Source organism: Labeo rohita, chromosome 6 (assembly GCF_022985175.1).
Source record: "Labeo rohita strain BAU-BD-2019 chromosome 6, IGBB_LRoh.1.0, whole genome shotgun sequence".
NCBI classification, from domain to species: Eukaryota; Metazoa; Chordata; class Actinopteri; order Cypriniformes; family Cyprinidae; genus Labeo; species Labeo rohita.
This window is the reverse complement of record NC_066874.1, coordinates 23,845,711-24,397,766: the sequence shown is the minus strand read 5'-3', so window position 1 is coordinate 24,397,766 and position 552,056 is coordinate 23,845,711. Positions and strand designations below refer to the sequence as shown.

General features: G+C 35.9%; 12 protein-coding genes, 1 long non-coding RNA gene and 1 other non-coding gene across 27 annotated transcripts in view; 5 read left to right on the top strand and 9 right to left on the bottom strand.

The window, feature by feature from the left end:
- Window positions 1–1,936: 1,936 nt before the first annotated feature.
- On the bottom strand, window positions 1,937–2,008 carry trnaq-uug (transfer RNA glutamine (anticodon UUG)). The gene has a single exon. It is a non-coding gene; the product is annotated as a tRNA-Gln (tRNA).
- Window positions 2,009–5,907: 3,899 nt separating this feature from the next.
- Window positions 5,908–31,334, top strand: vdrb (vitamin D receptor b). The gene is made up of 9 exons (XM_051111960.1): window positions 5,908–6,622; window positions 17,731–17,875; window positions 18,024–18,154; window positions 19,046–19,230; window positions 21,006–21,105; window positions 22,583–22,769; window positions 25,130–25,281; window positions 26,450–26,566; window positions 26,674–31,334. The coding sequence occupies exons 2-9, from the start codon at window positions 17,733–17,735 to the stop codon at window positions 26,925–26,927; spliced, it is 1,269 nt and encodes a 422-aa protein (XP_050967917.1). The 5' UTR covers window positions 5,908–6,622; window positions 17,731–17,732; the 3' UTR covers window positions 26,928–31,334.
- A 1,966-nt stretch (window positions 31,335–33,300) lies between these two features.
- hdac7b (histone deacetylase 7b) lies at window positions 33,301–56,186 on the top strand. 5 transcript variants are annotated; one of them, XM_051112490.1, is made up of 20 exons: window positions 33,301–33,406; window positions 41,187–41,244; window positions 43,398–43,482; window positions 43,705–43,765; window positions 43,845–43,936; window positions 44,092–44,202; window positions 44,299–44,402; window positions 46,089–46,179; window positions 46,263–46,751; window positions 47,807–47,922; window positions 48,011–48,235; window positions 48,330–48,385; window positions 49,771–49,858; window positions 50,215–50,334; window positions 50,460–50,557; window positions 52,366–52,484; window positions 53,448–53,581; window positions 53,659–53,743; window positions 53,836–53,974; window positions 54,075–56,186. In XM_051112490.1, exons 3-20 carry the CDS (start codon window positions 43,398–43,400, stop codon window positions 54,118–54,120), a joined length of 2,259 nt encoding a protein of 752 aa, XP_050968447.1. In that variant the 5' UTR covers window positions 33,301–33,406; window positions 41,187–41,244; the 3' UTR covers window positions 54,121–56,186. The 5 variants fall into 5 exon arrangements, with proteins under 5 accessions (XP_050968447.1, XP_050968448.1, XP_050968446.1 ...); XM_051112491.1 differs by lacking the exon at window positions 33,301–33,406 and adding an exon at window positions 34,091–34,114; XM_051112489.1 differs by lacking the exon at window positions 33,301–33,406 and adding an exon at window positions 40,896–41,108.
- Window positions 56,187–56,199: 13 nt separating this feature from the next.
- slc48a1b (solute carrier family 48 member 1b) lies at window positions 56,200–60,715 on the bottom strand. Its single transcript, XM_051112494.1, has 4 exons — window positions 60,508–60,715; window positions 60,261–60,410; window positions 57,466–57,633; window positions 56,200–57,294 (listed from the first exon to the last, which is right to left on the bottom strand). The coding sequence occupies exons 2-4, from the start codon at window positions 60,388–60,390 to the stop codon at window positions 57,158–57,160; spliced, it is 435 nt and encodes a 144-aa protein (XP_050968451.1). The 5' UTR covers window positions 60,391–60,410; window positions 60,508–60,715; the 3' UTR covers window positions 56,200–57,157.
- A 1,451-nt stretch (window positions 60,716–62,166) lies between these two features.
- Window positions 62,167–71,299, bottom strand: bin2b (bridging integrator 2b). The gene is made up of 12 exons (XM_051112622.1): window positions 71,002–71,299; window positions 70,391–70,471; window positions 69,576–69,630; window positions 68,552–68,646; window positions 68,370–68,465; window positions 65,717–65,824; window positions 65,544–65,629; window positions 65,326–65,401; window positions 65,001–65,083; window positions 63,474–64,068; window positions 63,295–63,393; window positions 62,167–62,756 (listed from the first exon to the last, which is right to left on the bottom strand). Exons 1-12 carry the CDS (start codon window positions 71,104–71,106, stop codon window positions 62,643–62,645), a joined length of 1,593 nt encoding a protein of 530 aa, XP_050968579.1. The 5' UTR covers window positions 71,107–71,299; the 3' UTR covers window positions 62,167–62,642.
- An 8,930-nt stretch (window positions 71,300–80,229) lies between these two features.
- stk35l (serine/threonine kinase 35, like) lies at window positions 80,230–92,209 on the bottom strand. Its single transcript, XM_051112919.1, has 3 exons — window positions 91,538–92,209; window positions 87,803–88,551; window positions 80,230–82,403 (listed from the first exon to the last, which is right to left on the bottom strand). The coding sequence occupies exons 1-2, from the start codon at window positions 91,998–92,000 to the stop codon at window positions 87,827–87,829; spliced, it is 1,188 nt and encodes a 395-aa protein (XP_050968876.1). The 5' UTR covers window positions 92,001–92,209; the 3' UTR covers window positions 80,230–82,403; window positions 87,803–87,826.
- A 12,818-nt stretch (window positions 92,210–105,027) lies between these two features.
- Window positions 105,028–114,511, top strand: cnga3a (cyclic nucleotide gated channel subunit alpha 3a). 2 transcript variants are annotated; one of them, XM_051111624.1, is made up of 9 exons: window positions 105,028–105,276; window positions 107,312–107,449; window positions 108,743–108,859; window positions 109,112–109,288; window positions 110,005–110,064; window positions 110,391–110,600; window positions 110,747–110,848; window positions 110,934–111,040; window positions 112,223–114,511. In XM_051111624.1, exons 2-9 carry the CDS (start codon window positions 107,349–107,351, stop codon window positions 113,620–113,622), a joined length of 2,274 nt encoding a protein of 757 aa, XP_050967581.1. In that variant the 5' UTR covers window positions 105,028–105,276; window positions 107,312–107,348; the 3' UTR covers window positions 113,623–114,511. The 2 variants fall into 2 exon arrangements, with proteins under 2 accessions (XP_050967581.1, XP_050967580.1); XM_051111623.1 differs by lacking the exon at window positions 109,112–109,288.
- A 2,370-nt stretch (window positions 114,512–116,881) lies between these two features.
- Window positions 116,882–130,543, bottom strand: ube3a (ubiquitin protein ligase E3A). Of its 2 annotated transcripts, none has more exons than XM_051112431.1 (11): window positions 130,378–130,543; window positions 129,352–129,434; window positions 126,233–126,546; window positions 123,571–124,817; window positions 123,332–123,476; window positions 122,444–122,649; window positions 121,130–121,294; window positions 120,876–121,031; window positions 120,705–120,778; window positions 120,141–120,284; window positions 116,882–118,288 (listed from the first exon to the last, which is right to left on the bottom strand). In XM_051112431.1, coding segments are annotated over exons 2-11 (2,574 nt in total). In that variant the 5' UTR covers window positions 129,354–129,434; window positions 130,378–130,543; the 3' UTR covers window positions 116,882–118,167. The 2 variants fall into 2 exon arrangements, with proteins under 2 accessions (XP_050968388.1, XP_050968389.1); XM_051112432.1 differs by having other exon boundaries at window positions 126,233–126,350.
- Window positions 130,544–144,958: 14,415 nt separating this feature from the next.
- Window positions 144,959–149,911, bottom strand: LOC127166477 (uncharacterized). Its single transcript, XR_007827913.1, has 3 exons — window positions 149,790–149,911; window positions 145,129–145,199; window positions 144,959–145,059 (listed from the first exon to the last, which is right to left on the bottom strand). It is a non-coding gene; the product is annotated as an uncharacterized LOC127166477 (long non-coding RNA).
- A 484-nt stretch (window positions 149,912–150,395) lies between these two features.
- On the bottom strand, window positions 150,396–216,300 carry atp10a (ATPase phospholipid transporting 10A). The gene is made up of 21 exons (XM_051113566.1): window positions 215,628–216,300; window positions 203,364–203,568; window positions 201,803–201,888; window positions 196,805–196,911; window positions 195,445–195,576; window positions 194,870–195,000; window positions 194,390–194,642; window positions 193,346–193,563; window positions 193,056–193,250; window positions 189,186–189,747; window positions 183,606–183,709; window positions 182,182–182,308; window positions 181,594–181,778; window positions 178,340–178,679; window positions 171,106–171,182; window positions 165,824–165,949; window positions 163,869–164,069; window positions 163,206–163,286; window positions 162,706–162,810; window positions 157,194–157,381; window positions 150,396–155,691 (listed from the first exon to the last, which is right to left on the bottom strand). Exons 1-21 carry the CDS (start codon window positions 216,053–216,055, stop codon window positions 154,956–154,958), a joined length of 4,587 nt encoding a protein of 1,528 aa, XP_050969523.1. The 5' UTR covers window positions 216,056–216,300; the 3' UTR covers window positions 150,396–154,955.
- Window positions 207,382–365,211, top strand: gabra5 (gamma-aminobutyric acid type A receptor subunit alpha5). Of its 2 annotated transcripts, XM_051113570.1 has the most exons (11): window positions 330,181–330,736; window positions 330,944–331,186; window positions 331,693–331,777; window positions 331,976–332,100; window positions 333,065–333,132; window positions 333,547–333,767; window positions 340,974–341,056; window positions 348,710–348,853; window positions 353,144–353,296; window positions 359,625–359,836; window positions 363,269–365,211. In XM_051113570.1, the coding sequence occupies exons 3-11, from the start codon at window positions 331,695–331,697 to the stop codon at window positions 363,560–363,562; spliced, it is 1,383 nt and encodes a 460-aa protein (XP_050969527.1). In that variant the 5' UTR covers window positions 330,181–330,736; window positions 330,944–331,186; window positions 331,693–331,694; the 3' UTR covers window positions 363,563–365,211. The 2 variants fall into 2 exon arrangements, with proteins under 2 accessions (XP_050969528.1, XP_050969527.1); XM_051113571.1 differs by lacking the exons at window positions 330,181–330,736; window positions 330,944–331,186 and adding an exon at window positions 207,382–207,385 and having other exon boundaries at window positions 331,742–331,777.
- Window positions 265,015–352,336, bottom strand: gabrb3 (gamma-aminobutyric acid type A receptor subunit beta3). Of its 3 annotated transcripts, none has more exons than XM_051113568.1 (11): window positions 351,853–352,336; window positions 329,081–329,128; window positions 318,708–318,799; window positions 318,509–318,576; window positions 296,230–296,450; window positions 292,860–292,942; window positions 289,808–289,945; window positions 284,686–284,838; window positions 272,661–272,905; window positions 271,185–271,238; window positions 265,015–267,051 (listed from the first exon to the last, which is right to left on the bottom strand). In XM_051113568.1, the coding sequence occupies exons 1-11, from the start codon at window positions 351,945–351,947 to the stop codon at window positions 266,704–266,706; spliced, it is 1,545 nt and encodes a 514-aa protein (XP_050969525.1). In that variant the 5' UTR covers window positions 351,948–352,336; the 3' UTR covers window positions 265,015–266,703. The 3 variants fall into 3 exon arrangements, with proteins under 3 accessions (XP_050969525.1, XP_050969524.1, XP_050969526.1); XM_051113567.1 differs by having other exon boundaries at window positions 271,158–271,238; window positions 351,853–352,334; XM_051113569.1 differs by lacking the exons at window positions 329,081–329,128; window positions 351,853–352,336 and adding an exon at window positions 318,892–319,505 and having other exon boundaries at window positions 271,158–271,238.
- Window positions 365,212–368,333: 3,122 nt separating the features above from the next.
- Window positions 368,334–496,873, top strand: LOC127167251 (gamma-aminobutyric acid receptor subunit gamma-3). 2 transcript variants are annotated; one of them, XM_051113175.1, is made up of 11 exons: window positions 368,334–369,292; window positions 370,902–371,050; window positions 402,993–403,060; window positions 450,647–450,867; window positions 461,515–461,597; window positions 480,848–480,985; window positions 483,549–483,710; window positions 484,392–484,396; window positions 484,566–484,602; window positions 488,354–488,553; window positions 491,300–496,873. In XM_051113175.1, exons 1-11 carry the CDS (start codon window positions 369,240–369,242, stop codon window positions 491,576–491,578), a joined length of 1,395 nt encoding a protein of 464 aa, XP_050969132.1. In that variant the 5' UTR covers window positions 368,334–369,239; the 3' UTR covers window positions 491,579–496,873. The 2 variants fall into 2 exon arrangements, with proteins under 2 accessions (XP_050969132.1, XP_050969131.1); XM_051113174.1 differs by lacking the exons at window positions 484,392–484,396; window positions 484,566–484,602 and having other exon boundaries at window positions 483,549–483,701.
- A 32,426-nt stretch (window positions 496,874–529,299) lies between these two features.
- The window catches only part of oca2 (oculocutaneous albinism II), a 105,327-nt gene continuing 82,570 nt past the window's right edge, over window positions 529,300–552,056 (bottom strand). For 3 of the 4 annotated variants that reach the window (XM_051111682.1, XM_051111685.1, XM_051111684.1), the window contains exon 25: window positions 529,300–531,560. In XM_051111682.1, the coding sequence (XP_050967639.1) occupies window positions 531,473–531,560 (88 nt within the window). In that variant the 3' untranslated portion in view covers window positions 529,300–531,472. The remainder of the gene's footprint in view (window positions 531,561–552,056) is intronic. The other variant, XM_051111683.1, reaches the window with a different exon arrangement.

Below are 552,056 nucleotides of genomic sequence, written 5' to 3'. Positions count from 1 at the left end.
GCTCAAGTGACTTATGTCGTTGGAATCTTAGCCTAGCGAAATAATTTTGTATTTTTGAAAAACCTACTTTTGCGAACTAGTCCTAGGTTTTGGCCCGATCGGAACCAAACCAGTGCAGAAAGATTCTCTGGGGAGTGAATATTAGTAATTATCAGAAAAAGTTGAACTTTCGACTCATTGTTGCAAAGTGGCGCAAAAACGTTCCAAAGGGGCCACTTTTAGTAAAATGCCTATATTAATGGTGCCTTCACGCCATGTCGTAATTAGTGTAAATTCGAGATGACAACACATGACATTTTACTCATAGCTTTCCATGTTGTCGGACTCAGAGGTAGCGCCTAAATTGCGCCAAAATGAACCTGGTGGCGGTCACGTGGTACATCTGTTACTGGACCAAGTCCTACCTCTCAGAACTTTCCGAGTTCACAAGTTACAACTAGATCAGGAGCACGTGAAGGCTTTGGCATTGATAGTGTTGCCATAGAAACACATAATTCCGATAGAGTAGAATGTCACGTGTTCGTTTTGGCGCGACTTAGGCGCTACCTCCGAGTCTGACAAGGAAAGCTTCCCATTTTTTTCAATAAAAAAAAGTTGAAATTTACCTTTTGGGTAACAGGGTCGTTTGGAAAAGGGGCCTGTACGAATTTACCCAAAATCCTATAAAGCCTAAAGGAAAACTCAAAACTTCATAAAACCCGCTGAGCACATGGGACAGGTGATTCTAAACAAGCATGAAAAGTTTTATGGGGATCAGACCAATAGCAGTCATAACTGTTAAAAACAAAATAAAACCATAAAATTTCTATGGTAAATTACCTGGATTTGCCAAAAATGCTTTTTTAAGTGGTTACACTTATACTATTATATTATACTATTTTGCTAAACAATGTCTTTTTTCATTATGTGCTTAAATGCCTTAAAGCGCTTGAACCCCGGTAATAGCTGCTTGCAGCTATATATGTAACCCTGGACCACAAAACCAGTCTTAAGTCGCTGGGGTATATTTGTAGCAATAGCCAAAAATACATTGTATGGGTCAAAATGATTGATTTTTGTTTTATGCCAAAAATCATTAGGATATTAAGTAAAGATCATGTTCCATAAAGATATTTTGTAAATTTCCTAAATACATCAAAACTTATTTTTTAATTAGTAATATGCAATGTTATGTACTTTATTTGGACAACTTTAAAGGTGATTTTCTCAATATTTAAATTTTTTTGTACCCTCAGATTCCAGATTTTCAAATAGTTGTATCATAGCCAAATATCGTTCATATCATACATCAATGGAAAGCTTATTCATTCAGCTTTCAGATGATGTATAAATCTCAATTTGGAAAAATTGACCTTTATGACTGGTTTTGTGGTCCAGGGTCACATATATATATTTATATTTTATAGTGCAATTACTGTGATATATGCGTTCAAGATATTAGCAGATGAAGATGAGTCACAGCAGTTGGGCAATTTGCTTACATCTACAGTCTACTATTAGAGTTTTAAAAAAAAACATTTTTTTTACAATCACTGCAAAAGAAATGAACTAAAACAAATGACTTCTTATTTATACATATTGTGATTTTCATGTTTACAAACAAAAAATGGCTATTACATCAAGACATCAACTATTGTGGATGGGCTATTTTTATTTTGCTGACATGAGTTTGTTTTACTCGCACAAATTTTGATGACTTTACCATAACCAGCTATCAAATATCAAAATCAATTCACTCTTTCTCATCAATACATGAAATTTGAGCACACTCACTTCTTGAAGACACTCATTGTTTGTTTTGTAAACAGACTACACAGGCTGAATTAACAGCATTTCATGTAGGTACATCGTTGATGCTCTCTCCTAATTCAACATGACATCGCATTTGTTTTTAATCTTCGACTAGGGTGGCTTTTTCTGCGTCTTCAAAAGGACGAGGTCCCACCGAGATTTGAACTCGGATCGCTGGATTCAAAGTCCAGAGTGCTAACCATTACACCATGGGACCGCGCTGCCGGGAGGAGCGACATAACCATAATTATTCACTGAACATGTGGGTTGTTGTTTAATGTTGTGTGCGTCTTTGCATCGTGTGTATTATTTTTAAACTAAAATGCGCGTATATGTGCGTTTAGTGTGAATGTGCGATGCTTCCTTTCGAGTATCTATAATGCTAAGCTAGCTTAGTTAGCTATTAGTTATCTTATAGTAAAGGACAGGTTCTAGCAAACCAACAGTGTTTTTTAGGAACTTTTGTATAAATTATAACCTGCTTATTAAATGTTTGTCGAATTGTAAAGGCATTTTCATTTATTTAATTTATTTACACCATCGCTAATGTGTCTTTTCCTATCATGTTTTGTTATGTTAAAACCGTTTATTACACACAGTCATGACCGGGACCTGTTTAAGTAAAGCCCATCTCGTGCTGTCAGAGCCTCGGACTGAAAGCAAAGGGTTTTAATCGTATTATTTACTTATTTATACCTTTAAAACGGTATGCTCCTTTTATTAGCCTCAAATCCTTACAAAAGATGACTCGTGCACGAACAATCAAGGGTGTTTACTGATTAAATGTATTCATTTAATAGTGACAAAAACATCTGCAACAAATATAGCAGATTTTTTAAGCATTTACAAGAGTAAAAGAATTGTCGGTGTGTAAAACGTATTTATTTTGGTCATTTTTTTTTCCAGGTAATCCTATTTTTTTTCCTCAAGGAAATTAAATGCTTTTTCGTTCCGAGTACGAATGTGGCACGAAACATGAGTGTTTTCTCCAATTTCCTTTTTTGCTAATCTTAAAAAAAAAAAAATAAAAAAAAAAAAATAGATATTTCCATTACTAAATAAAGGTTAGACCAAAAATCTAGCCAATTTAATCTAATTTTACACAACTCATGCTAATGAATCCCACAAACAACCTTATACTGCACAATAGCAAAGCATACTGTATTAATACTGTAGCAATACTATTTCTGTTTGCCAGTGTGTGTATTGCTGATAATGTTTTACTGTATACAGCTTTAAAAAAATGATTTTAAGTTATGTTTTTATCTGATTTCCATACAGAATCCTGATTGGCTGGCTGCCCTTGACCTTTGACCTACAATGAAGTAACATTCTCTTCGCGCACATTCCACAGTGATCTTTGTAGTCTCTGAGAGGTTATGACCTGTTATATCACTCTAACCGTCAGAACATTGTGTACATAGGAAATGGAAAGAGGAGAACAAAGATATGATCTTAGTTAAATGCAGACGAGTATCGTGAGTGGGATTTTTTATAGGTGAACACCACGACAGAATTCTCTGAAGGTCACAAGACCAGATTAAACATCGAGTATTATTGTATTAACAGTGCAATGACACTGCACCGATTCTATGATCCTCTGTATCTTTTATTTCTCTTCGCGGTGCTGTTTTAAATGGATGTACAAAGCATGCTTAGTACCCTAAACGTGCCCCTCTGTATTTCCAGACAATAGCCCATATGTTCCCGTGAGAGGACGACGGAAACAGCCAATGTATAACCGTAAGAGGCCCCTCTCTCTGCATCTTTTTCTTCCGCTTATGCCTCTACGATCTTCCTCTCACTACGTCACTCCATCGCATTTCTCTTCCTTTATCTCAACATTCACCATCAATCATTACAGCTCAGATCCTATACACACACACAACCACGACACAGAACCGTTCTTCTCCCACTCTGTGCCACAGGGCTGAATTCTGCCATGTGATCGTACTAACACAATCAAACTTGTATGTTATTTTTCTCTTACGCATACTCAGACACACACACATGCACACACAAAGTCGTGCTTTGCTTTCAAGGTCTGAAACAGTAGCCTCTGCTATACTACTCAGGCAGACACACCCAAGTAAAACATGAACTCATCTCCTTACAAACCCAAATATTATATTTTTAAAAAAGTCTGGCCGTCACAGACGGCTGAACATTTCCATGACTTACTGCGGTAACTGAAATCGCCTACTGCTATTAGGTTAAGTAGGTTATTGGCTGGGCCATAAATTGTTTTGTGTTGTATTTATGCTTTTCTTAAAGGGGTCATGACATGAGAAATCAAATTTGCCTTGATCTTTTGGCATATAAGAGATTTTTGTAGCATTTAAAAATCCTGCAAATTTCATAGCTTAAAATGTCCTCCTCATTATAAAGGATTTAATCAAGCTTCAAAAACGGCTTGATTGGATCTGAGGTGCAGGATGACATCACAGCAGCACAAAGGCATCGACGAATACTCATCTTCTCACCATAGAGGCCCCGCCCACTGGCCCTTTAACACTGTTAACAACTCGGTTGTTTGTCATGTCTGCGGGTTAAAGCGACCCAAATAACATGATATTTAGCCCCTGGAATGTAAATTTTACTGGGGAGCCCCCCTCAAAACGCGATTGGGCTTGTTTTGTGTAGAAATTGGGTGGGTTTTGTTGTGAAAACCTGGCAACCCTGGTGTGGTAAATGACAACAATGCAGGAAACATGGAGGTGGTATGGCAAATGTAAACACATAAATCGGATATGGGTCACAATTGACCCTTCGCAAAAATCCACCCTCCTTAGTTACTGTTTCTATGTCCGACAAACAATAACGTTTTCACACTACACATCTCGTTTTCACACAGTGAAAAATACATCGCGGAGCAAAGAGAAAACTGACAACAAGCCGGCAGACAAGGCAGAGCAGGTTACTTCTGGTATGAAACAAGGTCTCAGCTTTAAAATGTAATTTTTTAGGAAATTTTAACAAATATCATTTTGTGTTTTTTAATGTGTTGTGATATATCACCTTAGATCAGTCGACATGTAAACCAATTGCCTTTTTTTCTTTAATTAAAGCACAAAAAAGCATGAATGAACATCAGAACATATTTTATTTCAACCACGGAAAGACTTCATTACACACAATTTTTCAAGGTTAAGTCCACCGAAGTTAATCTACTCTCCTGTCTGATTTGTTTGTCGGACAGAATGGTGGATTCGGCGTTACGATTGGTCAGATCGCCTGTCAATCAAGCTGTTTGCGAAGGGTCAATTGAAAGAACATGTAAATGGTCAAAAAATCAGATGTAGACAAGAAATCAGAATTGGGCTTCAGGGACTGCAGTGTAAACGAGGTCAAAGATACATTTTTTGAAAGATGAAGCGGTACTAAATCTGACTGCAGCTGCATCACAAACGGTAAGTAAATGCTTTCATTATGCTTTGTCTGAAAATGACCTTTTTTTAAAATCATGTTTTCAAAACACTTTTTCCTATGCAATGACATCAGCCAATCATAACAGTGGCCGATTACTGAGAAGCCTTAAAGGACCCGCCCCTTAAAACAGGTCGTTTTAGACAAAGGGTCAGAACGAAGGTTAAAAATAATCATTTTTCCACATATCTGTTTTTTTGTGCAAAAATACTTCCATTATAAGTAAATGTCACTGAACATATTAAAATAATTTTAAAAAATCCATGACCCGTTTAAGTAGGTCGGTTTAGGTTGGTTGGGCCATAAGTTGTTGTGGGTGGTATTTGTTTTCTTAAAAGAACAGCAAAATGCAAAACTAAAACTGGTTCATATTCTCAAAAACATGTTAGAGAATAACAGCCTTGGCATTTTCTGTTTCACATGCAATGAAAAATTAATGGTGCATGAGGCTGTCATTCCAAAGAAACAAATAAAGCCATTCAAGTTTGCAACAAAAGGATGAGTAGATGAAGTATTCCTTCAATGCGGAACGAAGTGCCTGCCACTCATTTCTCCTCATTTAAACACGTATGTGATGCTCGACCTCATGCGGACAAACTGTTTACCTCGTTGAAGCCTCTGACGTCACGACACACCCCTCGCGCGCGTGAGTGTGTGTGAATGTGTGTGCGCGCGCGCAGCGAGCTCGCCTGTGAATGCAGTGGGGTTCGTGCGTGCGTGTGAGTGAGTGTGTTTTGCTTGTGGAATGTGGGAGTTGTCCCCACGCGCTTTACGAACAACCGACCTGTCCAAACAGTGCACGCGTGGCAGAGGATGTCACACCAACCAAAACAGCGGAGGCACGCTCACAGCACAGTCTTTGATCCGTTATTGGAGGAAAATCCGCCGTACAGGGTAGAGTCGGGGCGGGGCGTAATTACACGGAGTCCCATCTATTTAGGGTCAAGTACAACATTTTTACAGTCCTAACCAGCGTGGGTTCAAAGTTTGTTTTGTGCCCGGAAACTGCGAATCACCCACGGGGCGCGGAGGAAGTGCTTTCAGAATCGAGCGATATTTTTGGCCGTGTTATTTTGCCTTTAGTTAATCCACGGACTCGCGATAAAATCTGCACGGGATGGATTGCAAAGCTGCTACAGCCAGCGTAATTCGTTAGCATCTCGTCGACTAGCTCCTCCAGAGGCTCGACCGCCGCGAGTACGGGGCTGCGGCGCGGCTGGACGGACGCGGAGCGAGGCGACCCCTCTGCGGGCTGAGCTGCCGAGGCGGTGGGCGTGTTTTCTCGGCGTGCTAGCATGTGAGCTGGCGCCAAGTTCTCGGCGTGAAAAAAACAAGATTTACAAGTTACGGGCTGGAGTGAAGCAGCAAAAGTCACATCTCGCTTGATCGGAAAAGTTGCACGCAGGTACGAAGCAAGCAGTTTACTCTAACACACACGATTACCAAAGTGAACCTTGCGCGAACACTAATGCAATTCAAAACAAAAGCTGCTAGTCTGCTAATGTTAGGTAACCTACTCAAGTGACTGTTTTTTTTTAAACCTTGCACATGAGATCCAGAGAGGGAGAGAGAGTTGCTGTGTTAACGTTAGTTGCTTAGCTAAACACGTTTGTCACTTTAATACCCGTTTATTTATTCGTTGCGTGTCTTTGATGCATCTGTCTCGTTGCACTGATTGAATTCAATTTAAACACCGACCTTGGCAAGTTACCCAACGTGGAAAACTTTGCATGCCTCCGAGTACAGCTAGTTCTGAAGGATGACTTAAAAGTAGTTAATTCGTGCTAAAAAGGCATTAATTACACCCAAAGCAATGTAAAAGCATGTAACAGGAATGAGTTTGATAGTATAGCTGCGTATCGGCTCATCTGTTGCAGTAATTTCTAACTGCGACATCATCCAGCCACAGCGACAACATCGCTTCTATAGTTTTAAAGTTACTGGTTTAGGTATTGAGCTGACTAACTGTAATGTCTGAGATGTACTAAACTAATTCATAACGAAACGTGCGTAGCGATTCATGTTTTTTTTATGTATGTGTGTGTGTTTGCGGTATCACTTTATAATAGGTTTATTTGGTAATATTACCAAACACTGCTATATTCTATAATGTTTAATAGATGATTAGTTAATATACACTACAATAGTTTCAAAATAATTAAACTTTCATTCATATGTTTTAACACATGTGCATGTTTAAATATACGTAAAGACACTATCTATTATGCATTTGCTTATTTCTCTGTAATGTTTAATTGTAATTTAAAGTTGTGGTTTAATTTAAACAATTTTAAAATGTGTTTTCTTGTGCTTGTTAATCTTCTGCAGTCATGTAATAAATATTATCGTCCTTTTTACACTATGCTCGGAACAAAATGTCCAAATGAACTATTTTACCCTGATGGAATCCTGTATGTTTTATAAAACCTGATGATGAAAGTAAAACATTATAAATGGTTTATTAAAAACCTAATACACTGAAACCTTATCAGTATTGTTGAACATAATGCCCTTGTGGGTCATATAGGAGAAAGAGCGTGTGACTCTGACATGAAAGCACATTGTGCTGTTGGTATGTTGAGAATCTGTTGTAGTTTGCATAGTTTGTTTAACATGTCCGCTGAACTGGGCCAGGACTTTTTCCACCGTTCCTAATGGACAACTAGTTCGGGCATGTCAGACAAGCATGGTCAAAAGTGAACGGCTGGTCATATTAATTCTCATACTTTCTAGTTGTTTAGGTTGATGTCAGGAGGTAGACCTTTAAAATCAATGTAATGGTTACCCTTGTCCCATGTTGGATTGGCTAATAGGTTTGCAGTGTGTGTCAGGTAATGTGTTTGTGTAGCTGTAATGCAACTGGTAGAAGTGGTTGTTTTGGAAACGATGCTCTGTTGTGCAAATTCAGGGTTGTGGTTTTCTAATTTGAGTGGAAATAGTATAAGATAGCCAACCATGTAACAAGATTAGACGTGATACCCTGGAAAGATTTCAAAACCCCTCTTTCCCTTTTGTGTCTTTCCTATGTACACTACTGTTTGAAAGTTTGGGATCAGTCCCTTATTTAAAAAACAAAACAAAAGAACAAATACTTTTAACAAGCGAGAATGCATTAAATTAATCAAAAGAGACGGTAAAGATGTATGTTCTTTTGAACTCTTTCTTTCTATTCGTCAAATAATCCTGAAAAAGGTTGTTGTTTCCACAAAAAGATTAAGCTGCTTGACTGTTTTAAACATTGATAATATGGTTCTCCAATCATGTGACACTGAAGATTGAAGTTAAAATGTTGCTAAAAATGTCAGCTTTGCCACCACATGAATAAATTATATTTTAAAATACATGAAAATAGAAAACGGTTCTTTTAAATAGTTTTATTATTTCACATTATTACAGTTTTTCTCTGTGTTCTGATCAAATAAACGCAGCCTTGGTAAGCTTGGTGAGAGACTTCTTTCAAAAACATTGATAAATCTTACAAACCCTAAACTTTTGAACCATATTGTGTACACACACAAACTATATGTGCACACATTTCCATTTTCCCCCTCTTTCTAAAACGTCTTTGCTTTCAGTGCAGGATAAGTGACTGAAAATACGTGGATTTGTTTTCTGCTGAGCTCCAGAATGGACCAGAATAGCAGAATCTATATCGTCCTATACTGGATGTTTACATGTGCAGTATAGTCCAGAATACCCATGCACCTGTATAAAACGTTCATAATCATGATTGATTCTGAGTCTGTGTCGTGCAGGACATCCTTTGTACAAGTCTGTCTGTATGTAGGTTGTACTGATGATATGTTCCTTTTGTTTAAAGGAGCTGGATTGTGATGTTTAGGTTGTTATTGTGGTGGTGCTCATTTCAGAGGCTGGAATGTGTGTGCCTGTGTGTAGTTTCTGTAACTCTAGGCAGAAGCTGTGAGGCCTTGACTGTAGCCCTGTAGAGAGGCCCATTGAAGGGGAAGTTGGCTCTGTATGTGTGTGTATGCGTGTGTGTGCATGCAGACCACTGGGATTGGACACAGGGTAGAAAGACCCCCTGTACGGAAGGAGGGAAAAGGGAGGAAAGAGGAAGGAGGAGTCAATTACACTTTTCTGGTCATGTGTGTGTTCTTGCCCCGTGTTTTGCACGGACAGAGTGAGTGGTCGCGTTACGGCAAGGGTAACCAAAGACGAATACGTAAAAAGGCTATTCAGAGCTGAGAAAGATTTTTCATTAGTAAACAGCCTAAATTTGACTTCAGGCCATTTTTGAAATGTAACTCATGCAGTGTTGGCCTGATGTTTGTTTATTTACTGTGGCTAATATTTTACAGTGCTATCTTTGTCTTTGCATCTCTTTTAAATAATATTTGTTTGCTTATGATGAATTTAACAGTTAAGAAATAATTGATGTTCAGTGTGGGGAGGTTTTTCAGCATGATGGAATGATAAATGATTAATGTATGTCTTTGCGCAGCGTATCTTCAGCTACTGTGGATTGGTACTATTTGCTCAGTGCTTGACATTGCTATATATGGCTTCGCTAAACCTACATAGACTGAGAGTCAAATAGACTGAAATAACACAGAAAATGTATGTTAGCTTTTGTATTTCTTTTCATTGCATTGATTTTCTGTAAGATCCTATAGCTACTTTGAATAGTCCTGCAGTATGTAAGGGATAATATACAGTCAGACACGGTGATCAGGAAGTGGAGGGATCTTGTGTCACCCTAATTACATACTTACTAAGTGTACATAAATTATACTTATAAAGTTTAGTGGTCATTACACAAAAATAACTGACACATTTAAGGCCCGGAAATGTAGTAAGGACAACGTTAAAATATTTAATGTGACATCAGTAATTTTATGAAGCTATGAAAATGTGCATGAAGAAAACAAAAACAGCAACTTTATTCAACAATCTCTTCTCTTCCGCGTCAGTCTCCGCCGCATGTTCACGAGACCTCCACAATGCATACATGTGTTGCAGCTGATGCTGGAGTCGGCGTTCTGACATTTTTTTGGTGAACTAACACTTTAAAGGTGCATGTTAGTACCTAAAGTGTACATATGCCTTTTAGCTTTTGTATCTTAGGGTACCAGTTCAGTGGCAGCTTTTTACCTATGTCCTGAAACTGTAATAATAATAATTATGTAATGCTAAATAAATACATAAATAAATTAATTCTGAGGTAAAAGTAAAATTAAAAAGAAAAGATGTTGCTGCAGTCTTCACTGTAAAAGTAAAATTATGTCATCATTTACTCAGCCTGGTGTTGTTCCAATCTGTATGAATTTCTTTTCTTCAGTGCAACATAAAAGAAGATATTGTGAAAGGGAATCCTGGGTATGAAGACTTGTATGGCTTAATATAACATAAATGATGTCTCTTACTGAAATATCTAGTAGAAAACACATGAAAGATTTACGTTTAAAAAAATCCACATTGTTATATACACATTTTGGACTATGGAGGGCACCATTATTTTGATTACATAGAACGGTTGTACTCAGTGAGCTACTGGCACTGATCTGGATCAACTTGGAAAATAAAATACTGATACAATGACCACAGCTACTGAAAGAGCTTACAAGTGTGATGGATATAAGCATAAGCTTAAACCAAATGCTGTACCATCGATTTTCCCTACAAAGTAGTGATATCTTATTGTTTGCGATATACCGGTAAAAATTTTCCCTGTGATAAGAATTAGTCTTCCCGCTATAATAACGATAAAGTCTACAGTAGCACGTGTGCGATGCAGTTTTGCTTCATATCACAGAATGAGGCAGAAATCATACTATTTTATAGTATTATAGAAGCTATGTTGATTAGCATTGCATTATAAATATACTTTATCTTTAAAAAAATATGTCACCCAAGATTGCTTGAAAAAGGCAGACAAAACATATATTGTAGCAGTTGTATGTTTATTGTCAAATTTCCTCAGTTAAAATTTCTCTATCTGCGTTTTATTCAGATACAGCAATAACTGGATTAGAGATTTCCTGGAGCATCCTCAGTACTATTATTTCTGCTAAAAGCATATGTGGAGTTTCTGCGCAAGGGCGCCCTCCAGCTTCCAATGAATAAAACAGTCATTACATTGTACGTGTGTACTTAGTTATGCTCTATTTTGGGTCAAAATAGGAAAGATAATACTTTTCTCTAGAGAAACAGGATTCCCTGAGTTATTGTCATTGATATCGTTATTGCAATAAATACCAGAAATTATTGTGATACATTTTTAAGCCCATATCGCCCATCCTTACTACGCAGAGTCTAAACGCACTGCTTAAAAAAAACGGCTTAGGCTGGTTTTAGCTGTTTTTTGTTTTTTTTTTCAGCAGGGCGCACCCGGATCTCGAGTGAAATCCGGGTTGAGAAACTCCTTCAGTGGCTGCAGCGTCATGACAAGAGTCGGCATGTTTACATAGTTTGTAAGCTCTTTCAGTAGCTGTGGTCTACTAACAGTGAAGTGCTTTCACACCTAGCACTTTGTTTCGGAACCTGGCGCGTTTCCCCTCTTAGCTCGGTTCGCTTGGGCATATGCGAACATGGCAATCGCGCTCGGACCCGCGCCAAAACAATCGGTTTGAGATTGCCTGAACGAGGTGGTCTCGGCTCGATTGAAAACAAACTCTGGAGCAGTTCAGTTGTAGTGAGAAAACAATCCGATCCAACGGACCAACGAACCAGGCTATCCATCTTATTTTTCCAATAAGAGCGGGTGCAGCCATTTGTACATATTTTTTTTTTTTGTGTCTGGCTTCTGGTCTCATCCACTTCCACCTATTTTTAGCTGCACAAAAAGCTCATTTTGCTGCTTGATATTGCAAACTGGTGTGTCTTACCATATTATTTTAATGTATTATTTTAATTATGAACACACTGGTTTGTAGTGCAAACTGTTTTACTGTTTACTGCACTTCGATATTCTTCTCATTATTTCCCTATGGCGGATTTTGAACCGGACGTTTAACACATTACCAGAAAACAGCTTTTGGAACTTTGGACCAATGAGTGGACAGTTTACTTGCGCGTGACTTGTATTAACACATTTTGGTCCGTTTAGAAACTTTGCTGTGTGAAAGCGAACCGCACCTAGAATAAAAAGCAACATTGTAATAATTTTAATCCCTGTTTCGGAAGAAAGCAATCGATCTACAGGTGGGAGAGCACCCTACACGTAGCATCGTATCAGTATTTTATTTTCCGAGCTGTGTTGCGGTAATAATAACATAACTCAGTGCCAATAGCTCACTGAGTACAACCGTTCTACATAATCAAAATAATGGCGCTCCCCATAGTCCAAAATATGTAATGATGTGGATATTCTTTTAAATAACACAAATCTTTCATGGGTTTTCTACTACATATTTCAGTAAGAGACATAATTTACGTTATATTAAGCCATAGTTGTCTTAATACCCAAGAATGTTGGTAACCAAACGGTTTTGGTTACCACTGATTTCCATTGTTTGGACAAAAATATACATGCATTTCTCAAAATATTATCTTGTGTATTCCACAGAAGTAAATCATACAGGTTTGAAATGACATGAGGGTGAGTAAATGACTGAATTTTCATTTTTGTGTGAACTGTTTTTTTAAGTTGTGTTTATGCTGAAGCGATTTTAGTCCTTTGAGGATATGATGTTGGCCTACATGGGTTGAATTTGTGAGTTTACCACATTTTTTGGGGTTAAATCTAAACCAGCTTGATTTCAACTCTGTTCCGGCTCCCGAGCGGTATGTTAATGCAGATGCTGCCTGTGGTTAGACATCTAGCATAAACAATTACTTAAACATTTACGTAACGTTTCTATGTTTCTACCCTATGCAATGGAAATCTCTGAAAGAATCCGACAGAAAAATGACTTTACCATGTCTTCATAGAGTGTTGCTTGGCATGAGGCTTAGTTTGTATTTGTGTGGTGTACTTGTGGAATTTTGTGTGTTGTGTGTGTGTGTGAGTGTGTGGCAGTGTTATAATCTGGCAGTGTGTTTCCAGTAGGGTTCGTGTGAGGACAACAGCAGTTTCTGTGTGTTCTGGACCCGAACTGACCCAACTGGCTCTGCGCGTTACACATACACACGTATTTCCTTGCCGTGTGTGTGTGTGGAGGAAATGTGTAGGACAGTTTGTCTCAAAGTCTCTGTCTGTTTTTATGGCTTTTATGGGTCTGCTGATCGTTCTGCCATCATAGCCGTCGAAGCCAGTTTGCCAGGTTGCTCCAAGTGTGAGAACATTTCTACAGGGCTTTAGCATGTGATGTTGCATGTGTTCCTGTGTTTTCCACATGGTCTCCATGCCAGGCCTGGCATTCCTGCCGTGTGAGTCTGTCTCTGTCTGTTGTCATAGCTAATGAAGGTTTATGAAACCCTGACAGCATCTCTGTCCTGTCCTGCACACAGGCGCCCCTCAGCCTCTGCTGCAAGGGCTGGGGCGCTTTCCTGTGTTTACTTAAATTTATGACCTAACTATGCCTAAATGTCACACTAGTTACAAAGTCGACCCCGCATAATGCAGTCACTAGAAGTATTTATTGCGAAGGAGCCATAGTTACGCGTGTCGATTGAACCATCACCATAGCTACATGTTATAGAGTTACTATAGCATGAACAGTGCATGTTACACAATAACCACTGGCGATATGTTATGGAATATACTAATCTCTGGTTATCAGCAATGACTTTGCTCTCTCCATTTGTTTTTGGAAAGGAGGTCAAAGTCAATTCTTACCGTATTTCGATTAAAAGATAACCGCCATGCATGTTACTTCGGAGGCGATCTCCGTTTCAGTCATGCGGTACCTCATGTTCTCTTGTATGATAAACAGGCCATTGCACTCATAACCAGGTCATTCTGCTGAAGAGGGACAGTCTTTCTCGTACACCTTGGCCTACATACTTGTTAGTGCTATGTGATGCTTCAGTCAGTTCAATCATTAACTCTGAACTACCTTAAAGGGTATCAACGATCATACATGTAGCGAGGCCGCAGTCAAAGTGTCGGTCATGCAGTCTTCACATGTCCAGACCTAAAATATCCCAGGTGTTCTCAGCTTTCCTAGATGCTGTGTGGCATCAGGTGAAACATTAACCTGACCGACCAATTAAGACACATTTAGCATTTTCGGAAAGTCTCTTATCTCCTTCGTGCTATGTGTGCGTTGATAACAAGAGCCATATACTGAAGCAAGTACGAATAGCAGAGATGTGATGTGCACAGTCCAAAATCTGTTAATGATTTTAGAGACTTGTGAAAGCAAGGGCTAAATTTGTTTTATTTATTTTAGAATGACTGCTTTTAGTGTCCTAAAGAGATTTCAGAGAGCCCTTTCGACATTATTCTCATGTTATGATTATCAGGAAAACAGTATTAGTAAATGGATTTGTGCTCCTAACCTTTAAATCTTTATTTTGCACTTGAAATCGTTAGGTTCGTTTTAGATTATTGAGTGTAATGCAGAGCATTGCTCGTAATATTAGTTGATGAGGACTATATTGTATAGTGAGGCTAATCACTCATACAGTTCACTTCACTAAGTCTACTTTATTATTTAAAAGATTTTTCTTTCCACAGGCTGTTGAGAAATTAGGTACAATCCAGAATAATGAAACTCAATGACTTTTTTCCTGCACTTGAGTGCACCGAGATGTGCTTATGTAAGCATGTATGAAGTAAAAAGACCTAAAAAGTACATGAATTGCATTACTTTTTTTTTGTTGTTGTTTTTTAAATAAATGCCAGTCTGTTTTCTTATTTAATGACAGACCCACTGTAAGCCTGTAATGCTTCATAGTTCACAATCATTTTATTAGAACACTCTTTATTTATTTTTGGTAGATTTATTATTGTAATATAATTTACTTCTGTCTCTCTTTTTGAATCTGTCTGAATATTGACAAGCAAAAACAATCATTGTCATTACTGGAAAAGCCAAGAAAAATAACAACGTCCATCTGCAGGATACCTTCAAAAATATGCACATAAGTAGTGCCATGTTTGTGGCCGACTGCCAACTAAATCTTCACAAACGGGGATTGCAAATGTTTCGCACATTTTGAATAGATGAATAAATGAACAGCCCAATTTAGATAAATGCATCATTATGTGCTGAAGTGTTTTGAAATGGTTTTATTAGTGTGAGTTTTCTGTGTGCATTAGAGTAATTTGAGAACTTTCTCTTGAAGAGGTCACGTCGTGTGTGTGCGTACTAAAGCTCAACTAGTATTTAAGTATGTAAACTTGCCATATATGAAGCTTTTAACATATTTTCCAGGCCAAAGATTCTGTGTTTATACCAAAAGGAGCTCACAAAAGGTGTTTTTTTACCTCAAAGTAGGAATTTCCTCATAACTTACTGAGTGAAAACAGGAAAACGGTGACATCACCCTCTATGCGAGGTATGTTTATTTGGTTTGCGCTGTTCCTGTTTGTATACACTGAGTCGTGATGGCCCTGCGAACTTTCACATAGATCTCCACTTTTTGTGCTGATCCCATGCGTTACGACAGTGATAAGTTTGAAGAGTTAATCGCGTGCTGTTATCATATACACATTTATTGTGACAATATTCTTATCACCTGATGCTTTTTAGCTGTTTGAATTGGTGTGTCACTTTGACCTCTGACTCATTTCAGCATGGATGCTGTTCCTCATGGGTTGTTCAGTGGGTCTGTAATGATCTTGTGTTTATGTGTTTGCTGACCTTGTTCTTTTTTTTTTATTTTTTCAAAAAAGCTTCTGATGGAGATATTAAAGCTGACATCTGTTTGTTTTCATTTGCACTGTCTCCTACAACCACTAAAATCCTCCTGCCCTTCCTCAATGGTGTAGCACTGATAGCTAATTAATATTCCCCTCTATCTTGTACGCTTTTTATCAATGCGCATACATTAGTGATGCTTACATAAAGAACTCTGTTTTTTTCCCCCCATTCAGTTTGTGATACTGGCCTCATGGCTTTAATCAGAATGATTTATTGTTGTATTAAAGGACTGTTAATTATTCAACACTTGCTAAAGAATGTCAGTTATGATTTGTGGCTTTGTTATGCTGTCAGTCTGTGGTGAAGAAAGAGGACATTTCCTTTTGTTTCGTTTTTTTTTTTCTGCTTTATATACACTACTGATCAAAACTTTTGACTAATCCAAATCTGTTAATGTTCATGAAAGAAGTCTCTTATGCTCACCAAGGCTGCATTTATTTGATCAAAAGTCATTGTTTTCTATTTTGTGTTTTAAAATGTAATTAATTCTTTTGATAAATTTAAAAATGTCAGCAACAGTTACCTCACTCAGTCACATGATCCTTCAGAAATCATTCTAATATTCTGATGTGGTGCTCAGTTTTTATTGGTTATTATTGATGTTCAATTATTTTAATAATAATAACTTGTTTTTGCTGGATAAAATGTATGTGGTAAATGTGATACTTGATACTTTTCAGTAGGACTAGGTAAAAAAAAAAAAAAAAAAAAACGTAAATAAAATAACGTTTTCATTTTTTCAAAACAATCGATTCTTAGTCTAGTCTGATGTCATTTAATGAATGCAACGTTGTAGCGCGTCTCTGAATAAATTGTGATAAGCTTTGTGCTGTTACTTTTGATATGAAAGAAAGTCTCCGATTTCAAATTCTGTCCATTTAATTACAATTTTCAAACAATAGATATTGTTTTGGTGTTGTTTAATGTGAGTGACAGATTGCTGTAGCGCCTCAGTTCAAGAGAAGTGGCAGCGCAAAGCGCACATGAACTAATCGTCTCCTCCACTTCAACCAGTTAATGTTACAGCACAAAATAAACATGAATGAACGTCCGAAGGTATGTTAGAAAGAGTACAACTTCCCGAAATCTGTATGCTGTCTCATGTAATCGCTCAGTGTTTCAACCACAGAAAGACGTTAATATAACAGCATGTAAACAATGTCACATTTACCTCAAAAAAAAAAAGTAGTGACCAAAAAGTAGTCAAATAAGACGTTGTGTTATATTTTAAACACTATATTAAGTGTTTTTGCTCAATTTTGCAGAGAACATATTACGTTTGAAGCCATAGCAGAACCGTTGCGTGTTTCGAACAAATCTTATGAACCAATGATTCAAAAGCCTATTCATAAAGAAAGCCATTTACTTCATTCCTAAATGAATCAGCCTTTTGAACGAATTAAATGAATGAATGACTCATAAAGACACTTACCGCCACCTGCTGGCAGAATTATTTTCTTATTTTGAGTATCATTCAAACATTAATAATAAGAAAAAAGTTTCTTGAGCAACAAATCAGCATTTAATCAGCGATTTGTGAAGGATCATGTGACAAGAAGACTGGAGTAATGGTTGCTGAAAATTTAGCTTTGTCATCGCAGGAATAATTTACATGTTAAAATATATTGTTTGAAGCCAGTTCTTTGAAATTGTAATATTGCAATCTGTGTTTTTCTTCCCATCCTCCTCGTAAATGCGCAACTCTGTATGTTTGACTATGTTTCTCCTCCCTCGTCTCCTGCAGTGATGGAGTCAGCCGTTAGTACATCCACTCAAGTGCCAGATGAGTTTGACCGCAATGTTCCACGGATCTGTGGTGTGTGTGGAGACAAAGCCACTGGCTTTCACTTTAATGCGATGACCTGCGAGGGCTGCAAAGGCTTCTTCAGGTACACACACTCACACACTTTACCTCATCCAATTTGGCATTCGCACATTTACACCAGTGTTCATTAAGAAACACATTAACACATATTATCTGTAACCAATGTGCCACTGCCAGACTATTTTTATCATTTTTGCGTGTGTGTTCATTAGGCGCAGTATGAAGCGGAAGGCCAGCTTTACCTGTCCTTTTAATGGAAGCTGCACCATCACTAAAGATAACCGTCGTCACTGCCAGGCCTGCAGACTCAAGCGTTGCCTGGATATTGGCATGATGAAAGAGTGTGAGTTACTAGCCAACATGACACATCTTGGAACACTGTTTCCTAAGAGCCAAGATATACTTTGTTACATCACGTTTTAATTATAGTTTAGATTTGATTTAACCTGGAGTCTCAGAAGCTTCCAAATGTAATTTTTACAGTCTTGAGGGGAATGGTATGCTGTGTGTAAGGTTATTCCAAACAAAAGCAAGTAAGATGATCCATTCACAGAAGGTACCGAAAGGCTCTTGTGAATACTTAGTATAAGGAAGTAGATTCGCCATTCGTGAGCGCATGATTTGTGAGTGTCAGCTCTTTGCAAATCATTTTGAAAGTGAAAGGTACTTCAGATTATGGATTTCACAATGTTTGGTTGCTGTTGTGTTTTGAAGAATCATCAACGGAAAGAACAGCTTGTACGTTCTCACATTGCTGTTTTTTTTAAACAAGCGTCACGTGCAAAGAGGAAATATTTGATGTAAATGTTTAACTGAGCCCAGCAATCATAATAACTATAAACCTGAATATTGCTTTTAGCCTAAAAACAAATAGTTTAATTTTTATTTAGAGAGACTGAAGATTAATAATAATGCTTAGATTAGTAGGGGAAAAGGATGAGAAGTATCCAGTAGTTTTAGCTGTTTTAGAAAGAAAGAAAAATAGATTTCTACAAGTAAAAATGGTGTGAGGAATTGTTCTCCACCTCATCAGTGTCTATGAGACTGAATTAAATGAAAGCTATTGATTAAACTGAGCTCTATCAAACCATACTAAAATAAGTTATAATGAATTATAGTCGTAATATAACACAGGAGAACGACATAGGATTGTAGTTTCTCATCTGTATTTTACCTGTTTTAAAATTATATTGCATGAGCATAGTAATGATACTCATCTTTCTTTTGCTTTCAGTTATACTGACAGATGAGGAAGTTCAGAGGAAAAAGGAGCTGATCCAGAGGAGAAAGGATGAGGAGGCGCAGAGGGAGGCGCAGAAGCCCCGGCTTTCAGAGGAGCAGCGCAGCATCATTGATACGCTGGTGGATGCACATCACAAAACCTATGACGATTCCTATTCCGACTTCTCACGCTTCAGAGTAAACCAATCATCTGATTTTCTCCATTCTCTTTCTGTATACCACTTTCTTAGTTTCAGACAGTTTTAAGATATTCTTGTACAGTGGGCCCAATGAGGTTTTGGACATTTTAGTGACACTTAAAGGAGAAGTCCACTTCTAAAATAAAGATTTACAGATAATGTACTCACCCCCTTGTCATCCAAGATGTTCATGTGTGTCTTTCTTTCTTCTTTCTTCAGTCGTAAAGATATTATGTTTTTTGAGGAAAATATTTCAGCATTTTTCTCCATATAATGGACTGCTATGGTGCCCCGATTTTGAACTTCCAAAATGCAGTTTAAATGCAGCTTCAAACGATCCCAAATACAGTTGTAAACGATCACAGCTGAGAAAGAACGGTGTCTCTATCTAGCGTAACAGTCGGTTATTTTCATAAAAACAATAATACAATTTATATACTTTTTAATGTCAAACGCTCATCTTGTCTTACTCTGCCTGGACTGTTTTTTTTTTCCGGTTCATGACAGTTAGGTTATGTCAAAAAACTCCCATCTCATGTTCTCCCTCAACTTCAGAGTCGTCCTATATTGCTGTTTTATCTTTTTTGTTAAAGGTGTTTGATCTTCTTTGCATGTTCACTTTGCAAAGACTGGGTCGGTACTTCTGCAGAGATGTAGGATGATTTTGAAATGAGGGAGTTGAGGGAGAAAATACGATCAAGTTTTTCAACATACTCTAACTGTCTTGAGCCAGAATACACAGAGTTCATGGAGAGAAAGGCAAAACGAGCATAAAAGAATAAATGAATAAATGTAATCACCCCCTTGTTTCTTTCCTCAGTCATAAAGAAATTGTTTCTTGAGTAAAACATTTCAGGATTTTTTTTACATATAGTGGACTTCTATCTAGTTTGAAGCTAGATAAGATCTTTATTCCTTGTCTGGGATCATTTGGAGCCCTTTGAAGCTGCATTTAAACCGAATTTTGGAAGTTCAGACTTGCGGGCACCATAGAAGTCCACTAGAGAAAAATCCTGAAATCTTTTTGTCATAAAACATAATTTCTTTACGACTGAAGAAAGAAAGACATGAACATTTTAGATGACAAGGAGGTGAGTAAATTATCTGTAAATTTTTGTTCTGGAAGTGAACTAATCTTTTAATGTTGCCTGCATTATCAAACCAAGTGGCATCTGCAGCTTTTCTCATAACTAACTCATAACTGTCTCTCAACCAACTGGTGTAAAAATGATTTGTATTTATGTGATCATAAATACAGAAAAAACAGTATTATTGTGAATATAGTATTACTATTTAAAATGGCTGTTTTCTATTTTAATATATTTAATATATAAAATGAAATGTTATATATCAGCAGCCATTACTCCAGTCTTCAGTGTCACATGATCCTTCAGATATGCTGATTTCTTATTATCTTGTATATGTTGAAAACCATGATACAATTTAAGAATTCTTTGATGTATAGAAAGTTAAAAAAAAAAAAAAAAAACAGCATCTTCTACTTTTGATCTATTTAATATGTCCTTGATGAATATCAGTATTGATTTCTTTCAAAAAAAAAAAAAAAAAAAAATCATGTCACTAATCACAATCTTTTGAACGGCGCTGTGCGTATATGATATCCCGAATGTTTTGATATTTTGTTATACAATGCAGGGACGTTCCTACATTTTTAATTATTTAAATACTTTTTGGGTCCACTTTTGCTGTCTTAGGCATCCTTTGCTAATTTTTTCAGTGTGTTCATATGTTTATGTGTGTTTTGTTTTGCAGCCTCCAGTTAGAGAGGGTCCAGTTACACGTAGTGCCAGCCGAGCCGCGTCTCTTCATTCACTATCAGATGCCTCCTCAGACTCCTTCAACCATTCTCCAGGTGACACACACACACACACACACACACACACACACACACACATGTCTGGTTTATTATCTTTGTGGGGACTCTCCATAGGCGCAATGGTTTGTATACTGTCCACACTGTATTTTCTATGCCCTTACCCTAACCCTTACAGAAAACTTTCTGCATTTTTACTTTCTCAAAAAATCTCATTCTGTATGATTTATAAGCTTTTGTACCCATGGGGACCTCAATTTAGGTCCCCATCGTGACACGAGTCCCCATTAGTATGTGTGTATTCAGGTTTAAGTCCCCACCAGGATATATAAACCAAAAGCACACACACACACACGTATACAAATGCACACAAACACTCATTTGTGTGTAAATCACCTGTAAAGTTTCTTCTGAGAAATGTTTTTCAGCCCAGTGTGAGGCGCGTGTTTTTGTGTGTTAGGGGGTTGTGTGTCTTATATGCACAGCAGGCTCCATCCATCTCACCATGCCTGACGTCACAGGAGAGCCTCTCTAATGACAAACAGACTATTCACATACACACACACACACACACATATATGGCTCATCATTGAAGCAGCAAGTTGTTTTGGTAACGTATATAAATATAACATTTGTTATAATCCTACAGCGCACACTATGAGTACTTTTTATGTGTATTTTTTCTGGATTATTAAAATAAATTACCAGTTAAAAGCTCTGTTTTTAATACTAAACCATTCGGATTCATTTTGTGACTGCTGCTGATTTAATTAATCTTGAAAAGTGTTGATTAAAGCATTACAGTTATGTCTACTTGCATTGTGTGGAAAAGTGTTTTGCAGTTGTTCTAATATCTTGGCATTGTTTGCTCTTTAGGCAAAGTGTAAATAAGAGATTTATTCTGCTATGTTGACAGCTTTGTTTATTGTTACGAAGGCGTTTGCAAGAGTGCAGAACACAGTACGCTGACAGTCAGTGAGGTTGTGCTGAGCTGCGGGCTCAGCCAGTCACGTGTACCTGTATAAACATACACGAAAGATGTCTTCAGTGGTTTGTAGTGCAAGTGTTTATTAAAATTTTCATTTTAAAAAATTCAAATTAATAAGTGCAGTTACAGTATCAAGACAAATAATCAACAAGTTTGATTTTCCCCATAATTGTGCAGTCATAATACATGACAGGAAGTTTAATGTACACAGATTTGCTGAAATGAACTTTTTTTCTTCTAAAATATTCAAAATAGAAGTTTTTGTTGTCTGGCTGTATTATATAAGGCAGATTTTGGAACAGACACAAGGGGGAGATAAAGCTTCTGCTAATCAGATAAGTTGACAATTATCAGCCAATGTCTCAAAATAGTTGGAGTGTAAATCCCTTAGTCGGTGTTCAGAAAATGCTGGAAGACTTCCAGTCTATCTGTTACATAGATTGTTGAGTTTAATAGGTTGCTCAGATGAAGCAAACATTAATCTTTTTTGTGTTCTTTCTTTCTCTCTCTCTCTCTTCAAATCTATAGAGTCGGGAGATCGTAAGATGAATCTGAGCAGTCTGTTGATGATGTATCAGGAGCAGGGTTTGAGCTCCAGTCCAGACTCAAAGGAGGATGAAGGCACTAGTCTTTCCATGCTTCCTCACCTGGCTGACCTGGTTTCCTACAGCATCCAGAAGGTCATCGGCTTTGCCAAGATGATTCCTGGATTCAGGTAAAATTTTGTGTTTGTGTCTATCAGGCAAAATTCAGAATTTAAAGAAATTCTGCAGTTGCACAAAAGAATTCAGCACAAAAACAGCAGCAGAAATGTTAATAAATTTTTTTTTGATTTGAGTTCAGTAGTGTTTTGAATTTTGCAGATTTAAACTTTACTCTGTACCAGAGATGGAAAGTAACGAAGTACAAATACTTCGTTACTGTACTTAAGTAGATTTTTCAGGTATCAGTACTTTACTTCACTGTATTTTTCTGACTACTTTTTACTTTTACTCCTTACATTTTTACACAAATATCTGTACTTTCTACTACTTACATTTTCAAACCAGTCTCGTTACTTTAGTTTGAATCAACATTTGTTGGATCACCATTCGATAACAAATCTCTAATAAATCATGGATCGGTTAGTCTTAACTGGCAGCGCGATTCAGCTCGCGCACGGTCCACGTCTCCACCTAACGATTTCTATCAGAGTAAGACAAGTTTACTTTAGACAACTAAAACATCTGTTTCTCACTTTAGTTTTGGATGCTTTAATAATATAATTACTTATATATTATTTAATTTACCTGATTATGTAAACAAATCTGTTCATTAAAACAAACTGTCCAAAAAGAATCAGATTTCCTGTTTGCCTGTTGATTACAGGTAGTAATTTGGTAAATAATGTGCAGTTTCTGCACAGACTGATCAATTCACTTCATAATAGGGGTGTAACGGTCCGTAGATGTCACTGTTCGGTATGTACCTAGGTTTGAAGGTCACGGTTCAATACGATTTCGGTACAACAGAAAAAAAATCAAAACTACTATGCTAGGTTTCTTTTCATTTATTTTAAACAGATAGTAGTACACATTACTATTTTTTTTTTTTTAACACCTACATGTGAAAATACTAAATATTATATCAAATTAATGTCATATATAGGCTATAAAATCTGCAGTACATATACAACGAATAAATACTTGAAATAGATTTAATTTAGTTAACTGAGAGGTAAAGGGAAAACTGTGCGACACGTAACGTAGCCTATATTTGCCGAGTTTCAGTTCAGTTTTGTGACAGAAAGGAAACTCAAATGGCAGAAAGCGACATTCTATTTGTTTTTTGTTTAGGTTGATTTTGCTAGTATGATGAAAGTTGAAGTAATCGCGCCGGTGCACACAAACACACGACATATCAGTTCCAGGCTTCTAGCATTGCTAACTTGACAGCGCAGTTGGTACTTTATCAAAATAAAACACTGTGAACCAAACATCAGCGCGCCCGCCTCACTGTGTCACCGTTAGAACGCGTCTGAAGTACAAAGTCTATAATTTACATAATAATTAATAGTTTAGCATTTGGATGCATTGCAAATATGGAAATATTATGGACTATTTGGATTTGTGCCAAATGAGAGAGGTAGGACACAAGAGCACAAAGCTCTATTTCGCAGACAGTTGAGTGTGCAAGCCTTTAAAGTTACGTTATACTCCTTTGTCAGTGAGAGACACGTTCAGAATCAGCACATGATCACTGTCTAGTGGGCTTTGTTTTCAAGTGCGCAACTCCTGGCATTCGCTGTTCTTCTGCCGGCGGTTATCAAACAGAGTTGCATTACTGCTGGCGCCTCCTTTAGGACTAAGAGTGAATTGCCTGTATTCGTTGATGCCCGTACCACGACGGTTCGGTACGAATACATGTATCGTTTTTTTTATTATTCTTAAAGTAATAGTAGCATTGACTTGCATTTTATTATTTTCTCTTGTGGACTTTATGTAAACGTCTTTTATGTGCAATATCTTATTCAGGTCAGTACTAAATAAAAAAAAAAAATAACATGCATTTAGTATCTTCCCTCTTATTTTGGTAAAATAATTAACATTTTGCAGATTCTGCAAGGTGTATGTAAACTTTTGACCTCAACTGTACATCTTAAATGACCTGACGTTGAGTTAACAGCAAATGTTAACAAATCAAATCCTGAGCAAGGATGTTCTCTACGTTCTTTTCATCCATTTTAGTGGTGGTTGCTTGTGGAAAGTTCCACCTTTTTCCCAACAGGCTAATGTTGACATGACTATCGTCTATTCAATTTCCTCAGGAACATAAAAATAGGTTTGACCTTATAGACTGTCACTCTCCGTACATGTTTTTTTGCCTGCCTCTGTGCACTTCCGTGTATTTCCCAGCTTCCTCAGAATGTGCGTACATGCATATGCATTATGGACCGCATGTTGCTGTGGTAACCATAGGAGTGTCATGTTTTCAGCACCCACTCCCTCTACATCTGCCATTCACAGAATCCAGCATGAGCCAACATTTGACGTGTGTGTGTGTGTGTGTGTGTTTGCGTCTGTTTGTGTGTCTCAGAGAGCTGACAGCTGAAGATCAGATTGCTTTGCTCAAGTCCAGTGCTATAGAAGTGATCATGCTCAGGTCCAACCAGTCTTTCAATCTGGAGGACATGAGCTGGAGCTGTGGAGGACCCGAGTTTAAATACTGCGTCAATGATGTGACGAAAGGTACATGAAAATAGACATTGTTTCATGCGTTGACATGCAGTGTTTGCAGTTTTGTTGTTGTTCACTAAAACTAATTTAAAATCATTTTCATTAATTGAAATAAAGCTGAAATAGAAATTACAAAAATTAAAAATCTGTCGTTAATTAGTCACCCTCATGTCGTTCCAAACCCATAAGACCATCGTTCATCTTCAGAACACAAATTAGTATATTTTTGATGAAATCTGAGAGCTTTCTGACAGCAATGCAGCTACCAGGTAGTAAGGACATTGTTAAAATGTTAAAAAGAATACAGTACTAACATTTTCAGTAACACGTCACAAAGTTCAAACTTCACATGCATTAGGTATAATTTAGTTGCAACAAACAATAATTTTTTTACAGTATTTATCTAGGTTAATGTTGTACATTAATTCATTCTAGTTCATGTAATTCATTTTAAATGTTTAAACTGTAACCCCTGGTTTCACAGACAAGGCTTAAGCCTTAAGCCTTAGTCCCAGACTAAAATGTAATCTGAGCTGTTTCAACTGAAAGAATCTTGCACTGACTGATCTTAAAAAATATCAGTGCCTTTGTTTTGTCTCAAGATGAACAGACAGGGTTTAATCTAAGCCAGGATTAGACAAAACCCTGTCTGTGAAACCAGGCCTGAATGTACAAATTAACATTAGAAGTTAGCGTAAATATAGATCATTACAGGAATGTATTGTTTGTTGTTTCATGAAGTTGAAGTTAATTATATATTAAGTACAATGAATTATAATTACTATATAATAACCAATATTAATTGATAATTAACTATAAAAAGGTAACACTTTACAATATGATTTAGTTAACATTACTTAACTACGTTAGTTAACAAACTAAGAATGAACAATACTTCTACAGCGTTTATTAATCATCATGTTACTTTCAGCATTTACTAATGCAGAATTCAAAATCAAAAGTTGTGTTTGTTAACATTAGTTAATGCACTGTGAACTAACATGAACAAACAATGAACAACTGTATTTTTAATAGTGTAATATATTGTTCATTGTTCGTTCATGTTAGTTAATACATTAATGTTAACAAATGGCACCTTATTGTAAAGTGTTACCTGAAAAAGATCCATACACTTGTACAATAATAATCATCCTAATGTTGTGTATGTTTGGGGGCACAGCTGGACACACTCTGGAGCTGTTGGAGCCTCTGGTGAAGTTTCAGGTGGGCTTGAAAAAACTCAACCTACATGAAGAAGAACATGTGCTGCTGATGGCCATTTGCCTGCTGTCTCCAGGTCAGTGTGTATCCCACATGCACCAAGCATTAGACCGACTGAGACACATGTAACAAGCCCGTGCTTTCAAACAGGAATGTCATTTATCTATGTTTGTGTGCTCGCAGACCGACCCGGTGTGCAAGACCACGAGCGAGTGGAAGCGTTGCAGGACAATATATCTGAGGTTCTGCAGGCGTACATCCGTGCGCATCACCCGGGGGGGCGTCTGCTCTACGCAAAGATGATCCAAAAGCTGGCGGACCTCCGCAGCCTGAATGAAGAGCACTCCAAGCAGTACCGCTCACTTTCTTTCCAGCCCGAACACAGCATGCAGCTGACCCCTCTGGTGCTGGAGGTGTTCGGCGGACAGGTCACTTAGCAACTCAAATCGGAACAAAACGTGCGGGTCAAATGGCGTGACCCGGAGGGTTGTGGAGTGAATGTATGGACAATCACCTTAAACGCATACAGAGTTTCCAGGACGAAGTTTGTGAGTGGTGTGTGTGTGTGTAAGTGTATTCCCTCATCATTTACAAATCGGCTAGGTAGTGCCATAGATGTTTCCGTTTATTTGTTTTATGTAAGGAAGACATTCTCATGAGAATGTAATATGGTCATGGTGTTTTTCACTGTGGCAACAAAATACAGTATATCTTACTGTATTGTCAATAGCCAACAGTATTACACTGCATGTGTAGGATGAGTGTGTGAGTGTGCGGTCCTGTTCTAAACCTCTGCATGGTCCCCAAAGCGCTGTCCACTACTGCTGATGTCCTGTCTCTTCACCTCCTGCCTTTAAATGCACAGGGTTAAAAGTACTAATGCAAGCACACAGCTCTAACTCACCCCTCGCCTAGCCACTTAACCAATCAAACGGCAGCTCCGCCCCCCTTTCCTCTGCCTCCAGATCTCTGATAGGTCGCTGAACAATGGCTGTCTTCTCTACTGTTATTTGCCTGTGCTGTGATTGGCCAATAACCTGACGCTTCTGCAAAGTGGTCAGTGCGGCATTAGCGCTCGCCACGCAGCTAATCTGTAAATAAGACTCAGTATCTATATTCGTACCTTTTCGAATCAGTGTAAATGGAGTTTGATATAATCGCTTCTTGTGGCTAATGGAAGAATCTAGCAGAGGGAGACCCTGCAGCCCTGGCTGGTTATGATGAATATGTAAACAAAGACTGCGATCTAACTGTGCGTTTATGCAGGAATCATGGATTGTGTTTTAAAAAGCTGAGAGCTTTACCTCCCTTCTTTGCAATGTTGTGATGTCCTATAGGTTACATATTTCTCAACTCTCGCATTCCATCATGCATTGTTTTTCTTGGAAACACTTTTTTTTTTTTTTTTTTTTTTTTAGTTCAGATTAGTTCAGCTAATTACATTTTTCTCTAACAAAGTTTTACCCTTCGTTAGATATCATACTTTTTTTCCTCATGACACCGTTGAATCCTGAATGCTTTTTATCATGAATTCATGAAAAACTATAGTACATTTCACACAAGCAAGAGTTACACAGCTAAAACAAAAATATCTGGGTCATATTTCAACCCGAAATAAAAAAAAATCTCCCTGGATGTAATTTTGATTACTCTAATATGTGACTCTGGACCACAAAACCAGTCTTGAATAGCACAGGTATATTTTTAGCAATATACAAAAATACACTGTATGGGTCAAAATTATCAATTTTTCTTTTATGCCAAAAATCATTAGGATATTAAGTAAAGATTATGTCCCATGAAGGTAATTTGTAAATTTCCTACTGTAAATGTATCTCCACTTGATTTTTGATTAGTTATATGCATTGATAAGAACTTTATTTGAACAATTTTAAAGGCGAAGGTTTTGATTTTTTTTTTTTTTTTTTTTTTTTTTTTTTTTTTTTCCGGATTTTCAATTTGTTGTATCAATTTGTTATTTATTCAGTTTCAAAAAATTGACCCTTGAGTAGTTTGTGGTCCAGGGTCACATATGATACTGCATATCTTCCATATACAATTATGTATTCTTTACATTTTAAATAATACATCTTCTTCCCTTAATATTACATTAAGTATTTTTTTTACATTATGGGATTCAAAAATTGTGGGAAATATAAGTAAATGGAATACTTGAAAATAGTGTCACTTTTCAACTTTGAACTATGACCTGGGAACGATGTTATCTTCCTCTCAGGTTTTGGGAGATTAATCGAATAACTGTTTTGCTTTGGGAAATATGACTTGGCTTATTTGCCAATTTAAATTTTTGTCATCAGTAACTGCAGTAACTGTTACATGCTGTCTGGATATATTTGATATTTTGTTGGCACAGGGAGGTTTTTCAAAGCATATTCTAATTACAGCATTCAACTCAGCACATTCTCATCTTATGCTGGTTGTTATCATCTAAACGGTAATTACAGTCACATAATACCATGTCGCCCATGGTATAGACTTTTTTTGCATGTCTTTGGACACCATGTTAATATCACACAAGCCACTGCCTGCATTGTGTCCTCAAAACCAAACACAACTGCCTTAGCTTGGCCTCAGCTGTTCACACTTAATCATCTTTATTGATCTTTTAATGCTTTTTAAGTCCGTAAGAATGCTTTTCTCCACTGTGTATAATATCTGTAAGTGATATTTGCGAGGCTGTCGTCAAGGGCTCCTTGAGTCGCATTAGAGGGCTGATGCTTACAGAGTTGCTTTATATATCTCGTTCTCTTCACAAAGTCTTTTTTTTTTTTTTTTTTTTTTTTTTTTTTCTAATCACGTCTGATTCGTATGAATCTTTTTCTCAGTCAGGGTTCAGGGTCATTAGGAAAAACTTTTCTGTGGTATGAGAGTTAATCATAGTTAATGAAGATTGTCTGTAGGTGTGAGTTTGGTGTCGGAACTGGGTCGACGATTTAATGATCACGTAAGCTGAATTTAACTACCTGGAAACTGCGGTCGCTCGGAAAGGCGAGCGCAGTGCGAGTGTGTGTCTGTGGAAGCGTGCGTCTATGAAGTGAGGGCGATTAATCTATACACCAAGTATATTCATATAGGATTGGGTGTCGCATATTCGGCCCAGCGTTGATGGGGAATGTGTGTTTTTGTGTGAGAAGGAGAAAGAGTGAGAAGGTTATTGTTTCCTCAGTATATTACTCTTAAATAACTTAGTCATGGCACTTAAGATTTAATGATATGGAAGGTTTGCTATATATATCTATGAGTATTACTTTGCAAATGTAAAAGATTAAAATATTTTCTTGTAGACTAGTTTTGATATTCTGGTATCAGTGTACAAGTGGCGGCACAGGCAGAGGGTTATGTGCGTATATGTGGGTAGGTATGCAAATATAGGAAAGTACGATTGAATGCTAACCTCTAGCCCAGTGCGGGCATATTTCATATATATATATATATATATATATATATATATATATGAAATGATTTTCTTTCATGATCTTATTGCTCTCCTTCAACTGTCTATTTTATCGTCTTCATGCCTTCTCTCTATACTAAGCTGCTCAGTATTTTGTGGGATGAGGGTGTACACTCAATTCTAAACTGGAAAACGATGTAATCTTCCAGTCTTGAGCGTTTTTGTAATCATTCACTTACTTGTTTCGTTCGTGATGAACGAGTGAGAATATCCCTGCAGCACTTAATCTAGATCAGACAAACCAGGACAACATGTCACGTTTAAACAATTGCAAAATATACAGTATGCATGGTGACGGTGGTGATGATGATGATGGTGAGACGAAGATGAAATTGATGTTGGTCTCTTTTCCGAGTCCAAAATGTAACCATAACAAACTACCTCTCTGGGGAACAGACACATTTGATTTGTATTTTTTTTATGATTCATGTTTGTATTTATTGCTGTGCAGTGGCTCACATGGACAACCCAGTACCTCATGTATGAATATCACTTAACAACAAAGACGCCTTAACAGCTGTTTTATCAGATTTTTTTAAACTATTATTATCTGTGTGTACAGTATTTGTATCTTTAGCTTTCTTCAACACGTTGAAGCCTCCACATACACGGACAGACAAGACAAGACAGACAGACACCTTCACAAGAAAGCTGAGAGCTGTTAAGGCGTGGTCACTTCCATGATTGACAGTGTTCAGTTGCTGCTGGGATTGGTTGGCCATCCTCAGGCCCCGCCCCTTCTTTATTCTGACTGCTCAGTTGGATTTTGCTGCTCCGCAAAAATAATTACACAAAACCTGTCAGAGCACGGCCTTCTCTCGTTGTCTCTTTTTGAACGGCGACGTGTCAAGCGGACGTCATCTACTCTGCAAATCACACTTGCTCCAACTTTACCTCGTTCAAAAACGCATTTACACTCTACAGTCAATACCTCATGCCTGGTCAATCCTAAAATGGAGTAGATGATGGATTCCGGTTGATGACAGAGTCGTCCGTGACAAAGGGAAAATGAAGAGAGACGTGCTCTTTACCTCTCCTCTTCTGTCTGGGCACCATTGGACAGGAGATCAATAGAAAGTTTGTGGCACTAAATGGCTCATAAGTGCGGAAGCACTTCTGTCTCTGAGTGAATGGGTACCATAAGGAAAACTGTAATACAAATGCTAGCTGTTTACAGGCTAACAGTAGTACGCCTGCTCACCAGGACAAAACCAGTTGAATATGACCATTCATGAAACGGTTAAAATTGCCTGTTTTGTTTTCTTTTTTTTCTTTTACATCATAAAGTATTGTAAATTCATGTTCCTGATTTCATGTAATATTGGTCAAATGTTTTACAAATCAATAAAAGAATATAATAATAAACACCGATTACTTTGATTTTCTGTCATATAGAGGAGAGTGGGGTAGGCTGTGTCAGCCTATTAATCTAAAAAAAAGAAATATTTTTGTCAATATGTTATTAAAGGGGACATCAAACATCTTTTATGCTCAAGACATATTTTATTGTTATTAAAATGCATTTCTACATGGCAGATATGATAAACTTTGTCTAGATATTATATAATATATGTATATATTTCTATGATATGCCTTTCTGTTAAAATGTATATTATCCACCTTACTTTTCCCGTAAAAAGCAAAGTATTAAAGCTATTTTTAGTTGTACAAAAGAGCTTATTTTGCTGCTTGGCATTGCAAACTGATGTGTCTTTCCATGTTATTTTCATACATTATCTTAATTATGAACACAGTAGTTTGTTGAGCAAACAGTTTTACTGTTTACTGCACTTCTTCTCGCTGTTTCCCCACAGCGTCTAACCGGAAGTCTTGCACATTCACAGAAAACGGCTTACTTCTGCATTGAAAAATAAGGTGGATAAATGTCTCCACGTGTATAATATATGTCTATCTGTATAACTGTAAAACGATAATTGTATTAATAATTACAGGACACTTTAGGAAAAAAACTGTAGTCGCTACTCTCTGTATTGAGTGTTAGAAAGGTACATTATACCCAACCGTGCATTAATGTATCTTGAATATGAATAATTATATTGTATGCTTTCTCATAAAATATGTGACCCTGGACCACAAAACCAGTCTTAAGTCGCTGGGGTATATTTGTAGCAATAGCCAAAAATACATTGTATGGGTCAAATTTATTGAGTTTTCTTTTATGCCAAAAATCATTAGGAAATTAAGATCATGTTCCATGAAGATATTTAGTAAAATTCCTACTGTAAATATATCAAAACTTAATTTTTGATTAGTAATATGCATTAGTAAGAGCTTCATTTGGACAACTTTAAAGGCGATTTTCTCAATATTTAGATTTTTTTGCACACTCAGATTCCAGATTTTCAAATAGTCGTATCCCAACAAACCATACATCAATGGAAAGGTTATTTATTCAGTTTTCAGATTATGTATAAAGCTCAATTTCGAAAAATTGACCCTTATGACTGGTTTTGTGGTCCAGGGTCACATATGGATGCTTGAGATTCACAATAGGTTATGAGAGGTTAATTTTAGTTGTAAAACGTGTATATATATAGTACACAAGGCTGTATACACCATATTCTATAAGTATTTTTGTGTGCATTGATTTGCATAGATATGAGGCTAAGAACGTTCATACAAAAAAAGTTAAGCTTACTTGCATTCATTTTCATGGTCACTAGATGGAGACGTTCTACACACACTGAGGCGATCGGCCTGTGGGACAGACCATGCTGGTACTGTCTTTGAAGAGCGTCAGCTGTGTGCTAAGCTATGTTAAACTGGATCTCGACGTGAACAGCGCTGCCATCTTGAAACGGTCAGGAGATCTTTTTAAATGGCAATCAACAGAGATGATGCTTCAGTGTAACATATTAATAATTAAAACCCAAATAATAGATTAGTCAGTGTGATAATCCTCTATTTTTGCCATGTTTAAAACTTGCTACAGAATTTTTATTTATAACCGAAGTCATGGGAGTTTTGCGACATGTAAAACTCATTTACGGCGCGAAACAGCGTTTTCGCGCCTTTTTCATATAGGACATCATAGAGTTGGTAGAGTAACGTTAATTCAAAAGTGAAAGGCTTTAACGCTTTTTCAGTTTGTACGAACTTACATTATGGATTCTGATATATTGAAAAATATTAGAATGCAAAACGGCTGCTATGTATTCTGATTTAGTAGCAAATGTTTGATTTAAATAATTGTTTTGTATGTTTTGACCTTTTAATTTGTTTATGTTATGAACAGTATTAGTTAGTCATTAGTGTAAGCTTTAATTTGGAGCTGTATGTTACCTGGAATATGCAGAATTTATGACAAACTAAATCTTGTGAAACTCCCTTGGAAGACATTGTTACAGACTGTAAATACATTTTTGAGTTTATAGGTGGCTCGTGACCTTTCCAGTATGGCAAACACGCAGATGTAAAAAGGTAATCAGCAACATTTGACATGTACATTCATATCGTTGGCTGCATCCAAATATGCATACTTTAAGTTCGAAATCGAATGCTGTGTAGTACTACATTTGGTTTGGAAAGTATGTTCTGTGTACTATGAATATGAGTAATATGCCGTTAACAACTCAATTAATAGGATAGTAGGTACGGAAGTAGTAGGCCACCTGAATACTTTTTACATACTGTTTTTTGAATACTATGAATTCTGACAAACTACTCATTTCGTGTGCTGTTTTTCACATACTAAATAGTTTTCGAGTATACTTATTAAAATGCAGCGATCGTCTTCAAGTTGCTGTCATATTGAGGAAAAGAGCTGTTATGAGAGCAGCTGCTGAACCAATATTGGCTGAATGGAAGTGAAATTGCTTCGATTGAAATTTGAGTGTTTTTTTTTTTTTTTTAAACAATGATAGATCTCATCCTTTGAGCACCTCTCAGATATCCAATACAGAGCAGACATTTTTTGCCAGCTGCATGAGTACCTTCAACTCACTGTGGTGAGTGCGTGTGTGTGAGAGAATGGAGTTTATCAGGGCGCACATTCACAGGACGATCGTTAGCAGAGCGTAGCTTGATTTTCGTTGCCATGCGGGGAACAGGAGATAAGAGGTGCCATGTGCCACAGAGTCGGTTGTTACCCCGAACCCAAAAAGAGCAAGGAGGAGAGACTGAGCCAAGGTCAGTGAAGCTGTGTGACAAGTGGTAGATTTCACATCAGGAAACTGTCTTCAAACGGTCTCCAAAATCAGAGACAGGCCTTTTTTATTTCTCTTCGGGCCTTGCTTGAGTTTTCACACCAGAGGCCCTGTATCATCCAAGGCATTGCAGAGTCTTTAAAATAGTCCTCCCAACATCTAAGGCTTGCATGAATGACCTTTGCATAAAATGCGTAAAATCTGAGTAACAAAATAACACAGTAGGCATTCTTATGTTTAACTGTATAAGTAATAAATTGATTCTTGGTATTGGTTATTATAGTAAGTTTCTTTATAGACTATTATATTGACGTTTGTTGACAAAAAAGCTATTTAAACTATTTTTACTGCCTAGAAAAAAAAATTAATTTACTGACTTTTAGTAACAACATACAGTGATTTGAGAAGAATACTCAAGAATATTGTTTTGAAATATGAAATATCAAGTAACGTTTAAAAAAGACTTTCCGAAAACAGCACTTATTTAAAATCTACCACTGCATAGCTGAAACTAACATTTTAGATTAGGTAACACTATTCACTATCAAATATATGCATATAACTATATACTTATAAAGCACATATTAATCCTACCTAATCCATACCTAAACTTAACTACCTTAGTAACTATTAATAAGCAGCAAATTGACCTTAATGTACTACAGTGTCCTTTTGAGGAATGTTACTTGCAGCTTGCATTTTGGGCAAGCTGACCTAAAAGGCTAACTTTGTGTGTGTGTGTGTGTGTGTGTGTGTGTTTAAACATGGATCTAAATCAGGGTGGGGTGCTACACGTCTTTTAGATAAAGTTGTGCAAAAGCTAAAAAATTAATGGTTGTCTTATCAGCTCCTGTCCCCTCTCTATTTCTGTCTGGGTATTAATACTGTGGGTGTTGCCTTGGAAGCGTGCCCTAGCTGATATGAGTTTCCTGGTGAACATCAACGTACTGTCTACTGAGAATTTTGTTAGCTTTACTGTATGCATTCCAAAGCAGGTGTTTGCCTACATTTTATTATTTTGTAATGAGTACAGTTTGGAACATACAGTTTTATGCGAAAGTTTGGGAACCCCTTGCAGAATCTGTAAAAATGGGAATAATTTTAACAAAATAAGAGAGATCATACAAAATGCATGCTATTTTTTATTTAGTATTGCCCTGAGTAAGATATTTTACATAAAAGGAGTTTACATATAGTCAACAAGATCAAAAAATCTATAATCTATGACTGTTTTTTTGTTTTGTGATGGTTGTTCATGAGTCCCTTGTTTGTTCTGAACAGTTAAACTGAGCACTGTTCTTCAGAAAAGTCCTCCAGGTCCTGCAGATGCTTCTGTTTTTCAGCATCTTTTGCATATTTGAACCCTTTCCAGCAGTGACTGTATGGTTTTGAGATCCATCTTTTCACACTGAGGCCAATGAGGGACTCAGACACAATTATTAAAAAGGTTAAAATATTCACTGATGCTCTAGAAGGAAATGCAATGCATTAAGAGCTGGTGGGTGAAAACTTTTTAAATTTGAAGATGAAGGTAAATTGTACTTAATTTGTCTTCCGGGAAACTTGCAAGTATCTTCTTTTGCTTTCGGAATGCAGTACTAAATGGAAAAATAAAATATTTCAACAAAATAAGAAAAATTTGGACATCTTCATCCTGTTCAAAAGTTTTCACCCCCTTAATGCATCATGTTTACTTCTGGAGCATCAGTGAATGTTTGAACCTTTTTTTAATAGTTGGGTTTGAGTCCCTCAGTTGTCCTCGGTGTGAAAAGATGGATCTCAATGAACAACCATCATCACCACACACAGTATTAAGAACCAAGGGTTCCCAAACTTTTGAAGGGAGTCATTTTAATAATTTCAGCTATTTTTTCATTGTGGACTGTAAACATATTTTATGTAAAATATCTTACTCAGGAGAGTACTGAATAAAAAATAACATGCATTTTGTATGATCTCTCTTATTTTGTTAAAATTATTCACATTTTTACAGATTCTGCAAGGAGTTCCCAAACTTTTGCATAAAACTGTACATTGACAGTGTTACTTGAAACAACTGAAAAGGTGCTGTAGGCCTCAGCTATTTAAAGGAATAGTTCATCCAAAACTAAGAATTTGCTGAAAATTTCCTCACTCCTCAGGCCATCCAAGATGAGTTTGTTTCTTCATCATAACAGTTTTGGAAAAAATGGGTTGCTCACCAATGGCAGTGAATGTGTGCTTTTAATTTGAAAGGCTATTGTTCTCTTAAGTCTATTTTTATTACTACAAAAAAAAATCATTGTAGTTATCCAATTAGTCGATTAATCGACAGAATAAACTACTGATTACTTGATTACCAAAATAATCGTTAATGATAGCTCTAATCTATACTGTCCCCAGTCAAAATAAATAAATAAATAAACAAAATACATCTATAAAATAACCCTCCTAAAAATGTTCCTATGCACATTTTATTATAATGTAATATTATTTTAAAAAAGAATGAATTGTTAATATATAGATTTATGTAGTTATTTATTTTGAGTTTTTGCAACTTCAGCATGGCATTTAAACCACCGTGGGGGCCATTACCAACCACTTCACACCTACTTCACAAAGCACTTCAGATCAACATAGTTCCCCCTTTTTTATGCAGAACATGCAACCAGGGTAACCAAGTTCCAACGAAGTTCAAACATTAGTAAGCACTTAAAGCATAGGCTAAACATTTATTATTTAGACTATGAAAAATAATGATTTTACATGCTGTCTTTGAACAGCCTTTTTAATGTTATGTAGCCATGACAAGGCAAATTTAAAGATGCGTATTAATAAAAATATTTAAAAAAAAACAGGCTAGTATGTAAAAATACAAGTAAATATAGGTTGTTAGAAGTCAAGTATTAAACTCAACCTTCCCACACATGTGAAAAACCCCCCGCTGCATCATGTCTCCTGTTTGGCTTGTGCTCAGAATGTCAATGTGTCAGTGAAATGTCATTTGCACACAAATACAGACACAGAGACACAGATTTGGGCAATTGGAGAGGAATGCGGCAAGGTCAGCACAGGTATTTACTGGAACGGCGTGCAGAATAGTATTCTCATATTCAGAACATCAAGGACACCAGTGAGCTCTGCTCATTTTGTAAGCGAGTTTGGGGATGCATTTGCAGGTGGTTGTGCAACTGGCCTGGGGTGGCTCTTATATGGGGCGGCCCGCTCGTGTGTGTTTCTGAGTAAAACCACATTGTCCTCGCTGCTGTCTCAGCAGAGGGCCAAGGTATCTGCAGAGACAAACCTGGATAGAGAGCACAGAGAATAAGAAAGTCTCAGTGAAGGGAGGCGGGGGGGGTTTGGTCAAAGCTTCCTGTAAAGCGGTAAAGCAGGTGCAAAACCAAACACAGACACATAGTACATTCACACAGGAACACTATATGCATGCTGAGCTCAGGTCTACAAATAAGAGCCACTAAATATCATCGTGCAGAGTTAATAACAAGTAGTTTGTTTATATAAAAATCAATTTCATAATTTATTTAATGCCTGTGCAAATGCAGCGGTGACAAATGATCATGGAGAGATTAAAAATCTCAGAACTTCCGACTTCTACTAGTTGCTTGGGAATTGCTACATATATCAACCTGTTAACCAGCTTAGAGATAAAGAGAGAGGGAGTGAAAGAAAACAGAAAATAAGTCAGTGATTTATAAATGTTGCAGTAAAGGATTTATAAAGGTTGCAATTAAACTTTAGTGCACGGGTCGGCAACCTATGGCACACGTGCCAACATTGGCACGCAGAGGGATAATCAATGGCACGCGACCAGTAGGGAAAACTGCATACCGACGTACAATGTCAAAATAACTGAGATGGCCAAGGTGTCAGTTTAACATTAAAAGAGAGCAAAGTTAAGAAGGAAATTTGCAAAATTCAAATCATCTAATAATAATCAACTGTTTTATCATAGAAATATTAAATGACCGACAGTGATCCAGTGATGCAAAAGTTTTTTTCAAAATGTGGCTATATTTAGAGAAAGATTAAGTTGTGTGAGTGAATTATCTGCATCTGTGTCTCTCTCTACAAACAATGCTTACAAAAGCTTACTTCAAAAACAGCGATTTTACCACCTTATTGCTAAGAAACTTATTTTTAACCCCTATTCTGACCCTCTGTCTAAAACGACCTGCTTTAAGGGGCAGGGACTTTAAGGCTTTTCAGTAATTGGCCACTGTTATGATTGCCGCCATTGCATAGGAAACAGTATCAACGCCCCCTCGCTATTGCATGTGAGTGTTTTGACAACATGAAAAAAAAAAGGGTAATTTTCGGACAGATCATTATGAAATCACTTACTTACAGTTTGTGATGCAGCTGCAGTCAGATCTTCTTTGTGAACTCTCCATGACACTGTGCCTCGTTTAAAAAACAAAATGCTCCGGTCAATCCTCAGACAGGATCCAGGATGCCATTAAAAATTAACTATCCACTTGTTCCTTTTGCTGGTTTCCTTCTGATATCTGTACAAAGACGCAAATGAGCTGTTTAAAGGAGTCATCGGATGCCCATTTTCCACAAGTTGATATGATTCTTTAGGGTCTTATTGAAAAGTCTATAATATACTTTGGTTAAAAATTCTCAATGGCAGTGTAAAACAACCTTTTTACCTTGCAAAATGAGCTCTGCAAAAATCATCCTGTTCTGGTCGAGGTTGCTTTAAATGTTAATGAGCTGTGCTTGACCCGCCCCTCTCTTCTCTCTGTGGAGCCTGTTTACTTCAGCCGCGTTTAGCCGCTATACTTGCTAATATTCTTGTCTAAATTACATCCCTGCTCCAGCATCGAAACAATGGAGGTCGGACTGTTCCTGCTGATTTAAGGCGAGTCTGAGGTAAGACGCTCATGTCAATCAACTATTGTGGGAGCGGCCTCTGTCGGTGTGACGCCACACCGACAGGCATCTGAGAAAGGCTCGATTTGAAAAAGGGGATATTATTTTTATAGATTAATTAAAAACCACTGCATGGATTTTTATCATTATAGTGTAGATTTGTACATACACTGCCAACACACATTAATGTTCAAACAACATGTAAAAGTGAACTTTGCATCCGATGACCCCTTTAAGCCAAATGCCTCGAAACGAATGCTCTTTCACTCCATTTGTCCTATTGATAACAGACTCGAGTGTGTGTCAGAAAGCAAACGTGCATCTGTATCCAGTGTAGACAAGATAGCAGCGGTGATTGTAATTTCTATTTGCTTTTGACGCAACGCGACACTCGCATTCAGCGTATTTAAGTGACCAGCCGTTAAGCGACTGAACATCAGTGGGTGGGGCCTATGGTGAGAAGATGACTATTCGTCAATGCCTTGATCCAGAGTCAGTGTTTATGCAAATGTTTGTGCTGCTGTGACGTCATCTTGCACCTCAGATCCAATCGAGCCATTTTTGGAGCTTAATTAAATAAATGCTTTGTTTATCCCAATATATCAAGGCAAACTTGATTTCTCATGTCATGACCCCTTTAAACCAGTGCATTAATATAGAACGGTGATTACCCTGAATGGTTTTAACACAATTGGCCCTGTCATACACACATACAGTGGTGTTTAGTGGTCACACTGTAAATCTGTTTTTCAAAGTCTAAGTTAAACATTAAAATAAAGAATATGTTAGGATTTAGAAATGTTTAAAAATCAACTTCAGAAATATTTAAGATTTTGCACTGTTTCTATGATAGTCAAATACAGGTTTTTAATCTTAAAATTTACAATTGATTATGTACTGTATAAATACAGCAAGATTAACCAGAAAAATGTAAAATGGCCCAAATGGTTGGTGACACCTGCATTATCGCTTTAAAACCAGGGAGAGAAACGACAAGCAGATATTTAAACAGTAGAATTACCTAATTTATAGTTCCTCACTATTTGTTTGCAAGGTCCCTTCTCTTTTAGTAGCGTATAGCCTACTTTGATCAGCGTCTCTATTAAACGCAATAATAAGCCTCACATTTTTTGCAGTGTTTTTTTGTAGGGGTGACCAGGATGGTTGTAACACTTTTTCGTATAACTGTGAATAACCTTTTTTAAGGTTTTGACCCAAAATCTCTCAATTTCAACACAAGTTAGCTACACTTGTCTGCTGCCATCCGTTGTTATGAGCTATAGCAGATTTTAAAAATCGAAATTGAATGCAAGGACGTCCATAGGGTGCATTTGCAAGTTCCTGAATACTCAAAATGTGTTCATAAATAAAATGTGTCAAAAACTGACTTTTGAGGACATTTTAAGTGCTCCTCACTATTTGAGAAGTTAATGAATCAGTCAAATGTATTTAGCATTAAATCTTCTGATATCATCTGGCTTGTGTGGGTTAGAGGTGAGATTGAGGTTTGTGCTTAGCAAATGTCATCACTTCTATATATAAAACATTGTGTATATGAGATGCCCTTATTAATATACCGAAACTAACATGTTTGCATTGATGCTTGATTATGCAGACCATCCACCGGAAATCTACAGCTAATCCATGTTACAGTTATATACATTTATTGAAAATGAGGGCTTTCTCACTTATTTTGCCTCACTTGTATGTCTTTTGACTTTCCTCTCCATCCCAGAATAACCTTTTACTGTACATTAAATGGTAAGGGTGTAACCAGATAATAATAATGTGCCCTGCCTTTCTTATCTTTTAAATACACTTCTTCTTTTACGTGACTCTGGTAGCAAACCATTTTACAAGCCAATTATTGCAAACATTAAGATATCAACATTTGTATGTACAACTTAGGGATTCCATATGAAATCAGTGATAAATTTATTAGCGGAGAGAAGCAAACAACTGTTGATGTAATGAGAAGAGAGGAAGCTCAGCAGGAGGGGCTTCAGGGAGGACAGCGCAAACCTAAATGTAGCTTGCTGTCACTCAGCAAAATCACACCTTTGGAGTTCGCTGTAGTGCAGCAGGGCCGGTGTTATCTCCAGGTTCTTCAGATTAGTTTCTTTTCATTTTGTGACGTGGACAGCAAGAGAGTGCAAATGCATGTTATTTGTCTTTTTTAGATGAGCGTTTGATGCCTGAAAACATATTAGAGGTGGAAAAGCTATGCAGACGTGACAGGTAAGAGATCCTCGTGTGTTTAAACTTTATTTGCTTTGTTTAGTCACCATGCAGAGTTTTGAAATTTTGCGTGAGCTGCCACATCACGTTCACTTGTATTTTAGTAGTGCGAGAGATCAAATACAGTGACATATATTCATAAAACTAAAGATAGAGGTGCAATGCAGCAATCCTTGTTGGATTTAACTATTGGTTTAACTATTGGTTAACATTGGTGTACATTTTTTTGGTTTTATTTCTTTCAACATGACAAACCAAAAAAAACATATAAGCATGCTAATCACTTAGCCTTGTATAGCTTGACTTCACAAATGCTTGAAAGACTAAAAGTGTGAATTTGGCACTTTGTAGTCTTTCAACTGGTTTTATATTTATCGGATCTTAAAGGATGGATAAATAAAAGCTTTTCAGCTCCAGACCTTTTGCAAGTTAGACCTTTCTATTGTCTGATGCTTTGGGAAAATGAGTTTGTTGTGCTTTGGGATGGTTTTGACTTAAATGTTTCCCAAAAGCCATTTAACCCAAATATAGGTCAGGCAAATTGTAGGATCAGAATAGCATACCATACTTACATAAAACACCCCTAAATCAGACAAACAAATTCTAATTTTAGCTTCAGGAAGTGGATGGGTTTCACTCTATTCGTTTTAATCGAGCACTTCCTCGTCAGCTGGAGGGTTACCATAGTGATCCAGCCCAGATTGAGTGCAGCATGGTTTCTGTGGTAGCGTACAACGAAACGGTGATGATGTTTCGGTATATGTTGAGTTCATAAAAAAAAAAAATTACAGAGGATGCCACTACAGAAACTGAAAAAGCAATTTAACGTCTCCTCACTTGAGGGGAAGTTTTGTGAACTATTTTTAACTATATTGTTTTTCTTGGAATGTAAACTAAGCCTTGGATTGCTAAAATCACTGAAGAGAGAAATCCCATATGACAAAAAAAATATATTGTAAACAGTCCTTTATAAAAATATATTCACTTTCAACCTTCATATGCCAAAATATATTGAGAAATGTAATTCGGGGCAAGAAAATACATTTGCAGTCTTACAGGAGCCTGTGTTTAGGCTTTATTCTTTACATATTTTTATTCAAATGTGTAAAGTGTTCACATGTTATTGACAACAAAAAGGTACTTTTTTTTTTTTGTATTATATTTTATATGATATATTTCAAATCAATTTGAAGGTTTTTTAGTAAATATTTTTGACAATTTTTATTATATTTGTATTTATTTATTTTATTTTATTTTATTATTTATTTTATTTTACTTTTTGGTGCACTGTTGTCTGCTTGAAATTAAAGTTGGAACGGCATCTTCAACTTCAAGAAGTACACTTTTTTCTCTTTTTTTGTAAAATGTTCACGTTATTGACAACAAAAAGTTGTTCTTTTTTTTTTTCAAATGTCACATGCGAATGTATTATATGTTATATGGGGGAACATATAATAAATGTTTTTAAAATGTATATGTATATATTTAAAATAAATCTGAAGGTAATTTTAGTAAATATATTTTTGACAATTTATATAAATATTGAAATATATTTCAAATTTGTGTTATTTTGTTTTTTATTTGATTTTATTTGATTTTATTTGATTTTATTTGATTTTTTGGTACACTGTTGTCTGCTTGAAATTAAAGTTGGATCAAAATAACTCCTAATTCAAAAAGATAAAAATAAATAAATAAATAATTAGGAAGCATTTTATTTTAAAACAGCAAACAAGTTGTAAAAAAAATATTATATACATACAAGGTAAGATAATCATTAAGCAAACAGACTGTGTGCATGTGTGTTACTTTTAAGAAGTACACTTTTTTCCTATTTTTTTCTTGTCATTCACTTGAAAGTAAATGTTGAGTAAATATTGTACTGGATCTGCTGACACCAGTTCTGTCATTTAACATGATTTCAAGTTTTAAAGGTAACACCAAACAATAACTATAATATTACTCGTCTTATTATAATTAGTGTCATTTCGTGAGAAATATCTTTGTTCATTTCTGATTTGAGTCAAATTCTTGACATCCAGACAGTGGCATTGAAACATCTGATAATAATACACTTTTCCACTGTTCTGGAACCACTGATATACAATATTCCAGTTTCTGAACTGACATGTTGTTTCATCCTCATTATGCAGATGTCTGCACATCAGCACAGGAAGCTGGAGAGAGGGAGGGAGAGCGCAGAACAGCCATCTAATCAGCTTTTAAACAACAAGAAGAGTAAATGCAGTACTCTCATGTTTTTTTAAACAAATATTTTTTTATTCTTTACCAGTGTCAAAAATTAACTTTTTTTCAATTAGGGTGATTGCATATTGCCCCTAACATCTGTGCATTTTTTCACCCAGCCTTGGTTAATTTCTGACCCTGTTGTATTCTGTATTCTGTCATATAATAACTCCATCTGGACTGGTCTGATTTGATGATTGTTGTGATTGGCAGGTGCCGGTGCCAGTGACTGGGTGAAACGAAAGCTAAATCAGCATATTCGCAATAAACACAGGTTAGAAAGAACACAAACCTGGATCTCAGGTTGCATTTTAGTTGTGGAACTGGAGTCATTTATATTTTCTGTTATTCAGGAAACCTGAAAGTCAGGATCCAGCCCAGCTCAGTGCATCCAACATACCTGAATCTCATTATTTTGAGGAGGACAGTCCATTAAGAAGAACAGGTTACACACATGTACACATTCACACAAACATGTGAGCTTGTACACATACACTTGAAATGAGTAGAAATCTGAGAACTTTTAAATAACTTCATGAATGCTGGTCTTCACCTGTTTATATTTTAAGCACATTTGTGTTTGTGCATGTTCGTGAAAAGCCTCTGAGCCAATTCTGAAGCTGCGACCAAAGAGAAGTGCTTCGGGAAGACAAAACCCACTGCAGCGTAAAACCAGTGCGCCCCCTACTGTCAGAGAACCTGACTCTATGGGTGTGTAATAACACTGTTCTAAAAGTGGATAAAGCAAAGATATCATAAAAATTGTAAATTCAGGTGTAACCTTAACCTGGTATGTGTACATTTTAGGGGGAACTTCCAGTTCTACAACAGTATTCAAAGGAAGATCATTATCAGATAAAAAAATGAGCTGTCAAGAGCCACAGACCTTTAGCACATCATCACCACACGAGGTCTGTTACTGGTCTTTCTGTTTGAAAATCTGTAATTTTTTCTCATATATTTTCAAGATATTTTCCAGGCAGCATCTTTTCTGTAGTTTATTTTCTTTATTTTACAAAGCTGAATTTGCATTAAGGTTATTTTTGTACTTTTTTGGTAAATTTTTATTTAAATTGATACTTTGTTTAATTATTGTTTTGTTGATGAATGCCCCTCATTGTCCAACACGATATTTGTGTACTGGCATTTCTGCTGTAATTATGACAATATGCTTGTTTTAATTTATTTATTTATTTATTTATTTTTAATCAAACTTGCAATTATAAGATAAAAAAATCTATTTAAATTAAAAAAGTAAATGCAGGAAAAAAAAATTAGTAAGATTTCAGTTTACATTTCAGTTAGAGTTGCTAATACAGCTGCTGAGGGCATTACATTTTCTCTTTTGACTGATGTAATCCATCTCTTTTTTTTTTGCAAGTCATGGAAATGCAGTTTTCTCACAAAACAGTGGATTGATATATATATATATATATATATATATATATATATTGGAATGCAAAAATAATATTTGTCTACTATTATAAAGTCTGTATTGTGAGATATAAACTCGCAATTATGAGAAATAAAGTCAGAATTGTGTAATATAAACTTGCAAGAAAAAATTCTGAATTGCCAGATATAAACTCACGATTGCGAGTTATAAAGTCAGAATTGTGAGAAATAAAGTCAGAAAAAAGCCCAAATTGCAAGACGTAAATTCTGAGAACATATCAGTCTTTTTTCCCCTCAGAAGGGGACTTTATAACTTTATAGTTTATATCTTTATATCTTTATATCTTTAAAGTTTATATCTGACAATTCTGAGAAAAAAGTCATAATTGTGGGATAAATTTCATTTTATTTCAGTTCTGCCTTTTTTTCTCAGAATTGTGAAATATAAACTCACAATTGCGAGTTATAAAGTCAGAATTGTGAGAAATTAAGTCAGAAAAAAAGTTTAAATTGCCTGCCATAAATTCTGAGAACATATCAGTCTTTTTTCCCCTCAAAAGGGGACTTTATAACTTTATAACTCACAATTGCAAGTTTTTATCACACAATTCTGAGAAAAAAGTCTGAGATAAAAGTATTTTATCTTACAGTTTTGACTTTTTTCTCGCCAATACTGACTTTTTTCTCAGAATTGTGATATAAACTCACAATTGTGAGTTATAAAGTCAGAATTGTGAGATGTAAACTCACAATTTTGAGAAATAAAGTCAGAATTGCATGATACAAACTCACAATTGCAAGTTATAAAGTCAGAATTGCAAGAATAAATTATGAGAACATATCAGTCTTTTTATCCCTTCAAAATTGGACTTTATAACTCACAGTTGCAAGTTTATATCTCGCAATTCTGACTTTTTTTCACAGAATTGTGAGATATAAACTTGCATTTGCAAGAAAAAAAGTATTTTGAGTTTGTATCACGCAATTCTGAAAAAAAAGAAAAGTCAGAATTGTGATATTAAAAAGTCAATTTTTTTTATTCAGTGGCGGAAACAAGCTTCCGTAACCTTCTATAGTTTACTTCCGTGTTCCAAACCTATTAGTGTGAAAATTGTCCACTGCAATTTTTTAATTTTAATGCTATGTTCAGCCTGAACCTCCCTCATTCCTGACTGCAGCTGCATTATTCTGCTTTTCTTCAGGATGAATCTCCTGTACACAGCGTTCAGAACCCCATGATCTGGACTAGATATTCACAGCCGGTCTTTGCCGTGCATCCACCTGTTCTTGCAGGTAACACACATTCAGTAGTCTTGAGACCAAACTATCAGTGTAAATGAAAAAAGTTAGGGTAATTTGCTTTTTCTCTCTCACAGTTCCTGGGCAGTGGGCGGTGATGCCTCATAGGCCTTTGAGCAAATCCCAGTCAGCACCTTCGTTTGTCCAGCACTTCCACACTCAGACTGTCATGATTGCACACCCCATGTACCAGCAGCAATGGCCACAGGAGACATTCCAGCACCACACCGAGACAAACGAGCATTTGCACGCAAGCACACAGATCTCTGTTTCACACGCTCTGTCTCATCGTAAGGTACCTTTTCGCACTTCTGGATCGCTGAGAAGAGACAGAGAGAGAGCAAGAGAGGACTTGCGCGTACCATCAAGGTCACCGCATGATAACTGTTGCAGTAATAAAATGGGAGTACAGCACCACAGTGAATGCTGTAATGCACAAAACAGAATATTTCACCGGAACCTTGGGCGTGTGCATTCCTCCCCAGACGCCTTCAATGGAAGTCTGCCTTCACATTTATTCTCATCTCTAGCCCGGGGTGTCAGAAGCAAATCGAACTACACCACAGGTAGGGGGAATGAGGGTGTCGCAACAAAATATAACCATAATGCTCCTAAGGAAAAAAAACTAAGAATTAACTAAATGTTTCTGCACAGTTTTTAAGCCACTAATCAAATAAGTCGATTTGTGTCACTGAGCTTGTGAATTTGGGTCAGATGTTCTAGCTTCCATTGATTTAACAGTAAGATTTGTTGTTTTTTTAAAGTCTCTTCTGAGCCTGCATTTATTTGGTCTGAGGTACAGCAAAAACAGTAACATTTTGAAATATTTTTTACTATTTAAAATAACTGTTTTCTATTTAAATATATTTTAAAATCTAATTTATTCCTGCGATTTCAAAGCTGAATTTTTAGCATCATTGCTCCAGTCACATTTTGATCAATTTAAAGTGTCCTTGCTTAATAAAAGTATTAATTTCTATAATTTATTTCCTAAAATATACTACAAGCTTTTGAATGGTATAGTGTATAATATTACAAAAGCTTTTTATTTCAGATAAATGCTGATCTTTGGATCTTTCTGTTCATCAAAGAATTCTGAAAAAATGTACTAAACTGTTTTAAATAATAACAATAATACTGTTTCTTGAATCAGGAATAAATAGTAAAAATATTTCACAATATTACTGTTTTTGCTGTACTTTGGATCAAATAAATGCAGACTTAGTGTGCAGAAGAGAATTCTTTAAAAAACATTAGAAATTTTACTGTTCAAAAACTTTTGACTGGTAGTGTATATATACACACATAATTACAGTGTGGCAATTAATTAATTGAATGAATCGCAAAGCAATCGCAAATCATATTTGACAAATTACCCCCTAATAATAAAGTCATGATTGTGTTCAGTAAGAAAAGCTATCAAATAGCATCAAAAAGTAGCTTTAGAAAAAATATGCTGTTCTGGTATGCCTTTATATGTAATATTTTTGTTTGCAAAATTGAGCAATAAACATAATATTGTGTCTAAAGTATGACACAATGTTAGCTTTTATATTACCATGTTAACTTGGCAGCCCTAAAATATATTTATTTTTATTTTAAAGTATATTTGTGTGTGTAGGTTTGGTGTTTGACTATCAGATGCTGAAACATGTGTGTGACTGTGGAGGGTATGGTGACAGAATCGTGAGTATCTGGACAAGATTGCTGGAGTGTGGCCTCAGGAATCAGTGTAAGGTAAATAATGCTGAACAGCTCATAAAGTTCTAACTATTATTGCAGTGGTGAGAATTTACATACAGGTGTGTGTGTGCTTGTGTCTTAGGCTGTTAAAGGCAGGCTGGCCACGTTTGAGGAACTACTGTCAGTCCATTCAGAAGAGCTTGTTTGTTTGTACACTGGGTTGTCGGAAAGAACATCTTCCATAGCATATCGAAGTCAAACAGACCTTGATACGGCATCGAATACTTCCTGCAGTGCAGAAATACTGAAGATGGCAGTCGGCAGTGTGATTGAGCTGGCTCTGCGTGTGGCTGGAGGAGAGCTAAGGGTGAGATTCCCAAAGTCCACTATTATTTCTCCTATAAACACAGAGCTTCGACCTGTTCAGGTTCTTACACATTCTTTTTCTGGCTCGTCCTCAGAATGGGTTTGCTGTGGTCACGCATCCAGGACATCATGCATCACATTCTCAAACATGGTAAGTTACACTTACAACTGCAGACATGTTTTTCAACATGAAATGGAACTTAAAACAGGATGTTCAGCAAGAAAGCATATAGAATCACTCTTTCATGGTCGTTCCTTTTCTTGTGATGTCACATTAATATTGAGAAACTAAAAAACAAACACTACTGTTCAAAAGTTTGGGGTCAGTATGATTTTTTTTTAAAGACATTAATACATTTATTTCACAAAGATGCATTCATTTGGTCAAAAAGTACAGTAAAAACTTTTAAATTGTACAAAAAAATATATTTTATTCTATTTTATTTTATATTAAACAGAACAACTGTCTTCAAATTGATAAAAAAGGACATTTTTTTAAGCTTCAAATCAGCATAACGTAGATCTGAAGGATCATGTGACATTACAGATTGGAGTAATGGCTGCTAAAAATTTAGCTTTGAAATCAAAGGAATAAATTGCATTTTAAAAATATGTATTAAAAGAGAACAGTTATTGAAAATTGCAATAATATTTTACAATCAAAAAAAAAAAAAAAAGAACTTACAAACCCTGAACTTTTCATTGGTAGTGTGCAGTGTTGGGGAAAGTTACATTTAAAAGTAATGCGTTATGCGTTTAAAATTTTGCGTTACTCCCTGAAAAAGTGACTAATTACGTTACTTTTTATGGAAAGTAATGTGTTACGTTACTTTTGCGTTACTTTTTAAATCTTGGCAGGGCTTGCTTCTTTGGTTTTAATATAAAACAATTCTAATGTAAAAGCCCTTTTACACCAAAAGTGAAATGAATTCACCTCAGGCTGAAAGAAAAGTACATTTATGCAGGAGATCACTCTTCAACTATAAAAATGAAGCACAAATGTTAGTTTATCTGAAGTATTTTTGCATATTAATAAGGCTGAATTGCATTATCGAAGGTCAGCAGCAAAGACACTGGTTACTAAAATGGGATTAAATACATAAAGGATATTTGTTTTATTTAACGTATTTAATTATTGCAGGTTTGCGTCATATTCTGAGTTTGCATTTCACTGTTTTTATTCATTTTGAGGAATACTGAATCTGTTTTTGTGAGTGAGATGAATTAATGCATGTTCACATTTAGTCTAAAATACAGTAACATCATGTTTACTCCCAATTTCCCGACAGGAGACTTGTCAATCAATAAATGGGAAAAAAGTAACTGACGTTACTAATTTGAAAAAGTAACTCAGACATTTTCTTAGAAATTCAAAAGTAATGAGTTACTTTACTAGTTACTTGAAAAAAGTAATCTGATTACGTAACTCGCAATACTTGTAATGCGTTACCCCCAACATTGGTAGTGTATGCAGGTAAATAATGCTGTGTATTAAAAAGTTTCATATTGTTTTTTCTTTCATTCTCTGTCTTACAGTGGTTCCAGTATCTTTAACTCTGTGGCCATTGCTGCTAAACAGCTTCAGGAGCGACTGAAGGTTAAGAAGATCCTTATAGTAGACTGGGTAAGACGCACACACACAGTATTTGCCTTACATATATTTCCACACTTACACACATTTGCAATGACTGGGTATTTGACCATAATATGCCCAAGAACTGTTTTCTAAGTTATAATTTATATAATTTTACAATATAAAGAGTATGTAATTTGCCTGGTGAGGATTTCTCTTAAGCTGTACTCTTTCTTCCAATCTCCTCGCCTTCAAAATTCATAATTTTTGCAATTTCATTTGACAAGAGGCACAAAATGAAACACTTTACCTTCAACCTTTGATTTTTTTTTGTGCGTGAAATCAGTAAACCTTTCCAAAACGTTTGTTTTTTCATCACTAATCATTGCACTCTGCATATTTGTCAGGATGTTCATCATGGTTATGGAACTGAGGAGATATTCTACACGGATCCTAGTGTCCTCTATATATCCCTGCATCGCTATGACAATGGTTCTTTCTTCTGTGGAAATGGACAGCCCACCAGGGTTAGTTTTGTGTACATCCCTTTATGAAACTAGTGAGTGTGTTTGAGATTTGAGCATGACTGTGCATTCTTTAAGTGTCAGATTACTATATCTATGTAAACTGAAGCTATATGTATGTTTTACAGGTAGGATCTGATAGAGGAGAAGGCTATAATGTAAACGTGGCTTGGTCAGGAGGCCTGAGTCCTCCAATGGGAGATGCAGAATACCTAGCTGCGTTCAGGTACTGTTTTGATGTCATTTTAGTGTGTCTAGTGTCATTTTAGACTCACGTTAAAGGATTAGTTCATTCCAGAAATAAAATTAATAATAATTTACTCACCCCCATGTCATCCAAGATGTTCATGTTCAAGTTTTTTGAGGAAAACATTCCAGGATTTTTCTCCATATAGTGGACTTCAATGGTGGCCAACAGGTTGAAGGTCCAAAATGCAGTTTCAGTACATCTTCAAAGAGCTCTGCACGATCTCAAACGAGTAATAATGCTCTTGTCTAGCAAAACGATTAGTCATTTAAAAAAAAAAACAGTAGGTACTTTTTAACCACAAATGTTTATCATTCACTAGCTCTGCATCCACAACGCCCTTTACAAAAACAACGATGTTGGACGATTTTGAAGTTGAGAAGAGAAATTAAGATTTTTGTTTTTTGCCCTCTCCTACCTTTTTGAACTGGAGAACACAGACGAAGAACTAATCATGTGTGATCTTTCCAATGTGATTAAGCAATGCGTGAAGTTGTAGAAGTGAATCACAGAGCTAGTGCAAGATGAGCATTTGTGGTTAAAAAGTATAAACATTTTATTTTTCTTAGAAAATCGTTTTAGTAAATAAGACCCTTATTCATCATCTGGGATTGTGTAGAGCCCTTTGAAGCTGCACTGAAACTCCAGTTTGGACCTTCAACCCAATGATCCCCACTGTAGTCCACTATATGGAGAAAAATCCTGGAATGACTTTCTTAAAGGGGTCATCGAATGCCCATTTTCCACAAGTTGATATGATTCTTTAGGGTCTTAATGAAAAGTCTATAATATACTTTGGTCAAAAATTCTCAATGTTTGTGTAAAACAACACCCTTTTTACCTTGCCACAATCAGCTCTGCAAAAATCATTCCATTCTGCTCGAGGCTGCTTTAAATGTTAATGAGCTCTGCTCACCCCGCCTCTCTCTTCTCTCTGTGGAGTGACGAGCCTGTTTACTTTTACGTTTAGCCGCTAAACATGCTAACTAGCACATTATTAGGAAAGGCGATCGCACAGTTTCATAAAAAACTTTTATACATACTTCTGCTGTAAGTGAGGCTGGATCACGAATGATTTGCGCGAACATAGACGCATTTATGTAGATCAGGAGGCGCATTCCATTTACAAACAAATGTAATCCACTGCATCTTCAGCAGCTCAGATGTCGGGAGTACATGACGACCACTACGTTCATTATTACATCCAGCAACACGGAGATATTCTTGTCTAATTTACATCTCTGCTCCGGCATCAAAACTTGGAGGTTGGACTGTTACAACTGATCTGAGGTAAAACGCTCACGTGAATCAACTATCGTGGGAGCGGCCTCTTTGGGTGTGACGGCACACCGACAGGCGTCTGAGAACGGCTTGATTTGAAAAAGGGGATATTATTTTTAGAGATTAATTAAACACCACTGCATGGATTTTTATCATCATAGGGTAGATTTGTACATACACTGCCAACACACATTAATGTTCAAACAACATGTAAAAGTGAACTTTGCATCCGATGACCCCTTTAAAAACCTTAACCTTAACTTCTTTTTGACTAAAGAAAGAAAGACATGAACATCTTGTATGACATGGGGGTGAGTAAATTATCTGGAAATTTTTATTCTGGAGGTGAACTAATCCTTTAAAAATCATTCATTTTTCATTTGTACATCTTCATACTATTCCAAACCTGTGACTTTTTTTTCCTTCAGGGAAACTTGCAGTTCTGTCTGGTGCCACTGTTAAGTCTACATTAACTAAAAAGCTAAATATTCTGTCTCTCTTTATAGAACGGTGGTTATGCCAATTGCTCATGAGTTTTCACCAGATGTGGTCCTGGTTTCAGCTGGTTTTGATGCTGCAGAGGGTCACCCAGAGTCTCTGGGTGGATACAGAGTTTCAGCAAAGTGTAGGTATCAGAAATACAAACTGTTGCCATAGAGTTTATGTCTACAATTTCCAAATTGCCTACATACTATAAAATACTATTAATATTAAATAAGCATGAAGATAGATAACACATACAAATAAATATTGGGTAAAAATGCACTTTAAATTAGTTAAAAAAAAATCACAATTGAATAAAATATTCTTTTGTTCATAATCAATATTTCTTTTGGCTTCTTAACTCACTAGGCTTTGCAAAAGCATTTAATTACATGATCTGAGCCTGAGAGTGTTTCTGTTGTTTCTGCATTTGTCTTGCTCTGTAGGGTTTCCCCTTAGAAAAAAAAAAGCTTCTTTAGATGGAAAGCAGAAGTGCTTATAATGACTTGGCATTTTTGACTCAAATGTTCTGGCCATATTAAAGCCATGACTTAGTGTCAGCTATCATGAACTGCTAAAGGGTTAGTTCACCCAAAAATGAACCCGATAATTTTGTTATTAATTCCTCACCCTCATGTTGTTCCAAATCTGTATGACTTTCGTTCATCTTCAAAACACAAATTAAGATATTTTGATGGAAACCGAGAGCTTTCTGACCCTGCATAGAGAGCAACGCAACTGACACGTTCAAGGCCCAGAAAGGTAGTAAAGACATTGTTAAAACAGTCCATGTGAGATCTGTGGTTGAACCGTAATGTTATGAAGCTTCCACTGACATGGAAGAGAAGAAATTGCAGGATTGGAAAGCTCTTGGATTTCATCAAAAATACCTTCATTTGTGTTCCAAAGATGAACAAAGGTCTTATAGGTTTGGAACGACATAAGGGTGAGTAATTAATAAATAAATTTAATTTTTTTTGGGTAAACTATCCCTTTAAATCAAGAGTAACTATAATACCTCCAGGATGTTTCTGTATGACATGTACAACTGACCAAATATGCAAATTCTCATTTGAAAGTTTTGATTTTACGTGATATGTCTCAGGTTTCGGATTCTTGACCCGGAAGTTAATGGAGTTGGCTGAAGGTCGAGTGGTGTTAGTGTTAGAGGGAGGTTACGTTCTCACATCCCTCTGTGATGCGTTGCAAGCCTGTGTCAGCGCTCTTGTGGGAAATGAGGTGTGTGTGTTTACAGATGCCCACGTGTACAATTCACCACCTTGAGTGTTGTGTAAATGCATGTGTGTTTTTTACAGCCTGAGCCTTTAGCTGAGATGGAATTAGTGAGGAAACCCTGCTTCAACGCAGTTGAGTCTCTGAAGACAGTACTACATGTTCAGAGTGAGAATCTTTCAGTTAGCATTGCTCATGTCTATTTTCTGTGGTCTTTTTGATCTTTTCTTCTCATACTACTCTCTGTCTCTCTCTCTTAGGCAGGTACTGGCGTTCAGTGAGGTCTATGGTGGACACTGTGTCTCTGTCCTATGTGAATGCAGAGAGGAGATACTCGGCAGGCACTGAAGCTGCTTTAGTCTTGGATGGCCTCCATATGAGCATTCCAATCATAAGCCGGTAATACAGCAGTATAGAGTGAAACATTTTTAAAAACATGGCTAGATATGGACTAAAACTGACACGACTATTGAATCTATTGATGTTCTCTGCTCTATAGTTTCCCAAATGAGCCAATGGAGCATGATGAAGCTGAATCAATGTAGAAGTCTGTCTTATTTTCTGGAAGAATTCATTCCTCTCCAAGCAGAATAGAAGTTGGACATCCTGTGCTGAGGCTGCTGTGATATTACTGTGGTGATTGCAGTGTTGTGTGAGACAGGAGACAATCCTCAGGAACTAGACTATACAAAAGAATTTCATCTCGTGAGTGATTTATTGAAATGCTGAGTCATTTGTTTGATGACATTTTCCAGTTATAGCTTGCTCATGATACCTCTGGACAATGTCAAATAAGGATATCATACAGACAGGAAGTGAAAATTTATGAGAAACATAGTTAACCAGGTTTTATTGTTCATGAGTTTGATCAAGGGACAAAACTTTTGTTTATACACTACCTTTCAAATATTTGGGGTCAGTAATTTTTTCAAACGTTCAGCAAGGATGCATAGCCGATCTTTTGAACTATTTTCAACATTGACAGTAACAAGTGATTTTTGAACACCAAATCAGCATATATGTGACCCTGAGCCACAAAATCAGTCATAAGTAGCATGGGTATATTTGTAGCAATAGCCAACAATACATTGTACGGGTCAAAACTATACATTTTTCTTTTATGCCAAAAATCATTAGGATATTAAATAAAGATCATGTTCCATAAAGATATTTTGTAAATTTCCTACCATAAATATATCTAAAGGTAATTTTTGATGAGTAATATTTAACAGCTTTAAAGGTGATTTTCTTACATTTTCAGTTTATTTATTTATTCATTCATTTTTAACTCTCAGATTCCAGATTTTTAAATAGTTGTATCTCGGCCAAATATTGCCCTAACAAACCGTACATCATTGGAAAGCTTATTTATTCAGCTTTCAAGTGATGTATAAATCTCAATTTCAAAAAATTACCGTAATGACTGTTTTTTTTGGTCCAGGGCCACATATTAGAATGGCTACTGAAAATTCCGTGAGCCATCACAAGTTTTCGTTTTAAAACGCTCTCCGTCCACACTAGCGTTTTCAAGCGTTTTCCAAAAGTTTGTTATCCGTACTGACACGTTGAAACATTAAATTCGCCTTACTGCGCATGTGTAAACCTTATATAAGCGCACTGAGATATCAAAATATCTTATTAACTGACGTCCATGTTGAGTCTACTCATATTTGAGCTAAAACGCAACTGTCCTCATGTTTTGCCGCAGGACAGCAATTTTGAGTAAATTTTCTGTCATCTTTTTAGGACTGTAATATGAAGTGTACAAACTAAATATATCTTTAGCAACAGTGTGAAAGCGAATAGCACATAACAGACATAACAGTCCACAACAACGCGAAAATGGCGTTTTCAAATTTATCCACTTCGGAGAGCGTTTTCAAAAAAACGCCACCTCAGAGTGGACGGAAGTCCAAAACGGAGAGAAAAGGATGTTTTCAAACGAAAACGTACTAGTGTGGACAAGGCCTGAATAGTAATAACATTTCACAATATTACTGTTTTACTGTATTTTTGATTATATAAATGCAGCCATGATGTACATGGGGGTTCTTTCAAAAACATGAAAATCTTACCAACCCCAAACTTTTGAACAGTAGACTGGAATGAAAAATGACTAGTTTTAGGCATCTGTTAGTCCTTGATACCTTTAAAATAGTCTTGAAAATTTAGTTATAAAAGCTTTAATGATTGCACTTTATGTTCATCAATCATTACAAATTTAAAAAGAAAAAACCCTGAGACATTTTGCATTGGGCTCAGCTGTCATTATTAATATCGATAGATTTCACTCTGTGAATATGTACGGCAGCTATCTTTGTATGTCAAGTATTTATATAGCAAGCATAACGAAAAAGGGTACAAAATACTGTGCTTTGCTACATCACTTCGGCTGAAATTAACTTCTGAGAAAATTTTTTTTTTTTTTTTTACTAAGTTGGTCTATAATTACATTTAAAGATATTCTGAGAAATACAAAGACATCCGCACTTGCATATTTTCCAGTTGTCTGAATTTTTACATTGTTTTTATAATCGTTTCATTTATTTGTGTTCAAAATGTTTTGTTCTCAAAATTAAATAAACCTGTATTTGTACTTTTTTAGAAATAATTTTGAAATGAAGAAACGTGTCAGGTAATTTTATTAATGGATCACTGACAAATACATTAATTACTGATTTCATAACAATACAATATAATGGATATGTTCAGAAGAGTGCCTGAAATGGCAGGCAAAAGCTAAAATCACATTCTAACAGTATAACAATGTTTTTGTGTAAATATAAAAAAGCTCAACTTAATATAACAAGACAAATGCATGCAGTACTAACCGACACTCAGCCATATAACAGGTGACAGACAAGTGATGGCAAATCTTAAAAACCACTAACCCTGTTTGTCTTGTGAAAAAAAAACAAAATGCTACAAAATCATTCATTTCATTCAAATGTGTGCTGGATGTTGTTCTCTAATGCACTGGGGTCATAAAAGTACAAAGAAGATGTGAATTTGGCCTTTCCACATAATGTATCCGTTGCCCGTAAAGCCTCAAGATTCCCACAGGAACAAGGTTTGTGATTGGTTTTACCACATTTTATAGACAATAAAGTGCTTATTTAAAAACCAATAGATAGTTGGCAAAACGCTATGCAATTGCAAGAGAAAATGCACCAGCTAAACAAACACCTGTCACATATCCGTATCCCATAGTGAGACTGCAGAAAAACATTCAAGAGAACAGCAGCAAAGAAAAAGACAAAAGACTCGTCTTAATACCTCATTCAGAAATGCAAAGTATAAACCATACATACTGTAAAGTGAATAGGCTCAGAAATGTTGATCGTAGATATTAAAAAGTCCAAAATTTAAAATCACTGATGACATCCTTCTCCCTGGACAGACAATAGCAGAAAGAGAGAGAGGTTGTACACTAATGTCTTCTACTGATAGACTAAAAAGACCAAAGCTTTCTGACTCTCCTCACTGAGTGTTCCTGGTCCAGTTTAAATGGTAATAGCCAAGCATGTTGTACACTTGTATACATGTTTGTCTGTGGGCACGAGTGTGTTATTTTGTGTATATTTAAAAGTCACTGAGGATGGAGATGTCGGCAAATTCTTTGCGATATCGATGAGAATAGAGCGCCAGCAGAAACGCCCACTTTAAACTCATGAAGCTCCACACACATGACAGGAACAGACTCTTGGGATCTGTGACAGCTGTAGACACACACACGAGGAGAGAGCAAACCGTTTTGGTTAATGAGCAAGTTAATGTCCTGACATACTTTTCATATGACACTAATACGGATAAACACTTTACTTAACATCTAAATGCTGTAAATACAATTTAAAGTCACGCATTCAGAAGCTTCAAAAGGTTCCACTCACATTCTTTGCGGGAGATGGCGACACAGAGGAAGGAGATGAGCGCCACGATGGACAACACGGAGAAAATGATGCCCATGACCAGGAAGAACTTCAGTCCCTTCAACCATGTTCTCCAGTAGTCCTGAACGTACATTATGTGTGTGACCAGAGCCCATAGTGCCAAAACACCTGGGGAAATATAAAGTTTAAAACAGTAACTAACCATTTTAAAATCAGCAACTGATGCTTTGCAAAGACCCGTCCTCCTTTGTTACTGTAGCTATGTCTGAAAAGCCATAGCGCTCTCACACCATACATCATGACAGACAAGACAGAGCAGGGTACTTAAGGTATGAAACAAAGTCTCAGCTTTCAAATTTTGTCTTTTTTAAAAAAACTCAAAAACCATTTTGTGGCTCTCTAATGTTGTGACGGTTTGCTGTAGCGCCTCAGTTCAAGTGGCATGTGAAGTGATCATCTCTTCCTCTTTACTAGATATAGCACAAAATAAACATGAATGAACATCAGAAGGTTTCTTGTTTCAATAGCATAAAGACGTCAATAAACAATTTTTCAAGTTCAAATCAACCGTTGTTATTCTACTCTCCAGTCTGGTTTGTTAGTCAGACAAAAATGGCAGATCCAGCGTTATAATTGGTCAGATCGCCTGTCAATCAAACTCCCTGCAAAGGGACAATTGCTAGTACATTTTAAACAACTACAAAGAAATTAATTAGAAACGCTGAAATAGTATTTAATAATCTGTTCTACTTACAACTTTGGAAATAGCATTTTTGCACAGTGGACTGGTTTTGCATGTGTGACTGAATCCATGACTCTGCATTCATTAGTGCTTTGTCATTCTCACATGCATGTAAACTCCTGTTTTCCTGTTTGATTCTATTGACAGTGCTATTTTTCAGTTCTGCATGTGCTGTTAAATTTGCAGAACAACAAAGCAGAATCTCCTTCGCCATCATATTTCCATTTTAAACACAGCGGTGTATGTGGGTAGGGTGTTTACTATACTATAAATAATAGGTTAGTTGATGAAAGTATGAAAGTATGAAATAGTATGAAATTTCAAGCAGTGTCTTTCCATGTAACATGCTATAGAATTCTTGTATAATTATTATCTATGCAGTTTTTGTGCCCTCACACACAGAGGAATATTTGGAACATTTAAGTGAACTGCATCTGAATGGTGATTTAAAGCAGTGAGCAGTTATAGCTTTCGAAATATACTCTGTGTTACAATTTTTAACCTAAAATGTGTTGAAAAGTTAATGTACATGTGATTAGCCAACCGACTAATAACTAAACAGACCCAAAATGTGCAAAATCATGCCATTCATTTGCAGCAGAAACTGACCAAAGTGTACTACTCAAAGTACAGAACAAGTGAACAGACTATATGAAACTATATGGCTCTCTTACACAACACAAACTCAAAGGCTGTTTCAAGAGCACAGTGACAGATCAAAGTGCACTGGGGAATGGATGTTTAACAAGGCCAAAATCTCAAAGCTTTTGTGTCTGTTTTTAAGGTAAAGGTGTCATACCAGTCTCACGTCAAACACCAATATAATGGACAATGATATGATTTAGATATGTAAAACAATTAAGTTGTGAGGCCAGATTCTGTGTTTTTCAGCAACGCACTGAACATGCTGAATGGGCATCTGTGGAAAGATTTGTGTGAAATAACTTTCAAAAGTTTGGGGTCAGGAAGTTTTATATTTTTTACATTTTAAATTTGCTCATCAAGACTGCATTTATGTTATCAAAAGAACTGTGAAATATTATTACACTTTTTATTAACTATTTTCTATTTATTTATTGCTATGATGGCAAAGCTGAATTTTTGGCAGCCATTATTTCAGATGAACCTTCAGAAATCATTGTAATATGCTAATTTGGTGCTTTAGGAATATTTTACAATTATTGTCACAGTTAAACAGTGCTTTTTTATTTTCTAAAAAAAAAAAAGGTATTTTATGTCACTTTTGATCAATTTAATACATCCATTCTGAGTAAAAGTAAAAATCTTACAGGCTCCAAACTTTTTTAATAATAGTGTATGTAATGTATTTTCTCCATTTAAAATTGTGGGCACATTTTTCATTATAAAATGTTTTTGTGTCATTCAAAAAGGAAAAAAGTTTGGTGAGTAGCATTTTATACTACACTGTCTATATTGCACACGTTTGAGAACTATTTCAGGACTAACATTAACAATGTGTAAGCTTCCAAATCACATATTAAACAACTGGTTTAATACTCACTAAAATGCATAAGGTGAAATATTTGGTGCATTAATCCTGCTTTAATTAATACGTATCCAGCGAACGTTCATAATTTACACAGTGGACACAGCTTTTAACACTTGAACTAAAACTGATAAAAACAGCACAAGACTTTTATAGATTAAAGTATAACATTTCTTGTACAGCACACTTGAAAAATAAAAGAAATTAAGAAATAGTTTCCATATTTATATTTATTAATCTATGCAGTAACCATTTTAACTGGGTTGTTATCTCAGAACTAGAAATAATACAGAAATTTTATTTTATTTTAAGAGCCCTAACTTATTGCTGATAAAAGACACACAAAAAAGAAAATTAGCAGCAATATTTACTTTTTTTTAATTTCAGAACATCACAAAATGTTTGTTCTCGGTGTCCTAAAACTATATTTGCCACCGTAGACAACATTTGGGCATCATATGCGCGTTCCAAGTCAGCCTATGATGCCCAAAAATGCTGTCTAGGTAGGCAGCTCACCTGCATTTGAAACACAGCCAAAAAATGTACCTGATAATCCACCCATCGCGGCGGTCCAGGGCTGTTTGTAAGCGATGTTCCACACTAGAAACGCCGAAAATCCCACCAAGATCCCAACACACGAGTAGCCCACGCTTATATAGATCTTTCTGATCGCCATTCTTGCCGTCAAATCCACACCTGAATGAATAAAGAAAATATTTTTTAGAAATCTCTAAACAACAAAGAACTATGCAGTTTCTAAAAATAGTTGTTATGGAGTATCCGCTCTTTTGACCTGGAGACAGCGCCGATCCAGCTGCAGAAACAGTTGCTAGTGATGAAATGTCATTCGCCGGGGTTTTATGAAGGACAGTAAGACCGCCTCAAACAATCAACACATATTTACTATCATTTACTGCTCCATAACGCGCCGTGTGTTATTGTTGCTCTTCGCCGAGGTACAGCGCAAGAGCAAAAGTGAAATTATGCGTCCGTTTAAACAGAGAACAGCGACCTCTATGGGTATGGATGAAAATGACACGAATTTTTAAAGAGACTTGAGGCTTCAATGCGCAAAACAAACATGAAACATTATATATATATATTTTTTTAATTATATGTAGCATCAAGCGAGTCTTAAGATTAGAATGATGCTAAATTAATATTAAGTTTACGTCTATATTATCTATATTTTCTGTATTAGTCGTCTGTATTATGACAGTAAATGCGATGGTGTTAAAAGTATTAGTGGTATTAAAATAATTTATTAAAATAGACTTAGAAATAGAGCTAGTGGTGGTAAAATCAGTATTTTTAATATAAGCTTCAGGTTTATGTCAGGTCATGTTTAATCTGTGAATTTTGAGAAAACTATATGCAAATTACACGAGTGTCCACTAGATGTCACCAAAACTTTAAAAATAATAGTTTTAGTTTCTACTAAACGCTTTTCATCTAAAAATGATATAATTTTTGGCTTAAGAATGGAACATGTACAAACTCAATTTTTACTGAATAATATTTTTATTTTGGGCAAATTTTATATTCATAAATGTAAGTGCCTTAAAACAAAGCCATTGTTTTCTGTCTTTCAAAAGGAATTTTGGTTGTTCAGTAAATCTGTCAGACTCTTAAAATGTAAAGTGGAAGAAGTTTTAGTTTTTTCTGTTTAGTTTATGTACTTGAAGAAATGTAAACTATTAGAAGACCCAACTGTCTTAATTTTTATTTTATTTATTATTATTATTATTTTATTTTCTCTCATATTTTCTTTTGATCTGTACTCTGTTCTTTAGGACATTCTTATTATCTTGTATTGCCTTATTTTCTCTTGTATCTGTTTTCTTGCAATAAAAAAGAAAAAAAAATTGTAAATTTTATGGGTATTTTTACAGCTCGATTTGCTGTTTGATATTGCTAACTGGTGTGTCTTACCATGTTATTTTAATGTATTATCTTAATTATGAACACACTGGTTTGTAGTTCAAACGGTTTTACCATTTACTGCTGGTTGTTATTCTTCTCTTTATAATTTCCCTATTATGAACCGGAAATCTCACCCATAGGCTTACTTCCGCATTGAAGAAAAAGGTGGATAGACTTATCCCAGTCCCAGACTTAACAAACATTTGGCAACCATAAATTCAGCGAAAAAACACCATAGTTTCTTAAGCTATTGCTACTTTGATGCAACCACCTATTGTAATTTATTTTTCATTTTAAAAAAAAAAATCCAAAAGTAATGCTGAGTGATTAGGCAAAAAAACAAATAAAAAAACCCCCATACAATAACAAAGCAATATAAAACATGTCAGGGTTTTTTTTTTCCTTCAGCTGTCAACTTTATTGTAGAAAAACAATAATAGATTTTTTTCTGTACATTTAAGAATATTGTTTCACAGTAATACTTATACATTTTGGGTCCTGTAAACATTGCGAAAAGCTTGGTAGTCCATTTTTAACACTGAGATATGTGGGAAACAACAGACATCAACATATGGTTAACACAACACAGAGAAGACACCACTGAAACAGCCACACAAAGTGTTTTAATACTCATTGCTTAAATGTTTTTGAGATATTTTCGCATAATAAACACTATATGTGGGTACATTCATGTGAAATCAAACAGTGAAGATACATCTGCAAAACTATAAATGATAGAAATGAAGTGATCAACATTAAGATCTATACAAGACGTGAAGAAAATCTGAAAACAGAACCAAGACTGTGCCACTGTCTGCAGTCTTAAAGCTGCATCGGGAAGTTGTAAAGACACCACATACTAAAAAAGTCAGAGGGCATTTCATGTCTAGAGGAAAGTGCAGACAGAGTTCATATTACAACATCCAGTCACAAGGGCATTTAGACAGGCACTTAAGGGGCCTCTGGTTCATATGCCATCCTACGTTCCCAACTTTACAACATGTCTTAATCAGAGGTGATGCGCTGGATCATAGCCTCCTCGACAATACCAGAGAGAAGTGTTAGATCTTTGTACTGGATCCAGTCCTGCTCTCTCACAGCCCATACATTGCCCTCCGGCTGCAATAAAATAGGTCCACAACATTAAAAGGATGTCAAAGAGTCCTAGATACCAGACTGATTTACTAGAATGAGCAATGAATGATTCATAAAAGCTAATAATAATAAATGAAGAAATAGTAAGAATAAATTTACAAAAAAGGACTATGAGAGTACTAATGTACGAGCTGGACCAGCTGGAATGCCAATCTCTCATGAACACACGTACGACAGTTAACAAAAACTAGAGATTTGGTTTTATGAATTTTTAAATATGGCAATTTTTCTTAGACAAAAGTACCGAATGGCTTTAGGAGGCCAGCAGAGCACTTTTTATAATAGATGGATACACTTTATTGGACTTCAAAATCTCAACACCCATTCACTGCCATTGGAAGATCCAGGACATGTTTTTTTATATGTTTTTTTATATAACTCCAATTGTATTCGTCTGAAAGACGAAAGTCATATATACCTAGGATGGCTTGACAGTGAGTAAATCATGGGGTAGTTTTCATTTTTGAATGAACTATTTAAGTTAACTCAATATGTAACTCACCGTTTCTTCTTCTTCATCAATGTATGCAAGGATCACATCTCCCTTTTCAAACTGCAGAAGCATACCTTCATCTGAGTCCTGACTCTGCAGAGCAACAGCCTGAAAAAAAATAGAAAATACAAATGATTGTCTACACAAATACAAATCAAACTGTCTCAATAATTCCAAAGACTCTGTACCTTATAGAGGAAGCCAGGAGGATTTTCATACTCTGTATTTTGGACTTTCACATCTTTGCTACATCCTGATGTGTTTTGATTAGCCTCTTCTTCATTTTTCTTGGAGACGCTGGATCTTCGAGGAACTGGGACAGGTGTAGTTTTGTCTTGGGCGTCTGATGTAGGCTTAGCCTCATTGTCTCCATCTGGAGATGCATTGTGGGTTTCTTCTGACGATGCTGCTGATTTAGTTTCCTCCTCTTCGCCGTGCTCAGCAGATGCTGAATCTTGATGTTCCTGGCCGTTCGCTTGCATAGGCTCATCACTGGTAGTTTCTGATGTGTTTTCAGTGGCTTCCTCAGACCGAACCCCTTCACCCTCCGAACACAAAGACTGCCTCTTGGGTGTGTTGGGTTCACTGTCAAAAGAGTTCGATTCTGAGTCTGATATTTCAGATGCTGTGCTTCCCATGCTCTTTGAGGGAGTGTCTGAGCGTGCGTCCGCGAGAGTGCTGGGCATGCTGAGCTTGCTCATGGCCGGATGATCAGGAGGAAAGGCGGTGTTACAGGGGATGGGCGCAGAGATTGTAACAGACTTTCTCTTCTTCGATTTTGAGCTAGTCAAAAGAGGAAGAAAAACAAGCCACCATGAAAGTTAAGACCATGAAAATTCTTAGATCTGCCTTTAATTGGTACACTTGGGGCCACCGCAGGTCTTCATAGACTTTAAAGGGATAGTTCACCCCAAAAGAAAATTACACCATGATTTACTCACCCTCAAGCCATCCTGGGTGAACATGACTTTCTTCTTTCAGACGAATACAGTCGGAGTTATATAAAAACGTCCTGGCTCTTCCAAGCTTTATAATGGCAGCAAATGGCTGTTGAGATTTTGAAGTCCAATAAAGTGCATCCATCCATCATAAAAAGTACTCCACACGGCTTTGGGAGGTTAACAGAGGCTTCCTGAAGCAAACTGATGTGTTTGAGTAAGAAAAACATAAATATTTAAAACTTATAAACCGTAATCTCTATCCTTTTCACGAGAGAGTGCCGTTCCAGCGGATGACGTAGGATGTACGCAAAGTGTAAGCTCCAGTGAGAATATGCTAGCCTCGTGAAAACCAACTTTTGTTTACAGGAGCAAAGGAAGCAAAGTTTATATTGTTTGCTCTTGGCTTATATTGAAATTCCAACATTTTTCTTTACAAATCCTCATTTTGAATTTCTACTTCGTGACTGGTGTTTTGTTTTGCTCTCTCCACTGTGCTTTTGCGTTCATCACTTCTCACCGATTTTCTTCAGGAGGAGCCGTATGGAGCACTTTTTATGATGGATGCACTTTATTGGACTATTGAATCTTAACAGCCATTTAGTACCATTATAAAGCTTGGAAGAGCCAGGACATTTTTTAATATAACTCTGATTGTATTCATCTGAAAGAAGAAAGTCATATACACCTAGGATGGTTTGAGTGTGAGTAAATCACGGGGTAATTTTCATTTGTGGGTGAACTATCGCTTTAAGAATTTGCAAATACAGACATTACCTGTTAAGGCCTTTGACGATGAAGGGTTTGGTGGAGTGCTGATCCTCAAGCTTCTTCATCATATTATAAATGTTATGATTTAGCTGAAACATGAAATTAAATTGTCAATCAGCAACCATGAACCTCACACTGAGGTATTGTTTTTAACTTTAATAATGTAATTGCCAAAACACTGCTAGTTCAGTAGCAGAAAGAAGAAGAGCACACTATGCATGTGAATGTCCATCCCAGAAATACTCTAGACATACAGCTTACTGTCAATACAAATGTAAAAGGAAGAACATCATGGTAAAATAATTCACAAACACAAATGGTACATTCTTACCATACTCATTTCCTTGTAGAAGACATCCCGCAGGTTTGAGATGTTCTGGAACATGGTGACATAGCAACTTATACGGCTGAAAGCAGGAAGAGAGTGTAACCAAATTAAGGTAAATTATTATTAGTGCCACCACAGTACATTCTGTTAGAGACCTCAGTGATAGGAAGGCACTGTTTATCTCTTCATAGTTTCATTTTTGTTAATAAAGCTGTACTAACCTTTGATAGAGAACAGGCAGCTCTTCTCTCAACTCCTTGTTAATGTCTTCAAACACCTCCTGTGCTTTATTGAACTCCTCGTCGGCCTGAAAAGAACCATAACCAGCGATCATACATTTTAGCCAACAAACGTTTCTAAAATTAGATATTCAAATGATCAAAAGTGAGCTGACCTTTGATATTTTAGCCTCATCTCTCTTCTTGGAGTTTTGTAGCGCCTCTAGATGATGTCGAGCTGAATCGTAGTCAACCAGCTTCCTTCCTCGTTTAGCCACTCTTTCCTGCAAGATCACAAAATTAAAGCTACAGTAACTTTTTAACAATTGCTTGTCAAGTATTCATGTAAACACCATGTGAATTTGCTATTAATTCAACACCATGAAAAAGACAAAGTACCAGCGTGCCATCAATGTAAAATAAAGGAGTATCTACTGAATATATGACTATTATTAAGTATTTTAGTATTACTTTTTAAACAATGTCAAAAGGCATGAGAAAACGTCAGCAAACACCTACAGGGGTTGGACAATGAAACTGAAACACTGGCCAATATAGTGTTGGAGGTTTCATGGCTATATTTATGCAGCCTGGTGGCCAGTCCTTACTGATCGCACATTCCACCAATAAGAGCAGAGTGTGAAGGTTGACTATGTGCACCCAATAGCTCAAACATTGTACCCTGAAGGTGGTGCCGTGTATTAGGATGATAATGCACCAATACACACAGCAAGACTGGTGACAAGAGTGATTTGATGAACATGAAAGTAAAGTTAAACATCTCCCATGGCCTGCACAGTCACCAGATCTGAATATTATTGAGCCACTTTGGGGTGTTTTGGAGGAGCGAGTCAGGAAATGTTTTCATACACCAACATCACATAGTGACCTGGCCACTGTTCTGCGAAAGGAATAGCTCAAAATCCTTCTGGCTACTGTGCAGGACTTGTATTTGTCATTCCCAAGATGAAATAATGCTGTATTGGCTGCAAAAGGAGGCCAAACGGCATACTAATTGTGGTCTAAACCCAGGTGTTTCAGTTTCACTGTCCAACCCCTCTAACTTGTCAATGTAAAAAAACAGTCCTTAAAGGATTAGTTCACTGCCAGAATAAAAATTTCCTGATAATTTACTCATCCCCATGTCATCCAAGATGTTCATGTCTTTTTCTTTAACTGAAAATAAAAAAATTCTAAGACTTTTCTCCATATAGTGGACTTCAATGGGAGCCAACGTGTTGAAGGTCCAAACTGCAGTTTCAATGCAGCTTCTACACGACCCCAGCCGAGGAATAAGGATCTTATCTAGCAAAATGATTGGGCATTTTGTAAAAGGTAAATAAATATATATTTAACCACAAATGCTCGTCTTGCACTAGCTCGACTTCACACAATACTTAGTAATATTGGAAAGGTCACATGTAACGCAAGCGGAGGTACCAACCCAGTGTTTACAAAGCGAATGTGCAAATGAAGTCATACGCCCTTTAAAAAAAAGGGTAAAACAACAATGTCTAAAAAATTTGGAAGTTAGAGGAGAAAATGAGAGGAGAAAGGCCTACCCTACTTTTTTGAACTGGAGTACTAGGGGTGTAACAGTAAACAAATATGACGGTTCGGTACGTACCTTGGTTTTAACATCACGGTTCGGTATGATTTCGATTCAGCTGTTTATTTTTTAAATAAAAAGTGGTTCACTGTTTGTTGCTCTTTGTTTAAATACATTCAGTTATAATTAACATTTTCTTAGTGATAAAAATCTATTTCAGCTTAAACTATAGGGAGCCCTGTTACATTTTAAGGTTATAATTAACAACTTAACCCAAACTTAAATTCAATTACTATTTATTTTTAAACACTTAACTTTAAAAAAGAATGTATGCAAACATGTAAATTGCACATAATGCAGTTTTTAAATTACCTTATAAATTATAAAAATTCTATGTTAAAATATATTCAGTTACACAGTGGCTGTCATCACGTTTCATAACAGATTAATTTAAACATACATTAAATAATTAACAGGTAAAGTTGTACAATATAGTATAATGAGTATTTGGTGTAATATTTCGCAAAATGCTCTTCTCTAGAGTTTATTTCTCTAGTAAACTAACAAGCTGTGGACACTGATGACTTGCCTGAGGTAAATGAAATGCTACATGACGTTTTATTTTCATGTGGTTTTGTTGACGTCTTTCTGCAGTTGAAACACTGATTGAGGCATGAGATGTTGGTTAATTTTTATTCACATTAATAGTAGTAGTATAGAGGAAGGAATGTTCACGTTCACTCGGACCCCATCAGTATACACTGCACAAGTCTGCGGCGCGTTAACGGCTCTGACGCAGCCACCGGAGCTGATCGCATCCACTCTAGTCAATGCTTGTGTTTAAACCAGCACGATTCTGAACCATCCCAGAAGCAGCTCTCCGAGGTGTTTATACAGCGATCTGTTATACAGAGACTGTCAAAACGGCATTTATTGTTTGAATTTTTCTGGGGAAAAAACTGCTATACTTGTTCGGTACACATGGGTACCGAACCGAAAGAACCGTACCGAAAATTTTTGTGTATTGTTACACCCCTATGGAGTACACAGATGAAGAACTAACCTTGCATGACCTGATTACATGATTATGTAACATGTGAAGTCGCAGACGCGCATCGCAGAGCTGCAATGAAACTGTAATTTGGACCTTCAACCTGCAGATCCTCATTGCAGTCTACGATATGGAGAAAAATCCTGGAATGTTTTCCTCAAAAGCCTTAATTTCTTTTCAGCTGAAGAAAGACAATCATTATAGCCTATTCAGGTCCGGAATTACGAACTTTGACATCATGGAACTGTCCGGTATAATTCTCCATTGTTCGAACAACTTGATCGTTCAGCTTCTCCTCGTAGTCATTCCACAGGAGATCCTCACTCTGTAATATAAAGCCAGAGAGCTGATGAAGACAAGGACGGTAGACCAATTTTTACTATTAAGTGTCACAAAGAAGGCCTGGTTTACCTCCATTATGACAGTCAGATCTTCTACACCATGCCAGTCTGGTTCATAGATATCTTTAAGAGTCTGGGACAGGCGTTTGGATGACTCATGCAACACTGAGAAACAAGGAGTGTACAAAACATCATGTGACGCCTTTTTTTTAAACTGTTACACAATTTGGCAGTAGTCCTGAAACTGTGTATCTATCCCTGACAAGTCATCACAAGTTACAGAGATAAGACTGTATTAGCAAGAACTTATGAAATCAACACGAGTATGTCACGTTTTTTTTTTAAAGTAGATACAGAGCAAAAAACATTTATTAGGTTAATAATTATATTCAATGTATAGTCCAAATAAACAAATTTGATCTCATACACATTCTCTGAGAATCAAACCTATGACTTAAGCATTACTAATGCCATGTTCTACCAGTTTAGATGGTTTAGTATAAGGAAGAGTAATGAATGAACATCTTGTAGTTACGTTTAAACATTTTACACAGCAAAATTCAGAGATGTAGCAATGTTTTTAGATACTGACAACCAATTCATACATTTAGAACACCTGGGGGCTAAAAACGCAAGCGGCAACTTTGGTTTCCATCGAAACTATGCGTACGGTTTGAGACCACAAGCATCTTCAGTCTTCCTCAATCTCAGTCTCTCCTTCGTATTTTCATAAGCCTCTGCAAACATCTGGGCAGTACACCCAAAATTCAATTGGGAACATCAACTATTTTTGTAGACATTTACACAATAAGCATTTTCAGTTCCATTAATAAGAGACATTCACTTCCCCAAATGCTGAATGAGAGAAACTCAACCTCAACTCGTCTTTTTCTGCTCAAAACAACACACCACCTCACTTTTACTCTCACCCAAAGGCCTACAAGCAAACCACAATGATATCTCAGCACAAGTAACAAGACTATGCGACACCCTTTTTTAAAACAAGTATTAAGATTCAGTAAATGTCATTTTTTAAAAATGCATTTCAACACTAAAATAAATGACTATACTTGATCAATTAAGATTGAAAGTACCTTTAACAGCATTGTAGTAAGATTTCACATCCTTATAGAGTCGGACACCATCTGTCTGGAAAGAGAAAAGAAACAATTATAGTTACTGTCAGGTGCATTTTTGAATATGCAATACATCTAATATCTTTTGGGAAATGGAATTTTTTAGAATCAAAACAGAAAATGTGTAGGTGGTAAGGAAATTACGTACTTCACATTTTTATGTACTTTCAAGCACCATGGATGTTACTATCGGTCATTAAAGCTACTGTAGGTTGTAAATCTAAAAAATATTCTATTTCAAAAAGTTTTTATTTTTAAATTTATGGTTAAAGGAAGAAAGCTCTTCCATGAGCCCAAATCATTAGGTTTATTCGGTTCCTGTAGAGTGTAAAACTATCTACCATCAATAAACGCATACAGTATATTCTCAGTCATGCGATGCATCCAGGACATACAATAGGATGTTAAGTTGTTAAGTGAGAAACTAGGTCAATGCTAGTCTACTATAGTTTGGTAGTGTTAAAATTTAACTGTGGTACCAATCAAAAATAGCCTTTGGAAGGGCTTCCTGGGGTGGTTGACAATATAAACAGTATCAGAAAAAGCAGAAAAGGTCAGCCTCTGCTACTGTACTGCAAAGAGCAGCAAGTCACATATGAACATTTTCTAAAGGTGGGGTTTCCTGTGATACTTTCTATGATGGTTCTGTCGGTGTTCATATAGCACAATTCACCCAACGCACCTCATTACAGTCTGAGGTAACTAAATCTATTGTAACCTACAGGCCATGTGTGGATGCGAGCTTGTCTTTCTCTCAGACACTGTTGAAGTACCTGCTGTTTGTTCAAGTTGGCAGCACACTCCTCAAACTGCTCATCTTTCGTCTCCATGGTTTTCCCCAACTTTTGCATTACCTACAACCAACACAAACACACTGAGAAGACCACTACTGGTCAATCGTTTCAGACATGAACAATCAGGCATAGGAACAAGAGTTGTCACTGTATAGCCGCTGAAACATGACTCGCCAAGCGGTTCCACATTTATTCTTGAAATATCAGTTGCAGCAAGTGTTCCTTGTAATGAGGAAAGATCAGAAATGCCCAAAGGGAAGTATTTAGCAAAAACTTCCAAAATTAAAATAATTGTGTTTTCCAGTTAGTAAACTCTACTAAAGTGTTTAGTCTACTAAAGAGTAAAATCTAGAAAAGGAGGTGAGTTTAGGGAGGAAGTGATTGAGGGCAGGAAGTGGTAGTTTTTTAGTTCACACAAGTGCATTTCAAACAGCTCTACAATTTAAAGTATTTACACATCTTTTGAACACATACACCCTTTTTTATTTTCTTTAGGACTGTAAAAATGTTGCAGTAAATATGTTGGATACTCTCAAACAGAGCAGCGTGACATGAGAGCCGAGGTCTTGAACTCAAAAAACCCCACCTACCTTTTCTTGCGCTCGGTTCATTGACTTTTGAAAGCGTTTGGCCAGGATGCCAGCTCCCGCGCCAATGTTGCCTCCAATGTTGGCACCTAGTTTTCCCTCTGCCATCTTCACTTGTGATCAGCTGGCACACAAACGATCCTTCTCTCTGATGTCTCAGCGCTTCCTTCTATAAACTGACGGTTCCTGGGCGGAGTGAGCTGAGCGAGTGGGTGTGAAAGCAAAGCGTGATACAGTTAGTTTTCCCTCGAATAAAGTGATTCTGGTTTACTTGACGCTGTGTACTTGCTTTAAGGACTGACACTTACGGGACCTCACGTCACTGCGGTACACTAACCGATTGTGCAACATTCCATCGCCTTGCCCAAACGTGTTTGATGTATTTGTCATCGACGTGCGACGGCATCATCAAGAAGTCAACTAGAGATCAGTGTTTCCTAATAACAGTGACGGCTACATTTAAATAAATTAGGTCAAACTAAAAACCACTGCACTGAGGGTGTATCTATGTTGGCTGGGTAATCTGAAACTTTAAATGGTATCACAACCGCTCGAAAATTGTATACAACAATATGAAACTAACAGTTAGGCATTAATTGATTACTGACTATACTGGTATAGTATTAATGGTGACTCATACAAAGTAAACAAATAAAAAGAACCGTGGCTCGCCCCTTTTCTTAAAGGAGAAGTTCACTTTTAGAACTAAAAATTCCCGATACTTTACTTACCCCATATCATCCAAGATTTTCATGTTTTTCTTTCTTCAGTCGCAAAGAAATTAAGTTTTTTGAGGAAAACATTCCAAAACATTTTTTTTTTTTTTTTTTTTTTTTTTTTGATATAGTGGACTTAAATGGTTGAAGGTCCAAACTGCAGTTTCAGTGCAGATTCAAAGAGCTCTCAGGCTCTTATCTAGAGAAATGATCAGTCATTTTCTTTAAAAAATAAAAACGTTTTAACCGCAAATGGTATTGCACTAGCTCTGCGATGTGCATGCATGTCTTTATGCATTGCATAATCAATCACATTAGAAAAGTCATGCATGGTTAGTTCTTCGTCTGTGTACTTTGGTTAAAAAAGGTAGGGTAGGCTGAAAATCCAACTAATTTTTTTCCTCCAAATTCAAAATCGTCTGACATCATTGTTTTATCTTTTTTTTTTTGTAAAGGGCATTTGACTTTCTTTGCACGTTCACTTTGTAAACACTGAGTGGGTAGTTCCGCCTACGTCACGTGTGCATGATTATGTAATAGGTGAGGTCCAACTACACTGTAAAAAATAAAAAACACAATTTGTTGAGTCAGCTTAAAATAATTTGTTACCCTGCTGCCTTAAAATTTTAAATTCAGTCAACTAAAATAAGTTCAGTCAACTTGAAATGTTAAGTTGTACTAAGTAACAACTTAGATATTTGTGTTTGCTAAACTTAACAGATGGGTAAGTAACCCAGCTGCCTTAAAATTTTAAGTTGATTCAACTCAAATATCCAAGTCGTCACTTAGTATAATTTAACATTTCAAGTTGAATAAACTTTTTTTTGAGTTGACTGAACTTAAAATTTTAAGGCAGCCAGGTTACAAATTATTTTAAGTTGACTCAACAAATTGTTTTTTCAGTGTAGTGCAATATGAGCATTTGTGGTTGAAAAGCATATAATTTTGTATTTTTTCTTAGAAAATGACTGATTGTTTTGCTAGATATAAGCCCTATTCGTCTTTGCATTGAAACTGCAATTTGGACCTTCAACCTGTTGGCCACCATTGACGTTCATTATATGGAGAAAAATTCTGGAATGTTTTCCTCAAAAACCTTAACTTCTTTTCAGCTGAAGAAAGAAAAACATGAACATCTTTGATGCCATGGGGGTAAGTAAATTATTAGGAAATTTATATTCTCAAAGTGAACTAATCCTTTAAACACCAACCCTGACAACCTTGCAAAAACACACAGAACGTGCAATCACTATAGCCTATTCAGGTCTGGAATTATGCAGAAAGAAAGACATGAACATCTTTGATGTCATGGGAGTGAGTAAATTATCAGGAAATTTATATTCTCAAAGTGAACTAATCCTTTAAACACCAACCCTGACAACCTTGCAAAAACACACAGAACGTGCAATCATTATAGCCTATTCAGGTCTGGAATTACGAATAAGGAAAAACATGAACATCTTGGATGACATGGGGGTGAGTAAATAGTAAATTATCAGGAAACTTTCATTCTGGAAGTGAACTTCTCCTTTAAGAGTTTTTGAGGCGATGAGTAAATAAGTGTAAAGCAGAATTCAGAATAGCATACTAGAACCTAGAATACTACTATTAGGCCACTACTTCCATATAAAATATGTAGTATCTGATTTAATATTCTTTCTAACAAGTTCTCTTGTTTTTGTTGTACGATTATATTGTATATGAACACTAACCTTTCTTGTGCTCTGTTGTATTTTAAATCATTACAAATCCTATGCCAAATCCCATCATTTCCACTCTCTATGCATATAACAAGTGAAAGCTGAGATGAGATCCACATTAAACTATTTGTTGTAATCTACAATAAGCAGACAGATTTTCATCTGTCATTTGCAGGCCAAGGCAAAGAACTGTCTTGTTCTCCATTTCACTCAGCTGAAACATGATACTGTTTACACTAGGTATATCCCCACACAACAATGAATTGTTATGCCAAAAGTGTCTGAACAAACAATGTATTTGTGTTGTAAATCATTTGCTGTCACATTGAATTACATTCCCCTTCACTGCATTACAATGCTTTGAATTAAATAATTAATTTATTACACCAATCTTTGTGTTAAAATATAATAGCCAGATAAAAACAACTCCATCAACTCAATATTAAACATAGACTCCAATTGTACCATATCAGTACAAATAAATATGTATTTGTTTGAGAGTGGCTATTAATAGAGACTGGGCTTTCTGGGTCTCTCAATTACATAAGCAGCATTATATAAGCCTTAAGTAGTCAATAGTCAGCTCCCACCTGTTTTTTAAACAACTCAGGGTTTATATTTTAAATTTAGTATGACACAGCATAGCAGCTCTGTAAATTTACCCTACATTTACTGTTAATGGGGCTCTTAAAAATATTTTGACCCAGTCTGAACAAATACAGCATTAAGGATTGCTCTAAAGCCACCACAAGGTGGCAGTGATGGTTATCTTTAATTTAATTACAGTAACAGCAATGTGTGTGTGTGTGTGTGTGTGTGTGTTTAAATGTATTTACATAATCTATAAATCATTTAATTGACTAACCACACACTTTTACTCTCTTGCCCATTACATCAACTGTTTCTAAGTTTCCATTAGCTAAGAAGATGATCTGTTCCCTTTACATAGATGCATTGAAGATGTGAGACAGAGAGGATGATGAGTCAGAGCGGTGTATCAGATATTTCATTTGGCACAGCTGGTTTCACCACTCCTTTATGTTTCCTTGAGCCCAAGCTCTCATAAATAGCAGACATAAATCATTCTCTGCCTTAAGCCTAAATCAGAGGGTTTGTTTACACTCGTATCCAAGAAAATATTTGATGTTATTTGGACATCTTAAGTTAGTAAGTAGGCCTGCCATGAGTCATTTTTTTTATTGAAATGTGTTGCATAACTCTTTTAATGAATTAGCTCTTGTCTTCTGTCAACAAGTTTTTCAAAAATTAAAACGTTTCGATCACATCATCTTTTAGGTGGAGTTGCATGCATGCTACTGTGCAGCATTACATCATTCTAAACTAGAATCTTGTTCTGTGATTCGATGTGGAGTCAACTCACAAGCACATAATAATAAAGATGATTGTTGTGAAAAATGCCCATGTCTGAAACACTATCCATCCAATTGTTAGTGACCTAGCCTGTTAGACTGACTCTGACGCACTTATGCTCCATTTAGAGTGACCTAAATCCAGTGACGCATCACTCATGATGCTGCATTCTACTGCAAGCCTTCAGACAAGCTCTAAAACTATCAAAGAAATTACTATTCCATCATCACTTAAAAAATGAATGAATGATGCCTAAAAACCTGGAGAAGTAGAACCCTTACCTACACAGTTTAAGGTTAGTAGAGGTTAATGTATAGACAGTTTCAACGACAACAACATAATAAACGTGCACTACATACCAGTGTGCTCATAATTAAATAATACGTAAAAATAATATGGTAAGACACCAAGTTGCAATATCAAGCAGCAAAACAATCTGTTTTGTACAGCTAAAAATAGCTGGACATGGATGAGACCTACAGTGTTGTCAAGTCCGCGGTTTTCCCGCGGAATTGGGCTACTTTAACACAGTTGCCGCGGGTTGTTTTTTCATTTCCGCGGGTTTAAGTGACACCAATAATGTAATATTTAGCTCCCGGAATGCTAATTTGCCAAGGGCAAACCCAACAAAAAAACTAAAACATGTATTTTTCCACTGGGAACGAGTGTGTTGTTGTGGAAATCTGGCAAGCCTGCAGACCTATAAAATGTACAAATGGCCGTGCCCACTCTTACAGGAAGAAAAAGGTGGATACCTTACCTTATATACATTGGAGATCAAAATTAGGGAACAATCTATAAATACTTGATTTTTGTCTGAAATGTTGTTCATCTTTATCACTCAAAATTTGAAGGGATATTAGTTGTAGGTGTGCCACTGTTCCATGTTTGACAAAATATCCAAGGCATTTCAACAAAAACCTTTATTTTGTGGAAAACGCAGTAATCAAAATTAAAGAACAGTAACCACTGTAGCACAAGGGAAGATTACAATTAAAATGTTGGGTGTTGCAGCTGTCAGAAATTAGTAGGAAGTGTAGAGGCCATTGCTTTGAAAGACTTCAGTACATCTGCGGCCATAAGACATTACTAGTTTCTTACACTGCGCTGGTGTGATCTTTGTCCACTCCCTTTCCTAGCAGTGGGTTTCTTAGCCATAACTTTGTCACCAAAGTTTTCAGTCGAGTTCAGATCAGGATTTTGGCCTGGCCATTTCTTTATTTTAATGTTGTTAGCGTCAAGGAACTCCTTTACCTGTTTGCAGTGTGACAGTCTTGCATGAAAATTGCAGGCTGATTGGGAGATGCTTGCACGGAAGGAACTGCATGTTGATAACCATCTGCATTCACCCTGCCATGTACCTGTATAAGAGGCCCAAGTCCTGCTGCAGAAAACATCCTTCAAACCATGTTCACTTCCTCCTCCACCTGACTTTTTTACGCACTTGAGCTTCAGTCATTTTTCAGTTTGATGGCGAACAAATGTTTCCCATCGGACCTAAATTAATTAAACATGATCTCATTACTAAGGGTGAACTTTGGACCAGTTCTCCTCTCTCCACACAACATGCTCCCTAGCAAAAGTGAGCTTGGCCTTTTAATTCTTTCCGTTGATGAAAGGCTTGGTCACTGCAGAGTGCGCTTTCAGTCCGACTTCTCTTAAACATGCTGAGACATGTTCAGCTCTGAACTGGCAAGCATTTCCAGATGCAATGTTAAACCGATTCCACACTGAGTGTCTCTGCATGATCCTGTCTTCTTGTGCATTTGTCTTACATGGACAACCAACCTCTTTGGGGGACTTGAATGAATTAGTGTCATTGTAAACCTGCAATATACATTTGGAATGACCAACTTCTCTTGCAATGGCTGAAAGGGACTTCCCTTTGGACTTCATCTGGACAACCTCCTGTCACAGGGTTTCAGTCACCTTATAGCGGCCCGTCATGTGGCAATCTTAGTGAAAATTGGAGGAATGCTGCCAGTTAAATAGGGTTTGTCATGTAATTAAAGAAATTAGCAGCAAGTGCCTGATTAACACAAACAACTTGGAGGAATCTGTCATTTTTGGAGGTTCTTTTTCAAATATCTAATTTAAGTCTTTTATACTGTGCTTCAGAATACAATTAGTTTTATGAAATATGCTTAAAAAACTGCTTTTCTACTCCTGTTAGGAGAACTTCACATGGGACTAAGCAGTGACTTTGAAATGTAGGAAATTAGATGCTGATACTTACTAATGTTTAAAATTACTCAACATATGGTCAAAAATATAGACCATATTAGTATGTTTGATGGTTTGATATGACAAACAAACAGGCATCAGCATATTACGTGAGACCAAAGTAAGCTAAAAGTCTGTCTTTAATTTACCACACCTCTATTTAGTCACTTAACTGTCATTTGCAGATGGACATGAGCCATTCAGATAGAGCACATGACCCATAAGCCAAACAAGTTATGAGTGATTAATGCGTTAGTTATGGACACTGATGATGTGATTTGCCACACCTTACAATAGTAAAACCACCAAAACTATTAAAGGAAAAGTCCACTTCCGAAACAAAGATTCACATATAATGTACTCACCCCCTTGTCATCCAAGATGTTCATGTCTTTCTTTCTTCAGTCGTAAAGAAATTGTTTTTTGAGGAAAACATTTCAGCATTTTTCTCCATATAATGGATTTCTATGGTGCCCCGTGTTTGAACTTCCAAAATGCAGTTTAAATGCAGCTTCAAACGATCCCAGATGCGGTTGTAAATGATCCCAGCCAAGAAAGAAGGGTCTTATCTAGCGTAACGATTGGTTATTTTCATAAAAATAATACAATTGATATACTTTTTAATGTCAAACGCTCCTCTTGTCCTACTCTGCCTGGACTGTTTTTTTCCGGTTCATGACAGTTAGGGTTTGTCGAAAAACTCCCATCTCATGTTCTCCCTCAACTTCAAAATCATCTTATATCGCTGTTTTACCTTTTTTGTTAAGGGTGTTTGATCTTCTTTGCGTGTTCATTTTGCAAAGACTGGGTCTGTACTTCTGCAGCGATGTAGGATGATTTTGAAATTATTTTTGAAGTTGAGGGAGAAAACACGATTGGAGTTTTTCGACATACCCTAACTGTCTTGAGCCAGAACACACAGAGTTCAAGGAGAGCAAGACAAGACGAGCGTTTGAGATTAAAAAGTATTTAAACAGTATTTTTTTCAATAAAAATAACCAATCGTTTCGCTAGATAAGACCTTTCTTCCTCATCGGGGATCGTTTACAACCGCATTTGGGACGCTTAAAGCTGCATTTAAACTGCATTTTGGAAGTTAAAAATCGGGGCACCATATCAGTCCATTATATGGAGAAAAAATGCTGAAATGTTTCCTTCAAAAAACATAATTTTTTACAACTGAAAAAAGAAAGACAAACATCTTGGATGACAAGGGGGTGAGTACATTATATGTGAATCTTTGGTTTTGGAAGTGGACTTCTTTAAAATCAATTCAGCATATTAAAGATGGTAAAAGAACACCATCCATGTGGACTGCAACACTTCTATATAGTTTGACATTTACGTCATTCAATAGAATAAGAGAAGAGGCATATTTATACAAAGTGACATTTACATATGTATTATTTAAACATTTATTATGGTGTTTAGATGAGGAGCAACTAACAAATCGTCATTCTAGACACACATATTAGGTTATGTAATGACCTGATTACAAAGCTTTTTTCCCTCCATCCTCGGGGTCAGTGAGTACAGACTCCCCGTCATACAACTCTATCCTACAAACACACAAAACACAAGACCCTCCCCCAGTACACACCATGACCATAGACTGCACCGTCCCATCCCCCATGTCTCCTCCTCACTCTCTTCAAGACTCTTTCTGTCTGTCACCTTATTCCAAGCTTAAATATGTAGTAATTAAGACTTTGTTTCCTCCTCTGGTGCAGCTGATATACTCACGTTATTCATGACCATGGCAATGGCTGCAATTGTGAGATCCGACACAAGGTTAGGCCCAAAATGGCCAGAACTGATATTGTCAGGCTATAAACCCAGGCAGGTGTTTGGGTGCTGGTGTACGAGAACAAAATGTCCTCTCATGCATGACTGCCTAATACAATGGATAACAGCAGTCTATGGAGGGTGATCTCTTTGTTTTATGAGGGGATTTATCTTGTCTGAACTGATTAGTGTAGCGTGGCTGTTTGCGGTATCAGACACCAAAAATCAAACAAGTATTTAGTAGCCAGACTGTGGTAATCAAATTAAAGTCTGGTCACAGCGCCATGACTTTGGAGTAAAGAATTACACTAGGGTTTATGTTCTGTCTGTCAAGGCTTAAACAAAGCACATATGTGACCCTGAACCACAAAACTAGTCATAAGTAGCACGAGTATATTTTTTTTTTATGCCAAAAATCATTAGGGTGTTAAGTAAAGATCATGTTCCATTAATGTATTTAGTAAATTTCGTACCATAAATATATTTTGATTAGTAATATGCATTGCTAAGAACTTAATTTTGACAACTTTAAAGGTGATTTTCTCAATATTTAGATTTTTTTGCACCCTCAGATTCCAGATTTTCAAATAGTTGTATATCGGCCAAATACCTATCCCAACAAATCATACATCAATAGAAAGCTTATTCATCCAGCTTTTAAATTATGTATAAATCTCAATCTTTGGTCAAAATTGACCCTTATGTCTGGTTTTGTGGTCACATATATTGTACAAAATCTTGTATTACTGAAATGTTTAAAAAAATAATATATAAATAATGATGCTTTTCAATAAGGTGTCATTTTTTAACATTAGTTAATGTATTAACTAACATGAACAATACCACTTTTGCACCAGTTATTAATCTTTATGTTAGTTATTAAAAATTTTAATAAAAGTAGTCATTCATTGTTCATGTTAGTTCACGTTAACTAATGTAGTTAACTAATGTTACCTAACAAACCTTATTGTAAAGTGTTACCAAAAATAATATATCTACTTTATACCCGTATTTTATAATTTATGCACCTTTAAAACAACTACAATTTCCTGAAAACTTAGTAGCCCAAAATTATCATCTTATTTTTTAATGCAAAAAATATATATTTTTTGAATTTGTAAAAAAACTAAGATTGTGTTACAAGAAAATACTGTTTCAGCCTTTTTACTTCAAAATTTCATGTTACTTGTCATTTCTTTGTAATTATTTGTGATATTTACTAGCAATTTCTGAGTGAAAACTGAAAAAAAAAAAAAATCTCAGTGTAGCAAACATTAAAAACACACAGGTTATGGTTTTACATTGTTTATTGAACAAAAACAAAATGATAAGGGGTGACACCCAAACGAGCGACGCGTCCAACAGCTCTAGTGTGCTTTACACAAAGAAAAGTCCATTCAAAAAAACGTTCAACATTTCCACACGAAAAGCACAAAGTGCTCCACAAAGTCATAAAATGAGCACAAAAAAGCAACAAAATGTCAAGGTCTGAAGAGGCTAGTTTAGCAAAGCAGCATCATACAGTGTCAGAAAATGAGAGGTTGCATAGAGTGCACTGTACAGTCAAAGTTGGACCACAAGGAATACAAAAAAAAAAAACAGAATTCGAGTAAAAGAGATGCTAAAACAGGAAGTGAGCTTCTATTAAACTCGGTTCACTTTTCTCAGTGCAAGTGCAGCCTAATACTGTGGTTTGTATGACTGCTATGACAAAATTCTTTGTGTTTATGCTCTCCGAACATTCAAACTGAAAAGAGTTGTAATTAAGAGGACAAAAAAAGCAAATGTAAAAACATTTACCAACTTTCTCCAGGATTAACTGACCCTCGTAAAAGATACAATCATTTAAATTGCCATTCGGAAAAATGAAAGTAAACTTAAAAATGTTCCCGTTAAAAACTGACAAATAAATGTAATTAAACATAAAAAGCAACAGAACACTTTTTGTTCCCACGTGAAGTCAAAATACCTTAAACCTGAGGGTGATTTAGTCTCAGAAAAGATCTTGATCTCACAAGCCTCAAGTTTCTTCTACAGCAGACAGCAATGAGCAGTCACAGAGAAAAGGGAATTTAAAAAGTTAAAAGTCCTAAAAAATGCTTGACGCTACAGATTTATTATTCAAAAACAACAACAACAAAAATCATAAATAAATAAATCCATCTGAAAAACATCACTAGCCTCTCCAAAAAAACAGAAGCACTGCTAGTTAATTTAGTGAATTAGTTACTAAAACACAAGAGTGCTGAGGTAGAACTATAGCACAAACTGTCAGGCAAAAATCACACCTGGAAGTCAAACACACACCAATTTCTTCTCTATGAAGCATTCAATATACAGATGAAAAAGAGCAATGGTGACACTATTAAGCTTCCATCCTGTTTTTGAAAACATCAAGTATTCGTTTAACAAAAAGGAAAAGATTTTAAACAAAAATCAATCCAAAAAATAAAAAACCCACTGCTCTATACTGGAAATGCATTAGTAGAATTTATTACATAAACACTCACACAATCTTTAACTGCTCCCTTTAATCAAATCCATATCTCATTCTACCAGATTTGAAAACTAAAGTGTAAAACCGTATAAGTGTGCATGTCTGTGTTCACACTGTTTTTTTTTTTCATAAGTGACAGCAGCACTGTAAATGGGGCATCAGATTTTTGGCCAAAAATAATCTCACACAATGTAAAAACTAGCACCTAAATGGTTAAACCGCACATGCCTAATATGTAAAGTGTTTAAATATTAAAAGCTGTAAATGTACTACATGTTTAAAAAAAGCTGTGAAAAAAATAAAATAAAACCTACAAGAAATCTCACTTATATCACTAGACTTCAAGGCACCAGGATAAATCTGCATTCAAGGAGAAAAAATATCTCAATATTGGGTTTAGGCTTAAGATCATCAGCATTTTAATGGCAAACGAAAAGTCTAAAAGTTGGTCTTTAATTCTTGTAATTTCAGCTATTTTGATTTCAGAGGAAAGATAATCAAGTTCACTGGTGTTTTTAATGTTTAACTCAAGTAAGACCCAAGTGTAAAACTATGGTAATGACATGTGATGAACATATATGTAAATGCTAGTGCTCAAAATGTAGTCAAGTATCTTATGTTTTCCTTTTTAAAAAAAATAAACAAACAAACTGAAACCTAAAATCTGTGAACTGCTTGCTTACTAAAACTGAAGGCGTTAATGTTCATAGAAACTTGGTATAATAACTGAAATATTTTTCACCATCTGTTCATGGCAAACGATTATTTTCAGAAGATGAGCAAGAAGGGTAAAGACTAATAAAGAGCTTTCTTGTTTTAGCTTGATTGTACTAACTGCATCATAACATTGTTTTTAGCTTTACTTCACTGTTAGTGATGTAACCGATGATTGAGTTAGGCGGAAAACACTTCTGGGCTTAATGAAAGATCATGGGCTTAAATTACTACTGTAAACAAAAAAGTGAAAGGTCAGCTGAAAATCTATTTGTGGCAACTTTGTATTGGTGTTCAAGTTGAGTACTTTGTACTCTTCACATTAAATCAGCAATGGAAGATTCACAGTTTTCCAAGCAACGTGACGGTCCCTTCTGGTCTGTTATGGAAAGGGAAAACCTAAAACAGAAAAAAAAATAATAATAAAGTCATTAGAATTAGTACTTGAAATAGTCACATTTGACTACACAGACATTTACTGAGAAAATTAAAAAACCTAAAAATGCAATTCCTAGAAAAAAAAAAGCCTTTTCCTGATATTTCCAGGTTTTCCATTGACCATGGTGACCCAGAAAAAAGAAAACACTGGACATACAAAATGAAGAGAAAAGTGGGACCATGTACAGTACCAGTCAAATGTTTTTGAACGGAGTCAAAAAAAATTTCGTATGCGTTTTTTTTTCTTTTTTCCTGTATTCGTCATCCTTTTCTAATCAAAATGCTTGCTACGGATGCGAAAATGCAGAAAATCTAACCTAATCCGAATTTTTTTTATGATGGACGAAAGTTTCGGTGGCAGTGTGTAAACATGATTGACACGTGAGATCATATTTATTTTTTAACGTAATAATATTTATCAATATTTTAAAAAGCCGAGTACATGTTTTCAGGATTCTTTGATGAATAGAAAGATCAGAATGTATCTGAAATAAAAAGCTTTTGTAACATTATACACAATACCATTCAAAAGCTTGGAGTCAGTTTTTTTCATACTTTTATTTAGCAAGGATGCTTTAAATTGGTCAAAAGTGATGATAAAGAGATTTAGGATGTTACAAAATCTTTCTATTTAAGATAAATGCTGTTCTTCTGAACTTTCTATTAATCAAAAAAAAACCCTGAAAAAAATTCTACTCAGCTGTTTTCAACATAATAATAATAATAATAATAAATAATAATAATAAATGTTTTTGAGCAGATTTCTGAAGGACTATGTGACTGGAGTAATGTTGCTAAAAATTCAGCTGTGAAATCACAGGAATAAATCACATTTTAAATATATTAAAAAAGAAAACAGTTATTTTAAATAGTAAAAATATTTCAAAAATTTACTGTTTTTGCTGTACTATATATATATATATATATATATATATATATATATATATATATATATATATATATATATATATATATGCATTTGAGTGACAGGCTGAACTGATGTCATGATGGCTGGCGTGTTGCATAACGCTTGACTTAAACAGGTCCAAATCTCAGATTGCTTGATAAGTAATCAGATTTACAAGCGTTCACAACCCAAAAAAAATCTTTACAGGCTATCTGTCACTTGTCAACATGTCTGCCGCTTGATCAGAGCTGCATACAGTATGAAGAGCTCACCCCTCCTCCTCATATCCTGCGGCTCAAAGTATGTGCTGAGTCAGGAAGAGCTACTAAACGCCCCGCTGCAGTCACTCAAACTACACAACGCTCGCTGTTTCGGGTGCAAACCCACCCTCTCTCACGTCCCACACATACATACACCAGAGAGAGCAAATTAACCAAGAGGCTCCATGCAGTTTTCTTTTCCTGTCTGAACATAGTAACGGAAGGAGAAGGAGAGGGGGATGGTGAACAAAAGACGACTAGAGTGGCAGACAGCTGTAATGTCCTCATAATGAGCCCTCTGCCTTTCATATGCATTCATACAGTCTTCCAGCACACAAATAATATTTTAGTAATCGACATTCAACCCTAAAACACATTTTAAATGCTCTGCCAAAATAATCCAAATGCAGTATTCAAAAATACAATATTCAAGACAATAAGGAATGCACAATATTAAAAAATGCACTAATTTGTCTAAATGCCTAAATTTAGTGATCTTTAAAATGCTGGAGTTAGTTGGTCATTAATTTTACTGGTAGAAAAATATTCATTTTGAGATTTGCTAAAGATCATGTTTATTAAATTGTTAGTGTTTTAAACACTAAAATGAACATTAAAGGTGACATATCTTGAAAATCTCTGTGTTTAAGTGCTATAATCAGGTCCCTGGTGCATCTGCCAACCCAGAAACCGTGAAAAAAAGAACACAGAAAATTTGTTTTGGTAAGCCTTTCTCTGCAAGCATGTGAAAAACGAGACGTTCAGATTTTGCTCTCCCTGTGACATAAAAAGGGTATCTTATAATAATATTTCCGCCCCTTAATCTGCACGTTTCCACATGCGCCGCTGTCATTTTGTTTTCGCAAGCGACAATGGTGTACCAGTTCTAACGCCATGGCAAAAGTTCAAGAAAATCATGCTAACTGTTCTGTCTTTGGCTGCACAGACGAGCACAGAAAACTATTTATAGTCCCAGCCTCAGAGAAAAGAGAGCAGTGGATTTATTGACTTATTTACTGTATATTACGCTGCTGCCACACAGATCCAAAATAAACATGCGATTTCTTTCCCAGCTGTTTACCTTGAAAGACATAACCGACTGTTTCTGTAACTCATGCGCGTTTAAACAAACTTGAACATGAACTAAAAGTTCAGGACTCACATGCCATGTCGCTTTTTGTGCACTCAGAAAACCCTATATCAGAAGTTTAAACTGATATGGCATTAAAAGGCATGATTTCAACATGATATAAATGATAATCAAAACCAAACAGATGTTTTTTGGCAGAATATCTGAGTTACGAGCTATGATGCCACAGTTCTATTCTGGGAAAGGGGGCGTTAACAGCAGCTCATTTGCATTTAAAGAGGCATGCACGAAAACAGCGTGTTTCTGCTTCCACTCAAAATAGGCATTTTCAAAATGATATAACAAATTATCTGTGGGGTATTTTGAGCTGAAACTTCACAAACAGCTTCTGAGGACAACTGAGACTTAGACTACATTTACAGTAGTGCCTTCTTGTTTTAAAACGCATAACTTTTGTTACGGTTTACACTACTCTGGCGTTTTCTACCCTCAAAAACTTCTGAAAACGCTGTAGACCCGTATCAATTTGAAAACTTCAGGGTTACGTTTCAGTGCAAACGGACCAAAACTCAGAGTTTTGAAAACGATGGCGTGGCTGCCCACATTCGCTCTGCGTATCCTTGATGACCGTGTAAACAACAACATCATGCTCATTGTTGTACCCATAGATATGTATAGGTAGACTCCCCATTCGACCACTCCAAGCACATAGCCATCTAAATAATAGGAAATCTACCTATACATATCTATGGTTGTACCTGCATGAATGGTCATGTGACATGCGTTTTCAGTTGTGTAGTGTAGACTGAGATCGTTTCTGAAACGCAGTGAAAACGCTAGTTTAGATGAGTATTGTTTATAATTTAAAACGAAAACACACTAGTGTAAACAGGGCCTTATATTACATATTGTAAGAACAAGCATAATAGGTCTCCTTTAAGTAAGCATTACATGACCACCAAGGTCATTTGCTTAAAATCAAAATTCTGTCATCATTTAGTCACCCACAAGTTGTTTTAAACCCATAGGACCTTGTTTATCTTCAAATTTTAAAGAAACCTGAAAAGTTTCTGTACCTTCATTGAAAATCCAAGTAACCAAAAAGGTCATAAAAGCCTCGTTATGGAAGTTCATACTTGCATCATGGGATATAATGAACCTCATTGGTTTTAATGCAGCACGTACACACAAGAATGAGGTTTGGGAGTTTCCATGTTTGATTTGCTCTATGTTTATATGTGAAAAAACAAAATGTGTGATCATATAAAGCAAGTGTATCTCTTCACAAGACTTGGATTAAACTGATCAATTCATATGGATTTGTTTTGCAATGCCTTTATAACCTTCTTTTATGTTTTGGTCACCTGGACTTTCAATGGAGGGACAGAAACCTCTTAGGTTTCATTAAAATTATTCTAATTTGTGATTTAAAGTGGATTTGGAACAACATGAGGGTGAGTAATTAATGACAATTTTCATTTATGGGCAAACATTCCATATCAATAATACATATCAATATTTAAAAAAGGACCTAATTTTGGTTGATAAAGTGTGACAAAATATTAAGCGCACCTAATGCAGTAATGCTTTTAGACAAAACTGGTCTTTGCAAGGAACTGTCAGTTATGTGTGGCATGTCAAAACAAAAAATCTTTCCATTTCAGGACTAGGAAGAACTCCCAGTCACCTGGTCTGCTTGATGAACGTTGTCCCCTGGGGCAAAGGGTACGGAAAAGAGAGAGAGAAGAAGAGGTGGGGAGTGTTTGGGGCGGGGGGGGGGGTTAAATGGGTGCGGTTGTATAACAGCTATCCCAGCATGCACATTTAAAAACAAAAGAGGCTGTTATAGCATGCAAACAGAAGCTGTCTGAAAGTCATGCCATTAAACAAATCACTTCATGATAGAGTCCTAGCAGAGCCGTCATAACCACCGTGGTCAAATAAGACATGATAAATGACAATTTGCCCTTCACTGCTGCGGGAAAGATAATGAAGCTTATCAATGAACGTACACTACTTATGTAAAAGTGTCCATGATTTCAAATCTCATGTCATATTGTTTTCCACTCGCAACCCATTGGCTTCAAAGTAATCAACACCCCTGGGATGGCTGTGTGGATGACTATTTTAGGAATGCATCAATATTAGAGTTCTGGCTGACATATAGATTGTAATAATTATCTTCTGATGTTGCTCTGTTAGTGCGGTTCATTTGAGTAAGTGTAAACACTGCCATCCGAACCCTGCTGCGCACTAAACAAGCGGATTGAGACAGCTAAAAAGATGGGTCTCGGTCCACTTCCAAATGAATTCTGGCGCAGTTCGAATGAAATGTGAATGCATAACGGACTGAATACTTCAAAACGAAACAAAAACAGGAAGTAATGACAAGATGCGATGCTATGCGACATGATTTCATGAAGGGAACAAATAGAGCTGCATGATTCTGGATAAATTGAGAATCACAGTTTTTTTTTTTTGTCTCAAATAGAGATCACGATTCTGAACTAAACAAAATAATGTGATAAAATATTAATTGCTGCAGTCTATTTAAAAGTGTTTAATTTGAATTAATTATTCAACATTTTAATGTTATATATATATAACATACTTAAAATATAATATATTTAATACACCAATTATTAACAATTAATCATGCAGCTCTAGGAACAAGCAGTGTATCCAAAACAAAATAGTCCAGAAGACGACATTATGTTCAGTCAACTTAAAGTGGCGCTGAGCAGACCAATCAGTAAATTGGTACTTTAATGTCATACACCTACAGTTGTTTGGAGTGTTCGGTGAGTTCCGTCATGAAATATACATCATTCAAACCGACCAATCAGGTTGTGAACATATCACTATGCCTTTAGGTTTGGTATCTTTAAGTTCACTGTCAAAAATGCGAGTGTGAACACTAAGCAGACCAGGACCAAATGTCAAACTACAAGTGTGAACACACCTTTAGAGATATCATAAGAATACAGCGCATTTCTGACATCCTGCCATTATCTGGTACCACCAATGCCTTTGGAGACATGAGCCTTCATACAAAAACAAGTCAAAAACAACATTTATTGAAACTTATATGGCAAAGGCTTACCTGTGTGTGCATTCAGGTCAGAGATTACGCTGCGCAAGTGACCTGTCCCATCCTGCTGTGCAGTTCTAGTGCGTCTGGTCGGTCCTGAGGATTGACGGCCAGCATGTCCTGCAAAAGTTTCCGGAGTGCTTCGGGCATGTGCGAGCGCCTGCGCTGGGGAATACTCAACACCATCTTTGGGTTCTCCAGAAGCGCCTCTCCAACCGGGACGATGTCAGAACCCTGCCGCACATACGTCCCGAGAAGCTCCCGTTTTGACTCTGCATCAATGAATGTGATTCTCTCTATCATGGCCCAGATGATAATGCCTAGAGCGAAAATGTCTGCTTTGGCTGTGTAATGTCCTTCCCAGACCTCCGGTGCCATGTAAAAGTCTGAGCCGCATGCCGACGAAAGCCAGAACTTATTGATATTAACACTGTTCTTGTTTTTGTCCCGCCCTTCCTCTGAGTCCCGTACTCCAGCACCAAAACCAGCACACACTTTGCTGAGTCCAAAATCTGCCACTTTCAACACAGGTGCGCCAGACCGCTCTGAGATGAGGATGTTATCTGGTTTAAGGTCTCTGTGAACAATGTTGTTTTCATGCAGGAACGCCACAGCGCTGCTCAGTTGCATCATGAAGCTGGCATTGGTGCGCGGATCGGGTCGTCGTGACAGGACGAACTGATTCAGATCCCCTCCCTCGCAAAACTCCATAACAAACCACAGGTAGCAGGGCTCATCAGGACACGACAATACACGCTCCCCTAAAAGGACGCACAAAAAAAGATGCAGAGATGAATTTAATTGGAATGTTTCTGAAGTGTCCCAAGCATAAAACAACAACTAATCAACACAATATTCCAGTTTCTATGCAGATTCAAAGGGCTCTACACAATCCCAGATGATGAATAAAGGCCTTTTTAAAAAAAATATGTACTTTTTAACCACAAATGTTCATCCTGCACTAGCTCTGCAACGCACGTCTACAACTTCACGCATTACGTAATCATGTTAGAAAGGTCATGCATGGGTAGTTCTTCATCTGTGTACGGTGTACTCAAAAAGGCAGTCTCAATCTGTCTTCCAACTTCAAAATGGTCTGACATCATTGTTTTACCTTTTTTTAAAGGCTGTTTGACTTTCTTTGCACATTCACTTTGTAAACATTGGGTCGGTACTTCCGCCTACATCACACTTTTCCAATGTGACTTTGTAATGTGTGAAGTCAAGCTAGTGCAAGTCGAGCACTTGAGGTTGCAAAGTATATACATTTTGATTTTTTTAGAAAATGACCAATTGTTTTGCTAGATAAGACCCTTATTCCTCGTCTGGGATCATAAAGTGGCCTTTGAAGCTGTATTTAAACTGCAATTTAGACCTTCAGCCCATTGAAGTCCACTGTATGAAGAAAAATCCTGTAATGTTTTTCTCAAAAACCTTCAAAGACATGAACATCTTGGATGACACTGGGGTAAGTAAATTATCAAGAAAATTTAATTCTGGAGTGAACTACTCCTTCAAATGACTTCACCTTCAACAGATATACTATTGACTTTAACTGTCCCTTGTTAGTTTATATATGGTGTTTAAAGTAGGCATGAAATCAAAATTGGAGATCTGTGGCTTTTAGCGCATGGTTTTGGGGGTTGAGGTCATTACAAAGCTAGTGCATGTGCTATAAACTGCATTTTTAAATTTACGGTCTATCTGGAAAAAAAGACCAAAAATACTGATGAAATAAAATTCTCAATAAAATGAGAATGTCCTTTGTCCTAATAATGACTTGCCTCTGACTAGCAAGTATTACATCATAATTATAATGAGACTGTATAAGACAGAGAAGGCCCACTTGCAGATAATTTGCACCATTCAATATGGCAGGAATGGAAATCCTGATTTGCAAATTTACTTATTTACCTTAGAATGTGCATGCACATCAGCACAGTTTATGAAACCACCGTTAAACAATTTCATTGCGAATTTGAAATATGCCACTGCTACATAGGTTTTGGTCTCCCCCATTCAAGCAGGCATGAGCTGTACATGCATTCCTGGAAATAGCTGCCCAGGGCATTACAAATGTGGCAGTCAATTGTACCAACTTGCTTTACAGGGACTTTGAGGTGAACGAAAAGCTTTTTAAAAAAGGGTTTGGCCCTTCAATGTCACACCCCAACCTTCTGTTTTGCAAAACAGAAAAACACATCAACATTCAGTAGAAAGAAAAAATGCAGGAAAACCTTCAATTTAACATATTTTAAAAAGTTAGAGAATGAAAGCACCAGACAAAAACAGGAGTTAATGCAATGGAAAGAGTTAAAAGAAGATTTGCTTTGTCAGCAGTTTCAGAGGCTGGATTGTTGTGGAACCAGTTTGAAGCCTGTTGAGGTTTCTTCTCACAGGACTGGACTAGCTTCCATAAGAGCAACAAACACCCTTGATACTAGCCTTAGTCTAATTAATAATCATGATCCTGTGCTTCGATGGGCTTTATTTTTATCTTTTCCTAGTTTTGTTGAGCAAGCACTTTGTGAATCTGCACATCTGCTGTAAATACACTATGAATATCATATCTTATCATCACAAAACAGTGTAAAGGCTTTATCAAGTATCAAATGTTTTTATTCTCATCATGAAAAACAGTTTAACTTAAGATAACATCAAGGATATTGCTTGTAAACCATTTAAATCTGTGATAAAGCAGTTTCCTTTTTAACTAGAAGTGCATTTTTGCTAAGGTTTAGCTGGCTCTAATTCCAGTGGTTTTAAACTTTATGCTACTGGCCTGCATGTATGATGTTTAGTGTTTATGCTATATAAGCATATGTTTATTTTGCCATTACTGTTTTTAGTACGATCGAAGAGACCTTTTCCAGTTATTTCCACATAACCAGATGCATTTTCAGACAGAAAAAGTTCACTATAATCGCTTCATCTAAACTGAATTCATGCCTATGGTCTTGTGGTCCCACCAGATGAGGCGTTTGAAGCATTTCAAATCATTAATCTATTTATAATACATTACCCGTATTAAAGCTAAACATCTCTTCCTACTTTCACTTCCATTAGAACCAAAAATATACCAGACCAACAGCTTTCAAGCAAATGCCTCTAGCAATACTTTGCATATTATACAGTACAAAAACCTTACATGATGATTCAGAAGATCTACATGTGAAAGCAGTCACACAAAGAAGACAACCTAACACATTAAATTTAATGAGATCAAATTGGCCTCGATTATCTCCGCTGTCTCTTTTGCATCTGTAGGATAATTTACACAGTTGCCTTGTAAGGAATCACACTTCCTTCATTGTTATAACTTGGTATGGTGGGTGTGGAGAAGGTTTGACCCCAACACCAGCACCTCCCCCACCTCCAACCTCAGAGTTTCATAACCGGGAGGAGGATGAGGGTGGGGGAGGGCAAATCTGACCGACATTTACCACATTCTTACATGCAGTGTAAACAATCTTAATGTGGAACACAGACATGCGCATTATCAACGTCCGGTGTCATCGGTGAAGCCACATGATTCGGTGCCAAACAATGGATTCGCGCAGTTTTGTTTCAGATTATAATGAAAAACAAATAAAATTGGACACTACTTAGATTTTGAGTGGCTATTGTGTCATTGCTACCAAATGAGTGAACTGTCACAAACAAAAAAAAAAACATGTTTTCGTGACAAAGCATGCCTCCACCGCTGACCTTCTAGAAAACGCCAGTGCTTGAATAAAAACATCTCACCTTTCAACGAGGTCTCGACCAACCTCAAATACTGCTTTGAACGCTTATTGCCATGGCTCATTTTCTGGGCCATCCCGTTTCTTTGGAGCACACACTCCTCCAGCTGTACCACATTCTCATGGCGTTTCTCCAGACTGGTCAGAGCCCAAAACTCAGCCAGCGCCAACTCCACATTCTCAGGCGCGTCACAGCGCAGCTTCTTCACCGCCACTCTCGCACCTGATTTACGGGCAACGGCTTCGTACACAACGCCATAGCTGCCCCTGCCAACTTCACGGAGCAAGCTGTACCTCGGCGCAATGAGTCGCTGCTCAAGACTGCCATGTTTAACCAGGTCCGACTCGTCTGCCATTGTCTCATTATCGTCTATGTTGTCGACGCTGAGCGAGCGCAGGACACTGGCGCTTTCAGTTCTTTTGCAAGCGTTCCGTGTCCGTTGCCGCTCTCTGTCCTTTGCATTCATCGCGCCTCCTCACGTTTTGTGCGTGCGTTTGGAAACACCTTCCGCGTTCATATTTCTAGAGGAAGTTCAACGGCGACTAAATATTCGTTGACATCTGCATTTGTTTTCATTCAGTGGGGTATCGTGATTCAATCAACGTCGAGCTATCTAGGCTGAACTGAATGAACCTTGAATGAAGCGAGAACTTGACTGGATCGTCCCACTTTCATGTACAGGGGGGATTCTTGACCTATGAGGACACACGTACACATACACGCCTCTTGGGGCTTTAAGTTACGTTAAACCAGCCTTAACATGGTGAGATAAACCAAATAGGACATATGAAACCTCGTGTGTAATCATGCTTTTAAATAAAAATAACTTTGTATTCTTTCTTTTGTGTTTGTGTGACTGCATTTGAAAACGTTTATATCATCATTTACACGTGTGAATACGGACCTCATAAAGTTTTAAAGCATTTTTTAACGGTAAATGTATTTATTTATTACAAATATCATTATTGTTGAATGTTAAGAAGTTGACCTGAACATCAACACACGTTTTTGACGATAAATATAATATTAATTAATGTTAATTTAGAAATTAAAAATATATTAATCGTAAAACAATCATCATAACTTGTTAATATAAGTCAACACGGATCAGCTATGTCACTGTGGAAACTTACATGTAAGTATAGTGTTGTGACCCGTGTTGTGGACTGGAATGGTTTAGTCCCTGCAGCGTGAGCATGCATGTGCTCTCAGCGCGCACACGTGGTCTGACACGATGGAGAGCATCTGGGGTTTCTAAGGTTACCCATCAGTAGAGAGAAATATTGACTATTGACTGAAATATTGAGTATTTTTTAATATTATTATTTATTTTGTATACGTCTGATTCATATACAAATTAAAAGTAATTAAAATTTTTATTTTCATAATCATACATTTTAAAAAACTGTTTATATAAAATATGTGAACAGTGAGGGAGAATCATTCCCTATATCATCTTTTCAAAGTTTATACATTTCTATGCTTTTTTTCTTATTTGCTGGTCGTTACAGTAGGGTAAGCCATCAAGAGAAGACATCAACGTTCAGAAATTAATGGACAGGATTTACATGGATTACGTAAAATGAGCAGCTGTTGCTGCTCACTATCTCCATTTAGAAGACACAGACAACACTGTCTGTCTTTTTCAGTAATATATTCTGCAGGTATTCGTATAGTTAGCTATTTATATGGATCTGCACATAACAGTGATTTGATTAAACATCCTGAAACACACCTCAAAAATGACCTCAAGTGTCATCATTCATCCACATTCACATACAGAGATGAGGGCATGTCTGAAAATGCTGCCAACATCAATGGCTCACTGCTTACATGGGTCAATAGTTTGTTTGTCTCCATACAGTGAGAAACATCTGAAACTGCTCTTTTATATGGGCTAAAGCTAGCTAAATCAAGCTGTTTCTTTCTATTGAGAGTTTTGCTTGAACTTGAAACAGGAGAATGCCTGTTTTTCATTAAATGTTTTTATTAAAATGTTGAAAGTGTTGTTCACATGCACACACACACACTGGTATCATTATGGGGACATTCCATAGGCGTAATGCTTTTCTACTGTGCAAACTGTATTTTCTATCCCCTAACCCCACCCCTCATAGATGTTTTAGATTTTTGCATTTTTAAATTTTTAAAACACTTAATTTTGTATGATTTAAAAGCTTGTTTCATCATGGGTACTAAAATGTCCCCACAAGGTCAAAGTTTACTGGTATTACTATTTTTGTGGGGCCATTTGGTCCCTATACCAGTACACACACACACGCACACACACAAAGAAATTCTATGCTTTTATTTGCAACAGTTATACAGACATAATACAGCTGGGTTCCTGGACAGCTGGCAGTCCTTACTGTTGACCCCTGATGGAGGTCTGACCACACCAAACCCTTTCTGAAGAAGAGGCAAAGAGAAATGTAGTGAGAATCTGAACTGATCTAAAGTCATCATGGCATTTACACTACCAGTCAAACGTTTTTGAACAGTAAGAATTTTAATTAAAATTTTTTTTTAAAGAAGACTCTTCTGCTCACCAAGCCTGCATTTATTTGATCTGAAGTACAGCAAAAACTGTACAATTGTTTAAATATTTTTACTATTTAAAATAACTGTTTTCTATTTGAATATATTTTAAAATGTGTGTCAAAGCTGAATTTTTAGCATCATTACTTCAGTCACATGATCTTTTCAGAAATCATTCTAATTTTCTGATTTGCTGCTCAAAAAACATTTATTATTATTATTATGTTGAAAACAGCTGAGTAGATTTTTTTTCAGGTTCCTTTGACAAATACAACGTTTATTAGAACAGCATTTATCTGAAATAGAAATCTAAGTAGAAATCTTTTGTAACATTATAAATGTCTTATCATCACTTTTGATAAATTTAAAGCATCCTTGCTAAATAAAAGTTTTATTTTTTATTTAAAAAAGTATGCAGCTCCAAGCTTTTGAATGGTATATGTTACAAAAGCTTTTTATTTCAGATAAATGCTGACCTTTGATCTGTCTATTTATTAAAGAATGCTGAAAAAAATGTATTCAACTGTTTTAAATATTGATAATAATAATAATAATAATAATAATAAAATATTGTTTCTTCAACAGCAAATCAGCATATTAGAATAATTTCTGAAGGATCGTGTGACTGGAGTAATGATGCTAAAAATGTAGCTCTGATCACAGGAATAAATTTCATTTTAAAATATATTTAAATAGAAAGCAGTTATTTTAAAGAGCAAATGTTTTTCACAATATTACCGCTTTTGCTGTATTTCGAATCAATTAAATGCAGACTTGGGGAGCAGAAGAGACTTCTTTAAAAAACATTCAAAATCTTACTGTTCAAAAACTTTTGACTGGTAGCGTACAACTCATTTTAACTCTGCAATGGTACACTTATCTACTGGCAATTGAAATGACTATAAAAGTTCTTATAACTATATATATATATATATATATATATATATATATATATATATATATATATATATATATATATATATATATAATATACAAAAGGCTTGTAATGGTGTGAAAGAATGCATTGTAAGTCAGTGGGAACGTGTGAAAGAGTGAACTAAGTTATACTTTAGTCTCTTGCACCACCTACTGTTGTAGTTTTAAATTACATCGTTAAAACTTTGGTTACATATTTTCATAACGCTTCAATGTATGTCTAAATGTATATGCCGTATACAGATTTAGTCTGAATAAAATATAATTACATTTTAAATTTAAACTAAAATAAATAAAACAAACATACATTATCCGCTTTCAGAAATAATACTGTTACTAGTGAGGTACCCTTTCAAAAGGTACTAACATGTACTTTTAAAGCGTTACTATGCACATTTCAGCTACTAATATATACAACTTAGGGATAAACAAGGTATAAAATAAAGCACCTTTTTTTTAGCTTTTATATCTTAGGATACCATCCCAGTGAGAACTTTGAACTTTTTTTCGTAGAGTGTAGCTAGTTTGTGACCAAGTTTTGTAAAACTAAAATTAAAATAAATATCTCACTATTAATAAAAACAAGATGTACGTCAAAAATGACGTTGTATGACTTAACTGTTGGATACATTCGAGATATTTTTTATTAAATCAACTTTATAGTCAGGTTTAAATTAAATATCCAAATGAAAATGTTATAAAGAGTGGAAATGTGCAATGGCTTCAGTAATAATAAAAAATCTCTATGTATGGCGTCATTATAAGTTTTAGATTTCTGCCCTGACCTTTTATTATTTTGCAGAGCATCCTGTAGGGGGCAGAGATGTAATGTTTGTACAACTGGTTCTTCTGAAAAAGTGCTGCGGTAATTAAATGAATAAACATCGAATAAACCTTGAATCTTTTACATAAGTATTTGTAAGATTACACCAAACATGTTTAAATGACTCAAGGCCAGAGAAGACTTAAATGATAGTTAAACGTATAAAACGGGACTTCCCTGTTTAGTGAACCTTAGCGTGTTCGAGGATCTTATCCTTCACCAGTAACAAAGGATCCAAGGTTGTATCTTCCTTTTTTATTCATTTATTTATTTTTAAAACACAGATACAGCTATCTACTATACTAATGTGCAATTATGCAAAGCATCCATAAAAAACAGCTCTATAAATTGGTGCAACCTCACTGCTTTGCATCTCTGTAAGAAAGAACATATTGCATCACATTATGTGTGACTCATTAAAATGCAGAGACATTGGAAACATTTGGCTGTTGTGTGTGTAGTGTAGCCTTGAAGACAGAGACCACCCAGAACAAGTGGCGTAGAAAATAAGCGTGTGGTACAATAGGATGGTGTGTGCTGCTCTGAAGTGGGCAATAGGGTGCAGCGCTTCATGCTTTTGTGTGGCTGCCATGGCAACTTAACAATAAAGGCCGGATACAATTCTACATGTTTTTGTGAATACTAACCTCTAAGCAAAATATAATAAAAAATAAATAAATAGTACAATGCATTCTAAAGACGTAATAATGCCAAGTCCTGTTTTTATTTGAATACATTTGAATTATTTTTAAGCCAATATGGATTGGTGCTCTCCACCTTAATTCTTCAACGCAGAAGTCCATGGGCGAGACTTCCGGTTCATTAGCCGCGAAATGATGAGAATATCAACGTGTAGTAAATGGTAAAACTGTTCGCACTGCAAACCAATATGTTCAAAATTAAGACAATACATTAAAATAATATGGTAAGAGGTACCAATTTGCAATATTAAGCAGCAAAACAAGCTGTTTTGAACAGCTAAAACAGCTGGATGAGAATAAGACCGGAAGCCAGACCCATAATGGCCGCGCCCGTTCGTGGATAGGCAAGTTTTTTGAAGATCAACGAAGTTTGTGCTGTCGATCTACTCACTTGATATATCAAGCTGGCTTTTCACTTCACAAGATGGTCAAGCATCATATGGATACTTTGTGCATTAATGTGATTTTTTTAAATCAGCTGTTTGAACTCTTATTCTGACAGCACCCGTTCAGTTAAAGACACAATATGTAAGTTTTCGCCGATAGAGGTCGCATTTTCAAAACAATAACAGAGGCGAAGCTGGATGACGCAATGACGGAGCATGGAATGTTGGGAGATGTTGTTTTCACAAATCATGCTCATGGATGAGGTAATGTATTACTTTTTTATTAACTTACCTGTACATTTAATAACAGTATTTTATGACATCGTAATGAATTACCCGCAGAGAACATGAAATTTGATTCAATATTAGCTTTTTACTAATATGTGACTATTTGTCATGATTTGGCGGGTTAATGATGCGCAATTTTACGTGTAAAACAGTCGTTCTAAAAGTAAATTTGAAGGAACCTACTGTATTTGCAAGTATGGCTAAATGTTTTTGTGCAGCACATACTGTATTTAATTACATTACCATAGGTTTGCTCACCAGACCTAAAAAAAATAAAACTAGAGATGCACCGAATTTTCAGCCGCTGAAAATTATCGGTCGAAAATGGCATTTTTGAGATAACGTAAGTACACAGCTGCATGAAATATATAACACTGTGCAAGTGGTATGTGGACATTTTAGTAGAAAAATATTACATATTGTGCCTTTAAGATCATTCATTGGTGAGCAAGTGATGTAATGCTAAATTTCTCCAAATCTGTCCGGTGAAGAAACAAACTCATCTACATGGCCTGAGGGTGAGTACATTTTCATTTTTGGGTCAACTGTTTCTTTAACATACTGAACTGTGAAGTCAAAAGAGTCACCTTTATCTCTGAAGTGCCTAATTTCCCCATTTTGTGTTGTAAATAAGGGTTATTATTTTTAAGATTGCTGCGATAATGGAAAGACATGGTGCCCTGCAGATGTTAAGGGATCTGACTTTGCTCTTGCCTCTGTCCACCACTTCAGCGCTTCTCTGAGAGATTGTTCAGAACACAATCACCGCAGGAGTAATCAGGACACAAGAAGAAGAGAGAGGCTTGATGCTGATGGCTAGGATTAGGGTTACACCCACACCCACCTCCACACACACAACACTTCACTGCAATTACTGTCCACTTGAAATTGAAATGCAGAGTGATTGGAATGATTACATTAATTCCTTCATCATTTCACCTATATCATTACTAGAGGGGGTCGGGATTCTTGCTGGCCTCAAAAAGAGTCAAAACCTCTGATTTAAACAGACATCTTTATATGGGTCATTTTTGAATGACGCAACTCCGTTGGCATCTGAAGATACAATTAGATTGTGTTTAGGTTTGATAGCTGAGTGTGAATACAAAAGTACAGAAAGTCTGAAACATGATGTCAGTATAATGCGATTCAGTACTATATTTCTTAGACAAGCACACACACAACATTTCATTTTAAAAGTTACAATCCTAAGGTCTCCTAAATCTTCTAATTCTAATTTAGATATTCATTCTCTGTGTTGTGAAATCCAATATATGTTCAAAGCCTTAACTGCAGCCTTCTAATCAGCCTAGCTGAAATGAGTTCCTGATGGGGTCCTTTTGGCTGCTGTGGGAAGGTTGAGGCAGGTGAGCGTACAAGCCTTATGGTTGCCATGGTAGCCTCTCATCACCCAAAGAATGCTGTTGTCGTAATCAGCAAGTCTGTCAAATGAGTGAAAGATGTCACATTGAGGTTTGCATTGAAACATCAAAACACACGGGTGTCCCACTGCAACAAAATCAGGTTAGATCTCCTATTTCAATAAAAGATTTAAAGTTTTAAAGGAATAGTTTACTCAAAAATGGAAATTGTTTGTTTGCTTCATCAGAACAGATTTGGAGAAATTTAGCATTACATCACTTGCTCACCAATAGATCCAGTGGATGGATGCCGTCAGAATGAGAGTCCAAACAGCTGATAAAAATGTTGCAATAATCGGATCAATTAATGTCTTGTGAAGTGAAAAGCCATGTGTTTGTAATAAACAAACCCATCATTAAGACATTTTTAACCTACAATCATTGCTTCTGGCAAAAATATTGCTTTCTTCAGTGAAAAAGTTGTCTTGTCAGATAAATATACATAGGTAAAGTACTGCTTATAAGCAAAAACAGTTCTAAACAAATGTGTTGGTGGATTATGAGGTAAAAGGACAACAGGAGATGGAGTTTATTATGAATTATGGACTCGTATTTTGTCCGATTTGTTTCTTACAAACCTGTAGCTTTTCACTTCACAAAATGTTAATTGAAAGACTTGAAACGTGGATTACTGATAATTATTATTTTTAATATACTGGATGTACTTCAGGTCTTGTATGGCTATGGATAATAATAACTAGCTGCTTAACATATTGTGCACATGCAACTGATATCAAAAATTGTTAATATTCCAGTTATGTATGAATAATGTAAACAAAATTTAGCCAATATTCTTGTGACCCAGGACCACAAAAACCAGTCATAAGGGCCAATTTTTTTTTTGAATTGAGATGTATACAAAACTGAATAGCTTTCCATTGATGTATGGTTTGTTAGGATAGGACAATATTTGGCTGAGATACAACAGTTTGAATATCAGGAGACTGGGTGCAAAAAAAAAAAAATCAAAATATTGTTAAAGTATTTGGACAATTTTTTGGACAATTTTTATTTGAACAATTAAAGTTGTCCAAATAAAGTTCTTAGCAATGCATATTACTAATCAAAAATTAAGCTTTGATATATTTATAATAGGAAATTTACAAAATATTTTAATGGAATATGATCTTTACTTAACATTCTAATGATTTTTGGCATTTTTTATCATTTTGACCCATACAGTGTATTTTTAACTATTGCTACAAATATACCCATGCTACTTATGACTGTTTTTGTGGCCTATGGTCACATTTTTGATAAATCTGCATGAATCAATTATTTAAAAAAAAATACAGCAAAACAATAAGCAGCTCCAGCATTTCCACATGGGGACAACAGGAAAACACAAATTTGCTGCTCAACATGTATATAGGAATATTCTAATCATCTTGTTCAGTGTTTATTCAGTACAAAGATTTGAGCTGTTAAATGATGTGCATGCAAAAGTTGTGAGCTGTGTGTTGACAGAATCACTTGAAAAGAACAGGCTGATGGATGATCTGATTCTGTATGTAGAGCAGAACAGGATCACAGCATTTAATGCTCCGGGTCAAAGCTGTTCTCTTCAAAGGACTAGCACAGCTGAGTCATTAACAGAGACAATCAGAGCAGGTGAGAACTGCAATGATAATTTGTTGCATCGCGATTCATAGACCGATTCTAAGATTTTCTGAACGAATCGCGATTCTCTCTGCAATTGATACCCGGGTCAGAATGGTTTTACGACGTGAGATTAATGTAAACGCAGCCCACTGTGAACACCAGTGTAATTTGCTTTAAACTTTTTTTATCTTAATGAATGACTGTTGCATGTACAGGCATCTGAGTATTAAGACTTATATGGCTCAATATAACGTAAATGATGTCTCTTACTAAAATATGTAGTAGAAAACCTGTGAAAGATGTATGTTATTTTAAAAATCCACATTGTTTTATACATATTTTTGGACAAAATAATGGGGGCGCCATTATTTTGATTATGTAGAACGGTTGCACTCGGTGAGCTACTGGCACTATACTGATACAATGCCACATTCACCGGCTTTTGGTTAAAATTTTCAGTCAAAGGGCAAGAAGAAAAGCGCTGTAAGTCTTCACTACTTTCCTAGTGATAAGAAGATGAGAAAAGAATAGGAAGATGCCTGAATGAATAAAACATTCTAAAGACCTGCGTCTTTGTTCTCTCCACTTCAGCCCTGATGCCTTTGAGGCTTTTAGTAGACCACAGCTACTGAAAGAGCTTACAAACAATGTAAACATGCCAACGCTTATTACGGCATTTGGTTTTAACCTACGCTTATATCTTTTGTCACCTGTAAGCTCTTTCAGTAGCTGTGGTCTATCAGTATTTTATTTTCCAAGTTGTGTTGCTGTAAAAATAGTGCAACCGTTCCAGTGTTGCCAACCTCTTTCAATGTAGAAGTCGGTAAATCGAACTTGAAAAGTCGCTAAATGTTGATAGATGACGTCATATGCTAATTAGCTTATGTATTACGTTGTTACGTTTTGTATTGCCTTTTACATTTGTGCGCACCAGGAAAGCAAGACCTCGCAAAGTTGCTAAGTTGGCAACACTGAATCGTTCTACGTAATCAAAATAATGGCGCCCCCCCACAGTCCAAAATATGTACAAAATTATGAGGTTTTTAAATAACGTAAATCTTTCGTCGTTTTTCTACTACATATTTCAGTAAGAGACATAATTTACGTTATATTGAACTTTTAAAGGGTTCCCTTTAAAAACTAAGCTCAGAATCAATTTGAGATCTCCGAATCTTTCTTGAAAATCGCAAAATCGATGCAGAATCATTTCTCCATTCACGTTGCATCAATTTATTGTTGCAACCCTATAGGGTATAGAAAAGACGTGCATTTGAAAGTTAAATATCGGTTGTATTAAATTATGTACAATTTATGTAATTTGAAGTTTATATAGTAGGCCTATCTGTGACAATACCTGTCTGTTTCTTCATTGTTGCTTTGTTCCCCTGCTGCTGTTCTCGTTTGTTGCAGTGGACACTCATTGGACCACACCCATCTTCTTGTTAGTTTCCTTGGATACTCATTAGTTCATTGGTTCAGATTTGTATATATAGCCCTAGTGTTTCTCTTGTTGTTTGATGTTATGGTTCATGCCATGCTCCTGTCTCGTGCCCCCTGTGTTTGTTTTATTCATTAAATTTCCTGCATTAAGATCCACATCTTTGTTTGTCTTTCTTCTCTGCAAGCCATATTACAGTATCTGATTACTAGTGACTCTAATTAACAGTGTTTACAGCACACTCTTTCTAATTAATGCTCTGTGTTGTGCCACACTGCGTTGCTCATTAATGCAGTGTTTTGCAGTATACCGAAATATACAATGGAATTGTAAACAGCTCCACAGTGCAGCTGTTTAATTGTTCTGTTTTTATCAGTTATTCTTCCTGAGAGAAAACAGGAAACAAAAGAGTGCAAATCAAATGAATATATTGGGTCAGTGACCTCCCGCTGACCTGACTGAGTGACAGACGCAGTGATTAAGGAAGCGCTTTTCTCTTCATGTGAAGTGTAGGGTTTCTAAAAACCTTCTGTAATCAGAACACGTTCCAATCATAGCTTTTCCCCCCCAGAATATTCAACTGAAAAGAATCTGCATAATTACAGTTTCCAAAAATGCCTTCTCAAACTTTTTACACAGGTTCACACAGGGTTTTAAATCTGTTGATTGTGGCAGGTATGTGGGTGTATTGCTGTCATTTGTAATGGTTTTGAGTGAAGCTGGTTAAACTACACTGTCTGATTCTGTTTTTCTGGTTGCATGTATGCATAAAGTACACTGGCAAAAAAAGTACAAGTAGCGCATTGGGTGAAATCCACCTTATAACTATGGTGAGTGAGCAGGCGAGCAAGAGAGAGAGACACAGATAGATAGAGCAAGGAGGAAGCTGTGTTTAGAGATAGCGATTAGCTTTACCTTCTGGTTGTGTGTGCTAAGAGGCTTTTAATTGAGCCAAACGTTTCTGTATGTGACTCCAAACAAACACTGTGAGACTGTGATAGTTTCATTGTCATCATTAAATGAATTCACAGTTATTACTTTAGGGATAGTCCATGAAAAATTAATATTTTGTCATTTACTTTTCCTCATGTTGTTTCAAACCTGCATGCATTTCTTTCTTCTGCTAAACACAAAAGAAGATATTTTGAAGAATGTTCAGTTTTAGTTTCCCGTTGATTTCCATTGTACACTGTAAAAAAAGTTCTTTCAACTTAAAAAAGTAAGTGTTTGTGCTGCCTTAAAATTTTAAGTTTAGTCAACATGAAATGTTAAGTTGTACTACATGAAAATGTGGATATTTGAGTTGAGTAAACTTAAAATTTTAAGGCAGCACGAACACTTACTTTTTTTAAGTTGAAACAACTTTTTTTTTTTACAGTTTCCCCACACAATATAAGTCAATGGGAACCAAAACTGTCTGTCAAAAGTGATAATGACGGCAGACAGTGACGAAGCTGAGCAGAACTGTTGAAGCTGTTATTTATTATTGTTTTCTTTGCACAAAAAGTATTCTTGTAGCTTTATAAAATGACTGTTAAACCACTGATGTCACATTGACTATTTTAATGATGTTCGGGTCTTGGAACATTTTAGTTACATTGCTGTCTATGCTGGGTCTGAAAACTCTCAGATTTCATCAAAAATATCTTAATTTGTGTACCAAAGATGAACGAAGGTCTTACAGGTTTGGAGCAACATGAGGTTGAGTAATTAATGACACAATTTTCATTTTTGGGTGAACTATCCCTTTAATGACTATTGTGTATCAGTTTATTCAGTTCACATTTCAACAGTTGTCTGGAATACAGTAGACAAATGTGCATTTTAGCTCAGTTACACACTAATAGTTATTTAATTAGTCCCAAAACTGATTGGAATAGGTGTTGTCTTAATCTGAGTGTAAACAGAGGCTGCAGTAGCATAACACTTGTGTCTAACCAATACTCTAGTGAGATGAGGCTGCATTAGGCAGCACCAGAAATGACTCCAGTAGGGTCTATTTAGAGGTATTATGCAAAGCCAGATAATTAGCCAGCTAATTATGGAACCTGTGTGAAAAGCAAATCAGAATTAGCCTATGCTATCATCAGTCACAGATGTATGACTATAGAGAGATTATATTAATATCATTGATTTTTGTAGGTTTGTATTACAGAGTGTTACATCATGGTGTTTCCCCAAAGGCTGCAGCAGCGACGTTTTGCCTCTGCCACTCAATGTCCTGATCACATGAAAAGCTTTGCAGCAGCTGAGCCCGAGACACTTAGCTTCCCCTGAGATGAAAAGAAAAGGACTGTATATAATCAGTCTAGTACAAATGGGGCAAAAGCAAACTTGTATAATAATTGGATAATAATGTGAGACAATTAGAGTTAATTAGCTATTGAAATACAACAGGTTATTTTTAATAAAAAGCTAGAAGTCAGATTTTGTATTCACTGAAGCACAGATCTTATGGAGGTCTGTGACAGATGGCAGATGTTAAAGAGCGGCTTAGTCCATATTAGGAGAATTTAGTAATATGCTTTTGGCACATGACATGGGATTGAAAGTTATGGATTTGCAAATGCTTCTATAAATTATATTATTCACTTATATTTTTCATATATTGCTTCCTCTCTTTCTCTCATCTCACACTGACTCAAGAGCACAGAGCTGCCCCGAGTTTTCATTTTGTTTTTAGCTACTGTTCTCTTTGGTACAAGTCAAGTCAAAAAATGCAAAACCATGTACAAAACATATGCTACATGAGGTCAGCCCAGTTTAACCGGTGCACACATAGTATCTCAAGGGCTGAGGCCAAGAAAGAGTATTAGGTGGCTCAGATAGGTGCTCAGGCCTAATCTGGGATTAAAGATGCAGCTCCGCAGATTGCCTTAAGGATTTCTCAGGTCTCATTAGCATGGCCGGGACGACCATGTTGATGCCAGAGCTGGTGATATCAGTATGGTGCCACCAATGCTTGCCACTTTTTTTTCAGTGGATCACTAATCTCTCAAAGTGCTGGTTCATTAAGACAAAAATACTGCCTGGCAGCATAGAAAAGGTGTCCTAACAATGCAGTTATACAAACACATTTTAAAATTATTTTCAGAAAATGACAAATAAATGAAATAGTATATGAATGTAAATGTGTCAATTACAATAAATCATTATAAAAAGAAATACATTTGTAATATAAATAGATTCATGAATAACTAAATAACTGATTAATTACCGTAACGTTTTAGTCCGTTGTAAAAATGGCAGAACCATTAGCCATTTAAAGTAGCTAATTAATATTAATGAGAACACGAGCACTACGCTCCGCCCACGTCCACATCGAAAGCTCTGAGCTGTCAGTCATCTGAGGAGCTGAAGACTTCTGAACGCATCCTTTAGGAGTCTTATCAAAAAAATCTGGACACCTAAGAATCACACATGATCTCAGTCTAAAGGAGACTGGTGATGGGTGAAAACTGATGGCCAAAAAATGCAAACTCGAATTAATTAAAGATGGGATTTTATATAACACTGAGCAGGATCACCAACTGCTTCAACCAAAGAGCAACCTGAACAGGAATCTGCTGCTCTAAATCTGCTGGATTACTAAATATTGTTGCTTCGCAGGTAAGTTTAATAAATTACATGTTTACTAGTTTAGATAGTGTAAATTATATAAATATGCTATGAAAGTGTTGTTAATTTCTCGTAAGTATACTTACTGTTGTCCGTTGGTGTTTGCGAAAGAATTTGTCGAGGCTACGATAAATATGTCGTCAAGTCACTGAAATATTGCATAATGTATTAATAATAACTAAGGCTCGTGACAAATGTAAATGAGTTAACAGGATTCCCTCTAGTCAGAGCGTTTCTGGCACACGTGCAGCAGTGCTCAGCTTTCCAACTAAACCGTTTAGTGAAAATAAACCAGTCCAGATTTTCACTTGTCGATGCAATAGCGACACTTTACATTACAGTGCCAAACGTACATATACTGTAAAAAAACAGCCACTTTACTTTAAGGTAAAAAACATCTTGGTAACACTTTATTTCAAGGACTAATTACTACTATTAACTAGTTGCTTATTAGCATGCATATTACTAGCATGTTGGCGGTTTATTAGTAGTTATAAAGCACATATTAATGCCTTATTCTGCATGACCATATGCTAGATTTCTTAATCCTACCTCATACCTAAACAATTACCTTACTACTTATTAACAACAAATTATGTTCACTGAGGAAAACTTTTAGTTAATAGTATATGTGTTCCCTAAACTTTTAAATTAATATAAATCTTGAAAGAAAAACTAACTCTTAATTTATATGTGACCCTGGATCACAAAACCAGTCATAAGGGTCATTTTCATTCAAAATTATATGAAAGCTGGACAAATAAGCTTTTCACTGATGTATAGTTTGTTAGGATGAGACAATATTTGGCTGAGATACAACTATTTAAAAATCAGGAATCTGAGGGTGCAAAAAAATCAAAATATTGAGAAGATTGCCTTTAAAGTACTTCAAATAATGTTCTTAACAATGTATATGACTAATCAAAAATGAAGTTTTCATACATTTACAGTCGGAATTTTACAAAGTATCTTCATGGAACATGATCTTTAATTAATTTCCTTATGATTTTTGCCATAAAAGAAAAATCAATAATTTTGACCCATACAATATATTTTTGGCTATATCTACAAATAAACCCCAGCGACTTAAGACTGGTTTTGTGGTCCAGGGTCACATATGATTTAGCATAAACACTTAGCATTTAAAACAAAATGATGAGAAGAACTTGTTTGTCTCTGTTAAATGTATGATGACAGTACAAATTATTGAATTAAAATCCACATTGGACACGTCAGAGTTGATTTTTATTTACGGTGGGGAGTGGGAACTTCAGATCCTCAGATCCTCAGATGACAAAACACTGGTGGGTGGAAATCAGGACCGCAGACAGAAGTTGCTGCGTGTCCTCAGCATTAGCATCGTTCTGTATTTGGAATAGATTACACAAATAGCGTTGGTGGTGTTAGTCTAATTACACTAATCTCCCCTCAGCAATACGATAAAACTAAACATCATTAGATAGAGAAAGCGCAGCATCACCCTTTTGATCAAAGACCCTGAAACCACAAAGCTGTAGTGTGGTTTATAACCAGGTTAGGAACTTTGTTGTATTTTTTGTTACGTTTCTTGTCATATAAACTAATAAACACTCGGTTTAACCACAAATCACGTTACAACCAATTCTTGCTATATGTAGTCACACTTTCTAAGAGTTCTGTATACATGGTGGCTTTAAAGTACATCTGGGTCGTGATCTACCAGAGAGATGGGCCGCTGATCTTGTTTAGTGTTTAAGCAGCAAGTATTTTTAGGCGATGTGTTCAGATGGCAATGCTGTCGGTGTGAAAACGGGTTTGCAGAGATCAAGTCAATAACGGGTTCTTGTAATCTCTTCAGATTTTAATTCCACTGAACCTTGGGTTCAGCTGATACAACGTTATTATCTGCAATAATGGCAGGCCATTAAAAGCCTCACTGTATTATGCTTTTGAGCATAATTTCTAGGATCAAATACATGCTTTAAATGTTTTATAATTAATGGTCATTTGTTACGGTGTTGTCCTTTATTTGACATGTCTTATCAAGCGCTGGATGCCTAGAATAGGCAAAGAGAAGAAAGAGAATGGCGAAGATTTGCACAGAACGATCCTACCCATCCAGACAAAAGCTATCGGTCCGAGCCTCTGAAGATGAACTGGACCAGACTGAAAATGGTGCAAGCAGGTTAGAATAACAAGCGGAACTTAAAGGAGTCATATCGTACTTTTTTTGAGCATCACTAACAATGTTCATGATTTTGCACCAAAAAGTTGATGAAATGGTAAATAGATTTTCGGACTTCAGTCTTGTTTCTCTGTACACTACCAATCAAAAGTTTTTGAACAGTAAGATTTTTAATGTTTATTAAAGAAGTCTCTTCTGCTCACTAAGCCTGCATTTATTTGATCCAAAGTACAGCAAAAACAGTACAATTGTGAAATATTTTTACTATTTAAAATAACTGCTTTATATTTGAATATATTTTAAAATGTAATTTATTTCTGTGATTTCAAAGCTTTATTTTAGCACAATTACTCCGGTCACATGATCCTTCAGAAATCATTCTAATATTCTAATTTGCTGCTCAAAAACATTGAAAACAGCTGCGAATAAAGTTTTGAAATCTTTTGTAACATTATACATCTTTATCATCACTTTTGATCAATTTAAAGCATCCTTGCTAAAAAAAGTATTAATTTCTATAATTAAAAAATAAATAAATAAACAAAATTATACTGACTCCAAACATTTGAATTGTAGAGTATATAATGTTACAAAAGCTTTTTATTTCATATAAATACTGATCTTTGGATCTTTCTATTCATCAAAGAATCCTGAAAAAATGTACTCTACTGTTTCAAATATTGATAATAATACCAATAAAAAATGTTTCTTGAACAGCAAATCAGCATATTAGAATGATTTCTGAAGGATCATGTGACTGGAGTAATGATGCTGAAAATTCAGGTTTGATCACAGGAATAAATTATATTTTAAAACATATTCAAATAGAAAACAGTTATTTTAAATAGTAAAAATATTTTAAAAATTTACTGTTTTGTTGTACTTTGGATCAAATAAATGCAGGCTTGGTGAGCAGAAGAGACAAAAAACATTAAAAATCTTAGCAGTGACTAGCAGTCTAATTTGAAACAGGAAGCTGTCAGGGCACAGGATTCGGGTTTGTTGTCAGGTCAAGTATATTTTTGACTCCATTCTGTAATAACTTCTTTAATAACTGCTAAAACAGTTAAGATTAGATTGAAATGTTCTGGTATCTTAAGAATAAACTTCAACAAAAAAATCTGAATGTTTGGATTCTTCAGGAAGATATGTGGAGCTGCAAGTACTACACTTGTTAATTTGTTTGGAGAATGTTCTTGCATTTTATTTTAAGTTCTGGTGTTTTGCAACTTCTGCAGCTTCGTTTCAAAAGATGGTATTTGTGAAAGACGATTAACGCCCAATTTTTCTCAGGGCACATTCTCTATGTGAGGACACCTCCTCTGACATGCAGGGGATCATTTCTTCTGCAACCAGCCAGTTTCAGGAATCTAGGAGAAGCTCTTTCACAGGTGCTGGGGCTATGGCAAGGTAACATCAAACCCATCCAAACCTAAGCTTGAATGTAGTTTACCATGTAAACCATGATTACCACTAAGCTAAATCAAATGCACACTCAGCATAATTCATTAACACATGTAATATTACCATACAAGCTTTATAAAGTGAAGTGATCAACACTCATCAGCAAAACTGTTAAGTGTGCATTTGATATGAACAGAAAGCTACATACTGTATAAAGAGTTTGGAAGTGTTGCTGTTTGACGTCTTTCGGTCTCCCAGGCTCACCCAGTTTCTGTTAATGCTGAGGAATTGGGCATCACACAGACTTCACAGAGAGGTTGAGCGTCCCGACTCCTTCTTGGAGCGATTCCGTGGACCTGAGCTCAAAGACTTATCTAGCCGAGGAAGTAATGCCCGATCCTCTATGGGCCTTCCTGACAGGCCTCATAAGAGGAAGTAAGTCAAGAAAAGGATTTTCTGTACAGTTTCACTGTACAGACAGGGATGCCTTTGGGGTAATTTAAAGTCCTTGAAAATGAAAGGATCATGAAGAAAATCATACTGCATCTGTGCAAAAGTATAGCGTATCCGTATTGTGTGCAGATGATTCATAAAACAGTTCACAGAGCTGAGGATTCATTTAGTTAGAAAAAAAAGATTGGGTTGGGCCAGAGGTTAAAATCCGAAAACAGTATGTAGATTTTCATGTAGAAACCTCCTTTAAGTATCATAATAACCTGTAGAATAGAAACAAATGTACAGATTTTCACTATCTATCCACCTTTTTCTTCAATGCGGAAGTAAGCTTATGGGTGAGACTTCCAGTGCATTATCTGCTATAAACAAATAACGACAAGAATAACAACTTGCTGTACCAGTGTGCCTATAATTAAGATAATACATTAAAATAATATGGTAAGACACCAATTTGCAATATCAAGCAGCAAAACCAGCCGTTTTGTACAGTTAAAAATAGCTGGACACGAATGAGACCGGAAGCCAGACCCATAAAATTTACAAATGGTCACGCCCATTTTTTGGCGAAGAAAAGGGTGGATAGATATTGATAACAAGTCACCAGTAGTGATGATCTATAGTTGTTGTCTCAGAATCGGATCCCTCAAAATATACTCCACAAAAATAACAAAAATGAATGCCTTTTGCTCCCTAAGAAAAGCCAATCAATGGCCTCTGGCAGCTTACAATATGAACAATTGCAACAACACAGATGAGTAAGTACCATGTAGAAACAGCTCCTTCAGATAGAAACCCCTATATAGTGCGGTATAAATGACAGAAAAATAATTAACACATGTATATGATAAATACTAGATTGTAGAATCCTAAATAATAAATAAATACTAATAGTAATTAATCTCAAAAATGAAATTTATAACAACAGATGATAGTCTGACATGTTTAGTATATTGCCGTAATAGTGTTCAGTGAATATTAGCAGTGTTAATGCTGCCCTCTAGTGGTAGTTTACACTAGTGACCCTTAGATATCAGTCTAGTTTACTAATTCAAATATAAACAACCCGAAATGTTACCTTCAGCAAAAAGGAAGACAAAAAGGAAGAAATAAAAAAAGATGAAGAAAAAAAGGAAGAGAAAAAAGATGAGAAGGAGGAGAAAAAAGATGAGAAAAAAGATGAAAAAAAGGATGAGAAAAAAGATGAAAAAAAGGATGAGAAAAAAGATGAGAAAAAGGACGAAAAGAAGGATGATAAGAAAGATGATAAAAAGAAAGATGCTCCTCCTCCGCCGTGAGTATGCCACAAATGAAATTTCAATGATAGTATCGTTTTAATACTACTAATCAGATGATGATATTTCTCACAAATGAATGCTGTGGTTTGGTATGTGTTCATTTTTGAAAGTGGCTAGATGATAATCTAATCTGTGTTTTTAGGAAAGAAGTGTGGATCATGGATCCAGCCTCAGACAAGTATTACAGATGGCTTTCAGTCATAGCAGTCCCGGTGTTTTATAACCTGATGATGCTGGTGACAAGGTCTGTTCATGCAGAATCTCTCATAAAATCAATAACTTTAGATGGTAGAGATGTGCAGTGTGCTTCATTGTTCATATTTCTTCAGGGCCTGTTTCAATGAGCTGCAGAACTCTTACACAATGCTTTGGATCATCATGGACTATACCGCAGACTTAATCTATTATGCAGACACATTTGTCAGATCAAGAACAGGTATGGTGATTTTTCAGAAAGAATTCACATATTTTATGAATAATATTGTTTACATACACCTTGCAGAATCTGCAAAATGTTCATTATTTTACCAAAATAAGAGAGATCATACAAAATGCATGTTATTTTTTATTTGGTAATGGCCTGAATAAGATATTTTACATAAAAGATGTTTTATAATGTTAAATAATAGTTAGTCATTTATAAAACTGACCCGTTCAAAAGTTTACATACACTTGATTCTTAATACTGTGTTGTTACCTGAATGATGCAGCTGTTTTTTTTAAATTGAGTGATAGTTGTTCATGAGTCCCTTGTTTGTACTGAACAGTTAAAGTGCCTGCTGTTTTTCAGAAAATTCTTTCAGGTCCCACAAATTCTTTGGTTTCTCAGCATTTTTGTGTATTTGAACGCTTTTCGGCAATGACTGTATATGGCATCTTTTCACACTGAGAACAAATGAGGGACTCATGCAACTATTACAGAAGGTTCAAATGCTCGCTGAGGCTTCAGAAGTAAACACAATGTATTAAGAGCCGGGGGGGGGGACTTTTTGAACTGATCAGGGTAAATTTAACTTATTTTGTCTTCTGGGATATACGAAAATCCTGTTCAAAAGTTTTTACCCCTGCCTCTTAATGCATCATTTTTCCTTCTGGTTTCTCACACAAAAATGGTGAAAAACCAAAGAATTTGTGAGACCTGAAGGATTTTTCTGAAGTTAAATTGTTCAGGACAAACAAGGGACTCATGAACATCTAAACATCTTTTATGTGAAATTCAGGTCAGTACTAAATTAAAAAATAAGATGCATTTTGTATAATCCTTATTTTGGTAAAATAATGAACATTTTGCATATTCTGCAAGGTGTATGTAAACTTTTGACCTCAACTGTATATCCATCATACATTTTAATATTAAATATTAATACACTACCATTTGATTATTATTATTTTTTTTAAATAAATGCTTTTTGAAATTATAAATTAAATTATAAATTATATATATATATATATTATTATAGAAAACATTTATTTTTAACAGTAATTACTGTTCTGCTGTATTTATATTTAAATAAATGTAGCCTTGGAGGGCTTAAGAGACTTCTGTCGAAAACATTATAAAATATTAACAAGCTTGTTGAATTTTTATTCTTTTTCATTTTTATTTGGTCTTTTTCAGGCTTCTTAGAGCAGGGTCTCCTTGTCAAAGACTCTAAGAAGTTGATGGATCATTACAAGAAAATCCCCCAGTTTAAATACGACTTGATTTCAATGATCCCGACGGATGTAATAATGCTGAAAGTGGGATTCAACAATCCTGAACTTCGCTTCAACCGCCTTTTCAAAATGGCACGTCTCTTCGAGTTCTTCGACCGAACGGAAACCCGAACAAACTATCCGAACATTTTCCGTATCAGCAACCTCGTACTTTACATCCTGATTATCATTCACTGGAACGCTTGTATTTTCTTTGCCATTTCCAAAACGATTGGCTTTGGGACTGACACGTGGGTATATCCAAACATCAGCCACCCTGAATACGGCCGCTTGGCCAGAAAATACATCTACTGCCTGTACTGGTCCACTCTTACTCTCACCACAATTGGAGAAACGCCACCTCCTGTTAAAGACGTCGAATACTTGTTCGTCGTTATGGATTTCCTCATCGGAGTGTTGATTTTCGCTACCATCGTCGGTAACGTCGGTGCCATGATCTCTAACATGAACGCTTCCCGTGCTGAATTTCAGGCCAAGATCGATTCCATCAAGCAGTACATGCAGTTCCGTAAGGTCAGCAAAGATCTGGAAGCCAGGGTCATCAAATGGTTTGACTATCTTTGGACGGAGAAGAAAACTTGTGATGAGAAGGAAGTCTTGAAAAATCTCCCAGACAAGCTCAAAGCTGAGATAGCCATCAACGTCCATTTAGATACACTGAAGAAGGTGCGAATCTTCCAGGATTGTGAAGCTGGACTTCTTATTGAGTTGGTGTTGAAGCTTCAACCTCAGGTGTTCAGTCCTGGAGATTACATATGTAAAAAGGGTGACATCGGCCGAGAAATGTACATCATCAAAGAAGGAAAGCTCGCCGTGGTGGCCGATGATGGCGTCACGCAGTTTGTGGTGCTCAGTGATGGCGCTTACTTCGGAGAAATCAGTATTCTTGGAATCAAAGGCAGTAAAGCTGGAAACAGAAGAACGGCGAACATTCGTAGCGTAGGCTATTCTGACCTCTTCGCGCTCTCTAAAGATGACCTCGTGGAAGCGCTTACTGAATACCCAGAAGCCAAAAAAGCCTTGGAAGAGAAAGGAAAGGCCATTTTAAGGAAGGACAACCTTCTTGATGAGGCAGTTGCAGCCGCTGGTGCTGATCCCAAAGATCTGGACGAGAAGATTCAACGCCTGGAGAGCAACCTTGAACTCATGACTGGCAAATTTGCCAAGCTTATGGCTGAATACACATCCTACCAGAGCAAGATGAAACAGAGGATCTCCAACATGGAGAATAAAGTGAAAACACTACGGGCGGAAGATCTCTCAGAGGTTGTTGAGGACAAAGAAGAAGAGAAGAAAAAATAGTCAACAGCATAGACTTTGGGGTTAATGGGGTTTCCTATCCATGTACATATTTCTTTACATAGTACATTACTTTTAAACTGTTTATACTTATCTATTTATAAGTTACATATGACAACATTGTACTAATTGCCATATATACGCGTTAAATTGTAATGCTGATGTTGTATTTATTCAATATGTGCAGTAAAAACAGCTATGATGACAGAATGCACAACAGATACACTACTGTTCAAAAGTTTGGAGGTGTAAAATGTTTCTTAAAAGACGTTTCTTATGCTAACCCAGGCTGATTTTTAAAAAAAATAGAAAATACAATAAAAACAGTAATATCCTAAAATATGATTACAATTTAAAATAACGACTTTCTATTTTAATTTACTTCTTAAAATGTAATTTATTTCTGTGATGGGAAATCTGAATTTTCAGCATCATTACTCCAGTCCTCAGTGTCACATGATCCTTCATAATATGTTGATTTGGTGCACAAAAAACATTTCTTATTTTGATTAACTAATATAAATGTCTTCACATTTATTGAACAATTTAATGTTTTATTGCTGAATAAAAGTACTCATTTTTGAACAGTAGTGTAACTTCGTGGTGTATGTCAAAAACGTGGTCAAAAAAGGCATTTCATACTGTATGAGGTCTATTTGTACTTCAGAAGAGGAGGAATAATACTCTTAATTGTTCATTTGGCATAAGTATGATAACATATTCTAAATTATTTAGTTCCTTTTGATGATGTTCTGATTCTGCTCGTTAAACAATTGCATTATTTCAATAATAAGGCTAATAGCGCTGCTCGAAAAACAACTTGACAACTTATGGACAATATTAAAATCATCCCAAGCCAAAACATTTTAGTATACTAACCAAAAGTTCCCAAATGCGTTCTTTAATAAACATTCTAACAAATGTTTGTGAAGTGTTTCATTTAAAACTAATATTTAGACTGTAAACCAGATCAACCAGGTGACTAGGTGTGTATGTCATGTTAGGGACCAAAAACTGTACTCAGAGAGATGATCTGATATAGGTGAAACAGTGTATGCCAAATTTTTATATAAAAATTAATCTAATCAAGTTAGTGTTTTAAGCATTTTACATTTATTTCAAAATAATAACTCAAAGCAGTAACAATGTATTTTCCTTTTGACAAGTTAACTTTTAACCAATTTTAAATTGTTCGGATCATCAGTCATCAAAGCTCGGTAAATATTCGTCACAGACACAGAGATATACTTTAAATTTCACCAAGCTAAAAATTTCACTCACTATAAACTCTCACAGATCATGTTTTCATGCCATTTTAAGTCTTATTTTGACGTAACAAAAGGGTTTTATGTAGGTGTATGAGTTGTTTACTTACTTTTTTAAATTCGTCTTCCCAGTAATGCCATTTTACGGTTCATTCATACTGATTCGGGAACGCTGAATGCTCACGAACAGAAGAGGCGGGATTTATCGCATGAACCAATCACACCCGAACATAACCAGTCATATCCAATCATATCGTGACTTTCACCCATTCATTATTTTTCAAAAGACCGTGATGACGCGTTTCAACGGTCATCATAATCATAAATCCTTTAAAGTTTTTCATGTTTGTATTTTTAAAAAAATACATGCACATTTATAATACTATACTTTGTATTATCTCACCTTTTCATCAAGTTACAAAAAAACTAGTTAACGCTAATGCAAGGGTGTTTCTAATGAGTCTATGAGAGGAACATAAATTTGACATTGTTCTCTTTTCTGACTGCGGTTATCAGTCTCTTTTATTTTTTCCCTTTTATCCACCTTATTTTTCAATGCAGAAGTAAGCTGTTTTCTGGTCATGTGTTAGACTTCTTGTTCATAATCTGCCACAGAGAAGAATATTGAAGTGCCGTAAACGGTAAAACTACTGTGTTCATAATTAAGATAATACATTAAAATAAGATGGTAAGACAAACACATTTGCAATATCAAGCAGCAAAACGGGTTGTTTTGTACAGATAAACATAGCTGGATCCAGATGAGACCAGAAGCCAGACACATTAAATTTACAAACGGCCGCTCCCACTCTTACGGCAAAAATAAGGTGGATTGAAAGTCTTAAAAACAATATCGTGGAGTTTTACTTTTACTGCAGTTCGAATTTTACCCAACTATGATGACTTCCGCTACGAAAAACTCGGAAATGTGAGGAAGTCCATTACCCCCAACTAGGGCTGGGAGTCGATTCCAAAAAGAATCGATTCTTCGATTCCGAGGCGTTGGGATTCGAGAGTCGATTCCAATGGATGGAATCGACTCCTGATTCAGAGCCGTTTTCAGTTCAACAAAGCTTATCTATGGGTGCCTCTTAAACGAACGGCTGCATCATACAAAGACGAAAAGGTTCTTTCGGATATATCGTTTTAATGAACCAGTTTAAAACGATTCAGAAGTTATTTTACGGTGGAACGGCCTTATATTGCTTATTCTGGTTATTTTGTTTCAGTGTACAGTTTGTTAATTTTGCGCAAAGCATACCGTTGAAGTACATATCATTCAGCTGAACTGCGCTGTGGGCTATGACTAATTTCATGTGCAATGCAAACAAAATAACAATTTAAATACAGAAATGTATCATAGTTTTAAAAAATAAAGCTTCATATTAAAAAAACAAGAATCGAAAACAACAGTGAGGAATCGATTCTTGGAATCGAATCTCATCGATTCCAGAACCATGAATCGGAATCGGACTCGATTCCAAAATTTTCGGAATCGAACAGCCCTACCCCCAACTGCACGCTTTTTTAGGGAGTGTGTTCAAAGTTCAAGGTACCTCTGTAACTCGCTGTGTTGGGACAGTTTTAATGTAGAAAAACGAGTGATTTATAAACTTTTTAATGTCATATTTTATAATATTTATTGTTGTACTACCATATCTTTTTCTCATCCAGTATTTTGAGGAGACACTGCCTCCCTTGCCTCCTCAGAGGAAATGGAGAAAAACATTTAAAAAACTACCAGTGCCAGTTTGACCCCAAACATCAGGTGACTGAATCCTAAGGTGACTAAAATCTCCACTAATAATAGCTCAAATAAGTTTAGGAAAGAGCTATATATTAAAAAACATATACATTTTGCCTTGGATGTTGTGTTAAAAGAGACATATTTGTTAATTTTGTGTGCAATTCACATTCTAAGAGGTTTTGTGTAAAATGAACTGTGACACCACAAAAGACAAGAAATCACAATCTATTCATCACATTTCCACACTTGGTTTGTTTTTCAGTTTTGAGTTTATTTAAGAATAACTTGAAACAATCAAATGTTGTCATTCTCAATATCAAGTTCTGTTTCCCCCTTTTATGTTAGCGCCATCAGCAGTGGAACAAACCACAGTCACATTTAATATGCAAGAGGGATAAAGGAAAAACAAAAGTGTAGAGGGCATTGCTAAAGTGGGTTTCCAGCTATGCCTGGACAAACCGGAGCGGCGATTCTCAGCATAAATGTTTGGCACGACAAGATAGTGGTACAATTTGTGCCAATTTCCCCTCATTTTCATCCAACAGTATAGGGCCAGACACTGTGCAGAGCAAAAAAAAGCAACTAAAACAGAAACAGTTTCTTTATGGGGCACTGTCAATTAGCATTTACCGACTAAAAGTCTGCCATCCTGAATTAAAACAAGACAGATAACAAAACAAAACACTTGTGGGAAGCCTTTGAGAGAGGTTTATGGGAAGGGTTAGATCTCTCTTTTGTAACACTACTCGTTTTTGTCAGGAGTGCACCATGAGTGTGGATTGATTTTAGCAAACGGATCAATTGTGTGCGAGAGGAAAAGAGCCGGCTCTGAAGCGTAATGTAGAACACTGGCCATAAAAGAGCAGCACAACTCGCCAAGCGGCATCACAAACAATTCCTCAATAAATACAGATTCCTGGACACGAAATCGAGACTGGAGCTGCTCTGTACCTTTGAAAGCACTGCTGCAAATGCGAATGGACTAGGGAAGACCTATGAAACACAAGCCAAAAAATGTCAAAGGGCAGACCCAAAAGGAAAACAAAAAAGCCTAAGAGACATTCTGAATATTGAGTTAAGTGCACTTTCACAGTTCAACCATAATACATCAATAAAGTTCCACTTCCTCCCTTTGATCTTGTTAAGTTCAGATGGTGATCAGTCCTGCAGGTGTTGAAAACGTCTAACCGTCTCTCCTTTTTTATGACTACAAAAGCAAACGTGAGTGGATTTCCTGGCAGACACGACAAGAGATTTCATCCCTTAAAATAAATAACGCTATTATCTCAGTGCATACAAAAAGGGAACCTTAACACTTACATAAGAGGGAGAGAGAGAGCCAAGAGTCCAGTGTGGTTTTTTCTACTATTTAGGCACAGGCACACGGTCACCAGAACTTTCCCATTTTACCCCATTTCACGTTGCCTTACATTTAAACTTGATATTTACTTTTAGTTGTCGATGTAGCTGAATTCTCCTTTGACGCACAAATGAGACCTCTGAGGGCGAGTGAGTTCTTTTGCGGATCCTGGTGCCTCAGAGCATGCCGAAGCCTTTGGCGTAAGTGATGGCTTTAAGGAGTCTCTCTTTAAGTTTCTCCTTGGTGGAGTATTCAGGGAGGAGCAGCACGTTGAAGCAAGTATGAGAGGTGGGTAACCTGACCATAGGAAGAAGAAAAGCGCATTACTTTGAGAAGACATCTGTAGAGATGTACAGTTCAGGTCAAAAGTTTACATACACCTTGCAGAATCTGTAAAATGTTAATTTGACCAAAATAAGAGGGATCATACGAAATGCATGTTGTTTTTTTATTTATTACTGACCTGAAAAAGCTATTTCACATAAAAGATGTTTACATATAGTCTACAAGAGAAAATAATAGTTGAATTTATAAAAATGACCTCGTTCAAAAGTTTACATATGCTCGTTTCCTAATACTGTCTGGTTACCTGAATGATCCACAGCTGTTTTTTTTGTTTGTTTGTATGATTTTGAGAGCCATCTTTTGATACTGAGGACAACTGAGAGACTCAATTGCAACTATTACAGAAGGTTCAAATGCTCACTGATGCATTAACTTTTGAACAGAACGATGTGTACATTTTTCTTATTTTGCCTAAAGTCAGAAATGTGAGATATACACATGCAACTCTGAAAAAAAAGTTTCTCTCTCAGAATTCTAACTTTATAACACGCCACTGCAAGTTACTAAGTGAAAGATAAACTCGCAATCCTGAGAACATATCAGTCTTTTTCGACCCTCAGAATTGGACTTTAAAACTCACAACTGTGAGTCTCAAAATTGAGAATAAAATAAAAGATAACTTGCAATTCTGACTTCATTTCTCACAATTGTGAGTTTACATCCTAATATTTTAACTTTATGACTCGCAATTGTGAGTTTATATCATGCAATTCTGACTATATTACTCTCAATTGTGAGTTTACATCTTACAATTCTGAGACAAAAAGGCAGAATTGCGAGTCTGTTTTACGGAATTCTAAAAAAAAAAACTGAATTGTGAGATAAAAATTTGCAATTTTTTTATCTTTTATTCAGTGGCAGGAACTGGCCTCCATAGGTTTTACATGATTTGATATTTTCTCAAAACTAAACTGTTGCAACTAAAAAGCATTGGGAAACCACTGAACCATTAAAGGTGCCATAAGCAATTTTTGAAAAACGCTTTTGACCACAGTGTCGGACTGTGTCCTAATACACACTTATAGCCAAATCAGCAGTAAGGGGCATGTCTTGTAATGATAGAGAGAAGAGAGTGCTCAATTTGAGTGAGGACAGGACAGATATTAGAGGAGAGGAGTGGACAGATATTAGCAAATTGACTAAAGATAAAGAGAAATTAAAGATAAAAAAAAAAGGGGAAAATATTGGAGGAACAAAACATTAAAAATCAAGTAAGAGGTAAAACCCGCCTAAATATCAGAGCAGCTTTCTAGCAATGCAGAGATCTAAAGGAGTGGAAAAGGCTTGAATTGGTCGTCAGGGTTGCGTTGTTTCTTTTTGCTAGGCGAGTAACGTTGGTTTTGCATCATTTCACACAACTTATCTGTGTTGGCTTTTGTTTGAATATGCACCTTTGCCTGTTTCCGCGATCAGCGTTATGCCAGGGTTGTGTATATACGTGTGGGGCAGAGATATCAAAATAGGGGCGACGTACTGTTGGGTTATGGGTGTGTTCGTTTTGGTGCTTTCAAATATCAACATTGTTTGGCAAAAACCGCTTACTGCACCTTTAAGATTATTGCATGACAACATTATTTTCATGTGTCAAGTAAATAGGACAAAAAAATCAAGACCTTGCTCAAGATCTCAAGATATCTTAAGACCTTGCTTCCATTTCCCATTTCTCCCATTTTTCAAACATGTTCTGTGTTCAAGATTTAATCGATCTGATACATGATCATACAACTATTTGAACAAGATGTCAAAAAATTGACAAAGATCTTGTTACTAAGTGACAGTGTAGAAAAGCAGTGTTTGAATGTACCTGTCTGAGTCAGGGCCATTTTTGGCAATAATCATCTTGAGTTTGCCTAAACCTCCAACTGGAGCTCTATCTGTGCCAGTGGTGAACTGAAGAAACAGCCTCTTCTGCTCCTGCTCAAATGAGTGCACAGTCTCCCAGAAATCCCTGATGAGTGTCAAAAATATCAGGTTTTTTTATACACTCTTAATTTCACACAGAAAGTAGTATTTACAACTAGTGGTTGACTGATATCATGCTTGTAAATGCTGATGTGAATATCTGGAAGGCAAGATGGCTGATGCATATAACATAATTAAATGACAACAAGACAAAATACAAATTGCTCACATAAAAATGAATCATTAACTTAATGCTCATCTTGCACAACATTTAGTCCTGAAATACCTGAAATACAATTACTACCCAAAAACGGAATATTCATTATTCATTTATGTGGTTGTCAGAAGGTTTTGTAACTGGAGAAACAAACCGCTAACTGCTGTTTCAGTATAGAGAAAATTACTCACACAACATAAAAAAATTCTAATATACATAATATAATCATTTGAATAAGAATGCACATACTTAATAATGCGAGAGTCTTTGTTGTATCCACCGTCATATTCTGTACTCTCTTCAAGTGCTAGAAAGTCAAGATTCTGCATGAGAAAAACAAAAAAAAATAATAAAGTTTATATGTATGGTTGTGCCTCATGTGTAAGCCTGGAAGCAGTTAACAATCTGTAGCCAACTCACCCTGCTGCCACATATAAGCAGCTCAATTTCCTCTGGTCGAAACAGATACTTCAGCGGAGATTCATTAGTGACCATGTGGAATCCTCTTCTGAAGGCCTTGAATTGTTTCTCCACACTTTTGTTCAGCATGTACTCTGCATAGAGTGCCACAAAATCCTGCAGAGACCCACTTCGTGTTATTTGTATACTGGCAGATATGAACACGCTTGTGTTTTTAAACATTGAATGCCGGACATTTCTGAAAATGGACTAACCTTTCTGTTTTCATTGGTAACTGGGATTTTATCTCCTCCTTCCTTTAAATCATACATTAGTGGGTTTCCAAACAGGTCTGTTTGTGAGATCTGGAAGGTAATCATCATGTCTTCTTCCACATTACCTTCATACTCCAGTAGGTCCTTCAGACTCTGATATAGAACCTGAAGATCACAGAGAATACATATAATCGTTTTCTGTAGAGATGCACTGACACTACGAGGTCTTCTGCTAATCCTACCCATCGAACAATTACCATGCGACAGAGCAAGAATCAACTCGCTCCAAATATTTTGATCAGCAGTCATAATAGTGTGCTAAACTCATAATGACAGGGTCTGCCACTGAAGTGCTGATGTACCTGCTTAAATCTCCTCCCAGACAATCAATGCCCTAAATCCTCCTGTATCCTGTACAAGTGCAAATAGACGCTGCTTCACAGCATGCCTCCAATATGAGAACAGTTCATGCACTCCCACTTGCAATAAAGCTGAAATGTTGCTTTTTGTAAATACATAATCTCATGTACAATGTACGACATTAAGTTAACATGCTGTGGCAAAGGCATTAGATACAGTTTTGTTGGATTTCACTTCAAGCACAAAAATTGACAGATAATTTACTCAACCCCTTGTCATCCAAGATGTTCATGTCTTTCTCTCTTCAGTCTAAAAGAACTTGTGTTTTTTTGAGGAAAACATTTCATGTTTTCTCTTTATGTAGTGGACTTCTATGGTGCCTCAGAGTTTGAACGTAGGAGGATTCTGAAGTTGGCAGAGAAAACGAGATGGGAGTTTTTTGACATACCCTAACCTTACTGAACCAGAATACACAGTTCACGCACAGATAGACAAGACGAGCATTTGAGGTTAAAAAGTTTCTTTGGAAAATAACCAATCGTTTTGCTAGATAAGACCCTTCTTCCTCGCTGGGATCATTTAGAGCCCTTTGAAGCTGCATTTAAACTGCATTTTGGAAGTTCAAACTCGGGGCACCATAGAAATCCACTATATAGAGAGAAATCCTGAAATCCAAAACAATTTCTTTACAACTGAAGAAAGAAAGACATGAACATCTTGGATGACAAGGGGTGAGTAAATTATCTGTAAATTTTTGTTCTGGAAATGAACTTCTCTTTTAAATTTTAATTTCACTTTTATTTTTGATCAAATAAAGACGTGGTGAGCCCTACTGACCCCAAACGTTTGAATCATAATGATAATGTAATCTTGGTGTTATATTTGTATTTTACCTCTCAAAAAATGTTAGACTACAAATGTTGAAAAACATAAAAGTAACCAAGCAAGTATTACCGGATGAGAGTCTGTGAGGTCTCTAAACGTTCCTTTCTTTCCCATTAGTTTTCTGTAAATCACCATAGGGAAGTGCACATCGAGAATGCAGTTATTGTAGATAGCTAAGCCCAGGACGATGCCTATCAAGGTGAACTGGCCTTCATTTTCAAATGATGAGGGGTTGAACCAGAAAAGTTTTGTGCTTTCATCATAGGTAAACATGCCTGTGGGTGAAACAGAAAGAGGAAGTGTAAGACAAGGGTGCACAAAAGATCATCTCACACTCAGTGAATCAATAAGGTCATCAATATCAAGTTCTGAGAGGAACATTAAGTTGACCAGCGCATACAAATAGCGCATTATCCATTCCAGCATCAATGAATATAAATTAAACTGATTAAGTGTAACATTAGGACAAGTACATGAAAGCCAAAAGGCATATTAAAGAGATAGTTCACACAAAAATGTAAATTCTGTCATTACTTAATCACCCTCATGTTGTTCCAAACCCGCAAGCCCTTCGTTTAACATTGATGAAATCGGAGAGCTTTCTGACCCCGTTCAAGGCCAAATAAGATAACAAGAACATTGTTAAAATAGTCCATGTTACATCAGTGGTTCAACTACTACTAGAATGCTTACTGAAAACAAAAATAATGACTATATTCAGCTATTTTAATGACATGACTTCCTTTCTAGGCCTTGAACTTGGTAGCGGTGTTGCTGTCTATGCAGGGTCAGAAGCTCTCAGATTTCATCAAAAATATCTTAATTTGCGTTCTGAAGATGAACGAAGGTCTTTCAGGTTTGGAACAACATGAGGGTGAGTAATCAATGACAGGATTTTCATTTTTGAGTGAACCATCCCTTTAAATATGTCAAGTATGAAAAACGAATGATAATTACCTATATCTGGGTTAAAGATCTCCTCTACCACCAGTTGAAAGAACTCTTTGGATACTCCTCCTTCATCCACTCCTTGCTCACCCTCAAATTCCACATACAGCTGTTTCTTCAGGTCTGCCGGGTTTTCCATAGCAATCATCTCCAACTAAAACAAATCACGTATTCATTTTATATCTACATATCATCTAGATACATTTCTATGAAACAACATTTGGCTTCGCTGGCTTTTCAGAACCTACCCTGACAAGAGCATCATCTATGATGTGGTCTCTGCGCACTTTGAGTCGCAGGTAAGGGTTCAGCTGCTGTCCCTGCACCAAACTGTAGAGGGCAGTAATCCTGCGCTCGCTGTACATCCGAATCCGGTTGTCATAGTACAGGCCTAGATTCTTAGTCACAGCGTTAAGAATGAACGGGCAGGTCATAAAGGAGAACTTGCTTTCTGTTTCCACCTTGAAGAAGGTGTAGTCTTTGTCCATTTCCAGCACCTCATTGAGCGGTTCGTTGATGAACTCCTCGAAGGGGATGAGGGGTTTCCGACAGTCCGAGGCACGAATGCCTAGTTCCGTCTCTAGCGGATCCACCCGAGGGCCTTTCTTATTGCGTCGTTCCTCGCCGAGAAGCTCCTGCAGCGTCAGTTCACTGGATTCCGGGATCGGTTCGTCGTCATCCTCCTCGTTGTGATCCATGTCTAGGTCGCCGCCCAGCACATTTGCATAGTAGACGATTTTCAAGCACTTGGTGGCTGCCACCACACCATCGTCCTCATTAACCAGGTTTTCGCTGCTGAACTCATTGCTGATGACCGTGTAGGTAATAAGCTGCTGGAAAGTCTCGACCAGACGTCGGATCTGGTCGGCGCCGTACTGCGACCACAACCGCGCAAGCTTGGCCAGAGCCGGAAGAGGTAGCTTGCTCATTGCCTTGCAGAATTGCGGCAGGGCGATTTCTAAGTATTCTGGACTGTGGAGATTACTGTTCTCCATGACGATGATGAAGACGTTCAGGTAATTAGAGTCAGCGGCATACACGTTGTGATAGGTGAGGTCACACTCTACGTTGGGTGACAGGTAGACTAACGCGTTGAGGAATGCTGCTTCGATCTTCTCGTTCGATAATAGTCGGTCGTACACTCTTCTTACCGCCTCAATGTCTACTGAAACTTCTACAGGACCTAACTTTTGGACGTTGTTTTCTCCGTGAGATGACCCATCTCCACTTGACGCCGAGGCTTCGGGTTCCACCTCCATGGCTGTGGACGAACCAGAGGCCGTTTCTTTCTCATCTTCATCTTTGTCCTCATCCTTGGCCTGAAGGGACTTGAGCTCTTCCTTGGTGTGTTGTTTCGCTTTGCGGAAACTCTGAACCAGACTCTCCGCGCTTGAGAAAACCCTACCGATGACACGGATTAGAGGAGAATAGTCCTCGGTCTCACTGCAGAGGCTCAGGATTTCATACACCTTCTCCTCTGTCAAGTAATTCAGATCTGCCGAAGAACACGGTGAAGAATATTTAAACATTTGTGTGGTAAGTCAAAAGTATGATTCAGAAAGTAGTTCGAAATTGGATTCAGGAAGGTGATGAAGTTGTGACAGAAACATTAGCTGTTCTTCAGTAAAGCTGTTTTTTTTTTTTAATGTCGAACTTGCAACTTTCAGAAAGGTATGGAAGCCCATTTCCACCACTGAATAAGAAAAAAAACAAACCAAAAAAAAAAATGCAACTTTATCTCACAATTCTGACTTTTTTTCCCCCTCACACTCGTGAGTTTATTTATTTTTTCTCAGAGTTGCACATTTGTATCACGCAACTCTGCGGAAAAAAAAAAAAAAAATCAGAATTGCAAGATGTAAACTTGCAAGTGAAAGTCAGAATTGTGAGACTTTTTTTTTTTACGTCAGAATTGAAATTTAAACTCACTATTCTGATTTTTTTCACAGAACTGCGTGATATAAATTTGCAGTTGCAAGTTATAAAGATCAGAAATGCGAGATTAAAAACTCACAATTCTAACTTTTTTTCTCAGTTTATATCTCGTAATTCTGACTTTATAACATGCAATTGCAAGTCAAATCAGAATTGTGAGATATAAACACGCAATTCTGAAAACATATAACTGTTTCTTTCCCTCAGAACTGGCAATTGCAAGTTTATATCTCAATTCTGAAAAAAAAAAAAATTGTAATTCAGAATTGTCAGGAAAAAAAGTCAGAATTGCGACTTTATATCTTACAATTCTGACTTATAGCTCACAATTCTGAGAAAAAAAAGTCAGAATTACGCAAGCTTAAATTTTTGCAATTCCTACTTCATTTCCCAGAATTGTGAGTTTGTATCTCGCAATTCTGACTTTATAACTCACAATTTTGGTTTATATCTTACAATTCAGAGAAAAAAGTCAGAACTGTGAGACGTCAACTTGCAATTATGAGGAAAAAGCCAGAACTGTGAGACAAAAAATTAGCTTTTTTAAAAAATTTTATTCAGTGGTGAAAACAGGCTTCCATAGAAAGGAGTTCAAAACCAGAACTGGGGGAAAATTCAATTTCTTTGTTATTCAATACTGAATATTTACTGAAAATCTGATGCTTTAGTTACCTAACTGAGAAAGGTGATGATGATAGGTAATTCAATTTGTGAATATACTAAATAATACATATTTGTATTTTAGTTATAAAGGTGTATGCAATAGCACATTCATGTCATCAAAGTGTCAAGAATTTGTTTTTTTTTTTAGTTTATTGACTCCTTTTATTAAATTGTTTTCTCTATTTTATTCTCATAACAAAGCATTTAGAAATTACACTGTGCATATAGGAATTGTTGTTTCTTAAAAAAAAACTTTACAAACAAATCATGTAATATCAATACAAATTTTGCAATCGTGACAATGCCATTCACCTCTAAAGTCCTCCCTTGAGGGTTGCAGATCCTTGTGGTTCATCTTCCCGTTGCTGCAAGCAGAGAAGTTGTGAGCTCCTTTGGCACTGTTCTCCGGGAAGGCTGAACTGGCTCCTTTCTTAGAGGGATGAGGATCACACAGTTTGGCGTTATTCTTATATAACTCCAGGGCCTTGATGGCCGCTGCATTGTTATCCATGCGCTGGAAACCCGGAGAAGAGCCACAAGCCTCATTCGTGCAGGCCTCATTTCCACAGCCCTCTGTTAACTGGTGGTAGTAGCGCTCAATTAAATGCTTTGCAGCCGCTCGCTTCCTGCATCAAACATTCAAACAGGACAGCAGGGGGATTAGTACGGTTCAATCCCAAAATAAGTTCACAACAGTGAAAATATTTCTCTACTAATCAAACCATCCACTTGATTTTCTCAACAGCCATCAAAACATGTTGACTTTCGCATGTGCACATGAAAATACTTTCAAAATGATGGAAAAAGCAAGCACTATAATTGACATTTTTTAAGAGAACTATTAATCTGAAACAGAATGTTTGGAATATCTATGATGCGGCTACTCATTGTTAGACCATGCCTGCAAAATTCCTTTTGCATGAAAAACAAAATACCATGCACTGATCTGTCACAACAGAAAACATTCAATGCACATTTGATTTCATAATATTGAACAAAACAGAAAATAAGTGACTCATGTCTCAGTTTATAAAAAAAATAATCATAAATAAATACAAATCAGTAACACAGAACATTCAACAGGAGTCAGCTTTTCTTGGGGATTTAAAATCATATTTGAAGCTGATATTTTTTAACGGCTTTGATTATGCATCAAAAACTACTTATTATTTGATCTATACATACAGTTGAGGTCAAAAGTTTACATAGACCTTGCAGAATCTGCAAAATGTTGATTATTTTACCAAAATAAGAGGGATCATACAAAATGCATGTTATTTTTTATTTACTACTGACCTGAATAAGATATTTCGCATTACATATGATCCACAAGAGAAATAGTAGTTACATACGCTTGATTGTTCTTTGAGTCCCTCGTTTGTCCTGAACAGATAAACTGCCCGCTGCTCTCCAGAAAAATCCTTCAGGTGCCATTTTTGTTTATTTGAACCCTTTCCAATGACTGTATGATTTTGAGATCCATCTTTTTACACTGAGGACAACTGAGGGACTCATATGCAGCTATTACAGAAGGTTCAAACGCTCACTGATGCTTCAGAAAGAAAATGATGCATTAAGAGCTGGGGGGTGAAAACTTTTTGAATTTGAACGTCAGGGTAAATTTAACTTATTTTGTCTTCAGGGAAACATGCAAGTATCTTCTGTTGCTTCAGAAGGGCAGTACTAAACGAAAAACAGAAAAAATGTACACATCTTCATTCTGTTCATAAGTTTACACCCTCCAGCTCTTAATGCATTATGTTTCCTTCTGGAGCATCAGTGAGCGTTTGAACCTTCTGTAATAGTTGCATATGAGTCCTTCAGTTGTCCTCAGTGTGAAAAGATGGATCTCAAAGGTAACCAGACAGTATTAAGAACCAAGTGTACGTAAACTTTTGAATAGGATAATTTTTATAAATTCAACTATTATTTTCTCTTGTGGGCTATATGTAAATATCTATTAAATGAAGTATCTTATTCAGGTCAGTACTAAAAAAAACATGCATTTTGTATGATCCCTTTTATTTCGCTAAAAGTAACATTTTGCAGATTCTGTAAACTTTTGATCTCAACTGTAAATTATGCTTTTTGAAATGAGATGAACTCCTTGTTCTGTGTCACCAATGTTAATTCATGTCAACACATTAAAAACACTGAGGTCTTTTAAAACAGTGCATATTTTGTTCATTGTTTGGCCTTGTGTACTTCCAAGTGTCTTACTGTAAACGTGACTTGAAAAAGCTCCTTTTTTAACTGAGCGACGAGATACCAGTGTGAACAACGTTGGTATCGCATCATTCAGCAAAAAAGGAGCTTTTTCAACCATTAATTATTCCTTTTTAAAGAACTTTTCCAACCAGTATTTATTACTGGTCGAATTACTTTTTCAACAAGTAATTATTTCTTTCTGAAGAACCCTTAGGGTGCGGTCACATTTGAAAAATAACTCCAAAAACATTCAGGGGAAAAAATTTTAATAGTGTGGAAACGGATAAATCACCATTCACACAGAAGTCACTTTTTTAAACCAAGCAGCTTCCTTTGGTCAACGTGGTGAATTCACGTGACCAAAAGTCAAAACTGGGGAACTTTTTCACCCTCACGTGACACACCCGATTGTGCCGATTCCTGTTGAAATGAATGGATTTCGACTGCAAAATTCCACCCAACAATGGTAAATGTGACCACACCTTCAGGATAATTAAGAATTTGTTTTTTCCAAAGGAACACTGCAACCAAAAATAAATTCTGTCATCATTTGCTCACCCTCAAGTTGTTTTAAACCTGTATGAATTTCTTTCTTCTGTTGAACACAAAAGAAGGTATTTTGAAGTACGCCGATAACCAAACAGTTGACGTATATGGAAAAGTACTATGAAAGTCAATGGCTGTGTCAAAATATCAGAAGAAGAAAGAAACTCACACAGGAACGACTGAAGGATGAGTGCATGATGACAGAATCAGTAAAAGTCAGTAAAATCTTACCAAGTCAGTAAAATCTTACTAATCACATGCCAAGTTTAAAGTTAAGAATACACCTGGATTTCTGGGCGTTGAGTTAATCCTAAATGCCCTTTTTGACAACTCGAACAATTAGTCATCTGCCATGACTTTGCTTGTTTTTGCTCTTTTGATTAGTTTAGTTTGTACGCTGTTAGTTTAGGTTTGTGTGTGTCACGCCACTGTTGTACTTCTGCTTTTTAGCTTAATTGAGTTTAGTTAGGGCGTCGTACACGCTGAAGATTTCGGTTTTCTTTTCTTGTTCTTTTTTTTCCTAATTAGTTTAGAGGTTAGACGTAAGGCTGTTTTGTGTTGTTTATTTTCCTTGATTTGGGTGACACTCACATCTTTTTCTTTTGCATTTAAGTTTTCTAAGTTAGTCAGGATACCAAGATAAGTCATTTAACATGGGTATAAACAAAGTCACTTACATTAGACTTGCTTAAAGTTTCCAATATCACACTCTTCTGCGGCTTTAAGCTCAAAGAGACCAAAAGGTGGTCAGGTAGCAATCCTGCAGATGAACAGAGAACGGTCACTCACACACATCAATAATTTAACAGCTGTACAGGTAATATCCACAGATGATTGGGAACAGTTCACTTAATAACGACTGATAAAAGAGATAGCTTTTTCAAAAATAAAACGGCTCAGGATGATTGAGAAACAGTGTACTGTGGGTAAACACGAACCTAACGTGCATCACGGGGCAGAATTTCACCACAGACAGTGTCTTCAAACCGAGCGGAATGCCTACCTAGACAGTATTCTGGAACCTTACGATGTTCAAAAATGCTGTCTAGGTAATCAGCGCACTAGTTTTTGACACACAACCCATGTGACCGCAAGAAGAGCAGCAACATAAACCTAAACAGAGACCCGAACTAAAAACACACTGTGTGCTTTCGCAATGAAAACATCCTGTGTACCGGTAAACAAACGTTTACCCTGAGCAGAAGGAGGTGAGGCCGCAGAGGGGCAGGCAGGGGGTATGACAGTGCACAAACAACTTCAGCCTTGCACACACACATAGTCAATCTCCTACGGTTCATTTTTAAACGAACGAACACCGAACTAATTGTCTTTAATGTGGTGTGCAGATGATCGGTGCGCTTAAGGCAGAGTGAGTGCAGCAAATCCTGTAACCTTGCAGTAGCTGTCATGGGGAGTAATAGCAAGAAAGAGCTGAGTAACTAGTTAGCCTAGCTGCAGCTAACCACAGTCTGACATTTCACAGACACGGGCGGATTTTACTCAACGTTTGTTGTTGCACAATCAAAAGCGAGGGAGTATTTAGGATGTCGGGGCTGCATAGATTTCGCTTGTTTACCAGAAACCCTCTCCGTCCCTCCCCGGAGCTGTTAGCAGCGCGGCTAACTGGCCTAACAGCGCTTATTACGGCTTCGATCATGCGCGATCGGGGTGGGAGAAGCGTGAATAATGTTTTGACAGCTTACTTCTGAAGATGTTCTGATGCGGACGAATAAATCTGGTCTCTCAACATCACAATCGCTCCGAGTGCGGCGTATATTCAACTCCAACCCCTCCACAAAATATTCGCGGCCATCTTGATCAACTGAGGCAAACACGGAGAGCGATCCCACAATGCACTGTGGCGAGAGGACGACCATCAGTATAAAAACCACGGCACAGCGTTCTGGCAGTCAGTCAAGATCTGGGTGAGGTGTACGGAGCAGCGAAGAAACCGTGAAAACTGTATTCATGAGCTCAGATCAACATAGCAGACACGCACGACATTTTTTTTTATTTTTTATACGTACATATTAAAAACGAAAACATTGTGATATTAATGTTCATCAGCAGATGGCAGAATCCGAAAGGAAAACTTAAAGAAACTAGATCTGCTGAATACAAGTGCTAGCAGTGGGATTTAGATTCATCACAGTGATTACATTTTTTTTTTCACCAAAAATATTAAATTATTGATTATGTGGGACCTGCAGGTTACATTGTTACGCCAGTAGGGGGTCACTCTCACACCAGTATTGATAGGTTTAATTATAACTACAAAGTTTTGTCAATCGTTGTAATTCTAGGAGAGTAGGAATGTCCACACTACATCTGCAATAATGTTGAAATCACAATTTTTTTTCCAGCTGATGAATGATAAAACCACTGACAGCCAATTAGAATCCACTCAACCCCCAAGAAGCATTTAAAGTTCTTTGATCAGATTTAGATTTTTTGCTGGTGTTGACGCTGTTATCATTATAGTAATGTTCATTATAGTGTAGTAATGTTTCCATAATGTTCACTAACGTTATTTGAAAGTTATGTAAATGTTCGGAGACAATGTTAGGACAAAAATGTTCTCAGAAATGCATTCTCTGAATATCCTTATGACGTTATGTTTATTGTTCTTGGTGACAGCTCTTCAGAGCTGGGTAGGAACTGATTACATGTAATCTGGATTACGGACTTGTACTCAGTACTTTTAAGTACTTGTAATCAGATTAAATTACATTTTAAAATACTCATAATCAGACTACAGTTACTTTTTATGGATTACATGATTACATATTATTTACACAATAGACCATGGTAAAATTGTATCCTTTTTTTTTTATTTATAATTTATTGATTCTCCCTAATTCTTCTTTTTTTTTCATTTTCATTTTAAATTCATTCTACTGCTTATATACATTCAGAAAGTCTTCCAGTTTTGTGGACATTCACATAAAGATCAGTCATTATTCAAGGTGACGACAGCATTTGACCACTGATTTACAAAATTTATTTCAGGTTTAAGAAGTGTTTCAACATGGCATTAACTACTGATGAACACATTGATTTTTATTTGACTTTTCATTCAGTAGGTTAACCATGTATTTCTATGTCTTTGGAAGGTCTTTCAAACACATTAAAATGCACAAATTCACAAACATTTTTTTGCCATCTGATGCTCTTTCACCTAATACATTTACTTGAAGATTTTAAAATTAATATTTTAATAATTTTCACATTTGCATGTTCATTGGTTCTCTGAATTTGGTTAATGGTCATGTGACATGAAGGTAAACAAATAAAATATTTTTAATATATTTTTATTTTTAATTTTAATTTTAATTGAGATTTTAAAAAGATTTATTTTAATTAAAAAAAAAAAAAAGATTTAATTAATTATTAGTTTTTCATTAAACTCATAACCCTCCTGCAGTTCCTTCACAAACACCAGTTTGGGAAACCGTGACGTAATATAATATATAATGCACTTAATGTTGTTAACAACAAATGGAATATATTTTCTTTCTCTGTGTATTTTTATGTCAATATGGTACAAGAGGGTCAAGTTAGGTCAAAAGTAATCCAAAAGTAGTCTGATTATATTAACTAAGATGTATAATGTAATGGAATCAGTAAAATATTACAATTTCTAAGTAATCTACCCATCTTTGTGGCTCTTAGTGAGTTATTGAATCATTTATTCAACCATTTCACAAGAGAAAGAAGTCTTTGTGTATCTGCACATTTACTGAGAGACTTCAATAACAGGCCAGTCGCAGTTTAGTATCATATCATTCCTGTTATTTAAATTTTGTTAGTATAAAGGCACGTTCAAACCAAGAGCGATAACTATAATGATAAATATAATAGTTCTGTTTATTATACATGTGTGCTGCAGTTATGTTGTCTGCTGCTTTAAATGCTCAGATGGATTCTGATTGGCTGCCATTGCTTTTATTGTTCATCTTAAAAAAAAAAGGTCCTGAAAGTGATTTCAACAACATCGATCCGTGTGTTGTTTTTATTATAGTTAATGTATGTGCTTCCTCATAAACATAGAATGATTATCAAAACTTTATAGCTATTGTTATTGTAAATTTAAGTCAATGTAATTAAAAAATATATATATTTTGTGAATAAAAATGAAAAAACTGGAGAATGCCACATGTAAGCCTCAAATAATTAAAAAAACAAATGGGTTTAAAAAAAAAAACCCTAACCAGAATCTTTGAAGAATATCAATACCAATTCCAATCAGTAATGGAATAGCTGTGAATAACCCAACTTGAATAATGGAAGTACAAACTGAATAGCTACCTATTTACTAGTTTCCGAGACACTGAAGTCTGTTCCTTTATTGACAGCCTATCACGTCACCAGACCCTATTCACATCTCACTAGTCTTTTACAGCTGCAAGAAGCAGCAGAAGCAGCTTGATTACCATTTATTGATCTGAGCTTTTGTTCTTTATCTAACAGTGTAACACTGATCAGTTTGCTCGGATGTGCAAGAAAATCTCCATTTCTTAACATATGACACAAGCCACCACTGAGAACACTGTGTACATCTGTGTATCGCAACAACATGATGGTACAACTGCAGTGACTGGGAAAATTTTAGAGTCAGCATTACTACAATGCAACATAGGAAAAATGTTACATCTTTGAACATCTGACTCTTATCCCAAGCTATTCATCACCGTAAAATGCATGAACATCACCCGTTAGATTACACATGCATCCCGCTGTGTGTTTTGCTTATCTCACAGACCTGCAAGAAAAGCACAATTTTCTTCTGAAAGAGACAAGAGACATCCTGTAAATTCAGAGGAAGCTCTTGTGGGCTTGAATAATGGAAAAGGTGACTGTTTATGATGATGCAGCTGTGGAGAATGAGGATCTCATGAATATAGACAGCTGTTTAGCCCGGAGTCAACACAGTTTGAGATCCCACCCCACTCATACAAATCTGCCGCAGCATTATGAGATGGAAAGACTGAACTAATCTAAAGAACGCAGCTGTCGTGCAGCATTTCTATTGAAAACAAGAGGAGAAAACTATTGATATTTTTTAATATACAAACTCTGGATCTGTTCAGAAAATATTCATGAAACTAGCGTGTCCATGAGATGTCTACACTAAAGATTTAAGAAATAGTGGTAACACTTTAAATAGGGAACACATATCCACTGTTAACTAAGATTTTTTCCTGAATAGACTAATTTGCTGCTTATTAATAGTTAGCAAGGTAATTGTTATGTTAGTTAATATGTGCTTTATAACTACTAATAAATCACCAATATGCCTGAAATATGCATGCTGATAAGCAATAGTTGAGAATTGGTGCTTAAAATAAAGTGTTAACAAAATATTTTGTCCTCAAATCAAAAAAGTCAACTTTGATTTTTAAAGAGGTCATCGGAAGCAAAATTCACTTTTACATGTTGTTTGAACATAAATGTGAATTGGCAGTGTGTGTACACATCCACCCTTTAATGATAATAATCCACCCAGTGCTTTTTTAAATCCCCAATAATAATAATAATCACTTTCTCAGATCAGGCTCTTACTAAATTCCTGGCATAATGACGTAGCTCAACGATTGTTGATTGATGATCCGATGATCCGATGATCTCTTTAAAGGAGAAGTCCACTTCCAGGACAAACACTGACAGATTGGATCTTTTTTCAGCCGTAAAAAGAATGTTTTTTGAGGAAAATACTTCCAAAATGCAGTTTAAATGCAGCTTCAAACGATCCCTAATGTGGTTGTAAACGGTCCCAGCCAAGGAAGAAGGGTCTTATTTAGCGAAACGATTGGTTATTTTCATAAAAATAATACAGTTTATATACTTTTTAATCTTAAACGCTCGTCTTTTCTCACTCTGCCTAAACTGTTTTTTTCCGGTTCATGACAGTTTGGGTATGTCGAAAAACTCCCATCTCATGTTCTCCCTCAACTTCAAAATCATCTTATATCGCTGTTTTACCTTTTTTGTTAAGGGTGTTTGATCTTCTTTGCAAGTTCACTTTGCAAAGACTGGGTCGGTACTTTTGCAGTGATGTAGGATGATTTTGAAATGATTTTTGAAGTTGAGGGAGAAAATATGATTGGAGTTTTTCGACATACCCTAACCGTCTTGAGCCAGAATACAGAGTTCAGGGAGAGCAAGACAAGACGAGCAATTGAGATTAAAACGTTTTCAAATTCTATTTTTTTTAATGAAAATAAACAATTGTTAGATAAGACTCTTCTTCCTCGGCTGGGATTGTTTACAACCGCATTTGGGATCGTCTGAAGCCGCATATAAACTGCATTTTGGAAGTTCAAAATCAGTGCACCATACCAGTCCATTATATGGAGAAAAATCCTGAAATGTCAAAACTCAAAAAACATAATTTCTTTATGGCTGAAGAGAAAAAAGACATGAATATTTTGGAGTACATTATCTGTAAATTTTTGTTCTGGAAGTGGACTTATCCTTTAAAATGTAATTTTCTTTGTTTTCGGCTTAAAAAAGAAATTGGTAAAGTATTTTGTTGGGATGGATATTTTGGTAACACTTTAGTATAGGGACCAATTCACACTGTTAACTAGCTGCTTATTAGCATGCGTATCATTAGCATATTAGCTGTTTAACAGCTAATAACTACCTTACTAACTACTAACAAGCAGCAAATTAGGAGTTTATTGAGGCAAAAGTCGTAATTAATGGTTTATTAATAGCGAGAATTGAACCTTAAAATAAAGTGTGACTGATATATATTTTTTAAATGGTTATTTTATTCCATCGCTATGAGAATGTTTTTTCATTTTCATTTGTTTTAATCAAATAAATGCAGCCTTGGTCAGCATTAGAGACTTCTTTTAAAAGCATTAAAATATCTTCCAAACTTTTGTTGATTAGTGTACATATATTTCTGGAGTTTTAACTTTGATGGCTTTGAGAGAACTTGGCTAGGTTGAACTCGGGAGGCTGTTTTTTGTACCACAAGCCCACGGCCACGTTGGCCACATCAGGTGAAAGCCCATGGGAGAAAGATGGAGGCCCAGAACACTTCAGGCCCTTTGTGAAACTAAAAAATGCCAAGGCCTTGGGACACTCACTGCAGAACATAAACAAGCCAGTGAAAGAGACAAGTCATTATCTGACACACAATTCTATTTCACATGCTTTCTATGGGTCCGGTTCAGCTGAGACTAAGCATACAGAACTCCAGAGGGACTGCTGCACACATACACTCACACAGCACATGCAGTCAAGGTCTGTGGTGAGGCTATGTACCCTTTCTAGACTGCTGGTAGGATTTAGGGCATAAGATGATGGAGATGTTAAATGCACTGATTTGTGGGTTTGGAAATGCATGATTAAAATCGCTCGACTCATGAGTTCCTAATTATACATACTGTAACATTTGAGACTTTTCACCATTTATTCTCAACAGAATGTTTATTTTTTTACACTGAAGAAAAAAAAGTATCTCTGTCCTTTATCCATTCATTTGATTTTCATTCCTGCAGCCTTTTCAAATACCAGAGGTCTAAAAAATTCCTGACTCTGCTATGCGTTGTTGAATTAGATTTTTGAAGTAATTTATAACAAAATGGAATGCTGGGGAAAAATGTTGTTGCTGTGGAGAAAAAAATCATATAATCTTAAAGGACATCATGGAATGCATGGCTGCATACCGTGAATGATTTCATTTCAAGGGGAAAGAGACATTATAGCTCCCACAAACCAATAAACAAACAGTAAGTGAATTCTCAATGTCTGAGGGGTTCTTTCCTTTACCTCGCTATGTGTGCAAATAGCATTAATCTTCCAAGCTGTACCCTTGAGCCACACACATAAAAAGACTAAGAACAAACTGGATTTGCAGCAAGTGTGATGGCCAAACAAATGAAAAAAAAAACAAAAAACAAAAAAAACACTGTGGTGATATTATATTATATTATATTATATATCAATCACACTTTATTTTAAGGTTCAATTCTCGCTATTAATAAATCATTAATTATGACTTTTGCCTCAATAAACTCCTAATTTGCTGCTTGTTAGTAGTTAGTAAGGCAGTTATTAGCTTTTAAACAGCTAATATGCTAGTAATACGCATGCTAATAAGCAGCTAGTTAACAGTGTGAATTGGTCCCTATACTAAAGTGTTACCAAAATATCCATCCCAACAAAATACTTTACTAATTTTTTTATTACTAATAGAATATTTATATTAATATTTATTAAATTTAACCTCAACAACAACAACAATAATAAATAATAAATCCCCACAAAATAAATATTAAAAAATATTATATTATATTATATTGTATTATATTATATTATTGCATATTTTATATTAATATATATTTATATATAAATTGTTTTATATGAATATTAATATTATATTATAAGGAGTAAGTGGAATAATTAGGAATATGTGAACAATTTACATAAAAATAATAATATTCAGAACATGCAAACATACACAAATAGATACCTCCATCCCAAAACCTATTTGACTAATTTCTTTTTTTATTACTAATATATTTTATTTATTTTTAAATTCTAGATACCTCCATCCCCATTTTTTAAAATTAATTTATTTTTATTACTAATATATATATATATATATTTATTATATAATAACAGCAACAACAAAACATTATTATTAACAAAATATATTATACTATATTATATTATATTATTATATTTATTATATTATTACATTAAGTAGCAAGCTGAATCATTGGGGAGTATGTGAACAATGTTTATTTAAATAATAATAATCATAATACCAATAGTTTGTAATATAATATAATATACAAGTGTATAATATATTTTATATTAATATATAAATTGTTTTATCAATATTATAAAGGGGTAATATACTTATTATATTATATTATATTATATTATATTATATTATATTATATTATATTATATTATATTATATTATATTATATCACTGCGGAAATTTTTAATTTCAAATAATATAATATAATATAATACAAGAGTATATTTTATATATTTTTATACATTTTATATTAATATATAATTTGTTTTATATGAATATCAATAGCTGTATAAAAATATTATTGCGTTACTGTAAAGGAAAAAATATGCATAGACTAAAATAGACAATATCCGTTAACAGGAATATAAATTCAAACCGATCATATATTGCCTGAGCTTCTAGAATTTGGTCAGCTGTGTAGAAGTTGGCATGTGACAAGATGGAAAAACAACGTCTTTTAAAAAAGAATGCATTCGAAAATTTAAAAAAATCCCACTCCCACTGACCGCTCTAGAAAGTACCCTTGGGACTCAATCTTCCTCTCCCGCCACGTTTAAAATGCATAAGGAATATGTTTCCGTTGACCTTTGGAAGAGCAAGAAGGTCCAGTTATATTTGTCATATAGCTGTCCCCTCAGCGCCTCGCTCCCCGTGACCTTTTCAGCAGGCCTGTTTAACAGGGTGATAAACTGCAGCATTAGGAGTAATGCTAGCTGCTATGGCTAGACCCGGAAATCATTCTGAAATGATAAACAGTGGATAGAAAGGGTGCTGGAGAATATTTCTGTATTTTCTTTAAAGAGTGACAAACGAAATTTGAATTTACTGCCTCGCTTCTACTTAAAAAAGATTCCACAATGGTAAGAAAAAGAGAGATAAACTGATTACTTGTTTCTACACTGTGAAAAGTGATTTTTTCAAAGTTGTAAATTAAAGATTATTGGAATATGTTTTATATGGAAATACTATTTCAGTCTTTCTATTTCCAAATTTCACATTCAATTCAATGCATTGCTGTTTCATTTGAGTTATTTTGACTAGCAATTTTTTGAGTGATTTTTTTTTTTCTAAACCAAATTTTTTCAGTTTAGCTGTTTTAAATCACCCAGTGCTTTTGCTGTAATTTAAACAGATTTTGTCTTCCTGACTACAACCATGAGGAAGTATTCCTGCTTTGGTTGTAACTGCTTATAATAAAATGACCAGCAGAAAGCATTTGCTTGAGTGATTGCAGTGAAACATCATCATATTTCATTTGGTGAGATACTAAAAGGTGCTTTATAGAGTTCTCAGCATGGTTTAATTGACATTTGATACCTGAACATGACAAATTATGCATGAACACTTTAAGCAACATCTGTCCTCTCTTCCTCTGCTGAAACCTCAAAACAGAAGCATTTAATTCAAGTCTCCTTCCTTCTCTTTGTCAATAAATGCACTACGAAGGTCAGGAGAGACTGAAGACTTCTAATCACCAGAGTCGTAAGTTAATTCATAGCTATTTTTGACGTTGTTCAAGCAGAAGCAGCGAGAAGCTCTTTAACATGGCAGTGGCGGCAGTCTTCACTATGCACATGATAGCTCATCGCTCAGTGTTTTATTTCTCATCAGCTTTAGAATCTGGTTAAATGGCACTGACAAAGACGCGCTCATCAATCAGCCAGCCCCTAGCCTCTCTGTCTTAACAATTCATTTTAATCTTGGACGGAAGCCATCAAAGTCACTCTCTCAAAGGCCTAATGGGCAAACAACTTTGCTAAGATCAGCACAAGACCTTTTTCAAAGGCAGAATGATACTGTTGTTGTAATCAACTGAGCGAGAAGAAAAAGAACCACATGAAGTGTTGATTCTTTATGTGTCTCTTGACTGTGTTCATATGAGGGAGAGTAGGGAAAGTAGTTATACTTTTTTCTTAAAGGGATAGTTCACCCAAAAATGAAAATTACCCCATGATTTACTTACCCTTAAGCCATCCTAGATGTATATGACTTTTTTCTTCCAAACGAATACAATTGGAGTTACATTCGAAAATGTTCCGGCTCTTCAAAGCTTTATAATGGCAGTGAATGGGTGTTGAGATTTGAAGCCCAAAAAAGTGCATCCATCCATCATAAAAAGTGCTTCACACGGCTTTAGGGGTTAATAAAGGGCCTTCTGAAGAGAAGCGATGCATTTGTGTAAGAACAATATTTGTATTTAAAACGTTATAAACCATAATATCCAGTTTCCACTAACTGTCATATGTGCGTTCATGAGAGAGTGGTGTTCTAGTGGATGACGTAGAACTTAAAGGGTTAGTTCACCCAAAAATGAAAATCAGCCCATTGTTTACTCACCCTCCAGGCATCCTAGTTGTATATGACTTCTATCTTTCAGACCAATCCATTCAGAGTTATATAATTTTTTTTTTTTTTTAAATTTTTTAAATTTTTTTTTTTTTAAATAAAATAACCAACTGTTTTGCTAGAGAAGACCCTTATTCCTCGGCTGAGACCGTGTAGAGCCCTTTGAAGCTGCACTGAAACTACATTTTTAACCTTCAGTCCATTGAGCACCACTGAATCCTGAAATGTTTACTTTAAAAAAACTTACATTTCTTTGTGACTATACAAAGAAAGACATGAATATCTTGAATGACATGGGGGTGAGTAAATTATCAGGGAGTCATTTTAATACATTTTCATAATATATTTTCAGAAATTTTCATACATTTAAATTTAGTAAATTAACTAAACTTTTTTTTTGTAATAGACTTGGGTGGCAAAAATAGTTTATTTTATGTTATTTATTTATTTTTTGCATTTGGATTTGGTGGCAATGCTCACTGTCACTATTAGTTGGGCACTGGCACCAAACAAATATGGTATTGAAGGCTATAATTCAAGGCTAATCTTTAGCAAATTATTTACGTGATTTTATACCATTTTACCAACATCTATGATATATATTTTTAGAGCTAGATAAATGACCTATGTATCAACACAAAAACTCACTTTCAAAAACAAACCTACTATTGAGCTACATACTTGTGCAAAAATAAATCTGTGATAAATAATTCATATTCATCCAATGTATTACAGTCTAAATTTTGTTTATCATCTTATGTAAGCACACTGAGGAAAACATACCTGCTTCAATCTGGCTCTGAAATAGATTTTTCTTTTTTAAATAATGTATGGTTTCATCGAGCTGATGTACGCAGTTTCCACGTGGCCTTGAGAGTGTCATTATTTCTGTAATTGTATTGAATCGGAAATGGACTCGTACTTTCACTCCGCCATTTGGTTTAGGCAGCCATCATTTGTATTTGTGGCTGAAAGGCTGTAGACTCTAAATCAAAGACAGAAATCATAAGATTTGAGTTATATATTACAGAAGTGGGGACTGCTAAACTCCAATGTGAGCTGCAGCTCATACACATGCTCAAAGACAGATATCTTCATCAAAAAAGAAGCAGACTAACAGCATGGTATATTAAATCACATACAGATGAATTATTGCTGGCCGCTGCTGTGATCTACAACCACAGCTGAATTTATAGTGAACAAAATGAATAGATATACGAAGCACAGTTGAATGCAGTGTGCTGGAAGAGTGAAGAGACTCCTTTGCATATTTCATCAAACTGCAGAACGCTGCTGTTTCTGCTATTACTCAGATGAACACTGGGAGTCTCTGTAATCTCACTGATGCATTATAATGCCTACATTCCTTTACTAAGTGTCTGCTTTCAAGTTATTGTGCTCCTTTAAAACCGACTTGGTAGTATGTGCTTTTAACAAAGAGGTAATTACATTTAGCATTTGTTTTGCTATTGCTTATATATTTTTACACATAAAATACCTATATTGCGTAGCCTTGAAACATGACTTCTGGCACTTGTGTAGCTTTTGTAATAAAATAAAAAAAGAAAGTACAAATTAAAATATATAACATTAAATTCAATTCAGGAACAATCATGACAAAAATGGACAAATAATTTAGAACCAAATCTCCCATATTTGTAAAATCAGGCTTTAACAGATTGTGTTAGAACTTGTTTGGTTATTTTGATGAGTTATCTGATGTAAAGTATGTAAACAAGTGTAGGCTTTAGTAAAACAACTCATGGGACTCACAAGTGAGGGGAAAAAAAGCAGATGCTAACCTCGAGTTAAACTGCCAGTAAAATATGATGGTCCATTGTATATGCTGTTAGTACATGGTCTGTCCTTGAAAACACTGATTCAAACAGCATGAGGAATGCGGTTTGCGATGAATGTGAAATGTGTGTTAAGCACAGTTGTACAAAATAATAAATATTTGATAACGCATACGAGCAGCAGGGTTCAAGTAGAAAAGTGCAGAAAATTCAGTTTTGCTACTTGTGGCAAAACAAAAGCTGTAGATACAATGACAGTCCGATGTGGACATTTAGCTTTATTATGCAATTGTAAGATTTAGAAAAGCCTATACACAAACTATAGATTCACTTATTATAGCTCCCCCATATAGCCAGTTCTGACTAAATTTGGCATATAACTTGAGGAGGACAGTCTGAGCACAAACCTTCACGATGATCCATTATTTAATTTACTGACTTTGAAATTTGATTAAGAGTTGGCAGCCATTTTTGTTGATTTATTGGATAAGAAAACATATGCCAAATTTTAATATCCTTGAGTTTAAAACGTAATTTTCCCATCATATTTTAAAAAATGGCAGGCTTATTGCTTAAGAAATTTCTTTCGCATTATAATCGGTATTGTTCCTGAGTAACGCAGAAATGTAAATTAGTTTCCCAACCAGAACACCAAGATCCCAAATCAGATCAGACTCTGTTAAAGTATATTCTGTATGATTTCAGGGGGATATCTGAAATTGTCCTTTAAATAAAAGGGATAGTTCACCCCAGAATGAAAATTACCCCATGATTTACTCACCCTCAAGCCATCCTAAGTGTATATGATTTTCTTCTTTCAGATGAATACAGTCAGGGTTATATAAAAAAAAAATGTCCTGGCTCTTCCAAGCTTAGTAATGGCAGTGAATGGGTGTTAAGATTTTGAAGCAAAATAAAGTGTGTCCATCCATCATAACAGTATTCCACACGGCTCCAAGGGGTTAATAAAGGCCTTGTAAAGCAAAGCAATGCGTTTGTGTAAGAAAATATATAAAATATTTAATATATATTAAAAATATAAAAAAAATTTGAAACAAAGATACAAATCAAATACTATTGTAATGGAGTGTTTATTAGCTTCATGTTCTGTTTGTAGAGACACAAACACATCAGTTCACTTCAGAAAGACTTTATTAACTTCCCCGGAGCTGTGTGGAGTACTTTTTATGATGGATTTATGCGCTTCATTTTGCTTCAAAATCTCAACGACTACATGCCATTATAAAGCTATAAAGCATTATAAAGTTTTAATTATGAATCATTTTTTTACAAAAATGCATTGAATCACTTCAGACGACCTTTATTAAAGGAGTAGTTCACTTCCAGAACAAAAATTTACAGTTAATTCGCACCCCCTTGTCATCCAAGATGTACATGTCTTTCTTTCTTCAGTTATAAAGAAATTATGTATTTTTAGAAAAACATTTCAGGATTTCTCTCCATATAATGGACTTCTATGGTGCCCCCAAATTTGAAATTCCAAAATGCAGTTTAAATGCAGCTTCAAAGGTCTCTAAATGACCCCAGCCAAGGAAGAAGTGTCTTATCTAGCCAAACAATCTGTTATTTTCCAAAAAAAAATACAATTTATACACTTTTTAACCTCAAACGCTCGTCTTGTGTAGCTCTGCGTGAACTGTGCATTCCGGTTTATGACAGTTAGGGTATGTCGAAAAATTGTACTTGTAAATCTTGAATGTTTTGGCTGGGATTGTTTAGAGCCCTTTGAAGCTGCATTTAAACTGCATTTTGGAAGTTCAAACTCGGGGGCACCATAGAACTCCATTATATGGAGAGAAATCCTAAAATGTTTTCCTCAAAAAAAAAACATAATTTCTTTAGGACTGAAGAAAGAAAGACACAAACATCTTGGATGACAAGAGGGTGAGTACATTATCAGTGCATTTTTGTTTTAGAAGTGAACATTATAAAGCTTGGAAGAGCCAGGACATTTTTAAATATGACTCAGATTGTATTTGTCTGAAAGAAGAAAGTCATATACACCTAGGATGGCCTGAGGGTGAGTAAATCATAGGGTAATTTTCATTTTTGGATGAACTATCCCTTTAAGGCTTATTTGAATAAGCCTTAAACTGTAATTGGTTGCCCTACTTGTCCATCCGACAAGCTCTCCCTGTCTGAATGGGCAGTTCTTGATATGAATAATCTGCACTGTGGACTAATCCTTGCTGTTTAATCAAAGACCTGCCTACATGAGTCTAAAAGGGCCCTGATTTTTCAGATACGCATAGATAATGTTGTACACTTTGGTCTGTTACTCAGTCATACAATAAGCTCATTTCACAGGCTTTGATGGATGACTGTGCTGGAAAAACGCTGACATACCCTGGCTGATTTACGGAGGTCTTTAGCTAGCCTGCTTGAGAAGTAGTGTGCAAGGACACACAGTATGAGGAAAGGCTAGAACAATCCTTTCAAATACATTCATGTATTATTACTGAGAATGTCCAATGCCCATCACACAACCTGATACATTGACCTCCCAGATGTAGAATGCACATTAAACACTAAAAAGCCAAATGTCCCTGCACGAATCTAATGAATATTCATGTGCTGTCCATCATGCTCCACCCCCAGGGGCGGGGTACGGCAGGGGAGTGTTAATGAAGGTTGCTGAACGGGCTTAGAAAATATTAACGGCTCTTCTGATCATTAAGTGAATTTTGGAAATGTGCCACAGTTGCAGTGAGAGAGTGTGGTGAGGGACAAAGAGGCAATTAGGAGAGTGTCAGCGTGTGTCATGATCTTAATAAGACCTTCTCTTCCACATACCTGAGGCAAGCTGTCACTCAGCGGGTGTCCTGTCTTATTTGTCTAATTGAGATCTCATTTTAAACTTAAAAACATGCTTACTGCTATGTTTCAAGGCAATTCTTTGGGGACTTTCTCACCCTTGAGTTACAACACAGTGTAGTTTAGTAACTAGTCTGGAGTAGCTGATCATTAAATAAAAGCAGTAAGGTCTGTTATTATAGTTAAAAGGATAGTTCAACCAAAAATGAAAATTCTGTCATTAATTACTCACCCTCATGTCGTTCCAAACTCGTAAGACCTTCGTTCATCTTCAGAACACAAATTAAGATATTTTGGATGAAATCCGAGAGCTTTCTGAACCTGCACAGACAGCAACGCAACTACCACGTTCAAGACCTAGAAAGGTGGTAAGGACATCGATAAAATAGTCCATGTGACATCAGTGGTTCAACCGTAATGTTTCATGAAATGATATTTGTAACTTTTCTAAAGATGTTGTATGAGGTTATTAAAGTGAAACTCTGACCGTGAACTTAGGATGAGCCCTACATGAGCTCCCAAGTGAACTATTCCTTCAGGCAGCCTGAAGGGAAACTGTGAAGAAGACACATTGCCGCAGTAGCTTGTTTTACAAGGCTGCATAAGGAATTGAAGATTCACACCTGTAAAAGAGATGAATAATGAATCGCATTGCATTTAAACCTCACATTTCACACCAAACCCTCAGTTACCTCTAGAACAGAAGAACCGCAACATCAATCTTCTTTTCGTTGCCTTTTCACTGTGTTTGTGAAGATGGAAGCTTTTGGAGGCAAGAAACAAACATTTTAAAGAAGGGAAGACAGATGAAATATTGATATGTCACAAATAAACGTGCACTTATAAACAAAATAACAACATTAACAATCCAAATTAGATACATGGCTCTTTAGGATACTTAATTCAGATTAGACAATCACAACATTCCGTATATACAGTGGCATGTGAAAGTTTGGAAACTCCTTGCAGAATCTGCGAAAATGTAAATAAATTGAACAAAATAAGAGAGATCATACAAAATGCGTGTTATTTTTTATTTAGTATTATCCTGCGTAAGATATTTTACATAGAAGATGTTTACACATAGTCCACAAGACCAAAAATGGCTGAAATTATTCAAATAACCCCCTTGAAAAGTTTGGAAACACTTGGTTTTTAATACTGTGTGTGGTTACCTGGATAATCTACAATTGTTTTTTTGTTTTGTGATGGTTGTTCATGAGTCCCTTGTTTGTTCTAAATAGTTAAACTGAGCACTGTTCTTCAGAAAAATCCTCCAGGTCCTGCAGATTCTTCAGTTTTCCAGCATCTTTTGCATATTTGAACCCCTTCCAGCAGTGACTGTATGATTTTGAGATCCATCTTTTCACACTGAGGACAACTGAGGGACTCAAACACAACTATTAAAAAAGGTTTAAATATTCAATGATGCTCCAGAAGGAAACACGATGCATTAAGAGCCAAGGGGGTGAAAACTTTTTGAATTTGAAGATCAAGGTAAATTGCACTTAATTTGTCTTCCAGGAAATAGCGCAGTACTAAATGGAAAACAATTATATTTCAGCAAAATAAGAAGAATTTGGACATCTTCATCCTGTTTAAAAGTTTTCACCCCCCGGCTCTTAATGCATTGAGTTTCCTTCTGGAGCATCAGTGAATGTTTGAACCTTTTTTTAATAGTTGTGCTTGAGTCCCTCAGCGTAAAATGATCAATTTCAAAATCATACAGTCACTGAAAGGGTTCAAATATGCAAAAGATGCTGGAAAACTGAAGAATCTGCAGGACCTGGAAGATTTTTCTGAAGAACAGTGATCAGTTTAACTGTTTAGAACAAACAAGGGACTCATAAAAAACCATCACAAAACAAAACAACAACAACAACAACAAAAAAAAACATCATAGATCATCCAGGTAACCACACACAGTATTAAGAACCAAGGGTTCCCAAACTTTTAAAGGGCGTTATTTTAATAATTTCAGCTATTTTCATCTTGTGGGCTATATATAAACATCTTTTATGTAAAATATGTTACTCAGGACAGTACTAAATAAAAAATAACATGCATTTTGTATGATCTCTCTTATCTTGTTAAAATTATTCATATTTATTAATCATTATCTACTGATTAACAGATCATTATGTCATGTAAATGAAAATGCTTACAAATATCACTAAACTTTCAATTCATATGATCATAGACTTCTTTGAAACTGTCCAAATGATTCAGATGTTATATAATGATTAAAAGCTTTTGTTGATGTACAGCACTTTGCTGCTATTGAGGTGTGATATGGGTAGGGTTAAGGGTTGGTTAAGGGGTCAGAAGTGTACACGCGTCAATTTGATTAGGGAACACTGTTTTGAAAAACAGATTTTTTTTTATCAGTTGATTCAAGAAAAATCCTGTTTAATGATATACAGCAGTATACTAATATAAGTGTGAGGCAAATTACAATGTGTGTTATGTCTTTAGCAAGCATTTAGCTAAACTTAACTAACCGCCCTTTACAAAAACATTGTTACAGCAACTGAAAGTCCAATGCCCATTAAGGTACTAATGCTTAGTAAATGTTTATAAACATTTACAAATGATGAATAGTCTAAACTATAGATTGGGTACTGCAAACCATGAATACACAATTAATAAATTATTTGTAAAGATGTATAAACAGGGTCATTTCAGGTCATTTGGGACATTTCTTGCCATTGAGATGACTGCTCATAAAGGTACTAATGATTAGTAAATGTTTACAAACATTTACAAATGATGAGTAGTTTACACTTTGACTACTTCAAAAACATAAATAAATGATTAATAAATGATTAATTAAGATGCAGAAACAGTAGAAGTTTATGCAACAGAGAGCAAATATATGACCTTATGAGACTAATGAATAATATGTTAAAATGAATAATGAGTGAAGTGCTTAAAATGACTAATAAAGCTCATTTTTTCATTTGTAAGTATAGAAAAGATCATTAGGTAATCTATGAACTGAAGTTGAATGACATTTGTTAACATTTAAACATACATAACAAATAAGCTTTTAATCATTAATCATAATTTCTGTTAAAATTTTTGAAAGTGCACGATCATATTGAAAGTTTCATAACATTAAGCGTTGACTTATGCTCTATTAAGCATTATATAATGTTTGTTGATTTATTATTGAAGCTTTTAATCATTGTAAACAATCTGTCAAAATCATTCAAAGATTTTCAAGAAGTGCATGATCATATGAATCAAAAAATTTAATGACATAAGTACATTAGTAAACATTAACAAGCACATTATCTCTTATTTCTAGATGTGAATATTATATTATTGTTATATATTATAATTATTATATATTATATTAACTTTGTTATATATTTGTTAATGACTTATTAATTAAAGTTATTATAAAGTGTTACCTTGTTGGGTAAGTAATAAAAAGTGTTTAATATACAGTAAGCCAGTTATTATTGCAAAATAAAGCCCTTCAGGACAATAAAAGACACCTGCGCTTCACATCAGGGTCCTGATCTGTCTTTTGGGGTTTATTTTGCAATAACGGTCACCCGACTGAACTTAAAAGTTTAGTGGCTGTTTATGACAAACTACGTGACCCTCTCCAATCCACATATCACGACTGGTCTCTGAGGGAAAATTAATAGTGGTGCAAAGTCAAAACAAACTTCATCACCACAAACAGAGAATGGAGGAAAAAGACAGAGGTAAGATCTCTAGTGTGCTGTGCTAACCCCTGAAAAGAGACCACGTTAGCAAGTAAAGGAAGCTCATTATCTCCTTGTCTGGATGACGGAAGTTGATTTTGAAAAGTGCAAAGAAGGCGGCCTGTAATTTGCCAGTGGCAGGGGCCGGAGGGAAGCTCCGTACGGCAGGATCAGCACAACCTCCCTGCTTCGTGCCTTAAAGGAAATTCATTAATAACCTCTTTCCTGCCTCCTGAAGAGGGACCACAGATGCTAAACGCACCACCCAACGACCAGAAAGAGCAACTCAGGGCCAGATATCATCCATCTTCCATCTTCGGTTCTAAAGGCCTTGCCAACTCCTGCTTAGAATAAAACTTATAGAGTTTTCTCCTGAGTAAATACATAACTTGAGTCATGAGAGAAGTCATGAGTCAGCAAAAATCAGACAATAAAAATTGGGTTGTTTTGAATAGCTGCACTCTAAAAAATGCTGGGTTGTTTCAACCTACACTTAAAATACATATGGACAAAATATGGATGAAAATATCATTTTTAAAATTTAACCCAGCGGCTGGGTTTGTCAATATTTTACCCAAGGTAACCACAAAATAAAAACAAAATGCCAAACCAATTCTGCCTGGATGTAGGTATGGCTAATTCTACAAATATCATTGTGAAACCACCAAAGAATGAAATATGTTGGGTGTTGTCTATCAATCCTTGATAAGCCTGGTAAACATCAAGTGTCATAACTCAGCCATTGTGTAACACCAGTTAAAAGGCATTGAAAATTACAAAACGCCATCAGGCCTTTGGGTGACCAAGCACTTCTTGAGCTGACAGATGCTTCCAACCACCTCTAGTTGTGTATATCATTCCCACGGGAAATGTCTCCAGCTGTTCCCTGAGGTGACTGTATCCACTCAGCTGTCATGTGCAATAGCCATCCTGCAGATCCTATTGTGAGGGAGCAATTACAAAGCCATTCTGGAGGCTTGGGTAAAAAGAGAGAAAAAAAAAAAAGCCTCTGAGGTGTATTAGGGCAAGTCAGGGTTGAGAGAAATAGCTCATCCAAAAACAACAAATCATCATTTACTCACTCTTGTTCCAAACCCATATGACTTATTTTGCAGCTACACATCAGAAAACAATGGGAACTGTCGAGTATCAAAAAATATTAATATGATCAGATTATATTAAACACGGTGCATCAAAATGCAATTGATATCAATCCATAAAAACGGAATTTACTGTATCCACCTTGTTTTTTGCCGTAAGAGTGTCAATGTTTAATGTCCATTTGTACATTTTATAGGTCTGGCTTCCGGTCTCATCCGCGCTAACTATTTTTATCTGTAGAAAACAGCTAGTTTTACTGCTTGATATTGCAAATTGGTGTGTCTTACCATGTTACTTTATTGTATTGTCTTAATTATGAACACGTTGGTTTGTAGTGCAAATAGTTTTACCGTTTACTACACGTTTTTATTTTTATTTCCATAAGCTTACTTCCACGTTTAAGAATAAAGTGGATAACATGGAATGTAACAGAATTTGACAAATTTTGGACGGATACATCAAAAGTATGTCAGTACACTTAAATTAAAACGCGATATGGACTAGTGTCTGTGAATATTAAGCAGCAAAAATACCTTGTAAATATGAATCCTGCAGGTTCTGCTTGTATCTATGTGAATAAAAGAGGCAGACTCGTGGTTTTGTTTACTACACGCATACGATTGCATGTTTTCAGCCTCTGCAGTATCAACTTGTGAGTACATAAACATAAACAAACTCTAGAACTGTTCTGAGAGTCATTCATGAGCATTTTATCGTTTCTTCTGAGTAAAATTACCATCATAGCATATACTAACAGAAACCTAAAGGTCTTCACAGCAACCCGTCAAAATAAAAGTTCGCTTTAACTTGAAGAAACAGTGACAGAAATAATATTTAATGCAATTATACTACTACTAATTGATAAATACAGTAATAATAATAATTAAACATTGTTTTTAAAGGGATACTTACTAGAATTTATTTTAACCACAGATGTCACATTAACTATTTTTTGATTAATGACAGAATTAATGACAGAATTTTTCATTTTTGGGTGAACTACCCCTTTAAACACTATAATAGTATCTGAATAATACTAAATAACACTGTTTTCCTCACACATAGGCTTCAGACACTTGGAATATTTGAATTGTACTTTGAGCGTTCAGTTAGAAAATCAAACGAGAAAGAACACAAGAAACATTTTCTTATTATTTATTTCCGTTTTATGACACAAAGAGTTGTTCTTTGTCAAGAAACCAATACAAACAAGTGAACAATTTAACAAACTCCTCCAAAATGTCAGCGAACCACTTGAAACAGGTGTTTTTTCTTGAAGGGCTGGCAATGTAGTGAGTCTACAGTGAGAACAAACTGAACCTTTGCGTGACTATAACAAACACCAATTACAGTACAATGAGCCAGAAACAGTCATGGCAGTGACAGTGATAAAAGTCATGCTGAGTATCAAAAAAGTCCACCCAATGCTTATATGTGTGCTATGACAAACTCTGAAGGACGGCATTCCTGCTGGTGATCTGCCCTGAAGTTAAGGAAAGGCTCTGGAATGCAGCTGTGAATGGATTCTATTACAGCATGTGGTGCTCGGCCAAGAACTTGACAGACCTGAAACCTGGGATCCAAGTACTGGCACATTCCAATCTAAAAACAAACAAATATAGTACAGAACAAAAGTACAGCATAATCTCTTCAATTTGTTAAAAACCAAAAAGAATTTTGTTTATTAAACCTCATTTATTTATATAACTCTAAATAACTTTACATATACCGCACGTGTATAAAATTCACTGTATGTATTGCCGTCTACATATGTGTTCTCCAGTGTTAAGGCACGTAACATATATTCCATATCGTATAAAACTGTCTTGTGTATACTAAAGCACTTCAGCACATACAAATGTTGCCACTATGAAAATAAAATTATTTCGGATGCTATAAACATTACAATACGAGACGAAAATACTGCTCAAATGCTGAACCTGAGCTGTGCAGAAGAAAAACTGAAGGGACAAAGTACATGTGTGCTTCATAATAGCTTCTTCAGGGTTTTACTCTAGTATCCAGTCAGTCATTTTTTTCCCCGCTCACACCCAGCTTAACACCGCATCGCCCTCTATACACACCCAAACGTTTTCTCAAAAAACATGAGTTTTTGTGTTTATGAATGACAAGTACAATCAAGATGATTTCTAATGTAACACCCCTGTTTTTTTTTTTTGTCTGAGCACATTCTGTTCACACCATTCGTTGTGTAATGAGCACAATAGATCTCATAATCCTCCTGGTAGGCTGTTCATAAATCAGCGGTTTTGATAGCGACTGCCCAAATGAGCTACCGAACGAACAGATTGGTGAGGCCTTGAGGTTATGCGAGCACAGCATGACAAATCATCTCATAAAAACTATTTTAGCATCTCTCTAGGGGACTCTATAATACGCCACACCCCTGACATTTGCCGATTCATGAAATATTTGCTTGCGGAACAAACGGATAACCACCCATGTGCTTGTCTGAACCGTTCATTACACATATTACCGCTTCAAAACAACGAGAAGTCACAAAGCCACAGACTAGTGTGTTAATTCCCTTATTGAATGATTAAAATGGAATGTTTACGTGAAAGTACACAGGCGTTCCTGAGGGCGAGCGAGATGCAAATCCATACAAAAGATTCCGGTCATGAAAAAATAGGACCAGTTTGGGAATAGCTTGAGCGGTGAGGGCAAAAAGACACTTAAAGAGATAGTTCAGCCAAAATATCAAACCCTCACGTTGTTTTAAACCAGTATGATATTTTTGTCCATGCAATGAAAGTCAATAAGGTTATATTGGACCTCACTGACTTTCACTGCATTGTGTAAAGTCAAACATTTTTAGGTCTTAATTTGGCTGAAATATCCCTTTAATAAAGAACAGCAGCCCTGAGCCAATTAAATTGCTAATTGATAAAGCAATCAGCCCGAGCAAGAGGTTACAGTACAAACGTCCAGCCATCATGTGCTTCTTGCATCTTTGGTCAAGGATTGTGTATAAAGTGAACAGCAGAAAAATACAATCAGCAAATAACAAAAGATGCATATATATATCAACAGATCAGGCCGTAAAAATACAGAGTAAAGTGGCACATCAGCACAACTTTCTGAGTTGATCCTTAAGGCCACCTCCCAGGATCCTCTCTGTCCATTAACACTAAGTAGCTTGATGCATCGCCTTCTATTTCCTAAAGCACTCTTGCACCGTATGAGTATAACTATATATAAAAAAAAGGCAAAAGTGAAATCCTATCCTGCAGGAATGTGTGTAGAAACAAAAGCAGCAGCAAAAAAGGAAGAAAACGAGAAAAACAAATACTTAAGCTGGAACCTGCCACAAGAACCATCTGTATATGCATGAAAAGCGAGAAAGCTCCACTGTGATAATATTTAACTCTAGTAAATCAGTAATGACATTTGTGTGAGATGGTAGATGTCCAAGAGCTTCAAGAATGGAGTAAAAGTCATGCATAGTCCTCTGAACAGCAACAACTTTAAATCAACAAGTGAGCATTTCTTGATCAGCACTAATTAAAGTCGTCAGGGGATCTAGCAACAAACACAACACTTAGAGGAATATTTAAGGAATTGCAAACACTTTACAAACAGGGTACATAAATCATGCACTAACGGTGAATGAACTCATGGACTAATCAAGAACTAATTAAGCGCTAACACGAGATATGACTGGAATCAGAGGGAGTCATGTGAATAATGGCCACTTTAACTACAGCTGAGGTCAAAAGTTTGCACCCCCTTTATTATTTTACAAAAAAAGCATATTTTTGTTTATTTAGTAGTGACCTGAATAAGATATTTTACATAAAAGATAGTTCATATGAGAAAATAATAGTTGAATTTATAAAAATGACCCTGTTCAAAAGTTTACATACAGTTGATTATTAACACTGCGTTGTTACCTGAATAATCCACAGCTGTATTTTTTTGTTTAGTGATAATTGTTTATGAGTCCCTTGTTTGTCCTGAACATTTAAACTGTATTTGAACCCTTTCCAACAATGACTGTATGCTTCTGAGATCTTTTCACACTAATGGACTCATATTCAACTATTACAGAAGGATCAAATGTTCACTGATGCTTCATAAGGAAAAACAAAGCATTAAGAGGGGTGAAAACTTTTGGAATTTGAAGATCAGGGTAAAATTTAACTTGATTTAACTACTTCTGTAGCCTCTGAAGGGCAGTACTAAATGTCTAAATATTATATTTTTTTTCAAAAAAAAAAAAAAAAAATGCACACATCTCAATTTGGTTCAAAAGTTTTCACCCCCGCTCTTAATACTTTTTTTTTCTCTTCCGGAGCATCAATGAGCATTTGAATCCGGCTGTAATAATTGCATACGAGTCTCTCAGTTGTCCTCAGTGTGAAAAGATGGATCTCAAAATCATACAGTCATTGTTGGAAAGGGTTCAGTTACACAAAAATGCTGGAAAACCCAAGAATTTGTGGGACCTGAAGTGCAGTGGGCAGTTTAACTGTTCAAGACAAACAAGGGACTCATGAGCAACTATCACTAAACAAAAAAAAAAAAACACAGCTGTGGATCATTCTGATAACAACACAGTATTAAAAATCAAGAATTGTACACTTTTGATTTTTATAAATTCAACTATTATTTTCTCTTGTTGACTAAACATCTTTTATGTGAAATATCTTACTCAGGTCAGTACTAAATAAACAATAACATGCATTTTGTATAATCCCTCTTATTTTGGTAAAATATTTAACATTACATGATTCTAAAAGGGGGATGCAAACTTTTGACCTCAACTGTACACGTCTGAACAAGTTTACTGCATTAAATTGGCTGTATGACAAAGAATTTAAAGCAAGCCAAAAAGCCAAATTAGATTTTAAATGGGATTATTCATTTAAAATGACAAACTGTGATTATCTAATAAATGTTCTTAACGAAATAGCAGATGTGACTGTGAAAAGTTATTCAGGCATTAAAATGAATTAAAATTGTGCTCTGGTATTTAAAGTCAGAGTAGGTTTTGCCACTTCACATTCCTTGTAATAGGAATCACTTGAGTGTTAAGTGTTAAAACATTAATTAACATACTACAACAAATACGTAAAAACGTGATGTTACTAATGACTCCTGTCGCACATTATTAGTTCTTGATTAGTTGTGCCTTGATTCTAAACTATTAATCAGTGTAGTTCAGGATTTCTCATGTACACTTTTTGTAAGTGTTACTGAAATTTCTGTAGCTACTGACATTGACAGGTACCATGATTTTTACCACTGGGATGGGGAAATATGAGTGTAGTTCTATCAGCAGTGTCTAATGGTAGGAGAAGGCGGCTCTTTAAAGTGCGCCAGAACATCCAGGTTCAAATAAACAGATAACGGAATGTCTCTGGACTGCCTCTACCTCAAGAAACAAACCTCCTCCACTTTTGAGATGGTTTTTAAAAAAAAAAAAAAAAAAAAAAAAAAAAACTAAAAAGTCAGTCATAGTAAGACCATCCAGTTTGCATATGCTGGCCACTCTCTCTCTCAAAAAAAAAAAAACAAAAAAAAAAAAACAACAAAAATTTATTCTAAACTTTATACATCTAAAATATATATATATATATGTAGTACCAACCTATATCTTTATAAAATAAACATGAATATATAATATTTCTTAAAGCTAACGTGCAAATTTGAATCAGCGTAACAGGTAGAAAGCATCATAGAAATGTTGTTTTGTGTGAATGTTCTTGTAGGCAGCTAGTTGACTGGGTGTGACCCACATCCTCGGCCTGTTTCAGTAGGGACTTTTGGTTTGAATGGTCCTGGTCATCCAGATTTTGTCGCAAACAACAACTTCTGGGTGGCGACGTGAGCTGCATAGTCTCGTTTTGAGGAAGCAGCGGAGTGGAGGTGAGCAACCCGACCTGAGAGAGGTCTGTTGGGCTCAGTGGGGCCTCCAAGCCCGTGCTCTCCAAAATAGTCCTGGAGAGAGGAGTGTCTTTGGTGTACGGCAGAGTGCCTGTGATGGGACTCGAAGGTTCCTTCACAAAGTATAAGTTTTCAGACAGGGTGCTGTCTGCACCCTGTGTGCAGGATTGAACTTTTTCCTGCATTCTGAAGTTGAGTGTGATATGGTTGTCAGAGTTTTTTGAGCTTAAAGGTGTGTCCCGCATCTCCATGCTTTTTGACGGGATGGGGCTGGATATAGTTTTCTCCTTCTGTTTGGTGCTACTCATGTGGGTTTGTTTTACCCTGGGCCTGTAGTCTTTCTGGAAAGGCCTGCAGAGAGGGAAAAACGGGGCGCGGGGGGGAAACAGTGAGCCGAGGGAGCCCAGCTTCATCTGGCTCTGACTCAGGAAGATCCTGCGCATGTCCATTGGCAGTGTGTCCAGTTGTCTTCCCACGTGGACAGGGTTTGGGAATAGAGTTCCCTGACAAGCTCTATAAAAGTATCTGAGACATGAAAACAACAAAGAGTCAGCAAAAAATAAAACTCCCATGAGCACTGCAGTTACATGGCCGCTGGCATCAGACTCCAGCCTGAACAATTTAACATAACACAACAAAAATATTTTTGCGATTATTGTTTGTACATAGGCATCTTAGAAAGGAAAAAACACATTGTTTAAATGACTAGAAATATATTAATATAAATATTTTAATAATATTTTACAATAAGTATGATGAGTAGGTTTATATATTTAATATTAAATATTTAGTTTAGTACACACACAAACATTCACACACGTTAAATGTTATTAAAAATGTTATATTTAATATTAATGAACCTTTTGAAATTTTGAAATGCAGGTTTTTTTTTTTTTTCTTGTCGGACAAACCCTTTTGACATAAAATCTTTACTTTAAGTACTTTTAAATTATTTCAATAATTTTACATTTTTTTAATTTGGATTCATTTTATTTTATTATTATTATTATTATTATTATTATTATTATTATTTTTAAGAATTATCTTACAATATTTTGTAAATATTTATTTAAATTTTTTGTATTTATTATTTAATGAATTATTAGCTTATTAGTTATTAACTCCAGAAGTCCCTGCACCATTTTGGGAAACCCGGTTTTAAAATATTAATATAATACCACATTATATTTAATATAATGTTATATTTAACATTAATTAATCTACTTAACACACATTTTAAAATGCAGTTTTTAATTAGTTTTTTCTTGTCAGCCAAACCCATAAAATATTTACTTGAAGTACCCCCTGAGATTTAAGTTAATATTTCAATAATTTCCCTTTAAAAAAAAAATGGATTCATTTTATTTCAAAAATAATTAATTATTTATCTTAAAATATTTGTAAATGTATATTTTAATTTTGTATTTATCATTTAATTAATTGTTAGCTCATTAATTGTTAACTCATGAACTCCCTGCAGTGCCCTCACAAACACCATTTTGGGAAACCCTTTTTAAAAATATGAATAGAATTCCATATTATGTGAAATATAAATGCTACATTTAATATTATTGAACCTACTCAATACATATTTTAAAATGCAGTTTTTCATTTTCAATATTTTTAACAATGTTAAATAAAATATAATATAATATAATATAATATAATAAATTTGGTATTCAACATCTAACTTCTCTAAAAAATAAAGAGAAAATCAAATAATAAGAAATAGTTTTCTGCACTTTTTAAACTGTGGTTATGTTAACAATCTAATCATTTATAATACTATTAAATTACATAATAATAATAACAACATCATAATATCATTAAATTACTTAACTGCACAAAATTCTAAATCATTTTTGGACTCTAAAATTAAACTGCAAAACATTACTTCAAATCCAACTGATAAAAATCCCTAATTTGAATGACAATATGTAATTCAGGCATGCAAAATAAATGTTTGGCTCAGTTCATTGTATTTAGATTAAATACTTACAACAAGGTTTAATAACGCTTATATATACCTGGGAAGAAGAGCGGCAATAGGCGTGACAACACAAAGCAGGTAGAACATAGGATCTCCCAGCAGCCTCTGCATGGTCCAATAAGTGTTGGAAGGAGAGAAACAGGTCGGGCAGGACGCATTGTAACACAGCGCCACAGTGAAGAAGAGAGCTATACTGAAGCCAATCGACACCCAGTTCATCCATGTCTGTAAAATAATTAGAGACAATCAAAGAAGAGTTAACAAAGAGTTGCTAAATTGCCTCAAGTAGATATTTTACAATGACTCAAAATAAGAATCTCAAAGCGTGTCATACATTATTCACATTTCATACTTGAACACTGTATCAAACGTGTTTCTAGTCATCTATTTTTTTTTCTACTGTACGTCGCAATGACAAAAAGCACTTGGTGTAACAAAAGTAAAGCTTGTTTTTAATGCTTGTTTAAATACGTCAGTCACTTCAAGAAACTAAAATTCGCACGAAATCGTGCATGAAATTTGACTTTCACTTCAAATGCTCACAGTGCGCCGACTTTCCGACATGTACTTTGGCCTCAACCCCGCCCTCACCTCAAATGACCTAAACGGCATTTCACTCACTCTCTCCAGTACATGTGTTCATTTTCCCCGGGCAGCATGTGGAACGATGAAGCTGCCAGCCCAACTATTGGAAATGTTTACTCTCTACTTGAGCCATTTACTGTGAAGAACAGCCTCTCTCACACCAGAAGCCGTCATCATGTCCGGAAAGACAGTGAAGCTGCAGAGGACATTTTTCACGCACCGAAACTTGTCAGCTGAAAATTTACAGTGCCGGTGTAATGGAAAAAGCTCTAATCCAATTCACGCTCATAAATCTAAAAAAACGGAGGAGGAGAATCAGGTACGGGCTGCACACATACATAAACGCGGTTCGCAAGACGCCACAGGACACGCGTCGGCAAAATCAACTATGAGCTTTGGCCACCCTGTGCGTGACGGCTATGTATACGCCACCGTGGTGAGCGAGAGAGACGAGCACAGTGGGCTGGACTGAGGCTGCCTGCATGGGCTGTCAGGCTGATGTATGACTCCTGATGGCGCAGTATCTCCCGGTTCAAACCAATCACGGAGGCTCCCTGTGTAAATGTCTCTGGCCGTGTCAGCATCATCCTGGTCTTCCTCGCCACAGTGTTCGGCCTCATTTTGTACTTGGAGAAAGAATGGAAAGGCTTGCTTTCTCTAATCGCTGCATACACGTGTGTGAGCTTGGTTTTTGATTTCAGCGAAGCTAAAGCACTTCATCATTTCCAAATCCTAAACTCTGTCATATGAATCGTACACAAGATGTATATATACTCACATATACTGAGACACCCTAACAGATTGTTTTAGGGGACGTTTAAGCAACAGTGACATATGAAGAAAGTGGGTTGGCTACAAAGGTGTTAAAGAAAATGATAAAATACCATAGCAGTACAAAGTCAGTAGCAGGGTTGCTTCAGGGGTGCTAAAAATCTATTTTTTGCAGTTTAAGATATTTTAAAGAACTAAACCAAAAAATTAAAGGGCCAGCTCCTGCGTCAGCAACATCGCATACACGTCACGGTACTCTTGTGAATGTGAAAATGGTTGAATAAATTTGTTATTTTTGTTTTCTTTTCACACAAAAAGTATTCTCGTAGCTTCATAAAATTACAGCTGAACCACTGATGTCACATAGACTATTTTAACGGTGTCCTTACAACCTTTCTGGGCCTTGAACGTGTCAGTTGCGTTGCTATCTATTCAGGGTCAGAAAGCTCTTGGATTTCATCAAAAATGTCTTAATTTGTGTTCTGAAGATGAACAAAGGTCTTACGGATTTGGAACAACATAAGGATGAGTAATGACAAAATGTTCATTTTTGTGTGAACTATACCTTTTAAATACTTTAAGTCAGTAAAAAATAAATAAATAAATAAAATATAATAATAAAACAGGGTATCACAAATTTTAAGTGTTTTTTTTTAAATATATTTCAGAAAGTGGAAGGATAAGGCTTTAATTATAATTTAAAAAGATTATATTAGAAATGTACACCACATTACAGTTTTTCTCAATTGCTTAAACACATTTCTTGAAATTATGCCTCGCTTTTGCGGAACTCTAAACACAAATCCGTAACTTCTAACTCAATTCCCTAAACTTACTATATTCAGGTCAAAATGAAGCTCTCCACTCAAAACCACTCAATCTTGCTGAAAAAACAAACTTTGCTCTCAGACATGACACACAAACCCTCAAAAACACACACACTATAACACAGTTTTACACACTGATGAGATCAATTCAAAACAATACTACGAAAACTGGTAATAAGTGTTGCTTGGGGAAATTTTTTTTTTTAAATTAACACGATGAACACAACAAATGTATGCATTTGCAAGTGTTTTAATCCTTAATTTATTGTACTGTAGAACAGCAAACAACAACAAAAATAATTGTTCTGCCCCAGCACCCTGTCTTTGGTCTGGGACAGGCCAAACAACCTCCTCAACATCACAGACTAAATTGGGCATGGACAGGCAGCAGAGGTAAAATCCCCTTGCATGGCACGCATCAACTAAAATATATAAGACTGCTTGTTTTCTTGCCCTTCCTATTTCTCTTCCATGTTGTTGTCGTCATTCTTCACCTTATACTCTTTGTCTTCGAAATTGCATATTACTGTATGCGGGATATTGATTGAAAAAGAGCAGATAGTATTCACAGTTACACTTTTACTAGTGGTCTGACAAAAAAAAAAAAAAAAAAAAAAAAAAATATATATATATATATATATATATATATATATATATATATATATATATATATATATATATATATATATATATATATATATATAATATATAACAAAATAAAATAACATATAAATACATTACAAAGTCATTGTGCAATAGGAAAGAAAAAAAAAAAGTAAATATGGGCAAAGGCGGAAATATACATTAGAAAGTGCACTGTCAGAATTTGTAACTGTGTTGTGTTGTCCGTCTATATATGCTTTCCAACTGAAGGTTCATGAGATGTTGAGATGTACCTTTGAGCTATTTCAAAGAACTGCTTTATCATTGGTTGATCTGTAGTCTCTGGTGAAAGTCAGTATTCACTTTAACAATTTATGGCAAATATACAAAAAGTCTAATAGAAATGTGTAGAATATGCTTGACCGTTTATGACAACTAGATAAAAAGTTTAGCATTTCCTGCAAAGACATATACGATGAGCTAATGACTTGATGTTTTGAGGGGTAAGACTATAGCAACATGACAATAGGGACTGAAAATGTAGGAAAAAGCAGACAAATCCATTGCATAATCAGTTACATGAACGTACCAAAGCAAACACAACTTGTTAAAAAAAAATTAGAAACATTTTATGATGTGCACAAGTGATTACATGATGTGGAGGTTGAACAAGTAGTTTTGAGAATTTCATTTCTGATCTGAGAAAAGCACCAAACTGTAAACTGACTTTGGCCCTTTTATCTAAATCGGAGCTTCTGATTGGTGTGTGATAAATTTTGACTCCTAGTGTTTCCACTTGGGTAATTGTGTACTAATTGAGCTCAAACTTTGCAGACTTGAGTGAACAATATTGAATGCTAGTGCTTTCTAAATGACCACATGATGTAAGCACTGAGAAATGTAGGGATTTGTGTGTAGAGTTTTGCAGTAACAGTTCACCAAATCTGACTCATGTGTTAAAGCAGGGGAGTAGTGTTTATAGTTTAGGAAAATGGGTGTGCTTTTTGAAAAATGGCATTATGGTTTTGAAATTTTAGTTCAAAAGACTACTTATAGTGTTTTAGCAATCGAGAAAAACTGTAAACACACTGCTCAGTCTGTTAATTGAAATAGACAATCAGATTCAAATCAGATTTCACTTCTCTTAGCATTTTTGCTAATGGTGTTTAGGATCAGTAACAGAAATGTAGCTGCAAGCAGCGGTTACCAAAATGCATTTAAGCACATATGAAAAAAGACATTATTTAGCAAGCCTGTAACTTCCTAAATCAATGATTTAAAAAAAAAAACATTTTTGGCAAATCCAGGTAATTTACCATAGAAATATGTTTTTAAATGCTTATGACTGTAATAGCGCCAGCTGTGGTCTGATCCCCTTAAAACTTTGGATACTTGAGAATCGCATGTGACGTGCTCACCAAGTTTTCCTTTAGGCTTTTTAGAATTTCATGTAAATTTGGACAGGCCCCTTTTCTAAACGACCCCATTATAGCTTCCCAAAGGCATTTTTTTTTTTTTTAAATACTATTGACCTAGAGAGTCCAGAGAATTGTACTGCAGTGTTTTTTTCCCAGATTGAGCGAAAAACCTAGGACGCAAACATTGTTTATTTACATTGTCTCAATCATTTAACAAATGATTTGTTTGACGGCAGTGGTTCTAGAAGCAAAGTTGTCCGGAATGAGGAGTTCTTTCATATGATATCGGATATATGTTCATATATATCGGACATATATGAATATCGCATATATGTTCATGCCCTTGAAAAATGTGATATCACCCCCCAGGTGCCGATTTCTTTCAAAATTTCTCACAGACCTTTGGAGTTGTGAGTCAAACGGGCTCACTAAGTTTTGTTCAGATCAGCCTCCATTAACCTTGTCCAACAGGAGCTCAAAATTCATCAGCTAGTGGCGACCATGTTTGTTAAGATATGCAAGTGTCTTTATAGACACTTGTGGCACTTTGAACCAAGACCGTGCACAGCGATTTTTATGTTGATAGGACAAATGGTTGCGTAGGTATAGCCATTTTTATGTTTTTTCCCTTTTACAGCACCACGATTTTTGTCCTGTGACCTCAGATTGAGCTCTTACATAAGTGTTCTGAGTTTGGCGACGGTATCTCATTCCGTTCAGGAGTTATAGGCATTTTACTAAAAGTGGCCCTGCCCCTTTTAAACATATTGGCGTCTCTTTGTGACGATGAGTCGAAAGTTCATCTTTTTTTTGATAACTATTGATATTGACTCTCCAGAGAATCTTTCTACACTGGTTTGGTTCCGATCATGCGAAAAACCTAGGACTAGTTCGCAAAAGTAGGTTTTTCAAAACATCCAAAATACTTAAAAATTTCACCAGGCTCATAATCAAATCTGCGATTTTATACTTTTGTTCGTGTAGTGCCCCCGTCAGGCCGATTGGCGTGAATCTTGGTGACATTGTTGGTGGTGTGAGTACTACCATACCTCCAAGTTTCAAGTCTCTACAGCTTACGGTTTGGTCTGCACAATCAGTTTTACACAGAGATTGCTGATCCTTGGCCATTCTAACAATTTCAATAGGGTTTCAGTGCTACAGGCTTGAGACCCTAATAAGCAGGTTTAACCAGAGACCTTCACCAGTCTTAACAAGTGTACAACCACCTTTACACTGCAAAAGCAATACAGAAGAACCATGAAGAGTGAGTTTTAGGAATGAGTTTGACTGAGCTACTACATCAGACCATCCTATTACATTTTGCATATTATAAAACAAAACTCACCCAGGTTTTGGTTTCGATCCCCAAGTGCAGTAAAATGGTGAAGAGTGCCAAGGTGGTGATGGGAGTGCCCCACGTAAACAAATCCACATCAGAGTCAACGTAAGCCTGCAAACACATCACATTCACACACCATTGCTTACTTACAGACCATACTTAAGTATTTTCACTTTACAAGCACACTACATAAAACCTATAAAAGTACATTCTTATATGTACAAATGAAAAAATATGCCACTGCAACAGACAAAACATACTACTTGTGAAGACACAATCCATGCAAATTAGTCTTAATATCTTGCACAAGTAAGATTTTTTTCAGTATTTTTTTTTTACTGGAAAACAAGTAAAAACATGTTTGCAGTGCACTTGAACTGTAAATACTGTACTACAAAGTTCCATTAATATCAGCTGGCCTCCATCTTAAGGAAGACATATGTGAGCAGCCATGGATTTTGCATGGAAATTTCAGCAAATGCACAAAGTATTCAAATCAAACTTACAAAGTAAGGGATGAAGAAACAGATGAGGCTTTGGTAGAAGGCATCAATCATGTTCATCCAGAACATGTAGGGTTTATATTCCTGTAAAAGAAATTCAAACAATCAGATCCAGGCACAAGCCATTTCACAATTCTAGACGACCATGTTTTATTACAACATCATTAGATGTTAAACTAATGGAGTCATAGAACGCAAATAAATGGTTTGTGAATAAATCAAAATAAAGAAAGACCTCTGCAGAGGCATATGGTTAGCAAAGCAGAGGCAACCGCTGCAGTTTAATTATCCCAGGTTGCAAAATTTCAGCACTCTCAAGATGATTAGTGGTTTTTATAAAATGTTTGCTCTTGCTCGTGCTGTTTTCCCCCTCATGAAACTCAGCACAGAATAAAAGACCCATTTTGAAACGGGTCAGCAAAAAACAATCAAAGCAATAACTGTGGCAACCGCTGCACGGGTAATATACTTCATCTGCTTATAGAGAAACCGCTGACGCTGCAAAGCTCGGGCAACTCGTGTGAATACATGTGGCAAATTGCTGTTCATGGGTTTTTATTTACCATTTACATTACACTTTCAATAGGTTGCTTTTTGGTTGAAATTATAATTCAATTTACACAGTTCACGGATGGTGTAATTATGTTCTGTCCAATCAGCATTTACCTCTGAGTTTTGTCCATTCATGTAGAGCTGCGGCAATTCCTGCAGGGTTTCTGCTGACACGTCTTTGTCCAGGGTGCCGGTGATGAGCTGAGGGAATGCGGAGAACATCAGGTTGAAGAAAATCAGGTACCACTGATCAACCATGGCTGACCCAGAGAACCCACAGTAGAACTGATACCAGAAGATGAGGGCAACAAACATCTAGGGTGAGAAAGACAGCACAATAGAGGGGGAAAAAAAGGTGAGAGATAGACAAAAAAAAAATATATATATATATATACACACAATGAGGTCCGCAGCTGTTGCCTCATTATAAGTCATATATCTTCATTACGTCCGAGACGTTTCTAGGACCTCCCCAAGAATAGATCTTCATTAATCAAAGAGTATATGAAGAACAGACAACAACATTTAAGAGCTTCTAGCTATAAACTATTCACATCATGAAACATCAACCTGTTAGACTGGATGCATTATTACACGCTATTTAACTGCAGGACTGAGCAGAATGTTTTTTGTAATGACTGAAGTGCAGGGTATTTGTATGTTTACAAGAAAGAAATTTAAAGCATTAAAACTTTGTAGTGCGAATAAAAACATAAATAAAAATAAAAAGTACATAACAAAATAAGCTCAATTCATTAAACCATGTACATGTACAAATTCATATTTAATAATTAAAAGTATTAATGAAATTAAGTATTAATGAAACAAGTCACATATGAGAGTTTAAAGTCCCCACGAAATCAAAATTGAATTTTCTTAGCTTTAAGATGAATATGTTAGCCTTAAGGTTATCTGTAAGCTCCAAAACAATGACAAAATTTGCATTTAGGAGATATAAGCATTTAAAACATACAGTTTCTAACTTCCACCAATATGGATCAAGGATTTTAATGACATCACCCTGCACTTCAGCTTCTCAAACTTTGTCCAATCAAATGCTCTCTAGAATCCAAAGCTTCCCGCCCCCTACACTATAAATAGACACTGAAGCTGTGGCTGAAATCGGACAATTGTTCACAGAATTTGTATTTTCTGTACGGTGAATGGGACATAGTACACTATATAGGGAATAGGTAACGATTCAGACAGTGTAAATATGCATTCTGTTGTGGCGAATGAAGTCTGGTTTTGCTTTGTCACACAAACCGCTACAGTATGCACACAGCCTGCATCGAGCGGATCATATGCGCAACTTGCCGCAGACCACAAAACGTATCGGACACATTTAAATTCTACACAGAATGCTATTTTTTTATATCAATGATGTGATATGGATGAAATAGTGGCTGTTATATGCTGTCAAATGCGGCCTTATCCAGCCGTGATATAAAGGAACTCTATTGGCTATTTTAAAAAAGGGGCGGGGCTGTTGATATGCCCCGCCCTGTCTTCTTTTTACAGTTGAAATTACGTCAACACATAGAATAACGCAGCTTGTTTCAAAGCACTTTAGTGAACCTTTAATGCTTCATAATGGTGCTAGCGATGGATTAGTACATGTTGTATTATCGTATGTGTACGATTCAATTTTTAAATATAGCCAATATCAGTATATTGTGACACCCCGACAAATAACACGATAACGATATTTCGTTTTTTAAATATCATGATTATCATGATGTCAAAAGGCACTTGTAGCACATAATCAAATATTGCCAAATATTTAATAATATTGTAAAATCAATATTTCATGCCTATTTATGCATTTATTAGCCATGTAAAAAGCAGGATAATATACAGCAAGCCTGTCATCATCACTAAATAAACCTCATTCAGTATGATACAACAGTTATCAGCATCTAAGAGTTTACTTCTGCAATAATGACTAGCTACATATGTATAATTCCTGCCATATTGTTCTTCAAAGTCCAAAGTTAACAGTAGTTAAACTTTTACCTATATAATAATGCTAACTATAATCAGGAAATTAGTAAACTTTAGCATCTCACAGCATTTTTGTAGAAGAAGTAGAGGATCATGTTGGCGAGACGAGAGTAACACCAATGGCCGTGAACCAAGAGCAGCTTCTGCAGGTATCGAAACCGTGGCAGGGCAAAGTCACTGGCCATTACCGCCTATGAAAACAATGTGAACAGAACAGTAAATGTTAATACAAGTTTAACAACAATTTCTGTGCAGTTTAAATTATTTACACAAAGCAATAGACTACACTAGTGCATGAATAGGCAAAGCTTTAAAAGGGAACCTTGGGTATTAACTTGTATGGGTTTATATAACATAAATGATGTCTCTTACTGAAATAATTAGTAGAAAACCCATTAAATATTTACGTTTTTTTATACATACTTTGGACTATGGATGGTGCCGTTATTTTGATTATGTAAAATGGTTGCACTCAGTGAGCTATTGGCACTACCCGTTGCTATTTTTACCGCAACACAACTCGGAAAATAAAATACAGAGTTGTGCTGCAGTAAAAATAGTAACAGGTAGCACCAGCAGCTCACCGAGTGCAACCATTTGACGTCATCGAAATAATGGCAACCCCCATAGTCCAAAACAAGTATGAAACAATGCAGATTTTGTAAAATAACATTAATCTTTCATGGGGTTTCTACTACATATTTCAGTAAGAGACTTTTGAATTTTGTATATTTCTGCATAAATGTAACGCAAAAATCATCAGATTTTCACACAAGTTCTTAAAGTTGACAAAGAGAATCCAATCAAACAAACAAGACAAAAATATATACTTCATCATTTAGTTATTGAGAAAAATGATCCAGTGTTAAATATTTGTGAGGTGCAAAAGTATCTGTTGTGATCCCTTTTTGAAGCAATAACTGCTGGTAACGTTTTTTGTAACTGCTCATCAGTCCTGCACGACGGAATTTTAGCTAATTCTTTAGTACAGAAACACTTGAACCCTGTGATGTTGGTGGGTTTCCTCCTAAGAACTGCATGCTTCAGGTCCTTCCACAACTTTTTAAATTGGTTTAAGGTCTGGACTTTGACTTTTTTCTTGTTTGTTCTTTGTTCTTGTTGAACCATTTTTTGACTTGTGCGCTTGGGGTTGTTGTCTTGCTGCATGACCCACTTTTTCTTTAGATTTTAGTTCATGGACAGATGTCCTGACACTCTCCTTTAGAATTTGATTTTGATTTAATTCAGAATTTATTGTTCCATCAATGATGGCAAGTCGTCCTGGCCCAGATGCAGCAAAACAGGCCCAAACCATGATACTACCACCACCATGTTTCACAGTGTTTTTCTTTCTCCAAACATAATTTTTATTTAAACCAAAAATTATATTTTGGTCTCATCCATCCAAAAAAACATTTCTCCAATAGCCTTCTGACTTGTCCACAGGATCTTTATCAAACTGCAGTCAGGCAGCAGTGTTTTTGGAGAGTTGTGGCTTTCTCCTTGCAACCCTGCCATGCACACCATGGTTGTTCATTGTTCTCCTGATCTACATCTTGCTTTGGAGTGATCTTTGTGGTCTAGAATTTCCTCCATTTGTACACAATCTGTCTGAGAGTGGATTTGTAAAGTCCAAACTCTTTTTCTGATTTCCTTAAAGATCTCCTTTGTTTGTGCCATGATTCACGTTCACAAACATGATCAGACTTTAATAGATCCCTGTTCTTTAAATAAAATAGGGCATAAACTGACACCTAATTGTCATCCTACTGACTGAAAACACTTCTGAACAGACAGACTCTAATTTCACCTTCAAATGAACTGCTAATCCTAGAGATTCACATACTTTTGCAACTCACAAATATTTAAATCTCTGGATAATTTTTCATAATAAATAAATGACAAAGTATATATTTTCATCTCATTTGTTTAATGGGGTTCTCTTTGTCAATTTTCAAATCTTGTGTGAAAATCTGATTAACTTTTTGGTCATATTTAGGTGGAAATATAGAAAATTCTAAAGGGTTCACAAACTTTCAAGCAGCACTGTATGTTAAATACTCATAAAGGTAAAAGAGCTTTTAAAAATAAATTGAAATATGCACTCCTTTCATAAACTGTTACATGTTGTTGGTTAAAGTGTTCAACCACATTTATATAAAATGGATTTTGACAACATCTGCCTTGGAGTCCAAGATCTATCAAGTGAGACACACATACAAACATGGTGGCATGGCATCCATATACATTCACAAGACAAAAGATTAACATCAGCCTGGTGACAAAACACTTGTGAGGAGATTTTTGCATAAAAGAATTATGAAAAGCCTTCTTGGCTGTGAAATCTGGTGAAAACGATTCCCCCGTCCATCACCCATCTATTCTTTATCATACGTTTTCGACAGCTGCATGCGTCAGGCAGTTAACATGTCATCTATCAGCATGACAGATACCGCCTTGTCGGCTCTAATGGCGTTTGGGATTTTAATCAGTTACAATTGGCCTGACAGTGGCATCAGCTATGTTCTCCACCCTCGTTGTCATTCAAGAAAGCATAAAAAAAAGCAGGTGAGATCAGTTATTACCCTACTACGCTTGGTACATTATGGTCTACGGTACAGAGTCATAAACAGATTCTCATTAGGGTTGTTAATACTGAACGCTGACCTCAACGAGATCTCGGATAAGAAGAGCACTTTGGCACACAGCGGAGAGTGGTGCCTCATTATGTCCAGATCTTGCGCTGAATTAATTAATCTGCATGACGCATGAGACAGAGCGTCAAACAGATGAGCTCATGGTGCTTCCTGTCTCTCTTCTCACCTTAACCGGATGTATATTATGTAGGTCCGCCACTGAGAACAGTGCTGAGGGGGCTGGGTAAGCGATTCATGGGGAAAGTGAAGATTTTCTGAGAAACCAGAATGAGATGAGGCTGTTCCCAGAGACGAACAAGTGGAGGGTGCTTTATAAATGAACCGCTGAAGCGTATCGCACAAACAAAGCTAAACTGCTGCCACTGCATACAGTGCATTTAGGTTAACTATTCTTTTAAAAAAAAAAAAAAAAAAAAAAAAAAAAAAAAAAAAAATTCTCAATACATGAGGGGAAGAGTCAGTTTTTCAACTGGTTCTGCTTTAAGATGCAGATTTTAAATCAAGTTAGTACAGTACACAAAATTCTATACTGAAAAAACTAACAAAACATCCTAAAATAAAGCATTAAAATTGATGAAATAATTGCATACTTCACATCAGATTCTAGTGGTCCTTGTTTAGCATTTTTTTTTTAAACAGTGGTTTTAAAATTCATATCCAAGTTGTAACTGAATGCAATTTATACTGAACACATGTACACTACTGTTCAAAAATTTTTTCAGTAAGTTTTTTTTTTTTTTTTTTTAAAAAAGGAAATGACTACTTTGGTCACGCATTTGTTTTAAGGTCCAGTTCTTGCCATTAACAAACCAATAACTACGGCTTTCGATTCAATAAACTCCTTATTTGCTGCTTATTAATAGTTAGTAAGGCAGCTGTTAGGTTCAGGTAATATGTTAATAATAGGCATGCTAATAAGTAACTTGTTAATAGTGAGAATTGTTCCCTATACTTAAGTGTTACCATTACTTTTATTAAAAAAAGATATAATAAACTCAAAAGTGATGGTAACAATATTTATAATGTTACGAAATTAACATTCTTCTGTTCTTTTGAACATTCAATTGATCAAAAAAGATCATAAAAAGTACTTATTAGTTAACTGTCTTCAACATTGATAAGAAATGTTTCTTGAACAAGAATAAATAAAACTCTAAAATATTTTAGAATAGTACACAGTTATTTTAAATTGAAAGATTATTTCGTAATATTGCAGTTTTTACTGTATTTTTGATTAAATAAATAAGGGTTTGGTGAGAAAAAAAAAAAAAAGATGCAAAAAGAAAAAAAATCATATTAACCCTAAACATCAATGAATTTATCATCATATCAGTTATCCAAAAATGTATATAAAGACTACAGAATTGTTTAAATTTGTCAAGCACATGAAATCACATTTTTGTGACAGATGTTATTTAGTACTGTATGCATGCATGCATGCATGTTTTTTTTTTATAGTATGCACTACCAGTCAAAAGTTTTTGAACACTAAGATTTTTAATGTTTTTTAAAGAAATCTCATCTGCTCACCAAGCCTGCATTTATTAATCCAAAGTACAGCAAAAACTGTACAATTTTTAAATATTTTTACTATTTAAAATAACTTTTATATTTGAATATATTTTAAAATATAATTTATTCCTGCGATTTCAAAGCTAAATTTTTAGCATCATTACTCCAGTCACATGATCCTTCAGAAGTTTTTCAAATATTCTAATTTGCTGCTCAAAAAACATTTATTATTATTATTTTGTTGAAAACAGCTGAGTAAATTTTTTTTCAGGTTTTTTTGATGAACAGAAAGTTCAGTAGAACAGTATTTATCTGAAACAGAAATCTTTTGTAACATCATAAATGATCTTTATCATCAATTTTGATCAATTTAAAGCATCCTTGCTAAATAAAAGTATTAATTTCTATCATTTCTCCCCCCCTTGATTTCTGAAGGATCATGTGACACTGAAAACTGGAGCAATGAAGCTGAAAATGTAGCTTTGATCACAGGAATAAATTACATTTTAAAATACATTAAAATAGAAAGCAGTTATTTTAAATAGTAAAAATATTTCAGAACATTACTGCTTTTGCTGTATTTTTGATCAAATAAACACAGGCTTGGTGGGCAGAAAATACTTTTTTTAAAAGCATTAAAAATCTTACTATTCAAAAACTTTTGACTGGTATGTACATACTATACCACACATAGTTGCTATAAAACAATGGCTTCTAAATTTATATTTGTGCTCAAACTGTGTAATTTATGCTGTTAAAAAACTAAAATATGTAAATATACTCAATAATATGGTTAACAGCATTTAATTATTTGCATTTAGGGTTGTTTTCCCTTTTGCTGACCTTATCAGAAGAGACTGCAACTCATAATTGGGTCGTGAACCACAAGCTGAGAAGTAAGGTACCATTTATTAACTGTCTGAGTACAGGCTGTCTCCGTATCCTGGCCAAAACATCTTCATAAAATATGAATTATGTATATCCAGAACCTTGGCGCATTAACTCTGCAGTCCTGCATTGCAATGCACATTCCTCTCGTACTCGACACTTAAGGCAGAGTGTGAAATGTGGTCACAATGTGTGGCTCTAGATTCATCCACAATACGATCATCTCCACCATCCTCTTTCAAATACCCTTGTCAGCATTACATTCCTTGATCTTTTCAGTTTCTCCTTACCTGCATGCCCTCCTGTCCAGAGATCCCCACGCCTACATCAGCCACTTGGATCATACTAACATCATTAGCACCATCACCTAGGATGAATAAGAGAAAGAGGGACAAAAAGGTGAGTGAGTTATCAATTCTGTTTCACTTTGCACAATGTCAGCCTGCATTAATGCAAACATTGCATCAGCAGCAAAGTGCTCTGCTGGCAAAAATAAACAACATAAATTAAACGCAAAAGAGCCCAGAAACAAGCTGCGGTTTCTGAAATTAACTGGAACGACACAGTGCATTAGCAGGGTGACATGACTTTACATCAATGTCACCTTTTACACACTCATATAGTCTGAAAAATGCTTACTACAAAGTCAAATCACAAAGGAACCCAAACAGGGGTCAGTCATGCTAAATTTGGCATTCCATTCATCACTTCACTTTCTCAAGTCTGAGATGCAAATTTGTATAGGAATGTTTAACTAGGATAGGATCTAAACATTTCAAATTAAGTTGTAGACCGAATATTTTGGCTTTGTTTCATTGTTTTATATAATAGAAGAATACCGTAAAACTATTAAACTGAAACTTCAACAAAAAAAAAAGGTACAAAGACAAAAATGTTGGATTTAAGCCCTGTCTGAAAGTAAAACTGAAGGCTTTTTAAAGCTTGTTTTTTAATGGTTATACAGCATTTAGCAGGGTTAGAGCAGACAAATAGAGCGGGAGAAGGGGTTGTTTGTGTTTGATTGTTCAGTGTGACATCATGAACATTAGGAAACATTATGACTCTAAACATACATAAATCATTTTTGATTGTCTGCTGCATGAAAACCCTCAGTCCAGACAGTTAGAAGCAATAAGTTACACTGTATTTTTAACATTTTTAGAAAATTTTGTAATACTTGAAAATAGAATAGAATAGAATAGAATAGTAAAACAATTTAGCATTTTTTAAAATGATTAAAAATTTAGTATGACCACCCCTTTATTATAAAACAGACTGAAGGACTACAGAAATTTGGTGGATATCACTAAAAAAAAAGCTCCCGGAGAAGTTATAAAATAAATAAAATATTATAATATGAATTAAAATATTTCAAAAATAAATTACATTTTTATAATAAAATAAAATAAGATAAATTATAAAAATAAATAAATAAAATAAAACAAAATAAAAATAGCATTTTTTTTTTTTAAATAATCACTAAATATCACTAAAAACAGCTCTGGAGGAGTTTAAAATAAAATAAAATAAAATAAAATAAAATAAAATAAAATAAAATAAAATAAAATACCTCTTGGAGCAGTTATAAAATAAAATAAAATAAAAATAGCATTTTTTAAATTGAAATCTAGTCTGACTGTCCCTTTATTATAAAACAGACTGAAGGACCTACTAAACTAAACTAGAATTAAAAAAAAAAAAAAAGCACTAAATATCACTAAAAAAGAGCTCCTGGAAAAATAAAATAAAATAATTAAATAATTACAGTCTAGTCTGACTGCCCCTTTATTATAAAACACACTAAAGGACTACAGAAATTTGGTTGATACTGCTAAAAAAGGGCTCCTGGATGAGATAAAATAATTTTTTTTTTTTTAAATGAAAATCTAGTCTGACCGCCCCTTTATTATGAACATGAGAATAAATGTTGAAAATGACAACACAATTACATGATAAGTTTGTCTGAAACTTCTGGATGGTGAGAGTACTTCAGATAACACATAATGTGTGTTCAAGGATGTTTATCTTGGACCTTTGAATATGCCTTGAGGTGGTTTTTAAATCATCCTCTGTTGCCTGAGGCATTCGGCACAGCACTGACTTGACCCCAAGCAATCATCAAAAGCTGACTTTCAAGCTATAAAGCTAGCAGGCTTTGAAGTATATAGAAAAGTAATAGCCCGCTGAGACCGTCAGTCGCCTTTGTCCAAACTGAAACAAACAAACATGGCAGCCAAATTCAACAAGACCACCTTTATTTGAAGTACACCAACAAAGCAAATAAGCGTAGCGTGAGAACCGGTAACATCTGCTGCGAACGTGTCTGTACACCATAAATGTCCGTTCATTAGAGTCATGCAGAGAAGACAAGGCTCCAATTCATCCTGTAATGAAGTGTGTCAATTTCGAGGCAAAGAAGTTTATTTACAGCACCGCCGAGGGTCGTTTGAGCACTCCCTCTCTCATTCTCATCCAAAATGACAGTGTTAATGTTAAAAAAAACCTGTTCCCGTCTTTCCATGAGGCATAAATGAATTACAAAATCTTTATTAAAGCGAGGGGGAAATGACCTGAGGTAACCCGTTCTTTCTGCAGGCAGGTGGCTCAGTCTTGATGCACCTTGCATCTCTCTCTCTCTCCCTAAAGCCATCTGGATAATTAGCCAGAGTGCTGCGTAGGCTTGTAAATGTGGCATTCTGCGCTGGGGAAAGGACAGACACGTGCTGTCCAGTCACCACTGAAATGTTTACTTGGCAACACTGGGAACCATTAATCTCCAAATTCGACTTGCCAAGCAAAAAGTAAGAGAAACAACAAAAAAATAAACATCTATGCTACCCATTTTGTGCTTTTTATAAAGAACCAGTTATTGCTTAAAGGGACAGTTCAAGCAAAAATGAAAATTCAGTCATCATTTACTCACCCTTGTGTCTTCACAAACCTATTTGAGGACATATTTTGTAGTTACAGTGAATGGAGACTGAAGCTTTCAAGCTTAAAAAAAAAAAAAAAAAAAAAATGCAAAAGTTCATAAAAGTGGTCCATTCAACTTTGTATACATTATTATGTATTGATAATCTTGCCACTGAGCTAGATTCAAAAGGGAATCATTCAGATGAGTTTTGTGAATGGTTTAAAAACCATTCAGGGCTCGCAAAATCACTAGCCCGAACCTTGAATGCCTGATAAAGTATCGTTTATGGAACTATGGACTATATTTTGGTCGTTTCAAAAGACCCATCTAGTGGCAGAGAATGAATTTGCATTTTCAGGTTGCCTGTCTGCTGTTTTTGTTCAGATCAATGCGAAAATCAACCTAAAGGTCTAAACAATTAAGACAGTAAAATATACATTTATGCTTTAAAGGAGAAGTCCACATCCACAACAACAATTTACAGATAATGTACTCACCCCGTTGTCACCCTAGATCATGTCTTTCTTTCTTCAGTTGTAAAGAAATCTCGTTTTTTGAGGAAAACATTTCAGGATTTTTCTCCATATAATGGACTGATATGGTGTCCCGAGTTTGAACTTCCAAAATGCAGTTTAAATGCAGCTTCAAATGACCCCGATGCGGTTGTCAAAGGAAGAAGGGTGAAAAATCCTGAAATGTTTTTCTCAAAAAACACAACTTCTTTACGACTGAAGAAAAAAAAAGACATAACATCTTGGATGACAAGGGGGTGAGTACATTATCTGTAAATTGCTGTTCTGGAAGTGGACTACTTCTTTAAATTACTATAATAATTTGTGCGTTTGACTCATGCCTTTTCTTAAATTTGTTTTAAACCTGTATCTGAACTGTAAATCATGCCATTTTAATATGCTGCCATAGACATTGCCCAACCCTGCTCATATAGTATTAGTTTTCTGCAGTTTTTGTGCAAGTCTTAAAAAGGGTCATCAAAAGCCTTAAAGTGATTTTTAAAAATTCCGCAGATACACGTATAAATAGTGAAGTAAATTTCCTTCCTTGCTACACTACCAGTCAAATTTTTTGAACAGTACGATTTTTTAAAGAAGTCTCCTCTACTCACCAAGCCTGCATTTAGTTGATCCAAAGTACAGCAAAAACAGTAAAAATTTGGGTTTTCTATTTTAATATATTTTAAGATGTAATTTATTCCTGTGGTTATAGATGAATTTTTAGCATCATTACTCCAGTCACAGAGCACAGGCCGGGGTCTAATCAACCCTGGTCGGGTCGCCTGGGTGAGGGTGTATGATATTCAAAAGACCCAAAACGACACTGAGATCCCAGGTAATATCACTGATGATGTGCCCTAATATAACATTAAAAAAATATTTCTAGAAGCAGTCACATGATCCTTCAGAAATCATTCTAATATTCTGATTTGCTGCTCAAAGAAAATGATTATTATAACAGCTGAGTGGAATTTGTTCAGGTTTCTTTGATGAATAGAAAGTTCAGAAGAATATTTATTAATTAATTTCTATAATTCCTTTCCCTAAAATAAATAAATAAATAAATAAATACTGATTCCAAGCTTTTGAATGTTATAGTGTATAATGTTACAAAAGCTTTTTATTTCAGATAAATGCCGACCCTTGGATTTTTCTATTCATGAAGGAATCCCCTCCAAAAAATGTACTCAATCATTTTAAATAACAATAATAATAATAATAATAATAATAATAATAATAATAATAAATGTTTCTTGAACAGCAAATTAGCATATTAGAATGATTTCTGAAGGATCATGTGACATTGAAGACTGGAGTAATGATGCTGAACATTTATCTTTGATCACAGGAATAAATTACATTTAAAAATAGATTCAAATAGAAAACAGTTATTTTAAATAGTAAAAATATTTCACAATATTACTGCTTTTGCTGTACTTTGGATCAAATAAATTCAGGCTTGGTGAGCAGAAGAGAATTCTTTAAAAAGCATTCAAATCTTTTGACTAGTAGTGTATTCATTGATATATTGTAATACTGACTGATATATTGTAATTCATTGACATTTCAAGTCCTTTCCAATTGTCTACATTAGAGGTCGACCGATTATCGGCCCTACCGATTATTGGCGCCGATATTAAGCATTTTCACGATTATCGGAATCGGTTATTTTCAAAACCGATTTGCCGATAAAAATAATTTATTTTCGAAATGCGCTCTTTGGCTCCGACGCAGCCTGTCAGAGCTCACCACTCTGTGCCCTAGAGCAGTCTCCGCCCACCGCGCATCAGATTTGTTGGAAGTCGCGAGTCCGACCAATCAACTCCAAGGCTGAAGGAAGTGAAGAAACAGACAGAACGCGCTTGCTGGAGCTGCGTGCAGCGTGCGGCAGTAATCACTTGTCTCTCAAAGGTAAGTCAGCAGCAGAAGTTGATTGTGTTTTAGTAATTCACAATCCTTTACGGTGAAGTTGCAAAAACACCTCAATGTTATCTTGATTTCCCGGATGCGGAAAACACGGACGGAATCGCGGAATCCAGTCATATAAATGGAATGTACTGTATACTGTTAACACTAAATGCCACGGAATTTTTCAAAGTTTGGATGAGTCATCAAAGTTTGGATGAATTAATCAAAAGTAGGACCGTATACTAGAGGTCTGCATTCCCGCGGGACTCGACCAGATTTTTTGCGACGCGGGAATAAATTTACAAACAAAACGCGGTAGCGGTCGGTAACTCTGGTGTAATTTGGACGGGAGCAGGCGGTGTAATAATCTCCTTTTCCCGACGTCCTTTCTGAACAGCATGTCTGTCCTTTAGTCTTTGGCTTTACTCATTCTTATAGAGCACCTGTACGGCCTGCGCTCATGACTGTTATGCACGCATGGACTGCGGCGCATTTTATTGGCAAGGTCTGTGCACGCAGGATTTGCATAACGGTCATCAGAGCGGGCTGTACAGACAGAGGATGGCACATGGCCGAGCAAAGTGTGGATGCGCTGTCCTTGAAGGACGTTCAGCTTGGACTAGAAAATGGTCAGTTTACTGTTAAGAAACCGACATCTATCATTTAGTCTATTACTACTTGTTGTTGTATTTATATATATTTTCCTTTGTGGGAGAGACGCTGAAATCGACGTCGGGACATTTTTTCGTTAAAAGTTATTTAATTTCGTCATGGCTACAAGCCAACGGATTTGTTCTTTTGCTTATAATTTTAAATGGCAAATGTAATTTTTGTTTTCAGCTTTTCCTAAGCTACTGTGTTGACAAAAAATGTGACATTTGTATTTTGACACATATCGGTTCAAAATATCGTTTATCGGTGCATTTGATCTGTAATAATCGGTATCGGCATCGGCCCTGAAAAACACATATCGGTCGACCCCTAGTCTACATTTAACATATTTTTATGTGGGCTAGTTACATTTATTTCAGGCTACCAAAATCTAAAGAGTGCCTGCCCAAAAGGCAACCAGGCAGGAGTTTTTAAATTTTGCGAGCCCTGTGATTGCTACCAGTCAAGGCATATTTGACGATTTTAAGCAAAAGCCCATTTTGTTTTGACAAAAATTCTTCCTTCATTTTTCCTCAGAAGTCCATCTTAAAAACATGTATGAATGGACCTTGTGAATAAAATATTTGCGTAGTGAATACATGTCTTTACAGTCACTTTTGATCAGTTTAACAATTTCTGATTTTTTTTTTTTTTTTCCAGAAAACCTTTGAACAGCAATGTCCAAAATGATCATCTTTTCTTTTGAAGGAGGGTATTAAAAAGCTTCCAAGGCTTCAGTCTCTGCTTATGTAACTGCATGGAAAAGAGCATGGAAAACTTTTCAGGGCTTGGAACAACGTGAGGATGAGTAAATGCCGCCATCTTCAATTTTGGACAAGTTACTCCTTTAAACAGAGCACGGCATTAGTACCGTGGAACACAGTTAAGTCAAAGACTAGAGATATACAAAGAGAGTTCACTCCTATTACTTATGAATGGGAGAAACTGCACAATATGGTGGAATAGCCCCGCCTTCTGAATAAAACAGCCAATCGCTGATTGGTAAAGTCATTGTATCACTGCAGGGGCCATTAGAAGCTCCAGTTCCCATAGAAAACTGAGACTCGCACTTATGCATTGGCTGCTCTAGCCTGAAAAATACGCTAAGGAACATTAAGCATAAGGAACAACAATCATGGGGCAGTTCATTAAAGATTTTGTTGCTGATTTGAAATATATAATTTAATTACAGATTAATGAGTTTAGCGGGCAGTTTTTGAGATTTCAGGATTCACCCATTCATTCAGACAGGACTTGGTTTTGGATGCCCAAAATAGCTGGCCGAAGGCGTTGCAAATATGGTGTTTCCTTAAAAGGGACTTTGGTGAAGTTCATTTGTGTGTAATTGTCTTAGTTGCAGTTGTGTAACGTTTATGGCCACTAGGGGCTCATCATTTCCAGACTGGGTTTTAAAATGTACTTCAGTCAACAAATTAAACTAAACTAAAACACTGTTGAAAACCCACTTGAGAAAGAATTTGCAACAAACACTAGAAAAGAGATAAATCATAAAAACGACCAAACAAATTCACCACTTACCTATTGCCAACGTCATGACCTTGAGCTTGTTACGCACTAGTTTGACCACCATGCTCTTCTGCAGGGGCGTCGAGCGACAGCATAGAACGGACCTGCAACTTCGAGCCACAGCCAGGAACTTGTCCTCCAAACTCTTGTCCAGTGCATAGGCCAAAGTTCGGCCGTCGATCACCAGCCCGAGCCGGTGCACCAGGAAAGGGCTGGAGTGGCCGGAAGAGGCCGGAGAAGAGAAGTGGATGCCAGCATAGTCTCTAGCTACTTGAGGATCTGGTCGAGGGTTGCAAAGGAACTTGGCCTGGATGTAGTGCAGACTGTTCTCGAGCAATGCAGCACAAGCCTCCTGGTAAGAGTTCACAAAAAAAAAAAAAAAAAAAAAAAAAAAATTTCAGTAAGGTCATTAAAGGACACAAAGGAAAAAAAGATGATGACTCAGCTCAGAAATGCAACAAAACAAATCACAATTATGGTAGAAATTATATAACAAATTTACTGTACCAAATGTCTTTTATTTAAGGGATACTCCACCCAAAAATGAAAATGTTGTCATTGTTTAGTCACCTTCATGTGATTCCAAACCTTTATGGACTGACTTTCTTCAGCGAAACTAAAAATCACTGAGAATTAGATTCTCAAAATATCTTCTTTTGAGATCCAAACTGCTTGGCTCCCAACATTCCTCAAAATGTCTTTGTTCCAAAGAAGCAAGTTGTATAGCTTTGTAATGACATGAGGGCGAGCATATGATGACTATTTTTATTTTTGAGTGAACTATCCCTTTAGGCAAGAAAACTGTTCTGACTAATGGAGCGAGTCAGTGATTAAGACATTCCTGTATGACAGCTCTTTGCCTGTGTGGTTTTTCAAAACAAAACTCATGTGGATGCTTCACGTGTTCTCAGAGGAGACGAAATGAAACATCACGAGAGCTCACTCAAGCCAGTCCAGCTGTTCTGTGGGGGAAACATCTACATTCTAATAGTGGACAATGCCATGCAGGGGAATACGCATATAATTTGATATATGGGTGTTTCCTCAACTATAGGCACTTTTGACACTAAGTCTAAATAAATATAATATGGACTTTTTGATGACTGATGCTGATATATTAATATATCAATGTAAAGTCAGTTTAATGTTATGATTACAGAAAAAACAAAAATGTACATGGGCAAATTATTTATATAAACATTGCAATAAAGTTTTTGAACAGGAAATTTTTTTAAAGAAGTCTCTTCTGCTCACCAAGCCTGCATTTATTTGATCCAAAATACAGGAAAAATAGTAAAATGTTAAAATATTTTACTATTTAAAATAACTTTTCTATTTGAATATATTTTTAAATACAATTTATTTCTGTGATCAAAGCTAATTTTTCAGCATCATTACCCAAGTCTTCAGTGTCACATAATCCTTAAGATCCTTCTAATATGCTGATTTATTGTTAGTGTTATTATTGTTGTTATTTTTTCATCATCATCATCATCATCATCATCATCATTATTATCATCATCATCATTTAAAATTTATTTAAAACTTTTTTTCAGGATTCTTTTGAATAGATCAGTATTACTCTGACATAAAAGCTTTTGTAACATTATACACACCATTCAAAACCTTGGAGTCAGTATAAAAAAATATAAAAAATATTATATTATATTATATATATATTTTTGGGGAAAGAAATTATAGAAATTAATACTTATTTAGCAAGGATGCTTTAAATTGATCAAAAGTTATGATAAGGACATTTATAACGTTTCAAAAAAATCTATTTCAGATAGATGCTGTTCTTCTGAACTTTCTATTCATCAAAAAAATTCTGCTCAGCTGTTTTCAAAATAATAATACATTTTTTTGAGCAGCAAATCAGAGTATTAGAATGATTTCTGAAGGATCATGTGACTGAAGTAATGATGCTAAAAATTCAGCTTTGAAATCACAGGATTAATTGACATTTTAAAATATATTCAAATAGAAAAGAGTAATTTTAAATAGTAAAAATATTTCAAAATTTACTGTTTATGCTGTACTTTAGATAAAATAAATGCAGGCTTGGTAAGCAGAAGAGACTTCTTTAAAAAAAAAAAAAAAAAAAAAAAAAACATTAAAACTCTTTGACTGGTAGTGTAAAAATGTCCATTTTGATTTCATTGCGACTTAAATTTAAAGAGAACACACACCACAATTAAATTAATATTAACTAATATTATTTTTAATTATTATTATTATTATTATTAATATATTATTTATTTATTTATTTTTTTCAATACTTTATAGTGCCTGTGCTTAGTTGCTTTCGTTCTCAGTGCTGTCAATGTAAAAGTCTTGCTTTCAAAACTTATCGGCCAAACAGAAAATCTCATCGGTGGTTGCTGATAACTAAACTAACCACTAATTTTCATTTCTCTTTAATTTTTTATCAAAATGAAAGCTTAAAACGTCCACACATGGAAAACATTTGATAAACAAATACCAACAAAGGAAAAGTGTTGAGATTAGTTAGTTATATAATTATACCATTTTAAAAAAAGTAATCGGCCCTTGGGAGATTAAAGTGCTTGTAGTGGAAAAAACACTCATATTGCAGATAAGAGAAGGAAGGAAAAAAAAAAAAAAAAAAAAAAAAAAAAAAAAAAAAAAGGTACAATAGTGGGAGAAATGGAACTACAGTTTGTGTTTTCAACTGGAGCAATCAGGCCTACAAGTTATGGGTAATACCTTCAGACATTTCTGTCATTCCTGGTAGCAAAAAGCAAAACAAGAACAATGATCAAATCAGAGAATAAGTAATTAAAACAAGATCAAACAGAATGTACCCCAAAGATATAACAGAATTATAAAAAGCCTTTCAATCCCTTGTGAAAACCGATATTAAACATCTTCCAAACTTTGCAGTTGTAGGCAAGTTGTCAGCTAGACTGGGGCAGCCTGAGAGCAATAGTAATTTTCTTTTTAATAAGACATGTGCGAAACAGTTCCCCATAGTGTTGGGAACACTCAGACATTTCAGGAAATCAATTCTTCCAAACATTTCAAATTTAAACAAATTGGTTCTCAAATTCAGTTTAGTGATTATTTGTGGCCTTTGTGGATTATGTGATTAACTGCAGAAGTAACTAACAGATCAACTCTTTATCAAAGCAGTCATTAGATGTAGAATGAGTCTCACTCAGTCAGCATTAAGAGGGAGAAGAAAGTGAGGAGAAAGAGCAGAACCTATGAGGAGAGACTGCAGTAGTGCACGCTGGGTGTACCTGTGATTCAGCATTAAGAGTGATTATCTCCTCCTCTGGGTCTAGAAGTTTGCAGGCGTAGGCAATGTTGATGGCAGTCTCTTGTTTATCTCCTGTCAGCACCCAGATCTGAAGGCCAGCTTTCCTCAGAGAGGCGATGGTCTCGGGAACCCCATCCTGAAGCCTGTCCTCAATACCTGTCGCGCCTATTTCAAAAGACAGACAAAAAGATTTTATGCATATACTTGTGTTTCGAATCCAGAGATATTAAAAGAATAGTTCACCCAGAAATGAAAAATCTGTCCTCATTTATTTTCAAGCCTGCATGACTTACTTTCTTTAGCTGAACAAAAGATATTTTAAAGAATGTTGGTAACCAAACAGTTGCTTTCATGGAAAATAAAAAAATACTATGAAAGTCAATGGGAAGCAAATGTATGGTTACCCATATTCTTTAAAACCCCATCTTTTGTGCTCAGCAGAAGAAAAATGTCATACATGTTTTGAATGACATCAGGGCAAGGGTTCATTCTTGGGTGAACTACCCCTTTAACTCCAAGTGTAAACTAGTTCTTAATGGACTAAGAGTGCTTTAGGAACTATTATTACCCAGAAGTTGGAGATTTGTCTCTAGCCGTAATGCAGACTCAAATAACAGCTCCTCCCTCCTCTGTATGGCTGTCTCTGCTTCCAGGTGGTGTTGTAGCCAAGTGGCATACTCCTCCTTACTGAGCACCTGGATCAAATAAATACAGTCACATCACTAATAGAAGTGCAACATCAGCTCAAGTAGTTCAATACATACTTTTTGCACTAAATGAGTTTTGATACAGCAGTGTAGTAGTGCATCAAAAAGTTTTACTAGCAGAAAAAGAGAGAAAAAAGGTATTCTGGTTGCTGGCTTAAAAAAAACAAAAACAAACAGGTGGAAAAAATAAAACTAACACAATAAGAGGCTTGTTAAACTTTAAGCAGCTCCATTTATGTATGAATTCACACTTAACTGTGTGAAAAATAATTGTATGCAAGCTGTTCAAAGCTGCCCTTCTGTTAAGGTGACTATTTAGCAACAGTGGTAATGAAGCGTGCCAAAAAGAAGAAAAGATAGAATTCATACTTCTATTAAAATATATAATAAGTGTTAGATCGTAGCTGGGCTTTAGTGAGAAAACTGGAAAAATATAACATGGTTTGTCGGTTAAAAATCTGATTGGTTACGACAGCTGAAATCTGCATCAGTAGGAAACGTTGTGAAAGTTTGTTGAAAAATTTGGGGGAAAAAAACAAGAACAACACATCTTATCACATCATATGGCAACCAGACTCCCACACGGAGCTCAAGACACTGAGTTAACAAGTAGGAGAAAAGAGTGAGAGCATATATTACTATCCATGAAAAAAGAAGAGAGAAAGAGAGATGAGGGAAAGATGGACAGAAAGTGAGAGATTGAGAGATCTGTCACACAGATCAACACTGGGGGGAACAAAAAAAAAAAAAAAAAAAACATACAATTTTAATGCAAACACTTTTTATCTAGTAAAGTCCAACCAAATGTGCAAATGACAAAATAAACATTAGGGCTGCCAACTGATTAAAGACTCACATTAAAGATTAAATTAAATATATAATATATCAAATATAGGGGTCGACCAATTATCAGCGCCGATATTAAGCATTTTTATGGTTATCGGTCATTTTCAGATCTGCCAATAAAATACTGTCGATAAAGTTTGCCAATAAATATCTGTATCGGGCCTGAAAAATACATATTGGTTGACCCCTAATCAAATATAAATATAAATATAAATACAAATATAAAAAAAAAAATTATATAAATATATATAAAGAAATAAATTCACACACATGGATGTATATATTACAAAAAAATATGGTATGTTTAGATTTTAAATATATTTAATATAATTTATATGAATATAAATATACACATACAAATATATATTATATAAACATTTATTTTGGATGCATTTAATCAAATGCAAACACTTATCTAGTTACTGAGAGTTTGTGTTACCTTTTTGGCAATACAGAGTGTCCTGAGACCATCTGCAGCATAAAGATTTAAGTAGTTTTGAGTTTTATACAAGATTTTCCTTTGTCGCTTTCCTTTGCAATCATCTGCAATACAAAAACAAAGAAAACATAAGAAAATTAGACAATCCTTCAAAATATTCTAACATTTAGAGTAGGATTTATTAAACTAATATTAAACACACACACAGTGTAAAAAAAACACATACTGTAAGCAGACAGCTAAAATAATCACTTTAGCCTCTTCAAGGATGGTTCTCTATGTTGCCATTGGCTTCCTCAACAAGGCCATTAGATTTAATCAGGATGGCAAAGTGTTTTGACAGGTTGACTGGATAAGCTGGCTACGGAGCGTTTTGAGGTTTATCGCTCCCATGTTATTGCTCAGTGCATTGCTTCCTGGCAGGAAAAGCAGAACAAACTGTTTGGGATGATCACTTCCCAACATGGACGACCATCAGCCAAGACGAGGGGGCGAGAGTGCCAAACCTCACATTTTCACCGAATGATTCATCACCACCCCTGCAACTGTGGGACGACTGGACCTGTTTTTTCCAGACACTGATGCACTGACGTAGGTATTAAATGTTCTTAAACCTATAGATAAATAAATCCCCATATATCATGCCCTGACATGACTCTTCAAAATGTGAAAAGGAAAACTGTATTAAAAGTCTTTTATAACATGAACAACAGCATTTAAAGAATATGTGGGCAATTATGTCCACAGCTCACGCCGTGTGGGACGACCTAGGAGCCAAAGTTTAATACTACTGAATGTACAAAAGTAAGTAAAAAGTATGTGCAGAGAATGTTGAAAGTTCCACAGAGCCATAGAAGATAAACAAACAAGCCAGCAAACATGCAAATAAATAAATAAATACATACATGTAAACAGCTAAAGTCCTCACTTTTAAAACACAACAAAGAACTACTTCACCCAAACAAATCCAAACTCAAAAAACCCATCCCAAACAAACACCAAAAAGAAACTAAAATACAAAAAAAAAAAAAAAAAAAAAAAAAAAAAAACCCAAACACAAACACCAAAAACAAACCAAAACACAAAAAACAAACCCAAAACAAACACCAAAACACAAAAACCAAATAAAAAAAATAAAAAATAAAAAAATAAACAAACACAAACAGACAAACAAACAAAACTAATAAACCAAAACACACATAAAACTAACAAAAAAAAAAACAAGCCAAAACACAAAAACCAAACAAAATACAAACCAAACCCCAAAAACAAACAAAAATACAGAAAAAAAAAACAAACAAAAAAAAACAAAAACAAACCAAACCTGAACACACCAATAAACAAACCAAAATTCACAAAAACCAAACAAGATACAAACCAAACCCAAACAAACACAAAACAACAAAACACAAAAATACAAACAAACACAAAAAACACAAACCAAAACAAAAATACAAACAAAAAAACTAACCAAAACACCAAAAAACAAAACAAAAACAAACCCAAACAAACAAACACCACAAAAACACAAAAATACAGACGCCCCCCCAAAAAAATAAATAAAAAACAAACTCCAAAAACAAGCAAAAACAAGCAAAACATAAATAAAAACAACAGAATGCCTAGACATGGTTATTATGTTGTATTATATAATAACTACCAACTTTAGTCTGGAAATTTATCCAGAGAGGCGGCTACTCAGAAATTACGCATCAGTTTCATATTACTGAGAGACGGAAATGTCTGCCATTCCTCTAGCAAAACATGGTGTCCTTTCCAACATCTGTAATGGAGCACACTTTGGTACATTTTTGTCTATGACTTTCATTTTAACACGTTACATAAACACACAGGTATTGTTTATTTTTCCGAATCTTTATGGTTGCCTGGTCAAGTCAGCTTTATGTCAATGAAGTTACAACTTCAAAGTTACAACAATTTACTTGTCAAAGACTTGAAAGCTGTGGCTCAGGTTGACACCTGTAGTCTGTTTTTTGTGCATTGTGTCATTAGACAAGCATGGCAAAAGTCCCACTGCTTCTGAATGGAGCTATTGTACCTTAAGTTGGTCTGCTGGGCTAATTGGAAGCCCACACCCAGAGGTGAACAGTGGCTTAAGATCCAAAAGTACAGGAATATACACTGAGCAATTGTGTGTCTATGTGCATGAAACAGTCTAGAGTCTGTAGTGAGGCACAGTCTGGGTGTGTGTTCCCAGTCTTATGCTAACTAACCCCAGCATAGGCTGGACACTAATAAACCTGAGGTTTTTAAACATATTTCCAGACTGCCAGCTAAACACGTGGCAGAAAGAGGAAATTACACAACTTCCTAAGTACTTGCAAAGGCACTAGAAATACTTGTGATCCATTTATCTAAGGGGAGGAAAAAAAATAATAATAATAAATCGCAATCTCAGTTGCACAAATCTTTCAGAGAAATATTATAATTCCATATTTTTGGGAAAAAAAAGATAGAAATTAATAATTTTATTTAGAAAGGATGCTTTAAATCGATAATGCTACAAAAGATTTCTGAACTTTCTATTCATCAAAAAACCCGAAAAAAAAACTACTCAGCTGCTTTCAACATTAATAATAATAATAATAATAATAATAATAATAATAATAATAATATATTTTTTAAATCAGATATTTGATTTTTCAAATCAGCACCAAACAGAATATTAGAATGATTTCTGAAGGATCGTGTGACTGGAGTAATGATGCAAAAAAATTCAGCTTTGAAATCACAGGAATAAATAAATATATAGAAGAAATAGAAAACAGTTATTAGCAGTTAAACAGTTAAATAGCAATAATGTTTCAAAATTTTACTGTTTTTGCTGTACTTTGGATCAAATAAATGCAGGCTTGGTGAGCAGAAGAGACTTCCTTAAAAAACATTAAAAATCTTACTGTTCAAAAACTTTTGACTGGTAGTGCAATTTAAATGCATTACAACAAATGTGCTTTTGTTTTTCTGTTTATAAAACAGCTCATAAAATCACTCACTTTTCTAATCTGTAACATACTACACTAAAAAAATGTTCTGATTTATTCTGCTCTTTCCTCCAAAAAGATGAGCAACCATACTGCTAGTGAACTATTCTAAGCCATAGTTTTATCTCTTTTTTTGGCTGCCGCCTTGACATTTAGATATAGAGCACAGGGCTGTGCATCTAGTACTTCTGTTCAGTCATTTATGTACACAACATTAGAGAAAACTGCCACTGGAGCGGTTCTCGTGCCTGGAATACTAACAAGCCAGTCTACCTATGCCATTAGGATAGTTTATTACCGCTAAAACCCTTGGCTACATCAAGAGCCAAGAACAATCTGGAAGCCATCCAGAAGATGTTTGGGTGAAGGGGACGTATTGCCCTTACCGTGCTGACTATGTGGGAATCAAATGTCTATCAGCATAGATCAACAACGTACATCAAAATCCAGAGGCCACTTTAGGCACTCCAAAGACATGAAAAATTCAAAACATTTCCTTGAAAAATCACAGTCTCACTGCGTGCTCTTAGTAGATGGTGGTTATATCTCTTTCAGTTTCTTGGAGACAAAAAAAATTATCCATTCAACGTTCTGAAGAAATCAGATGACTTTTGGCCATTTGGCCGTGAGCCGTTATTCATTAATTCTGCTGGAATAGGCCTCATGTGCCGTCTAACTGGGACATGGAAAAGAAAACACAGACTTCATTAAAACTTTAATATGATCAACAAGCGTTCTAAAGCATAATCAACACTGAACATCAAAATAAACTAACCCAGAATATTTGATTCATTTCATAAGGGGGAATGTTTGACAGCACGCCAGGCGTTTGTTAATCTGAATTCCAAATATAAAAGAGGAGTGCAATTAAAACATAAAGGGAATAATTCTAAAAGTTACAGACGGTTGAAATTATAGCTGGTGAAATTCACAGAAAATGTCTTTTAGAAGCTATAAGATGGATGGCAGCAAAATTGTCAGAACTGCAGCTTCAAACTTTCAATAAGATGAACTTAAGATGTTATGAGTAATGCGTTTTTAAATAAATAAATTAAGGAATAATGGGCAGGTTAAATAAATAAATAAATGAATAAATAAAAATGCACAGCTTAAGGTGGTGACAAATTATTTTTCTTTTTAAAGAAATACTGTATATATTTAAGGAAGCATTAAAATGACCAAAACTGACAATAAAAGCCTTTACATTGTTATTCTTTTTATCTTAGAATCCTTAAAAACAGGTAAAAACGCATATCAGAGCAAAAAAAAAAAAAAAAAACACAAGCCCTGAGGTCTAAAAAGCTGTTTGTAAAGTTCAGAAACAGGATTGCATCAAGCCACACATCTGGGGAGGAGTTCAGAAAAAAAAAAAAATAAAAATGATGCTGCATTGAAGCTTCACACAAGCATGTAGTCTCCCTGGCCAAACTGAGCAATTGATGGAGAAGGGCTTTGGTAAAGTGGTGAATAAGAACCTGATGATCACTCTAGCTGAGCTCCATGATCATATTGTATGTGGAGATAAGAGAAACCTACAGATGGACAAACATCACTGCAACACTCCATCAACCTGGGCTTTATGGTGGTGTGGCAAGACTCAATCCTCTCCTCAGTGAAGACAAATGAAAACACTCTTGAAATTTGCAAAAAAAAGCAGCACCTAAAGGATCCTCAGATTGTGAGAAACAAGATTCTCTGGTCCGATCAACCTCAATTCCAAGCATAATGTTTGAAGGGAACCAAGCACTGCTCATCACCTGCACAGTACCATCTCAAAAGTAAAGTGTGCTGAAAAGCTTAATGCACCAAAATATTGAAATAGTCTTAATAAAAACCCAGTCCAGAGCATTCAGAACCTCAGACTGGGCAGAAGGTTCACCTTCCAAAAGGACAGTGACCCTAAGCACACACAGCAAGAGTGGCTTATAGACAACTCTGTGAATGTCCTTGAGTGGCTCAGCCACAGCCTGGGCTTGAACCCAATCAAACATTTCTGGAGAAACCTGAAAATGTGCATCTGCCCCATCCAACCTGACAGAGCTTGAGAGGAGAAGAGGCGAGGCGAAGAATGGCAACTGCCAAATGCAGATGTGCAAAGCTTGTTGCATCATAACCAAAAAGACTTAAGGCTGTAAAGGTGCTTCAGCTAAGTACTGAGTTAAGGGTATGAATACTTATGCAATGTGCTTATTTAAGTTTTTCTATTTTTAATATTTTTTACGATGTTGTGATAATTCTGTTTTTACTTTGTCATTATGGTGTATGGAGTGTAGATTTATGTGGGAAAAAGTTATTTAAAGCAGCAACATAAAACGTGAAAAAAAAATGAAGGGGTATGAATACTTTTGCAAGGCACTGTACACATATACACACATACATATATGAAACAGGAGGAAAGAAAGGGGCATTGGGATTGGGACATGAAACTGAAACCTGTGTCACATGAACTTTTGCTCAGATTCGAGCTTCATATTTTGAACATACACTGCAATGCATCAGTATAGCAGAATTAGACTCTACTGGTATTAAATGCACCCTAAAAATAAAGCGTGAGAACAATGTGCACATTAATGCATACCTGTAGCTGGTCTGATCAAATCCATGATGACTGAATCAGCACCCTTGGTGTAGACCGTGATTTGCTCAGTAAGCGGGTGTTTTACCACCACCGACATCCTTTTTCTTGTGGAGTCAAACCCCAGTGTGTGCAGAAGTTCGAAGCTCAGCTTGCCCAAGTGTGGAAGCTCCACAGTCACCTGATCCGGTAAACGACCGACAAGAGCACACTTATAGGCCCGGGCTGCATAAACCAGAGCTGCCTCATCCGGTGACTCTGCCTCATATCTGAGCTCGCATTCATCTTGAGCCAAAGCTTTTGTTTTATCAAAGTTGGGTGGGACGGGGCTGAAGGCATGCTGCAGGTCGTGCTCCGGACGTTTCTCCTCATGCAGCTTTGTGAGCGTGCTCTCGGCCGAGGGGGAGGACAGCATACTGCAGCCCACTTTATGGGAGGAAGAACGGTTGGTGGCCAGACTGGAGGAGCTGCTGCTGTTGGAGCCAGAGGTCAGGCGGCTAGGAGTGAAGCGTTTGATGAAGTCCTCGATGGTCTTCACTGGAGACTTCAACTCGTAGCGACGCACCTTGATAAGAACCAAGAAAAATTTGTCAAAACAAAACTCCTTAAATATTTGTGTGCATTTAATACCGCAGGCAACTGGGAGGATAATTTGTAAATCATTCCATAATAGATGTTCAGTGACCCCAAGAAGTTTTTGAATACTTAAGCATACTGCAGTCTGAACTTAATTGCTTCAAATAAAATATCAAACCAAGGGGCATTTTTTTTTTTTATGAAAACAGCACTTTTTAATAAGACGACTAAGAAAATTATTTATTCAAATATTAATTAAATAATTAATTTTTCTGCTGCATGGACTTTTGGTCAGATAATTGTATATTTCTGTATATGCTTTTGATTCTGATACCATGATTGTCTGTGATCTTTAATATGTATAGTACATTGTTTATTGTATTTTTGTGTTTTTGTTGGTTCATGTTTTGATTTGTAAAGCACTACATAAATTAAACCTCTTGTTATTTTTTAGTGCTGTTAAACGATTAATCATGATTAATCGCATCTAAAATAAATGTTTTTGTATACATAATGCGTGTGTACTATGTATATTTATTATGTATACATAAATACATACAAAAAAAAGCACTTTGAATTACCTTTGTGTATGAAATGTGCTATATAAATAAACTTGCCTTGCCTTACTTGCATGTATACATTTAAGAAAAACATATTGTTTCCATATTAAATATATTTATATATAATATAAATTATATGAATATAAATATATACACGTACACACGCAAGTATTTTCATAACATGGTGTATGAGTGTGTCTAAATTTTTTACTCTTTGTTATATTGCAGCCATTTGCTAAAATCATTTAAGTTCATTTTTTTTCCTCAATGTACACATAGCACCCCATATTGACAGAAAAACACAGAATTGTTGACATTTTTGCAGATTTATTAAAAAAGAAAAACTGAAATATCACATGGTCCTAAGTATTCAGACCCTTTGCTGTGACACTCATATATTTAACTCAGGTGCTGTCCATTTCTTCTGATCATTCTTGAGATGGTTCTACACCTTCATTTGAGTCCCGCTGTGTTTGATTATACTGATTGTACTTGATTAGGAAAGCCACACACCTGTCTATATAAGACCTTACAGCTCACAGTGCATGTCAGAGCAAATGAGAATCATGAGGTCAAAGGAACTGCCTGAAGAGCTCAGAGACAGAATTGTGGCAAGGCACAGATCTGGCCAAGGTTACAAAAAAATTTCTGCTGCACTTAAGGTTCCTAAGAGCACAGTGGCCTCCATAATCCTTAAATGGAAGATGTTTGGAATGACCAGAACCCTTCCTAGAGCTGGCCGTCCGGCCAAACTGAGCTATTGGGGGAGAAGAGCCTTGGTGAGAGAGGTAAAGAAGAACCCAAAGATCACTGTCGCTGAGCTCCAGAGATGCAGTCGGGAGATGGGAGAAAGTTGTAGAAATTCAACCATCACTGCAGCCCTCCACCAGTCGGGGCTTTATGGCAGAGTGGCCTGACGGAAGGCTCTCCTCAGTGCAAGACACATGAAAGCCCGCATGGAGTTTGCTAAAAAACACCTGAAGGACTCCAAGATGGTGAGAAATAAGATTCTCTGGTCAGATGAGACCAAGATAGAACTTTTTGGCCTTAATTCTAAGCGGTATGTGTGGGGAAAACCAGGCACTGCTCATCACCTGTCCAATACAGTCCCAACAGTGAAGCATGGTGGTGGCAGCATCATGCTGTGGGGGTGTTTTTCAGCTGCAGGGACAGGACGACTGGTTGCAATCGAGGGAAAGATGAATGCGGCCAAGTACAGGGATATCCTGGACGAAAACCTTCTCCAGAGTGCTCAGGACCTCAGACTGGGCCGAAGGTTAACCTTCCAACAAGACAATGACCCTAAGCACACAGTTAAAATAACGAAGGAGTGGCTTCACAACAACTCCATGACTGTTCTTGAATGGCCCAGCCAGAGCCCTGACTTAAACCCAATTAAGCATCTCTGGAGAAACCTAAAAATGGCTGTCCACCAACGTTTACCTTCCAACCTGACAGAACTGGAGAGGATCTGCAAGGAGGAATGGCAGAGGATCCCCAAATCCAGGTGTGAAAAACTTGTTGCATCTTTCCCAAAAAGACTCATGGCTGTATTAGATCAAAAGGGTGCTTCTACTAAATACTGAGCAAACGGTCTGAATACTTAGGACCATGTGATATTTCAGTTTTTCTTTTTTAAAAATGTCAACAATTCTGTGTTTTTCTGTCAATATGGGGTGCTGTGTGTACATTAATGAGGACAAAAAATTAACTTAAATGATTTTAGCAAATGGCTGCAATATAACAAAGAGTGAAAAATTTAAGGGGGTCTAAATACTTTCCGTACCCACTGTATATATATATATATATATATATATATATATATATATATATATATATATATATATATATATGATGTATATTTAGCAATGTGGTCTGAGAAAATTAGCTGATCAGTCAATCACAACTCCAAGGTTTCTGACTGTTTTTGAAGGAGTTATGGTTAATGTGCCTAACTGGATGGTGAAATTGTGATGAAATTGCTTTAGCACTTTGCTAGGACCTCTTGGTTGAGGGAGAAAAAAAAAAAAAAAGAAAAAAAAAATTAAATGTGGCTCATGTCACATTCACCCTATAAACACTCAACAAAGCTCTTGTTTCCCTTGTGATAGAGAAACAGGTTAATGGAAATGAATTATGGCAGAACTTTAAGCAGCAAATGTTAAATCTTAAATGCAAATCAGACTTGAATTATGAAGGGAGGACAAGTCTTTGATGCCAGTGTGATCTTATATACACACTAAAAATACGCAGGTCATACGCTAATGCTGGAATGGCTCCAGAAAAGGTGGATTTTGGGGGCATCTCGTGAAACAAATTAGTAGAGAACAAGCTTACACATAGAAGGACAGACCACAAACATCTTTTACACAGAAACAGGAAGTTGCTACAACTCTACATAGCAGAAAACACCAAGGAAGTTCCACCACATCCACCACAGCCCACACACAAGACATGAAGAAATTTGTGCAATTCATAATCTGACATGAGATGCTTCAGTTGTTCTCAGATTAAAACCAATCTTAATCTTAAACCTATATCTAACTGTTTTCCATGGCTGCAACAGCTATTAGTGAAGCATGATACCTGACAAAAAAAAAAGGCAACAAATCAACAAACTGACCATTTATTTTCTGAACTGACTTCTTCTCAATGGAATGTCCTGAATTGCGTCACATTGCTGACGTAAAATAAGTTGCAGAAGTTTCAGTTTATTCTCAGTGGTCGGTCTGCTTACCTTCTGCCGAGGTTGATTGGGAGAGGACACAACCACAGTGTTGCAGATAGTAAGAGCAATGAAAAAGTCAAAGACGTCACACAGGTCAGGAGGAATCTGGTTTAGGGGCTGACTGTGAAAACGCATGAACTCCATCTGACTGCTGCACTCGTTGACTTTATCCATGAGCTGCGGATCAGGAGTAATGTCCTTTTCCTGTCAAACCAATAAAACAAGTAGAAATATCATTAAGCATTGGATTACCGAGCAACAAATGAACAGCTGAAGGTGGGGAGGAAGCGTTTGCTGACCATGGGACTGCTGAAAGCAGTGTGTTTGGACAGAATGCTAGCCCGTTTGGCTTCGGCTCTGCTCCCGGTGCGACGGTGAGATTTGGTGCTCTGTGATCGCAATACCACTTTTCCACTTTGGTGGCTGATGACGCTGTCCCGTCGTGGGAGAGTTCCACCATGAGATGTACAGTCCTCCTCCTCTGAATCCATTTCCTGGTACATAGCAAGCCTCCTCGCTGTGGGAAAGACACATAGTTAGACTCTTTGAAACTTTTAGGTTGTACATGGAAGACCTAAGGCTTCTGGCACATATATATATATATATATATATATTTATTTTTGTAGCATGTTAATTCAGAAGCCCAAGCTAAATTACATTTAAAGAAACATTTTAAAAGGTAAAAAAATAAAATAAAATAAAATAATAATGTTTACAATTTTTATGGTAAAATCATTTTTAAATTATTTTAAAAGAAGTCTTTTATGCTCACCAAGGCTGCATTTATTTGATCAAGAATACATTAATGCATTCTATTCTAAAATGAAAAAAAAAAAGAAAAAAAATCTTTTATTTCTGTGATGGCAAAGCTTAATTTTCAGCATAATAAAAGCATTTCTTATTGCTATCCATGTTAAAAACAGTTGTGCTTAATATTTTTATAGAAACCGCAATCCATTTTTTTCAGGACTCTTTCACATTTTAAAGTTTAAAAGAATGGCATTTATTGAAATAGGAATCGTTTGTAACATTATAATGTCTTTGTAAATTCTGATGAATTTAATTCACCCTTGCTGAATAGAAGTATTAATTTTGTTCAAAAATAATTCTGCGACACGTCTTTGAATGAACTTCATTTGGAGGCTTTTTGACATATGCCATTAACTGTAAATCACTGTGATTAATCACATTGAATGCCATATCGGGTAATTAAATTTTTAGATTGATTGACAGCCCTATTATGTATACATTATGTAACATATGGCTCATTTACAGAGAATTAATGGTGTGCAAAGAACTACAATGGCCCTTGTTTTGGCACTGCAGACACTGAGAATCTTTACCGTTGGCATCATGCGAGTACTCGACTCCTGCCACAGTACAACGGCGAAACACCATCTTGTTTTCCGTTAGCGTGCCGGTCTTATCAGAGAAAATGTACTGCATCTGGCCTAAGTCTTCTGTGATGTTTAGAGCCCTGCATTGGAGGTGAGAGTCTGTTTCCTCATCGTACAGCTCCATGTCCTGATGAATAAAGTACACCTGGCATATCTTCACTATTTCAATGGAAACAAAGAGCGAGATTGGGATCAGCACCTGCACCAGAGAAAAAGAGAAGTAGAGAGGTTTGTTATAAGTTCATGTAGGGTCATTTCAACTACTGCTGAGCCTACAACCAGGTGGAAATTAAAGGAACCATTCATTCAAAATTAAAAAGTGTGTCGTCATTTTAATTTGTTACTTTACATCTAAAAGAACATTAGGAACATCAATGTTAATCTAAAGTACATGGTAACATTCCCCTCACACCATTTGCTATTCACCTGGAATACTATAATCATGGTCAGGAAGAGATAAATGGCTGAGACGACTGGAGATAAGTCTGTTCCTTCTGGGCTCAGGACGTCAAAGACAGGCCTCTTATCTCCATACTGAAACATCCACAGGCCATGTCCTAGAGGAGGTTTCAGAGAAAAACACTTGACTGTATAAGGCATGTTAGAATGAAATGATGGGTACTGTTTTTCAAGAGGCACTAAAGATGTTAAAGGAATCTAAAAATGTTGAATGAAACCACTGGTCAAACCACTGCTTCCTTTAAAATACTTCCTCAAATCACATACATTTGTCAGTCACTGCAGGAGTGTTCTTAACATAGTAAAAAGCATAATCAAATTATTTTAGCTAAAAAGGCAATTAAAAATGGTTTATATATTAAAATAAGATCATCTGATATTAAAGATAAGATTATTCATAACAGATGAAACTGGCAGCAAAACATCTTTACATTATATAACACTTTAACTTTTTCAGCCACATCTGAAAATATATGCAAACCTCACAAAACAGAAAGCATTAATAACTTTAAGAAAAACTGTTGATGCAAGGTTTTACATACCAATGGCGGAAAAGAGGCACATGACTAGGAGGATGATGACACACCAGAATACATCTACGTTCATCTGCCGCTCCAGTTTACTGCGTTTATAACGTGGACCGTTGTTGTTCAGCATTGCTTTTGTCTCATGACCTAAGAATCAGTACAAAGAAAATCACTCACTTTTTGTAAAGATAATAATATCTGCACTAGCCAGATGACCAGACAAACAATTCACCCTTCGGCGGGAGCTTGACTGACCAATCAAAATGTTGAATCTGCCATTTTGTCCAACAAACATACCATACAGGAGAGAAGATTAACAACTGAACTTAAAAAATGGTGTGTATTGATATCTTTTGCAGTTGATAGAAGTTACCTTCTGTTGTTCATTCATATTTCTTTTGTGCTATAACTAGTAAAAAGGAAGAGAATATCGGTTGACGTGCTGCTTAAACGTAGGCACTACAGTGTTTGTAAACACAGTTTGTAAAGTTTATTCTTATTGAGATTTAAATACAAAATGTGAAAATTTTCAAAACATTACAATATGGAATAAAAAAAATAACAAAAACAAAACAAACAAACAAAAAAAAATCAATATATTGCGTGAAAATATTTTAATATATTGTGTGAAAATACTATTCTTGAGACAAGTGTGAAGAAAAAAAATAAAGGGTAAAATTCATTTTTAACAGAAAATGTAAAAGTATGTTATTTCTAATTTATTTGCAAATTATGCATAGTGTAAAAATATGTAAAATGTAAAATTATAATAAAAAAAAATTCAGTGTACATTTTTGTGATGGTGATAAAACTACCATGGTGAGATTAAAAAAAAAAAAAAAAGCACTTTTAAAGTGATAGTTTAACCAAAAACGAAAATTCTGTCGTTAAATTACTCATGTCGTTCCAAACCAATAAGACCTTCATTCATCTTCAGAACACAAATTAAGATTTTTGATGAAATCCAAGAGCTTTCCGACAATGCATAGACAGCAACGCAACTACCACGTTCAAGGCCCAGAAAGGTAGTAAGGACATAGTTAAAATAGCCCATGTGACATCAGTGCTTCAATAGTAATGTTATGAAGCTATGAGAATCATTTTTGTATGCAAAGAAAGCAAAAATAATGACTTTACTTAATTTCTTCTCTTATTTTCTTCCATGTCAGATTTTATCAAAAATACCTTAACTTGTGTTCTGAAGATGAACAAAGGTCTTACAGGTTTGGAATGAAATGATGAGTAATTAAAGACAGAATTTTCATTTTTGGGTGAACTGTCCCTTTAAACACAACACATAATTTGAGATCGACTGGAAATGACACTGTAGTGGTTATTTCCAGTCCAAGGTTGGAAAGATATAATTGCAGCATACCTGCATAGATGACGATTCCTACAGCCTCCTCTGTGTTGCGGATGGTGCAGCCCCTAAGCAGCAAATTGTCTTTGTACAGGCCATCTCTCCTCCCACTGCGATGGATTCTGTCATAACACCACACAGGTATATTCATCACACTTGTAACATTACATATCAGTGACAACTATACATAATCTAGTTCCAATCTGAATTCCTCCATCCTCGTTTTGCTAGAAGTTACATTAGGATGCAAGCTAACAACACCAGGCTTCATAATCGTATGATGAGGATATTGCCAAGGGATATCCTCATAATTCTGCATGCCTTGTTGTTGACCACATTGATCCATCATATTTGACAGTCCACAGGGTTTCCCCTCAGGATCGCTCTTTCACAGCACAAAATCAATAGTAAAGCCATGACCTCACTAAAAACGGCTCTGTGCACAGGTAAAGCCCTGAGGCCAACTGGATCGCACGTTCAGTCAGTGCAGCACTTTTTGTAAAACCCCAAAGCAGTGTCATAAAAGAACTGAGCAAAGTAAAAATATTCTCAGGATAAATAAGAGCGAAGGAGTGGCGAGGAATGAAATCTTAAATCCAACGAGACCTCCGATATAAAGGTTGCGTGTGATTCCAACAACTGGAAAAAGTTCAAGGGGCCCCTAAGCTTCCTGATAAAAATGGCGTCAAATGCAAATTAACTTGCGCTGAATGAGTGCTGAATGCTAAACACCTGTGGAGGGAGCTCAATAAGCTTTAATGCAAGCACTAATCCCAGTGCTAAATTCAGGATTACATCTGTTGGTTAAAAAGCTGTCCGCTGTTGCTGAACTTTTGCTTTGTCAATTATCTGACAAGGCCTCTGGCAAGTTTTTTTTTTATCCTATAGTAGTGCATTTATCTTTGAGCTTTGCCCTGATATATTAGCTGTCTGTACAGCCCATGCTGTCAATCACAGTTCTAGTTTAATTCATTAAGTCATTTGTTAGCTTGGACAAAGAGGTCAAAGTATGGCTACCCCAAGTACGGTCCAGTTAACCCTTTACGGTAACTATGCATATCATATGCCTGCAAAAAGCATCTAAGGTAATTCAAATGTAATTTAAATATTCTAATTGAATAAAATATATTCCCTGGTGAAAACAACAGCATATGCCGGTAGGTATTTTTTGATGCTGGGATGCAAAGGACCAGCAAAGGACCAGCAGAAACCAGCTAAGGACCAACATAACCTAGCAAAGGACCAGCTTAAACCAGCACCAAAACCTACCTAACCAGCATCCTAGCATTAAAACATACCTACCAGCATATGCTGTTTTTTTCACCAGGGTTATAAGCAAGATACAAACTGCAAATACTTCAGTGCATTTTATTATAATCCACTTAGAAGCCGCATTAGCATTACCAATTTGCACAAAACTTTTGCAACATTTTCTAAATGTCGATTTTAAAAAACACATGCAAACTGGCAGTTCTTTTTACATGTTATACGGCTAAAACATAATTTTTTCCTCTCCCGATAAGTCATGGCGAAGGATGTTGGTAGGTTTACATATATTGCAGTCACCACAGTAGCCATTATTTTTAAATTGAAGGAGACATAGGGTGTATCTTTAGCAAAGTAGCTACAAACACTAACTAGAACACCCGCAATCAGCTCTGGTGGCCATGTTGGATCCGTAATGAGGCAGTGTATATAAGGGGTTATCCAAGCATTAATGGCAAGGAAAGCCATTCATATTTGAGAGCAGCTACGTATAAGGTGTTTCTTGGAGGTTATAGTAGAATGATCATGTGACTTTTACGTATGCCAAGTGACCTGCAAACGCAGAAAAACGGTTTCCATTGCAGCTTTGTGAAATATTCCTCTTTTGAACCGCTTGAAAAACCAGCTCATGTGAGCGTATACACTTTTGTTTTGGCAATACAAGGGAGTTTTTGTGAATTTGACATTGGGCACATTTACAAATTGCAATTTCAATTTGCACAATTTAAAGGCTAATGGAAAAGCTGTTAATGTTTTACCAGTGCTTTTTTTTTTTTTTTTTTTTATTGGAGATCGTAAACAGTTCAATCATAATTGAAAATTCTACCATCATTTTCCAGTCAATTGTTTGGATTTTTTTTTTAATAAAGACCCATTATACCAGGGGTGCCCAACCCTGTTTAGGGCCAACCCTCTATGTAATTTCAAGTGCTTTTTCAGGTCCTAATTAGTTGGTTCAGGTGTGTTTGATCAGGGTTGGAGCTGAACTCTACAGGAAGATAGATCTCCAGGAACAGGGTTGAGTACCTCTGCTTTAGAAGGTCTCATATGCTCACCAAGGCTTTTGTTATATACTTAGTATATTTAAAAACACAGTAAAACAGTTAATATTGTGAAATATTATTACAATTTAAAATAACTTTTAGTAGATTTTAAGATGTGGGTTATTCCTGTGATGGCAAAGCTGATTTAACAGCTATTACTCCAGCTCTCCTGTTTAATTTACTGTTTTACTATATTTTTAAATAAATAAACAACCCTTAAGGTAAGAAGCTCACTATAAAAGTTTAATACTAAATGCTACTATTTTCTTTGGTCCATATAATGCAAGTCACTTGGGCCAACATTCAACATTCTTCAAAATATCCTCTGTGTTCCACAGAAGACAGTCATAGATTTGCAACAACATGGGAGGTGAGTAAATAATTTTCATTTATGAATGAATGAATGTTTTAAAAGTGTGTAACTCACTGAAATGTTGTTTATTGTCCGCTGCTTTTCGCATCACAGCTCAGAGTAGCTGCTAATGTACACGTTTGTCTGCTATCTTCAGTCAGTCAGCAAAGTCATGATGTCAGTTTTTCTGCCACACCAGAGTAAATAAGCTGCCTTTAAGTGCGACTGGGAAACTTGTACCTCAGAGTCTGTGTCATTCATTCCAGACAGAAGTAGCCTAAACAATAAGCCCAAATAACTGCAAGTCCAAAATGATGAAATGACTGAAATACAGCATGTAAAATTAAACTAACCTCCAATATAATAAATATATTTGCTAGGTCATTAATTTGCATAAAATTATTATATTTTTGACTCCACTTGAAGGGCATATTAGTTACACAGCATTTACCATTAAGGTGACCGGCTCAAAACAACATGCCCATGCCCTCCAGGTATCATCTCCTTAGCTTGCGCTGCACATATTCGCCAGCTGGGATGATATCTTAATGCAATAAGCTGTCGCTCCAACAAGACACAGTCCTTGGCGCCCACCGTGCATTATGTTCCCCCTTTTGCTCCAGTGAGCCACTTTGTGGTAACTGGACGAAAAATGCTGGCAGCACACCAGAAGCATCTGTTCTCCATCATCCAGGGAAATAAATGTCATAATCCTTCTGGTTCCTGTCAGCTGACTCACTGGCCCTGCTGTCATTACCATACCATGTGCAGCAGGTTTTCATCTAAACACAGGAGATATACTTCAACCTACACAGCCCTGGCTTGGCTAAAGTTCTCGTTTTACTACCGCTACAGCAGTCTGCTCAAATATATTATGTATGCTAATCCCAAGCCTTTGACCTGTATGCTTTGGCCACCATTTAAGCCTTTAAATCTGCAAGATAAACAGAGAATAATCTTAATCCACACTTTTAAAGTCTAAATACAAGATTAACAGGCCTTTTTAAAAAATGAGAATAAGGACTCCTAGGATCATACGATGAAACAGGTGTATTATCCAGTTTGATAAAGTAACTTGAACATTTTTGTAGGATTTTCAACATCCCATCAGATAATTTTATCTCTACCGTCAGATATTAGACTTGACAGTATAGATAAAGTAATCTGATAATACAAGCCTTCAATATCAATAAATGATAAGGTGCTTCTTGGAATTTAATGATATTTCTATAAATATCAACTTTCAATTTTCATATAGCATATAGTATATGCTTGGTAATTAAGCAATATCTAGATCATCCTCTACTATAAAAGATAACGCAACAGAAAATTTCTCCTTGAAGAGTTCACTTCATGAAAAGAATGATTTTGTCCCTTGTTTGTGTTTTGAACTTTTTTTTATTATTATTTATGGAATAGTACATTAAAATAGTGTTTAATAATGATTCAAGCCTTTTAACACTCATCTACTGAAATATAAAAGTATATACATGGAGAATAAAGACTAAAATTTTATTTCATGCATTTTGTTGTCAGAAAAATGTGCATGTTATTATATAAGTATGTAAGTATATGTGTGTATAGAAGTTTAAAAGTTTTCACATTTTCATTGATACATTTAGAAAATAAAAGATGGCGCCAATTATTGTTACGGTCAATAAACATGAATGGTAATATAAGCAAGGATCAGATATTTTTGCCCTTGTTTTATAGAATGGCCTTCAGAAAATAATTTTTGCATTTAAATACACCAGCTTACAAAAAAGGGTGGAAAAACATTTCACATACTTCAGCAGCAGCATGGCAGCAATATTTATAGCCTTCTTCCAACTCCCAACCTTAACACTTACAAACAAAACACCCATTCCTAGTTCTCCAACAGAGAACGCTGTTGTTGAGAGGTGGTGTAAGGTACAGTAAAGTAATTGGGCAGAGCAGCAGGGTTGAAAGCCATCAGAATAATGCTGGAGTAACAGAAATACACACTGCCTCCCCGTTACAACTATATTAAACAGGATGTATGTGGGTCACAAAACAACCATTCATCCCGTTATTTGAATCTCAGCAGCTAATGAAATTTTAATCACTGCCGGCAAAACAAAACAGTGGAAAGATCTGTTTTGTCTAAATGGCTTATGGAAAAGATAATTATTGAATATAATGATGGAGTACAAATTTCCAGATGGGATATTACAACATTATTAGCTATACATAAAGGGTCAAATTAATTCACAATACACAGACTTAATAAAGTGAACATTTCAGAATGAAGAGCATTTCATGGCATTAGGTTGGGCCATAATTAAGCAAGAATGTAAATGCACTTAAAATACATAAACACATTATACTTACATGTATCCACGAAATCTGTTGAGGTCATTGTTGGGCTTCTCACACTCAATAACACTGTTGTATTTTATTGGGTCAAACTCACAGTCCTGCAAATGAAAAACAGATTTGCAATTTGTGATCTGAACACTAAATATCTCAAACAAGATAAATAAAAGACTTACAATTGAATGATTAATGGACAGTTTACCCAAAAATGACAAGTCTTTCATCATCTAATCAAACTCATGTTGACCTCAAAATTTCAGGCTATTTCTTATTTAGATGTTTTCATGATTTTAGAAGACTTTGAATATATAGGGCACAAGCTTTATTAAAGGATTAGTTCACTCCTGAATTAATTTCCTGATAATTTACCCACCTCTATGTTATACAAGACGTTCATGTCTTTCTTTGTTAAGTCAAAAATAAATTACGGTTTTTGAGGAAAAAGTTCCAGGATTTTTCTCCATATAGTGGACTTCAATGGGGATCAGTGGATTTAAAGTCCAAACTGCAGTTTCAACACTCTACACAATCTCAGCCGAGGAACATAGGTCTTATCTAGCAAAACGATCTGTCTTTTTAGCCACAATTTTGTCACTTGTCTTGCACTAGCTCTGCAATGTGCGTCTACCACTTTACGCATTATGTAATCACGTTGAAAAGGTCATGCTTGGTTAGTTCTTCATCTGTGTACTCTGGTTCAAAAAGGTAGGACAGGGCGAAAAACTCCATGTCATTTTCTCCTCCAACTTTAAAATAGTCCAGCGTCGTTGTTTGACCTTTTTTTGTAAAGGGCGTCTATTACGTAACGTGTGAAGTCGAGCTAATGTAAGGCTAACATTTGTGGTTAAAAAATATATTTATTTATATATATATATATATATATATATATATATATATATATATATATATATTTACTGTGTTTTTTTGTTTTTTTTTTAGAAAATGACCAATTGCGTCGCTAGATAAGACCCTTATTCCTCAGCTGGGATCGTGTGAAGTCCTTTAAAGCTGCACTGAAACTGCAATTTGGGCCTTCAACCCATTGTCCACCAAGTCCACTATATGGAGAAAAATCCTGGAATGTCGTCCTCAAAAATCGCAACTTCTTTTCGACTGAGAAAAGAAAGACAAGAACATCTTGGATGACATGGAGGTGAGTAAATTATCAGAACTAATCCTTTAACTACTTTTAAATCTATAAATCTTTTAAATATTTTAAATTCTAATCTAAACCTATTTTGGATGAAACAGGTGCAGCGTTTTCCAATACTAAGGTAATTACTTTTTGTGTAAACTACTTTTTAATATTCAGTTTTTGTTGTCAAATTCTGTTTAGATCAACTCTTATTGTCGTCTTAAGACGTAACACAAACAGGCTGAGCAGCACAGAGGGAAATGAATGTTTGACTTTGGTGAGTGGTGTGAAATGACTAAAGTTATCTCAGTGGGCAAGCACAGGCCATCTGAATACACACACCATCACATTAACTGTTCCTGACACCAGGATACTTCTACTCAGTTCTTTACTTAGCTTATGGGATTTTACAACAAACACACCACAGTCCTGAACACTTACCAGGTCGTAAAAGCTCCGCACCACCTGCCTCTGCTTGAGGTTAGTTTCACCATCCAGTGTGGCCGTCTCAATGTGGCACAGGCGGTCCGGGTCGCTGCTGCTGAGCAGCAGAACATCCGCTGGCAGAAGCTCGTTGCAGCGCAGACGAATAAAGTCTCCGACTCGCACCTCTTTCCAGTATTTCTCCACATATCGTTTCTCAGTCCTACAGATGGCACAAGAAAATTATGCAAAGACGCTTTGTTACTTCACAGAAGCCATGGTGTCCTATAAGCTAGGGCCCTATGATTTCTGCGATGAGAAAAAAGCAGACGGAATTGCGGAATCCAGTCATAAAAACGGAATTTACTGAATAATGCGGAATGTCACGGAATTTGTCAGTTTGAATGAATTAATCAAAACTTAATCAATCAACTTAAATCAAACCGCAATATGGACTAGTATCTGTAAATATTACGCCACAAAAATACCATTTAAATGTGAATCCTCCATGTTCTGTGCACAGACGAGCGGTTTTGCTTACTACACACACTGAAGCACGCGTGACACTCATGCTGATTTCAGCATCTGTTGTCCCACTAAATGAGGACATAAATACATGAACAATATCAGCTGACAGTCACTTCGAGAGCATTTGACCATTCCATTTTAGGAAAACTAGCATTATATCATATATACAAAGAAATGTAAAGGTAGACACGGCAACCCATCAAAATAAAATTGCGGTTTAACTTGAAGACACTGTGCCAGATATATATTACTACTACTACTACTAAAATGAAACAAACATTATTTAGGGTAATCGCACAACATTTCTTCCACGTTTTAATTTTAATAGTAAATTCCCCCTTTTGTTTGCTTAATTTTCAATAATTAAAAGATCAATGAAATTAATGTTTTATGCCTTCATTTCATAATCAGAACATTTTATATACACAACACAGAATTTCTGAGGGTAAAAAAAACCTTTCATAAGGCTATTTTATGAATACATTTGAATAAGTTAAGCATGCACTCAAATAATTACACATGCTAAAACACAGAATTTGATAACAATAAAACGTATCTTGAGAAAAAAAATAAAACATTTCATAGGGCCCTAAACATGTCATTTTTGTTAAACCTTTATTAAATTGATGTGAAATTGTATACGTTTCATGATTTTAATTTATTTAGACATGCTCTTTGATTAATACAATTTAATTTAACCATTAAAAAGGAGTTGAGAAAAATTTAAATCTCTGGAAAAAAATCCAGAAAAATTTAAATGGAAAAAAACGGAATTTGGAAAAAAATAAAATGGATTTCCTATAAGCATCCATGAATATTCAAATCATTACATTGAATTTTAATGTTCAAGCTTAGTTGAGACTGACAGATGGATGGATAGATGGAAATTTTCCATAAATCTAGAAAGCCTCAGATTCATTTACTGAGATAATACTACAGAAACAAAACAGACCCAGATGTTTGTGAAAACTTCAGAACTTCATTAGGACAATCCAAACAATGTACATGAATCGTTTTTTCTTTCCCATTAGTGAACTGTGCTCTTAAAAATAACCGTCTAGAAAACGTGTTCAATTTTCTCTGTTTGCTTAATTCAACAAATGTATTTTGACACTTGATTTCTGCATTAGCAGTGAATGTATCCATAAGCAGTAAAAGTGAAAAACAACAAGACCAAACAAACTCCACACGGGACTGAACAATAAACAAACCACATCTGTGCTGTGCTCAAAACTGGGGAGTTAGTGTTCATGGTGCTGGCCTAACATGATTGGCAACATGACGCTTATTTCAGGAGGACAAAAATAATATTACAGGGCTTTGGCAAACATGGCTGCAGGGACTCTGGCTCTCTGAGCGTCGCTGCTAAACAAACCTTCCTTCTGTTTCTTTTCCCGCCCTTCCACACATAAGAGCACTCTTTTACTGCCACGCGGGAAAGTAGGGTGACCTCTTACACAAACTCAGCTTCAGGAGTTATGTACAAAATTGAGGAAGAGCTAATTCTCCATGGTTTAAGAAAAGGAGTCACTTTACAGCAAAGGAGGAAAGGTGAAAATATGGCCACCAGAAGGTTCCTTTGAGTCTTTGACAGACAATAGAACACTGCGGGAAGGTTTTTTGTAGTTTCATCGTCCCAAACTCAATGGGTCTTCTAAATGGGTTTTTGGTTAATTAGATAGTTCACCCAAAAATGGCAATTCTGTCATTAATCCACTCACCCTCATGTTGTTCCAAAACCATAAAACCTTCATTCATCTTCAACAAACAAATTAAGATTTTTGATGAAATCTGAGAGCTTTCTGACTCTGCATAGACAGCAACACAACTGACGCGTTCAAGGCCTGGAAAAAGGTAGTAAGGACATTGTTAAAATAGTCCGTGTGACATCAACGGTTCAACCATAATGGTATGAAGCTATGAGAATACCTTTTATAACAATTTTATTCAAGATTTTCTTAACTTCTGTGTCAGTCTTCGATGCACGTTCACAAGAGTACACAACAACTTCAAAATTCATGAAAGCAGTGTTCATTTGTGAAGATAACCATGATAAACAATGTTTAAGAGTCATATACTTTTGTTAGATACTGTGCTTACTTTCTGCAATAACTTGAAAGCCAGTGGAAAAACCCTATTGGTTTGATGTCAAAGATACAAGGGTGATGCTAACTCACACAAGGGTGATATGTCCTCACTGTAGCACTTTTTAGGAAGTCACACAAATGACAAAATAACAGAAACTGCCAAAACAGCTCATATTTTCACCTGTTATTTTTGCAATGCTGTTCGGAGGCACGTGAATTACACACTTCACCTTAAAATCAACTCTGAAGTGACGCTTAACTGTACTGATGATTACAGGCACAGGACTTTAAAAGGCCAGACGGGTCAGACAACATTCAGCTGTAAGTATATAAACATGTCATTGAGAGGAAGCATAGACAGACCATGGTGGTCATGAGGATGTAACACTCATAATCCAATTCACAATCTAGCTAATTTTATAAATAATTCTGGTTACTGTACAAACTGATGAAAGTTAAGGGTCTGGAGGAGGCGGCTTGTAAACATGCATAGCTCAGATAATGATAAATGGATGAAAAATGTAATTCACCCACAGGTTAGATCTTACTAATTCCTCCTTAAAGGGACAGTACACCCAGAAATGAAAATTACCCCTGATTTACTCACCCTCAAGCCATCCTAGGTGTGTATGACTTTGTTCTTACAGACAAATACAATCGGAGGCCTATTAAAAAATATCCTGGCACTTCCAAGCTTTATAATGGTAGTAAATGGGTGTTCAAGACCATGGAAGTCCAATAATAGAAGTCCATCCATCATAAAAGGTACTCCACACAGCTCCGGGGAGCTCGCCGGGGTCTCACCTAAGCTTACGTTATGCCTATGTCTTACATGCTCCGCTGGAACGCCACTCTCGTGAACGTGCGTACAACAGTTAGAGTGGAATACTTTTATGATAGATGGACTTTTATTATTGGACTTCTTTTGGACTATTAAATCTCAACACTCATTCACTGCCATTATAAAGTTTGGAAGTGCCAAAACATTTTTTAATATAATGCTGATTGCATTTGTCTGACAGAAGAAAATCATATAGACCTAAGCGAGTAAATTATGAGGTCATTTTCATTTTTAGGTGAACCATCCTTTTAAAAGTCATCAAAGCTAAAGCTATATGGACCAAAAGTCATCAAATCTCAATTTCAAATTCTTCAATGTCACATGATGAAACCCTGAGCAATGAAACACTATAGCTGACTTCTCTCTTTCACCCACAATTTCAAACCACAATTTCAGCATTTGGCTGCAGAGTTTAATTTGAGCATTCTGGAGAATACGTTTTTTGTTGTTTTTTTTTATAGTGACTGATGCTGTGAAAAGCTTTGCTTCATGTCCAGACAGTTACAGCACATACAGCCCTGAGGAAGAACTCTACCATGTGCTCTTTTAGGAGGAGAGTGTGTGCACGTATCACATCTAGATCTGTGACTTTGAGTTTAAATCATTGAAGACTCTTTAGTTCACATTTTGAACTATGAATTATCTCTGAGAGAGAAAGGATGAATAAAAGAAACTAATCTGTAGCTGGTTTTGGCATAAAGAGGAGCATAACGTGGAGGTTAGAGGAAAACATGATTTCAAACCAGTTATAAACCTATAACAAAGCTACAATATAGAACATGATTTAACCCTTATTCCCCAGTCATTTCGAGAACAGGTCAACCAGTAATATTTTTTATTAACATTAATAACTACTAAACAACGCATTTAAAAATAATGCTAAAAACTGATTAAATGTGCATGCCCCATATGTCTTTAAACGTTTTCTTTAAACATTTAACTCATATTAATCATATTAGTCCATAAACACTGAGGTAGGCATTGTAGCACAGCTAAATGTCCATACAAGCATTCACCAGATGAAGGAAATCCAATATATTTGCCAACAGGGTGTATTTCCTTACACTGTTTTTTTTTTTGGCACACTCTCAGTCAAAGATAATTGGCAAGTGTTCTAAATTTAAGAGTTCTGTGCTGAGCATAGTCATGTGACACAACAAACCCCCATGTGGAGTCACTGATTGTTTTTATTTCACCTCTAGGGGTTAAAGTCATACTCTAGAACCCCTTATGTGTCACCTACAGTATCATTAAAAAAAAAAAAAAACTGTAACATCAACTAATTTAGAAAGAAATGGGCACAGAAACACCGTTGAGATTAAAGGTAAATTGATATTCTAACACAGTCCCAGAGAAAAGGCCACTGAAACTGAAATCTAAGGTCATTTCCTCTAGAGACACGACGTGGAAATGGTCCACCAACAAGACTTCCGAGAAAAAACAAACTGCTCAGCAGAATAAAGGCTTCTATGGGTGTATCTAGTCAACAGAAAGCAAAGTTTGGCCTCTGAAAGGCAGATCAGATTTTGGTTGATGTACACAATTACTACAAATTCAAATCGTCCCATGCATACAGGCCAATACTGCATCACAGCCAAAGCTGAAGATCCAATATCAAAGAAAATAAATTACTGAACAGAGTCAGACCACCCAAACCAAGCCTTCGAATCCCTGACAGAAACTAGTCTGCATGGAAAAACTGAGTGGGACAGAAGTCTCATGGGAGTTGACGGGGGAATAACTTGGAAAATTGTGGTTGCCAAAATGTTGCTGTAATAAAAGCAAGGATTATGACACAAGTTTACATTTTTACATGGTGTTTCAGTCAAAAATGTTCTTTAAAATGGTCAATACTTCATCATATTATATTTAGTGTGTCAAGCTGTAGAAAGACCAAATTACAAAACATGTACATATAAACTACCAGTAAAAATGATTTTTCTAGTTTTTTTCTAATCACCAAGCCTGCATTTACTTGATCCAAAGTACAGCAATAACAGTCAAATTAGTTTTATTACTTAAAATAACTGTTTTCTATTTGAATATATTTTAAAAAGTAATTTATTCCTGTGATCAAAGCTACATTTTCATTTGAATCTTCTTCTGAACTTTCTATTCTATTCAAAGAAACATGAAAAAAAAAAAAAAAAAAAAAAAAAAAAATTCTACTCCGCTGTTTTCAACATAATAATATGTTAATAATAATAATAATAATAATAATAATAATAATAATAATAATAATAGTTTTCTTGATCAACAAATCAGAATATTAGAATGATTTTCTGAAGGATCATGTGACTGGAGTAATTATGCTAAAAATTCAGCTTTGAAATCACAGGAATGAATTACATTTTAAAATATATTTAAAAAGAAAACAGCTATTTAAAATAGTACAAATATTTCAAAATTTTACTGTTTTTGCTTTTGGATCAAATAAATGCAGGCTTGGTGAGCAGAAAAGACTTCTTTAAAAACATTAAAAATCTTACTGTTCAAAAACTTTTGACTGGTAGTGTAAATGTATATTAAAAAAAAAAGTAAATGCAACAGTTAACATTCACAGTTCAGAAGTAATTAATATATTATATTTGTAATTCTTGTAATGGCACAGCTGTATTATCTGCCATTACTCCAGACTTTAGTGTCACATGACTTCTCAGAAATTACTCTAATTTGCCAATTTGGTGCTCAAGAAACACTAATGTTGTGCTGCTTAACATTTTTTCAGGATTCTTTGATAAACAAAGTAATTTAATGCGCCCTTGATGAATAAAGCAAAAATGTGAATTTGTTTACACACATTATGACAAATAGTTATGACAAATAATCACTTAATAAACCTGTTCTTTACAACATTAGATTATGATGACTAATAATTCTTAACCTCTAGGAAGAGACGACAACAACAACAACCACCACCTTCATACTACACTCAAGGTCTCTGTTGAGAGCTGCTATGATACAGCCATCCATGTTAAACCTGTACCAGAGATTTACAAGTATTCAAGACGAACCTGAGCAGTTTGAGAGCGCGTGAACTATCTCACCCTGCAAAAGCTCAAAATTCCTTGAATTCCTGCCTCCTGTCCTCTCAAAACTCTCACGGAAAAAACAAGCGTTGATATCAAAATCCCTCAGGAAACAATGTCACACTGTAAACAGATTTTCACAAAAACAGCACAATATTTTTGTTGTAAGCATTTGAAAAGAGCAGCAAGAAACACAATAGAAAGTCTTTTGATCCCGTTGCTGCCCGCCGAACACAGGAAAGGAGGGGACGCACTCACTTTCTAGACATTTCTATTGTTTTCCTGATCCCTCTGTCTCTCTTGAAAAATTGCTTGCATTATTTTACGAGTTACACTTGATAGTGCTCTCAAACACACAATAGGCCATGACAATCTGTCGGAGAGGTAGGTTATGAAGGTTTTAGTCATTCTCGTGCATAAAAAGAACAGAAAACAGCACCGACTCGAGATGTTCCCATCACAATGCTCGCAATCGGTTTTTGCATGTCCAGATCAATGTGTATCCTGATCTTACATAACCCTGTCTCCTGTCGTCCAATATGAGCATCTACCTTCAGTGCTGACATCTCAGAGACCCTGCAATGTTAACAAATCATCAAGTTGTGTTTACCCTGAAGCTAAACAGGAACTTCATTTGTGCAGGTCTCCCCCAAAATAGCCTTTTCTCTCTGAACAGGATGACCGTCAGAATGAAATGCACGTACCATCATGTGCACAGCCGATCAGCAAAAACAAAAATGTTATGGCTTGGCAGACAAGGCTCTAATTTATATTTAAGATGGTGAAAATATGAACATAAACACGTCAGAACAGAAGAGCAACCCATAACAAGAAGTCACAGACAGTGCCTGCATCCTCTGCGCTTCATAAATATGTCTAAGGCCAGAGGTGGAGGTTTTCCTATACACGCAGACTCTCTCACACACACGTAAAATGTTAGGCATATTGATTGTACAAGCATACAATACATATCCTACCATATACAGAAGGCTTTTGCTGACCTTGCCGGATTCATTCAGTCCAACTGTTTCAACAGCCTCCTGTGAGTCTCGTTCTGCTGTAAAATGTCAAGGCCCTTAGAGAACAGAGCTAAACCTTGAGCTTGAACTTATAAAAACGGGCCATCAGAGATCAGATTTGGTGACATTTGGCCTTCCGAACCAACAGACATCTTCGGAAACCATGAAACCAAGGCCTTTTATGATGCAGATGTTACAATATTACACAGGAAGACCTTGTAGAAATGCCCTACTTGCAGTTGTCTAGCTACTATCTCTGATTAATTTAATCTACAAAACAAAGTGTCTGACTATGGGAAAAAGATAAAGAGAGTAGCAGATGCCTGGTCATGTAATCTCAACGTGGAGGCGACCATGAAGAGGTACCAGAAAGAAAAAAAAAGTTTTAAAATTAGTTTGATGGGTTTGGTAATCACACTGCAAGGGAAAATTGAAACTAGATTGGAGACTAGAATTTGGCATCAGCATGTTGCTAAGCTAATAATAGACATTAAGCATAAAACACACTGCATACACAAGTATAAGGTAATAAGGTAATACACTAACATTTAAAAAGTTTTAAGACTTAAAAAAACACATATATATATATATATATACACACATTTTATTCTGGGCAAAAAGTGTTGTTTAAACTTTTTATTCTAACATAAAAGGTCTTTAAAGTTGTGTTTTAGGCCATTATGCTATGGTACAGTATTTGTCAAATGAACTACAACCGAAAGCGCAATATGGTTAATCCCTCTGTAAGTCTGTTTTTGCTGCATGTTTCAAAGTGAAGTGCACTTCGTTCAGGCAATCAGCTTGTGATTTGGCATTTCCAAGCAAAAGAATATATCTATGAAATATTAATTTTCATTTATTTTACAGTGCAATTGTTTAACAATATATGGCTCTTACTGTCATATGAATAACAATAATATAAAATGTTATTTTTTTGTTGTATTATATTCTAATTAGTTTGGCTTCCTAAAACACCAGTGTGAATGTAATTTAGACTGAAACAGTATACCACAAATAAAAAGAGGGTTGAGTCCCCTTTAAAGTTCAGGTACAAGTCAATTTGAACTCTCAAAATGCATTAATTTACTTTAAAATGTACAAAATGTAATATTTTCTCCAAGACTTCATTTGTCTTTTTTTAAATATCACAATAAATATTGTATTGTGGACTTCATATTGAAATATTATTATATCGTGAGATTTTGATGTTGTTACATTCCTAGTAGTGTATATGTACACACACACACACGTTTGTTTTTGTGAATTGTGGGGACTTTCCATAGACTTCTATAGTTTTTATACTGACTAAACGATATTGTCTATCCCCTAACCCAACCCTAACCCTAAACCTTACAGAAAACATGTTTGCATCATTACACTTTTTAATAATTTTTTAACATTGTGGGGTCAAAAATTTCAGGTTTTACTATCCTTGTGGGGACATTTGGTCCCCACAATGTAGCAAAAACAAGTACACACACACACACACACAAACACCAAAGGCCAAAGACAAACCAACTGAAATTAGAAAGCTTGTGAAATTTTAAAACAACCCCTAATATTATCTGTATAATATGACTTATAATAAATGACTTCTATAATTTCTCAGCTGTTTTGAAGTTTGTGTGCAGTCAAACATTTAATCCATGGATGAGGCAAGTTGCAAAGCATGATGAAAGACAGATGAAATTCTGCAATATCCACATTCCTTTATCATTTTATCCACTTTACATCATTGTGCAATAACTCAATAGAAAATGGAAAAAAAGTTGACCAAATATTTTGATAGCCATCACTACCACACACAATGATGCAGTGTTCAACAACAAACTCTTTTATACTCAGAAGTATATCAAGTCTCTCCTATACCAAGCTATTAAATCACTTGGTTATTTCCACAACATCAGGCAACATGACACTTGCACCAGATGTCTGTAGTTAAGATTGTATTGCCTGGATGCCATGCACACGTGGAAAACATTGCTCAGATACAAAAAACATCCTGTCAAACCAAGGACTTGCTAGAGAGAAAGAAAAGTGTCTGGTCCTATTATAAAAATAACACTTGGAATGTTTAAGACATATTATTCATTAGCACTAAATGGACAGGTGTTCTTTACAATCCAACCAGTGGCTAGTAATACAAGCGTGAGCCTTCGTGACAAACTTCACAATCATATCAAGGTCAAATCAGGTTCAGCAGGGATGACATCACACTGCAAAATCAATCTGCTATAATTCATTGCGGCTTTGTTAGCAACAGGAACACTTTTCAAAATAGAGTCATTTGCTTGAGAAAATTCAATCAAGCCCAGCCTTGAGAGCAACATTGATACAGCACAAGCTCAGATTGTGGAGTCTGAGAAACACTGTGGCTTTTGACAGAGTTGATACATAGCCTTAACATGGCTGACAGAGACGCTTTTCATCAAGAAATACAGTCTCCAGTTTGACTCCCTGACTCCAGAAAATAAACAAGTGGAAGCCCTCAAAAGCACAGATGAGAGACAGGCTGATCTGTAAACAAGGCCGATTTTTTACTGACAATACAGGGTAAAGCATGACAGTGTCCTTCATTTCTGTACAAAGTGAAATTTCCTGACAAGTTTTATCTGCTGAAAGACCTGTAGCTCAAAATAAATGGAGGTAAATAGACTGCTCCAGCTATAAGCACACTGTTTTTATCACCAAGGACGAAACTGAACTTAAACCGCATGCAAAAACTGTCTATCTAATCTTCATTTCTATTTTATTATTATCTGACACACTTTCACAACTAGCAGTAACTGTTGCCACATAATGCCAACAGTGTGAAAGGAACTGAACTCCTTTCACTCAAGCTTTCAAAGATCCTTGACTTAACTGACTGAATGAGCAAACTAACAAGCCCTCACTCATATTATAATTGAGACATTATTATAGATTTCATTTATATTTTAAATTTGGCCTTAGCAGCTAACTGAAATAAAACGTGTTCTTTTTTATAATTTTATTTGTAAGTTTTCATTTTAAGTTTGTAGTTTATTACAGCAACCCTGCACTCAACACAACACGAGAATAACAGACATTATCTGAAGTGATCGGCTACAATTAAATAACATACCTAATTCCAATAGAGGATTTGCACTTGCGTCATGATTTGGTCAGTTACCCAGCTGCGCGGCCATATTGGAGATACTCAGATGTAAACAACAGCATGGATTGCACAGTTAATGTACTACTGAATATGTTGCTCTGCTAATTTATGCCGTCTAAACCACAGAAAAAAAGTGTAGAAGCTGCTAAACCATATGGAGAAGGAAAGCAGGTAAGCAGGACAGGTTGCAATATTTTGACAAACTAAAGTTAAAAGATGGTAAAAATACATACTAGCAGTATTAATTAAGATATTAGCGTAATATTTCACCTCACTGACCGGAAATTATAAGAATAAACACAAATGTTGTCAAGATTCTTGCCCTGGAAATCCTGGTTCAGTTTAGCCAGTCACAAACCTTCTTTCCTCATACAGTCTTTTGCACTCTTCTCCTTTATTTGTTATAACTTTTGGCAGTTTATAGTACTCCCAATGTTTTTCCTGGTCTGATAAGCACAGCCCAAAACATGACAATAATTGACCATTTTCTGCAGTATATAATCAGAAGTTCAGTTCAGTTAAGCGGCATTGTTTACATTTAGTGCCACCAAAAAATGTCCGGTTGATGACACGTTGATTCGTGAAAACACTCTAAGCCTATACTTGTGTCCGGAGACAAACTTGGTTGACTATTCGTTAAATTTGTTGGAATTCGGTGACGACATACATGAGTGACACTGAGGTCTGAAATATCCATATCACCCACTCTGACAGTGAAATTTCAATCACTATTCTTTAGTTTTTGCCTTTCAGTAGGCCTACTATGTGCTTATGGGTGTCATGTGGTTTGAGGTGTTTCACACAACAAAATGTATCAAAATATTAAATAAAGGTGACACACTAACACCACAACCCAAGCTGCCCAACCTGAGTCTCATACATCTAATGAGTTGCCAACCTAAACAGCTTTTTTTGGACCCATACTGCATTTACCCCTGGGCTAAACTCACCTTAAATCCTAGGTAGACCATCTGAGCTTCACACTTGTAATTGTCAAAAGTATGAACATCACTTTTAACAGTGGCTTAACCCTAATTAAACCCTGCTTCAGAATTGAGGGGCCGAAGGCATACAAATAGTATGCTGGAATATAATTGGGGGTTGTTTAGCAACAGACAACCAATCAGAAACAGACTCAGTGGTTCGTTCATTAAGTATTTATACACTTTGCATATTCGTGGAAAGTTTAATGTGTTGAGTAACGTTAAATCAAAGTCTGAAGGGAGACCTTACACACGTCAAACGCGTAGAAAAGCAGATTTACGTGGCAAATGGACAAGCAGGTGGTCCCCTATGGCCCTAAATATGCAAATAATAACGCTAAACCGGCGTTTCAGAATGAAATCTCAGATTCAGAACCTGACAGACAGTGTGAAAAGCGACAAAACAACCCAGGATTACAACTCCCAAGTGAGGAAAAAAATCCAACAGGTGTTTGTTTAAAATGTTTGCTTAGGAAGGCAATGCATTAGACATATGATGCGCATCCTGAGGCTTCTCGTTCAACAGGTAGGCAGGCCCACAGGTCCTCAGCAGCGAAGCAAAACCACGTACATTTGTGCTCATTTTCGACCAGGGAAATTAAACAAACACATAGTTTTATGGCACTTTGTACCGAGTCGGTTTTCAAGCACGTGCTTACCTGCAGTAAACGAGACAGTCCATATGATTTATTTCTTTATCCGAGCGGTGTCGTCTGTAATCCTCCCATAAATCCTTAATAGCGGTAACGGACAAAATAAAAACCACAGGGGCAAGAGCCAACTCTGGTTGAAACGCATTGACCACAGGCACGAAATTCAGTAAGGCTATGAAAACAAAATACACGTTGGCAAAACGGTGGAACTGTTCGAAGAGGTTCTTCGGTAGGAAAGAAAGCAGAGTGTATTTTGTGGTTTTGATCTTATTGTTTGCATAGTGTCTGTTTGGGTTATCCCCTCCTTTGGTATGGTCATACAAAATGTTGGCGTGTACAATCCTGGTTTTGCTCTCCTTTTTGCTTTTCCTTCTTTTATGCTTTTTCACTTTGGCACTTTTCGTTTCTCCAGACTCTCCGGTCTCTCGCGCCATACTTCGCCCAAAACTTTTGTCTCTTTTCCTTGAACCAATAAAAGATGGTATCTATGTAATCATGCTGATCCTCCTTGATGGCGAAGGGCCGTATGAAAAGTTCCTCACTCTGTTTTATCGTCCTCACACATCGCGTCAATTCTCTCCCTTTCTCTCGTTAGCACTGAAAAGTTTTACAGCGGCATCTTTTTTTTCGCCTCAGTAGATGAAGATGCTTTAAGGCAGGGCCGAGCGATTATACATACGCGCTGTTACACATTTTAGCTGTATAAATCACTTGGATAAACCTACAAATGAGTATTCCTATTTAAAGTCCATCCGTATGATTGTACACGCGGTGTTGTACGCAGGCCGTGCTGAAAAAAACAAGCCAATCACGGGAGGTACCAAAAAACGTCACCGCCGACGCATATAAAGCTCCGCCCACTTACCAATGAAACATCTTAACTGGAAGTGCCACGCGTTACCATTGAGAAAAGTGCTTCCCCTTGTAAGATGCAAGTGTAAACACAGTTTCTTTGTTTTGAAGACAGCAGAAACGGCGATTGTGTCTAATCTGTTGTATTATGTTACGGGAAAGTTTACAAAAACCTGTCAGAAAGTGACTACTTTCACTGTACGGTTAAAAAGATGCTCTTCTTATCATCAGTTTGCCTAACATCTCCTTTTGATTACAGCAAACCACAATTTTATATAGTCAGACAGCTGGATAAATAGTAGCAGGGTCAGAAATGAACCACAATCTAGTCTGGTGTTTAATGTTCTGCAGATACTATAAGTGACCTGTAGCAGTCAGATTTCTGCATTCATTGTTGCACAGGCAAGTGTTGTCGAATATGTAGCTATTATAAAACTGAATATAAAAAACAGCAACAACCTGAAACTGAGATTTGCATAAAACTACTATGACAGGAAGACAAAAGAGCTGTTTTACCTCACATATATGTCACTAAGAGTTGATTGTGTCTGTCTACTATGTTTTATTTGTTGTCCTCGTTTAGTGTTTTTCTTTAAATGAATTTTCACCATCTTCCTAACACTCTAAATATGACTAAGCTCAAAAATAAAACCTAAGAACTATAGAATGAAAAGATAAATGCATTTAAAAGTTACTGAGAAAAAAACTAAGCATTCCATGTTTGCCTGTTCTGATATCTGTAAAATGCATTGCAGGAAGTTCAATTAGAACAGTAACTTATAAAATGCACAACAAGGAGGACGACACAGATAAAACAACAGCAATAACAGTAGACAAAGACAAATATATTGTACAAAGCAGTCAAGACTTTTTTGGCACAAACTGAACGCCATCATTTATTAAAAAAAAAAAAAAAAAAAAAAAAAATATATATATATAGATATACACGAAGAACATACACATGTATAGTACAAAGCACAAATGGAACCTAATAAAAACAGGAAGCAGACAAAATTAGTTGTATATTTTCAGTTTGTGCACCATTTACAGTGCTTTTCTCATCCGTTTGTTTTCTAAAGAGCCGTAAGTGTATAAATTTACCTTGTAGAAGTAAAAAAGCTCAAGATAGATTCATATATTGTTCACTATTGTAAATTCATAGAAGTAGTAGAGTAAGTTTTCACGATGGTTGCCTCCCTAAGGACTATTAAACAGACCACACCAAAAATGTGGATACTTCAGTACAATTAAAAATAGCACATGAACGTTTCATGACATAGTGATCACACCAAATCTACGCCCTTGTTTGGTGGAGATTCCTGTAGCCATGAAACGATTAAAGATTTGTTCTGTTTATATTACCGCCATAAACAAGTTAATCAGCTTCGATGTGACTCAGAAGGCTGCAACGAGCAAACGTGCCGCCTAGTGTAGTTTAATAAACTCTCTGATCTGTTTATCCCTATTTATCTTCTGATTAAGTAAGACCATCTGTCTTAAGAATGCAGAAAAACAACTCTGTGTGTTAAGTCGAGGCCTGAATTTACAAAGTTCTTGTCCACTGCAACTGAGGATTATTACAGGTGTTTACTATGAGTGGATAAGACTGCTTTTGTTGCAATTGTGTAAGGAGATCAGCAAACTTTGATTCTAGGAATAGGTGGGTTAATAACGACACAAGCTCTGCAGTATAAACGGGATGAACTGGTTCAAATTCCATTTAGGATATTTTGTATTTTTTGTTCTACTGATGTACCCTTGAGCGGAGAAGGGAACAAAGCAAGTTGTCTCTGTCCTCTGACATTTGTCTGCGGCGTATACCAGCTGTTGAATTTCTAGTTATCTATAAAATCTAAGCGATAAATCACAACAGTGAGTTAAGATCTACTGTAGTTTTAAATAGATAAACCAGTTGCTATCGCTATCGATCAGGTGGAAAAAACACATTTTAGCAAAAGCAAATACATTAGTAACTGTGTGTCGCTTTGTTCTTTTATGAAAATGCTGAGCATAGGTCATTGTTTTTTTTTTTTCTCATACTTTCTTCTCTTTAATACCTGCTGGTGTAAATGAAGGATATTTCTGCAGGAATTGTGCTACATGGTGATTTATGTGTCTGTCTGCAAAGTCAGAGATTTTAAGCTTCTATTTATCTTAAGGGCATTTCAGTGTACCATGCTTTGCCTTTTAAAACTCAGCTCAGGGTGTTTTATGTACTCTCTGGGGTGTAAATAAAAAGCAGCATTGCATTTAGAATAACTCTGAAACTTTTCGTAGTAAATATATAGGTGGCTGGTAATGGACTGGATCTGGTTTTTACTTTAGACAGGCTGTTTGGATTCCACCTCAACACTAATTGTGACCCTAGACCACAAAACAAGTCATAAGGGTCAATTTTTTAAAAATGAGATGTATACATCTGAATAAATAAGCTTTCCATTGATGTATGGTTTGTTAGAATAGGACAATATTTGGCTGAGATACACACCGTAAATGTGACTTAACTTAAAAAAAATAGAGGAAACCCATTGCCTTAAAATTATTAAGTAAATAATAATAATAATAATAAAAAATAAGTTAGTAAGTAAATTGTAAGTTCACTTAACTTATTTTTTTAAAAATTATTGTTTACTTAATTATTTTAAGGCAGCGGATATCCTTTTTTTTTTTTTAATTTTAAGTCAACATCACTTTTTAGAGTGCAACAATTTAAAAATCTGGAATCTGAAATATTGAGAAAATCGCCTTTAAAGTTGTCCAAATGAAGTTCTTAGCTATGCATATTACTAATCAGAAATTACGTTTTGATATATTTACGTTCAAAAATGTACAACATATTTTCATTGAACGTGATACTTAATATCCTAATGATTTTTGGCATAAAAGAAAAATTAATAGGTTACTTTTGACCCATACAATGCTATAGCAAATATACCCATGCTACTTAAGAGTGGTTTTGTGATCCAGGGTCACAATTCAGGTAAAGCTTGCATTGCTTAACTTTGTCTGAATACATAAATTTGTCTTCTGTCGCAAGCAGTAACATTTATTACTTCATTCACATTGCAGGAATTGCAAGGTCAGCTGCATCAACATGATGCTTTATTGACAACAGTAATGTAAAATTGGCTCTGGATGGAGATTCCTTAGTCTGTGTGAAACAGTTTTTTGTCACTACAGAGTAAATTATGTCATAATTTTTGGGAAAGCTTTTTTAGAGGTCCGGAAAATGAAATTAGATAAATCACGATATGCCTTTCCCCAGGCTTTTAAGGTCAAAACAGCACATGGCTGTCTCTCATCTGGGAAAAGCGCATCATTGCAGTGGCTTTCTGGCAGTCAGCTCGAATGCTTGGAAACGCTCCCTTGTCTCGCTACTGTTTTTCAGGTCTGTAGCAGCGTGCTGCAGTGTCTCAGGACCGGCACTCTTTGACCATCCATCACGGGGAAATTGAATTGTTCCCCGATGCCAAGATGCCACAGAGTCCAATCAGCCATTATTTTTTCCCAAACCCAACAGCTGGACGCTGGTACTGCAAATCAAGGACGACAGTGGGCCGGATAGGGCCCTGATTGATCTCCCCCTGCCCTGTGCGCTCAGGGCTAAATGACCCAGCACTCGCAAATCTGCTGAGATCTGGAGCTTTGGATAGATGCAGCCTCCACTTCCAATAAACCTGGAGAGTGTCCATGCCTGCCGGCTGCCTTTGAAACCTGATTCAGCATTTGCCACTGTTTCGCTGCTCTACCTCATTGTGCTTAGCAAGTGGATTAAGTATTGTCATTTAGCAGATCGAATGAATCTTGAATTAAAACATTTAGCCGTTGATGGTGTTTATGGGTTCTGTCTGAGAAAGCTGCCCCCTTGTGGTACAAGCCTGTTTCATACATGCCAGTAAGTTTTGAAGACTGATGGTGTCTTAAATGAAAATATTTGTATCACTTATCAATGACTTCATCATTTAACAAATCACTGGTGTTAACAAATTATAACATCATTTATGAATCGCATGAGAACAGGCTAATTAAAATGAAAGGCAAATGATTCATCTGAGTCATCTAATCACAACAAATCATAACTAAATGCATCTCCATAACCATGATGACTAATGTTACAGGTAAGATGATTAATTATTAAAGACAAAAGATAAACTTTTTCAGCTGATTCACGCCATTTAGGCTCAATCTTATTTATTAGAGAACAATTTAACAGTTTGGGAATCATTCGCGTTCTTTTAAGATTATCTAAGTGGAAAAAATGTCTAGCTGTACTGCAGATTTGTTCATTCACACCCAATTTACTAAGAATACAATTTTCCTCCAAATTAACCACTATTATATTTTGGCAGTTCTCCAGGCAACCTGTCAACACATACTGTCATTCACATCTGAGAAATTTTTCCCATCATAATTTGCTTTTTAATATTATTATCAGGCATTGCAATGAACCAGTGAGGCATGAAATTTATGTAAGCTCCACATTTCACACTGGAATGCATGTGATGCTTTGCACTGTTTTGCAGGAAAGATAATCAATGAGTTGCCTGAACTTCGATATGCTCAGAACACAACAGAAATTATGTACATTAATGCATTTAGCATGGTTATTAAGCTATTTCTCAAGTCACAGATTTCAGGTTTTACTATCCTTTTGAGGACATTTGGGTCTCTTTCTGCTTTGTGAAGAGGAGCAGATGACATTGTCATGAGTCCTGAACACTGAAGTGCTGGCAAGACAAAGGTCCCGTCCTCTGGCATCTTATTGCGCATATAGCACAACTTCAAAAAAATTGCTTTGCACATATTATTCAGGTCTATTTTGGTCTTTAGTGCAGCTCACAGTCTAAGCACAAGTAATGAATCTGCAGTATAGACAGTGGTTTTCATTTTCCTTTTTTCGTCCTGCACGTTAGATTTTGTCCTTTCAGCAAATAAAACAATGCGCACACCCCTCAAACCTCTAACTACCAACTCTTTGTTAAATTAAAGGGGTAGGACATCCAAAAATGAAAATTCTGTCATCGTTTACTTGCCCTAGACAGACTCGATGACTACTTTAGAGAGCTTTTTGTCATCTTTGGAGTTTGGTCACCATTCACTTTTATTGTATGGAGCAGTTTAAAACTTCTCCTAAAACATATCTAAGGTACACAAGAATTTTCATTTTTGGGTGAACTTTAGTTGCACTCTCGGTACTCTCCTAAACACACAATGAAGACTGACACGGAAGAGAAGAAGTTCTTGAATAAAGTTGTTGTTTTTGTTTTCTTTGTGCACAAAAATATTTTCGTAGCTTAATAAAATTAAGTGTGGACCACTGATGTCACATGGACTATTTTAATGATGTCCTTACTACCTTTCTGGGTCTTGAACGTGAAAGCTGCGTTGCTGTCTATGCAGGCTCAGAAAGCTCTGATTTTGATTTCATCAAAAATATCTTAATTTGTCCTCCGAAGATGAACAAAGATCTTACGGGTTTGGAACGACATAAGGGTGAGTAATTAATGACAGAATGTTCATTTTTGAGAAATTTATCTCTTTAATTTCATTCTGCAAGATCAACTTCTATTGTTTGCATACTGAGCTAATAATATTTTATGTCTCCTAACCCTAAACCTTCATTAAAACATTATTTTTTACTTATGTTTGCTATGCTGTTTTCTGTGTGAGGAATATTGTCTGCCCTCACAATGTGGATAAAGTAGTTTTATTTATATAGAACCTTTCTGCAGCTCAAGGTCGCTTTACAAAAATACATTTCAGGTACATTTCACTGGTACAAGTAAAAAAAGGTAGGTGATTTCAGGTTTTATGGTACTTAAGGGGACATTTGGTCTCTACACTGTGAGCAAAACCTGAACCACACACACAAAAAGCAAACATTTGTCCCTTAAGAGATGATAAATGCCATTTTTATTCAGCTGACAATGTAAAAAAGAGAAAAACTCCATAAAATAGATATCTGCGACATCAAGCACATTCATTTTTCCACACTGACAACAAGGCCAACAGTTCAACATGGTTCATCATAGTTGTCTCCAGCTCAGTCTGCGTATCATGCGCAGTGCTGCAGAAGTGCTCTTTTGATAAACGATCCTACAAATACAATACTTTTTTGAGTCATGAGAGCATATTTTGTTTTCATCATTTGTCTGTGGCCGTGCTGTAATGAGTAACAGAGGGCAGACGGTGTTGATAGTAGCACACTCACATCCTGATCACTACTGTTCCTTTACAAGCAGAGCTCTGAAACACTGGGATGTGCTTTCTGAGCCACTCTCAAGAGGATGCAGCAGTATCTGTTAAAGATGAGTTATCGGGGAGCGGTCAGGTGACAAGAACAAAAATAGCGGGAGGGAGAGAAACACTGAGGTTTGATCTGAAGGAAGAGTCAAAAACAGGTTGCTTATGATTACTCTGAAAAAGCTTGAAATATAATAATAATTATAGTTATAGTAACAATGATAATAATTGGATAAATTCCATGAAACTGCAAATAACTCAAGATAATGTATTTCGACAGTATTCAAACTTTTAAAAAAAACTAAATGTTGACTTTTCATGCATGTTCTAGTTTTTTTGTCCCGTGTTTTCCGTATTTTATTTTCTAGCTTGGTGAAGGGATGTATAGCTGACTTGTGCTGCAGTCTAGTAGAAATGACAAGTATATCACACGCACCGATATAAGACTAGTCAGCAGAGGGCGTTAGACTCCATCCAGTACATTCACAATGCCACACTTTGTCACTAGTGTTTGGCTGTATTCAGAACAGAATACTAGCGTACTGCTTACTGCATACTGCTTAGTATGGAATGTTGCATACTGTTATATGCATTATGCAACAAACATGGTTATAAACCAGGTTTAAAAATTAGTGTGTCTGGGGTGGGGTTAAGAATTGTGATACAATAACCCCTACAAATACAACTCATTATCTAAACACTTTAAAAGAGACAGGCATGTCAGTGTTTGTGAAAGATGTTTTCTCTGTGTTGATGAACATTGTTAAATTATACCATATTTATTGCACCAAAATTCATTAATATTTTACCATAGGTCAGGGTAGGATAAGTTTATCGTTTGTTTATTATCCATGCAACAAAACGTATTATAGTTTTCATTAATAACCTTTGCTATTTAGATGATAAAACTTTGTCTAGTGCTCTTGTGAATGAAAATTTAACCACTACCCACCTTATTTTTTTGCCCTAAGAGTGAGTGCGGCCATTTGTAAATTTTACCGGTCTCATCTGCATTCAGCTGTATTTTTAGCTGTACAAAACAGCTTGTTTTGTTGCTTTATATTGCAAATTGGTGTGTCTTACCATATTATTTTAATTATGAACACACAGGTTTGTAAAACAAACAGTTTTACTGTTTACTGCATTACCGTTTACTGTTGTTATTCTTCTCATTATTTCCCTGTAGCCGCTAATAAACCGGAAGTCTCGCCCATAAGCTTACTTCGCATTTAAAAATGAGGTGAATACTGAATTAAATAGCATGGATTCTTCATAAAATAGTGTTTGCGTATTTTATTTCATTCTGTAACCTACTTGTTTTACAACTGCTGCTGTTTTTGATAGCACTAATAACGTTTCTGACAAATATCACTATGTTTTGTTTTTTTGCGGTTGCCTTGCCGAATGTAGTATCCTGTCAGCAATAACCTGTCTGTGAGACTGTTTTGATTACTGTCAGTTTAACCCGGCGATCGCAGTGTTGCCTGATATTGCTATAAAACAAAGACAAAACGAAAATTAAATAATAAATAAATCGAAATTAGTTCAAATCTTTTATAAATAAGACAAGACAAAGCTGTCTCTAACCCTAAACTTCCCACTTTATTCCATTTCTAAAATGTCAAATTAAGTGGAAAGGCAAGTTCAAAGACGCTTATAATAAGTGGATCTGGCAACACGGAGATTGCGCTTGCGTCCTCACTTACAACTCTCTCTCAAGCCTCGTTCACTCCGCCAGCGCCTCGCAGCGATCATTTTCAGACGGTAAACATTCTTGCAAACGTAATTATACATTCATATATTCATATGAGGAGTTTAACAAAGCAAATTATTTATTGAGAAAACAAATTTTATTTTTGAACATGAAACATTTAGCGAGGTCCGGACCTCGGTGACCTCATACGGTCATGGCCAGAAGTTTTCACTTTACATTCCTTTAAAATGTTATTTTAAAAATAAAGTTATTTTTTAAAAAAATATCAAATGTTTAATGTAAAGTTTGTAGATTTTTTATTAAATATCTAATTCAATTTTGTGTAAAACATTCTAACTCTCGGGAATATTAAAATGATTGATGATGGTAAATAATGAAAAATGCACAGTGTACATACTATATACTGCTGAAATAGTAAGACTAGTATGCTAGCATGCCCTTCCAAACAGCCCTAGCATGTGTGCGAGAGAAAAGAAGCGAGTTGGTACACAGAGCAATATACAACCTTAAAGTGTTAACCTTTTTAGCAAGATTCAATTCTATGTTGTCTCACTCATTTGCTGCAGACCATTTTGGTGCAGTGAGTGAAACAAGGTTATTTTGAACCCATCGGCACCATAAGTGTTACGTTGCGAGGGGCATCGCATTTCAAAAACCCCGACCGCTCATTCCTTTTCCTGCTTCCACGATCAACAAGCTGTTGTGGGAGTATTACTGAGACAATCAATGCTAGGTAAAAGCCCATCGTAATAGCCAGTAATGAGACAAGCGCTCTTATGATATTAGATTAATCTGGTGGGGAAGATCTAGGAGGAACAGAAAGTTCACAATCGGGCGATGGTCCTGTCAGACACCTTACGACGACTCCGAACAGTTAGATAACATCCTCCTAAATCTGGTCCTGGTTGCCTGGAGACAGGAGTATGATTTGGATGGTGTTGATATGGGAGACAAAGTGCCACTCTCTGCCTGCACGGAGAAGCTCTAATATCATCTGAGGGTGCTCGAAAATGCCCTTTAAACTAATGAAATAATAAAATTGACTAATGGCATGGGAAAATCGCACTGCTATTTCTTCCCCTTGTAAATATCAAGCATACATCTATTTTGGCTCTGATCGTAAGGAGATGTCAAACAACTCAACACAGTGCGTGGAAGAACAGGTTAACTGGCAGCAGTGCTTTAAAAGAGACAAACTGCACGGCGCTGATCTTGTTTAACCGTTATTCTGGTGCCTAACCATGTAACATTTCTTTTCAGACAATGATAAAGAGTCAAATAAAAATAAAATCATCTTTACAACGCTCTCCACCGATCAGCCCACACAGCCATCTGCAGACATTTGATGGTTTCACAAGACTCACCCAGAGCATTTCGGCACCAAATGCAATTAACATCATCCAAAGCCAGTTGGAAGTAATGTCAGGAAGAGTTTTGCACTGGGGAAAAGCAGTTCATATTTTTTCATACATCACTCTGCAGGGTGCTTGCTAATGACTTTCTTGTGACCATCACTCTGCATCTGATCAATTGTGCTGATTTCCATTTCTAAATAGCTGTTGACGAGATTGAGTACTACGCATCAATCAACATAGAGAAATGAGAAATTTAATTGGATTAGACGATTGATGGGGTCCTCACCCCTCAGTACTGGAGTAAGGCACATGAAAGAGACAGTTCACCCAAAAAATTAAAATCCTTTTTAGATTTTACAAGTCTGTATGACATTTGTTCTCCCATGCACGGTGTAAAATATTCTGAAGAATTGTACTGGTTGTTTTATTTCATTACCATTACCATAAATGAGGACAGAAGCTGAAAGATTCAAAAGCAGGGTTTATGTGGGTCTTAAAGGAGAAGTCGACTTCCAAAACAAAGATTCATATATAATGTACTCACCCCCTTGTCATCCAAGATGTTCAATTTACAATACAATACAACTTCTATACTTTTTATTGTCAAACGCTCATCTTGTCTTACTCTGCCTGGACTGTTTTTGACAGTCATGACAGTTCATGACAGTTAGGGTATGTCGAAAAACTCCCATTTCATGTTCCCCCTCAACTTCAAAATCCTATAACGCTGTTTTACCTTTTTGGTTAAGGGTGTTTGATCTTCTTTGCATGTTCACTTTGCAAAGACTGGGGAATGTTAAGGCCCAGAAAGGTAGACATTGTTAAAATAGTCCATGTGACATCAGTGCTTCAACCATAATGTTATGAAGCTATGAGAATACTTTTTATGCGTAAAGAACAAAAATAACAACTTTTTTCAACAGTCAGTCTTTTTCAGGGAACAGTCTTCGAGGTTGTGTTCACAAGAGTACCACGACACATGCGTGTGCCCTTACTACCTTTCTGGGCCTTGAACGTGTCAGTTGTGTTGCTGTCTATGCAAGGTCAGACAGCTCTCAGATTTAATGAAAAATATCTTTATTTCTTTATTTGTGTTCCAAAGATGAACAAAGGTCATACAGGTTTGGAATTACGTGTAGGTGAATAATTAATGACAGAATTGTCATTTTTGGGTGAACTATCCCTTTAAAAATTCTTGAATCATTAGAGAAAGTCAAGTCAACTGGTATTAAATGTTGTATCCATTACAAAAAAAGTATATCTTGCTCAGTATTTTAGTCTTGAGACAAATATCTATAACAAGATACATTTATATTTTACATATATGTAATATATATGTTATATTTATATATACATATTCACAAACATATATTACGTGAACACAAACTTTTATTTTGGATGCGATTAATCACGATTAATCGATTTGACAGCTCTACTTCCAACTGATCTCTGTTAATTTTTAATTAAGTTTTCAGGGAAAAAAGCTTAAGGTTTGAATAGCTCTGCTCCCACAAACACAACCACTAGAATATGTAAACAACGCGATTTGGATGCGATTAATCATGATTAATTGATTTGACAGCCCTAGTTGGAAGTTGTATTTTCAAACTTTAAAGTGTTGCTAATGCAACTCATTGTGCTCCCTAGACATTTCCATTAAGAAAACATATTTCACATTTTGTATTTCTTTAACTGTGTTCCTTAAAATATTTTTACTCGGTCTTGATTTTTTTTTTTTAATTTACATATATATCAACCTGCAGAAACGCTGGGATGCAGAAGCACCATAAACGTATTATATAAGTCGTTTGTATGACTTGTGTGCCATATTTGAGCTAATCTGATCAAAAGAAAACAAATTACATAAGGGTGAGTAAATAATGATTTTTTTTTTGGAGGGGGAGGGGTGCTATTTTGTTAATGGCAAGCAATTTTAAATTCAATCACAAAAGCTGCTGGACTATCCCTTGACCTATGACCTTTGCCTTCTCTGTCATTATGGATCACTCATTTCCACTTTTCTTACTGTTCACTTGTCTCTCCTCCTCTGATTTTAACCATATGGTTGTGTGTTAAAATGACTACTACAATCTCTGACGTCCAGAACAGTGCATGGTAAATTGATTTTCTTCTTTTCCTTTTCTTGGTAAGGTAGGCTCATCGGAAATGAGAATGACATAAGCCCCGTATATGACATGTGCCACCCACTATAAGGTGTTGTGTGGACACATTGGATGAATGTGGTGTCTATTTTAATCCAAACAGTAGGCGATCTTCATGCAATCAACTGCTATAGTGGCTTCCCATCTGGTCATATGTTCTAAGCATGGAACACGTCGACGTGGTTAACATGCGCTCAGCGGCTACAGACAGATGGGTACTCAGCAATCTGCGAGCCACATACTAGCCATGCTTTCTTTATACAAGTTAATTGAGAATGGCTAATAGACATGACTAGTTATGCTTCTAAACCTAGGTAACTCTTTTGAGCAAAAAACATCCCAGAATGTTTGAAGTAAACAGAAATATATATTTAAGAGTATTTCATTCAGCGATATTTAAGTATTTTTATTATAGTATTTATTAGTATTTTAATAGTATTTTACAAGGAGGATGAAAATGGTGGAGGACGTGACTTGGAGGAGAAGAATTGTTAAATAAAGTCTGTATTTTTGTTTTCTTTGCGCACAAAAAAAATTCTTGTAGCTTTATAAAATTACGGTTGAACCACTGATGTCACATGGACAGTTTTACCGATGTGCTTACTATGTTTTTGGGGCTGGAAACATTTCAGTTGCTCTCAGATTTCATCAAAAATATCTTAATTTGTGTTCAGAAGAACGAAGTTCTTACGGGTTTGGAACAACAATGACAGTGAGTAATTAATAACAGAATTTTCATTTTTGGGTGAACTGTCCCTTTAAGAGCAACAACACTGATATTGTATCCATAGAATTTAACAGTTCTCACAAATTGCTAGTAAATTTCACAAATAATTGGGAAGTCACACAATTAATTAAACATGAAATTTGGAGTAGAAAGACTAAAATAGTTTTTAGTCCAATAATCTTTGTTTTATTCATCACTTTGAATTTTTACTTTTTTTTTTTTTTGTGGTATTTTTTTTTTTTTTAATCAGTTGTAAATGTTAATCAAATTTCCTATGAGATTTGCTATTTGTGAGTGAACTTGTACCAGAATTGCCGCCAATGTAAAACGTTTTCAAGTCATTTATAAGGTACCATTTCAAATGCTGCTTTAAGGAAGTATGCGCCTATGTAGATGGCAGACAGGCAGCTTGCTGTTTTGGGACAGAGCCACTGTCATATTAAAAAGGCAGACTGCCACAGTACAAACTTAGGCATAACTACAGAATCTCAGGTAGAGTGTAAAGTGTGAGGAAGAGTCCACTGTTGCACCCTGACATATGCGAAACCACCCACGTCGACACATCTGAGCCTGCTGTCACAAAGATAGGTGCTCAAAGTCTGAAAGGCAGCCGAGGGGTAGAGAAAGAAATAAATAAATAACAGGTTACAGTTTTCACATTGCCTGCATGGGCAAAGTGATAGCTGGGACCTACCAGAAGGATAGGCCTACAGCAGGTCCATGAAAAGTTTTGGTGCTGAGCATTTGTTTTGCCATGCGTAGTGGACTGAAAATGCATTGAAAAATCATTATAAACCTGTTTATCAACACAATAATTTCCAATATAAGCTATTATGAAGTAACATAAAAAAACGGGAGTGAACTACTCACCCATTATTTAAAAAAAGACAAGTCTGTCAGGCTTCAGGCAAGTTCCACACGCAGTGACAGGCACACAAACAGCACCTCAGATTAATTAAATCTGACTGAGTCCAGATTTAAACTGTTTATAGTCACAGTTTGGGGTAGGAATGGTCTAAGAGAGTGCTAAGAGTGCTCAATTTTTCTTTTTAGAATTTAAAAATTACTGAATGCACCCTTTTACGAAAACAGAACATAAGCATATGAGCAAGACAGAGTAAGAGAAACCCAATCTTAGACCCCTAGAAACTGAAGAGAGTGGGCTTTGACAGATGATTACCTGTGTGTGGGAATCTGAGGCACCACACTGCCACAAATATTAAAACAAACGCGCTCTAACCGACCAGAGAGAACATCCTAGAAACGGGACAACAGCTCTGAGACCGATTAGCACAGCAGTTGCACTCATGCTCATGCTAATTACACTCCTACCAATAAACTCCATCCAGAGGAGGGTAATCATTCAGGAGGAGGGCTGTGGTGGTGGGTGAGGTGGGCCAGGAGAGATGGGGTTCAATTTAGCTGGTCATCAGTTGATAAGTACATATAGGTCATCAGTGTTGTCTGGGACGTGGCTTGTTGGTCCTGAAACATTTCAGAAATTTGTCTCCCTATTAGATTTAATCAATACAGTCTGTGATCCTGCTTTACTTAATATGTAACAACCAAATGCAGTAACAACTCCAGTAAGGGGGCGGTAGAGTTAACATTAATTACAGCCAAATGTTGTTTCAAACAATTTTTAAAACTATAAAAATATTTATAACTATTTATCCAACTCAATTTTCAAAGCAAAAGTAAGCTTTTCCTTTGAACATGTGAGATTTTTGATTCATTTCTTTTGAATTTTTTGAATCATCAGTCATTAAAGTTTGGTAAACATTGGTTACAGAAAATTTCACCAAGCTAATTATTCATTAAAAACTCCTACAGATCAAGTTTTCATGCTATTTTAAGTCACATTTTGATGTAACAAAGTTGTTATATCTAAGTGTGTAAGTTGTTTACTTACTTTTTAAAAATTAATCTTTCTATTAAAGCCATTATCCATTCCGACTGATTCGCGAACGCAGAACAGCACAAACACAAGAGGTGCAATTTACTGCATGAACCAATCACAGCCAAACATAACCAGTCATATCCAATTATATCGTGATGGAGGCATTGCCTCCTCTCACATGCCTTTCCCCCATTCATTCTCAATTACCCCCCAACAAACCCACCAGAGGCTTTAGGGGGTCTGTTAAAACTCAATGGGCTCAGGGGAGGCGAGAGAGACATGGACTCCCGCGGTAACTTTACCTGCTGGTGTCACTGTTGACAATGATTCTTTAGAAAAATGAAAATTTAGACACTTTGTAATGTTATATTTTGTAATATTGGCGTTGTTTTATTTTTCGGTTGCGGTCACTTGCTCTTAAAATACTCCGTCATTTTTGGTCATACAGATAAAAGTAATACACCTTTTGAAAGACTCTACGTTCATTTCTGTACACTCAGAATAACAACGAAACGTTGCGCTTTTGTAAAATAATGAAAGCCAACAGGATGCGCTTTCCGCCGTCTTGGTCTCTGTGAACTTGAAGCTGTTTAAGTCAGTAGTAGTTTAGTTTAGAATAAAGTATTTCCTTTTTTTCGCTGATGTCCCAATTAGTTACTGTAAATATTGTAAAAGCTGTACTTAAAAACAACAGCAACTATTAAGACATAATGAATAAGACACTACATATAATTCAAAGCATTAAGTGGGGTATTCAGCTGTCTTTGAGATCAGAATGCCTCCACTTCAGATTAGATTGTAATATGGGAAAGGACAGCCTTACTGATGGAATTTCAGAGTCCATTAAAGCAGAACCGACGGGAGGAACGAACCAGACATTAAACGATCCGAATCCAGAATGGAGAGACCGTATCAGCCACATCTGTTAAGAGCATTATTAGATTAGAACAATATGGTGGAAGAGGCATACCGGCAAAGAGCAGATCAATCAATACAGGTGATTTTTTTTCCCTCAAGCAAGTGCTCGGACATGCGGTAATACATCTGCTCTCTCTTTCCCAGCTTTCTTTCTCAGTGTCCATCCCTTTGCTTTCTCTCTCTCAGACAGATCCATCTGTGAGAGCCGCTCCGCCCACCTCCGCACTTTCTCCAAGTGAGCGGGGCTGGCTCTTATATAGAGAGAAACATGAGAAGCTATCCGTGTTATCATTGCTATTGAGTGTATTCCAGCCACTGTCAGGGTAATCTAGATTGATTCGGCCCTGATTTATGGCCAGTGTTTATCAAATGCAGCCTGGAGAAATAGCTATCACCGCATGGATTTGTGTCTTTTAGAAGCTGTGTTGAAGATGTGACTTTAGCGAAACCTTAAAGACACTCTTAACTCTTCTCCAATGCTTTTTTTATTGGATGTTACCAAATGACTGGTAACATAGTAGCACCCATTACCCTAACAAAGTTACTAGTGGTACTGGAGTTTTGAGGGTGTTTTTTATTTTTATATATACTACGGTACTTATGACTGTCATATCCATATACCATTGTATTTATATGACACCCACGTGTTTTTCAAATTATTTTTCAAATAATTTGAAATTAATAATGGAATTAGAATTAATAATGGTATAATAAAAGCATAGGGAAAAAAGATTTTTTTTTCAACATTATACACTACTTAAAATAAACTTAAAATACACTGAAAAAAAGAACACCATGTGTTATTATATTTCTTATAGTATTATATTTATTTATTACTTTTTTGGAATTAATAATGTAATTTGAATTTATTATTATATTGTATTATTATATTATATTATATTATATTATATTATATTATATTATATTATATTATATTATATTATATTATATTATATTATATTATATGTATGTATGTATGTATTTATATTATGTATGTATTAAGTTTCTTATGTTTACCAAGGCTGCATTTATTTGAAATTAATAATGGAATTAGAATTAATAATGGCATAATAAAAGCATATGGGGGAAAAAAATATATATATATATTTTCAACATTCTTTGCTGAAAGAAAAAAAAAGAAAAAAAAAACAGCATTTATTATTAAACTAAACATATTTATTTATTTATATTCTATACTCTATTATTACACGTCATATTAATTAATTAATTCATTCATTCATTCATTCATATTTTAATTATAATAACACATTTAATTGCTTTTATTTTTGTTTACATTTTAATCATGAATCTATACAGGATGATATAGGCTTATACATTTATTTTGAAGAGAACAGATTAACAGAGACTGCTTTGATATATATATATATATATATATATATATCGAATGAAAGAAAGAAAGAATGCAAGAAAGAAAGAACTGTAATGATACTGTAAAGTAATGATGCATATATGCATACACTATATTTTTCAACATTCTTTGCTAAAAAAAGTTTAAAAGAACATTTTATTGTTCTTAAAGAATCATTTTTTTTCTCTTAAGTTTCTTATGTTATATATATATATGTGTGTGTGTGTGTGTGTGTGTGTGTTATAGAGCTCTTTGGAAAACACCATGGTACTTCTTAAAATTGTTAGTGCTGTATATCTTACTATAATAAGATGAAAACCATAAAATACCCAGTAGTTTTGGATGCGAAAATCAGCTAACTTCACAAGAAACTGCTAATTTGAAACAGACTGTTAATGGACACCATTGTAGAGTTTCTCATATACCATAAATAAAACCCCAAAACAACATTTGATTAGATGGCAAGCGCAGGAGCTGATTTATGGGAATGAACAGGGTGAAAGCGAGAGGGGGGAGAGAGGAAGTGAGGTGGGGAGTAATTTGATTGAATGTGTTATGCCGACTTGATAAAGCCAATGTCTCCCGGCAGAGGTCAACAGCTGCAAAACTGCCCTCCATGGCCTTGTGCTTTGAACCCCTCTAAAACAAGAGCAATGCTGAAGTCTGAAAGTTAAATTGGTATTTAATGAGAAAGCACATCAGCTGATCACTTCAGCCACCCAAGAGTTTATGAAGTAACCACTGGTCCGCTTAATTAAAGAACTATCAGCCCACTTAGATTTAGAAGAGTTGCAAAATTATCATAGGCTCTGGCTCGGAAACTGAAGTGCATTTTTCTAAGCCGTTCCAGAAAGTAGCAGTGGATGATACATTATCTTCAACCAAGAGAGAAAGTGAGAGAGAGCAAAGAACAGCAAAAAATGAGCAGGGAGGGAGAGTGTTTGTGTACTCTGCAGGGTGCGCTGGAGATTGCTGTGCGTTTAGGTGACATTAGGATGGTGTTGTGTATCACAGTCACGGCGGCAGTTCCAGGAGTGAGGCAGTGCTGTCTAACAGTCTCTTCATCACTTCTGCGCACGGTTGTGTGGTTCAACATCGCTGAGATACAATCTTGTTTCTTTAATCCATTACAGGCTCACATTACCCACACAACACAAATACATCTCAGTTTGCCATGGCCTGCTGCTTGGATATAAAAGTGCCTCATTTGATCAGCTCATTATTTTCTCCCAAGACCCCTCTCGCTCACATTTTTCAACATCCTGTGTGCCTACTAGCCCAAAAGCTCACACAGCACTAGAGGGACTATTATGCTCGGAGGATCTGTAGTTTGTTGCTTAATAATATATATTTTTTAAAACCTTGAATTTAATGCTATCAAATGATTAATCACGATTAATCGCATCTAAAAGTTTTGGTTTACATGATAAATGTGTGTGTATTGTGTATATTTATTATGTATATATTTTGAAAATATTTACATGTATATATTTTTATTTATATAATTAATATTATATATAAATATATTTAACATATAAACATAACATATTCTTCTTAAATACATCCATGCATTTGTGTGTATTTATATGTACATAATAAATATACACAGTACAAACATATTTATGCGAACAAAAACTTTTATTTTGGATGTGATTCATTGCAATTAATCATCTGACAGCACTACTTGAATTATATACTACTACGTTAAAAAAGTCAATATATGTTTATAAAGGTTAAAGGTGAAGTGTGTATTTGCACAAATAATGGCCTACAACAATGTTGTTCTCATTATCTAAAGCTAAAACTATTAAAAAAAGGTAAAAACTAGAAAATGTTTCCCTGGCAACTAACTTAAATAAAATAAGTAAAAAAAAAAAAAAGTACTGAAACTAAATATAAAAATAAAAGACAATTAAATATATATATATATATATATATATATATATATATAAATGAATAAAAACAACAAAGGCACATAACAAAATGACAAAAAATATTTAATACTGTTTAATACCATTTAATAACTATATTAAATACAAATATTAAATTGATCATATAATAGTATGTGCATAATACTGATATAATGGCCATATATAATATATTTCGACAAAGAAATAATGATAATAACAATGAAATATGAAAAATTTACATTCATAACACCAGGTTTGGCTTTAAGGATTATTAGTGAAAACATACTTAATTTTTGCATTTTCCTTTCACCAGTGTTATTTTAGTATCATACTATTATATTTTTTGTTATATTTTATATATGTGTTATATATTATATTTTAAGTTGAATTTTATTTTAATAGTTTGTTTTCATTTTAATTTGTTTAATTTTAATTTTTCATTAAATGTTTGAGTAATTTTGTTGTTTTTATCATTTTTAAATTTTTTTTTAACATGTCTGTATAGTTTTAGTTACTTGAACTAAACGAGAATGAGAAAATGAGACATGTAGCTAAAATTATTTTTTATTTTATTTTTTTATTTTATTCCAAGTAATGAAAATATATAGTTTTTTATTATTTTTTTGAAATGGTTTTAATTTTGGCCAACAATAATAACCTTTCCTCACACAAAGCTATTGAATGCTTCAGAAGCGCACAAACTGACCATTCGCAGAGTGTTTGATTGACAGGCGATCTGACCAATCATAATGGTGAATCTGCCATTTCGTCCGACAAACCAGACAGGACAGTAGATTAACATCAGTGACCTTGAACTTGAAAAAATTATATGTACTGATGTCTTTCCATGGTTGATACAAGATACCGTCTCATGTTCATTCCTGTTTATTTTGCGCTGTAACTAGAAAAGAGGAACAGATGATCGGTTCACGTTACAGTGATCTGTCTTTATACATCGATATTGTATTTATTGTTTGTATTTCTTATAAAATGACAAAACTGTAGTCTTTAGTCTTTTTGAGACTTTTAGTTTCATACCTAAAGTAGCATACTCTGTCTTGTCTGTTGACGTGTTGTCAGTTTCCTTTTTGCCCCATGATGTATTTTTACATTGTGTGAGAATATGATGTGTGGCGTGAAAGCGCAATGGCTTGTCAGACGTAGAAACAGTAACGAAGGGTATTTTACTTTGATGGTGCCTATATGTCCTGTTTAAATATAAATCTTGCTTATTTATTTATTTATTTATTTTTTTTAGCTTGTTTCACGTAAAAGCATAAAATTAAAAGAACATGAGGTTGAGTAGAGGATGACAAAAATTTCAAGAGGAGCCTTTAGGATATTTACCAGTAATGGCGAAACATCTTCGACCACTGGACAACAAGACAGGCCTAAACCCTCAAAGGCAGCTTGTTCTCTCATCTCATATCCTTGTTGTTTACCTTCCTTCTGTTAAATGTCGGCCCCTGTTCCTGTTTTAGACATAAAGTGAAAACATGATGGGTGTACATGAGTGGTGAACTGCGAGCCAGGACACTGATATGCTTCTCTTGATGGATGGCTAAATCAAAGAACAGTCTTCTCCCAAAAGGAGGAAGTGAGGAGCAAAGGCAATGATACAATATTGCAATATATTCTTCAAGGGATGGATAATATTGCATATAATATGATATTATAATACGATTTTATAAGTGGCTAATTGTACAGTGGCACTCTCCCTGGCAATAATCTTTTCGTAATTACATTTTTTTCTCTCGCATTTATCTCACTCTAAGGTCTCATGCATGTTTTCTCTCATTACAATTAAAGCATTTACTTAATGCCGTGGAGGATTTTGTTTTTGTTTAATTAACCAAACCACCTTTGTTCTTGCTGGAGGCAAAGAGAAAATGCATATCAAACAATAAATCACGATACAACGAATGCATGTTACAGGAGCGAATGTGGGTTGACGGTTTGCGCCCCTCATTAAAATCTCTGTACTTTTAAATTATTCATACACTCCTGTTTTGTTATAACTGTTGATCCATAGCAATTGAAAAGCACCAACCAGTCGGTGGATTCGTGCATGATCTGTTTATTAAAAAGGAGTTTGCTCGCCTTGTGTTTTTGAAGGTATAATACGATTCCAGAGCTGCCGAAGCAGAAAACCCAAATAAATCAAATTCATTAACTCTGTAATTGATTTCATTATTTTTCATGCTCAAAACAGAGAGTTTTTTTTTTTTTTTAGGTTTGCAGGAAGGGATGGAGGCAGAGCTTGGGTGCATGAGGCAAAGGTTGAGCGCATAAACAGTTTGGCCAGGGGGAAAGTCGCTCTTTAATTGCATCACAGAAGAGCTGTGAGCCATTGGCAACCCCTTCATCAGTCCAGTGAAAGTGGCTACACCAGATTTGAGAGTCAAAACTCAACCAAAAATGTAAGTAGCTCGGGTGTATTTTTAGCAAATAGCCAACAATACATTAGATGGGTCAAAATTATCAATTTTTCTTTTATGCCAAAAATCTTTAGGATATTAAGTAAAGATCATGTTCCATTAAGATATTTTGTAAATTTCCTACCTTAAGTATATCAAAACTTAATTTTTGAATAAGAACCTCATTTGGACAACTTTACAGGCGATTTTCTCAATATTTTGATTTTTTTGCACGTTCAGATTCCAACAATAGTTGCATCTCTGTCAAAAATTGTCCTATCCTAACAAACCATGCATCAATGGAAAGCTTGTAAAATTTTGATTTACAATGACTGGTTTTGTAGTCCAGGGTCACAAATGAAAAAAGCAAGACAAAATGAGACTATAACTGTATTTTATATTAAAGGGGTCATCGGATGCCCATTTTCAAGTTGATATGATTCTTTAGGGTCTTAATGAAAAGTCTCTAATATACTTTGATTAAAAATTCTCAATGGTTTTGTAAAACAACACCCTTTTTACATTGTCAAAATGAGCTCTGCAAAACTCATCTCATTCTAAGGGGTTGTTCCTTTAAATGCAAATGAGCTCTGCTCACCCCGTCCCTCTCTTCTCTCTGTGGAGTGACGATCTTGTTTACTTTAGCCGCATTTAGCCACGTTTAGCCGCTAAACTTTCTAACTACCACGTTATAAGGTAAGGCGATTGCAAAGATTCATATAAAAAAACGCTTATACACACTTCTGCTGTAAGTGAAGCTGGATCATGAATGATTTGCGCGAACATAGACGGATATATGTAGATCGGGAGGCGCATTCCATTCACAAACAAACGTAATCTACTGCATGTTCAGCGGCTCAGATGTCAGGAGTAAATGATGGCCACTATGATCATTATTACATCCAGCAACACAACACCTCAATCGCTCAATCTGAGATATTCTTGTCTAATTTACATCCCTGCTTCGGCATCAAAACAAGGACTGTGTCAAGTTACTGGACTGTGACAGCTGGTCTGAGGTAAGAGCTCATTTCAATCAACTATTGTGGGAGCGGCCTCTGTGGGTGTGACGCCACACCGACAGGCATCTGAGAACGGCTCGATTTGAAAAAGGGGATATTATTTTTACAGATTAATTAAAAACCACTGCATGGATTTTTATCATTATAGGGTAGATTTGTACATACACTGCCACACACATTAATGTTCAAACAACATGAGAAAGTGAACTTAGCATCCGATGACCCCTTTAACAGAAATTGTAGTAAAAAAAACTGACTGGTCAGAACACTGTGGTGAAACACGATGTAGGAAGGAATGTAGAAAGAGAAGAAGAAGGTAGAGAAGGAAAGATTGATACTGCAAAAAAAGTATTTTTGTCTTGTTTTTCTGTAAAATATCTAAACATTCTTAAATAAAAATACATTCATATTAGATATAAAGTCTTGTTGCTGAGAAAAATTATCTAAATGAACTGACTTCATGCTTAAATCAAGAACAAATAATCTTGTTTTGTCTTTGAATTAAGTTTTTTTTTTCTGATCCCACAGGCAGATACTTGTTTTAAGTATAAACTGACTTAATTTTGATATATATTTTAGAAAACAAAACATAACTCGGTCTATCCTGACCTTTATCTGAACATTTGTAGTGGTGTGTGTTGAGTTTATGTTTGTTTGCTGTTTCTGTCAATTGAGATTTTGATCTGTTGCGGAGGTGTGACCCCAGATTCACTGACTGCAGGCCCATTCCCATGAGCACATGCTACAGATTACTAGCCACTTTTCACACAGCTCTGCTGTTCAGACAGTCCCACTCTCTTGAGACACACTGAAAAACAATATTCCCTCTCAGCTTGCTTCTCGATAGCATTCAGTATGTATTTACTCAGCTGCTGTTCTTACTGTCTAATGTCCTTAAGATGAAATTTGAAGGCTTGTTGACTTTTAAAAATGCGGCTTCAAACGATCTCAAATGCGGTTGCAAATGATCCCAGCCGAGAAAGAAGGGTCTTATCTAGCGTAACGATCGGTTATTTTAATAAAAAGAATACAATTGATATATTTTTTAATGCCAAACGCTCATCTTGTCTTACTCTGCTTGGACTGTTTTTTTTAAGGTTAGGGTATGTCAAAAAACTCCCATCTCATGTTCTCCCTCAACTTCAAAATCATCCTATATCACTGTTTTGTTATGGGTGTTCGATCTTCTTTGCATGTTCACGCTGCAATGGGTCGAAACTTCTGCAACGATGTAGGCTGATTTTGAAATTATTTTTGAAGTTGAGTTTTTGAAGTTCAAAATCGGGGCACCAGTCCATTATATGGAGAAAAATGCAGAAATGTTTTCCTCAAAAAACATTTCTTTATGACTGAAGCAGGAAAGACATCAACATCTTGGATGACAAGGGGGTGAGTACATTATATGTCAATCTTTGTTTTGGAAGTGGACTTCTCCTTTAATAGCAGCCCTGGAGCACTCAAAAAGTGCAATCCGCAATAGCTGCAACTGCCAGGGCAGGAATGATAATTCAATAACAAATTAATTTGAAACAATGATAAACCCATGCTACTGTGCTGATTTTGTCTGAATTCATTGAAAACAAGGCTTTGCTGCCATACTGCTTTACTGACTGCAGACTGCAACTCTAAACGCCGGCCTGATGAGCGTGACGGTATCAGATAATAGTATCCACCAGGAATGGATTACACGGCATAAAAGGTTTGCTTAACCGTATAAAGGGAGCATGCAATGCAATTTTATTTCAACTAGAAGTCCTGCACATCGTAATGGAGCATTCATTTCCCTGGTATGTCTGAATGCTTTGCGTTACATGCTACAAAATCAACCCTCTACACAAGTGGCTTATAACAAAAGATGTATTATTCTTGCTTTGCTTTAGATGCTTCAGTGCATAAACCACAGCAGGGAGATTCCAAGGAGATCTAAAAAGTTGCTGACATGGTTAAGCTTACTCTTAACTACATATAGTGAATAATGTAACTATATTCAGATGTCAGTTTGTGCATGCTTTTGCATGCTGCGCTTGCTCTCCAGAGCATTCGATTTACTTCAGAAGCGTAGAAAAACCTGCCATTGGTTTTGTAGGATATATGTGAAAGAGAAAAACACCAAGTCTCTTATTTAAAGCAATAGTTCGCCCAAAAATAAAAATTCTGTCATCATTCACTCACCCTCAAGTTATTTCAAACCTGTATGAAGTTCATTATTCTGTTGAACACAAAAGAAGATATTTTAAAGATTAATGGCAATCAAACAGTAGACGGTAGCCATTGACTTTCATATTATGGAAAACATAGAAAAATTTTACATTTTGGGTGAACTATCCCTTTAAGTTTACTCATTTGAAACAATAATGAGCTAGGTATTAATATAGACCAATCAATTAAAACAGATCAAAAAGCTCTGCAGGGAGAAAGCCTTACAATGACCTAAATGAAAACAATGGCATGATTACGAAAGAGTGCTGCAGAAACTAATATACATATATGATGGATTAATAATCCATTGAACTGCTTTTCCAACTGCTGCTGAATGATCATTGATTGGGACCAACCAGAGATGCTGCAGTGACTGTGAGTTGTTGTTTTACCTACTGAGAAAAGTTTGCTGTGATGAATTGTGGATAAATACTTAGGATCACTCTTACTTTGTCACATTTCCCTGCTCTGTTTCTTTCTTTACAGTTTCTCTCTGTCTTTACACTCCTACACTGAATAATGAATGGTCAATTCCATGCTCCCACCTAGCATTCAGTCATGGCATTATTGATCTTTTAAAGGGCCAGTCAAATGCTCCATTGATAAGCTGGCTGGACTTCAAATAAAGATTCTCTAAAACTTTATTAGAACTTAATCAGTGTTAGGAAAGTATCACTTGAATAGTTTTAATTCAAATATTTAATATTGTGTTACTTATTATAAAATTCTGTATTACATTTTCTCATTGCCAGCTGACTGATACTCTCGCCTCCAGAGTAGAAGCACTATGCTTGGTTTTTTAGGCATTTTCAGAATGAAAGTGCTATATTTATTTACTGGACAAGTGTTTATTCTCCTGATCAAATCTACCACGACTGAGGGATCAAGCAAATTCTGTTATTTTGTCCACTACATATAATAGTGTTTTCACAACCATATTGGTGAAACTGAATGTAAACAATGCTATTGAACCAAATAGAACTTGCATATTTTGCTGATTATTGCTGAAAATTGTCAGTTATTGTCATGTTTTGGGCTTTGGGCTTTTGGAGTACTACAGACTGCCAAAGTTATTAAGGAGTTCAGGAAAAGTGGATATAGAAATAAATGGCTACTGTCAACTCTTTGGTAACCAGCGTTCTTTAAAGAAAGAAACAGGTTTGGAATAACTTGAGGATGAGTAAATGATGACAGACTTTTCTGCTAATAAAGGTTTACTTCTTTTAATCTTTTTCAGTAAGTAGATTAAATGTAATGCGATCTGGGAAAACCCATTGAAAGTCATGCTGGGATGTTTTCAGGAAATTCGAAAAATAGGTTGAATGTGAATTTTTTGTCAAAAAATTCATTTAATTATTATTCTATAACATCTTGTCTATCATCTCTGAAAATATCTTGGCAAAATTCACTTGTTTAGTGCAGAAAAATAGCGATTTATTGCAGCAAGCTCTTATGTTAAGAACGCGCTGCTGAGGTGCTTTCCCTTAACACCACAAAAAAGTTAACCTATCAAATTAAACCACGTAACATATTTAATAAAGGTGTATCAATGCACATTCTACCCCTTTCAGTGAATCGTTTTGTATAACGTGTTCCCAAGACGGTACAAAAGCAGTGGTATTTCTTGTTTTGCATTTTTTGTTAGGCTATTTGCTAAAATTGTGTGAGTTAAGAGGCTCAAAGGCATATACTGTTAGCACACTTGAAACACAAATAACCTACATATGAAAAACCGAGCAGGAAAGTATTGATTTCTCACCATAATGCCAAAGCAGCAACATGAGACTCAGGGGATTGATTTAAGGAATCCCCTAGTTCCACTGCATATACCCTTAAGGTGGTGATCAATCATCGATCTGCACATACCGCTGCTGCCTCACCTAAGGTTTGACCATCATGCTTTTCACAAACACCAGATTCTCTCAGTCAGGACTTTAATAGGGGTTCCCTCATGACCCAGTTCAACATCCAGAAGAATGTTCAGAGGAATATGTCTCATCCTGACCTACTTTTGAGGATGAGTTCCTCTTTTACCGTATACTTTTAAAATATGTTTCAAGAATTTTTTATTCATTAAAATCTGAGCAGTATATGGCTGTATTTTGTCCTTATCCCCTGCACTTACCTTGCATTCTTAGAATCTCTATTTTGCACAACTTTTATCTTAGATTTTGTTTTATTTTGACACAGTCCATTATTCTATCATCCATTTTTTTTCCATCTCTGAGTCCAGTGTAGTCTAATCCTGGACGAAATGAAGCTGTTAGAGGTAATTTACTTTGAAATATCTCTTATGGTCCACAATATAACCTGGGTAAGAAATCAACCCAAAAATACTTCAAAAAACAAGATGCTAGGGTATGAGGTAGGATATTGGACTATTCTAGTCTCAAAAACGTTCAATCCATCACGCAAGTTCATGTGGAGGCTGATTGAAGGCAAGATTGGGCCTGAAACCAAAAACAGTGTTTTTTCCTTCATTTCTTTGAAAAAAGAAGCTGCATCAAAAGCACATTGGAGTAAAAAATCTATTCCCTGTGTCACAAAGAGAGACTTTAATGAGCTGGCCGACTGCTCTCTCTCTCTCTCGCTCTCTCTCTCTTTCTCTCTCACAACCACTCTTGAACTGAGATAAACTGTGTCAATCTGGCAAGAGAAATCACAGGGAATTTATTCTGTGCTGATTTTTGAAGTTGTGCATCTCTATTTCATATGCACGCCATGGATTCCATTCTGACTACCAGCAGCAGATCTCTTAAGACTCGGAACACCATAAATCTGTTCCAATACCTAGTGACCATTCTGTCATGGACCCTCACAAGTGACCAGTTTTTAACAGTCATTACTCCAGTCTTCAGTGTCACTTGATCCTTCAGAAATCCTTAGTGCTTAACAAACATTTCTTGTTATTATCAATGTTCAAAACAGTTGTGCTGCTTAATATGCATTTTTGAAGGATAGAATATTATAGAAATCTTTACAGTCACTTTTGATCAATTTAATGCATTCTTGCAAAATCAAAGTATATGTATTATCTGCACAGAAAAAATATAGGAATGTAACATTGTTTTATGGTACACAACTGACTGCTTATTGGCTGTGTCCAGTTATAATAAGGATGGATGGCAGTGCTGAGAGAAGCAGTTTGTTCTTACTCAGTGTCTGTAACTAATGATTAAAAAATACCTTTCCTGATCTTAGGTCAGTAGATGGATGCTACATGGTGACAAAGGCAATAAATCAGAGTCTATTATGTATTTATCAGATTAATGGTCCATTTGATTCCTCCATCTGTAAGAACAGAGGGCTTGTTCGACTTGTAACCCTTTAACCCTCTTTCACCCTATATAAATACACTGGAGGCCAAAAGTTTGGAATAATATTGTTTTTAAAATGTTTTCAAAAGTCTTCTATGCTCACAAAGGCTGCAGTTACAGTACTTGATCAGTAATAAACAGTAATTTTGTGAAATATTTTTACAATTTAAAGTAACCATTCTTTATTTGAATATATTTTAAAATAGAACTTATTCCTGTTATTTCAAAGCCAAATTTTCAGTGAAAATAAAAAATGTTTCTTGAGCACCAAATCAACATTTTTAAATGATTTCTGAAGGATCATGTGACAATATATTACATTTTAAAATATATTCAAATACTTACAGTTATGACCTCACTTTGGGAGTGTGTTTATGATGCTTAAAAATGCTGTCTGTGTGTTTGCAGCTTTCTAGGTTTTGAATCAGATCCTTTGGAAAATGCTGACTGTGTTATTTTTTCTCATTGTTGTGTTTCTCGAGTGAGTGACCTATGAAACACAGCTGAATTGACAGGGATGTGCATAACAGACAAGACTTTCTGCCTTCAGGCTCTGAGATCAAGAATCCTCTGATACGTGAGTAGGACCAGTTGAGATTGCAATCAAAATACATATTGCTCCTGTGTAATATGCAATAACTGTAAATAAACCTTTCAGCGTGGAAATAAAAGGGAAGTATAGGAGGTTTGTGTTTGTGTGTGAATGAGCGGTGGACACTAGTGACTGTTGTATGTTGACATTCCCAGTCGGTGAGGGGAAAGAAAGGTTGCGTTTCAGCCTTGGGGAATGCAGCTTTATTCAGGGAGTCCTTCATCTGAAGAGTGTGAGTCACACAGGCATGAACCACCACGAGTACACACTTACACACACGCGCGCGGTGAGGGCGAGATATATGGGGACCTAAAATATGAGCTTACATCACACTTTTTGAATAAGATTGATGTGGTAGTTACAGTCTGGGTCTGGGCTTTTGTTCATGTTTTCTGTATCTGTCCCTGTACCTCTGAAGATACATACTGTACCAGAACATCCTAATTTGTTTTTCATTCTTCAAAGATTAAAGGGTTGGTTCAGCCAAAAATAAAAATTCTGCTATTAAATACTCACCCTCATGTTGTTCCAAACCCATAAGACTTTTGTTCATCTTTAGAACACAAATATTGCTGATGAAACCCGAGAGCTTTCTGACCCTGCATAGACAGCAACGCAACTACCACGTTCAAGGCCCAGAAAGGTAGTAAGGACTAGGGGTCGACCGCTATGTGTTATTCAGGGCCGACACCAATTATTGCAGATCAAGTAGACCGATAACCGATATTTTGAACTGATATATATGGTGTAAAAATGAAAATTCAAAATAACAATAACAAGGGCTCTGACAAAAACTGCCTTCCCTGTGTTGGTTGAGTATAGTACTCCAACACTGTTACTGAAGTTGGTAAGACTGCAACTATTTTCATGAAACTGTAACACTAATAGCCTATTATAGGCACACTTTATTCAATAGCCTGAAATGTCTACATTTTTGTTATCCTAAACTTGGCTTGTGTGACACTAGAAATTTCAGTTAGTTTTAATTTACAGTACAGTGCAAATGAAGGGCTTAAAACAATTTAATTTATCTTTTAATCAAATGAGAGTTAAACTCTTTATTTTTGTCAAACAAAGGGGTTTACTATTAAAATGAAAACATGGAAGCAATAGCATATTGTGTGAAAGCAAGCTTCAGTATGTGTGTAGTAAACAAAACTGTGCATCTGTGCCATTCACATACACAGAGACACGCAGAACATGCAGGATTCATATTTAAATTGTGTTTTTGCAGCTTAATATTTACAGATACTAGTCCATATCGCGACTGGGTGCAGGAGGCGCAGTGATATTACATCAACTCTGCCGGCTGCAACTCTGCATGCACACAAACTTAGTGCCGGTCACTTTCAGGCGCTGCGTAATATTATTGCGCTTGCTGCACCCATGGTACGGCAGCAAAGTTCCTTGATTATTACGCCGGAATGAGAGTATAGTTCCTAGTCATAACAGCCTAGAAAATCACAACTTTTCATTTTCTGTCAGTCTTAGTACACGATGTAACTACAGAAGAGTCAAGTTTTAAACAGGAAAAATATTGTCATTATATATGGTCATTTTTTAACGAGATGCTAACGGTCTAATCAGATTCAATGATCTATGCTAAGCTATGCTAAAAGTGCTACAGTCAGACCCGGAGATCAGCTGAATGGATTCAAAAACAGTAAAACTCAACTGTTTAACTCTAGGGGAGTTGGAAAAATAGTCTATTTTCAGAAAAAGTGGAGTGTTCCTTTAACATTGAGAGACAACTGATGCATGATCACTGAAGCAGGTCCAGTTAGTAAGTGCTTTTGGTGTAAGAGTGCAATACCTTCAGCCTTCCGCATTGATTGGTCGGACCCGTGACTCCCAACAAATCAGGTAGGTGGTGGGCGGAGATTGCTCTAGGCCACAGAGTGGTGAGTTCCTACAGGCTGCATCAGAGCCAAATAGTTCATAATTAATAATTTCATAACTAAACTATTTTATGGGCGAATTGGTTTTGAAAATGACCGATACCGATAATCATAAAAATGCTTAATATCGTCGCTGATAATCGGCCAGGCCCCTAGTAAGGACATCGATAAACAAGTCCATGTGACATCAGTGGTTCAACCTTAATTTTAGGAAGCTATGAGAATACAACTTTAAACAACTTTATTCAACAATTTATTTGCTTGCGTGCATGCGTCGTGGTACTCTTGTGAACGCAGGTCAAAGACTAACATGGAATAGAAGAAACTGGTGAATAAAGTTGTTATTTTTGTTTTATTTGAGCACAAGAAGTATTCTCATAACATTACGGTTGAACCACTGATTTTCATTTTTGGGTGAACTTTAACATGTGAAGTTTCAACATGTGTCGACAAATGAGATCACTAGCCTCCCGAGCCAACTTCTGAGGAATAACAGTTTCCTCTGAGATGATACCATGGTATGATTTGATAACTTTTTGTTAGTGGTTACAACTGATTTTTGCATCTGTCTGAGCAGAAAAACAGAACTCTCTCCACAGCAAAAGCATGTAGCTCAGAACCTGTTGTTCTAATACCTCTCCAATAAATCTCCCACTCTGTCTGAAAATGCTTGCTGACATTTGTGCTAAAATGTACAGAACACTGCTGAAGGCACATCATACACTGTATTTGCCTCTCTCCGGTTTGAAAGTACTTTGAGTTGGCATGTGTTTGAGTATACCGCTCTTGTCGTTGTTTAGTGTGATTTGAATTGGAGGCTCAAGGTCTGTGTATTGTGTGGAGATGCACAGAAACACAATGACTGGTCGTGTAGAAGCGTTCCCTATTACACTGAGGGGTTTCTGGGAATCACGCCAGGCTTTCCAGGACAACAATACTATGATAAAACACAACATTTAGAGATATTGGAGTCCACCCGTCGTTACAAGAGAGGTCAGATGAATGCAGTTGTAATGGAGCTGGAAGTTTCAACATCATTTTGCCCCTTTATTCTTTGCTTGCAGTATATATATAGTATGCTTTTTCATAAATGCAAAATATCCGAGTTACAGTCAGCTGTTTATAAAGTAAGAATTCTAAATACATCATGTAAATAATAATATTAAATAAATATTCAATATTTGTTTAGTATTGCTTGTATGGAATATGCTCATCTTGTAATGTTGACTGACAGTTCAATTTGTTTGTCAATACATGTTTGAATGACAGTTCAATATTCATGCTGTTTGGGGATACAAACAGTTCCTGAATCTGCTTGTGTCGGTTGTTATCCTGCAGAACTTTCCTCCAGGCCACAGAGCTGAGAACAGACTGTAATCAAGGTGACTGACACCCTGAATGATGCTGCAGGCCTTGCTGTAATAGCAGCCGATGCTCCCTCTACCCTCTGCTCTAAAAACCTTGCTATACAATGGTAAAAGTTCATATATTTACTCTTGTATTCACTACTGTAGTGCTCAGACAACATTGCATTAGAAACTGCTAATTATATTCCACATTTCCATAATGCAGTTGTCTTGATCTCTAGACGTTTTATTGAACAGAAAATGAATTTACTCATACCAGGTTAAATACAGCATAAGTTTAAAGGAATGTTCTGGGTTCAATACAAACTCAAGCGACAATGAAGCATAATACTGATTACAGCAAAAAATAACTCATTCCCCTTTTGTTAAAAAAAGCAAACATAAATGTTATAGTGAGGCATTTACAAAGTTAGTGAATTGGGCCAATTGTTGTAGGATTAAACGTTTTATCAGATTTATACTTACAATTCTATAAAAGCACAAAAATAATTTTTAAAGTATAGTATTGTGTTGTAAAATTGGATATAACTTTAACATTTTTACGCTAAAATCATTTTAACACATTGTTCACATCTATACTATTGAAACAGAGCGTATTTTAACTTTTTAAATTTAAAAAATGTTATTTAGGTTATTATCATATGGAAGCCAATTCTGCCACTGAATAAAAAAAAAGGTAATTGCGACTTTTTATCTCATAATTGGCAACTTTTTTTCATATCTTTTTTAAAACTCACGTCGTGAAATTCTGACTTTTTTCTCAGACTTTGAGATATAAATTCACAGTTGCGAGTCATAAAGTCAGAACTGCGGGATATAAACTCACAAGTTTGACTTTTTTTCTCAGAATTGTGACATATAAAGTCAGAATGGCAGGATATAAACTTGCAATTCTGAAAAAAGTCATAATTGCAAGATATAAACTCAAGAAATGCAAGTTTACATCTTGCAATTCTGACTTTTTTCTCAGAATTGCATGATATAAACTCGCATTTGCAAGTTATAGTCAAAATTGCGAGATTTTTCTTGGAATTGTAATTTTGTATCTCGCAATTCTGACTTTAGAACACACAATTGCAAGTTATTAAGTCAAAATTGTGACATATAAATATTTGTTTTTATCCTCAGAACTGGACTTTATGACTCACAATTGTAAGTTTATATCTATATTGTGAGATAAAAAGTCGCAATAACTTTATTTTTTTATTCAGTGGAGGAAATGGGCTACCATATTATCATTAACTAAAACTAAAACCATAAACAATATTTTAAACAAAATAAGCATTAACTGAAATATATCAAATATATATATATATGTATATATATATATATATATATATATATATATATAAAAATCAGTTACCAAGACAAAATTTCTAATTTTTCTTTAGTTTAAGCTAAAATACTAATAATATAACTAAAGCTAAAATAATTAAAGCAAAAACTAAAAAAAAAAAAAAAAAAATTGTACTGAACCTCTAATAATTTCTTCAAGTGAAATCCTTATTTAAGTTTAAACTAAAAAAAAAAAAAAAAAAAAAAAAAGCACTTAAAAAAGTCATACTTAAAAAGACTTCCATTATAAGAACATTACTGTAAATTTGACCCTGGACCACAAAACCAGTCATAAGTAGCACAGGTATATTTGCAGTAATCACCAAAAATACATTGTATGGGTCAAAATGATACATTTTTCTTTTATGCCAAAAATTATTAGGATTTAGTAAAGATCATGTTCCATTAAGATATTTTATAAATTTCCCATAAATATATCAAAACTTAATTTTTGATTAGTAATATGCATTCAACTTTATTTGAACAACTTTAAAGGTGACTTTCTTAATATTTTTATTTTTTATTTTTTTGCACCCTCAGATTCCACATTATCAAATAGTTATATCTTGGCCCAATATCCTAACAAACCATACACCAACGGAAAACATATTTATTCCGCTTTCAGGTGATGTTTGATTGACGCTTATGACTGGTTTTGTGGTCCAGGGTCACAAATGTGTTCTACAGTGAGATGAGTTGAAATCATTTCCTGTGATAACCCACAATAGGCCATACTATAGATTTCATAGACTTAAAAGTGCTTAAATTGTATTTAACCCAGTATGTTCCTTCCTGAAATTTGTCTCATCCTCGTGTGGAAAGACACTGGTGGCAGAGAAGTGAACTGCCTTATTAGAGGGTTAGCTCTGTGACACATCTGTTAATAAAAGCTTGTTAGGAGCGTTTGATTGCTGCATATCAGCGGTGTGGTCATTGATGGGCCCTACGACTGACAGAACTGATTTCCTGCCTTGCTTGGGTTTGATTAATTGTGCTGTCTTTTGTACGTGGGTGTGGAGGTCAGTCGTGGGAGATGGCAAATGAGAATTTACTCCACACACTCTTATTTGTTATTGGAGAAGACTAATCACATGCACTTCACCTCCTGCTACCACTTCTGAATACAGCCCACACACACAGAGACAATAAAGAGATCTGAGCACTCCTGCTTCTGCACATTTGCTTTTCACTCTCTGTGTATCTTTCTTTTTAATACATAATAATGAACACTCTAGCCGGTGTAGGCAACAGGTGATGTCTTTAGAATTTTAAAATTCTAAATATATGTATACAAAAAAGTGTAAAAAGTGAACATGCGTGTGCATGAAATTCAAGAAACGTGTGTGGATTAATGATTCTATCATTAACTCTGAGTGAGGGTGTGCAGGAGGATAATGGATGGAGAGGAATTCCTCGGACTGTTTCTTCCAAATATAGCACATGAATGCGTAATGATGTCCCTAAAGGAATTCTAGAGGAAGAAAAACACCCACCAGTCAGATTGAGAGTCTTTGGGATTTAAAAAAAAAATCTTTTTGGTGGTTATCCCATACAGAGATATACACTGTAGCAATACCAGCAAGCTGTAAGAACACCCCACAGGACCAGCCTGATTCTGTATAGTGCAGTTTAGTTTGTGTGGGTTGTGCATTCAAAACCTGACTCATCATGACTGGGCGTTTTACAATCAGGCGTCAGATGCAATCAAAGCTTCTGGGACACTGAAGGCTTTGGCTTTGAATGGAAGCAGTGACATATACATGCACACCTACAGGAACAGATCAGCCAAAAATGTTATATTGTTTTATCTCCATATAGTCATGTCTGACAAAGACCTAAGTCATGAGACCATTGCAGGTGCAATGCTCACTTCCCTCCGTTTCATCGTGCACAATTCTGTATGCACGATCAGCAAGTTCAAAGATGCTTGTCATTGGTTAGTGCCCAACGGCAAGTTTTTTTTTTTTTTTTGAAGTGCACTTAGTTGCTTACAATGCCTTTTCTCAGTTTGAGAGCAGTGCGAGTTGAGGGAAACTTTAAAATGCACACACAAACCAACATTTCTTGGCACTTTAAGTGCTTACATGCACAAGAGTTCACAAGAAATATCCAGACCCGTGCATGATCTCTCTTCTTTTCTGTCAGAGGTAATAAGCATGTTGCATTTCTCTCTCTCTTTCATTGTGTTTACAAGAACTGAGACAAAGCAACCTAAGTAAGCGTTTTATTTATCTGTATTTTTGCTTACTTCTGTAAATAATGCATTTACTTTTTAGAAGCATGTATAAAGTCATTCGGAGGATGAAATCAAGTCAAGGAATGTCTATGAGATCAATCTATTGTATATACTCATGTATGCACATAACATGAGATGGTTTTGTGTAAAAAAGGAATTATAAATTCATTCAGAAACTGTTCATGCACTTGTATGTAGGCAAAAAAAAAAAACATGTCTTTGACCTCAGAGTATAAAGTAAAAACCTGCACATTTGCTACTTTCTGAAATGAGGATGAAACATTTATGACTAAAAGGCAGGAGGTGAGAGTAAGCGTGTAAGAGAAAGACAAGGAGGGGTAAGCGGGAAAATCTAGTTAATTATTTGTGAGCACTTTGTCTTTCACATATAATGGTCATGTGTGGATTTATAAACCTATATATAAAAAAAAAGTAATATACAAAAAGAGTGTATGATTTATTCATACTACATGTTTTGTACTGTTTGTAACGGTAAAAGTCTTTTTCTACGCTAGTAACCCCTGTTTGAACTGCGTTGCAGTAAACATTATTTTACAGAACTGAATGAGGTATTTGGAAATCATTTCTTTTGAGTATTACAAAAATGAATATCCTTGTGTTGTTATTTTAAAAGGATAGTTCACTCAAAAATGAAAACTCTGTCATTAATACCTCACCCTCATGTTGTTTCAAACCTGTAAGACCTTCATTCATCTTCGGAACACAAATTAAGGGTGTGTTCACACTTGTAGTTCAATTCATTTGGTTTATTTGGTCCGGACCAAAAAGGAAAATTACATATTTGGTCCTGGTCCGTATAGCGTTCACACTGGTGTTTTTGAAAGCGAACCTAAAGATACCGAACCTAAAGGTGTAGTAATACATTCACAACCTGATTGGTCGGGTTGAATGACGTATGCTTCATGACGGAACTCACCAAGCATTCCAAACAAAAGGAAAAGGTACGTTCGACTTAAAGCAGCACTGCGGGTGAATGAAATTAAAGTACCCATTTAAACTTAACGGTCTGCTCAGCGCCGCTTTAAGTCAGATACACCTAATGCTGTCTGCTGGACTAGGCGCGCTCATTGTTCCATGTATATGATTTTATTTTCACCACAACTCACAAAGAGCTCATAAAAGGCACTCGTCGTTGCTCCATGTTTGCCCTCTGCTTATTTTGTTTTGGATACACCGCTTGCTCCCTTCGTGAAATCATGTCGCATAGCGTTGCATCTTGTTATTACTTTCTGGTTTTGGTTCGTTTTGAGGTGTTTAGTCCATGTTGCATTCATATATTATTCAAACTGCACCATAGTTTGTTTGGAAGTGGACAGAGACCCATCTTTTGAGCGGTCTCGGTCCACTTGTTTGGTGCGCACCATGGTTCGGATGGCTGCGTTCACACTTGCTCAAATGAGTCGCACTAACAGAGCAATCGCACCAAAATTTGTGTGAACACACCCTAAGATAATTTTGATGAAATCCAAAAGCTTTCTGACCCTGCATAGACAGCAGTGCAACTGACACTTTCTAGCCCCAAAAAGGTTGTAAGGACATCATTAAAATAGTCCATGTGACACCAGTGGTTCAACCTTAGTTTTATGAAGCTATGAATTATACTTTTTGTGCACAAAGAAAATTCTTGTAGCTTCATATAATTAAGATTGAACCACTGATGTCACATGGACTATTTTATCGATGTCCTTACTACCTTTCTGACTTTGAACGTGCCAGATGAACGAAGGTCTTACGGGTTTGGAATGACATGAGGGTGAGTAATCAACAACAGAAATCAAGAATTCATATCCAATCTATTGCTAGTTCTTACTGTTGTTTTTTTTTGCCCTCCAACAATGATGTCACGTCTATGATGATGTCATTGAGGACCTAGTTTTTCTTAGTTACACAGATTTTGCAAAGACTTAAAGGAAAGAAAGTGAAATTGGACACACACATATACACACACACACATACACACACAAACATATAAACTGATTATCAATATGATATGAAATATGGTAGAGACATGAAAATGTACTGCATAACTGGAATGACCCAAGAAAGGATGGGCAGATAGTCATCCATTACAAATTTTATGATGAACTACTGGGATACATGCCAAATAATCATCTTTCCAGAAAACTCAAGGGTACTGGTGACAGAGAGGGTCATGGGTAGGGGGGTGCATCTTGTTGTCCTTATAGGATTGGCGGTCCCAGTCCACTATGGCAGAAAATCATTGGTTGATCTAGTGTGCATTTATGGATTTTCAAATTCCTAAAGATGCATGGCAGGAGTGGAGATCAGAGAGAGAGGAAACGGATGAATGCTTGTTCCAGAATGTTCTGCCTGATGGATTAGAGGTAAGACTGTCTGACCGTTTAGCCCCCAACCTCTTGTGGAGCTGATTGGTCAAGAAGGTCTCCTTTATTCCCCATAAGTCACTGATTCATTGCGGTTTGGTGAAGGTTGTGCTGTAGTCTGCCTCCACCATGGCTTCATATCTATGGGGTGGCTCGTCTTGACAGATAACTATTTATCATTCTGGCAGTCGGACTGATCAATTGGGCAGTGATTCAGTCCTTTTGGTCAGGGGATGAATGGAGGGGGTGATTGAATGCTCGACTCCAGGCCATTTTCAAAACCCAGGATTACTGGTGGACCTCACCCCATCTAAGATGCTGTATAAACATTTTTGATAGAAAAAAAAATACAATTGTGTATAGTTACTTGATATATTTAAACATGCATCCCATCCAGTGCATCACATATATGTAACCCCCAACCCCAAAACCAGTCCTAAGTTGAATGGGGTATATTTGTAGCAATAGCCAAAAATACATTGTATTGCTCAAAATAATAAATTTTTCTTTTATGCCAAAAATCATAAGAGTAAAGATCATGCTCCATGAATATATTTTGTACATTTCCTACAGTTAATATATCAAAACTTAATTTTTGATTAATATGCATTGCTAAGAACTCTATTTGGACAAATTTAAAGGCGATTTTCTCAGTATTTTGATTTTTTTGCACCTCAGATTCCAGATTTTCAAATAGTTGTATCTCGGTCAAATATTGTCCTATCCTAACAAACCATACATCAATGGAAAGCTTATTTATATGTATAAATCTCAGTGTTATTTGTAGGTGCTGCTTTGGTTAGAATGCTGTTTTTTTTTTTTTTTTTCCACAAGATAAAATGAATTCAGATGATTCCTCTCCTTTAAAACATGAATTCTGAATTTGACAGCTCCCCAGACAACTAAAAAGTACTGGGTGAAATAGGACACATATGCATGACCGAATGTAAAACAATTTTGGCGAGGTTCTGATATTTGAGAGCAAACACCCTTCTCCCTGTTATCCCATCTGCTCGGACCCTGCTAATTTGCCACTTGCTGTTAAATTTCTTATAACTTTTTTGCATACTGAGTGCTAATGATTGCAAACAAAAATTACAATATTCAGTGAAGAGTGAATCCATTTGTCTCAGCATATCAGTCACATTTGTGTGTGTGTTTGTTTTAAATAAAACAGGCCTGTCTATGCTGCAGCATAAGATATTTGAGTCTTTTATTGTTGTTGAAAAGTCATCCATCTGTCAAAGCTCACACTGGTCAAAAGTGAAAGGTGTCTGATTTGTTTTCATATATTTAGTTTGACTTTTCACAGAGCTGCCACCAGCAGTGATGACAGACAGCAGCTTGTATAGTTCTTTTGTCATTTTTCACTGATCATCTTCACCACCGCTGAGGCTTGCAAATCAAATACAGTGCCTATGGCACGTTTGATGTCATGGACCTTAGTTATAAGACACTTGAGAACCAATGGTGTTTGATGTTATGGACGTCCAGCCTACAGCATGGGTGCTATATTCGAGGCGAATATTACTTATTTTGGTCTTATGAACTACTTTTCAAGTTCATAAAAAATTCACACATTTTGTGTTCTCTACTATCAGTGTGTATTTACAACCAATTCCATGCTGAGAAAAGGCTTGAGCAACGATGTGTAAAGCTAATTGTGCACATAATACTATAATTTACATTTTCATGAATTAAACATACGAGTGACCTAGCTGTCAGACTCCTCAAATAATTCCAGTGGCACACCGCCTGCCACGTTTTGCATAAACAGCCATAATTTGACTCTCATTACAATTTAGTTCTTACTGTCTTGATTTATGAAGACTTTTTTCAATAAATATTCGTCAGTTTGGCTTTGGGGCTAAATATGTTTCACAGGAAAGGCGAATCCTCCATTCACGCCATCCTACTGGAACCGGACCCTGTTTTGGTATTAATTTTCTGAAATTAACTCTGCCACTAAAGGTTCTTCTTCAACCGTTTTTCTTTATTATCATGGTAAGCTCAGTTGTCCCCTACAGCAGCTCGTTCATCACACCATGCCTGAGTAGTCACTGATGGAGAAGTGCTTCTGTACAGGACCCATCACAAGGTATTGAGCTCCGCTGCGTGTTGGAGACAACATGGTCCTTATCGCCCTTAAACAGCCTTCTGTCCTGCCTGCTTCTATCGTCTGAGTGGCCCAATGGTCAACACCATACCGCTTAGCTTCCTTATGACTGATTTTATTGGAGGGAAACTGTAACCTATGTGATCCAGAGAGATAAAACACCTTCTAACTCTCTGAAGTGCTAGTCAACCGTATAAACAATCCTGTTTCTGTTAAAGGGATAGTTCACCCAAAAATGTAAATTTTGTCATTAATTACTCACCCTCATGTCATTCCAAACCTATAATACCTTAGTTAATCTTTGGAACACTAATTAAGATATTTTTGATGAAATCTAAGAGCTTTCTGACCCCGCATAGACAGAAATGCAACTGACATGTTTAAGGCCCAGAAAGGTAGTAAAAAAGTCTATGGGAAATCAATGGTTCAACCATAATGTCAAGAAGCCAGTACCATGATGTGTATATATATATATATATATATATATATATATTGAGAGAGAGAGAGAGAGAGAGAGAGAGAGAGAGGGTTTGCACTCACGTCATGATTTGGTCAATTATCTGGATGCGCGGCCATATCGGCGATACTCGGATGTAAATAACAGCATGGACTGCACAGTTAATGTACTACTGAATATGTTGTTCTGCTAATTTATCGTGTCTAAACCATGGAAAAAACACGTGGAAGCTGCTAAATCATATAGAGAAGGACTTAGTAAGCAGGAAAAGGCGCAATATTTTGACAAACTAAAGCTAATAGGTGGTAAAGATTTGTACAAGCAGTATTAAGATATTAGCCTATTACTTCACCTACGTGACCAGAAATCATAAGAACAAACACGATTGTTGTCAAGATTCTTGCCCTGGGAATCCTGGTTCAGTTTGGCCAACCACAAACGCCTTTTGTTCCTCAGACAGTTTTTGCACTCTTGTCCTTGATTTGTTTTAACTTTTGGCAGTCTATTAGTACAGCCCAAAATATGACAATAATTGACCGTTTTCAGCAGAAATAATCAGCAAAATTTGCAAAAATATCTAGTTCGGTTCAGCGGCATTGTTTGTATTTATTGCTGCCAATATGGCCAATTGATGACACATTGTGAAAACCCTGTATAAACATTATATTTACCCAGACTGTTTTTTAGCACAATATGGTAAGAGCTGTCATCATTATAACTAAAGTACGCCATTGTGATCAACATTTACAACATTCTTTGAGAGAACAAGAGGGCACAGCTTTCTGCTTGACCCCTGTTTGTGATTAATGACCTTCTTTAATGAACTGCCTCTGTTGCGATGCGTCCATTTCCCCTCAGGCCTCATTGTAAATTCTCCACCACCAGCTCTTCCATTTCCTCTCTCTAACATTGCTAATTTAGATTAATTACACATCCCTCGGTGCAAATATTCATGCAGCGCCTGTTATTAAGTCCAAAATCTACAATATTGGCATCCCCTACAGCTCTCCACTCATTGGCCTCCTACCTAAAGGCACAGTGCAAGCCAATCAGATTTAATATGGCCTTCTCTTGCTTCTCTTCTCCGTTACCCGGAGGTGTGATCTTACTGTGTGAAGGAAAACAGAAACATATATTTTCATATAGTTACATAATCAACTATGAGAGTCAGGCTGAAGCCCTCTAGTGTGGTTTGCGCTGTCATCAGAACATTATCTGGTTGATGAGAAAGGCAAATAACAGTGTTTAACATGCAGATATTTTTAAATAAGGTGTCATAGTGCTGTGATCTGGGCACTCTGTTACCACAGGGTTCTGTTTTTTTTCCAGGAGGAAACTGCCTCGCATGGCACGATTCCCTGTGGAGAGCGTTTCCCCTCGCCGCCGAATATCAGATTCCTCATTTATATGCCAATTACTGAACAAATTAATACAGCAGCGTGAAAAATAATTCCGGCGAAGACGTCAGTGACTCCTGTTTGCTCACTCATATCTGTTTTACTCCAAATAAACTAATTATAGATTCCGACCTTTTAGAGTATTCTTTGCGGCTGAAGGGCTAACGATTGATAATGCTTTTTAATTAATCACGCATGCTAATTATGCTTCCCATGACATTTGCCACTACATCCACTGCAGCTAAGAGAGGCATATGGAGCATATGTTTTCAGAGGAGATTCTACTGTGCTTATCGGTGCATTATGAAATTCAGAAATATACACCATGCAGAGATTATTACATAAAGGGTATACTGGTATTTTGAATCACTCTTCTGAAGCCTGTTTTGGTTGTGGTTGGTGAACATTTTTTAATGTTAAACCTCAGTTTTGGCCTGTTTTGTATCATAATAGTAACAGCTGGAACAACGTTGGATTTAACAATAAGATACGAGAGGCCATATGCTGAATATAGTCACAATTAATGCAATATGATATGGCAATACAACAATATTATAATGTAATACAACGATAGATAGATAGATAGATAGGTAGATAAAGTTAATTCCTACTTTCCAAATATAGTACCTGAAATGGACAATAGTGATGCATTATATGGGTACTGTACTTAAGAGTTTTACTTATTTATTTATTCAATATATATTTTAAAGATTTAATACATATTAAATAAAAAAATAAATAAATCAATCTCAAAAAAATTAATATATTGCCCACATAATGCATCATTATTATTCATATCAGGTACTACTGGGCAGTTAGAATTAACTTTTATTTATTTATTTCATGTGCTCAGCGGGTTTTGTGAAGTTTTGAGTTTTCGTTTAAGCTTTATAGGCTTTTGGGTATATTTGGACAGGCCCCTTTTCTAAAGGACCTCATTACAGCTTCCCAAAGGGTAAATTTCAACATGTTTTTGATAATTATTGAAATAGAGAGTCCAGAGAATTGAGCTTGAGCTCTTGCATAAGTGTTGTGAGTTTGGCTAAAATATCTCATTCCGTTTAGGAGTTATTGGCATTTTACTAAAACTGGCTCTGCCCCCTTCGAACGTTTTTGGCGTCCCTTTGCCACACTGAGTTGAAAGTTCAACTTTTTTTGATAATTATTGATATTCACTCTCTAGAGAATCTTTCTGCACTGGTTTGGTTCAGACTGGGTGAAAAACCTATGTTTTGCAAAAAATGCGAAATACCGAAAATTTCGCCAGTTGAGCCTGCGACTAATGGTTATGATCGTTTTTGTACTTTTGATCGCTGTAGCACCCCCATCAGGCCGATTGTGGTGAGCCTCAGTCATGTTGTAGTTCTCTACGACTTTGGTCTGAATGATCAGTTTTATGTTGAAATTGCTCATCCATGACCATTCCAACAATTACAATAGGGTTTCAGCATTACGCGCTTGAACTCCTAATTATCTTCAGCAAATCTTACATTTTTTATACTGTATGTTTTATAATGTTATTATGCCTTAAATCATTTGTAACATTTAAAATGCCTGGTTTTATTTTATTTGTAATTTATTAAGAAAATAATATAGATCATTACATGGCTCATCTGTGAAAATTTTAATATTGATGCATCTCTAATAAACAATAACAAAATATTATTCTAAGGGTGATTCACAGTATACAAAGCAGCTGAGCAGATGTTTTGTGTAGTCAATACCAAGTTCTGTCATGAAACTCTAGATGGCACAGGCTAATGGGTCCTACAAACTAATGATATTCACAGAATTAAACTACTTGGCACAAGCTGATTGGTTTATGTTGCATAAGCAGCCAATGAGCTTGCTGCTTTACATTTAAATGGCCGGTTAGCATTGACCAGAGCATTTTGCAGCGTGCTTTCAGAGTTCCCCTGAACCCCTCTAGCGCCCCAGCTCCACCTGTATAGATCTGCGACGGGTTATTTTATATGCTATTTAAGCAGCAGCAGCAGTAGTAAGTCTAAAAACACACAGCACTGTATCTGCGTGTGTATTGGCAGCAGCAGGTTCCTGTGCTTGTTTTGCAGCAGCAATAATTTACAACAACAGCAATAACCAACAGCAGCAGCAATTCAGCAGCGTAGACCAAATACATTAACATTTTCATATCCATGATAGAAATGTTATTATATTGTTTTAGCATAGCTGAAACACTGTATTAACCAGAATTCAGGATTGCAAGTTCAAATGTACTCCTTTCCAAAACTGGCAATGTTTGTGACACTTTTATAGCTTCCGGATCTTTGATTTAACTGAAAACCCAAAACAGCTTAGTCAGAAATATGTCAAGTAAACAGGAAAAAAAAAAGCGTGCACGGAGGGAACCGAAACTCTGGTATCAGACTATAATAAGATTCCTGTTCAAGCATGAAACCTATTAAGCGGTTGGAAGGATTTGCTCTTATTCACAAAACCTAAGATTTAATTTTTATGTTGCACTCCATTTCTTGACTGAACGACATGAAATGTCCCCTTTGACAGATTAGACGGAGTCAGCTTGCTTTAAAGGCAATATCCTGTAACAGAGAACACAGAACTGCTGTATACACAGTTATACTGTATGCTGCAATACTGTGCAATTCTGAATATGTGGCTATATTGCATTAAAAGGCAATTGAGCTAGCTTTCATAGTAATGATCTAATTATGATTATTTGTATGCTGAACATTTTTGAACAATTCTTAAACTTTGTTTTGTACTAAGATCTAACTTGGGTCATTTTGTCCACACACCCGTAGACTAAATTATGTTTTATAATATCTCACTGGTTTCTTCCAGACAGCAATGTGATTAAAAGCAGGACAATGGAGACTTTCGCTTATGACTCCTGCTTCCTAGATTTTCTTCACATGTAATCTCCACAAGAATTTTATCACAAACTATGTTCAGATTTGCTAAGATTTCATTCTGAACTCAAATATTTGTCATCAAACAATAATCAAATTTTGTGAACTATGCTATCCACATTCATTTTATAGCTCTGTGCTATTGCTCTATGTCAAAATTTGATTCTATTTTCTATTTCAGGAGACACATCTGAGACAAAGCTGAAGCTTGAACTATGACCAGAAAGTCTACAATGTCTAAAAAGAGCAATAAAAATGGCCTCTTGTGATAATCTAATTCACATACACAAAGATCTTTTATCTTTCCTACCTATTTTTCTATACTTCATGACCTTTAATTTGAATTAAAGCAGCAAAGAAATTCTGACAGTATTTGACCACAGCACAAGGACAAAGACTGTAGAGATATTTACAAAAAAAAAACTGTGTGGAAACCATGGTGTATGTGATAACTTTGTGTGAGGGACAGAATGAAATGTAATCATTATTGCGGCTGATAGAGCTTCCCATTTCTGGGTCACTCCTACATGGAGACTTGCAGCCTTGCTACCTTAACAATTAGACATCAGTCTACTGTGACAGATAAAACATGAGATAGAGTGAGCAGTTCACAGCTGCATTTTATAGCTTCAGGTTCAGGGGGTTTCATTTTAATAATGACTATACTACTTCTCAAGACTCATGTCTCAAAGCTAAATGCATTGCAGTTTTTGTGCCATTTATCACAAGAACGATTTCAAAAAAGATGATCTTTACAGGGGAAAAAAATGAATCAATGATCCGGTATCTGCTGCCCAGTGCTGATCTATGTTATTTTTTGATAAAGATAAAATGATATGCCTTAAAGATCCTGTTTATATCCCCATTAGTTAGGTGGCAGGGGAAAGATCAGATTAAAAATCTATTAGGAACCAACTCATGGGATTCATTAGAGGAGAACTTGTTCTGCTTACAAGTGCATTTTCTACTTTAATTAGTAATACCTGCTAAAATTAAGTTATCATTCCCTTTTCAAATTAGATGAGGGTAATAAATCACGTGCATACGTGTCAACGTGCCCTTTCGTGTCCACACAATGTCATTATGGCGCCTGTATATGTGTTGTGCATGTGCATATGTGTGTTCAGTGTAGCTAGTAATTTGTTTTTGTTTATGTTGGTTCATATAATCTGCATAATTACAAATTTGCTGTTATTTAAGAAATGAATGATGGAGACTGACCTGTCTTTGTTATGCAGTGAGTATTTCATCCAAATCTGTCTTCGCAGCATTTCACAACAGAGGCTGGGAGGCTGGATATTTATTGCAGTGATGAATGTTTACTAAAAATAAGCAAATGAAAATGGACAAAGACTCAACATTATAGAAATGAGCAACAAAACAAGATAGTTCAACCTCAAGTGACGTAACAAATGCAAATAATAATCATAATAATAAGAAGAAACAATTAAGGCCGTTATATATATTTCTTATTCTCAAATAATTAAAAAATTTTTTTTTTTTTTAGGCTAGACCAGCCAATGCGCATGTTAAGTCCTAAACCTGTTGGCGAGACTTCCCGTTCATTAGCCGCTATAGAAATAATGAAAAGAATAACAACGTGCAGTAAACGGTACAACTGTGTGTTCATAAGTAAGATAATACAAAATAGCTGGAGGCGGATAAAACCAGAAGCCAGAGCCATAAAATTGCTCTTAAAATTCAAAAATTAGGTGGATAGCAACTGGAAATTCAAACAGCAGCTCCAGTGACGCGATTGGCTATTTTATTTAGAAGGCGGGATTATTCACAATATTGCTTGTTCTACTGACAGCCTATCAGAATCCATCCTGCTTTAAAGAGCTCAAGCATTTAAAGTGGCAGGCGACATTAACTGCAACGCCATCTTATATGAATGCCAAGTTATTGGGTCTTTCCTGGTATCCAGTAACATTTTGGCTTTATAATTTTTGGAAAAAAAGTTGCATGTTTTTATCATTCTACCAAAATAGTGACATGTTTAACTATTAGGAATACATATTGGCAAGCTCAGGCACACAAATAATTATGTGTAGATTGACAGACACTGGCTGAGAAAGTATTCCACCCTGTTAGGGACATTTACATAGTTATCACAAAATGTTAATAATGCAAATGTTAATTACAATGATAAATGTAAATGTATAAATGTATAACAAAAAATAGTTATGTTGTTCCTTCTCATAATCATTCATGATGACAAGAGGCAAAAGATTTCTCTGTTCAGGTGGCTAGAGAAATAATTACAATTTGGAGAGGACGGGTATACGAAATTATTTTCTTTTTAACTATATTGTATTGTACAAATTTATATTGTAGTTGAATAAATTATTAATTGAAATTAGCTGTAGCTCTTTGAGTGATTAACATTTAACTCTCTAAACATCTACAGAAAACAGAACTTTTATAACTATGTCAGATATGTATTTTAATTAACATAACCTAACAGGGTTAAGCAAGCAGGATAACATTAAAAAAAAAAAAAAAAAAAAAAAAAAAAAGTAGGACTCCGATATGACACTTACCTCAGTTTGTACAGTTGAATTCCAACGAGAAAAATAAACAATATAACTTCCTAAAAATGGTCTCAGTGGAATTGTTGTCTATTTTGGAAGGTGAGAAAGATACTAACAGGGTGGAAGATGAATTTAGGGACACGGTAAATGAAGAAATTTAAAAAAATTAACAATAGTTTCATATGATTTACATGTATGATTAGATGCAGTTTAGCCTAATCTATAACATAATTGAAAAATATTTTGAGGTTTTTATCATTTCATGGTTTATATGTTTTGTGGAAGTTGATTACTTTGCACTGAGGACATGATAAAATTGAATGCATATTTCAATAAAAAGGTGTGTAAAATACAAAATGGTATTTTTAATGTCTATTATTATCTCTGTTTAAGTGATAAAGAAGTATAAATAAATAATTTAAGCCATTTCTAATAAATGTGACTCATTTTAGAGAAGATATGTGTAAATAAATCATAGAGACAGAAAAGTCACTGTATAACAGGAATGACCCTATTGTGTGTTGGTGTGAATGCTAATATAGTTATCTTTCTTGATTTGAACAGACACTTTTTACACATCTTAATAATCTACAGAACCTTCTTCCACTACAAATAACCTTTTGTGCACTTGAAAGCTTCTACATATGTTAAAGGTTCTTCATCGGACCACAGACGTCATAAAGAATAGTTATGTAACTATAGGAAAAGTAAGTCTAACTTTGAAGTCACTTGCATTTCAGGCTTTTGTACACTGATGAGTCATTATGTTGATTGCCAATTAGCAGAGTGTGTGTTATAAAACATGGCTGACAATTTGCACTTTGAAATGTGATGTGAGATTTTATGGTTACGTGTAGCGACGTCTGCAGAGGTCAAATAGTTATTTCCCTACTAGCGTCAGCAAATTTAAAACAGAGTAGTAAACCAATCATGAAATATTAACATCAACCTAGTGCTTTCCTCGTCACATACACATCATCCTCCGATGACTGATGGTGAACTGGTGAATCACTCTTGTTAAGAACTTGTTCAGCTACACTGGCAAGATATGATCCGAGCAGCACTGCTGTTTCAACATGGCCACTGATTAATACATCTATTAAATGATAGCAGTCACATGTGCCAGTAACATTAGTCATGTTTATGATGCCTAACCCTTTATGTTCAACTCATCCTGCTTTAGACAGAACCACAGCAGATGGGGGAGGGCTTGGTTGTTTTCTCCAGAAATGCAGGTTGGGAGTTTGATGGTTTTATTGGCAGAGGGAATGTTCTCAGAAATGTCCTCCTGCAGATTTTCATGTCCTTTTTATATTGTTATTATTTTCCTCATTTTTTCCTCCAGTTCCTGTTGTTATAGTGTCATATACTGTATTTATTCCCAACACTGCTCAAACCCAATAAGCTGGAGTTTGTATCCAGAGTTATTATTCCCCTCATACTGCCTTTGAATTACTATTAAATTGGATGCATGATGTAGTGTTGTGCTCAGGATTTGCAAACCTGATGCAAGCTTGTCCAATCTGCCCTCTCTAAACACTTGATAAAGAGAAAAAAAAAAAAAATAAATAAATTACCTTCTCACAGGCTGGGCTCATTAGGATGACAGAAAACGTATAAAACAAAAAACGAACAGAAAATGAACACTCCCTGTCTGTCATTGGTCAGTCAAACAGATAGCACCACCCCCAAACTCACTCCATTGGTTTAGAAAATGATATAGGTTGGGTGGTCAGGCTGCTCAAACAACAGAAATCAATAATGATTTAATTAACTCTTGGCTTTCACTTTATTATTACTATTTTTATTAACAAAACAAACAATGAATGTTGTTTTGACGCTTTTAACGTGGAGTGGAAGATCGCTGTCAAAAGTTATAATGCGGAGAGACATAAATATATCATAAAACCAACAATAACGACATTTCATAACACGTTTACCTCAGAAAAATCTTTAAAATATCCATAGCTCGTCAGTTATAGCTTGTTATTTTTTATTTCATTAGGAGGTATGCATAATTGTATGCATAATGATGTTAATAACAACAATTGAAATATATTAAAAACACCTCATTAGCATTTGAAATAAGGCAAAACGACTTACTTGAAAGAGTAAAGTTTATTCCATTTTCTCATATTGTCCTCAGGACATTCAACCCTCATTTATCTAATCATTTAAAGACATTTCATAAATAGAGATCTGGTCATTTGTGGGGTTGACTGTACAGAATAAAATCTCAGAAGTGAATATTAGAAAAAAAAGAAAGAAAGAAAAGGGTCACATGTGTGGATTGTGGATTATATATTTACAACATACAATAGAAGAGGGAAGAAAAGTAATTAATGAGCATCTACTGACACAATGCAACTGCAAAGCAACCTGTTAAAATGACATGTTAACAGCACACACGGGATATTTTAAAGAGATTTATAAATATATTTAGATGATTTGCAAGCATGAGTATACAACATTACTCTCAACCAGACAGCAGTTTTCAGCCCCTGAAACAGAGTAAGTGCATATGACCGGTGGTAAAGAAATCTCCCGAAACAAAATCATACACAAACAGTGTAGAATCTCTAAATGCAAACAATATCATGCTGTCTAAATCTATGTAATCATTGTTGCTGTACACAAGGATATAATACAAATTAATCACAACAAATATGATGTGAATACTGACAATCAGAAAAATTTGGACGAGAACCTGAGACAAGTTGTGTATTGATGCCAACGTATAATTCCCTCAAATGCATTTCGAGCTTTTCCATTTACCCTCAACGAAAATAACCCTCACCGGAAGGGAAGGAAATGAAGTGATGTGTTGAAAAGGGCCATACGATGTTTACATAAGGCCCATAATGATATCTGAAATGACTCAGGCATTCTTTAGAAAATGGAGGGGAATAAAACACCCAAACCTCTCACTTGAAAATCATACAGTTATGCTACACATCTACTAACAAAAAGCAAAACACAATGTCAGGATTGTTCGTCTGCGTACGCTTGATGTTCATGGTGGCATTGTTGAAATCCTTTGCAGGCCCTGATTTAAACACTCCACATTTGCATTTTTTGTTCATTTTGATATCCTTGGAATGAGATAAGTGTATAATTATTATCTTATCTTACATGTACTCAAGCACTTTACATGATGATTGCAAAAAGTGGCGCATAATCATATCAACCCAAGGCGGATGGAAATCATGTTCCAAAAGCATATCATAATATGATTATATACAAACTTTGACTAAATAAGATCGTAACAGCAACGTTTAGTGCGGCTGATGTTTACGTAGCAAGCTTTGAAACTGAAGACGTGATTTGACCTACAACCCTTGTTATATTGCATTTCCACAACTATATAATCTTCTTTCGATATTAATCTCCTGTGCTCCAACAATAAAGATTTATTGGCATGAAACATTTGCAATTAGCATCTTTCAATCAGAATAACATAGCAACATGTACAAATTAAAAACAGTTCTGAGTGCATCATGCGGAAGTCCTGCAGCTTCAAAAATTGCAACGTGTACGTACACAGATAGTCTTTAGAAAACTGATTTTGTGTATGTGTGAATGGGAATGTTTGAGTACATACGTACTGGGTTTTAGTGCAGGTAGCATTCCTTCGGAACCTTTCGCAACATCGCAAAGGTTCGATTGTAGAAAAACCTCGATATATATGGCGCGTAGGTACGTCCTTAAGTACATCAGAGCAAAAAAAAGTCTCTATTTTCCACTTGGCAACAAGAAAAATTGTGAAAAAACCCATTGACGTCTCAGGCCTAATTCACGTAATATAGCCAGTAGATCAAGTTGAAAAGAGAGAACGCTGAGGGAAATATTATCCGTGACCATCGATCGATGGCATTCACGTCTGTGAGGTCGGGGATTTTAATTTTGAGCTGGGAAGAGCGTCTGCGTAGCCGCGGCTTCTTGGGCTGCGTGTTCCTGTCCATGCTGTGGCGGCCCTCGGGCCGTGCTGCGCTCTGTTTACGATACTGGATCCCTGAGTTATCGAACACCATCGAAGTGGAGTTTCGGGCCTCGCTGACGCTGGTGGTGATCTCATTCCCGGCCACCTCATTATGGATCTCCAGGGTCGTCAGAAGGATGTTGCCCTGGGAGTCCACCTGCAAGCATAGACAATACTGGTTACCACATTTTTCTTTAACTCTATAAAGCCTATTAAAGCCATGATCAAAAATTGTCTTTAAAGAGTTCAAAAATTCTACAAACAGTGATTTTAAAAGACAGTTATTCTATAAAGCCCCAAAAAGACAAGTTGGGATTTGAAGCATGAAGAGTGGTTAGTAATAGTTAGGCAGTTACAGTTGCATGACATACAGTTGAAGTCAAAAGTTTACATACACCTTGCAGAATCTGCAAAACGTTAATTATGTTACCAAAATAAAAGGGGTCATACAAAATGCATGTTATTTTTTATTTAATACCGACCTGAATAAGATATTTCACATAAAAGACGTTTACATATAGTCCACAAGAGAAAATAATAGTTGTATTTATAAAAATGACCCCATTCAAAAGTTTGCATACACTGGATTCTTAATACTGTGTTGTTACCTGAATGATGCACAACAGCTTTTTTTTTTGTTTAGCGATACTTGTTTATGAGTCCCTTGTTTGTCCTGAACAGTTAAACTGATTAAACTGTTCAGATTCCACAAATTCTTTGGTTTTCCAGTATTTCTGTGTATTTAAACCCTTTTCAACAATGACTGTATGATTTTGAGATCCATCTTTTCACACTGAGGACAACTGAGGGACTCATATGCAGCTATTACAGAAGGATCAAATGCTCACTGATGCTTCAGAAGAAAACACAATGCATTAGAAGCCAGGGGACTGGGACTTGGGGGAAATCAGTGTAAATTTAACTTATTTTGTCTTCTAAGGAACATGTATCTTCTGTAGCTTCTGAAGGGCAGTACTAAATGAAAAAATACGATATTTAGGCAAAATAAGAAAAATGTACACATACTTATTCCGAAATTTCAAAAGTTCACACCCCTGGCTGTTAATGCATCGTTTTTCCTTCTGAAGCATCAGTGAGTGTTTGAACCTTCTGTATTTGCATATGAGTCCCTCAGTTGTCCCCAGTGTGAAAAGATGGATCTCAAAATAATACAGTCATTGTTGGAAAGGGTTCAAATACACAAAAATTCTTGAAAACCATAGAATTTGCAGGGCCTAAAGGATTTTTCTGAAGAACAGCGGGCAGTTTAACTGTTCAGGACAAACAAGGGACTTGTGAACAACTATCACAAAATAAAATCATTTGTGGATCATTCAGATAACAACACAGTATTAAGAATCAAGTGTATGTAAACTTTTGAACAGGGTCATTTTTATAAATTCAACTATTATTTTCTCTTGTGGACTATATGTAAACATATTTTATGTGAAATATCTTATTCAGGTCAGTACTAAATAAAAAAATAACATGCATTTTGTATGACCCCTTTTATTTTGGTAAAATAATTAACATTTTGCAGATTCTGCAAGGTGTATGTAAACTTTTGACTTCAACTGAACATAAAGAATGAAAGAGTTGTCAGTGTGCTCAGAACAGTTCTTTGCACAGACATGAAAGACAACCAGATTCATGTGGCCATGTCTTGTAATTTGAATAAGATTCTCCAGTTAGCCCTACATTATGTAACAACTACATTGGAATGCTCACAAGAAATAAATAATAATGGTATATATATAAAGCAATAACATAGATACATCCCACAGACATTAATTAACACTGAAGTGCTGTGCTTTCCAGTACAGCATACAGAATTGAAGAGCACTCATCTTATAATCTTTAGTACTACAAAAACATCAACATGCTAATGCATCATTGTAGTAACAGTACGATAATGAGGCGCTCTAAACAAGTCACGATTTCAAAAAGTAATATTCAGTATAATTACGTTGTACTATTGTAATCTCAAATCATATTTAGGATATAAATGGCAGTTTTGTTAATGAGCTGTACTGGGACTACTTAAAAAAAAAAAAAGAACAATTTGCACAAGTAACCTCACAAGGATCATATTAGAGAGTAGAAGTTTTCATCTATAAAGTGTAGGTTTGAAACTGTAATGTAACCTAGACAGCATAGGAGCCCTAGAAAAGCAATATATTTGTCATATTCTTATTTAATCAATAAAAAGAAGTTTATTTATTATATGGTGCACACAATTAATGTGGATTAATTAAAATAGCAGTATGAAACAAGGAAAAAATGCAAAATTACATTACGGGTAATTGTTATTTTACTGAAAAACAAGTTCAGGTTATTTCACAAGAGAAGGTCCCTCCATGAGATTAATTGTTTATTTTCTGTTACCTCAGAGTCTCTGCAGCAATAAATAATTCAGAAATACATTCTTGCAAAAAATATCATTACATCTGAAGCTCACATTGTAATCTTGATCAGTGTTCCTGATGGGGTGAATGAAAGAACTGCAATAGAACATGGGTATGGTATATAGCTGTGCTATGAGATGATGTGCACTGAACCAGAATGTTCAACTTAATGAGGAACATCACATATGGATTACTGGTAATCTTGCTAAACTTTCAGGCTGGACCAGAAATCACACCATTACATATGGAGAAAGAAAAAAGCAAGACACAAAAGCAAGATGGTCCAAAAATAACTTGCGTTTTCAGTGGTTCTCAACCAGTTTTAAATTAGTACTCAGATTTTCCATAGGATAACAAGCATTGACCCAGAAATGTAATGTCTCTAACATCAAACGTTGTACTTCATTAGCTTTGCATAAGTTGCATAAGCAAAATTCAAAATAAAATCCAAAAAAAGGGAAGGTGATAGATCTATATAATATTCTACCTGGTGATAAATACCACTGAACAAGGATAGTTCAGCCTAAAATGAAAATTCTGTCATAAATTACTCACCTTCATGTCATTCCAAACCCGTAAGACCTTTGTTCATTTTCAGAACACAAATTAAGATATTTTTCATAAAATCTGAGAGCTTTAGGACCCTGCATAGACATCAATGCAACTGACACGTTCAAGACCCATAACACTGTTAAAATACTCCAAGTCACATCAGTGGTTATTTTTGTTTATTTTCGTGTACAAAAAGAATTCTCATAGCTTCATAAAATTAAGGTTGAACCACTGATGTCACATGGACTATTTTAACCCTTAAATGCATACCTTGGGTCTTTAGCAACCCAGGTCATTTACAACCCAGGACATCAGCTTTCTTAGTATTCCTCAATCTATTCATTATAAACAATAAAACAAGAAAAAACAAAACAATAAAATATAAAAGAATCTCTGTTTTCTGATTGATTCTTTGTACAAAAAAAAAAGTGGTATGTAAATATCTGATGACTAAATACATGCAATTCACCTTGAGTCCTTAAGGCGGCACTGTTTGATAGACAAGAATGACATGATGTTTCACTTGTAATTATCGCAGCCATAAAACAAAAGAAAATCTTTAGGAAAAACTGAGCTGGTTTGAATGGCTTTACTGTATGCAATAAAATATAAATGTCACTGTCATTTGATGGTGGATGTGGTCAATAAGCTGCCAGTGATCAAAGTCACTGAAAATGATCATTTTGCGAATATGGTTGAGCTCGCGAATATGAAGCAGATGCTGAATGTACTGTGGAAGTACGTTTTGACGGTGACGGCGATGGTAAAATCATCTGCTCAAATTGAACCCTTCTGTTTCAAAAGGTAACGAAATATGCTTTATTTTATTCTTCTGTAATTGTTCTTAAAATATCAAATAGTTTTTTGCTATCGCAGAAGTTAGAGATCCATCCGTGCTGCATATATAGCTCTGGGTCGCAGAGCCGAATATGTAATAATGATTGGTGAAACAGTCATGCATTTAAGAGTTAATGATTTTTTACTACCTTTCTGGGCCTTAAACGTGTCAGTTGCGTTGCTGTCTATGAAGGGTCAGAAAGCTCTCAGATTTCATCAAAAATATCTTAATTTGTGTTCTGAAGACGAACGAAGGTCTTACAGGTTTGGAACGACATAAGGGCGAGTAATGAATGACAGAATTTTAATTTTTGGGTAACGTCTATTTATCTTTGCTGTGAGAACATACATATGACCCACCAGTTGAGAAACACTGTTTTGCTGTAAATGAGAGAAAAAATGTTGCTAGGAGGATTTCAGGAGGAAGCTTACAAATGTTGACAAAACAGCCAGCAATACACACACTCACCCCTCGTGAGTGACGGTGGCCTTGTACCTGATTGGATTGTTTAACAGATGATGGCTTGCAGTTGCCTCCCTCCTGAACAGACTGGTCAGAAAAACACAAACAAGAGTTTGTTCTTCATCTGGATTAACCTCAAAAATCTCAACTCAAGTCTGGAATTTGTCTTTTGATTAAAAGGAAAAATGACAACTATTCACATGCGAATGTCAGTGGCCATATTTCTGAAACAATATTCCATGCAGCAAGAATATCGACTTTCATCAGTACTGAGAGAGAGTCTTAAAAACAAAACAAAAAACAGTGCAGGATTTTCTAGGTCTCATGGCAGGAAAGTATGCTGTATCACTTGAAACAGCATATACAACGGGTAAAATAAGTATTGAACACGTCACCATTTTTCTCAGTAAATATATTTCCAAAGGTGCTGCTGACTTGAAATTTTCACCAGGTGTCGGTAACAACTCAAGTAATCCGTACATACAAAGAAACCAGAACAAATAAGTTCTTAAATTATGTGTAATAAAATGGAATGACATGAGGAAAAAGTATTGAACATATGAAAAACAGAAGGTGCAAAAGGGCATGGAAAGCCAAGACACCAACTGAAATCTACCAGTAATTAGAAAGCAATCCTGCAGTACCAGGATGATGAAGATGAAACAAGACAATGATCCCAAAAACAGCCAAGGAAACTCTCAATTGGTTTCAGAAAAAAGAAGACAAAGCTGTTAGAATGGCCCAGACAATCACTTGACTTGAATCCAACAGAAAATAAGAACTAAAGATCACAGTTCATAGAAGAGGCCCACACAACCTTTAAGATTTGAAGACTCTGTGGAAGAATGGGCCAAAATCGCACCTGAGCAATGCATGCAACTAGTTTCTCCATATAGAGGACTGTCTTGAAGCTGTCATTACCAACAAAGGCTTTTGTACAAAGTATTAAATAATTTCAGTAGTTCAATACCTTCCCCCCATGTCATTCCAATTTATTACACATAACTTAATTTCTGAAATTATTTGTTTTGTTTTATTTGTATGTATGGATTGCTTCTGGTGAAAATTTCATGTCAACAGCACCTTTAGAAATATATTTACCAGGAAAAATGTTGATGTATTCAAGTGTTGTACAAAGCATTTTAAAGGCTTTTACAAATATTTATTTCTTTTAATTTTGAAGTGTTGTCAGCTATTGATGTTGCACTGTTACTTAATTCTGTAGAACATTAAGAACATTAAGAACATTGTATTTTAATTGCAACAATTTCATAAACTACATCATACTCCTGTTACTTAGAAACCTCACATTTGTGTTTTTCCTCTTCTTCGCTCTTGCTATTGTATCATATCCTCGTATCCCCCAGAGCTACCATAACACAACCTTTTATTAAAAAAAAAAACAAAAAAAAAACTAACACTAACACGCACACGGTCACACTCAATTCTTCAGCACACAGTACAGTCGTTCTCCAAACTAGCATTGCAATAGATAAAAATGACTTTTACCTTGTTGCCGTCGTACTTGTTGCGATCGTTATTAGCTTTCTCAGCTTTCTCAGCCAACTTTTTCTGCATCTGAGGCCCTCGTCCAAAGAAAATGTAGTTGACAAAAGCATATTCCAGCAGAGCCAAGAAGACAAAGACGAAGCAGCCCATCAAATACATGTCTATGGCTTTGACATAGGGGATTTTCGGAAGTGTTTCTCTCAGATGGGTGTTGATGGTGGTCATGGTCAGCACAGTGGTAATACCTGTATGGGAAAAATTGTGTAATTAAAAAATAGTAAACTTCTTAGTTTGAATGTTAGAAATGCCATAAGGGTTAGTAAATAACAGACAGAATTTTCATTTTCAACTACATGGGCTCTGAAATATAAGCAAACTTAAAGGTTTACACAGTCAGTGTCAGTACAAACAAGTGTAACTCATTTGAAAGTACAAGCTTATGGAAGGCAGAACACATTGACACTGAAATTCGAGGGAAGGACTCAGCCAGGGATGAAAGCGCTTTCATTTGACACCTCTGTTCCAACGCCCACCATGAATCTGGACTCTGAGAATGGGTGCTACAGATTGAGTGCTGTCACAATGTTTAAAATGCCAGATCCGAGCCCTGCTTAGTAAACGGAATTACACAACCACAACACTGTCAAATCTAGCTATGAATAATCCACTTATGATGGCAGAAGCCTTCTTAACTTCATAATTGATTGCAATACCAAATAGAATGCTGTTTTATCCCTTATCCGACGATTTCCGAACCTCTAATTGCCACTACGCTGCACCCTTTTGTATATTATACATTATGTGAGTACTGACCTGATTAGCTGATTATATTGGATTCATTTGTACCGAGGCCAGATCTGAGAAATTGAGAATAACATACAGGGTATAAAACAGCATGAGAGATCAACTTGGCCGCAGCTGAAGAGAACAGCCCAGCGCTGTTGTTGTTGTTGTTTTTTTCCTTGAGTGTCTTCCTCCCTTTCCCCAAGCTTTCCCAAATGCTATTTATATTTAATAGAATGTCTTATATTATAGATTATATTATATAAATAGAAAAGTCAATAGCGTTTTTCTATTTTCTATGCATTTTATTGATTTAATGCTGTGATACTCTATTCTGTTTATTGTGTGAGTCAATCCTGAGTCAGTATCACTGTGAGTTCAAAGAGGAGCAATACTCCAAATGCTCAAACACCCACTCGGATATGTACAAAAACACACACACACACACACACACACACACAGAAGAGAACACAAATATACTGTTCAAACTCCCACTCTGTAAAATATCTCCATTATTTTCCCAAACATTTTCCAAACAAAAGCAATCTGCCATTATTCATAGTTCTCTCAAGTAATGGTATCCTCAGATGTGTGGTGACTTTTGAGAAATGATGATTGAAGATAAGGTATGAAGAACATACCCTCTGACTGACATGGAAAGCAATCATTTCTTTTATTTTATTTTTTAAATGAGACTATATCACAATAATAGACTGGCATGAAAAAAGGATGTTGTTACATAATGTTGGAAATATAGCAGAACATTTTTACATTGTGTTCATAATTTTTGCATATCCAAAAATGTTTTGTAAGTTTACTTACTAAGTGCCACAGTGTATATCAATATATATCAGGGGCATTTCCTCTAAGAAGGCAAGAGAGGCAGTGTCTCAAAATATTGGATGAGAAAAAAAAATTGTACTACAAAAATAAAACAACACTAGTATTACAAAATATAACATTAAAAAGTGTATAAATCACTTGTGTTTTTAAAGAAACATTGTCCAACATTGACACTAGCAGGTAAAGTTACAGCGGGAGTTTGCGTTGCTCTTGCCTCCCTTGAGCCCACTGAGTTTTAACAGACCCAGTAAAGTGTGCACAGAGTTTGGTGGGGGGGTAACTGAGAATGAATGGGGGAAAGTCACGTGAGAGGAGGCAATGTCTCAATTCAGATATGATTAGATATGATTGGTTCGGCTGTTATTGGTTCATACGATAAATCCCGCCTCTTGTGTTAGTCTGAATGAACAATATAATGGCGTTAATGACAAGACTAATTAAAAAAAGTAAGTAAACAACTCACACACTTAAATATAACTACTTTGTTACATCAAAATAAGACTTAAAATGGCATGAAAACATGATCTGTGTGTTTTTAGTGAGTAATCAGCTTGGTGAAATTTAGTAAATCTCTATAACTAGTATTTACCAAGCTTTGATGACTGATTATCCAAAAAATTCACAGTTAACTATTAAAAAGAATAGCTGAACACAAGTTTACAAATCTAGTACACGTCTATATATATTTATATATTTAAAATACATTTTATTTTAGATGTACAGAGGGTAAAATAAGTATCGAACACATCATCATTTTTCCCGGGAATTGTATTTCTAAAGGTGCTGTTGACATGAAATTTTCACCAGATGTCGCTAACAACCCAAGCAATCCATACATACAAATAAAACAAAACAAATAATTTCAGAAATTAAGTTATGTGTAAAAAAATGGAATGACATGGGGAGAAAAGTATTCAACTACTGAAATTTATTTAATACTTTGTACAAAAGCCTTTGTTGGTAATGACAGCTTCAAGACGCCTCCTGTATGGAGAAACTATTTGCATACATTGCTCAGGTGTGATTTTGGCCCATTCTTCAACAAAGTCTTCAAATCTTGAAGCTTCTGTGGGCCTGTTCTATGAACTCTGATCTTTAGTTCTTACTTTCTGTTGGATTCAAGTCAGGTGATTGTCTGGGCCATTCTAGCAGCTTTATTTTCTTTTTCTGAAACCAACTGAGAGTTTCCTTGGCTGTGTTTCAGATCATTGTCTTGCTGAAATGTCCACCCTTGTTTCATCTTCATCATCCTGGTACTGTAGGTGTTGGGACTGAACCAGCTAATATTAATTTCCACTGACTAGGGGCAGGATTGCTTTCTTATTACTGATAGATTTCAGCTAGTGTCTTGGCTTTCCATGGCATCTCCTGTTTTTCATATGTTTAATACTTTTCCCCCTTGTCATTCCATTTTATTACACATAACTTATGACCTTGTTTGTTTTGTTTTCTTATGTACAGATTACTTGGGTTGTTAGCGACATATGGTGAAAATTTCAAGTCGATGACACCTTTGGAAATATATTTACTGAAAAATGGTGACATGTACAATACTTATTTTACCCACTGTATTTATTTTGTAAGATTTGATGCCCTAACCTGACAAACTTTGGCAAATCAAATGATCATGTTATTGTCTGAAGTGCTTTTTTCAACCCATTAAAGGAGTAGTTTCAGAACTTCCAGAACAAAAATTTACAGATAATGTACTCACCCGTTTGTTATCTAAGATGTTAATGTCTTTCTTTCTTCAGTCGTAAAGAAATTATGTTTTTTGAGGAAAACAATTCAGGAATTATCTCCATATAGTGGACTTCTATGGTGCCCACAAGTTTAAACTTCCAAAATGCTGTTTCAATGCAGGGCTCTAAACGATCACAGCCAATGAAGATAGGTCTTATCTAGTGAAACGATCTCAAAAATTATATACTTTTTAACCTCAAATGCTGGTCTTGTCTAGCTCTGCGTGTACCCTGTGCATTCTGGTTCAATATAGTTAGGGTATGTCTAAAAACTCCCATCTCATTTTCTCCTCCAACTTCAAAATTGTCCTACATTACTGCAAAAGTACAGAAACATGAACATCTTGGATGACAACGGGGTGAGTACATTTACTGTAAACTTTTGTTCTGGACGTGAACTACTCCTTTACTTGTAAATATAAATTTAATCAAGGATAATGATTAAAAAAAAAAAAAAAATAAATAAATCCCTGCATGCTTTCACTCCCACGACTTGTGTGAAGTCAGCCAATCGGATTGGAGCTTGCCAGGTTGAGAAAGTGCTTTCCAGTTTTGTGAGCAATATGCATCAGTCAGATGGTCAGCGAACAGACTGTGGGCGGTCTGAGGACGTGCCGTCTGAGAGTGAGACTAGTGGTGACATATCTTGATGTAACTCGATGTAAGTAGATTTTCTACGTGCAAACAATATCAAAAATAAGGTATTTTGAAAGTCTTTTAGTCAATACAAAAAAGTTAATGAGATTAGAAGTTTTTCAAACCCAAATGTTCCTCAAAATATCTTCTTATATACTCTGTAAAAGACAGAACTTTGATTTTTAGGAGAACTCTCTCTTTAACATGACCCTATGTGTCTGTCTGCTCTGCATATTTAGTAGTTCCACCTTTCTGCAAATCTCATTTTCAGATTAGACATAAATCTGCTTTACGAACGTTGTCGCTGGGTTAACGCCGCCACTCAAATCACTGTGTTTGTTGCTGACTCTGCTGTAGCTGTGGTGGGACATAAGTGTGAATATGCCTGACTGGAGCAAGAAATGAAACTGTCAATATTTCTGTTGCCCTGCGAAGGACCGACCTCTTTTGCAACAAACACAGCAAGACTCCATCATAGCTGAGCTAATATCTCAAAGAAACTGCCAACTTCCTCTCCAAATCACATCGCAGAACTATTTGAAGATCTCAAGGAAGCGATGAGCGTTCATCCCGACTATGACAAGCCTGATCTTATAGCTTAGATCTCAGGCGCTAAAGTTACAGACTTTTACTTTGGGTTTTTCCTCTAATTAAAGTGTAATTAGTGCAGGGCAGTGTGCTTTACAGGGGACCTTGTCTCCGTCACATTCACACTCCCTAAGGAAAGCCGTTACCTCGTTAACGAGAAAAGGGTCTCGTCGACTGACTGCAAAGCAGCCATGTCCTAGTTTCTACCCTGAGCAGCATCACATTAACATTTAAAGTTACATTAAGCACAATTCCTGAAATTACAATCCAGGCACTTTTCGACCGAGACTCCTGCTGCCCGGAACATCTCAAACAGTGGATTTTAAAAGAATGTACATGCTTTTCTTATTTTCTCTTGTCTCCTGACTATTTAAATGACTTTAATAATTTAGTATTAACCCCAATGCTGCAGAGAACAGTTTTTCCACTGAATAAAGTGATTTTTGTACAGAACATCTGTTACGTTCACCTACATTATGCATATTCTTTAACAGTGTTTTTAATTTACATTTTTTATTGCACTAGATATATATTAACACTATTAATCAAGTAAAGAGATTTTTTGTCTGCTGACTTATATAGGCTAAATTGCTTTCATGCCTTATAAATTAGGTAAATGTTACAACTATAAAAAAAAAAAACTACACTTAAACAGTAATATTGGGACATATGTGACCCTTGACCACAAAACCAGTCTTAAGTAGCACAGTATATTTGTAGAAATAGGCAAAAATACATTGCATGGGTCAAAATTATACATTTTCCTTTTATGCCAAAAACATTAGGATATTAAGTAAAGATCATGTGTCATGAAGATATTTTGTAAATTTCCTACTGTAAATATATAAAAACTTCATTTTTGATTAGTAATATGCATTAAAGGTGATTTTCTCAATATTTTGATTTTTTTTGCACCCTCAGATTCCAAATTTTCAAATATTTTGCCCTATCCTAACAAACCATACATCAATGGAAAGCTTATTTATTCAGCTTTCTAAAAATTTACCCTTATGACTGGTTTTGTGGTCCATGGTCACATATTATTACAAATCAAAATAATTGTTTTCTATTATTAAATATTTTAAAATGTAACTTATTCTTGTGATGGCAGAACATAATCCTTAAATTCAGCATTTACTTGAAATACAAATCAGTGTAACAACATACATTTCTTTAGTGTCACTTTTGGTCAGTTGAATGCAAGAAAATAACTACTCATGAATAATGTGTCTATTATTCTATAATCCATTTATCTAATTTTATATTCATTGTTTTATATGTCATTTTTATAAATCTATACCTACCCCTAGAGTTGCTGCTGATTAGTTAGGAATTGCTGGTATTTAGAATCAATGACCCATCTGTCATAAATTTATGTAATCTCACAGAAATTTATGTAATCTCACTTTACATAGCATCATCCCATATTCTAGAAAAAGGTGAGCTGTCATAGGACTGCACAAAATAGCAAACTAAAATTAGCATGTCTAGCCTCTCAGACCTTTTATTCACAAGCTTTATTACAGAGTTGAATATTAGAATGCAGAATACAGTTTAACAACCGTAGACACCAAAAAAAATGGTCGGCACTTCACTCCCACAGTGCGTTCACTGTAAAGGCCTGAGTCCCCAGAGTGAGAGAGGACATGTGTGGGCAGATGGATGCCTGTCCTAGCTTACATAAACTCAAAAGCAGCATTCTGGTGTGAAGAAGAGGGCCGTACATGGAGCACACTGCATTGATTTGTGCATGACCAGGTCACAGCAAGGGAGGATCAAACTCAGCTCAGCACAGAAAGTTCAGCGCAGGGGAGTTACCTAACCAGAACTAACATCTACCTTCACACAGACCTGTCTGCAGTGAATAGTGTGGGATGTCGTTCTTTTGAGTTAGACTTTTGAAAGTGAAATGCACAACATTGGCAAGCACTCAAGATCTATTTCGGATTGCTTTCAGGCACTTTGACCAAAGCGTTTAGTCAAAGTTCCTTTAAGGGAATAGTTCACCCAAAAATGAAAACTTTGTCTGTATATTACTTAACTTCATGTAATTCCAAACCTGTACCGTATGGCTTTTACTGTTCAAAATAAGAGGCGAATTTCTGAAGGCCATTCATTTGAATATGATAAAAGGGAAAATGGTCAATATCCAAGATTACAAAAACTTCAGATCTTCTAAAACTACATGTTGCTGTAAATAAGAACTTGTTCTTAAACAGAGTTCTCCCAAAAACTAACCCAATGATTTACTCACCCTCAAGCCATCCTATGTGTATATGACTTTCTTCATTTAGACAAATTGGAGTTTATTAAAAATGTCCAAGCTTTATAATGGCACTGAATGGCTGTTGAGATTTTGAAGCCCAAAAAAGTGCATTCACCCAACATAATAAGTAGTCCACATGGCTCTGGGAGGTGAATAAAGGCCTTCTGAAGCGAATTCATGAGTTTTTGTAAGAAAAATAGCCATATTTAAGACTTTATAAACTGTAATCTCTAGAGAGTGGCATTCCAGCAGATGACGTAGGATGTAGGCGTAGCGTAAGCTCTGGTCTCGTGAGAACCAAGTTTTGTTTACAGCAAAGGAAAACATTCTCTTGGCTTATATCAAAATCATAATTTTTCTGTATTTCTAATTCGTGACTGGTGTTTTGTTTTGCTCTCTCCCACTACACCTATGTCCTACATCATCCGCTGGAATGCCACTCTCTCATGAATGTGTGTACAACAGTTCAGCAGAGGCTAAAGATTACGATTTATGAAGTATGTAAAAATATGGATATTTTTCCTAAACACATCGCTTTGTTTGAGAAAGCCTTTATTAACCCCCAGAGCCATGTGGAGCACTTTTTATGAATAATGGAAGCAGTTTTTTGGGCTTCTTGAAAAAGCCAGCAAATTTTTAATATAACCCCGTTTGTATTCGTCTGAAAGAAAAAATACATAAACAACTAGAATGGATTGAGGGTTAGTAATTAAAGGGGTAATGTTAATTTTTGGGTGAACTATTCCTTTAAGTGACTTGCTTGGTTAAATAAAGGTTAATGGTAGCTTTGTGTGAAAAACAGACCAAATAATACAGTATTCACTGAAAAACTTGCCATGTCCTGGAAGAAGTAGCTACTCATAAATGAATTGTTCTTTTCCAATCTGTTCAATAAAGCTGTTGATCCAATGCACAAAACCGTTCTGACTGATTTGTTCAAGAATCTGATTTCATCACACAAAGCTACAGTATGATTTCAGAAGACAATTGATATTTTTTGGTGCTTTTTTATTCTTGAAAGCTTTGGTCCCCATTCATTGTAATTCACTGAAAATAGAAACCAGTAAGTCTACATTACATAAAATCTTCTTCCAATACATTTATTACACTATTTATTAATCTGTGTTAATGTTAGTTAATAAACATACGGTCGTTTATTATGGATTTAGCATTGTGATTTAGCAGCAGTTTGTACATATTTTACGAGGTGGCTAATTCCTACAAATTTGTACGACCTCACTTGTACAAAATCAAGTGATGTTTTATTAACAAATTTCGGGAGGAGCACGCACAGATAATTAACTTGGCCAGTTCACCATCAGCAATCACATCGTCCATCCCGCCAGCCCAGGAGGACGCCCATAAATAATCTAAGCAGCCTTACCTTCCTCATCTCTAGTCGTCAGCATCCCTCCTCCACCCCGACTCCTCGCCATTAACCCTTCCGGGGTGTAAGTGCGAGGTCCGGGCTAAGGGGCCGAGCTCAGACCCCTCTCCCCGGACGGGGGGAGTACCCCGGGCTCGGGAGGAATTACCGAGCTCGGAGCCCTCTCCCCCGGACAGCACGCCAAGTATGCATACTTTTATTCTTCTTTATTGTCTGTAGGGCGAACTCGTGAAACAATTTTAGCGAAAACGTATTTTATGAGTTGCACAATACGTATTAATTTGTACGAATGACCTACACCTAACCCCGCCCCTAAACCTACCCATCACTTATCCACATTTATCCACTCTGGAACCCGGTTTCAAAAAACAGAGGTTTCAGGCTCCCAAAATGTCGGTTCCATCTGGACGAAATGCTGATATGATACCAAATTTTTACATATACAGCGTCTCTGTGTGGACGAGCCCTAGGACTGTGCTAAAAAAAAATCTAATGATTTTGATTTCATATCAACTTCCAGTATTTCACATGCATTGCTGGAACACAAACTTATCTCACAAAATGCTCTGCTTTAGTCATTTGCCAGTCTTGAGATCTTACAACAATCTTCCCTGAAGATCGTCACGCCTGACCACGTCAGCAAAACAATCGGAAGACATGAATGAAACATCATCTACATCATTTGATATGTTTGCTTTTTGCATCATTTGATAACTTCCCTTCTGAAATGAATCAAGGCCTTAAGTGTGCTGCAGTAATGCAGTGAAAGATACAGGGCCAGGGCCGGCCGGATGTGGCTGCAGAGAATAGATGGAGTCAGCGAGCAATGGGAGGTGGCGAGACAGAGGCATTTAAGGCAGAGATTCATCTGTGCTGCAGCATGCCTTGGGATTGAAATGGAAGTTAAATGTAATTGTTTTCTAGCTGCATTGATCCCTTTGTTTTCATTTGGCTGCCTGGCTGTGGGAGGACAGCAGAAAAAGACAAAGAAAAAGAGGAATAGAAACAGAGAGAGAGAGAGTAACAAAATAGATAGACGGGGGTGGGGGCCTTGTAATGATGCGTAGAGGCAGGTAAGATGGGTGGTATATGTGTGGGGGACCCAGGAGACTCCTTCCTCCCAGTGTAAAGTGTTCTCATTTCTCCGCTTAACATGGTTAATGAGGACAATTTCCCTAAAGAAAGCCCATATCCAACATATCACATTCATCTCAAAGAGCTGCACCTGGGTGCATGAACAAACACACTAGCACACATTAAACATGTGATTAAAATAATATTGTACTGTGCTCTGTGATCTATCTCTGTGATTTAAAAATGCCTTGATGATAATATTGTGCATGCACAAAAGTCTCTTCAGCAGAAGCTTTTGTAAATCTGAGCTCATACGCGCTGAGTTTAGTGTCCACACGGGCAGCGAGTAGGCTGGAGGCAGTAAGACTGAAATTTAGTTTAAAAGCCGCACACAGTAGCTCTGTTTCACAACCAAGAAAGCTGCCTTGCTGTCAACTGTCTAAATAGGCAGGTGCCTCCTAGGCAGCATCCTGACTGAAATGGAACAAGCTGCTCATAATTTAAACTAGTTCAGCTACACAGTAGCTTTGCATATAAAGTAGTTAGCAATACCACATTTAGAGTTCAATAGCGGAGAAAATTATAATTATATATGCTATTATTAAATGATACCATATGTAAAACGTTCATAATTTGTGGTAAGATCTGTTAACATATTATTGCAATTTAATTGTTGTTTTCTATATTAATACATTTTAAAACGTTATTTTCTGTTCGTTATTCCTAATGACAAAGCTAAATTTTCAGCATTACGCCAGTCTTCAGAAATCATGTGATCCTTCAGAAATCATTCTAAAATCATCTAAAAAATTCATTCTAAAAAATAAAATAAAATAGTGTACTGACCCCAAAGTTTTGAGTGTTTGTACACTGCCATTCAAAAGTTTGGGATCAGTAAGATTTTTGGGATCATTAAGATTTTTTATGTTTTTAAAAGAAGGTTTTTTGCTTATCAAGGCTGTTTATTTGATTAAAAACACAGAAAAAACAGTAATAGTGTGAAATATTATTGTGATTTAAATTTGTGGTTTTCTATTTTTAATATACTTTAAAATTTAATTTATTCCTGCGATGCAAAGCTGAATTTTCAGCATCATTACTCCAGTCTTCAGTGTCACATTATCCTTCAGAAATCATTTTAAAAGCTGATTTATTATCAGTGTTGAAAACAGTTTTTTTTCTGGAACCTATGATAATTTTACAGCATTCTTTGATGAATAAAACATTAAACATCTTTTGTAACGATATTCACTACCGTTCAAAGTTTGGGGTTAGTACATTTCTTTCCTTCTTTCTTTCTTTGAAATAAATTAATTAGAAATTATTCAGTAAGGATGTGTTAAATTTATAAAAAGTGATAGTAAAGACTTCTTGTTAGAAAAAAATTCAGTTTTGAATAAATGCTGTTCTTTTTAACATTTCATCCAACATTGATAAATCAGCATATTAGAATGATTTCTAAAGGATCATGTGACACTGAAGACTGGAGTAATGGCTGATGAAAATTCAGCTTTGCATCACAGAAATAAATTATATTTTAAAGTATATTAAAAAAAGAAATCTGTTATTTTAAATTGCAATAATAATATTGCTTTTTTACCTGTATTTTTGATAAAATAAATGGAACTTTGATGAGCATATGATACTTCTTTAAAAAAAAAAAAAAACTTTTAGAATGGCATAGTGTATATAATTTTACATATAAAAAAGAATATTACTACATTTAAAAATGACTGAAATAAGTATTACAATAATATTTTTCTGTTTCAGTGCAAAAATAATGTACAAATGCATTTTGAATGGTTCAGTAAAAAATGTCTAAAACTGATTTACTAAAAGGAATCAGATTTTACATAGTGTACAATTTAGGTATATTTATTTTTTTCAGTTTGCTCAGCTGCAAATCTCATTTTTTTGCTAGTTTGTGTAAAAAGTAGCTTGTTGAAAAATGTAGTAATTTAGCCACACATATACATTGTAAAAAATGATATTTTAATTAGTCTACTTTCAGTGTAGCACTCCTTGTATAAAAACACATGATACACACAAATATTACATATATAAATGTAAACAGTAAATTTTCATGATATCGCTCACATTTTTGCTATCCCAAAAAGATTCATTAGAATTTGGGAAAAAATTTGGAACCGCTTTCACAAAGGGAGTGTGCCTTAAAAGGCTATTTATGCTGGGTTTTGAAACAGAGCTTTTGTGTCCTGCTACTCACTGCAGCTGGACAGGTTCTGTAGCCTTTCGGGCAAACTGAGTCACTCCTCATTCTGGAATAACAACATCAGAGCAAAGACACACATACTGAGAACAGTCTCTCTCTCTCTCTGCGAGCAGTCGCTGTACTGTGTCAAAAGCAATGGGTTTGTGGCTACCTGGGTCTACCCTGTTCCTTGTTAAATGATGCATGCGCCCCTACAATATCTGTCTGTGTGTCTATGTGTGTGTGTGTTGGTGTTTGTCTGGAGGCAAGATCCAAGAAAAAGTAAACCAAAGGAAGGGTGAAGACTCTGAGGAGACCTGGAGTGTGTACAGAAAAAGTTGCAATTCAAACAGAATACCGAATGTTGGCATTCTAGTTATTGGAACATCCAACAATGCGCTGTTAAATAAAGCATGCGCTTCCACAGCGGAAACGACAGATGACATACATCCTGTCAGCCGTATACAGGACATCCTAATGAATAAATAGCATACCTAATGCCACTCTGGCTGCTGAGGCATCGTAGTTGATCCAAAAGGAGACCCAGGACAGGATGGTGATCAGGATGGAGGGCATGTAGGTCTGTAGGATGAAGTAGCCAATGTTTCTTTTTAGCTTGAAGCTCAAAGATAGTCGAGGGTAGGCACCTGTTAAAGAAATAAAAAAGATAGTTAAAGAAAATGAAAGGGAAGGAACAGCAAAGACTGTGAGGAAAAGAGGTAAACAGGGAGACACGGCAGAGAGAAAAGACGGATATTTATTTCAAAAAGGCTTTGGAGAAATTCTTTACATTTTACATTAGGAGCACTGGCAGCACGGGTAGCCTTTTGTTGCTATGGCAACTGGCAAGCGTGGACAAAAAAATCTGTGATTTGTTGTAGCTTAGCCTTGAGCACAAACACCACAGTGTGAAAGGAGACAAGAAAAGAGAATGAAATAGTGAGTAAACATTAAATGTTAAAGCCCCCTATGAAATCAAAACTAGACTTTTATGGCTTGTAGGCCATTAGTTTTTGAATCTATTCGCTAGAACACTTCTGAAAAAATACAAATACATAATACAAATTGAAAACGTACAAGAAATTAGAGCAAAAACATACTCAATGTGCACTACAGAGATTTTTCAATCAAATGCTCTCTAAATAGATAATGTCCCGTTCCCTGCTACAAAATAATATCATTTTCAAATGGAAATATGTCAAAACAGTAGTGTCAGAAATTCATTTTTCTATTTAGGAGCTATATTCACCCCATGGAATTGATCTTAATTAGCATTTCCTTCAGAGTGTCTATTTACACTAAGCACAAATAGCCCGCCTTGTTGGCAGAGGCTATTTACACTAACTCCGCCCACCAACGTTTGTTTGGGCTAGGCAACATTACAAAAGACGCCTGCTAAACAACATCTCCATTGGTGTAAGTGGTAAAATGCAAATCAGTATTGCTGTGATCAAATTTTCGCCTTTTGCCAAACTCGTTCTTCTTACTTTTCACATCACATATCATATCAGAAAGGCGTTTATTTTCAATAAAATAAAGGAAATAATTGAAAAACGTAAAACAAAGTGCCTCACGGGTGTTTATCGGTTAGGATTAGGGGTAAGTGTAGGAAGGACTTTATTGTACCAAGGCAGCATCCATTTAGTAATTTTAGTAAAAACGATAATTTACACTCAATACATTATTATTACATACTGTTTTATAATGCACTGCAATACTGACTAGGGCTGTGTATTGGCAAGAATCAGGAGATATGATATGTTGCGATACATTGCGATATTTTAAACAAGGCGATGTATTGGGATATTTCTTATTTTATAATTAGGACATAATTTTAGGAAAGCTGTAAGAACACATAACCATATGCAAACCATTCAGTGTTATTGAATCACTTTTTGTGCAGTACGAGTAAAGGGGGAAAATAAAGTGCTTGCAAGATTCTTTAATTAAATGTATAAAATGTAAACTTTTATAAACAGATCATATATATTTTTAGACCCTGCTTTACAATGTAAGTTTATAATTGTAACCATGTCAGATTATTTTGATCTTAACTTAAGAATTACATCTAATATCAATAAAAAATAAAGTGCTCGCAAGATTCCTAAAGAAAACAAAAGTTTTATCTGTAAAATACAGTTATTGGACATTCTGAGAACCTTTTTGTTCTAAGAATTTCGCAAGTTTTGGATTTCGCAAGTTTTTCAGTTTGTAATTATGCTCCACTTGGAATCATCGAGACAGCGACGCGAGCACCGCCTCAACTGTACAACACTGCCCCACCACGAGAGAAAGCGGCTGGCAGCTGCGCGGCATTAGTGGGGCGCCCTTATGCTAGTATTTCCTGTCACTGTTTAAGTTCAGAGATAAGAAGACTGCAATCTAGCGGACAGGATATACACTCAAAACGAAGCAACTGTCATGAATCTTGTATGATACATATTTTTTTAAATATCGATATTCCATTTTTGAGAATCGATACAGTATCGCCAAACAAAATATCGTGATACACACGTGTATCAATATTTTCTTACACCCCTAATACTGAAGTGCAAATATCTGTCACTAACTGCACCAAGTAGTATAAATAGCACCTAATATTATTGCAAAGAAAATACTACTATTTTCGCTTAGTGTAAATAGAATCCATTGCTATTTGCACTTAGTGTAAATAGCAGCTGCTGCTATTTTTATGATGGCAAATTTAACTACATACTACAAACTATATAATGTACTGTTATGTTTTTATATCAGATACTTATATATTTAGTTTAATTTATACTTTAAATAATGAAATGATCAATTCATAAAGACAAACTTACTTTTACTCATGCTGAAAAAAAAAAAAATCAACAACACCACCAACAACAAAACTTCTTACAAAGGCATTTTTTTCCCTCATATTTTCCTATTTTTGTTATGTATAAATTTTTGGCCCAAGACCCAAGATGGAACTTGCTCTTATCAAGAGATTTACTAAAGATTTGGCCACATTTACTGCTATTTGGTGATTTTTTGCAGACAAAATGCAGTAATTTCAATAGGAAGCCACACAATTAGGAATTTCGTTTGAAGGAATTTCACTGAAATTTCACTAATGTGACATTTAGGGTTAGGGGATTGAATCACTGTTTGAATCCCTGTTAAAGTGACAGTTCACCCAAAATGTAAATTTCTGTCATTAATTACTCACTCTCATGTCGTTCCAAACCCCTAAGACCTTTGTTCATCCTTGGAACACAAATAAAGATATGTTTGATGAAATCAGAGAGCCTTCTGACCCTGCATAGACAAAAACACAACTGACAAGTTCAAGGCCCAGAAATGTAGTAAGGACATTGTTAAAATAGTCCATGTAACATCTGTGGTTCAACCACAATTTTATGAATCTACTAGAATACATTTTGTGCGCAAAGAAAACAAAAATAACGACTTAAGGATGAGTTAATTAACGACTAAGAGAAGAATCGTTGAATAAAGTCCCTATTTTTGTTTTCTTTGTCAAAAAGTATTCTTGTAGCTTTATAAAATTAAGGTTGAACCACTGATGTCAAACTAATTATTTTAACGATGCCTTTGTGGGCCTTGAACGTGTCAGTTCCATTGCTGTCTATGCAGGGTCAGAAAGCTCTCGGATTTCATCAAAAATTTGATCTTAATTTGAGTTCTAAAAAATGAATTTCATTTTTGGGTGAACTAAAAACCTAAAAAGGTAAATTGTTTAACCCTGCTTAACTCTATCATCAGACAAAAGAACATTAGCTAATATAAACACACCACGCCTTATAATACCAATATAATACAAAAATACACAAGCGGTTTGACACTAAACCATGCGGCTTATGTGATGAGAAATCTCTGCTTAGCTATTTATGGAGGTGAAAAAAGCAACTAACAAGCATTCAGCCTAGATACACATACACACCCAAACATGCACACAATCTATGAACAAAATCACACATCCTACATACATATAACACAACCTACAGATGCACATTATGCAACCTGTACACACATCACAGTCTATAAAAACATGCTACGTAACCTACGTGATGAACTTAAGCTACCTACACATATACTTCAGACTAATTACTTGTACTTCACAAAAACCTTCCCACACAAAGAACACACACATCAATGTTCTATTGGTCAAAGAAACAGACAGTCCCGCCTCTAAACTCACACTATTGGTTGCGTTAATGCTGCTGTTTTGGGCTGGTCAAGGGGTCACATTTTGGCTGGTTAGCTGGTGTTGTAGTTTCTATACACAATATGAACCCAAAAATGGCAGTCAAATCGACAGCCATTAAATATATAAACATACACATTTTTTTCTTCTAGAAAAAGCTTATCATAGCATCAGAAATTTAGTCACATTCTCCTCAATCGCAACCTCACGATTCCCATAATCCTTTTCACTATGTGTAGAAGAAAGCCAGTCTCTTTCTATGTGTCATTAATTCAGGATGGGGAATAATCATTACAGTGCTGCCTCTATGAATGCCTTAGTTTTAGAAGAGAATAATTTATGCAGTGGGTCTTCTACCTCATGAATATGTGATGGTTTGTATCAAGTGGCTGTTTTTTTTCCCTCTCTCTGACTCCATCTCTCACTTTCTCCCCTTTCCATCTCTGCTCTTCTCTTTAGAAGCTTGAGGAAATCGAGTGGTAATTGCTCCTCCATTATTACTGGTCTGTTCTATCATGAGGAAGAAAGATATCTGATGCACAGGCCCCAATTAGGCAGCTTTTCAAATAAGTGGTACATGGGAATATGATTCTCGGGAGAGTGCGGCCAGAAAAGAGGACAACCAGAAAAAAATGTTAAAAAAAAGACTTGATCTGTAGAAATCATCACTTTTCTGCATTGTAAATAAGAAATCATCACTTTTCTACATTGTAAATACACTTGGTTAAAATGTTCAGCTTGATCAGGGTTTTAAAATGTGTGGAATTTTGTGCATACAGACTTCAGGGTCTTTTTTATTAGCAAACTTCTTGCAACCTTACACCCTGACCCACGTCTCAGAACTAAGCTATACACTTTATCACAGGCGTAATTACATGACTAGTAAATTACACTCTTAAGACAACACATTTTACTATTTTAGTATTTAATCAATTTTATTGTTATTGCCTCTGTAACAAGAACTATAACAAATGATTTGGGGACCCCTTCAATGGCTTTTGTGATGCAAACTATTGTACTAAATCCTGTCTTGCACAAATAAAAATAAGTGCAAGCAAACAGTTTTAAGAGTAAAATTCCTGTAGGGCCCTTTTGAGGGTTCACTTTTTGGATCTAGGTTATGTTGTAGACATTTTACATAATATTTTAAGCACAAGCGAATCAACGTACTGTATTAAATATAAAAGTGCAGCTTTTTGATGCTAAAAAAAACCCATTTGCATTTTAAGGGGTCATGATTTCAGTGTTAAAATATTAATAATTTGTCACTTCATGTTTTATTTGGATTAAAGAGGCAGGCACAGTATAAACATATTTAATATAATATAAATAAATAATGCTAAATAAGTGGGATTAAAAGAAGTCTGGTGCAAAAAAAAAAAAAAAAAAAAAATTAAGTTGAATTTTAACCTGTCTTGCTACTTTACCTGTGGAAAAGACAACATTTCTGGATACAAGTTTGTAGTCCACGATGGAGAACTGTGGGAGCTCGATACGTGACACACCAGTCACTGCATTTTCTCCTCCCTTCCAGTAAAACTCGATGTCATCTGTTGTGTATCCATCTACAGGACAAACAGAAATCAAATTCACAGATGAGTAAACAACACATTATATGGTCAAAGTAAATATCAGATCACAAATTACATTTTAGAGGGAGATCTACTGAGGTGCTTCATGCAGTAAAATGTATATATTTATGTATCTTTGAATTCTAACGATTGGTGGTTTTTTGAAATAGCATGTCTTTTCTATAATTAGTGAATGTAACATATGCTGAAAAGTAAAAAAAAGTCAGCGCAAGTGCACTGTTAGCATAATCACGCATATGAGCATCTGTTTTGTACAAGTGTGGGGAGCTGTTAGGGGTCAGATTTCCCACTGTGACACAGACAGCTCTATTTTATACCGGCATTGCCATGTTTGTAAACCGTAATGAGCTAGGTGGTTTTATTAGTGTGCATATGAAGCACTGTGTACAATTAAAGTTGGGTTATTTAGGGGAGTGATTACCATATTCTGTAAGTGATTTTACCCGCAAAAAATTCAGGTAGTGACAACCGAATTGTCATTCAAATTTGTGTACTATGTACACTGCCAAACTGAACAACTAGTTGTTAAAGCAGTGATGTAATTAAAAGTGACAGTCCACAGAGACTTGATTGTCTAAATGCAGTTAATGAGCATAAACAAAACATGCTGCTTCTGTCAACAGAGTTTTACTACAGGTGCCATGCAAGTTTCAATACCATGCAGAGTCTCTTTGAGTAAGTTTGTTTTGGGGGTATTTGGAGTCAGAAATATTACTATATAGCTTTTTAATGTAATCAAAAAAAAATTTTCTTTTTTTGCTTTTAGTTAGCAAGCTAAGCTAAAATTCCATACACATTCAGTTCAAAACAGCCTGCTAAGATGACACATTCAGCAAAAGGTTCCTCATAATCATGACATAAAATGATTTCATCTTGAGCAGCGATACTGTTTGGGGTCAGTGCTTTTTTTCTTTAAAGAAACATATACTTTTATTCTGTAAGGATGCATTACATTGATCAAAAGTGACAGTTAAGACATTTCTATTTTTAAATAAAACGCCATTTTTTTAGACTTTCTATTCATCACAGAATCCTGAAAATCCTGACTTTTTATTTCACAATTCTTTTTTCTGAGAATTGCATTATATAAAACAAAATTGTGAGTTATTAAGTGAGAATTGTGAGATATAAACTAGCAATTCTGAGAAAATATCAGTCTTTTTTCTCCTCAGAATCGCAGTTGCAAGTTTATATCTCACAATTCTGAGAGAAAAAAAGTTTTAATTGAGAGAAACTCACAACTGCAAAGAAAAAAAAGCTTCTGACTTTATAAGTCACAGTTGAGGGTTTATATCTTGCAATTTTGAGAAATAAAGTCAGAATTGTGCGAAAGAAGGAGTTGCAAGATATAAACTCGCAGTTGTGAGACAAAGTCAGAACTGCGAGTTTCTAACTTTAGAACAATTGTGAAAAAAATTTCTGAGAAAAAAGTCTGAATTGCGAGTTCGTATTACGCAATTGAGAAAAGATGTGAGATGTAAACATGCAATTGCAAGAAAAAAAGTTAGAATTACAAGAAAAGCCAGAAATGCGAGTTTCTGAATTCATAACTCGCAATTGCGGGTTTATATCTCGCAATTTTGAGAAAACAATCTTGCGAGTTTGTATCACACAATTGAGAAAAAACATTAGAATTGTGAGGGAAAAAAGTCAGAATTGTGAGATATAAACTCCCAATTGTGAGAAAAAAGTCAGAATTGCAAGAAAGAAGTCAGAATTGTGAGATATAAACTCACAACTGTGAGAAAAAAGTCAGAATTGCAAGGAAAAAAGTCAGAATTGTGAGTTTGTATCATGAAATTAACAGAAAACTTCTGAATTGCAAGATATAAACTCACAATTGCATGAAAAAAAGTGGAAAAAAGTCAGAATTGCGAGAAAGTCAGAATTGCGAGTTTGTATCATGCAATTGAGAAAAAAACATCAGAATTGTGATATATAAACTCACAATTGTGGGAAAAAAGTCAGAATTGCGAGAAAGTCAAAATTACAAGATATAAACTCGCAATTGCAAGAAGAAAGTAAAATTTGTAACTTAGGCTGGTTTTAGCTGAAAAAAAAAAAAAACAAACAGCTAAAACCAGCCTAAGCTGGTTGGCTGGTCTTAGCTGGCTAGACTGGCAAAGCTGGTTTTAACTCGTTGTTCCAGCTGGTCTCCCAGCCTGGCCAGCTAAACAAGTGGTCAAACCTCTTCTAAAACAAGCCTGCTGACGAGCCTTGACTAGCTATGACCAGACTGGACAACCAGCTAAAACCAGCCAACCGACTAGGCATCTTTTAGCTGTTTTTTTTTTCCAGCTGTTTTTTTAATCAGCAGGGATAATAACAAAAGTTTCTTGAGAAGCACATCAGCATATTAGAATGATTTCTAAAGGAACATAATACTGGAAAAAAAGCTGCTGAAAATTCAGCTTTACCATCACAGGAATAATTCACATTTTAACATATATTCAAATAGAAAACATATTTTAAATTGTAATAATGTTTCAAAATATTACAGTTTTGACTGCATTTTTGGAGCCTTAGTGAGCAAATAGACTTCTTTTGTAAACATTTAAAAAAAATTTACTGACCCCAAAATTCTGAACAGTATTGTAGGCCTATATGGTAAAATGGATATGGTAATATCACATTTTTTATTCAAATCCTATAAAGAAGTTGAATTGTTAAAAGTTTAAACTTTATTATTATTATTATTTTAGGCCTCACAGCAGAAAAGACACAACACTTTATTAAATAATACTGCACTGTTTATTTTCGCTCCTTCACCAGCACCAATCTAGCACTGACCAGTATAAACCAGCTTGGAACAGCATGGAAATATATGCTGGTCTTTGCAGCAGGGTGTGTGTGTGTGTATGCCAGTGAGAGGAGAGAGAACACTTACAACTCTCGATCTCCAGAGTGCAGTTCTGCTCATCTAATGGATACCTCCTCAGATCCATCATGCAAGCAGCAGTGGTGGTGATTCTAGAAACACAGAAACACACACAGGTCACAGAAAAATCAAACCACAATTCTATACATTTAGGTACTCACAGGTCTTCTTTAGTAGCAGGTACCACACTTGCTAAACAACACTGCAAAACTTTTGTGTGTCTAATTGTAAACAAGATGAGCAAGATGCCTTCAAAAGGCTTTTGAACTAAATATAGCACAGAGCATGCATATGTATGAGTGGACATGAACAAACAGTACAGATCTGAATATATGAAAATGCAGTTTTTGTCCCATAAAAGTGGTGGTATTGCAAACAAGCTCAAAGAAAGCCTACATGTCATCTCACTCCATTTATCGTGTCACCTTGCTACAAGTTTGAGCATAGACTAAAATGTGATGACAAATGTTCTTTGTGAGTCAATATCAATGAACATTTAAAGTAAGGCTTGGTTTCTCATTCAGGTAACGATACCATCCAGGTATCGATTTTTCTTCCTGGTAACAGTTGAAACATCATAAGTGGAAGATCATGTTCAATACTTCTAATCTTATCTGGATGAATGCATGGCTGTGGTCAGAGGTACAATCAAGTGGGGCTCACAAAAGTCCTCTATGACAGGAGTTCTCAGTCAAGGGGGTAATAGTAGGTTAAAATTGGTTTTAAATTTCTTGCATTCATTTTTTTTGTCCTAGGCTCTGTAATTTTAAACATCATTACTTAAAGGAGAAGTCCACTTCCAAAACAAAGATTCACATATAATGTACTCACCCCCTTTTCATCCAAGATGTTCATGTCTTTCTTTCTTCAGTTGTAAAGAAATTATGTTTTTTGAGGAAAACATTTCAGCATTTTTCTCCATATAATGGACTGCTATGGTGCCCCGATTTTGAACTTCCAAAATGAAGTTTAAATGAGGCTTCAAATGATCCCAATTGCAGTTGTAAACGATCCCAGCTGAGAAAGAAGGGCCTTATCAAGTGAAACAATCAGGTATTTTCATAAAAATAATACAATTTATGTATGTTCTAATGTCAAATGCTCATCTTGTCTTACTCTGGCCAGACTGTTTTTTCAGGTTCATGACAGTTAGGGTATGTCAAAAAACTCCCATCTCATGTTCTCCCTCAACTTCAAAATCATCCTATATAGCTGTTTTACCTTTTTTTGTTAAGGGTGTTTGATGTTCTTTGCGTGTTCACTTTGCAAAGACTGTGTCGGTACTTCTGCAGCGATGTAGGATGATTTTGAAATGATTTTTGAAGTTGATGGAGAAAATACATTTGGATTTTTATGACATACCCTAACTGTCTTGAGCCAGAACACACAGAGTTCAGGGAGAGCAAGACAAGACGATCGTTTGAGATTAAAAGAGTATTTAAATTGTATATTTTTTTAATGCAAATAACCGATCGCTTTGCTGGATAAGACCCTTCTTCTTCGTCTGGACTCGTTTACAACCTCATTTGGGATTGTTTGAAGCCACATTTAAACTGTATTTTGGAAGTTCAAAATCGGGGCACCATAGCAGTCCATTATATGAAGAAAAATCCTGAAATGTTTTCCTCAAAAAACATAATTTCTTTACGACTGAAGAAAGAAAGACATGAACATCATGGATGACAAGGGGGTGAGTACATTATATGTGAATCTTTGTTTTGGAAGTGGAGTTCTCCTTTAAGTGTGGTCACATTTTCATAGATGAAACTGAACAGCTCATTTGAGACTTAAAATATCTCCATCATGCATTCAATTAAACTGTTTACTTGTTTTTTATTCCTCCAGTTATATATTCAAGTAACAACATACTAAATCGGTCATTTATTTATTGTTTTTGGTCTCTGTATTACATGCTCTCCCATTATTTAGATCCCCACAAATGAGTATTTTGACATATGAGCATATAACATTGGTTTGGAGTGGGTCGTTACTATGTTTCTGCAGTCCTTCCTTCCTAGAGTGGGTAAATTAAAGAGGAAACTCAGTGTCTTCATTCCATCTTCAGAGCCATTTTAATGAGCACACACTCAGATGCCTTACCATAAATATGCAGACTCCTCTTTCTTTAATGGCGTCCAGCTCGGGCAAACAAATAAAAGCCCTCCATCTACACTATCGCTTCGTCAAACTACAATATGTGCAGGGAACTCCCTTGATGAACTGTAAAATGATGTTCAATGGATTGCTGATGTTCCATTCGAGCGAACGGAGATAAATCGCGAAAAGACGGAAATGGTTCAATAAACTTTATAAGCAGGAACCATACATTAGCATATGGCCACATTAGTCCACAGGATCTCATTTGGAACAAAACGCAAAGCTAAATTAGGCTACGGTAACTGGCTCATAGAGCACTCCAGCTGGTACAGAGGATGAAGGCATACCCATGCTCTTCCGCGTGGGAACGAGCAAAGCAGCTCATTTAGGATCAGAGTCTGATAACACTAAAGGGCTTTAACAAGATAAAGGCACACATTAGCACTTATGCAATTTAGTAGGCGAGTGCACTGACCAAAATAGGGCATGCTCTCGCGATGTGAGTCCACTGAAGCTATCAGATTCTTCCCACAGTTGAAACGTCAAATACAAACAAATGATGTGAAAGGTAGATTTTAATAAAAATCATTTTGAATCACTATTTTTTAAAAAAAAAAAAGTATTTTTTCCAGTATTTTATTGTAATTTAAATGGATAGTTCACCTAAAAATAAAAATAATTGTCATGTTGTCCCAAACGTGTAAGACCTTTGTTCATCTTGGAACATAAGATAATTTTGATGAAATCTGAGAGCTTTCTGTCTCTACACAGACAGCAATGGAACTACCATGTTCAAGGCCCAGAAAAATAGTAAGAACATTGTTAAAATAGTTCATGTGACATCAGCGGTTCAAATGCAATTTTATGAAGCTATGAGAATACTTTTTGTGCGCAAAGAAAACTAAAATAATAAAATAACTTTATTCAACAATTTTCAACAAAAGAATGTATTCACGTAGCTTCATAACATTACAGCTGAACCACTGATGTCACATGGATTATTTTATTGATGTCCTTACTAGGTTTCTGGGCCTTGAACGTGTCAGTTGTGTTGCTGCCTATGCAGGGTCGAAAAGCTCTCGGATTTCATTAAAAATATCTTAATTTTTGTTCAGAAGATGAACAAAGGTCTTACGGGTTTGGAACGACATATGACAGTATACTGTTTATCTATTAGTGATCAAAAGCTGATTATTCGTCAAAACAGGTAAAAAGGGAAATTTACAGCGAAGACAATCAATACTGGTTGTTGGTGCTCGTTATGGGATCAGTTAGTTCTCACCTTAATCCATATAGAACTGTGCCATCCGGGTGCAGGCGGATCATGCGGTTCTTCACTGTGACACCGTGGACAAAAGATTTCTTGTCATTTAGGAAATACGTGTCAGGAACCCAGAGTTGGTCGGCTACCCGGTTGTCTAAGGTGAGATTGAGAGGAATCCCAGAATATGCGAGCCGCTTGTCCCTCCAGTACTGCTGGAAATACATGGTCAGCGTGTAGTCCTGTAGAAAAGTGAAAAAAAAAAAAAAAATTTAATTTTATCAGACCAATGTATTATAAAAAATAATTTAGCCATAATATTTACATTACAATTTTTCTTTTTTCTAGGAAAAAAAATTCATTTCATAAATAAAAAACAGTCCAGTGCAATTAAACTTACCCAATATTTGTGTGCTTTTTTATTTTTATGCTTGTCTCAGTTCATTTTATTTTATGTGATTTATCCTTTTTCTATTTATTCAAAACTAGGGTAGTCGGTCAATTACTTTTTAAAAAAAAAATGTAATCAAATTAATTACATGATGACAAAGTAGACATTACAAAATGTAGGTTTAGAAATAAATATTATAAATAATTAGGGATGCACGATATTATCGGACTGATATCGGAATCGGCCGATAATGACTTCAAATGTAAATATCGGCATCGGCCCGATATGAAAAATTATGTCGATATGTTTTGCCGATAAGATGAATATGTTAACTCACATGTGCTAAGGGTGTGCTAGGGATTAGATCACGTCAGCAGTGTGGCTCATTCTTGAAGCAAAGTTTTGACTGAATGAGGAGTAGATTCACTGTTTTGTATCGCTGCATTTAAACTGAGAATACACATACAGAATGATGCATAGCAATAGCACGTGCAGTGGCAGCAGCGGCTATAGGAGAAAGCGCGCCGTTGTTCCATTTGGGATAATTTACTGTTGCCTGTTTCATATCCAGTCACTAGATCGCTAAATGCACATTTTAAATGGTTTTATGGTGCTCTTTGTTGTATTTTGAAACCCAATGGCTGTGTTTGCACATGACATGATCTGCATTTAAAATAAAAAGTAATTACGGCGCGCTGTCAGTGAATTCTCTTTCTTCGGCGGCGCAACGGCAAAACACACTGTTGCTCATATGAAACATTTTTCGTGAATATGACACAAGTGAGGTACAAAGCATTCTTTATAAGTTAAATAATTGGTTAGCAGGCAAATGTTAGTAGCGACCATACTTTTGGATTCATGCAGTTCGAGCCAATACATTTAAAGCCATAAGCGGCTGTGTGTCCTGTTTTCCCGGTTGGTCACGAATTGCCACAAACTTAATAATATTTATAGTTTCTTTTCACAAATCATCACCGTCTCACCCTTTAATTTCGCAGGTTTGTTTTCTTGTCATTTACTTTTAATCCATGTTGTCGGATCATTTATGCGGGTAAACTGCGTGTGGGAAATAAAAGATTTCGTGGCAATAAATTAAGAATTCGTTAATACGACTTTTTAATTAGTTCCCTTATTTTACAAATTAATAAATTAATAAAACGTAGGAACGAATTAACAAGTTGTAGGAAATAATTATGTTCGTGTCCCGCAGCCCTGTCAGAGCGCAGTGCACCATATAAAATAATTAGAAATTATAATTAAACATGACTTAGTGACTACATTTCTATTACTTTCTTTCCATGTTGAATGCCTTTGTATTGCAGGGCTCTAGAATGATCAAAACTGTAATTTTTTTTATTTTTTTATTTATTTTTTTTTTTTAAATGTGCAAGTTAAAATTTGACGTGGTCGCACTGCTCCATACAGCGCGGGTTACAGAGTTACAAAGCCGTGGCATATTCAGGATTTCACTGATCACGCAAAGAGTAGTTTTCGTTGTGAGCGCTTCGGGTGTAGAGCCTGGTTTGTATCTGTAGTGTCAGCACGAGCCAGGTGGTGACGGCAAAAAGGACGCGACTATTCTGGAAACGATGGCGGACGGAGGATTTGGTTTTCGAGTAGGGTAAAAGACCGCTTGTTAAACCAGAGAAGGTAAACATGTTGGTATTCTTGTGCAAAAAAAGTGTACTGTTTTGCCAGTTGGTCACGAATTGCCACATAACTTAATATTTTTATTTTCCCAAATCCTCACCGTCTCACCCTTTAATTTCTTAGGTTTATTTTCTTGTCATTCACTTTTAATCCATGTTTTCGTATCTCTTACTGTGATAAATTGCGGGTGGGAAATAAAATATTTCGTGGGAATAAATTAACAATTCATTAATACTACATATTAATTCGTTCCCTCATTTTACAAATTAATAAATTAATAAATCATAGGAACGAATTAAGAAATTGTAGCAATGAATTATGTCCTGTTCATGTCCCGCAAAGCACCCTCACAGTCACCCAGTTTAGTTCTACTTTTCTGTTTTCGTTTTGAAATGTTGTATTCAGATTGCGAATTCGAAAGTGAAAGCATCCGAAGTTCGGCTTATAACATAGCAAAAGTGAACTTAATTTACAAAATTCAGATCATAAATAATGCTAGTCTACTGATGAAAAAGAAGGGATTGAATGTAAACCACTCATTACTATTTATTTAATCCTAACGAATAAGTTATTGTTAAAAACTAACTTTCCAAATAAAATGATATATATCGGTATCGGTATCGGTATCGGCCAAAATGAGATGAAAAAATATCGGCATATCGGATATCGGCAAAAATCCAATATCGTGCATCTCTATAAATAATATAATTTTATAATAATATATATAAATATAATAAATATTTTTATTCTTTTTCTTATTTTTTTTAATGAAATAATACTCGATATACAAAACTATGATCCACATATTAAAGCCTTCTCTTTTCGTTTTATTAAACATAGATCACCAATAGGACATAATATGTTTTGGCCTTCCACCCACTTTTTAAATCACCAATTTTAACGTCATCATTTAATCACCAATATTCATTCACTCAGGCTTACACATTACATTAAAAAAAAAACATATGAAATGATACTCTAAATAGGAAGCTAAATCTGCCAGCAGGTGGCGGTAAATGTCTTTATGAGTCATTCACTCTTTTGATTTGTTCGAACGGCTGAAGTCAGAAATAAAGTAAATAGCTCTTTTTGGCCCTGTCCCAAATGGCACCCTAAACCCTCATGGGCCTTCCTCTGAGTCCGCACTTTCACAACGTAATGCCGCTTTGACTGGCAGACGTGCGTATCGAGGGCACATAACAGCCACAAAGGGGGTGCTCGGGGGTGTTCTAAACGCTAAAATGACAAATGGGACACCCTACGGTCTCGTGGACTTAACGGACACCCGCACACGGTGGCCACTGTAAGTTAGTAAGACCGCAAATGCGCATGAAGTGTTCCTTTCAGGACAGGGCCTTTATGAATTGGCTTTTGAATCATTGGTTCACACGATTCGTTCAAAACATGGATTCATTCAGAAACTAAACACTGCTGTGTTGCTCGAAGACGTGCAACAATTCTGCTATGGCTTCAAAGGTAATACGTTCTCTGTAAAATTAATCAAAATCACATAATATTGTGTTTAAAATATAACACAATATCAAGTTTTTACTTACTGAACTGTTGTATAAAATCACATTTAAACTCGTGAGATCGGGACAAAATCAGCACTCGTGTCATATTGAGACAAAACACATACAGGGACATTTTTTGCACCAATATCCTGAATTTTAGGGCATAACTGCATTTGTAGAGTTGTTGCCCTGCACCATATTTGTCAACAGTCAACTACATAAAATATAAGATGACGTACAGGTCTGGGGGCGGGGCCAGCGGTTAACTGCGTTAAAATATTTGAATTGCGTTATTTTTTCATAACTACTTAATTAACGTGGTAAACTGACAGCCCTTTTCAAAACATAAAAAAACAATGTCAAATGTCTGTTTATTTCGATTTGTGCACTCTCTCTTTATGCATGTGGCACTGAGTAAAAAAATGCGAGGACACACGTGATCTACTTAGAACCATATAATCATAAATGACAAAATGACTTCAAAGTGACCATCACATATACCCTAAGCTAACAGCATTAAAAGAGCCTTTTGTGAAAGTATTCAGCTGCTCACTTTTGTTCTGCAACAACCCTCCAGGTTGTGTCCCCCTCTCGTAATGTCCTTGAAGGATTCAAAAATGCCATTCAGAGCTTACCCTAGATTTTGTTTCAAAGCTCACAAGCTCTGTTTTTCCTGAAGGGTCAAGAGCATCAAGGTCAGAAATAGAAATCCAAAGACTTTGGCCTTCAGCAAATAAATTTTGCTGTTGTCTGAGTGATATTTATAGAAAGCTGGATTGGAAACAAGCTGCCTTAGGCCTACATTTTTCAAGCCTGTCTGCCACGAAGGCGCTGCGTGGCTGTCTCCGCGAGGCAGTCTGGTCTGCACTGACTGACTATAGATTTCCATTACACCGCCATAGTCTCAATAGTCCACTCAACATCTGCTCGTAGAGAGATACTATATGACCTCAGCGATTCACAGTATAGAAATTCAATCAAACTAAAGCACTGGCATGATAGGCCTTATATTTGGGCCTCAATGAAGGGCTGAAATCACAAAATTTATGGACCTTATTTGTCTAGTAGGCCAGAGCTGGTTGAAAATCCAGTAGGAAGCACAGATGTGTGATTTGTGTGTCTGCTGAACGGCTATATTAGGTACTCATGGGTAAAATGAAGACCTGACATGCTGTCCCCCACAATGTGCACAACCTGTTGATGTAATAAGAAGTAATTCACTTACAAACATATGTTATAACGGGCTTCGGCCCCTGAGGCTGGCTTCGGAGTGCTAGCAGATCTGTGAAAGCAGAGGCTGTGCAAGAGAGCGTGTAAGTGGAGTTCATTAGCTAACGAGATGAGGGGGGACGACATGACAGGGACACCTTCTTTATGATTACTAATGTCTGTGATTCCCCCTCTCTCTCAGTCTTCCATTCTTTCCACCCCTGTCCTTCCTCCTGCTTCTTTTTTCCTCCTTTCTCCATTAATCTCTTTTCTGTAAGGCTTTTGTTTTAATTAACCCCCTAAATGACACTGATGGATGCAACCCTTTCTCTCAGTGCATTATACCCTATACATCAAAAGTGTAGATGCTAATTAGAATTAAAAACGCTTGATATTCCAGTCAATGTTGGGTAGTGTTAACACATTCAGTAGCTAACTTTTAAAGGGATAGTTCATAATACAAGTGGCATGTTTAAATACCATTCAAAAATTTGTGGTCAGTTTTAAGTTTTCCAAAAGAAATTAATACTGTTATTCAGCAAAAAAAAAAAAAAAAAAAAAAAAAAAAAAATGCTGTTCTTTTAAAGGTGCTGTATTAAATTTGTTTTGACTGCACCAAAGCATAAAAACACCATAATACATTCACAGGTATTTAGGAAACATGCTAAGTTTACATACTTGTTTCTCTGAAAAACAGCACTACAGCCACTTATTCTACTTTAAAAATGTGCATTCCGTGTCAGAATGTCTGTTGTGTGTTTTGGTCCATGTGATTTCGCCCACTGCCAGTTTAACCAATAGTATTTTGTGACTCTGGGTTGCCAGTTGGTGGAAAACACAGCATATTGAAGCTACTGAAGGCAGCAAACGGCTCAGAGATCACAGATTCTACCCAACCCAAAAAGCTCTATGACCAGAGGCATGTTAAACGTAGATAAATCAACTCATAAACTTGCAGCGTAAGGCTTGTTGCCTTCCATTGTCACCTGCGCTTGTTCCTGTTGCATATCCACAAATCTGGCAACCCGCATGTGACTGCAGTATCCATTTCAACCGCTAGCTGTCGATATTACATACTGCATCTGTAAATTTTCTATTCATCAAAGAATCCTAAAAAAATATTTCCATCATAATAACCGTTTTCAACACTGATAATATTAAATATTTATTGAGCACCAAATCATCATGTGACACTGAAGACTGGAGTAATGGCTATTGGAAATTCAGCTTTGTCATCACAGGAATAATTTTTTTTTAAGTTATTAAAATAATTCAAAAAATTAAAAGTTTATAAAATTGTACAAATTATGAAATCGCCAAATAGCTTGTGTAAATAGCTAATATATTTCCTAATGATTCTATAAAGTAAAATTTTATTCTATAAAATAAAGTAGGTAGTAGCTTTTCCAGTATACAAATACACTAAATCTTAGGCTTTGCTACAGATTATGCTAAGGATATCCAACTCTAAAATACCTGTAGGTGGGGACATCTGTATTGGGTAATGTTTTCTTGAAGACGTCAATCACGTTAATCATTTTACATACAATATCATCATCAACATCTCTGCACAGAGACATTTCCATAACAGCCATAATGCTTAGTTATGAATTAATATACAAAATCGTGTACTGTATCATCACAGTTCATTAATCAAACATTAGCTACAGCACACAGTCATTAATTTACTATTTACTGCACTCTAGTTGCTTGGTTTCACAAGACAGATTTTCCAAAAAGAAAGCAAATAATAAACAGTTGACCATTACTGTGTTCATATCTGCTTTTTAAGCACTGTTTTAAGACTGAGCAAAAGGACTCCTCTGAATGCCTGTCCTGAGGCTACAAACTGGTGGCTTCCCTCTGAAATCCGGTCTGTGGTGACCTAAAACACCAGAAACCATCACGTATCGGACACTACTGTTCTGTACAAAAGCTAATTCTAACTGGTCACATAGGACATGGCTACCATATAAGTGTTCAGGAGTATACTAGATGTGTAAATGCCAAAGTGTGACTGTTAGTCATGCACCTCTCCATCTGTGACTTTCTGTCGATTTGCCTCCATGGCTGTTGTGTGAGTACATTAGCATGTTTTGCAGTGAGGTGTCTTGAGGCTCTTGTTATGGCGAGTTCCCTGGGTCTTCACTGTGTGAGCTCAGCGATTCGGTACATTTACCCATCATGATCCAGACAAACCAGCGAAGCCAGAAGTGCTCTGAAAACTGTGAAAACCAGTGTCACTTTCACGTCTGTTTAATAATGGACTAAACAGATGCAGTCGTGTCAGCTGAGCGATTTGATACTTTCGATATCTAGGGAACTGTGTTGCAGTGGTCAAACAAAGCTAAGGAAAGACATCAATTATTCATTACTAGGTAAAATATTATAGTAGTGTATTCAAGCTGCAAGAAGAAAACAGCTAAAAATAGAGGTAAAAGTCTTAGGATGCTGCTTGCTGCATCTGAGGGTATGACTCCTCACTAAATCATTGTTGTTGTTCTCCACTGAGAGGTTCAAGAGAGGGATTCCCTATGATAAAGTGACACCATGTTCTGACATATACACCACTTCCCTGTCCCACAGATAAAAATAACAGATGAAAGCAAGACAAACAAACAGAGAGACATTATTTCAAATCTGAAAGTGACACTCTATTAATGTAGGGACTGCTATCAAACACATGGGAACTCACAATAGAACTGCGGCATGGATTTACTCCAGCTACATGCAGATTAGTTACAGTTTACACAAGATTTGTGGGAACCAGGCAGGAATTTAAGAGTTTAATAATAAATGACATACTATAAATGTATTTTTATTGTATATTAATAATAATTATTATTATAATAACAATTTGAAGCCATTCGGCATAGAAATGACACTCTTTAACATATTTACACCATGCATACTACTGAATATTAAAACGTGAGAAGAAAAAAGAAAAATTCTGTCGATAAAAGGGGTGAGGTGGAAGGGTGAGGTGATGGTGTCAGCAGCTGGGTGAGGAGTGTGTGCTCTCATACAAAGACAAGCTTTCAGCATGCCAGTCAGACAGCATTTACGTCAACTTACCACTGCCACGTCTACTGGGAATACCAGAATAACAGCAGTAAGAGAGATTCCACTGTGCAGTGTGTATATGTGAGTGTGAAAATTTCACTGATCCAAAGCAAACGTATTGAACTGGTGAGATATAATAAAAATAAATGAGCAATACATCGTATATATAAATGCTGCACCTTAAAATTAAAGATGAAGCATGTAATTTTGACTGATAACTCTAATTGGACAAAATAAATGACTTCAACTTTACTGGTGCACTCAAGACCCAAGTCATTTTTTTTTTATGTTGTGCTAGTCATTTTGGACATTTATGAATTGGATCTTGTTAGTGAATCAAAAACATACAGTGCAAACAGTGTAGCCCAGTTCATAAATGACAATGAGTCAGTTTCTTTTACTGCATAGAGCTTATACTTAACAGGGGACCTTAATCAGTGTAGTTACTGAATGTTCATATACCAACATGAAGTTAAACATTTGCATTATGGATTTTGTCAGTAGTCGTTCATAAATATTAGTGAAAACTACGCCATTGATTTATTTTTTTAAAGGGGTAGTTTATCCCAAAATAAAAATTCAGTTATTTAATCATCTTCATGCCATTATAAACTTTTAAGTTAAATGGGTCCAAATGATGGAAGCATGTTTCTGCCCCTCAATAAAAAATAAGAAAAGATAATGCGACTTTTTATCAGTTTTTTTCTTGCAATTGCGAGTTTACGTTTCTGACTTTTTCCTCAGAATTGTGAGATATAAACTCACAATTGCAAGTTATAAATTCAGAATTGCAAGATATAAACTTGCAATTCTGAGAAAAGAAGTCAGAATTGTGATATAAACTCATAAACTTGCACTTGCGAGTTATAAAGTCAGAATTGTGTAATATGAACTCACAACTGCCAGAAAAAAACTCAGCATTGTAAGTTTTAAACTTGCAATTCTGAGAAAGTCAGAACTCTGATATAAACTCATGGTTCTGACTTTTTTTTCTCAGAATTGCAAGATATAAACACAAATGCGACTTATAAAGTCAGAACTGCAAGATATCAGTATTGCGTGATATAAACTTGCAATTGCAAGAAAAAAATGAGAATTGCAAGATTCAAACTTGCAATTCTGAGAAAGTCAGAATTGTGATATAAACTCACTGTTCTGACTTTTTTCTCAGAATTGCACTATATAAATTCACAGTTCTGAATTATAAAGTCAGTATTCTGCGATATAAACTTGGAATTGCAAGATTTAAAAGTGCAATTCTGAGAAAGAAAGTCATTTTGTGATATAAACTCACGGTTCTGACTTTTTTTTCTCAGAATTGTATGATATAAACTTGCAGTTGCAAGTTATAAAGTCAGAATTGCAAGATACGAACTTCCATTTCTAGAGAAGAAGTCAGAATGTGATATAAACTCACTGTTTCTGACTTTTTTTCTTAGAATTGCACTATATAAACTCACAGTTGTGAGTTATAAAGTCAGTATTGCGTGATATAAACTCGCAATTGCGAGACAAAAACTAAGATTTAAACTTGCAATTCTGAGAAAGAAAGTCAGAATTGTGATATAAACTCAGGGTTCTGACTTTGTTTTCTCAGAATTGCATGATATAAACTTGTGAGCTATAAATTCGTAATTTTGAAAAGAGTCTTTTTTTCTCATCAGAACTGGATTTTATAGCTCTATATAAATGGAGTTTACATCTCACAATTCTGAAAAAAAAGCCAGAACTGCGAGATACAAACTTGCAATTGTAAGAAAAAAAGTCGCAAGTTCAGACTCCATAACTCGCAATTGCGAGTTTATATTTAAACTTGCAATTATGAGAAATGAAGTCAGAATACAAGATTCTTTTTTTTTTTTTTGCAATTCTTTTTTCTCGCAATTCTGACTTTATAACTCAAAATTGTGAGTTTATGTCATGCAATTCTGAGAAAAAAAGTCAAAACTGCAAGTTTATATCACCATTATGACTTCATTTCCCAGAATTGCGAGTTTATATCTTGCAATTCTGACTTCATAACTTGCAATTTCGAGCTTTTATCACAATTCTTTTGTGAGTTTGTATCACACAATTCTAAGAAAAAACTAGCAATTCCAAGAAAAAAAATCTGAATTGAGAGATAAAACATCACAATTTTTAAACAAATTTTATTCAGTGGTCGAAACGGGCTTCCATACCAAATAACATTAACTTTCATGGTATGAAAATAAAGGAAACACAATATTTAAAAATATCTTCTTTTGTTCCACAGAAACAGAAAAGTCATACATGAAAAGTGTTGATGCATTTTTAAGTGAATTATCCCTTTAACATAGCAAAAGAATTATTAATGAAACTATTAAAGAGCTCAAATCATTAAAAAGGAACTAGAATTGCACATTTGAAAAAAATTCTAATGGCTCAAACTACTTTTGACTCCAGAAGCGTTGGGCTCTTGCATCCTCTGCTCAGAAATTACATCTGGCAGCTCAAGGTCCAGGTCAGTCGTAGAGCCAGTTTTCTTTCATAAGATATTGATTTTCCTCCTGACATCAACGTGCTTCCTCTCATGCAAACAACAGCACGGAAGAAAGACAACCGTTGTAAAGCGCACAGGAAAAAAAAAAAAAAAAACTTCCTAGTAACAGCGGATGAATTCCTAAGAGCGGAGAGAGGCACTCATCCCCAGAGCTCGGCAACTCAACAGGCTGTAGTTAACATGGTGTTCAAAGAGGCTGATGTCACAGCGTGATCTTGCTGCTTGCCCTCTCCATTGCCTGCTAGTGCTCTGCAGGGATAAGCCCAAGGGCTCTGCAGTGTGTGAACGTCGTCCTGTGTCTGTTGCACTTAATAAGACTTTCAACAGGAGCCTGAAAGTATCCAACGGGACATTTTGGGCTGATTTAAACAGTGGGATGTCCTCTTAACACGCCGCTCCATTTATAATTGAAGCGGGGAACCTCCGGATGCCACCTCGCGGTGCACGTATACTGTTTTTAGAGGGCACTTAGACCGCAACATGCACCATTTGCCTTCAGGTCGTATGACACATACCAGTCGCTGGAAGGAAATGGTTCCCAAAGCACACCTATTTATCCTAAAGGTGGAGATAATAGGCACTTAGCGAAGTTCAGAGTTAACACTTCTATACACTGATATTACGCCTGATTGAACAATTACAGGCCACAAAGCCGACTATCAGGCTAAAAATAAAGGGGGCGAGAGCAAACAAAAGACTAAATATATTAATAATTCCCGTCTCCTTGACGACGCTGTTTCTCTGCAGAACGCCCACACAGGCGTGCTGAGCTCTGGGCCGATACCTTGTGTGTTTCTGAGGCTTTCCGGGCATTCTTTGCTTTCTGTGTCTTTCCTTCTCCCGCTTTCACCTTAAGAGCCTTTTGACCAATCTCAGCTGTCAGGTTACGGCTGCATTAAATGAAAGGGAACCACCTGCGTTTATCATAACTGGATCATCATGTTTTTGAAAGCTTCTTTGTATAGTACGCCATACAGATCAACGGATTCATCTGACAGCTTGACCAGAAAGCAGCAGGTACGATGGGAGCTTTTTTTGTAGATATAATTACACTTTCAAGGCCATAAGTTAAAAAAAAAACAAAAAAAAAAAAACTGTAATTTCATAAAGCCACCCCCACCTTCCTCTTCACCTGGGTAAGTACCACAAACATCTTCAAATCCTGACTAAAGATGATATTGGTTTCCAGGGCAACCACTTACTCTTGCCACACACATTGTGCCGGAGCGATCATCTGCTGTGTATCCATGCAGTACTATCACGCTGAATATGTTTCATTCGTGTTTGTGCACGTATGAGAATTTCAGTCCTGTGCGTCAGTAGCACTTATAAAATGTTCCCTGACTTCAGATGTTGTCAGGAAAGCATCTAAAGGCCCAGACTTCAAAACATATGGAGAAAGAGTAAGAGAGGCATGATATTCTTTTAATTGTATACATAATATTAATTTGAGGAGCCTTTCCTTTGTGAATCTCACGAAAGTGTGTCTAAGTTATGTTTTACCATGCCAAAAAAGAAAAATAATTATATAACAAATGAAGCATTTAAGATGTTTTGCATTTGGACTTCTCATTGCTAATTTTACTTTATTGCTGTAGTAAGTATAGACATATTGTTTTTTTTTCATTAGTGGAAATTCTCATTTTTCCTAGTGGGTTTTAAAAGAAAAGAAAAGAAAAGAAAAGAAAAGAAAAGAAAAGAAAAGAAAAGAAAAGAAAAGAAAAAGAAAATAATTTGATCCATCCAAGTTAAAGAATATCACATTTTTTTCCATTATAATAATGAGATTTTTTAAATGTGCAAACATTAAAAAAAAAAAGTTTAAAAGTGCTTAAATGACTAGTTGCCCCACACAGAATTTTCTTCTAAAATTATAAAATAAAATATAATAAATATTAATTTTATCCATTTAAGTAAGTTCATAATATTTTAGGGTAATAAGATTTTTTTTAAGTGGGCAAACCTCAAAAAAAAAAAAAAAAAAAAAAAAAAAAAAAAAAAACTTTAAAAAAGGCTTAAATTAATAGTTCACCCAAACATAAAAAAACTGTCTAAAATAAAATAAAAGGAGCAAAAATGATAGGTAGTAATAGATAATAATTTGATCAATTTAAATAAGTTAAATGATATTAAAGTTAAATGATAGTAATGACAAAAACAAACAAAAAAACACTTAAAAAAAGGCTTAAATGAATAGTTCACCAAACCATAAAAATTAGTCTAAAATTATTTTTTTAAAAGAAAGAAAGAAAAAAGGAAAAAATGTTAGATATTAATTTGATCAATTTAAATAAGTTAAATAATATAAACTTTTTCCATTATAGTAATCAGATGACTTAAGTGGGCAAACATTAAAAAAAAACTTTTAAAAAGGTTTAAATGAATAACTCACCCAAACATAAAAATCTGTCTAATATTATAAAATAAAACAAAACAAAATAAAATATAATAAATAAAATAAAATAAAAAAATAAAAAAGCAAAAATTATAGGTAGTAATAGATATTAATTTGATCAGCTTGAATAAGTTAAATAATATAATCATTTTTCCCATCATAGTAAGTGGGCACACATTTAAAACAAACAAACAAACAAACAAAAAGGCTTAAATGAATAGTTAAAACAAACATAAAAATTTGTCTAAACTTATAAAATTATAAAATTATAAAATTATAAAATTATAAAATAAAATAAAATAAATTTTTTAATGAGCAAAAATGATAAGTAAATGAACAAAGATGATAAGTAGTAATAGCTATTAATTTAAATGTTTGTGGGAAAACATTTAAAAAAAAAACTTTAAATGACTAGTTCACCCAAACAACAACAACAACAAAAAAATGTGTAAACTGTTTTCAAGCTCAGGCCATGCAAAGATGTAGAGAATGTGTTATTTAACAGATTTGGAGAATTTAGCTTTAAATCACGGCTACAAATCCATCAAGGCATTTTAACCTTAAACTGTAAAAAATACCAATTCATAATCCATCTCCCGTTGTCCCCTCACATCAAAATCCACAGACATATTTGTTTATAACTGTTTTCATTTGTAAACGGTGCTTGATCTGTGCATATTTTTCTCCTGGTTCAGACGAGATGACATTTTCCACTGGAGAAAGCAATATTACGGACAGAGGACTCGCATATAAAACACCTTGTTGATAAATTTATCACAAACGCTTTTATCACACGTATTACTTCACAAGATTTGAATCATGTAAATTACCTGCAGATTATTGATATTTTATCAGCCGTTTGGACTTGGATTCTGACGGCACCCATTTACTGTAGAGGATCCATTGTTGAGCAAGTGATGTTGAATTTCTTCAAATTTGTTCTGATGAAGAAATAAACTTATCTGCATCTTGATGCTGAGTAAATTTAAATCCAATTTTCATTTTTGGGTATTTTGGGGTCCTATATATTTGTATATTGGGAGTGGGAAATGCTCTTGACAGGTTTCGTGAGATTCACCCCCTTGACTGAACACAGAACAGCAGCAGTATATTGATTATGTCTGAATGCTTTTGATTTCTGAGAAATATTCTGCTTGCTAACAGCACATTTTGACAGGGTAATTTAATACCGCCTGTGCCGGGCCCCCCTCAAGAGAGGCTGTGTAAGCAGCACGGTCCGCTAGATGCAAATTGTATTTAATTCATTTTTATGGAATAGTGTTATATTTTCAACACTTTTCCAAGTAATCTTGCTGACAGACGTCTTGGAATGGGATACTTCATGCCATAATTCTTGCACTACAGCTCAACTCTGTGTGTGTAATGGCATTTCCATTCCTTGATTTTAAAAGAGATGAGAGAGAGAGAGGGAGAAATGCGCTGGTACAGTAAAATGTAATGTACATAAGGCCAATCCTTTTTACCCTAGGCAATGGGCTTACCCCACTGACAGTATGAGAGCTTTTAGTCTTTAACAGCCCTGTCACTTCCGGTCTGAAGACAGAATACAGTTGCATGCACTGACATCAAGAGCACAACATTAAAAAGCAGACCTTATTAGATGGATCACATTTCAAGCTGAAGCTATTTGGGTAGTTCATAATGTAATACATTTCCATTTAAAGAATCTTACAATATTGCTTTTTTACTCTGGCATGTAAGGAGATTTTTACTGAAACAGCAACTGTGAGGAAAGGAACATAAACCTGCTTTAAAGGAATGTTCCAGGTTCAGTACAAGTTCAGCCATAAAACAAGTTCAACTTGTGCTCCTATTGGTAAAACAAACAAAGATTGTGCTCACAATAATGCATTTCCACTGAAATAGGGACAAGGTAATGCACCAGAATAAACTTTAAAATACTTTATCAAATATTTAAGTATGACCATAAAATTTCACATTATATATGTTTAATGTGACAAGTGTGGCTGAATCGCTTACCAACCTACTTTGAGCAAGGTTATATCCAATCCTTCAATTTGTACAACCATGTAAAGCTGGGAAATGATGTGATGTATCCGTGCTTGAAGTGCTGTTTACATTAAACAAACTCATTAAACACATACAGTAACTGTAGTTTAATCAACCTGAAACAATAACCACACTACTAAAAGTATGATTTGGAGAACTGTTCAGCTCAAACAGCAACACATATTTTAAAAGAAAAAATAGAAATCATTTACCAAACAAAGCTTTGAATTAGTAAACACCCACTGTAATTTAAAGCTTGTTTTGAAATCTAAACATCCCTTTCATGAACAAATCTAAAGTTGTGATATGGATAGACACAACTGAATTACAGGAGAAGTCCACTTCAAAAACAAGGATTCACATATAATGTACTCACCCCCTTGTCATCCAAGATGTTCATGTCTTTCTTTCGTCAGTCGTAAAGAAATTATGTTTTTCCATATAATGGACTGGTATGGTGCCCCGATTTTGAACTTCCAAAAGGCAGTTTAAATGTGGCTTCAAACGATCCCAAATGCGGTTGTAAACAATCCCAGGTAAGGAAGAAGGGTCTTATTTTGCGAAACGATCAGTTATTTTAATTAAAAAATACTATTTAAATACTTTTTAATCTCAAACACTCGTCTTGCCTTTCATTCCCTGAACTCTGTGTGTTCTGGTTCAAGACAGTTAGGGTATGCCGAAAAACTCCAATCGTATTTTCTCCCTCAACTTCCAAAAATCATTTCAAAATCATCCTACATCGCTGCAGAGGTACAGACCCAGTCTATGCAAAGTGAACATGCAAAGAAGTTCAAACACCCTTAACAAAAAAGGTAAAACAGCGATACAGGATGATTTCAAAGTTAAGCGAGAACATGAGATGGGAGGTTTTTGACATACCCTAACGAACCGGAACAAAAACAGTCCAGGCAGAGTAACCCAAGACGAGCGTTTGGCATTCAAAAGTATAGAAATTGTATTATTTTTATGTAAATAACCGATCGTTTCGCTAGATAAGACCCTTCTTTCTCGGCTGGGATCGTTTACAACCGCATTTGGGATCGTTTGAAGCCGCATTTAAACTGCATTTTGGAAGTTCAAAATCGGGGCACCATATCAGGCCATTATATGGAGAAAAATGCTGAAATGTTTTCCTCAAAAAAACATAATTTCTTTACGACTGAAGAAAGAAAGACATGAACATCTTGAATGACAAGGGGGTGAGTACATTATTTGTAAATTGTTGTTCTGGAAGCATACTTCTCCTTTAACTGACTTCCACAGATGCTTCTTCTCTATTCGTTGATATTATTTCCAGTGGCGGTATTGTTAATAACATAAATTTAAAATAAATTAACAAACTATTGAAAATCATGGCTAAATGAAAAAAAAATAAAAATGAAATTGAAATATTACCATGAAGTACAAAAATGACTAAAACTAAAACTGAAATAAATGGAATAGAAAATATGAATATTTAAAAAATGTTAAATAGAAATATTTAGAAAAACTACACTGTAAAAAACGGGTTAAATACAACCCAGCGCTGGGTGAAATATGGACAAACCAAGCAACTGGGTTGTTTTGACTTAGCAGTTAGGTTAAATGTTTAATCCAGCCTTCTGGGTAGTTTTATTTAATTCAACGAAGAAAGTCTTTTGTGACAAAGGTCAGAACTCATGTTATGATGTACATTTTTTAAAGTTGCACTCTTGACATATATTAATCTATTACTTTTCCTACATAATTTGTAACACAAAAATATGGTAAAATATCTATTTAGGAGTCTTAGACCTTTCCAACGATGTATAGTTTATCATGATTAGACTAGAATTTATTTGTAATATGGTGAAGTAAACTTAGGTATCCCACAGAGGGGATGGTGACAGTTAAAGGGTTAAAATACTGCACTAGAAACAGCTGTAACTTTAAAGAACAAATGTGAGTGCATGATATGATTAGACCACAACTTGCCACAGTAAAGAGTGATTCTTTTAGAGCTTGAGTAAAAACCAATGAAGATGTTCAGAGGAAACCCTGGGAAAACAGCAAAAACAAGCCTCTGGGGTAAAAATCTGGAAAGCATCTCAGTGTAACAGCCTTGTCTCAGACTATGCGCTTGAATGCTGTGGGGAAAGCACAAATTCTCCTGTAATGTCTACCCATGTCACTACAGAACCTCTGGGACTGTTACTTTTGTCATATAAAGTGACGGCGAGACATTCGAAAAACATCCACTCCATTGATTTCCTCCTTCTTGGTTTCATTAACACACGCACAAACTAAAATCTTGATGTGTTTCACATCCGTATCTGGCACGTCAGTCTAGCTAATGAGGTACCACAATTTAACGTTCAACACACACACATGCGCACACACTGCCTGCCCACCTGACACTCTGCGAAAGCGAGCCTCATTGCCATGGCAGCCGGCTATTTATACACTACGCCACACAATCAGGCCTTGTCACAGTCAACAGGGGTGTAAGAAAAGCCGTGGATATGTCAGTCAATCAGGACATGTTTTCCTGTGACTCACTGGCTAATGGCAAGAGTTAACAGGTTGGACTAATCATGGCTGGATGAGGCAGTTGTGCAATTCTGTCACTATATTACCTCTATCAATCTATCACACTCATCACATGCAGTTACACCTGGGGTTTAACAGTCAACATTTGAACATCATTTACTCCTTTCTGTTAGACAGACTGACACATGACTCCATTGAGGGGGCCAGGGTTTGGTTAGCGTGGCCCTGTTAGCCTATATTTATAATATAACATATTTTAAACTATATACTTAATGTCTGTGCCTGGATTAAAGATTACAGAGACACAAGAGAAAAAACATTAAATCAACATAAGTCAACAAGCAACTATTCCACATTTAAACCTTTAAACATTTGAAAAAACTCTGCCTTGATATAAAAAAACGGCTATTTGTGCTGGAATGCTGAAGAACAATACATTTTAAAGGCAACCTGAGGTCGAGGAAATTCAAGATAACTGACATTCCTAAAGCCTTTGGTGTTGTCAGACACACTTACAGCAGAATCTGTACTGAACACTCCTGGGGCCTGTTACTGAAATTAACCAAACACAAAATGAAAGCTGCTTCATGTGACATATTGACAGTGTAAGGTCCTGTTGAATATGTATGTGTATGCTTGACTATAAATGTCAGGGTAACAGAATTGAGCAGAATTGAATTGTAAAATTACTGCATCCGGTAAACATACAGTAGTAACGCATCGTCAGTTCACATGTAAATCTACACAATATGGCTTTTTTGTCCTGGTTTGTGTTGTTTTGAGGGCTGTGTTAGATAAGGTTAACAACTGATGTAAACTGTAACAAATTGTTAGCCTATGTCAGTACCACAACATATTCAAAATACTTCTCAAATCACTCACACAAAATAAGCATAAGCATTTCAGCACCACGGACAGCGACATTTGCTTACATCTGCCTGTATGTACACTACTGGTAAAAAGATTAAAATAATATAGAGATTATTTTATGCTCACCAAGGTCGCATTCATTTGCTAAGAAATATTGCAAAATCATTTATAGTGTGAAATTTTACAGTTTTTAAGAACTTTTTTCATACATTTTAAAATGTAATTTATTCCTGAGATGGCATAGCAGCCATTATTCCAGTCTTCAGTCTCACATGATCCTTCGTAAATCAATCTAATATGCTGATTTGGTGTTTAAGAAACATTTCTTATTGTTATCAATTTTGAAAATAGTTGTGCTTCTTACATTTTTTGTTGAAAACAAAACACACTACAATGAAAATATGGAACCCCATTTCCGCCACTGAATAAATAAAAAAGGTAATTGTGAATTTTTCATCTTGCAATTCTGACTTTTTTCCACAGAACTGCATGATATAAACTTAAAAGTTTAAAAATGTTCTATGTGTTATAAAGTCAGAATTATGAGATACAAAAAGAACAATTCTGAGAAATAAACTCAAAATCGCAAGACATAAACTTCTGATCTGATTCTGAATTGTGAGTTTGCATCTCATAATTCTGACTTTATAACACATAGAACATTTTTTCCCCTCAGAATTGGACTTTACAACTCACAACTGCAAGAAAAAAAGTCAGAATTGCAAGATACAAACTCAAATTTGTGAGAAACAAGCCAGAATTATGAGATTCAAACTTGCATTTGCGAAAAGAAGTCAGAATTACGAGTTACAAGTCTCTCAATTATGACTTTATATCTTGCTATTCTGACTTTAAAACTCAAAATTTGCGAGTTTATATCATGCAATTGTAAGAAAAAGCTGCAATTACCTTTTTTTTTTTTAAATTCAGTGGCGGTAATGGGATTCCATATGAAAAGGTTTGGGGTAAGATTAAAAAATAAATAAATTATTTAACAAGGATGCATTAAATTGTAAACTGTTAAAAGTGACAGTAATGACAGAAAATTAAAAAAAAAGCTTTTCTTTTGAACTTTCTATAAATCCTGAAACAAAGATTATCACAGTTTCCACAAAAATATTAAGCAGCAAAAACCATCTTCCACACTGATAATGATAAGAATCACTATTAATGATTGAACACCAATAATTACTAATAGCTGAGCAACAATATTGATAATAAGAAGGTTCTACACTGATAATCAAAAATTGCCTCTTGAGCATCAAGTCAGAATATTAAAATGAAGGATCACATGACACTGAAGACTGGAGTAATGGCTAGTGAAAATTCAGCTTTACCATTACAGTAATACATATTTTCAAATAGAAAACAGTTCTCTTAAAGTGTAATAATATTTCAAAATATAACTTTTTTTTGCTGTAATTTTGATCCAACAAATACAACCTTGGTGAGCATAAGAGATTTCTTATTAAACATTAAAGAAATGTCATTATTTCAGACTTTTGACAACTAGTGTATCTATAATCCATTTCCTATCTCACATTCAACTTTGATGCACATATGAAGGCATACTAAAATACTTTTTTCCTCTCTCACCATTTCTATATCACACCAAGCAAACACGCGCTCAATCATATCACTTCAAAGATAATCTCAAGAGAGATGAACTGTTCCATACAGCCCGCATAAGCAGTCATGTATACACAGGCAAAGTGTGTGCGCCGACGTGCACGGATATGCCTGTACCGGTAATGTTTCATATTGCTCTCTATTCCTGTCACTCCCTGGATGCTTAACTGTCTCACAGAATAATAATCACACTGACTGCTGTAATCCCTACTGTGCACAGAGGTTTCCCTGATATCCCCACTGTGCTGGGCTGCGTTGAGCTTTGCTGAGCTGAAGCAACCCCTGCCACACACACACACATCCTCGTCCCGCCTGAATCACTGCTATTAACAATACGGGCCAAGTAATCCTAATTTGTACCTCTAAAGAAAGTTAATCCATTGTACAGAAATAACTAATCTGTAAAGAGCAAACACCATTCTTAGGCGGGAAAATCCTGTTAGCGTCTGCTTGATTACCTTACCATTAGACTTCCCGTGCAAAAGCGCTCTAAGTTCAATCACATGGCTAACCTCATCAGCCAGGCTAATGTCTGCAGCACTGTTGATTTCAGCTACAAATTAAGTTAATATTTCATGCTGACAGGGTCAGTTTTACTCCACGGGAGAACTAATGCTAAATGTGGCTATAGTGAATAATTCACATACCTGATAAGACTAAGCGTGGCTGTGTTAAATTATTAATGATCTTAATATTGCAAAATGCACTGATCAATGCATCTCTACAGTGAGTGGGAGAGGTGAGTGAAAGGAAAGATGTGGGCAGAACAGTTGGGCTGAGTGGCAATGCATTACAGACAGCTCCAATCAGAGCAGCACACATCTCACATGACAACAAGTGCTGGATGATGCAATAACAAGTTCTGAGTTTTTTTCTTCTCACAGATAGAACTAAATCAAGAGTAATACAAGCTAAAAGCTCATTAACCTGGAAAACGAGCCTAATTACAGAGACAAATATTTAAAATGAGAAACCATGTCAGCTATTAGGAAAGTTTTTCATCTCACAATTCAGACTTCCTCGCAACTGAGAAAAATTTAAACTCACAATTCCGAGAATATACATCTTAATTGTGAGTTACAAACTCTCAGTTGTGACAAAAAAGTTGCAATTGCTTTTTTTTTATTCTGGTGTCGAAAAAACTGAATTGTAAGTTGTAAACTCAGAATTCTGAAGAAAAAAGGTTGGAATTGTGAGATATAAACTCAGAATTATGAGAAAGTCTCACAATTCTAAATTTACATTTTGCAATCCTTGGAATTCTTTCTTAGAATTGTGAGCAAAAAATCAGAATTGTGAGATAAAGTCAAAAGTTAATTTAATTTAATTTAACTCAGAGGCTTGCATAAGATATGGCCTGATTTTTCAAGTTGTAAGAGTATGATTTTTTTTTTTTGCGATTGCGCGGGTGTGACTTCCACTGCTCTGAGAACCAGCGGACGTGTTTAGGGGTAATCTAGGATTAGCGCACCTTGTTCAAACTCTCACCTTTAAAGGTAAGACCACAGTGACGGACATCAAATCTCTAGCACACATATCCTCTAATTTGACACAACGGCAGATCAAATCAAAGCCAGTATATGTCAGAATGTGAAAAACTGAAAATAAAGTCCAAACAAGTTCATTTTCAACCACACTGTGACAACTGGATGGTGACAGATACTGAACAATTTCATCGTGTCACTGTCCATCAACTTTACAACTGTACAAACACAGGTCCAGGTGACAGATGATCACTTCTTGTGTCACAGTCAAGCTGAGACTTTAGCATATGTGCCCATCCCCTTGTGGGACTGTAAGCTGACAGCATCCTCCACTCAGTGCCCAGGTGAGAGGGCTAACCCATCTGCATATTCATGACTGTGAAATGGACACAGTCACCATGGAGACAACCCGGTCTCATATGCTGATGTGGACATGGACCGCTGAGGATTTTTGATACAACGTTTGTGACAAGTATAATCAAATAAGCTACAGTTAACAAATGTAACACAGTCAGCTTAGACTTCATATTGTATAAACTTAACATTTCAAATCAAACTTTTTATGTACAACTGTGTTTATTATTTATTAACGAACCATAACCACTTTAATGCAGTCAGCAGTCGCAAACTTTGACTAGCAAAAAATACACTGAAATCGATTCTAGTTCTAAAACAAGTAGGATATCTTTCAAGCTTTTCTTTCAAGTCATAATAAAAGTGATCATCTGACACTGGAAGTGAATTGCTGGTGCTGATCTGCACTATGAAAGCATTAACATGATGAGAAAACACCACATCGTCCACAATGGTAGGATTTTAATATTAAAAACACTTCTCTTACTAGACCTTGGCACTAAAACAGATTGAGCAAAGCTCTATCACTCACAGGCAGATGAAACTAAGCTATGAGATTTCAGTACCATGGACAGCGCCATTAAAAGCTCCTTCTGGTACACAGAATCACAGGACATGTCCAGAGGTCTGCTACTTATCAATTGTGCGATAAATAATTAAAGATATAAACAGACATACCATGTTGACCTCAGACACCATGTCTATGCTTGCCACATCGATGCTCATGCCAACTGCGACCGGTGCACCTTAAATGAGAAGAAAAACTTAAACTTAAGTTCGCCGAAAGCGTGTGTTTATTTATATCAATCTTAAAAACAATCTTGAAATACTTATGCAACCTTAAAAGTAAGAAATAATGACGTGAGCAACATCATACCTCCAAAGTCTGGTCGAAGACGAATGTCATAGCCCTTTAAAAGCTTGTCCACTGTCTCTTTGACAAAAGACATGTTTCCTGGTTCATTGGCGCTGGAAAGAAATAATAAATAAGGTTATTTCCATCATATCAGAGCCCAGGAGGTCTACGCTCCCGCGCCATGGTCTCCACCAGCTCTTCTTACCTTTGAGCACAGCACATCACTGCCACAATTACCGGTAATGAAAGAACACCAAACAGCCTTCGTTTCTGTATTCCAAACATTCCTTATACTCTTTCAGGCAAGGAATCGAGCGACAAAACGGACGTTGTAAGGTTTCCTTGCGTAGGTAACAGGTTACGTTATTCCATCAGTGGGTCTTTGCTAAAGAACTCCAATTACTGTCAAACGCGCGTAAACAAATCGCTGCGATCCGGGTTTTCGCTCTCTTGCGGAGACTGCGTTATTTGGTTAGGTGCTCGGTAAATACAATGCATTTTGCCCAAGACACTACCGGAGCTTGCAGCAGGGGAGTCGGTGTTTGGGGCTCAGCCAGATCTCCATCCTTCGGTTTTGACGCCCGTAGCTGTGCCGTCCCGAATCTACACCCTGCTCTGAAGTCTCAGTCTTACGCCTATTTTTATGTTTCAGCTATAAGCAAAGGAAGAGTCAGTTGACTTATTTTTCACATGCACACAATGCTCGCTCGGGAAAACGTGAGAATTGGAAACTCAAAAACTGAAACTGAAAGTTCGGCTATTGATTCGACAACTGATGACCGAGTCGACCGGAGTGTGATGAAATTGGTATGTGAGCACGAGGACCGTTCGCAGTAAAGATAGTTTGCGGTTTGATATTCGGATTTATTTTGGCTATAAATACACAGTGCGCTGTCATTAACATGCAAATAATCCCGAATGTGGTTCTCCATGATTTGTGAATTCTGGAGATGATGTGCCTTTTGGCCAAAATTTGATTTTATTTTTTCGACTCTTAATTTTATAATGCTTATAGCTCCGAAAGTTGGAAACTTGGCAGAATGAAACCAGTGTCATGTGAACCAGCTTGATCTGTGAATTTTTTCACAGCAAAGCTCTTGTCCGTAACCCCCTTGGTAAGTCCGCTATAGTAAGGAAAATGTGAAAAATATGCGCTCTTCATGTTTAACGTATTTTACCATTAAACACGCAGACTGTTCAAATACAAAAACATTGTTTTTAAGTCAAACTGGATTTGTGAAAACTTTCACAATCGCTATTTATTGCGCAACAGTGTTTCTTTATGCTCTGCTCTCTTTTTCTTCTATCAGTACTGGTCAGCTGACCCTTCCCTGTGTCATATTAATCACTATTCTGATCTGTGAAAACTTTCACAGTTCAGTATTGGTCAGCTGACCCTTGCTTGAGTCATGTAAATCACTATTCTGATCTGTGAAAACTTTCACAGTTCAGTACTGGTCAGCTGACCCTTCCCTGAGTCACTAACATCACTATTCTGATCTGTGAAAACTTTCACAGTTCAGTACTGGTCAGCTGACCCTTCCTTGAGTCACTAACTTCACTATTCTGATCTGTGAAAACTTTCACAGTTCAGTACTGGTCAGCTGACCCTTCCCTGAGTCACTAACATCACTATTTTGATCTGTGAAAACTTTCACAGGTTAGTACTGGTCAGCTGACCCTTTCCTGAGTCATATTAATCACTATTCTGATCTGTGAAAACTTTACAGTTCAGTATTGGTCAGCTGACCCTTCCCTGAGTCACTAACATCACTATTTTGATCTGTGAAAACTTTCACAGGTTAGTACTGGTCAGCTGACCCTTCCCTGAGTCATATTAATCACTATTCTGATCTGTGAAAACTTTCACAGTTCAGTACTGGTCAGCTGACCCTTCCCTGAGTCACTAACATCACTATTCTGATCTGTGAAAATGTTCACAGGTCAGTACTGGTCAGCTAGCCCTTTCCTGAGTCATATTAATCACTATTCTGATCTGTGAAACCTTTCACAGTTCAGTACTGGTCAGCTGACCCTTCCTTGAGTCACTAACATCACTATTTTGATCTGTGAAAACTTTCACAGTTCAGTACTGGTCAGCTGACCCTTCCCTGAGTCACTAACATCACTATTCTGATCTGTGAAAACTTTCACAGTTCAGTACTGGTCAGCTGACCCTTCCTTGAGTCACTAACATCACTATTTTGATCTGTGAAAACTTTCACAGGTTAGTACTGGTCAGCTGATCCTTTCCTGAGTCATATTAATCACTATTCTGATCTGTGAAAACTTTACAGTTCAGTATTGGTCAGCTGACCCTTCCTTGAGTCACTAACATCACTATTCTGATCTGTGAAAATGTTCACAGTTCAGTACTGGTCAGCTGACCCTTCCTTGAGTCATGTAAATCACTATTCTAATCTGTGAAAATTTTCACAGGTCAGTACTGGTCAGCTGACTCTTCCCTGAGTCATATTAATCACTATTCTGATCTGTGAAAACTTTCACAGTTCAGTACTGGTCAGCTGACCCTTCCCTGAGTCACTAACATCATTATTCTGATCTGTGAAAACTTTCACAGGTCAGTACTGGTCAGCTGGCCCTTTCCTGACTCATATTAATCACTATTCTGATCTGTGAAACCTTTCACAGTTCAGTACTGGTCAGCTGACCCTTCCTTGAGTCATGTAAATCACTATTCTAATCTGTGAAAATTTTCACAGGTCAGTACTGGTCAGCTGACTCTTCCCTGAGTCATATTAATCACTATTCTGATCTGTGAAAACTTTCACAGTTCAGTACTGGTCAGCTGACCCTTCCCTGAGTCACTAACATCATTATTCTGATCTGTGAAAACTTTCACAGGTCAGTACTGGTCAGCTGGCCCTTTCCTGACTCATATTAATCACTATTCTGATCTGTGAAACCTTTCACAGTTCAGTACTGGTCAGCTGACCCTTCCTTGAGTCATGTAAATCACTATTCTAATCTGTGAAAATTTTCACAGGTCAGTACTGGTCAGCTGACTCTTCCCTGAGTCATATTAATCACTATTCTGATCTGTGAAAACTTTCACAGTTCAGTACTGGTCAGCTGACCCTTCCCTGAGTCACTAACATCATTATTCTGATCTGTGAAAACTTTCACAGTTCAGTACTGGTCAGCTGACCCTTCCTTGAGTCATGCAAATCACTATTCTGATCTGTGAAAACTTTCACAATTCAGTACTGGTCAGCTGACCCTTCCCTGAGTCACTAACATCACTATTCTGATCTGTGAAAACTTTCACAGTTCAGTACTGGTCAAAATGTTCACTGGTGAAAATGTTCACAGTTCAGTATTGGTCAGCTGGCCCTTTCCTGGGTCACTAACATCACTATTCAGATCTGTGAAAACTCTCACAGGTCAGTACTGGTCAGCTGACACTTCCCTGAGTCACTAACATCACTATTCTGATCTGTGAAAACCTTCACAGGTCAGTACTGGTCAGTTGGCCCTTCCGTGAGTCATGTACATCACTATTCTAATCTGTGAAAACTTTCACAGTTCAGTACTGGTCAGCTGACCATTTCCTGATTCATGTACATCACTATTCTGACCCAAATTGAACTGTGAATTTTTTCATAGATTACAATTGATGTTACTGACTGAGGGAATGTTCAGCTGACCAGTACTGACCTGTGAAAATTTTCACAGATCAGAATAGTGATGTTAGTGACCCAGGAAAGGGTCAGCTGACCAATACTGAACTGTGAAAATTTTCACAGATCAGAATAGTGATGTTAGTGACCCAGGCAAGAGTCAGCTGACCAATACTGTCCTGTGAAAGTTTTCACAGATCAGAATAGTGATTAATATGACTCAGGAAAGGGCCAGCTGACCAGTACTGACCTGTGAACATTTTCACAGATCAGAATAGTGATGTTAGTGACCCAGGGAAGGGTCAGCTGACCAGTACTGAACTGTGAAAGTTTCACAGATCAGAATAGTGATTAATATGACTCAGGGAAGGGTCAGCTGACCAGTACTAACCTGTGAAAGTTTTCACAGATCAAAATAGTGATGTTAGTGACTCAGGGAAGGGTCAGCTGACCAATACTGAACTGTAAAGTTTTCACAGATCAGAATAGTGATTAATATGACTCAGGAAAGGGTCAGCTGACCAGTACTAACCTGTGAAAGTTTTCACAGATCAAAATAGTGATGTTAGTGACTCAGGGAAGGGTCAGCTGACCAGTACTGAACTGTAAAGTTTTCACAGATCAGAATAGTGATTAATATGACTCAGGGAAGGGTCAGCTGACCAGTACTAACCTGTGAAAGTTTTCACAGATCAAAATAGTGATGTTAGTGACTCAGGGAAGGGTCAGCTGACCAATACTGAACTGTAAAGTTTTCACAGATCAGAATAGTGATTAATATGACTCAGGAAAGGGTCAGCTGACCAGTACTGACCTGTGAAAGTTTTCACAGATCAAAATAGTGATGTTAGTGACTCAGGGAAGGGTCAGCTGACCAGTACTGAACTGTGAAAGTTTTCACAGATCAGAATAGTGATTAATATGACTCAGGGAAAGGGTCAGCTGACCAGTACTAACCTGTGAAAGTTTTCACAGATCAAAATAGTGATGTTAGTGACTTAGTGACTCAGAATAGTGATTTAGTGACTAAGGAAGGGTCAGCTGACCAGTACTGAACTGTGAAAGTTTTTTGACCAGTACTGAACTGTAAAGTTTTCAGAATCAGAATAGTGATTAATATGACTCAGGGAAGGGTCAGCTGACCAGTACTAACCTGTGAAAGTTTTCACAGATCAAAATAGTGATGTTAGTGACTCAGGGAAGGGTCAGCTGACCAATACTGAACTGTAAAGTTTTCACAGATCAGAATAGTGATTAATATGACTCAGGAAAGGGTCAGCTGACCAGTACTAACCTGTGAAAGTTTTCACAGATCAAAATAGTGATGTTAGTGACTCAGGGAAGGGTCAGCTGACCAATACTGAACTGTAAAGTTTTCACAGATCAGAATAGTGATTAATATGACTCAGGAAAGGGTCAGCTGACCAGTACTAACCTGTGAAAGTTTTCACAGATCAAAATAGTGATGTTAGTGACTCAGGGAAGGGTCAGCTGACCAGTACTGAACTGTGAAAGTTTTCACAGATCAGAATAGTGATGTTAGTGACTCAGGGAAGGGTCAGCTGACCAATACTGAATTGTGAAAGTTTTCACAGATCAGAATAGTGATTTACATGACTCAAGCAAGGGTCAGCTGACCAGTATTGAACTGTGAAAGTTTTCACAGATCAGAATAGTGATTAATATGACACAGGGAAGGGTCAGCTGACCAGTACTGATAGAAGAAAAAGAGAGCAGAGCATAAAGAAACACTGTTGCGCAATAAATAGCGATTGTGAAAGTTTTCACAAATCCAATTTGACTTAAAAACAATGTTTTTGTATTTGAACAGTCTGCGTGTTTAATGGTAAAATACGTTAAACATGAAGAGCGCATATTTTTCACATTTCTTACTATAGCGTACTTACCAAGGGGGTTACGGACAAGAGCTTTGCTGTGAAAAAATTCACAGATCAAGCTGGTTCACATGACACTGGTTTCAGTCTGCCAAGTTTCCAACTTTCGGAGCTATAAGCATTATAAAATTAAGAGTCGAAAAAATAAAATAAAATTTTGGCCAAAAGGCACATCATCTCCAGAATTCACAAATCATGGAGAACCACATTCGGGATTATTTGCATGTTTATGACAGCGCACTGTGTATTTATAGCCAAAAGAAATCCGAATATCAAACCGCAAACTATCTTTACTGCGGTAAACAGCTCCTCTATTTCGCTATTGTTGCTGGTGGGTGTATATTTGCAATCTTTGTCAGGAGAAAGCAACCTACAACAAATCCGCGAGGATGACTGAGTCACGACTTATTTTGTTGCAAATTCATCATTTGCTGTTCAAGTAAACATCATTGATGGTTTCTTACCTACCGTGGCTTAAACCCAGGAAGTTAGTGGAAGGGCCATAGAAATACCCTAGTGAAAAATAAATATACTAAAATGTATTTAAAATACATATGTTTCTTCATAAGTATACTACAAATACATTTACATATTATGCACTTAATAAAAATATCCTGCAATTGTACTTTTAGTATACTAAACTGGTAAATTTTAAGTCTGCTAAATTGAAACAACTAATTTTGTACTTAATGCACTTTAATTGTGTGGAAATAGTGCTTAAGTTCAACTAAATATATACTTAGGTATATTTGATTGTGCTAAAGTGGAACTATTGTAAGTATACTTTAGGCACACTTTAAATATTTTGCATTTAAAGACCGATCATACGATCCTCATCCATAGTGACATTAAAACACATTTTAGGCTTAATATCAAGAAATGTGCATTGTGCACAAGCAGCACTCCAAATGAAGTTTAACTACAATTTTTATACAAGTCTTGAGCCATATGTCAGTAAATATGTTAATAGACTTGAACTATACTTAGTATAAAATAAATGCATTTTAAATCTATTACTTATTTACTAGGGTATTGATTTGTTTCATCAGCATTTTTCAACAAAATATCAGTAATCGCAGAAGTTTGACTACAGTGAGAATGTGTGAAAAACAAGAAAATGCAGTTGGCTGTAAAATTTGCAAGTCGGTAATCACTAGTATCACTTTCTCATAGATTTGCACATCACAGATATAGCATAAAACTTAATTTTGGTTTAAAATGGTGTTAAAAATACATTTACGGTGTACAAACAAACAAAGTAAATAAATGTTAAGTTGCTACTCAGCTCATTCCTTTTATTTGAGTGCTATGAACACTAGTAATCTCTCCTTCTCTCTATAAGAAGATAATTTCAGCTGCTCATACTGTATCTGCGACAACAAGGTATGGTGGTATCAAATGGCAGTACTGTCGAATTTTATTAGAACATTACATTTATTAGGACATCTCCTGTACTGTACATCTGCACGCTTGTGCTCGTGCACACGCATACTAATAGTGATAAACAGAACATCATGTGACAGAGAGGAAGAAGAATAATGCTGCTTTATTGACACCTTCTGTGATATAATCAATCTGATATATTACTTGTTCTCAACACCACTCCCCATCAATGGATATTAAGGCTCCTCCATTTAGCCTCTAGACAATTTTATTATACATAATCAGATTTTCAGTGAGGCTTGACAGTCTGCTGGAGATTAAGCACAAGTGTAATGGCTTCTACCAAGCTTTAAAAACTCATTAAACTAATCCCGTTAATTTGACCTGTGTTCAAAAAACAGGTCTGCATTGTTCCGACTGAATGGAAAGGCTGTTTACGAGAGCTGTTGGTGGATTTGACACGGTCAGTGGTTGAAGTTAGTGGCCTTCTTAAATCCCTCATGCTGCATTAAGACTGTAGTGTGCGGACTGATGCAGCCCTAATGCTTTTAGAAGCAGACGCCGGATGCAGAGGGATGTGGCTGTGCTTCCTGGTACTGTTTCAGAAGCTTTATTCCAGAGAGAGGCGAGGGTTGAGAGCCCACTAAGATGTTATTGGATGCTTGCTCTTCTTGTGTCCTCAGGTACATACTATTCTGTTAGTGTAGCAATATTTAGCTTTTGATTCACTGCCTGAAAAAGTGTTAGGACTGCATTAGTCTATAATGATAGATGTATTCCAGCCCTCATTTTTTATTGATAGCAAATCTTGTTTAATCTAGGTTAGGACAGTTGACCCTGTCTGTACCAGGGTTACCATTCACTGAATGCCTTTTAAATTTCAATTCAGTTTCTGAGTTTGAACTGAATTTGAATTGAGGTGACGAACACAATGCAGAATTGCACTTTGAATCTGAAGGGAAATAGAATTAAGTCACGCCACCATTATTTATATAGTGCTTTATGCAATAGAGATTGTTTTAATAATAGAGAAGTAACAATAAATTAAAATAAAATGAATTGAATTTTCAATTTATATAATTTAATATAATTGTTAATATAATTTAAGATAATATAATTGTTTAACAAATCAAAGTTTCAAAATAGATAGAAAGATAGATAGACAGATAGATAGATAGATAGATAGATAGATAGATAGATAGATATTTTAAAATTAGACAAATATGAATTTGTATTTCATTTATACATTTTATTGTATTTAATAAATAAATTTTGATAGACTTTTTTCTGTAGAAAGGTGATAAATAGATAGATAGATAGATAGATATTTTGAAATGAGACCAATAGGAAATATTATTTCATTTATATATTTCATTAATAAATAACCTTTTAGTTTTAAGTATATATATAATTATATTTTCCTAATTTTTTATTTTTTTTTTTAACCAGTGTGTAAGAGCACTACATTTCCTAAAATGCATTACCTGTCTTTAATTTTTAATTTTAATTTTTTTTTTTTTTTTTTTTTTTTTACTATTTATTTATTTATTTATTTTTGCAGTTCAGTATATTTCTTTTCCAATCATTCTATTTCAAATTCTACTTTTAATTTCAGGCATGGCCGATATAGTTCAAACTCATGAATTGGCAGGATATTAATTATTCACTTCTGAATTTTGTAACAACCCCTTCTGTACAGAACTAAAACCTAAAATTTTAGAATCATGTCTAGTGGACATTTTTCTCCTTTTAACCTCAATTTTAGGATTAATAGAGTAAAAAGTATTCAATATTATTGCAAAAAAAGTTTCTGGGAATTTCTTAGTAGCCATACATACAGGGAGTGATTTCTAAGCTTCTTGCAGCATAGACGTTTATGAAGAGCAGCTACTATAAGGAGAGAGATGGAAAGCGAGGGTAGCTCTGAACAGCACTTACCCACACACACCCACATCCCATCATCCAAACAAAGCACTCCACTCACACATCATCTGCAAATGCAAAGGCTCCTCAGTGTGTGGGCTGAGCAAATGGCACCAAGTCACGGTCACACACCAAGCCAAATGCTGTTAAAGCCTTTAAAGTAACACTAGTCAAACAGGCTGTGGGAGGACTGGAACCTTGTACTATGATCCCTGTCTCTGCCTTTAAAATGACCGTTGTCCTCTGACCTTTCTAATTGTGAGGTATAAGGCCGCGTCCGCAAGTTCACAAGGCGCTTTGCTTTATTTCGCCCACTGGACAATCAAAGCGGTTTTCTGATCTACTGTAGGGGTGAGGCAGTATCACTAAAGGGGGGAATGAAAACATGGTTGTACTGGCTTCCATTGAAAGGGTTTTTCCTTCCATCTGTGTCAGATCGCAGATGCAGAAGACCTCCCTCCTCCGCACGCCCCCTCCACCCCCTCCAGATTAAATGGACACAGATAAATAGATCCTCTGGATGGAGTGAATATTGCACTGTGCTGAATGAATAATGTATGTATGTGGCTGACATTGCAGGTCTGATTTGTTTTAGATTGAGACAGAACTCCACAAATTCACTCGTAATACCTATTAAAGGATTCAGACTCCTGTGATACTACGGAAGAGATGCATAGAAGTCTCCTGAAATGTTAAAGAGGTAGTTCACCCAAAAATGAAAATTCGCTGAAAATGTACTCACCCTCAGGCCATTTAAGATGTAGATGGGTTTGTTTCTTCATCCCAACAAATTTGGAGAAATGTAGCATTGTCTCAGTTGCAGTGAATGGATGCCGTCAGAACGAGAGTTCATACAGCTAATAAAAACATCACAGTAATGCACAACATGACATGAAAGCAACATCTTGAGAAATGAAAAGCTATGTGTTTGTTAGAAACAAATCCATCATTAACAATTTTAACTTTAACTGTTGCTTCTGGCGAGAATTCCAGACCGTATCCATATTAAGAGTCTTTTAATCTATCCCGTATTTCTCTCACATCAAAATCCACCGACATATTTATTAGAACTGTTTAGAATTGTTTTTTGCTTGTTAACTATACTAAATCTGTGCATATTTCTCCCCTGATTTAGATTAGACACTTGTTTCTCTATAGGAATCATTATTATGTATAGAGGAATCATATTTTAGCTGGAAGCAATGGTTTGAAGTTAAAAACATCTTTAAGATGGATTTGTTTATTACAGACATGCAGCTTTTCACTTTACAAGATGGTAATTGATGATGCTGTGGATTTTTGTTATGTTTTTATCAGCTCTCATTCTGACGGCACCCATTCACTGCAGTGGATCCGTTGGTGAGCAAATGATTTAATGCTAATTTCTCTGAATCCATTCCTATGAAGAAACATCTTGGATGGCCCAAAGGTGGGTAAATTCTCAGCTATTTTTAATTTTTGAGTGAAATATTCCAGCATGCAGTAAACAATAGTGAGCATAAAATGCTATGATTTTTTTTTTTTTTTTTATAATACACAATGAGTAACTTACCTTGTGTCATAGATTGCAAACAGCTTTTTATTCCCATCGACTGCATTCCTGCAAAACAGAGGGAGGTGATGTTACTATTCCCATCATTCAATGCCCTGTTACTAATTTTAGAATAAACACATTCTGTAAACAATTGTGATGTTCATGTTTCTGATTGTGTCTAGTAAAAAACAATTCCAAAAGCATTTCCAAATATATTACTTGTAACACGTCTTGAGTTCAAATTGTGTCATTCTATTAATCTTTGTTATTAAAAATCTGTTTAACATGCGCATATACAGTACACACACACACACGACTAGATCAGGATTATCAGATGCTCGCAGGACACAGGTGGACTGTGGAAGTAACAGCTGCTCTCGTGTGAAAATCTCTGGAGTCCACATCAATGGAGTCAATCAGCAGTCAGACCAAAGTGCTTCAAAAATGAATCAATCCCCAAAACACATGACAACAATATCATATACCTACACAGCAAACTGTCTGTACAGACTTCATGAATCTAGAATCAATCTCGTCCTAACGGATACGTGTTTTTTTCTCAATAGCACTGTGACCATTAAAGCCAACCCAAAGCAGATGTTTAATTTACTCGCTTGAATCAAAGACTTTCTTCAGTTCTCTTGCTGTAAACCAGTGTAGCATCTTCAACATGCATTACTTTATTCTAGATATCCCTACTAAGTGTATTTCACTGAAATTCTTCAATGCACGTTTATTTTGTATTTGAAGTCATAACATTAATACGTTAATAATCACTAGAATAGTGCTGTACCACTTTTTTCTTTTTTTTTTTTTTTTTTTTTTTTTTTTTTTTTGTGATGTGTACAACATTTAAGACATTTCCCAGATGCCCTGTCAACCCAAATCAGCATTAGGCTGTCATTTATAAAAGAAACTAGTTCAATAAGTTTTTTTTTTTTTTCACTTATGCACAATATGAAATTGGAGCAGGTAGAGCTTTTTAAGGTTTTCATTTATCGACTGAAGCACTGCAGTGATAGTCAGCGTCAGAAAAAAATGGGATTAGAGTTCCCTCTGATGGCTGTCCTCATTACTACTCGTGCCTATTCTGTTTCTTATAAAACAATTATCAACTCTACTACCGCAAACCATTTTTTGAAAGCAGTCCTACCAAATCAATATTACGTATCTTAGGCTGATACCTTGCGTACTTTGTATAGCTAGGCATCTACATGTTTTAATTTATCCTCAAGACGATTCTCTAATATACAACCTGTTTAAATGAGTAAAACTGATACTTTAAAACCATAAATATCCCCAGTGGAGATATAATAGTCCGCATGTAGAGGAAGCCAGTCTTCATTAAACAGCCTGGCGCAGGGGGGCTGCCTAGGGGTAAACGCTTGCGCGCAAAATGCCTAGTAAGCAGAATTGTTGGGAAATCCACTCATTTTCTGGCGTCCACGCTCGTAACGCGCGCCGGCGCCGGGGTAATCGCGCTTTTCTCTGAATAAGCTCAAACAAGATAAGTTTCAAAGCCCAAACGGCCGCTCAAATTTCCCTCGGGGGGTAATTATGCAGCGAGCGCGGAGGTGACGTCCTATTACTTCGGTCCCAAACACGAACAAATGCCACTAGAGTGACAGTCGGGCTAGAGTGGGGAGTGCAACGGACGTCCAAACCGGCGACCCGGTAAGCGGAGAATCCTGTTAAACTCTGTAACGCTTGAACGGTTGCGCAGATAAGCGTTGAGATGTCGTACACATAGGGAAGAAGGGGGAAAGTAATGGTCTGTTAAAGGGAATGTGTTGACTAAAGGGGGAATAGGGGGAGAGAGAAACAAAAGACTGTTTTAAAGGCTGTTGTGCTGTCTGGTTACTGTCGTTCAATTGGATTTAGGAGTGATGAAGAGGTCTTTGGGATGCGGGGGAAAGGAAGGGATGCTCTGCAGCGGTTGTTCAGTCAGTGAATCGTAAAAGAGGACGGAACAATGAGCCTGTATGGTTAAGACTGGATATATCTGAAGAACAACGCATCACACTACTGCTGTAAGCTGAACGTTGCGGGATTTTGCTCACTGCTTCAAAAGGAATTCATTGCAGTTGTTCAACGTGGATCCACTGCACCATTCAGGTATTTAAGGTAAGATACGAGGCTTTTACTGTACACTATCTCTGCTCAACTCTGCTTTGTAGGACTCACTATAAATGTTCGACAAGTTTATACGCCAGAGGCTGTTAAAACTATGAATTACAGCTGCTGCAAACTCAGCGCTCCTACTGCTTTTTACAAAAGAAATACAGTAAACTGGCATTCAAGGGACATGCACAAAAACAAAGAACGCACTGGAACTGCGTAAAAATAAATAAATAATTATTTTAATTAGCACATAAATAGCATTATAATGAAATAAAGACAGCATTGTGATTGCATCAATAATAACAATAACAATAATGAAGAAAAAGTATTTGGTTAACACTTTTGCTTAATCACTCTGATGATTTTTATTGTTTTTAAGTTTAATGAGCATCCTGATCTCTGTGTTTCCTTCTTAAATTTCTTTTTAAATTAAAGCATACTTCAATTTCCCAGATAATGGTTGGATTATCATAGTGTTGGATTGAACTCCCTATGCTGGACTTTTGCAGGCATGGGATATGGACCACATTGCAGCGCTAAAATGAGAAGTCTGTGGGTCGGTGTTTTGTTCATGACTTTCACCTGCCATCTGAGGTAGATTGCATGTTTAACGTATGCCTTGTCAATATCTTGCTGATCTTTTTTCTAGTTTATTACAGGTCAGTTAATGTAAGATAGCACATATCTATATTGATTCAGAATTCCAGACCGCTACATTTGTGGTCATGTTTGAAGGGAGGATGGGAGTTAATACTTGTAGTTATTAATTATCTTTGTGGTCTTGTGCATCAGCCTTTCCCAGACTACTACAGGGATTCCTAAAGAGACTGAGCTCAATGATAACATCACAGTATTCACACGAATCCTGGATGGATTGCTGGATGGCTACGATAACAGACTGCGACCTGGGCTTGGAGGTAAACTGCCTAGATACCACTTCCATCTCTAAAAGATGATCTGTAGCAAAATCGTGCTTTAGCGAGAGGTGTTTTTTTTCTTAGTGGCATTTATGTCTGGCATTGACCTCCGGTAGTTATTCTGAAAAGATGTGTTCAGATAAAGGCAGATGGGTTTTGAAAAACAGAGAGAACGCCTGCACATTCCATCGTGACAGCAGCAAGGACTTTCATTTAAAAAGAGAGAGAGAGATGCTGCTTCTATTCAATCCACTAACTGTGAGGAAAAGTACATAGAAAAAAAAAACTGTGTTTTTATACAGCAGATGTTTGCACCAAGCAGAAGTGATCGCTGAAATTGCCTGGTCCTCTGAAAATCAAACGGCCACTGTTTCCCGGCACTCTCAATTACAGTGTTCTTGCTAGAGACAGAGGTAGAGAGAGAGAGATAGGGAGTGAGAGAGGGTTATGAATGTGGCTGCTGACCTTGAGAAAGCTATCGTTCTTTTCCAAAGGTGCAGGTTCATTGTTCTCAGAGGTCGAAAGCATGGCATTATGGCAGAGAGAGAGAATAAACACAGGCTGCTCTGTTTCCACGTGAGAGAGTTCAAGAGAGCACATCTCATATCTGTAGCAGCAATGTGATGTCAGTTGACAAATGATGGCATTGAACTTGATTTAGTGCTTTGAGAAGGAAAGTGCAATCAGGCGAATGAAATTAATTGCTTTTAATTTAAAAACTGAATGCAACTAAATGAAGTGGCTGATTCAAAACATACTTCAGTGGAAATTCTGCACATTTTATATTAAATATACATTATACTGAATAATGTACATTAATTTTGGAAACTAGCTAAAAAAAAATATATATATATATATATATATATATACACATATATATTATCTCAGTTAACGTTTATTTTAGATAGATATGCAATCACCAAAGCTTAATCTAATAAATCACAATTTGTTTGTGATTTTACAGAGAAAGTGACAGAAATTAAGACCAACATCTTTGTGACCAGTTTTGGACCAGTGTCAGATACTGAGATGGTAAATATTTCAACCCTATCCTTTCTTCATGAAGAAACACCATTCATTAACCTCTACAGCTGGAAATTCCCACCCGAGATCTGTCTTCATCTAGACCCCCTTCATTAAATCCTGCCTCCATCTGTGACATTACTTCACCTCTGCAACATTCCCTCATATTCTGCATGCAATATCTTAGGTAGGTCACAGTACGATCTGATAAATGATACTATTGTTCATTTTTATATTCAGTCTTGTGACACATTTGATTCTGCCTTCAGGCAAGGTTGTTGCTGTAATTGATGGGCCACTGGAGAAAAAAGTTTATGGGGAGGCCTTAGTGGGCCCCTCCTTCTCATCACAGGGACCGGGGTCCCTCACAACGACCCTGCCTTCAGGTATACAATAATGACACTAACATTTTCCTTTCAACAGGAATACACCATTGATGTGTTTTTCCGTCAAAGCTGGAAGGATGAGCGTTTGTGTTTTAAAGGGCCAATGGAGATGCTACCTCTGAATAACCTGCTGGCCAGCAACATCTGGACACCGGACACCTTTTTCCTTAACGGCAAAAAATCCATTGCTCACAACATGACAACGCCCAACAAGCTTCTGAGACTGAAGGATGATGGGACATTGCTGTACACCATGAGGTACCAGTTTAAGCTAACGCCTTGTCATTTCACAGTATGTGAACTGCTGTGTGCATGAATGGATTTGAGTAGTTATGGGTAGTACAGTCATACATTTGACCTTCATCTCATTTATGCCCTCCTCACCCCTGTTTTGCACTGTTGAACCCTCTGCCATGTGACAGATGTGTTAAGCACACATGAACTCGGCTCCCGCTGAACTCAGCATCTCATGTTCCACATCGTACAATCTCAGTGGGAATGTTCAGCTTGCCCCTGCTAAAGCTAAGATTTCTCTCTATACATTTTTTTTTCAATGTTGTCTGTTCACAAGAGGTTTCATCAGTTTATTTTTTTCTTGTTTTATATTTATATTTCATAGGCAAAACTTCTATCTATTTATCTATTTGCCCTGCCAACAGTTTCACAGGCCCAACATAAAATATTACAAATTAATGTTCTTTTTTTTATAATTCATTTTGTATTTTGTAATTTTAGCCCATTATTACAGAGCATATGTAGGAGTGCGATTGTCTATGATACCATAATTGTTGTTTAAACAATATGCGATATGACATTATTGAGTATATCAAAACCAAACAAAAACACACGCAAAGAGTGCATGCATACACTATGAGATGTAGGATAGACTGCTGCGTGAGCACATTTAAAATTCATGCTTTCACTGTGTGATTTAATCTAATAAAATACTTTCAGAATTCCCCAAAATTCAAGATAAGGGAGAAAATATGCCCCCATATGACTTTTACATGTCTTTTATATTTGTGTCATCTGATATAGTTAATTATCATAAAGAGTATAGTTTTTTCTACAAACATCAGTGCGATTGCAAATATGATACTGATTTTATAAAACAGTCCAATCCCCCTTTTTCTTCAACGCGGAAGTAAGCCTATGGGCGAAACTTCCGGTTCATTAGCCGCTATTAGGAAATAATGAGAAGAATAACAATGTGCGGTAATAGTAAAACTGTTTGCACCACAAAACAGTGTGTTCATAATTAAGTTAATACATTAAAATAATATGGTAAGACACCAATTTGCAATATCAAACAGCAAGATAAGCTGTTTGTACAGCTAAAACTAGCTGGACGCGGATGAGACCGGAAGCCAGACACATAAAATGTACAAATGCTGTCCCCACACCCACGCTAAAATAAGGTTGATAAACAAGAAGTTAATATTAATTGGCAAAATGAAAATAGTTTCAGACAAAGCGTCTGAGCGCACACAATGTTTCATTACTAAATCAATCAGCCATTTGAACGAAATGGTTGAATGAATGACTCAATGACTCACTCAAGCAGTGATTTGCCCCCACCTACTGGTGATTTGAAGTTTATAGTTATATATTTTGCCCTTTTTTCCCCAAAATTATTTCAAATATCACTAATGGACTTTTTGTTTTTAAAACATGAAAACATTATTTGTGCATTTATACCTGCAAGTTAAATGCATTTATGATCTTCCTTAAACTCTGTGTAAATACATCTAAATACCACTTCAGAAATAGATTCTGTGCTACCACTGCATTGCAAACACAAAATTTGTTAATGCTAATTTCATTTGATTGTTAACAATTCTATAGTGTCCTACTGTTTGTGACCCTGGACCACAAAACCAGTCATAAGGGTCAATATTTTGAAATTAAAATGTATGCATCATCTGAAAGCTGAATAAATGAGCTTTCCATTGATGTATGGTTTGTTGGATTGGAAAATATTTGGAAATCTGGATCTGATCAAAAAAAAAAAAAAAAAAAAAAAAAAAAAAAAAAAATCAGAATATTAAGAAAATCACCTTTATAACTGTCCAAATAAAGTTCTTAGCAATGCACAGTACTAATCAAAAATTAAGTTTTGATATATTTACAATAGGAAATTTACAAAATATGTTAATGGAATATGATCTTTACTTAATACCCTGATGATTTTTGGCATAAAAGAAAAATCGATAATTTTGACCCATGCAATGTATTGTTGGGTATTGCTACAATTATACCCATGCTACTTAAGACTGGTTTTGTGGTCCAGGGTCACATTTAAATTTATTAATTAAATTTAAGAATTTGACACTAAAGATGATGCATACATTTAATTAGGTTAGAAAAAACAGGCTTACAAAGGTAAAAATGGCCATAAAAGGTCAAAAAATCTATTTAAACGTATTGGAAAAGTTCATTTCTGTTACTTCTGCACTAAACTAATCACCGCACAGAATATGAAAAATATCAAAATCTTAGGGAATCAGCTGTCCACGGCAGTCCTAAAGTACCAGCTCAATAACACACTCAGCAAAACATAATATACATTTCTGACAAAATTCCAGAAAAAGACATTATTTTTTGTCATTTTCACAAACCCCTAATCATATGCCACTTTTGCACATCATAAAACCCCATTTATGTTATGCAGCTAAATAATTTTATCTAATTTGCAAGTTCACAATTTTTTTTTTTTTTGACATTAAGTAGTGTAGTGAGGTTCCAGAGGCAAACTCCAATTTTGTTGAAACTCCACGCACATTTTATGCAGAAAATGTACCTACTGTACTGTATCTAGTTGATTTAGATTTCTCTTTGTGCCCTGGACCAGTCATCCAAGGGTGTTCCAACCTTAAGGTGTTCCAGAGAAAAAGCATGAGGGGTTGAAACAAAGAAAGAGATAGAAACAAAGGAAAAAGAGAAACCGGAAGAGGGCATGTGGCTGTATGTTTTATGCCCCTGTTGTTGAGTTGTTCTTCACAGACTGTCTGCTCCATTACTCGCAGTATCAGGGCAGAGGGAGAGAACACACACGCGCACACACTTAAAATCCCACACACACAGTTTCTGCTCTCCATGCTATCATCAGCAACAATCTACTGCCAAGTACCATACACTGCTGTGTTAGTGGTGTATAAAAGCCGCTATTGTTGTTCTCAAATGGCATCAATACTAAATCCTCTCGGTAGTAGAATCTGCTTGAGTAAGTGCTGAATTTTGAGGAGCACAACTGTAAAGTGTTATGCATTAGTTGTTTTTATTCCCTGAGGTTACAGTTATGATGATCTATTATATAATGAGTTATTAGCTTTTATTAAATGCAAAGAGGGCTTTGGTAAGCAATTAGATTTCATGTAGTGGGGCTAAAGCAATATAAAATAAATGAAAAAGTCAAAGAACGTGGATCATTTCATTTACACGAAACGCATTCTTTCTCATTTGTGGAGCTTCGCTGTTTTTTTATTGTATGTGTTGTATATTGTGAGACCATATGCATATTACAAAATTATTCAATCGCTAAAGCCTCAGACAGAGCTGCTTTTTTAGATTGTAGATTGAACAAGATCATCAATCAAACTTTAATGACTCTGAGAGGAAATGACTCGGAGCATGTCATTTAGAAATCAATGGTGGAGCTATTGTAGCTTGCCTACAATAAACTCTGCCCAGCGTTGCATTTCCTAACAGTGCAAACCATTAAAAGGGCCTTTTACCACTCGCTAATGCGCACATTGTTTCCGGGAAAGTGATCAGCAGTAAGGTTTTCTTTTTTCCTGCTGAGATGGAAAGGAGCACCTTAGCTGCCATGAAAAAGCAGGGCAAAACAGTTTCACCACCCACATTCTAAAAGTGGAATGCAGTCTACAGGCTTTTATTAGAGTTAAAAAGGAGGTTATGAGACCGAACAAAAGGGAGATGTTCTAGAAACTGTCAAATCTTCTGAAGGATCTGCCATGTTTTTAAAATAACTTCAGGCCTGAGCTTGATGTTGGGACAAATGGTGCAGTAGGCAAACATCATGCATTGTGAAAATATACAATAAAAAGATTTTTTTAAGAGGGTCATAACCAACGTAGACGTTGAGAGAGACACGTCCGCTTCAATATTCAGATTAATGGTCAACCAGTTGATTGCGCAATTGATCAAATTTGATCTTTGATCCCCCTTAATATTGAATATCTGTTTATATAATGAACAGATGTCTGATTTTCCATGTTTTTTCAAATTGCTGCTTGACTGTGAATGTGCAAATTAACACAAAGTCCTGTAGTGATTTGTTATTATACCATAATTTTTAGATATTGCAGTGACACTGTTTGTACAGTCTGAAAGGTAGACACTTCTAATATTGAAAAGCACAATCTATTACAATATTATCTGTTTAATATTCAAGGAAAGAAGTATTTTAAGTAGTGCATTATTTATAATTACAGCTTCGGTTTGTATACTATTGTGCCGACACAGAATCAGCCGCTGTTATTTAGAGATACTGACTTCTTTCCTGTGAAATTTGTAAGACTGCCAAAGGCAGGACAGAAAATAATAATTTATGAGGTTTAATGGGCTATCACAGACCAAATAAAGCTCACCGTCAGGATGAAGCTCCGAGCGCTCATGATTTGTCAAGGCCCCAGTGCCACATCATTTCGTCTCCACATCCAGTCATGCTGACCTCAGCACTAACTGTGTTCTGTAAGTACATAGCGAGCCCTTCGCCTCCCATATGGCTGGATTTGATAAAGTTGTGTGAGCTGGTCGAATGGAGGTTGAGTTTAGAGGACAGTCCTTCATTTTTCCAATACAGCAATTCATCATGGAGCTGTCAGAGATGAAGGCCCTGTGCTGATTAAGTGAAGGAACAGCGCCTCACGTGTCCCGCCCCATTAATTACATTCTCGCAGGATTTCCAGTCAGAGAGATACAAGCATGGGCCCTTCAACCCCGGTCTCATCCTCAGATGCTGATGATGGAGATTTTAAGCAGTTCCTGTAGCGTGGCAATATCAAACCCTTTATTACGCTGTCAGCTAAGGGTCAGCGCTGACATCTTATTGCATTGCTTACACCAGAGCATTGAGTGGGCTCCATTCAGGACATTGAGGGAAGGGCTTAATGGCTACAGGGTGGCAGCCATCCTGTAGCCATTATGGTAATGCTATGATGAGCTTTGATTTCATATAATTGCCTCGCTGATGACTTTTGCTTTAGAAGCAGAATTTGAGCACTGATTTAAACAGACTTTTTGCAAGTATCTGAAACATTTTGACTGCTTGACAGAGGGACAATAATAACGTGATGCTGCGTCCATTTAATTTTTCTAATGCCATGTTAGATTATTCCTTATTTTCCATAACATTCAGCTATCAGATTCAGTGGCACTCTCTCAGATAGAATAAATTGATGTTATCCAGTTACAAAATCCATCTGCACTGCATTTAATGTGTTTAGCCTTAGATTTTTTCAGGAAATCATACAGTTGTAGAATTAAAAAACTGTGTTTCATAAATGATCCACTAGAGGGGGCTACAGGATCGCGGATTCAGCCACTGCAGAGCCACTGCAGTGTTCTCTACATCAGGGGCTTTTAAACTTTTGATACAAAGGATCCCCCACATATAAAATCAAATATGTGACCCTGGACCAAAAAAGTCTTAAGTAGCACAGGTATATTTGTAGCAATAGCCAAAAATACGTTGTATGGGTCAAAATTATTGATTTTTCTTTTATGCCAACATCATGAGGATATTAAGTAGAGATCATGTTCCATGAAGATATTTTGTAAATTTCATACGGTAAATATGTCAAAACTTAATTTTTGATTAGTAATATGCATTGCTAAGAACTTTATTTGGGCAACTTTATCGTGATTTTCTCAATATTTAGATTTTTTTTTAGATTTTTTCCAGATTTTCAAATAGTTGTGTCTCAGCCAAGTACTGTCCTATCCTAACAAACCATACATCAGTGGAAAGCTTATTTATTCAGGTGATGTATAAATCTCAGTTTCAAAAAATTGTCTCTTATGCCTTATGACTGGTTTTGTGGTCCAGGGTCATACATGTTTTCACATATGAAGAATTATTTATACATATATATTATACATATTTATTTCAACTTTGATGAAAGGTTTTGATCCACTTCAAATATATATTATATATATATATATATATATATAAAGAGAACACGGTGTTTGCAAAAATAAATATTTGACTTTTGTATTGTCATTGTACTAAAGATAAATAAATGTAGCCCTATTAAAACATTAGGCTATCTGTAGTTAAGTTAACGTTTTTTTTTTTCCAAACGCTATTACATGATGTTAGATGTATACCTGAAATATTTTAAATATGAATATAATTTTAATGGTTTTACCTAGAAATATTTTAAATTCAGTCCACATTTTTTACAATAAATCAGCATTCATTTTATTGATTCAAGAAAAATCAGAAGGTAATCTATAAAGAAGAAGGCATTCTAATCTAAAGATTTTTTCTAATTTCATTTTAAAGAAAATAATACTGTACTTTGTGTTTCCTTACCTTTGGCATTAAATTAGCTTAATAAAATGAATTAACGCTGTTGTGTGAGAGTTTGTCATACAAAGTCTGACGTAGTGGTGGCAAATTTGAAATCTTTCTCTCTGTTGACCAATGTAATCAATCTCTCACTATTTTTTTCCCCTTTTTGGAAAGTCATTGAAATTATCCATTATCAAGGATTCAAGGACCCTTCATCAAGGGTTCATTCCTTAAAATGATAAAAAAAAAGAGAGGGTGAAAAGCAACAACAATAGTAATTTTATGTAACTTTATTTTATCTATTTTAGTTAATCTGATCTAATTTAATAATTAGATAACTGAATAACTGAATCAGTCTTGTTTGTGATAAAACTGCATCTAGCGATATGGCACAGTATTTATTTTTTATTTGTAGTCCTCAAATATTCCAGTAGGTGGCGATGGCAGTTCAAAATAGATGTTTTAAATCCTACTGTATGCAGCTTGAGCATTTAAAACACACTGGAATCAAACATGAGTGAGAACTGAATAATTGAATAGGGAATGACATTTGTATGTGTGTGAGTTTGTGTGTGTGCTTATAAGCAAATCCAGAATTAGCAGTGATTTACTCCACCGATTTGGCAGCATTCCTACTTCTAGCACATGATGGCACCCTTGATCTATAAATACTAAGAGCACTCAACACACGCAAGCACAGTATTCCTATTAATAAACCCAAGTTATCCAAGCCTACAGCTACATTAAGAAGATTTTCAGTAAGACATTGAATATTGATTAAATCAGTTACAATCAGGTACTCAGTGTTCCAGTGACGACTTTCACTACGCTGATAATGACATAATGACATGTTTACTCAAACAACCGATCTCTAAAACATACTTAAATCTATTATTATTATTATTTTCATTTGTCTCTCTTTTCAGATTGACTATATCAGCAGAGTGTCCCATGCAGTTGGAGGATTTCCCTATGGATGCTCACGCCTGCCCACTCAAATTTGGCAGCTGTAAGTCCATAATGTTTTATTATGAATGAAGAACAATCCTGTAGCCACTGGCCAGAAAAACTGAATAGATGAACAAGATGCAAGTACAAGATTGCAGATTCAACCACTTCCTCCAAACCCTGAATAGTCTCTGTTTGTCTCTCCATTTTTTCTCAATACATTATAGTGGACTAAATATCGAGTACAAATTTTATATGAAGTTCGCCCATATTAGGTAGCTTGACAGACTGGTGTTTAAGGTGTGTCTAAGCACATACTGAGTCTAGTTTAGTCTGATTATCACGTGGCATCCTGTCCAAGAGCAGGATTAAGATTATCACCTGGTGCTTGCAGAGAGGAGGGTGACTTGAGGACTGGATTAGTAGGAAGGTGTCCTGCCATTCCTCCTGCGCTCACGTACACACTGCACACGCACTCAAAAGAAAGGCTAAGAAGCTAGGAATGACCTGAGATGGGCTCAGCTTTCTTTGATGTTCAGGGCATTACCGGATAGGGCTGTGCATGGAGAGCCTTTGTGTTGGGATACAGCAGAATTCATGACAGACAGCACTTATGTTTCAGGATCATGCATATCTGAATACTTGATCAGTTGTATTTTTGTAGCTGCATAGTAAAATCCCTCGTGACACGAAGTTCTAAGTTCATGTTTTGAAGACCTCTCATAGGCTTCTGAGAATACGGAGGAGGATAGTCTGGCCTGAGGGATATTTGAACATTTAAAAATGTAAATTAAATCATGCTAAAAAGATTCACGTTTGCTATAGCAGGTCAGATGATATGTTTGTTTTGTTAACTGTTATAGTTGGTAACATTTTATATATTGAAAACGCATTAGAATAGTGAACACATATTCACTATTATCTAAGAGTTTTTCCTGAACAAGGTCAAAAATATGGCATTAATATGTGTTTTATAAGTACTAATAAACAGCCAATATGTGACACTGGACCACAAAACCGGTCGTAAGTAGCATGGGTATATGTGCAGCGAATATAGCCAAAAATACATTGTATGGATCAAAATAATTATTTTTATGCCAAAAACATTAGAATATTAAGTAAAGATCATGTTCCATGAAGATATTTTGTAAATTTCTTACCGTAAATATATCAGTACCTAATTTTGGATTAGTAATATGCATTACGAAGAACTTCACTTGGACAGCTTTAAAGGCGATTTTCTCAATATTTTGATTTTTTTTGCAGCTTCAGATTCCAGATTTTCAAATAGTTGTATCTCGGACAGGGAAAGTAATAGATTAATATATGTCAAGAGTGCCACTTAAAAAATCTACATCATAACATGAGTTCTGACCTTTGTCACAAAAAACTTTCTTCATTGCCTTTTTCCCTATCACGCTTTAGATATAAGAAAATATATATCAGCTCAAAACTTAAAATCTAAGAATTGATCCTTTGAAAGGCATTTTAAAATCAGACATTGCTTTACCATGGAAAATGTACATCAAAATCATATTACAAAATGTTTTCATTCATGAATTAAAAAAATTAAGTCTGGATAGTGCATTTTTATGTCTGTGTTAAAAAATGGGAGTGACACTTAAAGAGTTAAATAACTGAAACAAAAAAATGTAATAAAAATGAATAATAACTAAATAGACATTTAAAAAAGAACAAAACTACTGTAATAAAAATGACAAAACACAACAAAATTACTAAAAGTTTAACTAAATAAAAACAGGTAATATAAAAATAAAAACATTCAAAATATTAATAAGATAAGATATGACACTGCTGTCATCTTTTTTTGTGTGTGGTAATTAATATTTAATAATATAATTAATGATTGATAATATAATAATATAATACTCCATGATTACATAAATATTAAAATAAATAAATAAATAAAAATCAGTCAGCATAAGTTGACATTTAATCTAATCTGGTCTGTGACCTAAAATGAGTAATGCCATGCTTTTGGGAATCTCATTGACTTCCCAATGTGATTGGATGGACTGTTAAATTAGAACATCAATGTAGTACAGTATAAAATCTAATCACTTTAAAAGTAAAATTATAGTAGTCTGCATGGTTTCACCTGAATCCAAATTGATGTATTGTGGACAGTCCTTGAAACTAATGTTGAACCAACCGCACCACATCAATTTGTCTACAAAACTGAAAATATTTGAAGAACAATAATAACAAGGCTTAGTAGTTCAGAAGATTTCTTATTATCAGTTTTGGAAACTGCCTTAACTTCTCCAGTATTTTTTTCTCCAGCTCTTGCTTTGTTTACAACTACGATAGCATTTTTCCCCTCTGATTGATCTGATCACATGTTATCTCTTTTGTTATAAAAGCAAGAACTACGTAACCCACTATAAATATTTAATGAAGGTTGGGCATAATTCACAAATGAATAGAATGGTCTTAATAAACATGAACTATCTTGCACAGAAATGACTAGCTTCTATTATTTAGCCATTTTGTTTAATTAGTAATTTCTTAGCATTTCTTGGGTTTTTTAATTTTACATTCTACTAAAGATTTAAAACACCCTGTGAGCCATCTCAAATGTCTCATATGGTATTAATTATTCATTGTATTCAAGGTGGTAATTGAAAATGTAGCCTTCATTAGGACTCACATACTTACAAACTTAGTGTTCACAGATTTGTTTAACGCCGTTTCCCCTGCGTGAGTTACTCTATATACAGGCAGCAGAGAATTAGTGATTTAACTTGTAAATCGCACAACGAATGTGTTTACTTGAAGTATTGTGCTCTGTTATGTAAAGGGTTATATAAATTCTGTCTGCACTTAGCAGCTTTTGTTTGCCTAGTTGGATAACAGTGACAGACGCCTGGTTTTAACCATCAACGCAACCAAAATGCCTTAGAAAGGCAATGCCGTCCATATAAACGACAACAATTCAGAGTTGTGAAACTATTGTTTGCATTATGTCAATGCAGAGCCTTTTTTGTTAAGGAATGTTCAAAAAGACACAGACGAGCACTATCGTAGTTAATCTCCACAAATGCATCTTCGGCTATGGACTTGTAAGCACATTTAATTTCATGATTAATGTAAAATCAGCTAGTCATTATCACTAAATAGTCCCTGATGTGAAGCTGAGGGTCTTGAATCATCCTGTAAGGGTTTATTTTGCAGTAAAGATTGGCTGACTGTACAGTACATTATCCCACTTATTGCATGGCTGGACATGAAATATTGATTTGAGTTGAAATGATTTTATTATGTGAGAAGAGAGAGACTGTTGAGTGTCTAGGAGCACTGAACTCTATATATGACTGTCTGACTGTACATTAACCCAGTTATTACATGGTTGGACAAATTAATAAATAGAGATGAAATATTCTGGTTATTATTAAAATGATTAAGAGACTGTCAAGTGAAAAGCTCTGAAATGAACAATCATTTATACAGCCAGCTGATGTATAAACAACAAAAATAGTAAATCGCTATTTGATGACGTTAGTACCAGTATAGTGTATATTTAGCACTTCCTGTACTTCAGTCCAGCCTTTGGGTTCTCATGCCAGCAGATTCACCTCAAAAGATTATATAGACCAAAGATTACTGTGGGATGATTCAACCTTGTAAAGGTCCCCAATGGTGAATCATATTTTTGTTCAGATTAATCCAATATATCTCTTCCCAGAGAGTTTTAAGGGAGAAATAACATAAGGCATAGGGCAGCAATGGAAGATATATCATGTGAGTATACAGGTATAGGCCTATTTAAAGAATTGGCAGTAGACAGACACTAAACAATCGTGCAAAAACATTCAAAATGTCTAAACATACAAAAGACAAAAAACAGAATTTCAAAGCTTACAATCACAAACATATCCTGTAGCTTTAAGAATATTGTCTGTGTTTGCTTCTCAACCTGCTGAGCTAATGGCTAAAGATGTCACTAGCTGGTGTATATAGAGTATTAGGGTCACTTTAGGGCAGCCAAGCCTCATAATCTCAGTGTAAAGAAAGACAGGCTTTATAGGCACAGGTTGAAAGGTGTGAGTGTCTGTAGAAAAGGAGGGAGTGTTATAAATGAAGTTTATACTGCCATTTTGGGGGTAAAATCTGGAGATGAATTCTAAACTCTGAATATACAGTTCAGGTCAAAAGTTTACATACATCTTGCAGAATCTGCAAAATGAAAATTATTTTACCAAAATAAGAGGGATCATTCAAAATGCACGTTATTTCTAATTTAGTGCTGACCTAATTAACATATTTACATTTACATATAGTCAACAAGAGAGAATAATAGCTAAACTTATAAAAAAAATTACCCTATTCAAAAGTTTACATACACTTGATTTTTAATACTGTGTTGTTACCTGAGATTCTGTATGATTTTCTTTTCACACTGAGGACAACTGAGGGACTCATGTGCAACTATTACAGAAGGTTCAAACGCTCACTGATGCTTCAGAAGGAAAAACAATGCATTAAGAGCAGGTGGTGTAAACTTTTGAAAAGAATGAAGATGTGTACATTTTTCTTAGTTTGCCTAAATATCATATTTTTTTTATTTAGTACAGAAGCTACAGAAAATACATACATGTTTCCCAGAAGACCAAAATAAGTCAAATGTACCCTTTTTCCTTCTGGAGATTTTATTTTATTTTATTTTAAATCCAGATGGGACTTAAATATACTGTCATTTGCAGACTTTTATGGAATTATCAACGTTAATTTAAGAGCAGTGCTTTAAGTTAGGGGAAAATAACTTTGTTGCCATTTTAAAATCTTTCCTGAATGTTCTACATTTTACATGAACAACAAAGGAATATCATCATTATTGTAATTTCATTCTGTTTGATTCATCTGCCCATGTAATTTTGACAGATCGAGCTTTTGAGAAAACTAGAAAACTGCTAATTCAGTTACTTTACATTGTCATTGATTTGAAATGCTGAAAGGCTATTACATTAAAGGCAAGAGCGCATTATAAATTAGATGCACAAACAAAATGAAAACCCTAATAGATATAAAATTGATTTAGACTTGGAATAATATAAGCTGCAAAAAACATTCATGACCACACACACATGCTGGTTTCATTATATTAATGAGGACATCTCATCATGAGGGCCACTTTTTGGGTTTTTGATGTTTTATTGTATTCATGAGGACATTTCCCCAAAACGTTTGCCATTTTGAGTATCCACCTTTTTCTTTCCATAAAAGTGGGCACAGCCATACATTTTATGGGTCTAGCTTCCAGTCTCATTGTGTCTAATGATTTTTAGCAGTACAAAAGAGGTAGTTTTGCTGCTTGATATTGCAATTTGGTGTGCCTTATCATATTATTATAATGTATTATCTTAATTATGAGATTATTTACTGCACATTGTTTTTCTTCTCCTTATTTCCCTATAGCGGCTAATGAACTGGAAGTCTTGCCCATAGGCTTATGCATTAAAGAAAAAGGTGGATAGCTAAACCTGTGTATGTGCACACAAATACTGCCAAGTCTGTCCACACTGAACAATGCCAGTTCACTGGAAAGCATTTCGGTCATGTATGAGTAAGGAGGTTATTCTACAGGCTATTCACTCTGTGGGCTGTGGTGACCCTGTCACAACAAAAAGCTACATTTGTTTCCCTCAAGTCTAAACCCTTGACCTAAGAGAAATATTTTGTCCTCCGTTAGCAAGACCTTGTCACTTCTATTGGTTTATCAAATGCTGTTTTCCTAATGTCAGCAGACTACAGTATGTCAAAAAAAGTAAGAATCACCTCTCCCAAAGTGCTCTGGGTTTAATATAAACACACAAAATACATGTTGACCATTACTGTTTGTTTATAATCCTACCATGATTTTTATCATCACTACCACTATTTAGAATTCAATCTTTTACTTAATCCATAGTAGGTTTGACAAAGTGTATAGTTTCAATTTGAACTTAAATGAGTTTAGAGCTTATTAGGATGTCCGCTAAATTCAATCCAATTAGATCCACTTACAAACACCAGCCATAATTAGCACCAATACAGTCTTTACACTCATTAGTTTCTATTTTTGCAACATGCACAGAGCTTCTAACACCTTATCTAACCCTTTAAAAAAAGTTTAGGTTTCTCACAAAGTCTGAAATGTCACAAACAGTCTGTAAAGGTTCATACCATAAATCCACAATAATGATGACAGCAGTAATATGCTCTGTTCTTGTGTGCCAGAATGGGGGATAAAGCAGAATGTAAGCATGACAACAGTTCAGGGATACGTGATTTGTTCAGTGGAACAAAGAAAATAGAGGAATTAGCAGTACAGCAACATGCAAAAATGCAATGCAACGAAGAGCAAATTGTATGAATCATAGACATACATCTCTCCCAAAAGAGCATGGCATAACAAAGTAATGTAAAAAATGCTGTACTTAAGAGTAGAAAATAATAAGCCTTGCCAGCATTTTGAACTAACTACCTATATGTGCTCTGTCCCAGTATGCAGTATTAGCTTTACAATCTCATTTGGCTCTTACCCTACAGAGTTTTAACAGGTGATGTGTGGACTTGTCCTCAGGTGGACTGTCTATTTTGAGACGCGTCTGTGAAAATGGCTAAAATCTACTAGCCTACAATGCCTTGAGTAATACATTACATTATTACAATATTTCAACATGCAAAAGCCTTTTCTGTGACCATCCAATGAAATGAGGCACGTTTAGAGGTACACAACCCCCAGATAAGAGCTTTCACAAAAACTAAACAGTTTTTGAGAGCTTCTTAAAAGTGGTTTACAAGAGCAGGTAGTTATGAGTATGTGTTAGTCGTGATTTAGTCAGAAGATTTGTAGCAATATCAATAGCAAGTTTGATTTTTTCTAGTCAGGGGATGAGTAGAGGAGTGGGGGTGGAATTAGTTTGCAGGAATTTGCTGGGGGTATCTAAGGGTATGTCCGTCTGTGACGTGTGGATGGCTGGCAGAATAATCCCTCAGTCTAGATGGTCGAAGTCAATCTTAATTGTGATGGAGACATCCGGCATGAGAGTGGCAGGATTAATGCTTTGCTTCAAGATTGAATGTCACTATGGTGGGAGGGGGCGAAAGGGAAAAAAATGGAGTGTTAAGAAACTCACTGCAGCTATTTTATGTGAAACAGTCATCTACTGAAAATGTTGTTTCACAATGTTCAATATGAGTAGATTACAGTCTATTAAATAAAGTACTATACCCAATAAAAAATACAATAAAAAAATACACTGCATTTTCTTTTTATCATGCTTGGTGTCTTTAACGGAGATGCAGGTGTCTGTGAAAATCTCTTTTTTTAACCCTCGCAGTCTGATCCTATTATTCAACACAGGTGCAGATGATTAACTTTATTACCCCAGCTCTACACTTGGCAGAGTTAGAAAAAATAGCTCCCTGTTGATAAAGAAAACAGATATTTCCCCATGATTGACAGGTGTAGACACTACTTCCTAAATCTGAGAAATGAAAGTTGCCTGCATGCAAATTGAATGCAATCAACTGACACGTACAATCAAGAGTGGGTAACACTTATGCAACCTTATTCAAAGACAGTACTAAACAGATTACATTACATTCAAACTAATCTTCCAGGCACTCACAGTGTGTGGTTAATAAACCGTTATCATTGCATAATCTAACACGGTGACAGTAAAGTGTAAACTTCTGTGTGTTTTTCCAGATGCATACCCTCTCTCAGAAGTGGTGTATAAGTGGACTAAAGGCCCTGGCAAATCTGTGGTGGTGGCAGAGGAAGGGTCACGTCTTAACCAATACCATCTTATCGGTCACACTGCTAGTACGGAAGATATCAGCACGAGTAGAGGTAAACCATTTTCTGTATTCCAATCCCATTCACTGCAAAGAGTGTGAGTCAGTCATTTGGTGCAAGATCAGTGATTCAACCTCACAGTTAGGACAGGGTCCAAAAAGTTTTGTAGTACCAGCCTGAATTGAGAAAATGTAATGCTCATAAATATTTATTATTATTATTGCTTTTACACAATTTTTTAAAATAAATTATTTAAAAAATTATATTTTTTTTATTGTGTTAAGATATTTAATATATACTATTCATATTATATATATCATTATAATTTGATATATAAAATAATAATAGCAACAATAATAAAATGTTAAATATGTATATATAAAATGACAGTTGGTTTATTTATCTTAAAGTTTAATTTTAACCATGAAATATAGCTGCAAGCAGCGATTACCGGGGTTCAAGCGCTTTAAGGCATGTAAGCACATATGAAAAAGACATTATTTTGCAAGCTTGTAACCACCTAAATGGTTTAACGGTTATGACTGTTATAGTGCCATCTGTGGTCCGATCTCCTTAAAACTTTGCATGCTTGTTTAGAATCACTTGTCTCATGTTCTCACCAGGTTTTGTGATATTTTGAGTTTTCCTTCAGGCTGTGTAGGATTTTGGGTGGAAAACATTTATCAAAACATTTTTTTTGATAATTACTGACCTAGAGAGTCAGAAAATTATACTGCAATGCTTTTTTTCAAATCAAAAGCAAAAAACCTAAGAGTAGTTCGCAAAAGTAAAAGGACAACTTCTCAATCATTTCACAAATGATTTGATTGACAGCAGTGGTTCTAGAGGCAAAGTTGTCCGGAATGAGGAGTTCTATCGTATTATACGAATATCACATATATGTGCAAAAACAATGTACAATCGTTTAAACCCTTAAAAAATGCGATATCGTCCCCCAATTTCTTTCAAATTTCTCTGTCAAACAGGCTCACCTAGTTTCGTTTCAACTGGCCTCTGTTAACCTTGTCTAACACGTGCTCAAATTCATCAGCCAATGGCGGCCATGATTTTTAAAATATGCAAACGTGCTTATAGACGTTTTTTGGCACGTTGGACCAAGACCGTGCACACTAATTTTCATGTTGATAACAAGAGCCACCAAATAGTATACAGTAGTCAACATTTGAAGTGGATCAAAATATTTAATCAAAGTTGTCCTAAAACCAAAACAATACCCGCTCTTGTCTTAGGACAACTTTGATTAACTTTTTCGATCCACTTCAAATGTTGACTACTGTAGGCATTTTATAGGCATTTTACTAAAAGTGGCCCTGCCTCTTTCTAATTATTGATATTCACTCTCCAGAGAATCTTTCTGCACTGGTTTGGTTCCAATCGGGCTAAAAACCTAGGACTAGTTTGCAAAAGTAGGTTTTTCAAACATTTAAAATACCCGAAAATTTCGATCATCGAATCGAATCTGAGGCATGCATTTTGTCTGCCATGAGCCAAGGATTCTAACAAAATAAGACACTTGAGCCTGCGACTGACGGTTTAGGAGTTAGGAGCGATTGCGTACTTTTGATTGCTGTAGTGCCCCAGTCAGGCTGATTGGGGCTAGCCTTGGTCACGTTGTAGGTGGTATGAGTACTACCATCCCTCCAAGTTTCTCTATGACTTACGGTTTGGTCTGCATGATCAGTTTTATGTGGAGATTGCTGATCTGTGACCATTCTAATAATTACTACGCCCTTGAACCCCTAATTACATTCCTTATTAAAATTGGCATCCACTGATGTTTTATATTCTTGCTAAAAAATCATATATTTTCTTTCACAGTCCATCTCTCCTTCTAACCTGTTGCATCTCATGCATTATTTTCAAAAACAGGATGTGTTGCATCACACAATTTCAGTTTCATTCCCCTGCACCGCGTGACGTCGTTTCTCTTAAATAAAGTGATAGCCCTTCTGTGATTATAGCTTTTTCAAATCAAGCTGGATGACAAATGAGTGATGAGGATTTCATTCTGCCTCCCACTCACGGCCAGCTGTCTCTAGGACCAGCGAGAGTACAGGAAGAGATGAAGATGAGAGAGAGGGAGGGGAGAAAACAACACTTATCCCGAGCCATTGGGTCTGGAGGGTTAATCCTTGTGCTTCCCCATCAGTTGTGCTTTTACCATGTGACGTCGGTCGGCCGCCATTGGCTCAAGCCGGCGAGAGACACATGGGAGACGAGTGAGGGGGAGAAGGGGGCATAGGCGGCATCTGCCTAATTCGGTTATGTAAAGATGACTGGTAATACACTCATATCATTTCTGCCTCTAGCTTTGTAATCATGTGTGGGGGGTGGAGTTGGGGGCTTCCCCTTGTTCCGACTTTATGGATGTACATATATGGATAACCGTGAGCTGGCATACACTAATATTCAATAAGACATTGTCATGCTCAGCTATGCTGACCACGTCATGTTTTAAACCCTGCTGAGCCATCTCTCTTTGTCACTGCCATTGATTTACACATCAAAGTTCTCCACCTGTCATCAGGTGGCCAGAATCACTTTTAGTAACAAGCTCTAAGGCTATGGTATTCCATTCTGGCAGGACTTTATAACCTGTCATCCCCGTCTTCCGATTTTTGCCCTGGCTGACTTGCAGGACAAAGGTCAGATGGTCATTACTGCTGCTAATCTGAGGTGCAAACCTCTTTACAAAGTTAAAAATAGATCCACCAGGACTTTATATCATGAATGCAAGGTCATTAGCTCAACTTAGAAAACCCAGTGGAGAAGAAAGAAAGGGAGAAAAGACCTTCTAGAGTCTGCCAAACAGAGGGTAAAATTATCTCCAGTGGAAATGTCAACATTCAATCACTCGGTCTGGACTGTAAAGACATCCAGATAACCTGTCACCTTTTATTAATAAGAACTCCCATCCAGAAAATAGCATCTGCCCTTCCCAACAGTTTCAAATTGATTTAGAAGCTGAACCCCCTCAGGTGCTCATTCATTTATGTTGACGTTCAAAAAATAAATAAAAACAGACCACTCACCAGTTGACCAGCATGGCAGCGTTGTTCTCTGCTATGAATGGGAGTTCTCCATAAACACTCCAAAAGCTTAACAATAAAATCCACCACAGTCGCATGTTTGCAGCTCTTAGAAGAGTCCCACCCCGCAGGGCACATCCAAGGTGGAATATCTGAAATGGGGCACTGCCAGTTGTGCTTTCTTCCCGGTCATTGAAATAAAGGGGCGAGCGAGACGAAGGGGATGCGACGAGCCCCTCTTGACGAGGACATCTTTGCCCCCAGGGCCCTCACGACGTTCAAACTTTTCCTTGACTTCCAAGGCTCAACAGCTTGTTGTCCTCTTCATCTGATCCACTTGATCTGTCCCCTCTGATCTTGACTAGACTTTGCGCTTTGCTTCTGTTGTTTTCCCCCCCCTTTTTGTTCCCTCTCTTTCTGCGGGCCGAGAAAGAGTATATCCTAAACGCGGATGGCCTGGCCTGACAGAATGGATGGAACTATTGAAAGAGCGAGAGACAGAAGAGTTTGTGTGTGTGTGTGAGAGAGAGAGAGAGAGAGAAGCCTGCAGGATGCAGATTGTGACAAGGGATTAGTGGGACACAAAAATCCGATTTTGCCAGGAGAAAGCAGCAGTCATCAGTGGATTTTCTATAGTTTATCAGACTGTGTGGCTCAAAAGGATTTTTTTTTTAAAAGCTTCAAATTCAATCTTCGCTTGGTTAACAGGATATATAATGTTTTTTCATTCTGTATTCTCTTTTCTATTCCAGTTAATGATTTACCTCACCATGTTCCACCATGTGCACAGTGTGACAGCTCTTAAACACACCATAAATGTCACTTTTGTTTAGATGAATTAATCTGTTCCATTCTGATGATTTATGCTGTTTTTATTCACTAAAACAATCAAATCATCTTTGTGGTCAGACATTACAGTAACTGTCCACTATTTGGTGCTATTGAGACCACAAACAAAATCAAAGTGCTTCCCTTTATTCTAAAAAGAATACTGACAGTGCTGTTGGAAAATTCCATAATCACATCGCTTCCCATTTGTTTTGATTTGTCTCATATTATTATGTCTCTATCTTCCCTTGACTTGTTTCTCACCACCTCTCTCTCTCTCTTTTTCTCATTTTCTCTTTAAACCTCTCAGCTGGTTTGCACTTATCCCCCCAAGAGTTTAATCACACTCTATCCCTCCCTCTCTTAGTGCCTTTGTTTCTTCTCTTACTTATTTTTCCATCACTGTTTTCTATTCTCGTCCTTTCTCTCATTTCATTCTTCTTCTGTTTCATTGTTCCCCCTACAGGTCAATACACAGTCATGATGGCCCATTTCTACCTGAAGAGGAAGATCGGCTACTTTGTGATTCAGACCTACATGCCCTGCTTCATGACTGTCATTCTGTCCCAAGTCTCATTCTGGCTCAACCGTGAATCTGTCCCTGCCCGGACTGTCTTTGGTTAGTGCTTCCCCTTTTTTTTGGTAATTTGAGTTTTATACACACATACACACACGTTTTAAATGAGTAGTTCACTTCCAGAACAAAAGCTTACAGATAATGTACTAACCCCGTTGTCATCCAAGACGTTAATGTCTTTATTTCTTCAGTAAAGAAATTATGTTTTTTTGAGGAAATGTTTTAGGAATTATCTTCATATAGTTGACTTCTATGGTGCCAGCAAGTTTGAACTTCCAAAATGCAGTTTCAATGCAGCTTCAAATAGCTCTAAACAATCCCAGCCGAGGAGACGAAGTCTTATCTAGAGAATCGATCAGTCATTTTCTAAAGAAAAATAAAAATGTATTACTGCTGGATGTTAGACACATGGTGCTTCTCCACCTTCTGCTTGAGGATGCCCCATAGGTGCTCAATAGGATTCAGGTCAGATCACCTTCACCTGCACCTTCCTCAGCAAGGCAATTGTCATCTTGGTGGTGTGTTTGGGGTCATTATCGTGCTGGAAAACTGCCGTTCGGCCCAGTTTCTGAAGGGAAGGCATCATGTTCTGCTTCAGAAATGTACAGTACATAATGGAATCCATGTTTCCCTCAATGAACCGCAGCTCCCCAGTACCAGCAGCACTCATGCAGCCCCTGACCATGATGCTACCACCACCATGCTTGACTGTAGGAGAGATACAATTTTCTTGGTACTCCTCACCAGGGCATCACCACACATGCTGGACACCATCTGAGCCAAACAAGTTTATCTTAGTCTCATCAGACCATAGGACATGGTTCCAGTAATTCATGCTCTTGGACAGGTTGTCTTCAGCAAACTGTTTGCGGGCTTTCTTCTAAGCCAGCTTCAGAAGAGGCTTCCTTCTCGGATGACGCCAATGCAAACCAACTTGTTGCAATGTGCAGCGTATGGTCTGAGCACTGACAAGCTGACCTTCTACTTCTGCAACCTCTAAAGCAATGCTGGCAGCACTCATGCATCTGTTTTTTGAAGCCAGGTTCTGCACCTGACGCACAGAACGAGCACTGAACTTTGTTGGTCGACGCTTGCGAGGCCTATTCCAAATGCAACCCGTCTTGGAAAACCTCTGTGTGACCCTGGCCACAGTACTGTAACTCAGTTTCAGGTTGTTACTAAACTTCTTATATGCCTAGGCCATCTTTGTGGAAAGCAACAGTTCTAATTCTCAAATCTTCAGAGAGTTTTTTGCCATGAGGTGCCTTGTTGAACATCCAGTGGTCAGTATGAGAGAATTGTACTCAAAGCACCAAACTTTAACTGCTCTAATACAAGATACGCAACTTTGTATGGTCCTGTCAAGCAGACAAAAACATGAACATGATGAATAGGACATGTGGCTTTGCATGGTTAAATGACATATCACTTAGGGTGTACTCACTTTTGTTGCCAGCAATATGTTGAGTTATTTTCAAGGGACAGTAAATATACTCTGCTATACAAGCTGCACATTGACCACTCTAAAATATATCCAAGTTTCATTTCTATAGTATTGTCCCTTGAGAAGATATACTAAAATGATTGCTGAAATGTGAGGGGTGTACTCACTTTTGTGAGACACTGTATGTAGGGCGATTTTGAAGTTGGAGGAAAAAATGTTTTTATTTCAAATTTTTTTTAATAGATTTAGTTTTAGTTAACAAAAACAACACTGTTTAGCATGGCCCTGTGAGCATCTGCTGGTTAATGCTTCTTTCTTTATTTAGAAATCCAAAATTAGCATTTATAAATCAGGTGATTTGCTTGAAAAGTTAAGAAAGGGCTAATGCTAATAGATTTTTATTTATATAATTTTAAATTAATAATTATTATTACTACTTTGAGTTAGCTTTCATTTTTATATTTTTAGTTTTCATTTTGATTTCATTTTACAGTATTTGAAAAAATTGCATATCTTTCATATCAGTTTTAGTTTCGTAATTTTAGTAGTACAACTTTATTTCAGTTAGTTGGCAAGGGAACATTTCTAAATCTCTTGTAAGTTTTTAATTGGTTCACACTTTACAATAAGGTGTCATTTGTTATATGTTATATTAACTATCATGAACAAACAATGAACAGTACATTTATTGCAGCATCTATTCATCTGTGTTGACATTAGTTAATAAAAATAGTGTTGTTCACTGTTTATTCATGTTAGTTCACAGTGCATTAACTGTTAACAAACACAACTTGTGATTTTAGTAACGCATTAGTACTGTAAATGCTGAAATTAACATTAACTAAGATTAGTAAATGCTGTAGAAGTAATTGTTAATTCTTAGTTCATGTTAACTAATGTTGTTAACTATGTCGACTAATGAACCCTATTGTAAAGTGCTACCATAATATGTAATATTTGTATTTTATTGTATTTCAGCCTTATGAAAATGACCAAAAATTGTCATAATTTTACTTAAGATTAACAACACTGTTTAGCATAGCTCCATTAGCTTCTACTGGTTGATGCCGTAACTACATCATGCTAATGCTAATAGCATTCTCCAGTTATTATAGACTAGGAAAAAAAACATTGCATGCAACTTCAAAAACTCATCAGCATCAGATATTTACTCATCCATTCCTGATTGTATGCTGAGCCTTTTTTTATAACTATATTCCCTTTTCACCTAGCATGTATGGATTCTTATCTGTTGCTCCTTTCGTCTATCACTTAATGTTTTGCTTTGTACATCAATAATTCTCATCAAAATGGAAATCAGAATTGACTGATGCAATCAGAGGGAATGAAGAGCTAATCCACTTGGATGACTGTTTTTGAATTCACACCGCTGTTCCTATTCAATTCTGAGGCCTTGCATTGTATCTTGGCAATAATCAGCAAAGCGAGCAGACAGTCCACAAGGAATATGTGCCCACGCAAACAACATCTCTATGACTGGCCAACAAAAGATACATCAAACATAACGCTTTTTCACACACATAAATATACAAATATCCATGAACGGAGGCTCAAAGACCCACTCGCTGATATCGCACATGTGACAGTGTTTTATTTGCATAGCCCGAGGCTGAGAAATCCCCGAGCCGTATGCCTGAGGGACTGTAGTACCATACCTATTTATGTCTAAAAGTCTCTGTGACCACTGCCTGGGGCAATCTCCCCAGATCTCCCTCTGACAGGGACAGCACACCTCCGCTCCTCACTTATCGAGAGCTATTCTCAGATGCTTTGCATAAAGAATTATAATGATACTGCCATTCTAAGGGCATGCTAGATATTTAAAAAGAAACAGTTATATCTGAACTGCAGTGCTGCTGTGTTTGACCCTTCAGTGCTACCTTCTATTCAGTTTTTTCTTTGATAGAAAGTAGACTGCATTTCTGGGAATGAAAGGATCTTAATGTCAGTATCCCCAGCTGGTGTGCTTTGTTTTGTTGTTAAGATGAGTTTATGATTCATGAACCAATATTTTATTCATGCACAATATTTTAAATATTAAAAGAATGATATTGGATGAAAGACAAAATTTCCCTGCTCACTGGTAGCGGCATTCACACAATGACTCTGCTGCTACTGAAATTTTTTTGATGGATTACTGTGATTGTTTTCGCCACATAAATCATTTTATTTAAAAAGCATTATATGACTGTATATTTTGCAGAAGAAATTATGGTGGAACTCTTATGTTTTAAAGAAATGTATTTTGTTAATGAAGCATGTTGTTTGATTTATGGTGTATTGCAAAGATGCAAAATTAAAGGATTTAGATGTCTATTATATTTTGTATTTCCAATACCTGTCAAAAGTTAGGATAATTTAATGTATCTCACCAAAGCTGTGTTTATTTGATCACAAATACTGTGACAACATTGAATTTTTGTGACAAAAGCTGAATTTTCAACAGCTATTATTTCAGTCTTCAGCGTCACATGATCCTTAAGAAACCATTCTAATATGCTGATTTGGTGCTGAATTACAGGCGCATCTCAATAAATTAGAATGTCGTGGAAAAGTTCATTTATTTCAGTAATTCAACTCAAATTGTGAAACTTGTGTATTAAATAAATTAAATGCACACAGACATAAGTAGTTTAAGTCTTTGGTTCTTTTAATTGTTATGATTTTGGCTCACATTTAACAAAAACCCACCAATTCACTATCTCAACAAATTAGAATATGGTGACAAGCCAGTCAACTCAAAATACCTGCAAAGGTTTCCTGAGCCTTCAAAATGGTCTCTCACTTTGGTTTACTAGGCTACACAATCAGTTGTCCAGAAGACAATCATTGACACCCTTCACAAGGAGAGTAAGCCACAAACATTCATTGCCAAAGAAGCTGGCTGTTCACAGAGTGCTGTATCCAAGCATGTTAACAGAAAGTTGAGTGGAAGGAAAGAGTGTGGAAGGAAAAGATGCACAACCAACCGAGAGAACCACAGCCTTGAGAGGCTTGTCAAGCAAAATCGATTCAAGAATTTGGTTGAAACTCACAAGAAATGGACTGAGGCTGGGGTCAAAGCATCATGACCCACCACACACAGACGTGTCAAGGAATTTGGCTACAGTTGTCGTATTCCTCTTGTTAAGCCACTCCTGAACCACAGACAATGTCAGAGGTATCTTACCTGGGCTAAGGAGAAGAAGAAATGGACTGTTGCCCAGTGGTCCAAAGTTCTCTTTTCAGATGAGAGCAAGTTTTGTATTTCATTTGGAAACCAAGATCCTAGAGTCTGGAGGAAGGGTGGAGAAGCTCATAGCCCAAGTTGATTGAAGTCCAGTGTTAAGTTTCCACAGTCTGTGATGATTTGGGGTGCAATGTCATCTGCTGGTGTGGATCCACTGCGTTTTTTTAAAACCAAAGTCACTGCATCCGTTTACCAAGAAATTTTAGAGCACTTCATGCTTCCTTCTGCTGACCAGCTCTTTAAAGATGCTGATTTAATTTTCCAGCAGGATTTGGCACCTGCCCACGCTGCCAAAAGCACAAAAAGTTGGTTAAATGACCATGGTGTTGATGTGCTCGACTGGCCAGCAAACTCACCAGACCTGAACCCCATAGAGAATCTATGAGGCATTGTCAAGAGGAAGATGAGAAACAAGAGACCAAAAAATGCAGATGAGCTGAAGGCCACTGTCAAAAAAACCTGGGCTTCCATACCACCTCAGCAGCGCCACAGACTGATCACCTCCATGCCACGCCAAATTGAATTAAAGCAAAAGGAGCCCCTACCAAGTATTGAGTACATATACAGTAAATTAACATATTTTCCAGAAGGCCAACAATTCACTAAAAAATTTTTTTTTATTGGTCTTATGAAGTATTCTAATTTGTTGAGATAGTGAATTGGTGGGTTTTTATTAAATGTGAGCCAAAATCATCACAATTAAAAGAACCAAAGACTTAAGCTACTTCAGTCTGTGTGCATTCGAATTTATTTAATACACAAGTTTCACAATTTGAGTTGAATAACTGAAATAAATGAACCTTCATAACATTCTAATTTATTGAGATGCACCTTATATATTTTTATATTTGTGCTCAATTATTAATAATGCTTCTTTGTCAGACTTTGGACCTGTTTTGCCCCCGTAGTTCTGATTTTCCTTAAATGGTCATTTTTCTGTTCTTGTTTAGTTGATTGATTATTCCATGCACCTGTGTTTCCCCTAATTATCCCTTGTATATTAGTTCTTGTCTGTTCATTTGTTCTCTTTTGGGTCTACTCGTGTTCGTGTGTCTTCTAAAACCTCTGTTGTGAATCATCCTCTGTGTTTTGTCAATAAAGACTATTCAGCGTTTCTCAGCATCTCCTGCGTGCTGCCTCGACAACGAACCATGACATTCTTATTATCGGTGTTGTTTTTGCTGCTTAATATTTTTGTACAAACCATGCTACTTTTTTTTGCCAGGAATCTTTAACGAATATAAAGTTCAAAAGAACAGCATTTATTCAAAATAGAAAACATTCTAATTGTCTTTACTGTCACTTTTGATCAATTAAATGTGTCCTCAGCAGAAACTGATTTCAACATTGATAATGAATAAATCTTTTTTGAGAACCAAATCAGCATATTAGAATGATTTCTGAAGGATCATGTGACACTAAAGACTGGAGTAATTGTAAAATGTAAAGTTATTTTAAATTGTTCGAGTATTTCACAATAATACTGTTTTTACTTTATTTTTGATCAAATAAATTCAGCCTTGGTGAGCATAAGTGACTTTATTATTAGAAAGTCTATATCATTCCAAACTTTTCACCAGTAGTGTATTTATTAATTAATTCATCTTTAGATTTTTGCTGTAGAGAGCTCTTTATCTTATAATATTCTAAATGTCTATGTGTTTGATCTTCCACAGGTGTGACGACAGTGTTGACCATGACCACCCTTAGCATCAGCGCCCGTAACTCTCTCCCCAAAGTAGCATATGCCACCGCGATGGATTGGTTCATCGCTGTTTGCTATGCCTTTGTGTTCTCTGCACTTATTGAGTTTGCCACAGTCAACTACTTCACCAAACGCAGCTGGGCATGGGATGGAAAGAAGGCCTTGGAAGCTCAGCAGCCTAAAGTAAGTTAAGTATGTTTTCATGTGTTTGCGCATATATGATGTTCAACTCTCAGAAAACCTCAGAAAGAGTCTTTGTTGAGTGCAGTTGCATAACATGACAGTTCACTTCTGTTTGTTGTGAAGGTTACAATACATCACGGTTACATAATACGCTTTTTCTAATTGTTTTGAGACACCCGAACAGCTTGAGAGTGTTCAGTCACAACATTTCAGATGGTGACACTAACTCAAATGTCAACTGCTTTATTAGATGAGCTGTATTTGTGTTAGCTGCTGATGGATGTCACATTTTGAAATTCTACAGGATGAATATTTAGCCTTTACCCAGAATGCCCTTCAGACCAGCCACTTCATTGAGATTTCTGAGAGCTGCTTGTTTGATGTACATGTAAATGCCACGTTTCTCCTTATGCAAGATCTATTTTCACCCAGGTGATAATTTTTCATACGCAGTGGACAAACAGAATTCAAAGAGCGGTCAGTGCACATGTCATTGTGGTGAGTTTGTTAGTAAAGGCTCTACAGTCAGACCTCTGAAGGTCAGATCTGGACCTCCAGCACGGCTTTCTTAAATGTCACTCTCACTTTTTTTTTATCAAACACCAACTTATTCCTCCTCTCCTGCCGAGGAGTCTTTCTAAAACCTTGAGCCCCTGCTGTGGGGTCCTTCTTTAAGAAAGAGCAGGGACTGATGTATACAAAATACTGTTCATTATTGGCATATATATACTTCTGTTCAAAAGTTTAGGGTTGGTACAATTTTTTTGTGTTTTTGAAAGACATCTCTTTTGATCACCAAGAAAAATACAGTAAAAACATGGCTTAAATAACTGTTTTCTATTTGAATACACTTTAAAATTAGGGCTGCCCACTAATAGTTGACTAACCTTTATTCAACGAGAAGAGGCTCGGTCAACCAAAATTTTATTAGTCACTTACTTTCAGAAAAAAAGAAAAGAAAATCTAAATAAAAAATTCACAGGAAGTGGCGAAGTCACGCAGTCTGTGACGGACAGATCGTTAACGGCTGGTCTATGTGCTAATAGTTCATCAGCCAGGACATCCAAACACTCACCTATCATTCATCAACCTCAAATATGGCATTTCTTCTGAAAGATGTATGTAGTAGCAACTTTACATGGCCGTTTTATGTAATGTTAACTTAGAAAAATGTGTGCTTTTAAAGTGTCCGTGCGGAGTGTGGAAGCCAAACCACAGAGCGATCACTGCATGACAGATGGAGGTGCTGGTGCGGTCACTTACTCCATCATTTTTGGTCATACAGAAAAAAACAATACATCTTTTGAATCCGTAAACAACCTGTGTTTATTTGTGTGCACTCACAATAACAACAAAATGTTGAACTTTTGTAAAATAATTAAGGCAAACAGGATGTGATTTCTGCCATCTCTGTCTCTGTGAACTCTGTGAATCTCTATAGATAAAATATAACTTTAGAGAGTGAAATGTCTACTTTTAAATGAACCGATTTAAATAGAAAAGAAATATTTTCAGATTCTGTAAAGCGTATGAAACATGCATACAGGCACCCTGCTGCGGAGATGACGAGTCAGTGTCGCCGACCATCTCTTAAGCCGAAAACAAAGAAAGCGCTAATTTATTAATATATTGTTAAAATGTTAATGCAGTCTCCTTGTTTTTCCATGACACATTCATAATCATCACTTTTGCCGGTGTGCTGTGGCAAGCTTGTTTTGTGTGCGCTTGAGCACTTATTAGACTTTGTAGGTAGGCAATTAAAGCTTCATTATTTCTGATTGGGCTGAGGCTGAAATTTAGCAAGTTTGTAGTAAAAGTATTTGATGGACGTATACTGTGTGTTAGGAGAATTCACTCACTTCACAGTATCATTATCTCATTTTAGCTGGGTTTGCATCTGAACTCTTCATATACTGTATACATATATATATATATATATACCTCTGCCCACCTGTGTGTGTATGTGTCTTCAAAAAGTATCATAAAAGTCATCCTACAAACTACTCATGCACTATTTTACATGCGTTCTGAATTCTTCACAGCAATTATGTAACTTACTCTATGATATAAAATCAGTGCGTTGACCATAAAATCAGTGACTTGAACTCTGGAATAAGATCTTTCCAGCTATTGCAAATCAGGTCAAATGGTTCCTTTCTAATGACTTAAAGGGATAGTTCACTCAAAAAAGAAAATTCTGTCGTTAATTATTTACCCTCATGTCATTCCAAACCCGAAAGACCTTTGTTCATCTTCAGAACACAAATTAAGATATTTTTGATGAAATCCGAGAGCTTTCTAACCATGCATAGAGAGCAAGCAACTACCACGTTGAAGGGCCAGAAAGGTACTGTAGTAAGGACATAAAATAGTCCATGTGACATCAGTGGTTCAACCTTAATGTTATGAAGCTACAAGAATATTTTCGTGTGCAAAGAAAACAAAAATAATGACTTCACTTCATGCATGTGGTGCTGTTGACGCAGGAGGCGGCGTTCTATTGTACAGTTATTTTTATTTATTTATTACATTCATAACATTACAGTTGAGCCACTGATGTCACATGAACTATTTTAACGATGTCTTTACTACCCTTCTGGGCCTTGAACGTGGTAGTTGGGTTGCTGCCTATGCAGGGTCAAAAAGCTCTCGGATTTAATCAAAAATATCTTAATTTGTGTTTGAAAGATGAAGCAAGGTCTTACGGGTTTGGAACGACATGTGGGTGAGTAATTACTGAAAACATTTTTGGGTGAACTATCCCTTTAAGACTTAAAATGCAGCACATAGACTTGTATGGAATATTTTAATGAAGTGTTTGCACCCTTTTAGACCTGAAAGCTCTATTCTTTTAAGCAAGGATGAATTGTGGAAAAATGGGTTGGCTAGAAGCAACTCGGAACCTTTTGTCCGCCACCCCCACAAGCTGGCATGGTGACAGATTACCTCTGCCCACCTGAAAGTACTGGAACATAAAAGCAATACAGCAGGAGTTTTAGAGCTAGAACTGCTGCTTATTTTCTTTTCAATCTGATTGTTGAGAAATGTCCTTGAAAGCATTGTAACGTGTATAGATGAACGAGAAGATATGTAATTGTGATAAACTAAAAGACAGTTCGCTTGAAAGTCACATTATCCTTGAGTGAGTCAAGTTCAATCCACTCTGTCTGAACCGCAGTCTCGACCGCTCCATTATTGCACTGTCGCTTTATTAATTAATCTCTTCTGCTTTGCCCTGCAGAGGCCATTGTTTAATGTTCAGACTCAGATCTCTGTTAACCGTGACTGTATTTCACCTTTAATTAGAAGGTTACGACCTTCAAACTGGTTCATTATCTGGGCTTTCTCTGAGCAGATAGTTGGAGCTTTGTTCTTACACTGACAACCTTGTTTAAAATCTCCTGACTGTGTCTTCTCCTTTCTCAACCACAGAAAAAAGACCCTCTTGCGCTTTCCAAAAAGCCTAACAATGCCTGTTCGTCTGGAGTTAACTTCACCCCCAACATCACAAAGGATGCAGCTATCTCAACCATCTCCAACAGCACCACTGTCCAGCTGAAGAGTGCAGAGACCAAGCCTGCAATGGACCCCAAAAAGACCTACAACAGCGTCAGCAAAATTGACAAGATGTCCCGGATAGTGTTCCCGGTCCTCTTTGGGACTTTCAACTTGGTCTACTGGGCCACATACCTCAACAGGGAACCGGTGATTAAAGGAGCCGTTTAGCCCACGCAAAAACCTCGACGCCACCGCGACACGACATTCCCTGCACAACCTCTTTTTCTTCTCCACTTCGATATTCAACGACAAGCTGACCCTGCAAAAAACGATGCCGAGCACTTATTTACTGCACCTCTCACTTCGCTAATCTATACGAGGAGTGCTCCTGTTGAATTTTTCCTCCTGATATCATAAATTGCATGATAGATTCAAAGCTCTGTGGGAATATAATTGCCATATCTGCCTTGACTTCCTACTTTATATTTCCCTGGTTTCCACTGGTTATTGCATTCATCTTACAATGAATTGAGTGCCACACAAGCTACCATCTCAGTCATGAAAAGTTTCCAAGGGACGTGAACAAAAATTAATGCATTTGGCATCAACATTTATCACAGTATAAATTATGAAAAGAAGTACAGCAAGGCCAAATGCTATGCAAAAACCATTTTCTACTATGTTGCAATGGGTAATTGCTTATACTGAAACCCTTGCTTTGTATTAATGGACTTGAGGCTTGTCTTCTTTGTTTAATAGCTTTAGCATCAATGGTGTAAGGCAGACAGATGCTAAGTTTTTAGCCATGCTAAAAAATGTTGCCTTCAGAGGGATTTCGTCATACGAGTGCTCGGGAATTACCGATTTCTCTTTCGATTGTCATTTTTTTCTAAGCTTTTTTCAAGTAGCTAAATAGAATTGTGCACCTTAGGCAGCTTTTCACTCTTTAGACCAAGATATCCTGCAAGGTGAACAAGGTCGGGTTGCAGCTAAGACTTTCGAATCATTTGTACATAGCTTGTGTATGCTTTGCTTTTAACGTAGACGCGGCTTAACGTTAGTGAGGAAGAGCTGTAAGTGGTTCTGATAGGCTACTCTAATGTGCAGCCAGAGTGACATGAATGATGGTGAAAATGCAGATTGTATTGTAGGCTTTGACAGAATGTGGCATTTCTTTACAGTTTATGGTTTTTAACTTGCTGTTTATGTGACAGCCGTTTTCGTTTCTCAGTGTTGTAAATTGGTCAGTGGGTTTTGAGGTTGGAACGAGTCAGCAAAAGCCTTAAATGTTGACACCTAGTGATATTTTCTTTGCGCTACCATGTAGACTAATGTGAAATGATGAGATAAAAAGGTCTGAAAACAAAATGAAAGAAACATTTAATAATTCATACATTTTTCAGATTCTCAAAGAGAGAGAATTAAGGTCAGGTACAGAGTAGAAAGGTGGAACCTGCTGTTGAAACCGAAATGTTACACCATATTGCCATCTCTGGCCTTCAACCGAAACGCATGGCTGCTTATTTGGGGAATGAAATGGAGACACGAACAATGACCTTGTTAGTGCGAAAGTGCGACTCGGAAAGATTCGGTTTTTATCCTGTAATCATTCTATTCTAAACTTGTTACATGAAAGTGAGACAGCACAAAGAACTAAGTGACCCCACGGATGATGTGTAGCTCATTAAGAGGCCAACTATGAGAGCCATTACGCTCCTCTGTACGCCACTCAGGCCTATAGGAGAATGAATCATTAAAAGAGTTCAAGTGAGTCAGTAATGTGCCCTTTTACAACAATGGATGTTTCCAGAAATGTACAGCTGTTCCTCAAAGCATACATGTCTGAAGCAATAAATTCTGCCTGATATGTTTCTTGACCAAGTTCTGTGATTACTTCTGTTTGAGTTACTCAAAATCTCTCTTAATTGCTAACCTGACCTAGAAAAGGGATAGTTCACCCAAAAATGAAAATTCTATCAGTAATTACTCACCCTCATGCTGTTCCAAACCCGTGAGACCTTTGTTCATCTTCAGAACACAAATTAAGGTATTTTTGATAAAATCCGAGAGCTTTCTGACCCTGCATAGACGGCAACGCAACTGACGCATTCAAGGCCCAGAAAGGTAGTATAAACAGAAATTGTTGAATAAGGTTGTTATTTGTGATCCTGGACCTCAAAATCAGTCTTAAGTAGCACGGGAATATATGTAGCAATAGCCAAAAATACATTGTATGGGTCAAAATGATAGATTTTTCTTTTATGCCAAAAAATCATTAGGAAATTAAGTAAATATCATGTTCCATGAAGATATAATGATATGCATTGCTAAGAACTTAATTTGGACAACTTTAAAGTTGATTTCTCTATTTAGATTATTCCAGATTTTTAAATAGTTGTATCTAGGCCAAATATTGTCCTATCGTAACAAACCATACATCAGTGGAAAGCTTATTTATTCAGCTTTTTTTGGGTTTTCTGGACTAGGGTCACATTTTTGTTTTCTCATAGCTTCATAACATTATGGTTTCACCACTGATGTCACACAGACCATTTTAACAATGTCCTTACTATCTTGGGCCTTGAACGTGTCAGTTGTGTTGCTGTCTATGCAGGGTCAAAAAGCTTGTGGATTCCATCCAAAATATCTTAATTTGTGTTCCGAAGATGAACGAATGTCTTACAGGTTTGGAACTACATGATGGTACGTAATTAAAGACAGAATTTTTATTTTTGGGTGAACTATCCCTTTAAAGCCAATGACATTTATGGACTGCAAGGAAATGCTCCCACACAGATGATCTTACATCAAAAATAATATGCAGTTCATTTGCTTTGGTTAATGCTGGACCATGTGCCACGAGATTGCAGGGGTTTTATGTTTATTGGGTTGCTGCTCTTCATAGGCTCATGGCAATAAGACATGCACGTGAAGCTTAGCATGATATTCTCCTAATGGAACGGTTGCTAGAGAAGCCACTGTAACTGTGGAAGAAGGATTCTTCCTGGGATTACTCCTGGGATTATACAAAACACACACGCATGCACACATCAAGACCAGAGTTCCTGGAGCAGGGAGGATACGGAATCCTTCCTCTGGTCCTGTGCGCCGGCAACATCTGGCCCACATCTGTTTGTGAAGGATTTAGCCTCACTTAAGTTGCTTTCCAACCAGTGCTCCTATACATGGTATTGAATTAAACCAGCACCAGTGCGATCAAGTAACTGCATTTTTGCATTACGATGTGAGTTTATATACTAGCATATTGCCAGAAGCTGGCGGCTTCTGTTCAGTTTGCGGCATGGAATATACAAATGAGATATTTGTGTATTCTGTGCATTTGATACTGTTCTTAAGTATCCTTATGAATGTTAAAATATGTTATTTTGCTTCAGAGTCAACACTGACATTTATTGGACGTCACATTCCTGTTGTGGGTTTAGAGAAAGACTATACTTCATTTTAATACATGTAAGGCAAGTGTAAACCACTCCAATATACTAAACTCATCCCTCACACAATAATGCACAGCGTGCCAATGGACCTTAAACCTTTAATCCCCTGTGGAGTGGTGGAGTGAGAGCTTGGAATCCTATTCCTGGTGCCGGACCGGAATTCCGCTAGTGTGCGGTTGAGAAGCTGTCACTCATATATGTCATTACAGATTTATGTTTGTATCACGAAGAGATACCCAGTTGTTTTCATTGTATTAATGAGAAAAAAATTTAGATTGCATCTTCTAAATCTCTCGTATCAAAAGGGGTTTTGGTTATGTCACTATTTTGATTTAATCTATTGTGCAAAGATGGCAGCTAACCATTTAAAGTGACAGTGGCATGTTTGTTAATATAGAAAGAGACAGATAATGTGTGGATCACCCACACTTTAAGCATAGAGAAGTCAAAATTGGCAATGCTTTTAAAAGCACAGTATTCAAAACACTTGTACACTGTAATAATTTCATCATTGTTATTCATAAAGTCTTTTTCATCCACTCCCAGTAATTTCTTCTTCTTGATTTTATTACTTTTGATGTGCGTGTGTTTCAACATGATTTGCTTAAATTCAAAGTGATCTTAAAAGTGCATGGATTTTTGTTTTCTTCCACTGGAGGGTTTTGCACCACTTTGTACATCAAAAGTTATGTTTTAATTGTAGTTAAAATATCTAAAGGTGCAGACAGTTTTCTTGTCACATCCTTTACCCTGTGGTTAGCTGCACTTCTTTTTTATTCTTCTTCCCTTGTATTTGGTTCAGTATGTACTGTGATTTACTCTCTCTGCATTTCTGTAATCAGCCACAAGAGGATAGTCTATCATGCATTTGAACTGGCCGAATTCATGCTCTCACCAACCCAAAAAGGGAGACACCATACCGTCATAAGAACTTAAAAACAAAGCGAAATAGGTCGACATGCAGTTTTATGTGTTATTAAAACTGAAGTGTGTCATTTTTTATATGTTAACATACTTGTTCTATATTAAAAGACAACGCAGTGCGCCATTCCAGGAGGATTTCTCCTAAAAAGTATAACCACTGTTGCAATGTGGTGTTCTGTCCGACTTGACCGTTATAGACTCAACCAATAGGGTGCGTTTGGGGGCGGGATTATCTGTTTGTCGGACTAATGGCAGACGGGGAGTCCATGGGGAGGGAGACCTGTTTGAAACAGTTGCAGTTCTATAAATTACATTGTGTGATGCTAGCGTTGCAAACATACACGGTTCTTTTTTATTTACATTTTTGCCAAAATGACAAAGGACTACTTTAAAATAACCAAAAGTTGATTTGCCTTTGGCGTTTTTAGAGTAGCACAGTACTGAACCTTCTAGAGAGAAGTCAGAAGAAAAATCTCACAACACGCAGAGCATAGCTAGAGAGAAAGGGGCTTGTGTTTTTTTTTCCAAAGTGCGTGGGCGACTGGGAGCTGCCTGTGGTGATAAATGTCGGCGCTGTCTCTCAAATATTATACTGCATATGTGCACCTGCTCACATACAGACACAACAATGCGAGGACAACGTATGGATAGACGTTTCTCTAGCTTTAAAGGTTAAATTAGCAGCGGTAGTTATGTATATCCGACTCGGATAGTAAAAAGAAAGAAATAAAGAATGACGAATGACATTCCACTGGCATACGGCAAATGGCAAAGTACAGGAAAATGTATTTGTTTCTATATTCATGCTAGAAGCATCAGAATGTATGTAGTCTGATGTATTGAATAATACCCAGTAATAATTAATTCGACTCCAAATTGGTTGATGACATTTTCTTCACCCTCAATCTTGCTCTATTATCGGGTTAATCGCACTGCGATCAATGCACGTGCAAAGTAATTACAGCAATTACGCGCCAATTTCCATTTCGAACTCAGTCCGCGCGGTAATCATTTAGCTAGCTGATAGCGATACTGTAAACAGCCGCTTTTTAATGTCTCTCCTCGAAGCATTCTGACGCTGAAAATATCAGATGTACCCGAAGAGGATCTCAAGTTCCGCCGAAGCGTCTGGGAAGGCAGACTTTGTTTTTTCATGACGTAATTTGCAGAAACTAACGGATGCGTTAGGGGTTTGAAGGTGTCCACTTTGGAAGTTTGTGCTCTGCCTCTGTGTGAACGTCAGTATGTGTATCTGGTGGTGCAATCGAAAGCAGCGCAACTTCAAGGAGCAGGAGGGGCTCTTCTATTATTTGATCCCGCTAATTGCCAATGTAAGTGAACTTTAAGCACCGGACACTAGCCGAGGAGGTCTTACCGTACCCGCTGGACTATAACCTCGACTACTCGCCACTGTTTTAATTGAGCCTGGAAGAAAAAAAAAGGCTGCAGCTGTGTCACTTTTTCCTTCCTAGAAGAGTCCCCGTGCAGTGTGCCACATTCAACACGGAGTCAATCTCACCTAAAACATGTCCACCAAATTGTTCCTCTACTTCTTACTTCTGTCAGTGTTTCGTGCATGGTAAGTGACGCTGCTACCGTCTTTGTCTTGCCATCAATTAAATGTTCATAAGGATAATTCTATTGCAGGTTTCTTATGCATAGTCTTCCCTGATGCCACATAATAGATCACCAATCTGGCGATGAAGATGTGATGTACGCACTTAGAGCCTAACTTTAAGAATAAGTCTTTTGATTTGTGCTATTTAGGAAGTTCAAAAGACTTTGCGGATGTTTATTTAAATCCTTGCGTAAGTAGTTTTTTTCCCTTTGTCGTAGCGCATTCGTAAAAGACTTAGATCTTTATTGTCAAATCTTCAGACGACATCTCTGTGGGTGTAATCTTGTGAGATTGGTGGTTGTCTGGGTTCTCTGATAACATTACAAATCACGCTTTTAAATTAATCTTAACTAACGTCGTGCGTTATTTCACGGTGTGCGTCGTTACCGGAGCTGTCAGTTCCAAAGGTGCTGAACTAAGTATGTCCGAAAGTTTGTCTTCCTACACAGAAAACAAGGTGAAAATGCTGGCAAACGTGGAAATCCCATGCTGGTTTGTCGAGGTGCTTTAAAAAGGGTTCTAAATTAAATTATAGAAGTAACTGTGCTCTGTTAAGAATATATATGTATCATGCTAAATGTCCATATGTATGTCTTAAGGTACAGATAAGGCTACTGGATCAGATATGAACCTGTCCTTGTTGAAAAAAGAGAGAGTCGGTCATTTAGCACGCACTTACTGAAATGTCATATGTCAACATTACATATTATATTTTAACGTATTCAGCGTTTATTTGTATAGATCAAACAGTTACCTATTATTTTAATATTTAAGTGTCAGATTACTAATATTCAGAACTGACATGTAATTTTATTTCTTTATCAATATCTCAATCTATCTTTTGTTTTATCTCTACTGACAAAGTGCTAACTAAATATAAACCTTATATGCATTATATATTTTAATATTCAAGCCTATCTGCCTATTTATTTATTTATTTATTTATTTATTTATCATAATGAAGAAAATATTGTATCTCTATTGCAATTAAGATTGTCAAAGTAGGCCTACAGAAAGTTATACCTTGTAAATTTAGATCTCTGAAGTGGAATGCATTTTTTGGATGTTATTTTTGTAAATAGTGTACAATGGTTTTGGAGTAATCAAAATGTATTCATATAATTTAATAAGCACTTTGGTCTCTACTAAAATGTGTGGGGAAAAAAAGAGAAATATCCATATTAAATTGCATGCATTGGATTTAATTGTGATGAGAGGCCAATGAATGAACATGCTACTTGGATAATGATGCTTTTGGGAAGCATTCCATAAATAATAAGTATAACTCACTGTACCTCTGACTGACGTTCTACTGAGTGCATCGGGAAACCCTGCCTTTAACTGGCATTTTTATGTGAGTGCAACTGTGAAATGGTTTCTACTTCCGTATTGGTCTGATTGCTAACTAGTCTCCTTCTCAGAAAATGGTGACTAATATGTTACTGCTATTCCACATAAATTCTGACATAAATGTATTGTTGTCATCTTCAAAATAATTGATTATTAAGTTTAAACCAAGGAAAAGACCTCAACGGTGACCTGTGGAATACGTTTTCTTTTATTTCTTCAGTTCTCAAACAGTCGCTTCTGAGGATGATGAGTACGACGATGTTACTGTGAATCAAATGTTGGCCCCCAAAACCCACGAGACAGACGCAACGCAAATACTAAACAACTTACTAAAGGAGTATGACAAAAAGCTGCGGCCAGATATTGGAGGTGAGTGGTTTTCTAAATGCGGTCATTGAGGAATGTGGAGCTGTGTGGAGCTGTCCATGGTGCTGAAACCAATTCAGCTTTACAGCATTCAGCATTGGTCATCTTGAAGCTCCATTTACTGTCAATACATGCTAACAAATCTATCTCATATACATGAATTGAATTTACTTTAAAGTCCATCTGCTGTGTTTACCCCAGCAATTCATGTTTTGTAAACTGATGAAGTACATTAGCTCCATACTGTTGATTAGAGAAAACACCTGCAAATTACACTAAGCGACACAATTTTCCTTATACTATGAAGAATAAAAATGTCTAATGTATTTGCTGTTTGAGAGACATTGAGAGTTAGCAGCAGCTAGACTGCGGGTTTATGGTTTTGCATTAAGTAATTGAATTCCTGCAGCAGTGGAATATTTTCCTGTGATTTTCTACTTATTTATACAGGCGTCTCATGTTTTTTCCCACCTTTTTTCTTTTTTTTAACCACGCAGTGCTCTTAATAGTCTCATGGACTGCACTACAATCCATTTTTGCATGTAATCTCACAAATTTGCTTGTTTTCATGTGTTTCAAGAGTTATATTAGCTTACAGAGTGCCTCCACGAGTGGAGGATTCATAGATCCTTTCAGGCGTTCCGTCAGAATAACATGAAATTTTCATTTCTCAACATATCTCAGGGTTGAGATTGATGCTATTTTCTAGTAAATGCAACTAAATAGAGTGCCATGAGAGGAAATCACAATCTGCAATTCAAGCAGCGCTTTCTGTACTTGATCTGAGATGTCACCGCAGAGCATCACAACCGCTCTTGACACATCTGTCAGGTCTGTTATTGGTTTTGTGGCATCGTTGTGATATATTGCATCTTATTGGATTCGAAGCATTTTAGGAAGCCTATCCCTGCGAAAATCTCACCGCTTCTACATGTTTTTTGTTTCCTTTCGATGAGAAGAACAATCTCCATGTTTGATGGATGACAGTCTCCAGATTATATTTCTTATGCTCATGTCTGACTTCTAAGAGGAAGACTATGTTTATTGCTCTCTTACACACACACCACACCTACAACAACCCACACAACTCAAGCTTATTGCCTCAGAGCCACCTTGCCGTGAAATAGCTTTTGTTTTCCACTTTTGTAGCTCAGTCTGTCTGGAGAGAACTGTACTGCTATATAATCAAGGATGCCACTGAATGGCTGTGATACTATGTATGAAGACAGCTACATGAGACACTGTTAAGGAAGGAGAAAGATTCCAGTGAAGTCCCCAGAAACTGAGGAACGGAGATGGTGGGCACGTCTCAGATATGTCAACTCAGGTGCAGAGTGGGTCAATGAAAGAAGCTCTAATACACTTCCTACAACTGGACTTTCTGTTTCAACTCTCTCTTTCTATCTCTCTCTCTCTCACACACACACAAACACACACATACTTTGTTCTTTCTCTTTCTTTTTTGCTTTACCACCACTTTAGACTGTTTGTTGTGAGTCAGACATGTGATTTTCTTGTTTTTTCCCATGCAGAATTCATGGCTAGAAAAAAGAAATAGCTCACCATTTTCACATGCAAGTTTTTATGAAGTACAAGAAGAGAGTGCAAATAATAGAATCCTCTTTTGCCCATAATTATTTATCTTTTAGCATTTCAGTATCAAGGTTGTTTGCTATGCTGTTCTGTTCAGCTTTGTGATGAGTTGTGCGGATTGAATCAGCAGGTATGATTGCGTTGCTGCAAATAGCGCAAATACATATGATTCATGGTGGAATAAAAACAAACAACTTCTCAAGGCTGTCCGATATCTTATAATAGGGCTAGGCGGTATGGCCAAAATATCACAATATTTTTTTCCATATCATACAGGATCAATATTTTTTACAATACCATTAATGGGGAAGGAAATGTTTTCCACATGTTTGTTAGACCACGAGAATGAATGTAATCATAACTTATTTCCTCACAATAAAACTTCACAAAGTTAGCTAACTTTTAGTTTAGTGCCCTATGAAATCTATTCAGTTGTATGAATTTTTTTCTGTTTTATGACTTTGATTAAACATCAAAACGGTGTCTAATGAAATGAATTAATAAAAGTTTAAAATGTAATAAAATGAAAATATAACAAATAATATAAATAATTTACAACAAAGCATTTTTTCGTCAAACAAGATTTAATTAACTGTATAAATTAAAACATGGGAGGGAAGATATCTTGGTTGCATGATATTCCTTAAAATTATTATTATTATTACATTGAGAACTACTTTTTATTATACAATTACTGTCATAATTACATTAACATTTATTTTGGTGGTTTGATGTGAAGTTCTTTGAGTTTCACTTTGCAGTTGATGGTGGTTTTTCTTTTGTGAAGTGACTCTCAGAGGAGCTCTGGAGGTGAAGACTGTATGTGTTCATGTCCTCATAGATGGAGACATCAAATGCTGAAAACACTGTGAGCGTCACAGGTGTTTGAGCTTGTGCTGCAGACAAAATGATTCATTCCCGCAGAACATACAGACTTAATAGAGACGTGGACTGACTAGCTGTTGTTTATTGTTTATTTCTGCTGTGTGATTGGCTGTGAGATCTCTATGATGCTGTTTTTTACCCCCAGCTCTACTTTATAATATCAGCACTACATGAAAACTTTTTCAGATTCTTTTTAACACAGATTAAGCCAGATATTAGCATAAAAATAATTTTCTTTGTCGCATCATCCTTTCATTTGTGCATAAATAATTTTGTTCAACAAACCTGCCACGAGATCTGTTAAATATTGTTTTTTTCACTATTGAAAATCCCGATTTTATTACAAAAACATACAGAACTTGTTTTCCCTTTGTCCTCTTTAAAATGGAAAAATATACAAATGCAGCATATTCCTTGAGGTTTTTTTTTTTTCGTCAAATGTGCGGCAACATTGTATTGTGAAATATAATAACAATGAAAGATTCAGACCTATTGCAGTCGCAAAATGGGAAGATTACAAAACAAAGACCAAATCAAGATCTCTCCTGGTACTTTACAGACTCCTTTACTGTTTATTTCTAAAAATCCCTTGTACTAAAGTGTACTGAAACTGATGTATTGCATATTGTTATTGTCATAATATTGCATTTTACTGACTCTGAGATTGTACAGAGCACTCTCAGGTTATTTTTCTATTCTATTCTTATTATGCCTGTTACGATAAGAGGAGCTTCTGTAAACCCTTGCCACTGTCAATTTCCTGAATCTCCATGATGTTGTCCTCGAACTCGTCTACATGATTTGATTTGATTTGATTATGGCGCCGGTGCATTATCCTGAATGCTTGTGATTAATAGTACATTAATGTCAGTCTTAAACATGGAAGTGTTTTATGGAGCTTGTCAACGAATGGTAGTGTGTCTGTGGAAGCGAATTAGCTGGAAGGCTGCAAAGAAGCTGTTGCTTCAAGCTTGTTTTTATCAGCTTTGTTTTCTCATTAGGGTCCATTTTTGCCAGAGATTTGACCAGTGATTCACTGACTTCTTGTTATTAGCTTCAGAAAGCACTCTTTCCTTTTCAGCATTCTTTTGTTGGCCAATGTTCAAGATGCCATCTGTTCTAAGCTCAATCAGCTAGTTACAAGGTTGTCTTTTAAAAGGGTCACATGGCTACCGCTCTTAGTGTACTGCATTCTAAAAGCATGAAAACGACTGGTGCATTAAAGCTAATATGCGGGTGCAATTAGAGAGGGGGGCAGATGCTTTTTTTCAACAAGGAATTCAACAGTAATAGATGGTAAATCACACTGACATGTTTTGGAAAAGATGGATGCATATTAAACAGGCTAATTAGCTGGTTTTTGACATGGTCATTTAGTCCATCATAAAGAGATATACTCTCAATGGAAGTGCTTTATAGATGATATGATAAGATTAAAGGTTCACCAAAAAATAAAAGTCTGTTAATATTTATTCATCTTAATTCTTTTTTAATCAAAATTATCATTCATCTAGCTGAAAATCATGGGTTTGATTCCCAGGGAATCCCTGAACTGATAAAATGTATACCTTAAAAGCTCTTAAAGGGAACCCCAGGTAATACTTGTATGGCCTAATATGATCTAAATGATGTCTCTTACTAAAATATGTAGTAGAAAACCCATGAAAGATTTATGTTATTTTAAAAACTCAACACAACACAACACAACTCTGTATAAGCAACTCGGAAAATAAAATACTGGTTCGATGCCATTTTGTGCTGCTTTTGGTTTTAATTTTCAGTTGAAAGGCAACAAGAGAAGTGATGTAAATCTTCACTGCATGCTTTCGTAGCAATAAGAAGAGGAGAAAAAATAGGAAGATGCCTTTGACGAATAAAACTTTTTAAAGACTCGTCACAACGTCTTCTCTCCACTTTAACCTCAGATACTATTGAGGCTTTTAGTAGACCACAGCTACTGAAAGAGCTTAAAAACGGCTAAGAAACGCTATGCTGTTCTCGCAGGATTTAAACATGCTGACGCTTGTCATGACGCTGCAGCCACTGAAGGAGTTTTTCAAAGTGGATTTCACTGAATGATCTGGGGCGTTTAGACTCCTTGTGGGGAAAAATAGGTGGTACAGCATTTGGTTTAAGCATACGCTTATATCCTTTGCCACCTGTAAGCTCTTTCAGTAGCTGTGGTCATTGTATCAGTATTTTATTTTCCGAGTTGAGTTGAAAAATAGCAAAAGCTAGCGCCAGTAGCTCACCCAGTGCAGCCGTTTTATGCCATCGAAATAATGCCCCCCCTCCCATAGTACAAAATATGTATAAAACAATGTGGTTTTTTTTAATAACATAAATCTTTTATGGGTTTTATACTACATATTTCAGTAAGAGACATAATTTACATTAAAGGACAAGTCCACTTCCTTGTCATCCAAGATGTTCATGTCTTTCTTTCTTCAGCCATAACGAAATTATGTTTTTTGAGGAAAACTTTCAGGATTTTTCTCCATATAGTGGACTTCTATGGTGCCCTGAGTTTGAGCTTCCATAATGCAGTTTAAATTTGGCTTCAAATGATCCCAGATGCAGTTGTAAACAGCTGAGGAAGAAGGGTCTTATCTAGTAAAACGATTGGTTATTTTCATTAAAAACTATATAAATTGTTTTATGTCAAACGCTTGTTTTGTCTTACTCTGCCTGAACTCTGTTTATTTCCGGTTCATGACAGTTAGGGTATGTTTAAAAAATTACATCTCATGTTCTCTCTCAGCTTACCTTTTTTGTTAAGGGTGTTTGATCTTCTTTGCATGTTCACTTTGCCAAGACTTGGTCGGTACTTCTGCAGCAATGTAGGATGATTTTGAAATGATTTTTGAAGTTGAGGGAGAAAATACGATTGGAGTTTTTTGACATACCCTAACTGTCTTGAGCCAGAATACACAGAGTTCAAGCAGAGCAAGAAAAGTATTTAAATTGTATTTTTTTAATGAAAATAACATCATTTACATCTAGTGATCATTTCACTAGATAAGACTCTTCTTCCTTGGCTGGGATCGTTTACAACCGCATTTGGGATCGTTTGAAGCCGCATATTTGTTCTGGAAGTGGACTTCTCCTTTAAATTAATTCATACAAGTCTTAATAGCCAGGGTTCCCTTTAAAAATAAAGGGTCCAAAAGGGAATTTTCACAGTGATGCCGTTCTAGGATACCTTTCAATAAACAGAACCAGAAACTATCAATTTGTCAATGTATCAAATATATATATTACAAAAAAGTAATTTTGCTTCACAGAAAAATAGGAAGTTATTTGGGCTTTGAACACATGAGGGTGATTAAATAAAGTAAGTTTTATTGATTTTTGATGAACTGCCCCTTTAAATGAGATGTCTGTATGGATCTTTGTGAGTGTGCATGTGCACGACGTGTGTGTGCACTTTTGGTATTGACACCACAACTATCGCAGCAGTAGCAGTGTCACAGTGGCCCAATTGTGTCAGCTCTCTTTTGGGCTGAGCTGTAGGGGAAACCCTTCAAAGTGGGTCAGCCTCCCTCTTCTCTTCTTTTTCATGTGCATTGAGCCTCGCTCAGCCGGGCGACATCATTACCAGGGTAAAGGAAAGACTGGATAAGAGGGTTTAGGGACATTAAACGCATGTGACACATGCGCATTGGAATTCAGGAAGCGAATCTCGGGCCATCCATGCGAGTTTCCTTCATAAGGCGGATGGCGTATGGCGAGTGGCAGACGTGGTAGAGCAATCTGCTCTGTCTGCTGCATAAATAGAGGGAAAAAGAATCGCTTCACTTTGGATAAGCCCCCTGACCAGCCCCCTGGAGGAACACTCATTATAAAGTGCTAGTTTGTGTTAGCCCAGATTCATCTATGCAGCAGAGAGATGGAGAAAGCTGGGGGCGTGGTGGGGTTGGTGTGGGAAAGTGGGGGGAGGCGGTCTGGTCATTACTATGTTGTGATTTTTATCGCAGCGGAGAGACAGTGTGAGGTGAGAAAGAAGTAATGGGCCAGAAACAAAGAGACTGAATGTGGGAGGGAGGAAGAGAGAAGAGGAGTATAGAGAGAGGTACTGTACACAAGCCTTCAGGCAAAAGAGTGCCAGTGTGGGAAAATTTGTGAGCGTGTGTATGTAGAGCGAGAGCGGATAAGGCTGACTTGTGTGATGCGCATGCTTTCACCTCTAGGCCCCTCTTGCCATTGGCGAAAGCAACTTCTGTTTTATCATCAACAACTAAACGGAAAAAAATATGAGAGCATGTGCTTGTGTGCCAAAATAATTGTGCAAACGTAGTACCAAAACAGATTTGATTCTTGCAGAAATGGCTTCCTCGCTCTCTTTTCTCCTTATTTTTCTCTCATATTTTTTTCTTTTCTCTTTCAGAGTGCTCATTGAAGTCATGGTGGATGGTATATATATATCAGCAGCAGTTCTTTTTCCACAAAGTCCTTGTGCAAGTACAGATATTTCGCTCTGCCACTGTGCACTGCTATGTGACATGTTTGCCAAAGAGCTAAACTGGAGATCGGGAAACTAAAAGCGTGTGGCATAACCGCGAAAAGCCTTGATCCATAGGTTGATCCATATGGGTATTTAAACAGTAAATAGCGATGTCCATTGAGCAGGTTGGCCAATCTTACAATATAATATTACATTTTGATGAACGGCCCCTTGAAATGCACTATTTACTCAAAATTGAAAAGGGTGAGGAAAAAATCTGTTGCAAAAGTATTGCAATATTTTACCTCAGTTATGTTTTTTTCCCAAATTCCATTATTTATTTATTTATTTTTCCCAAATTCATTTTTTTCCATTTTGTTTTTCTGGACTGTAATAGTTACGTTAAAACGTATTAATCAAAAAGCATGTCTAATTAATTGAAATCAAGAAACCTACACAATTTAACAGCATATTTATTAAAAGTTGCACAAAAATTTAAATTTTTAAGGCCTATTTAACAATTTTTTTCTCAGATTCAAATTAATGATTTACCAAATTCTGTGTTGATTTTCTGGATTCCATTTGAATGGTTCCATTACATGTTAATAATAATTTTAATAATAATTTTCAGAAATACTGTTTTGTGTATTTACATTTTTCTAATAAATAAATTCTGGTAAATATTTTCTACTGGTAAATATTCCTTAAAAATAATGTTGCAGGATTCATATTTAAATATAAAAAAAAAAAAATGAAAAAATGTGCGGTATTGGGGGTCGATACACATCCTGAGGCACGGCTGGTGTAAACACAAGCATTAACTAGAGTGGCCACGATAAGCGTCGGTGGCCGTGCCGGTGCCCGTGTCGGTGCCGTAAAGTGCTGCAGACATGTACAGTGTGTGGTAAGAGATTTATTCATCATACAGTGTAGATAGCTTCACTTATAACATGAGTATTTTTAAAATGCATAAACTTGCACTAGCCTAGGCTAGGATAATTGATGTTCTTTGATCATTTTAATCTTTGCTCGTTTTCTGTAGCTGCTTTTTGAATAACTGAGGAAATATATTATTTAAATAATTATTTAATTGTTGTCAGTTGTTAAATACAAATTTAGTAGTATTAAAAACATTAGGCTGCTTTTAGCCTAATGCTGGAGCTGATTTCGGGCAATGAAATTAAGTATGTAAATAATTCAATAAATTAGCACGATATCCATAACTATAATGGAGCAGACGGAGCTTGCTGCTTTGGCAAACCTGGAACTAATCGAGCCATTTGTGACAGGCTGGGAGAAAGGTATTGTAATAATGTAAATTATGTGAAAAATTACCCCCAAAACAAAATCAAGACTTTGTAAAAGAGTCTAATAGGACCCCTTTAAGAAATAGCAAACAGTTTTTATTATCACCAGGCTCCTTCTGATTCCCACCTCTGTTCTCTAGCATATTCACTGGATGTGGCTTAATTTGTTGCCATTAACTTTGTTCAGTCTTTTACTGGGTTCCCTCTCTCCTTGTCTCTGTATCTTCTACATATATGTTTATTTAATGAGCTGTGTTCCACTGAAACTCATTCATCTCCATGCAATCTGCACATCCTGTTCTGGGGTCCGTGGAAGCGACAAGAAACACTGAATGCATGCTGTATGATATAACTGTGATAAATTGGAATAATCAAAATGGTTGTTTAGTATCGCACAAAATTATTTGAGGTGGAATGTTCTTGCTGACTCAAAGGCCTGTATATGAAATTTCTAATTTTACAGGAAGATGCGGTGTCGCAGGCTACCTTAGCATTCAAAAATGGAGAAAATACAAGTAAATTACTTTGACATTTTCCATCTCACTTGAGGGCATCTTAGTCTTTAAGACTAAAAAAAAGCTTCCCTTCAGACATTTCTGAACAATATCCGTAGTATGACATGCAGCTGCCGGCAAGGACAGACAAGCAAACAACATTATAAGAATTCAGCTTCTCATCATCAAGGTCTGATGTGCTTTATGCTTTAAAATTGATATAGCTGATGGTATTGAAATAGCGTATTAACAGTCTTAAGGTGGCTTTCCATCACAATAATTATTTATTCTATTTTAGATCTTGTACAAGTCAATCAAGGTAAACTGCTTAGCACGTAAGTGTTCTTAAAGAGATAGTTCACCTGAAAATGAGAATTCTATCATCATTTATTCAACCTCATGTTGCTCCAAACCTGTATGGATTTCTTTATTCAGCAGATCACAAAATAAGATTTTGTACATTGAAAATGTTTTTTTTGTACATATATTAAAGGTTGGGCCACTGATGTCACATGGACTATTTTATCGATGTCCGTACTACCTTTTGGGGCCTTGAACGTGGTAGTTGTGTTACTGTCTATGCAGGGTCAGTGAGCTCTCGGATTTCATCAAAAATATCTTCATTTGTGTTCCGATGATGAACAAAGGTTTTTATGGGTTTGAAATGACATGAGTGTGACAGAATTTACATTTTTGGGTGAACTATCCCTTTAAATTAGCTTAATGAAACTCTTTTTGATATTTAATGTTTTTCGTTCCCGTACAATGGGAAAAAGTCGGTATCGTCCTGGGTATCACTTTCATTGTAACAGTTTAAACGCTCTTCAAAATATCTTCAAAAATGTTCTTTCATGTTCCTCAGAAGAAAGAAAGTCATTCAGGTTTGCAAAAAACATGAGGGTGAATAAATGATGACAGTTTCATTTTTGCACACACTATCCCTCTAAAGCTAAAGGTCTATGTCCAGTGGACATTCATCACTTGTCAACCAACAAATTCCCCTCATTAACACCAATTCTTTTCAAGACCCTCCTGGTTAAAGCCTTACCAGTAGTGATTGTGCTGGAATTGGCTGCTAGTCTTTATTAATCCCTATTAATAAAGGTCAGCGAGCCCAGCTGTCAGAGTGCTTCTGTGCTTTCCTCTGGCCCTTCAGCAGGCCGACAGTCTGATCCCAGCCATTTCCACAGGCCTGTTACCTCCATGTCATGCCACCTGCCTCATATGTCTCTTTCCCTCTCAGCATCAATGACATGTTCCAGGTCTGGACTTGGATATCTGCCCCTGCTCATTGAATATTTCAGAACCCCTTGACATTTCATCCTGTAATGAGCCTATACGTGTCTGCGGAAGGAGGGCGGGAGCTAAAGAGAGTCAGATTCGGCTTCATTAATCCAAACCCTTTTGGCTTGAAGCGAGAAAGCATCAGCCAGACATGCTTCTGCTCATTCACCTGGACTAGACCCCATTTATTTAGTGTAGTGATGCTGAAATCCCTCATAATCCAGCGAGTGTGCAAGAAGTCTGACGCTTCTGATTAGGTAGAAAAGGTGAGCATGAAGGAACGCTTAACACCTTTCTGCCAGGATGTAAGCCTTAAAGATCACCCTCCTCCACAGGATCATGAGTACTTATCGCAGGTTAGCACGGCTTCAGACACAATGTGACGTGGAGATAAGTTGCTGTGAAAAGCTGTGTTTATTTCTTTAGCTTTGTTATATCAGAAGAGCACTCCTCCTGTATATTTCGGATCGGTCTAGATTTTTTTGACAACCTGAATTTAAATCACCCATATTTTTTGCTCAAGAAATTGTATTAATGAACCATGATACATTTTGCTTTCAGTATTATTTGAATAGAACTTTCAAAAGAACACCATTTATCTGAATTTTTTCTTACTTATTACAAACATTTGAACCATAATGTCCATAATACAATTTGATCAAAACAGGGAATGTGCACAAAATGTATTAAATGAAATTACATTACTTTATATAATATATATTGAAAATTCTCAATGTTTCAGTGTTTATCAACTGATTATTGGCCAGTGCCGGGCTTCTCAAAAGGGCCAGAAAAAATGAACTGTACTGATGAAGTCAAAAGTTTACATACACCTTGCATAATCTGCAAAATGTTAATTATTTAACCAAAATAAGAAGGATCATACAAAATGCATGTTATTTTTTAGTTAGTACTGACCTGAATATAAATTTCACGTAAAAGATGTTTACATATAGTCCACAAGAGAAAATAGTAGTTGAAAAGTTGAACACCTGAACTGCCTGCTGTTCTTCAGAAAAGTCCCACAGATTCTTTGGTTTTTCATTTTTGTGTAATTGAACTCTTTCCAACAATGACTGTATGATTTTGAGATACATCTTTTTACACTGAGGACAACTGAGGGACTCATATGCAACTATTACAGAAGGTTCAAATGCTCACTGATGCTTCACTTGATGCATTAAGAGCAAGGGGTGTAAACATTTGAACGAATGTGTACATTTTTCTTATATTGCCTAAATATCATATTTTTTCATTTAGTACTGCCCTTTAGAAGCTACAGAAGATAGTTACATATTTCCCAGAAGACAAAATAAGTTACATTTACCCTGAGCTTCAAATTCAAAAGTTTTCACCCCCCGGATCTTAATGCATTGTTTCTCCTTCTGAAGCATCAGTGAGTGTTTGAACCTAACGATAATAGTTAAATATGAGTTGGAAAGGGTTCAAATACACAAAAATGCTGAAAAACCAAAGAATCTGTGGGACCTGAAGAATTTTTGTGAAGAATAGTGGGCAGTTTAACTGTGAACTATACTGTATGTACACGTCTTTTAGGCCTTATTTAGTTCAGTAAATAATAAATAACATGCATTTTGTATGATCCCTCTTATTTTGGTAAAATAATTAACATTTTGCAGATTCTGCAAGGTGTATGTAAATTTTTGACTTTAACTGTTTTGATCTCTTGGCAGTAATAAACATTCTAAATTAAAATAATTAATTACAAGGACTGGTTCCTGATGTACAGATAAATATCACAGAGTGTAATTATTCAGTAATCACAAATGATTGATAAGTTATGGAAATTTATAGCTCTGAAGGTGTGGAAAGTCTGGTATCATATATTAAATACAATATTATTCTGTATCCCTCATGCCAGCAATCATACACAATCTCTGCCAAGCCTCTTAATTTCTCTCCATGGGAATAATGCAATAACTTGCCTTGACAAGGACACTATTAATTTGATCTGCGCTAGTAAGGCAAAACTCTGCCTGTGGCCACAAGCTTTGTTTTGTGCGGCGTCTCTGTCAGCGTATGTCACACTAATTGACTAGGGTGTAATTCCAGGACTCCTCTCTGTCTGTCCCTGTCACATTCTGTCTTTCTCTCGCTCTCTCTTTCCTTTACACACAAACACACACACATACATACGTAACACTTCAATCCAGAATTCATGTAAAATTACTAAAAGGCTCTTGTCTGATTATAGTGAGGGCTTGCAGCAAAAGAGAAATGGAAAAGAATAAAATGATAAATGTGATGCAGGGGAGGATTTGAGGGAGCTGGACATGTTGTAGTGGCTCTCATGTATGAAAGATAAAAAACATGTTTATAACTGGCTTGCATTGGAGCTTAATTAATGTTCACAGGGTTTTTTAAAGTTTAGCATATTTTTATGCACACACCTGATCTTGTTTGTTTAAATAATATTCAGAAAATAGGAGAACAGTTTAAATGAAAATTTTAAAATGCAGGCACCTTAGAAGATTGTGTACCTGTCAACCAGTGCAGTAATGGATTTTAGCATTTGTATTAACTTTTATTAATATTCCGCAGCGATATGCATATTAATAGCACTTTGGCCTTTTAGAAAATCAACATTTAACACTATTAAATTAATTTAACACCACATATAAAAATGTTTAATAATCTTTGAGTGATGCAAATTACATTTTAAATGTTTTTGAAATAAAATAATGACTATTTTTTCTTGCCAATTAATTTTTGGAACACGTGCACATAGTGGAAGAAAAAACTATTAATTTATAAAATATCTAAAGGGGGCATATCATGAAAATCTCACAAGCATGTGAAAAAAAGAGCCACTCAGATTTTGCTTCCCCGTGATGTAGAAAGGGGATCTTATTATAATATTACCGCCCATTAATCTGCACGTTTCCAACCACGTCACCATCATTTTGTTTTTTGTTTTTCTAATGCATGGCAAAAGTTTGAGCAAATCATGCTAACTTTTTGTCTTTGGCTCCATAGACAAGCACAGAACACTATTTAGAGTCTCAGCTTCAAGAGAGACAAGTGAGCAGTGGAGTTATTTATTTATTTATTTACTGTATATTACACTGCTGCTACATTAATCTAATGTAAACTTGCAATTTCTTTCCCAGCTGTTTACCTTCACAGACAAAACTGACTGTTTTTGTAACTCTTGTGTTTTTAACATAAACTTTGTATTTGACAGCACAATAAGACATGAAAGATAATTTAGTTTAGAACTCACATGCCATGTGACAGCCACTTTCTGTGCCTGAGCTTCGGATGTGCACGCTCAGAAAACAGCATGTTTCTGCTTCTGCTCAAAATAGGCATTTTCTGAAACTTCTGGGGACACCTGAAACTTATATTACATATTGTAAAAACAGCATAATAGGTCTTCTCTAAAAAATAATACATGCAAAGATATGCATATTAATACAGTAACTGCTCTGATGACACTTCACAAATGTACTGTAATTTCTTATTACAGTATGTTGCATTATGCATGGCCTAATGTTTGATTATACAGATTTGCTAGCAAATGATTATGAACGATTGGCTTTTTCTGATTAAGAATAGCTTAATTATGAATTATGTGCAGAAGAATATAAACCATGGTTGATGGGCCAGAAGAGACAGGTGACTGTCTGACAGAAATGTGTGTGTGTAAGTGTGAAAGAAGCATATTCAGAGCTGAATTACATATATAGGAAAATAATTCATAAATGAGGCATATTTTGAAAGCTGAAGACAGGCAAAGGGGCATGAGAAATGACAAGGGAGAGAGAAAGATATGATAGAGAGATCAGTTGCCCACTGGTCGTATCAGCCTTGTTTATCATGCCCTCCCCATCTTCCCAGATGTCTCCTGTGCGCCTGAGTGTTTGACATTGATATGGTTCAACTTCACTGTGACATAAACTCCTCCTCTGACTGGTCATTACCCTGCTACAGATCAGCTGCACTCACCCCCCCAGGGATGTTTGCACGCCCCCACACGCCAGCCTTTCCGGAGGCATCATCTGCCTCGCTGAGGTTCTGACGATGACCACATCATCTGATTAAGATCTGTTGATTCTCCTTCCCTGCAATTTCTTCTCTTGCAGTACAGAGCATTCTCTCTATGGCCGTAGCAGAGGTGGACAGATGGTAGACAATGTGCTTACTATGGATATGTCCTTGTTTTAAATGTAAAAAAAAAACTTTTCTGCAAAGTCACAGCTGAAATAACAAGTACTGCATGTTCCTCAAAATGTCAGCAACAAAGAATCATATCGTAGCATATATTTCTTGCAAGCTGTGATACTTTTTGCAGAGTTCTTTGAGAAATAAAAACTTACAGTATTTGTTCGAAATAGAAATCTTTTTTAACAATTGAACATATCCTTGCTGAATAAAAGTGTTTACACTTACAGACCCCCAAAGCTGATTCTGAAAGATGGGTCAATACCATCCGGTCAATACCAGCTGTTCATGTTTAAACATCATCAGCTCATATTTTCTGAATGTTTTCAAATTGTGTTTTCGGATGTGCTTGTTAGCATACTGTACAGCTAAAGTGGCTAAAATTACTACTGTCTCTGACTGTATTCACAGAGAGCAGAGCTATGTCATTAGTTTTATCCCCAAAATGATCACTGTCATCACTGTCTGCATTTTTTTTTATAAATAATTTCTGACATTTTGGCTGCATGAGATTCTCCAGTTTTGTTGTTAATGGACTATCTGAAGCAGGGTTGCCAGGTTTTCACAACAAAACCCGCCCAATTGCTTCTCAAATCTCGCCCAAAACTACACTGTAAAAAAATTCTGTAAAATTTACTGTAAAAAAAGCAGCTGTGATTACAAGAATTTTACCTTAAAAAAAACAGTAGCAAAATTTTTGGTTTTACAGTTTTAACTTAAATTTTACATTTAAATACCGTCGTTTCTTTTCACTGATATGTTACTATACCAACCTATTGAAGTACTAAGATCTGCTTTGTACCTTTGTAATACACTGATAACCACCAAAAGCAGGTGGTGAGAAAGTCACATGACGAGCAGTTTTTAAATATTGACACATATACTAGGTGCACAGTGCCATTCACACAAACACTAAACACCATCATGGTAACATGCATGAAACTGAAATAATTGCAGCATTAGGTGTAACATGCAACCCTAATGTATAAACCTGATAAGAAGAAACTAACAAGAAGCAGTTATTTCAACAAAAAACATCAATTTTGAAATGTAACCTAGGGAATTCTGGGAACGTTAATTTACGGTTATTATTTTTTTTATATATATAATTTACGTTTTTTTACTATAGCATTTTTACAGTCTTTTACTTTCAAATTCGCTGTAATTTTTTACAGGGTAGCCCAGTCACATTTTGTGGGGGGATCCCCCATTAAAAATTGCATTCCGGGGTGTAAAGTGCACATTTTTTTCGCATTCCAGGGGCTAAATATGACGTTATTGTGGTTGTTTTAACCCGCGGGAACAGTGTTAAAGTAGCCCAATTCCACAGGAAAACCACGGACTTGGCAACACTGATCTGAAGTGTGAGCTGTTAAGACTCCGTCCTCTTCTGAAAAGGGGGCAGGGGGCAGCAGCTCATTTGCATTTAAAGGTACACACACACAAATGGCTTGTTCTTGCTCATACTCAAATAAGGACAAATTTGCCAAGCTATGGTGAAAGATCTGTGAGGTATTTTGAGCTGAAACGACACAGACACATTCTGGAGACACCAGAGACTTATATTACATTATTACTTTAAAATACAAAACTGTTGTTTTGAACTGTAATAAGATTTCACAATATTGCTGTTTTTACTGTATTGATCAAATAAATGTGGCTGTGTTGAACATAAGAGACAAGCCATTACTCTATTCTTTATTGTCACATTATCATTCAGAAATCATTCTAATAATCATACTTATTTGGTTCTTATTGTCTGCCTAATATTTTTGTAGAAATTGTGATACTAAAATCTTCAAAAGAACAAAACTGATTTGAAAGAGAAATTCTTTGTAACCATCTTTTGATCTATTTAATTCATCCTTGGTGAATTACATCCCCCCCAAAAAAAATAAATAAATAAATAATAATAATAATATAATAAAATAAATAAATAAGTAATAAATAAAATAAAATTCATAGTGACCTCCAACCTTTTGAATACATTCTGCTTATTTCCAGGGTGATATAATCATTCCCAGATTTACATTCTATTCTCAGAGTTTTGAATCCTACGGTATATAGACATGGAGCTTTTTACTGGATCTAGATGTGACATTTTATTTTTGGCTAAAATGTATGGTTGGCCACTGTGACAGCAGCAGAGATATGGTGCTGTGGTAAACAGTGAAATATTTGAGTTATAATCTGTAAAAACAGCATGTAGAATTGAGTTGGGGTGTCATCAGATTTATGCCTGGTTTTTAACACAAATGCAAGCTGGCCTCAAAGACATCTGCTTGGCTGATGATGCATTCACAGAGTTCATCATCACCCAGAGCAGGAAAATCTGGACGATTAATGCATTCAGTGTTTTTCTTCGCCAACTTTACACTGTACCGAGCACTGGTGAGAGGTTATAAATAATACAGCAATTTGTGGTATTAGTGGGGTGTAAAATTCTACAGCATTTTGGTCCAAATACTACTATGATCCATTAGCAGCCTAGAGGTGCTATTGGTTTACAGGAAATTAAAGCGTATATGTAAAAACCAAGTAAACACAAGCTTTGTGCTGAAATTTGGATTGCATACTGTGAGAACATCATGAAAACACCTACACCGTACAGGAGGAGGCAAAAAGTGTTAGCCAGTGATTCTTTGTTGTTGACTTACAAACACCACTATGATGTGAAAGGTCTTTCCGGTAAGAAAAGCACTTTGAGAAACATGCAGTACTTTTTATTTCAGCTTTGCGATTTAGAACAATGTGCTGTGATTTGGCTGTTTTGACAGGCATTTTATTGGAAATGTTAGTCCACAATGTATCCAAAGGTCCTTTTATAGTCTTAAAAGCACTGTAGAAGCACAACAAAAGGGAGAGGTGTTGTTTTGGCAGGCAGGTCACTGTTTCCTCTTCTCTTAGAATAGTTTGACCCTTATCATACAGAATGCAAAAAAACAGTGTTGTTTATTTATACTTTAGATGCTAGCCAGTGTTCAAAATGAGCTATTGGATGTGTTCCAGCAAATGTTCCGAGAGGGACATTCGTCTTGCCCCAAGCCATAGTGCTGATTGGTGAGCGCTCAGCTTCCCCCTGCTGTTATTTCACTTACACAGGTCGGTTGAGGTTAATGAATAAGAGCACAGACATTTTCCTGAGGGCAACACACAGTTCTCTAATGGAGCTAAACAACTACACCAAACTTCACAGCGGTGTAAGTTACAAGTAATGTCTCCTACTACCCATTGCTCGTGACGGTCCGACATTCCCTCAGCTCCTCCCACACAGAATAGCATTAAAATTGTATCGCTTTCTAACCGACCAGGCTCTCAGAGCTTCTGCGGTCTTAATATAAGCTCCGGCAGGCGGTGGACATTTGCAGGCAGCTGATTGGGATGGAATTTGAATTGTAGCGTCTCAGGCGCCATTGCCGTTTTGGAGCCATGATGGTGGACTCTCGATTTGCCTGAGCAATCTTTCATTAGGGTTTGGACGTAAGTGAAGACGAATGTTAGCCTCCCAGAACCTCTCCTGTCCACATTTCATTTTGACTACTGATGAATGGATGTTCACATGGCTACAGAGAGAATAAATACAAGGCGTCATATTCGAAAGCCAATGCACAACACAGCAGTATTTTAAAGAGAGGGAAAGCATTTGGGGGGAAATCTGTTAAAATTTAATGTGCAAAATGGAATGAGAAAGCTGTCTGTTTCTTTTATTAGATCTTGCTTAGTGTGACTTTGATAAAGTCTAGATGTGAAGAACCAGCGGTAGCATCGGTCCTTTGGAGGCAGCTGCTGAGATGCCTTTAGTAATCACTCTAGATTGTTACTATCTGTCAATCTAACCACAGACGCTGAGCTAATTACGCTGTTGCCTGTTAGGAGGTGAAGTATGAGGATAAAAATGCAGTCTTGGTCTCCATAAGGAAATTCGAGCTTTGGCTTGTCATAATATGCATTCAGTGTATTTACGTGTATATTATTATTATTTTGAATAAACTGTCTTATGGATAACTGCATTTTAATGATTTTGTCTGTTTAGTTGACGTTATTTCCAGTGGGAGCTTGATTATAATCCATATCATATAGAAAAAAATATTTTTTAATTTATTTGGTCATCACTATACAATGAAAATAGATTCCATTTATGACTTTATAAACAAATATTGCATATGGGTAGATATTAAGAATTATAATGTTACAGGTTTATATTTAAGTGCTTAATACATTTCTGTTTTTGGTCCATTGTCTAATTATCTGACTGATAGTGTAATATTATAGTGTTATGAATAGTAATCTGTTTGGCCCAGTTTTACAGACAGGACTTAGCCTAAGCCAGGAATAGGCTATAGTTCAATTAACACATTTACGTTTTTATAAATGTGCCTTAGAAAAAAAGACAAAACAAAGGCACTGATATATTTTAAGATCAGTCAGTGCAAGTTTCTTTCAGTTGAAACAGCTCAGACTTACATTTTAGTCTAGGACTAGGTTTAAAGGAGAAATCCACTTTCAAATTGATCGGTTATTTTCATTAAAAAAAAATACAATTTAAATACTTTTTAATCTCAAATGCTCGTCTTGTATTGCCCTCCCTGAACTCTGTGTATTCTGGCTCAAGACAGTTAGGGTATGTCGAAAAACTCCAATCATATTTTCTCCCTCAATTTCAAAAATCATTTCAAAATCATCCTACATCGCTGCAGAAGTACCGACCCAGTCTTTGCAAAGTGAACATGCAAAGAAGATCAAACACCCTCAACAAAAAAGGTAAAATAGTTTTTTAATAGAGTTCAGGCAGAGTTCAGGCAGAGTAGGACAAGACGAGCGCTTGACGTTAAAAAGTATATAAATTGTATTATTTTTATGAAAATAACCGATCGTTTCACTAGATAAAACCCTTCTTCCTTGGCTGGGATCGTTTACAACTGCATTTGGGATCGTTTGAAGCTGCATTTAAACTGCATTTTGGAAGTTCAAACTCGGGGCACCATAGAAGTCCACTATATAGAGAAAAATGCTGAAATGTTTTCCTCAAAAAACATAATTTCTTTACGACTGAAGAAAGAAAGACATGAGCATCTTGGATGACAAAGGGGTGAGTACATTATCTGTAAATGTTTGTTCTGGAAGTGGACTTCTCCTTTAAGCCATGTTTGTGAAACCAGGGGTTTATTTCCTAAATTCTCTTCACGTACGCAAATGATTTTAAAACAGCTCATTCTATAATGAACAAAAATATTATGCGAATATAAAGCACAAAAAAACAGTTAAAATGAAATGCAGCTCAGTTCTTGTTTGTACTTTTGAGTGAATGTTGCATGAACCAGCGCAGGCGGAGGTTTATGCTTTAGACATTCTTCAGGAGTGCCTTTGAATGTGTGTTACTGTATAGTGCAAGGTTGTTGTCTGAGTTCATCTGGAGTGCTGAAATAATGTACTACTGCACCAGAAACAGAAACAGACATTTCATGGCATTTCTATATTCAATTAAAATTCCATTTGGGTCGAAATGTGATTGAAATTTAAAGTGCACAATCATTTTCAATTATTTGTATGCTGTATGTATTCATCAAGTATTAGGAATGCTATGTAACAAGCTCAGCTAAAAGATTCATAACAAATGGGAAACATTCATAGTACAGTTGAGGTCAAAAATTTACACAAGTTTACTTTCAGAATCATTAAAAATGTTAATTATTTTACCAAAATAAGAGGGATCATATAAAATGCATGTAATTGTATATTTAGTACTGACCTGAATAAGATATTTCACAGAAAATAATAGTTGAATTTATAAAAAAAAAATACTCCTTTCAAAAGTTTACATCCCCTTTATTCTTAATACTGTGTTCTTACCTTAATGATCCACAGCTGTGTTTTTTTGTTTGTTTAGTGATAGTTGTTCATGAATCCATTGTTTGTCCTGAACAGTTAAACTGCCTGCTATTTCTTCAGAAAAATCCTTTAGGTCTCACAAATTCTTTGGTTTCCCAGCATTTTTGTGTATTTGAACCCTTTCCAACAATGACTGTATGATGATGAGATCCATCTTTTCACACTGAAGTCAACTGAGGGACTCAGATGCAGCTATTAAAGAAGGTTCAAACCCTCACTGATGCTCCAGAAGGTAAAACCATGCATTAAGAGCAGGGGGTGAAAACTTCTGAACAGAACAGAACAAGAGATGTGTACATTTTTCTTATTTTGCCTTAATATTATATTTTTTCATTTAGTACTGCCCTTCAGAGGCTACAGAAGGGCTTACATGTTTCCCAGAAGACAAAATAAGTTTACCCTGATCTTCAGGTTCAAAAAGTTGAATTAACATTTTTAATGATTCTGAAAGGGGGATGTAAACTTTTAACCTCAACTGTAAATGCAACCATATTTCTACAGGAAATTTAAAATGTGTGACTTTACTCAATATTTGTATAAGCTATACATTCTTTTTGCGCTTAAGTATTAAATTAGCTACATGCAAAGTTCAACTCTCATCTTTATTTGTGTACCACAACTTTAAAAAGTTGTGTATTTCATATTTAATCAACCTTGTCCTGTTTTTGTTTAGTCAAGTTATATTGGACATTTCAGGTATTGCACTTTTACCAATAACCACAAATCAATAGAATGTCGATACACGTGGTTTATTTGACCTCATCTATTGTACTGATTTATTATAGGCTATTTATTATTTAAAGAAATACCAAAGACTTATGCACACTCTCTATGTCTACATTATAAAAACTGGTAAAGCAAACAAACAATATTATAACAGTGAAATTCCCAAAAGTAATTCAACATGTCCAATTGGAGTAATGTTTTCTTTATTAAAACAACAGCAGTTGATTGGTTGAACCACAGCGGTTCAGCAACCACAATCGCAAACAATATAGTCACAATCTCATGACAGAACACAGACAGAATGCCACTTTCATTTAAGCCAAACATCTAACATGGAGACTGCTGAACTCAGTTTCTTATGAGCTTCCTTTTATGTTCATGTTGACAGCTGCACATATAGATAGTGGACACAGAGTAAGCTCACTGGTTTGCCACAGACTTTTCATCAAATGTTATTTACCTCTAAATGGTTGCATCATTAACAAGGTCAGGGATTCTGTGTTTAGAGAGTTTTAATGGCTGTTTATGGGGTGGTGGATGTCATCATTAATGTTTCTGCTCTCGGTCTGTTGCGGGGTGATTTAATTAGTGTGTCTATGGTGATTCTGGGCAGAGAGCTTGCATATTAATGTTCTCATCGACGGACACACACAGCTCTGGGAGGAAACATAATGGTGCAGGGGCTAAATGTGGCCATGCAGGGTTGATTGCTGCTAATTTGTTTCTCTTCTATGATGATGGCTGCGCTGACAGGAAACGTAAGATAAAAATTGCCCTTGTGTTCAGCCACGACATGGTCACTTGAAAAACAGGATATACTTTGAACGCTTCAATCGCTTTCGTGACGAATCTTGTGAGATAGACAACGTGTACATGAATTTCTTAGCTATTATGAGCTCAGTCTCATCCAACCTATCAACATGCCCAGCGCAATTTACATCCTCTTCTTAGCAACCAAACTCCCACTTTAGAGCCAGCATCCCTTGGATAACATTAGAGGATTGTAAAATTATAAGAGCGTGCATTCTGCTATATGCCACCATCAATACATGTTAGCTTGATAACAATAGGACTCAAGCCATTAGTGTCTCAAAGGACTGTTTGTCAAATCGCATTTCAAATCACATGCACTTTATTACAGTGAAGTTGAAGGGAAGGGATATCCCTCAGCAGCACAATGGGATATAAATGCATGATAAACCCCTTCGTCTGCATGTGACAAAATCCTGTTGTTAGACTACAAAACTTTCAGATCTGATTTAATTGGCCAAGACATAAGGCCTGTGTTGAACTGGATTGCATAATGATGTTTGTGTAATTTACCACGCGAGCGTGAATGGCTGGTTGTAGCGAGAGAGAGCGTTAATAAATTTAGAAGATTGCTCTTTAAATGTTGGGTTGAAGCTGAGCATGAAATCCCACCGATGAATTGTTCATGACGTGGTTCGATAATGTGGAGGCATGGAGGAGGATGCAGGGAGGCCCAAAGTGCTCCTGCAGGAATACAGATGAATGAGAGGTAGAGCACAAGAGTGTCACAGGGTTCAGAGAAGAATTCAGCTTCTGCTAATGTGTCCTTTCTTTTCAGTTCTCTTTTCTTCCGTTTTCCATGCAAAAACTTCGGTAACGCTTTAGATTACAACCCGCAAAGAACTACGTAAGTAAACTGAATTTACGGTGTATGTTTCTGTAATTATAGTGTACCTATAAAGAACGTACATGTAGGTATAAGGGAACAAAATGTTATATTTGGGTAATAAGGGGATAACAAACCAGATATTCAACCTGCAAAGAACTACATAAGTATACTGAATTTACGGTGTACGTTTCTGTAATTATAGTGCACCTATTAAAGAACGTACATGTAGGTATACGGGAACAATATGTTACGTTTTGGTAATAGAGAGTAACAACCAGATATACAACCTGCAAAGAACTGCGTAAGTAAACTAAAGTTACGGTGAATTTTTCGTATTTATATTGTACCTACGTGTAAGTATAAGGGAACAATAGGTTATGTTTGGGTAATAAGGGGGTAGCAAACAGATATGCAAATAATTTATAATGGATTAATTTAAAAAACTTAACAGGTACCTTTTCTATTAAATCGTAAGTTTGGTGTATCTATACGTAAGCTTTTTAAAATTACTGGGAAATTATACTCTTGTTCCATGTAGTTACAGGGTAAGTGTGCCATCTGCGGGTTGTAAATTAAAGTGGCGACTGTTCCCCTCTTGTTCAACGAAGTTACAGGGTACAACACGTATAACAACGCGACGTAAAATGTGGTTCTACAAAATGTACATTTATTTACATTTTTACAAACATTAAATGTACAATACTGACATATTTACATCATCTAAACATTTAACGTTTACTTAATATGAAATTATAACATTTAACTCTGTTCTGTGTGATTTCTGTTGCCAGCTCGTTTCCAAGAATAGGTCTACATAATGTTATCATGACTACACGGTAAACCCTTAAAATAAATAATATTTCTGCAATCGTTTAATCATTCATGTAATATTAACTTCGTTTGCCGTGGTGGAACACAAAGGCGTTTTCTCTAACATGCTGTGACTAACAATAGAACCATAAAATACACCGAACACGCATCATAATTACAAATTAAACCATTTTATTTGTGTGCTGTAACCCAGATCTTCAGAATCCATACGATTTGCGAGGACCAGAACCAAATTCAAGGCTTTGTCCGGCGATCTTCATCTCCATCTCTAGCAGCGAGTCCAGCAGCAACAGCCATAAACCCGTGCTAAAGTGCATTTTGCGACAGGAAAATCGGACGTTCATTGGCTCTCGCCTGCATTCGTCACAGATTACGACATGCCGTGTTTCTGGTGAGATGTGTTGCAATGACGCGCGGGCGCCTTCGAGGAGTGGATCAAGACAATAATCTGGATAATATTTTCAGCGATTAACAATTTAAATTCTGCTCTCAACCTACTGCACCTCAGACCTACTGTATTCCTCCAGAGAGGACTGCGGCTGCAAACGCATCGTTATTTGGATTACTTTTTGTATGGCTGTTGACATTTTTGCAATAAATAAATGATTGTGATTGCACTTTCCTGTTTTTTTATATTTTTATAACTGTTCAGTCATAGTTAACTTTAGGTTTAGAGGTAGAAGTGGGATTAGCGACTATAAAAAAATATTTTTAGATATATTTTCAGATTGTGTGTTTATGTATTGAACCTACCCTGTAACTTCCTTGAACAAGAGGGGAACAATCGCCACTTTAATTTACAACCCGCAGAGGGCACAATTACCCTGTAACTACATGGAACAAGAGTATAATTTCCCAGTAATTTTAAAAAGCTTACGTATAGATACACCAAACTTACGATTTAATAGAACAGGTACATGTTAAGTTTTTTTAAATTAATCCATTATAAATTATTTGTATATCTGTTTTCTACCCCGTTATTACCCAAACGTAACATATTGTTCCCTTATACTTACACGTAGGTACAATATAAATACGAAACATACACTGTAACTTCAGTTTACTAGCGCAGTTCTTTGCAGGTTGTATATCTGGTTGTTACCCCCGAATTACCAAAACGTAACATACCCTATTGTTCTCTTATACCTACACATACGTACTAATAGGAACACTATAGTTACAGAAACGTACACCGTAAATTCAGTATACTTATGTAGTTCTTTGCAGGTTAAATATCTGGTTTGTTATCCCCTTATTACCCAAATATAACATATTGGTCCCTTATACCTACATGTACGTTCTTTATAGGTACACTATAATTACAGAAACATACACCGTAAATTCAGTTTACTTACGTAGTTCTTTGCGGGTTGTAATCTAAAGCGTTACCAAAACTTCTTACGCTATTCCAGGAATGTTATACACATATACTTTCTTCGAAAGCCCCAGAAGCAGTACCCTAGGCAAGATAACTTAAGAGTGTCATTATTCTAGTGATTTAGCTTTATTCATTTTAATATGTATTACAATATGGAGTGAGCAAGATTTTTAATTTTTTTTAAGATGTGCCTGAACAGTGAATCCGGAAAAACGCATTCTACATAGCTGCTAAAGGGACATAGTTAGCTGCTTGTTAGCGATAGCATATTATGTTACAGTACATAATACTTCACTTAGAACATAAACAGAGCAAGGACTGATAGGAGTAAGATGACTGATAGGACAATGGTGAATGATTTGCAGATCCTGAGCACCACTGACAAACATCTAATCTTGTAAAATGTGGCTAAATACTGCTGTTCCATAGTATACTCAGAGTACGTGTGATCCTGAATCTCAAAAGTGAAAGTGGCTCCCTGATGCCCACAGTTTATATACAGTATGAATACCCAACAATATAATTGCGAGAGAAAGCATTGAAATATATTTTTCCTTCCATCTCCCACCGTAGTACATGTCATTTCCTTTCCCGAACATGGTATTCGGATTCGGGAACATCACTAAAGTGAATGCTGCTCAAGGATGCATTGAACACATTTATAATGGTACAAAAGACTGTTATTTCAAATAAATGCTGTTCTTTTGAACTTTATGATTGTACAGTCATGGCCAAAAATATCGGCACTCTTGCAATTCTGTCAGAAAATGCAACACTTCTCTCAGAAAATGTTCCAATTGCAAATGTTTTGGTATTCATGTGCTTATTGTTTTTGTTTGCACTGCAACAACAAAAAATCAGAGAAGAAAAGTTAAACTTGATCAAATTTTACACAGAACTCAAAAATGGACTGGACAAAATTATTGGCACCTTGTCAAAATTGTAAGAAATAATTGCTTTTCAAGCATGTGATGCTCCTGTAATTTGTATTTAGACACACCTGTGGCAAGTAACAGGTGTGGAAAATATAGTAATCACACTTGCAAACAGTTAAAATGGAGAAAAGTTCAAGACTCAAGCTTTGTGTTGTGTGTCACACTGAGCATGCAGAAAAGAAAGAAGTGTAAAGAGTTTTCTGTGGATTTGAGAGAAAACATTGTGGAAAAACATGGGCAATCTCAAGGCTACAAGTCCATCTCTAGATCTTAATGTTCCTGTGTCCTCTGTGTGAAATATCATCAAGAGGTTTACAGCCCATGGCACTGTAGCTAACCTCCCTGGACGTGGACTGATTAACTTCCAAACAAATTCAAGCTGATCTGCAGACACAGAGTACAACAGTGTGAGCTTGCACTATCCGTTGCCATCTGAATGAAAAGGGGACCCATAGGGGGACCCCCTATGGTAGGAGACCCACTGTTTACAGAAAAAGAAATGAGGCCTTCAAAGAAAAGAACACAGTCCCTACAGTCAAACATGGTGGAGGTTTAAAGATGTTTTGGGTTTGTTTTGCTGCTTCTGGCACTGGATGCCTTGACTGTGTGAACGGTATCATGAAATCTGATGGTTACCAAAGAATTTTGGGGTGCAACGTAGTGGCCAGTGTCAGAAAGCTGCGTCTCCACCAGAGGTCATGGGTCTTCCAGCAGGACAATGACCTAAAACACTTCAAAAAGCACTCAGAAATGGTTACAAACAAAGCACTGGAGAGTTCTGAAATGGCCAGCAATGATTCAGATCTGAATCCCATATAACACCTGTGGAGAGATCTCAAAACAGCAGTTGGGAGAAGGCATCCTTCAAATCTGAATGATCTGGAGCAGTTTGCAAAAGAAGAGTGGTCCAAAATTCTAGTAGAGAGGTGTAAGAAACTCATTCATGGTTACAGGAAGTGATTGATTTTGGTTATTTTTCCAAAAGGGGGTGCTACCAAATATTAAGTTAAGAGTGCCAATAATTTTGTCCAGTGCATTTTTTTGGCTTTTGTGTGGAATTGTATCAGATTTGACTTTTCTTCTGTGTTTTTTTGTGTTGTTCCAATGCAAACAAAAAATAACAAATAAACATGTGAGTACCAAAACATTCACAACAGCAACAATTTTCTGAGAAAAGGGTAGCATTTTCTGACAGAATTGCAAGGCTGCCGATATTTTTGGCCATGACTGTAAATGTTCATTGGTTCATTGGTTAGTTCTCTTAAGTTGCTATTGATTATGTTCTAGTGTGTTTGTTTACTCATTGGTTGTAATTAGCTTTGTCTTCCAAAACATATAAATGTTTCACTACTCGTATTGACTTTGTCTTGAAGCACAGAAGTTTTAAGACACTGAGATTTTTGCTTTCCTTTCTTTGTGCACCATAAACACCTTTTATTTTATCACATGTATATTTTATGCTACTCTTCTGCCAAATTGATTTGAACTTTATTCTTGGACTCAAAGCCTCATGAATCTTAGAATAGATTTGAACTCAATTTTTAGACTCGATTTTTCAAGATACCTTTTGGTTCTTGTTTATTCACTTTGAATCGATGCACCCAACTGCCATAAACTGTTTTTTATTTATTTTGAACTCAGAGCAAGTTTATTTTTATTCACTTATCTTTTCTATCATTCTTTCATAAGTTATACCTCTATCTTTTTTCAGCCTCTCCCCAAGATTGTCATCAGTTCTTCTTTTGTAAATGATGAGGTTGTTTATGAAGTCTTTGGGAGTTTGCAGTGTTGACAGCTTAGTTAATCATGGTGATTTTTCTTGTAGTGTGGATGATCTAACAGATTTACTAAAGCATTGGCTAGTTGCTTAATGACATGCATTACAGGATTATTTTTCTAGCATGGAGCACTTTCTCTTTTGTGAAAATAAATCTGAATTTTTGCCATAAGATTAACACCTGTATGACTTTTTTTGTTGTTGTTGTTGATATTGGCAAGTTATCAAAAACATTATTATTTCTAATTTTCATGAAACATATGTACAGTTCATAGCATATGTTTCTTTTAAAGATTTTTGCTAAAATAGGTACCGGATCTAGGTTGTTATGGGTCAGATTAAACATCTGTTCTCTGCTCTGATTTCCTTCTGGCTTTTCCTCCTGCAAGTATTATGCATCCTTCCAAACAGTCATTCTTATTTTTATTTTTACCTATATTTGCTCCTGTTTTCCTCTACTTTTGTCTTCTCTTTCTTGGCTAGGTGGCCACATCTGTGTGTAAAGCAATTAATGAGTTAGTGTGACATTTGACGCAGGTGCTTGTCCTCATCCCAACTGTAATGAGCAGACATCCTCTGTCGGAGACAGGCCCCTGACCCCCTCACCCGACAGCACCCCACAGCTGCCAGCGGACACCGGACCACGATTACCAAACACGAGTTTACATGGAATAACATTAACCATGCTTCCTACCTGACTTTGCAAAGGAAGTTGTGAGAGAGAAAGAGCACAAACATGTAGATGGTGAAGCTCAGCCATAATGACATCAGCAGGGAGAGATCTATAAATCCTATATGGAAGCACAACCAAACATTTTGTGTCCAGCTCCAAACACTAAGCTCATTAACTTTATTGCACATTATCATAGCTCAGCAACAATATCTGTCTAATTTGTATCATTGCTGTAAATTGAAAGCAATTACAAACTGTAAATGTAATTTTCCAGCTGTGAAATAGGACATTGGATGATGAACTGTGACTTACGTGAGTAATGAAATATTCATGCTACTTAGCTGTTATTTCCCACATCACGTTCAAAGTTGACAGCAGTGGCTTACAGTTCTTTATAATTAATCAAACATATCCAATAAAAGTTTTAAACAGGTACAAAGTATTGCTTCTGATTTAGAGGCTAGTAAATGTTTCATGTTCTGGCAGTACATAATGTACTTAGTCAGGAACATGGTTTTGGTTTCAAATCAAAAAATCAAAGTCTAGTCAAAACAAAATGAAGAAAACGGATTAAACAAGTAATCCAATTCAAATGTCTTTTAAGGATATTTTCAGAATGTCTGCTTTTATAATGACAGTGACTCCATCCATGAATGAATGGTGACTGAAGCTGAATGTTTTCAGCAGGATTTTCAAAGCAAAGTTTCTGATAAATAACAATTTTCTGTAGGGTTTCAAGTTTTAAATGACTCACATGGACAGCTTTTATTTTTGGATTTATTTTATTTTGGAAGTGCACAGCTTGGACATTCCGCTGAATGTTTCTTTTTTTGTATTTACATTTTTAAATATATTAGTGATATTAAATTGTAATCATTCATAATATAATATTATATATTTATATTAATAAACAATTAGTTCACTTCCAGAATAAAAATTTCCTGATAATTTACTCATGTCATCTAATATGTTAATGGGCCCTAATTTAACGATCTAAGCGCATGGTCTAAAGCGCACGGCGCAGGTACACTTAGGGTGTGTCCAATTCCACTTTTGCTATTTTAAGGACGGGAAAAACTGTTGGTGTGCCCGGCGCATGGTCTTAAAGGGTTGTCTCTATTCTCTTGATGAGTCATGGGTGTGCTTTGGGGGTAACATGCAATAAACCAATCAGAGTCTCATCTCCCATTCCCTTTAAGAGCCAGTTGCGCTCGTGCCGTAGTGGATTTGCTATTTAGCTGGTGGAATTTGCTAGAACAAAGACTCCAGAGAGCAGGGTCAGCGCCAAGGGGTGGCAATCACTGGCTGAGCCCTACTCAAATTAGTTACATGTGGACTTCCTTTCGTCCTCTCCCCTCCTTGCAGAACGTGAAAGTTTTTTTAGAAAGCAAAAATGAAACAAAAAATGGCTCACATAAGAAAGCGACTGACTACCCATTATGACACATAGGCATTTTTATATTTATGGACACAGTAATAATCTTTTATATTGTAATCCTTTCATTTTTAATATTTGGCATATTTGTGTGCTGCGCGTCCCTGTGTGTGTAATAAGCAGAGTGTATGAGTATTGTGCACCTGCCTATAGGTGCATATTACTAACGCACTCTTTACATAACCAAATAAATATTGTGCCATTGACTTTAAACCAGGTTTCGGAGGGTCAACAACGCAGTCTATTTCAGGTGCCCTAAAAAAAACAGCAACTTGCCAACAATGCACCTGAACACACCTCATTTTCAGACCAGCACGACGATGGGCGCTACAAATGGGCACAAATGCATTTACTATTTAAACAACGTGACACAGGACGTGAAAATGATAATTGCATCAGGCTGAAACTAGCAATAAGCACTTGTGCCGTGCCTGGCGCCGCATTGCACTGGGTGCATGATAGGGCCAATGTCTTTCTTTCCTCAGTCAAAAACAAATTAAAAAATTTTTTTTGAGGAAAACATTCCAGGATTTTTCTCCATATAGTGGACTTCAATGGGAGCCAATGTGTTGAAGGTTCAAATTGCCATTTCATTGCAGCTTCAAATTTGACCTCATGCATTAAGTAGTGTGGAAATGTCATGTTTGTAGGCGGAAGTACCGGCCCAGTGTTTACAACACGAACGTGCAAAGAAAGTCAAATGCTCTTTACAAAATAGGTAAAACAATGATGTTGGGCGATTTTGAAGTTGGAGGAGAAAATGATATGGACTTTTTTTTACGCTACCTTTTTGAACCAGAATATACACAAACGAAGAACTAACCACATGTTACCTTTCCAATGTGATTACATGATGCATGAAGTTGCGGATGTGCATCACAGAGCTAGTGCAAGACAAGCATTTGTCTTGCATTATTAACTTTTTTAGAAAAAAGATCGTTATGTGTCCCACTAATTTGCATTATTGCATAAATCATCCACAATATGCCCATGGAGTCCACACACAATTGTATTATTTTCTGTATTTATTTATTTATTTATGTGTTCATTTATCTATTTATTTATTTATTTTTAATTTAGCATCTTTGTAAGTCAGGGCCCTGATGTAGTACTATTACTTCTGGGCGACATGCAAGATATCAAGGCAACTCACACTGTTAATTATTGCACAGATGGGAACCTTTATTTTGATGCACACTCAGTGAAGAAGGCATTTAGGAAATGAGAGGGGAGATTGAAAATGTCATGCTCATATTTAAGAGTAAACACACCTGAGGGGTTTGTGTCCACTCGAGCGCTGTTGGATTGACAGAAGTGGTCAGAGGTTGGCTAAGGCATCAAGACTGAGGGAAACAGGGAAAATGTGGTTGTTACATTCTTCAAAGATTATGACAAAATGTACTTTATACATTATCTGTTTTTGTAGAAACCTTGTGATGCTGCCTAATGCATTTAATCAGTCATTTTATGATTTTTTTATTCAATGTTTTATAAAAAATATATATATACGTGTACACTCTTCAAAATAAAGGTGCTTCATGATGCCATAGAAGAACCTTTTTGTCTTAATGGTTCCATAAAGAATCTTTAACATCTGAAGAATGTTTCTGTTTCACAAAAGGTTCTTTGTGGCGAAAGAATGTTCTTCAGATTATGAAAAGGTAAGAAACAGATGGTTCTTTGAAGAACCTTTGACTGTGAGGTTTGTGGAACCGAAAATGGTTCTTCTATGGCACTGCTTGAAGAACCTTTGAAAGCACCTTTATTTTTAAGAGTGTACTTTGCAAACCATGTTTAAACAATGCAGTGGCTCTCAGTTAAAATGCTTCATGGCTGTTAAAATTATTTATTAATAACAATTTTAAATGATTCTTTAATAGCTGACACTATATGCTTCTACCAAAATGATATGAAGTTGATCATACTTGACTCGCTGTCTTTTTGTCATTTTGTTGGGTTTGTAAAGAATGAACCCCTCCTTCATCTCTTCAGCTACAGAAAATGCTTTCCTAATGGAGGGTTGTCAGACCAGACTTTCACTCATATTGAAATTCTCACAGTTCTTTTCCTTTGTGCCCCCCTCCAACTTTCCACTTCATCTCTCAGAATTGACGAGCGCTTTCAGCCACGCTTAATGTCAATCAAACCAATGTTTAAAACCGTAGATTATTGTAATCAACTTCTCAAAGAGGAAATCCTTTAAAAGAGATTTCAGCTGAATTCAGGGTGAGAAGATTATGCAATGTAATGACATCACAAGTTTATGACCTCTCGGTGTACAAACAGTTCATTCATTAAACTCATTAAACATTGTCAAACATAAAGTTGCTTTCACAGAAGATACATAAACAGATTGAGGGTGTAACAATTCAGTAACTATATTGGTATAATAAAGCTTTTTTTGTTAAAATACTTCTGTTGTATGGTAATGAGTCTAATGTCATCTCTCGCTCTTTCTCTCTCTCTGCAGTTAAACCGACAGTCATTGATGTTGATATCTTCGTAAATAGTATTGGACCAGTGTCATCAATAAATATGGTGAGTGGATGCATGTCTACAAAGCTGTGCTGTTTTGGTTGCTTTGATGATTTTGGTCACACTTTATTTAAATACCCTAATTCTTGCTATTAAAGGGGTCATCGGATGCTAAGTTCACTTTTACATGTTGTTTGAACATTAATGTGTGTTGGCAGTGTATGTACAAATCTACACTATAATGATAAAAATCCATACCGTGGTTTTTAATTTTTAAATTAATCTGTAAAAATAATATCCGCTTTTTCAAATCGAGCCATTCTCAGATGCCTGTCGGTGTGGTGTCACACCATCAGAGGTCGCTCCCACGATAGTTGATTGACATGAGCTCTTACCTCAGATCAGCTGTCACAGTCCAACCTCCATTGTTTCTATTCCGGAGCAGGGATGAAAGTTAGACAAGAATATCTCTGATTGAGCAATTGAGGTGTTGTGTTGTTGGATGTAATAATGAACGTAGTGGTCGTCATTTACTCCCGACATCTGAGCCGCTGAAGATGCAGTGGATTACGTTTGTTTGTGAAGGGAATGTGCCTCCCGATCTACATAAATGCGTCTACGTTCGCGCAAATCATTCGTGATCCATCTTCACCTTACAGCAGAAGTGAGTATAAGGTTTTTTTATGAATCTCTGGAATCACCTTTCCTAACAATGTGCTAGTTGGCAAGATTTGTGGCTAAGCTTGCTAAATGTGGCTAAAGTAAACAATTTCTCAGAGCAGCAGAGAGAAGAGAGGGGCGGGGCAAGCAGAGCTCATCTGCATTTAAAGCAACAATCCCTCAGAAGGGGGTGATTTTTGCAGAGCTCATTTTGACAAGGTAAAAAGGGTGTTGTTTTACACAACCATTGAGAATTTTTAACCAAAGTATATTATAGACTTTTCATTAAGACCCTAAAGAATCATATCAACTTGTGGAAAATGGGCATCCGATGACCCCTTTAACAAACCATTAACTATGACTTTTGCCTCAATAAACTACTAATTTGCTGCTTATGAGTAGTTAGTAAGGTAGTTGTTAAGTTTAGGTATTGGATAGGATTAGGGATGTGGAATATAGTCATGTAGAATACGTGTTTATAAGTACTAATAAATAGCCAATAAGTTATGAATAGGCATGCTAATAAGAAACTAATTAATAGTGAGAATTGTTCCCTATACCAAAGTGTTACCATTTTAAAGGGATAGTTCACCTACAAAATTATAAATCATTTTTTACTCACCCTCATGTCATTCTGAACCTGCCCCTATTTTATTTTATTTTATTTTATTTTTTCTGTGGAATACAAACAGAATTTTTGATAATAAAACTGCATTAACAAAATGCATAAATTATGAGAACATTTTGGGGTGAACATTTATTCCTTTAGTGTCTCCATTTCTGTGTTTCTTAGTCGCTCTCTCTTTCTCTCTTTCACTCATTCAAGAGTTAGAGTTTAGTCCCATAGGTGACATATGGCTGTAGGTTTGAGTTGAAAGCAGGGCCACTAGCTATCCCTCTGAGATGTGAGTCCAATGCTTAAGCTTCATCGCCCCTGAGGCACAGACAAGCTTCAGGGGAACGACAGAGGAAGAAAAAAAAAAGAGACAGAAAGAAAATATAAAGACTCAGACTTAAAATGAGACAGGAAGTGGCAGAGGAAAAGAATATCTGTGTTTTTTGCACAGTAGTTGGCACTTGATATAATAGTTCATCATAAAAATTCATCGCCTTTATCTACTGTAGTAATAAAAAATTAAATAAAGCAGCAGCTTGTTCCATATTTATGTGCGCTTCAATAGAAATCATATGTAAATGTGGACGACGGCTACAGATCACTTCAAATGGATGTTAAATTCCTCCGGAGCTGGATTCTGTCTTCGGTTCCCAATACATCAGATTCATCCTTGAAAATCTGTGTGTGTATTCACTCCCAATTATTACGGCCCAGGGCTCTGAAAACGAGAGAGAATTGTTGGATAATGAGTAGCGGCCAAACAACCACCTGAAGAAACAGCAGCTATCGATCGATATGTCACCGAACAGGCTGTTTTAAAGCCTTAAGGGAGATGTTTGTTACAATTCACAGCAAACAATAATATTAAAGAGGGTTAAAAAGTTTTCAAGGTCTAAACATTCAGTTTGGAACATTGGCATTCTTTTTAGACTGGCATCTGAATGGAACAGGGGTCGTGACCTCCGCAATGAACCCAGTCATGCATATTCACATGATTTATTTGCATATTCAGCCTAAAGAGGTAACAAAAATGTTTCATTTCTCAGAGGAATTTGGCATTTACAATAGCATGAATGGAAGTCAATTAACATGAAATATCTAATATCTATTATAATCTTTCTATCTTTTCATTTTGGTTTATTGTGTAGGCTTTGAGTTGTCAGAATGCAAAGGAAGGGCGAGAAACATTTAAATACGCTTACATTAATCTATTATCTCGCGCTCTGTGACACTGTGTCTTTCCATCTCCCGATATCTCATTGTCCATGACAATTTCATTTTCTTGAAATGCCGTACATACAATAACATTGTCAGGCAGGTTATTTGCTCAGTTTTGATAGGACCAGCTCAGCTAACAAAGCAAGCAGCATTTTTATTTTCTGCCCTTTTAAATAAAAACTGTTTTACACAATAAAAAGAGGAACATTTAAAAGTTGTATATGTTGTTGCCTCTTTGTCATATAATAGTTGTAGGGGAGATCTTATAATGTTCAGGACTCAATATCTCCCTCCTCAAGGCGTCTGTTCTCCCATCATGGTCCGATTCTGCTGTTTGTGCTTCCTTTGTTTGGCCACTGCTGTATGACATAGTGTGGAAAGTCTAGAAAATGAATAAACACCTACGCAGAAGCCACAGCAGTGATTCCTGTGGGAGTGTTTTTGGCTGTGAAACTGAATCATTAAATGCACTTATAGAGCGTCATCGTGCCGCATGGGTCGCGTGTGACGTACGGGGACATAGCAACCATTGTAACCTTTCCACAGTGGTGTTAAGAATTTTGGGGGAAATGATTATTATATTTTAAGAGTGACAAAAAGATTGTAGTCAGCCACATAAAACAGTTGATTAAAGCCCAAGCAGGAGCCTCTGACAACAGGTTGCAGTAGAAGTGGCTCAAACAGTCGCAAGCAGTAAGGAACAATCCGATAACACTTTACAATAACGTTTCATTTGTTAATATTATTAAACTGTTAGTTAACATCATCTAACTATGAACTAGTTCTTCTATAGCATTTATTAATCTTAGTTGATGTTAATTTCAGCATTTATCCTGCCAGATGTTGCCAGAATAATTCTGTAAAAAATACAATAAAATGAAAACATATTTACAGAACAACCAGTTTTACAGTATAAAACTGACAGGGAAGAGAGGAAATTATTGAATAAAGTTTTTTTTTTGCACACAAAAAGTATTATCGTAACTTCATAAAATTAAGTTTGAACCACTAATGTCACATGGACTATTTTAACAATGTCCTTACTACCTTTCTGGGCCTTGAGCGTGGTTGTGTTGCTGTCTATGCAGAAAGCGCTTAGATTTCATCAAAAATATCTTAATTTGTGTTCTGAAGATGACTGAAGGTTTTACAGGTTTGGAACAACATGAGGGTGAGTAATTAGTCACAGAATTTTCGTTTTTTGGGTTAATTAGCCCTTCATAATAATGTAGGTGGTAAAAGAGAAAGCCACATAAAAAATCACGAAAAAGTTCATCACAAGTAGCAGAGGGTGCAGTCATTCATGCAAACAGCTAAAATAATGCAATAAACATTCATTAAACAACAGATGATGTAACATAAAACACAAATGTGCAACCCAACTGACAACAAAATCTAGCACAAAACATGATTATTTAAACGAAATACTTTCAGATGTGAAGTTTCACACAGGGTCTTCTGGAAATATCGGTTTGCTGTTTTTCACTGTATAATTTGATTTGCCTTTTGTACTTCTAAAAACTGCAGGTTTAACAGTATTTTACTGTAAAAATTATATCAACTGTTTTTTTTTTCAGATCTTTTACAGTTTTTCTACAGTATGTATTACAGGAACTCACTGTTACCTTATTGTCAGTTTTTTTTCCATAGTCAAATTTGTTCATTTTTTTACAGTGTATATTTTTAACTCTTTCCCTGCCAAACATGGAATTTTCCGTTATTTATGAGACAGTGCTCCCCTGCCAAACACGAAATTTTCTGAGTTTCCACGTTTTCACCGTTAAACGCACGGGGTACTATTATGCATCTCCTGAAGGAGTCTGGACTCTCCCGATCAAAAAAAAAAAAAAGGCAAGGAAGACGCAGAAACGAGCGATGTCATATGTAAGCAGATGCATATGAAAAATAATGCGATCATCAACAATAAACAGCATATAAATGAAAACTGCCTAATGTTACAGAGTCAAATGTCGATGCAGGAAGTGGTAAAGGACTGTGCAAACTTTGGGGGTGCTGATGGAAACAATTTACTGCAACTCTGCTTTGATCATCGTACTGAATATGATCCAGTGGTGCGTTTCCCAAAAGCATCGTTAGCCAACTATGGTTGCAAGTTCCGTCTTTACCAACATAGTTCAACGATTCGGTGTTTCCCAAAACCATAGTTCAATCGAACATTCACAAACTTACCTCACTGGCGGGGAAAGAGTTAAGATCAAAAGTTTTATGTTAACATTAGTTAATGCACTGTGCAATGAACATAAACATTTTAATGTACTAACATTAAAAAGTTACTAGGTTACTAAATGTTGTAAAAATTACTGATAGTTACTTCATTAAGCCTAAAAAAACGAGACCTTATTGTAAAGTGTTATCATAATCCTAAAATGAGTGGTGCCCATTTACCTGCCTTTCAGCAAACATTTATGACTATTGGGAGAAGATTATGCCATCTAATTAATAATTAATGTGACAGGCTGATTACCTGTATAATGTGATTCTTCCACTTTTAGATCATAATGTAGTTAGGTATTATTAAATACAATTTAATTAATTATTGTATTAATAATTACATTCATATGCAAATTATATTAGTTAGAATTTAAATATTCATCAACATGTAACTATAATTTAGTTGGATTATCTATTAAACAAAGAGTATTGCAAATACACATTAAGATTTTTTAATCTATGCCATTCGGTCCTAATTGAAATGTGGACTTTGTGTTTTTCAGTTAATTATTAATAAAGACACTTTATTTGCACAGTATTTATTAATAATTCTATATATAGAATGTATTCATTCTTTTAATTGTGATTATTATAATTATACTTTATTATGATGCAGCACACTCTTCAGCTTGTCATTGATTTTGTGTACTCTGCTTTACTTATCCCTATAATTATCTTTAATGGCATACATCATTTGTGTACATTAATAAATGCAAAACCATTATCAGCTAACTGCCAAACCAGCTTTACTTGTAATGGACAGGAAATACCGTCTGTAATGTACCTGCAATTAAATCAAGCCATTATTATTCAAGTTCACGCTGTGATGGTGGATTAACAAAATAGAGCTTAATCATTGTTATGCACAGGATGTGCCAAAACCATTGTCGAACGGGGGCGAACTCTCTCTCGTTATCGCTTGTTGTTTGTGGCACCAGAATTCCTGCTGGGCCGCTCAATAATTATAGTGGCTAGCACATTTAATATGGCATTGATTGGTGTCTTAAAAGAGGCCTTGATTTGTTTTTTGGTTATCTGATAAACCGAATAAACTTTAATAACGTATAGATTTCTGTTGAATGAGCTTGCACAGGTATAGCTCTGGACCTCTCAGTGCTTCATCCACCTTCCTACTACACCACCACTCCAGTAGCACAACATTTACACAATAAATTAAAGGCCTAGGAGAAAATTGAGGATAGACAGGGTCAATTTCCCCCAACACAGCAGGTCGCTTTAGCTGCACCTAATTCTCTATGTGCCATTTAAAATCCTGTGGATTATAGGTAACAATTATATGAAAGAATGTGGGGATTAGTCAGTGCGGCAGATCATCACCATCACAAAACGCAGTTAATACCCTGCAGAGACAGGCAAAGGTCCTGTCGCTCTGTGCGCGGATCCTTGTCCAGCTCACAACTCCCTACAGAAAAGGTGAAAAGGTTTAAGCACGGCCCTCCGGCTTCACGCTTTTTCTGGCTGACTGTGAGCCTGGCCACACCTGATTGCTCTCAGACCTTGCTTCTTTCAACTGCGTATTGATCTCATCCTCAGCTTGCTTTTCCTTCCTGCGCACCTGCTACGGATTGCAATCATTTCCTGGGGAGAGACAATGGCTCATTGCAATTTTCTTTTTTTGCCAAACCATGTTGATCTTGATTGATTATGATAGCCTTAGATGTTTATGCCCACCCGCTGGATATCTAACTTTAGAGATGGTATGGGATCATTAAGCTGCGATACCTGGCTCAACACCAAATGGAATGGATGTGATAGCTTTGCATATAATGGGAACATTTCCTGGATCACTTTAAAGCTATAGTTCACCCCAAAATGAAAATTTGTCATCATTTACGTATCCTCGAGTTGTTCCAAGCCTATGAATTTCTTTCTTCAGTCACTATTTAAATGTTTATATTTCAAAAAACATTTCAACATTTACTTTCCTTATCCAGCCCTGTGCAAAGCATGATGGGAGGGCGAAATCCACTTCCTAGTTACACAAGTAAAATCATTTATGTACTCTCAACTTAATTATTTAAGTGGGTGTAAAGAATAGTGTTGGATTAACTTAATTTACTTTAGAACACTGAACAAGCATCAAATGTTATTTTTGGCCTGCTTAATTGAAACATGTTCTTTCAAAATGAAAATATTGTGTTGAACCAAAATGCAACTGTTTCAAGTCAGTTTAACACAATGTAATTGTTTAAATGAGAAACCTAAATGGTGTTAAATGATTTTTTCTGAGTGTATAAAAACTTAATTGTAATTTAAGCATTAATACAAATTTGTTAATTGTAACCTTCAATATTATAGTAATATAGTACCAACTGACTAATGTATATTTTAGTGACAACGTATTGTCGACTATGGTGACCCATAGTCGAAATTGGTCCTCTGCATTTAACCCATCACGAGTGCACACACACAGCAGTGAGAAGTGAAAGAGCAATTGGGGGCTCAGTGCCTTGCTCAAGGGCACTTCAGTCATGGTATTGAAGGTGGAAAGAGCGCCGTTTATTCACAATCCCCACCTTCAATTCTTGCTGGTGCGGGAATCGAACCAGTGACCTTTGGGTTACAAGCCCAACTCTCTAACCATTAGGCCATGACTGTAAAATATACATGACTGTGTATTTTACAGCATTACTTGAGAGATTTTTTAGCATAATCAATAATATCTATCTATCTATATCTATATATCTATCTATCTATCTATCTATCTATCTATATATAATGCATTCGGTTTTAATTCTGAAAACAGGCTTTCATGTATTTTTTTAACACTGTTCATACATTAACTTTGCTTTCATGCTTCATCACACTCTCTTCTGAACTGCAGAACTGTGATGAATAACTGTTGGTTTCGTACTGATATTTTTTTTATACCACTATACCGTGAAACCCTACCTGTGGGAGGGATATTGAAATCCCAGCAGTTCATCAGTCTACTGCCGTTACAAAACTGGCAGCGATTCTGTCTTCTGAATTCAAACTTATCAAAACCTGTCAAATCTGAACGTATCAGTCAGCAGTGTTTACATGCTGAGTCTATATTTTGATAACACATACACTGAGGTTCATATACATCTAAATCAAATTTTCACTTGGTTCGGTTACACTGATAAGGCCGGAGAGAGCTCATTTCATGATGAAACTTGGCTGTCACTTGTCATTCACTCCGGGCTCAGAATGAATGTGCTTGATTTACTAATGCTTGGGGAAGAAATATTTTGTAGTTTGGTTTAAATGTGCTGCTACAGTTGCGGTTACAGTTGAGTATTGATCAGCTCTATGTTTGTGCATCAATCTGAGACAAACTGTTTTTGGAAAGGACATCAATAACAGGGAGTTCATGCAAAGGGTATTTACAAGGGTTATCATGACCCAATTTGCCCCTGCTGGTAGATGTTACAGCAGCATAGGGACCCAAAAGCAACTTTATTTCTATTGTATTTAGTAGTTTCACTGTATTCTACAACAAATTATTTAATGTGCACAATTTGCTTAAAACGAGGGAACAAATGATTTCATACAATTTACTTAATATGAACAATTTACTTCAAATGAGGAAACTTATCACCATTTTGTGTGCACATTTTACTTAAAATGAGAGACGAATGACTTCATGCACACGATTTACTTAAATCGAGAGAAACAAATTATTGCACGCACACGATTTACTTAAAATGAGGGAACAAATTATTATTTTGTGTGTACGTTTTACTTAAAATGAGGGAGGAATGATTTAATGCACATAATTTACTTAAGCAAGGAAACAAATTATTATTTTGTGTGCACATTTTACTTAAAATAAGGGAACAAATTATTATGTTGTGTGCACATTTTACTTAAAATGAGAGAAACAAATTATTTCAAGCACACAATTTACTTAAAACGAGGGAACAAATAATTATTTTGTGTGCAAGTTTTACTTAAAATAAGGAAACTAATTATTTCATGCACACATTTTACTTAAAACAAGGGAACAAATTATTTTGTGTGCTCATTTTACTTAAAACGAGGGAACAAATTATTATTTTGTGTGCACATTTTACTTAAAATGAGAGAAACTAATTATTTCAAGGACACGATTTACTTAAAACGAGGGAACAAATAATTGTTTTGTGTGCAAGTTTTACTTAAAACAAGGAAACAAATTATTTTATGCACACATTTTACTTAAAACAAGGGAACAAATTATTTTGTGTGCACATATGACTTAAAACGAGAGAACAAATTATTATTTTGTGTGCACATTTTACTTAAAATGAGAGAAACTAGTTATTTCAAGCACACGATTTACTTAAAACGAGGGAACAAATAATTATTTTGTGTGCAAGTTTTACTTAAAACAAGGGAACAAATTATTTCATGCACACATTTTACTTAAAACGAGGGAGCGAATTATTTTGTGTGCACATTTTACTGAAAACAAGGGGGAACTAATTATTTTGTGTGCACATTTTACTTAAAACGAGGGAACAAATTATTTTGTGTGCTAGTTTTACTTAAAAGGACCAAAAACTATTTATTTTTAAGTGCACAATTTACTTAAAATGAGAGAACAAATAATTATTTTATATGCAAGTTTTACTTAAAATTTATCTTAAAATTTTTTTTTTTCCGGAAACATATAAATTGCTAATGTTGTATTATATTGTAGTACGTATAGTACTGTTAAAAAACATTTAGGCCCAAATTTAAGATTTGTGTGTTTGAATTGCATAAAACATCCACTCACTTTTCAAAGTGTTTCTAATATAAACAATAAGTTTTTGAGAATAAGTAATAAGCTATTGGTAATACGTTATAAGAGTTTATTTAAAGGTAAATATATAAACCTTTTTATTGCATATTTAAAATATATTAAATTCAGGACTAAATATTTTTTGGAATGTTGATGAATTGCCAGTGACTGATGTTATAACTACACCATCAGGACTACAAAAACAACTTTTTTTCCATTGGCAGTGGTTAAAATTGTTACAGTATTCTGATTTTGAATCATTTTTAATGAGCATAAATCAACACAACTGTTTACAGTTAAAACTATTTAATTTATTCCGTTAACAATGTATGAATATGTCTAGTTAGTAATTAGTTTAAATGAAAACAAATTAAATTCATTGAAGATATTTCTATGAACCTTGTTACTGTGTTTTTATAACACATTTTGTTCTGCTATATTTCACGTCACAGCTCAGGATAGTCACTAGTGAAGGACATGTGCCAAAACAAACAGGCAAATTTTAGACGAGAAAAGTTCCTCCCTGAGGCTGGAGTGGAGGATTACTAAGAAGGTACTGAATAAGGAAAGCAGCCGTCAGCCAACATCTGCTTGTCAGTTTGAAGTCAGCGGTCACTCCATTCTCTGAGCGATTCAAGCTTGGCCTTGGCCAGCGGCTGCCCGAGGGTGTTCAGGCTTATTGGAAGGGTAAGAAATGGTCAGTGCGAGATGATCAAATTATTCAGAGGGCTTCTGTTAAGAGGAAAGCGCGATTATGTGAACGGCAGGGTTGAACAGGAGGCTTGAATAGATTTGCACTGCAAATAAGAGTGTGGTTTGCTTACGGTGCAATGTGATGTTGTAATGGTGCTTCAGAAATATGAATACTCCTAATAACTGACCATGATTATCAAAGCTGCATTGAGTGGCGCTTGATTTTTGTCCACATGAGAAATCAGCTTTGCTCATCAATCTAATTGTGTGAAGCTGAAATAGCCAACTTCATAGTATTCACTGCAGAAAAGGGGTCTCAAGCGCCATATAATTTGATTTTAATGGCTCTATAGAACATGAGTCAGCTAGCAGCCAGACGCTGAATAGGGCTGATAAATTAGCATTAATCATCCCTGTTCCTTGTGTCTCTCGTGTCCCTAAACCAGAGTTGATGGTATAATTGTAATTAATGGAGCTTTAAGATCTACATTAAAATGTGAGATCATTCTACTTATCATGTTGATCTGTTACTTGTCGCACAGCTAAAAGCGATGACAACATGATGCAGTTGATGTCGAAACGGCTCCGCATTAGCTTGGCTGATGTGTCGAGCTAATGTCAAGCCCCGCAACGAAAATCAATGATCCCGTGTGAAAGCCGAGGTGTGATTGATAGCATCAAACTAAGCGTCATCTTTCAGCCTCCACTGTCTGTGGCCTACGGTTTACAGAGTCAGACAGGTAGGTGCTCAAGACAAATGACAGGTGTCATTGTAGTCTGTCAAGGGGAGACGTGCTTTTCCCATGTACAACAGCTGTCTTTACAGTGATATATCAAATGGAGAAAACGTGGGGAGTTAGAAATATTTACTATTGGGAACATATATGTTAATTCAGTATATATATATATATATATATATATATATATATATTTGTAATTTTAATTTATACATTTGGTATTGTCATTTGTGTTTAATTTTTGTGGTTCTTGTTTTATTATTTTATTTTTTGGGTGAACTATTTCTATAAAATCCTTTGTCTGGGTCGTTTGTTATTTGTATATGTTGTACTTTAATTGAAATCTTTTTTTCTGTGGTTCCTAATTTTTTAAATATCATTCATGCATTTTTATTTCATTTTTGTGATTTTTAATTTAATTTAAATTAATAAAAACATATTATTTTAAAATTTGGATGAATTATTAGTTTAAAACCTTTAACTTTGTGTTTCTTAATTTATATTTATAATTATATTTATATTTATATTTATATTTATATTTATATTTATATTTATATTTATATTTATATTTATATTTATATTTATTTATACTTAATTTATATTTATTTTATACATTTTTGTATAAAGTATTTATTTACATTTTTTTGTCTTGGTAGATCTTTATTCTTATTTTATTTACACACTGCCGTTCAAAAGTTTGAAATCGGAAAGATTATTATTATTATTATTATTAAAATAATGTTTTTCTATTTATACATATTTTAAAATATAATTTATTTCTGTCATGCAAAGCTGAATTTTCATTAGCCATTACTCCAGTCTTCAGGGTCACATGATCCTTCAGAAATTATTTTAATATGCTGATTTGATACTCACTTATTATCAGTGCTGGAAACAGCATTAACAGCATCATTTTAATATGCTGATTTGATACTTAGTTATTATCGATGTTGGAAACAGACGTGTTGCTTAATATTTTTTGGAACCTGTGATATTTTTTTCAAGATTTGATGAATGAAAAGAATAGCATTTATTCATGTCTTTTCACTGTTTGTCAATTTAACACATCCTTTTAGAATAAAAGTATTCATTTCTTTCATATATTTATTTATATATTTATTTGAACGAAATAACTGTCAAACAGACTGTCCTTTAACATCTTTGTGGTTAATAATTTTTCATTTTTGTTGGCCATCCAGCACCTTCAAAAGATCCTCACTAGTCTCTAGAAGCAGGGTAGGAGGGGACGTTTTTTAATGGAACAAACTCTTCCTATCTGCATACACATCTCCAGCTGTATGAGCTCAGCCACAAGCTTTCTCTTGACATTAGATAAGAGGCTGAAATCTGTCTCTGGCACATCTGAAGAGAATTGCCAGTAATGCGTGCTAGGAAATCACAAGGGCCCTGCATATAACATTGTCTGGATTCTGAATTCTCTTGATCCCAGGTTCAGGCAAATAAAAATAGCTGTTCTCTCTCACTAAAACGCTTTTGATGTCACAAAATACGTCTCCTGTGAATGGCTTTATAACATGACACCTCAGTAGCAAAGAAAATGAAGATGCAGTGATATACTTTCTGCTGGAGCTTGTATCGAAAGGGGTAAAATTAACTTTGCATTGAATCGATTGTCCTCCTATGCACGTCTTTGTTATGACCTTCTTTGGTAACAAAGATTTAGTCAGTGATACGGCTAAGATAACTCGAGCCGAAAGTCATTTAAAAGGCAGCAAGTTCTAGAGCTTTGACAGCACGTTATAGTCTCTTTTTCTCAGATAGACCACTTTGCATTGACTTTGTCTCTGGCAGTTTTTCAGGTAAACAGTGTGAGTAGAAGGTGCTATGACTGAGTAAAGCACACAGACAATGAGTTTCACCTCATTAACAGGACAAGGCTTGAAAAGGCCCACTTCAACGTGGCGGTACTGACGGTGGCTATTTTTAAACGTCTAGGTCAGTCTGTGTCCTAGGCAACCATGTGTAGCTAAGGAAATCCTTCACTGTGGTACCCATCGATAGTAACATGCTGGCAAGCCAGTCTCTCCCACACAAACACTCCAGTACAGTTGGTTCTCTTTAGTGCAGCCACCTACTTGCTTTCAGTGAGGTATTTAAAAGTAAGGAGGTGATATGAACAACTTTTATGGATGTTTGCAGACATTATTGCAGGTCTATTTCCATGTTCACCCAAAAATAAAAATGGTCATAAATTACATACCCCAAAATATCATTCCTGACCTAAAAAAAAAAACCACACACACATTTGAAGTGGATTAAAACATTTCATGAAATTTCTCCTAAAAACCAAACCAATAGCTGTTCTTGCCTTTCAACAACTTTTATTTACTTTTTTGATCCACTTCATTTGTTGACTACTGTATACTGATATATACAGGTAAAACTGTTCCAAATGGTTTCAAAGTATAGTTAACCCAAAAATGAACATTTGTTGAAATTTTACCTACTCTCAGGCTATACAAGATGTAGATGAGTTTGTTTTTCATCGAAACTTTGCACTGCATCACAAATTTAGCATTACATCATTTCTTCAACTATGGGTGCCTTAGGTGATTGGGTGCCACCAGGATGAAAGTCGAAACAGCTGATAGGCCCGGTTTCACAGACAGGGCTTAGCCTAAACCAGGATTAGGTCATAGTTCAATTAGGACATGTAAGTCATTTTTATAAATGTCTTAGGAAAAACATCGCTGGTGTGAATCTTAAGACAAAACAAAGGCACTGATATATTTTAAGATCAGTTAGTGCAAGTTTCTTTCAGTTGAAACATTTCAGACTTACATTTTGGTCTAGGACTAGGCTTAAGCCTTATCTGTGAAACCGGAGGTTAAAAACATTACAGTAATCCACAATTAATTGACATAACTCCAGGCCATCAATTTGGACTGTTTTTTTACATATAAACAGTGATGATCTGTGCATATTTCTTTCCTGATTCAAACAAGATGGCCTTTTCACTGGAGAAAGCAATATGATGGATAGTTTGAGGACTTGTATTTTAGTTGGAAACAACATTTTGAAGTTAAAACCTTTTGATAGATTTGTTTATTACAACCACACAGCTTTTTGTTTCACAAAAATTGACTAGAGTTGTGTGGATGGAGAACTGTGATATTTTTATCAGCTGTTTTGATGGCACCCATTCACTGCCCAGGATTCATGGGTGAACAAGTGCTAAGTTATAATGAACTACCAGTACTAACAGTAAACAGCTTTATTTTTATTAGCTAATGTTAATGAAGATTACTAAATACTTTAACTAATGTATTGCTCAATGTTAGTTCATGTTAGTTAAAGGATTAGTTCACTCTAGAATTAAAATTTCCTGCTAATTTACTAACCCTCTTGTTATCCAAGATGGTCATGTCTTTCTTTCTCTAGTCGAAAATAAATTAAGGATTTTGAGGAAAACATTCCAGGATTTTCTCTGTATAGTGGACTTTAATGGGGATCAACAAGTTGAAGGTCCAAACTGCAGTTTCAATGCAGCTTCAAAGGGCTCTACATGATCCCAGCAGACGAATAACGGTCTAGTGACACGATCAGCCATTTTCTAAAAAATAAAAAATAAAAAATGTATGTACTTTTTAACCACAAATGCTCTGCCTTGCACTAGCTTTGTGTCCAAGACTTTACTCATACATGGTCACATTGGTAAGGTCACACGTGATGAAAGAAAGTCAAATGCCCTTTACAAAAAAAAAAGTAAAACAGTGATGTCTGTGTTTTTTGAGTTTTTTGCCCTACCCTACTTTTTTGAACCAGAGTATACAGATGAACATCTAAGTCATAGACATTCATCGCAGAGCTAGTACAAGATGAACACTTGTGGTTAAAAGTATATACTTTTTTTTTTTTTTTAGAAAATGACCGATTGCTTTGCTATACAAGACCCTTATTCTTCAGTTGGAACAACATTACAGGTCATGTTGCAGCTGCTTAGGACAACATAGAAGATTTAAATAGAAGATATAGCCTTTATCGCATTGCTTAATCTCATCACGTTTGGTTCGGAATCACTGTCTAAAATCTAATTTATCGATAGTAATGTAGTTCCAGGACCAGTAAGACCGCTGATCCAGGAACATGTCCTAATTAGGTAAGTTTTGTTGAGCACATCTTCTTGGAACAGTGTGTTGAGGTTATATTTGTATTTGAGCACACAAAAACTGCGTTTTATACTTATCGCGTTGTTCAGATGTGTGTGAAAAAAACATTAAACATTTACAAGCTTAAGTGGAACTAGTCAATGCATAATAAATATTTTAGGTTTTTCAAAACAACAGCCAGTTCCTCATCAGCGTCACTTTGATCGTACACATCAACAGCCATAGCACACATAAAAACACATTAAAATGGATTTAACGGAGCCACATAAACTGTTAATGAGTTAAGCAGCCCCACAAATATGCAATTCTGTCTCATGAGTGCTTATTTTCTTAATGAAAGCTTTAGAGAGAACATCATATTATCAGCATTCCAGGTACTGCCATAATCAGCATAGGGCTACATTAGTGCAATGCTAATTCTGAATGATTGGTGCAGAAACTTATTATTCTCATCACATACAGGATTGCCAAGAATTTTTAGGCAGGACAAAAATTCTTGCCCAAGGACATCATATAGTACCAGAAAATGACGTGAGCAGAGATGACGTGATCTCTCTATTCCATTTCAGGTTTGCCTTATAAATATATGTGTACTTTATATGCATTAAAGTGGCCGTATGGACAGCTAAGAGTAATGTGGTATACCGGTTCAAACAGTAAACCAGTTTGAATTATGTAAACAGTAATATATATATATATTTTTTTAAGAAAGTGCCTGAGAAACATACACAGCGTCATTAATTGAGAGATCCCTATTAACTGCATACACTTCTTACTAATGGATAGAAAACGTTTAGAACTAGTAATAACAACACAAAAATAATTTTTTAACTAGGCAAATAAACCAACTGTAAACAGAAGCCAGAGACGCTGAAGACGAACGCAAAGAGGAGAATATACTGTAGCATGCATGTCACGATCACTCTTCACAATGTGCGGAATGTAGGAAGAAAATTCTAAATACTGAAGTGTGAGAGGTTTATATAATTGTATCTCTAAGAGAAACTGTTTTAATAAAAGTTTAGAGAGTATTTTCTTTTCATCTTACCTCCATATAATGCATATTAATGTAGTATTTAAAAGCTCAGTGCTGCTTTGTTTACAGCGGTAACTGAGGAAACACTATATTACTGCTGTTCCATAAGCGCCACCTGCTGTCAGAGAGTGAATTTGCGTTTTTATTCAGCTCATCTGCTGTTTTTGTTTTGTTCAGTTATGTAGCATAATATCACAAAGCTAAGGTCAGACCATTCTGTTTTTGCTTTAAATTGTGAAATTATACAATCTAGTTTACATCAAAATCATGCTATGTACAGTAGCATGTTTGTTTGGATCATGATTAAATTAAATGTAGTTCTGCAACTGTTTCAAGCATTCTGATTAATATAAAGACACAGTCAGGGAAAAAACATTGTGATAAATTGTCACACTGCCAAAAAAAAAAAAAAAAAAAAAAAAAAAAGTGATACAGATTTTTGGTCAAAGCGCCCAGCAGTATCTAGGAGTTTTATACTGTTACTAAAAAGTTCCACTTCAAATAATTGTTGAAAAACGGTTGTTATATGTATAACATATGAACATATTCATATTTATAAACATATTTACATTGCATTTTTGTCTTCACCATTAATTTTCATCAACAAAATTGTATTTTTGATCATTGTCTTTTTGACATTTTTTCAAAAATTCCATTATGGAAATTCCATTATTAAACACCAAATGTTCCTAGTCAGTTTCTGCTCTAGGCACAATCCTCTTCCACTTGGTAGCGTTCACCACCTCTTCATACATGGTATAGTTCAGAAGCAGTTCATTTTTCTCTCTCTCTTCCTATTCACAAGGTTTTTGCTCATCTTTTTTTTTATGTAATTTTTTCTATAATTGTTTTGCTTTTTAGAATGAGTCACCCCCAAACTGTCACCACAGTGTTCCAGTCGTGCTGTGATAATCACTAGATTCTGTGTGTAAGGAGGAGATGGAGGAGAACTAGGGGCTAAGACTGAAGCGCCGCACTGAGTTAATGGAGGATGGGTTTACTCACTACTTCAGATTGAGACAGAGCAGATTGAAGTGGACACCAGTGACAGAAATTTGGAACAGAAAGCAGAGCGGCATTCTGCCACAGAATGTCACCTTGAAGCTGAAGGGTCATTTGTGATCAGGAAAGCACTGTGTTTAATAGAGTGAAGACAAGCAAGGCAGACAACAAACCGTTCTGCTCGTTTCATTCCTGCACTGCTTCTTGAAAGGCTAAGGGAGACTTTGAGATGTCCAACAGTCTCAACGCCGGAACTGAAAGGATGATGGCCGATTTTGTTTTGCAGTGTTTTGCAGTCTGGGCTTTGGTAAGGAGGGTTTTGCTTTAGCTTTAGCTTTAGAAAGAAACTGAACGGAAACCTAAATAAAGATGCCATGACTGAGTTTTTAAGTTTGCACTGATATTCGTTACAGGTGAGTCCATTGAGAAAACTGTAAATAGATGTAATACTGGTTTTCAAACTTTCTGATGCCAGAGACCCCTTAATCATGATCCCCTTTGTGAGCTGCTAAAATATGTAAGGAGATATATATATATTTTTTGGACAAAGTCATTTATTCAAGTTTTTTATATTGTTATTGCACTTAAATGCTGGGTTAAAAACAACCCAACTTGGGTTATTTGGCAACCCATCGCTGGGAAAATATTGGACAGAACACATGCTGGGTTATTTTGACCCAGCTGGTTGGGTTAAATGTTTTAACCAAACATGCTGGGTTTTTTTATTTAAGTCAACTATTGTTTAAAAAATATAATATTGCTGGTTTAAAATGGACTGGAACTTATAAAAAAACACACACAGATAATTACTAGAGGCAACAGCAATAATCAAAAGATGAACATTTATTATTAAGCAAGAACACACACTGGTGTGTCACCGAAATCAGAGCCGGTGAAGGGCTGCTGTTCGCCAGGGTAACTTCAAATGTCAGACCGCGGCCTCGCATTTCACTTGTAGCCGATAGATGCCGTGACATTAGAGAACACATTTTAACTAGGGCTGTCAGTTTAACGTGTTAACTTAATTAATTAGTTATGAAAAATAATGCAATTAAAATATTTTAACGCAGTTAACGCACTGGTCCCGCCCCCAGACCTGTACGTCATCTTATATTTCATATAGTTGACTTGACAAATATGATGCAAGGCAACAACTCCACAAATGCAGATATGCCCTAAAATTCAAGATATTGGCGCAGAAAATGCTCCTATATGTGTTCTGTCTCATATTTATACATCACACAATATCACATGGGCAGCAAGAACAATATATGATACACGTGCTGATTTTGTCCCGATCTGTCACCAGCTTAAATGTGATTTTATACAATAGGTCAGTAAATAAGAAGTTGATACTGTGTTATATTTTAAACATGACATCATGTGTATTTGCTCCTTTTTGCGGAGAACATACCTTTGAAGCCATAGCAAATTGTTGCACATCTCCGAGCAACACAGTGGTGTTTAGTTTCTGAATGAATCCGCGGTTTAACGAAGAACCAATTATTCAAAAGCCAATTTATAAAGAGAGCCGTTTACTTCATTCCTGAATCATTAGGCCATTGCAGCCTAAATGTTTATGTGTAATAAATTCAATTTTGAATTAAATAATTATTTCTTGATGTCTGTTTGGTGCTTTATACAACAGTGACTTTAAATTATCTTTTGGGAGTAATTTCTCAGCCAAATTTGATGTGCGATTAATTATATTAATTAATGAAAACATCATGTAATTAATTAGATTTAAATTTTTAATCGACTGACATCCCTAATTTTAACATCAAATTAAATTAAACTAAGTACTATAACAAAGTACTGCACCAGTTGACGCAGCTGACTGACATCTCGTCCTTATGTTGTGTTGCGTAAAATAATTCAATTTACAGACACATTTAAGACGTTAATGAAATAAAATCTGTACAAACCTTTATTTCACTGAAGAACTGCGGTTGGGCAGAAAGAAATCACCCAGCATTAAAAATGACCCAGCAACTTATTTACAGAAAACCTACCCAGCACCTGGGTAAAAAATATTAAAAATAACCCAATAAAGTGACCCAACAAGATGAACCCAGCATTTGGGTTAGAAAAAATAACCCAGCATTTTTTAGAGTGTATGTTCATTTAGCATGAGATGAACAAAGTATATTTTTAATGATTTTTAAAATCTGTTTATTCATTTGTTTTTGTTCACAGAACTTTTTCTTCTTTTCATGTTACCTATAGAAAAATTTCTTTTTTTTTTATAATTAATTATAATTAATTAAGGATTTCTGACTGTTTTTAGAAAGCAGAATGAAGTAGCACTATTAAATTAAATGAATATAAATGTAAAGTGAGTTTCTGAACCTTTTAGACAAGATACCAAAGTATTATGTCTTCTTGCTGACAAAATGAAAAAATATTTAAGCAAAGACTCTCATGCACCTCTGAAAGACATTTAATATGTATAACTCACCAAGCCTGTTCTCTTCATTTAAATATTTCTGCATTTTTGTTCAGAATCATTTGCCAGTGGCTTCTAAACCCAAACTTATGAATTGTTGTGAAGAGAATTGAAAACAAAAGAAATTATCTCTGTCTGTGACTCATTTTCTGGTTAAATGGAATGCCAGCATGAGAACTCATATTAACAAGATTGTTTTCATATTTGTCAGTGTCACGTGATGCACAGAAACAAATCACTTAAGAGAACACAGTTATATCACATACAAAGCACACTGAACATCAGTACATCTTAGTGTGTTTGTTTTGCTCTTTTATTTTTGAATATTTGTTATATCTTTCAATCCATTGAATGTTATGATGCTTATGTGTCATTACTGAAACTGACATCTTCTTCACTCAAAATTTTGAGCATCTTTAAACAAAAGATTTTTTTTCTGAGATAATATCAACCTCCTACTCATTGTCTCACATAGAAAAGGATCTTAATTTTCTTTGCCCCCAAAACATAGATGATTGCATACAAATACACCAACCACCATCTGCTTACACTATCATAATCATTATCGCTAGAAAATTGGATTTGCTCATGAGAATCCAGCTGAATGTCAGGGGGTCAGTATATTTTAATCATGAATAAATACTTCAGAACCTTTTACGCTCAGTGAGGTGCTTGCAAACAAGCTTTGAATGTTTTATTTCATTCTGTTAAGCACATACAGTATACACATGTAGTTTCCAAACTAACCATTTAGTAAATGATTCAGTGACTCACTCAAATGTACTCAAATGAATCAGTGTTTTTTAGAACAATTTGGTTGAATGAATGATTCAATGACTTAAAGGAGAAGTCCACTTTCCAGGACAAAAATGTACAGATAATGTACTCACCCCCTTGTCATCCAAGATGTTCATGTCTTTCTTTCTTCCCTCATAGAGAAATTATGTTTTTTGAGGAAAACATTTCAGGATTTGTCTACTGGACTGCTATGGTGCCCCAAGTTTGAACTTCCAAAATGCAGTTTAAATGTAGTTGTAAATGATCCCAGCCAAGGAGGAAGGGTCTTATCTAGCAAAACGATTGGTTATTTTCATTAAAAAAAGTGTAATTTAAATACGTTTAATTTCAAACGCTCTTCTTGTCTTGCTCTGCCTGAACTCTGTGTATTCTGGTTCAAGACAGTTAGGGTATGTCAAAAGACTCCAATCGAATTTTCTCCCTCATCTTCAAAAATCATTTCAAAATCATCCTAAATCATCCATGCAGAAGTTCCGACCCAGCCTTTGCAAAGTGAACATGCAAAGAAGATCAGACACCCTTGACCAAAAAGGTAAAACAGCAATAGGAAGATTTTGAAGTTAAGGGAGAACATGAGATGGCACAGCAAGACAAGACAAGTATATAAATTGTATTATTTTTATGATAAAACCCGATCATTTCGCTAGATAAGACCCTTCTTCTTCAGCTGTGATTGTTTACAACCACATATGGGATCGTTTAAAGCCACATTTAAACTGCATTTTGGAAGTTCAAACTCGGGGCACCATAGCAATCCATTATATGGAGAAAAATGCAGAAGTGTTTTCCTCAAAAAAACATAATTTCTTTACGACTGAAGAAGGAAAGACATGAACATCTTGGATGACAAGGGGTTGAGTACATTATCTGTAAATTTTTGTTCTGGAAGTGGACTTCTTTAAGATGCACTTGTTCAGTTTCTGAACGAATCTGCATCTTAAATGAGTCTCTCATAAAGACAATCACTTGTCGCCACCTACTGGTAAAATTATGTAATATACAGAAGGAGTGTAAAATATATAAATTGTACATGCAACTATTATAACTATTTTAATGCTTAAAATTGCAGCTGCATGTCTATAAAAACTTGTTGATTGGAGATTGTAATGGGAATTTTGCCAGAAAATGTTCAATTCAAAAAGACGAAGAACACTGATGTGTTAGTAGGAAGAAAATATTGAATTTCTATGTGCTATACTTTACAGATAAAGACACAGCAGTAAAATATACCACTTAACCTAATCCCAAAGGTGCGCAGTGCATTCATCCAGAAGCTGTCCACATCTGAGACCAACCGGTCATTCGGGTGCTGACAGAAAGACCAGTAGAGAGTTGACCTTAGCGATAATGTATGGCATAGTCCAGTGGCCAGTGTTTCCTTTTTTATGTCCAGTGGGTCAACTCTGTCATCTTTGATGTCGTTATGCTGGACGGTTCACAGCAACACAAGGGAACAGATTGTGGCTCTTACATAGAAATCATCTTTTGCTTTTGACACAACTGCTGGCTGAGAGGCTGAGAAGTGATTTGCTTTTCTATTATGCCAGATCTAGCAGAGAAGTGCTGCTATTTATGGTTTCAAACTTCCCAGGCCAATGGCACTGTTGTGTAGGGCTCGGTGTATGCTCACACACATAGTCATCGAAAATTATTTTTGTTCTGTTTCTGTGTTGCCTACAAAAAAACAAACAAACAAAAAAAAGCATCTGTTGAACATTTTCATTGTTACTGCCGAGGATTGAGGTATTGAAGAACTGAAGGTAAGCATTTAAAAAAGAGTAAAATAAAATAAACCATAAAAAAATCACCAGGCACCAAAAAATGAAACGGCAAAACTGTAAAAGGTCCAAACTTTTTATTTAACAAACTATTGCAATTAAAATTGTATCAGTTTATAACATTAAAAAAGTGACAAGCTCTACTGAGCTAACTAGAGAAGACATTTGTGTAGTCAGACTTTTGGCTTTTGAAAATATACAGAGTATATTTTCATATAGAGAGATTGTTTAAAATGTCCTGGAGGGCAAACAGAAGTCATAGTTTTTCTTCTCCTTGTGTGCAGTAATGATTCAGAACATGATACGCTGAATTAAGCGCTTATCATGAATGCATTACCAATAGCAAACTCTTCATTAAACATGCATTAATGGCTAATTGACCATAGCATTAGCATTTAAAACATGCTTATATCAGAAAAGTATGTTTAAAAACTAATTAAAATCTTTTAGGATGGATTATGAAATGCTCTTAGTAGAGAACTTTCTATAGAATGCTAAACAACAACAAATAAAAGCTGTTAGAAGAGGGGGAATACATTTATTCATAAATAATCAGCTGTCCAGATTATGTTGTTACGAAAAACAACATGAAACTGAGGTGAACTCAATAATTCAAAGCAAATAAGATGCACTGCGTAGAAAAAAATACACAGGCCTTGTCAAAAATTAATCCTCCTTCCCATTATTAACCATGATAATTAGCTAATTAATGCTAGAAAAGTTGCTCCTCAAACCACCCACACATGAGGAACACACAGCAAGCATCCTTCATCCCCTGAGAAGCCAGTGTGAGGGAGGTACACCATTCCCAAACTCCTTCCCTCTTTCATTGCCTAGAGGAAGAGGAGGATGTGAAAGGCCTTCCACGAGATGAAGAAAGGAGAACATGCCGTTCTCAGTGTGTTAACCAGGAGCGATGCTGATCTCTCCTGACGTTAGCTAACCAGGGGTTCGGATCACATGCATTTGCTGCACAAGAGCAACACCTACGCGTTCTATGCTGTTCGGGCCCTTACGGTGCGGGAGGGTGGAGGTGTTACTGAGGAGGGGGGTAGATCTACTTCATCTGAGCTCAAAGAGAAGGTACATTCTTGCATCAGCCATATCATTTATTTAGGTCTCGGTCTTATACAGAACAATCAGCCTACCAGATTCAGTAGTGATACGTTTGTGATGTATTGGAAAAGAATGTCTAAAATATATAGGGAGTCACCCAAAAAATGAACATTTCCTTAATGTTTACCCATTTACCTTTAACATATATGTACATTCTATGATGTACATAATTTGTTTTGTCATTAGAACAGATTTGGAGAAATTTAGCATTACATTACTTTGCTTAGCACTGAATCCTCTGCAGTGAATGGGTGCCGTCAGAATGACAGTTCATGTAGACGATAAAAACATCACAATGATGTTGAAAAAAAAGCTGTGTTTGTATGTTTTTGACTTCAAGCTGTAGCTTAAAGGGACAGTTCACCCAAAAATGAAAATTCTGTCATTAATTACTCACCCTCATGTTGTTCCAAACCTGTAAATCCTTTGTTCATTGGGACACAAGATATTTTTGATGAAATCCGAGAGCTTTCTGACCCTGCATAGACAGCAACACAACTACCACGTTCAAGGCCCAGAAAGGTAGTAAGGACATATTTAAAATAGCCCATGTGACATCAGTGGTTTAACTGTAATGTTATGAAGCTACAAGAAGCTTTGACGAGCCTTTATAAGCGTGTCCAAATGTAATTCGAGTCCAACACTATTCTAAAGAAGTATGTTGGTGGATTTTGATGTGAAAGGGGATGAACTTTGTCACTTGAGGAAGCATTATTATTGGTTAGACTTTAAAAAAAAACCCTAATCATGGTTTTGTTTCTTTCAAACATAAAGCTTTTCATTTACATTAGTTGACACAGACATTAGTTGATGGACTGGAGCCATATGGCTTTTTTGTGGATTATTGTGATGTTTTTATCAGCTGTTTGAACTCTTATTTCTGACGGCACCCATTTATTGCAGAGCAGTGTTGGGCATGTTCTTTTAAAAAGTAATTAGTTACTAGTTACTTCTCACAAATAGTAACTGAGTTAGTAACTGAGTTATATCATTATAAAAGTAACTAATTACCAGGGAAAGTAACTATTGTGTTACTTAAAAAAAAAATCAAATATGTCAAATAACTTGGATGTCCCCAATATTAAATATGTTAAATGAATTAAATTTAAATGAAATTAATTACATTTTTAGCTTAATTACCAGACTAATATTAAATATCTGATACACCTATTATATTATATATATTTAAAGCTTAATAGTACAGTTTTTTAAAATATCTTATAAAGTGCATTTTTTTAGATTAAGAGTGAATCTTATGTTTTAAATATGGATATTTTTCTTACAAAAACGCATTGATTCGCTACAGGAAACCCCTGGGAGCCGTGTGAGGCACTTTTTATTATGGATGGATGCACTTTATTAGACTTTATTAGACTCCGATTGCATTCGTCTGAAAGAAGTCATATACACCTAGGATGCATGGAGGGTGAGTAAATATTGTAATGCATTACTTTTAAAAGTAACTTTCCCCAACACTGGACAGGACACTAGTTATAATTGCTTATGTCTCTGGATTTAAACATTCTTGGAAACACATATTGTACAGTACGTACACAAGTCAACAAAACACTGTTCCAGTGGTTTTTGGATATCTTAATCAAAAAAAAAAATCTTACGTATTGTGCCTTTATACTTCAGTCATACTTCATCTCACTGATGAACAGGTGGGCTTGAATTCATCTCAATGATTTCATCTCCATTGTGGCAAATGCTGACACACCGCTCTTTCTCTATTTCCGTAGATATCAGTTAATTTGCAAAGAAGCTTGAGGGAGCACATTAAGGGCAAGTATGAAAGCATCAGCCGAGCATATCAGCCTCTTACACGTCTCGTTCTTGCTTTTCCCTTCTGTCAGAGCACAATAGTGATTTTAATGCAATTATTTAAATAACAAGAGATGAAACTCTTTCGCCACATTAGAGTGATGTGACCGTACAACTGAAGTCGTAAGAGCTACATGACTGACTGAGTTGAAGTAGACATGGCATCATGACACTGTACCTGAATATGACGCTAAATAACTAGAGGACAAATTAGATGAGGCAGTGTAAAAATGCCCGTTTGAACATTTTGTTCTTATCACTTCATTTCAGCTCTTTGTGCACTCAAGGCTGCAAATAATGGTCACTTTCAAAAGAAGTACTAATTGAAAATCTGGACACTTGTTATGAAATGCAGTTGGGGTTTTTTTTATTTGATTTAAATGTGACATTATATAACCAGAGTCTATTTAAAAAAAAAAAATCTTACATTTGCATAATACCTTTTAAAATATATAAGGAAAAGTCACCAATTACTGAGGCCTGTGGGCTCAATCTATTTATGGATGGGCAATCTGTTGGGAATACTATTGCTAATCAGGACCCCAACAGGAAGTAAACCGGAAACAGGACTTTTTCAAGCCTGTAAGTTAGAACAAGGCTTTTTTTTACCGCTTATTCTTAATTAAATGTACAAAGTTTATGCACAACTACTTCCATGTTCATGTATTAAGCTTTGCAGAGTGATGATTCATTAATAAGCATAAACAAAGTTTCTACTTATTTGTGTGGAGATGTTTGCGGGAGTCTTAACTGTTGGAAACAATGTGTCAAAATAGATTAATAGCTTTAATAAACTGCAGTGTTTCCTGCAGTGTGACTTGCTAAACTACATCCAAAACTTAAAAAAAAAAAACAAACATTCATCGAGTATTTTAATTAATGGTTATCTTTATGACCTCATATTATTATGTTGACATTCTCCAAGGAATATTTGCTCTTTTGGAAGTTCATTTGTCACACTGCGGGATCATTGAAAAGAGCTAATGAAGGCAAAAGAATTAGTGTTATTAATACGCCACTGTCATCTACCCATTGTGTTTTTTACATAATTCATTGATTTATGAGTTTCGCATTCGTTTACAAAGTAGAGATAATGGCCCAGCATCCCTACTTGTGTTTTCAATCACTTTTGATGCCAGAAGGAAGTTGAATAGAAGCGAGGCATTATGTAATTAAATGGAAAATATAAAGAGCATGCTCAAGTTTTTTGGTTGTTTTTGTCAATATTATGACAGAATAGCTCTGTGGGCTTGTCATAAATGTCAGCGGTGAGGATGACACAGTAGAAAATGGATAAATTTATGATGGCTTGTAAAAAAATAGCTTTCATTGTAAGTTTTTCTTTATTTTCAGCTACATACAACATATGTATATATATATATATATATATATATATATATATATATATGTACCTGGGGAAAAAAATTAATATTGAGTCAATCTGTGTCAACTCAACCAGATGTCCTCATCTCAGTTTTTGATTTTGGTAATATTTTTTCTGAAGAATGATAGAAATATATAGTGATGAAAGCCAAAATATTAAATGTCATGGATGTATATTTATTGAGTAATCTACTATTTTGTAGAGGGGGGTCAAAATGGCAATTTTCACCTGAAATTCAGAGCCAGATTACAAGGGTGTAAAAATGACTTTAGAAAGATGGCAGCATCATAATGTTGTGGCATTATGTGCCAATGGTGACCAAACAAAAATGGGGAAACAGCACGTCAGATTTCGGCTGTATACAAAGTGACGAACATTTGGTTTTCAACCACTGAAAATGGCTAATATACAACAACCTGAATATGGAGCCTCATTGAGAACCCCATATCTCTGGGACTGAATAATATAGGGTTAAATTAAGATTCCAAAAGCAACAGTTATGAAAAACTAGAATCTAAAATCATATTGCAATATCCTTAATACTTCTTGTTACAGGCACACAAACTTTGTAAAAAGGACATTTATGGCACTCAGACAGGTATGTTCAATGCAGTTGTTTTGACAGGAAACAAGATACATCTCTAGTTTCAACATTATTTGTTCTTCAGACAATCCTCTTTAAAAGAAAAGAAGTATCATATTTTTGCAAAGTGACCCACGTTTGGTTTTTGACCACTGAAAATGTGTACAATTTAACAATTTACTGCTGAACCCGTATTGACATATCAAGTGTCTCTGAACTGAACCATACAGAGTCTTTAAAATGAAGGTGCCAAAGGAATATCTAAATATCCAGTATCTAATGTTCTTGAGTTACAGACATGCAAACTTTGGAGTAAAAATTAAAAAGTGCTGTTTCCTAATTTATGAATGATCACCATTGACACATAATGTAACACATATTGCTGAAGTCAACAGATTTTACTAACAGACCTCTCTGTGTAAAAATAACATTATTATGCTGTCATCTTTCTGAAGTCATTTTTACCCTCTTGTAATTTGGCTCTGAATCTGGATTACTCGGTAAATATTCATCCATGACATTTAATATTTTGGCTTTCATCACTATACATGTCTATCTTTCTTAAGAATAAATATTAGCTAAATAAAAAAATTTGAGCCTGGGACATCTGGTTGAGTTGAGAGAAAATGACCCACTATGCTGCTGCCATCTTTCTTAAGTTATTTTTACCCCCTTGTAATTTGGCTCTAAATCTCAGGTGAAATTTGCCATTTTGAGCCCCCTCTACAAATAGTGGATTACTCAGTACATATTCATCCATGATATTTAATATTTTGGCTTTCATCACTATACATGTCTATCTTTAAGAAAAAAAAATTTAGGCGTTTTCGAAAAATGGTTAATTTGACACAGAATGACCCTATTTTTTTAACCAGTAAATTTGAGGAAAGCTTCCCCTTTCTAAATACACTGCAGGGGCACTAACTTACTTTAAAAGTATGTTGTTTTTTTATGTATAGATGAAAAATGTCATCTGTGGGAACACACTGAATATTATAGTTTTTTTTCCCCTCATGTCTTTGCTTTAATAGAAATACAAACGTGGGCTGATAGTTGCCGCTGTATGATGACTCTGAACATGAGCAGCGCTTAACAAAACACCATTATCATTCCATGACCACATGAATGCACCTAATACAACTCAACAAGCCTTCAAAACTCATCATAATTCAGTTCACTTCATTACACCGTAAACCATCCAATGATTATTGCAGTCCAAGGTCAGCATATAATTACTTTTATTAATTAGCTGTGCAACAGCTGTTTTCTGTTTTAGCCCAGCAGACAGTTTGATTCCCACCTACACATCCATTGGTGCTTGATGCGCTTATTGACACAACCAAGCGATATGTATCTTCGCAGATGCAGAGATAAAAGACGAAACACTGATCTCTATATAGATGTCCCTGTTTTGCAAGTGTATTGATCAGTATGGGAGCTTTTCATCACTCTTATGCTCTCTCTGCGCTTCTTCATGTGACAAATTGGCCTGCTTATCACACAAGACATTTTCCCTTACGAATCAAATTGTCCATTATCTATCACCAGCCCCCGTCATCTCCCACGCGTACGCTGATGCACAGACACCCCTCGTCATGCAAATCACATTGGTACATTGCAAAACTACTTGATATGTATACACTATTAGTTCCACTGCATGTGGATGCTTTGTAATGAAAGTTGTTTATAATAAGAATGTGTGTATTGTATGTTTATGTTGTCAGGGTTGTATCTCATACATGATTGAAAATGTCAAATTGCACTAACCTTCCTAAAATTGAGGTTAGGCATACATTTTCTGTCATTTAACAAATTTTAAAAACACTGATAGATCATTTAAAAGGCTTTCTGTCATTTCGACAGATAAACAACAGCAAAAAAGATGCCTAGGTTTTCCTGTTTCCCTATTTTAGAGACATTCACAGAGAAAATGATGCTATTAGAAGTGAAAAAAAGCCATAACAAAGTTGTTTTTAAAATGTCCCTGCAAAAACAGACTGGGAGAGATGTGTGAATGATATTTTGAGGAGAGAATTCAGCAAATCCAAGTGTAGTACAGTGGAATAGTTCATCCAGTATTATGCATTACAATGAGATATGGTGCTCTTAGTGTTTTTATTGATTTTTTTTTTTTTGTTTGTTTGTTTGTGGTGTTCCAGACTAGCGTATGTGATCAGTGCAGACTGGAAGTGAAACAAGTTGTTTTGTGATTTTTGCCTGTAGTTGTCCGTGTTTCTCTCACTCCACATTTACATACACATTTAGTAATTTAGCAGACACTTTTATCCAAAGTGACTTACAAATGAAAATAATAACGCAGAAGCAATTAATTCAACGCAGACAATGCAAGTGCTACCTTATTAAATTAATTATATCGACCATAGTGTCTTTTGTCTTGTTTCACTTTACGTAAGCAGAATACAGAAAAGATTATATTTTAAAATCTAATTTGAAGCCTTGATTTCTAAGCTGAATTTTAGCATCATTACTTCAGTCACATGATCCTACAGAAATCATTCTAATAATCTGATTTGCTGCTCTAAAAACATTTAATTTTATTATTATTGTTATTATTATTATGTTGAAAACAACTAAGTAGAAATTTTCAGGTTTTTTGATAAATAGAAAATTCTATTTGAAATAGAAATAGAAATCTTTACTGAAATAGAAAACATAAATGTCTTCATCATCACTTTTGATCAGTTTAAATCATCCTTGCTAAATAAAAGTATTAATTTCTGTCATTTTTTATAATTTTTTACATAAAACTGTTTTAAATATTGATGATGATGATGATGATGATGATGATTCATTCTTGAATAGAAAATCAGCATATTAGAATGATTTCTGAAGGATCATGTGAGACTGAAGACTGGATTAATGATACTGAAAATTTAGCTTGATCACAGGAATAAATTACATTTTTAAATATATTCAAATATATTTATATAATTTATAAATACTATATACTATATTACTATATAAAACAACTATATATTAGTTATTTTATATAGTAAAAATATTGCCAAAAAATTACTGCTTTGCTGTACTTTGTATCAAATAAATGCAGGCTTTGTGAGCAGAAGAGACCTCTTTAAAAACATTAAAAATCTTACTGTTCAAAAGCTTTTGACTGGTATTGTATTTGTCATATATGGTCAGAACCATGTGAATTAGTATTTTTAAGACTGAGTATTTTTGTTATGTTTCTGTCATATTTATTCATTTAATTTTACTAAGAAATTTATTTTTTATTGAGAATAGTTTATGTACTGTATATTTAAAGTGATGGAAATGCTTAGATGGTTCTAGTTAAATGTGAGTAATAGGTCATTGGTTTTACTATACTATAATAAACTTGATTCAATTACAGTGTGTCTTGATTGCATTTAAATTTGTATTTTGTTATTTGGTTGTGATCTAAATGGTTGTGATAACTGTTCGTCAATAAGGGACTTAAAATAAACTATTAAAACACTGTATTAAATAAAACAATAAATAATTCAAACTATTAAAGTGGTAGTTCACCCAAAAATGAAAATTCTGTTAATAATTACTTACGTGTCAGTTGTGTCGCTGTCTATGCAGGGTCAGAAAGCTCTTGGATTTCATCAAAAATGTCTTTTTTTAAAATTTGTGTTCTGAAGATGAATGAAGGTTTTACGGGTTTGGAACGACATGAGTAATGAGTAATTAATGACAGAATTTTCATTTTTGGGTGAACTATCCCTTTAAGAACAGAGAAACATACTAGAGCTAAATAAATAAATTAATCTTAACTGGCAATCAAGCAGGAAAGCAATCATGGTGTGCTGACCCAATAATCATCACAAAAGAAACCTGTAATCCAGTAATCAGCATTACAGCTACCAAAGAGGCATGTCTGACTATAACATATATATTGCCATTATCATGTAATCAAGAAGAAAATCAAGTTACGCATTTACGCCAACAACATCAGCCTTAATCATTCATTTATTGTCCATAAAACCTAGGGTGCTTCCAAACTTTTGTAGGGCACTGTATGTACCACTGTATGCACACAAGCTCTTCAAATCGTGTTCTGAAAATGCCTGAACAAACAAGGTGAGTTTGGTGGAAAATCACTGAACTGTGCTGAAGAAAGTAGGTCATTAATCTAGAACTGAACACGGAAAATACAGGATATGAAATAGAAGCATCTCTCTCAGGACAGCAGAGCTCGCTTTATCTCAGGCGTGGGATTAATACACACACACTACAGTTATAGAGCAGCAAAGCATGCATGCATTAACAAATTTTCACATCTGGCTATTTCAGTACATTTCGGGTCACGAAGGTCATGAGGAGTGTTCCCATGTGGGTCCTCTCGGCAGGCTTGGGTTGAATTAGCTGATTCAGCAAGATTGTCCCAGAAACTTTTTCCTACATGTTTAGCAGCAAACTTGGCGAAAGTCTGAGAGTTAGCCTGCAGAGTGACACAGCAACGACAACGTGATAAAAGAAAAGGAACCATTTAGCAAAAGCACCACAAGTGCAACAGCATAAGGGTAGCGAACATGATCAAATACCGAAAAGAAAACATCCCAGAGCTGTTGGTAAGTCCCAAAACTCTCAGTCTTACAAACAGAGTGTGAATGCTAAGACAGTATTCCCTTTGATCTCGCCTTAAACAGGATCTGTTGAAACCCCCATTATTGCTGTTGTACAGACAATGCAATCAAAACACAGTTTTACCATTTGAAAACAGGCTCGGTTACAGTAGCGCACAGCGTGTGATGACGTAGGATGTGGTTGAAGATCAAAGCAGGTTCCAAATCAAAGCTGCAACTGTGAACCTGCCACTTGATATGGAAATGCAAATTGTGCTTGAATCTGATGAAGCAGCACAATAACGATGTAAGCAGTGATGTCACTGGGCATGCAGACCCGCTCGTTTGTTTGACATAATGAGGTGGCTTGAAGTTGAACTCGATATTCATGCGCAGAACATTTTTAAATTAACTTAGCTGTAGATGTGAGCCATTCAGGCCCAAATGAGTTGCAAATTGGTGAACCTTAGAGAATTGATTGACCTTCCATTTTTAGTTCATTTCCCACTCGAAGTCATGCAGCATATACAGTCATCCATCATATTTCCTATTATATCCACCAAGTGTTTCCTTTTATTTTAAATTACTGCTTTGATTTATGCTATTACAGTATAAATTCAGATTTAATTTACATGTAGACTGTGTGGTATATTTATATATTTAGTGTTCTTTGGAATGCCTGACTCTGATTGTGGTTAATTGTGTCGATCTACAGTCTGATTTGTCCCTGGCACTGTAGTTCCATATATATTTTTTCTCACATATTATAATTATTTTAACTTAGCATTATATAACGTTCATTTAATAATATATTTGGTAAGTTGCCATTTATTAAGTGGGGTCAAAAACTTTCAGGATGGCTGTACTGTATTATTTCATAATTCCAAGCCATTTTAAACTGGAAATCATGCTAGACTCTCATATTTTTTTGCTGCTCCTATAATCCTCCTTTGACTGTTAAAAGATTTTATTGAACTGCTTTTAATGTTGTCAGACAGCAATTTGCTCAGAAGTCTTCCCAAAGGATGTTTAGTATAGTGTCAACAGGAAAACAGAATTTTATCTCAAAGATGCACGAACACATATGCACTTTATCTTTCTGTATGTAAATGATTTGTCTAGTTTGTCTCTTCTTTTGAATGTTTGTTCACATTTTAAGCTGATTTTACTTAATTCTCGCTGTGAATTCTAGCCTTAGATGCTGACATGACATAAAACAACCAGAACAGCTATCATAGTAAATGTTGTGGCTAGAAATGAAAGTCGCTGAAATATTTTGAAGACCGAATGTGGCCCACCAGTCATGGGATCTGTGTTCTCTGATTTTTACAACGGCAAATCTATTTGTGCATGTGCTGTTGTCTGGTTAACCTTGTGTGCCCCCAATTTCATTTCAGATTAAACACACTCAATTTTTGTGGTCACTGCCATTCTCCTATTTAATTTCCTCCTGAACAATGCAGTGAGGAGGGGGATGAGTGCCTTTCGTATGTAATCTGCCGCTGTGGTAAATCAGTTTATTACAGGAAACTATCGAAGAGCCCAAGACATGATGATGGGAAAGTAAGATGCAAGACCAAGATGAATGAAATTCCTCTTCTTGTTCACTGCATTCCAAAAGTGATGGAAGCTAATTATACATTTAGTAATTACACCACAGATAGACTGCTAACAAGGTATTCAGGCCATTCTCCAACAACATTAGGATTTATTTCACGTATTTATAAATCTGTGTTCACAAAGAAAGACCAGATGAAGGTTTTGGGGTGCAGCTAAAAGTGAATGAAAAAGTGACTAACTTAACTTTTCTATTTTACTGTAGCTTTTTCAGCTACATTTCCAACAAGTTGCGTGACAAAATGTTTCATCATTTTTTAATGTCAGCCTGCACTGCGCACAAAACCACACAGCTGAGTGACCCAAGGCACTTTTCAGATGCTCTCTTCTAAACGGTCCTCTCTCATATGTAGCCAGTAAGAGTCTGATTCATTCTAGTGACTTGTCTATTCAATGAACCAATCGAAAAATATTCACAGAATCCCTGCACTGCTTTTAATTTATTTTTTAATTAATGTAAGTTATATAAAGTAGGCTGTAGTTTATTTTGCTGTTGAATTTAGTTTCACTGTAATTAAGTTCATTTAAAAACTTTTTGTTTTGTGCCACAGGAATACAGCTGTGATTAAATTAGAAATTATAGTTTACAATATATTCCAAATAATATTCCAAGTGATTACAAAATAATAACTCAAGGCAGTAACAATTTAAACAATGTATTTTATTTGAACAATTATGTTTTATTTATAAACTGATGTTTAGCTGTTCTTTGTCATAAAAAACTTCTTTTTTGGATCATCAGTAATCAGAGCTCGGTAAAATACAGACGCACAGAAGTTAAATGCTTAATGATCATTTTTTTCAGGCCATTTGAAGTTTGATTTTGACTTGACAGTGGTGATATATACAGTTTAAGTCAAAAGTGTACATACACCTTGCACAATCTGCAAAATGTTAATCATTTTACCAAAATAAGAGGGATCATACAAAATGCATTTTGTTTTTTTGTTTAGTACTGACCTGAATAAGATATTTCACATAAAAGATGTTTACATATAGTCTACAAGAGAAAATAATAGTTGAATTTATAAAAATGACTCTTTTCAAAAGTTTACATACACTTGATTCTTAATACTGTGTTGTTACCTGAATGATAGAGCGGTGTTTTGTTTGTTTGTTTGTTTTGGTTTACTGATAGTTGTTCATGAGTTCCTTGTTTGTCCTGAACAATTTCCAGCAATGATTGTATGATTTTGAGATCCATCTTTTCACACTGAGGACAACTGATGGACACATGCTGATGCTTCAGAGGGAAATATGATGCATTACGAGCTGGGGGGTGAAAACTTTTTGAATTTGAAGATCAGAGTAAATGTAACTTATTTTGTCTCTTAATGCATCATTTTCCTTTCTTTTCTTTTCTTCAGTGAGAGTTTGAACCTTCTGTAATTGTTACATATGAGTCCCTCAGTTGTCCTTGGTGTGAAAAGATGGATCTCAAAATCATAGTGTCATCTTTCGAAAGGGTTCAAATACACAAAATGCTGAAAAACCAAAGAATCTGTAAGACCTGAAGGACTTTTCTGAAGAACAGCAGGCAGTTTAACTGTTCAGGACAAACAAGGGACTCATTAACAAATTAAGAATCAAGTGTGTGTAAACTTTTGAACAGGGTTATTTTTATAAATTCAACTATTATTTTCTCTTGTGGACTATATGTAAACATCTTTTATGTGAAATATCTTCATCAGGTCGGTACCAAATATAAAAATAACATGCATTTTGTATGATGTAATATTTGCGTTATTTTTTTTTTTTGTACTTTTTTCGTCCAATTTGTTCAGGAGACACTGTCTCCCTTGCCTCCTCGAAGTAAATGACCCTGCTTAAGATATTGTTCCCTTAAATAATTAGTAACTTGTCTTGTAGTTAACTACTTTGAATACTGTATTAAACTGAGTAGCTTGTAGTTTCAAAGTAGCTTCCCCAACATAATTACAAGCTTTAGGTTGCATCATAAATTATAATGGCAGCTTAATATATTAGTTGTTTAATATGACCGCTCACTGATGATTTTAATAGTCTGTTAATGATAAACCACCTCCAGAATGTGTGTAGCTGTGTGTGTTCTTGTGGTATTTGGATGTCATTCATGGTATGATCTTTTTAATTAAAGTGTGACTCTCTCACTTAAGGTTAGTGGTGGCCTTTGTGCTTATCTAACACTCTTAGGGAAACATTTCAGACACGCTTCTTGCATGAATAGAATGGATTGACTAGCTTTATATAGACTAGATTAAAGCGTATTCACTGGAAAATGAACCCAGGACCTAATAGGGGACCTGAAATGGGGGAAAAAAAAGAAATAATCAGTACATCATACACAGATATATTGTTGATTTGTCCTCTTTAAAGTAAATATATATGTAAAACTTAGCGTTAGGGATATAGCAATGGTAATACTGACACCATATTAGTATATTTCTATCAGGACAACTCTTGGAAGATTTTTGCATTGTAATACAGTGGGTACGGAAAGTATTCAGACCCCCTTAAATTTTTCACTCTTTGTTATATTGCAGCCATTTGCTAAAATCATTTAAGTTCATTTTTTTCCTCATTAATGTACACACAGCACCCCATATTGACAGAAAAACACAGAATTGTTGACATTTTTGCAGATTTATTAAAAAAGAAAAACTGAAATATCACATGGTCCTAAGTATTCAGACCCTTTGCTGTGACACTCATATATTTAACTCAGGTGCTGTCCATTTCTTCTGATCATCCTTGAGATGGTTCTACACCTTCATTTGAGTCCAGCTGTGTTTGATTATACTGATTGGACTTGGGAAAGCCACACACCTGTCTATATAAGACCTTACAGCTCACAGTGCATGTCAGAGCAAATGAGAATCATGAGGTCAAAGGAACTGCCTGAAGAGCTCAGAGACAGAATTGTGGCAAGGCACAGATCTGGCCAAGGTTACAAAAAAATTTCTGCTGCACTTAAGGTTCCTAAGAGCACAGTGGCCTCCATAATCCTTAAATGGAAGACGTTTGGGACGACCAGAACCCTTCCTAGAGCTGGCCGTCTGGCCAAACTGAGCTATTGGGGCAGAAGAGCCTTGGTGAGAGAGGTAAAGAAGAACCCAAAGATCACTGTGGCTGAGCTCCAGAGATGCAGTCGGGAGATGGGAGAAAGTTGTAGAAAGTCAACCATCACTGCAGCCCTCCACCAGTCGGGGCTTTATGGCAGAGTGGCCCGACAGAAGGCTCTCCTCAGTGCAAGACACATGAAAGCCCGCATGTAGTTTGCTAAAAAACACCTGAAGGACTCCAAGATGGTGAGAAATAAGATTCTCTGGTCTGATGAGACCAAGATAGAACTTTTTGGCCTTAATTCTAAGCGGTATGTGTGGAGAAAACCAGGCACTGCTCATCACCTGTCCAATACAGTCCCAACAGTGAAGCATGGTGGTGGCAGCATCATGCTGTGGGGGTGTTTTTCAGCTGCAGGGACAGGACTGGTTGCAGTCAAGGGAAAGATGAATGCGACCAAGTACAGGGATATCCTGGACGAAAACCTTCTCCAGAGTGCTCAGGACCTCAGACTGGCCGAAGGTTTACCTTCCAACAAGACAATGACCCTAAGCACACAGCTAAAATAACGAAGGAGTGGCTTCACAACAACTCTGTGACTGTTCTTGAATGGCCCAGCCAGAGCCCTGACTTAAACCCAATTGAGCATCTCTGGAGAGACCTAAAAATGGGTGTCCACCAACGTTTACCATCCAACCTGACAGAACTGGAGAGGATCTGCAAGAAGGAATGGCAGAGGATCCCCAAATCCAGGTGTGAAAAACTTGTTGCATCTTTCCCAAAAAGACTCATGGCTGTATTAGATCAAAAGGGTGCTTCTACTAAATACTGAGCAAAGGGTCTGAATATCATGTGATATTTCAGTTTTTCTTTTTTAATAAATCTGCAAAAATGTCAACGATTCTGTGTTTTTTCTGTCAATATGGGGTGCTGTGTGTACATTAATGAGGAAAAAAATGAACTTAAATGATTTACGCAAATGGCTGCAATATAACAAAGAGTGAAAAATTTAAGGGGGTCTGAATACTTTCCGTACCCACTGTAAATATGACAATGTTAATGTATTTGATCTTGGCGGAATAGAAATACAGGTGGAGCTGGGGGGGTGGAGGGTTTTTAGAGGAAATCTGAAAGCGTGCTGCAAAATGTTCTAGTAAATGCTAACCAGCCGTTTAAATGTAAAACCACAAGCTCACTGGCTGCATATGCCTAGTAGTTTAACACTGTGAATATCGTCGGTTTAACGACCCATCATGGAACTTGGCATTTATGACCATCAGTACTTTTCTGTCTGTAAATGTGGCATTTTATATGCATAAAGGCAAATATAGCATGAGTTAGCCTGTCAGAATGCATCACAAAGAGCAGGATTGTGATGTTAGGGCAAATGCGTGAACTCATTTATATGTGGCTTCAGGGTAGGTATTATATTAACAGCACAGCACAGAGGTACGATACAGTTTGTGTATGTAAAATCTGCAGGGTGATCTTCAGCTATCTGAAAGATGAAGAAGAAAGCGGTATAGACTATTTAGATCAAGTGCATGGCTTTGCCTCCAGCTTGAAGCTATAACCTATTTAGCTATTTCAGTAAGGCTGGAAAACCCTGTAGTTCCCATCGATAAAATAACCCTGGGGTGTCTGTAATGAGGGCAGCAGCACATGTCAGTGAACATATGCAGCCCTCTTTCAGGGGCTGAGGTTGACCCGGCAGACTTCTGCGGCATAATCATGAGCGCTGCCAACATTTCTCCACAAGTCAGCGGCCCACTTATCTGTCACTTGGTCTGGGTGGGCTAAGATGATCAGAGAAAACTGCCACTTTTCACGCCTGTCTGCTGGAGACCATCACGGCCTCTATTTCTCTTTCGAGAGGGTGTGAAATGTAGGGTTTGGCTTTTGAAGTACCAGGTAAGCACCTGAGTTAGATGGTGAGTTTGAACACTGAGAGGGATGAAATGATGGAATGAAGAGAGGGGTGGAGGGAGAAAGAGAGGGAGGAACGAAGAGGTGGAAAGGTGAGTGCTTGAGACGGGTACGGACAGAGGAGAAAGCGATGTGGAGAATGTGAATGAGTGTGTGCGAGAGCGAGAAGAAACTGAGTGGAATGAGAGGAGTGTATATGGAGGACAGACGGAGGGGTGAAGAATGAATTGGAGTAAAAAGCAGTGTAAGCACTTTTTCGCTTCACTGCAAAGTACATGAGTCTGAAAGGAGTTTTCTCCAAGAGGGAATTCCTAGAGAAACCAGCTTTCTTTTGGAGCACTGTTCACAACTACTTTGTGTCTACTTCGAGTTTTATGTGAAGCTATAGTTCACCCAAAAATGAAAGTCCGGACATTATTTACTCATCCTCATGGCATTTTGAAGAATATTCTGGGCACAAATCAATATAATGAATGTGAGTAAGGACTGTTGCTTTGAAGCTCCAAAAAGCACCATAAAAGTGGTTATTTTGATTCATGTGAGATATTCAAAGTCTTTTGAAGCCATACACTAGCTTTGTGTGACAAAAAGACCAAAAAAAGTTTTAAAACAGGCAATGTCGGATTCATGAACTAATTGTTCTTTTGAGCTAATCTGAATGATTTATTCACAAATCAGACAGATCAGACAAATTCTCACTGACTCAAATGTCCTACAACTCAGTCTGTTCTTATGACTAGCAGGACTTGTAATATAGCGCATGAGTCATTTGGACCACTTTTATGGTTCTTGTATTGTGCTTTTACCATCTTTTTGAAGCTCGAAGGCTCCAGTCCCCAATTCACTGTAAAGGTTTTATATGAGTGAGCAAACAATAACAGGACTTTCATTGTTGGGGCGAATTATCCCTTTAAAACATGAACACAGCACAACAGGCTTGTTTGTGAAATTCAGAATGTTCACAAGGTCATCCTACTTTCTTTTAATTGGATAAAAATCTAATATAGAACAGTTCACAGACATTTCTTTAACTAGACACTTTCACCGGGAGGTAAATTCTCAGAGTTTCAATGAGGACACAAACAGCAAGCTCCGTTATTAGGCCATAGGGGATGCTAAGTGTTAATTAGCATTGTCTCAAGAGGATGAGAAGTGTCTGTTTTTCTTCAAGAGGATAACATCTTTGAGGGACTCCGCATGATATAAATGGTTGTGGCAGTTATTATCTACAAATAGAGACAAAAAGCACACTATAACACTAATCCAACACAGTTATTTTAAAACCACACTTAGTCAAACTAACTTAACAACACTTAGTAAGCAAAAACCATTGCACAACACGCTTGTGTTGCTGATGCTGTCAACATTATGAGGAAATGTTACATATCATATTAGCACTGGTTTTCAGTGGTTTAAAGTTACCACTTTACAGGTTTGTTGACTCTGTAATATAAATGCGGTTCCTCAGAGCCCATGGTGTCCTCAGGAGACGTAGCACAGATCTGCAGCTCCGCTGGAAACAGAACTTTTCCACTGACTAATCTAAAGAGTTTACTCAAGCCTCCCGAGAATACATTGTTATTTCCTTAACTCATTTCTCTGGTACAGAAGTTGCTGAATAAATGAATACAAATATCTTTATGCTGTTTTTAATATAATTTATCTAATTTACGTTTGCAGTGTTAAGATGAGCTAGTTTGTTAGTAATAGTTTCTATATTTCTGTATCTGAAATATCATAAAATACCATGTATACTGGTAGGAGAAACGGACACATCTTGCATAATTGCATTTTTAGGAACGTAAAGGAACTCACTGAAGCTGTTCTCACAATAACACTAGGAAACGTTTGTGTAATTGGGTGCATAAAATGTAAGTTTAATTAAATTGGGAAACTGCAGTACAAAAGTACTAATCCTTTCAGGGTTATTCTTCTTCCTTTCTCTGTCTAGAAGAGTATTCCTTCATAACAGCTTGCCGTCATAATGGATAAATGCCAATCATGTTGGGTCTTTGAATTTGAGTTTGCTTTGAATTGAGATTATTCTACTGAAACTCTCTCTCTCTCTCTTTTTTTTTTAGATCTGTATAATGATAATGTAATTTCTCAGTACAACATAGAACACTGATCTCTGCGGTGTGTGAACAAGCATCATTCATCATTACGTCATGCAGAGTGCATGCAACACATTGGGGCTTTTTTGTGGAATTTGCATTTGCAAGTAATTGCAAAAATGTTTCATTAGAAAACACAGCAAATATGCAGTATTGTGCGTTCCTAATTTCTGTTATTACTGAATAAAATGGATAAATACACATTTGCTTTTTGAGCCCAGATGGTGTTTGTTTGTAAAACATTTGATTTTATATTAGAATTTTAGTTCTTGTTAGACTTTGCAGCAACAGGCTCATTTGTTAATTAATGTAATTCCATGAATAATTAAATGCACTTTTTGGTTTTGTTAGCATTTGGCACCAAAGAATACACTTTTTTTCTGAGGTTCCAAGCAACACTTTAGACAACCTCAGACCTGGACTCCCCGCGGTGTACTTCCTGTGGGCCGCTCCCCTGTGGTCGTGTCATGGCTAAATGCCATATTCATTTAATGCTGCTCCATACCATCCCTCTGGACGTGAACGTTACAGAGCTTGCATAACTCTGCCTTGGCCTGTTTTATCATTCATTCAACAGGCCTTTATTTATATATTCTCTTTCTCAGATGATAAATGGCACAAGGAATTTAATTAGAGCTATGGGAGGAGAAGGGGCCTGATGAATCTGATACTTTGTGGCTCTTACACACAAATCAAAGGTGAAAGTGTGTGTGTGTGTGTGGGACAGCGGAGCAGGGAGATGTCATTACCACAAATGGCGTGATGTGCCTGTCAGGCGTGGTGGAATTAACTCACTCATTCTGATCTCAACAGCTGAGAGACCCAGGGAAATCACTAATCTGTATGCAGGTCATTTGTGGACACGACAGGAACCGGAGCAGAAAATGATTCCTTACTCACAAGAGCCTGGGCCAGACAATTTACTGTAATGAATGATATTCCTACTAGTCCTTCAGAAATTACATATGAAAATATTTCCACTCTGAAATACTTCTAGAGAATATGTTTGAATGAAGCTTTATGGAGACGGGTACACAGATGCTACAAACGTCCCTTGAGGTTACGACACTTTATTGGATTAAAATAGGTTCTTATTTGCGGAAAACCGACATCACATTATAGGTTTTTTGAGAGCTGACAAAGCCAGGGTGATGTATTTTGGGTAACCGTTAACAATACTGATGTAAACTGCGGACATTTCAGATAAAAAAATGATTGGACCTTATGGGACTACACATAAATGAAGCCATTCTGATGCCCATCTAAAAGAAGAGCTCACACAAAAATGAAAATTCTGCCATTATTTTCATACCCTCATGCCAATCCAAACCCTGTATGCTGTTATTTGTTCTGTGAAACACAAAGTATAAGTTTTTGATGAATTGTTACATTCTTGCCATACAGAAAAAAAAAAAATCCTAAAAGCACGGTAAAAGTACCCCAGTGTTCTTTCTTTGGCAAAAATAGGTTTCTACTGTTGTTCCCTGAAAAAAGTTAACATCACGGTGAGCAAATAATAGTTTTAGTTTTTGTCAAATTATTAAATTCCTTGAAAGCACATATATTTTGCACTGACATTTAAAGGATTTGTTCACTCCAGAATTAAAATTTCCTAATAATTTACTCACCCCATGTGATCCAAAAGGTTCATGTCTTTATTTCTTCAGTCAAAAAGAAATTAATTGAAAAGGTTTTTGAGGGAAACATTCCAGGATTTTTCTCCGTATAGTGGACTTCAATGGGGATCAGTGGGTTGAAGGTCCAAATTGCAGTTTCAGTGCAGCTTCAAAGGTTTTCGGTTTGGGTCTAATAGCTTGCCACATCAGTGTGTTTTTTTTTTTTTTTTTGTTTGGTTTTTTTTTTTTTTTTTTTGCAACAAATTAACAACAAAATACTCCTGTAAACATCTGTATACTGAAAAAAGTGTGGATTATTATATGTCTGCTTAATATTTCTTTTGAGAGAGGTATTATTTTTTTGATTTTTGCACAAAATAGGATTGGTTTCATTCATACTGGACGCCAGAGGGCACCCTCGTTCAGAAAATCCGCATATGCGTCAAAGAAGTGGCACTGATTACCTTCTGTTCCATATAACGTTATACGTTGAACGTTTTGAATGGTGAAATGTAAGGACAATAAACACTCGTCTGCAGTAATATATGGTTTATCTGTGTTCTTCAAGCCATCTTGTGTATTTTCATAATGATTAGGTATATCTGTACGCCACTGCTAATCGACATACATAGAATATGAGTATAGAATATGTTGTCTGCCTCATTCTGTGATACAAATCCACATCAGATCACATAAGGAAGTTATTTTAAATAGAAAAAGCTTATCGCTGTATGTCAATAGAAGGGAAGATGCTCTGCGTGTGTTGCTTTTTTAAATATAAGCAGGAAAGCATTTTTCTCATCTCAGCATGTGAAATCACAGGCACACACAGCAAATTCAGAGAGAAATAAAACAACAAAATTATTTAAATGCAAAACCGAAAAACCGCAATTCACAAGTGCGTGCAAAGAAAGTGAAACGCCCTTTACAAATAAAGGAAAAACAACAATGTCGGACAATTTTGAAGCTGGAAGAGAAAATGCAAGCTGCAATTTGGACCTTCAACCAGCTGATCCCCATTGAAGTCCACTATATGGAGAAAAATCCTGGAAGGTTTTCCTCTAAAACCTCTTAGCACCTGAAGAAAGACATGAGCATCTTGGATGACATGGGAAAATTTAATTCAGGAGTGAACTAATCCTTTAACTCAAATAATAATAGCACACAGCAATAGCAGATCTATAGCAATATCCATTGTTCCTTCTGAAATGCCATTGTACACAATAGTTATTATTCTTTGAATCAACCCCTACAACAAAGCCAGCAGCTAATGAATGTGCTGGCATACAAGCATTGACATAAATGTGTCTGTCAGGACCTCTAAGGAAAGGGAGAATTAGTTGTTTCATTTCTTATTCATTAAATAAGTCTTCCCATTGCAGTGTACCACAAAGCAAGAACCTTGATTTTATATGCATTCTCCACACATTACCATTTCCACAGCCGTCCCCACGGATTATCCAGACAAAAACAAGTCTGGTGGAATCAAACTATGGCAGACTGTTATTAACAAAATCATTTCAATGGAAACCCACAAACCGTCAAACCTGCTGAGTAAATGTGCGACCTAGTAAGGTATGTGAGGGCTTGCTTTGCGATAAAGACATCCGGTGGGACAAAAACAAACCTGTTGCCATGTTCCACCATCCATTCTGCAACATTTACACACTTAGTACAATAACTTTGTATTCTTAATACTTTCATTGTGTGCGTTGTGTGTACTAATGTTTTGGCAATGTAATACCTTGTTTATCACACCAGTAACAACTTCAGTGAATCTTTCCCGTATCGCCATCAGCTTTGTGATTTAGAGTGTGCACTCAATACTGTAAAACATTCATTTTTTTTTTCTTTTTTTCGAGCGTTTGATGCTTGCCCGCAGCTTTGAAGCAGCACTCCAAAACCTAATTAATATAACAGATTGTCTAGCAGCACACAGACTGTGACAGTCTGGAACTCTCAAACAACAAGAAAATGTTTGCACTCATTTGGTTATATGGGATCATTCATAATCATTTTGTTCAGAAGAGCAAAGTTAATACTTAATTTTACATTGTGGCTTACAAAATGCCAACAGTTTGACTTTAGGCATCTTTGAACAAACACTCTCCCTATATTGTTTACCATCTGCGCATTGTTTTTGTTCTGTTGTAATGGAATCACCTCACATTAGTTCTGTTTATTCTGACGCTCAACACATTTTCACTTGGACGGCGATTAGACCTGAAGTGATGTTCTTTTCCGCCTACCTCTGAACTCCCTTTGGCTTCTAGAACAAAAGGTCACAATTATGGCCTGACGGCTCTCATGCCCACTGACTTGTGATAAATGAGACTGGTATTATAATGAAGAGACCCACCTTTGGGGAGAGATAGCAAAAGGTCAAATGACTGTCAGGCTGGTACAGGTACGTGGGGTTGGAAGGTGACAAGCATCATTAATTATGAAGTGGGACAATCAGTTTAGAGCCGCTAGAAGACAGAGCTTTCAAAGTTTTTGATGTCAAGGTCCCCTAAATATGCTAATCCACTCCATTCATAAAATGTAATGGAACATAGACTCATATTTTCCTATACAAATGCATTTTTATGCATAAGAACTCATTTGTACTATGTGCGAAATAGTAGTTGTGTTAATTAAAACACATGTTGTTTTCGAAATAAAATAATTGGCTGTCCTGACACTGTCCTAAAGCCAAAAGAATTAAGTATGTATTAAGTTGTCAGTGTATCTTTTCTTTCTACCAACTCTTAGAGCAATGTTAGATTATATACCCGAAGAGAATCATTTTATAGCACTTTTCACAATAAATACTGTTCCAAAGCAGCTTTACAGAGAATATTGCGTTACAGCCCCCAGTGAGCAAGCCGAAGGCAACAAACGCGATGAGAAACTCTCCAGAAAGATACAGTACAAATATAAACTCTTCTTTAAAGTATGCACATTGCATGTATGGAGAAATAAGAAATGTCTCTTAATAGAACACAATAATTATCTCATGATTTTTTCCTTTAAAAAAGTAAAATGAAATGTAATAAAATATTAAACATCAAAATATTAAAGGGTTAGTTTACCCAGAAATTAAAATTCTGTCATTAAGTACTTAACCTCATGTCGTTCCAAATCCGTAAGACCATCGCTCATCTTCGGAACACAAATAAAGATATTTTTGATTAAATCTGAGGGCTTTCTGACCCTGCATGGACAGCAATGCAACTGAAACATCCCAGGCTCAGAAAAGTATAAGGACGTTGTTAAAATAGTCCATGTGACATCAGTGCTTTAACCGCAATGTTATGAAGCTACGAGAATACTTTTTGTGCACAAAGAAAACAAAAACAACAACTTTATTCAACGATTTCGGTTTAGTTAGATTCCAGTTCGCTATTGAGGAGAGTACCACAAATTTATTTACCGTTTTTCTGTTAAACATACCTGCTCTCGCTGTCTTTTGAACCCCTGGGGGTCAAAAGACCTCCAGTTTGAAAGCATTAAGACTTTCAGAGCTCTTTTTGAATCTATTCAAAGAAATATAAAGTCATCACTTTGAATTTGGTGTACAATACAATGACATTTTAAGGAAGTCTCTGTCATGCAGCGCACAGATGCCCACATTTATCTCGCTCATGGATCATTTACTGAGTTAGCACAGGCCACACTGATCAGCTCCGTGTGGCGATCTGTGCAGACTTTTGTGGGGTCAGTGCACTCAAAGGCTGGCCGGTTGAAACGGCTGGAGTAAATTAGCTGGACGTTTATAGGGCCGGATTCAGACATCAAAGCTGGAATAGATAATGAGGCCATTAGTCTTCCTACCTCAAATCACTCCAAAGAAGATGGGTCTTTTTTCACATGCGCACGCTGATGCATAGGCACATATTTTGATTGGACTGCTCCCACAGAATCGTTCTAATCGTGGCAAATGTTTGAAATGGAAATTGATTCTGAGCTATTTATGCACCATTTCAGATGCAGTGACTCTAACACCTCAGAGACCCTGTCAAACTTCTGCATTCAGAAATTCTGCTTTATGGTTATATTTACCAACGTATAACCCAGGAAACATTTACATCTAAATAACACTCAGACTGCATATTAAACGCATATCCTCCATTAGGTGAACCCATTATCAGCATTCGCTCTGACAAAAAAAAAAAAAAAAAAAAATCTCCAGGGATTTTTTTTTTTTTCAAGCATAAGATTCAATGTACCATAATTAATGTAATAATGGTATGATCTGATTTCAAAATTACCCCTTTTTGGACGCTAATTCAGACTGTAAGGTCAAAGAGCATTTATGAAACGGCTGTTGAGCTTTCAACAAACTCTGGCCATACTCGCTTTTTGTTTAATTGTTGCTGCTTCGTCCCTTTTAGCTGTGTTAAAAGGATCCGTCCTCTAAATGTCACCTGCAAAGTAAATCAAGACCTCCTGCCCCCAAATCACACTACTAAAAATATATCAGATGGCTTTTAATCATAATGTGATAAGCAGTTTTCCTCACAGGTTGCATGGGTCAGATGGAATATGTAATTACGTATGCAAGTATCCAGCAGACTTTGGGGGCATCTGTACAGCTGCTAGAATGACTTCTAAAGCCAAAGAAATCCCTGAAAGTTTGTGGACCATGAGGTGTGATTATGTGTCTCTTCCCACATTCAATTCCTGTGTCTGCTGCTGCCAGCTTCTACTGTGCCAGAACCTCATAATCCTTGTTAAAGTATCTCAAAGCTGACTTTGACCTCCGTCCAAACCGCAGTGGGATCGGCGGTGCTCCATCACTGAATACTGAATAATTCTGGCATTAATTTAAGGGCTGATTCTATGAATTGTGCCTGCTGCTGTAAGGCTCTGTGTTTCCACTCATCTGAGCTGTTTAGGAATAAATCACTGTGGGATTGCATTAAGAGTGCTAAAGAAGACCATTAAGTCCAGGATTTATTAGAATGGGTTATATATTAAATATCAATCAACAAAAATAGATGCACAGCAGGGTCAGAAATTAGCTTTTCAATTAAGGGGCAATATTTGCCCCCTGGAATTGATTTCCAGGGGCATTTTGTACATTTGTGAGAGCAATTTTTATTATTATATTCACCTTACTATGTTGTCTTTATTATTATAATCACTATGTACTTTGTTGTATATATATAATATATTTATTTTATTTATTTTATTTTTTTTTTGTGTGTGTGTGTGTGTCTGCATTTTGGGCATTTTGTCTCATTTCTGGCTTCACAGACAAACATATCAGTCCATAACGTTAGTGTAGTCTAGTGCAAGTTATCCACTGAAGCCACAAAAGGAATCTTTTATTTGCATTGTATCTGCACTGTGTTTATGATTAAGGAATTCGCGAGTGTGTGCACTTAACACAGCTGTGGCGTTTTCAGAATTGACTAATTTAAGCACCTCTGATTGGTGTTTTCAGTGCTTACTAATCAGAGTTAGTAAGCCTTTGATTGGCTAATACACAGAATTTGGTTTGATTGGTTATAAGGCTCAATGATGCACAAAACAGCACATAAAAGCAATCTAATGCAGTGTTGACATCAGCTGTAGTGCATGTGCAGGGACATTTTTTTTCCCCTTTGTCATGAATTTATAGGGTATTTTTGTTCATTTTGGTGCCCTTGTTCAATTCCCGACCACAGATATTTGTGGTTTAGAAGTGACCACTGTTGTAGCTACAGTGTATTATTTAGTCAATATGTTGTTCATCTTCATTGATACAGTTTTTTTTTTTCTTTCCTACAGGAGTACCAGATTGACATTATTTTTGCGCAGACGTGGACAGACAGCAGGCTCAGATATAACAGCACTATGAAAATATTGACTTTGAACAGTAATATGGTTGGACTCATTTGGCTACCAGACACAATCTTCAGAAATTCCAAGAACGCAGATTCACATTGGATTACTACACCAAATCAGCTCCTCAGAATATGGAATGATGGGAAAATACTTTACACTTTGAGGTAAGCCATTTTTATTATCAGTCTGATAATTGATAGTGAAACAAAATGAATAAAAATACAAAGTTATATATGGTTAAGTGTTTTTTCAGAAAACTCAGAAGTCTAACCAATAAAGGGGGGTAAAAGAAAAAAATCTATAATTATGGTACTTGAGCACACAGAATGTGCGCCATTATTTTTTTAGACATTTGAAATTAAAAATCAAGAAGCATTTCCTAGACTCTGAAATATGACAGTTAATATGAACCACTACATCAGTGACAGTGGGTCGCTGACTTTCAGTGTCTTTATTGAAAATGCTTTTATTCACTACTTTTCATCATTGCAAGATAAGAAGTCAAAATAGGGAGATTTTGTTGCTGAACAGAAACTACTCTCAGTCTTGTCAATTCAAATAAGAATCACCCCGACAAGGCCACCAGAAGAAAACAAGTTGATTTTTACAACCCACAAGCTTTTGACAAGGTCATAACAGCACTGTATGAAAGGCACAAAGGAAAAACTATTTGCAAAACAGAATGTAATAATAAAGTAGTCAGTAGGTCAGTGTCAGTGGTCTAATTTCAGGTTTTTTGCAATTTCTTGCAGCAGGGGTTAAAGTACTTGGGTGATTCTGTGTAATACTGAAGTATCATTTTGTACTATTGAAACGGAATACTTTAGATTATATATAAAATATATGTGATGCGATCTGGGAAAACCCGTCGGATGTCACGCTGTGACATTTTCAGGAAATTCGAAAAATAGGTCGAATGTCTTTTTTTATTCAGAATTAGGTTTTCATTAAATTATTATTCTATAACATCTTGTCTATCATCTCTGAAAATATCTCGGCGAAATTTACTTGTTTAGTGCAGAAAAATAGCCATTTGTTGCAGCAAGTAGAAATGACTGTCTTCCTCTTATGTTTAGAACGCGCTGCTGAGGTGCTTTCTCTTAACACCACAAAAACAGTTAACCTATCAAAATAAACCACGTAACATATTTAGTAAAGGTGTATCAATTCACATTCTCCGCCAGTCCTGTGTAAACTACTGCACACAAAGTTTTATTTATTTTTTTTTGTAATATGGTGAGATGGCGGAGCGCAACAACGCTGTCTAAAGTACTGCAGCTGCTCACTTAACCGATCTTACTCGTCTCAGTCTGCTCAGTCTTGGTGATGTCAGTGCCCTAAATGATGTTATAACGAACTACTTCACATCCAGAGATTAAGGATCGCATGATCGTTACTAAAGAGGAGGAGTCCGATGACAGTCTGTTTTAAGCACAGCGTGCGAACGGTTGCGCTGCGCTCGCTTTTACTACAAGGTAGGCTGCATTATTTGTGCTATCTAAAGATAAAATGGGTGATCAAAAGTTCGGAGACTAGTCTGTTTAGTGTAATGATGCAGTATAGTGCTCTTAACCTGACTGACAGCTCTCGTTAAACCCGTAAAGTGAAAGTCGACTCACTTTAAAGTCGTTCTTCTCAAAATTCCATTCCTGAAAATCATCGCTATCAGCCTGTTTTTATTTTGTTCCTTGAACGTAATTTGGTTACGTTCAAGCTATGAACATGTCAAACAACGCTGATAGAGAGGTATGTAATTTATTACAGTCAACCAAAAATTCTGTTAGTATGACAGTATTTACACAATTATCAATATAGTTGACCAATTACCAAGCAATGCTTAATTTTGTTCAGTCTGTGGTATAAAAAGGTCGCTTTAGCAATTAAAGAAAAAAAACATAAGCAAAACACGGTCAGGTCAAAGCGTCTGAATAATTTTTGGTCCCAAATTTCAGTTTTACTGGTAGTCCAATGTATGAAGATTTTTTTTTGGGTATAATACTTTAGTTTGCTATCCTCACTTACAGAAATGAGCTATAGTGTCCTGCACCCACTAGTAAAAAAAAAAAAAAAAAAAAAAAAATCTGGTGTCTGAATAATTTTTGGTTTGACTGTGTGTCTAAATATGCCTAATTCTCGGTTAAATACAGGTTAAATTCTTATTTCAGCACCTGTGGCCTGCAGCTGATTACCAGAAAATAGATTTTGACTTGTTCCTCAGTTTGTAACAAAGAGAAGAACATGTGTTTGAAGTAAAGCACTTGCACTGGAGACCCAACAGGCAAGTTAGCTGGAGGGAAATGTCAAAATGTTTGTGGTGGTTCTCTTTCAATTTTTAGTGTCTAAGTCTAAGTGTCTAAAATCATTTTTTAACTGTATAATGATAAAAAGTCAAATAAAATTGAATTTTAAGGTAATATGTTTAGCTAACATGCATGCTAACACATACAGTATGCAACAAAGAGTCTGTTTTATCAGTTTATAATTAACTATTTTACTTCCACATTTAATGTTTGATTAGATACTTTAAAAAAGTATAAAATTTGGACATAGCGTCCTTTTGTACAATTTCTCAAATTTTTACACTCCTTTTTGTAAGTTCCAAAACCTCTGTTCCTAAATATGATTTCCAATGCCTTTAATTAGTTACCCAGACTGAGCAGATGTCACTTTGACATTTTTATGCGCCTCTTTTTTGGAACAGGTCATCTATTTCAAAGTCCTTGATAAAATATCAGGAGCTGGGATGAATTTAGGTCCACAGTCACAGATTTATGGCAAAAAAGAGTCAGCAGTCACTGCCAAAGGCACTATGTCAAAAAATATTCTTTAAGACAGCGAAACGCAGTGTTATGTTCTGATAAATAATATTTATAAAATTTGATGGGTCTGGGATGTCTGTGTTTTGATCGGAACATTAAAGACTTTGGAAATGTGACCAAAGATCAGCAAATCCTCTTCTCGCAAAATTTCTCTCAGTGACATCCGCCTGTCCTCTCTGAGTTAGAGCTCCACTGCGAGACAGCCTCTCTGGTCTGGTGTGACTTCAATGTCTGTGATGTTGAGATGTGATGACACTCGTTCATATCCGACTAGCCTAGTTTGGTCCAGTGCTTGGTATTTGTGACGGATCTGTTCAATAAGACTCTAGGCTAGGTTTGACCACAATTAGGCCAGGAAGCTGCAGAAACTGCCTGTGATGTCATATATTATTTATCAGGCCGCTACAAATGGGGCTTGTGAACAAACCTTTGGAAACCCTGCATGGGCAGCAGCTGAGTCCTCTGGTTAATCTTTTATGGGGCCAATTCACACTGTGAATGAACTGCACAACAACCTCTTATACTGTCTTGACTTTTTGGTCAAACAAAATGTTTATGACCCGAATGGCAACTGCAACAAACAGTCCATTTAAGGAAAGACTCTGCCTCCTGTTTGAGAGCCATGAAAACATTGTCCACCCATTGTTTGATTAAATGGCTCTGAGATAGAAATCTGACATATGGGGACTAGGTGGCCATGTTTGTTTAAAGGAGCACTCCACTTCCAGAACAACAATTTACAAATAATTTACTCACCCCCTTGTCATCCAAGATGTTCATGTCTTTCTGTCTTCAGTTGTAAAGAAATTATGGTTTTTGAGGAAAGCATTTCAGGATTTTTCTCCATATAATGGACTTCATTCGTGCCCCGATTTTGAACTAGTGAATTAGTGATGGGTCGTTCTTGAAGGATTTGTTCATTTTGATTGAATCTTTAATATGTCTTGGGGAGTGATTCGTTCAGTCACGCATGTGCAACATCCTATTAGGTTCAGGTTTTTGAATCGTTCGTTCATCTTTTGGGGCCGTCATGTGATGAACGAACGACTCAAACCGGAAAACTTGTCAGATTTTTTTGGCATTTTGGCATTTTGACATTGAACCAGACTCAAAGGTCCGAGTCGGTAAAATGATCTGAACTTCCCATCACTACTACGAATCACATCTAAGTTCATCGTCTGTGTACTCCGGCTCAAAAAGGTAGAGTATGGCAAAAAACTCCATCTTAGTTTCTCCTACAACTTCAGAATCGTCCGACATCGTTGTACCTTTTGGTTTGTAAACAGTGTTTGACTTACTTGCACTTTCTTAGTCTTTGCACGTTTGCTTTGTAAACACGGGGTCTGTAGTTCCACCTACGGTTCGCATGACCTTTTGACGTGATTCAATAGTACGTAGGGTCGTGAATGCGCATCCCAGAGCTTGTGCTACACGAGTAGCCCGTGCTTAAAAAGTATACAAATTTTTATTTTCCAAAAAAAAAAAAAAAAAGACAGATCTTTTCGCTAGATAAGACCTTTCTTCCTCAGCTGGGATCATTTAGAGCCCTTTGAAGCTGCATTTAAACTGCATTTTGGAAGTTCAAAATCGGGGCACCAATGAAGTCCGTTATATGGAGAAAAATCCTGAAATGCTTTCCTCAAAAACCATAACTTCTTCACGACTGAAGACAGAAAGACATGAACATCTTGGATGACAAGGGGGTGAGTAAATTATTTGTGAATTGTTGTTCTGGAAGTGGAGTTCTCCTTTAATTATTTATTTATTTATTTATTTATTTTCTGTAATTATTTATTCTAATATTTAACAACTTGTAATACTCATACTTAACATTACTTTATTTCTTGCTTTTATTTCAATTTATTTATACATACAGTACCAGTAAAAAGTTTTTGAACAATAAGATTTGTAATGCTTTTTTAAAAGAAGTCTCTTCTGCTCACTAAGCCTGCATTTATTTGATCCAAAATACAGCAAAAGCAGTAATATTGTGAAATATTTCTATTATTTAAAATAACTGATTTCTATTTGAATATATTTTAAAATGTAATTTATTCCTTTGATCAAAGCTACATTTTCAGCATCATTAATCAAGTCTTCAGTGTCACATGATCCTCCAGAAATCATTCAAATATGCTGATTTGCTGTTAAAGAAACATTTATTATTATTATTATTATTATTATTATCAGTATTTAAAACATTTCAAAATATATTCAAAATATATTCAAATCAGATTACTTTTTTCAAGTAACTAAAGTAATGCATTACTTTTAAATTTACAACATTTACAAAGTTACTTATTTAAATAGGTAATACAAGTTGCTTTGTTTTCCCAATTATTCTGGCACTTTCTTCAGCATGAGGCTTTTTCATTTCACTTTTGCTGTGAAAGGGCCTTTACAGTTACCGAAAATGTAACTTTTAGGTTTTTTGTTATTTAAAAAAAAACAAATAAATAAGCCCAGCCCAGTTGACAAAAGTAACGTAAAAGTAACGTAATGCATTACTTTTCATAAAAAATAACTAAGTAATGCAATTAGTTACATTTTCATGGATTAACGCAGTATTGTAAAGCATTAATTTTAAAAGCGCATGTAACTTTCCCCAATGCTGGTACTTAATGTATATATATCCTATTTAGTTTTTGTGGCCCTCTAAATAATTTACCAATTATCCTGTTGTGCTGAAAATTGCTTTAAAACGTTGCAATGAATAATCGCAATAGTGTTAAGAAGAACATATCTGAAACCACACAATTTCCGTTCTTTCTTCCTTAGGTTTTTATTTATTTTTTAATAAAGCACCACAGAGAGAGAATGTGCTTACACCACTGTAGACATTACTAATGAGAACCATAATGTGCATTACAGTATATGCCTCTGGCACTTCTCGTTATAAATACATATGTATCATCACAGCAGACTGGGGTGCACATGAGAAAGCATCATTTGCTTATTGCAAACACTGTTGAGAATGTAAGCATGGGGTTTGCAAATTCTCTTTTTTATGATCCCAGTATTATCCCAGTTTCACCTACACCAACAGAGCTCAAAGCTGCTAGTTAACAACATAAAGTAACAAAATGCATAAAATCTGTCTTTCTTATTTAAAATGCACTGTCAAGCTAACAATTCCAACTCTGATTCAAAGTGAAAGTGGAAATATGAAAAATATGGGCTTGTCACATGAAACCAGTACTGTTGTCTTTTCACAAGTCTGAAACTACTGCTGCAGTTTTCCAAATATAGTCAGATGAGTGGGTGTCCACTGAAGCCGACTCTGCCCTAGTTATTCAAATCGGGACATCCAAACACACACTGCTACATTGCTTGTCATGTCCTTTTCAAGCTGTCCCATCAGAAAAGCTCACCCCAATGAAAACAACAGCAAGATCAAGACCTTGTCTGCTTATGTACAATCATGATTTAAAGGCCATGTGTTCAAATAAATATACTGAAAGCTGGCGTTAACTTGGTAAAGAACAGTGAAGCAAAACAATATGATTGCTTTTATGTTGCTTAGGAGTCGACCGATAAGTGTTTTTCAGGGCTATACTGATTATTACAGATCAAGTAGACCGATAACCGATATTTTGAACTGATATATATGTCTGGTGTAAAAATTAATGTCAAAATTAAGAATAACAAGGGCTCTGACAAAAGCTTTCTTTAAATGTTTTTAAATAATTTTATCGGCAAATCAGTTTTGAAAATGAATGATACCGATAACCATAAAAATGCTTAATATCGGTGCCAATAATTGTGTCGACAATTATAAAGATATTTGTATTAAGTAACATACACTACTATACATCAATTCAAGTTTGGGGTTGGTAAGATTTTTATGTTTTTAAAAACCAGTTATGCTTAGTAAAATAGTCAAAAGAATAATATTGTGATTTATCATTACAATTGACAATAACTGCTTTCTATTTTGTAATTTTTTGGTTACTTTAATCAATTTAATGCATCCTTAATAAATACAAGTATTTATTTCATTCCAAAAAAAAAAAAAAAAATTAGGTTCAATTCGTAAATTTAGTTTTTTTTTCCTCCCGTCCCAGTGCCGTTTTAGGAAATATCAGCACTCTGAACGCCGCTTGCCCAATCAAATTAGAGAAACGAATGTATCTGTTGTATAAAGTGATTTTAATGAATGTTTTGTTGTATTGTTACGTAGTTAGTTAGTTAGTATTCGCCTTAGGCCTAAACATTTAAATACATCATTTTTTATATAGCTTTCCAGCCCTGTGCCAAATATACTTTCAGATTCAAAAGTGCTAATGAAGGTGGAGTTAAAACAATGACAAAAACAACAACATATGAACAGAGAACAAGCGGTAAAGTATTTTGGGAAAACAGCTACTTGGTTAATGCATCTCAGGCAGAGCGATGGCCTGTTCAGGTATCTCTCAGCTGCCTGAAGACCAGAGCGTCTATTTGGACCAGAGGAAATTTCACAGGCCAGTGGAGAGACTACATCATGCCGTCTCCAGCGCTCCGTGAAATATTTCCTTGGCAACAGGAGAAACAGCACTGATGCTGAGGGGCAAATTCTGCGGATAAAGCCAATCTGGAACAAAGGCTAACTAGATGCTCCCATATGGAGCTCATGATCGATATTCAGTGACACAGCAGACATGCAGCAGTGGTATTTAGGAGGAGTGTGAAGGGAAAAGGGTAGTGCAGACTACGAAATGTCACTCTCTATTTTAATTGCAGTCATCTGAGCTTTGAAGTAAACAATGCTGGAATTTGTGAGAGCTGTAAGCTTTCTGAGCTGCAAAACGCACAGCTCTGTGGCACAGATTCAGGTCTGAGCTCAGAAATGAGAAATTTGATTTGCCATACCTCTTCATAATACTTAATATATGCTGTCGGGACATTTGTTTACCAATACAGCAATATTCACCATGATGGCTTCTTTGTTGCATATTTGCAAAGGCTAAGGTTGCTACAGTAAGCCAATTATCCACTGGCACTATGTTACTCACTGAAGCAAGGGAGTGTGTTTAAACAGCAAACAGAGTGCAGTGTATCTAGTTGTCTGTTCATTTCAAATGCTCTAGAACCAATCCATCATTTTGTCTTGCAGCGGTTGAAATTTACCTATAATCCACTTGATGTTTATTTATGATATTATTGTTTACAGCCTTCAAAATAAGGGTCAGGCAAACAAAATATTTCTCAACGCATGAAACAATAATGAGCTGGAGAGGATCTAATATAACGGACTGTATAAGTTATAAGGAAATTAGATATTTGAAAAAGAGCTCTGATCAAAATTACAGAACACTTACAGATACTTCCAAGTTATTAGTGTTAATCTGGCACATGGTGCTAATTTCCTTAATGTCAAACCCTATTTAACTGGCAGCATTTCTCTCATTTTCACTGAGACTGCAAGATTGTCAGCTACTCTAAGCTGACTGAAACCCTGCAACAGGAGGTTGTCCAGATGAAGGGCAAAGGGATGACATTTTCAGCCTTTGCAAAGAAGGTGGTCATTCCAAATCTGTGATTTCTCAAATATGGCAGGTTTACAATTACACCAATTCATTCAAGTCCCCCAAAAAGTCTGGTCATCCATCTAAGACAAATGCACAAGAAGACAGGATAATGCGGATACTCTCGATGGGGAATCGGTTCAACACTGCAGCTGGAATTGCTTGCCAGTTCAGTGCTGAACAGGATAAGGATCTGTCTTTGCATGTTTAAGAGAAGTTGGACTGAAAGTGCACTCTGCAGTGACCAAACCTCTCTTCAACAGAAAGAATCAAAAGGCTAAGCTCACATTTGCTGAGGAACATGTTGTGTGGAGAGAGGAGAACTGGTCCAAAGTTCACTTTAGTAATGAGAGCAAGTTTAATTTATTTGGGTCTGATGGAAAACATTTTGTTCAGCGTCAAACTGAGGAAAGACTGAAGCCAAAGTGCATAAAGAGGTCAGTGAAAGTGTTATGGTTTGGGGAATGTTTTCTGCGGCAGTAGTTGGGCCTTTTATACAGATACATGGCAGGGTGAAGATGTTTATTAGAACCTCATTCAGCAACATGTAGTTCAACATGTAGTTCTCATTCAAGACAATGTCCCTGTCACACTGTAAAACAGTTAAAGCAGTTCCATGAAGCTAAGAACATTAAAATAATGAAATGGATGGGCCAGAGTCCTGATCGAAGCCTGATTTAAAAATCTCTGGAAGAGGACAAAGTTATGGCTAAGAAACCCACTACACTCTTAAAAATAAAGGTTCTTTATTGGCATCAAATGGTTTTATCAAAAACCTTGACCATCCATGGAACTTTTCAAATGTAGAAAAGGTTTTTTATAGTCGAAGAAGGTTCTTTAGAATTTTTGAAATGTTGATCAAAATGGTTCTTTTAGGAACTGTTCACTGAAGAGTTCTTTGGGGAACCAAAAATGGTTCTTTTATGGCATTACTGCTAAAAACGCCCTTTTGGAACATTTATTTTTAAAAGTGTACCAAATTGTGGAAGAGTGGACCAAGATCAAAGCAGAGCAGTCTGAGAAACTAGTGATTTCCTGCAGCCGCAGATGTGCTGAAGTCATTCAAAGCAAGGGCCACTACACTTCCTACTAATTTCTGACAGCTGTATCCCTCCAAAATTGTAGTTGTAATCTTCTTTAATGCTGGTTACAGTTCTCTGATTTTGATCACTGTGTTTTCTACAAAATAAAGGTTTTTGTTGAAATGCCTTGGCTATTTTGTCAAACACGTTAGTAGAACAGTGGTATACCTACAGCTAATAGTCCTTCAAATTTTGAGAGATGAAGATTAACAATATTTTAGAAAAAATCAAGTATTAATAGATTGTTCTCTAATTTTGATCTGCCATAATTTCCAATGGGACTACAGAACTTTTTGAAACAGTCACCTTAACTGTAAATTCATGCAATTAATCCCTCTTTAAAATGGCAGGAAGTGATCTCATGTCAGTTCTGACTGGCTGACACTAGCAGCAGGATTACACTATCAGAAAAAAGGTATAAAGCTGTCACTGGGGTGGTACCCTAAGATACAAGAGCTAAAAGGTACATTGTTCTATCTTATTTACCCATAAATGGTACATATTAGTTCTTTATAAGTACATATTAGCATGTAAAGTGTACATAGTGCTGCTTTTTTTTTTTCTCTTCCTTTTGAGAGTGCACTAGCAGACATGAAAAAAATATTCCAAATAAGTTAATTTCACGCCTTTGAGACTTGGGCCCATGTACAACATCTAGAACAATATAATGAAATATTAGCAATTTATGTTTTGCTTATTTCATCAGAATGGCAGTGGAGATTCATTTATTTGTTTGGTTATTTATTCATTCATTTATATTTTTACAGAAATGTGTATATATTCTATCTACCTGAAGGGACTGACCTGAGTATGCAAGCTATACCCAAACTACTGCGAACAGAATGACTTGGATGTTTTGAGAGGAAAGAATAATATTTCTGCATCATATTAACAGTGTCATCCTTATTTATGCTATATGGTTAATAAGCATGCAGTCATCACAGCTGTGGTTCATTATATTCTTCCTGTGGGAGATAATAATTAAAACTTTAAATCCTACACTAATGTATGAAACAGACGCTTCACACGTCAGTGATTTCACCTGAGCGTCACTCACTGGGCTGTCACACAGTAGCGAAAGGAGAATTAAACCTTATTCAGAGTTGACATCTGTCAAACAAGCTCCATTTAACTGCCAATTTCTCATCCTGAAAATTAAAAGTTAAATAAGCAGAAATATTTGTGAAGACAACAGCTGATATATTACAAAATCTCATAAATCAGAATGTAATCATCTAACATAAGCAGCAAAAGATAGCATACTGTATGTGAAATAGGATTTAGATATTTCACTGAAAGCAAAGGCCATGGCCGTGTCTCTACTGTGCACTGTTCCTTTCTGCATTATATTGCACAGACATTTATTTTGCATCGTAACTACATGTTGCTTTTTCTGTCCATAGATTGACCATAAACGCAGAGTGCCAGCTTCAACTGCATAACTTTCCTATGGATGAACACTCCTGCCCCCTCATCTTCTCCAGCTGTGAGTATCTCTTCTCTTTAAGCTCACAACTTTATATTTCCGTTTCCTCAAAGGCCATTTTTTTCCCTTTGGCTGTGAATGTTTTGATTGTCATTTGTTCTGTTGTACAAGACAACCTTAAGCATTCAAATGCTTCATTTGAAGTATATATACATAAGCAACTTCGATCTTTTTGAATGGTCAAAGCATTTCACGCTCGGTTGCCTTTCATGCTATAAATGTTCAGTTTAGATGAACAATATAGCCTAGAATGTCTTTGAAATGGTCACATATCTTCAGGAACAAGTGGGAAATGTTCTGAAAATCCACTTTAGCCATTGATTCAATGGATGTTTCTATTATACCACATTTGTCTCATAACAATAGAACCAATACTTTTCCTGTGTTCAAATAGTAGCAGTAAACAAAACTTACCGCAAAAGCAATTCATACTATATTTGACAATTGCTATAAGTGTTTTGGCACACAAACACTAACATTATATATGGACTTCAGAGGAAGAATAAGGACAAAAGTGACAGAAAAAAACATTCATAAGTGATATTTAGCTTGTAAGATTGGATTTTATGGATAATAGTGCACTGTTCTGATGGCAGACGTGGCATTGCTGTAGGGAATGTGTCATTGCTAATTAGGATGTCATGCTTTATGATGCAATATCTAATTTCTGCTCTCCATATATTCTCTTATATTGAAAGTAGGCCATGAATTTCATTGTATATATACACCAAGGGCACGGATAGGCTGGTAATTACTCTGTATGTCCGATGGGCTCTTGAAAGCTGGCTTCATTAGCAGGGTGTCATGGATGACATTACTCAAGGGTGATGGGTAATAGGTGATGCATCTGTGGTGTTAAGAGTCCAGGCAAAGAGGGACGTAGGTAAATTGGAAAAGTTTGTGTCCTTGTGTAATGTGTTTTCTCACTTCTATTTCTCACCCAGGCTCTGCTTCTACCCCCTAATACACACATCAGGGCTCTCTGCTCTTCTCAAAACGCTTTTTTGTCATACTCATTTGTGGAGCCATGTTCAGAATGTCATGCCGTACCAACACCTATTTACAGAAAGCTATGTTTTACATCACACCCATTTTTAACAGTAAATTTATTGGAGTTTGTGTGGCAAGCAATTGTGCAAAGAGAGAGAGTTGTTGAGCTGTTTTGATAAATGTTTACAGTTGTTTACTCATCATTTGCATTATGGAAAATATATGTGACCCTGGACCACAAAACTAGTCTTTAGTTGCACGGGTATATTTGTAGCAATAGCCAAAAATGCATTGTATGGGTCAAAATGATCAATTTTTCTTTTTTTTTATGCTAAAAATCATTAGGATATTAAGTAAAGATCATGTTCCATGAAGATATTTTGTAAATTTCCTACCTTAATTATGATTAGTAATATGCATTGCTAAGAACTTTATTTGTACAAGTTTAAAGGCGATTTGTTTCAATATTTTTATTTTTTATTTTATATATATTTTTTGCACTCTCAGATTCCAGATTTTCAAATAGTATCTCGGACAAATATTGTCCTACACTGTAAAAAAACAACAACAAAAAAACAATTTGTTGAGTCAACTTAAAATAATTTGTTACCCTGCTGCCTTAAAATTTTAAGTTCAGTCAACTCAAGTAAGTTTAGTCAACTTGAAATTTTAAGTAAGTACTAAGTCACAACTTAGAGTAGATATTTGAGTTGACTAAACTTTTTGGTTTGATAAAATTAAAAGCTGGACTTGTTACCCTGCTGCCTTAAAATTTGAAGTTGAATCAACTCAAATATATTGTATAAGTTGTTACTTAGTACAGCTTAACATTTCAAGTTGACTTCTTGAGCTGACTGAACTTAAAATTTTAAAGGCAGCCAGGTAACAAATTATTTTAATTTAACTTAACAAATTGTTTTTTTGCAGTGTATCATTTTTAAACAATTGACCCTTATGACTGCATTTGTGGTCCAGGGTAACATAATGAGTTAAAATTCAGAGCATTATTTTTACTGATCTGTAGATAATTATTGATTGTTTCCTCATAGCTGATTTTATATTATGTCTGAAAGCTTGGTCCTGATTGTATCGAGACTTGAAGCACTGAAAAAAGTCCTACCTCTAGAAATATTTTGGGTTGCTTTTTCATTGCCATGGAGACTTTTGATCTCAGGCTTGGTTTAGTTCTTTTGGAAAACAGTTTGTGACATTGTTGACATCTCTTCCTCCCTAGGAGGTGCTAAAGCAGGTTCCAAGGATGCTTGGAAAGATTTTGATTTTGCTATGTTAAATATAAAGCAGATAATATGACTTAATCTATTTCTGCAACAGCGTTTCTTACTTGTCTCACTCAAAGTGAATCATTTAATGGTCATTGCTATGCTAATGATAAAGTTAAATGTATCCAGTATAATTTGAGTTGAAAAAAAAAACACATTTCAGCGATGGTGTCAGTGAAGGGATATTTGATCATTACTGATCATTACTGACTATAAATACAAAAAAATGATTGGGAGACTCTGTTCAAGAGGGGAAAAAAAGCACATCCGAAAAGCAGGAGACAAAAGTCCATTGGTCTACATTTAACTGTATTGGCTCAATCAATCATTAAATCATACGCTATTGCTAGTTTCCTTGCACGTTCAGGTTTTTTATACACTTGTATACTTTTTAATATATCTCATATTTAGTAAATTGATGACCATGCAACTCAGAAGTTCTGTCTTTGAGTTACTAATTATATAAATTCTTAAACTTGGTGTGCGGGTTTGTTTTAGTTTTAATTTATTCTGAATTGAGGCACTCAATTATTCTACTCCATTTTTGGAGCAGAACAAATGTTTGTTTTTTTTGTTTTTTTTGACTAGAGCGTTTGCTTTTACTGAAAATTGCAATGTGTAATGTGATTTTCTTCCTCTATTTTTGTTTTATTTTCCAGTACAAACATTATTAAATCAATAGACATTTACTTTAGAAGCAATATGATGTACAATATTATGTCTTATTTTTTTTTTTGTTTTGTTTTGTTTTGTTTTTTTTAGACTTTTTTTAAAGATTAAATGAGTTTGTTTAAAACAAGAAAAAATAATATCTATGTAATTTTGCCTCTCAAGTAATTTATCTTGATTTAAGAACATTTAGATATTTTTATTAGAAAACAAGACTAAAACTACTGAATAAGAAAATCACTTTTTCATTGTTCTTTAATGTGTAGATTTATGCACTTTGAAGGACTTAATGGGATTTTTTTATTACATTTTTTTGTATATAAGATATGTACAACACATGTGACCCTGGACCACAAAACCAGTCTTAAGTAGCGTGGGTATATTTGTAGCAATAGCCAAAAATACACTGTATGGGTCAAAATGATCAATTTCTCTTTTATGCCAAAAATCATTAGGATATGAAGTAAAGATCATGTTCCATGGAGATATTTTGTACATTTCCTACCATAAATATATAAAAACTTAATTTTTGATTAGTAATATGCATTGCTAAGAACTTCATTTGGACAACTCAAAGGCGATTTTCTCTGTTGTATTCATAACAAACCATACATCAACTGAAAGCTTATTTATTCAGCTTCCAGATGATGTGTAAATCTCAACTGACTGGTTTTGTGGTCCAGGGTCACATATGGGATATCTTGTACAGTATGTGAGGACAAATTCGTACCCCAAAGTGAGGTAAAAACATACTCATTTGTAAAACTGTAAATTGTATATAAAAAAAAGTCTGTGCAAGGCATTTGTGCAGCAACTGTTTAGAAACTTACTATCTCTTAGGATGCTAGAGGAAAATCTTAATTTCAAATGAAGCTCATTCAGTACAACATGAAATATTACTCAATAGTTTGAAGATGTTCCTTCTCTGAATGGCTTCATTAGCGGTTGTACGATGGGAATATCCCCGGTATTTAACCTTATCACGCACTGCCTCGTCATGCAGCTCCAGATTGCTGGGGGAATTGCTTCAGTGAAGGTATGAATTCAGATCACTGAGGGAATCACCTGTTTGGTGCTGTGAATCACAATCGCTGTGCGAGTTTGAATTGGAGCGAATCTGCCGATGTAGAGATGTCAGGACGGCATTGTAAGTAGCTTATAAGAGATGTTGTAGATCTCCCACCCTCCCCTGCCATGCAGGGATGCATCTTGACATAGATGACATCCTTTATGCCGTGCAAACCATCTGTCTTCTCTGCCCTGCCTCTGTGCGCTGCTGTGTTTGGCACCGGTCTCTAAGATTAAGGTGCACAGTAGATGTTGTGTTGGACAATGTGCTTAAACAAATAGTTTAATTTTTCTGATGTCTAATAATTGTTTAAATAGCAATGTCATTATCAATTACAAGGGATAAAGACGTGTAACAGTCATTGCTTACTACTGCTTACACTTGGATTAATAATGAAATTTTGTAGCAGGATGTGATGTTGCTACTGGAAGTGCTAGGATGTAGATTTTATGTTTTATATAATGAGGTAATTCAGTTGAGGCTTCTTAACAATGGATATGAGCACGGTTTCCTCCTTCTTCTTTTTTAAGGGTGTAATTTTAATTCTCTTTGTCTAGTGCCCAGACCTTCTCCGTAGGGCCTCTAAAACACAGTAAATGTCCAAATTTTCACTGTTGAGGAAAAGAGAATGAGCCATAATAAGCAATCCCTCAAGCTTCTAGACACCCTCAGTCCTTTTCTTCACCTCTAAGCTACTTTCTTCCATTTCCCTGCTGCATTGGGCATTTGTTTTTGAAAAACCGGCACTGGGTTCCAAGCCCTGCATTTTAAATTCAATTGATATGCAAATGAAGGTTAATGCCCATCAGGCAGGACCTTGTGGACCTTCTCATGTTAGCAGCCACATAGGAGCGAACGTACTCGGACTGAAATGCCTGCCCCTGTATCAGTCACAAAGAAAATGGTCCCCCATCTGCACCCGAGAGGAGCAATTTGCCAGAAAGATTATTTTAATATTTTACACCTCACTGCCCAGCACAGCAGCTTGTCCTCTAAAGCATATTTAACAGACTCAAACATACAGTGCTATAGTCCCTGTATGCATAAACAAACCGACAAATGAAACACTCCCCAACCAGTGTGTGTGTGCCTGCCCTGCAGGGAATGAGGAGCTTTCAGGTGTTTAGCAGACCTGACACCAGGCATCAGGTTTGTCTGCTCTGATCAGGATGAAACAAGCTGAGGAGAGCAGTGGGCACCTTTCTACCTGCGTTTATCAAAGTTGTCACCTGTCTCAAGGCTATGAGCTTTCATTGTATATCTAATGACATTAAAGTGGCATGTATTTTTATTTATCTATAAACGTTTTGCCTTTTATTTCAGTGGATCGTGAAGTGAGGCTAGAGAGTACTTGGATAAAGAAAGGGAACATAAAATAATGGAGGCCTGACTTTTAAATATGACACTTTTTAGAAGTGTTTAGAAAATTCTGTCATCATTACTTACCTTTGTGTTGTTTCAAACCTGTATGACTGACTTTCTTCTGCAGAATATCAAAGAATGTTAGGGTCCAAATAGCTTTCATTGTATGTGCAATAAACAATGAAACATTTTTGTTTAAATATCTTCTTTTGTGTTCCACAGAAGAAAAAGTCATACAGGTTTGGGACAACATGAGGGTGAGTAAATGATTACAGAATTATAATATTTGGGTAAACTATCCCACTAGTCACAGTTAAAGTGGAAGTGAAGCAGTCAGTCAAGTTTACATAATTTAGTAAACTGCAAAAAAGTAAAAAAGAATGTTTCATTATAGCTTTTGAAGCAAGGATCCTGGCATCTTGCATGTGACGTCATAGGGTTGGTTTGCTCTATTAGCCAGTGAAGTAATTTTTAAAAACATGCATCTTGTGAAATGGAGGAAAACAGCTTGAGTCCATAATAAGTCCAATTGCTAAAGCATTTGAGTCGATTTGGACCGAGCAGTAATACCGTCACAGGTGGAAGAAGTTATGAACCTGCTGGTTTGGGGTGAAGAGCGGGTTAGAAGCAGTACGTGTTTACATGGATACTCGTCAAAAAGCCATTTTGGCCTAATTTTGTGTGTATTTACTCAAGAAGGCCAACGCGTTCTCACTCCCAACTTGTCACGTACTGATGCTTGGTCAGGACCCCTTGGCATCACTTTTAGACGCTCAGCGTACCCCTTCAGTGTCACTTTTGGATGTGCAGTGACCTCCATAGGCTCGCGTAGCCAGACCTTCCAAATGAATGCAGAAGGGCTGGGAACCTTGGCCGCTTTGAATGGCCAAGGCCCGCCCAAGAGGCCATATAACTGACAGGTAAAGCAACCAATCACGTCACGTTTAGTTTTGTGCCACGTCATGTCTAGGGGTGTGGAAGTGTGTAAAACTCTCTGACATATTTTAGAGTTTCTATGACACTTCTTTCATGAGGGGGTTTGGTGCCACAGCATTTATGTTTCCAAGCCGAACATTAAAGAACGGGACACGTGCATCTCCCGGAAATCCTGTACAATCTTGCCAATCCGATGATGACTCCTGAAGTGTTTCCAGCTAAGTGTGCATCAGATGTTCAGCCAGCGGTCAGTGGGCGTGACATCTGAGGCTAAGACTAGGTCCTCCATTGCTTTTAGTTGTTATTATATGTTGCAATTAATGGTTTGCATGCACTTTCATAGATATTTTGGAGCACCTAATCCCACCCCTACCCTAAACCCACTTCTGAACAATGTAAAACATGCAACAGGCAAATAAAAGTACAGTGACAGGTATTTATTGCAAAAACCGACTATAAAAAGCAGTATAAAAGTATTACAAACAAGTCACGTTGCATTCCAAGTCCTCTGATATCTTTACACAAAGAACAGAATAAATCATAAGGTTTTAATAGCTGAAAATGATCTCGCTCCCACACATATCACATTCAAAAAGATGTTCATGTCTTTCTTTCTTCAGTCGTAAAGAAATCTTTTTTTTTTGAGGAAAGCATTTCAGCATTTTTCTCCATATAGTGTATTGCTATGGTGCCCCGAGTTTGAACTTCCAAAATGCTGTTTAAATGTGGCTTCAAACGATCCCAAATGTGGTTGTAAACAATCCCAGCCGAGGAAGAAGGGTCTTATCTAGCGAAACGATCAATAATAATTATTTTCATTAAAAAAATACAGTTTAAATACTTTTTTAGTTCAGGGAGAGTAAGACAAGACGAGTGTTTGAGATTAAAAAGTATATAAATTAATTGTATTATTTTTATGAAAATAACCAATCGTTTCACTAAATAAGACTCTTCTCCCTCAGCTAGGATCATTTACAACTGCATTTGGGATCATTTGAAGCCGCATTTAAACTGCATTTTAGAAGTTCAAACTCGGGCCACCATAGGAGTCCATTATATGGAGAAAAATTCTAAAATGTTTTCCTCAAAAAACATAATTTTTCTGGAAAAGGACCACAAGGCGGGATTGGATCTCAGGACACCCAAGGCACAACTGCACCATTGGTCTCCGCACTGCCCACAAGGCTATCTGCGCCAACTAAATAATGTAAACTTGACTGACTGCTTCACTTCCAATTAAAAAATGGATGAATTGTATTGTGCAGAATTTTTAAAAAAAGTGGCATCTGCAACAATATGTTGTCACAACAGTGTGTGATTTACATTGTATTGGAAGAATAAACAAAGGGCAGAACAGTAGAATTCAAATAGAACAGATATTTACACAGCTGCCATACAATAATGGACACTATAAAGGCACATTATTCAGATAAAGCAATACCTTGTTATGATCCTGCAACATGCATCAAATCCATCAAGCAATATATGACCTAAATACCGTTCGGAGACCTGATGAAAAGTCATTGGTCATGAAACCCTGTACAGTCTGTAATGAAGATGGATGGAGTGTTCAGACTCATTTAAAAGGTGGAAAAGTGCTGCGTGTGCCTGCAATTCCTTCAAAAACCACCTTTTGTGGCCCTAACCGATGGGAGCTGCTTTTCCTTCCGCACAGAATCACCTTAGTGCCATTAACTCATCGAATTGCTTTGACTCCCCTTTATGGATTTGCTTGGAGGGGAAGACATTACCATTTCCATCAAAGCCTTTTTTATTCTGCATAGAGGCGGTTATGAACGCTCTCATGCTCTGATGGCACTTCTGCTCAGACATGCCGGAACATTTATTGGTCATTTTCAAAGGATGGTCAAAAACAGATCTAGGCAGATGTTGGGATTATTAACTCAGAAGCTTCCTGAGAATAATTTGCTCACATTAATGTTCACAGTAAGAAGAAGCGAGAAGTGGCACAAAATACAAAGAGATTTGGCAATTACGAAGTGACTAAGCAATATGCAAAAATGCAATTCACAAGACATTTAATGTGAAACAACTCTAATAATTTCCAAAATCGTAATTGATTGGCAGCTTATTTAGTAGCTTTTGCTTCAGCTGTGCAGCACATAAATCATAATAAACCTGTCTTTTTTGTGTCAGTGTTAGAAAATTCTCTTCTTGTTCCTATTCTTCGAATAATTTGTTTTGTTCTCTCTTCACTCTTTTATCGTCTGCAACACACTTGTGGTTACATCTCTATATTTTCAATGTTTCAAATGTTGTAATACATTTTCAAAACATCTTTTCTCATTCTGTTTAATGGTCTCGCAAGCAATTTGCAGGATCAAATCACTGCCATAATCCAAACTTAAAAGTTCTGTGAAATTAGAGAACCTGCCTATTATCTTTTTTTCAATTATGGCATCATCAAAGGCTTGCAAACAAAAAAGGTGACAAAAAGTTTAAGTAGCTGAAAGTTTCAAATGAAAATTGTATATAATGTGGAATATTTGACTAAAAATAAACAAACACTGCCCTGTTCCCAAGCTTTGATTGAAAAGGCAATCAGTAATATTGTGAGTTGAACAAAGGGAGGATGTTACGTTTAAAAGTGAACGATACACTCAGACACCAATTATAGTGCTGATCTAGGGCGGAATCAGTTCATTAAATAAAGTGGGAATTTTTAAATGATGATAGGGACTGCAGTGATTACCTTTTGATCATTCACCTCTTCTGTCTGCAATAGCTCTTTCCTTCAGCAGGCACTAAAGGAGCACATGCTGATCTCTTAATACCTCAGTGCCAGAGGAGTTGGTGAGGATTAATGATTAAGTATTGCCACAAAGTGAAAACATGTCCTCAAGCAGAACTAAGAAGATCATGTTAACACATAAAAAGGTATATTACGAACAACAAAAGTTGGTGAAATGAATGCCCAACCCTCAAAAAAAGCACAAACCAATAGTCAGGTTGCCAAATATTGGTTTAAATTTATAGTTCACCCAAAAATGCCTTTCCAAACTTACATGATTTTCTTGTATGATGTTGTGCATAACCTAATTATGTTAGGTTATGTCATTTTTTGTCATTCTGTGATTTTTCTCCACCCACATATTTCCACAAACTTAAATACAGAGTAATGCCTACAGTACGCATTTTTCTCATTGTTTCTCATATTGAATCAATAGCTGTGCTAACGTGCTGTCATAACTTCAAGGGATAGTTCACACAAAAATGAAAATTACCCCACGATTTACACTTCTTTAAGCCAGCCTAGGTGTGTATGACTTTCTTCTTTCAGACAAATACAATCAGAGTTACTGTATATTAAAAAATGTCCTGGTGCTCCCAAGCTTTTTAATGGCAGTGAATGACGGAAACCATAGATTATGGTTTGTAAAGTTTTAAATATGGATATTTTTCTTAAACAAACACATCAAATCACTTCAGAAGGCCTTTATTAACCCCTTAGATGTGTGGAGTACTTTTTATGATGGATGGATGTACTTTATTAGACTATAAAAATCTCTCAACACCCATTCACTGCCTTTATAAAGCTTGAAAGACCCAGGACATTTTTTAACATAACTCTGTTTGTATTTTTCTGAAAGAAGAAAGTCATATACATCTAGCATGGCTTGAGGGTGAGTAAATCATGGGATTATTTTTTGGGTGAACTATCTCTTTAAGATCTAACTTCTTTGAACCAGGTCAACAGATCCTGATTATGTTACTTACAGAAACATGTACAGTAAATGGCTTGGAAAATAGCATGGAACACTTGAAGTCTTTAAAAAGTTATGAACCACCACTGAGATTTTAATCCCTTATCAAACTCATCTAATAAGAACCTTGGCACAAACTCAGTTCTTATGCAAGCCAGAGTCTGGCAGCAGACCCACATAGTCAGGGTTCGCAAGTCTTGTGGGGCATGACAAAGTGCTGAAGGAAAGTGCTGTACCATTAACTGAAATCCCAGAGAGAAATCCCCAGTGCTTAAAGAGGTGTTGGATGTGATGAAGTCTCCAAGAGTTATTTAATCCATCCAAAGCAAATGGTGCAGTTCAGTGGTCTAGTACCAAAGAGGGATGGAAGCATTCAGTGTTGCATAGACATCCACTGGGTTGCAGATCATGGGTCCTGGCTGCTTTTCAGAGCCCTGGGGCAACCCACTGAATCTGTTCTTTCACCTCAGTTCAATATATCAGGTTTTCTGAGCCAAGACTACACAAATATTTCGGCTGAAAGTCAATTGTGAGGAATAGATTTAAACAGGTCAGTGTTTTTATAGTGTGGCCATGCTTTTTCAGACAACCGAGGGCATGAAGTCATTTGAATTTATTATTTAATGCAGATAAACATTAGCAATAAATTCCACAGTCAAAAAAGGCTGAATAAAAAGTGTTTGAAATGACATATTATCATAGAAATAATAACCACCCCCAATGTAAAATGTTTACCTCAGCTTACCATCTAAATAAGCACGAAAATTTCGTAGGTTTCTCAACAACATCTTCCCACCTAATTTTCCACTGGTGCAATGCACTGTTAAACTCAAACTTTGGGCAGCATCATTATTCCAAACAAACAGTCTTATTGTGATTGTGATGTTGCTTTTACACAAGTTAAATGAACAAGAATATTAAGTAACTTACATTTAAGACTCAATGCCAGTTACTTTGTCTGTTTTTATCCACCAACTACAATAGTCCCAAACAAAGCTGCAGCACAATTGTAGCTCCTACACAGTAGGCAATGTTTTTTTTTTCCTGAATAAATCAACATTTTTTTAAAAGATTTATTATCAGCATTTTTGCTTTTATTTTGAAAGGACAGTGAATAGTGAGAGGAAACAAAATTGTGGGGTGAGATAGGGGTTATCAGGATCGGGAAAGGTCCACGAACCACGACTCACACTCGGGACGCCCATAGTGCATCATGATTATGTGACTGCACTGCCCACAAAGCTATTGGCATAAACACAAATCAGCTTTTTTAAATGAAACAGTTGAGTTAATGATTCAGTGACTCACTCAAAATGTGTGTTGGTGAATTCGGAATCACATGCAAGTCACTTGAATTGTTACTGAATGAATCAGCGTGTTTAAAGGTATTGATAGAATGAATTATTCAGTGATTCACTTCAGAGCAGAACGTTTTATTAACATTATATATTGTAGTCGCACTTGTTTCTGCAGCCAAGCTGGTATTAAGAATACATCTTTTGCAGCCAGGGTGTTTTTGTGATTCATTTGCATTAGATGGCTTTGCATAATGGCTTTTGTGTTTTGTAGAGGTTTGAACTGAGTGTCTGAGTGGGTTGTGATCAGCTGTCTATTGCCTCAAAGCTGTCAATCGTTCTTTTTTTGAATGTTTACTCTTTTTGCTGTTTTTTCTTACCTGAACATATTTTTATAGCTCTACTCTATTTGTGTCCCCTGCATGGCCCAGAGCTACACTGAAACCCATCTGTGACACCCAATTTTTAGCAGGTCTAAAACACTCCCTACTCATTCATCCTCAGTCACCATCATATTCATTTTCTTCTTTAGTACTTCAGGCCAAATCCGTCACACCAACCCTGACTAAAGCCATTGTTTTACCCATGTTTCAGCTGGTCTGAGTGAGACTTTGTGTCTGTGCATATTCATGCTAATGTTTTCTAGCTGTCCTGATTATTGAGTGAGGAGGAGATGATTTTGCAATCTGCTTTAAAAATGTGTGACTAAAGAATTTACTCGCTCTGCTTTTGTCTGTGAAATATAAAGCTCCTCTCTGCTAGATGATTCCCCACATCTCTGTATCAATGGTGTCGCTCAAGATTATTTTCATTGCTGTATTTCTCTTCTCCCCCCCACTTGCTCTTCAAATAACAAAAGATACAGCTCATGCTGATTTTTTTAAAATTGTATTTGGAGCTGCTTTTCATAAAGACAGAACCCTTAGTTGAAAATTATTAATATCTCAAAAACTGACACAATGAGGGCATAAGTTATGAGTATATAAGTATATTGTTTTATGCAATTATTCTCTTTTTGTATGTCTTTGACATTTTACCATATTAGTTTTACTGGTAACACTTTACAATAAGGTTTATTAGTTAACATTAGTTAACTACATTAGTTAACTAAGAATGAACAATACTTTACAGCATTTACTAATGCATTATTAAAATCACAAGTTGTGTTTGTTAACATTAGTTAATGCACTGTGAACAATCATGACAAAGAATGAATGACTGCATTTTTATTAACTAACATTAACAAAGATTAATAAATGTGACCCTGGACAACAAAACTAGTCTAAAGTAGCACAGGTATATTTGTAGCAATAGCCAAAAATACATTGTATGGGTCAAAATTATCGATTTTTCTTTTATGCCAAAAATCATTGATATTCAGTATGGATCATGTTCCATGAAGATATTTTAAATTTCCTACCATAAATATATAAAAACTTAAATTTTAATTAGTGATATGTATTGCTAAGAACTTCATTTGGACAACTTTAAAGGCGATTTTCTCAATATTTAGATTTTTTTTTTTTTTTTTTTTTTTTTTGCACTCTCAGTTTCCGGATTTTTAAATAGTTGTATCTCAGCCAAATATTGTCCTAACAAAACATACATCAATGGAAAGTTTATTTATTCAGCTTTCAGATTATGCATAAATGTATGATTAGTTTTGTGGTCTAGGATCACAAATAGTGTAATAAATGTATTGTTCATTGTTCGTTCATTTTAGTCAATACATTAACTAATGTAAACAAATGACACCTTATTGTAAAACACTTGTTTATTATTTATGTCTGCATTTATTTGATGAAAAATACGGTAATATTGTGAAAAAATATTAACTCTTATTTTATTGCATTTAATAATTAGATCTTATTTATTTCTGTGATGAAACGGTACATTTTCAGCATTATTGTCAATGTTTCAACAGGTTATTATTGCTACTTAATTTTTGTGCAAACTGTAATTCTAAAGTTTGGGGTAAAATCTTTTTTTCAGCCATTACACATTAAATGATCAAAAGTATGAGTAAAGACTTGTGATTTTTATGAAACATTCGTATTATATAAAATAAAAGCTGAATAAAAGCTGTTCTTTTGAACTTTCTATTCATGAAATATTCACAATTTCCACAAAAATAATGTGATCACTGATGACTTGAGTAGTGACTGCTAAAAATTCAACTTTGTCATCACAGGAACAATTTACATTTTTAAATATATTTAAAAATTTGTTTGACATTTATTTAATGTTTATTTTAATAAAATGTATTTTAAAGTATATTTTTAAATAAAAAAATTAAATGTGTAATAATATTTCACAATATTACTGTTTTTCCTTCATTATTGATCAAATAAATACAGCCTTGGTAAGCAAAAGAGACTTCTTTCAAAAACATAACTAAATCTTTTGAACGGTAGTGTGTATATATATGTTAGTTGTTTCTGAAACTGTCCGTTATTTTGGGAAAATAGGTGTCCATTCAGGGTCTGACAGTCTCTATATCCTCTCTGGTTTCAGGCACGAAACCAAACCAGCCAGCTCTGCATTGTGGGTATTAGTATTGTGCTCTAGTCCTGCACCGATAAAATCCTGATAAAGCACCTCATCCTTTTTCCCATGTATTTTGATTTACTTTTTATAGTAACGGTCAGTTACTAAATACAAAAACCTGCTATAGAAGGCTTGAAAGTGGAAGTACATAAGCAGTATTTGTGTGTATGTGCGTGTAAAACCATTGAATTTTAAACAAAGATCAATCTGTTTATTCTTTTCTTATTTGATTGTATTTCTGCTGGTCATAAGATAAGCTATAAATCTTTTTTGCCCACCTAACAGTGGCATTCTCATCCAATGTGGCGGACAGAGGCAGGATGTATAAACTGAAATGTATGGCTTGCATTTAGTCCTCCACAAATCAATAGTAACCTCCTTTGTTGATGAATGATGAAATTACAAAGTTATTTGTTGTGCTACCAAGGCATTCTCCACACACCCTATTAGGTTTAAATCACATAGTCTTCCTCCCGCTGTCGTTCTTTCCACTATCGCGGGAAGGTCTTGCATGCTGTGATTCATCAGCGCTTCTTTCTTCACCCAGTGAAGCCAACGGATGGACTTCTGGTTCCCATGGCGATGGCTATTTTTCCTCTGATTAAGTGGAATTTGCTTGTACCTTTTAGCCCATCATGACCTAAGGGTTATACAATAATGAACCAAGGACAATGCAAATGGGAGAGACAGAGACATGGTAGGGCAACTGTTGGGATGAAATGGAGCAGGAGTTTATCTTTGACCCTGCCCATGCATAATTATCAAAGGAAACATAAAGAGATCTCCACTTCCATCTAATGAACTGAATATTATGTAAAGAGAAAAGAAGTATGGCATCAAGCTGGACACAGCTGGATATTTTTATAATGTCTGAGGAACAAGAAGTTCAACAATATGATTGAGTGGTTTCATTAGCAAGGTGTTTCATGTTTGACAGAGGTCATGTATATATTCTATATACATGTATATATCTTAAAATGAAAAATTGAAGCAGATCTTAACTGTGCTATTCTACCAAACTATAATACCAAATGTAGGATAAAGAAAATCATTCTGTTTGATACATTCATACACTCAATCAATGATACAATTTCAGCTCTGGTACCCCTAAAATACATCTATGGAGGCTGCATCTATTTTACTATTGCGTACACTGAATTTTAATTGAAACTATTTTGCTGATCCTTTGCAACCTCTTTATGGCTGATTGAGCCAAGAAGTTGTAAACTCTATACCATACACTACTAATTATTTCTCACAGTTCACAGGGATGGCACAACGGGATTTACCCAGGGTGAGGATGGGGATTTTTCAGCTTATTTCTGTGGCAATTAATAAAGTGCTTTTTTAATTTCCTCTAACCCATACATCTCTACTGGTTATCATTCTTGCTCGTGCCAATTAATAGCACTGTGAGTTTAACGGACGCCCAACAGGTGTTTAAGACACGCCGGCTGTGGCTAAATTAACCTTGTCCCCAAAATACACATTAGTATAGCACAGTTTGGATAGAAAATGACACACTCTCGTGAGTTCAAGTGATTGTTTTTTTTGCAATTGCAGCATATTCAATTCAGAATAGAATAAATTAACTCTGTAACACTTTACAATACGTGTGCACAAATATACATTAATTCATGCTTAATTAATGCACAGATTATCACGAGTTAATATATAATTCATGAAGAACTAAAACATTTATTAACGATTACTACATCAGCAGATAATGAACATTCTATATGATTCATAGATTAAATAATCAATAAATTGTTATTAGTTAAATGTGTCTTACTGTATTAATTCCCTAATAGCTTATTTTATTAACTAATGATTTAAATTCATGTTAATTACCGCAGTGGTCAAAGCTATGTACTTCAACTTCTAGTTGTCTGCTGTGGTTATGGACAAACAATTAGTTAGTTAGTCATGTGCCTCAACGAGTTGGAGCCATGCATTTCAACTTTCAGTCTGCTTTAATTAATCATCACCAAATGATTTGCAAAGATATCATTATGTTATGACTTTACTTGTTAAGGCACACTAACTAACTAATTCTAAATCCATAACCACAATGACATATTACTTAACAATTAGTTAATAGTTCTGTGCCTCAACAAGTAAAGTCAAAACATAATGATATCTTTGCAAAACATTAGCTAATGATTAATGGAAGCAGACAACTGGAAGATGAAATGCGTGGCTTCGACCCATTGTAGTAATTAACACATGAATTTACACTATTAGTTAATAAAATAAGTTATTAGGTAATTAATACATTATGACACATTTAAATAATAATAATTTATTGATTACTTAATCTATGGATCATATAGAATATTCATTTGTTGCTGATGAAGTAATTATTAATAAATGGTTTAGTTCTTCATGAGTTATATATTAACTCATGATTATTTCTGCATTAGTTAAGGATGAATTAATGCATATTTGTGCACACGTATTGTAAAGTGTTACCATTAACTCTGCAAATGCATCCAGAAAAGATAGTTCACCCCAAAAAAGAAAAGAAAAGAAGATATTTAAATAAAAATAATAATAAATTATTTCATCCATAGAATGAAAATAAGACCTATAAACGTTTTAGCAATATTCAACAGGTGAAAAGCCTCAAAAATGTATCTGATTGTGTTATTAACTGGTGTAAAATGTCAGCTGTTTGTGGTCAAGAACATCTTTATTGCTACTTAAATGCCCTCTGCGTAGACCAAGGAGAATTTTAATGAAATTCAATTAATCAAAAAACATCTTTTATCTTTTTCCACATTTAGTGTGCTTAACTGTTAAGAGAGTGACAATTACCTCAGACGACTATTAGGCTTGATTACCATCTAACAGCACAGGCCATTGTGTGTTCAACAATTAATATGTATTTGTGTGGAAATCTAATTGTGCTGTTTTATTAATCACAGTGTCTGGATGAAGTGCGTCCACTCACTTATCAAAGAACAGTCTCGAAGAAATTACAGAAACTCTTTAGCTCTTACCGTTTTTGGACATTGTACAACATAAGTGGCTTCAAAACCAGCACTCTAGCAGCTTAAAGTGACATTTCACCCTAAATTAAAATTCTGTCATTAATTACTCACCCTTATGTCGTTCCAAACCCGAAAGACCTTTGTTCATTTTCTAAAAACAAATTAATATATTTTTGATGAAATCCGAAAACTTTCTGACCCTGCATAAACAGCAACGCAACTCATCAAAAATATCTTAATTTGTGTTCTGAAGACAAACAAAGCTGTTACAGGATGAGGTTGAGTAATTAATGACAGAATTTTCATCTTTGGGTGAATTAACCCTTTAAAGGAACAGGTCATCCAAAATGAAAATTCTGTTATTATTTACTCACCTTCATATCTTTCCAAAACTGTGTGAATTTTTTTCGGTCACTCTTTGCCATCCAATTACAATAAACATGGCACTGATTCCTAAGGAACAAAGGTAGTTATGTTTGTAGTTGTCATTCTTGGTGAATTTTGAATCTGAATATTGCAGAGTGTTGTTTCTCCTGCCCCTTCCTCTTCAGACTCAATGATCATGTGGGTTGCCAGATTAAGGACACGCAACAGGAACGAGTGCAGTTGTCAGTGGAAGGTGACAAGCCTTACACTGCAAGTTGATGCATTGATTTATGCGTTTTAATATGCCTCTGGTCATACAGCTTTTAGATGAATGTCCACTTTTTTGAAAATAGGCTCATTTACCATTTTGGAATCCATTCAGCTGATCCCCGGCACTTTTAGCATAATTTAGCATAGATAGCATAGATGCAACTCTGCATCTACACGATAAAATCACTGCATATATATAATAAAACCACTGGTCTAGTAGTTTTGGGATATTTTAATAAAAAAAAAAATCATACATATTGTGCCTTTTAAAATCAGGCTTCAGAGTTTTGCGTAGGTTTTGTAGCTCCGTTAACTTTCATACAAATTTCAATAAAACAAGACAACATAAAGCTCGTTAGTGCTCTCGAATCCTTGATAGTGTTGCGTTCAACATCAATTGCAATTTGCGTGTGTAGAAATGCCACCGAAGAAACCAGTAAAGAAAGATGTCGCTGAGGGAGAAAGACTGGGTGAGACTGGAAGACGAGGCCAGCTCAACAGCAAACGACCCGGTGCTGCTTGCAATTGAATCTCTCCGAGTGGAACTGGGCAAGGTTAAAACTAATATTAAAGAAAGTTTGAAAGGTGAGATAGCTATGCTGGAAAAGAAAATTAATGCGAAGTTTGATGCAATGCAGCTAACCATAAACGAACATCGTACAACTCTCGAACATCTTGAACAGAACGCTACGGCTTCGGCAGATGAGGTTGCGAAATTACAAGCTCAAGTTAAAAGTCTGTCCGATCAGGTGTCAGAATTAACGGAGAAATGCATCGATCTGGAAGGCCGCTCTAAGAGGCAAAATATAAGAATCGCGGGAAGCCGAGAGGGAATGGAAAACGGTCAAGGTGCTAGAGAGTTTGTAGCTAAACTGCTCATGGAGGTGCTTGGATTGGATGAGCTGCCTGTCCTGGATCGCGCGCACCGAGCTCTTCGTTCCCGGCCTGAGGAAAGTGACCCGCTGCGCTGTCATCACAGAGAAAGCTAACGTTCAATGGTCGCTCCATTCAGATCTTCAGAGACTATACTTCGGCTGTTGTCAAACGTCGGGTGGCTTTTGCCAGGGTGAGACAGATCCTTCGGCATAAACCCGGTGTGAAGTTTGGCATTCTGTATCCAGCAAAGCTGCGGGTCACTTATAGTGAAGGAGAGAAACTTTTCACAGACGCGAACGAAGCATGGAAATTTGCAGTCGAACAGTTTGGCAAAAAAAAAAAAAATCAGGCTTCAGAAGTTATCTTTTTGTGAAAGAAAGTCGTAATGTTTTGCAACGACATGGAGGTGAGTAAATGATGATGGAATTTTTATTTCTGGGTGAACTATCCCTTTAAGGCAGAATTTGAAAAAGAGTGTGCAATATCATCCACTTAGCAGTACTTATGAGACACGGATAATCAATGCAGGAGCAGCATCAGCGATCATTTCTAAGATTAAAGTTGCAAAGGCTCAAGAGACGGCTGTTTCAAATCTCTTTTCTGGGCCACAGGTTGTACGCGAGAGGCATACATCTCAAGGTTGGGTGTCAGCATCAAGATGGATGCTGTGTATAATCGAACCAAACTTCTCATTTACTTGTTCTCTCTCTCTGCCTTTGTCTTCCTTGTGCCTGTGATGTGCGTTTTATTAGCATGCTCTGGGCTAGAGACAAATGCTGCAGTTCGATGCCTGACACCGGGCTGCACTCAGGCATCCATCATAAGTGAAGGGGGCGCTAGGGGTCACTGGCTTATGCTCTGTGTAATTACAGATGGATACCCACGAGATGAAATGATTTACAAGTGGAGGAAGAACTCGGTGCAGGCGGCTGATCAGAAGTCATGGAGACTTTACCAGTTTGACTTCATGGGCCTGAGAAACACCACAGACATAATTAAGACAACAGCAGGTAATTGCTTTTTTGCTCTATTAATTGGATCTAATAAAAGTTTGATTATGAATAAAGCATGATTATGTACTGGCTACTGATAAAGAGAATTGTTAAAAGATTCAAAAGTGTGGGGTCGGTAAGATTTTGTAATGCTTTTGGAAAAAAAAGTCTCTTATGCTCAATTATTGCTACTGTACAATAACCATTTTGTATTTAAATATAATTAAAAGTGTTATTTATGTTATGGCAAAGTTGAATCTTCAGCTGTCTTCAAAGTCGCATGAACCTTCAGATATTATTTTTATATGCTGATTTGGTTCTCAAGAAACATTCCTAAAAATTATCAGTGTATGCTGCTTAATATGTTTGTGGAGACTTTTATTAAATTATTCATCGAGGAATAGAAAGTTTAAATGAACAGCATTCATTTTAAACAGAAATCTTTTGTAACAGTGCAAAAGAATTACTGACACTGATCAATTTAATGCATCACTGCTCAATAAATAAGTACACATTTACATTTACATTTACATTACATTTACATTTAGACATTTAGCAGACGCTTTTATCCAAAGCGACTTACAAAAAAGGACAATGGAAGTGATCAAAATCAACAAAAGAGCAATAACATGCAAGTGCTATTACAAATCTCAGTTAGCCTAACGCAGTACTTTTTTTTTTTAATTCTATAATAAATAAAAAGAAAACAGATAAAATAAAAAAAGGAAAAAGCAAGATAGTGTTAGAGGCCTACTATTTTTGCTTTGTGTTAATTTTATAATAAACAAAGAGAAATAAAATAGAATACAAAAAGAACAGAGAAGCTACTGTTAGGTTTTTTTTAGTAAGTAAATAAGTATAAATCTAAAAGGGCACTTTTTTTTTGTTGTTGTTGTTTTTTGTTTTTTAATAAAGAATAGAATTAGAATAGAGAGTGCTAGAGTTAGAGGGTCAAATAAAGATGGAGTTGATTGAGTTGACTGAGTTTAATTAAAAAAAAAAAAAACTAACCTGAAATTTTAAATGTGTTAATGTTAATACATTTTGGGGCTAGCAGTTTTAAGGCAAAACTTTTCTAACCCAGCAACAAATAAAAATGCTTCCTTTAATTTACATTACTAAATTATGCTAAAACTGACCTATTTTCTCAAGCAACTACCTTTATATTCTTTTTAATGTCCTGGATTTATTGCAGCATTCTGTTTTGTGGCAGGAAGACATTTGTATTTGTTTAATGTTGGTTTTATGCTCTAGAAGCGTCCAGATCAACTGAAGCATATTCTTGACAGTATATTTATTGAAATTTATATAGAGTTTTTCTAATATGTTACCCCCTGCAGTATCTTAATGGACCCCCATTAAGATTGAAAACTCTAGGTCAGAGGATTGTAAGTAGTTGAAATGTCACTTCAGTTAAAGCATTATTGTACATGGACTATTGGATGACATTTTCCCAGGGCTTAGTAACTCTTAGTGTGAACTTGGTCAATGGACTGCACTAGAATTTTTATGTCCTCATATTCAAATAGCAGATAGGATGGTAGATTTTTTTTTGATGCAAATCAATGCTGTATTGAAGTTGTATTAAATCAAAGTTACATGGTAATGTTTTATATTTTCAGAGAGAAAGCTTCAATAAACTTTAAGATACAGATAATATTAACAAGTGAATGTTAGATACAGACGTGTTCCCAACTCCAATGAAGGCATGAACTACGACCTAGAAAAGCTGATTTGGGCATGTTGTAACATGGCTATCAATTTTCAGTTTAGCAGTCGGAGAGCTTTATACAGTATGTGAGAACTGCAGCACAGCATGGAAAATGTAATTTGCAATATGTGGGAAAAGATCAAAAGACATAGTACAGTTTTTTTTTTTCTTTGTATCATTTCACACAGTTTATTCTCAGCCTGTGAAAATGGATAGAGACCTGTTTATCACTGTATGAAGGAAAAAAACTTCTGTAGGCTACAATGAAAAGTGAAAAGGTTTTGTTTAGGCCTCCAGACAAAACAGTAATAATGACGAAAAGACAAAGTTCACAATATCTGTGCATCATGAAAAAAGCAAGTTTGCTTCAAACATTTTAAAACTCGCAAGTGCAAGCACAAGAGTAGCCATACTGTATATTAGCATCGCTAATAGCATAGCTCTACTGTTGAACTGAGAAATTTTGCATTTACCATTGTTCTACACTTTGTAGATATGCCCCTACTATTTCACCTAAGCACTAAATAGCCTTGAAATCTGGTGTCAATAAACAAGGGAGAAAATTTCTGAAACACTGTGATTAAATCAGAGTGAACGCCAGGATATTTTCAAGGTTATGGCCAGCCTCTTACAAAAATACAATAATGAAAACAGACAGGAGGGCTTTTTAAAGAAAATATAAAGGCAGTATGACCTTCACATTTCCGAAGAATTACACTCAGTTCGTCAATACATGTATACTTAAAGTTTAGTCATTGTTTAAAATGACATTGTTTTTTCTTTATTTATTTTATTTTATTTTTTTAAAAAGAGAGAGAGAAAAACTCATGCACACACATTTCATCTCCAACATTTTTTTTCTCTTTTCAGGTGACTATGTGGTGATGACTGTATATTTTGACCTAAGCAGACGAATGGGATATTTCACAATTCAGACCTACATCCCCTGCATACTTACTGTGGTTCTCTCTTGGGTCTCCTTTTGGATCAAAAAGGATGCAACTCCAGCCAGAACAGCACTAGGTACATGCTGTAAATACTGACACCTGATTCTTGTGGGATTCATTCATGTGCAACTTGATGTTTGGGTTTCTTTGTCAATAAATAGGCAGTATTAAAGACACTGTTTGTGATATTTAAAGGAATAGTTCACCCAAAAATAAAAATGCACTCACTCTTAGAACATCTAAGATGAGTTATTTACTTTGTTGGAAACAGATTTAGAATTTGGAATAAATTTAGCATTACATCACTCGTTAATCAGTGAATCATCTGCTCTGAATGGAAGTCCAAGCAGCTGATAAAATATCACAATAATCCACAAGTAATCCAAACAACTCAATTATCAGTTACTTGCTTGTGAAGCAAAGCTTGTGAAGCAAAAAGCTCTGTGTTTGTAATAAATCCATCAATAAGGTTTTTTTTTTTAATAATTTCAGACCTATGCTTCTAATTAAAATACAAGAAATAAAGTACTTTTAAATGTTTTTATCAGCTGTTTAAACTCTCATTCTGACGGCACCCATTCACTGCCAAGGATCCATTGCTGAGCAAGTGATGTAATGTTAAATTTCTCCAAATCTTTTTTTCTGAAGAAGAGACAAACTCATTTGCATCTTGGATGGCCTGAGGGTGAGCAAATTTTCATTTTGGGGTGAAAATGCTTTGTTTTATTTATTAACCAAATTCACATATTATAGGGATGAAAGACAGTTAAAGTAAAGTATTTGTCTTTGTATTTTACTACATATGCCTTTTTCTAAAAGGAAAATCTGTTTTCTTTTAACTGTGTGTATTTGTTCACATTCTTTCATGTTTCATGAAAGCGCTTCATCTGCTTTTTTGTTGGCTTTACTCATTTCTTTATAGTTTCCTGCTTTGATTAAGTCCATGTCCTGTCCTGGTAAATGTCACTTTTGTCAAGGTAATTTTCTTTTCATTTTCATCTTTTACTTTAGTTATGCCTGTAGTTTTATTTTATTTTAGTAGCTTTGTTTCGACCATGTTATTTCTTTTCATTTATCGACAAATTGTTCAATGACAGATCCGCGTGTAAAGTATCATGAAACATAATTCAGAAAGGCTTTTAATCTGTCTCATGATGTATCTTGATTAGCTTGCCACTCTTAGTCTGTCTTGTTCGATTACCTCTGAACACACCACAGATCACTGTGGCCGGAGATGCTGTTCCCACTGAGTGTTCTCTAGCTAACAAGCAGGATCGGTGACGGTCAAAAAACAGGATCCTAGATTGACATAAATTGGTTATCTACACCGATCCTATGGCTAAATGCTAAGAAAACTGAGAAAAAGGGTCAAAGCTCTGCACAATCTATGTTTGGAAGAAAAGAAATAAACTGGCAACATGCTCTGTGAAGAAAAAGAGGGATGAATGCAATTAATCTGTCTGACAAAAGAAGTCATTACACCTTCAGTGGAAAAAAGGGAGTAGGAGAAAAAGTAGAGATTTGCTTTACAGGCGTCCAGTTGATCGATGAAGTCCAGAGAGAAAGGCAGCCGAGATAAAATGTGGAAGAGAGAGAGGGCTTGGGCTCACTGCCTTGGAAATGTCAGGTTAGAAAAGGATGTGACCAAGATAGAACCCAGAAGAATAGCGAGGGGTCAAATATAGGGTGGTCACTCAGTCTTTGAAGACTTGAGCAACTTTTTGTTGCTTAACCTGAAAATGAATTTCATGTGGTAAATGATAAACAGTTTTTGTTTTTAGTCAAATACATGGACAAAATGTATGTGGGCACCCAGACAGTATACTCATATGTGCTTTTTTTTTTTTTTTTTTTTTTTTAAATAAAAAATAGCCTCCCTTTTCTGCTGTAACAACTTCCTCTATGCTGGGAAAACTTTCCAATATGTTGGAACATGGCTGCTGGGATTTGCTCCCATTCAGACATGAGAGCATCAGTGAGGTCAAGCTCTGATGTTGGACGCAATCATTGTTCAAATTTTTCCCAGAGGTCTTAGTGTCACAGTGATGTGTAAGTTAAGGCAGTCACTTTCGTCTACATTCCCTGCTTTGAGCATAGAGGCATTAACATGCCCATTTAAAAAACAAACAAACTATTTTTCTATATGCTTATTATTGTATATTACTGTGAGATATAAGCTGACTTTTTTTTCTCAGAATTGTGAGATATAAACTGCAAGTTATAGTCACATATAAACTCGCAAATCTGACATTTTTTCTCAGAATTGCGTGACAAACTAGCAGTTGCGAGTTATAAAGTCAGAATTACAAGAAATAAACTCGCCAATCTGCCTTTTTTTTTCTCAGAATTGTGGTATAAACTCACAACTGCGAGTTACAAAGTCAGAATTGCTAGATATAAATGAAATTTGGAGAAATAAACTCAGAATTGCAAGCTCACAAATATGATTTTTTTTTTCAGAGTTGTAAAATAAACTTACAATTCTGACTTTTTCTCAGAATTGCGATATAAGCTCACAACTGCGAGTTATAAAATCAGAATTGTGAGATATAAACTCATAATTCTGACTTTTTTCTCAGAATTAAGAGACAAACTTGCAAATCTGACTTTTTCTCAGAATTGCGATATAAGCTCACAACTGCGAGTTATAAAATCAGAATTGCTAGATATAAACTCAATTCTGAGAAATAGTCACAATTCTGAGAAATAAAGTCAGAATTGCAAGATATAAACTCACAAATCTGACTTTTTTTTCCTCAGGATTGTAATATAAGCTCACAACTGTGAGTTATAAAGTCAGAATTGTGAGATATAAACTCATAAATCTGACTTTTTTTTAGAATTGTGAGTTTATATTTTGCAATTATGACTTTATATCACACAACTGCAAATTATTAAGTCAAAATTGTGATATAAACTTGCAATTCTGAGAATGTTAGTCTTTTTTTCCCCTCAAAATCAAAAAATAAATACATAAATAAATAAACACTACTGTTCAAGATTAGGGTCATGAAGATATTTAATGGATTTAATTAGCAAAGACACATTCAGTTGACCAGAACTGACAGTGAAGACATTTATAATGTTACAAAAGATTTCTGTTTCTAATAAATTGTTGAAGGATGATGTGTGACTGAAGACTTGAGTAATAACTGCTGGAAAATTGAACTTCCATCAAAGGAATAAATTAAATTAAAATGTATTAAAATATAAAGTTAAAATGTAACATTTATTCAAATATAGTTATTTTATTGTAATAATATTTCACAATATTACTGTTTTTGCTATATCTTTTAATCAAATAAATGCAGCCTTGGTGATCATTGGAATCTTCATTCACCAAGCAGTGTTATGAACAGTATGGTAATATTATAAATAACATAATATGACTTATAATATGGCTAGTACATGCATTTTTTTATTATTATATATTAATTATTTGTTTTTTTGTTTGTTTGTTTCACTTTATTTTGATAGTCCCTTTAGCACATTCTGTTGACTATAAGTAATGTTGCACCTACATATCTACTTATAATCAGTAAAATGTCTGCTGGGAGACCATCACAATAAAGAGTTACCATATTTTTCAGACTCAAAACATCTCACTTTCGAATAGTTGGAAAAGATGGAAAAACAGGGGAATTTATTAGGTGAAGAGCAGAGAAGTACTGAACACCGACAGCAGGACTACAATCATTCAACTCTTCCCACCCACAAACCAACAGCCTGTGTACCATCATTGAAAAGTACAGGAAGTACAGCATTACAGTCATTTCAACATCTAGAGCGTTATGTCCTTCTTATCCATCGCGAAAACAGACGAGAGAACTAATGAGGCTAAAATGGAGCCGAGCCGTTCAGGAAAGAGCCATTTTGAAACACATATTTCATTCACAGGTTTTTCTGACTCAGGCAGGCAGTCATTTAACTAAGTGCCACTGTATCAGGGGAAGTCAGTCTAACAGGTGAAGGTAATCACCGTGGCCAGCAACGGCAGAGGAAAAAGGAATGGAGTGCGAAATTTCTGGCTGAAATAGATGAAGCTTGCTTGTTTCCATAGAAACCCTTGCAAAACAGGAGCACAGTCACTGGTTCTCTGAGGCAACTCTAAATGTCCATGCAAGAGTGGAGCTAAGAATGTCTACACGCTTCTCAGATTCTAGGTGTTTGTGTGGGTGGCGTTCTTTTTAATTTGCAGGTGCCTCTGTTCCTATCAAATACAAAAGAACGACTTTGGCGTCTGGATGGGTGTCAGATGGAAAGAAAAAAAATAAGTTAAAGGCATATGATAGTGATGTTTTTTTCTTTCTTTTAAAAATAAGAATTTGCTCTTGTGGTGATTTATGGTTCAGTTACTACTAGTTTTTCTCATATGCTCCAAGTCAGTTACTTTTGAGGTTCCATTTCGGTAGGATGCTACACTAGATAGGCAGCCTAGTGAGGCAGCTTACTAGGTTTTAGACACAGCTATTGTATTACACCTGTCCAAAAACAACCATAGCACTGGAGATGAAATTTAATCAGCTCTGCTCAGCGAAAAGGAATCACATAATTTGCTTAGAGCCAAATAATAACTGTGTTTTGTATGCACTGTGCGGCAGATATATCAAACTACATTTCACACATGCTGTTAACAATGTCAGCATACACTTTAGATGATCTAGCTCATTTTTTTCATTAGCAGGCATTTCCCTTGTTACCATCTAATATCCTCTTTTGGTTTTGCAGGAATAACGACAGTATTAACCATGACAACGCTCAGCACGGTGGCACGGACATCACTACCCAGAGTCTCGTATGTCACAGCAATGGATCTTTTCGTCACTGTCTGTTTCCTGTTTGTTTTTGCGGCTCTCATGGAGTACGCCACACTCAATTATTACTCCTACAGTGCTCGGAGACCAACCTGTAACAAGACGAAAAGATCGGTGAGTACCACGTTCTGCATCAGTCAAAGTTAGGAGAAAGCTATGCATCTTATGTGATGTTTTCATTTTCTTGCTCTAACAGTTTCTAGCCATCTATCAAAAGTTTCATGTACAATATTTATATCGAAATGAATACTGAAATTTTCCAATGCCATTTTTATACAGTCAGCTAATCATTTTGATTTGGCATCAGTGTCCTTTGGCTTGAAATGAGAACGGGATTGGAATGATACAATAGGCATTATAGTTGCAATAGTGGGATATAGCAGTAATTAAAAGTTTGGGATAGATAAGATTTTTTAAAATGTTTTTACATGTCTGTTATGCTCACCAAGGCTGTGTTTCTTTTGATCAAAAATGCAGTAAAAACAGTTAATACTGTAAAATATATTATCACAATTTAAAAGTTTAAAAAGGTTTTCAGGCGAGAATGTAATTGTTTATAGTTCAAATATGCAGTTTGTTAATAAAGATAATGGCTACTTGAAAAATTTGCGCCTACGTTTTCGGGCATGTGATCTCCAGATCGTCACCTGCCATTCTGCACTCATGAACCTGCCCCAGAGCGCCTCACCTCGGCCAGATATTTACGAATTTACCACTGGCTCAGATGTCTCTATAGTGGTTACACCTGAGATATAATTTGTTATAAGTAAATCTAAAGTAGTCTTATTAATCTATTATTCGTTACAGAGAAGATAGTTTTGACAAAATCTCATGTTTACGTAATTTCAATGCTGTATATCAGAGTGCTGCCTTTGTACTTTTGACTGAATCGCCTTACAACTTTTATGATAGCTGTTGTTGTTGTTTATTAAATATTATTATTCAATAAATAATATTTTATATAAATAATAGTATTTTATAATGGTGTTCAGTATTGAGGAACGATGTGTTTTTTTTTTTCAGTTTCAACAACAGCTTGACGCAGCAAACAAATGCACTGAGCAGCAAAATCACCCTTAACAGAGGAAAGGATATAACGTTACAACAAAGATAACGCTTTCCTCAGCAGATATTCAAACTAATGTTTATTGTGAATATAAGACCAATCTGAAGAATGAATGCTGTATCAGATGCATAATACACTGCTTTTACTAAAGTAATACAATAAGCTTTCAATGAAGCAACTCAACGTTCCTTCGTTACTAGTTCTAAAGTAACGTTTTTGAGGCTTGGGCTCAGCTGTTGAACTGTCAAACTTAGACTTAAAACTGTGGCGGAAAGAAGTAGTTCTGCACAAAGGAGGGCTTTTAAAGACACTCCGTTGTTATTTTATGTATTTACACACTTGTGCCGTCAAACTGTTGTATAAAGGCAATATCACACTCGTAGACGAGAGATATGGCTGTAAATTGGCACGCTGTGATTACCTATGGCCTACTGCCGAATCACAGCTGTGCCGATATACAGCCATATCTCACATCTACGAGTGTGATATTGCTCAGATATATGGTGTGTGATGGTGTTCTGAAATGAGGAGGCAAAGTCCTCCAAGTTTTTTTTTCTTTTTTCTTTTTTAAATCAAATGTAAATGCATGCCCAGTCACATTTTCTTGGTTATTACTTATGCTATCAGAAAAAGAATGAAAAAACAATTCTATTTTATGTTTTTACATCAATTTTATTTATTAAAGCCAAGTATGAATCTCATCAAGTTAGTGTTTTCAGGCGTATTACATTTAGTCAAAAATAATAACTCAAGGCTGTAGCAATTTAAGAAATGAAGAGTCCAGATGCAAAAGCAGCTAAAAGCCACCTCGGTCAAAAATTAGATAATGATACTGATACACATATTATACATCCATCAAACACTTTTACTTCAAACTCGCTAAATTCCAGCCTCAGCCCAATCAGAAGTACCAGTACTTACATAGAGACCTATTCAGTGTGACAGACTTGCTAATGTCTTTTCAGGCAGATTCTATCATTGTTATACTTTTATAACAATGCAGTGATGTATTATTATTACCCAGTATATGCAGACAGCAGAAGTCCCTTTTCCCATGTGTTTGATATAGGCGATCTCTCGTATGGTATAGAAATATGATTTCATTAGGCTGATGTTGTTAGTCTTTGTCTATGTGTGTAATGTGATGCTAAATTATGGTTGAGCAAGCACATCTTACTTTTTTTTATTCATTGTGTTTCTCCGGCGGCAGTCTCCGCAGGTGAAATTTTCCCACTCTTTCGCCGATCACTCATTTTGATTAGATCTTATCTCTGCTGAGAAGCACGGATAATTACCATAGCAATTTTACACAAAACAAATATTACCCTATAGGTGATCTCACATAGATTATCTTCCAGTGCTGTAATTACCATGCTTTGCTAGTTATGTCACAATAATGAGATGAATAGCAGGGAATAAGTGGGAGGAATCGGTTGGAAAGTTTTTATGTGTGGTCTAAAGGGTTTAGAGGAAGGATTTAGACAACCATGTTCAGATTTTAAGGTCATTGTACCTGCCCGTGAGAGACTGATGCTGCACTTAACTTGCGCACTGGAGAGAACACTGTTAGTTCAAGTGAATGGGAATCTCTTAGGAGCCACCATGATCTTATGTTTTGATTGACAGCCTGCTCAAAGGGATTTGGTTTGCTCACGGCATAGATTAGATGCACAAGCATACGCTTCAGCGAAACTTGTGTTGTTCTCTTGGACTCCAGTGAAGGTTTTTTGGATGGATTTTGCTAAACAAGAGTCCTTCAAATTCTAAAAAGATGTTGTTTTTTATGTCCAACAGAACTACTCAGTACTGGATGTGGGTCCTCCTCCCACAGTTATCACGCTCAACAACTCCATGTACTGGCAGGAGTTTGATGATGCCTGTGTATACGAGTGCCTGGATGGAAAAGACTGCCAGAGTTTCTTCTGCTGCTACGAAGAGTGCAAAGATGGAGCGTGGCGAAAGGGCCGTGTGCATATAGACATTTTGGAACTCGATGCATACTCTCGTGTCTTCTTTCCCACCTCTTTCCTATTGTTCAATGTTGTCTACTGGGTAGGCTACCTGTATCTTTAGCGGTCCCACACACCTCACGACGCAAAGAACTTGACTTTTGGTTCTGTCAGAGCAGACACGACGAACAGACTGAACCAGGACTTTTCAAGGTACGCTAAAAAAAGAGAGCGGATACCGGTTATCAGAGTTGAGCTGTGGTGATTCAAAGACTTCTCCGGTAGGAGATGAAAAATGAGACAATGCTACAGGAACCGAAAGCTACAGCAGATACATCAAAACCCTTAAAACCAGGCTGTTTTTATATGGTCAAGAAGGATATTGCCACAAGCTCTTTAAGTGGTTGCAATTCTCTGGCAGATATCTTTGCCTTTTGTTCTTCAGGTACCAGGGAAAAAAAAAAAAAAGATTCACGTTCCTCTCACACAATCTCGTCTTTTTATGGGTGAGAGAGCAGCTGTAAGAAGTCAAGGTGCGAAAAATCCTTAGGCCAAGACAGAGTGAGAAAAAAAATGCCTTGCATAGCATGTGACCCTCTGACTTTTGGTGTCTCTTACAATCCTGGTAGATCGTTCACTTGAATGGAAAACTGTCATCTAGCCATCAGTCAAAACCAGACCAGCTTTCATGTAAGCGCAGCTTTCAGAGCCATCTATAGTGCCTTCCACTGGAGGAGAAGCCATCAGGCAGAGAAATCTTAGAAATGATGGCAGGAGCATCATCTGGTCTTGACTGACAGCTGATGGTTTTATTTTGAAGTTTATTCAAGCTTTAGTTATAGTCATTCATTATTTTGATGCATTCGACATGTCTAAACCCATCCTCACTGCATGTTATATGATAGAATTAAGCTCTGCCCTGAATCAGCACAATAATGGCAAGAGAGTAGATCCATTTTGAAATATTTGGAATATTAATTAGTATGTAGATTGCAAATGTTTGCCTATATTTCTAGATTTTTATTGCATATTTTTGTTTTTCCACACAAAAGACAGATTAACTAAAGATTCAATTAATATATTATACAGTAGATTATACTTTATTTTAAAAATACCTAAAGTCTATTAGCATCAGTCTATTAGTTAAAAAGTGCATGTATAGAATGGATCATAAATTCCATAAATCCTGAGTTGGCACTGCTCATGTACACCAAGCATAGCAAAATCAAAAGCACCCAAAGGAAATCTAGGAAAGTGAGTGTCTCTGGATCTTCATGGACACTTATCATTATTGTTTACAGATTTTATGATTTTCTTCTATCTTGCATCTACAGCCCCATCCAATGATATGGCAATACATTTGACACATGCAGGGTGGGTATCACTGCATATACTGTATAGGATAATGCATTCAAAAAGTCAAATTCTGTCATCCCTTATTCACTCTCATATACTGTACGTTAGATTGTCCACTTATGGAATACAAACGGAGTAACAGAATGTCAAAGCTGTGCTTTTCCATACAATAACATTAGTGCTTTTTAAAAAAAGAGATTGAAATGATAGTGACATGAGGGTGAGTAAATACTGACAGATTTGATCTATTTATGTTTGAGTGAAATATCCATTTAGTAATAAAAGGAGTGTCAGAATAATACTCAATCGAAACAATCAGTAACACTTTACAGATAGATTTCAATTGGTTAATGCACTGAATGCTTTGAAGTAACAACAAATAACTTTTTACAGCATTTTAATATCAATAATATAAATATACTAGTGTTCATTTTTAAAGTGCCCCTATTATGCCATTTTTAAGGTTGCTAATAATACTTAGGGAGTCTCTAGGGCGTCGCTAGGAAATTTTTAGGGGGGCTATAGCTATAATGACTACTCAGCCCCCCTAAAATTTTCCCATCAGCTCCATAAACTGTACACAAATTCGTGGCCGCCACAGTCCCCGTTAAATTTCATATAAAAAGTTGACAGACTTATTGTCTCCTCCCAGTCTTTCAGGGCGTACTTCAATCGATAGAGTGAGAAACAGAAGACAAGGTCTGCGTTTATCAATAGATTGTTATAATATCTGCATCTGTGCCATTCTTTGTCATAAATACAGTTTACCAAATATCACAGGGGAGCAGTTGGTTCACCATCTACTGTAATCTAAGTTTTCACTGTGTAAAATGTAATTTTTAATATAATACATATTCCAGTGCATGTGGCAAAGAGGTTTGCATACTTGAGCTAGGAAAGAGAGTGGTACTAGAAATGCAAACAGTAAAATTTTCATTTGTACTGTGTGTGTGTGTGTGTGTGTGTGTGTGTGTGTGTGAGAGAGAGAGAGAGAGAGAGAGAGAGAGAGAGAGAGAGAGAGAGAACATTAAGACTTGTGTTTGGCTTATTCAGTACTTATACCAAGGCAATATAGTGGAATGCTACAATAAGTTTGGTATGCCACCCCTATTAGTCAAACATTTTTTATTTTATTTATATATTTCTTTCTTCTTTTTTTTTTTTTATTATTATACCCTCATGAAAATGAAAATGAAAATCCTAGAATCGCCCCTGTCCTACAATAGGTCAAACAACACTTTCTTTTGTCTCAAAATGTATGTTTAATATCACCTCAATTTTCAGCGATTGTTAAATAATTTGTTCGAAGCAGTTCAAACATTCAGTTTCTCTGAACCCCTCCTTTTTGTGAGCCTACTCTGCTCTGATTGGTCAGATGACCCAGTCTGTTGTGATTGGTCTACCGCAGAAATGATGCACTCATCATCATAGTTCCACATTTTGAGCGCTCAATAGAAAATATAAACACCTATTATTTATCGTACTTACAGGTTGAGATTCAGTGGAGTCATCTGGTTCAAATAAACTGGGTAGTGAGCCATCTTTCAAGAGCAAGAGTTTTGTGAATCGATTCGAATCGATGTGAAGGATTACTAACGACTCATTCAGGTTGTTCAGAGTCGATTCTTTCTTTTGGGATACAAAACATAATCGCACACTTTCGGCTTTACAGATCGTTTATATTCACATACAACTACATTACAGATTACAGCATAATATGGGCACTTTCATTCATAATACATTAATTTATACATCTTAAATGTTAAAAATGAATAAGTGTATGCATACATTAATGTGAATTTGAATTAATAAATGCAGTGAGTGTATCTTACTGTTCATGATACCCCATGCATTATGTTGGTGAATTGAAATTTGTTGTAAAGTGTTACCAAACATCCTTCAGCACACTGCAGTAAGAAACCCTACATAATCACTGTGCTCATTACCGAACTGTAATTCACAATAAGAGTTGTTACTGTGTTGCCTTAGGGTCACCTGCACAGAGATACTGTGAGATGATCCATTAGAGAAAGACGAATGGATTAATATAAGGTATCTACTTCAAATTATAGTCATTACCAAAGGATTCGCACTAGCTAAAAAAAACATTCTGAGGCAATCTCAAACTCTTTTTTTTTCCTGAACTATGATTAATTATTTTGTAGTCATGATCTTCATTATCACTATTGTCTCATAGGTAATATGTTAATGCGTGATGCACATCAGAGGCAATATTATTGTTATTTTCTTCCTCAATGATTGTAGCACATTTTTTTGGAACATTTTTCCATCTGATACCTCTGTGGTGGGCTGTGGATTCTACCATTCTGGCACCAGCTTGAGCTCTAATACGTCTGACCTACAGAAGGTATCAACATTTAATCAATCAAGTCATTTTCCACCTGTCAGTGTTGGCTCTCTGGAACTTTAATCTCTGAAGTCACATTTTTATTTGATTTCATCTTTCACAGGAACTCGTTTTAGCATCACGTAAGTCAATCTTTTTAAGGATCGTCTCGAAGTCTGTTAATGACGTTCTGATTAACCAGAAATGTGCTGTGAATTGCTGCCAAGCCGATTCTCCTCTTGCATTTCATGACGCTATAGTGATTTTTTTTTTTTTTTGTTGTGGCTTCTTGAAGGTGTCAATCCACTATTGACCTGTTTTGCGATTCTGTTTGATGATAATCTGTGAGTGCTTCAACATGTTGTTATTGCAGCTGTTAATTCAGTTTGACGTACAATAATTATTAGCCGTTCATTTATAGTGGTGCTAGAGCTTCAAACTGACCATCGTCCGAGTTCAACCATCATTCGAGAGCAGTGCATTTTGCTCTTCACTCCCAAGGAATCAGACAAATCCGACTTTTTGCCAAAAAGTCGTGGTAGTTACCTAAAGCCATATGCTGGAATTAAATCCAATTATACTGCTTTTTATAGTGGCCTAATAATGACATTAATTCCAATGACGAAGTACTCTGAGGAAGGAAATAGAAAATCTTGTGCATTAGCCCTTGATGTATTTCAAGCTTATTTGGTCACTTTTTGTCACTGGATATCATTCTTCACCATTCAAGCCAGGGGGTCTTTTCAGTGCAACGAATACAGTTGTTTTTGTTTTGTTTTTCCTCGCAAGGAGAAAACGATTTACACATTCAAGTGACCTTTAAGAGGGTGGATATGCTATCCTTAATGATATACAACATGCATTCACTGAACACTCTATAGCATCCTTCCCACAGTCCAGCCACTGAGCAGACCGGATAAATCTGGTTCAGAATCGGTTATTTTGACTTTCTTTTACATCCTTGGAATTTACATGTAATTAATAAAACCTTCAAACTGCAGGTGAAGCGTTAAAGGCTGATGCCAAAGAAATCTCATTCACTGATCTGCTATGAAAATGGCTCCCCCCAGTTCACATCATTCATTTTGCTCCGTATCTTTGTTGGAATTTGTTTGTGCATTACACCACAATTCCGCACTTTTGAAAGTGTCCGAAACCCTTTTGTTTCAAGTGGTCAGAATAGTAGCAATCTTTGAATACATCAATGTCAGTGGCCTGTACTGTTTTTGGGAGTAGTCTTTAAATATAACCACTGTACCGATAGTGATAACAATATTAACAATAACGAAAACTATTTTCTCTGTTGCCCCAGTCACACAGACACATTGTGCACCTCTTTTTCACACGAACACACAACCTTTCATTGTAGATTATTGCTTTGTGTTTACAATGACAATTCGGTGTGTATTTCTCATGTTTCTATGGTTTGTGAGTGCTCACAATGTGCAGTGTTGTCAGTGGGGTTGTCATTTGGATTTGGTAATAGAGGGTTTCTGTGAGTTTTTGGCCTGTCTATAAACTCATTTCTATTTCTCGTGCTATTTTCATATATGTAGTTCTTTTTATAATTGAATTGTAAAGTGCAGAGGTGACTCAGAAGATGTGAAATAAAACTTTGTTTTCTTTTTTCCCATTTCTGTATATCACTGCAATCTTACCTGCACTTTATAAGTGACTTAGTTCAATGTATTTACAACAAATTAAAGGTATTTTGTAAGTAGGAGCAAGTTTCTTTGGCTAGCTGCAAGATTTGACTTTTCATTCATTCGTCTGTTTTTTACCATCTCATTGAACGCTGTAATTAACGGTACATGGTCCAGTAAGACTGATGTATGAGAATGTTCAAGTCGATTTCATATTGATTTCTGCCCCAGCAGCTGTCAATAACAGCCTCAGTGGCTGTATATCAAAATAACCATTGTTCATATAGTGTTATCAACCTGATTAAAGAGATAGCGCACCCAAAAATGAATATTCAGGCATTCTGTCACCCTCATGTTATTCCAAAGCCACAGAGTTGAGTCTTTTGAACGAATCAGTTGATTCAGTTCCATTCTGAAGGATTATTCACATAATGACTGCCTTTATGATACTTATGGTGCTTCTGGATCCATTGTAAAGCTTAAAGGATTAGTTCACTACCAGAATAAAAATTTCTTGATAATTGACTTACCCCATGTCATCCAAGATGTTCATGTCTTTCTTTCTTCAGTCGAAAGGAAATTAGGGCTTTTGAGGAAAGCATTTCAGGATTTTTCTCCATATAGTGGACTTTAATGGTGGCCAACGGATTGAAAGTCCAAATTGCATTTTCAATGCAGCTTCAAAGGGCTCTACACAATCCCATCTGAGAAATAAGAGTCTTAGCGAAATAATTGGTAATTTTCTAAAATGTATATACTTTTTAACCACAAATGGTCATCATGCACTAGCTCTTCGATCTACATACATTGCGTAATCACGTTGGAAAGGTCATGTGTGTTTAGTTTATCGTCTGTGTACTTTGGTTCAAAAAGGTGGGGTAGGGTGAAAAACTCCATTTTATTTTCTCCAACTTTGCGTTTGACTTTCTTTGCATGTTCACTTTGTAAACACAGGGTTGGTACTTCCACCTACATCATGCTTGCGTAATGCTATGGTCAAGCTATTGCAAGACAAGCATTTGTGGTTAAAAAGCATATAAACTGTAATTTCTTTTGAAAATGACAAATCATTTGGCTAGATAAGATTCTTATTCCTTGGTTGGGATCTTGTAGAGCCCTTTAAAGCTGCTTTGAAACTGCAATTTGGACCTTCAACCAATTGGCCACCATTGAAGTCCACTATATGGAGAAAAATCCTGGAATGTTTTCTTCGAAAAACCTTAATTTCTTTTCAAGTGAAGAAAGAAAGACATAAACATCTTGACATTGGGTGAGTAAATTATCAGGAAATTTTAATTCTGGAAGCAAACTAATCCTTTAAAGGCCATACTGGTTTGTAACAACATAAGGGTGAATAAGGAATTGTTATTTTTGGGTGAACTATTTCTTTAAAACACTCCCCGGTACAAAACAACATATGCGTTCTTAATGCAGTGCAGCTTACTCAGCAGTAGTTGACAGATAAAACTGCATCTCGGCTAAAAGCAAAATATAAATAAAAATGAAAAAAACAAATCCTCTTTTCTGAGAGAACATAAACAATGAAAACATCAGAAGCTGTAAGTGCGCAAAACCGGGGATCTAAAAGTAGGTTAATGCTGTTAGTGTTGCATATGCATCCACAAAGGCCCTGCGCTCTCAAAATAATTCATTCAGCATTACCAACCTTGAGAACGTAGTATTTATGAAATGCACAGGGAGACGGGTGGATGATTACATTTTATAATGTCACAGATCAGATTCCCTGGGCAAATGGATGGATGATACATGACGTCAAAATAAGAGATAATGATGTATCTGACATTTCATCTGAAAGACTGTCCAACTGAAGTTCACTAACCCTGGAGAGCCATGATATTACATATTGTTAAATCACACTTTTTTAATGTTTTTTTTTTTTTTTTTTTTTGAGGGGAAAGGTAATGTTAAATGGCATTTGTAATATGACAAATAATATAGAGGATTCACTAACCATAGCCTATATAGGCCTTTGAAATTGCGTCAGTTTGCAAATGATGAACATTGCATGTTTATTTAATTTGTGGCTGTATCTCTTTAGAATGGAATCTAACACATCTAACACAAATCCTCCCTAAATTTAAGCATGCTGGTCATAAAGATAGCTGCTGTCATCTAAGTAAAACAAATAATGCAGCAAGCGAATTAGGAACAAAAATGAATTTAAACATGTGGAATTGGCTTTGTTTGAAATGTTCTTCCTGCCTCTATTCTGATGAGGCCTGAATCTACCACTAAACTTGGAATGGTTGCTATGGGAACATTGTTCGTTCTGTGTGTAATGAAGTGAAGCCAAAGATGAGAGATGACTGATTTGGAACTGGAGTGTCTGACCTACTTTTTAAAGACATTTTAACTCCTTGTCTAACTCGCATGCTGTTTGACATAATCAGTCAACTCTCACCAGTGATGATGGTATATCACGGACCATCACAAACGGACTCGCAGATGTATGTTTTCCCACAAACTTTCCTGAATGAAGCATCAAGAGATTTGTATTTGATACAATATTTAACAGATCTAGCTTAAAATGTAATGTTTAGGAGCTCTTATAAATTTTCGTTTAACTCCTTACCTAACTTCTAGACTTTCTTAAGAGTTTTCATGATAAATGTGAATGTTCATGACCCAATATAGGGGATAATGACATTAGCCACAACCATAATGTTCAAGGTGATTATTGTTATGTTAAAATATTCTGAGGGGTGAGAACCAGAAAGGCATAAGTGACATTTCAACAACTTTACAGGAGAGCCAAAACAAAAATGTACCAAAGTTTGATCTGACTTTGTGTACTGATTTCAATCGTTTATAATAAAGAGAAAGAGCTCAACAGGAACTTTCATTTGATATATATATATATCTCATTTCACCCAAAATGTCACTTACACCCTTCTGGTTCTCACCCCTCGATTCATATCCTGTTTCATAAGCAAGAAGAGGTGTTTTGGGAAATCCGGTTTGGAAACAGAAATAAAGCTTCACCTTTTTGCTTTGTTTTTTTTAAAGGGGACCCATATAAGTCTCAGGTGTCCCCAGAATGTGTCTGTGAAGTTTCAGCTTAAAATACCCCACAGATCATTTGAAAATGCTTCTTTTGAGTGTAAGCAGAAACACGCTGTTTTCATGCATGTCTCTTTAAATGCAAATGAGCTAATGCTCCCCACCCCTTTTCCAGAATAGAGCTGTGCCTTTACAGCTTGTACATCCAGTGTGGTCTCATTGTTTATAAGTAGGTATTTATTTGTAACTTTTACAGGCACAAAACATACATTTTTGTACATTTTTATTGATGCTAAAATGTACAATTTAGACATATTTCAACGTTTAAAACGTACGAATTGCTACGGAATTTTAGCTTAAAAAAAAGTAAAAAATCTTTTACTTTACTAAGATATTCGTATCAATGCCTTATTGTCATTTTATTAATGACAAACCTCTTAACCTACCCCCAAACATAAACCTACCCATTTTATAGCAAATATGCATTTTTATCATTTTATAAGTGATTTACATTTTTAGCCCCCTTAACCTACCCCCAAACCTAAACCTACCCATTTTATAGCGAATATAAAAGGATATAAAATGTAACTGACCAAAATATGCAGGGAAATTACCATTTTAGTAACAATACAGCATTAAAATATTTTTATAGTCACTAATCCCACTTCTACCTCTAAACCTAACCATAACTCTCTCAATCACATTCATTTATTTCTGATATAGGGGTTTTCTGAGCACTTGTATCCAAAGGACACACACAGAAAGCGGCTGTCACACGGAATGTGAGTGCTAAACTCTTTCATTTCTTATTGCACTTAAACTGTCAAATACACACAGGTTTATGTTAAAAACACGAGTTACAAAAACAGTCGATTATGTCTGTGACAGCTGGGAAAGAAATTGCATGTTTGCATGTGTGGCAGCAGCGTAATATACAGTAAATAAATCATTAAATCCACTGCTGGCTTGTCTCATCTGAGGCTGGGACTTTAAATAGTGTTCTGTGCTCATCTGTTCAGCCAAAGACAGAACAGTTAGCATGCTTTCCTCAAACTTTTGCCATGGTATTAGAACTGGTACGCCATTGTAACTTGCGAAAACAAAATGGTAATGTTTTGGATGGACACATGCAGATTAAGGGGTGGTAATATTATAATAAGTTCCCCTTCCTACCTCACAGGGGGAGCAAAATCTGAACGGCTCGTTCTTTCACATGCTTGCAGAGTAAGGTTTACTAAAACAAAGTTACTTTTTTTCATGTTTTCTGGGTTGGTAGATGCACCAGCGACCCGATTAATAGCACTTAAACACAGAAAAAGTCCTATTTTCATGATATGTCATCTTTAAAAGCCACAATTTTTCATTTGCTTAGGAAGAATACAAAAACCAAGAGACTTTTAGTGAATAAAGCTATGTGAAATATAAATTGGCTTGCCTCAGTGTAATGATGAGAATCAAAACTCTGCTGCATCATATTCATTATAATGAGCAAACATGTCCTCTGATGATCCTCCATCAGACGGCATTATAATATCGAACACAGCTTCATCAAACATTTTTGCTGTTTTTGCAATAAATTAATCACCAAAATGTAAGTTATTCTGCTCTGTTTGGGAGATTTAATTATCCTCAGGCAAGTCAAGTCCTTCCTATCTCAGAATAACAGCAAATCTTTGTTAACCTCATACATACTCTAAACCTTTGATATGTGCACTCACTGTTCCTGTAGGGCATTCATTTGAATGTATAAATGATTTTATCGCTTTACATAAGCACTTTTTTCGTGTCCATAACCTAATAACACCTAAATAAAATTTCAAACACAAATTTAAATTGCCCCAAACCCCTTTTCATCTCACAGTTTCAGCAGGCTAGAATTATGAATTATTAACTCTCCATTTGGGTTTTACTTCATGAAGTTTGTCTTCGATGTCCCGGAACACAGTGTTTATCTAGGGGTGGTGAATTTTTACCTTTTGTCATTCACTTACACACTTAACAGTGCAGAACTTTTTTTTTTCCTGAAAAACGACATGCATTTTTTATTGAAGTATGCACTCAGTATGAAACATTCATATGTCCTCCTAACCCAGGTAAAGGCAGGGTGTGTGTTTAATGTCTCAGCAAACTTTTTATTTTTATTTTTATTTTCTTAGATATATAAATAAAAAACTGCCTTCTCTAAATGCTACCAAAGTGCTTTCAGAAAAATGAAAAATCCAGTGCTATGTATCATACAGAGATGGGCACATGATACTGCGAATGTTGACCAACACGAGAAGTGTTTTGCAGTCCTAAAGTGCAACTCCATCTGAATCAATACATCAGTGTTCAGAAGCTATGCACAAACAGCAGATAAATATGACAAATGACCTGACTGCACTGACAGTATCATACGCCAATATTGTATCTCTGTCATTTAATTCAATTGATTCTGTGTTCTGGAGAAAGATCATTCTAATGAAATGGATTAAAAAATAACAGAAAGAACTGCACTAGCCTTGATCTTCAGACATATCTAAACATGTCCACTGAAATCCTCTGATCTTCAACAACTCTGTGATAAGTTTGAACAACAATTGAAAAAAAAAGTTCACTATAAAACATTTTCCCAAAAAAACACCCATAGAAATAAATGGGAGCTGTCTTTGTTTATTTATTTATATATTTATTTATTTATTGTTTGTTTATTTGTTATTCAAAAATGCATTAAAAATCACAGACAGTTATTTTTATATTGAACACAGAAAATTTAAATTTGTTATTAAACATTATTATTTTTTATTATATTTTATATTATTTTATATTATTATTCATTGTCATGTTTTTTTTTTTTTTTTTTTTTTTTTTTTGGACATTTAGATTTTTATTAATGAAAAGATTGGATATTTTGGATATTTTAACATGCATTTTTTTTTACATGCATATATATTTTAAAATTACATATAATATTCGACAGATAGATAGATAGATAGATAGATAGATAGATAGATAGATAGAACAGTCAAAAGTTTTTGAACAGTAAGATTTTTAATGTTTTTAAAGAATTCTTCTGCTCACCAAGCCTTCATTTATTTGATCTAAAATACAGCAAAAACAGTAATATTGTGAAATCTTTTTACTATTTAAAAAAACTGCTTTCTATTTGAATATATTTTGAAGTGTAATTTATTCCAGTAATCAAAGCAACATTTTCAGCATTATAACTCCAGTCTTTAGTGTCACATGATCTTTCAGAAATCATTCTAATATGCTGATTTGCTGTTCAAGAAACATTTATTATTATTATTATTATTATTATTATTATATTATTTATTATTATCAATATTTAAAACAGTTGAGTACATTTTTTTCACGATTGATGAATAGAAAGATCCAAAGATCAGCATTCATCTGAAATAGAAAGCGTTTGTAACATTATGCACTATACCATTCAAAAGCTTGGAGTTGGGTGGAGAAAAATTATAAAAATTAAGCATTTATTTAGCAAGGTCAATTTAAATTGATCAAAAGTGATGATAAAAACATTTATAATGTTACAAAAGATTTCTATTTCAGATAAATGCTGTTCTTCTGAGCTTTCTATTCATCAAAGAAACCTGGAAAAATTCTACTCGGCTGTTTTCAACTGAATAATAATAAATGTTTTTGAGCAGCAAATCAGAATATTAGAATGATTTCTGAAGGATCGTGTGACTGGAGTAAAAAGGCTAAAAAAATCAGCTTTGAATTTACAGGAATAAATAAAATTTTAAAATATATTTAAAAAGACAAAAGTTATTTTAAATAGTAAAAATATTTCAAAATTGTACAGTTTTTGCTCTACTTTGAATCAAATAAATGCAGCCTTGGTGAGCAGAAGAGACTTCTTCAGAAAACATTAAAAATCTTATAAAAAAAAAAAAAAACTTTTGACTGGTAGTGCATATAGATATAGATTCCTCCTGTTCATAATCTCAGCTATCCTGATTTGTCACTGACCCAGTTATTTCTATAACTCATCCATTCCCTTCAGAATAACAGTGACATAATGTGGTCATTCTCTCTCGGTCATTTTCACTGCTGTCAGTTGCAGACTTCTAACACATGCTGCTGTTTATTTTGATGAAGCCTGCTTTCCAGATTGGGTGATGGATGTTTGTGAATATAGCAGGACAGAATGTCACGGTCTGTCTCTCATCTTTCCCATAACCAAGCATTCTGCCTCCATAGAAAAGCATGATGAAAGTCCATCAGCAGCAACAAGCCTCTACATGAAAGATGGTGCGGTATTGTGTACGCTCCACAGATCCGGCTGAGCTATAGGCCTCTCCTCTATTAAGGTTATACTGCACCTCCTTCCCATCCCTTGAAAGCTTTCACAGTTCAGTTGCTTGGCTTTCCAGCACTCACAAGTCCCTCTCCTGTCACATCTATTAGAGGAGGAAAACATGACATTTGTCTATCCAGAGAAAAATTTCCTCTAACAGAGTGACCGGTGTCACACAGGATGTTTTCAAATGTTTCCAGGCAAACATATCTCGCCAACCCCCCAGCTGTTTGTCTGTCTGTGAATGAAATCTGGAAAAAAAACAACAACTCAGCTGTTCATTCTGTACTCCACTATTAACACATTTTTAAAGCCTCAACACTTGGCAAAAGATCTCAGCATTTCAAATTTTCTGGGAGCAATCAATATCTACCCTTTTCTATTTAGCGAAGTCTCAACTCACTATTGTTACCAAGGCAACAGAGAAGACAATGAGCAAATTGAATAAAGTGATGTCATGAAAAGTCAGAACTGGCACATCAATTTCCTGCGAGGCATTTTCATTGAGAAACGTGTCTTAAGGTTTGAGCGGAATTTTAGCCGACCGATTCGAATTACAGGCTTTGTGCTTTATTGAAAACAGGATTTGACGAGAACAACCTTTTGTTTGACTGGAAAGTTTTCATTAGATGAAATATTTCCATTCACTTACAATTTCCGAAAGAGACACTATAGTGAATTAAACTGCCGCTGATTAGTGCAGCAATAGCAAGTTGGAGGTGGAAGTGGAAGTTCATTGTACAAGCAATGTCATTATTGAAGCCATAAAGCACAGAAATGATTATAGCCATACTTTCAACCATTATCATCTCATAAATGGACGGAAACTAGACCACTTCATAATTACATTTTAATCAGGAGAGTGTCTTTAGAAGTTCCTTTCTGACTCTATAGTGATAACAAAAACAACACTTTAAACCGTTTTCTTTACAGCCCCTGCTTTTCCTTATTCCTACTTTATATTTTGTCCTGCTTGTTCTGTTTGCAGAAGGAGCAAGAAAGAAAAAAAAAAGATATGTTTTTCTGCATTCTCAGCTATTTGCTTCAGCTCAGTACTCTAGAAGAATTTCCTCTGTCAATACTAATGTGAACAGCTTGACCCGGAACAACAAATGTGTATTATTTCACATATAGCACTGTGGCAACCGGTGCTAAGTGAAATCACCAATGCCTGCACCTTTTGATACTTAAGCAATTTGCTTGAGTGTTATGCTTAATTGCTTATACTTTGGATCGTAATGGTTCGGTGGGAATTGGGAGCCATGATGAACCACCCGACTAAGTCACTCTATCTTTGTCTAATTTTCTCTTTTGGCTGTTGTTCGCTCAGTTTAGGACAATTGATCATTCTGCAGTACAACTCACAGTAGAGGGCAGAGAGGCAGCATTTGGGATCTTCAATAAAATGTCTCTTGGGATTTTCAGCTGCAACCTTAACAGGAGAAACAAAGTGTACATTACAAAGAGAATTGTGTTTAAATAGTTTAAAGTGAATTAATTGACATGTTTTAGGTTACATTTGTTGTTAAAGGATTAGTTCACTTCTAAAAGCAAAAATTCACAGATAATTTTGTCATCCAAAATGTTCATGTCTTTCTTTCTTCAGTCGTAAAGAAATTATGTTTCTTGAGAAAAAACTCTCCATATAGTGGACTTCTATGGTGCCCCCGAGTTTGAACTTCCAAAATGCAGTTTAAATGCAGCTTCAAATGGCTCTAAATGATCCCAGCCGAGGAAGAAGGGTATTATCTAGCGAAACGATCTGTCTTTTTTGAAACAAATTGACAGTTTATATACTTTTTAAACGCTTGTCTTGTCTTGTGTCTGCGATGCACATGCGTAGTCTGTGTAATCCAGGTCAATACAGTTAGGGTATGTCGAAAAACTCCCATCTCATTTTTTTCTCCAACTTCAAAATCATCCTATTTCGCTGTTTTACCTTTTTTTGTAAAGGGCGTTTGATCTTCTTTGCATGTTCACTTTGTACACACTGGGTCTGTACTTCTGTAGCGATGTACAGTAGGATGATTTTGAAGTTGGGGAAGAAAACAAGATTTTTGACATATGTTTCGATCCCTCGAACCCTTTGAAGCTGCATTTAAACTGCATTTTGGAAGTTCAAACCTGGACCATAGAAGTCCACTATATGGAGAAAATTCCTGAAATGTTTTCCTCAAGAAACATCATTTCTTATCGACTGAAGAAAGAAAGACATTAACATCTTGGATGACAAGGGGGTTACATTATCTGTAAATTTGTTGTTCTGGAAGTGAACTACTTTAAATTCATCTTTTTTTTATAGAAACACACATAAAATATATGTTTTTTTTTTTTACATAATATACATAAAATATACATTTTTATATATTTTTGTTTACACATAAACATAAACAAAACGTATAATAAATGGGCAAGTATTTTTTTTTTATTTTGGTTATTGATGTTGATATTGTATTGATGTACAGTGGTCCCAGAAGAATTTGGAAACATAAAATTAAAAATGTATAAATTATTTTCCATTAAATAGTAAAATATCAGACAAGTGAAATTAATTAATCAAAATCAAACATTGGAATTTATTTAGTAAATTTTTTATTTTTTATTTCAGTAATACTCTCAGCATTATAGCATTATTTTTATCAGATGCCACTTGCTTTGATGTTTAATTGAATGAAATTGAGACATAAATGTGACTTGAAGAAAGATTTTAAACACAAATTAAGATACTTTTAATGAAACGTGGAAGCTTGTGCGAGAGGTTCGTTGTAGCGTGTATCGTAAACGTGATATTTTTTATATTTTTAAGATGTATTTTTAATGTGTTCATGATACAGATCAATCATATCTCTTTATTAGACTTGGATCAAACCACTTTATTAGCTTTTTGGATATAAGATTTGGTTACCTGTACTTTCAACAGAGGGACAGAAACCTCTATTACGCAAGCTTTCATGTGTGCGGTTGCCTGGTATTAAGTACCCAGATCAGAGCTTCATTGTTAAAAGGATACATTTTCTGCCCGGTTCTTTGGTTTATTCTTGCAAACTGGCAACCATGCGCACAGAAGCACCAACAATGATCTGAAAACATAGACAAACACGTAAGCTGAGGTTTAGCAATCTCTGTGTGAGATGTCCGGCTTAAATGAAAGTGTCCTTCAGCCTGTCTGTGTTCTGTCATTGTGGTTGCTGAATAAATGCACAAAAGGCCTACTCAAACACTGTTGTTTTAATAGAGAAACATTACTACAATTTGGAATTATTGGAATTAGGAATTTCACCATTTTAATATTTTACAGTGCAAGTCTTAATAGCCTATAATAAATCAGTAGACTAGATGAGGTAAAAAATAAACCATGTGTATTAGTCCACATTCTACAGATTTGTGCTTAATGGTGAAAGTGCAATACATGTAATGCAAAAGTAAGTTTCTTAAAAGACAACAATAATTCTGATTATAATTTTGAGCAAATATATATTATATTATATTATATTATATTATATTATATTATATTATATTATATTATATTATATTATTAATTTATTTATTTATTTTAGGGCTGTCAAACAATTAATCGCGAGTAATCCCATACAAAATAAAAGTTTGAGTTTGTCTAATATATCTGTGTGTATTGTGTGTAATTATTATGTATATATAAATACACACAAATTAATGTATATATTTAAGAGAAATATGTTATGTACAAAATAGTTTTTATATATAATATACATTACATAAAAATAATAATACATACATATACTTGTAAATTTTTCCTTAAATATATACATGAATGTGTTTGTATTTATATATACATAATAATTACACACAGTACACGCACATATATTAGACAAACTCAAACTTTTATTTTGTATGCGATTAATCGTTTTTCAGCCCTAATTTATTTATGTATCTATCAGTTTAACCGTTATGCAGCATGACGAAAATATGACTAAGTTTTCAATTACTAAAGCTAAATTAAAATGCTTAGTCATTTAGTCTAGCAGGAAAAGGCTGACACAATTGACACAGGATTTATAAGACTAATACTAAGACTGAGACTAAATTAAAAAATGACTGACAAAATGAACACTAGTTACTGTGTATCATCAATACTTAATATGAAATGAGATTACACATTATGGAGTGATGCTATAGTTGACTACGCTATAGTTGGTTGATTCAGAAGGTTAACTAAAAGTTCAAACTGTACATCATTTGAAAGCCAACAATAGTGCATTGTTTCTTTGTATACGTGATTTTCTGATAAGAAATCCAATTAGGTTCAGGCAGAACCAGTCTCATTTCCCTTCCCTGCAATTACTTGATACATGTTTATAAATGATAAGCCTTTGTGATTGAAATATGTTTTAGTCATAGATATGCAAATAACTCATTATAGCAGTCGAGAGCGAGAGAGTCCTCTATCAGCTCTGATCAAAAGAGGCATCACTTTGGTACTTGCCCTCTAAAACCTGTATTCTTCTCATCAAAGTATGTTTGGAGAAATTGTGGGGTGCCGTACTGTCAGGCTTCTGATGTGGTTGACAGCGACACTAAGTCTCCAGGCATCTCGGGAGCAGTGCCGCTCTCCAATATACTTTAACACCAGCAGTTTCATGGCTAAGGATTTATTGCCATTAGCCTTTGTCCAATTTCTCTGCTTGTGTGTCCTGTGTGACTTTCTAAACACTTTATTTAATAACAGTGCAGCATCTTTTGAAAGTACACATGCAATTGTCAAAAAACACTCATTTTGAAATAAACAGTTCAGACTCCAAAATGCCCAAAACACACAAAAACGCACACCTGTGAACACACATTCCATGTTGATGTGCCAAACTGCTATGTTGCCTGGCAACCGCCTAACAGCCTAATGTTAGTATAATGAACTACTAGGAAGAAGAGCTGTTTATTTGATAATTATCCTTAATAAATGTAACTCTTCACTGAACATTGTTGACGGCATCTCAAAACTGGATGTACTGTGACAGCGATTTTACCTGAATACTCTAAAAAAAACAACAACATTATCTGTGGTAAAATCACTGTAACATATAGCTCTCAAGGCTTATTGCTTTGTTATTCGCCTAGACTCTCAGTAAGTTCTTTTTGTCTCTCTCTCTTTTAAAATATATGATTTAGAAAGGCAGTCTGATTGCTTTCTTCTCATGTTCTCTTTTACTGTATATTTGTGCTCAATAACAAGGCATACAGCAGACCACCCACTGAGATATTATAATTTGTGCACAAATCTCAGTGCTTGTCAGAAATGATCATTTTCAATGCATATACTGTAGTAACCTACTTGGTGTCATAACCACGACACAAATGCATCATGATACTCTTGTGAATGGTGGCTGAGAATGACACGGAAGAGAAGAATTGTTGAATAAAGTCATTATTCAACAAGAGTAACTAATGCCAGAATTTTCATTTTTGGGTAAACTATCCCTTTAAACCCCAGTATATCCTAGAGGACTTTCCCTACAATTGTACTTCGAGTCACTCTGGATAAAAGTCATATAGCAAATAACTAAGCTAGCCAGCGATGCTCTGTTTTGACAGTGTGTCAAACTGCAGTAGTGCATTGAACATACATAATAATTACTGGAAGAGTTAAAAATGAGAGACGGACTGCTGGTGAATGTACCGAGTATATAACATGACACAACATCTAACCCAGTTCCCTGAGATACAGGCCTTTGATTTTAAAATGGAGGTGAATGAATTTTTTATTCAGAAAAGTGTTTGTCTATCATGAAGACATCCACTCCTTCCCATCATTCAGTAGGTAAGGAGCAACCTAAATGGAATCTGTCCATCTGAAATGCATCTTTTCAGGCTTTATATATCAGTACGCTGTGGGCTCTCCAGAAAGCTCTAAAATAGCTTTGTTTAGCCTCCATTAGCTTTTCATCTTTTATAAGATGTAAGATACAGCTCCTTCATGGAGGAAGCAAACTCTAATATCCGCATACACATGTAAAAAAACAGAATTACATTTTGATAGGTTTTAGTTTGTTTACTTGTTTAAAGGAACAGTTCATCAAAAAATGAAAATTCTGTCATTATTAACTGTTGTTCACATCAACACAGCATGGCTTCTTTTTTCCATGGAACAAAATAAATACATAAATAAATACTTTGAAGATATTTTAATAGTGTTAAAATCATATATAGAGAGAGAAAATCCACCATAAAATTAGTCCACACAAATCATTACCTCATGTCTCTAGAATCAGTTTGATTCACAAATGAAGTGTTACGTCTGGTTTGTATATACAAATGGAAGCCTGTGTCTGCCACTGAATAAAAAATCAAATAAAAGGTCATTTTAACTTTTTATCTCCCAATTATGACTTTTTTCTGACAGTTGTGAGTTTACATCTCACACAGCTGCATGATATAAGCTTGCAGTTGCGAGTTATAAAGTCTGTATTGCGTGATATAAAATCACAATTGTGAGAATTCTAAGAAAGTCAGAATTAAACTCTCACTTCTGAGAAATAAAGTCTGAATTCTGAGAATAAAGTTTTAAAGTTGAGTTTATATCTTGCAGTTGTGACTTTTTTAATCAGAATTGTGAGTTTATATCTTGCAATTCTGACTTTATAGCACACAGTTTAAGTCAGAATTAAGATATAAACTCGCAATTCTGAAAACATATCAGTCTTTTTTTTCCCCTCATAATTGGACTCTTCTGACAGTTCTGAGAAAAAAGCCAGAATTGCGAGATATAAATTAGCATTTGCAAGCAAAAAAAGTCAGAATTGCGAGTTTATAAAAAAGTGCGAGCTTATAAAAAAGTGAGAATTGTGAGTTTGTATCATGCATTTCTGAGAAAAAAGTCAGAATTGTGTGATGTAAATTTGCAATTGCAAGAAAAAAAGAATTGTGAGATAAAATCGCAATTACCTTTGTTTATTTTTTATTCAGTGGTGGAGAAGAAAAAATAATTTAGTGATTCAATTCTCAGATTTAACTCACTGATTGAGCGGTTTGAGTCAGTGAGTTGAACCTGAGAACTGAATTAGTGAATAAATCATTCTTTTGATTCATTCACAGTGGTTCCTGAGTTAACAGCTCATTGGATAGGAAGTTTTTCTTTTTGTGTTCTATAGATAGAACAACAGTATATTATTTAGAAACTGAACTTTCAGAACTTGACACAACTTGGTTCTGATGATAATCGTAATCAGTGAACTAAGTACACTTACTGTACAACTTACATATTATAGCGGTAAGATTGGTCAATCGATTGCTTTTTATTTCTGCAGCATAATGTTTGGCTGTGGTTAGAATGTAACCACAGGATGTTTAATCTTTCTAAACACTTTCTCTCTCTAGGACAGACGATGCCTTCTGGTATGAAGAGGCATTTCAGTCCTCAATTATTAGATTTTGTCTCTCTTCTTCTCCTATCCAGAGCTGCACTGACAGCCCTACCCTGAGGTTGGATTTCTGCTTTGCGCTCCCTAATAGATCAGATTTCTCCTCAGCCTGATGGGATCGGTAGATTGATTGCTTCAGTCTGGCACCACACGGTGGTGTGGGAGCGAGATAGAGGGTGTTCCCATGGAGACATGCCCAGATGTGTCTAACACCAGGAAAGAGAAGTCCAATATACAAAAGCAAAAGAACAAAACCACTGTCAGGAAAGTGCACATACAACAATACACCTGTCTTTCTTAAAAATAAACAATAAACAGCATTTATGGGATGTCTGCAAGGTTATGCAAAAAAGATGTACAGTCAAGTGTACAGTATATAGGCTTTCTGCAGCAGCAGCAGCACCTCAGGCTGCTTGGCAGAGAATCACTAGCTTATAAACAGAGCATGAACGTTCCCCACCCTCCATTACTCTTATTATGTCTGCAGGGATATCTTACATTCAGAACCTCTGTCAAATGCACCCTCTCATCTCTTGCCTTCCATCGGCAGGCCTGGCTAATGGATGCAGAGATCCGGTACTAATGAGCTTTGACACATTTTTCAAATCCTGTCCTATACGTCTGCATCACTTTTCTGGGATTCACAGGTGAATAAAAGCAACACTGAAGATAGCAGTGCAAAATGAGAAAAAAGTAAGAGTACCTTACATTCTATATATGGGCAGTTAACATGACATACAGTTATACTGCTCTCAAAAAGTTTTGTTCCCCTATTTTTAATCATTTGAATTGACAGCAGATATTTTGCTTTTAAATATAAAGTATTGCTATGAAGATTTAATATCCATTGCATGGCAATGGATATTACAACATTAATGTATTTGGTCTTGGCAGAATAGATCTGCTACACTGCTGAATTGCTGCTGCTTTTGGCTATTGCTGTTGTTGTAGATTATTGCTGCTGCAAAAAAAAATACATACACAGATACGATGCTGTGAGTATTTAAGATATACTGCTGCTGCTCAAATAGCATATATAATAACCCGTAGTAGATTTATACAGGTGGAGCTGGGGAGGTGGAGGTTTTCAGAGGAACTCTAAAAGCATGCGAAATGCTCTAGTAAATGCTAACCAACCATTTAAATGTAAAGCAGCAAGCTCACTGGCTGCGTAAGCAGCATGAACCAATCAGCTTGGGCCAAGTAGTTTAATGCTATCATCAGTTTGTGTTAACGACCCATCAGCCTGCGCCATCTAGAGTTTCATGACAGAACTTTTCTTAAATTGTTTAAAAATTTAAGTTCATTTTATGAAAAATGTGGAAATTGTCCTGCTGTTTGACTGAACAACAAAAATATACAAATAATATTTAAATATATTGGCATTATCTGATCGGATCAAATCTGTTAAAATTGGCATTTTTGATTGGCATTATCTGATTGGAATAAATCTGTTAAAATAAACAAAAATATGAAAAAAATATTTAAATATCAAAAAACTCATAAGTCCAAGGCACTCGAATAATGTGAAAAAATATAAAAAGCCTTTATTCACATGGCTTTAAAGTCTTAAAAACAACACATTTGTGCACCCATGTGAATGCCATGTGAATAAAGGCTTTTTATATTTTTTCACATTATTCGAGTGCCCTGGACCTATGAGTTTTTTGATGTCACAAAAGAATCCCGCACCCAAAGAGCACCGATTTATGGATTTTTACACCCTAGCAGCAGTTTTTTGCATGTTTGTATGTATAATGTTTATATATATTGCCATTATCTGATTGCATCAATTCAAAAATCACATCATACATTTGCATAGTACTGTACAAAAATGTAAAATAAAATTTAAATAATTATATCTGTACAGTTTTCTTTTAGACTGGTACCAGTTAGGAACACCTACTACTAAATATAAATTACTCACAAAATTATTTTTTCTAATTGGCCAAGGGCTAGGGATCCTTGAACATTTATTGCTTAAATGTTAATTTACACAATGCTTATTTCTTCATTTGTTGCGAAAAAAAAGAAGATATATTTCAAATTATTTATTCATAAAGTCCTTCATTGTTAGTTCATGTTAAATTCACAATGCATTAACTAATGTTAAGAAGCAACTTTTGATTTTAATAATGTGTTAGTAAAGGCATAATAAATGTTGTAGAAGTATTGTTCATTCTTAGTGCAATTTAACTAATTTGTTAACTAATGTTTCCAAATTATTGTAAAGAATTACCATTATATTTATATTAATATTAACAAAAGTATTTATGAACAGCTCCAAAGTTACTAATCTAATAAAACAATGAACTAAAACTATGGCTATAATCTGTCAAAACTGTGGCAGTGAGAGATCTGAATGAAGCACTATGTAAGAACAATATGCATGTTAGTAAATACCACATACAACAAGTGAGGAGTGTCAGAAATTAAGTGTATTGTGAAGAGCATTAAAATAAATTAAGATTGTTTCAACAGCCTATGTCTGTTTCTGGATTCAGAAACCTGTAGAGACTTCTACAAGTGTGCTTAGAAGATAAAACAAACATACAAGACAAATAAAATGAGCTTTTTAACATTAAAAACATTAGATTAAGATGATTTCCCTAATGATATAGATGTGTGTCTTCGGCCTCGGAAACTGAATTAAATTGAGGACACAAAGCTGTTTGGATAAGTATGCATGATATCTTATTTTGATAGATGAGAGATGCCTGTTGAGATTCACTCACTCCTTTACAAACAAGAGAGAAATAATTCTTCTCCTCGACCACAAGCCATCCTTAAGCCATCCATATGAGGGACAAAAGTTCACTTTGCATTCATATTTTCAGGCTATCCTGATAAGATTTGAAATGCAATAAACAACTCCTGGTAGAAAAGTTTTAGAGGGATGTTTAGCAATGAGATAAAGCCCTTTGTGCATGCAAGACAGTGTTTAGAATACAAATTAGGATGTCTACAAATAAAAGATTTATTAAAATACTGTATTAGACTTTTATTATTGCCCCATTTATTGTCAGTTTTGGTCACAAATGGAAAGCCCATGAGTATTAGAAGGAGGCACTGTTTGTTACAACAAATTGTGTCATTGATGTTACACCTGTTTATGAGTTTACTCATTTTACTTTCATATTTCTAAAGGTGAATCTTACAGTGTGGATGTATGTTGAACTGTGAGACCTTTGAAAAACAGCTCACAGCTGTCTGCTAATGTTTAGATGACAAACTGAAAGGAGCAGAGTTTGTTACATTTACTGCTTTTCAAATTAACCTTTAAGTGAAAGGATGACATTTCAATCCAAGTGGGCCTGCATCTGATTATCATTGATCAAAGATTTTGGTGTTGAGCTGTTCACTAAATAAAAGCTGTACTGTTTCTGGAGTCTATTAGATTTCCATATCACAACACAAACCCTGCAGAAATAGCGGCAGGTATTATTATTATTAGTAGTGTTCATTAACATAGATAGGACTGTCATTAGAGATAATCAAATTCTAATTAAGATCATTATTTGAAGAGACAAGAAATTATGGAAGCCTGTTTCCACCACAGGATGAAAAGGGGAAAAGGGTGATTTAGACTTTCTATCTCACAATTCAGACGTTTTCCCTCAAAATTCTGATAAAAAAAGTCAGAATTGCAAGATATGACTCAGAATTGCAAGATATAAACCTGTAGTTCTGAGCAAAGAGTTAGACTTGCGAAATATAAACTGACTTTTTTCTTTCAGCATTTGTTTATTAGGGATGTGATCCAATGTGTGTCGCGAGACTAGTCGGATCTTGCGAGATCTCGTGGCAATATCCTTGCAAAACATTTTGCAGTGTTTACATTAGAGCTGCACGATTAATCCTTAAAATATCGACATCTCGATTCAAACACCCACGCGATCTTATTGCTGAATGACAACGATTTAGTTATGTGTATTAGGATTGTTTCACATCGCGAGTGTCAGAGAAGGACATTTTGTCGCTGCCCATGTTAATGTATCAGAGGGTCGGGGTAAATGTGAACGCAGAAAGAGCAACACAGTCTTTTCAACCACATTATAATCATTATTTCTGTGTTACAGACATTTAAATAATAGAAGTACTGGGATAAAAGTTTATAGTTTGGGTATAAACACTTATTGTCTACAGTAGCGATCGAAACGAAAGTATAACATTTGTATGTATTGTAACGCGTATAATCTTCTGCCAGTGAGACACTGACTCCTTCATTGAATGCTTTTTTTAAATTATTTTGTTTAAATGAATATATGTTTTTAAAGATAAGCAATGAACAGTTCGTCAGAACCACTAGTAAATTACGTTATTTTGTTTAGTTTTCTAATCTTTTTTCTCCAGAATCATGGTCTCCAATTTATTAAAAACAACTGGGGTTTTCAGTTTATCCAGAATCATGAAGCTCTTGTTTAAATGTTGTTTATTACTGCATATAAGTGCATAAGTTTAATTTCATAAAGTTCAAAATGCACCTACATTTTTTTGCATTTTGTCTTTTTTCAGTTGAATTTTCCCTATATTTTTCATCATTGAGGATTACTTAAAAAAAGTTTAAAAATCTCATCTCATTCTTGTGAACCCGGTCTCGTGTCTTGTCACACCCCTACTGTTTATATCTCGCAATTCTGATTTTATATCTTGAAATAAAAAAATATGAGTTTTTCTCAGCACTGCAAGAAAAATAAAAAATAAAAATGTCCTGATAATTTACTCACCCCCATGTCATCCAAGATGTTCATGTCTTTCTTTCTTCAGTCAAAAAGAAATTAAGGTTTTTGAGGAAAACATTTCAGGATTTTTCTCCATATAGTGGACATCAATGTGAGCCAGTGGGTTTAAGGTCCAAATTGCAGTTTTAAAGGGCTCTGCACGATCACAGGCAAGGAATAAGAGTCTTATCTAGCGAAACAATTTGTCATTTTCTAAATAATAATAATAATATACTTTTTAATCACAAATACTCGTCTCTAAGATGCACATCTATGACTTCACACATTACATAATCACATTGGAAAGGTCACGTGTGGTTCTTCGTCTGTGAACTACAGTTCAAAAATGTAGGGTAGGATGAAAAGCTCCATCTCATTTTCTCCTTCAACTTCAAAATCATCCACCAATCATCGTACCTTTACTCTTTGCATGTTAGCTTTGTAAACACTGGGTACGTACGCTATGTCACACGTGACCTTTGCAGTGTGACTGCATAATCGTAATCCGTGAAGTCGAGCTAGCACAAGTTGACCATTTGGGGTTAAAAAGTAGATACATTTTACTTTTTTAGAAAGTGACTGATCGTTTTGCTAGACATTGAAGTCCACTATGTGGAGAAAAATCCTGGAATGTTTTCCTCAAAAACCTTAATGCCTTTTTGACTGAAGAAAGAAAGACATGAACATTTTGGATAACATGGGGGTGAATAAATTATCAGGAAATTTTTATTCTGAAAGTTAACCATTCCTTTAAACTGAGATCTTTTAACAGCAAAACTACTCAGACAACACAATAAAGTTTTATACTGGCCTTATCTTCAGCTTTTATAAAGGTATATGATTGACCATATAGCTTTGTAATAGCTATATGTAGTAACATGTAATCAAAAAATCAATGCAAGATGCATAACTGATTTAAAAAAAGAGAATAAAGACAGTGGCTAGCAGGGGTTTACATGCCACACAGGCTGTGACACAGTATGAAGGTCATTCTGTCCACGTGTGGTGTCCAGAAACTCTGGCTTCTCATGGGACATGGCTCACACACAAAATGAAGACTCAGTGCATCAGAGACACTTTCACAAGGCCATTCTTGCTAAAGAGACCTATCGATGTGACAGATGGTGTGCTGCTGACAGAGCAGAAAAGATGTTCTTTGCTGTTAAGATGTGTCACTGATAGGATGAGCGGACATTGGGTCACTTCCTCTCACTGAGGTCGTGGCTAACAATGCAAAAGTTGACATGTCAAAAAAGGACAGACTGACTCCACCATCCAAACTCCATTCTTGTGTTTTTTGTGACATGCTAAGGTAAAAAAGAGGACCTCTAGAAAGAGCTGAACAATGCACATACATTTTGAACTGTGCTATACCAAATATTAAGACTATTAGGTACATTTTCTGGAAGAAAATTCATAGGACACTATAGTTCAGATGTTCGGGATCAGTATGTTTTTTGTAGCTAGTAGATAATCATAAAATGCTCATAACTGTCAAAATCAATGCAGACATCTTGGACATTTGCTGTTCTCTATAAACTGTGTTCTCTGTCATATTTTTCAAATACAGAATTACACCAAAGTGAATTGCAATGATAAAAAAAATGCATTGATAAGCAGATTCTATTTCTATAAATTATATTAAATTTGCATCAGTTTAGTACCTTGAAATGTATACTGTACAGCTACTCCTCTAAGTGCTACACAGTACAAGTGATAGAGAAATCTGTGGATTCTGCATTTTTTAATAGCAAAACCAGAGCTGTAGAAGTATATCTATTTCTGTTCCAGAGAGAGGAGGTAAGGATGGCAGGATAGAGAGAGAAAAGGAAAGAGAAAAGATGACATAAGAGACTCATCCTGTGATCATTAAATGAAGAAGATTCTGAGAGAATTACTCAGATCTTCTAAGAAGGGAAGATTAGTCAGTACGTCTCACATAACCTAAATGTAATTTCTTGATAGCTAAATTCAGGCCAGCGAACCTGAGAATGAGGTCAGCAGCCTTTGCTTTGAGCAAAGACAATCGTTGCAGTCACAGAGGTCATGAGCATTTGTGTCTATCCTCTTCCTCTGTAGGGTACAAACACCCAATTCCCCAAAGGCTCATTCCCATCATCTTCAAAACACATCTGGGTTCAAAAGTTGAATGTGATACTAAAAGCTCCATTTATTCATGAGATCATTTAAATTTTCTGAGCAAGACCTATTTTAGGTCTACAGTATTAGATAAGATGAAGATAAATTTTTAAAACATTTCGAGTGCAATATTTTTCACTGTGTACACTCGAAGCTATCAAAGCTGAAATAACACCTATCAGAGAAAAATCCCTGTGTTTTCTGTGTGTCCAACAGAGCTGAGTGCTGTTAGAGTACAGCAATCACTGATCTCATATTTATTATCCTTTAAAAGATAAATGCATTCCCGGCTCTAAGTTGGGATGGCTGTATGTTTCCCTGACATAGTACAGTACTTCATTTTAATCACCTCCATATCTATCTCAGTTGATTGGCACACAGGTGATGCCTCCAGGTGTTTTGAGCACTCTCAACATTAAGGCTGTTCCAAAAAGGTCCTCCTAGATATTTCTCCCTGGAAAAAAAAAAAAAAAAAAAAAAAAAAAAATCCAATAGTCTGAGTCTAGTTAAACATGGATTATATATATATGAACTGTTTTACCTACATGCCAAATTTTCTCAAGGAAAAAAAATCTCTCAACTAATATACATGAGAGTCATAATAATATTGAAGGTTAAAATTAAGTAATTTGTGTTCAAATGCTTAAATTACACTCAATTACGTTTTCATAACAGTAAAGTAACTAGCCTAAACCAATTAGTTTTTTGAAATATAAACATTTAAATAGTGGCTGTCATAAAACCTTACAGATTTATTCAAACATAAATTAACTACGAATTCACGGTCACCCAATACGTTTATTTTTCCTGAGGTAAATATGACGTTACGTGACATTGTTTACAAGCTGTTATATTGACGACTTTGCGCGGTTGAAACACTGATTGAATGATTACACGAGACAGGATATGGATTTCGGTAAGCTGTGCTACTTGTTTTAACATACCTTCGCATTTTTATTCATGTTTATTCCGCAGAAACTGTTTTTGAAGCGGAGAGGATCAGTTCAAGTGCAGCGTCTATTGAACCGATCTGTCACTCCACAATAAATAGCGCCAAACGGCATTTATTGCTTAGGCTACTGTAATAAAATAGACTGAATTTGGAATCTGAGACTTTGTTTCATATCAAAAGTAACGAAGCACAATGCTTATTGCGATTTATTGGATGGGATGTGCGCTATAATGACTCCTTCATTAATTAAAAACAGACTAATGATTCTTGGGATTTAAAAATAGATATTTCGTAAAAATAAGAATCGAATAAAATCGAGAAATTTGGGGGACATGTATAGGGCTGTTTTTGGTCATCTTCTGATTATTCTGACGATCAATTGAGTAGTCAGATAATTCTAATTTTTTGGAGTTATAAAAATAGACAAAGTAAATAATAGCCTTTAAATGACTTAAAATACATATATAATAACAATGAGGCAATAATAAATAGTTCAAATAAAGTAAACAATCATATGGTGAACAAAACTGTTAAAATACATGATGTATTATAAACACAAGAGAGCTAATGTACATATGAAATTCCTGCAGAGGGCGCCAACGGCCTGACGATTGTTTTTACATTTTACTGCACGATCTATTCTGTGTTTAAAGGAGAAGTCCACTTCCAAAACAAAGATTCATATATAATGTACTCACCCCCTTGTCATTTTTGAGGAAAACATTTCAGCATTTTTCTCCATATAATGGACTGGTATATGGTGCCCTGACTTTGAACTTCCAAAAAGCATTTCAATTGCGGCTTCAAACGATCCCAAATGCGATTGTAAACGATCCCAGCCGAGGAAGAAGGGTCTTATCTAGTGAAACAATCTGATATTTTCATTAAAAAAATAAACGCTCGTCTTGCCTTTCTCTTCATGAACTCTGAGTATTCTGACTCAAGACAGTTAGGGTATGTTGAAAAACTCCAATCGTATTTTCTCCCTCAACTTCAAAAATCATTTCAAAATCATCCTAAATCACTGCAGAAGTTCCGACCAACAATATGCAGAGTTTGAGATGCTCCACACATGTAAATGATAACAGTTTGTGTAGCAGCATTTACTGTAAATGGAGCCGCTCTGAGATGCACATAGGTAACCTATACGCATGTGGATAATTAAAGTGCATATATTAAACCTGCATCGCATACTTTTATTTAATTGAATCACAGTTTTTCTGAATTCATGATAGCATAATGCTTATTAAGATTTTTAAATGGTTTTAGTACCACTTACGGTATTTTGCAGATTACTCGACATGGGCAAAAAAGCAATCAAGCATTTTTAAAAATCGAATACTCGAATAGAATCGCCGAATCGCTGCAGCTCTAGGCCTGTATATGCAAAATAGAACCCTAGCTACATATTTAGACATTTCCTTTGATGTTTATACATTTGATGTTCCTTCTATTTGTAATTGTCACAGGCTCTCCTTGGCATTTATTTAAGTTCAAGCTTAGCAAGTATGTATTCTTGACTAGTTGTATCTGCCCTTTTAACATACAACATACAATATGTGTGCACATTACAAGAACATAAGAGTAGTTCCATATGATGCAGGCCTCACCAAAGTTTATGAACTATAAAAAGAGGGGCTAACCTTGAAAACAAGATGCAGAGAACCCAGCAGGTAAATAAATAAATAAAAGTATCTGTTTGACAGTAGAAAGCTTTTGGCAACCCCTGGCCGCCCCCATGTAGCTGAAGGGAAAACTAATGAGAGGGTCATCAATATGGATGTCACAATGACTAGACTGCTTTCACTGCCCCTGACATGACTTGTGCGCCTGTGTCTGTGTAGCTGGCTTTTTCTAAAGCCTCAAAAAACACCCTCTCACAACAACAGGAAAACATACGACATGCCATTGCTGTAGCCATGGATACAAGAAGAGCCTCAACATTAGCCACAGGGATTTGGAGAAAACTCTTTCAAAACTGTCAATCAACAACTTGTGAAGTCGCAGCTTGTTACAGGTGGCAAAGTTTCATATAGATTCCTGGACTTAAATAGAATATAACAATAAAAATAAATAGAAATACGTGACACGACACTTACTGATCATCTTTGTGTATTCTCTTCTAGCTTCTCCACCTTGTTAAAATGCTATCCTGGTCTGTTTTGCGATTATTTGGTTTAGAATGAGCTGGAAACATATGCTGTTTTTGGGATGAATTTCAAAGGTCATCCCTGGAAATACACAGAGGTTGCTGACTGACAGCGCCAACACTGATTTCATCTTGTGTCTTATTACTTTGCGCTTCTACAGGCCAAGGTTCGATTATTCAGAAACCTTCCACTGAGTCTCCCCTAAGCTCTAAACCCAACTTCTTAATTACAGTCGACATAACCCATTTAATCCCATTCTAATTAATACGGGACTCAGCATGCAGTAGTATTGGGGGGAGAAGGGCAATGAAAATTAGACACAGACTACAATCAGGGAGAGAGCAAACTCGGTCAGAGAGCTGAAAGGACAATTACAGTATCTGTCGTGGTAGAACAAAAGAGTAACAGTTTAATTCACATTGTAAAACCGCCGTGTCAGGCGAAGCCTCCTACACAGCTTACCGGGTATTTTTCCTATTCAACATCATGCATAATGGTGCCAAAATAAAGGAGATTACAGATTAGTCAAATGCTAGATTCATATGCAAATGATCATACTGTATGTTTATGAATGCTTCTATATTATCCAGCATGCTCCCTCTACCCTCTGTGATTTGGCAATGCGTAAGTACAGACCACGATTGATTCAGCAGAGCATTTACTTAAAAATGCGTGACGCCTTCAGTCTCTGGTTCTGGTCCATTCAAAATAAGCCACCTTATTGTGACAGTAAGACTTTTAGCAAGCAACAATATATAAACCATCGTCCAAAGTGTGTGCTCAGTAAGATTTTTTAATGTTTTTGAAAAAAAAAAAAAAAAACTTAGGCTCACCAAAGATGCATTAAAGGATTAGTTCACTTCCAGAATAAAAATTTCCTGATAATTTGCTGCCTTTCTTTTCAGGATTTTTCTCTATATAGCAGACTTCAGTGGGAGCCAAAGGGTTGAAGGTCCAAGTTGCAGTTTTAATGCAGCTTCAAAGGACTTTACATGATCCCAGCAGAGGAATAAGTGTCTTATCTAGCGAAAAGATCATTTTCTAAAAATGGTCATTTTCTAAAAATATACAAAAAAATACAAATGTATATACATTTAAACAACAAATGCTCATCTTGCACTATCTTGCACTATCACATTACATAATGACATTGAAAATGTCACACGTGACTTGCAAGCAAACGTGCAAAGAAAGTACAAAAAAGCTGGACGATTTTGAAGTTGGAGGAGAAAATGAGATGGAGTTTTTCACCCTACCCTGCCTTTTTAAACCAGAGTACATGTGCAGGCGAAGAACTAACCATGCATAACCTTTTTAGCGTGATTATGCAATGCGTGAAGACAGGCATGTGCATCGCAGAGCGAGTGCAAGAATATATATACTACTTTTTTTTTTTTAGAAAATGACCAATCGTTTCGCTAGATAAGACCCTTATTTCTCGGCTGGAATCATGTAGAGCCCTTTTGATGCAATTTAGATCAACCCGTTGATCCCCAATGAAGTCCACTATATGGTGAAAAATCCTGGAATGTTTTCCTCAAAAACCTCCATTTCTTTTTGATTGAAGAAAGAAATACATTAACATCTTGGATGACATGGGGGTGAGTAAATTAGCAGAAAATTTTTATTCTGGAATCCTCAATAATCAAAAATACAGTAAAAGCAGTAAGATTTTGAAATGTAATTACAATTTTAAAAAGCAGGCATTGCATGATCCTTCAGAAATCATTTGAATATACCAGGGGTGGCCAATGTCAGTCCTGGAGAGCCATGGTCCAACTAATCAAAGTCTAAAGGTTACTAGAAACCTACAGGCAGGTGAGTTTTCATTACAGTTGAAGCAAAACTCTGCAGGACTGTGACTTTTTAAGACCAATATTGGTCAAAGGAGAAAGGTCAAACTGGTTCAAATGGATAAAAAGGCAACACTAACTCAAATAACCACTTGTTATGAACAAGGTAGTCTCAGCCTCAGACATCACACCCACGGACCATTGGCTGAACATCTGATGCATAAGGCACACAAGTGGAAACACTTCAGTAGTTTCAAAGTCGTCATCGGATTGTTTGAATTATTCAGGATTTCCGGGAGATGTGTGTGTCACATTCTTTAATGTTCCCTCTGGAAACAAAGATGCTGTGATGCCAAAATGCCCCCTAACGGAAGAAAAAAGCTGTCGTGTTTACAACTGTGATGATGAGCACTTATCGGGCTCAACTAAAGCTGGATTTTCCAAAGTATGTGAAATATTTAAAGTTCACGGCACAATTTTTTAAAAATATGTTTAAGGGTTTTACACACCGGTCTGTTATTGTGGAGACATTTCCATGCCGGCACAAAGCGAAACGTGATTGGTTGCTTTACCTGTCAGTCATGTCACCTCTTGGGCGGGCCTTGGTTCGGCCAAGGTTCCCAGACCTTCTGCTGTCAATCTGAAGGTCTGGCTACACGAGACTACAACCAAGGTATGCAGAAGAGCATCTCTGAATGCACAACACATTGAACCTTGAAGCAAATGGGCTACAACAGCAGAAGACCAAACCGAGTGCCACTCCTGTCAGCTAAGAACAGGAAATTGAGGGTACAGTTTGCACAGGCTCACCAAAATTGGATAACAGAAGATTGGAAAAAGGTTGTCTGGTCTGATGAGTCTCAATTTCTGCTGCTCAGATGGTAGGGTCAGAATTTGACGTACACACCATGAAAGCATGGATCCATCCTGCTTTGTATCAGTGGTTCAGATATTTTATTGGCTCTCTTTGGGCCCCTTAACACCAACTGAGCATTGTTTACAGGCCACAGCCTACCAAAGTATTGTTGCTGAGCATGTCTATTCTTTAATGACACAGCATACATCTTGTGATGGAAACTTCCAGCAAGACGATGTAGCATGTCACAAAGCTCAAATCATCTCAAACTGGTTTCTTGAATATGACAGTGAGTTCACTACATTCAAGCAGCCCTTTGGGATGTGGTGGAATGGGAGACTGGCATCATGGACATGCAACCGATAAAATTGGTGCAGTGTCTCTGAGGAATATTTCCAGCAGAATCTATGCCACAAAGAATTAAGGTAGTTCTGAAGGCAAAATTGCGTCCAGCCTGGTACTTACAAGGTTTCAGGCACCCCTGGACTAGCTGGAATAAACCTCCCTAGATAACTAACACCTCGCCCCCATATAAGTGGAATATCTATTCCACTTATACAGTTGGTGTCAGTGGGTTTAGGAGCTTCGGCACTGAATGACATTTGACAAGCTCAAGCAAGACTTCCAGTTCTCACAGAGTGATTCACAAACTAGAACTAAAACTACAGGAATATGAGGTTGGAAAAGAGCCAAACGCTTCCCTCCCTTAGGGATCAGCTCTCAAACAAGCGTAAAGCACATAGATTAGATAGTGGGTGATGTAGCACCACAATAATGACTCATTCAGTGCTAACTAACGTTAATCAATGCTGGCAGCTAGGGTGCAGATCCAGCTCTTTAAATGGCATTTACATTGCATATTAAGCCTTCAAAGGCTAACCTGGAAGAAAGAAACTGAGAGGGGCACTCTGAAATGAAGGACAAAATTGCATCAGTTTAGCTATAATGAAATTGTATCTTCACGTGCTTTGTTGCCACCACCCAAAAGCCTGTTTAAGCCTTCGATAATGCAATTTCCTGCCAACCTCACCGCCTCAGAGAGATGTGATTTTCACTTGAAACTAGAAACAGAAACAATGTCATTTTTCTGTGAAATAAAACAGAAAACACAATACTTTAAGGACAATGCACCAATTGTGAGATTCCCAATGGACTGACATGGCAACACCACAAAACAATTCCAAAGCCTTTACCGGCTTCATTCTGTATCAAAGAACTACAAAAACAAAATTTCCCTTTTGTTTTCATACTGATGAAAACATTTGTGACATGGAGACACATCTGTGTTTCAAATGAGAAATATCTGCATAGGATTGATGAATTACAGAATAACATGTAAAAGTACTTGTACAAAAATTGCACTATATTATAGGGCAGGGTAAAAAATATCGATTTAGAGATTCTAGCCTGTTTTCAGTTAATGAATGGAAAATTCTAAGCGCACATTGCATGCAGTAAGTCTCAGATTTCGAATTCTGTCCATTTTATTACAGTATTCATACAATAAATACCGTTTAGGCGCTGTTTAATGTGGAGTGACAGATTGCTGTAGCACCAGTTTAAGAACTGATCATCTTCTCCACCTTAATAACAGTTTCAGCTTGAAATAAACATGAATAAACATCCGAAATTTTTATCCTGTCTCATGTAAAAGCTTAATCAGTGTTTAAACTGCACAAAAACGCTTGTACACAACAGCTTGTAAACAATGTCACGTAACATCACAATTACGTTAGAAAAAAAAATGGTGGCAATAAACTCGTCAGATGGAAAAATGAATTCTAGAGGAGAATTTTACTAAATATATGTTCCACATAACATTCATTATAATTACTGAGTTTAATGGAATCAGTTAATTTTAACCCTAAATATTATATTATAGTAATGTAGCACCAACTTACTCTCATGTGTATTTTACATTATTAGTTGAAAGATTTTTGTTTTCCTTGAGAGAATTTGGCATGCACTGTATCCAAAAAAAAAAATCGATATTGACTCGAATAGCAAGTTTGTGAATCAAAATCGAATCGAATGCTGAAATTTGTGTCAAAACCCAGCCCTACTGTATTATAGATATAAAGCTATTTCTAACAACTATAAAACAGCATGTTGCACGGATTTGTAACAAGAAGAAATCGGACTTGAGTACGGATTAAAACCTGCCATCTTTCCTCATACCACACTGCAATTGGAGGGAAATGACATCCACAAGATGGGATCCACACACAGTCCCAAGCCCTCTATTAGTGACAACACTAAGCTATGACGTGAAAGAAAGACAGGAAAAAATATCCCTGTCCATTTCAAGCTTTTAAGAGCCCTTCAAAAAAAGAAGCTGGCACTGGTAAAATATCTACTGCACTATATGTTCCCTCAATCACCCAATAATCCTGGTAACAATCTTGACCCTCCGTTGTAGCTTACTTTCGTCTAATCTGGCAGCCGAAAGAAACTACAGCATTTACAGGACAGACTTGCTCACTAAGTAGAACTCAGTTGGTTGAATGGATTGCTCTGTCAGTTTGAATACACTTTCCGAAGGTTAAATTATACTGGACGTGCTACAGATTTTTTTTTTATTATTCACGCGTTGTATCCTTTCATATAAAATGACGAGGAAAATCTGTTTTTTAAAACAGTACGGAAATAGTGAAACGGTAACCGTATAGCTAAAAAGGTAAATCTGGTTGTGTCAGAAAAACCTCTTTCCATCAAATTCTGCAATAGGCCATTTAATACGCATTTCTAATCAGAGCCTGTAAACCTGGGAAATTTCAGAAATGTAATGCGTCATGGTAAAAGCTATTCTCTGCAACCATTACCCTATAAATATGTGCATTGCCTTGTTTGATAGAATGTCAAGCAAACAATAAGCTAGAAACTAATGGAACCAGCTGACAAATGTTGCTGATGGAAATTCAAAACTCAAACGATCAAGAAATGAAATGCAAAAAATGTTAGCATTGCTGTGTAAAAGGAAACTGTTTAACATTTCAAAAACATTATTTATAGGTTTGATGGAAAATATTTTGAATGGATGGTTTAACATTTCTTAAGTTCTATTTTAAGACATATTTTGCTTCATATGTGTCACAGTGATACTACAAGGAAATAACTCAGTATGCTAATGCTCTACGAGATTCAAACATGCAGTGAATTCTGCGAATGCTCAGCAGATGTTGCCACGGCAAAAGTGTTATCATGCCATATGTGCAACTGCCTAGCCCAGTGTGCTTTATTCTGAGACTGACTTCGAGAGGAACTGGCTTACTGTACCTTTTAACATCCTCTCTTTGCAGCCAGTTTCCACAGCTAAACACATATGCACACACACACACTACACAAAAAGCCACAGCCATACATATAAACAGCCACACAGAGCTGTGCTATATGCTCAAGACCACAGCTGTATCTTCCTGAGATTCAATGAATTTTTATTTGGAGATCCCTAAGCTGCCATCGTGGGTGTATAGCACAATATAGGAATAAAATCAATTTGCATTATTACTCCAAATGCCATTTTATTCTTGGTAAACAATGTCCCAGATTTCTCTGTCATCCTTCCAGATTGCTCAAGATGATGCTTTTCATTGTAAGTGTGACACTTAAAATTGCTGCTAGATGTTGCTTACAATCTTCTCACAGTTTCTTGTTTATGGAATCCCATTTCCGCCACATAAGAAAAAAATATAATTCTTTGGTAATCCTATGTTTTATGAGATAACGTCAAGTATATCAAAATAAATAGACTTTTTGTCATTGTTTGACAATTTAATTATGACTAAATTATGATTCAATTTTTATTGACTTTTTATGTGCAAAGAATGTTGCAGAAATGCATTTGCCTTTGTGAACAAAAACGTGTCTTAAACATTTAGCAAAGATCTCTGATTTTCAATCTGTGAATTACTTTTTAGATGGATCAAAAGCATTTAAAATGATCAGACTGCCAAAATGCATTAAATGAGGCAAAATTTTTAACATTTCACTGACTCTTATGAATTAAAGATGCACAATATATCTTTGGCATTTGAATATTCTTAGGAATTTATGAAAACAAGGGAACAAGCAAATGCTTTCTGGTTTCTGAGTGACTGCTCCATTGCCCAGTGTTGCCTGTGACATTTCATGGAGGTAATCAACACCTCTTTGCCAAATTCATTTCTTCCACCTCCAGAATTCCAGCTATTCCATGTATTAGTGTGGTGATATGCATGCTCAACTTCACTCACTAATAATGTGCATTCAAGAAATGCAGCAGACATGATGAACAAATGGGCAAATTACAATTATTGATCCATTTGTCATACTCTGCATATCCCACAGTTCCTATTTTTACTGCAAATGGAGCAAAAGTGAACCGACAGCAGCTGACGCTAATCAAAGCACTACAGAAGTTGATGCAAATTGTTTAATTTTTTCTTTTAAAACGTTTATGAGATCAGTGATCATCAGTCAGCTACACTGTTTCTTCCCATGCTTGATTGAGATGCTGGGAACAAGGAAGCTTAGATCTTAATACACGGAGGTGTTTTGTCAGATATGTTCTGATATTTAACATGTAACTGCTGCACAAAATGTTCTACAAGTCACTGAAACAAATTCTCAAATGAAGTTTGATAATAGATACTTTTTTTATTTTTCTTTTCTTCTTGTTTTTTTAACTATTCAGTGGTTGTTAGTCCCAGTCACAGAACATGTACAGATAAGCAACCTGCTGATCATCCTTTACAGGTCTTCATCAAGTGTTTGTAATGGGCCAAAAATATATATATATCCATCAGGGGCAACATGAGTTATAAAGAAATGGATGAGTAATATCTATCCTTAAAGGGATAGTTCACCCAAAAATGTTATGTTTATCTGCTTATCCCCAGAGCATCCAAGATGTACGTGACTTTGTTTCTTCAGTAGAACACAAACTTAGATTTTTAGCTCAAACTGTTGCAGTCTGTCAGTCATATAATGACTGTCAATGGGGTCCACAGTTTTGAGAGTCACACACAGACAAAACCACACAAAACTGACTTCTTGTGCTTATCCTGATTGTTGCAACTGATTAAAAAATAAAAGATTACGTTTGCGCAAACTCACCCAGGAGTGTTGACTTTTCACAGACTCCCAACTTTTGAGCCTGATCGACTAAAGTTATGGTTGCTTGCTCTTGTATATGCCAGAGCACGTTGACTCTGAAGAAACAAAGTCACCTACATCTTGGATGCCCTGGGGTAAGCAGATAAACATCAAATTTTAATTTTTGGGTGAACTATCCCTTTAAATATAACCTCTACAGGTAGCCTACATGGTACTACAGTACGATCAATTAAAAATCAAATACATTAAAGCGAGTGATAATTTACAGCTTATTATTTATCCACACATAAATTAATGTTTAAATACACAGTTCAGGAAGGTCCTGTCCTGTTGCATTTTTGCATAGACTTAAAACTGCTTAGAGAAAATGGGGAAAAAATTGCAATGATAGCAATGATTAATTAGGTCAGTGGTGAAATGGTCAAATTAAAAAAATAATAATACTGGGAACTGATTAAATTACATCTAATGCATCACTGATTACATAAACTTTCTTGCAATCAGATGCAAGATTGTCTTCTTGATGCAAACAAACAGTGAGTAAACACAGTGATGAAACAAAAGGCCTGGCACCCTCTATGTGTCCTATATCCATGCACTGTATAATGCATTATAGATGTCTTCATTTTTGTATCCACATTCATACTGTAAAGAAGTGTAACCACAATTAATATTTACCACTTTTTGTGTGCAAAAATAACAACTTTATTAAACAATTTCTTCTCTTCCATGACAGTCAACATGCATTCTCGTGAGTACCACGACGCATTCGTGTGATGCTGTTGACACAGGAGCCGGCATTCTGACATAGAACCCAGATGCCCTGCACCTTGTTTGCAAAGCAGAGGAATGCATACATGCGTTGTTGTACAACAGAGACTGACACGGAAGAGAAGAAATTGTTGAATAAAGTCATTATTTTTGCTTTGTTAGTGCACAAAAAAATTCTTGCAGCTTCATTATTTTGCGGTTGATGTCGCACGGACTATTTTAACAATGTCCTTACTACCTTTCTGGGCTCTGAACGTGGTAGTTGCATTGCTGTCTATGCCGGGTCAGAAAGCTCTTGGGTTTAATCAAAAACATCTTAATTTGTGTTCAAAAAATGAAGATCTTACAGGTTTGGAACGACATGAGGGTGAGTAATTAATGACAGAATTTTCATTTTTGGGTGAACTAACTCTATAAACACATTGCTATATGTGATCAGTGTTTTTATATGTGTGATAAATGTGGTTACAATTATTTACAACATAAATCTGATTATAAGGTGCTTTGAATGGCATTATTAACATTGTATATGCAGCTGTCATAGAAAGTAGAAAGTGCTACCCATCGGCATTTTGTGCAAATTAAACTTCTGTTATTAAAACCTTTGCATTTACATTTTATTTGCAGACTTGGTGGGCTAAACATGAAATAAATGGATAGGTATCCTTGATAGCACACATGCATCATGAGATGTCTGTTTGATGTCTGCATTTACATCTGCAAGACATTTTTTTAGCGTTTGCTCATCTGCAATACGTCTATTAGACGTTTCCTATCAGATGTCAAATAGACGTCTATTAAATGTCTTTAAGATGTTTATGATTTGGAATGTATATAAAACTGACATCTTACAGATGTCTGTCAGATGTTTGTACACAGCAGATGCTTTCCAGATCATGTGATCTTTAACAGACATCTTGTAGACGTACGTGTGCTATCTGGGATATGCACAACGTTATTTTAGATTATCTGAATATGGTAAATAATGTAAATTATATAATTTTTAGCATTCTAAACCATTCAACATTTCAACAGTTGTGGGCCACAGAGGATCTCTTTCAGAAGATTCCTCAAAATGAGAAGGTAAGGTCATAATTCAAACATTAATAAATATTATAAGCAGATCTGCATTTATTTTTATTTTAAAAAAAGGAATCTTCTGGTTTTCTGCATTTTTGCCAAATATAAACAGATTTCCAAAAAAACTTCTTTGTGGCATTATCACAAAGCAGCAGTAGCACCATAGCAGTGTGATAGACCTGTAGATGATCAGATGTTCCCATGGTTTATCTCCTCTGTACCTCTTCAGCATGTAAAGCTTAGTCCCTCAGGAGGAACCAGGTCTACAAAGTCTTCATGGATCCTTCCAAGAAGAATAGAAGTGTCATTCAAAACACACACACACACACACACACACTCAATCGCAAACTGCAGACACACCCAAAGTCTTTTGCTTCCCCGTGTCAAGGGGATGTTTATGTGTTCCAGCGCAGTCCGATGTGAGTTGCGAGCAGGTAGCACATGCCTATTGTGCAGGTCATCAGCATCATGGGGAATCCCAACCTGTGAAATGAAGCACAGCGAGAATTCATATTTTAAGTCCCTACATGAAAGTTCCTATGAAGCTGAAAATTGAACGTTAGAAAGTCTGTAAATCCCACTCTGTTAGGAGGGAAAATTCACTGTAAAGCTGTTGGGAGAAGAATCTGCTGATGCTTGGTGCTTTTTCTTAATGAAAGACTGTATTTTTGTGTTCCACTGAAAGTTCATCCTTCAACATCACCCAGCATTTCTCTCTGTTTCATTTCGACGACTCCTTTGTTGCTCATATGATGATTTCTGAGCAGTTTTGCATTATTCCCTCTTCTGTAATGCATTTGTTTATGTCTGTTCTGGGTGTGTGTGGGATTCGATTCTGAACAGCAGGGGTCTCGATGCTCTCCTGCTGAGGAGCGTGGCAGGCACGTTACCCGCTTCATCGAAGTGGTATTAAAGTGTGAGTCTTTAAACATTATGGCAGAGTCAAACGCAGGAGACAACAGCATTAAAGAATGATCTCCAGGCATTAACGGTGAAGTCAAAGGCTGAAGATGCAATAGACTGATGATACTTGTCCCCCCATTTAACGTAAGCTGCTTTCCTCAAAGCCGTCAACTCTCAGAGACATGTGGACTGTCCCTGTTGTGTTCGCTTGTGAAAGCATCCATCTGGAGAGTGGAATTACCATTGTAATTACAACTGGACACTGGCCTAATCGCCACACTCGATCGGCATGCATCAGTGCCCTTCTGACCCTCGGTTCATCATTCTGCGTCTCATCTGTCCATGAGGATTATACTACATGCCATCCAACCTCACATATTATCAGCAGAAGAACTGCACATGGACACAATGTTGAGTAAATCAGTACAAAAGAAATCAACAGATTATAAGAGAAGTGGACAGATCATAATGGGAAAATGGACAATAGCACCCAGTAAACATACCGAGAGCTATATAATCTGTTTTCAAAATGTCTGTGCGCAACCCTCCCTTTCAAAAAAATGAATATAAATGAGATTCTGTCACTATTAACTCACCCTGATGCCATTTCAAAACTGTGTGCTATTATTTTTCCGTTAACACAAAAGCAAAATGTTTTAAAGCATTTATATGTAGCTCTTGTTGAGCAAAGTTCATGGCTGGCATCCAAAAATGACTGAGATGAATGAAACGAAAACAAATAGCTCATGTCTTTTGAAGCCATACCATAACTTTGTGCAGGGAAAAGGCAAAAATCTATAGATTTTAATGTAATAAAATAATAGTAATAATGTTTTAATTATAATGTTATAACACTGACTTTATTGAGCCATTTATTTGGATGTTGCTATGACTGGATTACTCAAACAAATCAGGAAATGAATCAATCAGTTCTTTTAAATGAATAAGTTGATTCAGTTGACAAATCAGGCTCAGCATATTGTTCACGAATCAGAATCATTTGTTCATGAATCACAATGATTTGTTCATGAACTGGAATTGCCTCATTGATTCAATTATCTAGTTTCAGCAGTTTTCCATTTAACAGCTCACCGGAGGGGAAGATTAAGATTATCAGCAAATAATGAATTAAATTAATTTTAAATATCGTACACAAGTCATATAGAGTACATTTGCAGTACTGTACATTTAGCAGATTTTTTTAAGATTAAAGACCTATATGAGGATTTTGTATAATTGCCATTATATCATTTTTAGATCTTAGTCAGGTTAGATGCCATTTTGAACTTCAACACAGATGAAAACATGAGAGCTGTAAGGGATAGACTTACAGTTTTTACAATAGCAAATAAATGTCATAGATCATGTAATTTCCTCAGCTTTCAAAACTGTTTCAAGGAGTTTTGTCTACTGGAAGTTTTGTCATCTAAACAATAGTACAATCCATTAATGACACTGTACTTTTATCCTTTACGGCCTATTATATTATAGACCTTATCTTCGACTAAGGTCTATAGTATAATAATGGCATATGAGTGGAGCGTATGAAAATTTATTTGAATTTACACACTGCACATTCTTAAAAATAAAGGCTCCAAAGGGGTGTTTTTTCAGTGATGGCATTGAAGAACCATTTTTGGAAGAACCTTTCAGTGAGCAGTTCCAAAAGAACCATTTTGAAGAACATTTAAAAAATCTAAAGAACCTTTTTCCACTATAAAGTACCTTTTCTGCATTTGAAAGGTTCCATGGATGTTCAAGGTTTGTCATGGAACCATCGATGCCAATAAAGAACCTTTATTTTTAAGAGTGCATCTTTAAGTAGAAAGCTGGGTCTCGTTTTGCCCCACAGCCTGCTAATCTGAGTTGCCTTTCTTTTTACAGAACACTAAAAATCCACATGCAATTTTAATAATTTCTGTTCTGTTTACTTCTCTGCTTATAAAAGAGGCAGATCTTGTTGCTGAATAAAAAGTCCCGCAGAAAGGGATTCTGGAATGAATAAATGAGTGAAAGAGCTGCTGAGAGGACAAAGCACTTGTGAGGATGAAAGCTCTGGACATCCATTTAGGCCAAGTGCATACCTTCAGCAGCCCAGCGCATACTAACTGAGTGCATGGGTAAATACAGAGCATTTGGGGCATAGAGAAATCAACAAGCTCAGAAGAGCAAGCGGCCACTGATTGAGAGGATGAGGGAAAGCAAATGGATGATAAAAAGAGTGAAAAAACAAGTAAACGAGTCAGAGAGGGAGTAACAAGGACTTTTGATAATTTTGCAAAAATTAAACAAAAATGCTAAGCTTAGGAATAGTTGACCCAAAAAAGAAAAATAGCTAAAACTTTACTCAGGCCATTCAAGATGCAAATGAGTTGGTTTCTTTATTGGAACAGATTTGGAGAAATTTAGCATTACCTCACTTGCTCACCAATAAATCCTCTGCAGTAAATGGGTGCCGTCAGAATGAGAGTCCAAACAGCTGATAAAAACATCACAACAATCCAAAAGTAATCCACATGACTCCATCAGTGAACATCTTGTAAAGCAAAAAGCTGCATATTTGTAAGAAGCAAATCCATGATGGTGTTTGACTTGTGCATATTTCTTTCCTGACTCAGACAAACTAACGTTTTCACTGGAGAAAACAATATTATGAACTGATGACTTAAATTTTACATTGGATTTTAAAATGTTTTGATAGTGATTGTTTTTCAAAATGATAAAAACATGACAGTAATCAGTAAGTAACCAACACAACTCTAGTCCATCAATTAACATAGTATAAATAGAAAAGTTGCATGTTTGTAAAAAAAACAAACAAACAAAAAAATTAATTCACTATCAAAACATTTTAAAAATCCAATTCAAAATTTAACTCCTGGAAAGAAATATGCACAAATCAAACACTATTTACAAGCAAACACAGTCTAAAGCAGTTCTAAACCAATGTTGGTCGATTTTGATGCATGAGGACAACAGTACTTTTTCATTAAAGGAAGGATTATTATGAATTATGGACTAATATTTTAGCCAGAAGCACTGCTTTAAAGTGAAAACACTTTAATGATGGATTTGTGTCTTACAAATATGCGCTTTTTTGCTTAACAAGATGTCAATTGATGGAACGGAGTCATGTGGATTACTTTTGGATTGTTGTAATGCTTTTATCAGCTGTTTGGACTCTGACTGCACCCGTTTAGTGCAAAGTATCAGTTAGTGAGCAAGTGATGTAATGCTAAATTTCTACAAATCTGTTCCAAAGAAAAACTCATCTGCACCATGGATGGCCTGAGGGTTAGTAAATCTTTAGCAAATGTTCATTAAAATGCTGCTAGCAACTCTTGAGTTCAATTCCCAGGGATATCATGAACTGATAAAATGTATTTCTTAAGTGCAGTGTAAGTTGCTTTGAACTACAATGAACTACAGCCAAAATAGTAGCTAAAAAAGTGTAAAACTGAAAATCAAAATAAGGAATAAGAGAAGGAGCCAAGAGAAAAGGGCTGTCAAAGCGCACAAATCTAGACAGAAAATGAGACATGAGGGTAATACAATCCCACATGGAACAGTGTCCTCCAGCACTTCCTGTCTTCTACTTCATCTCTTTCTAACACTCTCTAAAATTAGATTGTTGGAAAGCACATATTTTAAGGCCTATTATGTAAGTATGGCAAAGATCACAGCTGGTCCGGGGAACAAACCAGGTGTTCAGTATCCGGAAGGCAGGTGGGGAGGCTAAATGCTGGATTGCAGAAGGAACAGGTGTGTATTATCTGTATAAGTTATTCGTGTGACATACATCAAAAGCAGGTGCACGTGCCACGGGTGTGAGGGCAGGTCAGGTGGCTAATGCACAATTTGAGTGATGTGAATGAAGCAGCCAGGTGCCTGATTCATAAGTAGTGAAGTGGACAAATCGATGTGCACCGAAACACAGGGTTTCGAGGGTGTGAGCTGTACAACCTGAAAAGCGGCTCCACATGTGGTTTGTTAAACTGGCTGAATAAATAGCACATTAAATGGCACTAAGTACTGCATAAACCATTCTAATATGAAAGTCATGCTTTTTCTTCTCTAACGGCCTAATGAAAGGAAGAGTAATGTGCCTAAAAGTCTTACAAAGGTGATACAAGTCCATTACCACCATTTGGACGACAAAAATGACTCCAACATGCATATTGAGGCAGTCTTTCAAGCTATTCAATGCATGACATTCACATTTATTCATTTAGCAGATGTTTTATCTAAAGTGACACAATGATCTGTTTTTATACTATAAGGACAATCAGAGTCAGTAACCTGAGTTTAAATACCTTGGCCAAATACTTTCAAGAGCACAAGGATGGCAACTTATTAATTGTGCCTTCTTGGGGCTAAATCTACGTTTAAATTACAAACTCAGATATTTTACCACTTCTACTATTACAACACCTACAGTGCCTTGCGAAAGTATTCATACCTCTTACATACATTTTTTTCTTATGTTGCAGACTTATGTTAAACTGGTTTAAATTACTTTTTTCCCACATCAGTTTACACACCATACACCATAATGACAAAGCAAAAAACAGATTTGTGACAACTTTGCAAATTTATTAAAAACTCTTAAATAAGTACATTGCGTAAGTATTCATACCCTTAACTCAGTACTTAGTTGAAGCACCTTTACACCCTGAAGTTTTTTTTGGGGTATGATGCGACAAGCTTTGCACATCTGCATTTGCAACTATCTGCCATTCTTCGCCTCACCTCTCAAGCTCAAGCTGACACACATTTTCAGATTTGTCCAGAAATATTTGATTGCATTCAAGCCCAGGCTGTGGCCGGGCCACTCAAGGACATTCACAAAGTTGTCTATAAGCCACTCTTGCTGTGTGCTTAGGGTCAATGTTCTGTTGGAAGGTGAACCTTCTGCCCAGTCTGAGGTTCTGAATGCTCAGGACTGGGTTTTCATCAAGGCTATATCTCAATATTTTGGTGCATTGAGCTTTCCTTCTACTCTGACGAGGCCCTCAGTCCCTGCTGCTGAAAAACAGCCCCAAAGCATGAGGCTGCTACCAGCACACTTTACTTTTGAGATGGTAGTCTGCAGGTGATGAGCAGTGCTCGGTTTCCTTTAAACATGATGCTTGGAATTGAGGTTTATCAGACCAAAAAATCTCGTTTCTCACAGTCTGAGGGTCCTTTAGGTGCTTTTTGCGAATACTTGGGTTTTTATGTGTCTTCACTTAGGAGTGGATTGAGTTCGGTCACACCTCCATAAAAACCGGATTGGTGGAGTGTTGCAGTGATGTTTGTCCTTCTGTAAGTTCCTTCTATCTGCATATATGATAATGGCGCTCAACTAGAGTGACCATCAGCTTCACTAGGTCACTAGTCTAACCAAGCCCCTTCTCCATCAGTTGCTGAATTCGTCAGGAGGCCAGCTCTAGGAAGAGTCCTAGTTGTTCCAAGCTTCTTCCATTATGGACAATGGAGGCTACCTGCTTCTGTGAACCTTTAATGCAGCAGGATTTTTTTTCTGAACTCTTCACCAGATCTGTGTCTTGACACAAGCCTATTTCTGAGCTCTACAGGCAGTTCTTTTAACCTCAGGGCTTGGTTTTTGCTTTGATATGCATTTTCAGCTATTAAGAGCTTTTCTGAGAGGTGTGTGCCTTTTCAATACAAACACATTCAACTGAATTTGCCACAGTTTAACTCCACTCAAAGTGTAGTAACACCTACAAGCAAAATGTGCTCCTGAGCTAAATTTAAAGTGTTTCAGAAAAGGGTATGAATACTTATGCAATGGAATCATTTCAGTTTCTTATTTCTAATAAATTTGCAAAGATATTACAAACCTATTTTGTGCTTTGAAATTATGGTATATGGAGTGTAGACTGATGTGGCAATAAGGTTTACCATAAGGCTGCAACATAAAATGTGAATAAAATGAAGCGGTACTTTCACAAAGGCACTGTGTATACATAATTTAAAAAAGTTTCATGTACATTCGGATATTCGCTGAAACATGTAACAGCAAGATGCAATTGTCTAAAGGGGTTCAAAGTTAAAACTTTGAAATATAAGCTCAGATCTTTACCACTAAACCATAACACCCATATGCATGACCTTGGGGAAAAATCTGTTTTGAGTTGAGGTAAAAATATGACTCTTTTATCCGTTTTGTCCACCCTTCCTTGCTCAAGGCTATCAACTATGTGGCACATTTTGTATTAAAACCCCTCATCGTCTCAAACATGCGATGAGATCAGAACAGCTATCTGCCACAATCTCACCCACTCTCACTACAAGATTGCTGATGTACACAACATTTCCTTACGACTGTGAAAACCCATCTCATGTGGCTTAGAAAGCGTCAGAATGCCAATTTTCAGTTATAACTGGAGAAAAAGAGAGGAAAGCCATTAAAACTAGGGAAGGAATTGACTTTCTCAAAGTCACAAAGACACGGTAGAGAGTGGAAATTAAGGTCAGTGTTGATTAGGCTTGATATTTCAGACATTATTATAAATGCCATCATTGTCATCATTCTGTACTTTTCAAAAGGGAAACACCAGATGGTTTGTCATTTGGACATCCACCATTATCTTACATGCCAGTGTTAGGGGGCACATGATGGATTTTGAAGGCCAAAGTGGCTTGGCATGGTATTGGGAATAACAATGCCATCCAAGCTCTGGGTTTGTTTGTACAATAGGCCATGATTGCCCATGGTTACACACACACATGCTGCTTCTCTCTCTGTACAAGCACAGAAATATAACTATATACATACCAACAGATGGGGGAAAGAGACCGTCTGGGAACGGAAAATAGGGATGTGCAAAACTACATATCAAAACTGGCTAGTAGGTGGAATTTTTCAACGATTTGTTTATATAAATTAGAAGCCCTAAATGAGCTGGTTTTGGATTCAACACCAAATGGATACTTTTATTAGCATACGTTTACATAAAATGTTTCTGCTTTTAAAACAGTTAAACAGAAAGCAATAGACTCAAACAGTACTACAAGGGTCTCAAGACTATTTTTAACTTGACGTGCTATTAAAAAGACTATGCTTGTGACAGGATAGTAAAAAGACAGTGGCTTTAAAGAGGATATACATTTAAAGATAAAACTTTCAAAGAAAGTACTTCACACCATCAACAAGCACCACTACTAAAAAAAATTCTTGAAAAAAATCTAATGAAAAAAATGAAAAATTGTAGAAACAATTCACTATTTAGTTGTGTTATGAGATGTCATACATCATAACGCTTCCCTATTGGAAAACAAGATGACAACTCTGATATTCAAGACGAGAAAAGGAAACATATTTGCATGAAAATAGAACAGACATTACTAGTGCCTACGTTTCATTTTGTTTTGGGGTTACAGAGCACACCTCTATTTCTTGCAAACTGCAGTTCTGTTAAAGTAATGTATATCCATTTTCAAATGCATTTCATTGAATTGAATTCCTAAAATACTATCATATTAAAGTGATTACCCTTTTTCTGCTGAATGAAACTATCAGGACCACAAAAATACATCATATAAAGTCATTATGAATGTTTTCTAAGCAAAGAAATGAAGCTCCTGTAAACACAGTTCATTCTCATTTTATATCTGGGAGTGTGGTCTTTTTATAAACTAATTCAAAAACTGACCACAGTGATGTGAAACAGAAATGATTTGAAAAGCTACGCTGGTGTTGTGTACGCTATTTAGACCTCCATCGCATTTTCCACCACTACTAAGAGTGGTAGCTTAATAGAGACTCATTAGAAATGATAGGAGAAGAGGAAAATGTAATGGAGCTCTCTCAAATATCATCTTTAAAAATGTAAGAACTTTTGGAAATCTGTGGAGGTAGACTAGCTGAGGGCTATAACTGAGCTGTCTACTCTAGAACGTGTAAAACAGAGGCGAAAGAGCAATGAGCAATTCCACTCACTACCAAAAAAAGAAATAGAACAATGTTTCACATTAGGCCATTAGCTCAACCTGGTCTCTCTAGGGATGTAAGTGTGTAAACTGTGTGAAAAACAAAAAAGTGGAAAACACAATAAGCTTTCTGTGTCTAGATGAAGACATCAGAGCGCTTTAATTGAAATAACTGGGTAATTCAAACCCAGGATATGAAAAGCACTAGTTTAGTAGCATGCTGATACTAAAATAACAAAAGAAATATTCTTTTTCCACAATATTGTTGGAACCAATTAGGTAGACAGAGAGGCAGCTGGTTTTGAGCAGTGAATCATCAAATGTGCTTCTTGATCAAAATACCCATCTTGGTAAACAGGAGGGACAGAAAAATGGAAATCTGGCATGAGGCCTTGAATTGCAAATGCCACTGAATAATATTAATCAAACAATAATACTGACAAACTGGCTTTTCATTTGTTTGTTCTACTGACTGTTTACTTGTATACTTTCTTGAACAGCTTGAAGCAATACTTACATCTGAGAAATACTTGAAGGTTATATGCCACTATTTAAATGTGGTTTAGCAACTTTAAGTTTTAAAAATGTACATTTTTAAATAAGGGAGTGTGTTCAATAGCATATTAGTTTGCTGTGGTATTGAAGTTTGTATAAAATTGTGCAAACAAACTATGTACACACATTCCATGTTATTTCCTTTAAAACCCCATTCAAATTTTCATCTAAACTAATATAGCATATAGAGTACAAAATGTGGGTTCTTCTGAAAGCCTGCGTCTCTCTCTCTCTCTCTCTCTCTCAAAGTCTCTAACACTGATCTTCCCTTGCTGTAAACCTGTATACCCAGGTGTGCCACTTAAACTACCTCCCTTAATTACAGAAGCCTGACAGCATCCATCATGCTCCCAATGTGACGCTACAGCAGCAGCTATAAATAGCTCCAATCTAGGTCCTCCCTATCTGCAATAATGGGCCCCTAATCATTCACCAAGAGTCGCCCTAAAACACTCACACACACAAAACCACATGAGACTTGAGGCTGACAGCCTTTAGAAGTGCAGCATCTCAACAGACCAGTGACTCAAACATCAGAATCCGGATAAACTTTTAAAAGCCTTTTCTCTTTGTTCCTAAATGAATGTTAAAGAGGAAATCCATTAGCATGTAGTCCGATCTTTAACAAGCATTCCTTCGTGGCCAAGACTCTCACAACGCTTCAAACAAATGGAAGAGTGATATAATTTGACATGGAGAGGGGGTCTTGTTGCAGCTTGGTAATAGCATGAAACTTTGATCATAAAAGGTCTGAATGGGCAGCAATCATGATTACGTCTGAAAGCTATTGCATAAAGGTTAAAAAAGTGGTTATAGTGCGAGTTACTCTGAAAAAGAATCATTTAAGTGGCTCAGTTCTCAACAATTACTGGCCAATTGTACAATTATAATCTTTAAGCACGGCATTACAAATGGGCCTTGAAACGGTTGATAATCTCTGTACTATCTTAGTGAAATTGAATCTTACAATTAAATCAAAGCAGTCATACAGTAACCGTCAGAGTAAATGACTTAATATTGCATTCTTTTAGTATGAAGAACATCTCTTGAGATATGATCATAGACGTTTCTCTTTTGACATACTGTATGATCATATGCAGTGCACTACTTGGCTTGTATTGTCTATTTTTACCACACAGGTAAAAGAAAGAACTGATTGCAAATACTGAAATGTTAAAATTCCTTAATGGTCATGTAAAAAAACAAATTGTTTTACCCTGTCAAAAACAGCTCTGTTCACAGAAAGCCGTTTCGGGGCATGACTCTTTAAATGATAATGAGCTACTGCTTGCTCCACCCCTCTTTTCCATTTTTAGTGCATTTGGTGGTGCGTTACCGTCAAAAACAGAATTTATATTTCTTTAATTTCATTTCATTTCATAATCCACTGCATCCTGCATTGCGGACAGTGTACAACTGGAATATAAACATGCTAATATGGGACAATCCATCAGTGGTCGTGGGCGGGGCTTGAGCAATATGATGTCATACTGCTCAGAAAATCAAAACGGCTTGATAATTGAGATTGTTTAGGTTTTTTGTGGATTAAAAAAAACAGAGTAAATCACATTTTATCATTATTGGGTGGTTGTGACCACATGCTACTAAGACATGTTTATATGCAAACACCATGTAAAAATGAATTTTACATCCAATGTCCCCTTTAAGAACCCAGTGCAATCACTTGATATGCTCAGTTTTCATGTCCTACTGAAATAGAAAGAAAAAAAATTGTTAAAGGAGAAGTTCACTTCTAGTACAAAAATGTACAGGTAATTTACTTAACCCCTTGTCATCCAAGATGTTTGTGTCTTTCTTTCTTAAATCGTAAAGAAATGTTTCTTGAGAAAAACATTTTTCTCCATATAGTGGACTTCTATGGTGTCTGTTAGTTTGAACTTCCAAAATACAGTTTCAATGCAACTTCAAAGGGCTCTAAATGATCCCAGCCGAGGAAGAAGGGTCTTATCTAGCGAAACAATCAAAAATGTACAATTTATATACTTCTTAATCTTAAGCGCTTGTCTTGTCTATTCTCTGTGATGCACATGCGAACTCTGTGTAATCCGGGTCAATACAGTTAGGGTAGGTTGAAAAACTACCTTCTCATTTTCTCCTCCAACTTCAAAATTGTCCTACATCGCTGCAGAAGTCCCAACCCTGTGTTAACAAAGTGAACATTCAAAGAATATCAAATGCCCTTTACAAAAAGAACAACGTAAGATGATTTTGAAGTTGGAGGAGAAAATGAGATGGGAGTTTTCCAACCTACCCTAACTGTACTGACCAGGATTACCAAGAGTTCGCATGTGCGTCACAGAGAATAGACAAAACAAGCGTTTTAGGTTAAAAAGTATATAAATTGTACATTTTTTGGTAAAACAACCGATCATTTCACTAGAAAAGATCCATCTTTCTCGGCTGGGATCATTTAGAGCCCTTTAAAGCTGCATTTAAACTGCATTTTGGAAGTTTAAACTCATTTCTTTACAACTGAAGAAAGAAATATACGAACATCTTGGATGACAAGGGGGTGAGTAAATTCTCTGTACATTTTTGTTCTGGAAGTGAACTTCTCCTTTAGCTCACATCCATGAACTATGATTTGCTACAGTACATGCTGGTCAGTCACAAGAGGAGGCACAGTCTCAATCTAGACAGCATTTGATTTGGTTAATCTGTGTAGCACACCATGAGCCATACATACAAGACTATACATTTTAAATGTGTATATCTGCTAAAAGTGATTGTCAACACAAGCATATAGATGGCCTCAAAGCTAAAATATATGGACTAAAGCATGTCTTCTTACATATTTTCTAAAAAGCCTGAAGAAATTCTGCATGCATACTGTTTTGATTTTGTGATGAAATCAAAATCTCCTGAGTTGCAAAGAACACTTTAATGGATTGAAAACTAAAGAAAAACATAACTTTTCGAACTTTTTCCCCCTGTATCTCCTGTTTTCTGCTATCTCTTCACTTTTGTTTACCATTTGTTCTTTAAGGAAAATACAACTTAAAAATGTTATCTCAGCAGCTCCTTGGATTGACAGATTAAGCAAGGCACAAAAACCTCAAGCTAATTCACATTTCCAGACAGAAACACATTTATAAATACATACTTGGTTGCAATCTTTCTTGTATAACTTCTGTGCACACTACATCTGCTCATTCAGTCTGTTTAGAGCAGAAGTCACGTCCAATGTTTGAATGCGTCTGCTCTCTGTAATAAGCCTTTTCTTTCCATTTCCCAGCCTGCCCTGCACTAGAGTTGGAAAGTTGTCCTTACACAATAAGTTACACAACAATGAAATAAACTGTTGTATTGTTGTAAAATACACTCAATATTGTTTTAAAGCCAGAAGGTAGCAGAAGGTGCCTGACTGAGGCAGTGAAAAAGATCTGCTCTATTATTTTCTCTTTAGGTGCTGAGTTGTGTACAGCTATTACATCTTGAGAAAAGGATGTCAGTGGTGGTCTATGCAGAATGGGACTCATTGTTCTTGATTTACCATACAGGGTAAGTAATTGATTCAGTGCCAAATGCAGATTACACACCTGCAGTCTTCAAGCACAGGTTCGGTATTGTCTGTGCTACAGGGGTATCGAGACACAGCGGCTGTAAATGGGAATGCTAATTACATCACATGACGTGGGAGATCCACAGAAAAAGGAAGCGGGTCTTCATCTGTTGGAAACAACAGAATGAGGCCCTTTCCACGTAAATCAGCCAGTATTGTCTCTGTTGTTTTTAGGCACATCGACTGTTTATCTGCCCTGAAGGAAGTCGATGGTATTCATGGATTCTTTGCTAGAAGTGTTTTGCAATACACTTTGTTTAATTAATTCAGAATTAATGAAAATGCTGATGCATTTGTATGCAAATGCATACATCTATATTTATTCATGCATTACTGGCACTCTGTTTCACTTTCATCAAAAATTCTATATAATGCCAGTACTGTGTTTAAAATAAGCACTACTAATAGAAGAGAAAAAAGTAATAATTATATTATATTATATTATACTATATTTTATATTATATATTATATTAACAATTACAATATTAACAAGAGAATATAAGAGAATAATAATAATGATATTATATTTTACAGATTTAGGCTGTTGCTGTATGAAATTAAATAATATTATTAATAATATTAGCAATTATATTATATTATATTATATTATATTATATTATATTATATTTATATGTTTTTACATGCATATATTTATGTGTATATAATTGATATTATATATATCAATATTTTTAATATATAAACAGCATATTTCTTTCAAATATATACATGTATGTGTGTTTATTTACATATACATAATAAATATAAACAGACATAAATTATGTAAACAAATACTTTTATTTTGGATGCGATTAATCGCAATTAATCATTTGACTGCACTATATTATATAATTTTACAGATTTAGGCTTTCAAGATATGTATGAAATGTATGTACGAAATGAAATAATAATAATAATAACAATACTAATTATTATAATAATATTTTATTATATTATATTATATTATATTATTATTTTACAGATTTAGGCTCTCGTGGTGTTAATGTATAAAATAATAATTAATTATAATAATAATAATAGTAATAGTAACAATATAATATATTATACGGATTTAAGCGCTCAAGGTGTTGCTGTATGACATGACATCGTTTATTATATTATATTAATTAAATTAATTATATTATATTATATTACATTATATTATATTATATTGTATTATTATACAGACTTTATGAACTGTATGAAATGAAATATTAGTTTTTATAAAATAACTAGTTACTAGTGCACTAATCATTCAAGCTTTGTTAGACTGATGTTTATACTAGAGCAGCTACTTACAATTCTTATTAATGTCTTGCTAAATATTTACTTTTTAGTGGTATAAAGCAAAATAAACTGCATTAAAATCAACCGCCTGTATATACTCACACTCATATTATCAAAAAGCAAAGCAAATATAAAAAATATACAATATGCAATTAAACTGTTATAGTTCATTTCTCTATTAAGGTTCTTCCTCTCTGAGCTGCTCAGGTCACATTTATGTGTAAAAGATGTCAAGAGTCAGACATATAGACTACCAATAATGTGAGGTAATTGTGTATACCATGGATTTACAAGCTCTGCATCATTAAAGTTTTACAGCTGTTCAGGCTACGTCTCCATATGTCACTTCATTAATTCTGCAGTTCACTCAGAGGGCTTGGCTGGAGACGAAAAATGCCAGCAGAAGATATGTTGAAGAGAGAAAAAAAAAAACCAAGTGCTCAATATAGGCAACTTGCCCTGGTGTGGTAAACATGCTCCATTTAAGAGCAGGTCCCCAAAGTCTTGGTCATTCAGACTAACCTCCTTACGCTGAAGACAATCAGCAATGGATTTCTAAGAAAAAGTATATATGGAGGTCAGAGGGGCAAGGCTGCAAAGCCAAGCAAGTCACAACGAGCCAATATCGCCACTACTGGGATAGGCTAGGGTGAGTGGAAAAGGGCAGGAGATTGACAGGGAAAGAGAGTGATGCGCAGTTTAATAAAATCTGGACGCATCTGAACACCAATGCAAGACTTCCCGTCACTTACAATTGGACAGATCAAACCAAGACTTTCGGCGCAAACAGAAAGTTTAGATTAAATTCACTGTCAGAGAACAACACAGAATGCGGCGAGGTTGCTTTTTAACTTTAAAGACGTGATCAATATTATAGACATTTTGATCAACTATTCAGTGAGATGTCTGAACTATGTACTTGCTTTTTTAAAAACGGAACTATTTTAAGACAAGTTAAAAAAAAAAAACTGCATGTATGCAGTAGACCATAAAATGACATGTTTAAGCGAGTGTAAATCAAGTAATTTCCTGTTGTCAGCAGGTGGCGCTATGATTATAACAGTATACTGGCCTTTAGATGTGTTCAAGCCAGGACTCCTATTGTACAGGTGAAGTTTGGGGCAGATCAGACATTGTATGGGTGAGTTATAACATCTTCCTTTTACATGGTGAAACATCGAACTTTGTCAGGCTGTCATGAACATGCACTTCAACGAAAACGCATTATTTCTGCAATTTAACATTGCAAAGGCCTTAACGGTGGACTGACCAAATATAATGTTGATGTCATTAAATCTCTATTAAACATGCCACTTCCTGTTGCCAGCAGGTGGCGCTATGACTATAACTGAACATGGTCATGGGCGTGTGTTCAGGACAGGACTCTTATCAAACATGTGAATTTTGGTGCAGATCGGACATTGTAACTGAATTATAACAACTTCCTGTTTTACAGTGAAACATCGAAGTTTGTCAGGCCGCCACAATTTAATGTCACAAAGGGCTTTAGATTACACTGACCAAATTTGGTGTTGATTTGTTTAAATCTCTAGGAGTTTGTGTAAATACAACACCTGAAAATGCCAAAAACGGCACAAAACTCGCCAATGAAATTTAAAATAACAGATTTCTGTTGGGTTTTGGACTTCGTGCCTAAGGTCTTTTTGTAGGTATTGGTGTGTTACACGTGTCCACCGAATTTCATACATGTATGTGAAACATAGCTCGAGGGGCACTTCGTTAAAATTTTATAGGTGGTGCTGTTGAGCCATTTTGCCACATCCACTTCTAAAACCCATATCATCATGTTTAGGCCTTCAAAAATGCAATTTATTTTGGAGAAGGAGAAGAAGAAGCAACTGAGCAATTACAATAGGGTCCTTGCACCACCGGTGCTCAGGCCCTAATAAATGAGTCCGCAGCTCAGGTGATCTTGTTATTTTACAAATCAGGAGAGGAACAGTGTTGTAAAACGTCAGCTGCTTTGTGAAGCCCTCATGGTGAAGCTCAGTGGTCTTCCATCACTAGTTTCTTACCAGAGTGCCAGAGAAAGTCTCAGTCCCCCCTTCATCCCCATAGCAACCGACCAATCAGCCAATTACAGGCTGAGCTGAAGACTTGCCCATTCATCACAAAGTTCTAACCACCACAGGGCAAACAAATGAGGCTCCAAAATACAAAAAGCGAATACTCTGAAGTTCAGGATTACGTCGCAATTTATCTACTTCTCGGTCTCTACCTGAAGAGGTTTAGAAGCGGATCAGATGACATGCAGCGGTTGATAAGGATGACTTGAATTCTCTGTGAGTATCAGGCAGGAGGGAGGTTAATGATGAATGAGCAATTACTCAAACATCTGCTGCCACCCTGTTTGTTTTCCTAGCACTGCCAAAAAAATAAGATCCCACAGGCGATTGCCTCCTCCTCCCTCACCCACCCTGCTGCCACCAGCCCGTCCCCATTTGGCTCAGCTTGGAGTCGCCCAGCTGCTCTACCTGCTTCTGGACAGTCCTATGGGCCCTAGAACGAGGAAGGAGGGAATCCAAGAATATGTCTCATGAGTGCATGCAGCGAGCAGGTCTTTGGCTTAGCAGAGGTACTTCATTACTGAAACAGAATCGGAAGTAAGTGGCAGCCGTTCAGCTAAAAGTGAAGAGCGAGGGAGAATCTGGGTTTCTTGCTAACACTAGGACGGATTGGATTCACTCCTAAGATTAGCTTGAATTGATCTGCCTTATCTCCCTGTCTGATGTGCCGTTTAGACTGAGCTCCCGTTCCTTCCCTGTGTTGAGCCGAGGAGCCGAGGAGCCGAGGAGCCGAGGAGCCGAGGGGCCTTGGGCTCTGTCTAATGCCATTGATTTCTCCTGTTTCAGGGTTTAAAATTGTCATGGCCACTTAGACAGACAAGCAAAGGACCTACAAAATAGTAAGTGATTGCTTGTCAATGAAGATGGATTGTTAGATCATGGAAACATATTAAAATGTTAATTCTATTTATAAATAATACTGTCTATATTATATACAGTAGTATACAATTTTATATATAAATATAATTGACATTTATTTACTTATTTATTTATTAGTTCATTCATTACGTATCATGAACTAACAATTCAAAAAAATGTTGGAAATGTATTGCTAATTGTTAGTTCATGACACCTAATTGATATCTATTGAACCTTACTTTTTTCATTTATAAAATATATTATAATGAAATTAAATGAATTTAACCTTATCGTAAATTATATATTATGTACTATATATAAAGAATCAAAACGATAATTTATGACCTAAAATAATCTAATTAAAAACAAAATAAGCCAATTAATTAGCAGAATTAATTGCAATTAATTGCATAATATCAATAAAATCAATATTTACATTACAATTACATCAATTACATGGAAACACTTTACAATACGTTCATTAGTTATCATTAGCTAACATGAACTAAGAATTAACAATACTTCTACAGCATTTATTAATCTACTTAATGTTCATTTTTGCATTTCCTAAAGCATTATTAAAAATTACAAGTAGCATTTGTTAACATTAGTTAATGCACTGCGAACTAACATGAACAAGCAATGAACGACGGCATTTTTATTAACTAACATTAACAAAGAGTATTAAATAGTGTAATAAATGTATTGTTCATTGTTTGTTCATATTTAATAAACTAACTAATGTTAATAAATGATACCTTACTGTAAAGTGTTACCAGTTACATTAATGACAGTTAAAAGCATTAAATAAATGAAAGGTAAAATAACAACATTGAATAATAACTACAAATTAATGTAGAATTGGCCACATTATACACTATAAAGAGGTTGTGCAAATTTCAAAACAAGCAGTATTTAAGTAATTCCAAAAGACACAAAGTCCCAAAGGTACCAGTGAAAGTGTGAAGTGCCTTCATGTCTGGCTCTGTGCTAGGCATGTCTGAACTTCCTTTTTGAATTCTATATCCTGCAATTGAAAGACCCCACTGTCTCCCACCGGGATCATTTCACAGTCCAATCAGATGTGCATTCAACTTCCTCTTTTTCACCATTGACCACCAACACCCCACCAACTGGGAGAAAGCCAGATATCTGCATGCATCTGTATTTGCATGGAAAGCACTTCCATCGAGCAGGTGGTAACAAGCAGGGAGAACCGAATCAAAAGAGACGGCGAATATCTCCGCAAGCCTCTCACCAAGAGGTAATCAGCGAGCAGCTCCTTTTCCACATTCAGATGTATTTGTTGATACGCTAGAGAGTGCTTGAAATCAAGCTGTCTTAAGAGTCTCTCTAAAACTAGGTCTGTCACTTCTTAAAAAGAGAGACACTTAGGGATATTTTTGGAACATGACGAACATGATTAGTTTCTATTGATTTTACACAGAGCGTGCAAAGACAAATGTGTTTACAACAAAACACCTCATATAAATACAGAGAGCATACAGTACATACCATAGGTACATACCATAGGACATTATATGTCACAACGTTTACATGCATAAACAATTAATTCATAAAGGATTAATTCACCCAAAAATGAGAATTGTCCTTACTACCTTTCTGGGCCTTGAACCTGTCAGTTGTGTTGCTGTCTATGCAGGGTCAGAAAACTCTCGGATTTCATCGGAAATATTTTCATTTGCGTTCCAACGATGAATGAAGGTCTTACGGGTTTGGAACGACATGAGGGTGAGTAATTAATGACAGAATTTTCATTTTTGGGTGAGCTAACCCTTGAGTTGAGTGGTATTTTGATTGTAATTTCTGGTTTTGCTATTCTCTTTTTGATTGCAATACTGATCCACCTTTAAATGGTGTATTTTGAAAAGTGAAGAGAAGGGAGAACATGACCGGAAGCAGCGGATTGCAGGAGCTGCTTGTGAAAAGTGTGCCCTGAAACAGACCCCACTTATGGTACCACTGGCCAGCAGATCTGGCTGGAATAATCACAGCTTTCCCCGAAGTGTGAGAGTACATGAAAGGCTATAAACTTCTGGACATGAAGCTAGGGGATTGACTCTTGCACCAAGGTACTCCTGGGTAATTTTGCTGTTAGCAATACTAGCTTTGATACAGAGGAAAAAATATTTTTTCCCTGAAAGAGTCACTTTTTCTGGCTCAGAACTACCCACCTAGGAAGAGACCACCTAACCAAAATATCTAGTGACTGATCATAGAGTGTATAATAGACTACACAAACATGACATTATTTTTTTAATGACATTAAAAATACACTTTACAATAAGTTCCCATTATTTAAAGGGATAGTTCACCCAAAAATGAAAATTCTGTCATTGATTGCTTACCCTCATGTCGTTCCAAACCTGTAAGACCTTCAGTAACACAAATTAAGATTTTTTGATGAAATCTGAGAGCTTTCTGACTCTGCACAGACAGTAATGCAATTACCACATTCAAGGCCTAAAAAGGTTGTAAAGACATCATTAAAATAGTCCATGTGACATCAGTGGTTCAACCATAATGTTATGAAGCTACGAGTATAATTTTAAACAAAGAAAACATGGTAGTGACGTTGCTTTCTATGCAAGGTCAGAAAGCTCTTGGATTTAATGAAAAACATCCCAATTTGTTTTCTGAAGATGAACAAAGGTCTTACGGGTTTAGAACGACATGAGGTTGAGTAATTATTGACAGCATTTTAATTTTTGGGTGAACCATCCCTTTAAAGTTAATGTACTATATAAAATTAATTAATGAGCACTAACAATGAGCATGTCATATGTTACAGTATTTATTAGTCTCTGTTAAAATTAGAAGGAAAAGTTCACTTCCAGAACAAAATTTACAGATAATTTAATCACCCCCTTGTTATCCAAGATGTTCATGTCTTTTTCTTCAGTCGTAAAGAAATTGTTTTTTTGAGGAAAACATTTCAGAAATGATCTCCATATAGTGGATTTCTATGGTGCTTGTGAGTTTGAATTTCCAAAATGCAGTTTAAATGCAGCTTCAAAGGGCTCTAAATGATCCCAGCCAAGAAAGAAGGGTTTTATCTAGCAAAACAATCAGGTATTTTCTAAAAATTACAATTTATATACATTTTAACCTCAAATGCTCATCTTGTTAGGGTATTTGTTAGGGTCATTTTCTTCTCCAACTTCAAAATCGTCCCACATCACTGTTTTAAGTTTTTTTTGTTCAGGGAATTTTATCTTCTTTGCCTGTTCACTTTGTAAACACTGGGTCGGTACTTCTGCAGCAGTGCAGGACGATTTTGAAGTTGAAGGAGAAAATGAGATGGGAGTTTTTCGACATAACCTAACTGTCTTGAACCAGAATACACAGAGTTCACGCAGAGCTAGACAAGACGAGCGTTTGAGGTTAAAAAGTATATACATTTTTTTAGAAACTAACCAGTTGTTTCGCTAGATAAGACTATTCTTCTTTGGCTGGGATCGTTTAGAGCCCTTTGAAGCTGCATTTAAATTGCATTTTGGAAGTTCAAACTCGTGAGCACCATAGAAGTCCACTATATGGACAGAAATCCTGAAATGTGTTCCTCAAAAAAACATATTTTCTTTACGACTGAAGAAAGAAAGATGTAAACATCATGGATGACAAGTGGATAAGTAAATTATCTGTCATTTTTTGTTCTGGAAGTGAACTTCTCTTTTAATAAAAACTGTTAATTGTTAGTTCATGTTAGCTCAGATCTATTAAATAACGTTAAAAGATACAACTTTTGTAACC

Bases quoted from the DNA above. Each gene is read 5' to 3' on its own strand.
- vdrb (XM_051111960.1), top strand. From the start codon at position 17,733: ATGGAGTCAGCCGTTAGTACATCCACTCAAGTGCCAGATGAGTTTGAC. The intron at 19,231-21,005 runs GTAAACCAATCA...TTTGTTTTGCAG, and splicing joins CCGACTTCTCACGCTTCAGA to CCTCCAGTTAGAGAGGGTCC. The intron at 22,770-25,129 runs GTAAAATTTTGT...TGTGTGTCTCAG, and splicing joins AAGATGATTCCTGGATTCAG to AGAGCTGACAGCTGAAGATC.
- hdac7b (XM_051112490.1), top strand. From the start codon at position 43,398: ATGTCTGCACATCAGCACAGGAAGCTGGAGAGAGGGAGGGAGAGCGCA. The intron at 46,180-46,262 runs GTAACACACATT...TCTCTCTCACAG, and splicing joins GCATCCACCTGTTCTTGCAG to TTCCTGGGCAGTGGGCGGTG. The intron at 50,558-52,365 runs GTACTGTTTTGA...CTCTCTTTATAG, and splicing joins GAATACCTAGCTGCGTTCAG to AACGGTGGTTATGCCAATTG.
- slc48a1b (XM_051112494.1), bottom strand. From the start codon at position 60,390: ATGGCGATCAGAAAGATCTATATAAGCGTGGGCTACTCGTGTGTTGGG. The intron at 57,634-60,260 runs GTACATTTTTTG...ATATTTCCCCAG, and splicing joins CGCGATGGGTGGATTATCAG to GTGTTTTGGCACTATGGGCT. The intron at 57,295-57,465 runs GTGAGTGGAACC...GTGTGTCTACAG, and splicing joins CGCCATCTCCCGCAAAGAAT to CTGTCACAGATCCCAAGAGT.
- bin2b (XM_051112622.1), bottom strand. From the start codon at position 71,106: ATGGCAGAGGGAAAACTAGGTGCCAACATTGGAGGCAACATTGGCGCG. The intron at 64,069-65,000 runs GTAATGTCTGTA...TCTTTTGACTAG, and splicing joins ATCGTCAAAGGCCTTAACAG to CTCAAAATCGAAGAAGAGAA. The intron at 63,394-63,473 runs GTACAGAGTCTT...ATTTTTTTTCAG, and splicing joins CTCCTGGCTTCCTCTATAAG to GCTGTTGCTCTGCAGAGTCA.
- stk35l (XM_051112919.1), bottom strand. From the start codon at position 92,000: ATGAATGCAAAGGACAGAGAGCGGCAACGGACACGGAACGCTTGCAAA. The intron at 88,552-91,537 runs GTGAGATGTTTT...GCGTCCTTTTAG, and splicing joins GGTCGAGACCTCGTTGAAAG to GGGAGCGTGTATTGTCGTGT.
- cnga3a (XM_051111624.1), top strand. From the start codon at position 107,349: ATGGCGAAGATTTGCACAGAACGATCCTACCCATCCAGACAAAAGCTA. The intron at 107,450-108,742 runs GTTAGAATAACA...AATTTTTCTCAG, and splicing joins ACTGAAAATGGTGCAAGCAG to GGCACATTCTCTATGTGAGG. The intron at 110,065-110,390 runs GTAAGTACCATG...TGTTACCTTCAG, and splicing joins AATTGCAACAACACAGATGA to CAAAAAGGAAGACAAAAAGG.
- ube3a (XM_051112431.1), bottom strand. The intron at 124,818-126,232 runs GTGAATGGCATT...GTTCTTCGGCAG, and splicing joins CTCAAGGGAGGACTTTAGAG to ATCTGAATTACTTGACAGAG. The intron at 120,285-120,704 runs GTATGTGCATTC...GACACTCATCAG, and splicing joins AAAGACTCTCGCATTATTAA to GGATTTCTGGGAGACTGTGC.
- atp10a (XM_051113566.1), bottom strand. From the start codon at position 216,055: ATGGCGCGAGAGACCGGAGAGTCTGGAGAAACGAAAAGTGCCAAAGTG. The intron at 182,309-183,605 runs GTAACACAAACT...TATTTGATCCAG, and splicing joins CACTCTGTATTGCCAAAAAG to GTGCTCAGTAAGGAGGAGTA. The intron at 171,183-178,339 runs GTAAGTGGTGAA...TATTCATCCTAG, and splicing joins GGTCATGACGTTGGCAATAG to GTGATGGTGCTAATGATGTT.
- gabra5 (XM_051113570.1), top strand. From the start codon at position 331,695: ATGGGATATGGACCACATTGCAGCGCTAAAATGAGAAGTCTGTGGGTC. The intron at 332,101-333,064 runs GTAAACTGCCTA...GTGATTTTACAG, and splicing joins ACTGCGACCTGGGCTTGGAG to AGAAAGTGACAGAAATTAAG. The intron at 359,837-363,268 runs GTAAGTTAAGTA...TCTCAACCACAG, and splicing joins TGGAAGCTCAGCAGCCTAAA to AAAAAAGACCCTCTTGCGCT.
- gabrb3 (XM_051113567.1), bottom strand. From the start codon at position 351,947: ATGCGACTGTGGTGGATTTTATTGTTAAGCTTTTGGAGTGTTTATGGA. The intron at 318,800-329,080 runs GTAAGTTACTCA...ATTTCTTTCCAG, and splicing joins TTTGCAATCTATGACACAAG to CGCCAATGAACCAGGAAACA. The intron at 289,946-292,859 runs GTAAGTGTTCTC...TTTGTCCTGTAG, and splicing joins CACTCTGGAGATCGAGAGTT to ATGGATACACAACAGATGAC.
- LOC127167251 (XM_051113175.1), top strand. From the start codon at position 369,240: ATGTCCACCAAATTGTTCCTCTACTTCTTACTTCTGTCAGTGTTTCGT. The intron at 461,598-480,847 runs GTGAGTATCTCT...GTGTAATTACAG, and splicing joins CCCCCTCATCTTCTCCAGCT to ATGGATACCCACGAGATGAA. The intron at 480,986-483,548 runs GTAATTGCTTTT...TTCTCTTTTCAG, and splicing joins CATAATTAAGACAACAGCAG to GTGACTATGTGGTGATGACT.